The 576,716-nt window shown below is 42.2% G+C and overlaps 1 protein-coding gene and 3 pseudogenes across 1 annotated transcript; 2 read left to right on the top strand and 2 right to left on the bottom strand.

The window, feature by feature from the left end:
- Nucleotides 1-100,471: 100,471 nt before the first annotated feature.
- Nucleotides 100,472-101,069, bottom strand: LOC123944591 (annotated as a pseudogene).
- Nucleotides 101,070-156,469: 55,400 nt separating this feature from the next.
- Nucleotides 156,470-160,201, top strand: LOC123943500 (annotated as a pseudogene).
- A 16,650-nt stretch (nt 160,202-176,851) lies between these two features.
- OTUD7A (OTU deubiquitinase 7A) lies at nt 176,852-564,247 on the top strand. Its single transcript, XM_046010022.1, has 14 exons — nt 176,852-177,002; nt 373,845-373,972; nt 398,798-398,893; nt 400,959-401,113; nt 466,981-467,163; nt 473,338-473,556; nt 500,811-500,912; nt 504,630-504,757; nt 505,564-505,676; nt 525,511-525,638; nt 528,216-528,365; nt 552,072-552,186; nt 552,362-552,446; nt 554,801-564,247. The coding sequence occupies exons 4-14, from the start codon at nt 400,963-400,965 to the stop codon at nt 556,235-556,237; spliced, it is 2,811 nt and encodes a 936-aa protein (XP_045865978.1). The 5' UTR covers nt 176,852-177,002; nt 373,845-373,972; nt 398,798-398,893; nt 400,959-400,962; the 3' UTR covers nt 556,238-564,247.
- Nucleotides 466,799-466,926, bottom strand: LOC123945281 (annotated as a pseudogene).
- Nucleotides 564,248-576,716: the final 12,469 nt, after the last annotated feature.

Here is a 576,716-nt window from a genome sequence, read left to right as displayed (position 1 = left end):
AAGACTCAGGAAGTTGGGTAGCTTTTCATATGTTTATAGATTTTTTGAATATTCTCTTTTGTGAAGTGACTTTTCAAGACTTTTGTAGTTTTTCTATTAGGTTGTATTTTTCTTAGTTATTTGTAGGAATTCATTCTCTGTTCAGATTTTAAGTCCTTAATCAAACATATATATTGCAAACATTTTTTAACTCTGTGTTTTCATTTGTACCTTCTTAACGTTATCTTTTGAGGAACAGATGTTCTTACTCTCAGAATAGTCTAATTTCTCAAGATTTCTAATCACAATTTGCATTTTTTGTATCTTCCTTTAGATTTCTTTGTCCATCTCCAAATCATGAAGATATTGTCTTATTTTTTTCCTAAGAGTATTATGATTTTTACCTTTCACATTGAGACTTTTCACCCATCTGGAATTAAGCTTTGTGTATGCTGTGAAATATGGTAGGAATCGAGATTTATTATTTTATATGGATATCCAATCAACCCAATCTTATTCAATGGAAAGGTAATTATTTTCTCCCTCTATTTCCACATCACCTTTGTTGCTCAGATGGCAATACCTATGTGGGTCTCATGTACTTAAAGCGACATCAGACTCTCTTAACTACTATAGCATTATAATAAGTCTTTATACCTCTGGTAATGTGAATGCTCTACTTTTTATCTCAATATAATTATTATTCCTTTTTATCTTAATGTAATTTCTTATCCCTTTTTATCTTAATATAATTATAATTCATTTTATAATTTGGGGACATTCTACAGAATTTTTAGATCAATTTGGGAAGAATTGGTATCTTTACCATATTAAGTTTTCTAATCTCTGAACATTGTAATTTTTTCTGTTTATTTAGATCTTCTCAATAATATTTTGTCATTTTTAGGGGTGCCTGTTTGGCAGTCAGTTAAGTATCTGACTCTTGGTTTCAGTTCAGGTCGTGATCTCAGTATCATGACATCTAACTATACATCAGGCTCTATGTTCTGTGAGGAGTCAGCTTGAGATTCTCTGCCTCTGCCCTTCCCCCTGTTTTAACTTTCTCACTCTCTCTCAAATAAATAAATAAACAAAATCTTTAAAAAATGGACATTGGGGAGGGTAAGTGCTATCGTGAGTGCTGTGAAGTGTGTAAACCTGGCGATTCACAGACCTGTACCCCTGGGGATAAAAATACATTATATGTTTATTAAAAAAAAAAATTTGGAAGGGGAGGCAAACCATAAGAGACTATGGACTCTGAAAAACAACCTGAGGGTTTTGAAGGGTCAGGGGTGGGAGGTTGGGGGAACAGGTGGTGGGTAATGGGGAGGGCACGTTTTGCATGGAGCACTGGGTGTTGTGCAAAAAGAATGAATACTGTTACGCTGAAAAAATAAATAAAATGGAAGAAAAAAAATACATTCTGTAGTTTTCAGTGTAGATATTTTGAGAAAGAAAAACTTTCATAAGAATTATTCATAGACATTTGATTTTTTAATGATATCAAATGATATTTAAATTTTTTTTTATTTTAGGGAGACTGGGTGGCTCAGAGGCTCAGATAAAGGCTCTGTCTTCGGCTCAGGTCATGATCCCAGGGTCCTGGGATTGAACCCTGAATTGAGCTCTCTGCTCGGCGGGGAGCCTGCTTCCCTTTCTCTCTCTGCCTGCCTCTCTGCTTACTTGTGATCTGTCAAATAAATAAATAAAATCTTTTTAAAAAAATAAATAAAATAAAATGAAATTTCTTCATTTTATAGCTTTTTCATGTATAGAAATATATTTTATATTCACATATTGGTCTTATACCCCATGAAATTCTAAACTTATTATTAATTCTGAATGTTCTTCTATAGATTTTTCTAAATGTTCACAGTCAAAACAACTGCGAACTTTTTTCCCAATTCTTCTTTTTTTTTTTTTTTGAGAGCAAGACCAAGCAGCAGGGGCCAGAGGGAGAGAACTTTCAAGCAGACTCTCCACTCCACTTTAGAGCACAGAGCCTGTTATGGGGCTCAATCTCATGACCCATGAGGCCGTAGCCTAAGCCCAAACCAAGAGCTGGACACTTAACTGACTGGGCCACTCAGGCATCCTAATATTTTTAAGGATTTATTTATCATTTCTTTTTCTTGACTTACTTCACTAGCTAGGACTATCACAGCCAATATTTAATAGAAATGATATCATACTGTTTTGTTTCACTTCTGATCTCGAGCTGAGAAGGTATTCAATAATATACCTGGGTCTTCCATAACAAAACATCAAAACTTGAGTAGTTTTAAGCACAGGGATTTATTGTCTTACAGTTCTGGAAGCTATGAGTCTGAAATGCAGTGTCGTTCGATTATCTCTTAACTTTTATATTCTGGCAACTCCTATAGTCCTGTTTGGCTATGTGACTCACCAATTGTTTAATGCAGATGCAGCCCATAAATTGCAGATTTATTTATAGTAACTATTGTAGACAATCCAAGTATGTTAGGCTGAAAGTGCTCCTAGATGGTAATCAGTATTGAGCAACACCTGCTGAATCCTTATTTGTCTTACAACTGGTACCTTTTATAACAGTAGCTCTTCTTTGCTAGGAGTTTTTAGTTGGGATTAAAACTGCCTCCGAAGTAGGAGATGCACTGTTGGCCTGCTCCTACCTACCTTCTAGTCCTAAAAACTAACCCCCTTGACCTTAGCTATTATTATTTATTAGAATATTACTGAGGGGCGCCTGGGTGGCTCAGTGGGTTAAAGCCTCTGCCTTCGGCTTGGGTCATGATCTCAGGATCCTGGGATCAAGTCCAGAATCAGGCTCTCTGCTCAGCAGGGAGCCTGCTTCCCCCCTCTCTCTCTCTGCCTGCCTCTCTGGCTACTTCTGATCTCTCTCCCTTTGTCAAACAAATAAATAAAATCTTTAAAAAATATATTGTTGAATTTGTTTTGTAACTATTTTCCTTAGAACTATGCATCGGTGGTTATCCATGGAACATCCCTGAGATTTCCTTGTTTTAGAAATAATCTTGTATGGTTTGGGTTATCTAAGCTATGCTGATCTCATAAAATGAGTTAGAAATTATTCCTAATTTCCTATATTGTAAAGCATTTTGTGTAAATGTTGTGTTATTTCCTCCTGAAATCATTAGAAGAATTAGCTGGTGAACCACCCAATTTGGTGTTACCTTCCGCAGAAAGTTGCATTTTGTCATTTGTTCTGGAATCATAACATACAAACAGAAAATGTCATGAGTTTGTGAGACTTGAGATCAAGAAAAAGAGTATTGCCAGCACTCCATTCTTTTCTTCCGTTCTAGTTTTTAGCTCTCAAAGGGTAGTATTGTCTTGATTTTTAAGATCATAGATAGTTTTACCTACTACTGAATTGCACAATGCACTCTCTTGTCTGACCATTTTTGCTCAAATTTATATTTGTAATATTTATCCATATTTCATTGCATACAGCAGCAGTTCATTGATTTTCTTCACTATATAATATTATGTCATATAAATAGCCACAAACCTTTCTACCGTTGACGGGCAGCTGAGTATTTTCCAGTTTGAAGCCATTAAAAATAGCTCTGCGGTCACCATTTCTTAAAACTCCTCTTCTGGGGAATGGGTACACCTCTGTTGAATAGTGGTTACTCCACGTTCTTATAACACTTGATTTCTTTCCCTTGTATTATAAGCATTTTGGATGATATGGTATTAATTTTCTGCTTCCTCATTAATTTATGAAGCTCAGGACCTTTTCATATATTCATTTACAATTTAAATAGCTTCTTTTGTGAAGGTCTTATTCAGAGCTTTTTAACCTATATTTTTATTGAATGGACTTTTCTTTTCCCATTCATTTTTGGAAATTCTATGGTCTAGATATGAATTTTTGTCATAAAAAATGCGCTACAATTATCTTGTTCCACCTTGTGCCTTCCTTTCACTCTTGGAAGACATATTTTGACACATAAAATTTACTAACCTTAGTATAGTACAACTTATACAGTTTTTATTTAAGGTTGACATTCTTTCTGTCTTGTTCAAGAAATATTTTCCTGCTCTAAAATCAGAAAGTTATTTTCCTATGTCTCTTCAAAAAGGTCTGCTATTTTATCTCTCACATTTAGAGCTGCAATTCATCTATCATCAATGTTTGTCTATGCTCTGAGGTAAGGTAGGGTTCGAGGTTATTTTTTTCTGTGTGGATGTGCAGTTGTCTTAACATATTTGTGGAAAGGACCATCTTTCTTCTTTGAATTACAATTTTAGTTTTGTTCTACATCATATGACAGCAAATATGACGGTGTGTTTCTAGGCCCTGTATTCTGTTCTCACGTTCCATCTGTGCCGGCACCTTCACTTTGGTTCTCCTTGCCTTTATATATAAATTTTATTTTTATTTGTTTAAAGATTTTATTTATTTGACAGAGAGATATCACAAGCAGGCAGAGTCAGGCAGAGAGAGTGGGGGAATCAGGCTCCCCTCTGAGCAGAGAACCCGATGCGGGTCTCGATTCCAGGACCCTGAGATCGTGACCTGAGCTGAAGGCAGAGGCTTAACCCACGGAGCTACCCAGGCGTCCCTATATATAAATTTTAAAATCAACTGTATACTTTCCCTCAAAATCTACTTTTCTATTGTTTTTTTTTCTATTTCTTGTATTTTATTTATTTTTTTTAAAGATTTTTATTTATTTATTTATTTGACAGAGAGAGATCACAAGTAGGCAGAGAGGCAGGCAGAGAGAGAGAGAGGAGGAAGCAGGCTCCCTGCTGAGCAGAGAGCCCGATGCGGGACTCGATCCCAGGACCCTGAGATCATGACCTGAGCCAAAGGCAGAGGCTTAAACCACTGAGCCACCCAGGCTCCCCTATTTCTTGTATTTTAAATTAAGATAGAAGTTACACAAGGTAAACCACACACATCTTAAACTGAAACTTGTAAGAGAAGACTCATCTGTAATCTACTGAAATAAAGTTACTGTAGTCTAGGAATCCTGTATGCAATGAAGTAATAACTCATCTTCAGGGTAAAAAGAAGTCATTTTTTTGGTCATACATTTATTGTTGAACTGTATTTTCTTTAGATGAAAAATTCTGGGTTAGCAATTCTTTCCTTCAGTACTTTAAAAACATGGTGCCACTTCTTGGCCTCTGATGAGAAACCTGCTGTCATTCAAATCAATATTTCTTTACAGGGATGTTTCACTTTTGTGAAGGTCCTTTCAAGATTATTATATTTATCTTTAGTTCTCAGAAATATGATTATGACGTGTCTGGGCATGAATGTCTTTCAGCTTATCCTGTTTGGGATTTGTAGAACATGTTGAATCTGTAAGTTTCTAGTTTTGCTTTGCTTTGCTTTGCTTTGTTTTTGCTGAACTGAGGAAATTTTCAGCCATTATTTCTTCAAATATATTTTAAGCATCTCACCCCTTATCCTCTCATTTTTGGACTCTGATGACATAAATTTGGGCCTGTTGTCATTACCCTGTTTGTCTCTTAGGCTGTTAATTTTGTTTTCTGTGTATTGTTCAAATTAGATAATTTCTAATGATAAATTCCTTAATCCTTTCCTTTATCATCCCCTTTCTGCCATGGAATCATTACAGTAGGTTTATTTCAAATATCAGATTTTTTCATTCTAAAACTTTCATTTGACTCTTCTTCGTATCTTCTATTTATTTGTTGAAACTTTCAGTTTTAACTAGTTTCAAGAGGGCTCACGATTGCTCATCTGAGCATTTTTAAAACCCACCTCAGAGATTTCTCAGAGAATGAATGCCAACATCTCATCATAGATGTCTGGCAATTTTCTTTTCTTTTCCTTTCTTTTTTATTGTGTTATGTTAGTCACCATACAGTACATATTCGTTTTTTATGTAGGGTCCCTGATTCATTGTTTGTATGTAACACCCAGTGCTCCATGCAATACATGCCCTCCTCAATACCCATCAATGGGCTAACCCATCCCCTCAAACCTCTCCCCTCTAAAACCTTCAGTTTGTTTCTTGGAGTCCACAGTCTTTCATGGTTCCTCTCTCCCTTCAATTTCCCCCTTTATTTTTCCCTTCCTTCTCCTACTGTCCTCCATACTATTCCTTATGCTCCACAAATAAGTGAAACCATATGATAATTCTTTCTCTGCCTGACTTATCTCACTTGGCATAAACTCCTCCAGTCCTATCCATGTTGATGTAAAAGTTGGGTATTCATCCTTTCGGATGGCTGAGTAATATTCCATTGTGTATATGATAGCACCACATCTTCTTTATCTATTCATCTGTTGAAGAGCATCTTGGCTCTTTCCACAGTTTGACTATTGTGGACATTGCTGCTATGAACATTGGGGTACATATGGCCCTCTTTTCACTACACCTGTATCTTTGGGATAAATACCCAGTAGTGCAATTGCTGGGTCATACAGTAGCTCTATTTTTTTTTTTTTTTTTTTGAGGAACATCCAGACTGTTTTCCAAAGTGGCTGTACCAACTTGCTTTCCCACCAATATTGTAAGAGTGATCCCCTTTCTCCACAGCCTCTCCACATTTGTTGTTTCTTGCCTTGTCAAATTTTGTCTGGTGATTTTCCAGACAAATTGAGGTCGTTTTGCTTGCTTTTTGGGGGGGGAGAGGTTGTTGTTGTTTTCTTCACATGCTGAATAATTTTGGATTTTTATCTTACATAATTTGAATATTATGAGACCCTGGGACTTGTTTAAGTCCTATGAAGAATGATGATATTTACATTTTAGCCTTATGTAGACTGTGGTTCCAATACTGTGGTTCCAATACCATTTCAGTGTTTTATGCCTTTCAGTGTGATTCAGAGCTATCTTGTATCTGTGCAACCCAACTATCAGTCAAATACCTGGGCACAGGTCAATTGGTTATCTCAACTCTTAAAGTATTTAGTATGTTGATTAGAATCAGATCCATGAAGGTATAGGTTGGAGAGTACTTTTGTGTTCCCTGCTGGTCCCATTTTTGGCCTCCTGGCCAGGAAATGCCCAGTTCCATCATTGCACCATACATAAAGGCCCATGATATGGAAGACAGAGAGAAAAGAATCCTGAAATATACTCTGCCTTCTTGGATTTGTAGCCACAACAAATGTTAGAGGAAGCTTCCTCCCTCAGAGCTTTAGCTCCTGCAGTATTCTGTTGCTGGCTACTTCTGCTGCTGCTGCTCCATCATCACAGAACTGCCTTGGATACTAGGGTGCAAGAACTGAGAAAATGGAGAGAAAGTATGAGGGGGTTCCTTCATTCATCATTTTTCTTCCCTAGCCTTTCAGCTCAACTAGAGGGCTTTGGTTGGAGGTCTCTTTGCACCACAGTGCTCAGTTCTGGTTTTCCAGCTGCATTGTTTTCAGACTGGGGAATATACAAGAAAAATATGGCAAATGCACTGCCAGTTCATTAGTATTTTGAATACTGATGGTTTCCTTTGATTTGCCAGCTTATATTTATTTTCAGAGTTTTAGATGGCTGCCTATGCATCCTGTTCAGGTTGTATAATGGATGGTCAGTGAGATAGGAAGATTGGCTTGTGTTTACTCCATCTTCCCTGGACCTGGATCTGGAAAGTTACTTTCTGCACCTACTGTTTAGTTAAGGACAGCAATGTTTAGTTAATTTATCAACATATATTGCTTCTTCCCTCACTTGCCTTCCTTCATATGACTCTACATCTTTAATATTTGTTTTAGAGAATGTTTTTATGTGGTAAGTTCTTTCTGTTATATGTCTATAAATGTCTCAGTTTTCCCATCAAATTTTGAATTTTTCTTTTTTTTTAAAGATTTTATTTATTTATTGACAGACAGCGATGGCAAGCAGGCAGAGAGGCAGGCAGAGAGAGGGAAAGAAGCAGCCTCCCCACCGAGCAGAGAGCCGGACCCGGGGCTGGATCCCAGGATCCTGAGATCATGACCTGAGCCGAAGGCAGAGGCTTAACCCACTGAGCCACTCAGGTATCCCCAAATTTTGAATTTTTCAATGCCAAAAATATACAAATACAGAAAACTTCTTAGAGCAAATGTACCACTGAAAGAGTTATTATACGATGGATATCCTTTTAACGTGATTCATAAATGAGAAATTGGCAGCAACCCTAGAAACCTCATGCCCCTTTCTCGAAACAAGCACCTTCCTCCCATGGCAAGAAAACTACTGTTCTAGACTTCATGGAAATCCCTTATCACTTTTCTTTATACTTTTATAACCTAACTGAGCAGCCCCAATCACCATAATTTAGCTTAACTTGATTTTTAAAAATATGTCCACCACCCATCCGTATATTTTTTTAATTTTTTAATTTAAACTTTATTTTATTTTTTCAGTGTTCCAAGATTCATTGTTTATGCATCACACAGTGCTCCATGCAATATGTGCCCTTCTTAATACCCACCTTTATCTTTTTAACCTTGAGCATTTTTGTTGAAAAAAAACAATTCTGCAATTTTTCATTCAAAGTAGTGATTGAGTCTATAAACTTAATCTGATCCAGATTTTACTCTGGGAGGAAAATTATTTTGATGGTGATGTTGATTTCATTGTCAAGGGACATATAGCAGTCTAATTATACCTTTTTTTGTGGTTGGCAGCCATATATCCTGAGTTGGCAGTGCTTAGATCTTTAATTTATACATGTTGCAAAATAGTGATGCTCCAGCTTTTTCCTTCTTCATTTAAATATATCCCAACATCTGCCATTTATTTCCCAGTGGTAGTTTGCATAAGAAAGGCAGGATAGATGTTTGAGTCTTTCCTTTTATTTATGAGTTTGCAAAACAGAACTGGCACCTTAGAACCCTATAAATGTAATTAATCTAATTGTGTGTGCGCACGCGTGTGTGTGTGTGTGTGTGTGTGTGTGTGTGTGTGACCATGCAGACCTCCAAAATCAGATAACACGAGAGTCTCAGCTATAGAGCAATGGAATCCATCTCCTTGCCTGTGCTGAGGATATGCCCTTGACAGGTTGTTCTTTGTTCCTGGGAGACAGAACTCTGATAACCAACCACCTTTGGCTGGAGGTCTCCTAATGGCCTTGCTAAACCTTACTGAATGGCAGTCTAGGCTTTCCACCCAACATTTCCCCCCTCCTCCCTTTGCTGAGGGTCTGACTTAACACTGCAGTTTGATAGCCACTCGGTTCCACTCCCTGTTTTCTCTCACATGGTCACTTCTTCCAGTAAAATCCTTGCACATTTCCTCCCACCTTGGCATCTGCTTCTTGGAGGACCTGGATGAATGTCTTATATCATTATGAGCTCACATATTTACACTTCTTCAGTGTGTTTAAACCTATTCTGTCCTTATCCTTACTGATCATCAAATTGTCCTATCTTTGATGAGTAGGAGGTTCTTCTGGTTGACCCCAAGTCTTTTAACACGACTCTACTAGTCTTTGATAATGGCCTTGCAATCTGTTGTAAGTATTCTGACCTTTTCTTCTCATCTTGTACTTTTCCTTCCCAAGACCTGAAATCAGTTATTTTAACCATTTATCTAAGAAGTCCTGGTATTTTTTAGTTGTAAATGTTGTTTTTTGGCCTCCACAATAGATAAATTTAGGGTATATATCTATTATCTATCATCTATCTATCTATCTCTATCATCTATGATAAAATGCCTAATGAGTTTCAATTCAGAATTATAGACTGCTTACTTAAGCTTTTCTATCTTACATTTAGAGCTCCTAAAAATTCTGGCTTTCAAAAGCACTAGGAATAATCAGATTAGAATAACACCTACGTATTCATTTGCTTTAACTCTACAATACAATCAAATCCCATTCAGAACAGCAATATACACTGTCACCAAGATGATTACTGAAAAACGTTTTAAAAATTGTGGGGTTTTTGTGGTTATGTTTTTTTCCATCTGCTCTTCCTCTTTTTAAAAAATTCTACTGTGGGGTGCCTGAGTGGCTCAGTTGGTTGTGTCTGTCTCTTGGTTACAGCTCCAGTCATGATCTCAGGATGGTGAGAAGACCCCTACTTCAGCCTTCAAGCTCAGTGGGCAGTCTGCTTGAGATTCTCTCTTTCCCTCTCTCTCTGCCTCTCCCCTCAAGCTCTCTCTCTCTCTCATTCTCTAAAACTAAAAAAGTAAATCTTAAAAAAAAATTCTACTGTATGCATGTTGCCAAAGCCCATAGCTATTACATGCTTTATTCTCTCTTGTACTCATATTTAATCTTGGTTCTACAAATAATAATAGTAATGCTTATAAAGCGGTCTTTATGCCAGTTTCTTCAGTAACACTTATTACCCAAAACTTGTTCTCCAGCACATTTCTAAGAAAGGACTCATGGAAAATATTGCCTAAGTTTTTGCATATTGATGACTATTTGCTTCCTATAATTGAAAGTCAGTTTGTATGAATATAATATCTTTAGTTCAGCTTTTAAAAATATGAGTATCTTGAGAGGAGTCAAGATGGTGGAGAAGTAAAAATATGAGTATCTTTAAATATAATTTTTCTTTCTTCTGACGTAAGGTGCTGCTCTTGAGAAGTCTAAGGGTAGTCTAATTTTCTGTTCCATATGACTTTTATCTGTTCTTTTTTTCCTGACTATTCAAAGGACATCTACCTTTTTATTCAAAGTTCAATACTTTCTGTCTTGGTTTTGATTGTTATGAGTTGACTTTCTTAGATATGCACTGTATCCTTTCATTCTATAGTTTTAAATCCTTATTTTTGAAAGGTTTATTAAAATACAGCTCATAATATTTGTTTTATTCTCATTTTGGTTTTCTTATTTGATCTGTTTTTTGTTTTTTTGGTTTTGTTTTGTTTTGTTTTTGTGATCAGTTTTTATATTATCCTTTTCATTCAAATCTTTTACTTATCTTTTTAAAAAGTTAACTGTTCTCTTCTTTCATTTCTCTTGACATAACAGTGTGATTATTTGTCTGTGTTTATTTATTAAATGCAATTCTTTTAAAAATATTTCCCCTCAGTTCTGTTAATTGATATTCCCTCATCTTTTCTATCATTTTCTTAATAAATTATTTTAAAATATCAGGATATACATTTCATTTGTATACATTTGTATATTTTTTTTAATTTAATTTTTTTATTTATTTATTTACAGCATAAAAGTGTTCATTGTTTTGGCATCACACCCAGTGCTCCATGCAGTACGTGCCCTCCCTACTACCCACCACCTGGTTCCTCAACCTCCCACACCCCCGCCCCTTCAAAACCCTCAGGTTGTTTTTCAGAGTCCATAGTCTCTCATGGTTCCTCTCCCCTTCCAGTTTCCCTCAACTCCCTCTCCTCTCCATCTCCCCATGTCCTCCATGTTATTTGTTATGCTCCACAAATAAGTGAGACCATATGATACTTGACTCTCTATGCTTGACTTATTTTGCTCAGCATAATCTCTTCCAGTCCCGTCCATGTTGCTACAAAAGTTGGGTATTCATCCTTTCTGATGGAGGCATAATACTCCATTGTGTATATGTACCACATCTTCCTTATCCATTCATCCGTTGAAGGGCATTTTGGTTCTTTCCACAGTTTGGCCATGGCCATTGCTGCAATAAACATTGGGGTACAGATGGCCCTTCTTTTCACTACATCTGTATCTTTGGGGTAAATACCCAGCAGTGCAATTGCAGGGTCATAGGGAAGCTCTATTCTTAATTTCTTCAGGAATCTCCACACTGTTCTCCAAAGTGGCTGCACTAACTTGCATTCCCACCAACAGTGTAAGAGGGTTCCCCTTTCTCCACATCCTCTCCAACACACGTTGTTTCCTGTCTTGCTAATTTTGGCCATTCTAACTGGTGTCAGGTGGTATCTCAATGTGGTTTTAATTTGAATCTCCCTGATGGCTAGTGATGATGAACATTTTTTCATGTGTCTGATAGCCATTTGTATGTCTTCGTTGGAGAAGTGTCTGTTCATATCTTCTGCCCATTTTTTTGATATGATTATCTGTTTTGTGTGTGTTAAGTTTGAGAAGTTCTTTATAGATCCTGGATATCAACCTTTTGTCTGTACTGTCATTTGTAAATATCTTCTCCCATTCCGTGGGTTGCCTTTTTGTTTTGTTGACTGTTTCCTTTGCTGTGCAGGAGATTTTGATCTTGATGAAGTCCCAAAAGTTCATTTTTGCCCTTGCTTCCCTTGCCTTTGCCGTTGTTCCTAGGAAGATGTTGCTACGGCTGAGGTCGAAGAGGTTGCTGCCTGCATTCTCCTCAAGGATTTTGATGGATTCCTTTCTCACATTGAGGTCCTTCATCCATTTGGAGTCTATTTTCATGTGTGGTGTAAGGAAGTGGTCCAATTTCATTTTTCTGCATGTGGCTGTCCAATTTTCCCAGCACCATTTATTGAAGAGGCTGTCTTTTTTCCATTGGACATAAGTACCCGAATTTTTATAGCAGCAATGTCTACAATAGCCAAACTATGGAAAGAACCTAGATGTCCATCAACAGATGAATGGATAAAGAAGATGTGGTGTATATACACAATGGAATACTATGCAGCCATCAAAAGAAATGAAATCTTGCCATTTGCGACGACGTGGATGGAACTAGAGTGTATCATGCTTAGTGAAAAATAAAATAATTTTTAAAACAAAACAAAGCAAAAAAAACAAAGAATAGGATTTTTCCTTTTCTCTGTGATTTCACTCCCAACCTGTTATGATTGTTCTTATTTGCCATTTCATGTTGTATTTCCTTGAACACAGGATACTTGGAGGGTGAGTTAGGCCTTCAGAGATACCCAGAGCCCTAGTCTGTGACTTACCTCACAGACTGCCTGCTTCCTGTGCCAGGTCTCGGGAGGGGTTGGGGGTGGCTGTGACCTTTGGCCGTGGGCAGGTGAGTAAACTGTTGAGAATGCATCTCAGAGGGGAAGGGAGGCCATGGGAAGCAGGACCACACATGAGCTAAGCCTCCAAATCCCAGTATGTGTTCCATTGTTCCATTAGTCAAGTTAAAAAATCATTAAGACAACAAATGCCCATCATCAGTCTCCAAGCTGGAGCCTTTCTGAGTGTGAGGTCCTGTGTATCTGCACTGGTCATGTTCTCATGAAGTTGCCCTGCCTGGTGGTGATATTGAAGGTCTCAAACCCATCAAATGCCTATTGTTTCCCTCAGCTGACACTATGCCTCTGTTTTGGAAGGCAGTATTTCTCTTCATGATCCTGTGTTCTGGAATTCTCAGGAATACTGGACTGTCTAGCTGTTATTTCAGAGGTTGTCTACAGAATTTGGATCTTGCTATCCCCACTTATGTGTGTTCACAGGGATTTGAAGAGATTCAAAATGAAAACTACTAGTTACACCATCTTCCCAGAGGCCTTGAAAAAATATCTTAATTGACTATAATTTTTTACTTTAATAGTTGTTTACATTCACCACTTTGTAGATATTATTCCACAGGGTTCTGGTAATTGTTTTCACAAAATCCACCACTATTCTGCATCATTTTAGGTGGTTCCTTTATCTTTTCTCTTCCAAAGATTTGAAAATCTTCAGTTTCACTGGAAGACACCTTGGGGTGTATATTTTCATTTATTCTGCATAATACTCAGAGTAAATTTAAATTTAAGAGCTCCTTAACTTAGAAAACATTCTCTCATATTACCTCTTCTAAAATTGCTTTCTACCATTTTTCTCCAGTGTTTTATTCTGAAACTCCAGCCAGATTTATGTTGGAAGCTTTTATTATCTCCTCTCCTCTAAACCCTGTCCTTTCACTAACTTTTCTTCCCTCTGTGACTCTGAGGTGAGTTATAGGCAGTGGACTGTATTCCCCAATTTACTGACCACTGGGGCAGAGGATTGACTTTCTTAGTTTTAGAGTGGTTCATGCATGTTTTTCCCTTTCATTTTCCAAAGTCCCTCTGTTTGGATGGTAAATCCTATGATCCTCAGTTTTAACTTCTAATTCATTCATTGTCTAGATATATTTTGTTAGTTGAGGCTCTGTAAATGTCATTGCTCATTTTCATTATTTTTCATTGTGTCCACTTGTTCTTATTTCATTTTTGCCTGCTTTGTTTCATAACTTCTTGTTCTTTTGATAATCAGAGTCCTTTCTTTTCTGTGAGCATCCTAAGCAAACACCCTGGTTTGGAGCTGAGGGGCATTCTGGTACTGTGTGATATGGGTGGGGGGGTATCCTCCTTACCACTGGGTGATGGTTGAAGTGTAGAGCCCTAGCATGGCTCCCAGTGACACCATGAAAAGGAGACTTATTAGTTCTGTGTGTGGAGCAGAAGTTTCAACTGCCTACTCCTTCTCTGACAGATGGAGGGGGGCGATGGACTCCGCCATGCACACTTACAGTCAAGGGCAGTGAAGATTAAGGCTCTCCACTGGGCCATTGTTGATGAAGGTGGGTGTGTCCCTTTTTTCTAAATATTTTCTCTCTTGCTGGTTCTTCTTTCCTGGTCCATGGGCTAGAGACAGCAAGCTTTTATTGACTGATTTTTGTCTGAACTCATTAGCTATCCTCCAATGCAGGCTTCTCCAGGATCCAGTCTGGGATATGTAAGTCAAAAATAAAATACAGGAAACTCATTGCTGTGTCCCAGGCTGTGTGTGTCTGTCCCCAGGTTCCTAGGTGTTGTTTGTTTGTTTGTTTGTTTACTTAAATTCCAGTATAGTTAACATACGTATAGTATAATTTTAGTTTCAGGTGTACAATTTAGTGATTCAACACTTTCATGCAACACCTTGTGTTCATGTCAACAAGAATACTCCTTACTTAAACCCCTTCATCTATTTCACCCATCCCTACTCCCCCTTCCCCCTTGGTAACCATCAGTTTGGTTTCTATGCTTTAGAGTCTGCTTTTTGGTTTGTCTTTCTCTCTTTTTTCCTTTGTTCATTTGTTTGTTTCTTAAATTCGATATATGAGTGAAACTGTATGGTATCTGCCTTTCTCTGACTCATTTCCCTAGCTGATTTATCTTTTTTCTCTCCACCTTTCAGAATCTTATTTTGCTTATATAATGTTTAGAGTTTTAGCTATACTTAGCTAGAAGAGGAGGGAGAAGTGCATCTATTCCATTTTGGTCTTGAACTAGTTGTTCCTCCTGCTTATTTTAACAACGCTATTATTTTAATTATTTTCTTCAGTGGATATATGTTCCATTGAATGATATTTTCTAGGAGAAGGGTTGATTGTCTTCATTTTAGAATTCCTTATGTGTTTATGGAATTTAGTTATGTAGGCTCATTTCTCTCTCTGTCTCTGTCTGTCTGTCTGTCTGTCTTTCCTTACCCTGCTGCATCTAACAATTTTAAAATTGACAATACTTCCCCCCCCACCCTTGGAACCCTTCCTCTTTGGAATCCAAAATGACATTTTACTTACTGAGTTCCAGTTAATGTTTCTCAGCAAAACTAAAGACATTGCACAGGGCATTCCAAGGTCAGAAGAAATCTAGGCCTATGTCAGTGTCCTCTAATTTCCAGGAGATCCTCCACCTTCACTGTGCCTTCTTCACACTCCCTTCATGAACCAGGAAGATAGAGGGGGATTCTCATTTTATTTTTTTTTATATTTTTTATTTATTTGACAGAGAGAAATCACAACTAGGCAGAGAGGCAGGCAGAGAGAGAGGAGGAAGCAGGCTCCCCGTGGAGCAGAAAGCCTGATGCGGGGCTCGATCCCAGGACCCTGAGATCATGACCTGAGCTGAAGGCAGAGGCTCTAACCCACTGAGCCACCCAGGCGCCCCAAGGGGGATTCTCCTTTTAAGCACTGGAATAGATCACTTCCTACTTTTCCCACAAGCCAGAGGTTTTCTCAGTAACCCAGCTTCTGCTTTTCAGGGTTTCTTAGTCACAGATACAATTTTTCTGTCTTGAAACATAGCTGAACATTTTTTAGGTTTTCATTCCCTTCTACATTTTATCTGTATGACTGGATAGGGGAAGCCTTCAAACTTGATCTTTCAATGATGACTTAAAGTTGAGATTCCATATTTAGCCTCTCAAATCAATGAAGATCAAGAATTCTGATAAATTCCAAAGTCTGGGGAAGTTTAAGAAAAGATGCACTCCCACAGACTCACTGTTGTTGAGAGTATGCATAAGGACAACTGCTAGGAGAGAAATTTGGGAATGTCTATCCAAATTTCAATTGGCATCCGATTTAACACAATAATTTCATTACTCATCCTAGGATACAGTGCACAATATATACATTTAAATTTTATGCTTAAAATGTTTAGGTGTGCCTGGGTGGCACAGTCAGTTAGGACTCTGACTCTTGATGTCAGCTCAAGTCATGATCTCAGCATTTTGAGATCAAGCCCCATGTGGGACTCCACATCAGTGCAGAGTCTGCTTGTCTCCCCACTCAATAAATAAATAAATAAACAAGCAAACAAATAAAATATTTAACATATTTATTACAGTATAGCTTATATTAACACAAAAAGAAAAAGAAAGAAATACAAACTCCTGAAAGCCCATCATTAATATAAATGTTGAATAAAGGATGACATACCCACGAACTAGAATAAGAGGCATATTTAAGAGTGGAATTGATATGTGCTTACAGATAATAAAACATATACAAGAAGCTACATTCCTACACTCCTATGTAGCTAAGTTACTAACCAATATAATATAATATCATTTGGGTAAGAAGTTCTAGAAGCCATTCTGGTAACTGTTAGCAGGCATTAGTTGTAGTCATTAGAAATGAAGTAAGAGGGACATTCAGATTTGTATCCTTTCATACTATCTGTAGTTTTATTAACATATCATTAATTATGCTTATATATTTTTTAAAAAACTTGCCCTTATTTCTAGTGGGAATATAAAAAGGTACAGCTACCCTGGAAAATAATTTGGCAGTTTCTTAAAGAAGTAAACATATGATTACCATATGATCCACCAATTGCACTATTGGACATTATCCCAGAGAGATGAAAACTCATGTTCACAAAAAAAACGATACATGCATGGTCATAATAACTTTATTTTTAATAGTCCCAAATGGGAAGTGACCTACATGTCCCTGAGTGGGTAAATGGTCCAATAAACTGTGGTAAAGCCATACCATATAAATTCTCTCTGTTATTTCTTACAATTGCATGTGAATATACAATGATCTCAAAATTAAAAGTTTTATTTTTAAAAAACCAATCCATGAAAGAGTGATTCTTTTTCTCCATACAGATCTCATGGCTGGTTTGTTTTTTTATTTGTTTGTTTGTTTTGGCTGGGTTATTCTACATATTATACAGATTTTGTTTCTATTGTAAATTGATTCTTACTATGACATTTTCTTAATGGTTATTGGTGATTAAAGGAATGAAATTCATTTTTATATGCTAATATCCTATCTGGTAATTTTACTATATTCATTTGTTCTTATTTTCTACTGTCTCTTTTTATATGTTCACAATGTAAATTATCAGAAAAAAAGGGCTAATATACAAAATCTATAAAGAACTTTTTAAACTCAACACCAAAAAACAAAAAATCCAGTCAACAAATGGGCAGAAGACATGAACAGATGTTTCTCCAAAAAAGATATACAAACACGTAACATACGCATGAAAAAATGCTCAACATCACTCATCATCATGGAAATATGAATCAAAACTACAATGAGTACCTCCTCAGACCAATCAGAATGGCTAAAATTAACAACTCAGGAAACAACAGATATTGGTGAGGATGCAAAGAAAGGGAAACCCCCTTACACTGTTGGTGGAAATGCAAACTTATACAGCCACTCTGGAAAACACAGTACTTTAAAAAATGATTTTTAGTAATGTATTGAGGAGCACCTGGGTGGCTCAGTCAGTTAAGCATCTGCCTTTGGCTCATGTCATGGTCACAGGGTCCTGGGATCAGACCCCAGGTTGGGCTTCCTGCTCAGCAGGATGTTTGCTTCTCCCTCCCCTTCTGTGATCTCTCACTTTTGCTGTCTCTCAAATAAATAAATAAAAATCTTTTTAAAATTAATATATTGAGAATGCCATGTGATTTCCTTCTTACTGCATTCATGTAGTAAATTGCGCTGGTAGATTTTCTGATAATGAAATAATCTGATGTTGAATCTTTTCTGATGGTGCCCCTGCTTTCTCGGTATAAACTCTACATAACCATTTTGTTTTGTTAATTTAAAAATACACCAATGAGTTTAATTAGCTAACATCCCATTTCTTATTTCTGTATGCATGTTCACCCGTGAAATCAGTCTGTCATTTTCTTTCCTTGTAATTCTCCTGCTGTTTTGATACCAAAGTTATTAACTGACTTCACATAATGAGTTTGGAAGCTTGTCTTCAAATTCTATTTTCTGCAAATAAGGGTTTTGTATTCCTTGAGAGTTTGGTAGAGTTTACTTATGTAAAACTGTCTCAGTCTAAAAGGGGAATGTTTGGTTGCCATTTCAATACATTTATTGGTTATTGATCTTTACAACTTTTTCTTTCTCATGGTACAAAATTTAGTATTTTAAATGTCTCAAAAAATTTTCAACCTTATCTAACTTTTTATATTTAGTACGCTATAGTTATTTGTATTGTTTTTGTCAGTGAATCTTAAGTTAAATTGACATATTTTTTTTTTTGCTTTTTAAATTCATAACAAATAAAAACTTCACTTCCCAGTTTTAAAAAAAAGTATATCTCCCAATACTTCCAAACTGGTAATAATTTTCCATTTTCTGCAGAGACTCTTCCCATTGAAACTTCAGTCTGGTTAAATCATGCTCTTGTCCAATTTTCGTGCTAGAGATTTCTCTTATCATCATTCCTTCTGCTTATTTTCTGAATTAGTTACTTATTTTTAGATCTTATGATTTCCTCTTTCTTTTATTACTGTCACATTTTAATAGAGCAAATTCTTCTTTAAAAAGTGCATGGCAATCACACTTTGAGACCATATTTTCTGAAAGTATCTTCACTATCTCATATAAGACTGATAGACTAGACTATATAGAGTATGGATTAGAACTATTTTTCTTTAAGAATATGAAAGTATTGTTTATAGTCTGAGGTCATTTTAATGACTTATCTTTTGTATTTATAATTTTCTTATCCACATTGTTGCCCCCTTCCCACAGTGTTCTGAAATGTCAGTGGTTGGTTTTTTATAATACTCTTTCCAACATTATGTTGCTCAGTAGAAACTTTCAATCTGGAGACTCTTGCCCTTAAATTCTGAGAAATTTTCTAGTATTATTTCATCATCTTATCAGCTCTCATTTTTTAAAACTGCAGTTATTTCAATGCTGGCCCTCCCAGATTGATTATTTTTTTTCTTAAATCTCATCTGTTGCTTTGTTCTACCTTTTTAAAGAGCAATATCACTTTATCTTCCAGACCTTCTATTGGATATATTGTTTTCCCATTATATCTTTAATTTTTATGAACTTTTTCCCTCTGAGTATATTTTAAAGGCATCCTTTTTTTATTCTGTGGATGCAATAGCCTCTGTTATATTTATTGGCTCCATTCCCCATATACACTTAGCTGTCTCTGAATTGGCAATTCAAACACCATTTGTCAATCTCCTTTGTCACTGTAAAATTTTTTGATAATTTTTTCTTTTTTTTTTCTTTTTTTAAATTTAATTTTATTTTTTCGGTATTCCAAGATTCATTGTTTACACACCACACCCAGTGTTCCATGCAATATGTGCCCTCCTTAATACCCACCACCACGCTCACCCAACCCCACAACCTCCTCCCTTCCAAAACCCTCAGTTTTTAATAATTCTTAATTGATGTCACCTTATTTGTTTTGTCATTTCACACTGATGTTATGTTTTTCCTCTTTCTTCTGATTTCAGTAGGATTTTGAATGGCTCCAACTATCATGTTCAAAAGAAAAAGCCTTTATTTATTTTATTATTTTTTTTTAAATTTTAATTTTAAATCCAATTAGTAGACATATAATATAATATTACTTTCAGGTGTACAATATGGTGATCCAACAATTCCATACATTACTCAGTGCTCATCAAGATTAGTGCACTCTAAATCCCCATCAACTATTTCCCTCATCCTCCACCCCCCTCCCCTCTGGTAACCATCAGTTCGTTCTCTATAGTTAAGAGTTTGCTTTCTTGTTTGCTTCTTTTTTTCTTGTCTTGTGTCTTAAATTCCACATATGAGTGAAATCATATGGTATTTGTCTTTCTCTGACTGACTTATTTCATTTAGCATTATACTCTCTAGCTCCACCCATGCCATTGCAAATGGCAAGATTTCATTCTTTTTTTATGGCTCAATAATACTGAATATATATATATATATATATATATATATATATATATATGCCACAACTTCTTTACCCATTCATTTGCCAATGGATACTTGGGCTGTTTCCAAAATTTGGCTATTGTTAATAATGTTGCAATAAACAAAGAAGTGCATATATCTTTTTGAACTAGTGTTTTTGCTTTCTTTCAAATTAGTTTCTTTTGTTTTAGATTTCAATTTCTACTGGTAAATATCCAGTAATGCAATTACTGTATCATAGGGTAAGTCTATTTTCCATATTTGATGAACCTTCATACTGTCTTCCACAGTTGCTGTACCAGTTTGCATTCTTGCCAACAGAGCACAAAAGTTCCTTTTCTTCCACACCCTCACCAACACATATTGTTAATTGTGTTTTTATTTTAGCCATTCTGACAGATGTGAGAAGATGTCCCATTGTGGTTTTTATTAGCATTTATCTGATGCTGAGAGATGTTGAGCATCTTTTCATGTGACTGTTGGCCATCTAGATGTTGTCTTTGGAGAAATGCCTAATTCCTGTCTTCTGCCCATTTTTAATAGAATTATTTGATTTTTTGGGTGTTGAGTTGTATAAGTTCTGTGTATATTTTAGACATCAATCCCTTTTCAGATATATCATTTGTCAATATATTCTCTCATTTGGTGGGTAGTGGGTTGTTTTTTCATTTCGTTGGTTGGTTTTCTTCACTGTGACAATGCTTTTTATTTTGATGTAATCTACAGATTTAAAGCAATTCCTATCAAAATACTAACAGCATTTTTAACAGAGTTAGAACAAATAATTCTAAAATTTGCATAGAAACACAAAAGACCCCACTAGCCAAAGTAATCTTGAAAAAGAACAAAGCTGGAGGTATCACCAAAAATGGAACAGAATAGCAAGACCAGAAATAAACCCATGATTATATGGTCAATTACTCTTCAACAAAGGAGGAAAATATGCAATAGGAAAAGGTCTCTTCAACAAATGAGGTTGGGAAAACTGGACAGTTACATGCAAAAGAATGAAAATGAACAACTTTTTTACACCGTACACAAAAATAAACTCAAAATGGATTAGAGACCTAAATGTGAGACCTAAAACCATAAAATTTCTAGAAGAAAACATACACAATAATCTCTTTGACATCAACCATAGAAACATTTTTCTAGATGTGTCTCCTTTGGCAAGGGAAACAAAAGAAAAATTAAACTATTGTGACCACACAAAAATAAAAGAAAAATCCTTTAAGAAAAAAAAAACTTCTGGTAATTTTATTTTCATTTCCCTTCATTTGATATCTTATTTATTTACATGTTTACTCTTTGAGAATAACTTTACTAAATATTAATGTACACAATCAGCTTCTTTCTAATAACCAGGCCTTATTTTTTTATCATTATTTTATTAGGAGAAAACTGAAAAAGTAATTCTAGAAGTTCATTATTTACTATGCATACTCTGAAAGTAACCTGCCAATGGGGTAAATATCCTACCATAAAATAATACATAGTACAAAATTTTAATCTGCCACAAGAGCAATAGAATAACCTATATATCTCAGACAGTGGCAAGAATGTGTTTAGGGATATGGTATATGGTAGTGGTTACAATAGCCGTTAGTAAGAATGTGGGGATTTTTAAATTTAATTTTATTTTTTTAGTGTTCCAAGATTCATTGTTTAACCAGTGCTCCGTGCAAAATATGTGCCCTCCTTAATACCCACCACCATGTTCACCCATCCCTCCACCCACCTCCCCTCCGAAACTATCAGTTTGTTTCTCAGAGTTGAAGTTCCTCATGATTCATCTCTCCCTCTGATTTCCCCCAATTCACTTTTCCTTTCTGTATCCTAATGTCCTCCATGTTATTCCTTATACTCCACAAGTAAGTGAAACCATATAATAATTGACTTTCTCTGCTTCACTTTTTCACTCAGCATAATCTCCTCCAGTACCATCCATGCTGATACAAAGTGGATATTTATCCTTTTGATGGCTGTGTAATATTCCATTGTATATATGGACCATATCTTCTTTATCCATTCATATGGTGAAGGATGTCTTGGCTCTTTCTACAGTTTGACAATTGTGGCCATTGTTGCTATGAACATTGAGGTGCATATGGCCCTTCTTTTCACTACATCTGTATCTTTGTGGTAAATACCCAGTAGTGCAATTGCAGGGTCATAAGGTAGCTCTATTTTTAATTTTTTGAGGAATCTCCACACTGTTTTCCAAAGTGGCTGCACCAGGTTGCAATCCCACCAACAGTGCAAGAGGGTTCCCCTTTCTCCACATCCTCTCCAACACTTGTTTTTTCCTATCCTTTTAATTTTGGTCAGTCTAACTGGTGTAAGGTGGTATCTCAATGTGGTTTTGACTGATTTGAATTTCCTTGATGGCAAATGATGATCAACATTTTTTCATGTGTCTGTTATCCATTTGTATATTTTCTTAGGAGAAGTTTCTATTCATACCTTCTGCCATTTTTTACATGATTATCTGTTTTGTGTGAGTTGAGTTGGAGGAGTTCTTTATAGATCTTGGATATCAGCCCTTTGTCTGTAGTGTTATTTGCAAATATCTTCTCCCATTCTGGGGGTTGCCTCTCTGTTTTGTTGACTGTTTCCTTTGCTCTGTAAAAGCTTTTTATCTTGATGAAGTCCCAAAAGTTTATTTTCACTTTTGTTTCCTTTGCCTTTGGAGAGAAGTCTTTAAAGAAGTGCTATGGCTGATGTCGAAGAGGTTACTGTCTATTTTCTCCTCTAGGATTTTGATCTCTTCTTGTCTCAAATTGAAGTCTTTCATCCGTTTTGAGTTTATCTTTGTGTATGGTGTAAGAGAATGGTCAAGTTTCATTCTTCTATACACAGCTGTCCAATTTTCCGAGCACCAATTATTTAAGAGACTGTCTTTTTTCCACTGTATATTTTTTCCTGCTTTGTCGAAGATTATTTGACCATAGAGTTGAGGGTCCATATTTGGGCTCTCTACTCTGTTCATTGGTTGATGTGTCTGTTTTTATGCCAGTACCATGCTGTCTTGGTGATCACAGCTTTGTAGTAAAGCTTGAAATCAGGCAACGTGATCCCCCTGGCTTTGGTTTTCTTTTTAACATTTGCTTAGTGATTCAGGGTGTTTTCTTGTTCCATACAAATTTTAGGACTGTTTATTCCAGTACTTTGAAAAATGTCGGTGGAATTTTTATCTGGATGGCATTGAAAGTATAGAATGCTCTGGGCTGTAGAGACATATTAACAATTATTTTACATTTTAACAATTATTCATCCAATCCATGAGCATGGAATGCTTTTCCATCTTTTTGTGTCTTCTTCAATTTCTATGATGAGTGTCCTGTAGTTCCTAGAGTACAGATCCTTTACCTCTTTGGTTAGGTTTATTCCCAGGTATCTTATGGTTCTTGGTGCTATAGTAAATGGAATCAGTTCTCTAATTTCCCTTTCTGTGTTTTCATTGTTTGTGTATAAGAAAGCAACTGATTTCTGTGCATTGATTTTGTATCCTGCCACATTACTGAATTGCTGTATAAGTCTAGTAATTTTGAGGTAGAGTCTTTTGGGTTTTCCATATAAAGTATCATGTCATCTGTGAGGGAGAGAGTTTGACTTCTTCTTTGCCAATTTGAATACATTTTATCTCTTTTTGTTGTCTGATTGCTGTTGCTAGGACTTCTAGTACTATGTTGAATAACAGTGGCTAGAGTGGGCATCCTTTTCATGTTCCTGATCTCAAAGGGAAGTCTGTCAGCTTTTCCCCATTGAGAATGATACTCACTGTGGGTTTTTCATAGATAGATTTTATGAAGTTGAGGAGTGTTCTTTCTATCCCTATACTTTGAAGAGTTTTTTTTTTCCATTTTATTTATTTTTTCAGCGTAACAGTATTCATTCTTTTTGCACAACACCCAGTGCTCCATGCAAAACGTGCCCTCCCCATTACCCACCACCTGTTCCCCCAACCTCCCACCCCTGACCCTTCAAAACCCTCAGGTTGTTTTTCAGAGTCCATAGTCTCTTATGGTTCGCCTCCCCTCCCCAATGTCCATAGCCCGCTCCCCCTCTCCCAATCCCACCTCCCCCCAGCAACCCCCAGTTTGTTTTGTGAGATTAAGAGTCATTTATGGTTTGTCTCCCTCCCAATCCCATCTTGTTTCATTTATTCTTCTCCTATCCCCCTACCCCCCCATGTTGCTTCTCCATGTCCTCATATCAGGGAGATCATATGATAGTTGTCTTTCTCCGATTGACTTATTTCACTAAGCATGATACGCTCGAGTTTTAATCAGGAATGGACGCTGTATCTTGCCAAATGCTTTTTCTGCATCATTTGAGAGGACCATGTGGTTATTCTCTCTTCTCCTATTGATTTGTTCTATCACATTGGTTGATTTGTGAATATTTAACCACCCTGTCATCCCAGGGATAAATCTACCTGGTCATAGTGGGTAATCTTTTGAATGTACTGTTGGATCCTATTAGCTTGGATCTTGTTGAGAATCTTAGCATCCATATTTATGTAGGATATTGGTCTGAAGTTCTTTTTAATGGGGTCTTTGCCTGATTTGGGGATCAAGGTAATGGTGGATTCATAGAAAGAGTCTGGAAGTTTTCCTTCTGCTTCAATTTTTTGAAACAGCTTCAGGAGAATAGGTATTATTTCTTCTTTGAATGTTTGGTAGAATTCCCCAGGGAATCTGTCAGGTCCTGTGCTCTTGTTTTTTGGGAAGTTCTTGATCACTGCTTCAATCTCATTACTAGATATTGGTCTATTCAGATTGTCAATTTATTCCTGTTTCAGTCTTGGAAGTTTATGGGTTTCCAGGAATGCATACCTTTCTTCTAGGTTGCTTAACTTACTGGCATATAGCTGTTAATAATAATTTCTGATGATTGTTTCTATTTTCTTGGTGTTAGTTGTGATATCTCCCTTTTCATTCATAATTTTATTAATTTGGGTTCTCTTTCTTTTCTTTTGGATTAGTTTGGCCAGTGGTTTATCAGTCTTAGTAATTCTTTCAAGGAACCAGCTTCTAGTTTCATTGATATGTTCTATAATATCTCTAGTTTCTAACTCATCGATCTCTGCTCAAATCTTAATTATTTCCCTTCTTTTCAATGGAGTTGGCTTAATTTATTGTTGATTTTCCAGTTTTAAGGTATAAAGAGAGTTGGTTTATTTGGGATTTTTCCATTTTTTTGAGGGAGGCTTGGATGGCTATTTATTTCCCCCTTAGGACTGCCTTTGCCATATCCCATAGATTTTGAGCTGATGTGTCTTCATTCTCATTCATTTCCATGAATTGTTTAAGTTCTTCTTTGATTTCCTGGTTGGTCCAAACATTCTTGAGCAGATTAGTCTATAGCTTCCAAATGTTTGAATTCCTTTGAAATTTTTTTTCTTGTTGTTGAGTTCCAGTTTCAAAGAATTGTGGCCTGAGAGTATGCAGGCAATAATCTCAGTTTTCTGGTATCAGATGAGCCCTGATTTGTGGCCCAGTTTGTGGTCTATTCTGGAGAAATTTCCATGTGCATTGGAGAAGAATGAGTATTCTGTTGTTTTAGGGTGGAATGGTCTGTATATATCTATGAGGTCCTTCTGGTCCAATGTTTTATTCAAAGCTCTTGTTTCTTTGTTGATATTCTGCTTAGATGATCTGTCTATTGCTGAGAGTAGCATGTTAAGATTCCCTACAGTTAATGTATTCATATCAATATGACTCTTTATTTTGATTAGTAGTTGGCTTATGAAGTTAGTTGCTCCCTTGTTGGGGGCATAAATATTTATAATTGTTAGATCTTCTTAGTGGATAGACCCTTTAAGAATGATGTGGTGTCCTTCTGTACCTCTGACTACAGTCTTTAGTTTTAAATCTAATTTATATGGTATGATAATCACTACTCCAGCTTTCTTTTGAGGCCCGTTGGCATGAAAGATGCTTCCCCATCCTTAACTTTCAGTCTGGATGTATCTTTAGGTTAAAATGCATCTCTGGTAGACAGCATATGGATGGGTCCTGTTGTTTTATATAGTCTGCAATTCCGTGCCATTTTATGGAAGCATTTATGCCATTCACGTTGAGAATGATTATTGAAAGACAAGTTTTTATTGACATCATGTTGCCTGTGAAGTCCTTATTTCTATAGATTGTCTCTGTAAATTTCTTTTTTTTTTTTTTACTTTATTTTTTTTCACTGAGCAAGACTCTTTGTTTATGCATCAGTAAATTTCTGTTCTATGTCACTCTTGGGTTCTTTCTTCTTTTATAGACCCCCCCCCTTAATATTTCTAATAATGCCAACTTGGTGGTCACATACTCTTAAACCTTAAACCTTGCAGTCTTGGAAGCTCTTTATCTCTCCATCCATTCTGAATGTCAGCTTTGCTAGATAAAGTATTCTTGGCTGCATGTTCTTCTCATTTAGTGCCCTGAATATGTCTTGCCAGCCCTTTCTGGCTTGCCAGGTTTCTGTGGACAGGTCTGACATTATTCCAATAGTCCTCCCTCTATACGTAAGGGATCGTTTTCCCCTAGCTTCCTTTAAGACGTCTTTTCTGAATTTATGATTCATGAACTTCACAATTGTGTGCCTGGAGGTCTTTCTACCCTCATTGATCATGGGGCGGGGGGGGGGTGTCCTCTCTGTCTCTAGTACGTGAACACTTGTTCCATTCCCCCAATTAGGGAAATTTTCATCCAGGATTTATTCAACTATATCTTCCAGTATTTTCTCTCTCTCCACCCCCTCAGGGATCCCAAAAATTCTGACATTGGAATATTTCATGGCATCACTTATTTCACTAATTCCGTTTTCATGGCTTCTAAGCTGTTTGTCCCAGATCTCTTCCTGATTCTTCTTTTCTCTCAGTTTGTCTTCTAGATCACTAATTCAATCTTCTGCCTTGGTTACCCTAGCTGTTAGAGTATTTAAATTAGGTTGGATCTCATTGATAGCATTTTTAAGGTCTGCCAGATCAGGTCACACTTCTGTCCTTAGAGAGTCTATGTTGCCACTAATGATCTTCTCCAACCTAGCAATTGCCTGGATAATTGTTACCCTGAATTCCATTTCTGACATATTATGTCCATATCCAATAGTTCTGTGACAGAGGCCACAGTCTCTGATTTTTTTCTCTGTTGGTGTTCCTCTCCTAGTCATTTTGGTGTGAGGTGATTGAGGGGATGTATAGCTGAATATATTAACCACAATCCAGGCAAGGTGCACCGTGGAAAGTATTGGAACAATTGGAAGTCACCACCAAAAAGAAAGAAGAAAAAAAAAAAAAAAAAAAAAAAAACAAGGGGAAAAAAAATAAGAAAAAACCCAGACAAAATGAGCACCAAAAGTAAGATTTATAAGGTACAAAAACAAAAACGAAGAAATAAAAAGTAAAAGAAAAAAAAAGAAAACCTGGCCAAAATGAACCCTAAGAATAAGATTTATATAGTACAAAAATAAGATTTATATAGTACAAAAACAAAAACAAATAACACAGAAACACTAACAAAAAAATAAGATGCGAAGGTGGTTATAAACCCTTGATGTAGGCAAAGAAGATTATTTCAGTTCTTACTGGGTTTATCTTGTTATATTTGTTAAAGGACTCAACTTTCCAGAGATACAGAGAAATTAAAACTCGTTTACATATAGGGGCAGTATTGAATAGGGGAAAAGTGTTACCTTGAAACTTATGTCTATCTATCTAGATAGATATAAAAGAAAAAAAAAAGAAACAGGTATATGTATGGGAAAAGTTCAAGTTAAAAATTTATTAGGGAATATGTTGTATTAAATATCTAGTTGTAACAGTAAGTAGGTTAAAAAAAATAAAAGAACAAGAATTGTGAGCACAAATTTAAAAAAGAAAGAAAGAAAAGTTGTATATATGAAATATACAGGTTTTGGGACAATACTGAGAGCTTAATATATTGTTTTTTCTGATGTTGGAGTTTTACAGTTTTATAGTGACCCTGTTATTATTGCCTTCTTGTTCTTTTGGCTTGTCTTCTGGGGGAGGGCCCTGCTGCATTGTTTTTCAGTCAGTCTCTCTTGGGCTGTGTCTCCATGCCCCCTATTAAGGGGCTTGGCTCTGTGGGAACCAGTTTTTCAGGGTTTTGTTCTCTGGAGGTTTTTGGGTTTTGGCAGCTTTTTATGGCTTTTTGGAGAGTCTGAGCAAAGTAAACTGTCCACACCTACACCTGCACCTCAGAGAGAAACCTCAGTCTGCTCTTCTCTAGATGTTCCAGAGCACACAGACTACCCCTCTGCAAACTCCACTGAACACCACAACCTCCTATAGGCTGTGCACACCCCAAGCCACTGTCTCAGTTGTTGCCAGAGGCCCCTGCTTTTCTTTGCACCCCCATTCCACTATAACCACAAGTGATATTGGTCCAGGTGAGCCCAATCCCAGTGACTGTCATTGCTGGGACTGCTCTTTTGAGCCCACACCCATGCCAGGTGCATACAGACCAGTGGCACAAGTCGCGGAAGGCTATGGGCCCAGGAGCCCCCAGCTGGAGCCTCTGCTGAGCTATCTCAGATGCAGGTGGAGTACATTCAGACCCAGAACCCACACAGGTCATAGAAGGCTGTGGACCCAGGGACCTCCAGCTGGAGTCCCTGCTGGGCTCTCTCAGGCACAGGTAAACACCATTTGTGACCACCCTGGGACCATGGGCTTAGATCCATGCCCGTAGCTGCCTGATTCCACCAATTGCCTCAGAAGACCCTTCATTCTTTTTGAGTGCTTTTAACCAGACCCCAAGTTAATACTGGTCCCCAAGCACAGGGCACCTTTGTATTGGGGTATTACTTTTCAGTGGGTTGCTCTGGTGGCTCTCTCCCCCTTCTGTTTATCCTCTGACATCAGTCCAAGTGCTCCCACTCCACTATACCACTGATGAACTACTGCCCCCATAGAGATCCAGAAGTGTATAATCTTACATCTGAGGCTGATTTCATGGGTGTTCAGAATGTTTTGGTAGATATTTGGCTCAATTCAGGGGGCCAGTTGAAATGGGGTCTCCCAATTCTCCACCATCCTGCCCCTCCCTTAGTAAGAATGTTTTTACTACTTAAGTAGTGTTGGGTAAATCACATGACTACCTAGAGAGAGAAATAAAGTCATATTCCTATCTTACACACACACACACACACACACACACACACACACACACACATATATATATTTGAATAGACTAAATTTCTGTAAGGGAAATAAGTCCATTAAATCAATAGGAGAAGACTCAATGTTTTTCTCAACTCAGGCGAATAAGTCTTTCTTACTTAAGATCCAAAAATCACATACACTGAAGGGAAAGATTTATAGATTTGACCCATTCAGAATTTGTAATTTCTGTTTAGCAAAGTAAAATTTAACGTATGGATGACAAATTGAGTTCTGCTTTTTCCAGTATCTAGAATATACAAAGAACTCCTGAAAATCATCAAGGATAAGAGCAACAATCCAGTGGCGGGGGTGGGGGGGGCAAGACATTTGGGGGCTTTTCAGATAGAAATCCAGGAAGAATACTTACTAACAGAATAAGTATATGCTTAATCTTACTGGTAATTTGAGATTTACAAACTTAACATATTTCCATATTGACATCAGGTGAATGAAAATTAGAAAATTTGTTAATGTTAAATGTTATTGAGCATTTAGGGAGATTCAAGCCCTTGATGATTTTGGACACTGAAAATTGGTGGAGTTATCTGGAGGCTAATCCTGTAAAATTATGTATGTATGTACCTTCTTACCTGGGGATTTTCCACAGGGCATATAGCCTGAAGAAAGTGTCAGTTATGTACAGAGATTTATACAAAGACCTTCAGTCTTGGTTATATGAGGGAGGAGCTGGAGACAACACAAGTAGCGATCCTTATAGAAATGGATAACAATGTATTTGTACGTGGTACAGAACTAGACAGCAGTAATGAAGTAATGAATTAGATTTACATATGTCAACATATGTATGGCTAATAAAACAAGGCAATATTTGCATTCATCACATGCACACCAAATAACTTAATATCACATATATATGTAAGTGAAATATAAAAATGGTTTGAAAGGACTTTCTTTAAATACAATGTGTGGACGTTGTGATGGTCAGGGTAAAGAGTAGAATGGGAATGAAGATGATGGATGAAAGAGGAAATTAATAATCATGTAAATAAAGAGCAAATAAATGAAGGAATAAATGAAGTAACACAAATGGGGATTTGCAGAGAAGAGTGGTGGTGCATGTGCCAAAGACTGAGTAATATGGTTGAGTTTACTTTTTCATTTGTGATCTTACAGAGTAAAACTAGGTAAAAATTAGAGGCCAGTGATTAAAAGGTCATTTCTAGAGAAACTCAGATCCCAGTTGGAGAGTTGGGTAAATTACCTACAGAAATGACTGTTATTCTCAGGAGGACAGTAATCTTGCCATCCAGATGAACATTACTATACAATATGACAGAAAATCTATTAGAGGAAAACAAGACTTTGACCTTTAGTGATCTTCCAGGGAAAAACGTTTTTTCTATATCCCATTACCACTGAGATTGATGATTCAGGCTTAAGGTTCAAGTTCTCTGGTCATGTGCTTGGGTTACATAACAGACTAGAAACTGATGGAGGGCTTCTGGGCACCCAAATCCAACCAGCTTGTACTCCATCTAAAGCAAAACTTTTGCTTGATTGATTGTTGATTGAACAGCTCTTTTTGTGCTGTGTCATGTTAAAGTGTGATGGCTGAGGACAAAGAGGCAGGAGAATGAAGTGCCTGAGTCCATGTTGGAAACTAGTAGTTACAAAGGCCTCTCTGTGTGCTGGGGGCTTAGTTGGGCTCTATAAATTAATCTCCATGACAAATACAGTAGCCAAATATTCTTCTCCTACATATTACAGATGAGATAAAGAGAGGTGATGTAAGTTGCACAAGGTCGTCTGGTCAAAAACAGGCTCTGGTTCAAACACAAAAATTTCTGTTACATATATATAGTTCTTTACCTTCATCTCTAAAAGGCTAAAACTGCATCTCATTTTCCACATGGACTCTTCCAGAGCTAAGATTTTATCATTTTACTAGGCATGCACTCATAGGGTTTCTCATTGCTCCCATAATAAACTGCTACATCCATAGCCTTCACTGAAAGAACAGCTGAGGTAATTCTCAGTCCTAGCTGATAGACTACTGACCTGTGAAGACCTGAGGTAACCACCTCAAAAGTCAATGGCCTAGGGTGAAAATATTTTCCTTGTCAGGTATTATGAATATCAATTGAGTAAGGTAGTCTTCTCTGAAATTTGAAGTAGGGATTTGGCCAAGATAGTAGGAGATTTCTTGGTAAACAAAAGAAAGCTGATCCACAAAGGGAGAAGTGTGCAAATAGCATCTAGCTGAGTGTTCCATGAGTGGAACCCTGAAGTGGAGGCCCCTGGATTCCTACCACTGATGGTTGGAGCAGTGTTGGTGTTGGGATGCCTTTCAATTCAAGTCTTCCTGGTGGGCAACGCAGAGTTCCCAGTCTTCTTATGAGGCATGGTTGTTGGGTGTTATAGCTAAGATTCCTGTTTTCTATTTTCTTAAATTAATTCTTAAGATATACTCTCAATCACATGAAGTATTGTGAACAAGTCTGTTCCATGAAGAAAAATAACCCAACTAAATTATTGTTTTGTTTTCTTAACTTTTAGAGGGTGACCTTGAACTTTGACTAAACAGACCCAAGTGTAAGAAGAGAGAACTAAAAGGTGCATTTCACATTTGAGTTCCAAATGGCTACAAGCCACACATGGGGAGGAGCCATGTGCTTTAACATAACTTGTGGAGGCGAAGTTGGGGGGAGTGAGATTCCGGCTTAGAGGTGTCACTAAATCAGGGTCCAGGAAGAGTGTTAGGTAAGAAACAGAAGTGAAAAGGCAGTTGTATGATGAGAATGGGAGGTACTGAAGGCTGAGATGGCATCTCAGGATATATGTGGGGAAGTACTCAGAGATCTATGTGGTTGAATAAATCATGGTGGTAGTTTATTTATAAGCCCTGGTTAGGAAGCTGAAGAGAAGTCATTCCAGGAAATCCAGAAAGAAAATAACTTAGAATGCTGTGATCACAAGTGAAGTGACCATGCATATTAGTTTGCCTACAGCTGCAAGATTTCTTTGTATGTGGGATTTTCAGTGCTAAAAGCAGAAGAGTCCTGGGCAAATGGGGATGTTTAGTCAACTCTAGAACTTGCAATTGACTGAAAGTCACCATTTGAGCAAAAATCAGTGATTTGTTGACTCACAGGTGAAACCATGGAGAAGAAAATTCTACAACGCAGTATAAAAATTTGCAGGAAAGGTTTATGCAGTTCTGGGAGTTCATGACTTGACCTTCCAGGGATGTTATCTCTATCAGCGTGAGTAGCTCTCGAAAATTATACAGCCTAGGCTTCCCTCAGCTATTCTCATGAGAATCTCCTAGAGATCTCACTGGCCTGGATTTGGGATTTGGTTTCAATAATTTTTTAAAGGGATTATTTGTTTCTTATTTGAAACCACTGCTCTTCATTAATAACAGAATAAATCCGTGGTTCCCAAAATCACTTCCCAATGCAATCATCTGGAGAGTTAAAAAAAAAAAAAAAAAACCATGGGAGATTCCTGGTGGAATGTCACATTTCTGCTATCAAGCGTCTTTGTTAGTGAGATTTGGGTTCAGAAGAGATTTAACTATATTTACATTTCCTTCTACCTCAGCCGCCTTCAGTTTTGTGTATGGAGGGGAAGGCTTGAGGAACTGAGTTATTTGCCTCTGGAAATTATCAATAGCACAAGGATCACAAGATAGGGATGATTCAGAGATTACGAGTGAAGTAAAGAACTTGGCTGCGCAGCTGAATGAGCCTGAGTAGATAGCAGCAATGACTTTTTGTAGGATCTCAAAAGACACCTAGAAGATGGACCATGCTCAGGGATTTGGAAGCCGACATTCCAGTGCCTTCCAACCTGCCTTTAAGATAAATAAATAAGGAGTCAAGATGGCGGGGAAGTAGAAGGAGGCGCCTTTTCAACTTATACCCTAAAGTGAGCTGATTACCTACCAAAGAACTCCGATCACCCATGAAATGAGCCTGAGATCAGAATTACACACGTCTGGATCTCTACAGGAGCAGAAGACACCAGTGGCAGGTAAAGCAGAGTGGGAACATCAGACTGATATCAGAAGATAAACGAAAGGGGGAGGGAGCCACCAGAGGTGACCGATTGGAAAGTAATACCCCAATACAAGAGTGCCCTGCATCTGGGGGCCAGCATTAGTTTGGAGTCTGGTTAAAAGCACTTAAAAAAAGAAAAGAAAAAAGAGCAAGCATCACGGGGGGTAATTGTGGGACGGGGAGGTTAGGGACAGGGGCTTAAGTCCCCGGACCCAGGACAGCCTCCCCTGGCGCTGAGCCAAAGAGAGTGCTGTGGTGAAACCAGGTGTTGGTGCCTGAGCCCCCAGCGTGCCTGAGCTGCCAGCGCATCTGAGAACGCATGGGGTCCAGCTCCTGCGAGGGGCTGGGAGACTGGCTGGACGGCATTCCTGAAATGCATGCATCCCACACACTCCCCTGGGAGAGGTGCACACAGGTGCTAGCCGGGAGCTCTGGCATCATGAAAAACCAGGCATTCCCAGGCCAGCGGGAAAATCTCAGTGTGTGATCGCTGCTTGGAACCTCTCTGTCAGTCTGGAGCTGCCCAGAGAGCCATTGCTGCCATGGTATTGGGTACAAGGAGGAGATCCTGCATCCCCAGGGACCACGATTCAGAACCTACTCTGCCAGCTGCTCTGCAGAGCATTCTGAGGCTTCTCTCTGAGAAAGAGGTCTGGGTGCAGTTTGCTCTCCTCTAAACCTCTAAAAACCATCAACAGCTGTCAAGCTGAGAGAAAACAGATGAACAAATATAAAAACCTCCAGAGAACAAAAGCCTGAAAAAAAAAAAAAAACGGTTTCCTCAGCGCCCACCCCCTTGGCGGGGGCGGGAGAGAGGACCTAACTCAGGGAACATCATTGTCTGAAAACCCACGTGGCAGGCCCCTCCCCCAGAAAACCAACCCGGAAGGAAGAAAAAAAAAAAAAAGACGACAAGAGAACAACCACCACTACTTCATAAATACAACTTTTATTTTTAACTCTTTGCCAATATTCTGTTTCTTTTATTTTTATACATATAGATAATTTTTAACCTATTTACCGTCACAGTGAGATGTCCAGTACATCAAATCCCTTAATAACCTTCTAACCTGAACTTTTTGATACATACACCCATGTTTTTCTTTTGCTTTTCTATTTAAAAAAATTTTTTTAATTTAGTTTAGTCTAGTTTATTCTTTTTTAATTTTTATTTTCTAATATACATATAGTGTTAAACTTCAAGGTAATCCTCTTTCCCCAATCAATGCTACCCCTATAGGTAAACCACTTTTTAATCCCCCTTTATCTTAGGAAAGTTGAGTCCCTTAACAAAAACATCAAGATACATCCAGGAAGAATCAAAATAATCTTCCTTGCCCACACTGAGAATATAACCACTCTCCCATCTTTTCTTTCCACCAGTGTTTCTGTGTATTTGTGTTTGTCCTGATAGTATATAAATATTATACTTGGGGTTCTTTCTGATAAGGTTCTTCCCTCTTTTTTTTTTTTTGCTTTTATATATATTTTTTTCTCTTGTCATATACTTTTATTAGTCTTTTTGTTTGTCTGTTTTTGTTTGTATACTTCATAAATCTTACCTTGGAGCCCATTTGGGCTGAGCCTTCTCTTTTATCTTCCCTTTTTTTTTTTCCTGTCTCTCTCTCTCTCTCTTTCTTTTTTCTTTTCTTTTCTTTTCTTTTTTTTTCTCTTTCTTCTCTATTTCTTTTTCCTTTCTTTTTTCTCTCATTTGGGTGGGGGATCCTGATTTCACAGAAGTGTTCCAGGGCGCACCTTGACTGCACCACAATCGATACATCCAGCTGCATCTGTTCAGTCAGCTCTTACAAAAATGACTAGGAGGAAGAATGCCCAACAGAAGAAAAATACAGAGGATAGGCCTTCTGCAACAGAGCTAATGGCTATCGACATAGACAATATGTTGGAAAAGGAATTCAGGTTAACAATTATCCAGGCAATAGCTAGGTTGGAGAAAGCCATGGATGACCAAACAGAATTAATTAGGGCAGAACTGAAAGCCACCAGGGATGATATTCACAATGTTAGGACAGAACTGAAAGCCACCAGGGATGATGTTCAAAATGCTCTCAAAGAATTACAATCTAATCTAAATTCTCTAAAAGCTAGGGTAACTGAGAGAGAAGATAGAATTAGTGATCTGGAGGACAAACAGATAGAAAGAAAGGATCAGGAGGAAGCCTGGAACAAACAGCTCAGAAGCCACAAAAACAGAATCAGGGAAATAAATGATGCCATGAAATATTCCAACATCAGAATTATTGGAATCCCTGAAGGGGAGGAAAAAGAAAGAAGTCTAGAAGATATAGTGGAACAAGTGGTCTATGAAAATTTTCCCAATCTCACGAATGGAAACAACGTTCATGTACTAGAGGCAGAATGGTTTTCCCCCAAGATTATAGATCCTCAAAAGTCCTCGTGACACCTGATAGTTAGAATGAAGAATTATGCTTCTAGACAGACCCTCTTAAAAGCAGCTAGGACAAAGAGGCTCCTTACATACAGAGGAAAGCCCTTTAGAATAACGTCAGACCTGTCCACAGAGACATGGCAAGCCAGGAAGGGCTGGCAAAATACATTGAGAGTACTAAATGAGAAGAACATGCAGCCAAGAATACTTTACCCAGCAAGACTGACATTCAAAATGGATGGAGAGATAAAGAGTTTCCAAGACTGGCTAGGCTTAAAAGACTATGCAACCACCAAGCCAACACTGCAGGAAATATTAAGAGGGGTCCTATAAATGAGAAAAAATCCTAAGAACATCATTGAACAGAAATATAGAGACAATCTACAGACAGAAAGACTTCAAAGGTAACACGATGTCAATCAAAACCTATCTATCAATAATCACTTTCAATGTGAACGCCCTAAACGTGCCCATAAAACAACACAGGGTTGCAGATTGGATAAAATGACAGACCCATCCATATGTTGTCTACAAGAGACCCATTTTGAACCTAAGGATACACACAGATTGAAAGTGAAGGGATGGAGAAGCATCTTTCATGACAATGGGCCTCAGAAGGCTGGGGTAGCGATTCTCATATCAGATAAATTAGATTTTAAACTAAAGACTGTAGTCAGAGATACAGAAGGACACTACATCATTCTTAAAGGGACTATCCACCAAGATGATCTAACAATTGTAAATATCTATGCCCCCAAAATGGGAACAGCCAATTAAATAAGAAAACTATTAATCAAGATAAAGAGTCATATTGATATGAATACATTAATAGTAGGAGATCTTAACATGCCTCTCTCAGTAATAGACAGATCATCAAAACAGAAAATCAATAAAGAAATAAGAGCATTGAATGAAACATTGGACCAGATGGACCTCAAAAGACATATACAGAACATTCCACCCTAAAACAAAAAAATACTCATTCTTCTCAAGTGCACATGGAATCTTCTACAGAATAGACCACATACTCAGTCACAAAGCAGGTCTCAACCGATACCAAAAGACTTCCATTATTCCCTGCATATTCTCAGACCACAATGTTCTGAAACTGGAGCTCAATCACAAGGACTTTTGAAAGGAACTCAAACACCTGAAAGCTAAAGACCACCTTGCTTAAGAATGCTTGGATCAACCAGGAGATCAAAGAAGAACTTAAACAATTTATGGAAACCAATGAGAATGAAGACACTTTGGTCCAAAACATATGGGATACAGCAAAGGCAGTTCTAAGGGGGAAATACATAGCCATCCAAGCCTCCCTCAAAAAAATTGAAAATTCCAGAATACACTAGCTGTCTCTACACCTTAAAGAACTGGAGAATCAACAACAAATCAAACCAACTCCACATGCAAGAAGGGAAATAATCAAGACTAGAGCAGAGATCAATGAGGTAGACACCAGAGATACAGTAGAATGTATCAATGAAACTAGAAGCTGGTTTTTTGAAAGAATCAATAAGATCGATAAACCATTGGCCACACTAATCCAAAAGAAAATAGAGAAAGCCCAAATTAATAAAATTATGAATGAAAATGGGGAAATCACAACTAACACCAAGGAAAAGAAACAATCATCAGAAATTATTACCAACAGTTATATGCCAATAAGCTAAGCAACCTAGATGAAATGGATGCATTCCTGGAAAACTATAAACTCCCAAAATTGAAGCAGGAAGAAATTGACAACCTGAATAGACTGATATATAGTAACAAGATTGAAGCAGTGATCAAAACCTCCCAAAAAACAAGAGCCCAGGACCTGACGGATTCCCTGGGGAATTCTACCAAACTTTCAAAGAAGAAATAACACCAATTCTCCTGAAGCTGTTTCAAAAAATTGAAGCAGAAGGAAAACTTCCAGACTCTTTTTATGAAGCCAGCATTACCCTGATCCCCAAACCAGGCAAAGACCCTACCAAAAAGGAGAATTTCAGACCAATATCACTGAGGAATATGGATGCTAAGATTCTCAACAAGATCCTAGCAAACAGGATCCAGCAGCACATTAAAAAGATTATCCACCATGACAAGGTGGTATTCATCCCTGGGTTACAAGGATGGTTCAACATTCGCAAATCAATCAATGTGATAGAACAAATCAAGAGAAAAGAGAAGAACCACATGGTCCTCTCAATTGATGCAGAAAAAGCATTTGACAAAATCCAGCATCCCTGATTAAAACGCTTTAAAGTGTAGGGATAGATGGAACATTCCTGAACTTCATAAAATCTATCTATGAAAGGCCCACAGCAAATATCATCCTCAATGGGAAAAAGCTTGCAGCCTTCCCGTTGAGATCAGGAATACAAGGATGCCCACTCTCACCACTCTTGTTCAACATAGTATTAGAAGTCCTAGAAACAGCAATCAGACAACAAAGAGAAATAAAATGTATCCAAACTGGCAATGAAGAAGTCAAACTCTCTCTCTTTGGAGATGATATGATTCTTTATATGGAAAACCCCAAAGACTCCACTCCCAAACTACTAGAACACATACAGCAATTCAGTAACGTGACAGGATACAAAGGTAATGTACAGAAATCAGTGGCTTTCTTATACACTAACAATGAAAATACAGAAAGGCAAATTAAAGAATCGATTCCATTTACTATATAGCACCAAGAACCATAAGATACCTGGGAATAAACCTAACCAAAGAGGTAAAGGATCTGTACTTGAGGAACTACAGAACACTCATAAAAGAAACTGAAGAAGACACAAAAAGATGGAAGACCGTTCCATGCTCTTGGATTGGAAGAATAAACATTGTTAAAATGTCTAGACTGCCTAGAGCAATCTATACTTTTAAAGCCATTCTGATCAAAATTCCACTGGTATTTTTCAAAGAGCTGGAGCAAATAATCCTAAAATTTGTATGGAGTCAGAAGAGACCCCGAATTGCTAAGGAAATGTTGAAAAACAAAAACAAAACTGGTGGCATCACGTTACCTGATTTCAAGCTTTACTACAAAGCTGTGATCACCAAGACAGCATGGTACTGGCATAAAAACAGACACATAGACCAGTGGAATAGAGTGAAGAGCCCAGAAATGGACCCTCAACTCTTTGGTCAAATAATCTTCGACAAAACAGGAAAAAATATACAATGGAAAAAAGACAGTCTCTTCAATAAATGGTGCTGGGAAAACTGAACAGCTATATGTAGAAGAATGAAAATTGACCATTCTCTTACACCGTACACAAAGATAAACTCAAAATGGATAAAAGACCTCAATGTGAGACAGGAATCCATCAGAATCCTAGAGGAGAACATAGGCAGTAACCTCTTCGATATCAGCCACAGCAACTTCTTTCAAGATATGTCTCCAAAGGCAAAGGAAGCAAAAGTGAAAATGAACTTTTGGGACTTCATCAAGATCAAAAGCTTCTGCACAGCAAAGGAAAGAGTCAACAAAACAAAGAGGCAACTTACAGAATGGGAGAAGATATTCACAAATTACAGTGCAGACAAAAGGTTGATATCCAGGATCTATAAAGAACTCTTCAAACTCAACACACACAAAACAGATAATCATATCCAAAAAATGGGCAGAAGAGATGCACAGACACTTCTCCAAAGAAGACATACAAATGGCTATCAGACACATGAAAAAATGCTCATCATCACTAGCCATCAGGGAGATTCAAATTACAACCACATTGAGATATCACCTTACACCAGTTAGAATGGCCAAAATTAGCAAGACAGGAAACAACGTGTGTTGGAGAGGTTGTGGAGAAAGGGGAACCCTCTTACACTGTTGGTGGGAATGCAAGTTGGTGCAGCCACTTTGGAGAACAGTGTGGAGATTCCTCAAGAAATTAAGACTAGAACTTCCCTATGACCCTGCAATTGCACTGCTGGGTATGTACCCTAAAGATACAGATGTAGTGAAAAGAAGAGCCATCTGTACCCCAATGTTTATAGCAGCAATGACCACCATCGCCAAACTGTGGAAAGAACCAAGATGCCCTTCAATGGACGAATGGATAAGGAAGATGTGGTACATATACACGATGGAGTATTATGCCTCCATCAGAAAGGATGAATACCCAACTTTTGTAGCAACATGGATGGGACTGGAAGAGATTATGCTGAGCGAAATAAGTCAAGCAGAGAGACTCAAGTATCATATGGTTTCACTTATTTGTGGAGCTAACAAAGAACATGGAAGACATGGGGAGCTGGAGAGGAGAAGGGTGTTGTGGGAAATTGGAAGGGGAGATGAACCATGAGAGACTATGGACTCTGAAAAGCAACCTGAGGGTTTTGAAGGGGTGAGGGGTGGGAAGTTGGGGAACCAGGTGGAGGGTAATAGAGAGGGCATGTATTGCATGGAGCACTGGGTGTGGTGCAAAAACAATGAGTACTGTTATGCTGAAAATAAATAAATTAAATAAAATTTAAAAAAAAATACCATTCCCAGTATCCTACCCTCAAAGATCATGGTTTAGCTGGTCCGGGGATAGCCAGAGCTTCTGGACCTATTAAAAATCAGCAGGTGATTCTAATCTGCAGGCAAATTTGTGATCCATTCCTGTATCTTTTCCCAGAATAGCCCTTGGATTTGGTCAAGGGAAGAGTAAAAGTTTGTGGGCAATTTAGTCTTAGATAAATCAACACAGAACCCTAATAAATCCTGTCAGTTGATTGACTATCTGCTCTTGTTATCTTGTTAGGACAAAAGGTATTTTGTTGACAACTGGGATGGGACACTGACCAGATTAAGCCAAATAAAAGCTGACTGCTCAAGGAATCTCTAACTTCCCTCCTTCTGACCTGCCCAAGGCTTCTCTCTGATGTGCCATTAATGTCCTGCCTCTCGCATGTAACACTTGACTTTTGATGTGAAATCATTCTCAGCTTTGGTCTCCTCAACCCTAAAATGGAGGATAATACCACGTTATTTAGATAGTAACATGTATAAGCAGCTGATAAGTGGTTAATACACAATAAAGCATTTGTATTTCCCTCCTTCTCACAACATTGAATATTTAAGTTGCCCCAGGGATTTCCTTTCATAATGGGTAGTGGCAGACAAATATTCTCAATCTGCAAACACATTCACAGCTTGTATGAGCACTCCTCCAGCATTTACAGATGCATCTTTGAGACGTTATGACTCTCTGTGACTCAGTTTCTCAGGATTTGTGAATTTGCCATCACAGAATGTTTGAATAAATGCTGACCTTTTCAGAGAGAACAACTGTGGAATTCCACAGTTATGATTCTAATATTGTGCTAATGCAAATCTAGGCCTGCATTCGAATGTAGTTTTCAAATATCATGACTTAGCAGTATTCAGACTCCATGATTCATATATATTCAAAACCCATGACCCACTGATTCTCTGATATTATGACACTGATTTTCTATTTCAGTGATCCATAAACAGAAAGAATAAATCTTAATCTATAACAACTATGCAAAGAATATTCATCCTAAAGATAGTCTTAATTTGACTTATCAAAAAGAAAGTAAATAAATAAAGTCACTAAAGATTGAGGAGATCACAACCAGCACCACATAAATACAAACACTTAGAATATTATGAAAAACTATATAACAACAAATTGGACAATCTGGAAGGAATGGATAAATTCCTAGAAATATAAAAACTACCAAAACTGAAACTGGAAGAAAGAGAAAATTTAAACAGACCAATAACCAGCAATGAAATTGAATCAGTAATCAAAGATCTCCCAACAAACGAAAGTCCAGGACCAGGTGATTTCCTGCAGGGAATTCTACTAAATGTTTAAAAAAGAGTTAATACCTATTCCTCTCAAACTCTTCCAAAAAAAACAAAGGGAAAGGAAAATCCAAACTCATTTTATGAGGCCAGCATTACCTTGATTCTAAAACCAGACAAAGACCCTACTAAAAAGGAGAATTATAGGCCAATATCCCTGATGAACATGGATGCAAAAAATTATCGACAACATACCAGCAAATCAAATCCAGCAGTACATTAAAGGAATTATTTGCCACAATCGAGATTTATTTCTGGGCTGCAGGGGTATTTCAATATTCACAAATCAATCAATGTGATATACCACATTAATAAAGGAAAGCATAAGAACCATATGATCCTCTCAATTGATAAAGAAAAAGCATCTGATGAAATACAACATCAATTCTTAATAAAAAAAACCCTGAACAAGGTAGGGATAGAGGAAACGTACCTCAACATCATAAAGACCCTATACAAGACCTACAGCTAATACCATCCTTGATGGGGAAAAATTGAGCGTTCCTCTAAAGTCAGGAACAAGACAGGATGTCTACTCTCACCACTGTTATTTAACATAATACTGAAGTCCTAGGGTCAGCAATCAGAAAACAAAAAGAAATAAGAGACATCTAAATCAGCAAGGAAGAAGTCAAACTTCTACTATTTGAAGAGGACATGATATTCTCTACATAAAAAACAAGAAAGTGAAAAAAATTAAAAAAGGAAAGAAAACAAGAAAGTCTTCACAAAAAATTCCTAGAACCGATAAATAAATTCAGTAAAGTCACAGGACACAGAATCGATGTACAGAAATCTGTTCCTTTCCCATACATTGAACAACAAAGGAGAAGAAAGAGAAATCAAGGAATCTATCCCATTTACAACTGCATCCAAAAAGCATAAAATACCTAGGAATAAACCTAACAAAAAGTAAAATATCTGTATGCTGAAAACTATTGAATATGGCACAAAGAAAACATTTCATGCTCATGTATTGGAAGAACAAACACTGTTAAAATGTCTCTACTACCAAAAGCAACTTACACATTTAATGAAATCCCTATCAAAATACCACCAGCATTTTTTCACAGAGATAGAACAAATGATCCTAAAATTTGTATGGAATGACAAAAGACCCTGAATAGCCAAAGAAAAAGAAAGAGAAAACCAAAGGTGGAGGCATCACAATTACGGACTTCAAACTATAGTAAAAGCTGTAGTGATCAAGACAGTATGGTACTGGCACAAAAATAGACATATAGATCAATGGAACAGAATCAAAAACCCAGAAATAGATCCATAGCAATATGGTCAACTAATCTTCAACAAAGCAGGAAAGACAGTCAATTCAGCAGATGGTGTTGGATGGTTGGTGGGAATCAAGTTGGTGCAGCCACTTTGGAAAACAGTGTGGAAATTCCTTAAGAAATAATAGAGGGGCACCTGGGTAGCTCAGTGGATTAAAGTTTCTGCTTTCAGCTCGGGTCATGGTCCCGGGATCCTGGGATTGAGTCCTGCATTGGGCTTTCTGCTCAGTGGGGAGTCTGCTTCCCTCTCTCTCTACCTGCCTCTCTGCATATTTTGATCTCTGTCTGTCAAATAAATAAATAAAATCTTTTAAAAAAAAGAAATAATAGAGCTACCCTATGACCCTGCAATTGCACTACTGGGTATTCACCCCAAAGATACAGATCTGGTGAAAAGAAGGGTCATCTGTACCCTAATGTTCATAGCAGCAATGATCACAATCACCAAACTGTGGAAAGAGCCTAGATGCCCTTCAACAGATTAATGGATAAAGAAGATATGGTCCATATATACAATGGAATATTATGTGTCCATCAGAAAGGATGAATACCGAACTTTTGTATCAACATGGACAGGACTGGAGGAGATTATGCTGAGTGAAATAAGTGAAGCAGAGAAAGTCAATTATTATATGGTTTCACTTACTGTGGAGCATAAGGAATAACATGGAGGACACTAGGAGAAGGAAAGTAAAAGTGAATTAGGGTAAATCAGGGGATGGGGAATGAACCACGAGATAGTGTGGACTCTGAGGAACAAACTGAAGGTTTTGGAGGTGAGGGGGGGTGGTTAGGTTAGCCTGGTGGTGGGTATTAAGGAGGATATGTATTGCATGGAGCCCTGGGTGTGGTGCATAAACAATGAATCTTGCAACACTGAAAAAATAAAATAAAATTTTAAAAAAGTAAATGGTGTTGGAAGAAATGGACAACAACATGCAGAAGAATGAAACTGGACTATTTTTTTACACCATATGCCCAAATAAATTCAAACCGAGTGAAAGACCTAAATATGAGACAGGAAACCATCAAAACCCTAGAGGAGAACACAGCAGTAACCTCTTTGACATCTACCATAGCAATAGCCTCCTAGATACCTCTCCTGGAAGCAAGGGAAACAAAAGCAAAAATGAACTACTGGTACTTCATCAAGATAAAAAGTTTCTGCACAATGAAGGAAACAATCATCAAATCCAAAAGGCATCCTTCAGAATGGGAGAAGATATTTTCAAATGACAAATCTGATAAAGGGTTAGTATCCAAAATCTAAAAAGAATTTACCAAACTCAACACCCCCCAAAACCCCAAGTAATCCAGCTAAGAAATGGGCAGAAGTCAACATCACTCATTATCAGGGAAATGCAAATCAAAACCACAATGAGGTATCACCTCACACCACTCAGAATGGATAAAATTGATAACACAGGAAACAACAGATGTTGACAAGGATACAGAGAAAAGGGAACACTCTTGCACTGTTGGTGGGAATGCAAATTGGTTCAGCCACTTTGGAAAACACTGTGGAGTTTTCTCAAAAAGTTAAAAATAGAACTACTCTATGATCCAGCATTTGCACTACTAGATATTTGCTCAAAAGATACAAAAATACTGATTTAAAGGGGCACATTCACTGCAATGTTTATAGCAGTATTATCAATAATACCCAAATTATGGAAAAGCCCACATGTCCATTGACTGATTAATGGACAAAGAAGAGGTGGTATATATGTACATAGTGTGTATATATTCCATTATATATAATACAATATTACTCAGCCATAAAAAAGAATGAAATCTTTAGATTTATCAGGGCATTATCATATGGTTTTGCTTATTTGTGGAACATAAGGAATAGCATGGAGGGCATTAGGAGAAGGAAGGGAAAAATAGAAGGGGGGAATTGGAGTGGAAGATGAACCATGAGAGACTATGGACTCTAGGAAACAAACTGAGAATTTCAGAAGGAAGGGGGATGGGGAGAGAGGTGAGCCTGGTGATGGGTATTAAGGAGGTCACAGATTTCATGGAGCACTGGGTTTTAAAAGCAAACAATGAATCATAGAACACTATATGTAAAAATGAGGAGGTACTCTATGGTAACTAACCATAACATAATTTTTAAAATTAAAATTATTTTAATTAATTATTAAATTTAATTATAATTGTTATATTATTTTTTTTTACTTTTTTTTTTTTTTTTTTTTTTTTTGACAATTTACTTCCCCCTTTTATTAATTTTTTCAGCGTAACAGTATTCATTCTTTTTGCACAACACCCAGTGCTCCATGTTATATTATTTTAATTTGATCATTTAATCAATTGCTTGATTAATTTAAATATGTTGATTTAAATATTTTAAAAGTTATTTTAAGAATGTGTTTTTTATTTTAAGATGAAACAGGAAACCAGACCAAAATCCATGTAGAGGTTAAGGAATTAAGATTATAATGTAAATACCCTTGTAACAACCAGCTGAGGTCAAAACTAGACTTTCAATGTAACTCTAAAAGCCCTTTCTCATGCTTCAAACCACAGCCTCTCCTTTCCTCTAAATATAAACTCTGCTGACTTTATGTAGTAGGAGCCTCCTTGTATTTCTTCATGATGTTACTATCCAAGTGTGTATACTTAGTGAAGTATCACCATATATTTTTTTAAAGATTTTACTTATTTATTTGACAGACAGAGATCACAAGTAGGCAGAGAGGCAGGCAGAGAGAGAGAGAGAGAGGAGGAAGCAGGCTCCCCACAGAGCAGAGAGCCTGATGTGGGGCTTGATCCCAGGACCCTGGGATCATGACCTGAGCGGAGGCAGAGGCTTTAAGCCACTGAGCCACCCAGGCCCCCTCAGCATATATATTTTGCTAATTTACTTTGTTATTTAATTTTCATTAAATCCAGATACCATTTTTCTATCCATTCCTTTCTTTTTCTTCCTTCTTTCCTTTTCTTTCTTTCTTTCCTCCTTCTCTCCCCCTTTCTCCTTTCCTTTCCATTTATCTATTGAAGAATTAGTACTTTTACCTGCAGATTTTCTTATTGCCTGGATTTCAAACTCATTGTGCAGCCCAGCATGTTTCCCTGCCCTATTTTCTGCAAACTAACAGCTGTATCTAGAAATCTAGACAGACCCAGGTTCAATCCTTTTGACAAAACTATAGGTTGTTGGCGTAGAGTTGCTCATAGTATGTTCTTATAATTGTCTGTATTTCTTTGGTGTTAGTTGTGATCTCTCCTCTTTCATTCATGATTTTATTTATTTGGGTCCTTTCTCTTTTCTTTTTGATGAGTCTGGCCAGGGGTTTATCAATCTTATTGATTCTTTCAAAGAACCAACTCTACGCCAACAAATTGGACAATCTGGATGAAATGGATGCATTCCTAGAGACATATAAACTACCACAACTGAACCAGGAAGAAAACCTGAACAGGCCCATAACCAGTAAGGAGATTGAAACAGTCATCAAAAATCTCCAAACAAACAAAAGCCCAGGGCCAGACGGCTTCCCACGGGAATTCTACCAAACATTTAAAGAAGAACTAATTCCTACTCTCCTGAAACTGTTCCAAAAAATAGAAATGGAAGGAAAACTTCCAAACTCATTCTATGAGGCCAGCATCACCTTGATCCCAAAAGCAGACAAGGATCCCACCAAAAAAGAGAACTACAGAACAATATCCTTGATGAACACAGACGCAAAAATTCTCGCCAAAATACTAGCCAATAGGATTCAGCAGTACATTAAAAGGATTATTCACCACAATCAAGTGGGATTTATTCCAGGGCTGCAGGGTTGGTTCAACATCCGCAAATCAATCAATGTGATAGAACACATTAATAAAAGAAAGAACAAGAACCATATGATACTCTCAATAGATGCTGAAAAAGCATTTGACAAAGTACAGCATCCCTTCCTGATCAAAGCTCTTCAAAGTGTAGGGATAGAGGGCACATACCTCAATATTATCAAAGCCATCTATGAAAAACCCACCGCAAATATCATTCTCAATGGAGAAAAACTGAAAGCTTTTCCGTTAAGGTCAGGAACACGGAAGGGATGTCCATTATCACCACTGCTATTCAACATAGTACTAGAAGTCCTAGCCTCAGCAATCAGACAACAAAAAGAAATTAAAGGCATCCAAATTGGTAAAGAAGAAGTCAAACTATCACTCTTCGCAGATGATATGATACTATATGTGGAAAACCCAAAAGACTCCACTCCAAAACTGCTAGAACTTATACAGGAATTCAGCAAAGTGTCAGGATATAAAATCAATGCACAGAAATCAGTTGCATTTCTGTACACCAACAACAAGACTGAAGAAAGAGAAATTAAGGAGTCAATCCCATTTACAATTGTACCCAAAACTATAAGATACCTAGGAATAAACCTAACCAAAGAGACTAAGAATCTATACACAGAAAATTATAAAGTACTCATGAAAGAAATTGAGGAAGACACAAAAAAATGGAATAATGTTCCATGCTCCTGGATTGGAAGAATAAATATTGTGAAAATGTCTATGCTACCTAAAGCAATCTACACATTTAATGCAATCCCTATCAAAATACCATCCATTTTTTTCAAAGAAATGGAACAAATAATCCTAAAATTTATATGGAACCAGAAAAGACCTCGAATAGCCAAAGGAATATTGAAGAACAAAGCCAAAGTTGGTGGCATCACAATTCCTGACTTCAAGCTCTATTACAAAGCTGTCATCATCAAGACAGCATGGTACTGGCACAAAAACAGACACATAGATCAGTGGAACAGAATAGAGAGCCCAGAAATCGACCCTCAACTCTATGGTCAACTCATCTTCGACAAAGCAGGAAAGAATGTCCAATGGAAAAAAGACAGCCTCTTCAATAAATGGTGCTGGGAAAATTGGACAGCCACATGCAGAAAAATGAAATTGGACCACTTCCTTACACCACACACGAAAATAGACTCCAAATGGATGAAGGACCTCAATGTGAGAAAGGAATCCATCAAAATCCTTGAGGAGAATGCAGGCAGCAACCTCTTCGACCTCAGCCGTAGCAACATCTTCCTAGGAACAACGGCAAAGGCAAGGGAAGCAAGGGCAAAAATGAACTCTTGGGATTTCATCAAGATCAAAAGCTTTTGCACAGCAAAGGAAACAGTTAACAAAACCAAAAGACAACTGACAGAATGGGAGAAGATATTTGCAAACGACATATCAGATAAAGGGCTAGTATCCAAAATCTATAAGGAACTTAGCAAACTCAACACCCAAAGAACAAACAATCCAATCAAGAAATGGGCAGAGGACATGAACAGACATTTCTGCAAAGAAGACATCCAGATGGCCCACAGACACATGAAAAAGTGCTCCACGTCACTCGGCATCAGGGAAATACAAATCAAAACCACAATGAGATATCACCTCACACCAGTCAGAATGGCTAAAATTAACAAGTCAGGAAATGACAGATGCTGGAGAGGATGTGGAGAAAGGGGAACCCTCCTCCACTGTTGGTGGGAATGCAAGCTGGTGCAACCACTCTGGAAAACAGCATGGAGGTTCCTCAAAATGTTGAAAATAGAACTACCCTATGACCCAGCAATTGCACTACTGGGTATTTACCCTAAAGATACAAACATAGTGATCCGAAGGGGCACGTGTACCCGAATGTTTATAGCAGCAATGTCTATAATAGCCAGACTATGGAAAGAACCTAGATGTCCATCAACAGATGAATGGATAAAGAAGATGTGGTATATATAGACAATGGAATACTATGCAGCCATCAAAAGAAATGAAATCTTGCCATTTGTGACGACGTGGATGGAACTAGAGCGTATCATGCTTAGTGAAATAAGTCAATCGGAGAAAGACAACTGTCATATGATCTCCCTGATATGAGGACATGGAGAAGCAACATGGGGGGGTAGGGGGATAGGAGAAGAATAAATGAAACAAGATGGGATTGGGAGGGAGACAAACCATAAATGACTCTTAATCTCACAAAACAAACTGGGGGTTGCTGGGGGGAGGTGGGATTGGGAGAGGGGGAGCGGGCTATGGACATTGGGGAGGGGAGGCGAACCATAAGAGACTATGGACTCTGAAAAACAACCTGAGGGTTTTGAAGGGTCAGGGGTGGGAGGTTGGGGCAACCTGAGGGTTTTGAAGGGTCAGGGGTGGGAGGTTGGGGGAACAGGTGGTGGGTAATGGGGAGGGCACGTTTTGCATGGAGCACTGGGTGTTGTGCAAAAAGAATGAATACTGTTACGCTGAAAAAATAAATAAAATGGAAGAGTCACATGCTCTTCTGACTGCACCAAAAAAAAAAAAAAAAAAAAAAAAAAAAAAAAAAAAAAAAAAAAAAACTATAGGTTGTGTTGTGACCTTTCACCAAGAAGCACAATGTGGCTGGCTTTCACTCTTTTGATCTCACCAAGGGAATGATACTAAGTGCCTAGATTCCTGAATTGCTGGAGTATTGTAAAAAGCTAATATACTTATTTTGTCACTTTGTTTCCATTTATTCTTTTAAATTTATTAAGGTCTATTTTATGGCGCAAAATATGGTTTACTATGATGGATGTCCTTTGTAAGCTTGCAGAGATTGTGTATTCTGTTATAGTTAGATGAAGTATTCTATAAATGTCAATTAGATCCAATTGATTGATATGTTGCTGCTTGGTTTAACTGTGTCCTTACTGATTTTCTGCCTGCTGGATCTCCAATTACTGGTAGAAGGGTGTTGAGGTCTCCATTGAGAATAGTGGATTCATCGGTTTCTCTATCGGGTTTTGCCTCATATATTTTGACACTGTAGTTAGACACACACTAGGGATTGTGATGTCTTCTTGGTAAATTAATCAATTTGTCATGATGTAATGCCTCTTTTTATTGCTGGTAATTGTCCTTGCTCTGAAGTCTGATATGTCTGAAATTCATATAGCTCCTCCAGCTTCCTTCTGATCATGGGGTATACTATGGTCTATCTTTCTCTTTTTCTTTATATTTACCCTGTGTCTTTATATTTAAGATGGGTTTCTTGTAAACAATATGTATCATTGGGTGTTGTTTTCTGATCCATTCTGATACTCTGTATTTTAATTGGTGTACTTAGATCACTGATGTTTAAAGTGATAATTGATAAAGCTGGAATTCTACCTACCATATCTGTTACTGTTTTCTATTTATTGCTCTTGTTTTTGTTTTTCTCTGCCATTACTATACTGGGTCTTCCAATTTTAACTGAGAATCTTACACGATTCATCTATTTCTCCTTGGAGCTCTCAGCTTTTGCATCATATATTTCAATTTCTCTTTGTCTGTTAGCGTATTAGTTATACTTTTTAAATGTTTTCTGCATTGCCCTTAAGTTTACAATATACATTTATGACTAATCCAAGTCCACCTTCAAATACACTATACCTCTCCAAGGGTTTTAGAGTATTCGCAATCCCTCCCTCTCATCTCTTATAAAATTTCTGTCATTCATGTCCTTATCTCTATGCTATAGTCACACAATTAATTGTTACTTACTATAAATACTTTGAGAAAAACTGCTAAGAACAAAAAAATAAAATTTTTATTTTACCCTTGTTTATCCCTTCTGTAACTTTACTTCTTTCTTTATGTGGATCCAAGTTTCTGACCTATATCATTTTCCTTCTCTCTAAAGAACCTCTTTTAACATTTCTTGCAAGACTCCGTTAGTTCTCATTTTTCTGTGAAAGCCTTTATTTCTCCTTTTTTAAAATTTTCTGATCTTTTTAAATTTTTTAAATTATTAACATATAATGTATTATTTGTTTCAGGGGTATAGGTCTGTGATTCATCCGTCTTACACAATATACAGCACTCACCAAAAAACATACCCTCCCCAATGTCCATCACCCAGCCACTCCACCCCTCCTGCCCCCTTCCACTCCAGAAACCCTGAGTTTGTTTCCTGAGATTAAGAGTCTCTTATGGTTTGTCTCCCTCTCTGGTTTCTTCTTGTTTCATTTTTTCCTCTCTTCCCTTATAATCCTCTGCCTTGTTTATCAAATTCCACATATCAGTGAGATCATATGGCAATTATCTTTTTCTGATTGACTTATTTTGTTTAGCATAACATCCTCTAGTTTCATCCATGTCATTGCAAATGGTAAGATTTCATATTCTGATTGCTTCATAATATTCACTCATATATATACATATATGTGTGTATGTGTGTATATATACACAAGTACACATGTACATGTAGACACATATATGAACAGAACAAGGACCATATATGGTCCTTGTTCTGATGTCTGATTTGTCTGAAATTTATATAGCTTCTCCAGCTTCCTTCTGATCAGAAGTATATTATGATATGTATATATACATATATATCACATCTTCATATCATATCATATCATATTTATCACATCTTCTTTACCCATTCATCTGTTGATGGACATCAGAGCTTTCTCCATAGTTTGGCTATTGTGGACATTGCTGATATAAACATTGGGGTGCGTGTGCCCCTTGAGATTACTACATTTGTATTTTGGGGGTAAATACCCAGTAGTACAATTGCTGGTTTGTAGGGTAACTCTATTTTCAACTTTTTTGAGGAACCTCCATACTGTTTTTCAGAGTGGTTGCACCAGTTTGACTTCCCACCAACAGTGTAGGAGGGTTCCCCTTTCTCTACATCCTCGCCAACATCTGTCATTTCCTGACTTGTTAATTTTAGCCATTCTGACTAGTGTGAGATGGTTTCTCATTGTAGTTTTTGATTTGTATTTCCCTGATGCTGAGTGATGTTGAGCATTTTTCATGTGTCTGTTGTCCATCTGGAAGTCTTCTTTGCAGAATTGTCTGTTTATTTCTTCTGCCCATTTCTTGATTGGATTATTTGTTCCTTGGGTGTTGAGTTTGATAAGTTCTTTATAGATTTTTGATAACAGCCCATTGCCTGACATGTCATTTGCAAATACCTTCTTCCATTCTGTTGGTTGTCTTTTGGTTTTGTTGACTCTTTCTATCGCTGTGCAAACACTTTTGATCCTGATGAAGTCCCAATAGTTCATTTTTGCCCTTGCTTCCCTTGCCTTTAGTAATCTGTTCAGGAAGAAGTTGTTGTGGCCAAGGTCAAAGAGGTTGCTGCCTATGTTATCCTCAAGGATTTTTATGGATTCCTTTCTCACATTGAGGTCTTTCATTCCCTTTTGAATCTGTTTTTGTATATGATGTGAGGAAATGGTCCAGTTCCATTCTTCAGCATGTGGTATCCAATTTTCCCAACCTCATTTGTTGAAGAGACTGTCTTTTCCATTGGACACTCTTTCCTGCTTTATTAAGAAGATGAATTGAAGATTAGTTGACCGTAGAGTTGAGAGTCCATTTCTGAGTTCTCTATTCTGTTCCATTGATCTATGTGTCCTTAACTTTTGAAAGTTAATTACTCTGGGTACAGAATTCAAGTGTGATATGTGTGGTTTTTTTTTTCAATACCTTTAATATCGTATTCCACTTTCTTCTTGTTTGCATGGTTTCTAAAGAGAAGTTGTTTGTAATTCTTACCCTAGATTTTCCATAGCTAAAGGTGTTTTTGTTTGCTTGTTTGCTTTTATCTTGGGCTTCTTTCAAGATTTCTCTTTGTCATTGAATTTCTGAAGTTTAATTAAATAAATCTAGTAAGTTTTTTAGTATTTATCTGCATAGCATTCTCTGTGATTTCTGGATCTGTGTTTTAGTATCTGTCATTAATTTTTGAGACCTCTCAGCCATTATTACTTCAATCTTGGTTTCTTTGTTCTTTTTTCCTCCTGATATCCCTACATATGTTATATATTTGGAATTATCTAACAGCTCTTAGATATTCTCTTCTGTCTTTTAAAATTCCTTTTTTCCTTTACATTTCAGTTTTGGAAGTTTCTATTGACATATTTTTCAAACTTACTGATTCTTTCCTCAACTATGTGTCTAGTTTATTGATGAGTCCAAAGTATTCTTCATTTCTGTTACAAGTGTTTTTTGTTTCTTGTATTTTCTTTCAATTCTCTCTTACAGTTTCCATCTCTCTGATTATATTACCATCTGTTCTTGCATTTTGTCTGCTTTCATTAGGGGCTTTAGTATATTAATCATAGTTGTTTACATTCTCAGTCTGATTATTCCAATATTTGTGCCACATATGTATCTGGTTCTAATGCTTGCTCTGTCTCTTCAAACAGTGTATCTTGTCTTTTAGCATGTATTGTAATTTTTTTGTTGTTGTTCTCATTGAAAGCTAGACATGATGTACTAGGTAAAATGAACTGAGGTAAGTAGGCCTTTTCTGTGAGGTTTTATGTTTATCAAGTTAGGATTTAGTTGTGCTTGCTGTTTGCTGTAATATCCAGAGGCTATCATTTCCTCCAGTTTCCTTGTTTTTGTCTTTTCTATTGTCTTTTGTTATCCCTAGACACTTCTTTTTTTTCCTTTTTAAAGATTTTATTTATTTATTTATTTATTTATTTATTTATTTATTTATTTATTTAAAAGAGAGAGAGTAAGCAAGAAAGACAGAGAGCATTAGCGATGGTAGGGGGAGTCAAGGGGAGGGACAGAGCAGGGGACCCAATGCAGGGCTTGATTCCAAGACCCTAGACTCATGACCAGAGCTGAAGGTAAACATTTAACTGACTGAGCCACCCAGGTGTCCCTAGAGACTTCTTCTTAGGTAAGGTCTATAATAGGCAGTTCTTACACTTATAATCCTCTGTTATTATACAGGGGCCCTATTGGTGTAGTGGCAAGGTGTGAAGGAAGCATTCTGTAGTCCTACAATTACATCTCAGTCTTTTGGTGAGCTTGTGTCCCTGGAGTGTGATCTTTGTAAGTACTTTTCTATGTTCCCACATTTTTAGGTGAGACGGAAAAGATAGAGTACAATAGATTTGGTTATTTCCCTTCCTTCAAGTTTCTGGAAAAACAGTTTCTCCTAAGGCCAGGGCTTGTTAAGAAGAATATAATGTTCCTGTCATATTTAAAATTTGCCTCCCTCTGCTGAAACCATGAGGGGATTTTTCTCCAATTCTCGCTGTGAGAACCTAGTATATCTCCTGAAAGTAAAACTCATGAAGGTATGTCCCCTCTATCCTAAACTAGGCCTTCTGAAGGTTTTTTTTTTTTTATGAGATATAATTAACATACAGTACTATGTTAGTCTAAGGTATACAACATAGTGATTTTATATTGCAAAATGATCACTACAGTAGGATAATTAACATCTGTCACTGTATAAAATTAATGCAATATTATTGATTATATTCCTCATGTTATATATTACATACTTTTTTTATTTTATGACTGGGAGTTTATACTTCTTGATCCCCTTCACCTGTTTTACACCCCATTATCCCCTTCAATCTAGGAACCACCAATCTCTTCTCTGTATCTATGAGGCCTGGTTTTGTTTTATTTATTTTGTTTTTAAGATTCCACATTAGTGAGACCATGTAGTATTTGTCTTTCTCTGATTTATTTCTCTTAGCATTATACCCTCAAGGTCCATCCATGTTGTTGGACATGGCAATGTTTCATTCTTTTTTATAGCTGAGTAATATTCCACTCTACATGTATACTACATCTTCTTTTTTCATTCATCCATTGTTGAACACATAGGTTGTTTCCATATTTGGGATATTGTAAACAATGCTGCAGTGCACATAGGGGTGCATATATCTTTTCAAATTAGTGGGTTTTTTTCTCTGGAGTTATACCCAGTAGTGGTATTGCTGGATCATATGGTAACTATATTTCTACTTTATTGAGGAACCTCCAGACTATTCTACACAGTGGCTGCACCAGCATACATTTACACTAGCATAGGGTTCCCTTTTCTTCACATACTCAACAACACTTGTTACTTCTTGCCTTTTTTATACTAGCCATCCTGACCGGTATAAGTTAATATGTCATTGTGGTTTTTATTTGCATTTTCCAGATAGTGATATTGAGCATCTTTTCATGTGCCTGTTGGCCTTCTGTATTTATTCTTTGGAAAAATGTCTGTTCCAATCCTTTGCCCATTTTTTAATTGGATTGTTTTTCTGTTTGTCTGTATGTTATTCAGTTGAGTAAGCTCTTTTTATATTTTGGATCTTAACACCTTACTGGATCTATAATTTGCAAATATCTTCTCCAATTCAGTAGGGTACCCTTTTATTTTTGTCAATGGATTCCCTCTCTGTGTAGAAGTGTTTTAGTTCAATGTAGTCTTACTTGTTTACTTTTGCTTCTATTTCCCTTGTCTTTGGAGTCATATCCAAAAAATAATGCTACAATTATGTCAAGAAGTTAATCATGTATATTTTCTTCTAGGAATTCTATGGCTTCAGGTCTTACATTTAAGTCCTTAACTCATTTTGAGTTAATTTTTTTTTAAAGATTTTATTTATTTATTTGACAGACGGAGATCACAAGTAGGCAGAGAGGCAGGCAGAGAGAGAGAGGAGGAAGCAGGCTCCCTGCAGAGCAGAGAGCCGGATGCGGGACTCGATCCCAGGACCCTGAGATCATGACCTGAGCCGAAGGCAGAGGCTTAACCCACTGAGCCACCCAGGCGCCCCTTGAGTTAATTTTTGTACATGATTTAAGATAGTGATCCAGTTTCATTCTTTTGAAAATTGTTATCCAGTTTTCCAAACAACATTTATTAAAGACACTGTCCTTTCCTCATTCTATCTTGGTTCTTTTGCCATAAATTGATTGATCATTGATTCATCTTCCAACTAGTGGATCTGCTCTGCTTCATCCAGTTTGCTGTTCAACCCTAGTGTATTATGCAGTTTAGTTATGACATTCCTCAACTCTGTGACTTCTGCTTGGTACTTTCTCATATTTTCTATCTCTTTGTTGAAGTTCTCACTGTGCTCATCCATTATTCTCCTGAGTTTGATGAACATCTCTATGATGATCATTTTGAATTCTTTATTAGGTAGATTACTTATCTCTCTATTAGTGAGGTACTTTTTCTGAAATGTTTTCCTGTCCTCTCATTTCGAACATATTTCTCTGTTTCTTCATTTGCTTAACTTTCTGTGCTTGTTTCTATATATCAGGCAAAACAGCTACATTTCTTAGTCTTAAAGGTGTCTTGGCCTTGTGTAGGTGATGAAACTTCTTGTTCAAACTTACTCTAGCTCTTTGTTGTCTCTTGGACCTTTATGATTTTGTAAACCCTGAGTTTTTTTTAAGACATAGCTATTTATTTATTTATTTATTTATTTGACAGAGAGAGAGAGAGAGAGAGGTCACAAGTAGGCAGAGAAGCAGGAAGAGGGGGAGGGGGAAGCAGGCCCTCTGCTGAACAGAGAGCCTGATGTGGGGATTGATCCCAGGACCCTGACACCATGACCTGAGCCAAAGGCAGAGTCTTAATACACTGAGCCACCCAGGTGCCCCTAATCCCCAAGATTTATTCTTGATATATCTCTATTATTGAGGTTGTGCCAAGACTTATCAGTGTCCTAAAGGAAAGAATCTTAATAATACCTCATTTTAGAAAGTAACTTTTAAAGTGTGCAAATATATACAGTCCTATAGGAGCATAATCCCTACTGGCCTCCAGACCAGGAATTCTGGAGACACCCCCCTGGGTGATAGCTGCAAAACTGGGGTTCCAGATGAGTGTAAAATTTTCTTTCTAGGAGGTTTCATTGAGTTGTGGCAAGACCAAGGTGGTACACGAGGATGGTGGCTCCCTGCTTACATTCCCTGGAAAGGCCTAGGTGTGTGGGAAACTTGAAGCCTGTCCCCCAGGATGAAGCTCCAAGCTAAGTAAACAGGCCTTTTTCACAGGTGGACTGGAGCTGTTTCAATCTGTTTTTTGTGCAATGTCTTGATGGTAGTGGCATTCCAAAAACTGGCTTTATGATTAGTACATTCATGTGAAACTCAGGAATTCCAGGACCCTTGGCTACCAAGACCAGGCAATCAAATGGTGTCCTCTCTGTGAATTGCACATGCATTAACTAGCCAGCTGGTGAGTGTACAGGGCAGGGCACATTCCCTGGCTTCAAAAAGGCCCAGGAAAATGTCTCGGCTGTGCATGTTCACAGGCTTTGGGAATGCAAATAGGGCAATACCTTGTCTGTGTGCATATGCCAGCCATAGGCCAGGAGTGGGAGAATATCGCACCATTCATGCTTGCCAGCTACATCCAGTGAGTAGGGAAGTATCACAATCACATGTGCTTACTAACTTTAGGGAGCAGGAGAATGCCATGACAGTTTGTGGTCACCTGCCTCAACCAGAGAGTGGGAGGGTACAGCAACCACCATGCTCTATAGCTTCACCAAGGCAGTGAGATTATGCCATGCCCACTTGCCCCCACTGGTTTTAGCTAGACAGCAGAAGGGTGCTGCACCCAAACTCATCTATCTGTGCTAGCAAGGGGAGGGTAGAGTGCGAAAATGGCACCGGCCAGCTCTTCCATCTCTGAGGGAAATTTCAAATTCTCCTGACCCTCCATCTTATGCTTTTGAATTGGCAAATGAATCTCCTTCACCTATAGTCTAGGCACTTTTCAAATGTCTGTTTCTTTGGGTGTTGTGGTGAGTGAGACCATATGTAAGTCTCTTAAAGGGGAAATCTCAATTTTCTATAGCACTTTGGGTTCCTTGGTCATCAGTCCCATTGGTTTTTCTAAGCTAGAAGTTTTGGGAGCTTGTCTCTTGCACAGTTCCCAGGGGCTGGTATCTGATGTGGAGGACCAACCCCTTGCTCCTCTGTAACAGGGCCAAATTGGTGACATCTCCCTTACTGTGTGTCCCATGTCAGGAGTGGAGTTTTGAGGATACTGTGTTTCTGTGTCTCCTAGCCTTCTTGACATGGTCGTTTTAGCTTTTGTTGTGAAGAAGCAATTTCATGTAGTTTTTGATGTTTTTCAGAGGGAAACGATTTCTATGTAGCTGTAGATTTGGTATGTCTGTGGGATGAGATGAGTTCAGGATCTTCCTACACTACCATCTTGTAGAAGTCCTCCCTCCTGGAGTTTTTAACTCTCAAGCCTGTCTACACTGAGCTTTCAACAATTCATCTATTACCGCTTAGATTTTCTATCCTGGTTTTGGCTCCAGTGGCAGTTTCTGCTCCTGGGTTTAAGTTGTCACAATGTGAGCCTACGTATTTGCCTGTTTGTCTCTGCAATTTGGGGGATTAACTTTTCTCTGTGACCTTATATTCTAATGAATTTAATAAGAGTCATTGATTTTCAGTTTGTTACATTTTTTTTCTTTTTTTTTAAATTTTATTTATTTGACAGAGAGAGAGAGATCACAAGTAGGCAGAGAGGCAGGCAGAGAGAGAGGAGGAAGCAGGGTCCCTGCTGAGCAGAGAGCCCGATGTGGGGCTCGATCCCAGGACCCTGAGACCATGACCTGAGCCAAAGGCAGAGTCTTTAACCCACTGAGCCACCCAGGCGCCCCCCATTTTTTTTCTTATTATGAAGATCAAAGGGATGACTTCCAAGCTCCTTTCATGCCAGACTGACCAGAAACTGGGAGTATTGTTTTCATTTATTAGAATACTTTTATAAAGGGGCACCTGGGTGGCTCAGTGGGTTAAGCCTCTGCTTTCAATTCAGGTCATGATCTCGGGCTCCTGGTATCAAGCCCCACATCAGGCTCTCTGCTCAGTAGGGAACCTGCTTCCCCTCTCTCTCTCTCTGTGCCTGCCTCTCTGCTTAATTGTGATCTCTGCCTGTCTGTCAAATAAATAAATAAAATCTTTTAAAAAAAGAATACTTTTACAAGGAGACATTTTCTCCAATTGTTAAGTAATTACTCAGAGGGTGTAGATGATATAAGAATAGCAAAATAAACACTTATTTTATTTTTATTTACTTAGACTTCCAGATAATTAGTTGTTTCCCTATCATTCAAATAAAGTGACCTAATAGTAATTTTAAGATAACTTAAGACTCAGATAAATGTTGCAAAATCACATCAGTACATCCATCATCCAGCTTTCCTTTTGTGTTAATGATTTATATAAGCATAGGCATTAATCAAAACTAAGAAATTAATATAGGTAGGGTGTCTGGGTGGCTCAGTGGGTTAAAGCCTTTGCCTTCAGCTTGGGTCATGATCCCAGGGTCCTGGGATCAAGCCCGGCATCAGGCTTTCTGCTTAGCAGGGAGCCTGCTTCCTCCTCCTCTCTCTCTCTGCCTGCCTCTCTGCCTACTTGTGATCTCTGTCAAATAAATAAATAAAATCTTTTTAAAAAAAGAAATTAATATAGGTAAAAACCTATAACTGAGGTAAATTTGATTGGATTTCACCTATTTTTTCCACTAATGTCTTTTTCTGTTCCAGATGTCCCTAGAATATTACATTGCATTTAGTTGTCATGCCTCTGTAGTCTTCTCTAATTTGGAATAATTTGTCCATTTATCCTTGTCCTTCAGAACCTAGAAACTTCACATTCTTTTGAAAAGTACTGGATAGATATTTTTTAGAGTGTACCTCAATTTTGGCTTTTCTTCTCATGATTATATTGAGTTTATTAATAAATGGGAAGGATATCACCAATGGGGTGCCCGTCTAGTACAGGGGATGAGGGGATGCATGATGTCAATTATCTATTATTGGTTATATTAATCTTTATCACATGGCTAAGATAATATCCACCAGAGATATTCAGTGTAAATCTACCATTTTATTTCTTAAAATTAGTAGATATTTGGAGGGGCGCCTGGGTGGCTCAGTGGATTAAGCCACTGCCTTCGGCTCAGGTCATGATCTCAGGGTCCTGGGATCGAGCCCCGCATCGGGCTCTCTGCTCCGCGGGGAGCCTGCTTCCTCCTCTCTCTCTGCCTGCCTCTCTGCCTACTTGTGATCTCTCTCTCTGTCAAATAAATAAATAAAAATTTAAAAAAAAATTAGTAGATATTTGGAGACAGATATGTGGAAAATTAAATACAGTGCTTAAAATTTGTCTATTACTATTTACCAATAGATTTTGCCTGTGGCGATTATATCTCTAGTATTCTAATACGGATTTTTTTCATTTCTTCTGTATTTACTAATGGGAATTCTTATGTGGGTGAGAGTTATCTCATCTCCCTCATTTACATATCTACTTATTTATTTATTCAGTTATACATTATATCAATATGGACTCATGAGTGCTTAATTTTTCAGGTTATATTTAAATACTACTATTATTTATCTTTTAACTAAAGATGTTCTTTGAGTGCTCTTTGATCCTTCTTTGGACATTAAGAGGTCTTTTAGTTTAGCTTTTGCACTCTATGACATGTCCCCATCTTTTGTTGTTTTTGTTTTTTTGTTTTTCTTGTGTGTTTAATTTTAATACCTCCTTACTAATTGGCATTAAAAGATGTTCTAGTATCTTCATGTATTTTCCCTGTCTGGAATCAACCACATCTCCAAAGAGCCATATTCCCCTATTGTTGGAGAATGAAATTTATCTAGAAGCTAAGACCTGAACACAAAGTATGCTGAATGCTACTGGCAGGATATAACATCAAATTTCTCTCAATGGATAAAGAAATAAATATGTGTGTACTAGCTCATGCATATATACATCTATATTTATTTTTATATTTATTCACCTGTGTGTATTTATTCAGGTAGATATATATGTATATGTATGTTAGATATATATTATATTTATATATAACTATGTATGTATCTACTTATATAAATATACATATATATTTATAAGTCCATGTTGAGCCTTCAACTTCAATGCATCATCATAGAATTCACTCTAGACTTCCCTCTTGCCTTATCTGTAATTTCTTTCTCCCACAGTGATAAATTCAGTTCTCATTCTCTATAATATAGTTATTTATTTGTTCAATACTAGTGCACAAAGCAGTTTCAGAATTTTTAACCAATCCTTCTGGGAAACAAATATGCCAACAAGAGTACGTGGGGTTTTTTGCAGTTCTTTTTCTCTTTAGCCATACAGTACTCAGTCAAACACTGCCTTTTGAACTTCGATATGCTATTGTCTTCTTTTTTCACTTAGTGTGCTTATGTAATTCATTAATAATGTAGTCTAATTCATTTATCATAGTCTGGAGTCAACTTTTCCCCTATATCTTGGTTAATTTTTGAATATTACATGAATAAAATTCACTTTTTATGGAAATAGTTCTATAGATTTTGACAAATGAATAGTCTTATGCTAACACCAGATTTTCATATAAACTTCTTAGTATCCGTTTCCTCATCTCAAAAGCTCTTTCATATATGTTATCTCCCTTCCAATACAAGACAATTTCTGATATGCTTTAATTTTCTATAGTTTTATGTAATTTCTGCAGTTTTCTATAGTTCTGCTTTTTCCAGTGTTACATAAGTTGAATTACACAAGAGGTCATTTATTTAATCTTTCTTACTTCACTTAGCAAAATGTATTTAAGAATTAGCCATAATTTTGTATGCATGAATGGTTTATTTCTTTTCATTGCTAAAAAGTTTTATGCTAGATGGATTTATCATAGTTTAATTATGCGTTCACTATTTCAAGGACAGTCACATACAAGCTTTTGTGTGAACATAAATTTTTGTTTCTCTTGAATAGATACTTGGGAGTAAGACGTGGGGTCATGGAGTATGTGTAAGTTTAATTTTATGCAAAATTGCCCAATTATCCTCTCCAATTCAGGCACAGAGATAGACATGTAGAAAAAATAAACAGGGCCCAATCTCAGCAAGCAATCTGTTCTTGGCAGCTTCTTTGTACCTCTGGCAAAGACTGGTCTCCCTCACCCAGATACATCAAGGAAGAGAAGGTGCCATTTAACATGGAATTTCCTTCCCTTACCGAAAATACCTGACTTCCTTACCTGGAGAAATATCTTCTGCCCCTCAGATATCACCAGCAGACCACAGTGGAACCCTCTGAGCACCAGACAAACTGAAGAGATAAAAATAACACTGTGAAGTCTCTGAATATTAAACTGTCATTGGAACTACAACCCATAAAAGTAGACTGGGATCCACATGCTAAACCTATACAGTGTGATAACATGCCAACTAAGGTAAAAGATTTGAATAGAACTCAGTGTCTCCTAATCTACTAGACACAATAGACAAAATACAGGTGAAAGTCACTTGTCATACCAAGAAAGACCTTGAGTGAAAAAAGACAAACAACTAACACCAACAGCAAAATGAATCATATGTTGGGGTTATTTGACAAGAATTTTTAAAGCAGTTGTCATAAAAACCCTTCAAAAATCAATCACAGTTTCTTTTGAAACAAATGGGAAAAAATGAATTTTTCAACAAAAAAAAACACCAAAGTTATAAAAAAATAACCAAATGGAAATTATAGAACTGAAAAATACACTTAAAGGGGGGGGGGAACCTCACTGGATAAACGCAATAGTAAAATGGAAATTACAGAGAAGAGAATCAGTGAACTTGAAAACATATCAATAACATTCACCAAATTTGAATAAACAGAGGGAAAACATGCTGAAAGAAAATAAGCAGAGTCACAGAGATCTATAAGAAAATAACAAAGAACATAACAATCATACCATTAAGAACCCAGAGTAAAGGAGAAAGATAATGGGGCAGAAAACACATTTGAAGAAAGAAATGGCTGAAAATTTCTGAAGCTTGGCAAAAAGTATAAACATACAGTTCCAAAAAGTTGAGAAAATGCACATGAAATAAAATCAAGATACATTTTAATGAAGTTCTAAAAATTAAAGAGAAAGATAAAAATCTTGAAAACAGCCAAAGAAAATGAATAAATTATCAACAGGAAAGCACCAATCAACAAAATTCTCATCAGAACCCAAATCATGGAGATAGAAGGAAGCAAAAAAGTATTTTTCAAGTGCTGAAAGGAAAGAACTGTCAACCAAGAAGTCTATATCTGATGAAACTATTCTTCAGTAGTGAAGAGAAAATGAAAAACCCTCAGATGAGGGGAAAAATAAGAAACTGGTGCTTGAAGACCTACCCATAAAAACTAACTAAAGGAAGTTCTTCAAACAGGAAGGAAATGATAAATGAAGATATTTTGGAGCATTAGTAGGGAAGAAGGAACAAAGAAAAAATAAAAATGTAGGTGTTATCAGACTGTTCTTTTTCCTTACAGGTTTTGCACATTTTATTTAATGATTGAAGCAAAAATTATAATACCACCTAACTTTCCAGACAATGATGTTTAAAAATAGAGCTGATGAAAGGACCTAAATGCCATTGATGTTTCCAAACTTAACACTAAGTGGCAAAATGTTAAAAAAACAATAGACTGTATACACCTATTGTACTGCCTAGAGAAAGTAGAATGAAAAATACATAAAATAATACACTTAAAAGGATTGTAAACACAGCAAAAAGAATCTTAAAAAGTGTTCAAACAATACACAGTAAAGCAAGAAAAGACACAAAGTGATGAGAACCAGAGAAAACAAACAGAGAACCAACTTTGAAAATGGCAAACATGAGATCTAACATATAAATAATTCCTTTGTATAGAAATGATATAAATATTCCAAAGAAAAGTCAGAGTGAACTTTTTAAAATCATGGTCCACTATAAACTTCATATAAGAAACTCACTTCAAATTCAATGACATAGGGAGATTGAAAATGAAAGGAGAGGGAAAATATAATATGTATTAGTATTCTTTTAAAAGAAAATCAGTATTGGGTTAATAATATCTAATAAAGTGGACTTCAAAGCAAAGAAAATTGCCAGAGACATAGAAGGACACCTTATAATGATCAAAGGATCAATTTGCAAGGAAGACATAATGATTTTAAATATGGCCAAACCACAGAACATTACAATACATGAAGCAAAAACTGATAGAGGTGACAGAAGAAATAGACAAATGCAAAATAATGGATGGAGGTTTCAAACCTCACCTCAGCAACTGTGGTAACTACTAGACATAAAACAGTAAGAATATACAAGATCTGAACAACACCGACCAACAGAATGTAATTAACACACATAGAATTCTCCATCAAATAATAGAAGAATACATATCTTTTCAATCATCCTTTGATGTTTCAACAAGAGAAATCATATCCCACGCCAAAAATTAAACCTCAACAAATACAAAAGAATTGAAATCATACAGAGTGTATCCTACAACCATAAGAGACTCAAACTAGAAGTCAATATAGAAAAACAACAAGAAAATCTCTATACTTGTGAAAAGTAAACAACACACTAAATAATCCATGGTCAAGGAGGAGGTCTCAAAAATATTTGAAAATATATAGAACTGAATGAAATCAAAATATATCATATCAAAATAAATGGAGTGCAGCTAAAACAATGCTGAGATCTAAAATCTCTTTGCTGCACCTACAGATAGTTTCCTTTATTTTCTTCTAGAAGATATATAGTTTTATGATTTATGTTTGGGTCTCTGGCTCATTTGAAGTTAGTTTTTGTTTAAGAGGTTAGATGGTGGTCACAATGCATTTTTCTGCATATGGACAAAATAATTTTCTAAAAACCATGTATGGTTAACTATCTTTTCTACACAAATTTGTCTTTGCATTAAAAAAAAAAAAAACAGGTGACTGGATGTCAGGGAAGATGGCTGACTAGGAAGACCCTACACTTACCTCATCCCATAAATACAACTAGATAGCACTCACATCAGTGTAAATAACCCAGAAAATGACCTGAAGACTGGCAGAATAAACTCCACAACTAAATGTAGCACATTGAAGAGGGTAGAAAGGAAATAAAATGAACTCCCAGAACTGTCGTCCATGGGATAGAAGGACATCATGGAGGTAGAGAAGGAAAAGAAACAGACTCTTAAACTGGGGAACCAGCACAGGAAAAATAAATTCCTATAACATTTAGCTTTGAAAATCAGAGGATCCAAATTTTGGATTTCAATAAGAAATAAAGGACTTAAAACCTGGAACTTTAAACCTTAAAACAATCAGCAGGACTTAAAACCTGGAACTTTAAAAATCAGTGGGCTCAGCTCTGGGAGAACCAGGAAGGCAAGAAGAAACTGAGTTCCTATCCTTAAAAAGGCAGCTCAAAAAACAGCCCACAGACATACAGTCCAGAAGCAGCAGTTTGGAAAATACCTGGGGCATATGAGAGGAGGATTCACTTATTCATCTCAGAGTGTGTGCTGAAGGAACAGAAATCATTGACAGACTCATCCAGGAAAAAGGGAGCTCGCAGGCACCATTTCCCTACACTGCCCACCCCCCAGCATAAACACATAGCCACCTACAGGAAACAGTGAAGCACTGACTGCCTAACTTGTTAATGTGGTGCATCCTTCCTCCCTCTGCCAAAAAAATCCCCATGATTTAGCAGACCCACCCTCTGCAGCCAGGCCTCCCTCAGTCCCAGCAGCTGCAGGTCTACCCCCACAGAGGAGAGGCACACAAAACTTGCTAATACCATGGTCCTGCTCTTCTTCACATGGCATATCTGGTCTCTCCAATACACTCATGTTCAGAGATCATTTGAAGCACTGCCATAAGCCTCATAATGTTCAAGCATCCCCAACAAAGGCCAGCATCACTCCAAAGTGACTCCTTCCCCAGGGAGAGGAATAACCACACATACCTGTCAGACGATGGCCTCAACAGTGGCCTGGGAGCAGACTGGTGGTCTAACTACAGGCTCCACAAACTAACAAAAGCTTCTTAGGGGACAGCAAAAGGAAAGCATCCTGCACTTTGGTGCCGTTCATCTCTAGCAAATAACTTGGTCTGATTAGATTCAAGCCCTGGTGTCCCTAGACAGGCCACTAAACCACAGGGACCAAAAATTGCCCACAGCAGGCAAAGAGAGCCATTGAAGACAATTGGACTGAAGGAAAAAGTGCTCAGCCACAATAGTAGGGCACACACGTAACACACAGGAGAAACCTCTGGTGAACATGGGACACTGCACTGCAGGGGACTACAGGACCTCTTATTCATAAGCAGGAGAGTCAGCTGACTTTCCTAACACAGAGAAACAGACACAGAGAGTTAGACAAAATGAGGGGACAGAAGAATATGTCTTAAATGAAAGAACAGGACAAAAGTCACAATAAGAGATTTAAACAAAATGGATGTAAGTAATATGCCTGATAGAGAATTAAAGTAATGGTCATAAAGATACTGGACTTGAGAAAAGAGTGCAGGGCCTTAACAAAGAGATAGAAATTTTTAAAAAATAACCAATCAGAAATGAAGAGCTCAGTAAATGAAATTTAAAATACACTAGATGGAATAAATAGTAGATTAGAGGAAGCAGAATGGATCAGCAAACTGGAGGACAGAGCAATGAAATCAATCAAACTGAGCATGTGAGAGAAAAAAATAATCGTACAAAATAAATATAGGGATATGGAGAGGTGAAGGAAGTTGAGGGAAATTGGAAGGGAAGATGAACCATGAGAGACTATAGACTCTGAAAAACAATCTGAGGGTTTTTAAGGGGCAGGGGGTGGGAGGTTGGGGGAGCCAGGTGGTGGGTATTATGGAGGGCACATATGGCATGGAGCACTGGGTGTGGTGCGTAAACAATGAATTTTGTTATGCTGAAAAGAAATTAATAAAAAAAAGTGCAAAATAAAAATAAGGGACTTGGTGTCACCATCAGCCATCATAACATTCACATTATAGGGATCTCAGAAGGAAAAGAAAGAGAAAAGGAGCTGGAAAATTCACTTGAAGAAATAATAGCTGAAAACTTCCCAAATCTGGGGAAAAGAAACAGAAATCCAGGTCCAGGAGGCACAGAGGGTCCCCAACAAAATAAACCCAAGGAGGTACACACCAAGACACACCATAATTAAAGTGATAAAAAGTAGTGATAAAGAGAATTTTTAAAGTAGCAAGGACAAAGAAAACAGTTAAATGCAAGGAAAATCCCATAAAGCAATCAGCTAATTTTCAGCAAAAACTTTAGAGTCTAGAAGACAGTGGCATGATATATTTAATGTGCTGAATAGAAAAAATCTACAGTCAAGAATATCCTATCCAGCAAGAAATGAAAACACGGTGGCTAATAATCTCTGGAATGCAGCATTAGTGGTTCTAAGAGGGAAGTTTATAGCAATACAGGCTACCTCAAGAAGCAAGAAAATCTCAAATAAGAAAACTGACCTTACACCTAAAAGAAAAGAACAACAACAAATCCCCAAACCAGTAGAAGGGAGGAAATAATAAAGATTAGAGCATAAATAAATGAAATAAAAACTAAATCACCAATGAAACCAGGAGCTGGTTTTTGGAAAAGATCAACAAACTATTTTATAAGTTATTGGTTTTTTTTTTTTTCCTTAATTCTAGTTAGTTAAGATACAGGGAAATTTTGGTTTCAGGGGTAGAATTTAGTGATTTATCACTAACATGTAACACCCAGTGCTCATCACAGCATGTGCCTTCCTTAATATCCATCACCTATTAAGCCCATCCCCTGCTCACCTCCCCTCCAGCAACCGCAGTTTGCTCTCTATATTTAAGGGTCTCTTGCGGTTTCCCTCCCTCTCTGAAAAAGTCAACAATCTTGATAAACCTTTAGCCACACTCATTGAAAAGAAACAGAGAGAGAGGAATCAAATAAATTAAAAATGGAAGAGGAGAAATAAAAACTGACACCACAGAGGACAAAGGAATGTTAGAGAATTTTATGAAAAATTTTATGCCAACAAATTGGACAACATAGAAAAAATGGCTAAATTCCTAGAAAAATAAAACCTTCCAAAACTGAGTCAGAAAACAATAGAAAATTTGAACAGGCCAATAGAAAGCAATAAAATTGAGTCAGTAATCAAAACTTGCAGCAAACAAAAGCCCAGGAAATGAAGAATTCACTTGTGAACTCTACCAAACATTTAAAGAAGAATTAATACCGATTCTTCTCAAATTATTCCAAAAAAATAAATAAATGAAAGAAGAAGAAAAGCTTCCAAAGTCATTCTATGAGACCAGTATTACCCAGACACCAAAACTAGGTAAAGATACTACAAAAAGAAAAAAGAAAGAACTACAGTCTGATATCTCCAATGAATACATGAAATAATTCTCAACAAAATACTCGGAACCCAAATCTGACAACACAATGAAAAGATCATTCATCAGGATTAAGTCAGATTTATTTAAGAGATGCAAATATGAGTCAATATTCTCAAATCAGTGTGATACATCACATCAATAAGAGAAAAGATAAGAATCATATAATTTCAATAGATGGAGAAAAAACATTTGATAAAGTACAAAATCCATTCATGGTAAAAAAAAAAAAAAACAAAACCCTCAACAGGAGCACCTGGGTGGCTCAGTGGGTTAAGCCTCTGCCTTCAGCCCAGGTCATGATCTCAGGGTCCTAGGACCGAGTCCCACATTGGGCTCTGTGTTCAGTGGGGAGCCTCCTCCCCACTCTCTCTGCCTGTCTCTCTGCCTACTTGTGATCTCTCTGCCTCTATCAAATAAATAAATAAAATCTTTTTTATTTTTTTTATTTTTTTTAAAGATTTTATTTATTTATTTGATAGAGAGAGAGAGAGATCACAAGTAGGCAGAGAGGCAGGCAGAGACAGAGGGGAAGCAGGCTCCCTACTGAGCAGAAAGCCCGATGCGGGGCTCGATCCCAGGACCCTGAGATCATGACCTGGGCTGAAGGCAGAGGCTTAACCCACTGAGCCACCCAGGCACTCCCTAAATAAAATCTTTTTTAAAAAACCCTCAACAAAGTAGGTTTACAGGGAACATCCTTCAAATTAGTAAAGGTCATATGTGAAAAACTCAAAGAGAACATCAGACTCAATGGGAAAAAAACAGAGAAGCTTTCTTCTAAAGTCAGGAACCAGACAAGGATGTCCACTCTCAGCACTTTTACTCAACATAGAACTGGAAGTTCTAGACACAGCAATCAGACACGGAAAAAGAATAAAAGGCATCCAAATTAGTAAGGAAGAAGTAAAACTTTCACTATTTACAGATAACATGATCCTATATATAGAAGATCTGTAGGATTCCACCAGAAAAACTATTAGAACTAAAAAATGCGAGCATCTGGGTGACTCAGTGGGTTAAGCCTCTGCCTCAGGCTCAGGTCATGATCTCAGGGTCCTGGGATCGAGCCCCGCATCGAGCTGTCTGCTTGGCAGGGACCCTGCTTCCCTCTCTCTCACTCTCTCTCTCTCTCTGCCTGCCTCTCTGACTACTGGTGATCTCTCTGTCAAATAAAGAATAAATAAAATCTTTTAAAAAAAAGAACTAACAAATGAATTGAGTAAGGTCAAAAGATACAAAACTAATATACAGAAACATGTTGCATTTCTATACACTAATAATGAAGCAGCATAAAGAGAAATTAAGAAAATAACCACGTTTACAATTGCACCAAAAGTAATAAAATACCTAGGAGTAAACCCAGGAGTCAATTTATCCAAGGAGGTGAAAGACAGAACTCTGAAAACTATAAAACACTGATTAAAAAATTGAAGACAACACAATCTATGGGAATGATACACCATGCCCATAGATTAGAAGACTATTGTTAAAATGCCCATACTACCTAAAGCAATCTATAGATTTAATGCATACTTACCAAATTAACAACATTTTCACAGAACTATAATCCTAAATTACCCAAATAATCCTAAAATTTACAGCTTTGTAATATATCTTGAAATCTGGAACTTCAAGACACCTCCAATTTTTATTTTCTTTTTCAAGATATATTACAAAGCTGTAGTAATCAAAGTAGTATGATATGAGCACAAAAATAGATCAAGAGAAGAGATTAGACAGTTTAGAAATAAACTCACGATTATATAGGTTAATATAGTATACAATAAACCAATGATAATATGGGTTGATATAATATAGGTTAATTAAGTTTGACAAAGGAGGCAAGAATATGCAATGGGAAAAAGATGATCTCTTTAACAAATGGTGTTGGGACAGCTGGACAGAAGTATGCAGAAGGATGAAAACGGACCACTTTATTTCACCATATACAAAAATAAACTCAAAATGGATTAAAGACCCAAATATGAGACCTGAAACTATAAAAATCCTAGGAGAGAACACAGGCAATAATTTCTCTGGCATTGGCTGGAGCAACATTTTTCTAGATATGTCTTCTGAGGCAAGGAAAACAAAAGCAAAAATAAACTATTGGGACTACATCAAAATAAAAAGTGCTGTGAAGTGTGTAAACCTGGCGATTCACAGACCTGTACCCCTCGGGATAAAAATACATTATATGTTTATTAAAAAAAAAAAATTGGAAGGGGAGGCGAACCATAAGAGACTATGGACTCTGAAAAACAACCTGAGGGTTTTGAAGGGTCAGGGGTGGGAGTTTGGGGGAACAGGTGGTGGGCAATAGGGAGGGCACGTTTTGCATGGAGCACTGGGTGTTGTGCAAAAACAATGAATACTGTTACGCTGAAAAAATAAATAAATTAAAAAATATATTAAAAAAAAAAGCTTCTGCATAGCAACAGAAACAGTCAACAAATAAAAAGACAACCTATGGACTGGGAGAAGACATTTGCAAGTGACATAGCTGATAAACAGTCGGTATCCAAATTATATTTAAAAAAACTTATACTGCTCAACACTAAAATACAAATAACGGGCAATTTAAAAAGATGGGCAGAATACATAAACAAACTTTTCTCCAAAGAAGACATACAGATAGCCAACAGCCACATGAGAAGATGTTCAACATCACTCATCATCAGGGAAATGCAGATCTAGACGGCAATGAGATATCACCTGACACCTGTCAGGATGGGCTAAAATCAAAAGAGCAAGAAACAACTAATACTGGCCAGGATGCAGAGAAAAGGTAACTTGTTGTGCATTGTTGGTGGGAATGCAAACTGATGCAGTCACTGTGGAAAACAGTATGGAATTTCCTCAAAAAATTTAAAATAGAATTACCATATGATCCAGCAATTAAATTACTGGGGTTTTACCCTAAAAATACAAAACCATTAATTCAAAAGGATATATGCATGCCTATGTTTACATAGCAGCAATATTTACAATAGCCAAATTATGGAAGCCACTCAGGTGTTCATCAATAGATGAAGGATAAAGTAGATGAGTGGATATATATAATGGGATATTATTTAGCCATAAAAAAAGAACGTATGTAGCTGTATACCCACATACATTTACACCTAAGAAGGTGTAAATATGCAGGTAATGAAATTTCTAAATTTTACTTTGATTGAGAAAGTAGTTTTTCCTTCATTTTTGAAATTATTTTCATTGTGTAGAGAATTCTGAATCGATAGCATTTTTTCCCTAGGACCTTAAAAATGTTATTCTATAGTCTTCTAGCTTGCACTGTTTCTATTAAGAAGTCCACTGCAGGGGCACCTTGGTGGCTCAGTGGGTTAAAGCCTCTGCCTCTGGCTCAGGTCATGATCCCAGGGTCCTGGGATCTAGCCCAGCATCAGGCTCTCTGCTCCACAGGGAGCCTGCTTCTTCCTCTCTCTGCCTGCCTCTCCGTCTACTTGTGATCTCTGTCTGCCAAATAAATAAATAAAATCTTTTAAAAAATTTAAAAAAAGAAGTCTACTGTAATTCTTAATGTTTTTCAATTCTCTACTTTGTTCCTTATATTTAATGGGTTTTTTTTTTGTAGGCTATCTTTTAAAATTTCTCTTTTTGTTTTGTTTTTAGCAGTTTGAGTATGATATGCATAAGGGTATGTGAGTGTGTGTGTGTGTGTGTGTGTGTGCACATTAGGGTTTGTTTTTCTTGAGGTTCTCTGAGCTTTTTGTATCATTGTTTTGGTGTAATTAATTTTAGGAAAAAATTGTTAATGATTAAATATATTTTCTTCTCCATTTTCTCTCTCTTTTTCTGAGATTCCAATAGCACATATTTTATTATGTTTGATTGTCCCATACTGCATGGATGTTTTCTTCCATCTTTTTCCTATTTTATTTTCTCTGTGTCTCTGTCTCTCTGTCTCTCTGTCTGTATGCCTCTCTGTCTTGTTCTGGTAATTTTATTAACCTATCTACAAGCTCATGCTTTTTTTCCACAGCTCTATCTATGGGTCAAAGGCATTCTTTATCCTGTTAATTGGCTTTTTATTTCTAACTTGTACATTAATTCTTTTTAATAGTTTCAATCTTTCTGCTTGAATAACCCATCTAATCTTGCACATTGTTGACCTTTTTATATTAATCGTAATTATACTAAATTATCTGTCAGATAGTTCCAACATCTGTGCCATATCTGAGTTTAGTTTTGAGAATTTCTTTGTGTCTTGAGTGCCATTTTCTTACCTTTTCATTATCCTAAATATTTTTTAAAATTAATTAATTAATTACTTTTTTAGAGGGGGGGATCAGGGAGGAGGGGTAGAGGGAGAGGGAAAGAGAGAGAATCCTAAGCAGGCTTCATGCCCAGCATGTTGCATGGGACTCGATCTGACAACCCTGAGATCATGACCTGACCTGAAATCAAGAGTCAGATGTTCAACTGACTGAGCCACCCAGGTGCCCCTACTTTTGAATTTTAAGAAGAAAGAAACTAAAAATTCATAAGGAGCCAGGTAGAAAATCAAGGTTGCTATACAGGAATGAAACTTGGGCTAACCTCAGTGCTGACTGATGGTACTCCAGGTACCCTGGAGAATCTGCAGTGCTTTGGAAGGAAGGTGTAGGTATTAGATACTGCAAAATTCAGACAAGCTGTGTGTCACAAGGAAAGTTGACATTACAAGGTCTCGGAAAATATGCCACTTGCATATACTTTGTGAGGGGTAAAAAAAAATCTTAGAAGGTATACTCCAGCAGAGTGATAGAAACATGAAAATAAAGAATTAAAAGTAATAAAATGGTTGGTGTTTAAACATTAAAACAGTTTGAACATATGGATTTAGGTATAAATAAATGCTATAAATATTGTAACAAGGCTGCATGCAAAATTTAAGATTCTTTTTTTAAGGAACATTTAAATATTAACTGTCAATTACATAATGTTCAAAAGAGGGCTGGAAAAACAAAAGAAGCAAAGGTGAGAAAAATTCTTCATTGAATATGGGAAAAATAAGTTTTTTTCATGACATTTCTAGAAAATTTTGATGAAATAAATATAGATTTAAGCATGTTCTGTCATTTGTTCAAGAAATATATTGAGTGTCTAAAATTTTGAGTCAGAATAAATGTTGTCTGCTTTCCTGGACTAACTGGTAGGAAGTTGGATGAACAGAAACTAACAATAAATGGAGAATTTACAAAGTGTACAGAGTATTTCATGAATGTAGCTCACAGGGTGGTAAAGACAGAGAAAGTAGGGGATAACCTCCTATGTATGACTTGGTCAGCAAGGTTCTTTTCAAGTGGAATATATATGGCACCCTGAAACTTGAGAAGACCCAGCTGCACAAGGAGAGGGATAATACACATTCTAGACAGGCCTGAATCCTGGAAGGGTCTGAGGTTGACAAGAAACTGAACACAGCTCAACTTGCTGAACAGTTAGTTAATAGAGGCCCATCCAATAGGATGGTGGAGATCAGGTCTCAGTCTGATTACATAGCTCCCCTAGCCTGTGCTAAGGGATGTGGCTCTCCACCAGGTGTAGGAGAAAGTTACTAAAGTATGTGGCAAGTGTGTGTGTGTGTGTGTGTGAATAATATATTCAACAAGTTCAAAAACCAAATCAGAACACTTTAATACATTATAAAATGAGGTCTCACTTCTACCCCTGTTCTTGTCTATCTCGCAACTCTCATTTTCAAGCAAATATAAATTCTCATTTCTCCCTCTTTCTTACATAAAAGATGGCATGCTAGGAAATATCATTTTCAACTTGATTCTTTTATATGACAGTATTTCTGGACATATTTTCATATCAGCATATGGGAAGCTTCAATTTTTTTTCTGCTTCAAAGTATTCTGTTGTACAATATACCACAGCTTATTTATCTGATTTCTTCTTGGTGGGATTTTGAGTTTTTGCAATATTTTTGTTTCAATGCTGCTGAAAACAGACATGTACATATATCACTTTGCAAGTGTAAAAACACATGCAAAGGGCAAATTCCCCAGAGGCATCAATGAGTTAAAGAGTAGTACATTTAGCATTTTCATAGAAATGCCTATTTGTCTTGCATTATGTTCTTTAACATTTTGCATTCCCATTGACAATGCCTGAAGCACCTGTTTTCTTAAACAAGGAAATGACATGATTTGAGTTACAATTTTAAAAGTCCAATCCACCGTCTGAGTGAAGAGTACTTTATGAAGAGGAGGAGACTACTTAGTCCTTTGCAGTTGTTTGGAGAAGAGCTATTGGTGGATGACAGGGAAATCAAGGAGAAGAGAATGGGTGATTATATATATGTGTGTGTGTGTGTGTGTGTGTGTGTGCACGCATGCACGCACGCACACACACATATATATAATTTGAATCTATAGAATTTTCTGATGATTTGGTTATGGGGGTGAAGAAAAGAAGGAAAAAATGGCTACATGGGGTGTGGGTCAGGAGAGTATGGGAATCCTAAGAGCTCTGAATCTGTTAGGTTTGGGTACCCCATGAGACATCTAAGCCTCACTTTCTAGGGTCAGTCATATATAGAAGTTGGAAGTTCGGAGGAGAGCTCTCAACTGGAAATGAGGATTGGGGATGAAAATTAGAATGAGATCACCTAGGAAAAGTGCAGAGCAAGATAAGGAAATATGCAAGGCTCAAAGCTTGAGGCAAACCAGGTAGAACATGGGACAGAGGGGCCAGGGGCCACTAGGAGGCAGGTTGCCTGGCACAAGTGGCTGGAAAATGAAGGGGGATGACATCTGGGCCTCAAGGGGTGCAATGCTTTGAAGAAAGGTGTAGGGTAGAAAGGGAAAGAATATGGTCAGTGTTTAAGAAAGAGACTTCTAGCAGCAGGAGGGGGTTGAGGAATAAAGGCTCAAAGACCATGGTAAAGCAGCTTGTAGAGTGAAGCAGAGCAGGGGAGCCCATGAGGAGAGTGATGGCGTCATGGAAAGTGCCAGAGAAGAGCTTGCTAGGAGGGAGGTGTGTTCCACCATCTCCAAAGCTGCTAAGGAGCTGAATGAGATGAGGTCCACAGGTATCTGCCAGATCGGACAGGATAGACCTGGCCTGTGAAAAGAATTTGTTGGAGAGTTCCATCAACTTAAAGGTCACCACTAACAGCATAAAGAAAATGTCTCCTTCAAAATCACTAGAGGAAGAATAGGAGCACAAGACATCTTTTTACAGAAAATAGAGAAACTGAAAAAAACAGGCAGGAGACCAAAAGTAAAAAGTGTAACAAAATGCTTGTTACATGATTAGGAGTAGGGCTCTAATTCATGTCTGCCTCATTCTGGGTAGGTGTGCTCAGCTCCCTGGGCCTCGCTGGATCTTGCTGAAGTGGGGGCTTTACCTGTGGAGTTGACATGAGATGGAACAGACAGTGCTGTGTGGGTGCATAGAGAGTGCTCAGTGACATCAGTTAGCAAACTCTTCTAAGACAGTTGTTATTATAGAGGTAGCTGGATTTGACTCTTGCAATTAAGGAAAATTCTGAGACAGTGGAAAGGAAGGAAGACACCATTCATTTTATGTATTTTTAAATATATATTTTTTTCAGAAGGATTTTGTACATTTATTAAGATAAATGTATGGCTTTCTCCTTTTTTAAAATTTTTTTATTTTTTTCAGCATAACAGTATTTATTGTTTTTGCACGACACCCAGTGCTCCATGCAATACGTGCCCTCCCTATTACCCACCACCTAGTTCCCCCAACCTCCCACCCCTGCCCCTTCAAAACCCTCAGGTTGTTTTTCAGAGTCCATAGTCTCTCATGGTTCACCTCCCCTTCCAATTTCCCTCAACTTCCTTCCCCTTTCCATCTCCCCATGTCCTCCATGTTATTTGTTATGCTCCATAAATAAGTGAAATCATATGATGCTTGACTCTCTCTGCTTGACTTATTTCACTCAGCATCATCTCTTCCAGTCCCGTCCATGTTGCTACAAAAGTTGGGTATTCATCCTTTCTGATGGAGGCATAATACTACATTGTGTATATGGACGACATCTTCCTTATCCATTCATCCATTGAAGGGCATTTTGGTTCTTTCCACAGTTTTGTGACCGTGGCCATTGCTGCTATAAACATTGGGGTACAGATGGCCCTTCTTTTCCACATTGAGATACCACCTTAACACCAGTTAGAATGGCCAAAATTAGCAAGACAGGAAACAACATGTGTTGGAGAGGATGTGGAGAAAGGGGAACCCTCTTACACTGTTGGTGGGAATGCAAGTTGTTGCAGCCACCTTGGAGAACAGTGTGGAGATTCCTCAAGAAATTAAAAATAGAGCTTTAAATATATTTTTAATATTTTAATACAAATATATTTTTAAATGTGCGTATTTAGTATATATAGTTTAAGTATATAAAAATATATTTAAGCAACTTAAAATACATATAAATATTATTCCATGTAGTATATAACATTATATTATTTATTTATTATATATTAGCTTATCTATTGAATATATTTATTATATTAATAATAAACAAATATGATGCATGACTTAAAAAATGATGAAAAGAGAAAGCAAAAGTTTCATCATATATTTTATTTCCCTGGGACCCAGACTTTCTCTGGTAACTCCTTAGCTCAGAAAACTAAAAACCAGACATATTGGATGGTAAAATTTTAATAAATTCTGTAGTTCAGTTAATGGTGGTGTGTTAAAGTTCTGGTTTTGATAATTGTATAATTATGAGCAATTAGGAGAAGCTTGGTGAAGGATTCATGGGAATTCTCTGTATGATCTTTGTAACTTTTCAGTAAGTCTAATACTTCTAAAACAAAAGGAGGAAAAAGAGAATGTGAATATTCTTCTTCTTCCCAAATTTGTTGCCTCTGCCACATGTCCAGTCTCACTGAGAGATTACATCCTTCTCCCAGCCCCTGAGCTGGGACCTCAAGTGTGTCTCCGATTCCTCCTTTCCTGACTGCCTCCCAGTCCTGTCTATTCTGCCACAGACTTCCATCATGTGCTTCCCCGCTCTCTATACAGCCAGGCTCAGGCTCAGGCTCAGACTCAGATTCAGTCTTGTATCCCTACACAAAATCCTCAACACCCTTGCAATGATAACAATCCTGTTCCCCAACCCCCTACTGCTGCTAGAAGTCTCTTTCTTAAACACTGACCATATTCTTTCCCTTTCTACCCTACACCTGTCTTCAAAGCATTGTACCCCTTGAGGCCCAGATGTCTTTCCTCCTTCATTTTCCAGCAACTTGTGCCAGGCAACCTGGCTTCTAGTGGCCTCTGGCCCCTCTGTCCCATGTTCTACCTGGTTTGCCTCAAGCTTCAGTCTAAAACTGCCTCTTCCCTACTGCTTTCCTCAAATCCATCCACCTCCTGGAAGTACCTACTGCTCTCCACTTTGCGAGGCATCTACATACAGATGTATCTTTTTATTGTAGCAACACTGGGAGATTGTTAGTGCCTTGATGCCCATGCCTCCCTCAGCATTCTGCTCCAAGAACACAGCTCAGTTCTTGGTATATAACAGATTTGCATAGAGCTGCTGTTGCATTGAACATGTGCCAAAGCTTCATTTACACCTTGCTTAATCATATTTCAGAAGCCATGGAACTTCCTATGAGCCGGAAACAAGCCATTTTCTACCCAACGAAGCGACTCTACTATCCACTTCCTCCATCCCTCCATCAGCCAACAGAAAATGGCCAAGAATATCAAATTGTAATCTACTTAAATGTCCTTTACTTCAGAAAAGGGCTGGATTCAATAGAACTTCGGTTTATGTTTGACTTCCTTAACAACACTGGAATCAGTTCAGCTTGCATCTGCAGGCTGGAAGGAATGTACACCTCCGTGCAACCCAGATCACTCTGCTCAGCAGCCTGTGCAGAGCTTTCTAAGAGAGAGTGGCAGAGGGAACGAACTTCGCAAAGCAGCTGATGTAGCCCTGTGGGAACTGGCATCCCCAGGACTCACAGCACGATTCGGGAAGCTGGAAGGCAAGTCCTGTTGCCTTCTCAGTTCAATACAGCTGTTTCTTATTTAGATTTTTAGTTTCCCAGGTCTCTAAGTTTAAGTCACAAGTGTGAGCTTGAGAACACCACTTCTTTTTTTTTTTCTAAGACTTTTATTTATTTATTTGACAGAGAGAGGGAACACAAGCAGGGGGACTGGCAGAGGGAGAATAGGCTTCCCACCGAGCAGGGAGCCCCATGCAGGACTAGATCCCAGGACCCTGGGATCATGACCTGTGACGAAGGCAGACACTTAACGACTGAGCCACCCAGGCCCCCCCCAGGACAGAACTTCTGATCCTCCATAATCCTCTGTTACTAATATTTGTCCTTTACTATCTTTAAAAGGTAATCAGGAAGACAAAACACTTGTCTTCAGTCCTCTGCGCACAACACCGGTACCCACATGTTCACGTGTGCACAGATGGTGACATTTTTTCCAGGCAGTTTTATAGAGCTCCTCAGCTGTTAGATTTGACACCCAATGTCTTTGTTTTACACATTTTCTCCAGAGAAGCATTGCTGTCTAGGATGATTGTCTAGAATGGTTGTTCTTGGGTGACTGTTCTGTTGTCTAGAGCGATTGTCTAGGATGATTATTCTGCCTAGGATGATCCCACACAACTTTCTGGGATCTGCTCTGGACATTCTTGACTCTGTGTCAGCACCTGGGAGAGTGCTCAACAGGAAAAAACTCAGGGCTGCAAGTAGCAGATGTAGCAAACTGAGAGCTTCAGCCCTGTGTCTGAGGCTGCAGTGAAGCTCCCGTCAGAGGGAGGAGAGCAGACAACCCCTACATTCACCTGGAGAGTGTAGTCGGGGTGGCTTTGATACACTGTCACACAGAAGGGCTCCCAGTCAAAATGAAGAGGCTGTGAGAACACAGGAAAGTACATAGAGCATACAGGAGAGCAAGTTGGGGTCAGGAGCAATGGGCAGTTAGAAAGGCAATAAGCCTCCACTGCTGGACACATATATGTACAAGGTCTCTCCCAGAAGGCCTGGGAAACACAACCTCAAAGCCTTGCTTTTCTATAATCCCGGGCTCACCTGAAACCTTCTCATTTCCAGCTGCTGTACAGGCAGAGAACATTCTCTGTTGGTAGATGTGAGTATAGTTCCCTGGACAGGGATGGTCATGTATGTGCCCTCTGGTGAGAGTCATGTGCCCCCAGGTGCATTGACCAAGCTCCCTCTGGGAGTCTAGCATCAGGTAAGGTGACCCCATAATAGGTTCGCCTGTCCTGGGCTCCAGGGGGGAGACACAGGGCAGTATTGATGATTTGCTTGATTTGCACATCTGGGTCTGTAGTCGCCTAAGTGAACTCTTGCATATCTTTCCTGAATGCTGTAAATTGCCTGGATTGGCAAACTTGCATTCCAAGGCAGCCAGAGATATTGCTGCAGAAAGGAGAGGTCTCCAGGAAGAGTGCCTATTTGGAAAGCTGCCTCCTTTTCATGAGCTGTTTGCAGGTGATGCTCACAGGGTCCAATTTCATCTCTGACATGCTGATGTACCACCCTCCAAAGACCTTTCTGAGCAGACAGCCAGAAAATGTCTCACTGTGTCCACTGACTTCATTCAATTTCCTGCTTTTTCTCAGCTAATCCTCAGCCTGTAATTTCTTAATGACTTTTCTAGGGCTGTTCTGCTGATCACTAAAAGCATAACCAGCCAAGATCCCCTGCATGTCTGTAGTTGGGATTTTGTCAGCATTTCTTCCATTATTATGAAGACACATCGTTGTCTCTGGGCATCCAGCATTTCTCTGAGGTGAGCATTCTTTAACCAGGAATAGGGTTTGGTAGGGACCTCAAGGAGCAGGCCGTTGTGAAAATCTTGGACATTCAACCCTGAAGAGACCCAGAGCATTTCTGCTCCTTCTATAATGCTGAGGGAGGCAAGGCCTGAGTTGGGATCATCTTTATTCTCCTCGTAATTATAATCCAACAGCATAGCTTGGAACGAATCCATTACACCAGGACATACCTAGGTTTTCAAATCTATGTCCCCAACTGGTTTATACTTTTGACCGCTGGCACATCTCTTGCCTTAACTCTTCCTATGTAATAGGACCTGTCCATGGTAAATGTTTCCCAAATATATTCATTAATGTCAAACTATGAAACTGTATTAAGTGGCTTATCATTGCACTCTGTTTGTATAGTAATATTTTCAAGTTAATGAGATTATGAGCCTTAGGCTGATTTACTACAATCTAATGGTAACCTTTAGAAAAACTATGAAAAAGTTATTCTTAATATTATTTTTTTTAGCTGGGAAAAAGTCTTCTTGCCTCTCATTCTTAGGCAAAAGGTGTCTCGGGTAAGATGACATGGTACTAGCTTTATGAATTCAACATGAATCAGGCAATAGAAGAGCCAGCTAGATATCTGAGCTCTGTAGGGCTCCTTGTCCCTGCGTGCTAGGATGCCCAGCTACCCTTCCCTCTCTCTCCCTTTCCCTGACCCATAAAGAACCAATAAAGGGTTTTTTAATTAATTATTTTTATTAACATATAATGTATTGTTTTCCCTAGGAGTACATTTGTGAATCATCAGGCTTAAACACATTTCACAGCATTCACCATAGCACATACCCTTCCCAATGTCCATGACCCAACCACCCTCTCCCTACCTCCCCAACCCACCAGCAACCCTCAGTTTGTTTTGTGAGATTAAAAGTCTCTTATAATTTGTCTCCCTCCTGATCCCATCTTGTTTCATTTTTTTGAGGAGACTTAACATCCCCATCTGCCTTCCACTTCTGCTTCACACTGACTGCATCCCTGCAGGTCCTGCAATGGCCCAGCAGTAGGTCTCCATTTCCATGGTGATTACCTATAATCTTGTATACGTATAATGGAGATTACCTGTAATCTCCATTTCCATGGTGATTACCTACCTATAATAGGTTGGTGAGCATATGACCTAAAATCAATCAAGCTACCTAAATACTTAAACCCTTTCATGATACAAACTCCTACCAAATGCTCCAGGATCTGGGTCCTATCCATCTTTTCTAGTCTTGCCTTCACTCATTCCCCAAATCACTGCCTTATAAAACCAGTCCTGCACGACCATATAAAATCTGCACGTTATCTCACCTGCATACTTTGACACATGCTTCTCCTGTTGCCTGGAAAGAAAGACCTTCCTTGTTTATCTGTAAGTCCTTAACCCCAATCAAAATTCAGATCAAGATTATTACCTCTATGAACTACCTGGAAGGAGCAAAATACTTCTTTGCATCCATAATGCACTGAATATTCTGCACCAATTCTGCCACTTGCTCATCATAGACTCTTGGGGGCATGGCAGATTTGCATGTTGGTCTCCCCAAACACCACTCAGATACTAATATTAGACATATTTAAAAGTAACTAGTTAAATTCCAAAGTCACAGTACTGTCTGGCACATAGCAGGAACTAAAAAAAATTTTTAAATGGTGTTATTCATCTCACTCTTACTTATAAGAGTGTGCTGAATTAGAAATTAGATCATTGTTACTCAGTGCAAGTAAAGATTAAGGAATACCCCAGACTAATATAGCAAAGAGTGTGAAAGAATAATCAAACCATTCAGACTAATAGGGAACTCTCCAAAGACCCAACCTGTCCTCTTAGCCTCAGGTACAGATCACAGCCTGAAGATACCTAACCTCACCTATATCACCATCAGGACAAATCACAGGACTGAAAGTTCCTGTCCCTCACATGTGGCACCATGAGTACAGGCATACCTCACTTTACTGGGTTTCAAGTATTGCACTTCTACAACTATTGTGTTTTTTACACATTGAAACTTTAAGACTTCAGTGGAGGAAGTAGCTACAAATGTGACAGAAATAGCAAAATATTCCAGAATCAGAAATTGTAATATAATGACTTATAAGATATATTTGGTTTTCATCCACAGTTTCTAAAAATGCTTCAGAGGTATAAAAGTTAAATGAATGTCCTGTTGTTAATGAAAGTGACTTTTGGACCCCACCCAAGAGCCAGGACTGGTTGTTAGGAGGAACAATCATATGATCATAGGACTGGAAATTTCAGTCCTACAATCCAGTTTCTGGGAAGGAGGAAGGGGCTAGAGGTTGAACCCGTGAATGGCCCATGACTTAGTCATGACTATATAGCACAGCCCCAAGAGGTTCAGAAAGCTTCTGGGTTGGCAAACACTATGGGCATACAGAGAGAGAAGCACAACTGGAGGGGCATGGAAGCTCCACAGCCTTACCCCACACCTCACATCATCCTCTTTATTAATTTGTATCCTTTATAATATCCTTCAACAAACTTAAACGTAAGTGAATGTTTCTCTGAGCCTTGTGAGTTGCTCTAGCAAACTAAAAGAACCCAAGGAGGAGGTCATGGGAACTCCAATATGTAGCCCGTTGGTCAGAAGCACAAGTAGCAGACTGGGGCTTGGGACTGGCATCTGAAGTGGGAGGTTGTAGGCGGAACGGTCTTGTAGGATTGAACCCTTAACCTGTGGAATCTGATGCTATCTCTGGGTAGACAGCATCAGAACTGAGTTCAGTTCTCAGATACCTTGTTGGTGTCCTAGAATTTCTTGGTTTAGTTGGGGGAGTACCCCCCATATTATAATTGGTTCTGGGGACCCAACAAATTTGGTGTCAGTAGAAAAGTGGAACGTGAAGATGTGACTGGATGGCTGCATTCTCATGATAAAACCTTAACAGGTGAGGAGTTGCTTCTTATGGATGAGCAAAGAAGTGGTTTCTTGAGCTGGAATCTACTCCTGGTGTAGATTCCAACTCAAGAAAAACTGTTGAAATGGCAACAAAGGATTTAGAATATTACTTAAAGGTAGATGATAAAGCATTGGCAGGCTTTGAGCAGATTGGGTCCAATTTTGAAAGAAGTTGTACTGTGGGTAAGATGCTATCAAACAGCATCACGTGTTACAGAGAGAATGTTCATGAAAGGAAGAGTCAATCCATGCAAACTTCATTGTGTTTTATTTGAAGAAGTTCCCACAGCCACCCCCACCTTCAGCAACCACCACTCAGATAGGTCTGCAGTCATCAACATCGAGGAAAGACCGTCCACTAGCAAAAAAAAAAAAAAAAAAAAAAAAAAAAAAAAAAAAAATTATAATTCTCTGGAAGCTCAGATGATGGCTAACATTTTTAATAATAAAGTATTTTTAAAATCTAGATACATACATCATTTTTTAGACATTAATACTACTGCTCACATAATAGACTACAACATAGTGTAAACATAACTTTTATATACACTGGGAAATCAAAAAATTCATTTCACTCACTTTATTGTGATATTTGCTTTATTGCATTGGTCTGGATCCAACCCCACAATCTCTGTGAGGTATGCCTGCAGAGATCACAAGACTGAAGTTCCCATTCCTCACATATGTCACCATAAATACATATCACAGCACTGAATGTCCCTCTCCTCACACATGCTGAGTCTCAATACAGATAATTGTAGGCACTGGAAGGCTGGCCGCAGTGGTCTTATCATAGACCAGTTGTCACTCTCTTAGTCTTTCCATCCAACCATCTTTTATTCATCTTGTCTTATAATACACAATTTCAGAGCCTGACCTACAAGTTCAAAAATCAAACAACTTCTATTTTTTAATAGAATAGTTGTTTGTTTATTTATTTGACAGAGATAGAGAGAGACTTGGGGAAGAGGAAGATAGAATCTTCAAGCAGACAACCCCCTAAGCCTGGAGCCCAACCTGGGGCTCAATCCCATGACCCTGAGATCACAACATGAGCTGAAACCAAAGAGTCAGACATTTAACCAACTGAGTCACCCAGGCACCCCAAACATCAAATGACTTTTAAATGCAAATACAAAAAATTTTTTTGTCTTTTTTTATTTGAAATTCAATTAGTCAACGTATAGAGCATCATTAGTCTCAGATGTAGAGTTCGATAATTCATCAGTTGCACATAATACCCAGTGCTCATCACAGCACATGGCCTCCTTAATGCCCATCATGCAGTTATACTGTCCCCCTTCCAGCTGCCTTCCAGCAACCCTCAGTTTCTTTCCCATAGTTAAGAGTCTTTCATGGAAGTCTGAGACATGGAAGTCTCTGATGACTTCCCATTCCATTTTTCCCACCCTTCCCCTATGATCCTTTGGAATGTTTCCTATATTCCTCATATGACTGAAACCATATGATGATTGTCTTTCTCTAATTGGCTTACTTCACTCAGTATAATACATTCCAGTTCCATGCACATCAATGTAAATGGTAAGGATTTCATCCTTTCTGATATATATATATATATATATATATATATATATATACTTAGTCATCAGAAAGGATGAAATCTTACCATTTACATTGATATATATATATATATATATATACACACACACACATATATTTTTATATATGTATAGTATATACATATATGTACAATATATACATATATAATATATACACATATTATACACACACACACACACACACACCCCATACCTTCTTTTATCAGTTCATCTGTTGATGGACATATCAGCTCGTTCCATAGTTGGGCTATTACGGGCATAACTGCTATAAACACAGGGTGGATGGTAAAAACTATTTCCTGAAATTGTCATCCCCTATGTTTATGGCAACAGGGGATGGTAATAAGAGCACAGTGAGTCTACCCAGAGGCTATGGGGAGCTGGCATACTTTGGTCCTTCAGGCTAACCCAGGTAAGACAAAGAATGGGCATAACAGCAAAATGCAATATGAATTTCATGAGACATGCATGCCCAGCCTGTCCTTTCTGCCCCATCAGGAATTGCGTTGGCTGGAATAACAATCCCAGACCTCTCAAAAGCCACTGCTGTCTCCAGCTATGCTTCCTTGACCCTCTGCAATAGCTATTGCTTTCTGAGAAATACTTTCTCCAGCTCAGATTCTTTTTTTTTTCATTTTATTTATTTTTTCAGCATAACAGTATTCATTCTTTTTGCACAACACCCAGTGCTCCATGCAAAACGTGCCCTCCCCATTACCCACCAACTGTTCCCCCAACCTCCCACCCCCGACCCTTCAAAACCCTCAGGTTGTTTTTCAGAGTCCATAGTCTCTTATGGTTCGCCTCCCCTTCCAAATTTTTTTTTTAATAAACATATAATGTATTTTTATCCCCAGGGGTACAGGTCTGTGAATCGCCAGGTTTACACACTTCACAGCACTCATGATAGCACTTACCCTCCCCAATGTCCATAGCCCCCTCCCCCTCTCCCAATCCCACCTCCCCCCAGCAACCCCCAGTTTGTTTTGTGAGATTAAGAGTCATTTATGGTTTGTCTCCCTCCCAATCCCATCTTGTTTCATTTATTCTTCTCCTATCCCCCTACCCCCCCATGTTGCTTCTCCATGTCCTCATATCAGGGAGATCATATGATAGTTGTCTTTCTCCGATTGACTTATTTCACTAAGCATGATACGCTCTAGTTCCATCCACGTCGTCGCAAATGGCAAGATTTCATTTCTTTTGATGGCTGCATAGTATTCCATTGTCTATATATACCACATCTTCTTTATCCATTCATCTGTTGATGGACATCTAGGTTCTTTCCATAGTTTGGCTATTGTAGACATTGTTGCTATAAACATTCGGGTACATGTGCCCCTTTGGATCACTATGTTTGTATCTTTAGGGTAAATACCCAGTAGTGCAATTGCTGGGTCATAGGGTAGTTCTATTTTCAACATTTTGAGGACCCTCCATGCTGTTTTCCAGAGTGGTTGCACCAGCTTGCATTCCCACCAACAGTGGAGGAGGGTTCCCCTTTCTCCACATCCTCTCCAGCATCTGTCATTTCCTGACTTGTTAATTTTAGCCATTCTGACTGGTGTGAGGTGATATCTCATTGTGGTTTTGATTTGTATTTCCCTGATGCCGAGTGACGTGGAGCACTTTTTCATGTGTCTGTGGGCCATCTGGATGTCTTCTTTGCAGAAATGTCTGTTCATGTCCTCTGCCCATTTCTTGATTGGATTGTTTGTTCTTTGGGTGTTGAGTTTGCTAAGTTCCTTATAGATTTTGGATACTAGCCCTTTATCTGATATGTCGTTTGCAAATATCTTCTCCCATTCTGTCAGTTGTCTTTTGGTTTTGTTAACTGTTTCCTTTGCTGTGCAAAAGCTTTTGATCTTGATGAAATCCCAATAGTTTATTTTTGCCCTTGCTTCCCTTGCCTTTGCCGTTGTTCCTAGGAAGATGTTGCTACGGCTGAGGTCGAAGAGGTTGCTGTCTGCATTCTCCTCAAGGATTTTGATGGATTCCTTTCTCACATTGAGGTCCTTCATCCATTTGGAGTCTATTTTCGTGTGTGGTATAAGGAAGTGGTCCAATTTCATTTTTCTGCATGTGGCTGTCCAATTTTCCCAGCACCATTTATTGAAGAGGCTGTCTTTTTTCCATTGGACATTCTTTCCTGCTTTGTCGAAGATGAGTTGACCATAGAGTTGAGGGTCTATTTCTGGGCTCTCTATTCTGTTCCACTGATCTATGTGTCTGTTTTTGTGCCAGTACCATGCTGTCTTGATGATGACAGCTTTGTAATAGAGCTTGAAGTCCGGAATTGTGATGCCACCAACTTTGGCTTTCTTTTTCAATATTCCTTTGGCTATTCGAGGTCTTTTCTGGTTCCATATAAATTTGAGGATTAGTTGTTCCATTTCTTTGAAAAAAATGGATGGTATTTTGATAGGGATTGCATTAAATGTGTAGATTGCTTTAGGTAGCATAGACATTTTCACAATATTTATTCTTCCAATCCAGGAGCATGGAACATTTTTCCATTTTTTTTGTGTCTTCCTCAATTTCTTTCATGAGTACTTTATAATTTTCTGTGTATAGATTCTTAGTCTCTTTGGTTAGGTTTATTCCTAGGTATCTTATAGTTTTGGGTACAATTGTAAATGGGATTGACTCCTTAATTTCTCTTTCTTCAGTCTTGTTGTTGGTGTACAGAAATGCAACTGATTTCTGTGCATTGATTTTATATCCTGACACTTTACTGAATTCCTGTACAAGTTCTAGCAGTTTTGGAGTGGAGTCTTTTGGGTTTTCCACATATAGTATCATATCATCTGCAAAGAGTGATAGTTTGACTTCTTCTTTACCAATTTGGATGCCTTTAATTTCTTTTTGTTGTCTGATTGCTGAGGCTAGGACTTCTAGTACTATGTTGAATAGCAGTGGTGATAATGGACATCCCTGCCGTGTTCCTGACCTTAACGGAAAAGCTTTCAGTTTTTCTCCATTGAGAATGACATTTGCGGTGGGTTTTTCATAGATGGCTTTGATAATATTGAGGTATGTGCCCTCTATCCCCACACTTTGAAGAGTTTTGATCAGGAAGGGATGCTGTACTTTGTCAAATGCTTTTTCAGCATCTATGGAGAGTATCATATGGTTCTTGTTCTTTCTTTTATTAATGTGTTCTATCACATTGATTGATTTGCGGATGTGGAACCAAACCTGCAGCCCTGGAATAAATCCCACTTGATCGTGGTGAATAATCCTTTTAATGTACTGTTGAATCCTATTGGCTAGTATTTTGGCGAGAATTTTTGCGTCTGTGTTCATCAAGGATATTGGTCTGTAGTTCTCTTTTTTGGTGGGATCCTTGTCTGGTTTTGGGATCAAGGTGATGCTGGCCTCATAAAATGAGTTTGGAAGTTTCCCTTCCATTTCTATTTTTTGGAACAGTTTCAGGAGAATAGGAATTAGTTCTTCTTTAAATGTTTGGTAGAATTCCCCTGGGAAGCCGTCTGGCCCTGGGCTTTTGTTTGTTTGGAGATTTTTGATGACTGTTTCAATCTCCTTACTGGTTATGGGCCTGTTCAGGTTTTCTATTTCTTCCTGGTTCAGTTGTGGTAGTTTATATGTCTCTAGGAATGCATCCATTTCTTCCAGATTGTCAAATTTGTTGGCGTAGAGCTGCTCATAGTATGTTCTTATAATTGTCTGTATTTCTTTGGTGTTAGTTGTGATCTCTCCTCTTTCATTCATGATTTTATTGATTTGGGTCCTTTCTCTTTTCTTTTTGATGAGTCTGGCCAGGGGTTTATCAATCCTATTGATTCTTTCAAAGAACCAGCTCCTAGTTTCATTGATTTTTTCTATTGTTTTTTTTGTTTCTATTTCATTGATTTCTGCTCTGATCTTTATGATTTCTCTTCTCCTGCTGGGTTTAGGGTTTCTTTCTTGTTCTTTCTCCAGCTCCTTTACGTGTAGGGTTAGGTTGTGTACTTGAGAACTTTCTTGTTTCTTGAGAAAGGCTTGTACCGCTATATATTTTCCTCTCAGGACTGCCTTTGCTGTGTCCCACAGATTTTGAACTGTTGTGTTTTCATTATCATTTGTTTCCATGAATTTTTTCAATTCTTCTTTAATTTCCTGGTTAACCCATTCATTCTTTAGAAGGATGCTGTTTAGTCTCCATGTATTTGGGTTGTTTCCAGCTTTCCTCTTGTGATTGAGTTCTAGCTTCAGAGCATTGTGGTCTGAAAATATGCAGGGAATAATCCTAATCTTTTGATACCGGTTGAGACCTGATTTGTGACCCAGGATGTGATCTATTCTGGAGAAGGTTCCATGTGCACTAGAGAAGAATGTGTATTCTGTTGCTTTGGGATGAAATGTTCTGAATAGATCTGTGATGTCCATCTGGTCCAGTGTGTCATTTAAGGCCTTTATTTCCTTGTTGATCTTTGGCTTGGATGATCTGTCCATTTCAGTGAGGGGAGTGTTCAAGTCCCCTACTATTATTGTATTATTATTGATGTGTTTCTTTGATTTTGTTATTAATTGGTTGATATAGTTGGCTGCTCCCACATTAGGGGCATAGATATTTAAAATTGTTAGATCTTCTTGTTGGACAGACCCTTTGAGTAGGATATAGTGTCCTTCCTCATCTCTTATTATAGTCTTTGGCTTGAAATCTAATTGATCTGATATAAGGATTGCCACCCCAGCTTTCTTCTGATGCCCATTAGCATGGTAAATTGTTTTCCACCCCCTCACTTTAAATCTGGAGGTGTCTTCGCGTCTAAAATGAGTTTCTTGTAGGCAACATACTGATGGGTTTTGTTTTTTTATCCATTCTGATACCCTGTGTCTTTTGATTGGGGCATTTAGACCATTAACATTCAGGGTAACTATTGAGAGATATGAATTTAGTGCCATTATTAGCCTGTAAGGTGACTGTTACTGTATATTGTCTCTGTACCTTTCTGATCTACTACTTTTAGGCTCTCTCTTTGCTTAGAGGACCCCTTTCAATATTTCCTGGAGAGCTGGTTTGGTGTTTGCAAATTCTTTCAGTTTTTGTTTGTCCTGGAAGCTTTTGATCTCTCCTTCTATTTTCAATGATAGCCTAGCTGGATAGAGTATTCTTGGCTGCATGTTTTTCTTGTGTAGTGCTCTGAATATATCATGCCAGCTCTTTCTGGCCTGCTAGGTCTCTGTGGATAAGTCTGCCACCAATCTAATATTTTTACCATTGTATGTTACAGACTTCTTTTCTCGCGCTGCTTTCAGGATTTTCTCTTTGTCACTAAGACTTGTAAATTTTACTATTAGGTGACGGGGTGTGGACCTATTCTTGTTGACTTTGAGGGGGGTTCTCTGCATCTCCTGGATTTTGATGCTTGTTCCCTTTGCCATATTAGGGAAATTCTCTCCAATGATTCTCTCCAGTAGACCTTCTGCTCCCCTCTCTGTTTCTTCTTCTTCTGGAATCCCAATTATTCTAATGTTGTTTCGTCTTATGGTGTCACTTATCTCTCGAATTCTCCCCTCATGGTCCAGTAGCTGTTTGTCCCTCTTTTGCTCGGCTTCCTTATTCTCTGTCATTTGGTCTTCTATATCACTAATTCTTTCTTCTGCCTCATTGATCCTAGCAGTGAGAGCCTACATTTTTGATTGCACCTCATTAATAGCTTTTTTTATTTCAACTTGGTTAGATTTTAGTTCTTTAATTTCTCCAGAAAGGGCTTTAATATCTCCAGAGAGGGTTTCTCTAATATCTTCCATGCCTTTTTCGAGCCCGGCTAGAATGTTCAGAATCGTCATTCTGAACTCTTGATCTGACATATTACCAATGTCTGTGTTGATTAAGTCCCTAGCCTTCGGTACTGTCTCTTGTTCTTTTGTTTGTGGTGATTTTTTCCGCCTTGTCATTTTGTCCAGATAAGAGGATATGAAGGAGCAAATAAACTACTAAAAGGGTGGCAAAGACCCCAGAAAAATGCGCTGTAACCAAATCAGTAGAGACCCCTAATTGTGGGGGGGAGAAAGGGGATTAAAAACAGGTTCTGAAAAAAAAAAGGAAAAAAAAAGAAAAAATTTTAAAAAATAAAACAAAAAGTATAAAAAAGAAAGAAAAAATATATATATATTTAGATGAACTAGTCAAAAAACGTTAAAAAAGAAAAGGGTAAAAGTTTTAAAAAATTTAGCAGAAGAAGAAAAAAGAAAAAAGAAAAAAAATTGAGAAAAAAAAATTGAAAAAAGAAAAAAAAATTGAAGTAGCCGCAAGACTAAAGAATCATGGGGAGAAAGCCATGAGTTCCGTGCTTTGCTTTCTCCTCCTCTGGAATTGCTCTGCTGGCTTAGGAATTGAACCTGCTGTCTCCTTGATAGATGAACTTCGTCCTGGCTGGATATTTTGTTGATCTTCTGGGGGAGGGGCCTGTTGTAGTGACTCTCAAGTGTCTTTGCCCGAGGCGGGATTGCACTGCCCTTACCGGCGGCCGGACTAAGTAATCGGCTCGGGTTCGCTTTTGGGAGCTTCTGTTCCCTGAACGCTTTCCGTAGAGTTCCGGAGGACGGGAATGAAAATGGCGGCCTCCCAGTCTCCGGCCCGGAGGAGCCGAGAGCCTGGGGCCCCACTCCTCAGTGCGCCCCCAGAGGACAGCACCCAATCACTCCCGTATCCCCAGCCTCTAGCCGCGCTCCGAGCTCACCCAGCCCGCGACCAGTTCAAGGTAATCCCGAGCTGAGAGTTCAGTCCTCGGCTCTGTCTCTGCAGCCGGCTTCTCCATTCTAATACCTGCGAGCTCTCCGACACTCCGACACCCCCGATCCTTCTGTGACCCTGCGGGGCCTGGGGCCACGCTGGCCCCGCGTGGGCTTCACCCCGGTTTAGCCCCTGGAGCAATGTCCCTCAGTGGAACAGACTTTTAAAAGTCCTGATTTTGTGCTCCGTTCCTCTGCCGCTTGCCGGGAGCCGGCCCCTCCCCCCGCGGTCTATCTTCCCGTCGTTTTAGATTCACTTCTCCGCCAGTCCTACCTTTCAGAAAGTGGTTGATTTTCTGTTTCTAGAGTTGCTGTTCTTCTTCTCTTCGCTCTCCCGTTGGATTTGTAGGTGTTTGCAATGTTTAGATAAGCTATCAAGCTGATCTCCTGCTACCTGATGTAGTCTCAGGCTGCTACTTCTCCGCCATCTTGACTCCTCCCCTCCAGCTCAGATTCTTAGGCCCTTTCACTCTCCAAAAAATTCTATAGAACATGGGAATCAACAGCCATTTTGTACTTAGTCATCTTTGTGTCTGTCTTTGCTGTATCACTATCGATTCAGATTTTCAGCTTCAAAGCTCACCGAAGCCACGGGAACCAGCCCCAGTATGAGATGCCCGGTTTATTGCTCCTGACAATTTCCCCAGGAAGTGCCAGTTCTGCCCTGGTTTTGCATCTTCTTCCTGCCCCTATGAGGTTGTGGGACTCACCCTGGAAGTTATCCTGGTTCTTCTCTCTGGAGAGGAGATTCTGGAATCCTTCGTCAGGCATTCAGACTCTATCATTTGGCCAGGAACAATAAAGACTTCTCTGTTCCCCCTTCTCAATACACACTTCCGCTAGCCCAGAAAAACAAAACCAGGCAAGCCTCCATCCTTGCCCTCTGGGAGGCACTTTCACAGCCAAATCAAAGTGCAGTGCCTTGGAGAGAAATGCATGCTTCTTGGCCTCCGAGGTCCAGAGGGTGGCCAGTGGGGATCTCCCTGGGGGCGGGGGTGGGAGTATAGGGTTTCCAAGAAAAGAGGGCACCGAACCAGCCCTTAGAGGGTGAGCGTAGGTTAGCAATGGTGATAACATATGTCCTTCTCCTTCTCAGTTCCGTATCCTTAGAAATGAGAAGAAAATGTGTATATAACACCACTAAAAAGAAAAATAACACAGCATATCAGGAATTTGAAGGAATCTTTGAAAAGCAAAAATGAGACAGGAAAATATCACAGCCTCTAGGAAAGACAGGACGGGCAGCGGAGTCGGGATGGTGGAGGGTCTGGTAGGTCTGAGCTCCCAGACAACAGCGCCGTATCAGGCTTTCATCCTGGAAATTTCAGGAGGGCTGGTCCCCGTTTACTTTCTCAGTTGAAGAGTGGCAGAGAACAGAGCTCACTGAGCCCCTCCACGCCCAGGGATGGGAAGACTGCACATCTCCAACCCAGCAGGGGAAGTCCTAATTTTAACACTTTAATTTAAAATTAAAGCATCCAATAAACCGAGTTAATTGTTTTTGCTCTCTGATCGTCTCAAAGCACAAGAAAACAGTGGTTTTTCTAAATGCTTGTTTTACAATTGGGTTTGTGCTAATCAATACGCTTTAAAATTCTTCCTGCTTTTAATGAAATCTACCCCTTCTCTTTGCATGGAGGTCAGAGTTATGTGTTTTGTATTTACATGTCCATCTCCACGCAGAAGGTGTCTGTGAGAACCATGCCATGCCACAGGCAAAGTGCCCTGTCCAGCTTTCAAAGACGGTGACGCAAGACCATTTCTCTGGACAGAGAGAACTCTGCCACCTAGTGGCTGCATCAGGAGCTGGTCACACTCAGGACTGAGACTTAAGCACTGGGCTTATTTAACGCAGGAGGGGACTCCCCAGCCCCTGTGCCTGATGGCTGTCAGGCATTTCCCTCCTCTTGGCGCTAGGTTTTTCTGCTGTTCCAGGGGCCTGGGCCTGCAGAGCTGAACTTGCTGCGGCCCCCCACAGGGTCTACGAACTTAATCCTTCCCTGGGGGCTTTTACCAGGACCCATGTCGCCCTAGGGAACCAGAGGGTGGTGGCAAGCTGATGTCTGTGTCAGCAGATGTGCCCCTGAGGGGGCTAGGGATGAGACGAGGAGGGGTCTGAGAGGGAACCAGGGGTCCCCCACCAAGGAACCAGGAACCAAGGGAGGGCAGAGAGGAGAGTGATCTGGAAGAAAGTGATGCACAGAGCTGTCACGAGCCCTGTCCTGGGTGCGCCTCCCCCACACTGGTGGCTGCAGCCAGTGGGCAGCTCCCGTCCTTCAGGGGCTTCTGAAGCAAACCGCACGATGGGGTTGCTGGGCGCTGGGCACACACAGCCTAGGATGTAACGCCAGGCTGGGCACACGACACTGGGCACATGTGCCACCACAGTGGCTGAGAACACACGCTGGAAAGGACCGCAGGTGGACATCCCTGGGCCCACAGCACCAGACACAAAAACCTGGGGACGTGTGTCAGGCACACACCCTGGGCACAAAACACAGACCACACACTTGGGGCCTCCCGCCAGGCACGCAGGGTTAGACCTACATACCAACCACGTACTGTCAGACAGTGCTGAAAGCACAACACAGGCACACAACCCTGGGCACACAAAGCCAGGCACACAATGACAGCCAACAAACCAGGAACGCACAGACACTGGGGACACGTGTCGCACTCGTGCCCGGAAGAGAGGCTGACACATACGCCAGAGAAGCGACGCCAGCACACGACACCAGGCACACGGTGCCAGGTACACACAGCAAGAGCACGTGACAGTAACACACCACAGCACAATGCTAAGTGTACTCTGTGGAACACAAAACACGAAATGCAGAGAAATGATGCACCACAGGAGGCATCCACATGGGGCCAGGCCAGCCTGCCACGTGCTCTAAGAGAATACCAGGCACACATGCTGGGAACAAAGACAGGGCATGCAATGCCATGCCCACACACTAGACACAACCCCAGGCACGTGCCAGGCCTATACACCGGGAACACACACTAGGGGCACAGCCCTGAGCACTGGTGCAGGGAAGATAATGCGAGGGACATGTCCTCACGCTCAGATGCCAGTACCCAACAGCAGGCGAAAATGCCAGTTGCACAACACCAGACACATAGTCTGGGAACAGTGCTGGGCACACAACAGGGGCAGACCAAATGGACATATGCTGTCAGGCACATGACCGTGCACAGAACCCCAGGCAGACAATGCCGGGCAAACACACATTGAACACATACAGGGAGACACACCAGACCAGGCCCAGTCTCTGGGAACACAATACCAAACTCACAGGCTGAGTTGTGCACCCATCACACAACGCCGGGAACATCCAGCAAAAACAGAATTATGGGAACACAGGCAAATGACACTAGGCACCCTCTTCCAGAACACAATGCCGGGTCCAAATCCTAGGAGCACCATGCCAGACATGCGATGTGATGCTAGGCACACACTGTGGGATGTAGAACTCCAGGCACACCTGCCAAGCCCGCAAAACTGGGCCTGCAAAACCAGACAGACAATACCAGGCACAGACACAACACAGAACCTATAATGCTGGTACTCATGCCAGGAACAAAACACTGAGCATGTACGCCAGGCACACACACTGGACACATTGTGGCATATGCATGAGGCTAAGCACACAATGCTGGACACCCTAAGACAGACACAGAGTCGGCACACATTCCAGGCATGCAGACTCAAACAAATATTGCTGGGCATACAGACCTGAGCAAACACCACGAGGCACTAAGTGTTGGGTACACAAAGTCAGACAGCATGCCAGGCACATGGTGGGAACATGCCAGACACAGACGCTGGGAACACAAGGTGGAGGGGTGGGGGGAGATACACCAAGTCAGCACACCAAGCTGGCTTTGAGGAATGAACTGTGAGTTGGAAGACTCCTCAACCACAGCTCCAGGCTGGCCGAGCCCAGTGACCAGCCATGCCCCGGACTGGAAGCCAGTGTGGTTTGTTACTGCTGCAAAGCCTAAACCACTCTGGCCGGTATCTGCTGTGTGGATGTATGAGAGTTTAAGTCACCAGTGTCCTGTGATGGACTTTGGAGCCATTCTGCGTCCTTGGCTATAACACACGCCTTATTTTGGGGTTTTGTTGTTGTTGTTTGTTTTTGTTCCGCTTTGTTTTATTTTGCCAGAGTATTTAGGGAATGGGGGGTGGTTTCCTAGAATACTAAGTCAAAGGGCAAAAAGCACCTGTGATTTGGCTAGATATTCCAATGACGTTAGGGTACGCCACTTTGCATCCCCCCTCCCCCCAGTGCCAGTGCCTAATAAAATGGCTGTAGTGAGGGCGGTCAGAGGAAGAATCAGAAATGGGTCCTTGGACTGTTATGACATTTGGTGCATGGGCTCTTCCTTGGTCTCAAAGCCCAGGAAGCAAGAAACCAACTACCTTCTGACCTTGCGCTCTCTGCCTCCACCCTTCCCAATCCCCAACCTTCCCAGCCCCGACTGTGAGGAGCTTTAACAGGAGTAGTTTGAACCTTTAGCCGCTAGGTGGTGCCACAAAGCAACGATTGAAGTGAACTACATGGTTTTGACCTTCCTCTCCAGATGAGATTCTTTTCTAGCTGAAGGTTCAGAGATTTAGCCCAAAGGAAAATCGCTGCTCCAGCATCTGCCAAGTGCGGAAACGTCTTCAAGCGGATCCGAATGATTTTCATGCAGTTCTTTGCTTTTCTGATAGAAAAAAATCGTAACATACGGACTCTAAAGCAGAGACTGATTTGTCTTTCAGGATTTTGCCCCCTGCCAGGCACCCTTCTAAGGGAGAGCTAGTGTTTGGCAAATATTTGCTAGTCCCTGGACAAATGAGTGAAAACTGTTAACAGACATCCCTTCTTCAGCAATGCCCCCAGCAGCTGCCTCTTTGCAAAGCAGCAGTGTGAGCCCAACCTCAGCAGGGTTGAAGGGCAGGAAGCCCAGGCTTGTTGTGCTCTGGGGCAGGCCCTGCACCTCTCCATCCCCAGCATCAAGGCCTACTTAGGGGATCTCTGTGCTCCCCTCAGTTCTAGCAGCTCCAGCCAGGGCCTTCCGCAGGTGACTTCAGGGAGTCCTTGGAGAGCAGGAAAGCCAGACACCTGGCAAGCAAAAGCTAGAAGGCAGGACCCAGGTTTCAGAAGACTCTTCATGGAGCTCTGGCAAGGAGTTGGCCTGCTGGGACTTCTCCTCCTAAAGGTCCAGGTCACACACTGTTTATAGGACGGATTTCAGTCTGCATGTGCTGCTCAAGTCTCCCAAAATGAAGGGCCAGAAGAAGTAGTGCCAGGCTTTGTTCCAGCCCTAAACCCTCCTCCCAGACCAGAGGATCGGGGTCTCTAGAACTAATTGCTCAGGTATTAAGGATATTGGCCCAAAAAGCCTTCCTGGAGGTGTTGCAGACTTCAGACTCCAGGAATTGTTGTGGTGGCTTTGGGTCTAGCTTTGGCATCTGTCCTTCCAAACTGCACACTTCTGGAGCAGAAAGCAGCTGCCAAAAGCAGATGCTTACTGTGTAGGTAGAAGGAGCCCTGAGCCAGAAAGCTAGGCAGCCAGACTTTAGCTTATGGGCCTCAGCTTCTTCATGTGGGAAATGATAAAAACCAATTTCCTGAACACCGAGAAGGTTCCTGGCTTTGCGCAGCTGCTGAGCAAAGGTGCTTTTTACTCCTTCATGCCCTAGCATACAGACCCAAGGCAGGCAGTGCACCAGAACTGAGCATTTCTGGGAGGATTTGGTTTCCTCTTTCATTCTTTTTTTGAGAGCTCAAGCGGCCTGCTCATCCTGTCTTTCAGGTAGACTTAGCAGAAAGGAGAGGCCAGGCCAGGATCCATCTTTTCTCACTGTGTGGGAACAGTTGGAAAGCCAGGCTCTGACCAAGTAACAATACTGTGCTTTCCCTTCAACCAGAAAGTAAATAAATATCCTAAACCAGTGTTTTCAGACTTGCAGCCACAGACATTGCAAGACTGACCCCTAAAAACAAATGAACTGAGGAGGTGAGCAGGGAGTAGATTCCCCCGCAGGGCACAGGGGTGGCCAGGCTAAGGAGACATAGATGGGACATGGGGCAGGAAAGTAGAGAGATACAGATGGGGACCATGCCTGGTTCATGCACTCAGTTGAATTAATACCTGCTTAGCAGACAGGGAGTGCATGGGGCTGTTTCCGTCATGAAGGCAACCTCAACCACCCAGCCTAGGGGATTCTTCAACACAGAAAGTGTCTTTTGACCCACTATAACCCTGACTGCCTTCATGACGGTCACTATAACCCTGATTGCCTTCATGACAATCTCCAGACCAAGCCAGATCTTTGATGATTCAAAGAAAGGCACAGGGCTCTGAGAGCCCATCACACCTCACTTGATCTACTTCCATAAACATTTTAAGTTCACAAAATAATGTTCTTTCTGAGCATCTACTATGCCCCAGACCCTGGTAGATATTATACAATTTAATGTGGGTCCTTTATAACAATTCTCTTGTATAGATAGTGCCTTCTTTACCTTTCTAAAAAATTACACAACACACATATGACATTGTGATTTATAATAAAAAGTATAAATTTTCTCTCCATCCCTGATTTAGGAACAGAGCTCCTAAAAACCTTGGAATTTCCCTAAGTGATAAGAATGATAAATGTGTCTATTCTTAACAAACCCATTGCAACCACACTAGAGTTTATATGAGTGAGGTAACTCTTGGAAAGCACCTCAGGATTGGGCTGGTTCCAGGGGAACCAACTTCATGAATAGAGGATTGGAATTTTCAGCCCCGCTCCAACCCCAACCTCTGGGGAGGAAGGGCTGGTGTTGAACAGATGGCCAATGGCTGATAATTTAATCAATGGTGTCTGTGTAATAAAGCCTCCATAAAAACCCAAAAGGACAGAGTCCAGGAACTTCTAGGTTGAAAATTCTGGGACAATTATTGACACTGAGAAGGCATGGAAGCTCCTCACCCTTTCCCATATACCTTGCCTTGTGCATCTGTTCCAAGTGGCTATTCCTGAATCATATCCTTTTGTAATAAACTCATTATCTAGTAAGTGAAATGTTTCTCAGAGTTCTGTGATCCACCCTAGCAAATTACTCAAACCCAGAGATGGAATCAGTGACCTTCAGTCCATAGCACAGGTGAGAGTTTGGACTTATAACCAGTGTCTGAGGTGGAACTCAATCCTTAACCTGGGGGATCTGTCTCCAGGTAGACAGTGTCGGAATTGGGTTGAATTATAGGGCACACAACTGGTGTTAGAGACTGGCTTGATGGTGTGAGGAGAAAAAACACACATCAAAACTGGCGTCACATAGTTAACATGAATTCATTTCTCATGGAAAAAAAGAAAGAAAACAAAAGTATATAGAACAAAAACTAAAGTGACCTTACCCAGACTCGGAGTCCAATCGTGCATCTGTCCCTGAGTGTGCCTACGATAGAAGAATGATTTTACATATTTAATTTGTCTTCTTAAGAAAGTTCTGCTTGGCTTTGTAGGCTGGAAAATCATTTCCAAAGGAGTATCACTTTGCTGCTTGCACTAGTTTTCCTAAAACATGCAAAGACTGGGGGTAACATGATGGCAATTCAAAGAGTTCTAAAAAGAGAGATTAAATTTTAAAGAATGTCATGACTCATCCTGTTGATTTTGTTAAAAACCAAACAATGTTTTTCTTAATGTGTGGGAAAGAGAGTCAGCATCTGTCACTAGTAAAAAGCATCAGAAAAAAAATAGAATGGAGAGGACTGACAAGAAGCACAGCAAGCCCGAAAGTTTAGAAACACCCCAGATATTACGCCTTTTCGATAAATCATACACCATAAAACACATACCAGAGGACACTTGAAGAAAACCAACAACACAAAATAAAAGGATAGAATACAGGAAACAGATCATGTGGTAGTACTCACTGTCTGATGCTTGTTGCAGGATTATCAGAAGTTGATAATCAGCAGTTGACAGGGGGTGGGGACCCTGAAAATAGGCGAAATGTTTATATATGGGGAAGTGGTTTCATAAAGAGTAAATCAAGATATCTGGATAGCCTATTTTTTTTTTTTTTTTGCATTATGATGATCTATTCACTTGAAACACGCCTCCACAAAAGCTTATTGGTTTATAACAATAAACATCATTCATTTTGCTCATTTGGCAGTTTGGTGGGGGCATGCCAGGAACAATCTATCCTTACTCTGTGCAACATCAGCAGCTCTTCTGGAAGGCTCTGAAGATCACTCACTCCCATGGTTAGGGAGTTGGTAATAACTCGTGGCTGGATGCTAACCCAGGTCATGCCTGGGAACATCAGATCTTCACATGGGTCTCTCCTTAGAGTTGTTTGGCCTTCCTTATAGCCTGGTGCCAGAGTGCCAAGAGATTAAAGTGGGAGCCTTATTTTATTTTATCAAAGTTTTTTTTAATTTATTTATAACAGAGAGAGATAGCGAGAGGGAACACAAACACAAACACGGGAGAGCTAGAGAAGGAGAAGCAGGCTCCCACGGAGCAGGGAGCCTGACATGGGGCTCAATCCCAGGACCCCGGGATCATGACCCAAGCTGAAGGCAGACACTTAAAGACTGAGCCATCCAGGTGCCTCTAAAGTGGGAGCTTTAAACAGCATGATTTTTGCCTCAATCTATTGATTAGACAAATCAGCAACTCTAGCCCGATGTTGTGGAGAGAGACATTAGATTTCATCACTCACTGAAAGGATTAGCAAAGAATTTGTAACATTCTTTAATCTGCCACATTATAGAATGGTATTCTATTGAAATAAATTAATTCTATATGTACTTACCATACCCTAACTGAGCAGAAAAGCAAGTTTAAATTTTGATTTAATCCCATTTGTATAAAAAATTGGGGGAGAGGGCTGTAAATATTTTGGGTTTTTGTTTTTTTTTTTGCTTGTTTGGGAATAGTGAAAGTATGGATAACCACAGAACAGGATTGGGACAGGAAAGGAAGAGAGAATTATTAGCTTCTCCTTTTTAAACATCTGTACTTGATTTGTTGCCATTAGCTTATATCACCTCAGGATATTTATTTTAAATGGTATCATTTTGTTGTTGCTTTGTTTTACTTTATTTTGTTTCATTTCTGGAATGCAGAAGGCTGATAGGTTTGTGCCTATTGACTTTGTATCCTATATTTTGGGTACTTGCTGTAGACACTGGAACTTGTTGAAGTCAGCTGGCTGCCTCAGAGGAAGAGACCAAGGCTACAGCTGGCCTAGCAGTAGATGTGACTGCTTCAAGGTTTTGTTTGTTTGTTGTTGTTGTTGTTGTGTTTTTGTGTTTTTTGTTTGTTTTTGTCTCCCCCCCCCCCCCCCCCCCCCCGCCGCTGTTAAGCTGTTACCCAGCAGTTCTTTATTAGGACACAGGCCCAGCTCTGCCACAGAGGGGGAAGGGGAGGCCAGGGTCCTCCGGCTGCGGCCACGTGGGCGCAAGCCAAGGGCAGTCCATAGCGGGCGTCCTTCTCAGGAGCAGCTGGTCCTCTGAACCTTCTTGATTTCCTCGGCAGCGCCTCCTCCAGGGTCTGGTAGGCCGTGTCCAGGTTGTCGTTGATGATGACCAGATCGAACAAGCCCTGCTCCTTGCTGCTCTCCATGTCCACCCGAGCGGAGGCCAGATGCTTGGCCAGGCTCTCCTCTGTCTCCGTGTTGCGCCGCCGCAGCCGCTGCTCCAGGACGTCCAGCGAGGGCGGCTGCACGAAGATGTAGATGGGCCGCAGGTCCGTCTTCTTGATGTCACGCACGCCCTGCGGGTCCACGTCCTGCATGGCCCGCACAGCTGCTCTGCTAGTCCCATCCAAGTTCCCCGAGGACTCGGCGTGCTCGATGAAGTCGCCTGCGGTCACGTCCCGCTGCATCACCTCCCTGGTCACCAAGTAGTAATTTGTGCCATTCTCTTCTCCAGGCCGCGGTCCCGCATGGTATGGGACACGCTGAACCCGAAGACACTGCCATGCTCCTGCAGGGGTCTCTTGAACAGGGTGCTCTTCCTGGCCCCTGAGGGTCCACTCAGCTGGACAGGCCGTGGTCCTGACATCCCTGGATGAACGAAGGGGGGTCCCTCTCACTGTTCTCTAAACAGCTCTGGTTACAAGAAGGGAGGGAGGGCACATTTGCTATGACCAACTTCTTACTCCCAGTCCACCAGAGAAAGCAGACTGTGAGCAACATGTGAGAATATAGGACATGCTGCGTGTTGACACATTTGTCACGATGGGCATTCTAGAGTTGGGAGGCATTCGAGTGGACAGATACTAAATGGTCGTCTGGGTCAATATTGGCTGAACAAGAACATCTACATGTGCTCACAATTGCAGATTTGTTTCCCCTCTCCATTCTGGTGACCAATAATCCTACTATGAATGTATTTAGGTTTTTGCAGTTCACAGTATATTAATATGTTGGAGTACTACGTAAATTTTCCAAAGTCAAAACAGCATCTATTACCTTGGTTTAAAAATAATTTTCTAACTTTATTAATTCTAGGAGTACTTTTGTATAGTCCTTGGAATTTTCTACATAGGCAATCGTATCATCTGCAAACACAGAAAGCTGTATTTCTTCCTTTTCAATGTATTTGTCTTGTAGTTCTTTTTCTTGCCTTCTTGCACTGGCTAAGACTTCTAATAGAAGTTGTGAGAGTGGACATCCTTGCCTTGTACCCAATCTCAGGGATAAAGCACTCAGTCTCTCAACATTAAGGATGATTTTGGGGGCACCTGGGTGGCTCAGTCAATTAAGTGTCCAGCTCTTGATTTTGGCTGAGGTCATGATCTCAGGGTCATGAGATCACTTCCCACATATATCTTCATGCTCTGTGTGGAGCCCAAGATTCTCTCTCTCTCTCTCTCTCTCCCCCCCTCCCTCCCTCTGCCCCTCCCCCCCACTCTCCTTCCCTCTTAAAAAAATGATTTTCATGATGATCTTTTATTTCATTGTTCAGATGTTCCTTTTTTTGGTTTCTGTTATCCAGCCCTGTCCTACACCAAGAGTTGGACATGTCCTCACTTGTAGTCTTGTGAGCCCCTCTACTAGAGATCTTATGATCTTATATTGTGATTTTTCACAATTTCTGCCTCAGAAGACAGGTAGTTCTTGGGATGCAAAGACCATGTGGTTTCCAGGTCTCTCCAGGTCCTTTTAACATTCAAAAACATATTTGCCAAATAAGTCTTGTAACTAACTGAGAAAAAAGGACAGGAGGAAAGGATGTATGAAGAAGGATTGAGAAAGTGTAGATGGCACCACCATCAAAAGTTTCCCAAACCAGGAAACTGTCTTTATTTTTAGTATCACCCATCCAAACTTGCTGTTGGAAGTTCTATTTTGTCTGCTGGTCCATTTACAGATCTGCCTTCCTACTTATGCTGCAAAATTCTGGCTACCTTCATCTCTAACCAGTTAAACCATGGTAGCCTTCTTACTGGGCATCCAACTTCTAGTCTGTGGTGCTCAACAGTCTTAGAAGGATCTTTATAAACATAAATCTTGTTGTTTTACTCTTTTATTGAAATTCACTTATCTGCTTCCTTTGGGTCTCAGAATAAAGACTAAACATCCTTCTGTGGCTCCCGAGGCCATTTGTGGTCTTTCTATCCTAATATCCATCTCCATCTTCCTGACTCCCTGTGCACTTTATGCTCAAGTCATTCAGAAATACTTTCTGTGTTAGTTTCCCACAGCTTCTGTAATGAATTGCCACAAACAGTGTGGCTTAAAACAACAGAAATTCATTATCTCGTTTCAGGAGGCCAGAAGTCGGAAATCAAAGTGTCAGCAGCATTGGCTCTGAGGGAGCCAATCCTGTTCCAGGATTCTCTCCTAAACATGGTGGTTGCTGGTCATTCTTGATTTTCCTTGGTTTGTAGCTGCACCTCTCCAATCTCTGCTGACATTTTCACATGCCTCCTTTACTCTGTGTCTGTGGGCCCTCTCTCCACAGAAGGACACCAGTCACTGAATTTAGGGTCTACCCTAACATAGTATGACCTTGTCATAACTAATTACATCTGTAGAGGCCCTATTTCCAAATATGGTAACATTCTGAGTTGCTGAGTAGACATGAATTTTGGAAGTACTACTTTAACCACTGTATGTTCTTCTCAATAAATAGATTGGATTCACTTTGCCTTCTGGTTATTTCCATTGGTTCTCCCTTCTCACTCCTCTTGGCCTTCAGCTTTTCTTTTAATTGTCTGTTTTAGAGAGACTTTACCTGCTTTGATGGTTAATTTTATGTGTCATTCTCACTGTGCCATGAAGTATCCAAATATTTGGTCAAACAATATTTTGTGTCCATCTTTGAGGGTCTTTCTGGCTGTGGTTAACATTTGAATTGGTAGGCTGAGTAAAGCAGATTGTCCTCCCTAATGTGGGCCTCCTCTAATTAGTTGAAGGTCTGAATAGAGGAAAAATACTAGCCCTCCTTCTAGTAGGAGGGAGCACCTCTTGCCTAACTGCCTTCACCTGGGACATAAATCTTTTTCCTGTCTTCACACTTGAATTGAAACAGTAGTTCTTGGAACTATCCCATCAACACATCTATGTCTCCAGCTTGTCAACTGTAGCTCTTGTGACTTATCAGCCTTCATAATTGTGTGAGCCAATTCTTTATGATATAGTTGATATAGATGATATAGATAGATGATAGATAGATAGATGATAGATGGATGATATCATAGCCATTGTTAGATATTCAATTCCTAGTATATTCAGTATATGTTGAATAAAGGTTTCCCTTTCAAGGTGACTGTTTGAATACCTTAAACATCTTCCTGAGACCCTGTCTCTGGAAAGATGGTACAGATGTAATCTTCCCGATTTTTCCCACGAAGTACAACTAAACACCCTGGATATTTTATGTTAACAATCATGAGAAGATTCTAAAAGATGGAGAGAAGACAGATGTGTTATGAACATCAGGACTAAGAAAACAATATGATTGTGAATTTGCTGGAATTTCTTTATGTTGTATATCAAAGGCTTGCCATGAAGCTGGCAACCCAGAAACATCAAAGGGTTTTGGTGAAAAAAGACAAAGGGTTATGGACATTGGGGAGGGAAGGCGAACCATAAGAGACTATGGACTCTGAAAAACAACCTGAGGGTTTTGAAGGGTCAGGGGTGGGAGGTTGGGGGAACAGGTGGTGGGTGATGGGGAGGGCACGTTTTGCATGGAGCACTGGGTGTTGTGCAAAAAGAATGAATACTGTTACGCTGAAAAAATTAATAAAAAGGGGAAAAAAAAAAAGACAAAGGGTGAACAAAAGAAAAAAAAATTACAATGAAAGTCATCTCTAGTTCAGGAAAGAAAGAGCCAGCAAGATAGAAAACTTTAAGACAAAATCACTCAGTTCTAGACACATGTAACAGAAGAGACTGTGGCCTCACCACATCTACACCAGTAAAGGCTTAGGGGGAAGTCTAGACTTCTATTCTCACCAGGCTGTAATGAGGTGCTAAATTTTCCTTCCCAACACCAGCCTGGTGTTCGAAGGACAGAGCAGGGAGTTGGAACTTCCATCTTCAGGGAATAATAAGTGTCTTTCCCCTTGTGGGGTCAAAGCGGAGCATGTGGGGAACCTGGATTTCCACTCGCATCTGGTGGTGATGAGGCATTCACCCACCCTGAGGTGCCTAAGAGGAGGCTTGGTGGAGAGTCAGAATATTCACCAACACCCAGGCATAAGGTCACTCTCCACTGGTGTCAGTGGGGGCCACATCAGGAACAGTGAAGAGGTACTCATCCCTACCAACCAGGATGATTTCAGTGGAAGCTACTGAGTCAATTCACCTGTAGTGATGAAGAGCCTCTTCCCTACTTGACTGTCATCAGAGGCCAAGTAAGGGACCTGGACTTAGAGCCACTAACTGCAGCAAGGCAAATCCTTGTCATTCCCCTACCAAAGGCATGTCAATCAAATCCATCTAAAAGAGAGGGGGTTTTTTTTATACATTTTATTTATTTACCTGAAAGAAACAGAGATAGTGACAGCATGAGCAGGGAGGAGAGGGAGAGCAGGTTCCCTGCTGAGCAGGTACATGATACAGGACTCCATCTCAGGACCCTGGAATCATGACCCGAGCTGAAGGCATACACTTAACTGACTGAGCCACCCGGTCACCCAATAGGGTTTAGATAAGACCTAGACTCTCATAATACACTACCCAAAATGACCAATTTTCCTTTAAATAAGATTAACTGTACGAATATTCAAGAAAATAAAAGTCTGAGTGAAAGAAAGGACAATCAACACGTGCTAACACTTAGATAATGCAGAAGTTAAGATTACCTGACAAATATTTTAAAGCAGACATTATAGAAATGTTACCAGCTACAAATGCTCTTGAAACAAAGAAAGAAGCAGGAAATAGAATGGCTCAGTAAAGGAATAGAAGATATAAAGGAGAACCAAATGAAAATATTAGAAAACAAAATACAATAATCAAAATAAGAAAAATAAAACTCAGTGGGCATTCTCAACACCATGTGAAAGTGAACAGGAAAAAAAATCAATGAACTTGAATATAATAATGGATATTACCCATTCTGAATAACAGAGAGAAAATACACTATTAAAAAGGTGACAGAAACCTCACAGAGTTGTGGGACCATAACAAAAATCTAATATTTGTGTCATCACAGTACGGAGCGAAAAGGAGAAAAATAGTGGAACTAAAAAATAATTCAAAGAATTATGGATAAAAATTTTCAAAAGTTGGTAGAAGGGGCATTTGGGAAGTTCAGTTGGTTGAGTCTCTGCCTTTGGCTCAGGTCATGATCTCAAGGGTCCTGGAATCAAGCCCCTGTCAGGGGTCCTTGCTCAGTGGGGAGCCTGCTTCTCACTCTCCCTCTGCAGCTCCCCCTAGCTTGTGCGTGCTCTTTCTCTCTCTCTTTCAAATGAATGAATAAAATTTTTGAAAAAAAAAAGTAGAAGACATAAATTCACAGATTCAAGAAGCTGAAAGAACCTCTAACTAAAAACTCAAAAAAAAAAAAAGCACGTCAAGATACATCATAGTCAGTCTTCTGAAAATTTAAGACAAAGAATAAAATCTTAAAAGCAGCCAGAGAGAAACAACACATTACCTAGAAGGGAAAAAAAATTTGAATGGCTAGAGGTTTTTCATCAGAAACATTAGAAACTAGAAGGAAGTGGTGCAATATTCTTCAAGTGAAAAAAAGTGGTTAATCTATATTTTCTATACCTAGTGAAAATTTTTAAAAGTGAGAGATAAATCAAAACATTCTCAGATAAAGAAAATGTAAGGGAATTTTTTCAAAAGCACACTGTCCCTAAAAGGATGACTAAAATAAATATGTTCTCTAACCACAAAGAAAATGTTAAAGAATCTTGGGACATCAAAAAGAAAAAAACAATGGAAAGAGTAAAAATAATAATAATAATAATAATAATAATAGACAAATAAATAAATAAATAAAACCCAACCCAAAACAACAACAAAAACCAGGGGTAAATACATATACTTTCTTACACTTTCTTTCTCCTATTGAGTTTCTAAATTATGTTTGATAGGAGAAGCAAAAATTGTGCTATTCTCTTATATGGTTTTAAATGTATATAGAGGAAACATTTAAAATAATTATGTATAAATGAAAGAGGGTAAAGGGATGTAAAAAAAAGAAAATGCTAAGTGACTATATTCACTCCAACTGGTACCCTGGTATGGGGATATTGACAGTTGAGAATGCTGGCTGGGAGGGTGTATAGGAGAAATCTCTATACTTTCCCCTCAATTTTGCTGTGACTTTAAAACTGTTCTGAAAATAGTCTGTATTTGATAGAGCTACCCTACAACCCAGTAATTGCACTACTAGGTATTTACCCCAAAGATACAAGTGTAGTGACCTGAAGGGGCACCTGCACCCCAATGTTTATAGCAGCAATGTTTACTCACCATTTACATCAACATGGAAGGAACTGGAGGGTATTAAGCAGAGTGAAACGAGTCAAACAGAGAAAGACAATTATCATATGATTTTACTCGTGTGTGGAATATAAGAAACAGTGCAGAGGATCATAGGGGAAGGGAGGAAAACCTGAATGGAAAAGCATCAGAGAGGAAGAAAAACCACAAGAGACTCTTTTTTTTTTTTTTAAAGATTTTATTTATTTATTTGACAGAGAGAGAGATCACAAGTAGGCAGAGAGGCAGGCAGAGAGAGAGGAGGAAGCAGGCTCCCTGCAGAGCAGAGAGCCCGATGCGGGACTCGATCCCAGAACCCTGAGATCATGACCTGAGCCGAAGGCAGCGGCTTAATCCACTGAGCCACCCAGGCGCCCCCACAAGAGACTCTTAACTATAGGAAACAAACTGAGGGTTGCGGAAGAAGAGGTGGTTGGGGGATGGGGTAAATGGGTGATGGGCAGTAAGGAGGGCATGTGATGTGATGAGTATTGGGTGTTTATGCAACTGATCAATTATTGAACATTAGGACATCTGACACTAATGATGTACTTACTGTATGTCACCTAATTGAATTTAAATTTTAAAATTTTAAAAGTAGTCTATTTTTATTTTATTTATTTTTTTTAAAGATTTTATTTATTTATTTGAGAGAGAGAGATCACAAGTAGGCAGAGAGGCAGGCAGAGAGAGGGGGGAAGCAGGCTCCCCGCCAAGTAGGAAGCCTGACATGGGGCTCAATCCCAGGACCCTGAGATCATGGCCCGAGCCGAAGGCAGATGCTCAACCCACTAAGCCACCCAGGCGCCCCAATAGTCTATTTTTGAAAAGGTTCCATTTTCCAGATCGATAGCTGCATACCACACATCGAAGATATGTTGATCTATCCCAGTGAGAGTACCACATCAGTCCCAGCTGCGACTGGAGCTACCTTAAGTGCCTTAAGTTAGCAGTCAGCTGACTTATGTTTCCCATTTTCTCTTTTTGATACATACAAAGCACCAGCCTCTAACCAGCCAATTTTGTGGTTCCCTGTAGTCACCATTCCCCCACATTTCCCAAACACCAGAGTTATAGCACACACCAACACATCCTTTTCCAACTGTACCTTGTTTCAGTTCATCCCAGGTGAATCACAGCCCTTAACACACCATCCACTCCCAGTGATGGGATCCACCCTCAGAATCCTATTCTTAGAATTCTGCATCCCGGGACCACTGCCACGCCAACTACCTTTGGTTGCATTCTCCAGAAGCAGACTCCGAGGGGACAGTTTCTGTGAAAGAGATTTGTGAAGAAAAAAAAATTGCTGCCAGAAGCCAAGGTGGAGAAGCAGGGCAGGGTAAGCTGAGCACGGGTAAGATTTCAGGCCAAGTCCCACAGAAAGCAGTTTCAGATTTGATCCCACAGGGTGACAAAGAGTTCTTACCTGGCCAAACTTGAATCTAGTTTCTCTGACTCATCTGCCCAACTAGACCCCCACTTTTGTATTTCCACATCCATCTTTGCTCAACCGATTTTAGCAAGAATCCTACTGAGTGGCTTAGTCAGAATCCCCTACCCTTGATACCTGATCTCCCTCAGTTTCTGGTTGTGTCCTTCATTCTCCATCACAGCTCCCAGGTGATGTCTGATCAGCCTGAATCCTGTCTTCAGCAAGAATCCTGTCATTTAGCTAAAATGCTCTTTACCTTTGATTTTTTTTTTCTTAGCAATTCTCCATCCAGTGACTCCCCCAATCCTGCTTCTTGGCTATAAATTCCCACTTTTTCTCATGTTTGGAGTTGAACCCCACCTCTCTCCCCAGTTGCAAAACCCCATTGGTCACTATACTCATCACAACAGTCCCCCTGAATAGTCTGCCTTACCATTTTGAGAAGTGTCATGAATATTTTTTTCTTTAACAAAAGAAATTGGAATATATGTTATGTCTCAAAGGAATCCTGGGTGAAGATGTTTGCTGGGCTTTCATATTCCTACATCTGTTGGCTGAAGGCCACCATGGGGGATGTCCTTTGGAATAGGAACAGAGCAGAAGGTAGGAGTCTGGGGGAGGTCTCCTGAAGGAGCATGATGGGGGTCTGCCATTAAGGAAGAGGCGTGGCGCTCTTCAAAGGGATCTCAGTGGGGTGAAGCAGCAATAGGCTGGCCTCATTTATGCTACCTGGACCACAAGGATCAACCTCTGCACCCCCTCTGATCAATACCCTCACGTCTGATCCAATCTTGGTCCCCTCAAAGGCAGAATTTATCCTCTCCTTGTATTTTCTCCAGTGCCTACTTGGGTAAATGATCCATAGCAGGCTGAGGGGATAAGAAAATATTTGCACTCATCTCTCTGCAAAGAATAGGTCTCTTACCTCATATCTCTTACTGTGAAAAAAAAAATTCTTTGATATTAGCCCTGAGGAAGGGCTCCAAGTGCGTCACATGTTGGTTGATTCAGGGCAGAAGTAGTATATGGTGGGGCAGAGGTTGCTGAGAAATGAAGCTTTATTAGAGAATTTGAGAAATGTCCCGAAGCAGAGAAGTCATCCAAACACCCCCATTCACATACTCTCTTCAGCTTTATCTCTAAATATTACAGCACAGGATTATTTCTTACTGTCAACTTCTACAGTTTTTACTTCTTATTGCTTTTCTTATAACCTGCTAAGTACATCCTGTGTGCCAGGAACTGGGTTAAATTCCTGACTTGAATTATTCAGTAGAACCCTGTAAATGAGATAAAATTGCCCTCGACAAGGGAGAAAAGCTGAAACCTTCAGGCCAGACGCTTACTGGTAATGGGTCAGAGCGAGTGCAGGCAGAAGGGGTCAGCCCATGGCCGAACCTCTGCCCTCCACCATCCTCAACTTGTCAAGCTTTCCTGCTCTTGTGATCTTGAGCTTTGATTTGCCCTCCTCCAGGGGCCCAACTGCAGACTCATTTCTACCTCCACCATAAACAGCTGAAACCCCTCTGCCTCCAGGAAGCCTTCCAGGGTCCAGTCAGAGATACTTCCGTCTTCTTCTGGACAAGGCTGGCCCTGCCTGCAGTGGTTGAAGGTGCCCTACATCCCCCGCTGGTGACTAGGCATTGAAAGGCGGCACTCTCTGTGTATTTCCTACTCCTCAGAGAGTGCAGCACAGAGCCGGGTATGTAGTAAATCTGCAGTACAGACACCCAGCTGGAATAAAGTGCTAGTGCTCAATGTTTGCATGTTAAGAGGCATGTGGTCTGATCCTCCACTTCCAAATGCTTATGCATGATTTGGAGCAGTGTGCTATTGAAAGGATTTGGGGGGGGGGGGCGTGGGGTGGGTGCAGGGGGTCTTAACATATCAAAAAGCTAGAAGACACCTATGATATCCAAAATTGTGTCATTATTAAAAGTCAAAAAAATTAACATCTCCATAGCTAGAACCCTTTTATATCCACATTTTTGTCTCTTCAGCAAGCCATCTGCTTGCATAATTTCATTTCTATTCTACAGACACCCACAGGCAGCCCTCCCCTGGAATCAAACTCCTGGCTTGTCCTGTCCTAATTCTCAGGAAAGAGCAAATGAAAAGCCTGCAGTTCTCCCTCAGTTAATCCTCAGGACCACTTTGAGGCTTGTTTTATTATCTAAAGCCAGATGCTTAAGGAACACTTGTGACCTGCTTGCTATGAAGGAGCTGGTGCAGACGGGCTGTGATCTCTGATTCCTGACCAGTCACCTCTACTGCTTTCTGCGGACACCACCTTGCTCTGCTCTCCGGGCCTCTACCTGTGTGTATGGATCCTTTGCCACCTCCTCATACACCCCACACTTTCTTCTCTCACTGGGTTACTGTGACAGAATCTCTGAGCCCTGGAAATTCCTCTCGGAAAGTTGCTATAGAAACTCCCAATGGGGGTGTTCAGTAGGATGCAGTGTGAATCCTCCCAGCTGATGCAGGGAGCCTTAGAGCTGTGTGCGTGGCAGCTCCAAATCAAGCCCCCAGCATTTCTCACCCGACATGTGTTGTCCCAGAGGGTGGAGGAGGAAGCCACCCCGCTCCTTTTCTGTTTAACTCCAGCATTGAAAAGAGAATCTTACCTCTTCGGAGCTTGGGCATGGTAGAAAGTTCCTTGTGCCCCAACACTTCAGCTCCAAGTTAGGGAAACTGAGGCCGAGTGGTCCCCAGCTGTTCTGGGTGCCAGAGATTGCCAGTAGTCAAAGATGAGTAACAGGCCAACTCTGATGGAGTGCCAACATGTCACGTTCTCTCTATGGGCAAAGTGGTGTATAGGGGAGGAGCCTACCCCTAGCTGGGTCTGGATGATAACCTCCTACTCCTGCATCTCCTCAAAGAGTCCTGGTTCTTGCCCTAAAGCTATTAGGTTCCACCCACTCCAAACTCATTGAAGGCTTGCTGCAGCCAGTGGAAGACCAGCAGCTTCTTCATGGCTATTTCCAGAGAAAGTCAGTGGATCTTGCTGGTCAGAGTAGTTCAGTCTAACAGAAAGAACCTTGACTGTGGAAACAAATGGCCTGAGCTCAAATAGGTGGACCATATTATAGTTGTTCCCTCAATTTTCCCATCTGCCATAGAGTCCTAATGATTTATAAGGTGGCCTTATAACTCAGTGATGTGGTACATATATTCCTCAACCATGTTGTTCAAGAGAAGTTACACCTGACTGTGGTCAGGAGCCCCCAAGAGCAAAGGAAGCAAAGGTGTTCTGGTGGACACATAGCTTCATGGCAGACTCAGAACCAGCAGGTAAACCAAGGAGCACAACACCTCAGAGGTGACCCAGGGTGGGCAGGGCCAGAGGCAGCCAGACAGGCATTCAGGGCCTTTGATCCCACATGTTGACAAATGACTGGATTTTCACAGGGTTGCCTGTGAAATTTTCTCTTTTCACATAGTTCTTAAAATAAATCTCACTGGAGGGAGGGTTTCACAGAAGAGAAGTGACAGATATATCTTGTTCTACATAAGATGACTAATAGCCCACAAATGTTCCCAAGAAACATAAGCTGGAGAATGTCAGAGACACAAAAGTCTTCAGAGACATGGGGCCTTTTGGCCTGTATGAGGAATAGGAGTCTGAGAGCAAGTGTGGCTTTTTCAACAAGCTAAAATTCCATTTATCTTAACAGATATCAAGTACCTACTATGTGTGAGAGTTTATGCTAGAAATAAGGCAATCTCAGACATACAAGTAAAAGATGGTCCTCTTTCCATGGGCATTATCGTATAGTTAGAGAGGGTAAGACACAAGCAAATATAATACTGGGCAGAGTAGTAAAAGATACCAAAAAAGTTGTATAAGCTATGGCTCCTGGAACCAGGATTGAGTTAATAACTAACTTTGAGGGTGAGGAAGGTAGCAGAGTAAAATACATCTGAAGAAGCTTCATCAGAATTATGGCTTCCTGAGACAGACCATAACAAATCAGTAGAACATTTATAAGAATTCTGTCTTTTAAAAAAAAAAAAAAAAGACAAATACAAATCAAATTTTAAGGAAAAAAAAGCCTATCTGAATATTAGTTAAAATAGTGAAAACTGATGTTAAGAGAGAAATTTTAGGGGCGCCTGAGTGGCTCAGTGGGTTAAAGCCTCTGCCTCAGATCTCAGGGTCCTGGGATCACCTCAGGATCTCTGCTCAGCAGGGAGCCTGCTTTCTCCTCTCTCTGCCTGCCTATCTGCCTTCTTGTGATCTCTGTCTGTCAAATAAATAAATAAAATCTTAAAAGAAGAGAGAAATTTTAAAAACAATATGTTATGGAAGATTAGGCAGTCATGTTTTCAAAAAATATTTACTGATATCAAAAATTTATCAGACAAGGGGCACCTGGGTGGCTCAGTGGGTTAAGCCTCTGCCTTCGGCTCAGGTCATGATCTCGGGTCCTGGGATCGAGCCCTGCATTGGACTCTCTGCTCAGCGGGGAGCCTGCTTTCCCCTCTATGCCTGCCTCTCTGCCTACTTGTGATCTCTCTCTGTCAAATAAATAAATAAAATCTTTAAAAAAAAAAGTTTATCAGACAAAATTGTAAAGAACCCTGACTAGCCTCCCATCTCTAACTAGTATGGTACTCAAAGGAGAAAAAGGAATGCCTGGCCGAGATCTGGCAGACTTGTGGAGTTCCTGAATATTCAGTGTAGTCCCCTAACTTAGACTCAGAAACATCAGCCCAACTGGACCAAGATGTTTAAACAAAAACTCTGGCTAATCGGTAGATAATCACTAAATGATGCTGATTCAGAGGCATTAGCTGGGAAGCCTGGCTTAAAAACAAACAAATAAACAGAAACTTTTCTTTTTTTTAAATGAGCAGGACTTCTTCAGCTTCATATCACTGTGGGGGAGACCAACCTAGAGAGTTAGTCCAGACAAGTCAGTGAACAGGTTAAAAAAAAAAAAAATTAGTGAAATAAGTCAATCGGAGAAAGACAACTATCATATGATCTCCCTGATATGAGGACATGGAGAAGCAACATGGGGGGGTAGGGGGATAGGAGAAGAATAAATGAAACAAGATGGGATTGGGAGGGAGACAAACCATAAATGACTCTTAATCTCACAAAACAAACTGGGGGTTGCTGGGGGGAGGTGGGATTGGGAGAGGGGGAGCGGGCTATGGACATTGGGGAGGGGAGGCGAACCATAAGAGACTATGGACTCTGAAAAAACAACCTGAGGGTTTTGAAGGGTCAGGGGTGGGAGGTTGGGGGAACAGGTGGTGGGTAATGGGGAGGGCACGTTTTGCATGGAGCACTGGGTGTTGTGCAAAAAGAATGAATGCTGTTACGCTGAAAAAATAAATAAAATGGAAAAAAAAATGTATAGGACAGGATAAAGAGCAATTCTGGGAAGAGAAGATGGAAACAGGATCCAGTGTTGTTACATCTCAAATGTTCAGTTTCCAGTGACCATAACAACAACAAACCAGGAGACAGGCAAAGAAACAAGGAAGTGTTCAATATATAGGAGGGAAAGTGGTCAGCACAAACTGCTGCTTTCAGGTTCCAGATGTTGGACTCAGCAGACAAAGACACCAAAGCAACCATTACAAATATGTTCATAGAATAAAGGAAGATATGTTTAAGAATACAGGAAAAGGGGGTGGCTCAGTGGGTTAAAGCCTCTGCCTTCGGCTCAGGTCATGATCCAAGGGTCCTGGGATTGAGCCCTGCATCGGGCTCTCTGCTCAAGCGGAGCCTGCTTCCCCTCCTCTCTCTATCTCTCTGTCTACTTGTGATCTCTGCCTGTCAAATAAATTAAAAAAAATTTTTTTAAAGAATGCAGGAAAAGTATGGTGGCTTATCAAATAGAGACTAGAAATAATGATACAGAAATTACATTAAAAAAGAATCTAATAGAAATTTCAGAGTTGAAAGTATAGTCAGTGAAACAAAAAATTTACTAGAGGGATTCAACAGCACATTTGAGCTGACAGAAGCAATAATAAGCAAACCGGAAGATATGGCACTAGAGAACATCCAAACTAAAGAACAGAGAAAATTAAAACAAAAAAATTGAACAAAGCCTCAAAGAAGAGGCTCAAAAAGGGCCTAAAAATTATTTGAAGGAACAACAGCCAAAAAATCCCAAATTTGATTCAAAGAATAAAATCTACACATCTAAGTTCAACAAACTTGAAGTAAGATAAACTGAAAAAATACACACCTATACAAATGATCATCAAATTGTTGAAAGAGCAAATCTTCACAGCAGCAAGGAAAGAAAATGGTTCAAGCACAGGGAAACCACAATTAGTTAATATCGTATTCTAATGAGAATTCTCATAAGGAAAAAATTGGAGTCTAGAAAGCAGTGGGATGACACATTCAAAGGGCTGAAAGAAAAAAAAAAGTCAACCAAATAGTCTATATTCAATAAATCTACCCTTCAGAAATGAATAGAATTAAAGACATTCCCGGATAAACAAAGAATGACAGAAGTCATTGCTAGAAGTTCTTTCTTAGAAATACTAAAACCGTCCTTCAGGTTGAAAAGAAATGATATCAGACAGTGACTTGAATCCGTATGAAGAAATAAAGTGGACTGGTATAGGTAATTATATAAGGAAATATAGATGACAGTGTATTTCATCTTTTTTTCTTCTCAACTCATTTAAAACACATTTGCATAAAAATAATTGTAATTCTATATTGATCATAAGTGTGTGTAATATAAATGGTGATAATAGCACAAAGAAGGGGGAGAAAACAGCCTTATTGGATACCTATATTTTACTTAAATGACATTAGCATTGATCTAAAGTTGGTTGTGATAAATAAAGACACATAATGTAATCACCAGAAAAAACACTGATAAAATAACACTGAAAATATACTGAAGACAACAGTTATATAACAAAGTAATTAAAACAGTGAAATAGAAAGTTTCTACTTGCTGCCAAAAATATACAGTAAAGAAACACAGGAAATAAAAAGATATGAGAAATAAAAATTAAATAGCAAAATGGAAGATATGAATCCAATCATATCAATAACTACATTAAATGTAAGTGGATTGAACAATCAAGTCAGAGATTTTTAGATTGGGTAAAAAGAAATTAAGATCTAAAATACAGTTTTGAGGGCACCTGGGTGGCTCAGTGGGTTAAGCCTCTACCTTTGGCTTGGGTCATGATCTCGGGGTCCTGGGATCGAGTCCCACATTGGACTCTCTGCTCAACGAGGAGCCTGCTTCCTCCTCGCTCTCTGCCTGCCTCTCTGCCTACTTGTGAACTCTCTCTCTGTCAAATAAATGAGTAAAATCTTTAAAATAAAATAAAATACAGTTTGATCCAAAGATGCACATAAGTTAAAGACAAAATAATAGAAAAAGCTGCTATGCATATAGTAACCATAGGTAAGCTGGAGTGGCTATATTAATATCAGAAAAAATAAAACAGTGGCATCAAAATTTATGGACAGAGCTAAGACAGTGCTTACAGGGAAATATATAGCTTTATACTACTGTATTAGAAAAGAAGAAAGATCTAAGTTGATTTTCTAAGCTTCCACATTTAAAAACCAAAAAAGAAGAAAACTGAACCCAAAACAAGAGGAAGAAAAGAAATAATAAAAACTAGACAGGAAATCAATTAAGTAGACAAAAGAAAAACAATAGACAATATCAATGAACTGAAAGTCAGTTCTTCAAAAAGATTAATAATATTGCTAACCCTTTAATTGATCAAGAAACAGGGGAAATTATGAAAACCATAGTAAGAGAGGGGAGACTTCAGTGGTAAATTTACAGAAATGAAAAGGAAATTATTATTACTATTATGATGATGATACATCATTATAAGGGAATATTATCAACAATGTTATGCCAACAAATTAGACAACTTAGATGACCTGAATAAATTTGAAACCAACTCAAAGAGAATTTGAAGATGTAAATAGATCCATAACAAGTAAAAAAAAAAAAAAAAAAAAAAAAAAAAAAAAAAAAAAAAAAAACAAAACTGAATTCTCACAATTTAAAAATCTTCCCAGAAAAAAAAAAAAAGATGAATCTTTCCAGATTCCTGGTTTATTATTCATCCTCTGGGGCTCTTGGCTTGACACCTTCATGGTTTTTGCTTCGTCTTTCTCTGTGCTTTCCTCTTGTGCTTTTCTTTTGTACTTTTCTTTCTTTCCTTGTGATTATTCTCTTCTTATAGCTTTGTTTTGAAAACTTAGCTCAATAATGGTCAATATTTCTTCTTTTCTAATGGATGCACTTGGAGTTACATTTTCCTCTAATTACCATTTTAGCAGCATTACTCATGTTTTGATACATACTCATTCTTTATCATTTACTCATAAATATTTCATCATTTCTATTGTGATTTCCTTATCCCTTGAACTATTCAGCAATGCATTTTTTAATTTCCAAATAAATATGGCTTTTTTTGCTACATCTTATCATTGATTTTCATTTTGAATACTTATTAGATACAATTATCTATATTAAATAGACTACTTAGTATTCACTGAGATTGGCTATGTGGTCTAGTACCTTCCAGTGTTGCTAAAATTTCAGACTTCTCTTGGGTTCAAGGTTCTAAATATGCTCATTAAGTCAAACTTGCTAATTATGTTGTTCAAGTATTCTTTACCCTTACTAATTTTTGGTCTGGTTGTCTTATTGAAATTTCCCTTTATACATGTGGTTATACCATATTTTGTTATAATTCTGTAATACATATTTACTTTATTAATTTTCAGTTTGAATAATGTAAGTACAGCTGAATATTGTTCTTACATTTGTGATCCATTTATTGTTCCTCATCTGTGACCTATTCATATCCTTCGTGAGTTTTAATATTGGTTTGTTGGGTTTTTTTCATTGACTTGTAGAATGATTAAGGAAACTAATTATTTGTCTATATAATCATTTGGTTATTGTTAGTGTATCAGATGCAAATATATTTCCCAGTCTGACATTTCTCTTTGGGTTTGGTCATGCATATTGCAGAGTATAGAAATCAGCTTGCCAAGTTTCACGAAGTAAGGAAAACTTGCTGGAATTTTTATTGGGATTGGATTGCAATATTAAGTCCTCTCATCTTTGCACATGGTATGTCCTTTCATATTTTAAATAAGATGGACAGGAGATTATAAACAAAAGAGCAGAAATCAGTAAAATAAAAATGCAAACATGTAATACAGAAAATTAGCTCGTTCTTTGAAAAGACAACATTGGTAAGTTCTGATAAGACTAATTATAATAAAAAGAATGGACAAAAATAATCAGAACCTAATAAAGGGAGTAAGCAACTTCCTGTCCCCTTCCCCACCAGAGGCAAATTTAAATAAAATGAACAAGTCCCCCCAAAATGCATCCTACCACAATTGACATAGGATAAAAATGTGAATAATATTGCAAAAAAAAAACTTGTGTCTAGATTCATTCGCCTTCCAGTGAAAACTGTACAGGTCTGAAGGGCTTCACCTAAAAGTATTACCAAATCCTTGTGGAAGGAAATAACACCAATCTGACATGATCTCAGAGCATAAAAATTATGCTTCCAAATAATTTTATGAGGCCAGCAAAATCTAGATATCAAAACATTTTCAGTCCAAATTGGGGAAGATAACTAAAGGCCAATTTCATTTCTAAAATATAGCTCAATATTCTATAAAATACTTGAAAATTAGATCTGCCAATGTACAAGAAAGGAGAATAAATCATGACCAAATTGGTTTATCCCAGGATTGGAAGGTTGCTCTTACACTGGAAAGACAATCAATGTATTTTACAACCACTGATTATATCAATAGTTATGAAGAAAACATCACAAAACATACCTCATGAAGAAATTTTGAAAGTTCTCCTTTTAGTGAAAGGAGCAAGAGGTACATTTTAGTTCATACTGGAGATTCCAACCTATGCAATATGTTCAGAAAGAGAAATAAAGAAGGGTTAAAAAGGAACAGTGAAACTGCCATCACCTGTAGATGATAAAGCTATCATACAGAAAATCCTAGAAAATATGATAATTCAAAGGAATAGATTGATAAATTGCACAAAATATTGTAAAATATTGGTTATACTTCTATTTGCCAACTGTAAAAACTTAGACAATGAAACTTATACTAGCCTCTGTACAAAAACAATAATCGGTTAGAAGACGTAATAGAAGAGAATATACTTTTTACAATATAAAGATAAAATATTAGGCATTAACCTAACAAAAAACAGTGTAAAACTTAAAGGAGAAGAGCTATTTAAAAAAAAAAAACTCTAAAAGAACACAAAGGTTGACTTGAACAACTTAAATACATATAACATTGTTAAATAAGAAGAAATAAAACCAGAACATTGTCAAAACAAAATAAATGTTTCCTTTAATTTGATATATAACATAATAAAATGCAAATACATGATAAACTTTTTTTTTCAGCGTAACATTATTCATTCTTTTTGCACAACACCCAGTGCTCCATGCCAAACGTGCCCTCTCCATTACCCACCACCTGTTCCCCCAACCTCCCACCCCTGACCCTTCAAAACCCTTAGGTTGCCCCAACCTCCCACCCCTGACCCTTCAAAACCCTCAGGTTGTTTTTCAGAGTCCATAGTCTCTTATGGTTCGCTTCCCCTCCCCAATGTCCATAGCCCGCTCCCCCTCCCCCAATCCCACCTCCCCGCAGCAACCCCCAGTTTGTTTTGTGAGATTAAGAGTCATTTATGGTTTGTCTCCCTCCCAATCCCATCTTGTTTCATTTATTCTTCTCCTATCTCCTACCCCCCCATGTTGCTTCTCCATGTCCTCATATCAGGGAGATCATATGATAGTTGTCTTTCTCCGATTGACTTATTTCACTAAGCATGATACGCTCTAGTTCCATCCACGTCGTCGCAAATGGCAAGATTTCATTTCTTTTGATGGCTGCATAGTATTCCATTGTGTATATATACCACATCTTCTTTATCCATTCATCTGTTGATGGACATCTAGGTTCTTTCCATAGTCTGGCTATTGTAGACATTGCTGCTATAAACATTCGGGTACACGTGCCCCTTCGGATCACTATGTTTGTATCTTTAGGGTAAATACCCAGTAGTGCAATTGCTGGGTCATAGGGTAGTTCTATTTTCAACATTTTGAGGAACCTCCATGCTGTTTTCCAGAGTGGTTGCACCAGCTTGCATTCCCACCAACAGTGGAGGAGGGTTCCCCTTTCTCCACATCCTCTCCAGCATCTGTCATTTCCTGACTTGTTCATTTTAGCCATTCTGACTGGTGTGAGGTGATATCTCATTGTGGTTTTGATTTGTATTTCCCTGATGGCGAGTGACGTGGAGCACTTTTTCATGTGTCTGTTGGCCATCTGGATGTCTTCTTTGCAGAAATGTCTGTTCATGTCCTCTGCCCATTTCTTGATTGGATTGTTTGTTCTTTGGGTGTTGAGTTTGCTAAGTTCCTTATAGATTTTGGATACTAGCCCTTTATCTGATATGTCGTTTGCAAATATCTTCTCCCATTCTGTCAGTTGTCTTTTGGTTTTGTGAACTGTTTCCTTTGCTGTGCAAAAGCTTTTGATCTTGATGAAATCCCAAGAGTTCATTTTTGCCCTTTCTTCCCTTGCCTTTGCCGTTGTTCCTAGGAAGATGTTGCTACGGCTGAGGTCGAAGAGGTTGCTGCCTGCATTCTCCTCAAGGATTTTGATGGATTCCTTTCTCACATTGAGGTCCTTCATCCATTTGGAGTCTATTTTTGTGTGTGGTGTAAGGAAGTGGTCCAATTTCATTTTTCTGCATGTGGCTGTCCAATTTTCCCAGCACCATTTATTGAAGAGGCTGTCTTTTTTTTCCATTGGACATTCTTTCCTGCTTTGTCGAAGATGAGTTGACCATAGAGTTGAGGGTCTATTTCTGGGCTCTCTATTCTGTTCCACTGATCTGTGTCTGTTTTTGTGCCAGTACCATGCTGTCTTGATGATGACAGCTTTGTAATAGAGCTTGAAGTCCGGAATTGTGATGCCACCAACTTTGGCTTTGTTCTTCAATATTCCTTTGGCTACTCGAGGTCTTTTCTGGTTCCATATAAATTTTAGGATTATTTGTTCCATTTCTTTGAAAAAAATGGATGGTATTTTGATAGGGATTGCATTAAATGTGTAGATTGCTTTAGGTAGCATAGACATTTTCACAATATTTATTCTTCCAATCCAGGAGCATGGAACATTTTTCCATTTTTTTGTGTCTTCCTCAATTTCTTTCATGAGTACTTTATAATTTTCTGTGTATAGATTCTTAGTCTCTTTGGTTAGGTTTATTCCTAGGTATCTTATAGTTTTGGGTACAATTGTAAATGGGATTGACTCCTTAATTTCTCTTTCTTCAGTCTTGTTGTTGGTGTACAGAAATGCAACTGATTTCTGTGCATTGATTTTATATCCTGACACTTTACTGAATTCCTGAACAAGTTCTAGCAGTTTTGGAGTGGAGTCTTTTGGGTTTTCCACATATAGTATCATATCATCTGCAAAGAGTGATAGTTTGACTTCTTCTTTACCAATTTGGATGCCTTTAATTTCTTTTTGTTGTCTGATTGCTGAGGCTAGGACTTCTAGTACTATGTTGAATAGCAGTGGTGATAATGGACATCCCTGCCGTGTTCCTGACCTTAACGGAAAAGCTTTCAGTTTTTCTCCATTGAGAATGATATTTGTGGTGGGTTTTTCATAGATGGCTTTGATAATATTGAGGTATGTGCCCTCTATCCCTACACTTTGAAGAGTTTTGATCAGGAAGGGATGCTGTACTTTGTCAAATGCTTTTTCAGCATCTATTGAGAGTATCATATGGTTCTTGTTCTTTCTTTTATTAATGTGTTCTATCACATTGATTGATTTGCGGATGTTGAACCAACCCTGCAGCCCTGGAATAAATCCCACTTGATCGTGGTGAATAATCCTTTTAATGTACTGTTGAATCCTATTGGCTAGTATTTTGGCGAGAATTTTTGCGTCTGTGTTCATCAAGGATATTGGTCTGTAGTTCTCTTTTTTGGTGGGATCCTTGTCTGGTTTTGGGATCAAGGTGATGCTGGCCTCATAAAATGAGTTTGGAAGTTTTCCTTCCATTTCTATTTTTTGGAACAGTTTCAGGAGAATAGGAATGAGTTCTTCTTTAAATGTTTGGTAGAATTCCCCTGGGAAGCCGTCTGGCCCTGGGCTTTTGTTTGTTTGGAGATTTTTGATGACTGTTTCAATCTCCTTACTGGTTATGGGCCTGTTCAGGTTTTCTATTTCTTCCTGGTTCAGTTGTGGTAGTTTATATGTCTCTAGGAATGCATCCATTTCTTCCAGATTGTCCAATTTGTTGGCGTAAAGTTGCTCATAGTATGTTCTTATAATTGTCTGTATTTCTTTGGTGTTAGTTGTGATCTCTCCTCTTTCATTCATGATTTTATTGATTTGGGTCCTTTCTCTTTTCTTTTTGATGAGTCTGGCCAGGGGTTTATCAATCTTATTGATTCTTTCAAAGAACCAGCTCCTAGTTTCATTGATTTTTTCTATTGTTTTTTTGGTTTCTATTTCATTGATTTCTGCTCTGATCTTTATGATTTCTCTTCTCCTGTTGGGTTTAGGGTTTCTTTCTTGTTCTTTCTCCAGCTCCTTTACGTGTAGGGTTAGGTTGTGTACTTGAGAACTTTCTTGTTTCTTGAGAAAGGCTTGTACCGCTATATATTTTCCTCTCAGGACTGCCTTTGCTGTGTCCCACAGATTTTGAACTGTTGTGTTTTCATTATCATTTGTTTCCATGAATTTTTTCAATTCTTCTTTAATTTCCTGGTTAACCCATTCATTCTTTAGAAGGATGCTGTTTAGTCTCCATGTATTTGGGTTGTTTCCAGCTTTCCTCTTGTGATTGAGTTCTAGCTTCAGAGCATTGTGGTCTGAAAATATGCAGGGAATAATCCTAATCTTTTGATACCGGTTGAGACCTGATTTGTGACCCAGGATGTGATCTATTCTGGAGAAGGTTCCATGTGCACTAGAGAAGAATGTGTATTCTGTTGCTTTGGGATGAAATGTTCTGAATAGATCTGTGATGTCCATCTGGTCCAGTGTGTCATTTAAGGCCTTTATTTCCTTGTTGATCTTTGGCTTGGATGATCTGTCCATTTCAGTGAGGGGAGTGTTCAAGTCCCCTACTATTATTGTATTATTATTGATGTGTTTCTTTGATTTTGTTATTAATTGGTTGATATAGTTGGCTGCTCCCACGTTAGGGGCATAGATATTTAAAATTGTTAGATCTTCTTGTTGGACAGACCCTTTGAGTAGGATATAGTGTCCTTCCTCATCTCTTATTATAGTCTTTGGCTTAAAATCTAATTGATCTGATATAAGGATTGCCACTCCAGCTTTCTTCTGATGCCCATTAGCATGGTAAATTGTTTTCCACCCCCTCACTTTAAATCTAGAGGTGTCTTCGCGTCTAAAATGAGTTTCTTGTAGGCAACATACTGATGGGTTTTGTTTTTTTATCCATTCTGATACCCTGTGTCTTTTGATTGGGGCATTTAGCCCATTAACATTCAGGGTAACTATTGAGAGATATGAATTTAGTGCCATTATTAGCCTGTAAGGTGACTGTTACTGTATATTGTCTCTGTACCTTTCTGATCTACTACTTTTAGGCTCTCTCTTTGCTTAGAGGACCCCTTTCAATATTTCCTGTAGAGTTGGTTTGGTGTTTGCAAATTCTTTCAGTTTTTGTTTGTCCTGGAAGCTTTTGATCTCTCCTTCTATTTTCAATGATAGCCTAGCTGGATAGAGTATTCTTGGCTGCATGTTTTTCTCGTTGAGTGCTCTGAATATATCATGCCAGCTCTTTCTGGCCTGCCAGGTCTCTGTGGATAAGTCTGCCGCCAATCTAATATTTTTACCATTGTATGTTACAGACTTCTTTTCTCGGGCTGCTTTCAGGATTTTCTCTTTGTCACTAAGACTTGTCAATTTTACTATTAGGTGACGGGGTGTGGACCTATTCTTGTTGACTTTGAGGGGGGTTCTCTGCATCTCCTGGATTTTGATGCTTGTTCCCTTTGCCATATTAGGGAAATTCTCTCCAATGATTCTCTCCAATAGACCTTCTGCTCCCCTCTCTGTTTCTTCTTCTTCTGGAATCCCAATTATTCTAATGTTGTTTCATCTTATGGTGTCACTTATCTCTCGAATTCTCCCCTCATGGTCCAGTAGCTGTTTGTCCCTCTTTTGCTCGGCTTCCTTATTCTCTGTCATTTGGTCTTCTATATCACTAATTCTTTCTTCTGCCTCATTTATCCTAGCAGTGAGAGCCTCCATTTTTGATTGCACCTCATTAATAGCTTTTTTGATTTCAACTTGGTTAGATTTTAGTTCTTTAATTTCTCCAGAAAGGGCTTTAATATCTCCAGAGAGGGTTTCTCTAATATCTTCCATGCCTTTTTCGAGCCCGGCTAGAATGTTCAGAATCATCATTCTGAACTCTTGATCTGACATATTACCCACGTCTGTGTTGATTAGGTCCCTAGCCTTCGGTACTGTCTCTTGTTCTTTTGTTTGTGGTGATTTTTTCCGCCTTGTCATTTTGTCCAGATAAGAGGATATGAAGGAGCAAATAAACTACTAAAAGGGTGGCAAAGACCCTGGAAAAATGCGCTGTAACCAAATCAGAAGAGACCCCAAATTGTGGGGGGGAGAAAGGGGATAAAACAGCTTTGTACAATAATTATTCAGTTGATGCCTGTAATTCAAATTTCACTGAATTCTTATAGTTTTCCTGTTAATTTTGCCCACAGGAGCCATGGTTCCTTTCCATCCGGGGTCAGCACCTATGTTCCACCAGGGAACCCCCACAGGTCAATCTCGCCTTCTCCTGCCTCACCCCTGCATCCTGGGGCATGATAAACTTTTAACTTGATATATAATATAATAAAATACAACACACATGATAATTATATATACATTTATATATAATACAGCATAACAATATACATAATTATATATACATATATATTCATACATTATATGCAAGTGAATACACAAGCAAGAGCAGCTTGGTTTTTCGTGAAAAAAATAGTAACAGAGGGATGGGAGTATTCCTACCTGATATAAAAACGTATTATAAAGCATCTATGACTAAAACAGTATGGCATTGGTATATCAACAAACAGTGGAACACCATAGAAAAATCCTGAAATTCACATACCTGTAAATGGAAATTGAATATTTAATAAAGTTCATATCTAAGATCAGTGAGAAGAGGTGGCCTTTTCACTAAGTGACTTTGGGAAAATTATATAGCCAGATTTAAAAAAGGAGACAGATCCGTCACTCAAATTAGGATAAATTGTAAATGGATCAGAAACATGCATGTAAAAATTAAAACCATATAAGTTAAAAAGTTAAAAAAAAAACATGTGAAAGTTTTCATAACCTGAAAGTAATAACGTTTTTTAAAATTAATTTATTTATTTTTTCAGCGTAACAGTATTCGTTGTTTTTGCACAACACCCAGTGCTCCATACAATACGTGCCCTCCCTATTACCCACCACCTGGTTCCCCCAACCTCCCACCCCCATCCCTTCAAAACCCTCAGGTTGATTTTCAGAGTCCATAGTCTCTTATGGTTCACCTCCCCTTCCAATTTCCCTCAACTCCCTTCTCCTCTCCATCTCCCAATGTCCTCCATGTCATTTGTTATGCTCCACAAATAAGTGAAACCAAATGATACTTGACTCTCAAATCACAGAAGCAAAAAAGGAAAGGACTGATAAACTTGACCACATTAAAATTTCAAAATACTTGAAAAGAAAACACCGTAAGCAAAATAATAAAACTCTGGGCAAACTTGGGGGAAACATTTGCAACTTAATCACAGGCAAAGGGTTAGCTTAATATTAAAACATTACCAAAAAATGCTCAGATAATTGGAAGAAAAAGACAAACAACCCCACCGAAATATAGCCAAACGCTATGAAGAAACAATTCACAGTAAAAGAAATGCAAATGTTTCCTAAAACATTAAAAAAAAAAATTGCTCATGATTAAGAAATGCAAATTAAAACTATACTGGGATGCTATTTCTTACCTATCAGATTGGCAAATCCCAAGAGTCTAAGAATATACCCTATTGGTAAGAGTTTGGGAAAAGACACTCACAATCAGATAATGAGGGAATATAAAATGTTCCAGTGCCTAGAAGGAGAATCGGACAAAATCAAGAACAAAATCTGTATCTCTTAGCCAGGAATCCAATGTCTAGGAATCTATTCCTAAAATATATTGGCAAAATATGTACTGACATATGCACAAGGTAATTTGTTGCAGAACTATTTATGACAGCAAAAGATTGCAAGCTACCAGAATGCCCAACAGTAAGGACCAACAGGACTGACCCTAATTGCATAGACTAACCCTGAGGGAAGAATTATTTCCTGTGATTCCAAACCATAATATTTTCATTGTACGTCCTTAGTGATATATAGTGATAGTGATTTTACAAAAGTAAAAGAACTATGAAGGAATATTATCCATTGGCATAATTTTTCATATTAATATTAGTATTACTTGAAAATGATTATATGTGTGTGTATATATAGTATAATGAAGCAGAAACTTATTCTTATCATAGGATACCAAGATTTCCAATGTAAGGAAATGGCTAAGTAAAAATCCAATAGGCTTCAATTTGAATTGTAAATATTCATAAAAACCCATGTCTGTGTCTGTCATTCACCAAAAAAATCTCTTAATTCTGTCCACCAAAGGTTTAAAAGCATGGACTACGCAGGTGAAATGAGCACCTTTGGCACAAGAATCGTGGTCTCTGCCATTTACCATAAAGAGTGAACCAGGAGTCTGCAGAGAAATTGCTGACAACAGGTCTGAAACAGAAAATATATAATAAGCTGGACATTCTTTTTGTGCTGAAAGCAAGTCAGCTATGGAAGACTGATAAATCCATGCCAAAGGAACACAGAAGCCAATCTGCGAGCCTAAGAGAGACAATTTGAACATCAAGGAGTAAAATAACGATAGTTATTTATGTTAGTATAAATATTAAATAATTATTTTGTAACTGACGAGGGGGCAGAAGGTTAGGTGAGGACAAATACAAGCTGAAACCCGCAAATCCCCTCCAACCCCTCCACCCACCCCACACCCTTCCCAGTCTGCACACCATGCTTCCCAGGTGGGTCTGTGTGACATTCTTCCCGCACTCCTGTCTGCCCTGAAACTAAGGGAAGGGGAAAAAATGGTTCACTAGTAAAGATCACAGTCCAGCAAGACAGGAGTTTCCCTCAGTTTACAAATGTCTTAGTGATTTACAAGGAAAAAAACATTCTTATCAATAGTGTAACTTCCAGAGACACGTAGACTCCATTCCCTGAAGCCGTAACATCACCAACCCATCCAGAGTGAAGTGGGAAACAAAGGCAGAAGGGCATATAAACTTAAAAAAAGAAAAAAAAGAAAAAAAAATATCCTAATAACCTGCAGCCAGCTGGCAAGGACTTGTGATGGGCAAAATACAAATAACATTCCTCTAGGAAATTCCCAACTATCTTAATGTTAATGCTTTACTAGAGAGAAAAACAACCTCACCTTGACAATGGCAAGGCCTCCAGTATCTTGTAGATCCTTTTTTGCAAAAGTCCTTTTAAAAAACTCCCTTTTTCCTTACTCCCAGCTCCCAAGTCTATAATCAGTCACCCCTTACAACCCCAGCGTAGTTTCTCTTTCTGCCCACAGACCTAGTCTTCATGCTTTAATAAAATCACCTTTTTGCTCCAAAGATGTCTTGAGAATTTCTCATCAGCTCTGGACTTCACCTACATTCCAAACCTACATCAGTAATGACACTCAAAGTTTTAAAAATAACCAAACACCTCATCAGTCCCTCTTGGAAGTTGCTGGGACACCAACTCATAACCACGAAAATGGATAAAGGAAAAGAATCAAACATATAACCCTCCTTTCCTGCATGAATTGGATTTCAGCATAACCAAAAAGGATGATGAAGGAAAATTACAGGAAAAAGCCAGCTAAGGGGGAAAAAATAAGATACAGTTGCACAATTTTGCAACCTCTAATGAAATGATGGGTCCTGTCTAAAAAAACACAGACTGGGTGGCTTAAACAACATAAATTGTTTCACAGTGCTAGGGCCTTGGAGTTTCAGATCAAGGTGTCAGCAGAGTTGAATTCCTTTCAGGCGTCTCTCTTTGGCTTGTAGAGAGTCATCTTGCTGTGTTCTCACATGGGAGTAGGAAAGAGAAAACGTGTTCTGTTGTCTCTTTTTATAAGGCCACTAATTCCAGTATCAAACCTCACCCGCATGACCTCAGCTAAACCTATTTCTGTCCCAAAGGCCCCATTTGCAGAACTTATCTTTAAAAGACTCTGAAATTATTGAGAGACATTAAAGAGAACAGAAATAGGGGTACATTTGTGGCCCATTTGGTTAGGTGTCTGCCTTCAGCTCAGGCTGTGATCTCAGGGTCCTGGGACAGAGCACTGTGTCAAGCTCCCTGCTTAGTGGGGTGTTTGCTTCTCCCTCCCTCCCTACCCTTTTCCATGTCCGTTCTCTCTCTCTCTCTCAAATAAATAAATAAAACTCTTTTTTTAAAGATTTTATTTATTTATTTGACAGACATATCACAAGTAGGCAGAGAGACAGGCAGAGAAAGAGAGGAAGGAAGCAGGATCCCCGCTGAGCAGAGAAACCGATGCGGGGCTTGATCCCAGGACCCTGGGATCATGACCCAAGCTGAAGGCAGAGGCTTGAACCCACTGAGCCACCCAGGCACCCCAATAAATAAAAATCTTTTAAAAATAGAGAGAGAACAGAAATAAAGAGTCTGGAACATACTTTGTCCAGAGTTTGGAGCAGTGAATACTGTTGAAATGCAAATTCTCCTCAATTTGACCTGTGAATTCTATGCAATCTCAGGCAAATGTCTATAGTTTTCCCCACCATGGCACTTGAAAACCAATTCTTCAATTTTTATGGAAATGCAAAATGCCAAGCATAGCCAAAATACTTTTCAAGAAGAACGAGATGTGAAAAATTGTTTTACTGGATATCAAGACATAATATAAAGCTTTGATAATTAAAACAGGTTGGTGCTGGCATAAAGAATTTTTTTAAAACCCCATGAATGTAAGAGAAAGCCTAGATATGGGACAAAGGTGCGACTGCAGAATGGTGGAGACAGTGTGGTCTTTCAATAATGACATTAACATAATGAAGTATTTATAACAAGAAGCGAAAAGGCATATCTGATTCACAGTACACATAAAATCAATTCCAAGTGGCTTATAAACCTAATGCAAAAGGCAAAGCAATGAAGATTAAAGAGAGAATATGGGAGATTAACTATAGCTGCAAGGTAATAAAAATTTCTTAGTGACATAATGGGGTCAGAAATGATAAGAAAACAGAAATCTGCATGGAGCTAGAGTTGGTCCTGGGGATATATTCTGATCCCTCTTGGCCTACAGCTGTGCTTTCTAAATTTCTTTTAAATCACAACATACATTAAGATATATATGTTATTTCTTGATACATACATCCCAATACACACACACACACACACGTGCACGTACATACACACACGCCACCTGAAGCCAAATTTCACAAAACAATACACACCCTTGAATGTGAGGAGTCGAATATTTTCTTTTTTTACTCTATTATTCTGATTTATTTTTTTAAATCCTGTTTGCTATCCATTAAAACGAATATGAACTACTAGAGGGTTGTAACAGTTTAAAAATTGTTAGTCTAGGGGCGCCTGGGTGGCTCAGTGGGTTAAGCCTCTGCCTTCAGCTCAGGTCATGACCTCAGGGTCCTGGGATTGAGCCCTGCATTGGTCTCTCTGCTCAGCAGGGAGCCTGCTTCTCCTCTCTCTCTCTCTGCCTGCCTCTCCGCCTAGTTGTGATCTCTGTCTATCAAACAAACAAATAAAATCTTAAAAAAAAAAAATTGTTAGTCTAAAACAGAATTTTAGCAGGCAACTTAGGTGCAGAAGGGAATAAAGAACCTGACTGTGCAGCAAGCTAGTGGGAGGCTGGAAAGGGACTCTCACAGCTCCATGTCTGAAAGAGCTGGGGTAGTGTGTGGCAATACATTTAGAGATAAAGAGCGTGGTCTTTGGATCAAGACTTCCTGGCTTTAGTTTCTGGCATGTGACTTTAGGCAAACCCATTAAGGTATCTGTGCTTTTTTTTTCCAACATTTTTTTTAATTTATTTATTTTTTCAGTGTAATAGTATTCATTGTTTTTGCACAACACCCAGTGCTCCATGCAATACGTGCCCTCCCTATTACCCACCACCTGGTTCCCCCAACCTTCCACCCCCGCCCCTTTAAAACCCTCAGGTTGTTTTTCAGAGTCCATAGTCTCTTATGGTTCATCTCCCCGTCCAATTTCCCTCAACTTCCTTCTCCTCTCCATCTCCCAATGTCCTCCATGTCATTCGTTATGCTCCACAAATAAGTGAAACCATATGAAGGTATCTGAGCTTTTAAATGAGAATCATAATGGGGCTTGCATCATAAGGTTGTTGAAATGTAAGGTGTTCTTATCTAAAGGGTCAATATATCTAAAGTATTCAGAATAGTGCTTATCTTGGCGAAAGCACTGTACCATCCAAGTTGTGAAGCAAGACTAGTGAGTTAATCTTGTAATCTTATTTATGGATGGAGAGATGGTTACCTAGTAACACATGAGTTTCCAGATTCCAGGTGTGAGATTTGAGCCTTGAATGAATAGGGTAGAACTACTCAATCTATTGGAATAACTGATTTCACTGGATTTGTGAGGTTGCCTGTGAGATAGAGATAAGTACCTTTTTCTGGGAGTAGCACTTTGGAAAAGATGGATAGGATTAGTGACAAAATCATGGGGGAGACATTGTAACATTTGTTTTCCCCAAACCTCTAGGAAACCAAATAACAAGCTCCCAATCTTGATGGGAGCTGTATGTTACCACAGGTGACATATAGTCTGCTGGGGGTTCTGTTGGTTAAACAGAGTAATGGGGATTTTACTTCTTAGGATGCAAAAGTTTGCAAGAAGCTATTGCTCACAATATAGCAATGATAAAAATCCAACTTATTCCAAAATCATCCTATGTGATACCCATTAGAGACCTAAAAATACAAATAAGTTTAAATGTGTTGTATTTCAGGAGGGGATGGGTCCTTTCAAGGTAAGGGTTTTCTATAACTGCTTTTATCTCTGGAGCATGACAAGAAGAAAAATAAACCTGCTATAAATTAAAAAAAATGTGGCCAAGGTAAGAAGAACCAACAAAATCTTCAAGGATCCTGTAGGTCATCATGATGGATTAGAATCAAGAAAAGCACGAAAACCAGGCTAATCTACACACCCCATCAATGCTTTCCTTCAAACATTTATTCTCAAATACAGAATGGTACGTGGAAGGCTGGGATGGGGTAAGAGGGCAGAGGGGAAGAAAGAGGTGGGGGGATCTTGTGGTGTAAAAAACTAGGGGTAAGATTATAAAATAGTTCTTCCAAGTCATGGGAAGCAGGATAAATGAGTAAGAAAGCAAAGAGAGAGGTGTTCAGAGTCTTGGATCCCCATTCCTAATTGGAAGAAGGACCTGATTCTTACCATCAAAGTATATGAAACCCTTAGTAAACTAAAATTAACTGCAACCACAGCCCATCCATCCCTCGATGAGCTCAACTCCAGATTGAGGAGTAAAAAGAATTACATGTTTGGAAATTTCTTACTTTTTTTAATGAAGCATTGTAATATTAAATATAGAATGTGACAACTGAAAAATGCATGATGTAGAGCAACCCTAGAAAAATCTCTAAACACTTTGAAAATAAGTAACACAATTTTAAATAATCCATGGATCAAAGAGGAAGTCCAAAGGATAGTTTAAAAAATAGACCTGAACAAAAATGAAAAGAAAATATAAAAATGTGTGGCATGCAACTAAAACAGACCTGAGATGGATTTTATGATGTGAAATGCCCATGTTAGAAAAGAGGAAAGAGGAAGCTCTCAAAATAATAATTTAAGTTACTACATCAAGAAATTGGAAATAGAAGAGCAAAATAGACCCAAAGTAAGCAGAAAGAAAGAAAGAAATGAAGATTGGATCTGAAATTAATGAAACTGAAAACAGGAAATAATAGAAAAAGCTAATGAAACAAAAAGCTGCTTCCTTAAACATATTAATATAATAGATAGAACCCTCTAGCAAGACTAACAAAAATAAAATCAGAAAAGACACAGATCAACAGTACCAAGAATCAAAGGATATCATTATGGATCCTGCAGTCATACAAATGATACAAAGGGGGGGAGCACCAGGGGGACTCAGGTGGTTAAGCCTCTCACTCTTGATTTTGACTCAGGTCATGATCTCAGGGTCATGAGACTGACCCCCACATTGGGCTCTGCACTCAGCAGGGGGTCTGCTTGAGATTCTCTCTCTCCTTCTCCCACTGCCCGCTCCCCCCACAACTTGTGTGTGCTTTCTCTCTCTCTCAAATAAATAAATAAATCCTAAAAATAAAAAGATACAAAGGGAATGTTGTAAACAATTTTACACTTATAAAATTGACAACTTAGAAGAAATGAACTGACTACTCAAAAGCCACAAATTGCCAAAACTTAATCACCATGAAACAGATATCTGAATAGTCTGGTAACCATTACAGAGGTAAAATTCATGATTTTAAAACTTCCAAAAAAGAAACCTACAGTCCCCCTTGGTTTCACTGTCAAATTTTACCAGATGTTTATAGAATTGACAATTTTATACAATCTTTGCCAAAAATAGGAAAGAGAGGAATACCTCGCATTTAATTTTAGAGGGTTGTTACTAAAACAAAGGCAATATGAATATACACACACACACACTCTCACACACACGTGCACACATACACACACACACAAATATCTAGGAACTTTGATGCAATAGTCCTCAACAAAAATATCAGCAAATTCAATACAAAAATTTATAAAAAGAATTTTATATATTCACCAAGTGGGATTTATCCCTGAAAAATAAGGATGATTTAATATTTGAAATCAACCATATTAATAGGTTAAAAAATACATTGAGCAAACAAAACAAAACAAAAAAAACCTTGACAAAATCCAACACCCATACATGAAAAAACTCTCAGTAAGATAGGAATATAAGGGAAGTGTCTGAACTTGATATGGAGGATTTGCAGAAACCTACAGCTGATGTGGTACTTAATTATGATAAACAGTATTTTATCCCCCTAATATCAGGAGCAAGGCAAGGGTATCTGCTTTTAATACTTTTGTTCAGCATAGCACTGAAAGTTGTAGCTACTGCAATAAGAAGAGGAAAGAAAAGACTAACAGAATGGAAAAGAAGAAATAAAGATGCCTCTAGTTGAAGATGACATGATTGTCTTCATAGAAAATCTCAAGGAATATACAAAAATAAAGACCTGTAAATAAGAACTGAATTTAGCAAGAGTGCAAGGTATAATATCAATACAAAAATATCCATCACAGTTCTCCACGCTAAAAAGTGGTATGCAGAAACTGCAATTAAAAATGTAAAACCAAGGGTTCTTGGGTGGCTCGGTCAGTTGAGCATCTGATTCTTGGCTTCAGCTCAGCTTATGAGCTCATGGGTCATGGGATCAAGTGCTACATCAGGCTTCCAGATGGGTGGGGAGTCTGCTCCAAGATTCTGTCCTTCTGCCCCTCCCCCCACTTGTGCATGATCTCTCTCTCTAAAATAAATAAATATTTGAAAATACATAAATAAATAAAATGTGAAATCATTTATAATCACACTGAAGAAAAATCAAATGTTTGGGTATTAACTCAACAAAAAATGTTTAAGATATGAATGCTAAAAATTAAAAATATTGATAAAAGAATCAGAGACGACTTAAATAAGTGAAGAGATGTACCATGTTAACATATTAGAAGACTCAGTGTGATATAGAACATTTCTCTCCAAATTAATCTAGAGGTTTAATATAATCCCCCTTAGCATCCCAGGAAGGTTTTTGTAGATGTAAACAGTATCATTCATTTATATGAACAAGCAAAAAACTCAGAACAGCTAAAAACAATCTTGAAAAATAAGAATAAAGTGGGAAAAAAACCTGTATCCAATATTAAAGTTCGCTATATACCTACAGTAGTGTAGACAGTATTGTATTGGTGGAAAGGCAGACATGTAGTGTAGTTGATCAAAATTAAAAACTCAGAAATAAACTCTTATAAAGATGATAAACTAATTTTTGACAAAAATTTTGTGTTTTCTTGGCAAAAGGATCTCAACTGAAGAAATATAGCCTTTCCAAAAAAATGGTGCAGGAACAATTGGACATCCATAGGCAAAAAAGTGAACTTGGAACTTGACCTCACATTTTATGCAAAAATAAACTTGAAATGGATCAAAGGCATAAAATTAAAACTACATAATTTTTAGAAAAAAAACTAGAAGAAAATATTTAGAATCTAGGTCTAGAAAAGACATCTTAGGCATTAAAAGCTTAATGCATGAGATTAAGAGTCATTTATGGTTTGTCTCCCTCCCAATCCCATCTTGTTTCACAAAACAAACTGGGGGTTGCTGGGGGGAGGTGGGATTGGGAGAGGGGGAGGGGGCTATGGACATTGGGGAGGGTATGTGCTATCGTGAGTGCTGTGAAGTGTGTAAACCTGGCGATTCACAGACCTGTACCCCTGGAGTTAAAAATACATTATATGTTTATTAAAAAAAAAAAAAATTGGAAGGGGAGGCGAACCATAAGAGACTATGGACCCTGAAAAACAACCTGAGGGTTTTGAAGGGTCAGGGGTGGGAGGTTGGGGGAACAGGTGGTGGGTAATAGGGAGGGCACGTTTTGCATGGAGCACTGGGTGTTGTGCAAAAACAATGAATACTGTTACGCTGAAAAAATAAATAAAATGGAAAAAAAAAACTTAATGCGTAAAAGATAAAAATTAAAAATGAGTCCCCATCAAAACTAAAATATTTTGCTCTGCGAAAGATCCTGTGAAAAGGTTAGAGAAACAGGCTACAGACTGGTAGAAATTTATTGCAAAACATTCAACAAAGGATTAGTATCTAAAATATGTGGGGCACCTGGGTGGCTCAGTGGGTTAAAGCCTCTGCCTTCGGCTCGGGTCATGATCCCAGGGTCCTGGGATGGAGCCCCACATCAGGCTCTCTGCTCCGCAGGGAGCCTGCTTCCTCCTCTCTCTCTGCCTGCCTCTCTGCCTAGTTGTGATTTCTCTCTGTCAAATAAATAAAATATTTAAGAAAAAAAAAATAAAAATAAAAAAATATGTAAAAAACTCTTAAAAACACAGCAGTAAAATAAAAAACCAATTTGAAAAACAAACATTTCACTGAAGATAACATATAGATAGAAAATAAGCACACCTTCAAAAAATGTTTAACATCACTGTCTATTGGGGAAACGTAAAATGAAACTACAATAAGCTATCACTGTACAATGATCATAACGGCAAAAACAAAAAAGTGACGCCACCAAATGCTGGCAAGAATGCAGAGAAATTAGATCACTCATTCACTGTTGGAAGGAATGAAAACTGGAACAGCTACTCTGGTAAACAGTTTGTAGTTCTTATATAGCAAATACGCAATTACCATACAACTTAGCAGTTGCATTCTTGGGCCTTTGTTTCAGGGAAATGAAAATTTATGTTCACTCAGAACCTTTACATAAATGGGATAGCAAATTTACTCATAACTGTCAAAAAAAATTACGCCTGAAAACAATGCAGATGTCCTTGAACAGGTTAGTGGTTAGACTAAACAAAATGGTGATACAAGCATACCATGCAATACTACTCAGCAGTGAAAAAGGGGATGAACTCCTGATACATACACAACGTAGATGAATCTCCAGAGAATTACACTGAATGAAAAAAATCCATTTCCAAAAGGTTACATACTATAGGACTACATGTATATAACATTATTTAAATGAAAAAAAAATAGGTGGAGAACAGATGAGTGGTTGTCAGGATAATAGGGAATAGAAGGTCAGTTGGGAGAGAAATGAGTGCTGTAACAAAAGGGCAAGATAAAGGACACTTGTGATGGGACTCTTCTGTATCTTAACTGAAGTGGTAAACACATGAACTACACACATGAGACAATTGCACAGAACTTAATAGACACACTGAAAGGCACACAGATAAATACATGTAGAACTGGGAGAATCCGGATAAGATCAGTGGACGATGTCCATGTGAATTTCCCGGGTTGTGATGTTGTATCATAGTTTTACGAGATGCTATATGTGGGAGGAGGAGGGTAGAGGGTACAAATGATCACTGTATAATTTTCCACAAATGAATGTGGATCTCAGTACTAAACTGTATGTGAACTGTCTCAAGATGAAAAGCTTCATAAAAATGTAAGTTGTAATAGGCAGAACACTGAGGACTTTTAGGGCACTGAAACTATTCAGTATGATACTACAGTAGTAGACACATGTCAAAATGCATTTGCCAAAACCCATAGAATGTACAACACCAAGACTGAGCCCTAATGTAAACTATGGACTTTGGGTCATCATTATTTGTCAGTGTGGGTTCATCAATCATAACAAATGTATTGCAACAGTGTGGGAGATTGGAAGCAGGGGAGATTGTGCATATGTGGGGATAGGGGTTATAATGGGAACTCTCTGTAATTTCTGCTCAATTTTGCTATGAACCTACAACTGCTCTAAAAATTGGAAGTATACTGTTATAGGGTTCCTTATTAAATGTGAAGTAGTGTAATATTATTTGAAGGTGGACTCAGAATATTTGTGGAAAGAACCAAGATGCCCTTCAATGGACGAATGGATAAGGAAGATGTGGTCTGTATACATGATGGAGTATTATGCCTCCATCAGAAAGGATGAATACCCAACTTTTGTAGCAACATGGACGGGACTGGAAGAGATTATGCTTAGTGAAATAAGTCAAGCAGAGAGAGTCAGTTATCATATGGTTTCACTTATTTGTGGAGCATAACAAATAACATGGAAGACAGGGGGAGATGGAGAGGAGAAGGGAGTTGAGGGAAATTGGAAGGGGAGGTGAACCATGAGAGAATATGAACTCTGAAAAACACCTGAGGGTCTTGAAGGGGCAGGGGATGGGAGGTTGGGGGAACAAGATAGTGGGTATTAGGGAGGGCACGTGTTGCATGGAGCACTGGGTGTGGTGCAAAAACAATGAATACTGTTATGCTGAAAAGAAATAAAATATATATATATGTATATATATATATATAAAGAACGATAACAAAAAAAGTATATGGTAAATCTAACTAATGTTTAAGGAAAAGTTTAGGTAACAAGTTGATAGAGAAATGAAATAAAATCATAAAAATGCTCATTTAAGCCAATAGAGGGCAGAAAAATGGAAGCAAACAAAAATGAAACAGCAAGATGTTAGGTTTTAATCCAATTGTATTAATAATCATTTTCAATGTGAATGGTCTTAAAGGAGTTAATATAATGACAAATTTCTAGATTGATAAAAAAGTAAGACCCAAGTATTGGTGTAATCTGATAGTATCTGCATTAATACCCAGCAAAGTAAATTTCAGAACAAGTAATCTTATCAGGGATAAAAAGGTCTATTGTATGATGGTAAAGGGATCAATTTTATATGGAAGTATAGAAATTCTAAATGTTCCTGGACTATCAGCAGAGCTTGAAAATGATGGATCTAAAAGGAGATTATAGGAACACCTGGGTGGCTCAGTTGGTTATTTGGTGATTTCAACACAAATCATGATCTCATGGGCCGTGGGATCGAGTCCCACATCAGGTTTCATGCTCAGTGGGGAGCCTGCTCAAAATTCTCTCTCTCCTTCTCCCTTTGCCCCTCCCCCATCTCTCAGATACATAAATAAATCTTTAAAAAACAAAAGGAGAATACAGACAACTCTACAGTTACATTTGGAGGTTTCCTCACTCCTCTGTCAATAATTTATACAACAGGCAGGCAAAACAAAACAATCAGTGAGAATATAGATGATCTGAACAACACTGTCAATATTGACCTAACTGACATTTCTAGAACATCCCATCCAACAACAGCATACTGGATGCTACTCTTACAGTACATGGAAACAGCCACCAAGAAAAACCACAATCTGGATCGTATACAATAACCTTGAATTTAAAAGAACAAAGATCATACATAGTTATTACAAAAACAATGGGATTAAAGTAAAAATCAATAGAAATAGAGCTGGAAAATCTCAACATATTTGGAAATTAAACAACACACTTCTTAAAAAAAAGAAATGGGTCAAAGTAGAAGTCTCAAGAGAAATTTAAAACATTTTAAGCTAAATGAAAATGAAAATCATTAGGATTTGTGGGAGATAGCAAAGCAGTGCTTAGAGGGAAATTTACATAAATAAGTACTTATATCCTAGAAGAAGAAAAATCTGAAATCAATAACATGAGCTTTCATCTTAAGAGACTGGAGAAAGAAGAGCAAATTAAACTCAAATCAAGGAGAGTAATGGAAATAATAGAGATTAGAGCAGATATAAATGATAATGAAAAAAATAGCTAAAAATTAATGAAACCAAAGTTGGCTCTTTGAAAGAACAATGAGGTTGATAATATTCTGGACAAATTGACCAATGTGAAAAAGGAAGACATAAGCTACCAATATCAGAAATGAGGGAAAGGTTTTAATGTTGATCTCACAGACATAAAAATAAAAAAGAACTAATGTAAGAAGGATGCAAATAACTTTATACCCATAAATTTGACAACTTAGATGAAATGGACAAATTATTGAAAAGCACTAAGTACCAAAACTCAGGCAAGATGTAAATAACCCAAATACTTTGATATCCATTAAAGGAAGTGAATTTTTTAAATATTTGTGACAGAAAGGTTTTTTTCCTCCAAAGGGGGAAAAATCCAAGCCTTAAATGAACATTTAAGGCAGAAATAATATTAATTCTATTAAACAGCTTCCAGAAAATAAAAGTGGGAAACACCTTCCACCCCTTAACAAGAGGCCAGATATTACCTTAATATCTCTTTGGGAATAGATACAAAAATCCTCACAAAATATTTGCAAATCAAAACCACCACAGTATAGGAAAGTATAATACAGTACAACCAAGTAAGATTCATCCCAGGAATGTAAATTTGGTTCAATATTCAAAAATCAATCAATATAATTTGCCACATTAACAGAATAAAAAGAAGAAACCATACAATCCTCTCAGGAGGTGCAGAAACAGATTACAAACCCCAACTACCTGGACAGCATCAATCCCAAGATGATTCACATGGGGCACCAGTAAAAGGAGCCTTTGTCTCTTGCAAGCCCCAGTCCTTCCTGGCAGGACCCACTGCTGAAAAGTAGAAGCAGCAAAAAGATGTGGATGTCCATAACCCCTTCCCCCTTATTTGTGGAGCATAACAAATGACATGGAGGACATTGGGAGATGGAGAGGAGAAGGAAGTTGAGGGAAATTGGAAAGGGAGGCGAACCATAAGAGACTATGGACTCTGAAAAACAACCTGAGGGTTTTGAAGGGGCAGGGGTGGGAGGTTGGGGGAACCAGGTGGTGGGTAATAGGGAGGGCACGTATTGCATGGAGCACTGGGTGTTTTGCAAAAACAATGAATACTGTTTTGCTGAAAAAATAAATTAATTAATTAAATTTTAAAAAAAAGATGTGGATGTGTATTTCTTACATTCATCAGGCTCAAATCCTAAGAAAGGCAAGAAATCACCAGGACCCATGGGTTCCCTGAGTCTGCAGGCAAATGTTATCCTTTGACACATATATCAAATCACCTTTTTTTTTCTTTTCTTTCTTTTTTTTGCATTAAGCTCCCTCAAATTCCTTCCCTTATGATGGGGTTTTTTAGCTCTGGTTGGCTCTGCTTTGATTTCAGTGTCTCTTATTTGCACATAGTCTTTCATGTTACAACGTTATGAACTCAAAGAAAGAACCAAAGTACCAAAACCAGGACAACTGAGAAAAAGAGACAAGTCTTGGTCTTGAATGAACCCTCAGTTCTGCTTGGTAAAAATTTTACTGTGGGCTTCACTCATTTCACTGTCATGGACACAATAATGTTAATTTTTTGCACTTTCTTCTCCTGAATTTATTGAAATTACTGACTTCGCACATTCTCAATCTCTTCCAAAAGTCTATTGTGTCACGGAATGAATAATCATCTTTTCATAAAGTCAAGCCTTTTGATCCTTCCGAAGCACTAGCAAAAAGTTGAACAGTCACACTATGCTTGTCTCCAGAGGATACATTCCTGACAGTGAGTTTCTCCTTTGTAGTGTCTTTTGCTATCTGGATAGACTGCCAATTTTCCAAACCATCCGGTCCTTTTTACTTCTTGCTTGGCAGGTCTTCCCTCAATTTATCTCTCCCTTCTCACATTTTCCTATAAACAGCACGATGAAAACAGGCTGCACCTTTTACGCTGAGATTGAGACTCTCCTCAGTGAAATGACCAAGTTTGTCATTTACAATTTCTACTTTCTGCATAACCGCTGAACACAGTTTCACTAAGCTCTCTGCCAATACATAATAAGGATTTTTGACCTCCAGTTTCCAATCACACTTCCTCACTCTCTTCTGAGCCTTCAGGTGCAGCAGTCCCCGAGCCTACTCTGTGCATTCCCACCAGCAGCCGGCTTCAAGTGCATGTTTCTAACGTCTGTCTGTGATGCTTAGACATCCTCTGAGGGAACTTGGGGTTTTTGTACAAAGCTTTTCACCTCACTACCAGAACCCTTAACATTCATATCTCTGCTAACTGTCTGTTCAAGGCAGTCAAGACTTTCATTAATATCAGGCTCTTCAAAGATCCTTCCCGCCTCTGGCCACTGCCTGATTTCAAAGCTGCATTCATATTTTTAAGTATTTCTTACAGAAGCACCTTGCTTCCAAGAACCGAAATCTATATGTGGGTTTTTGTTGTTGTTTTTGTTATTGTTGCTGTGGTAACATATTCACAGGTATAGCATCAGATGGTGAGTATTGGGGGTCATGGAAACCAACATCCTGCCTCCTGAACGATCACTCCTACTAAGATCCAAGTGAGAGCCCTAAATATACAATTATAATTAATCAAAGCCTAATCTGAGATGCGTAAAGGAGGAAGATAGTGGGGCAGCACTTCTTGGGTGGCTCACAAGGGGAGCCCACTGATGCCTGCAGGCCATCGTGGAACTCACCGAACCAGAGACTACTCAGTAGGACCTCAAACTCAACCAGTAGAGGAAGGAGTGGAGAAACCGACTCAATGATTATACCAATGGAGGTGAATTACAATGGATATGCATCTTCCTTCCAAAGAAGAACTTAACGTGGTGGAAGAATGAATTATTAGTTTTCTTCCTTCCCATTGCTCCCTTGAAAACACATATGCATGCTTGTTCACACATATGCACCCTACACACACACACACACACACACACACACACACACACACACATCTCTGCAAATCATTGCATTTACAGGAATTTTTCACTCTTCAGGTGGGTCTATTAGTTTCCAATAAACATACTTGGCATCTATTTTTGGATCCCATCACCCTAATGAAAGGGTTGCTGGATGCTTTGCAGCCAATTACAGTGTGCAAGATAAATGCATGTATTTATTCATTCTCGATAGTGATGATTAAGAGGGAGTCATTTCACCATAGTCTAGCAGATGTTTAAAATATAAATGAACTGACTGCAACAGAGAAGACTTTCTCCACAACCCAACTTAAGCAAAGTGCCACACTGGGTAGGGCTCTTTTGTCCAGTCCTATTAGCATGGACTTGCTCTTTTTTCCCCTTAAATATCAGCGGGAGGATGAGATTAAACAGTTGCATACAGATACCTCTCAAAAAAGGGGGTCCTGGCTCTCTCTCTTTTTTCATCTGAGGATCCCAACCTCCCGAGTCTATTCTCCATTCTGGATTTTCCTTTTCCCTAATAGTTTTTTCTCTAATGCAGTGCCAATAGGCTGCATTTGATGTTATTTCTCTACAGCATAAGAAATACATTGATACAGAAAAATTATCTCTAAATAAATCTACTTTTGAAGTTCTCTACTGAGAGATCAATTTTAAGCAGTGATGTGCAGTTATGGAAATATACTATCTGTAACCTTATCTTTTTGAGGCCCACTGACAATTCCCAGTCCACTTAGGACCAAAAAGTCCCCTGTCTGTGACATGATCATTGCTTATTTGATCTAGATGGATATATTGACAATGGGTAGCCTTGCCTACAATGTGCTAAGTGTTGTTTCCATGTGACTGGTCTACTGGAGCAGCTCGACGGCCATAGGTGAGCAGCATGTTCTCCAGACCCGAATATTCCACATGATAGAGTTAATGTATTTGGGTGTCAAAATGTACATCTTATATGGCAATATAAACCATGTTCACACTCAGCCTTGGTTGTTAGTGTTTTGTGGATACTGGATTTAAACCTTTCTCAATAGCTGAATGACAGTTGCTATCGTTAGGTCTTTGGAGGTCCTCATGGCTCCAACAGAGCTGCCATCACATTTCACTCTTAGTTTCTCCCACTCTGGAAGCCTGCACGGCATCCACCCTATACACTTACTCTGACTCTGGCTTCCCTGAACTGATGTTCTACAATGCTCAAGAAAACTCTGATAGAAAGGTGATAGAAAACTTATGAAGTTAGTGTTTAATGTATGATACTACATAGCAAAATATTTCTCACATGGTAGTGACCATGGTTTTTGGGCACAGGAGGCAGTGCTAGAGGGTCTTGTCTCTCTTCTCTCCTCTCTGTAAAGCAGAGTGAATAACAGACATTAACAATCAACTTTGCCAATAAAAAAAGAACACAACAGGGTCATGGGGTCAAAGTGCATATGTAACTGGTGAATACTGTTTTTTGTCTCTTTTGCGTTATGAATATATTATAAAATATATTATGACCAAATACAAAGTGTTTTAAATGCTTACAAATACGTATACATTTATATATTAAATTAAAATATGCATATAATAAATAGTATTTATTTAAATTAAGTAAGTTACTGGTTTTTTTTAATTCAACACAAAATAGTTAACAAACCAAATAATTCCAACACCAATGAGAAGTTCCAGTTTCTCCCCATTTAGACCCAGGGTATTATCTGGTACCTTCTTCAAACTAGCACTTAACTCGGCTGCTGGGGAGGCAGAGGCATTCAGGAAGTTGTGTCATCTATGTGAGCTCAAATGCCTTGTTCCAACATGGGAGCTACAATCTCAGGACTAGAAGCAACACATGAAATGGGCCCATCAGTGCCTGAGCCCAGACCACAACCAGAGGCTAGTTGCTATTGTTTATATTAGTATTATGTTCAGGAATATGATAGTGGGACTCTCTTACACAATTCTTCTTCAGAGATTTTCATCTTAACAGACTTCGAGTTTAAAGCCCGTCTTCCTCATTTCTTTTTTTCCCCCATCTTCCTCATTTCTATTCTGTGTTAGAAATTCATATAATTGATCTCAGTGATGGCAAATGAATATGTTTTATCTTCCGCTGAACTTGCTCAGGGAAGAAGAAGGTGTAGAGGCATGTAAGCACTTGCCTTGGGAGCAGGCAAGTAAATTACCAATTCTCTCCGACATTTTCTGCTAACACATTTCTTCCCACTCTTATCTTTTTTTTAAATTACAAACCTCAAGCTTCTAATTTCCCAAACAAAACTACCTGATGTCACTCACCTCATTGTGGTGTAAGTTTCAAGGGCAGCCTTCCCCATAAGCAGCCAGCAAAATGTAAGATAAATGAGCTTTTTTAGGAGTCACACAGCAAGATGTAGTTGTATGTCCAATGTAATCAAACTATAATTTTTCATCACTGAGTTTCTACACTATCTGCAAGTGGCGCCTATCATGATCCCTTTGCAATAAATGGATGGAGCCATGATTCTGCAGGGACATAGCCCTGGCATTCCCACAGTGCCCCACCTCAGCAACCTCTGGATAGGCAATCATCCTTATTGTGTGACTGGTATTTTATAGACTTCATCTTTGTGTCACATCCACCATTGCCATAACTGTTCTTCCTAACAGGCATGCAAACATTGTCTTCATTTTGAAAATAGGGAAGTCGAGGCTCAGAAAATCTCAGTACCTACCCAAGGTCAAATGTATGTTCATAGTTAATATAGTAACATTCAAGGATACAGAGATAAGAGTTTAAAGACCTGGCTACATAATTGATATATAGTATAATATATAACTTATAGTATATATTAATATACAATAATTATGCATTACACATTAATACATGCTAAAATCCCAGTATAGTAAATAAGGTATATTAGTATATACCTATAAATATATGGTAATGTAATTATATATTAAATGTATATTAAGTATCTTAAATATTCAATCTCTTTATATTAAGCATAACATAATAATTCTAATAATGTATAATATATTGGTATTTGTTACACATATTAAATATAATATATTAATATATAATTAGATATATAAAATAATTATATGTTACTATATATAATACAATATAAAATGTAACTATATATGGTATAATAAAAATAATATAAAAGTATCATACATTATATATTAACATATAACTTTACTTATATAAAAATATATATTGCATATTAATGTGTACTATATGTAATACACAATTACTATATATTAAATAAAAATATTAATCATATTTTAACATAACATGATACATTATATTAATATAGTATGAAAACAATCATACTTATATTAATAATTATGTTAATTGTTGAAAATTTATAAGTAGTATTATAGTTACTAATTATATTAAAAATTATTAATTACATCAGCACATGATCAATTAATATACAGTCTATTGATTTAATGTGTACATTAATTAATGTGTACATCACTATTCCCTGAAAACAACAAAACCATACAAGAGGAAGTAAGGGGTCTCATATGCTCTGTGGCCTATCATGGTTTCAGCTATGTGATGCCTTGTGACTTTCTTGTGCTTCTGAGCCTCTGTGAATGGGTGATGCAGAGTTCTTATTGACTGGAGGCTGACAGAGGGAAGTTTCAGGCTATAGCTTGAAGAGTTTAAGTCAGATGGGGGAGGGCGATTTGTCTTTGCAGAGGTAAAAGCCTCAGCATATGAAATACTGTAATACATGGGCCCAAGATGAAGTCTCCTTTCCTTTTCCCCTTACGTTTAGAATCCTTTGTTCTATGATGCTTAATATTCTTTTATTTCTTTTTATATTGTCTTGAAAAATGTAAGTGACTGTTGTAGGCTAAATTATGCACCCCCCCAAATTCATATGTTGAAGTCCTAAGTCCCAATACCTCAGAAAATGACTGATTTGGAGATAGAAGCTTCCTTTTTTTTTAAATTTTATTTATTTATTTGACAGAGAGAGACATAGTGAGAGAGGGAACACAAGCAGGAGGAGTGGGAGGAGAAGAAGTATGCTTCCTGCCAAGTAGGAAGCCAGATGAGGGGCTCGATCCCAGGACCCAGGGATCATGACCCAAGCCAAAGGCAGACACTCAAGGACTGAACCACCAAGGTCCCCCTTAGGATAGAATCTTTCAATGAGATAGTTAAGTTAAAATGAGGTCATTCAGATGAGCCCTAACCTACTATGTCTGAGATAATTATAGGAAGATAACAGAACACAGATGCATACAGAGGAAAGACCACATGGGATACACAGGGTAACCATCTTCAAGCCAAGAAGAGAGGCTTTCGAAGAAACCAACAAACTAATCCCCTGATCTCGGATTTTCAGCATCCAGAATTGTGAGCATATATATTTCTGCTGTTTAAGTCACCTCGCCTGTGGTACTTTGTTATGGCAACCTTAGCAAATTAATACAATGATCATAATTGATTTAATATTCTTGCAAATTTGTAATGTGAGATTGGGCTCAATTTGCATAATTCAGTCCTTAGTAATTATTTGATGATGATGATGATGAGAAGTGCAAATACAAATGTTGAGCAATGCTTTTGTCATTCATACAGCTGGATACCTACATCAGCATACTTGGATTATATCTGAACAGCTAAAATCCAAGCAGATCCAAAAATCCAAAATAAAGTAAAGCAGAGTGGTGCCACACTTTAATGTAATAAGAAAGCCAGGGTTGGGTCCCAGATCTACTAACAATTTACAGTGGATCTTGCCTGGATCTTTTCTACTCAGGACATCATTTCTTCAGCAGAAAAATGAGAATGTTTAAGTCTCTTCTATGTCTGGGTAAATATTTTAAGTGAAAAATGATCTTCAAGTCTCACTCTTTGGAACTAGCCATTGTTATCCTAAAACCCAAAGAGAAAAGACCATTGTTTAAAGATTCATATTCTGGCACTGATCTCCTCTTCTAAATTGATCTGTTACTTGAATCTTGTATTAAAAAATCTGAGATATGTCTTGCCTCACCAACAAGAATATAACTTCTTTGAGAGGAATGGATGGATCTTATATCAATTCGCATCTCTTCCTGCATCTGGTCCCGTTCTATAATCATACTAGAAGTTTGACTAATGTCTATGCAATAAATTACCAGGATAGTGTGTGTGTGTGTGTGTGTGTGTGTGTGTGTGTGTGTGTATGTGTAGTAATAGTCTGGATTATTTTGTTGAATAAACTGAAATTAAACTAACTTGAGTCAAGAAGGGAATTATTGGCTAATAGAGCGGAGAGGTCAAGGAGCCAGAACAACAATGTCATCAGGATTCCAACCTGCTTCATCATCACACCTACTATTTGTTGGCTGTAGTCATTGGAAGGTCTGCCACAAGTCTATAAACCATATAACTATCTTGGGAAAATATCCAAAAGATAATTTTGAAAGAAGATAAACACAGAAGAAAATAGACACCATAAGATGGAGAAAATAACAAGAAAAACAATTGGAAATAGGGACAGTAGGTGAGCTCCATCCCACCAATCCCTACCCACTTCAGGAGTTTAAGCACTGGGGAGCTGCTCAGGCTTCTTACTCTCCTCCACTGGTTCCACAGCCTAGTCTAGCCAAGTCTCATGAAAACATGGGTGAGGGTGTAGCACAGAACTCACAGAGTTGGGTATTACCTGTAACTGGGGAGAAGTTCCTTTTTAACACATCCAGAGATAAAATCAACAAGTCCCCATTTTTCAGAGAACACTGGGTTAAGAAGAAAAATCATCTTTGACTTGACAGAAAGTAGCTTATACCTAATTGGTGGGGTTTAGCATTCACAACAAGAAAATCCACTTTAGCCTCCTGAATTGAAAGCCTGGGGACAGGGTGCAAATCTCTCTCTCCGGCCCTCTCTTTGCCCACAGAATGATTTGAATTGAGAAGAATGGGAGTGGTGGAACCATTGGAACACATCTACAAACCTCTACACCATCAAAAATTAAAACCAACTCCAGTGTTTTATCAGCTTCAGCCAAAAAATATGGGTTTGCAGAGCCATGGCCTTCTGACAACACAAAGCTAGGAGGTAATGGGCTGAGGGTGGAAGCCAACATACATTTAGAGGGCCCATGGGGACAGCCAGAGTGCTGCCCACAGTTCCCCATCTTCCCAAGCCAAGAGCCACATTGGGGGCTGAGCCAGCATCTTCCCAGAAGAAGAAGTGAGTGGGAAAGAGGAAAGACAGAGCATAGCACTGGTTACCAAGCACTGGGATGAGCATCAGCCACTGGGAACAGACTGGAGTAGGGACTTCATGCTGACAAGAAGAACGTTTGACTCAAAAAGAGTGTCCTGTGCACTGTTCCTCAGGATGCTGCTCCAGATGTTCCCCTTCCATCAGGCTCCTGGCCACAGTCTTATTCTAGTTCCAACTGTCTTCCCTGCATGGAGGCATTGTAGCAACACCACTAAAGTCCCCTCTGAGCCCACCAACACCATCCGAATTCCTAAAACTCCCAACGGCACTGTGGTCTCAAGCCCCACTCCCTCACCTCTTCCAGTCTGTCTCTCAGGCCATACCCACCACTCTAATCTGTCCTTACTGGTTCTTCTTTGCCTGCCACCTCACATACTAGAGAGGCAGGATGAGGAGGCTGATCCTCAGAGTAAACCAAAGTGACCCCCTGGCTTCTGCTCTGGGAGAGCTGGGTTCCTGCTCTCCTTTTTGTTGGTTGTCCACCCCACTCCCAGTCTTTTAGATAACTGACTTCTTCAGCAATGTCATCTGCTCACCTCAGTTCAGCCTTGATTTTCATTTGCTTCCAGACCTGGCTCGGGGCAGGCTGGACATCTAATCCAAGAACCCCCTTTTTTAATTTTCCATATCTGCATAGCTTCAGGGAAGATACCGTGAGTGCCAAAACCCTGATGAGCATTGGAGGAACCTCTTCAGGGGTGGTTATCACAGCTTCTCTTCATGAGAAGGGGGGATCCAGACATCCCTGGCTAACACCCTTCCCTCTATACCTCTGTCCATGCTGTTCCTATGCCCAACACAATCGGCAGATCTCTGTGTCCCTTCACCCCTGCTGAAACACTAAGTAAGGGCCCCATCCAGGAACCCAGCTTCTGATCCTAAGGAATGCTATTCTTCCTCATTTGACCACTTCTTTTTTTTTTTTTAAAGATTTATTTATTTGACAGATAGAGACCACAAGTAGGCAGAGAGGAAGGCAGAGAGAGAGAGAGGAGGAAGCAGGCTCCCAGCCAAGCAGAGAGCCTGATGTAGGGCTCGATCCCAGGACCCTGGGATCATGACCTGAGCTGAAGGCAGAGGCTTTAACCTGCTAAGCCACCCAGGCGCCTCTCATTTGACCACTTCTATTGCACATGACAGTCTGCCACACTGCTGCAGGGTTGTGTGTGTGTATGTATGTGTGTGTGTGTGATGATTTTATAAACAAAGTAATTGATATGGGCTTTACAGATGTGCTTTCAGGTAGAGGAAGTGGGTCGTGTGTCTACCTGAGAGCACAATTATTATGAAGCCCCTAACATCAATTACTTTGTTTATATTTTATCAATTCAGTAATTTGATTCTTATTTTTTTTAAGTGATGTCTGGCTGAATGACCTAGCATAGCAGTGGCAGAATTCTGCATGAAAGCAAAAGGTCCAGCAGGAAAGTAGTAAAGGTGGCCTGTGTCTAGTGTTTTCTGCATGTCAGGCACTCGGTGCTCTATGGGTGTTAACCCATTTCATCACTAGTCAACTTCATGGGGTATCTACTATGATCACCCTTGTTTGCACATAAGGAAAATGAGGCAAGGAGAGGACACATAACTTCCTCAAAGTCAAGCTGGCACCCTCATTTTCAGCCATTTTGTACTGTTTAGCAGCAGACGATCAGCCATGTTCTGGGCTCAAAGCTGGCACACCAAGGATGGAGCACCAGGAGGGCTCCTCCCTGGCTCTCCAAAGAATACTAACGTCCCCAGAAAATGAGGAGCTAGAGGGTTCTGTGCTTCCAACCCTCTCTTCTACATGTGTAGGAATTTTTAACCTCCTAGTTAGTGATCACCCAGGGAAAGACAGAAAATGCTGCTCCTTGTGCTTGCTGAGCTCAAGGTACCAAAGGGTGACTCAGCAAAGTTGAAAGCCGAGAGGACTTTTTTTTTTTTTCTTTCCAGTTACTTAGAATCCTATGTGCACACTGTAGAGTCCCATAGAGGAACTAAGCCTCCCTTTAACAGTCAACCCCAGCTTGCCAGCCATGTGAGCAGCTGCCTTTGAAGTGGATGCCCCATCCAAACCTTTGGATGATGCAGCCTGAGCTGTCAGCCTGATTGCAACCCCATGGGAGTTCCTGAATGAGATGTACCCAGTCAGGCTTCCCTGGGATCCTGACCTAGAGAAACTGTGCATGTTAATAAATGTTTGTTGTTTTAAGATGCTAAATTTGGGGGTAAATATACTAAAATTGATAATTAGTAATACATGCAAATCATGAATTCATGTATTATTTCCTGCATTAGATTTTAGATTCCTTAAAATGATCATTTAGGCACACCATGTTGCATCTAGCACAGTTTCTAAAACCTGATATGTTCTCCAGAAATGTTCATTGCATGCATGAATAAAGGAATGAATTTCTGATTCACTTCAGGGCTGAATTTGTTCATCACAAATTTATTAAGAACCTAACTAAAGTCAGGCATTGAACCAAAATCTGGGACCTGTTGGAGTTGGGATCCTCAGAAGTCAACTATGAGATGAGGATATGAACGCGTTCGGAGTCATCCCAACCAACGCTAGTTGCTGGGTTCTCACTCACAACTCCCCACAAACTTCTCTGGTTGAAGGCTGTTTCAGGGTATTCACATCCTGATATTCTTGGCTTGCTTGTGAGTGAGTCCAAGCATACTCCCAACATGAGAACACAGGTGCTCAGAAAGAGAACCTCAGCACAGGCAGCCTTTGGCACCAGCAGGACAACACTAGCAACTGTCATGAAATGGAATAAAGCAAATGTTGATTTCTTTAGGAGCTCAGACCATAGTTAAAAGAATGTATAATTATAGTTAAATATTAGCAGTAAAAAATAAAAGTAAGTTGCTGGAATTATGAATGTTTTCACTGCCCAGTGGGTTGTAGAAGCTTTCACAAGGAGGTGACTTCAAAGTGAGTGAGAATTTGCCAGGAAGACCATGCAGGGAGGGTGTGCTTGGAGGAGAAAACAGCACATACAAAGGCATTGAAGTGAGAGCACACAGTCAGGGAATGGGACATGTACCTCAGCTCCCTGTTGCGAGAGAGCCATGAAGAAAGGATAAGTTTGCAACTAAGGACTCCTTAGCTGTGAAGGCATTTCCTGATGGCAGAAGTGCCACAACTAGCAGGAAACCTGAACACTTTGAGGATTGGAGTCTATATTGCTGACACTCCCAACTTTCCCTACACTCCCAATATCCCACAAATTCCCAACATTCTCAGTACACCCAGAACTTCCAAACTCACAACATTCCTAACACTCCTAACATTCCCAATACCTCCCAATACCTCCTAATGTTCTCAATACTCCAAACACACCCCAACATTCCCAAAACTCCCAGTATTCCCAATACTCCTAATATTCCCCAAATTCCCAACATATCCCCAACATTCCCAATATTTCCAACACTCCCAACACCCCCAATATTCCCAATACTCCTAATATCCCCCCAATTCCCAATATATCCCAACACTCCCAATATTTCCAACACTCCCAATATTCCCAATACTCCTAATATCCCCCAATTCCCAATATATCCCCAACACCCCTCTACATTCCCAACACTCCCAATATCCCCCAAATTCCCAACATATCCCCAACACTCCCAATATTTCCAACACTCCCAAAACCCCCCAACATTCCCAACACTCCTAATATCCCCCGAATTCCCAACATATCCCCAACACTCTCAATACTCCCCAAATTTTCAACATTTCCAACAATCCCAACACTCCCCTTATCCTGAATTTCTAACAGTTCAATGCTCACTGGAGGCAGCATCACATGCCAGATGAGATTCTGGCCTCTGGCATTAAATAACTCAGGGAGCAGCCCTTGCTATGATGAATAAGGATTGGAGTCTCTCCCTTCTGTTTTGTGACTGCTGGGCAATTGAAGCCCTTGCCTTTATTTGGATACTGTTAAAGACAAAATGTTTTCATCCCACAAAACCTCATATGTTGAAGCTCTGACCCCCAGTGTGATGTTATGAGGAGGTGAGACCATTGGAAGGTTTAGATGACTTCATGAGGGTGGAGATTTCATGATGGGTTAGAGACACCTAAGACAAGACACCATAGAGCTTCTTTCTTTCTTTCTTTCTTTCTTTCTTTCTTTCTTTCTTTCTTTCTTTCTTTCTTTCTTTTTTAATTCTCCTGCCATTTGAGGACACAGTGAGAAGGTGACCATCTGCAAACCAGGAAGCAGGTCCTCACCAGAACATGGCCATGTTAGCACCCTCCTTTTGGAGTTTTAGCCTCCAGAACTATGAGAAATAAATGTCTATCGTATAAGCTACCTGGTGCATAGTATTTTGTTGTGACAGCCTAAGCTCTCTTACAGAGACTGTGCTGGAATATTAGTCTTAGAAGTAGGGCCTTGCTTTCAATGGCAGAAGCCCAGAGGGTTATTATATTCCTGTTCTCTACCCGCAGAAGCTGGACTACCAACTGGGACCTGGGCCAGGCCCATGGCATGCAAGTCTACAGAGAACATAAAAGTACTGGGGCAGTTTTCAGGTGACAGTGACACCTGGGGACCAGAAACATCATCATGGCCCTTTACTAGAGTGGGGACACCTGAGGGTCTGGTAATAATAAATGGAGCCTGGTTCAAGCCTCTTACAGGGAAGGGCATTGCTGGAACTGTGACTAAGTCATGTAAGGTACTCCTAGGACAGTCACAATTCAATTCGTGGCTATTGTTGCTTTTTCATTTTTTGCTAGTGATTTGTGGACTTCTCGATAGGGATCTCTTTCCACATAGGATAGATGGTTTTGATTTAACCCTGTTCTTCTTAACTAAAGCTTTGCTTTCATGGCTGATTCTTCCTGAGCTACCACACTCATGCCAAGAGGCACACCAAAGGAACTGAATTGCTACTCAACAGCATTGTGGTTGGAAAATCTAATGGATTTATGATTTTTGTGTATGTTTTTGTCATAGGAGTAAAAAAAAAAAAAAACTATGGCAATTTTTTATGTCTTTGTTTTTTGGCAGTTCCCATAGCAGTAAAATATCCACTCAATAATGACATTTATAACTTTTCAACTACAGGTAGGATTACATCTATTTGAGGTTTAAATCCTTGGCAATAAAACTTTCTCCCATCTATATTTCTGTTTTATTATTTGCTTAAAATTTGCTCTAAAAGATAAATAAAACAGAGTAGCAGGGTATGAATCTAGACGTTTTCAAGAATGCTGATTTATGTTTGTATGACATAATTTATTTTTTAAGCCCCTTTCCACTGGTGGCCAAAATGAAATTTTAGAAGGTCAGGACACACACACACACACACACACACACACACACACACACCCCACATGAGCATTCTTCTTCCAATCTTCCTCAGGTTATGGCTGTGTTTTATATGTTTCCTTGGTGCCATGGCCAAAGAGCTGGGTGGAGATGGGTGTCTATCCTTTGTGTGTCACCTTCAATCTGTCATCCCCTGAGAGGTGCATCTCCATAGCTAGTCTCTGGTGTGGGCTGGCTGCTGGTTGCCCCTCACTTCTGAATGCAGGGACCCTTCAGTCCAACCTTCTCCCAGCGACTTTAGGCTCTCTTAGGGACCTAGAAGTAGCCCCCCAAAGCCTATGCCATTCTGGAGCCTCAAGAACTGGGGTAAGATTTGGGTACCCTTCTGTGGTACTCCTGACACGGACTTCTTAGGCAACTCTGGAGTAAAAGGGAGTTCTGTGATGCTGTATGTTTCCAATAGCCTATGTGACTACAGATCCAGGACCAGGTCTATGCTGGGGTGGGGGTGAGGCACACTCAGATTTTCCAAGTAGGTGGGCTCTTCTATACTCCTAGATTCCCTGAGTCATCTGGATTCTGCCCTACCCTCTTGTCGTCTCCACCTATTCTCTCTGCTAGGGCTCTGACTTCTGGGAGAGTGCCCTGGGATCTTGCTCAGAGTTTCATGACTCCACTTTTCCCCTTTTCTTCTCTAAATTCTTCCATCCCTCTCCAGCCCATGAAAATTTGATCTACTCTTCAGGATGAAAAAAAAAAAAAACTGAATCAAAATGAACATACATTGTTTGTCAGAGCTTAAACTTGGAAACTAAAAACGTTTTTTTCATCTCAGACTATAGTTTCAGACATGATTTGCAGTCTAGTTTTGAGATGTTAAAAAATTGTGTAATGCAAATTCTCCCTCTTTTTCTCTCTCTCTCCCTCTCTCTCTCTTTCCCTCTCTCCCCTGGCCCCACCCTCTCTCTCTGCCCCTCCCCACTCTGCTGTGCTGGCTGATGCCTCACTGGGGGTAAGGCCAAAGGATGCTTGGGAGTACTGTGGGAAAAGAATTTGTTGTTTCTCTATAAAATGTTAATCCCACTGCACATGTAAATATTTGAATGCCATTGGGAAAGGGCCTTTTGCATCTATCAGATTCCTTGGTAGTGCTACTAATGGCTGGATTATGAGGTGTTGAAGCTCACAGGCTGGAGAACCTCAGGAGACCAGGTTTTCCCAGGAGCTGTGGGAGAAGCCTGTGATGTGGTCTCTGGAGTACCTGGTCCTGACACTCAGTATGATGGCAACTGCCTTGAGGACTCCTCTAGCAGCATGGTTCCGGGGGGTCTGTGTGGAGGAAAATGGGGGACTTGGAAACATTTGGCTTGGGAATTTAATCACACAGCATGAGTGCATTCCTCATTTGTCTCCTTCCTTATCCTGCCATAACGCATAGGAGAAAATAGGCACAGTGGAGGCTGAAGGGTGTTCTCGGCCTCTCTGGACACTCCCCATATAGGGCTTCCAGAGACTGGTGTGGACAGAGCTGGGGACAAAGGCTGATCTGCCTGCATTCAGGTCTTCTTAAACTCTTCACTCTGCCTACACACATGCAGCCCTCAGCCCTCTCCTCCCTTTAAATAAAGATATCAATATTGATCTCTTCTTCCTCTTGCTCCTTCAGAGCTAAACAGATATAATAATTTAAGCTGGATTATTTCTAGTTTAACTACCACTGCTCCAGGCTGGGATTGCATCTTCACCTTGGGCCATGTGGAGTTTACTCACCTCCCCTGAGGAAGGGTTTTCTCCTGCAGTTGGTAGAGGCGTTCTAAACTCACACACATCTCTTTTGTGCTTTTTCAGGCTGGCACTGAATGGCCAAAATCACCATGCTTTCCCCATAAGAGGAAGAGAGAAATACAGAAGGTGGGTGCTAATGAGCTAGGCTTGAAGGTATTTGTGTTAACAAAGTCTGATATTTGGAAAGAATATATAGGAGCAAGAAAAGTGTGGATGAAGTTATGGAATTTGGGAAATATCACAAGAACTTAGAATATTGAAAACAAACAAACAAAAACCTGTGTCCATCATGTGAGTTTTTAGAGGTTCCACACCCCACCTCTCTGGGGCATTATGTGTGACTATGTGTGCCTCCCATACTAATCTGGTTGTTACAAAGCACCATGGCACCATATCAGTCCTTCAGAGTTCCCTCTTGCTGCTTGGATCTGGGGCTTTTGACTGGGACTCAAGGATGCTCTTAGGGACGTTGTCCATACTGGTTCCTGTGGCAGAAAATGACACTTTCAGAAGCCTTATTCTGTATTCACCTATCCTGAGAAACCTGGGCCACCACCATTCAGTAGGGGCCTTCAGCAAATTGAGAAAAATGGTTTCCAAACACAGCTCCCAGGAGGTGCGACAGACATTTTCCCTGGAGTTTGGAGGGATGGTTGAATTATTAAACAAGATGTTGGCATACAGGCTTCGCGTAGTCAAGATATCTGAACTGATGAGAGAGTTAAACATCCTCAATCCACAAAAAATTAGATTTTGCAAAGGAATACAAAAATCTTGATTTTGACTCTTTTTTTGATCTTGAGGATTCTGGCTGGGCTGCCATAACAAAGTACTGTAGACTGGGGGCTTAAACAACAAACATTTATTTGCTTCACAGTTCTGGAGATTGGAAGTCCAAGATTGCTGTGTGAACAGGACTGTTTCTCCTAAGGTCTTTCTCTTCGGCTTGTCTCACCTTGGTCACCTTTTCACTGTGTCCTCATGTGGCCTTTTCCCTTTGTGTCCATCACTGGTATTTCTCCCTCTTCTTATAAGGACACCAGTCACATTGGATTAAGGTTCTACTCTATGATCTCATTTAACTGTAATTACTCCTTTTAAGGGTGCTATACCCTAATATAACCAGATTGGGGTTAGGGCTTCAACATAGGAATTTGATGGGGAGGGCTTGGTGCAGTTTATAACAATGATCCATTCTGCTACTTCATGACTTAAAACAAGAAAGTATTGCGTTATCTGCTGTCTCCAAAATAATGGTATGAATAGAATGGGTTAGATGGGGCACTGAAAAATATTCAGGAATAAAACCGGACACATCTTCATTGAAGCAGGCCTCTGTAAGCCACTGGTTGAGACAAAGCAAGTCACTTTGCCTCCTTGAGTCGGTATTTCTTCACTGGGGAAACAAGGGAAGTTCTATAAAGCCTGCATGGATGGGAATATTAGAAATCATGTTTGTAAAACGGGTACTCACAGAAGATATTATTGTGAACCACTGGCATCATTCTGGACACTCCATGGGATCCGAAGGTGCAGTTAAGTCCTTGCCCCTTTGAGAGGCATTTATGTGAAGGATTCCTGAACATTGTGCTATAGGACCATGCAACCTTGGATACACAGACTTGATAGTGAACCAAAGGCCAGATACACTCAGAAGCTTGACACACTACTTCTCCTGTGAGAACATTATGGAAATTTTCTGTGGGATCTTGAATGAACATCTGACTTCCCATGAGGACTGGATCTGAGGCTGAGCATGCACCCCACACTTCACCACATTTGCCAATATTCTAACACAGACTTCCTCATATGTGATCTCCTTTTGCACCTTATAATCAGAAAAAATATTAATTAAAAATAAATAGATACTTTCATAATAATGAACAGGGGTACATGAGGGACTTAAAGTTGCAAACTAGAACATGGATTTTACAGAGTTACATTGAAATTCCTATCACTGCAGAAATGTTTAACCAGGATCTGGAGTCAAGGAAAGGGCTGAGGAAGGAGGTCAAACAGAAAAGGGAAAGCTGGAGTGACTGATCACAATGACAAAGGAGTCCACACAATGGGTCAGGGATGACTTAAAAACAGTTAACTTAAATTTCCAGATAAAATAGAGCAAAATGCTTTCATGCTTGAAACAACAGCTTTAAAAAAATAGATAAAATAAATGAAACATGGCTTTATAGCAAAGGATAGTAATCCCTGAGAGATGGGAAATGATAGGAGTGACCCCTACAATTGCCTCAAGTTTCCAGATTACAACACAGAGAGGTACAACCCAGGCAGAGTTCAGGAGATTGCCTGAATGGAGGAGACAGAACTGAGATTCCAGAGCAAGGCACATAGAGTACATGCAGCAGAGTACCAGAGAGGAGAGAGCTACAAAAAGTCCTTGAGTGGTCAGCAGAATATGATCAAGGTATGCATGTGAAGAAACCACCAGAGGTTGTAGAAAAGGTCTCCTGAAAGGATCAGAGGGAACAGTGCCTGCATTTCCATGGGCCAAAAATCATATATTTCCCCCAAACCATATTGGTATGTAATTTATAGGGTATTGGGTAGAATTCTAAGAACAGACTTGCCTCACTTATGGGTGATAATTAACCCTTTATTGAACACTAGATCCTGTCTAGCAAATCTTAAAGCAGAACCTTAAAGGATCAAACTGTTTCCATGTAACCTAACAGCAAATGGAGCTCAAGAATATTTTTAGGGGTACCTAGCTGGCTCAGTCAGTAGAGTGCAACTCTTGATCTCAGCGCAATGAGTTCAAGTCCTATATTGGACATGAAGCCTACTTAGAGAAAAAAAGAAGAATATTTGTAGGAATACAAAAAGTCCATTATGTAACAGGAAAATATTCACAATGTCAGACAAACAATTAAAAATAATTATACATGCAAAGAAGCAGGAAAATGATCTGTGAAAGATACATAGAAAAGAACATTCCATTGTTACTCTATTCCAGGTGTTCAAGAAATTTAAATAGAGACATAACCCAAATAAAACTTCTAAAAATGTAAATGATAACCCTGAGACAAAAAATGAAGTATACTACATAAATCAAAGGGCATGTTAAACATTGCAGAAAAACAGATTTGTGAATCTGAAGACACAGCAATGGAAGCTATCCAAGAATAAACACACAGAGGAAAAAAATAATTAATGAATGAAAAGCGCATCAGTGAGCTGTGGAATAAAACCTTAAGTGGTCTAACATGTGTGTAACTGGTATTCATAGAGGGGGAAGGGCAGAAAAAAGTATCTGAAGAAATAACAGCTAAAAACATTTCAATTTTGATAAAAATTATAAAGCCAAAGATCAAAGATGTAAAATTCCAAACACAAGCAATATGAAAAAAGAATACACCAAGACACTCAAAATCAAATTGCTCAAAACCCATCATAAAGAGAAAATATAAAAAATAGGCATGAAAATAGACTTGTTGTACACACAGGAGCAAAAATCAGGATGATGGTAAATTTCTCATTAAAAACAAAAACAGGTGTAGTGAAAAGAAGGGCCATCTGTACCCCAATGTTCATAGCAGCAATGGCCACGGTCACCAAACTGTGGAAAGAACCAAGATGCCCTTCAATGAACGAATGGATAAGGAAGATGTGGTCCATATACACTATGGAATATTATGCCTCCATCAGAAAGGATGAATACCCAACTTTTGTAGCAACATGGACGGGACTGGAAGAGATTATGCTGAGTGAAATAAGTCAAACAGAGAGAGTCAATTATCATATGGTTTCACTTACTTGTGGAGCATAAGGAATGACACAGAGGACATGGGGAGATGGAGAGGAGAAGGGAGCGGGGAGAAATTGGAGGGGGAGATGAGCCACGAGAGACTGTGGACTCTGAAAAACAATCTGTGGGTTTTGAAGGGTTAGGGGGTGGGAGTTGGGTAAGATTGGTGGTGGGTATTATGGAGGGCACGTATTGCATGGAGCACTGGGTGTGGTGCATAAACAATGAATTCTGGTACACTGAAAAGAAATTAAAAAAATTAAAAAAATTTTAAAACACACAAAAAAATGAAAAAAGGAAAGCAATAAGATAGGGGAAATCTTTAAAGCACTGAAAGTGAAAACTGTCAACCTAGATTACTACATCCAGAGAAAATATATTTCAAAAATGAAGATAAAGATATTTTCAGACATACAAAGCCAAAATAATTCATTATCACAAAACAAGGAAATCCAACAGGCAGAAGAAAGATAGAAATATGGATCTACACATTGAATGAAGAGACCAGAAATGATAACTACATTGGGTAAATATACAGGATTGTTTCTTTTTATTTAAACCCATTTAAAAGAAAATTGTTTAAACAACAGTAATAGTAATGTACTGTGGGGTTTATAAAATGTATAAAATCATATGGATAACAGTAATAGCACAAAGAACAGGATAACTAAAAAATATACTTTGCACGGTTCTTATGTTCTACTTAAAGTTTTATAAGATCACATGAAGATATACTGTGATAGGTTAAAGATGCATTCTATAAATCCTAAAGCAACCACCAAACAATAACACAAAGAGCTATAACTAATAAGCCAACAGATGTTAAATTGTAATCATAAGTTAACATTCATTTTACCTAAGAAGAAATAGGAAAAAAGGGGAACAAAGTACAAAAGAGATAAAAAGAAAAAAATAGCAAGATTTAAAGCCAATTTTGCCAATTATCACAGTAATTTTAAAGGGTCTGACCACTCTGATTAAAAGTTGGGGATTGGATAAGAGACTATGGACTCTGAAAAACAACCTGAGGGTTTTGAAGGGGCGGGGGTGGGAGGTTGGGGGAACCAGGTGGTGGGTAATAGGGAGGGCACGTATTGCATGGAGCACTGGGTGTTGTGCAAAAACAATGAATACTGTTACGCTGAAAAAATAAATAAATTAAAAAAATAATAATAATAATAAAAAAATATATAAAAATAAAAAATATATAAAAAGGCCAGGATGCTTTTGGAAATACGTGTTGTGGTGGCTGCGTGTTTGCACCAACCAAAACCTGGCGCCATCAGCAACGCACAGTGAACACAACACAGAAGCAATATGCTATCTGCTCTGCCCTGGCTGCCTCAGCCTTACCAACACTAGTCATGTCTAAAGGTCATTGTATTGAGCTTGTTCCTGAACTTCCTTTCATGGCTGAAGATAAAGCTGAAGTTTGCAAGAAGACCAAAGAGTCTGTTTTCCTTCTTAAGAAACTTAAATTATATCAAAAAGGTCTATGATATCAATGGGATGATATAAAAAAGTTCTATGATATCAAAAAGGAATGATATCAAAGAGGTCTATGCCTCCCAGTGAGTGAGAGCTGTCAAGGGCAAAACAAGAAACCATCATTGTATGCAGCACAGGGGACCCTACATCACCTACAATGAAGACAAAGGTATCATTGAGGCCTTCAGAAACATCCCTGGAATTACTTTACTTAATGTAAGCAAACTGAACATTTTGAAACTTGCTCCTGGTGGACCTGTGGGACATTTCTGCTTTTGGACTGAAAGAGCTTTCTGCATGTTACACAATCTCTTGGCACTTGGTGTAAGCCTGCCTCCCTCAAGAGTAACCACAACATTCCCATGCATAAGATGCTTAATACAGACGTTAGCAGAATCTTGAAAAGCCCAGAGATTCAAAGAGCCCTCTGAGCATCATGCAAGAAGATTCATGGCAGAGACCTGAAGAAGAATTCACGGAAGAACCCGAGAATCATATTGAAGCTAAATCCACATGCATGGTCATGCACGAGAACAACATTCTTTGCCAGGCCAAGAATTACAAACTCTGGATGGATGAGGCAGCAGCAAACTTAGAAGCCAAATCAGATGAGAAGGGGGTTCTAGGTGAGAAGCCCATGGTAGGGAAGAAAGGAAAGAAGGCTACTGGTGTGCAGAAGAAGAAGAAACATTTGGAGGGAAAAAAGTTGCAACTACTAAGAAACCAGCAGCTGACAAGAAGGCTGCAGAAAAGAAACACACCATGGAAGATAAGAATCCTGCTGCCTAAAACTTACATTCATTTATTCCATAAAAGTCAAATCATTTAAACAGCTAATTTTGAATAAAGACCTGATCAAAGACAGTGGGAAAAAGAAAGATATCAAATATCCCCAAATTGATCTATAGATTCAACATAATTCCAAACAAAATTGGAAGGGGAGGCGAACCATAAGAGACTATGGACTCTAGAAAGATTTTTTAAAAGAAATTGACAATTTAATATTAAAATTTACATGAAAATACAATAGACTTTTATAAAACTAAACAAGAAAATAATGTGGGAGACTTATTCTACCTGACTTCGAGACTTCATATAATACACTAACCAAGGCAATGTGGCTTTGGCATCAAGATAGACAAGTAGATAAATGGAACACAGTCTATACCTATGTGTATAGTACAGATCTGAGTTCTGACACTGTTTCCAAGACAATTAAATGTAGAAAAAATATTTCGAATAAAGGATGTTAGAACAATTGGAAAACAATTAGCAATAAAATAAACATCAACCATTATCTCACACCATTAAAAAAAATGAACTTCAAATGGATTACACACCTAAAATGAAAACCGAAAGCTATAAAACTGAAAGTAAACAAAAAGTCTATGGGGTGTTGGAGTAGGGAAAGTTTTCTTAGATGCAACACAAATGTCAAATTGTAAAACATAAATACATATATACATGCACAAGTAAATAGAATTTAACCAAAACAAAAAAAAAAAATTTGCTCTGTAAAGAGCAAAGAAAATTATTAGGAAAACTAAAAGGCAAGCCAATATTTGCAAAAATGTATCAGGCAAAGGACTGATATTCAGAAGACAGAATTCTTACAAAACAATAACAAAAACAAACAAATAATAATGTAAGGAAAATATTTGAACAGGTACTTCACAAATAAAAAAAAGTAAATAGCCAATAATTACATAAAAATATGTCAATGATATTATTTTTTCAGGGAAACATAAGTTAACGCCACTAAATAAGATGACATTCCATTAGCATTAGAATCACTAAATGTTATAAGAAAAAAATTAAAATTAAAAAAATCCTGACTTTATCAGTGTTACGAGAATATGAATAAATTGAGATATTCATGTGCTGGTGGGAATATAAAATGTTACAACTCCTTTGGAAAACAAGTTGATGATTTCCTAAAAATTTAAACATACAGCTACCATATGAGCCAACATTCTACTTATGGTTATTTATCCAAGAGGGATAAAATCATATGCTTACACAAAGATCTAGAGATAAATGTATACCACATTTTTATCTGTAATAACCAAATACTGGAAATAAATCAAATGCCCTTTAACAAGTGAATGGATAATAATTTGTAGAATATCTATACAGTGGAATATTATTCAGTAACTCACGAAACACAAGTGACAGTCAAAATAATTATGCTGAGTGAAAAAAGGAAGGTAAAACAAAAATTGTAAATGCATATATAAATTCAAGAAAATGTAAACTGATATGCATGACTGAGTGAAATTAGTGGTTGCATGGGAATAGTAATGGAGAGAAATTTTTGAGGGTAATGAAAATTTTTTTTATTTTATTTGTGATAGTAGTTTCATAGGTATATGTATTTTTTTTAATATTTTATTTATTTGACAGAGAGAAATCACAACTAGGCAGAGAGGCAGGCAGAGAGAGAGAAGGAAACAGGCTCCCCGCGGAGCAGAGAGCCCGATGTGGGGCTCGATCCCAGGACCCTGGGATCATGACCTGAGCGGAAGGCAGAGAGGCTTTAACCCACTGAGCCACCCAGGTGCCCCCATAGGTATATGTATTTATGTCAAAACTGATTGTAAGTGGTGCCTGGGTGGCTCAGTCAGTTGAGTGTCTGCCTTCAGCTCAGGTCATGATCCCAGAGTCCTGGGATGGAGCCCCACACTGGGATCCCTGCTCAGTGGGGAGCCTGCTTCTCCCTTTCCTTCCTGATGTTCCTCCCTGCTTGTGCTCTCTCTCCCTGTCAAATAAATAAATAAAATCTTTAAAAAAAGAAAAACAAAAAACTGACTATAAGTACATGTATGTTAGCATACTTCAGTTTCATTTCAAGTACATGTACTTTAATATACTTCAATTATTCCTCAATAAGAAAACAAAATTCTATTCATAAAAGTAACACAAAGAGCTCCCAGTGACCAAAGTGGAACAATTAGAGAAACAAAACAATTTTGGGTCATAGCCAAACATATAAAATGCATCCATGTGTCCGCACAGACTTTAATTAATTAATTATTGGAAGAGAAGAGAAAAATACTCTATGTAGAAGAATGCCAAATAATTTATGTAGATACTCTACCATCACAGAGGTGAAGTATGGCTATCTACTCCTTATGTGTAGAAGGTACAAAGTAAATTTCTTCTAAAAAGTACAGTATGAAGAGAGAAAAAAAAAAAACCACAGTAACTTTTAGTGGAGAAACCTGACAGATGCTACTTCAGCCCAGTGATCAAGGTCAACATTAACAGTGATAAACCATGTTGACATTATGTACCCTTGATAAGATATAATGAGAATGGTACTTAGTCTCTGTGCTTTTTCTTTCAAAAACCCATAACCCCATTCTATTTGGGAGGAAAAATAAAAACAGACAAGTTCCAATAGCAAATCATGCTATAAAATACTTGGTACTCAAAACAGTGAAAGTCATGAAAAACAAGGAAAGTCTTAGAAACTATCACAAGCAAGAGAAAACTAAGGAGACCTGAAAATTGAATATAATGTGGTATCCTGTGATCCCATGGGATCCTGGAACTAAGAATAAATAAACAAACTATGGACTTCAACTAAAAATAATACACCAATATCTGCTTATTTATAGGAAATTCTTCATTAATATAAGACATTTATAGCAGAGAAGGCTGAGTTTGTAGTGTATGGGAACTATAGTAATTCATGTGTTTAAAATGAACTCATAAGTAAAAATGAATGATAACGAAAGCACAACATATCCAAATGCGGGGATTGCTCTCAAGTATGTACCTAGAATGATATGAATCGGTTTAAATATTATATAAAGTGCTTTTTAAGTTACAAAAAAGAATAAATAAAATCTAAATGAGGTGGAAGGAAAGGAACAATACTGATAAGGGCAGAAATCAATGAAACATAAAATGGACAATGGAAAAACTAGGTCTATAAAAAGATTTTAAAAATGATAACCCCTGTGAGATAGATCAAGACAAAAAAAGTGAAAAACAAAAACTACTAATATCAGTAAGGAAAGAGACATCCCTATAGATCCTACAGACATAAATGAGACAATAAGGTAATATTATCAACTTTTTTTTTTTGGCAAACAAATTCAACTAAGATGAAACTCTTTGTAAGGTAAAAAAAATTGCATAACAAGAAATATAATGTCTGAAATTATAGGATTAGATGGTATTTCTAATTTTTTTAGGAACCTCCATATAAATATAGAGAACAAACCAGTGGTGGTCAGAAGGAAGGGAAGGATGAATAAACTGGATATGGCATCACAGGAGCTAGAACAAAGCAAAATATATGTTTAACACTTTAATTCGGTATAATACTGAATTTCCAAGCCAATGTAATCAGACAAAAAAAAAAAAAGAAATAACATAAATAGTGGAAACTGAAAAATAAAATTGCCTTTACTCACAGATGACAGAATCACCTTTGTATAAAATCCTAAGGAATCCATGACAAGAAGGGGGAAAAAAAAAACCACTAATAAGTGAAGTTAGCAAGGTTTCGGTACACAAAGTCAATATACAGAATCAAATGTACTCTTAATACCAACAACATTCAAGGACGCCTGGGTGGCTCAGTGGGTTAAAGCCGCTGCCTTTGGTTCAGGTCATGATCTCAGGGTCCTGGGATAGACTAGCCACCACCCCCCCCACACCGTGTCAGGCTCTCTGCTCAGCAGGCAGCCTGCTTCCTCCTCTCTCTCTGCCTGCCTCTCTGCCTACTTGTGATCTGTCTGTCAAATAAATAAATAAAATCTTAAAAAAAGTGCTAACAACCTTCAATTGAAAAATTAATGTTTATACACCACTTACAGTACTTAGGGATAGTTATAAATACTAATAGATAATTTTTAAAGAATATGTTTAAGATATATATGCTGAAAGCTATATTACATTTTTAAAAGAAATTAAAGAAAACCTTAATAAATACAAATACATTATATATCATATTAATGGGTTGGAAGATTCAATATATTTAAAGTGGCATTTTTTCCTTCAAAGTAATCTGTAGAATTAAAGGCAACTCCGATAAAAATCCTAGCAGTACTTTTGTAGAAATTAACAAATAGATTCTCAAATTATAAAGAAATCCAAAAGACCTTGGATGGGCAAAAGAAAATCTTTAATTAGAAAAAAGAATTTTCCAGGACAATAAAAATGTTTTATTTCTTGATAGGGATGTGGGTTAAATGGGTTTATATATTTGGCAAAATGCACCGAACCATATATGTATGAACCAGCACAGTATTTACACTGTATGTAAAGTGTACCTCAACAAAAAGCTATAAAAATTAAATAAATTACAGCAACAAAAAAATGAATCCTCAGATGGCTTAATAGTACATTATGCTAAATAAGTGGTGAGTAATAATTTTATTTTGTTCAGATTGTTTCAAATATATAGAGTCCACGCTTATTGGAGTAGACATGAATGTTATACAAACAGCCTCACTGCAGGTACTTGGTGGAGTGCAAGTTTTACCATCTTGGAAATCAGGCTAGATTATGCTAGTTTGTCAACTTGTGGCAATCCCACAGATAGGGAACAACCTCACTTGATCTTTTCCCTCTCCTCTCTCACCAGTTCTCCTTGTTAGCCAAACCCAATAAGAAGCTAGAGAGTAAGCAAGCCCTTTGACACAGATGGGCTTCTTTGGGCACAGGGCAGCATACAGAAAGACAGAGAGGATGAGCACAGATGCCTTGAGATATAGCAAGAGCTAGAAATTGACTGTTGCATTTAACCCCTTGAGATTTTTAGCCTCCTTGGTTATGCCATACAACCCAGCCTATCCTGAAATCTTCCAACTAATTTTATGGATTTAGTATAGCTTTGCTACTGAAAACAAGGAGATCATAAGAAAGAAATATTATAAGCCAATCTTAATCATGCATGTAGATGTTATTACCCTAAACAAAACAAAAAAAGATCTAACAATGCATGGGTTAACATTAGGAAAATTATTACATATTAAAGGAGAAAAACAAATTCAATGAAGATAGAAAAGATATATTTTTTTTAATGTCAACACCAGAAAGCAGACCAGTGGTTACCTGGGAGAGAAGAGGGAAGAACAGGGAAGACACGAGAAAGGAACTATAAAGAACCACAAGGAAATTGGGGGTGATGGAAATATTAATCATCTTGGTCATGGTGATGATTTCTTGACTATATGCATATGTCAAAACTAGTCAAATTGTACTCTTTGAGTGTGTTCAGTTTATCTTAGGTCAATCATATCTCAATAAGACTGTTTTAAAAAGACATACATGATAAACATTTTTAGTACAAAAAGAAATAGAAGGAATTACCTTAAACTTTAGGCTACCTTTATCTTTCTTTCAATTCCTCATAATTCTTAAAACTGCACTGGGATATTATCTCTTGATGGTTTGTCCCCACCCTTTCCAGCACTGGAATTTGTGAGATTATTTTATCTCCTAAGTTGGTTGAACATGTTGTTCAAGTGTTTTCAGCTTCTTATCTTAGTTGCTCTGTTTTTATCAGGGGATTCAGGGAAATTTGAAATCTATGCTGCTGACTTCTTCCTAGTCTCCTCTGCTCAGCTGGTAGTTTTTATTGGGGACCCAGGGTGAAAGGGTCAAAGACACACCTGTCAGTGGCATGTATATATGACCTCTCCTGTTCTGAGGATGACTACAGTGCAGGGTCACATCTCTGTCCCTTCCAACACATTGAGGATGGGAGAGGATATGTCTTATTTCCTCACCCTCTAGGATTTTCACTCACATGAAATGTTTTATTTCTATTTCTTTGAATTGAGGATTATTTTACAATTGTTTTGGACCCTCTTTCTTACCCCAACCCTCAAGCAATACTTCACCATGGTGAAGTATTGCTTGAGGGTCAGGCAGGCCCTTAAAATTCTGATATAGATATATCCTAGGAATGCAAGGCTGGTTCAATATTCAAAAACAGAAACATAATCCACCATTTTAACAGACTAGTGAAGAAAACTACATGACCCTCTAAATCGACGCAAAAGAAACATCTGCCAAGATTTGATATGCACTCATAACACAAACATTCAGCAAACTAAGACTAAAAGTGACCCCCCCCGACCACCAACACTTGCCAATGGCATCAACAAAAGCCTTCAGCTAACATCACACTTAATGTTGAAAGATTTATTTATTTTATTTTATTTTTTTGGTCCGAAGATCAAAAATAAGGTGAGGATTTCCACATTTATCTCTTTTATCCATTTTCCTACTGGAAGTTCTTGCTCGTACAATTTATGAGGAAAAAAAAATAAATGGCATATGGGTGGGAAAAGAAGAAGAAATTTGTTCCTATTAACAGAATATAATACTGTCCACACATAAAATCCAATTGAATCTATTTAAAAAACCAAGAAATAATAAGGTTGTAGGATGTGAAGTCAACACACAAGTCAATCATATTTCTGTATAATAGCAATAAACAATGGAAATGGGAACTTTTGAAAATTCACAATACCTTTAAAAAATTATTTTGAAATACTTACAAATAAGTTTACCAAACCATGTGAAGGACCTTGATATTACCAAACGTTGATGAAAGAAATCAAAGAAAAAATAAATAGACTTATTATGTACATACATGTAGCATATCAATTCTCCCCAGACTGATCTACAGATTTAACTCCATTCCACTCAAAACCTCATCGAGTGTTTTTGTAGATACAGATAAGCTTGATTCTGAAAGTTATATAGAAAGGCAAAGGAACAGGGCACCTGGGTGGCTTAGTCAGTTAAGCATCTTCCTTTGGCAGGGAGCCGGACCAAGGGTCCAGGGATTGAACACTTCATCCAGCTCCCTGCCCAATGTCTGGCTCCTCCTTCAGTGGGGAGCCTGCTTCTCCCTCTCCCCCCTTCTTGTGCTGTCTCTTATGCTTTCTCTCTCTCTCTCATAAATACGTGAAGTCTTTAAAAAATAAAAAAGCAAAGGAAGTAGTAAAGCCAATTATTTTTGAAAAGAAGAACAAAGTCATAGGACTCACAGCATTTGATTTTTAAAATTAATATAGAACTACAGTACTCAAAGAAGGTGAAGGGATATATAAATCAAAGCAACATAAAATACATAAATTAATCCACACGATTGATTTTTGGCAAAAGTGCATAGGTAATTCAATGCAGATAGGAAAGTCTTCAACAAATGTTGTTGAAAAAACTAGGTATCTACACAGAAAAAAAATGTACCTGGACCAAATCTTCACACCTATTATAAAAAAATAATGAAAAATAGATGATATATAAATGTAAAATGCAAATCTGTAAAAAAATTTTTTTTTAAGATTTTATTTATTTATTTGACAGACAGAGATCTCAAGTAGGCAGAGAGGCAGGCAGAGAGAGAGGAGGAAGCAGGCTCCCTGCTGAGCAGAAAGCCAGATGCTGGGCTCAGATCCCAGGACCCTGGAATCATGACCTGAGCCGAAGGCAGAGGATTTAACCCACTGAGCCACCCAGGTGCCCCTGTAAAACTTTTTTAAGAAAACATAGAGGATATTTGTTACATGGAGTTAGACAAAGAGTACTTAGATATGTCACCAAAAATACGAGCCATAAAGTAAAATAAAAAATTCTAAATCAGACTTCACCAAAATTGAAAATGTTTGTTTTATGAAAAAGAAAACCTCTTAATGGAATGAATAGATAAGCTAAAGAATGGAAGAAAATATTTACAAATCATATATTTAATAAAGGACTTGTATCCAGAATTTATAAAGAACCCTCAAAACTTAACAGAAATAAAATAATACCATAAAAATGAATTTAAGAATTGAACAGAAAATTCACCAAAAAGAATAGAAAGATGGCAAATAAGCCCATAAAAAAAGGCTCACCATCGTTAACCATTAAGAAAATACCTGTTACAACCATAATGATAGGGAGACATCTCGTTTGGGGTCTAGTGTGTAAAAAGCTTGCAAATCATTGTTGTCTCTACAGTAAGAACTGGACAAATGGAAAAGCAATGACTTTTCCTGGACCCCTCATAAAATTGGTGGTTGCAGGAAAAACTACCACCTGGAAATCGAGAAGACAGGTGAATCTAGAAAGTCACACTGAGATCTGCTCATCTGGAGAAGCTACTGAAGCCACACACTGGTAGAACACCTAAACGGTAATTTTGACAAATTACAAGAGGCTGAGTGTGGACCAGATTGAAAGTGAGAAACTCCTGGGGGCCCAATCTTAAGAGGACTCCCACACTTTAATGTACATTACTTCTAGAAACCTTGCCAGGTTCTCACAATGCAGGTCCAAAGAAGATTCCCTTTTGGCATTCACAGGAAGAGGAAGACTAATCCTTGTGAAATATACCAGAGATTTTTCCATAAAAGAGGCATACTTTCCAGGGGGAAAGCTTTTATTGGAGCCCTATCCCATTACCATAAAAAAGGATAGTCCTCTTAATCCACCCCCCTGTAGCCTGCCTGTCTTACCCAAGGCATGAGGGAAGAGGAATCCATAGAAGAAGAAACACCTGTCAAGGTCACAGGGCAAGGAAACATGTATGCTAAAAGACTCAATATAATTGGAAGATTATGAAACACTCCCCCTCACCCACACCTTACCACTATACTGACAGGGTTCAAGGATACTAACAATGGGTAACAGATAAAAGAGCTGTACGAGGGGTGTCTGGGTGGCTCAGTGGGTTAAAGCCTCTGCCTTCGGCTCAGGTCATGATCTCAGGGTCCTGGGATCGAGCCCCACATCGGGCTCTCTGCTCTGCAGGGAGCCTGCTTCCTCCTCTCTCTCTCCCTGCCTCTCTGCCTGCTTGTGATTTCTCTCTGTCAGATAAATAAAATATTAAAAAAAAAAGAGCTGTACGACACAGATTCTTTGAGGAGGAGTCCTTAGGGAAACTCAAAGTTAAGAGAGAAGACAACAAAAAAGGACAACAGAAGAATTTGAAGCCTCTGGTAACTTACAACCACAGTTGTAAGAACAGAGCATCATTCCTCATTGTAGAGGACAATTTACCTCAGTTCTCATTACCCAATAAAAATTTACAAGTCATCATAAAAGAGGAGGAGAACACTATCTTCCATTGTGTATGTATACCACATTTTCTTTATCCATTTATCAGTCAATGGATATGTGGGCCCTTTCCACAATTTGGCTATTGTTGATAATGGTGCTATAAACATCAGAGTGTATGTACTCCTTTGAATTAGTATTTTTGTATCCTTCGGGTAATACCTAGGATGGCAATTATTGGATCTAGAGTAGTTCTATTTATAACTTTCTAAGGAATGCCCATACTATTTCTCACAGTGGCTACACCAGTTTGCATTCCTACCAAAGTGCAAGAAGATTCCCCTTTCTCCTCATCATTGGCAAACCTGTGTTGTTAATTTTAGCCATTCTGACAGGTGTGAGGTGATATCTCTTTGGAGTTTTGATTTGTGTTTACCTGAAGATGAGTGATGTTGAGCATGTTTTCACATATCTGTTGGCTATCTATATGTCTTCTTTGGGAAAATGCCTACTTATGTTTTCTGCCCATTTTTTAACTGGAATATTTGTCTTTTGGGTGTTGTTCTATAAGTTCTTTATAGATTTTGGATGCTAATCCTTTATCAGATATGCCATTTGCAAATATCTTCTCCCATTCTGAAAGCTGCTTTTTAGTTTTGTTAATTGTTTTCTTCACCATACAGAAGCTTTTTATTTTAAGTCCCAATAGTTTATTTTTGCTTTTGTTTCCCTTGCCTCGGGACAAATATCTAATAAGAAGGTGTTTATGAACTATAAGAACTATATGAACTTCTATAAGAAGGTGGATAATGTCAAAGAGGTTACTGCCTGTGTCCTCCTCTAAGATTTAATGGTTTCCTGCCTCACATTTTGGTTTTTTTTTTTCCCATTTTATTTATTTTTTCAGCGTAACAGTATTCATTCTTTTTGCACAACACCCAGTGCTCCATGCAAAACGTGCCCTCCCCATTACCCACCACCTGTTCCCCCAACCTCCCACCCCTAACCCTTCAAAACCCTCAGGTTGCCCCAACCTCCCACCCCTGACCCTTCAAAACCCTCAGGTTGTTTTTCAGAGTCCATAGTCTCTTATGCTTCGCCTCCCCTCCCCAATGTCCATAGCCCGCTCCCCCTCTCCCAATCCCACCTCCCCCCAGCAACCCCCAGTTTGTTTTGTGAGATTAAGAGTCATTTATGGTTTGTCTCCCTCCCAATCCCATCTTGTTTCATTTATTCTTCTCCTATCCCCCTACCCCCCCATGTTGCTTCTCCATGTCCTCATATCAGGGAGATCATATGATAGTTGCTTTCTCTGATTGACTTATTTCACTAAGCATGATACGCTCTAGTTCCATCCACGTCGTCGCAAATGGCAAGATTTCATTTCTTTTGATGGCTGCATAGTATTCCATTGTGTATATATACCACATTTTCTTTATCCATTCATCTGTTGATGGACATCTAGGTTCTTTCCATAGTTTGGCTATTGTAGACATTGCTGCTATAAACATTCGGGTACACGTGCCCCTTTGGATCACTATGTTTGTATCTTTAGGGTAAATACCCAGTAGTGCAATTGCTGGGTCATAGGGTAGTTCTATTTTCAACCTTTTGAGGAACCTCCATGCTGTTTTCCAGAGTGGTTGCACCAGCTTGCATTCCCACCAACAGTGGAGGAGGGTTCCCCTTTCTCCACATCCTCGCCAGCATCTGTCATTTCCTGACTTGTTAATTTTAGCCATTCTGACTGGTGTGAGGAAAAAAGACAGCCTCTTCAATAAATGGTGCTGGGAAAATTGGACAGCCACATGCAGAAAAATGAAATTGGACCACTTCCTTACACCACACACGAAAATAGACTCCACATGGATGAAGGACCTCAATGTGAGAAAGGAATCCATCAAAATCCTTGAGGAGAATGCAGGCAGCAACCTCTTCGACCTCAGCCGTAGCAACATCTTCCTAGGAACAACGGCAAAGGCAAGGGAAGCAAGGGCAAAAATGAACTATTGGGATTTCATCAAGATCAAAAGCTTTTGCACAGCAAAGGAAACAGTTAACAAAACCAAAAGACAACTGACAGAATGGGAGAAGATATTTGCAAATGACATATCAGATAAAGGGCTAGTATCCAAAATCTATAAGGAACTTAGCAAACTCAACACCCAAAGAACAAACAATCCAATCAAGAAATGGGCAGAGGACATGAACAGACATTTCTGCAAAGAAGACATCCAGATGGCCAACAGACACATGAAAAAGTGCTCCACGTCACTCGGCATCAGGGAAATACAAATCAAAACCACAATGAGATATCACCTCACATTTTGGTTTTTAATCCACTTTGAATTCATTTTCGTGTATGATGTGAAGAATATAACTAAGCCATCAAAAAGAATGAAATCTCACCATTTGCAACAACGTGGATGGAGCTAGAGAGTATTATGCTATGCGAAGTTAAGTCAGTCAGAGAAAGACCAATACCATATGATTTCACTCATTTGTGGACTTTAAGAAACAAAACAAATGAACATACAGGGAGAAAAAAGAGAGGAAAACCAAGAAACAAACTCTTAACTATAAAGAACAAATTGATGGTTACTGGAGGGGAAGTGGGTGGGGGATGGGTTAAATAGGTGATGGGTATTAAGAAGTCACTTGTTGGGATGAGCACCAGGTGTTACATGTACAAGAATCACTAAATTCTGCACCTGAAACTATTATTACACTATATGTAAACTAGCAGGAATTTAAATAAAAACATGGGGAAAAAAGAGAGGCAAACCTAGAAGCAGACATTCAACTATAGAGAAGAAATGATGGTTAAGGGGTAGGGGTGGGAGGGTCATTAAAAAAATGAAAAACAGGGGCGCCTGGGTGGCTCAGTCGTTGGGCTTCTGCCTTCGGCTCAGGTCGTGATCCCAGGGTCTTGGGATCGAGCCCCGCATTGGGATCGAGCCCCGCATTGGGATCGAGCCCCGCATTGGGCTCTCTGATCAGCAGGGAGCCTGCTTCCCCGTTTCTCTCAGCCTGCCTCTCTGCCTACTTGCGATCTCTTTCTCTCTCTGTCAAGTAAATAAAATCTAAAATAAAAAAATTTAAATTTAAAATTTAAAAAAATGAAAAATAGAGAAAATTAAAAGAAAAAGAAGCCAACGCTGGTTCTTTGCACAGATCACTCAAATTTGTAAAACTGTGCCAGGCTTACCAAGAAAAAAAGATATAGGGCACAGTGTAACAATATCAGAAATGAAAGAGATTTCATCCCTCCTGACTTCATGAACATTAAAAAAAAATAATGACAATCAACAACTTTATACCCACAAATGTGAATGTTTTAAAGAAATGAACAAATTCCTTTAAAGACAACTACCAAAATATATGCAAAGACAAGTAGATAAACTAAATGAGTCTGTATTTATAAAGAAATTGAATCAATAATTAATAGCTTTCCAAAATAATCACCGACCTAGATGGTTTCCATAGTGAATTTTACCAAAGGTTTAAGAAAGAAATTATACTAATTTTTTACAATCTCTTCCAGAAGGTAGAAACAAAAGGAGCACTTTCTAACTCATCCTATGAGTCCAGCATTAGCCTAATGTCAAAACAAGATATAGATTTTACAAGAAAGGAAAACTACGAACCAATATCTATCATGAACATAGACATAAAAATCTTCAATAACAAAACAGCAAACTGAATCTAGCATTGCAGGGCGCCTGGGTGGCTATTTCTGTTAAGCGTCAGCCTTCAGCTCTCGTCATGATCCCAGGGTCCTGGGATCAAGTCCTGCATGGGGAATCCCTGCTCAGAGGGGAGGATGCTTTTCCCTCTCCCTTTGCCTTCCCCCTGCCCATGTTGTCTCTCACTCTCGCTCTCAAATAAGTAAATGAATCCAGCACTGTATAAAAACAATTATATACCCAACCAAGTAGGATTTAACACACTTATGCAAGACTGACTCAACATTCAGACATCAAATCCATCACGTCAATAAGCTAAATAAGAAATATCATGTGATCATATCAATAGAAGCAGAAAAAGCATTTGACAAAATTCAACACCCATTCATTAAAAAAAAAAAACTTTCAGCAAACTAGAAATAGAAACTTCCTCGATTTGATAAAGAATATGCACCAAAGGGGCGCCTGGGTGGCTCAGTGGATTAAGCTGCTGCCTTCGGCTCAGGTCATGATCTCAGGGTCCTGGGATCGAGCCCCGCATCAGGCTCTCTGCTCCGCAGGGACCCTGCTTCCTCCTCTCTCTCTCTGCCTGCCTCTCTGCCTACTTGTGATCTCTCTGTGTCAAATAAATAAATAAAATCTTAAAAAAAAAAAAGAATATGCACCAAAAACCCTATAGTTAGCATCATACTTAATGGTGAGAAACTGGAGTTCCACCCTAAAATCAGGCACAAGGCAAGGATATTCTCTTTTATCACTCTTATTCCACATTATACTGGAACTCCTGACTAGATCAAGAGGACAAAAAAAGACAATAAAATCTATACAGATTGAAAAGGAAGAAATAAAACTGTCTCTATTAGTAGGTGACAATATTCTATGTAGAAAATCCCAAAGAATCTTCAAAAATACTCCTGGGGCAAGTATAGCATGGTTGCAAGATATTCAAGGTCAATATACAAGAGTCAGCTGCTTTCCTATATTCCAGCAATAAACAATTGAAATTAGAAATTAAGAAACAATTTCATTTACGATAACTACAAAAATACTTACATGTAACTCAAAATATGCATAGAACTTTTATACAGAAAACCATAAAACATTGCTTAAAAATTCAAAGAAGATCTAAATGATTGGATAGATATTTTATATCCATGGATTGGAAGACAAAATCTTGTTAAGACATAAATTCTTCCAAACTTGATCCATAGATCAATAGAATCTCAATTATAATCTGAACAAGCTATTTTGTAGAGATCTACAAATTAATTCTAAGGTTTATATAAAAGGTGGATCGGGTAACTGGGTGACGGACATTAAAGAGGGTACTTGAAGTAATAGGTATTGTATGCAACTGATGAATCACTGAAATCTACCTCCGAAACTAATAATACAGTATATATTAAATTGAATTTCAATAAAAAATTAAAGTTTATATGAAAAAGCAAAAAGAGCTACAATAACCAACATAATACAGAAGAATGACACTACCCAACTTCAAGACTTACTATAAAACTACAGTGATCAAGACAGTCTGATATTATTGGTCAAAAAATAAACATATAGATCAATGCAGCAGAATATACCAACATAAATATAGTCAGCTGATTTCTGACAAAGACGCAAAGGTAATTCAGTGGGGAAAGAATAATTTTCCCAATAAATGATGCCGAAGCAACTGAACATCCAAATGCAAAACAAACAAACAAACAAACAAAAAAAACAAAACCAACAAAAAAACCCAACAACAACAAAAGCAACCCCCCAAAACAAAGAATCTTGACATAGACCTTATACCATCACGAAAATTAAGTAAAAATGGATCATACACCTAAATGTAAAATGTAAAACTATAAAATGTGAAGAAGAAAACATACTTAAATCTATGTGACTTTGGATTTGCTGATTTTTTTATATAATACCAAAAGTATGATTCTTGGAAGAAAAAAATGCTAAGTTAGACTTTTATTAAGATTAAAAACTTCTACTCTGCAAAAGACACTATTTAGAGAATGAAAAACGAGACTCACACTGGCAGAAAATATTTGCAAAACACATACCCTATAAAGTACTTTTATCCAAAATACACAAAGAACTCTTAAAAGTCAAAAATGAGAAAATTTTAAAACCCAAATTAAAAATCAGCAAAGGATGTGAACAGATTCCTCATCAAAGAAGATACACAGCTAGCAGATAAGCATATGAGAAGATGCTCAACATCATTTTTACAAGGGGATTGAAAATTAAAATGACAATGACATATGACTCCACTGAAAATGTCATATTCATATATATACATATATATGTATAAACTATATACATATATATCAAATATATTTTATCATATCAAGGATGCAGGAAGGTGAGACTCTGCATTGCTAGTGGTTATGAAAATGGTGTACACACTCTGGAAAACCGTAGGATTCCTATAATGTTAAATGAGTTTTTCCATTGATACTCGAACGTATTTACCCAACTAATTTGAAAACTTTTGTGCATACAACACTCTGCACGCAACTGTTTGAAGAGTATCTATTCACAATCGCCAAAAACTGAAAATCTCCCCAATATCCTTCAGTGGTTGAATAAACAAAATGTGGTACAAAGAATGGCATAGCATCCAACAATAAAAAGAACCATTGATACACACAACAACATGGGTGAATCTCAAAAGGCATAATGGTGAATGAATAAAGTCAGACTCAAAATGCTGCATATGGCATAATTCCATGTACCTAACAGTCTCAAAAAGGCAAAACTATGGCCAATGTCTGTGTATTCGAGTTTGGGGAGGGTTTGGCTATAAAAGGACAAGACAGAATTCTTTGGGTAATGTATCCTAACTGTGTTAGTGGCTACAAGAATCCAAACAAGTGTTTAAACCCCTTCCTCCTTAAAAGGTCAATTTTACTGTGTATCAATTTAAAAAGTCAAACAAATTACGAAACAATTACTAAACATATATGTAATGCTCAAAACTAAGCAAAAAGTCATAAACTAAGTAAAATGGCAGTTATCAAGAAAAGCACGAGGATGGTACTAACTAACCTGTAACTTAACGCATTATTTGGGAGGAAGGGCGTGGTTACACCCACAGAGTGATGTGAGAGTGAACAGAAAGCAGTGGACAGGCCTTGGCATCAGCGACAGGAACCAGTGGAAGTGGTGGCATGAAGAAGTATTAAGAGGAAGGCAAGAATGGGGAAAGGTCAGAACAGTAATTTAGGAAGCAAAAGGAGCAACTTCGCATTAAAGTGATGCGTTGGCCAAGCAGGGCTTGGAAACGGAGCCGAGACAGGGTGGGTGAGATAAAGTTTGGGAAGAGTGAACAGGGCGAAGAAGTGAGAAGGGTGGAAGCACATAGTGTGAGGGTGCAGAAAGCAAAGCAGCTTCTCCTGCAGTCCCCCAGGTGCCAAGGGGCACCAAGAAGAGCGAGCACTCCTGCGCAGGGATAACTTGCACTCTTCCTGGAGGTCCCGCGCGCGGTGCAGGGAGTAGCCGCGGGCGCGCACGCTCTGAGGCTGGCCCGGGAGGCTGGGGTGGGTGGGGGGGCGGGGCGCGGCGCGCGCTCGTCCACGAGAGGCGGGGGCGGGGCGCGGCTGCGGCCGGTGACGTCAGGGCAGGGCGCGCGCCGGACGGCTGCGGGCGGAGCCGGGAGGCGGGCGCTGCGCGCGACCGCGGGCGGAGCGGAGGGGCGCAAGGGGCGGAGCGGAGCGCGGGAGGAGGCGGGGGAGGAGAGGCCCCCGAGACCGCGAGCGGCTGCTGAGGAGGGGGCCGCGGAGCCGGAGCGCGAGCAAAACAGCTGATCAGATTTCCTTTAAAGCGAGAGAAAATGGAAGTCGGGTAGCGGCAACTGCGGCGCTGCAGGCTGGCAGAGCGGAGCGGCGCGGCAGGTGAGACGGCGCTGGCCGCGGTGCTGCTGGCGGCGGCGGGGCCGGGGCCGCGGACCGGGCAGGTGCGCTGTCGGAGCGCGGGCGCCGGGTCCCTCCGCGCTTCGCGGAGAGGCAGTGGGCTCAGAGGCTGGCTGGCCCTAGGGCCAAAGCGCGAAGGTACAGGGGGCGCGGGGGTCGCGGGCTCCACGCAGGGCTCCCGACGCCCTGCATTGCGGGCTCCGCTCTGGACCCCGCGGGCGCCGGCTCCGGATCCGCGCGCGTCTCCCAGGCAGGGCGCGGCGCTCTGGCTGGGTCCGGGCCGGCGTCTCCTCCGGGCCCCTTAGCTGTCTGCACTGGAACGTGATGACAGGCGTGGGAGGACCGCCCCTCCCCACCCCGAGACCGTGTGGGCGCTCCGGGGGTCCCGCGGCGCCGGCCGACTCCCGGGCACGGCGGGGCCCAGGAGCAGCGCGTGAGGCCGCTAGCGGGTGCTCGGGCTGTGGCTGCGTGGGCCACTGTGGCCCGGCGCACAGCTCGCTCGCTTGCTCCTCTGGCTCTGGCTGGACAGCAGGGGAACCGTTAATGCAATTTGGCTGTGAACCCGGAGGCCTTCCCCAGTATCTTCTCGCTGGAGGGGAAAAAATTGCATCTGCTGTGCTTTAAGTGCTCCTTTAAATTTGAGAGATGTCAGTGATGTCATCATTAACAAAAACTTTCCTTCATTGGACACAACCGCTCAAGTGTACCCTCCTCCCGGTGCAGCTATTGCAGCCCTTAGAGAATCTTTGTAAGAAAATGGATTTGCCTTTGCTTTCTAAACTCAACAGCATTGCACAAGTGAAAACGATATTTATTTTTATTTATTGGCTTGAGAATCAATAGATTTGAGAGTAGCTGAAAGAAAACTTGTTAGATCCCAGCAGGTCTGGGAATCGCTTCATCCACACCAAAAGGATCCAGAGGAGAGTGTCATGCATGACACTTACATGCTTATTGGCTTGCCTTGTCTTTATAAATGAAAGTGAGCTGTGATATTAAAAAAAAAATTGAAAGGATATTATATTTGATGTAACACATGATGTGTCCAGGAAAAGGTGGACAGTGTGGCCTAAATTTTTACAGGCCTTGATTGCTTCAGGAAAATCTGTAGCTCTTCTTCTTTCAGCACCCCTACCCCCTCTAGGATGGGTCTGGGAGCAGCCTGCCCTAGGGAAAGGAGTGGCTCCTTCTGTGGGGCCCTCCCTGCCTTTCATTCTCTTAGTGTAGCAGCTGGTGTGTCCCACCATCCTTTAGGCCAATTCAGCACCCAGGGAGAGTGGAGAGAGTGCAGAGCCTGGAGACCTACATGCACGCCACATCAAGTTCTGCGGGAATTTTGCCCCTAAATGCAAGCAGCAGGCCATCATTATTGTGTGTGTGTGAGTGTTCCATTAGTACTGATTGTTATGGGAACAAAAGTGAGCAAGTTCCCAAGACAGTCTGAATATCTACTTAAGCCTATCATATTGAAAGGATATTCAATAAGGGACAAAAGTATTGACATTTTTGTATTTAATAATTCATGACCACCCCTAATTGCTTAAAATAAGCATGCCTTAAATTATTAGTGTGATCATATTGGGTCTGTAAAGAAGTTAATACCATATGCCATGTAAAAGTTTGAGTCTGGTCAAGAATGTGAAGCTTTGAAATGCTGGAGTGGAGCAAAGAAAATGGGAAAGCAGTGGTTTACTTTAGGGTGATGTTCAGGGTGGCAATGGATGGAACCCATTGCCTCACGAAATCTTGCCAAGTCTGTGTCCCAGCCTGGATCTGGTATTGCGGGTGTCTCCATAGGAAGTAACTGCTGGGGCCCCCAGCCTTGGTGGAGGCCAGCAGTGGAATTGTCAAGAAGCTAAACTGTGTGTTCTCACCTTGTGGAGAAGGGGAGCTGTACCTCCCACTGAAGCAAGCAGTGTGTACACAGCCTCGCACTTCTTGCAGTTGCCAAATATATTCACAATGGCAAGACTGGATAAGACAGGAAGCCTGGTAGCAGAATCTTTTCTGACGTTTCTGTGACTTTGGTCCCACCGCGTGTCGTTGCTCTGGAACTCGAGCTCCTAAGTCATGGCTGAGATTTTTCTATAATTGAAGTGTTCCCAGTATGTGTGAAATAGTATGAAAATTGTTTTCTTCAGGCTCCAGGCTATGAACTCTTCAGAAATTGAGACTGTGAAATCACTCTGGCTACATATCCATTTTTTTTTAACCTGTAGACCTGTGAAAATATTCACCATTATTTTATTTAACTCACTGCAGTACTTGTAAAAGATAGAAATGTGTTTCCACTAAATCTTTAGGTAGTCATTTATTTCTTAAAACATATCAAAAACAAACACTTTAAAGCCTCTTCATCCCATTTGTATGCTTAGAGTATCATGTCTTCTGTTTCTGAGAAGCCAGTTGCCTTGCTTTTCTTTTTGTTCCCTTCGGATCTTAAGGTCATGTACTTGTGTCTTAGGCCCAGAGACTAAAGGCTGAGTCAGCTCCCGCAGGGCCAGCAGGGGGCGTGCTAAACGCGGGTTGGCGGCCCATTCTCTACCTGAGCCACCTTGGGAGAGGATGGGGATAACCAAGTTGAGGGGTGTGTGTGTGTGTATCTGTGTGTGTGCACACGCACATCAGTGTGTGCTTGTGTGCACTTCACCTCTGTGTGCCTGTCGCCCAAAGGGTGGAAACTGAAGGAAGGATTACTTGAATAGCCAGAAATTGTGGCTCCAGAACTCCGGCCTCCCATAAAGAGGCACTGTGATTACTCTCACTTGAAGGGCTCCTGGTCTTTGGAGAGTGGCTGTTGGTTCTAGTCTGAAGGCTCCATGCCTTCTCAAACTGCAGAAGGGAGGGTGTTGGCTTGGGGAGGAGCTGCTGGCCTCCATCCTGATCCTGGTGAGGACATGACTGCCACCCAGGACAGCCAGAGGAAATGCCGCCAACGTCCTGCCAGATTTCCTCTTGGGTTCGGCTCCTGTTCACTTAAATCCTGGGACTGTGTGTGGCACCTCGCGGAGGGTTTCTTTGCCTCTCTTACTAGGGTTATTGGCCTGGGGTTTCTCTGATGGAATGAAGCAAATGTTTATTCACAGTATATTTCTTTTCCCATAGAAAATGAAAACAGGAGAAAAGAGGCAACTGTGCTTTTTGCTTACATGTGCTTAATCTGACTGTAGGTATATGCAGGTAGTTCATCAGCAAGTTCCCTGTGAGACTTCTCCTTGCAGGAGCTGAGCTCCTGAGTGGAGGGTCATCTTGTTGGTTGGGATGGGTGGATGGCTTTGATGATCACTGCAGCATCTGGAGTGGTACTGAGCACCAAATAATCCTCCCTCTTTCCCAGGTCCCTCATGGCACTCACATGCAAAAGGGAAACATAATACCTTAGAAGGGAATAGATTTTCTGCTAGAGAATTCTCTAAATGCTATGTCTAGATATTTCTTGATACTTCTTGTTCCATCAAAAATGCACGTAAAACCAAATTATTGATTTCAAAGGGAGCAAATGGGAAAAATTTTTCAGCTTTGTGCTGAAGCACACTCTTTACTTGGAGTGCTGTAAATGGCTACGGCAGGAGGGATGTGCCACTAGTAAGATAACAGGTGGCACCTTATCCTTTTAGAAGAGGTCCATCCATGAGGAAGACCAAAGAACATCTCATTCAAAGGGAGCCCTGAGATCCACAGGCGTTTAAGTGGAAATAAAACATGCTAGCTCCTACTAGTAATCTAATTTGAAAATAGTTTACCCTTGAAAGTTGGAGGTAGAGTTTTATTGGCCCTTGGTTATACTGCTGTATCCCAAATAGTGTATATGTCAACCCAAGCACAAGACGGCCTTCATGCAGATGAGACAGAGCAGACAATGTAGGAGCTATTTCGTCCACACCTTGGGGATAAGTTCTTTATCATTCATAGTAACAGGCTGGAGAAATGGTTGAAATAATTCTTTAAATTCTGAAATTGAGAAATGCACTGGACACTGCCTCGCTACATGTCTGTGTCGTGGCAGTGTGTTTAGCTGTCTGACTTGGGCATTATATCTCTTGACCAGGAATTGGGTAAAGACTGCATTTCCACTTGTATCAGCCACAGCTCACCACCCTGGACAGCACAGGGTGTGACCATGCTCTAGGCTCCTTGTGGGAAAAGGAAAGAGCTAACTTCCTTTGTCTCCAAGGCCTTATCTAATAAAATCACTCTCTTCCATGAAACCCCAGCCCTTGCTATTACAGATTTGTGTTATCCACCAACCCACATTGTGAGAAGTCAAATGCACATTACTGCTGATGGAAATTCTAAAGGCCTCTCTCATGGTTTAAGCAGATAAGTCTAAAGTAAACTCATTTTCTAGGTTTGAAGGATTTTGAGTCTCCTTCCAGGGAATTATTTTCTATTTGAACTTAATTTAATCTTACCTCGTTTTCCTTATAAATGTAATGGAAATTTGATGTCTGAATGAATATGCATGAGTAAGATGTTGTATTGACTTTTATGAAATGTAAAATGAGAACTTTGAAATTAATTTCCTTTTCTGTTTGGTGTTTCACTCAATTGTTTCATTAGATGACTGTAGATTTTCATATGGCACTCAGGATTGGTGTGACTAAACCACTCACCCACCCCTTGGTGAGATTAGATTAAGTTTCTCAGTTACTGAGACGAGAGTTGAGGAGTTCGTCCCAGAGAAGGCAAATGGGTGGAGCTGAAGCAGATACCCCACATGCCATCCCTGCCAAGCTGAGCCTTGCTGCCTCTGGCAAGACCTTGCTCTGCTACCCTTGGGGCTGACACGCCCATGGTTTATCCCCATCATCTCTGTGCTTCCATTCTAGGAATTGTCCATGACATGGGCCTCTCCTGGTTCTTTTTTTTTTTTTTAATTTTTTTTATTATTTGACAGAAAAAGAGATCATAGGTAGGCAGAGAGGCAGACAGAGAGAGAGGGGTAGGCAGGCTCCCTGCTAGCAGAGAGCCCCATGCGGGGCTCGATCCCAGGACCCTGAGATCATGACCCGGGCTGAAGGCAGAGGCTTAACCCACTGAGCCACCCAGGTGCCCCCCTCTCCTGGTTCTTTTTTTTTTTTTTAATTTTATTTATTTATTTGACAGAGAGAGATCACGAATAAGCAGAGAGGCAGGCAGAGAGAGAGGAGGAAACAGGCTCCCCACCGAGCAGAGAGCGGGGCTCGATCCCAGGACCCTGAAATCATGACCCGAGCTGAAGGCAGAGGCTTAACCCACTGAGCCACCCAGGTGCCCCCCTCTCCTGGTTCTTAAAGTAAACCCAGGGTTGGTCTGGCACGTCCTTGTCATGCAAGAGACTACACAATGCACCATGTCCTGGGACATGAAGTGCCCCTTGTTTTGCAGACCACCCCCACCCCCAAGCTGAATTGTACCCCTTTATCTTGGGAGTCCAAAAGCCATGGTGGCAGTCTTTTTCCCCACAGTTCCTCTAGTAATGATTTGAAGTTTAGAAAAAAAAAGTGCATTATTGAGATATGGGCAACACATTTGCTTGTGTAATATTTCATGCCTTTAAAAAACATCTTTCCAGGGACACCTGGGTGGCTCATTTGATTAAGCATCCAACTCTTGATTTTGGCTCAAGGTCCTGAGATTGAGGCTCACGTCAGGCCATGAGCTCAGTACAGATTCTGCTGGAGATTCTCTCTCTCCCTTTGCCCCTCCCTCTGCTTGTGCATGCATGTGCGTGCATATGCGTGCGCTCGCTCCCCAAAATAAATAAATAAATCTTTTAAAAAAAAGATCTTTCCACATCTAAGATATACATAGTTAACCTTTTCTTTTTAAAATTTAAGAATTGGGGGGGGAGCCTGGGTGGCTCAGTGGGATAAGCCTCTGCCTTCGGCTCAGGTCATGATCTCAGGGTCCTGGGATGGAGCCCCGCTTCAGGCTCTCTGCTTGGTGGGGAGCCTGCTTCCTCCTCTCTCTGCCTGCCTCTCTGCCTACTTGTGATCTCTCCGTCTGTCAAATAAATACATACAATCTTTAAAAAAAAAATTAAGAATTGGATTTTTTGGCCAATCTTTTAAATAATACCATGCTATCCCTTAGAAGAATCACCACTAAACAATAAAAATAAATGGGACAAGTTCACATCTCTGACTTGGATGGCGCGATGATCTCTGTGACCTTGGGCACAGCCCCAGCCAACCCCCTGGGGGAGAATATCTGCCCTAGTCCTCCTGCAGGCTCTGGGGGCGGATCAGGTGGGAGTGTGTGCAGTGAGTTCTTAAATTCTAAGGAGCCATCAGTTGTTCCAATAAAAGGAATTGGAGATTGATTATGTCTGTTTCACTCATCACTAGCCTGTTTCTCTCTCTTGTCAGTTGATGGATTTACAGTTTGTACTTGTAACTCAAGGCATTGCTTGAATGAACTTGCTTTGTCTTGTTTTGTAGAGAAAGAAGGAAGCCTGGGTAAGAAGGATAGATGACTTCCTATGGTTTAGTGATTCTTACAGTTTATCTAAAATTGTGAACCTGCTCTGTTAAAAATACTAAAGGAAGGGGCACTGGGGTGGCTCCGTGGGTGAAGCATCTGACTCTTGGTTTTGACTTAGGTAATGGGTAGTATTTAGGTAATGGGTAGTAATTAGGTAGGGTTGTCAGGTCTAGCCCTGTGTTGGGCGCCATACTCAGTGCGGAGTCAGCTTAAAGATTTTCTCCCTTTGCCTCTCCCCCAAGCTGGCATGCATGTATGTGTGCACACTCTCTCTCTAAAATAAATAAATCTTAAAAAAAAATACTAAAGAGAATTCTTCTAAATTCAAATAAATCACAAACCTCCCCCAAACTGGGCTGCGTCCCCTGTGCCTTGGATGCTGCTGAGCCCCCGAGGGCTCATTGGATGGTTACAGAGCACATTTTCTTACTCTTGGAATTGATGAAAGATTGGTTGTTTGCATGAACAACTTGGGGCTGGGGAGAGGAAAGAGAAGAGCATTCCAGAGGTGGAGTTGTGCCCATCAGTGTCAGTGATGGGCAGTGACTATGACCTACAACCTTGCCAGCATGGCTGGTCCTGGCATTTACCCCTGGCGGGAGGGTGTACCCAGATCAGTGTCTACACCACTCTCCCCACCCTGAACACTCTCCCTTGTAGGACCTGCTGGCATTCCCAGAACAAGTTTTTGGGCTCGGAGACCATGGAGTACCCCTTGTCATTGGCACTGGCTCTGGTGAAGGGTCCAGAGGTCTCTGTGCCACCTCAGGATAATGCAGGCGCATGGGGGAGGACGTGGCTTTTTTAGCAAGCCCTGTCACTTATTAGGTTGACTGAAAGCTCTGTGGCTATTTAACTTGGCACCATGGATGTGCAATTATTGGTAGGCAAATGGAAAGGCCGAACTGAATCTCTTGGGTATCTGTGGCCTGGAAATGCAGGCATGATTGCAGGTCACATACACATTCCTTGATTATTCTTTTTGCAAAGTCTGTCTTGTCTGAGGTGCTGACTGGGAACTAGGTCCTTAGGTCCACTTGGCCGGAAGTGGGCAGTCAACCCTGGGTTATTGGGCATGTGCTGTCAGCTTGGGCTTCTCTTCAGGGTCTTCTGTCTGCACTGGATGAGGTAGGCAGGGTTTCCTTAGGTTTCTTCTGCCACAGTTGACTTATCCCTAGGGGGCTGAGGGAATGGGCCAAATAAGGAAGGGGATTAAGGAACAGACTTCCACTTATAAAATAAGTAAGTCATGGAGACGAAGAGCACAGAGTAGAGAATACAGTCAGTAATATTGTAATAACATTATACGGTGGCAGATGGTGAGTACACTTCACCATGGTGAGCACTGAGTAATGTATACAATTGTCAAATCACTACAGTGTTCACCTGAAGCTAGTATAGCGTTGTATGTCAACTGTCCTTCAGTAATAAAAATAAAGATAAGTTGATCTATCCTGTGGGCAGCCTTATAGGGAGGGTATTCAGAAATACATTATCACAAAGGGCAGTTAAGGCTTCAGGACCCGCCTGAGGAGGGGTCAACATGGAGGAGAAATTTTGCAGTTTAACATTTGGGGCTTATTACCAGAAGCTTAGTGTACAGTTGCATTTAAATTAGACTCCTTCCATCCCCATGGAGTGACTGGAGGGCCAGGCTACAAACATGGACATGAATGAGCATCTGTTTGTGGCCTACCAGCTGCCCTGGTGAAGGACGGGTCCTGCCTGCTGGGGAGAGAACTCCCAGCCCAGAGGTGGCCTCCTTCTTGCTTTAGCCTCCACTTTGGGCACATTTCTGAGGTCTAATCTCACATGGCAAAAGAAAAAATCTAGCTGCCTGTTCTCTGATATCCCATTAACTCCATGATTCCTTGCAGAATAATTTCCAGTTCTAAGTGCTGACTAATCAGGGCAAAGAAAACCCAGCTCATTGTTGAGAGAGAACAGGTAGGAAAATTCGGAGGTCTCTTCAAAATATGTGCATCTGTTTCTTAGGTGGAGGACAATACAGAGCATTTTCATAAGTATGTATCCTTAGAAATGAGTTGTGTGGATAGCACTCCTCCTCCTGACCGCTAAGCTCCTGGAAGAGATCTCTGATGTACCTTGTTCAGAAGAGGCTCTCAACTTGTGTTTGTTAAATGCACTTAACGAGTCCTGTGGGAATTAAAATTAGACATTTAACTATTCTTTCCAGAATTGTTTAGCTCCCATGAGTTCAAAAGCATTGTAGTTGAGAATATGGCTCACATAAAATTTGAAACATTTCCCAGCTGTAGCCCCCAGTTTGCTAGCATGCAAAATTTTTACATACTAGATTATTATCAGTAAATAATCTAACATGTAAAAATTTTACTGATTATTATCAGTAAATAATCTAGCATTATTTACTGATTATTTACTGATTCACCTTCTTAGGACTTGCTTGTCACTCAACAGAGGGTAAATTCTGAGAGGAGTTATAGTTTCATATTTTCCATTATATTTTTTAAGATTTTATTAAGTTATTAGAAAGAGCAAGGGAGCAAGAGAGCAGGGGCTGTGGCAGTGGGATAAACACACTCCCTACTGAGCTCAGAGCCTGATGTGGGGCTTGATCATAGGACCGTGAGATCATAACAGGAGCTGAAGTCAGATGCTTAATCAACTGAGCCAACCAGGCACCCCTTTCTACTATATATATCACATATATTCTATGCAGTTTCAGGGAATATTAGCTGTATCTGTTTGATAAGACAAATTATTATACTCTAGAGTTTTTTTTTATTATTTATTTATTGAAGAGAGAGCGCGCACGTACAGAAGCAGGGGGAGCAGCAGGCAGAGGGAGAAGCGGACTCCCCACAAGCAGGGAGCCTAACATGGGGCTCAATCCCAGGACCCTGGGATCATGACCTGAGCCAAAGGCAGACGTTAAACCAACTGAGCCACCCAGGTGTCCCACTCTATAGAGTTTAAAAACGAACAAACAAACAAACAAACGTCCTCCCAACCTCGCTTTTTCCCGTCTGGGGTTTCAGAGAAGCGGAGAGAAATGAAGTGTTCTATGCTATCCATGCCGCAGAGCAAGGGACTAACTCTTCCTTTGGGTCTCTCTCCACTTCCTGCAGACCGGGGCCAGCAACCGTGCTGTCCACACTCGGTCCTTTGCCCTCTTGCTGCCTGCCTCTGCCTCTCTGATGAGCTCATCTTCCTTCTCTAAAGGGTCCCCTTGGGGCTACGGGGGCCCTTGAGCCTCAATTGTCTGCCACTGAGAGAGATTCTTTATCACCTGCTTTAATGTTATTTCAGTTTGGCAGGAGAATAAAGATCGACTGGACCGGTAGTAACAGAACACGGCCGTGCCACTGTGATGTACAGGTCTGTCCCCAAGGTACTGAGTGGGAAACGATGCTTCTGGTTAAAGCACTGCTGGGAAGTTTTTCTTTCAAGTAATTAGCCTTTTCTGTCATTGCTCCCTTTCAATGTTCTTAATCCTGCCAAAGTGGCCCAAGAAAGAAGGAACTGAACCACTGTATCCATGATGATAAAGGGAGGGCTCACAGAAATGCTGCTTGAAAAGCCCTTTATCAGAATGGGAAATCTGTGGTCCTTCCTCCTTGCCCCACAGGACACACCTACAGTGGGCTCAGGAGGCCAGGTGTGGCACCCTGGAGGGAGCAAAGAATGGGCATTACTAAGACAAGGAATGCAACCTCGTATTAACCCTCTGTGGTGCAGGAGGGTACCAGACAGGGTAAAGTCAAGTGTTTCAGGTGCAGTGAAGTCCAGAATCCGAGCCACACCCCCAGCCCCCAAAGTGTGTGCTCTTCATGTCCCACTCTTCCTAACAGGCAGGAAGAGAGGCGGGCACGGTTTCTGATTAGGAAGGCATGTTGGCTGCCTACTCCCCGGTGTGATGGAACGACCTGTGTCCGTTCACAGAGCTGCCCAGCCTGCAGCAGGGCAGACCCCCGGGTTCCTGATGGTCCTACCCATCAGTTCTCCATGTGTCCCAAGGAGCAGGTAGTGGCCTTTTACCCTGGATTCCCAGTGGCATTCCATGAGCAGTGGAGAAGGACATGAGAAAGCGCCTCTGGAATGGACATCTGGCTGCCACAAGGGAGCTCCCCCAAGGGCTTGGGTGTGGGTCTCGATTGAGCATCAGTGACAGAAGTCAGACCATGCCACTGCACCACCTTTGGGCAGCTACTGGGGTGGTGGGGAGGCCACACACGAAGGTACCACATGGGGAGAGCACGGGCAAGGGGCACGTTCTGAGGGGAGCCAGAGCCCTTCAAACCCCAGCTTTTGTCTCTTCATCTGCACATGAAGCTGTACTTTATAAATTGTATAAGACTGTATGAATGTAAGAAGCATTTTTTTTTGTTTTTGTTTTTGTTTTTTAATGTCGGCATTGTCATCCCATGACTCCCAGTGGCTCAGAGAGAATGTCCCAGGGATGTTTGTTGCTGGCGCAGCTAGGCTTGTGTGCTGAAAGTAGGCTGCAGGTCATTTCTGCAAGGACTGTGTGGGCATAAGGCTGCCACCCCAGTCTTTGGGGCCATCCTGTATTCTCCCCATGTATTACTGCTTTCCCCAAATCCCTGAGCACATGAGACTTGAGGAGCCTCTTTTTGACCCTTCTGCTTACCGTGAGTATTTCCATGAACTTGGCTCAGGCCAGCCCCATGTACATCCATTAAATGGACCCCCCATTTAGGGCACTGAGCACAGAGGGTCCATGTCAGTCCCTGCCGTGACTGCCCAGTGGTCTTGCACTTGCTCTCTCCAGCTACTTCTGTGGGATCCTGCCTTCCCAGCATGCTCTGCTTCCCAGAGTGTCTACAGGGGAGGATGTGGGCATCTGAGTGTCTGCACAGGGCCATCTGAGCTCCCAGGCTGGCTTGGCTGAGATAACTCCAGCCTGGGGAAACCTGGGGGCTGGAGTCCAAGAGAGACTTTGCTTTGGGCCTGGACACCCTGGGTTCCATTTCTGTTGGTGCTGCCTCTCTTGCAATGGGTCCCTGACTGCATCACATCCTCCCCAGCCTCAGTGTCCCCAACAGTTGACCTTTCTCTCACAGATGACAGCAGGTCCAGGAGACCTTTGGCTTCCTATGGCTTCTCTCCCAGCCCTTCTTCAGTCAAGACTGAGCTGAAACCATCTGGGCATTAATTCCTTCTCAGTGGGGTTGGGGAAAATCCTGTGCCATCGATGCAGAACTCGGGGACCTTGCTGATAGTCCTTACGACTCTGAGCCTCTGTTTCCTAATCCTGGAATGACAGTGAGAGAAGGGACCTCGTGGGGTTGTTGCAAGGTCTACAGAGGCCGGTTGTCAGCTGCCTCTTGGAAAGGGAGGGGGCTCGTCCAGGAGCTCCAGAGAGGTCTGGTAGGCATGTTCATGAGCTCACAGGTGGCTTTAGGCAGAAAATAGCCTGGAGCTGGAGAGGGCAACCTGGACCCTTCCTTCTGGCATCCACCAGAATTCACTTCTTTGCTTTCCTATGAGGGAGTGTACCAAAGAATCATTCAAACTTGTGTTCAGTGTACATCACTGACATTAATTTTTCAAGCAGACTATTGATGAATTTAATTAATGTGTCAGGAGAGGGAAAGTTGAAAAGGCAGCCCTGAGTGAACGCCACTTTGCTTTTGGTGTTTTGAGGAAAACCATCTGTTTTATTTATTTATTTATTTATTTTTAAAGATTATTTATTTGAGAGAGCGCAAGTGAGCAAGAGAGAGCACGAGCAGGGGCAGGGACTGAGGGACAGGGAGAAGCAGGCTCCCTGATGAGTACAGAGACTACCCCACTATGGGCTAGATCCAGAAACACCAGGATCATGACCTGAGCCCAAGGTCAGTGCTTAACCCACTGAGCCACCCAGCCACCCCAATATAACAATCTATTTTGGAGAAATTTTTTGTAAAACATGTTCCTTCAGAAGTACTGGAATATAGAAAGATTAAACCCATACAGAATTTCCCCAGGCCTGCCGTCAGCATCACCATGCTTCTTGCACATGCAGAAAGGTGGAAGCCTAGATATTATGCATAAAAATAGACCATACTATTGTTTTGCTCTTTTCTTTTCCCTTTGCTTAGTCAATCTTTTATTTTATGAAAATCCAGTATTTGAACAAGTTAAAAGAATTCAAACGACTATATAGTAAAATGTTTTATTTTCAGATCCCAGACCCAAATCTCTCTTTCAAGAGGCACTAACTACTGTTAATTACTCCTGTGTATCCTTCTAGAAATATATTCTGTGAATGTCCAAGGATGTGAACATCTTTTTTTTAAAAAAAAAAAAAAAAAACACATAGGAGCATACAGTACCCATTGTTCTCTGTTCTCCTTTTCCTCACTTGGTCATATAGGAGATTATTACATTTTTAGTCTGTACTATATGCTATTTATTCATTTATTTATTTATTTGTTTATTTGTCTATTTTTGCATTTTATTTTTTGCCTTTTTTTAACATCTTTATTTTATTTTTTTCAGTGTCCCAAGATTCATTATTTATGCACCACACCCAGTGCCCCATGCAGTCTGTGCCCTCCTTAATACCCACCACCAGGCTCACCCATCCCCCCACCTCCCTCCTTTCCAAAACCCTCAGTTTGTTTCTAAGAGTTCACAGTAATATAGGGTATTTCAAAAAGCATTCATTTAATTTTTTTTTTAATTTTATTTAAATTCAGATTTAGTGAACATACAGTGTATTATTAGTTTCAGAGGTAGAGTTTAGTGACTCCTCAGTTGCATGTAACACCCAGTGCTCATTACAACATGGGCCCACCCTAGTGCCCATCACCCCATTACCTCATCTTCCCACCCCCCTTCCCTCCAGCAACCCTCAGTTTGTTCCTTAGAGTTAAGAGTCTCTTATGGTTTGTTTCCTCTCTGTTTTTACCTTATTTTATTTTTCCTTCCCTTCCCCTATGTTCATTAGCTTTGTTTCTTAAATTCCACATATAAGTAAAATCATAAGCACTCGTTTAGATTTTGTTTTTATTTAATAATGAAGGATTTACTGAATTTAAGCCAAATATCTTATTTCTTGGAGTGTGAAGTTTCCTAAAACATCTCTTTCCCGGTTGGGTAAGTTAGACTTTGGTTAAGGACACAGCCCCAGATTTCCCAGTGGCCCTCCCAGGTGGCACTTCCTGCAGCAGGGCCCAGCCTCTGTCCCCTGGCCATACACCATGTGGGTGAGCAGAGGATGCCCAGGAGGAGGAGGATGTGGATTTGGGAGCAGCTGTAGTCTCATTCAGTTCCTATAAAATTTAGGGAAAACTGGGATGCAGATTTGCTTCTACCTGGTGTTTAGAGTTGGTATCAGCTAGCTCCCTTCTGCTTTGAAAGAGGAGGAAGTCACGTGGCCACATTGCCTTCAGACTCCTCCCCTCCCCCACTAGTCTTCCCTTGTTGTTGTTTAGAATCCCTTACATGGTCAAGACACACACACCTTGGGCCCTCTCTTAGTTAACCTCAGTTTGCACAGTTACTTGGTCTCATGAAATATTTACATGGATTCTAGGATCACACAGTTACCAGTGCTTTTATTAGGAATTCTCAAGGGCTTTCTTGCAATTCCTCTTTCAATGATCTGAAGTTCATTACAGAGTTCGTTTAGGTCCCCTATTCCCATCCCACATGGCGCTTGACACCCACCTGCAGAATAATTGCAAGTTTCAAAGTTTCTCCTGAAAACTAAAAAAAAAAACTAATTATCTTGAAAATGTATGTGAATATAAAGTTCTCAAGTCACACTAATCCTTTAAAACTATATAGAAATATTTCTGCTGTCTTTCAGCACTGAGCATGACTGTGGAGAAATTTGAACTCCTCCTGTTTTCAGCCTAGTTGTTTGCATGATTGTGTCGGTTCAGTCATTTCATGGGGCTGTTTCTGGATGCTGATCTTTCAGTGTCACTTTCCTTAAAAGAAGCAAAATATACCCTTTCAATTTATGCACACAAGACACTTTATTTCAGGAGTTTCATTTTATTCTATCATTGACCTTTTTCTGTTAATAATTCACAAATGTTAATTATGTAAGTACTGTTTCTTCTGTGTCCTATCTGTCATCTCTTTCCTTTCACGTCTCATTTGCTTGTCTCTTTGGTTGATTGTTTTCATTCTGTTATTTAATTGTTTCTAGTGTGATTTTCCTCCATAGCCCATTTATTTTATTTTTTATTTCTCCATTTCTTTCCTAAGCTCTTCTTCTCTTTCTGTTGGTTTATATTATCGTCTTCGATTTCCTAAATCTTTTTTTTTAATATTTTTTATTTATTTGACAGAGAGAAATCACAACTAGGCAGAGAGGCAGGCAGAGAGAGAGGAGGAAGCAGGCTCCCTGAGGAGCAGAGAGCGTGATGTGGGGCTCGATCCCAGGACCCTGGGATCATGACCTGAGCCGAAGGCAGAGGCTTTAACCCACTGAGCCACCCAGGCGCCCCTGATTTCCTCAATCTTTTTAGGAGAGTAGGATAGGCAGGATAATAGTCCCTCAAAAATGTCACTGTCCTCTGGATCCCCAGAACTCTTGAATATGCTACTTTACGTAGAAGAGGAGAATTGGAATTGAAGAAAAATAAATTTCGATATGGAATTCATGTTGCTAATCAGCAGACCTTAAAATACGGAGCTTATCCTGGATTACTGGGAGGGCCCAATGTAATCAGAATGGTCCTTAAACGTGGAAGAGGGAGAGCCAGAGATGTGTCAGTGTGAGAAAGACTTGTCCTGATGTTGTTTTAGACCTGGGACCATGAGCCAAAGCATGTGGGTGGCCTCTAGATGCTGGAAAAGGCAAGGGGAAAGGTTCTTATGTGGTAGGCAGAATAGTGACCCCCAAAGTTGTCCATTTACTAGTCCCCAGGACCTGTGAGTATGTGGTTTTATATGGCAGAGGGGACTTTGCCAATGTGATTTAGAGTCTTGAGATGGGGGGTATTGTGCTGAATTATCTTGGTGGACCTGTTGTAATTCCAAGGGAGGGAAGAGGGTCAGAGTCAGAGAGGGAGAGGTAAGGACAGAAACAGTTTGGGCAATGTGGTTCCTGGAAGGGGACCACAGGCTAAGGAACAGGGGTGGCCTATAAAAAGCGTAAAAATGGGGAACAGATTCTCTCCTGGAACCTTCCAAAGGAATACAGCCTTGCAATACCTTGCTTTTAGCCCAGTGAGACCCATTGCAGACTTCTGACCTCCAGAGTGTCCATAGGACTTTTCTGTTGTTTTAAGTCACCAAACTTCCCATAATTTTATTATAGCAGTAATAGGAAACTAACAGAGACTGGGGGAGATTTTTACTAAAAAGGCTCTTCAGCTATTTCCTTACGAGTATTTCTTCACAATCTCCATCTGCCCTCCTCCTCCATCCCCATTTCTGTGTCTCAGTCCTTTGCTGGTTACTTTGTGGTGTTAGTCATGCTTTAGTACGGGCAGATCTTTGTTGAAGAATGGAGCTAGGGCTGACGCTGGGGCAGGTGCACACTCGATTCATGTTTGTGGTCTGGAATATACTTTCGCCAGATGGGTTTTCTTTTCCTGGCTAAGTTGGATGTGGCTCTGAGCAGACCTTTTGTCTTAAATTTTGCTGCTTTCTTTTTTCTCTCTGTGAGGCCAAGTCCACAGGTGGAGGTTTATGCAGTGGTTCTGTCCCCACGTCCACAAGCTCTTTCATGACTAGTCATATCAGTGCCAGGCCATTTCTCCCAGCAGGGTCTGACCCCCCAACCAATGGATCAGCAGGTGTGCCCTGGCTTGCTGTATGCAGTCCTGACTACGTGGGTTCTGGATACACTCAGTGGTTTGTGCTTTATGCTTGTGTCTGTCTCTCTGATTCATTGAAGACAGAATATAACTTTATAGTGCTTTCTCTCCCTTTTCATTGTTTTGGGGACTTTCAAAGAAAGTATGGGGAAGTAAACCCTCAGGAGAAGCTGCTGTCTCACCACACCATGGTTCTGTGGATGATGAGGGATTTTGCTTATAATTTTGGGGGACTCCTTGTCCTTTGAGTTAGAGAAACAGGTCACAGTTTCTCACCAGAGCTGAACATTGTCTGGAATTTTGGAGCTCTTTTTCTAAGAAGAGGTTTTATTTGACTCTAGAACACTTCTGCACAAAAGCCTTACTGTTAGAGAAGAGAAGGTATCATAATAGAGAGTTAGCATCCTAGGCCCTCCCCTGCATAGCAATCTGGAAGAAGGATGCAGACAGGTTCTGTGCTGGACATCTGACCCATGCCTCCTCTGCCTCTGTGGCTTCATCCCACACCTGCTGTCTCTCAGGGTCCTTGGACTGACCAACTGCCTACATCTCGGAAATCTGCATGGCCTTTTGGACATGAATCGATAAAGACTTGAATGAATACTTCCTGCCCTAATCACTAATGAATATTAAAGTAATGCCGTACTCCCTAAGCAGCAAGAGTGGTTGTCACTGACTGTCATTGGCTTTATTGACTTTATTTGGTTTAAATTTCACAGCCACTCTGGGAGGCAAGTGTTCCTGTTCAGGTGAGCCAAGTAGGAGAGCACACAATTTGCTAGCCACACATCTCAGGAAGCACAAACTGTCTTTACAAACTCCCCGGTTAGTTTTTCACACCCAGGAGGTGGGCCCTTGCTTTGCTGGATTGACTGAAGCTTGTGAACATTTTGTATTCTCTTACAAACTCTTTGTGCATGCAAATCTATTGACCTAAGTATATTTTGGAACAGCTTACCTGCAGTAATCTAAGATAGAGTTGTTTGTTATAAACATTCCATTTTAATTGTTATGCTAAATTTTGCAGAGTTTTGCAGAGTTTCTCCATCTTGCTTAGGTCATGTACACTTAAAATTGGGCAGTCCTAAATCCTAAGGAATGTGAGTTGGTGAGGATTTTGCCCCAGCCAGGCCCACTGCAGGCTGTCCTGTGTGCAGTTCCTGCGGCCTGTTGTTCCTGTGGCACCTGCCAGGCATGTGGTGTAGAACGAGGAGAGCACACACACTCCCTGTCTTCACTTGCTTAGCGGGGACATCCACCATGCACAAAATGACAATAGGGTGAATCTCTAGATATTTTTCTTCTTTCTCTGCCTGCCACTGGCTTATAGAGTACACAGAGGTTATCAGTCATGGGGATGAGTAACCCGTAGACCATGGCTTCAGAGAAGCCAGCAGGGCTGAGCCCCACATCCCTGTAGAGACAAGAAGTCAGCAGCGCCCAAGATCCATTGAAATGATCAACACCATCACTGTGCTGTTGCAACTGTGGAGAAAGAGAAAAATACATTCAGCGTTTGGGAAGGACGACATCCTGGACTCAGCTATGCAACCAGAATGTATGAGATCTTGAAGAATTTAGCCCTCCGGAAGTGTCCTTGGATACCTGGGAGGATAAGAGAATGAGCCTTCCCATCTAGTGACTAGTGTGAGCCTTCCCCCCACCCCCCACCCCCGTGGATGATTCATGGCTGGCATCAATTCTAGGACATTATTAGCCACTAGCTCTTCAAAGATGGCCTGTTACTACTTCCCTTCTTTCTTTTCTTTTCCAGTTACTCATTTATTGGTCTTTTTTGTTCCATTCTTGTTTTTTAAGCCTTCTCTCACATTATCTTTCTTCAGGCTTCCTGTACTTCATTCTGGATAGTCTTCATGAATCTGCCCTTCACGTGATGCATGGCAATTCACTAGAAAACCTCGCCAGTTGGTTTTTTGTTTCTGTATTACTCATTTCCGTGAGTTCCCTTAATTTCCCATATCCTTGGTCTTCTTAAAAGTGTCATACTGTTTACTGATGGTTTTGATCATTTTGAAAAATGCCTGACTCCATCACTTAAAATAGTATGTTACAGTTTGTGAGTTATAATAGCCTATTACCTGAACATCGTGGCGGCCGAGGGGGTGTCTGGTCCTACTGTTTGCTGGGTCTGCTGGTCCCTGTTTTGGGGAGCTGCTGCTTATTGTGTTTTCTCACTTGTTCACAGCCTCATCTTTGGCTTGGCTTCCAGGGGGGTACTCCTGGCCAGGGAGGTTATATTTGTTTATTTCCAGTCCCCAGGGCTGCGGTGAGCCTAGGGCCATCTTGTATGTTAACTCCTTGGGTGGATGGGTTTGGCAGCTCTGGGGGCTTTCTGAGCTGAGGCTCCTCTGAGCCCCTCCCCCTTTGTTTGTAGTCATGCAGCCTGTGGTGAGAGCTGTGCAAATGCTTTCTATGAGACAGGATGTAGTCAGTGTGGAGATCAGGACAGAGCTAGCCACACACCACAGACACTGTGTGTGTATTGAATGGATGGTTGTCCTGAAGTTGGGAACAGCTTGGAAAGTAAAGCCACCAAAGGACAGGCCTAGGAATGTCCAGGGAGCATTTTTCTTGACTGAGTGCTCAGTCATGCCTGGAACAGTATTGGTTGCATTGGGGAACACTGTCAGCTGCTCAAAGGCCAAGTACTGGCTGACCCTTTGCAACTGAGTGCATTGTATTTTCTGGAAGTTTACTTGTTTGCTTCTTTTTGTCATAACAACAAGATTGAAAATGCAAATCTTGGGTATAGAAGAGCACATGGTGCTTCAGGAGATGAGTGCTGGGTCAGTGCAGAGAAAGGAGGAAAGCAATCCATACCCTAATGGCTGGAATATTCTTGAAACTGTTGTGCAGACGATATGCAACTGAAGTTTCTTTTGCAAGCTTGATTGTAGAAAACTTAAAAAAAAAAGTGCACAGAACATTTGAGAGTATTCCCTACCATGAGGAAACTATCTTATGAAGTTCAAGGTTGGACACCAGGCAGATTGTCTACCCCAGCTGCCCTCATTCCAGCTATGCCACAGTACATAGCTGCCTTGCTCTGATCTTGGCTGCCGGTTTCCCTGCCCATTCCTAGGTACCTGTAGAGCCTGACTTTCAGGCACCCCCCACTTCCCCCATGACACTTTTTATGGTTTTTCTTCTGAAGGCATTTCCCAGCCTGCCCCCATCCCAGAATCTTTAAACTATGCCCTCACATCACAGAGTGCATGTCTTCTTGGGAACTCTACACTTAGGGTCTTAGCTCCCAAAGAGCAGGTTGCCCATCTTTGTGTGTTCATAAATCTCACTCCTGGGGTGCCTCCCTTGTTGTGGATGGTGCTTTTCATGGTCATGGCCTAGGAAAAACTCTTTAGATTTCCAGAAGCAAGTAATTACTTGTTTTGCACTCCCTTGCACCATTAGTACCCCCCAAAGTCTTGCAGTATCTTATCCCTCCCCCCCAAAACAAAAACAAAAACATGCACATAGTAGATTTGGGGTCTGAAGTCATTCTGTTACTTCATTGGAGTGTAGAACTCTTACCAAGTCACTATGACCTGGAGTCTTTACAACTAGCCTCCTTCTCCTGGTAGTTGAGGGGGGACACTAATAGTTGTACATAGCACTAGAAAGCACTCGTCTTGCCCTTTGTTCTTACTGTACCCCTTTGTTCATTTCTGTCTGCACTCCCATCAGGCAGGTATTCACCTGGTCCTGCTCTGGCTGCTGTTCTTCTGCATGTTGGGAATGAGGTGGGATAGTAGGAGCACAGACCACCCATTACCTCTTTTGACTTGTGGAAGGTTTGACATGGTCATGAGTTTATGTGACATGTCTCCAAGTGTCCCCTGTTATGTCTTAAGCTTTCTCTGTAGTCTGAGCATGTCCTGACATTTAGCACTCATTCCATGCTCCCTGATCCACCCAAAAGATGACAGAGACGGCAGACCAACTGGGCGTCCATCTTCCTCGACGGAGTTTGGGGGAGGGTGAGAGGGAGTCTCCACTGTCCCCTCTGCATGAGGAACCAGCAGGGCAACTCTTTGGCGTCTTACTGACTCTCTTCCTGCATTTCATCTTGGTGAAAATGAGCTGCCCTTGGCTTCCTGTCACCTCATTCATTCAACAGACACTTTGTCTCGACATATTCTCCCTCATCAAAGTAGAAAATACTCTTTGGAAAAATACCCATTGGAAAAGAGGTAACCATGTGTGCCAAGGAGGTTTTATCCAGTTTTGTTTCTCTTTTCACCTGGAGTGATTTCTTGAGGCTTTTCCACAGTATTAAATATTCCTCTTAAGCTGAGGTTTCTGTGGCCACATGGCCCTGCCTCAGCTGAATGTGCTGTGGGTGAGGGAGGGACTATTGATTGAGGGTTCCCTGTGGACGTGTTCCAGGTCAAGAGGGTGCATTGCTCCAGCGTGGCATATCATGTGTGGGGCACTGTGGCCACACCGTGGACATGTTCCAGGTCAAAAGGGCGCATCGCTCCAGCGCGGCATGTCGAGGGCGGGGCTCTGTGGCTACGTCGTGGACATGCTCCATGTCAAGTGGTTGCATTCCTCCATCACAGCATGTTGAGGGCAGGGCTCTGTGGCTGCACCGTGGACGTGTTCCAGGTCAAGTGGGTGCATCGTTCCAGTGCCACAGGTCAGATCACCACCACTGGGAGAGCCGCACTTCCTCCCATTTCTGCTCCTGAGTGCCATTGTCAGAGCTCTCCCTTTATTCCTGTTCTCTTGGTTTTCATTCGGCCTCCTCGGCAGTTGTACTCGGGTCTCTTTGTGATGCCCCATTTTCTCTCTAGACCTCCAGCAAAGAAAGCTAAACAATGGTCTGTGTTTAAGGAGGTCTAAGGGCCTCCTTAGCCAGAGGGAGCCATTTTGTTGTTTATGCAGTAAACTTAGATTGACCCTATGCAGTTAAACTTAGATTGACCTTACCCCTCCCAGAGGAACTTACTTGCAAAGCCCAGATACAAGGGCAGGTCAGGCCACGTGGAGACATCCAATCAGTGGGGCGTGCATACTGTCTCCCTAGCTACCAGGGAGAGTGGGCCCCACCTTTTGGGTACCAATTCTGACCAAGGTGATAGGCTAGTTCAAATATCTACTAGGGTAAATTATAATCTCATTGACTACCTATGTGTAGCCAGGCTCAACCACATGGCTTTGCTCTATAAAAGTTAGTCTGTGAGGCCCGCAAGGGTCGCCTCTTTGTAAGAGATGGCCCTGACCAGTCAGTTTGATTCTCGATGCTTGGCATGAAATAAAGCTTTGCTTGACCTTCGCTTTGTATCAGTCTCGTTCCTTTGATTACAGACCCAACAGTCTGGGCCCCAGAGAGAGCAGTGGCTGCTTTTGGCCTCATAGGAATTGCTCAGCTGACCAGGAAGGAGTTGTGTGGATCAGATCCCTGAGATCAGGACTTCTAGGGGGTCTGAGCCAGTCTGAGGCAGAGAGAGGAGCTGCTGGAAGCAGGAGGAAACAGCCCTCAGAACAGCTGAATACCTGAGATCCTGCGCTCTGGGGACCATGGTGCTGAGAACTGCCGCGGATGTAGCCCTAGGGCCGTGGACCCACTTGTGCTCTGGAGCGCCCAGGACAATATCTTCTCTTCCTCCTACTCCTCCCCATCCTGCTCCCTCTCCTCCTCCTCTTCCTCCACGGGGCCGGCTGACCCTCTGTTGCTGCACTTAAGAGTTCTTTGCTCTCCAGTCTTGCATGGGCCTTGCCTTATCTGTGTGTAGGGCCAGCTTAGAACGTGGGGTCCTGGAAGATCTTGGGGGAGGTGTAGGAGGTGCAGGAAGGACAGGGGTATCTCCAGAGGCACAAGGTGGGGCCTGGTAGGGAGAGCACTGGGTGGTCAAAGATGTCCCAGGCTGGCCTCATCATGGGCCTTGCACAAGGACCTCACTGAGGTCTCAGGACCTGTGAAGAGAGGCCCATGCTGAGAGGGGGTTTCCTGTCCTGTCCCTAGTGGGCATGTTATGCAGAGCTACAATGTAACCAGCTTCGTGGGGGCAGAGGAGCAAGAAGGCCTCCCCTGCCAACACTGCTGCGTGGTTACCAAGGGCAGGTGTGTCTGTTCAGCTATTGGAAAGGCTGGTATGGAGCAAAGACAGGAAAACCAGCGGCTCATCAGCCTCTTTCATTTCACCTCTCCTTGAGATAGACAGGCTTAGGACATGGGACAAGGTGTGTATAGACATCAGCAAAATGGGTGTATACAGTATTCAGTTTAGGCTCACGGAAGGAATAGCCAGTGCCTTGTGAGATGGGGAAGGCTGACATGTCCAAGAATTCTGCTTTTTAAAATTCCCATTATTTTATTTTATTTATTTAAAAAAACTTTTTTTTTTTTTAGCGGGGGAGAGGGGAAGAGGAGCTGAAGGAGAGGGAGAGAGAGGGAAATTTAAGCAGGCTCCATGCCCAGTGAAGAGCCTGATGTGGGGGCTCGATCTCACAACCCTGAGATCATGACCTCAGCCAAAATTAATAGTCAGATCCTTAATCAACTGAGCCACCCAGGTGCCCCCAAATTACTATTATTTTAAAATAAGTGGTAAGTTGTGAATAGGAAGGCATTTGGATGGCAAGAAACCAATTTATTTATAGGAAAGTTGTAGAAGGCATTTCAAGTGATGAGTGTTTAAGGGTCATCATCATCCTTCCTTGATTTTCACATTCCTCATCAAAGTGAACATGTCCTTGGAAATTTGGGTAGACTTTGGAATGAATAAACTTTAATTTGAATGCTCTAGTGTGTGTCTCCAATCCCCCTAGTTCATAGCCTTTCTGTCCTGGGTCAGGGGGCAGGGGTGGGAAGGCAGTCCTCCCAGAGGCCGTGTGCATTAGCTGGGAGGTACCCTGCCATCGAAGACCATGTGCAGAGCTTAGAGCCCATCCACAGAGGATGGAGGGGCATTCCTAGGCCTCATACCCCACGTGACAGGCAAGCTCTGCCAGTCCTTAAACTATTTGGTTTGAGTTATAGAACAGGGGGGGAAGAAAAAAATAATATATATACATATATATATGTACCAAAAAGAATAACTGACATAGTTGGGCTTTGAGCATGTCACCCAGCTCAGCAAAAGCTCGTTTGAGATGCTGTCACCATAGATATTTGCAGGAAACATGGGCATGGCCTGCCATAACCCTGTTAGGTGAAAATGGTACAGACTTTAATTTTCAAGTTGTAAGTTTTTAAAGGAAGAAATGGAGACATAGCACAGGTAGAAAAAAAAAGTCACTGTCAGAACATGTTTTAAGGAGACCATATCAGTGAAGGTTTGATTGGAATTTTTATTGTTGAGAAAAACGTTTAAAACATTTTTGTCACATGTAAGATGAAAGCTCCCAAGAGCAGACCCCCAAGAGTTGTGTCAAAGGCTTGTTTCCAAGTACTTTTAGAGGGTGCTGTCCCTCTCAGCCATCAGGATGGTGGTCTTGGTTGGGGGTGGGCAGTCTTCGGCCACAAGGCCTGGTTGGCTTTCCTCTTGTTCCTCTGTAGAGTGGTGACTAAGGGCTGCAGAGCAGTGGCATGAGGGTGCACATGTGGACCCAGGGCTCAGCGGTGTCTCACCCACACCTTCTGCCCTCGCCTTTGGGGAACCTGAGGCATTAATTACCATGCATGTCACATGAGCATTTGGGATCTTTGGGGACGAGTAGTAAATGTAAAACCATCTTCTGGAATGCAGTGAATTTGGGATTTTCTTCTGGTCTGCTCTTGCTTAAGTCATGGGAGACATGCTTTAAATAGGGAAGCAGCGATGTCATTTACAGGCACTTTCCTAGCACTAAGTAGGTCAGGGTTTTGTCACGGTTTTGACGAGATCACAGGTGAGTCACCATAAATTTGGAGAGAGTCACGAATCTTGTCAGAAGTCAGAGTGCATTTGCAATCTAGTTAAAAAGCATGCCTTAATTTCTGACCTGCAGGATGTCCTCTTACCTTCCCCCCCTCAAAACACCCCCCATACAGTCTCTGCTGAAACCGGTCTTCAGAGGGCTGGGTACCTGCTGAGCCCACAAGGGACTCCCCTTCAGCAGTGGCTGAGGAAATTATTTCCTCTTGCCTACTTGACTAGGAAGTAGGAAAAAACAAGTCCTGGGATCGGTATGAGAACCATTTTCTCTCCCTGGCTTACATCTTTTTATAGAAGCATGACCTCACCCAGAAAGGTGCACATCATAAATGTACAGCTTGGTTAATGTTCACAAACTAAATGTACCCTGTTTGCACCCAGATCAAGAGGCAGAACACGCCAGCACCCTAGGAACCCACCTGGGGTAAGCGCGGTCATCACTTCTCACACCGTAAATTGGGGTGGCTTGTTTGTGCTTTCTCCAAGTGAGATCCACAGTGTGCATGCTTCTCTGGCTCCTCCCACCCCCGCATGTGTTGGCAGAGTTTGTCTGAGTCCTGGTGTGTCGCCGGAGTTCATTCAGTCTCAGTGTGTAAATACACACTATTCATCATGGATGGGTGTGGGGGGTTAGTTTCCAGTTTGGGCTGTTCTAAGCACATGTCTTTTGCTGAACATTTGGATGCCTTCCTGTGGGGCACATACCTAGGAAGGCAATCGCTGGGTCACAGGGATTCCTAGCTTCAGCATACAAGAGAACTTTAGCTTTCCAGAAATACCACACTCTTTCCAGCCAGGTAGAAGCACAAGTGAGGTTTCTCAGGTAGAGTAAATAAAGTTAACAGCAAATGGGCATTGATACTGAGTCAAGCAAGAATCTAAAGGCACTTTAGTAAGCAGTGATTCTTAGAAATCTGGGAGAAGACAATCAATTTTTGTGGAGGCCAGTTCTGCATTTAAATGAGGAGTTTTTATTCCCATGTGGGCTTGTGCCACTCAGTCAACTTTCTCACTGTGCTCAGATAATGTCACCTGCCCACAGAGCACGTCCCAGGTCTGATAAACCTACTCTAGGTGAGGGGTTAGGTCTTGTAGATGGGCAGAGGCAGAGCAGACTGCCGAGCTGTCACTGTGGGTTTGTCACATAGGCTCCGGAGGCTAAATCTTGTATTAAGAGACATTTCAGAACTGCCCTCCAAACTGAGGAAACCTTCCACTCCTGTGAGTCACATTTCCATGGCACTTCATGATTGAAGCCCGGCTTCCGACAGCATCACCTCTCATATCCTTGGAAGCAGGGAGGAGCAGGGACAGTGTTCCCCTCCTGTCAGAGATGAAGAAATTGAAGTTCAAGTTCAGTACTTTGCCCCAGGGGCAGGGGGTGTCTCAGGGTGACTCAGAAAGGGGGTCCGGGCTCATGTCTTCTGGCCACAGACCTCATGATGAGCTGCCATACCACAGCCCCCTCCTCTCTTTACCAAGCAGGCGAATAAAGGTGGTGTTCTATTTTACAGTGACTATTAATACATTTACCTGAGCGACCGTCCCCTTTGGGCTTGGTGGAGCTTTGCCTTTCCAGCCCCTGTCTTAGACAGATGATGGCGAATGTTCTTTGGCAACAGGATGTGACTCTCCAGCAGTCTGTCCTGTCAGCATGAAACCACACAGACCTGTTAACCTTGGGTATCCCTTCGCTCACTTGTACTGTACAGATTCTAAAACGTCATTTGGGGAAATTTGGATAATGGGATGTAGTTGATCAGGTCATGTGGAATCTAGAGATGATACAGATCTTAATGGTTCCTGTTCATGTGTGGTATTTTCTGAAACCTGAGAATTAACTTTAAAAATGGGTTTTCCAAAATTGTTGATTTTTTTTAAAGAAAAAAAAATAGACCAAAAAAAAAAAAATAAATAAATAACCAAAACCATTTGGCTAACTTCAAGGTATGTCTATCATTAAAGGAAGCTCGATAATGTCCAAAGGTTCAATGTTACCTTTGATCGTTCTAATTGAAAACAGACTGCTATTGTCTGGAGAGTAAGCTTTGAGCTCTCTTTGAATAACATCCTGGAAGATTATTTCAGAATCTACTGCTTGTGTCTTGAAAGTGTTAATAGGGAGACTCTTAATCTCACAAAACAAACTGCGGGTTGCTGGGGGAGGGGTATGGAGAGGATGGTTGGGTTAAGGACATTGGGGAGGGTGTGTGCTATGGCGAGTGCTGTGAAGTATATAAGCCTGACAATTCACAGACCTGTACCCCTGTGGCAAATAATACATTACATGTTAATATAAACAATAAAAAAAGAAAGTGTTAATGGGGAATACCAGCCAAAAAAGGTGATATTTCTGTTATCAGAAAAATTTTAGTTTGTGCAAATAATTTAGTTCACATCTGACCAAATTAAAGAGCTAGAAACAAAACAACAGCAAAAACAACAAAAATGCCCAGAGTTTATTTTTTAAGTAAATAAGGCAACTTCTTAACCATGTCATTTATGATTTGCGTTCCTACATGTGACCCCCTCACAGCATCTCCCCAGAAAGTGATTATGATGTTTAAGGTTGTTTAAGAATCCCAGCCTTGATGTGAGGGTTTATATCCCAAACCTGCCCCACATGGCTCTTGTCACGAGATGGATGCTGTTGTTTGTGCCAAAGAGTCCTACAGTGGAGACACCCCCGTGGAGCTTGTCTGTGTCCCCTCACACGTGTCAGTTCCTCAGTCCGGTGACAAGACCCTGCATGTTAGTGATCTGGCTACAGAAGCCCAGGGTAGAGCTTCTTTCTTGCACTATTGGTCCAACCAAACGCCCTGAATTTCACATTGATGTGCTCTTAACGTTATGAAATGCGGGCATGGCAATGGAAGTTCCCCTCGGGCATTGCATCTGTGAGGAGGTGTCTGCCATGCACTGTGCCCCCCGGCGTGCCCTTACCCGTGTTCCTGCACCCCTGCTGAGTGGATACCAGTGCAGATTTCAGGCAGGAGGTGTCTTTGGAAGGTTCTTGTGGCTCCAGTGTATTAGAGCCCCTAATGAGGATCTATTCCCTTTAGAGTTCAGATTAAAGGTACATTTCATCCAGCTGGTCCCCTAAGTTCTCTTTTCATTTGGTCCAAGAACCTCCAATGTGCTTATAGTCCTGCCAGCAAGCAAATGGAAAGAGGAGGAGGAACATGAACAAGAGGGTCCTGCTCCCCAAAGCGGCCACCTTCTGGTGGCTTTGTCACTGTGTGGTGGTGACATCAGGTTGCTGAGGCCAGCCCTCACCTGCTGTGGGAAGCAACATTGTCACTGAGGCCTACGGCTGCTGCTGGCCCAGAAAGAAGAGGTGGAGGAAGGATGCCCCCTGCCTCAGTGTTGCTCTTAAAAGTGTCCTCTGAGCCACAGCTGCTCTTGTGGGAGTGCCATGGACCCAGAGGCTAGGAGAGCAGCACACCAGCATCATAGAATCCCCACCCTAGTCCGGCTCTCTGGTTGGTTCACCCCAATCCATCACATCTGTTATGATATTTGGGGATTTCAAACAATAAGTGCTGGATCATGGTCGAGGTGCATTTGGCAAAGGTTCCTCTGGCTGTTACATGAATTGTAAAAGGGGCCCTAGAGGTGAGTTAAGAGTAGTGGGGGCTCCAGATCACTGAGAAGGACGAGGGTCCTCCAGATCACTGAGGAGTGGGGGTCCTCTGATCACTGTGGAGGGGGAGGTCCTCCAAATCACTGGGAAGGTGGGGGTTCCTCCAGATCACTAAGGAGGAGCTAGGGTCCTCTAGATCACTGAGCAGGAGTGGTGGTCCTCCGGATCTCTGTGAAGGGGGACTTCCACATCAGTGTGAAGGAGGGGAGTCCTCCAGATCACTGAGGAGGAATAGGGGGCCAATGAATTTAGGTGGGTTGAATGAGAGGGAATGATTCTGGACATCATGGTCTCTGGCCTCACCCCCTGGGGGTTATTCCTGAGCTGAAGATGATGACCAAGCTTTTACTTTCTGCTAAAGGGTTTTCTGCTGAGCAAATGTTTTGGTTTTGTTTTAATTTTCATGAAGGACAATTTATTATTTTTAACTTTCGTGTCATGTCTAAGAACTTTTCACCTAGGCCTAGGTACTGAAGATTTCCTATGATTTCTTCTAAAATTTTATAATTTTCCATTTAACATTAAAACTTATGATCCACTTGAGTTCATTTTTTTTGTATCAGGTCTGACGTTTAGGTCACATTTCAATTTCTTTTTTCCTGTGGATGTTCAGTTGCTCCAGCACTACTCATTAAAAAGGTTATTTTTTCCTTCATTGAATTGTTTTTCACCTTTGTCAGTTTCTTTGCCTTTCTGTAAATATCTTAGAATATGCTTGTCTCTGTCCACAAAAACGCCTTGCTGAGATTCCAGAAGGAATTTGGAGAAAATCAACATCTTTATTCTGTTGAGTCTTTTAACTCATGAACATTGTACATTTCTCCATTTGCTTAGATTTCTTTGATTTTTTTTGGCAATTTCCAGTCTATAAATTCCATATATGTTTTGCTTATTTTATACCTAAGTATTTTATTTTGAGTGTTTTGAATTATAGTGTGTTTTAATTTCTGTTTCCATGCGTGCATTGATAGTATGTGGAAACGGGGTTGATTTTTCTATATTGATCTTATATCCTGTGACTTTGCTGAACTCATTTAGTTCTAGGAGATTTCCTGTGTATTCCTTAAGATTTTCTAGGTAGACTATTACATCATCCATAAATAGCTTTATTTCTTCTTTTTTGGTCTCTGTCCCTTTTATTTATTTTCCTGGCTTTACTGGACTTGCTAGATCTTCTAATACTCTGTCAAATAGCAATGTGAGAGTTATACATCCTTTCTTGTTTCTATTCTTAGGAAGAAAGCGTTTAGTATTTGGCCATTAGTTGTGATAGTAGCTATAGTTTTTTCAAGGATGCCCAATCCATTTGAGAAAGTTACCTCATATCCCTAGTTTGCTGAGTGATTTTTTTTATCATGAATATATGTTGGATTTTGTTAGGTGTTTTCCTGAGACAATTGATATGATCATGTGGCTCTAATATTTAGACTATGGATTATATTGCTTGATTTTTTAAAGATCAAACTAGCCTTGTATCCCTGGCATGAAACCCTCATGATCATCACGTATAATTCTTTCTATGTATCACTACATTCAGTGTATTAATACTTTGTTGAGGTTTGTTCTGCCTCTCTTTGTTCATGAAAGATGTTGGCACTTCTTTGCAGTGTCTTTGACTGGTTTTGGTATCATAGTAGTATGCCACATAAAATGAAGTGGGATAATATTATTCTTAGTAAGCATTTCTATGAAAGGAATCATGAATTAAATGTTGCCTGTAAAAATATTTTTTAGATATTCTCAATCTAAAATAATATGTTTATGAGAAGTGTTAAAAGGAGGGGGGGAAAGTACTTCAGAAGAACCAAGAAATAATTAAGCTAGGCAAACATCCCTTTCCAGGTTCTAAAATTGCCCATCCCAGAGAGATTGTGACCACCTATAGTTCTGCATTAGAGAGAGGATCTAAATATTTTATATATTTTATCACCTTTGGAGTTTGATTGAAACGTGTCTTGAGTAAGAGGGAAATTATGTAACAGTGGTGAATTTCAGGGAGAGGTTGGGGAACCAAAGGATTTTTTTTTTTTTTTTTTTTTTTGGCTTTGCAGTGTTGTGGTCATGGTAAACTCACATATGTAATATTTAAATCTGGGTCCAAAAAAATAGCACAGTTTGGAAGACAAAGAGGTAAATATAATCTTAAAAACTGATGAAAACAGGGGTCCCTGGGTGGCTCCGTCAGCTAAGCATTTGCCTTTGGCTCAGGTCATGATCTCAAGATCCTGGGATCAAGCCCCACATGGGGCTCCCAGCTCAGCGAGGAGTCTGCCTTTCCCTCTCCCTCCTGCTCCTGCTCTCTTTATCTATCTCTAGCTCTCTCTCTGTCAAATAAATAAATAAAATCTTTTTAAAAAATTGATGAAAACAGAGTAGCTGTACTTGTGGTTGATGGCTAGTCCTGGGCTGGCTCTTGCTCACCATTTGCAGTGACAACTCAGTGACAGGTCTGCCTTTTAGCTGTTTTAACATTCTATACAGTGACCAGTAGAGTGGGTTTTAGGACGGTCAAACAAATTTGTGTTTCCTCTATGGTTGCCAGATGTAGCAAACAGAAATATAGGATGCCCAGTTGAATCCGAATTTCAGATAAATAATGGATAACGTTCTAGTTTTAGTTTGTCCCAAATAGTGCATGGGGCATACTTATATAAAACATTCATTGTTGATCTGAAATTCAAATTTAAGCATACGTTCTCTATTTTATCTAGCAATCCTCACATTTTTTCCATATTTTTCCCATACTTTGAACCATGCTCATTTTCATTCAAGATAAAAGCAAAAGAAGTCGAGAAAATGTCAAAATTCCGTAGCAGTTGTTTTATTTAATATAGGACAGCTGTCTTTTCCTGGCAGGTGCACATGATGACAGGTCTTGTATCATGTTTGTTTGTTTTTTCTCTTGGGGGCCTGTGGCAGGGTGTTCAGCCCCTGGGCAGGGATTATGCCCCTCCCAGTGCCGATTTGAGCCCCACACCCTCAGTGCCCACTCACACTTTCTATTTGCAGTGATCTCACTTCATTGGTCTTGCCAGCATCTAATTATTCAAAAAGCTTCTTACTCATCCACACAGTCGCACCTCGGTCCTATTTGCAATTATCCCTTTAGAATGCTGCCTAAATTAGTGCCCATACACTACAGATACATAATATCTTTTACATACTTCTGGGTCAGGTATATAAGTAGAAACAGAGTTTATCCATTGCATGCTTTACTTAAATGATCCATCCTTGGTTCTGACGTTATTTGTAGATTGGATGATTTGCCTAAAGTAGACCTAATAGAATTTCTCTGTCAACACAGATTTCAGATGTCAGTAAGAGGAGGGCTGCCTGGGAGAGAGCTTATGGAACTCATCCTGCTGTCTCTCTTGATAGCAATGCTGGTCTCTAGAGTTCCCTGTACTGTTCCCTTTCACATTCATTCTGTTCCAGGAAGCTGACAAAACCACACTATGAACTTGAACTATGCTGCTAGGAACAGTGTTTTTATATCTGTTAGAATTTGTTTCCTGCCAGAGGAAGGAAATGCCCCCTGACTTTAGTTTGTATTTCTGGCTAGTTTTAGGGCCCTGGAGGCCATTAAACTACAACTGTGGTAAAAAACAAACAAACACCCAAAACTATAAGATACCTAGGAATAAACCTAACCAAAGAGACTAAGAATCTATACACAGAAAATTATAAAGTACTCATGAAAGAAATTGAGGAAGACACAAAAAAATGGAAAAATGTTCCATGCTCCTGGATTGGAAGAATAAATATTGTGAAAATGTCTATGCTACCTAAAGCAATCTACACATTTAATGCAATCCCTATCAAAATACCATCCATTTTTTTCAAAGAAATGGAACAAATAATCCTAAAATTTATATGGAACCAGAAAAGACCTCGAATAGCCAAAGGAATATTGAAGAACAAAGCCAAAGTTGGTGGCATCACAATTCCGGACTTCAAGCTCTATTACAAAGCTGTCATCATCAAGACAGCATGGTACTGGCACAAAAACAGACACATAGATCAGTGGAACAGAATAGAGAGCCCAGAAATCGACCCTCAACTCTATGGCCAACTCATCTTCGACAAAGCAGGAAAGAATGTCCAATGGAAAAAAGACAGCCTCTTCAATAAATGGTGCTGGGAAAATTGGACAGCCACATGCAGAAAAATGAAATTGGACCACTTCCTTACACCACACACGAAAATAGACTCCAAATGGATGAAGGACCTCAATGTGAGAAAGGAATCCATCAAAATCCTTGAGGAGAACGCAGGCAGCAACCTCTTCGACCTCAGCCGTAGCAACATCTTCCTAGGAACAACGGCAAAGGCAAGGGAAGCAAGGGCAAAAATGAACTCTTGGGATTTCATCAAGATCAAAAGCTTTTGCACAGCAAAGGAAACAGTTCACAAAACCAAAAGACAGCTGACAGAATGGGAGAAGATATTTGCAAACGACATATCAGATAAAGGGCTAGTATCCAAAATCTATAAGGAACTTAGCAAACTCAACACCCAAAGAACAAACAATCCAATCAAGAAATGGGCAGAGGACATGAACAGACATTTCTGCAAAGAAGACATCCAGATGGCCCACAGACACATGAAAAAGTGCTACACGTCACTCGGCATCAGGGAAATACAAATCAAAACCACAATGAGATATCACCTCACACCAGTCAGAATGGCTAAAATTAACAAGTCAGGAAATGACAGATGCTGGAGAGGATGTGGAGAAAGGGGAACCCTCCTCCACTGTTGGTGGGAATGCAAGCTGGTCCAACCACTCTGGAAAACAGCATGGAGGTTCCTCAAAATGTTGAAAATAGAACTACCCTATGACCCAGCAATTGCACTACTGGGTATTTACCCTAAAGATACAAACATAGTGATCTGAAGGGGCACGTGTACCCGAATGTTTATAGCAGCAATGTCTACAATAGCCAGACTATGGAAAGAACCTAGATGTCCATCAACAGATGAATGGATCAAGAAGATGTGGTATATATACACAATGGAATACTATGCAGCCATCAAAAGAAATGAAATCTTGCCATTTGCGATGACGTGGATGGAACTAGAGCGTATCATGCTTAGTGAAATAAGTCAATCGGAGAAAGACAACTATCATATGATCTCCCTGATATGAGGACATGGAGAAGCAACATGGGGGGGTAGGGGGATAGGAGAAGAATAAATGAAACAAGATGGGATTGGGAGGGAGACAAACCATAAATGACTCTTAATCTCACAAAACAAACTGGGGGTTGCTGGGGGGAGGTGGGATTGGGAGAGGGGGAGCGGGCTATGGACATTGGGGAGGGAGGCGAACCATAAGAGACTATGGACTCTGAAAAACAACCTGAGGGTTTTGAAGGGTCAGGGGTGGGAGGTTGGGGGAACAGGTGTTGGGTAATGGGGAGGGCACGTTTTACATGGAGCACTGGGTGTTGTGCAAAAAGAATGAATACTGTTACGCTGAAAAAATAAATAAAATGAAAAAAACAAACAAACAAACAAACAAGCAAACAAAACAATGCTGAAGAGTATTACTCCCATAAAGGCCAGATACCCTTTAATTTCAAGTCAGAAAAAATCAGTAAGATAAAATCAGAGAGGGAGGCAAACCAGGAGAGACTCGACTCTGAGAAACAAACTGAAGGTTGCTGGAGGGGAGGCGGGTAGGGGGATGGGGTAACTGGGTGATGGGTATTAAGGAGGGCACAAGATATAATGAGCACTGGGTGTGATATGTAACTGGTGAGGCACTAAATTCTACCCCCGAAACATATAATACACTGTATGTTAACTAAATTGAATTTAAGTAAATTTTTTTTTTTTTAAATTAGAGGCAGTTGACAAGCAACTAAAATGAAGGCCCTCCATGGCCTTCCTTTTTCATTTGTAAATCCAAAGAATGTGGGGCTCTGGCTGGGGATAAGTCTGGGTGCACTCCCCAAAAGCAAAGTGGCCGTGTCTAGGGTCATTTTCTTCATGCCTTATGAAAACTGAACTAGCTATCATCAAGTTTGTGATTGATTCTCAGATTTCTACAATTTCCAACTAAATTCACTTAAGATACAAGTTAAAATTGTTCTTTGTGATGGGCTATTTTATTCACTCAAAATACAGGAATAAGAAATTTGATAATTGCTAATATCTCTGGAATTTTGAGGATGTTTAAGTGTGTCCCAGTTCTAAAAGTTTCAAAGAATTCTAACATTTTTGTATTGAATTATATATGTTTTATTGGTTAATTTGCATAAATATATATTTGTTAAGAATGTCTTTTATTGGGCAGAATGGATATTTTCCTACAGTTTTGATGTGATATAAAGGGGAAAATGTTTGCTGTAATTCTATTCAATTTTTGAGAATGTTTCTATAACCATTAAACCTGAATAAAGATATTTCCAAGTGGAAATTGTTTCTTTCTTTTTTCAATTTAAATTCAATTAGCCAACATATGGTACTTCATTAGTCTCAGATGTAAAGTTCAGTTCATCAGTTCCATATAACACCCAGTGCTCATTACATCATGGATTCTCCTTAATGCCCATCACCAAGTACCCCATCCCCTTATCTATTTCCTCTCCAGCAACCCTCAGTTTGTTTCCTATCGTTAATCTCTATGGTTTTTCTCCCTCTTTGCTGACTTCCCATTCATCCCCACCCCCTTATGATCAACTGTGCTGTTGCCCATATTCCGCATGTGAGTGAAACCACAAGATATTTGTCTTTCTCTAACTTACTTCGCTCAACATAATACCTCCAGTTCCATCCAGGTTGATGCAAATGGTAAATATTCATATTTTCTGATGACTGAGTAATATCCATTGTATACATGAACCACTTCTTCTTTATCCATTCATCTGTTGATGGACATCTAGGCTCTTTCAACAGTTTGGCTATTATGGATATTGCTGCTATGAACATTGGGGTGCAGGTGGCCCTTTGGATCACTACATTTGTATCTTTGAGGTAAATACCTAGTAGTGCAATTACTGGGTCATAAGGTAGCTTTATTTTTAATTCTTGAAGAACATCCATACTGTTTTCCATAGTGCCTGTACAAGTTAGCATTCCTACCAGTAGTTTAAGAGTGTTCCCGCTTCTCCATAACCTCATCAACATTTTACAGAGCTAGAACAAATAATCCTAAAATTTGCATGGAACCAAAAAAGACCCCAGATCACCAGGGAATGTTGAAAAAGAAAATCAAAGCTGGGACATCACAATGCCTGAACTCAAGCTCTATTACAAAGCTGTCATCATCAAGACAGCATGGTACTGGCACAAAAACAGACACATTGATCAATGGAACAGAATAGAGAACTCAGAAACAGACCCTCAACTCAATGTCAACTAATCTTCAACAAAGAAGGAAAGAGTACCCAATGAATAAAGGACAGTGTCTTCAATACAGGTGCTGGGAAAATTGGACAGTCACTTGCAGAAGAATGAAACTGGACAATTTCTTTACACTATACACAAAGGTAAACTCAAAATGTATGAAAGTCCTCGATGTGAGAAAGGAATCCATCAGAATCCTAGTGGAGAACAGAGACCGCAAACTCTCAACCTCAGTTCCAGCAAATTCTTGCTAGACCCATCTCTAAAGCTGAGGGAAACAAAAGCAAAATGAACTTTTGGGACTTCATCAAGATAAAAAGCTTCAGAAGAACACAGGAAAGTCAGCAAAGTTAAAAGGCAACCTACGGAATGGGAGAAGATATTTGCAAATGACATTACAGATAAAGGGCTGATAACCAAGATCTATAAAGATCTTCTCAAACTCAACACCCCAAAAAAACAAAGAATCCAGTCAACAAATAGGCAGAAGCCATGAACAGATATTTCTTCAAAGAAGACCTACAAATGCCCGACACATGAGAAAATGTTCAACATCACTAGCCATCAGAGAAATACAAATCAAAACCACAATGAAATACCACCCACCTCACACCAGTCAGAAGGGAAATTGCTTCTTTTGTCAATAGTTTGTTTCTTAACTTTATTGCTTAAACCTAATGAAATCTCTTTGGTTTCTGACAACTAGGAATTATCCACATACTTGCATCATATATATACAGCATTGGCCAAACTTTTTGTGCAGATATACAAGGGAACTTACCAAATGCGAGCATTTTAAGGAGATAGGGACCTGTTTTAATTACCTGCAACTTCCTTGCCTCAGTTCCTAATTGTGAAGCTCAGTGCTCTGCTGGGAAATCATGCCCTCTATTTTTCTTCTGGGAAAGCATAGAATTGCTTCTTTCTTTAAAAAGTATTAGGAATATCGGGGGGCCTGGGTGGCTCAGTGGGTTAAAGCCTCTGCCTTCGGCTCAGGTCATGATCCCAGGGTCCTGGGATCGAGCCCCGCATCAGGCTCTCTGCTCAGCGGGGAGCCTGCTTCCTCCTCTCTCTCTCTGCCTGCCTCTCTGCCTACTTGAGATCTCTGTCTGTCAAATAAATAAATAAATCTTTTAAAAAAAGTATTAGGAATATCATCTCACATATATTAGGATAACTACTATCAAGAAGGAAGACAAGAAAGCAAGAGAAAGGAAGGGGGCCCCTGGGTGACTTAGTCAGTTAAGGGTCCAACTCTTGATTTTGGCTCAGGCTGTGATCTCGGGTTGTGAGAGTAAGCCATGGAGTGTGCTTAAGATATTCTCTCTCTCTCTCTCCCTCCCTCCCTCCGCCCTTCCCCCACTCACTCTTACTCTCAAAAAAACATTAGTGGGGGAGGAGGGAAGAGGAGACGGGGATGATAAAGGAAGGAAGTGTTAGCCAGGATAGGACCTTGTGCACTGCTGGTAGGAATATAAAATGGTGCAACTCCCATGGAATATAATTTGGTAGTTCCTTAAAAAATTAGACAAAGGATTTACCTTTTTCTACCTTTTTACCTCCTTCTGGGTATATACTCCAAAGAAGTAAGGACAGGGACTCCAAAAGATATTTGTACACCCATATTCATAACATTATTCACTGTAGCCAAAAAGGGGAAAGAGCCCAAGTGTCCATTGACCGATGAACAAATAAATACAGTGCGGTATAGACATTAAATGGAATATTAGCCTTAAAGAGGAAAGAAGTTATGACCTATGTTGCAGCGTGGATCTTAGGACATCATGCTGAGTGAAATAAGCCGGTCACCACAGGACAAATACGATCTGATCCCACTCAGTAGGTACCTCCAGTAGTCAAATAGACATAGAAAGTAGAATGTTGGTTGTCAGGGGCTAGGGAAGGGGTAGTGGGGAGCTAGTGTTTAATAAGTGCAGTTTCAATTTGGGAAGATGGGAGAGTTCTGGAGATGGGCAGTGGTGATGGTTGTAAGAAAATGTGACTGTACTTAATGCCCTAGTCCATTAAAAATGGCTTAAGTGGTAAAGTTTATGTTACATGTGTATTCCAGCAGACTTTTTAAAAAGTATTAAGGATGCATGCCTGTCAGGGTCCCTGAGTGGCTCAGTGTCTGCCTTTGGCTTAGGTCAAGATCCCAGGGTCCAGGGATGGAGCCCAGATTCAGGCTCCCTCCTCAGCAGGAGTCTGTTTCTCTCTCTCCCTCTGCTGCTCCCCCTGCTTGCTTGTGCCTGCTCTCACTCTTTCTCCGAAAAAAAAGAAAGAAAAAAGGATGCTTGCCTGTCTTGAGATCAAGGGACCACTCATTCCTTCCTGGGGATTACATACACTTAAGCCCTTTAGCTTCTATTTCAGGTCATTGTTCCCTGAGCCGCCATAGATTTGTCCTGCCTCCCCATCCCTTAAAGCTGGGGTGGTCAAGGATGCACCAGTGGCCGGAGCAGGATGAGTGAACACCTCTAGTTCAGGCGGGGTGGTGGTGGGGGGTCTCAGCATACCAGCCCAGTGTTTCTTTTTTTTTTTTAATTAAAAATGAAATACACAAAATTTAAGTATACTTTTAGATGAGTCTTGACAGATGCATGCATCTTTGTAATCCGTATCCTTATCAGTATATGCAACATTAACATTACACCAGGTTCTCTCCTGCCCTGCCCCCAGTGCCCTCCAGGCAAAGCTCCTTTTTTGATTTCTCCATTAGAGATTGATTTTGCCCATTCTGGAACTTCCTGTGAAAGGGATCAGGCAGTAGGTATTCATCTCCGCGTTGTTTCATGTTTCTGGGATTCATCCATGTTGTTGCTTTATCTGTGACTTGTTCCTTTTCATCGCTGTGTACGTTCCATTGTTTCACCGTGCCAGGGGCCGTTTGGCTACTTTCTTGTTGCTGAACTGCTGGGCTGTTTCCAGTTTGGGGCTGGTATGAATAAGGCTGCTGTGAACATTGGGATACAAGGCTTTTTGTGGACAGATGCCCCCGTTTCTCTTAGGTTAATACCTACGAGTAGAATTACGGGATCCTAGGGCAGGTTTCTAGAACACCACCAGACCATTTTATACTCCTGCCAGGATGTAAGGTGCTAGGTACCTGGTTGCTCTCCATCGTTGCCAACATTTGGCACCATCAGCCTTATTTCCTTCACACCATGCCAGGAGGAGTGTAGTGGTAGATCACTGTGGTTTTCATATGCATTTCCTAGGTAACTGGTGATAATTGAAGTGTCCGGCTCTTCTATTCATTTTTTACTAGTGCGTCTTTACACTACTAAGTTGTAATTGTGAGTTTTGATAGGCAGAATTTCAACACTTCTATGAAACTAACTTAGCATTGTTTATGGTTATTGCTTTCTGTGTCCTGAAAAGCGTTTTGCCTACTCTAGGCTGTGAAGATATTCTCCTATATTTCGTCTTAAGGTCTTTAGTTTAGCTTTTACAGGGAGGTTTGTGGTTCATGTTAATAAATTGTAACATACGGGCTGAGGTAGGGGTTGAGGTTTCTTCTTTTCTGTCTGGAGCTCCAATTTTTTCTAGCACCATTTGTTGAAAAGACCATCCTATCCATTCTGAATTATAATGGTACCTCTGTCAAAAATCAGGGGCGCTTGAGTGGCTCAGTGGGTTAAGCGTCTGCCCTCAGCTCAGGTCATGAACCCAGGGTTCTGGGATCTAGCCAGGCATCCGACTCCCTGCTCAGTGGGGAGCCTGCTTCTTCCTCTCCTTCTGCCCCTCCCTGCTCATGCTTGCTCTCTCTTTCTCTGTGAAATAAATAAATAAAATCTTTAAAAAATCAAGTGGTCAGATAAATGAGGGTCTATTTCTGGCTTCTTTATTCTCGTCCATTGATTGATTTGTGTATCATTATGCCAATATCATATGACTTCGGTTACTATAACTTTATAGTTAACAGCCTATACTTGTACCCATCATATTTTTGTGGCTCTGCTCCAGAGTGATACAGTAGATAATGTTAACATTGTTCACTTTTGCTTTCCTTATGTGTAAACAGCAAAGATATCCCTGAGGGAAGGTGAGGACTGCATGAATGACCTCTCATGACATCTGGCACGGTGCCACACACAGGACACCTTTAGTAAGCGTTTATCTCCCTCTTTGATTCTGTGAGTGGCTCACACCTTTGTGTACCCTCATTGCACCTCTGACATAGGGTCGAGAGGCCAGTAGAGGAGCAATGGGATGAAATTATTTTAATTACAATCTTTGATTCTGTGATAGAGGGAAAAACTAAGCTATGATCTACTTAGCTTCAGTGTTGACATTGGTGGTTTTGCTTTGCAGCCTTCTCCAATCTTTCAAAGGTTATTCTCAGAGTCTCAGTTTTCTCTTATGTAAAATGAAGATAAGACCCCTCCCCAAGCTCATTGTCAGACACATTTGCATTAAGACAAGTGAAAGCGCTTTGTAGGATACAAAACATTCTAATAGCATAAACAGACATCTTCCCCATTCTTCCTCCACTGGGACTGAAACATTGAGAGATCAGGGGATTTTTTTTCCCCCCACCTTTTGGGTGTGACTCATATATGAAGACTCACATCATTAATTTGTCACCTATTTCGTTTTTTTCATTGTCATTAAAGTAATTGTTTCTATCAAGATTTTCTCAAGGACCAGAGATAACAGAGCATATTTGAGTCTCTGCTAGTATTTGTTGTTACACTTTATGAACATCACATTTAAAATCATTTACCAGAAGTGTTTATAGACTCTAAGAGCAAGCTATTGCCTTTTTGGAGATTTTGTTTAAGACCCAAAGCAAGGCAGGTCTGAATAAGAAATAGCAACTGTGGAATGCAGACACTCAGCCTTGAGTAAGAAGCAGATGGTAGTGATGTGACTGGCCGTTCCCTCTTGAGCCATCCAGGACTCTTAGGTCATGTCTGGAAAAATCCCTTAATCCCTTGACTGGAAGTAGAGTGAGAGCCCCAGGCAGGGGTGGGGTGGGGGAAGATGAAGAGAGGGTCAAGAAGTGTTTCCCCAGAGGTAGAGATTGCTGGGGTCACTTGGCCCCCAGGAGTGGCTTTAGGGACTGTTGAGGAGAGCTTTAGGATAAGTGTGTCCAGAGCTCAGTCAGCCAGCTCAGGTGTTAAGGAATAGCCCTTCTCATTTACTGTCTTAGATTCTGATTTTGTGCTTCCATGTTGCCAGGCTGACAAGCCCCGTGCCATCGTGATTTGGGGTGTCTTCTGCCTCCCTGGCTTGTGCCAGAAGATCTCTGGAACTAAAAGAGGGTGATTTGCAAGGGGGCATGGCCACCATCAGGCAGTGGACACTGGTCCGCACAGATGAACTTTGAGGTGTCCATTCTCCTGCTTGCCCAATGCTTATAGATATGTGTACCTGGCAAAGGAGAGGAACGTGTGCCATGTTTATGGTGACACATGACATCTAGTGTCCTCCTTCATTCCATGGTGGTCTCCATCCCTGCAGTACGCGGAACCAAGAGCAAAGCCTTCCTCCATCTACTCCGGGTGTAATTTCCAGAACAAAGCTAGCGTGGATGAAGGATAGAGTGTTTGAAGCCTCCCTGTGTGAAACCCTTCCCTTACTGTATTGATAGTTCCAGGCTAAGCCTGAGCCAGAATTTTCTGGAGCTTCAGGAAGTACAAACATATCAGCCAGGCCTGCCCTGTCCCGGAGGAGAGAGTGGGTGATTTCATGCCTCTAGACTGACGTATAGGCTCTCCTGCTGCCATCTCCCAGTTTGCTGTCTTGCTGGTCATGTCCTGCTCTCCACTGTTAGTGTCCTTGGTTTTCTTCAAGAGTTACTTGTTGGCATAGTGATTCTTCATTTAACTGAAGATAACTCAGATACTTGCGGAGCCTGTACTATAAACAGGGACAAAAGTGCAGGAGTGAGTGAGCCCTTTCTCCTGTCCCAGTGGAGACAGTTTAATGCCACTAGACATCCAGAGGCTTGGCAGTGAAGAAGGGACCGTGCCCTATACAATCTGGCTCCTGGCCTAGGGACCCACCCAAGGTGAGTAAGAGAGAGAGTTATGGGAGGCAGCAATGGCAGATCTCCACCCAGAGGGCACCTGGCAATAAATGCTTTGTTTTTATCCAGCCCTACCCTGGCAGTCTGAAAACTCAAGGAGACAGGTTCCCAGGACAGGAGAAGGTACAGATAGGTGAGAAAATACGCCAGACAAATTTGAATCAAGGCCTTCTAGTTTCTCATCGTCACCCCCCCCCCTGTTTACTCTGCACTATACCTCTCAATGAATAGCGGATTTCATTCTGAGATGACGAAGGACTATGAAAGAACTAGCTATAAGGGGATCAAGAGCACATTTATCTTGATGAGCACTGAGAAATATGTAGAACTGTTGGATCATTATAATGTACCCCTGAAGCTGATATAACACTGTGTGCTAATCATACTTGAAGAAAAATATAATAAGTAAATAAATAAATAAGAGCTAGCATACTGAAAAACCTGAAAGATAAAGAAATAAAAGAAAAATATGACAAAAGTCTGAAGAAAAATGAAGATGGCTCAGAGACCAGCTCCGGAGTTTAGAAAAGTAAGTTCTCAGATGCTCGAAGAAAATGCTGATGTGATCTCTGAGGCATAATTTGAGCATAGACAATTCAGAGGAGTGAGTGAGACAGAGGAAATCAAGGCCAAAGCTGGCAGAATGCACAGCCAAAGTAAGCAGGCAAGAAAAAAGTAGAAATGATATGGACACAAAGACTAATTCAGAAACCACAAAACAGGAAGCCTCATTGAAAAAAACAATCAGCGAAGACAGCCTCAGGAAACTACACAAAAGGAACCCAGTATCACCATAATTTGATTTCCTAACATAGAGTTTTAGAAAAGAGGAGGAAAAGCTAAGTATATGGTAAGAGAAAACTGTGTAAATATTCAGGCCAGACTTGACTCTGTTTTTCACAAGGACTTAAGGCATTTAGGTATGCCTTAAAAACAATGACCAAAACTGGACTCCTATCTTATACAGCATATACAAAATCCAACTCAAAGTAGATTTTAAATTTGAATGTTAAGACCGAAAAACCGTAAAACTCCTGGAAGAAAACGTAAGGTATAAACTCCTTGACACTGGTCTTCGCAGTGGCTTTTTGGATTTGACACCAAAAGTGAAAACAATAAAAGAAAAATAAACAAGTAGGACTCTATCCAACTAAAAACTTCTGCACAGCAAAGGATACCATTAAGAAAATGTACAGGCAGGGCGTCTGGGTGGCTCCATCGTCTAAGTGTTCGATTTCAATTCAGGTCATGCATGATCTCAGGGCCCTGGTGGGGCTCCCAGGTCAGGGGGTAGCCTGCTTCTCCCTCTGCCCCTCTCCTGCTCTGCACTCGCACGAGCTCGCACTCGCTCTCTCAAAAAAACTAAATAAAATCTTTTAAAAAAGGAAATGCAAAGGCAATCTATGGAATGGGAAAAAAACATTTGCAAATCATATATCTGATGAGGGGTTAATATCCAAAATATATAATGCACACAAATCAATAGCACAAAACAAAGAACCAATTAAAAAATGGACAGAAGAACCAAAAAGACATTTTTCTGAAGAAGACAGACAAATAGCAGCTACATGAAAAGGAGTTCAACGTCACTAATCCTCAGAGAAATGCGAATCAAAAACCACAATGAGATACCACATCACACCCATTAGAATGACTACTATTAAAGACACCAGAGATAAGTGTTGGCAAAGATGTGGAGAAACCCTTGTGTACTCTAGGTAGAAATGTAAATTGGTGTAGCCACTATGGAAAACAGTATGGAGGTTCCTCAAAAAATTAAAAATAGAACTAGGATTCAGCAATCCCACTTCTGGGTTTATATGCAAAGGAAATGAAAACAGGATCTTGAGGAGCTATCTGTACTCCCATGTTCATCACAGCATTATTCACAGTAGCCTAGATGTGGAAACAACCTAAGTATTTGTCAACAGATGAATAGTTAAAGAAGATGTGATACATAGGTCTGCCTTCCGCTCAGGTCATGATCTTAGGGTCCTGGGATCAAGCCCTGCATGAGGCTTCCTGCTCAGTGGGGAGCCTGCTTCTTCCTCTCCCACTGCTGCTCCCCCTGTTTGGGTTCTCTCACTCTCTCTTTGTCAAATAAATAAATAAAATCTTTAAAAAAAAGAGAGAGAGAGAGAGTAGAGAAGTGGTGGCCAGGGGCTGGGAGAGTGGGGAAAATAAGGAATACTGAAAAAATGAGGAAAGAAAAACAAAGGAATGACTGAGAGTGAGTCATAGTGACTTTCTTGATTTCCTTGGTGCTCCTCACTTGTCACTGAGGCAGAAAAGGTAGGGGACATAGCGGGATGGAACTCAGGTTCTTCCTCTACCAAGCTACACTTTCTGAAAGGATACTGAGGGATCCTGCGTGGAACAAAGGATGTCCCAATAATTTCTTATTTAGCCAAATTGCTGTAAGTATAAAGACAGAGACAATGGACAGATATTCTCAAGCACGCCAGAAATCAGAGCGCTTAGCTGCTGTGAGCCCTTTTGATTAGGGGTTCTGAATAAAACTATTGAACGTCGAAATCCAGCCAAAATAGAAGTGAATAAAAGTACAGAGCTTGGTATAAGATGAGTGGTGAACCTGAACTCTGTTTAAATATTAAAAAAAAGGAAGATTGGGGGCACCTGGGTGGCTCAGTGGTTTAAGCCTCTGCCTTCAGCTCAGGTCATGATCTCAGGGTCCTGGGATTGAGCCCCGCATTGGGCTCTCTGCTCAGTGGGGAGCCTGCTTCCCCCTCTCTCTCTGACTGTGTCTCTGCCTACTTGTGATCTCTCTCTTTGTCAAATAAATAAATAAATTCTTTGTTAAAAAAAAAAAAAAAGGAAGATTGGCCATCCATGTGAATTTTTGGCAGCACATAATATAAATGATGTAAACCTTACAAATGGAAAGATGCCCTAGGAAAATCATTGGGTGGGAGAAGGGAGGAGCCATGCAAGTGTATCATGTCCTCTTTCTTTTTTTTTAAATTTTATTTATTTTTTTATCAATGTGTAATGTATTATTTGCTTCAGGGGTACAGGTCTGTGAATCATCAATCTCACACAATTCACAGCACTCACCATAGCACATACCCTCCACAAAGAGCATCACCCAGACACCCTATCCTTCCCACCCTCTCCCCTCCAGCAGCCTTCAGTTTGTTTCCGGAGATTAAGAGTCTCTTACGGTTTGTCTCGTGTCCTCCTTCTCAGCCGAAGAATCAATAATCACTGAGTTGAAAATGTTTTAAAAAATGAGGGCTCTTCACTTAGAGTTTCATTGTATTTTTTTCCCCTTAGAACAACCTTTTAGAAAGCCATCTCTCACAGTGAAGAAACATTTCTCTGAACTTCATGAATTCTTTGTTATGCTGTCACATTTCCCCCCTTTTCTGAATTTTATTTATCTATTTATTTTCTTGGTCGTTACTATTTACCAGATGCTGTGTGTGCCGTCGGGGATTGGATATAACTGGCAAACTAGCATTCATGAACAGGTGAGGAATGTTGCTATGGAAATGAAGCCGGTGAAGTGATGGAGAATCAGAGGTGAGATGTGGCTAAGGCAGGCCCCTCTGCGAGATGTTTCGGTAAGATCCAGATGCTGAGCCGGAGGCAGCCCAGCCAGGGAGCACAGGGCACTGTCCAGAGCAGGAAGAGGCCTGTTCCAGAAAGAGAACAAAGGCCTTGTTTTGGTGCCTTGTTTTGCTGGTACTCCAAAAGATGGTCAAACTACTGCATAATCTTGTCCCTGCCATACTCTTCATGCCTTGGACTGTGTCTTCGGTTTTGCCTATCCAGCTTTTAATCTTTTAAGACTGTCTGGAAGATGCTCAATGAATATGTAAAGCTAGATGAATGAATGAATGAATGAATGAATGAATGAATTCTTTGAGAATGTCAGATTAATGACATATCACAGTTTGTGGCATTAGCTTTTTTATGTACGGTTTAATCTGTTTTTAAAAGGTTTTATTTATGGGACGCCTGGGTGGCTCAGTAGGTTAAGCAGCTGCCTTCGGCTCAGGTCATGATCCCAGCGTCCTGGGATCGAGTCCCACATCGGGCTCCTTGCTCTGCGAGGAGCCTGCTTCTCCCTGTGCCACTCTGTCTGCCTGTGCTCGTTCTTTCTCTCTCTCTCTCTCTGACAAATAAATAAAATCTTAAAAAAAAAATTATTTATTTGACAGAGAGTAAGCAAGTGTCAGTGGGGGAGAGGCAGAGGGAGAAGCAGACTCCCCACTGAGCAGGGAGCTCAACTTGGGGCTTGGTCCCAGGACCCCAGGATCATGACCCGAGCCGAAGGCAGACACCCAACCAACGAGCCACCCAAGTGCCCCTAAAGTTTAATATTTTTAGAGTAGGTTGCCTTTTGGAAACATTTTACAGCATGTAATATAGGCTTCTAATAACGGCCCATGAAACCAGACAGTTCGATATTCTGTCATCCTCTGATGAACCACGTGCATTTGTCTTCTAAGACATTTAGGTTCCAAGACACATGTGCAGTCAGAGAAATTAAATTCATGGCCAAGATCCTCATCTGTATTTATTTGAGAAAACAGTAAGTTGAGATATTTTCTGTCAGGCTCAGGAGGACCTTCTGGAAGCAACACCTTTGCTAACTTCATGCTCACCTCTTCTTTGGCCTATGGATATTGAAACCTCAGTCATCAATAGGATGACTCTTGAAAACAGGGTAATGAGTCATCTTAGTTCCGTTTTTTAAAATTCTTTTTCTTTTTAGAGTTAAGTACTTTTTTTAAAGATTTTATTTATTTGATAGAGAATGAGAGAGAGAGCACGAGAGGGGAGAGTGTCAGAGGGAGAAGTAGACTCCCCGCTGAGCAGGGAGCCCAATGCAGGACTTGATCCTGGGACTCCAGGATCATGACCTGAGCTGAAGTCAGTCACTTAACCAATGTTAAGTGCCACCCAGGCACCCATTTTAGTTCCTTTAAAATAAATGTATCTTCTCTGCTTGGTGGAAATTTGCATTTTGACAAATATACAGATTCATTATTTTGTTTAAGTTGGCCATGATTTACTGGTTATATGTGGAATGCTCTGAGTCTAAACCCCGTAACAGAGGGGGGCAAAAATGGTCTCCACCCTAGACGCCCAGTTTAGTAAGATTAGCGGGAGGTCACTGACAGAGGTGGTGGGGAGAAGCCCCAGGAATAGTATTCTGTGTACAAGTTATTTTTGTCTTTGAAACACAGGCTGGAACGTCCTTTGAACCAGTGTTTTTCAATATGAAATCTATATCCCACTGATGGAGAATTTTGCCCCATTTCCCTCTCTTTAGTTTATATACGAAACAATAGGTATTTCAGAGTTTCCATACAGAAAATCTATAAAATTGCATTTTGTCATGACTAGCTATGGTTTGTGGAGATTTTGGTGGCTTCCATTGGGGCCTGAGTCTTGCCAACTACCTTGATCTCTATCTGCAACTGTGCATTTCCTGGACACGTGTGTGACTGCATTGTCCCCAGGATTTGTCCCCTCGGTCCTGATGGCCTGTTTTCCTTTCTGAGCGATTGGATTGACCTGGCCAGCAGGGCATGGGAGCTGCTCTTTTTTTTTTTTTTTAAGATTTTATTTATTTATTTGACAGACAGAGATCACAAGTAGGCAGAGAAGCAGACAGAGAGAAAGGGGGAAGCAGGCTCCCTGCTGAGCAGAAAGCCCGATGTGGGGCTCGATCCCAGGACCCTGAGATCACGACCTGAGCCGAAGGCAGAGGCTTAACCCACTGAGCCACCCAGGCGCCCCACGAACGCTGCTCTTATAAAGGCCACTGGCCTCCTGGATTTAGGATGAAGTCTCCCCTGACCCTTTGGTTCTCGATCCTTATTGTGTAATAACGTTCAGACAACTGACACAGTGTGCTGTTTAAACGAAGTTTTCTGTGAATCTTTTGCAAGTGAAGAGAAGCTTGTCTGCTTGTTTGTGATGCTCATTCACTGCCCACAGAGAGGCTGGGAAGCCAGGCTGGGGCCTGAGCCAGCGTTTGAATCCCAACCTCTAGATAGCACCTGCTTTGTGACCTGACCCTCTCAGAGCCTCTTTTTTCTCTCCTCTAAACAGGGTACACTAGTCCGATTTCTTGTTTTCCTTGTTGTTGTTGTTGCTTCTTTGTCCTTTGGCCAGAAAATACCTGAAACTGGATAGCACTGGAAAGCAGGTCCTTGGAATCCTGAGGAATCCTATTCAGATTCGGCTGGGACTCAGGACGTGCTGGCTCAAGAAGTCAGCGCCGTGAGGAGCCCAAGCCTGTGTCTCCCTGACAGTTCCTTTTCCTGTTGTGTGTCTGTCATTCTCTCTCCACGCTAGGCTGGCTTCCTCCCAAGTTGCTGGCTGGCTTCCTCCCAAGTCTCCACATTCACACAGGGAGCACAGGGCCCCCTGCGGCTCCCTCAATTCAGAGAGCTATGACCTGTGACTCCCACACCAGTAGCAACTAAAGTAAAATAAATAAATAAATAAATAAATAAACTGGACCACATGAGAATTAAAACCTTTATACCACAAACAATACTTTCAAAGAGGCAAGATGGGAGAAAATATTTGCAAAATCATATCTGGTGAAGGACTTCTATCCAGAATATATAAAGAATGTTTCCAACTCAGTTATAAAAAGACAAATAGGGGCACCTGAGTGGCTCAGTCGGTTAAGCAACCGACTCTTGATTTCAGATCAGCTCATGATTTTAGGGTTGTGAGGTGAGTCCCCCCATCAGGTTCCACACTGAGCATGGACACTTTCTCTCTGTCCCTCCTGCTCATGTGCTCTCTTTCTCTCTCTTAAAAAAAAAAAAAAAATACAAATAAGAGCCCAATAAAAAAATAGACAAAAAATTAAGATAAGCATTTCTCCAGAGAAGATGTTCAAATGAGCAACAAGGACATGAAAAGATGCTGAACATATCCATCATCAGGGAAGTGCGAAACAAAACCACAGTGAGATACCAATTCATACCCCCCAGGATGTCTAGAACCAAAAATGCAAGCAAGCAAGCAAACAAACAAACAAAACAAAACAAAACAAGAGAAACAGGTGTTGGTGAGGAGGTGGAGAAATTGGAACCATTGCACATTGCTGGTAGGAGTATATAATGGCACAGCCTCTTTGGAAACCAGTTTGGCAGTTCCTCAAAAGTTAAATGTAGCACTTCCATATGACCCAGCAGTTCCACTCCTAGGTATATGCTGAAGAGAATTAAAAACTTATGTCCCCCCAGAAACTTCTACATGATTATTCATTAGTGCTTTTTATAATAACCAAAAAGTAGAACCAACCCAAATATCCATTGATGGGTGGATAAATAAGATAGAGCCTATCGTGGGATACTGTATATTGTGATGTATGGCCAAATCGTATGTAGCAATGAAAAAAATGGAAGAACTGGTATGTGCTACAGCAGGAATGACCCTTGAAGACATTATGCTAAGTAAGAGAAGCCAGTCACAAAAGACCACATATTTTGATTCTATTTTTATGAAATGTCCAGAACATGTAAATTTATAGAGGCAGAAAGTAGATTAGTGGTTGTCTAGAGCTGGGGAACTCAGAGAGGATGGCAAGTGGTTGCCAGTAGGTACAGAGTTTCTTTTGAGGGAATGAAAATGTTCCAGAATAAGATTGCAGTGATGGTTGCACGTCTCTGAATATACTAAAACTCACTGCATTGTGACATTAAATAGGTAAACCGTACAGTCAGTGAATTGTATCTGAATGCTCAGTTAAACGTTTTTAAGAATTTACAACATAAAAAGAATCTGCATCAAATCTTGATTCCAAATTCCTGGGAAAGGACCCTGATCCAGTTTTGGGGGGTCCACCCCTCCCTGGTCCCAGAGTTGGATCCTGGTGTAAGAACATGGTTACCATGAGGTTCGCATACCATTACCTGGCAAAGCAGGGCGGCAGAGCGCGGAGTAGAGAGAAGAGTGGTGCCCGCACATGAAGATCACACTAGTGTCTGCCTCAGGAAGTGGTATTAGGAGGAAAATGAATAACTACATGTGAGTCATCTAACACAGAGCCTGGCGCACCGTACATGCTGGTGGTAATGGCCGCGTCGGGGTCACGGTGCTCCTGGGAGAATGGCAAGATTTAGTGCATATGTCAAAGCTCAAAAAATAATTGAGTAATGAACTTAACCTCAAGGAACCTGCAGATAAAACCAAGAATGAGAAGGATCTTTAATTGACAGGCAATCAGGTCGATTGCCTGCTTGCCTGAGAATTGTTCTGTCTGTATTGTATTATCATTAACATTCCATTGTCACTGCCTCCAATATTATATATTCAGGGGTGGCCACCAGAAGCAAATAACCAGAATGAGGGTGCAGCGAGATGGGAGTGAGCTTTCCATAATGAACCTTTGTGTCTGACACTCAGAGCAGGTTCCATCGTCTGCCATGTGAATGGTACCTACTTCATGGCATTGAGGTAAAGAGGAAGGAACAGATATTTAAAACGTGGGTATCTGACAATCACAAAACCATAAATACTGTGATTGTCATCTTAATAATCGCAGTGTGTATAATACACATATTATATACATACTTATATATACTGTATAAGTAATATAGCTTTAAATGAAAATGAAATTTTTGAATTATGGGGGCACCTGGGTGGCTCCGTCAGTTGAGCATCTGACTCGACTTTGGCTCAAGTCATGGTCTTGGGGTCATGAGATGGAGCCCTGCATCGTGGCTTTCCGCTCAGTGGGAAGTCTGCTTCTCTCTCTCTCCCTCTCCTTCTCACCCCTCCCCCCTCTAGAGTGCTGGCATGCACGCTATCTTTCTAAAATAAATAAATGAAATCTTTAAAAATTCTTTTTGAATCATGCCCATGAAAGACTTCACAAATAAACAAAAGAAAATAAATTGAAATCACCAGATTCCAGTCTCCCAAACAACTACTATTGGTGTCTATTTGGAATGATTTTATTTATTTATTGCTGTACAAAGGTATGGATCAGGCTAGTCATATTTTCCTTTTCCCTGAACATTTGCTAAATATCCTTGTGAGCTAATAGATACGGATTTGTATCATCATTTTGAGGTTTATGGTTTTGGGTTTTTTTTTCTTCACTTTTTGTTTTCAGATAATGTTAGACTTATAGAAGTTTGTAAAAATAGTACTTACATCTTTCTAAGACTCAGCTTATTGGCAGCTTCCTTTGGCCTATCAGGCTTCCACAGGATTCTTACCCTTAGTTTTTAGGTTTTTTTTTTTTTTTAATATTTTATTTATTTGACAGAGAGAAATCACAACTAGGCAGAGAGGCAGGCAGAGAGAGAGGAGGAAGCAGGCTCCCCACAGAACAGAGAGCCCGATGCGGGGCTCAATCCCAGGACGCTGGGATCATGACCTGAGCCGAAGGCAGAGGTTTTAACCCACTGAACCACCCAGGCGCCCCTAGTTTTTAGGTTTTATTTTTTCCTCTAAGCCGTTATTCTAGCTAAAAAATATTGCTAGATTTTGAATCTGCCCATGATTTATAACAATAGAGTGAGAACCCTCATTTAATTAGATTCTTGTTTCTAAAATTTAGTTCTGTAGCTGAAATCCTTGGTTTTATCTCTTATTTTGAAAATTAGAAGTTGTTTCATCTTCCCACTTGGTGGATCCCTGAATTTATGGCTTCTGTTTCCTCTCATTACTGTTTGCAAATCAGCCAGTTCCTTTCTGAGCTCACCTCTTTCTTGTATCACCCAACCTAGCCAACAGTGACTGCCCCCGCAACACACGAATGACATTCTGCCTTGTACCCCTTATTAAGTGCAGGATCTGCCCTCCAGGTGTTCATTGGAAATTGTTTTAATGACTCATTCACCATTTTCCCAACTCAGAAAAAAGTGTCCTTACTACTCTCTGCCCAATCCCTGAGGCTATATCTACATAAATTAATATGTGTTACAAAAGCAGCCCATGAGTAGATACCGTTTCTGTATCAATCATCATAAATTCTTTTTATGCTTTAATAGTCCACAACTTCAAAATCTCAGTGGCTTACAAAAGTTTGTTTCTTATTCCTATTCCCATTCTGTCTCAGTCAGCTGGGGCCCCTGGGCTGCAGACTGATGGAACCGTCCCTCCACAAAACATAGCAGGTGGCGGAGGGAAAGAGTACAACCAGAAAGCAGCACAGCACCTCTGCCTGCCCTCTTCATCAGCCTGAGCAAAGCCATTGGCCTTATGCCCAGGGGTGGGGAAGCTGTGGTCACCAGTCACTCAGAAGGAAGGAAGCCAGACATGCTTGGTTAGCCTCACCAGGGACAACCACAACATCCTCTTGTTTCAAATGTTAGCTTTCCGTCTGCCTTCCGCTCAGGTCATGATCCCAAGGTCCTGGGATCGAGCCCTACATCGGGGCTTCTCCCTCTCCCACTCCCCCTGCTTGTGTTCCCTTTCTCGCGCTGTGTTTCTTTCTGTCAAATAAATAAATAAAAATTTTTTAAATAATTAAAATTTAATAAATTAAATTTTTAATTAAAATTTAATAAATTAAAATTTAATTTTAAAAAATTAAATTTTTTTAAATAATTAAAAAAATAAAATAAAATATTAGCTTTTGGGATGCCTGGGTGGCTCAGTCGGTTAAGTGTCTGCCTTTAGGCTCAGGTCATGATCCTGGGGTCCTGGGATGGAGCCCCAAGATGGGCTTCCTGCCCAGCGGGGGAGTCTACTTCACCATCTGCCCCTCCCCCAACTCATGCTAGCTCTTGTTCTCTCTCTCAAATAAATAAAATCTTTAAAAATAAATAAATAAATAGATAAATAAAATGTTAGCTTTCATTTTTCTCCTTATAAACAGAAATGCAGCAAACATAGTCTTTTCTTCATACTTGTTTTCTTTTTATTTTCTAAGGATAAATTTATAGCCTAGACTTACAGATTCGCTGGCAGGCGCTGGCTTGCCAGGTGGGTGAGAGCTTAATGTGAATAAGGCAGTACCCTTGGTAGCCCAGGCCGGGGGTGTGGCTTGGCAAGTGGGTGGTGGTTCCACTCACCCCTCAACGAGAAGGTAGGGCAGTGCACTGTCTTGTTAGCTGTGGGCAGGACTTACCAAAAATCCCAGAAAATGCAGGTTGCCATCAGAGCCAAGTGCAGGCTTTCAGAAACTACTCATGTGTCCTGACTCGTGGGGCCCACAGAAGAACAAAAACCCTGGGTTTTTCATAGATCAGCAAAGGAAAGACATTCATTGTATAGAATTCAGTCTACTGAGTAAATTATATTGAGTTTCTGGATAGAGCACGACACAACAGAAAAAATGTGACTAAAATTCACCTTATCTCCCGGTGTTTGATTTCTCATTTGTGAAATGGGAACTGCCTTCCTTAGAATTCAATTCTTTTATTAATCCTGACAACAGAAAAGTTCTCCAGACTTCTAACAAAATCTCGCTGGTGAGCTGTGGGTGATGGGGAAATGAGTTAGAACGGTCTGAATACAAAGAGGAGGAAAGGTAATGACTTAAATTGGATAGTAAAGTGCTGGACAACAACCTGAGTGACCTTGAGATAGACTGGGCTTGGAAAAACCACCCTCCTGGGGACCCGGGGAGACCCTACTCCCGGACAGAAGCAAGGATGTTCCCAGCCGCAGTCCAGAAACATTCCCAGAAGCTGCATCACTTCCTTACTTTATTCTGAGTTGAGTTCTGAGAAGATGATTCTGCGGTTCTCTTGTCAGGCTGAGCTGAGCTAGTTGAGGGCAGTGTTTGGGGGGTTTTTGTTTGTTTATTAGTCTGTCTTTTTAAATGTGTTCTCACACGACAGATGCCTTCCTGCTGTTCAGGTTCAGGTCCCCTCTGAAGCGTCCCTCCTGAGAGCAGCTGGGTGGGCGGACCCTGTTGGCCATCGCCCACCGTGACTCCCCGAAGGCCCGGGCCTCATTTCCACCCGCGTGGACCCTCCCCTCTCTCAGCACCTGCCTCAGTAGATGTGTACCGTTTTGATTTTTCCTATCTCATTTATAGGCTTCATTGTTTAAAAAAAGCACTTGTCAGTTATAAATCTAATATATAAATCAAGTTCTGCTGGATATTTGCTTGCCAAAGGATTTACTCTAGGATTCCTTCAAGTAATAAGCATCTCAGTGTACATTTAGCACATGATTCCAAGCTTTAAAATAATTTTCTTTAATATAATCGGATCGGCTAAGTAAAACAGACAAAAACACACAAAACAAATGGCATCGTGATTGAGATGGCTTTTTTTTTTTTTCTTCTCTTTTCTGGCCTTACAAGGAAAGATAAAAGATCTTCTTTGTGTAGAACAAAAAAGGCATATGTCTGCATCTGGACCCACCACCCAAGCCTGAACGTTACCTTACAGTAATTCAACGAGTACACTTGGATGCATGTCACTCATAATCTTCTGATCTGAGGGAGGACAGTAGCTGAGTGCACAAAGCAGTGTCTTTGCCTCAGCAAGGAGGCCTGTGGGGGCCCACTCGGGATATGTGCCACCCCTGGTCAGTCACCATTGCCAGGAGGAGGAGCAGGGCTAGCGGCATCAGGTGCCGCCTGCCTGTGGGCTAGAAATGGGGGAGCTCCACTTCTCCGCCAAGAAGCCCTGGTCCTTTGGGCAGGGAGAAGGAGCCTGCTCAGTCCCTCAGGAAGCTGCCGGTTCATTATTCTTATGGATTGCACATCACGATACCGCTGATGAACAGCTGCCTATAGGAGTCGGGGGACGGTGTGCTGTCCCTTTTCCCAGTGGGAGAGGACCTCAGCCTCTCTCCCTATTTCTTCATGTCCTGGTGTTCTGTTTCCTGAATGAATCCAACTAGGTTCCTTCCAGTACAGACTGGTTTCTGAGGATCTTCTCAAAATGAGCTCCCATAGAATGCACCATCTTCTTAGGGGCCATGGGGGAAGACCAGTGGCAGAGGGGCCAGAAGCCTTAGATCCTCAGTGTCCTTGGGTGCACATTAGCCAAGTGACCTTCAGCTAGTTCCTTGCTGAATAGATGGTTTTGTTCATCTGTAAGAGAGGGTGATTGTGCGTCACCCTGATGCCGTTGAGGGATGGCCGTGATGATTAGATGGAGGACAGATGTGAGGGGTCACCCAGATTTGGGGCCGAGGAGCTGAAGGGAGTCCTGGCTCCTGTAGCAAGGTGCTCCCTACTCAGGCATGTTGTTTCTACCTGCTAGAATCTGATGCCTGTGAAGAACTGCTCCCCACTGCCACAGTGTCACAGATGTCCTGGCACAGGGCATTTGGAGAGACATGTCCACATTGCATGGATTTAGACAATGGCACACATAGGTATGTCCTACGGGGGGCCCTGGGCAGGGCCAACAGGAGGGCTCCGAGTTCTTGGGCATGGCTCAGTAAGGGACTAGGAACAAATGCTGAGAAAAGCCAGCTGCCTCCTTTGCAGCTCCCATCGAGAGTCAGGGCAGGTGGCTTAGAGGATGTGGAGGTTCATTCCAGCCTTGACAAGGCACCCCGTGCTGTTGTATAACAGAGAGACACTTGGCCAGTATGTGCATGGATTCATACCTGGGCAGACATGAACCACTCAGTAAGCTTGGTTAGAACTTCAGCATACCTTTAAAATACCATTTTCTTAAAAGTTAGGGTCCTTCTTTACATCTTCCTATTGCTGGAGTTTGGTTGTGTCAGACAATGGTTGCAGCAGGCTTGTCTCCCAGGGTTGTTGTTGGCTGCCTTTCCAGCTCTTTGTCTTTGTCAATTAATAAGCATCTCAGTGTATCGGCAGGGCTGCCCAGGGGCCTATGCTGCCCCATGAGTTGTCAGCTGGAGTGACAGGTGTCACTTCTGGGTTGGGATACTTAATTGCTGGAGTGTAATCCTTTAGAGCTCTCCTTCTGTCTGCATGGTCATGGGTAATGTTTGGGTTGTCTGCCCCACCAGCCTGCAGCTCAGAGTAGGGGATTCTGGGGCACAGCCCCAGCTGGCCTGCAGTGACTGTGTACCAGGAGCAAGAAATGTGCCACCAGGGTATTAGCTGGGATTGATAGTCTCACTGCTTTTTTTTTTTTTTTTCCTTTACAAGCTGTTATCAGATTGATCCTATGTCTTAAAATCAAGGCAATATGATCATTCCTCTGGTGGATTTCTGGATTTGCCAGTAAGGAATCTTTTCAGTCATTCTCAAAAAAACAGGAATGCAGCCTCTCGACTGCAGAGGCAAGAACTGGACATGGAAATACCAGGATGTCTATGTTCACAGAAGAATTTTGGAAGCTAGAAAGCTCTGTGAAATGGTGAAACTAGAGATTTCCCCCATTTTTGTTTCATGATGCTAAAATATGTTCCATTGAAAAATAAGTAAGATTCCTTGATCTAATAAATTTGGGAAATGTTAGATGCTCTCATTTGGTTTTAAAGATATACACTGATCATTAGCATACCAAAGGCTCTGAGAAGGCCTGCAGTAAAGAAATTGTTTACTCAAATGGAGACCTGCACCATCCCTGGCCTGCACCATCACCTGCACAATGGGACCCTCTCGGCATGGGACCTGGGAATCTGCATGGAGAACACACCACACGTAATGCCGTTGCTCCCCAGTATTTGAGAAGCATTGCACCAGATGTGTTCTTCCACTTTCTCTTGGTTCAGGGTCAAGTTCTAAAAGTGGTCCCTTAGGTTCCAGCCTTGAGGCCCAGGGTGTAGGGTCTTAAGTTTGCCCTAGGGATGTGTCAAGGCCTTATACCCGTGTGTGTATTGCGTTTTGTGGCCTATGGAAGTGTCAGCTAAATGCCTACATTTTAGAGGAGGCTACTACTTGCAGGTTAAAGCCCAGAGTGCTGAGGACCAGTGGTGAGGTCACTAAGGTGGTTGCTGTGGGGCTCAGGGCCCCATGCCTTGCGGAGGGAGCTGAGCCTCATCATCCATGACAATGCTGTGGCTCACACTGGCGAAGCCTGCCCCACAGTTGACAAATCCAGCCTTCACACGTGTGGCTGATCGCCCACACAGTGCCACAGTAAAGGGTGATATGGTTGGAGACAGCCGGGCGTGGGAGCAGGGGAGGGGGCTCCGTGGCCGCTGGTCCGGCTGTTCTTCCTCTTGGATGCCTTTCATCTCAGCCATCCCCGTGGTGCGGGAGTTCTTGATGCCTTTGATGAGGCAGTTCTTCTGGAATTTGTTCAGGCATGAAGGAGAGAAATCTGGCTCTTTTCATCAGCCCATAAAATGGCTTCGGGTCTTGCATTTCCTTGGGGGCTGTTATTCATGTCACTCAAGTCTCCCCCAAGGCTGTTTTCATCTCTCTTTTAGGAAGGGCACCTGCCAAGGAGGGAGAGCGCAGATCTTCCTCGACTTATGATCGGGTTATTGTTAGTAAACATATCGTGGGTTGGAAAGAGCCTCAGCTGAGATGAGATGCATCGGCTACCGCAAGCAGTGGACCATCATAGCTCAGTGTAGCTCACCTGGGTGGGCTCCAAACACGTACGTTAGCCCACAGTTGGGCAAAATCATCTAACACAAAGCCTATTTTATAATAAGGTGTTGAATATCTCACGGAATTTATCGATCACTGTACTGGGAGTGAAGAACAGAATGGTTGTAGGGGATGGAATGGTTGTAAGGCTGACGGTTGTTTATCCCAGTGATGGCACAGCTCTCCAGGAGCTTCGGCCGCTGCCATTGCCCATCACAACGGAGGATTGTACTGCATTTTCACTCGCTCAGGCAAAGATCAGAATACAGCACTTGCACCATAAAAAAGTCAAAAAAATCATAAGTTGAACCATCATAAGTTGAAATTGTCTGTAATTTAAATTCTGCCCCTCTTGTATTCGGATTACTTCACAATAACTGACGCCTGGGATGGCCTTTTGGAAGGGATTGCCTTCCGCCAGCAGACACTGTAACCACCCGATTTCTGCAGATCAGAGTCCTGGGTAAGGGGCCTCCAGGGGGAGTCCTGAAGGCATAGACAGATGGGCTTCCTCAGGGATAAGGTCAGTGGGAACATTCTGGTTTGATGGAGCACTGAGTCTGGTAACTCGGGGAAGCTTAAGGCTGTACTGAGTCTGGGGTCCCACCCTCAGGGTACCTTTGTTACTGGTCCCCAGGTCAGTGGGTTGTACAGCCCTGGGGTTGAGAGCATGGATAAAGGACCATCTCAGAAGGACCCAGGCCAGTGCCCCCTTTGTCCCTCAAAGACTGGGAGCACAAGTTAGTGGGACCAGCTGCCTCATCCTTGCTCTGCTCCTCCTCTCAGGTCTCTTCTGGGCCGTGTTGTCTAGATACTGGTGACAGTGAAGCTGACCCTTTAGCACCCCACTTGTTCTGCTGCCCTGCCCCAGCCTACTCCCCTTTCCTGGCCTTTCTGCACCCCACATGGTAGCTGCCGGACCCACAGGTCTGGGCCCTCTTCTTTCTAAGACCATGAGCTTTGGGAACATCTGTGGCTGATTGATCCCCTGTGCCCACCTTCCTTTATATGTCAACACTGTATTCTGGTTTCCTGACTCCCTCAAAGGAGCAGAAAACACACTCCCTCACATGCACATAAACCACAGCATACCCTCTTACGTGTTCACACACACACACGTGAACACATCACACAGGGGAAGGTACACAGGTCTGCACACACACTCACCCAGTGTGCATGTACAAGCATGTTCACACATGCACACACATGCTACAGAGCTGCACGTTTGTGCAGGCACATGGATGCAAACACCAACACACATGTCGGTGCACAACCTGTTCCCCAAGGTCTCACTTTCCCATTGCATTTCCTGGTCTCCCTTGGGGCCCCAGACCCCAGAGAGTCAGCCTATCCTTTTCCTTTGCACTCCACCTAGTCCCTCACCAAAGCTCAGCCTCAAAGCATATCCTGAGCCCACCCAACCTCCTGACTGCTCTCTGCATCCACTCCACACAGCTACCAGAGTGGTTTTTAATACCGTGAGCCAAATCCTTTTACCCTTCTGCTTATAACCTCCCCTGACCAAGGCTTCTCACCCCAGAAGTGTGAGAATCTCCTGGGATCTACATCCTGCCTACAAACCTACACTCATTCCTACCTCAGGTGTCTCCAGGTCCCTGGGCAGCAACCCTCCTTCTCACACCTCCCAGAGTGGCTGGAGCATCCACAGGGTCTGGGCCCATGTGGACATCCCAGAAGGCCCTTCTTAACTCCCTGTCATAGTGGCCCCAGCACCCTTCTGGTACCTTCTTTCCTACGAGCACATTCTGCAAAGGGTCTGGTTGAGGGGGTCTCTTTCCTGTTCACATCTGTCTCCAGCCCATGGAGGGGAAGCTTTTCACCGGGGACCTCCTCGTGCAGCCCTGAGAGTGACTGGCTTCCCCCTCCCCCAGCTGTGCCTCCTGGGCAGACCACCTTATGGCTCTGAGCCCAGTTTCCTCATCTCGAGGAAAGAGCTTGACCTCCAGCGTGTGCATGTGTCCCCTTTAATGAAATGTGTCGTGATTGTGTAGTGGTAGTCTGCCAGGACTTGCAAAGCAGCACAGTGAAGGAGAAGATTTACCCACGATCCTGCCCGTGTGCCAGACTGCCTTGCTGTGCTCTCCACCCACATGGGAGGTTGTAGAAGGCGCAAGTCGCTGATAAGTATTGACTCTTTGGAGCTGCATCTGGAGAGGGTGTGAGACCTGGTGCGAACCCACTAGCCCTTCTTGTCACTCCCAGATTGAGGGCTGGTTGCATGCAGGTGGGTACAGGATTGTACATGCTCCAAGCTTCCTGGGACGTATCACAGGACATTCAGCGATACCTGCGCTGCCAGAGTCTGGGCAAGGGTTTGCGTTTGCCTTTGCAGATTCAGACCCGCCTTCCCTCTGCTCCACTGTCCCCATGGGCTTCCTCAGTGGGCTCTGTGGTCTCTGGCTTTCCACTGGGTTGGAGAGGAGTGAAGTCCAGCAGGAGCTTGGTGGGGTGTTCCTGCCCGCTTCCCTTCTTTCCTGAGGTCACCACTCTGCTCCAACCTATTTTGGCCCATATAGTCCATGTAGCTCTTTCCTGCCTCTCTCTGTCTGTGGGGTTTTATACTCTCCCATGTGGGTCTCAGTGGTCCTTTGCCCCCACCTTTAGGAAGAGACCTTTATTAACCCCTTCTTGAATTGTCCTTACCCCTATGCTCTGCTATCCCTTTCTTGTCTGGAATCTTTGCTATCTTGGCCTGAACTTTCCTCTGAGCATCACAATATACAGCCCAAAGTGCAGCCCTTGATCGAGTCCTTCCCACCTGCTTTTCTGAACAGACCATGTGCATGTTTGCCTCAAACCTACATGTGGGTTTCTCCAGGGCTTAGCATGAGAAAGCCTGAGGACAGCTTATTGGAGAAGTGAAGCGTGGATGGCAGGCTGGGTCCAGGATTGTGTGGGTAAAGTAAATGGAGGATGGTTTTATTATCCTGAGCTGAGATACACACACTCATAAAAGGAATTCCCACAGAAGTCCTCTAAATCATGAACTTCTCTAGCTCTACCTTTGCTGAGATTGGGGGGGAAAATCCACTTCTGGTTCCTCTTTAGAATACTTTCTCCAGCAAGTGAAGTCCATGTGCATTTTCCCCTTGAACATGTGAAAGGGGAGCTGGTAGGGTCCCATGATAAATTTCCTTGGTCTGTGTTGATGGGTGAGAAGGAAGGGGGTGATGAGCCCAATCAGTCGCTGTTAGACTTCCCAGGTGCCCTCTAGGCCCCCTGAAACGCAGTATGCTGTGGCCTGAGACACAAGTGACAAGTCCAGACTAGATATCCTCCAGACCTTGGAGGAGAGGTGGGGGCTCTGCACAGCCATCAGCCATCAGTGGTTAGTCCCTAGCCTTGTCCATATGATTCCTCTCCTTCTGAAAGCCATGGAGCTGGACCTTTCCCACCCCACTTCCTTACGGACACCCGCCAGCATTGTTCACAACCCATCACAAGATGTTGCCTCCTGTGGATCACCTCTGTCCTGGTCGTCAGGCTGTCAAGGACCTTTTGTTCCCAGAGTGGCTGTCACCCCCCTCTGAGGATATTAGTCACCTGCCATGTCTCCCTCCAGCTCATGGAAGATAGGACCACTCTTCTCACCCCATAGCCCTCATGCTGGGACACAATGAGCCAGCCCCCTGTTGTTGATGAGGACTGATTGTCTCTGTTGCCCAGAAGGCTGGTCCTTGTAGACATCCTGCCTCTCAGGTGGGACATGCTCCTCATTTGGGCTATGGCTCCGTCCTTCTCACCACTGAAGTCCCAGCCACCTCTCTGAAGTGGCCGTCATGTCCCTGCCCTGTGTTCTGCTCGGCATCTCCCAGAGTCGTCTGCTCATCTGTCGGTCTGCGCCCGAAGCGTGTTTATTGCTCCTGTTGTCACTGGAGTTTCTTTCCTTTTGTTTGGTTTTTGGCCTATCTTCCTCCTACTGGAAAGCTGGCCCCAGGCAGGTGCCATGTACCCAAATACCCATTGCCCCAGTATATGATTAGATCTCAGCTGTTTTTGTGGGTGGAGCGACTGAGTGAGTGAATGAATGCATGGTCGCATGTCTGTGTGCAGCCCTGGAAGGCTGGTAGGGAAGAAGCACATTGCTTTCGTCCAGGGGACATCATGTTCTGGCTGGGTCACACTGCCTGCAGGTGGGCCCCTGGCCCATTGTAGCACCACGCACGTGGCTGGCTCTTGCTGTGTCCCAGTGTCCTCACTGTGGAGTGAGGACAGTGAGGCCATTGTTGTGAGGGTAGATGGCTACCATGTGCAGTCCTTTAGATCAGAGCCTGGAGCCTAGTGCTAGTGGAGAGAATCTTGTTATTTCCACTGCTTCTGCCTGTCTCCTCCTGCCACACACACAGACTAGATGCATGCCCCACATATCATAGACCCCACACACCATGCACACAGATACCGCACACATGCACACACCACACATACACACATGTATACACCACACACACCACAGACACGTATATGTACCACCCACACCGTGTATACACCACACACATGCATAAACCACATACACGACACATACATATATGGGTCGTGTGTGTACCACACACCACACGTGTCGTGTGCACATGCACATGTGTGTCGTGCATATGTGCCACACGTAAATGAACCATATGCATGTCATACACATGCACACCACAGTGCGCACATCACATATACCACACACATACCACAGACATGCACAGACACATACCACCCGCATACACCATAACCACAAACACCCGCATACATGCCACAACACTCCATACCACATACCATACACAACACATATCCCACATCTACACACACACACACACAATATACACACACCATATATCACACACCACACACATACCCCACATTCTTCACCCCACATACCACACACACTACATACCCCATATGCCACAGACACACCATTATACCATATATCACACCACACAGACACACCCCACATACACACCAAAGCCCCAAACACAACACATACCACACAGAGTACACACACGTATACCATACGGACACACACACACACACACACACATCATAGACCCACACATACACCACATACCACACTCACTCCATGCTACATACCACACATACACAATACCCCACATACCACAAACACACCCCTCATTACACACCATATATCACACACCACACCCACATATCATGAACACATCGTTCCCCAAAACAACACACTACACACACACCATACCACACATACATATGCACACCATATATCACACCACACACACACACCATACACACACTTACCACATATGCCACACACCACATACACACCACATACCACACACACCACACACACCATATACCACATACAAACCACACACCCCTATACCACATACCTCACACAATATACACCATATATCACACATCACACATGCACTGCATACACACATTCCCACATATGCCACATATTACACACAACACACACATACACACCATACCACACAGACACACATACACACCTATCCCACATAACACACATCACAGATACATATACACCACACACACACACACACACCACATGTACACATATACACATATAGCTCTCTATATGTATATATATATATATGTATATGATGCATATACACATACCACACATGCAAACCATATACACATGCCCTGTAGACACAAATACACCACACAAACACAACACACCCCATCCTATTCCACATGTACACAACAAATCAACCGAAAGGCCCCATAATTCATTTCTCCAAATATCTCTTACTCTGTCTGCCTCTTTCCAATTCTTCTGTCCTGGTTACAGCCATCACCGTCTCTCCGGGACTGAAAATATTATTATCTTTTCCTCCAAATGTAATTTAAATTGCTCTTAATGGTAGGGACTGAGACAGGATGTTGAATCCATGAGGTGCCCCCGCCCCTGCAGTGCCTGATCTGGGTATAATGTGTTTTCGACTTGCTCTGCCCTCCCTTGTCAATAGGAAACCCTCAGACCCTGCTCTGGAGACAAGAGCAAGGCACTCTCTGTCCAAGGGCACACAGTATGGGACCACAGCAGCAAGGTTCAGCCTGATAGATTTAGGGCTTTCTCATCAGAGGGCCCATGGCCTTATCCTGTTGGGCATCCTTTAGGATTCAGACCTTCCTGGGCACGAATATCTGGGCTGGCAGACATTGCAGAGCTAAGAGACTGGCATTTGTGAGCAGTTCCAGAAGGGACCAAGTTAGTCCTTGGAGCACCCAGGCTCCAAGGGTGGGTTCAGAACCATCACAAAAATGACTCACTTACAGTGAAGATACCATCCACTGCCACCAACTCCGAGGTTGTGTTAGTCTTCTTGGGCTGTCATAATGCAAGACTGGGTGGCTTAAACAGCGAACATTTATTTTTTCATGGTTCTGGAGCTAGAAGTCCAAGATCAAGTGCTGGGCTTTCCACTTGGCTTGCAAGTTGCCATCTTTCTGGGTTTTCCCATTGAATCTCCTGTGTGTTGGGGGGAGGGAAAGAGAGCAAGTAATCTCTGTATCTCTTTCTCTGCATAAGGACACTAATCCTGTCAGATTACCTCCCAAGGGCCGCGTCTCTAAATACATCGCAGTGGGAGTTAGGGCTTCAACATATGAATTAGTGGCACATGCTGTTCAGTTCATAGCAGTGGTGGAGTTTCAGCTAGGCTTCGCTGTGCCCCTACTGTCCTGCGTGTACTGTCTGTCTAAGTGGACCCAGATCCTTGGAGCTCTGAATGTGGGCTCATGGCCAAGCCAGCATGTCATGTATAGAGGGGGACTCTCCTTGTCTGCTGCAATGACCTCCCTTCTCCTGCTGCCTGTTGAACTGTGCTCTTCTTTTTAACCTGGTACATCACAGTGATTCCATGGAAAGCCTTGGAGAGGGTTTGGCTGGGATTCCATTGGACTTACCACTTTACCTTTCTAAGTCTCAGAAATGGGGAAAACACACTCACCTAGTATCAAGATGTCAGTGGTCCAGTTAAAGAAATACTGTGGAAGTCTTTAGTAGATTAAAAAATGCTTATACAGGGGCGCCTGGGTGGCTCAGTGGGTTAAAGCCTCTGCCTTCCGCTTGGGTCATGATCCCAGAGTCCTGGGATCGAGCCCCGCATAGGGCTCTGCTCTGCAGGGAGCCTGCTTCCTCCTCTCTCTTTCTCTGCCTGCCTCTCTGCCTACTTGTGATCTCTGTCTGTCAAGTAAATAAATATGATCTTTAAAAAAAAAATGCTTATACACAAGAAAGGAGTTATTATAGATGCTGTCACTGAATTACTGACATTCATAAATAAAATGTTTCAGCAAATGTATCAGGAATCCGCTCAACTATGAGTAACAGAAAACCAACCAGCTAATGACTTGTTTTCCACAGCTAAGGAGGAGTCCCAGGCTTACTCTCTGGTTTAGAAGTTTGACCCATCTGCTTGACATATCTGTAATTCTCTGGACTGCATGGCCACAAGATGGCTGCTGAAGCCCTAAGCATTATGTCCTAGTTCAAGAGAGAAAAAGGGGACAGTGCTGGCTGCTATCTGATTCCCTTTTATCAGGATTGCAAAGATCTTCTGGAAGTCTGCCAGGTAGTTTACTGCTTAGGTTTTCTTGGCCAGAACTGCCTCATGTTTCTACCACTATCTCAAAGGGAGGCAGGGAATGGCTTATGCTAACCACGATCCATCACCTGAGGCCAGGCATACTCACCACCACTGTTAGGGCCAATTTAATGTTCAAACCTGTTTAACTATAGGGCCTGCTTAGCCAGAGCAACTCCATATTGCCTAGGTAGCCATATTGTTGTTGACATCCACGGACTTCATTCCAGGAATAAACACCCCAGTAGTTCCTGGTATGGTTCTGGGTATCGATTCCGGGAGTAAACGCCTTAACAATAGAAGCCACGTACCTTGGGTCTGCGGTTATGCCCTATAAAACCAGCCTGTGAGATCGGGAGGGGGTTGCTCTCTTCGGAGGTAGCCCTGGCCGGTCAGTCTGACTTCTAATGCTTGGCATAGAATAAGGCTTCACATAACTTTCACTTTGTCTCAGTCTCACTCCTTTTATAACAGACCCCAACAACCACCACCACCACCAAAATCAGGTTTCGATGGTAAGGCAGAAGGAGGAGATTGGGTGTTGGGTAGACAGCAAGGAAAAGGTGTGGCTCTCATAGCCGATACTTTACTTCCTAAGAGCTGGGATTCAGAATTACCCACGGTAGCACCTGAGATGGGAATAGAAAACAGGGTTTAGGCTAGTTTGAGGTTAGAGATGAGTCTCATTTGGCAGTGTGCAGGTGTTGGAAAGGGTCCTGGGCATGCCCTCCATCAACTGCACCTGGTGTTCTGCCCTCCACTGTATGCCTGCTTTCTTTCCTGTTGGTATCTGTCTTGCTCTCCTCCATGTACCTCTTGGTCCTTTGACTTCCTTTGGCTTTGCTTTTCATTCAGTCTCCACTTTGGTCAATTGTGCAGAAAGTTTAAAAATGTGATATTGGGGGTGCCTGGGTGGCTCAGTGGTTTAAGCCTCTGCCTTCGGCTCAGGTCATGATCTCAGGGTCCTGGGATCGAGCCCTGCATCGGGCTCTCTGCTCGGTGGGGAGCCTGTTTCTCCCTCTCTCTCTGCCTGCCTCTCTGCCTACTTGTGACCTCTTTCTCTGTCAAATAAATAAAAATTAAAAAAAAAAAAAGTTTAAAAAAATGGGATATTGGTTCTACTTCAAAGTCTTTCATCAAAAAACAAAGGACAGTGTTAAATGTAAATGGAAGAAGCCCAGGCTTCAACCAACCCATGTGGAAGCTAGGGAGACCAGAACCAGGCTCCCTTGGGCACCTGCTCTGCTGAAGGAGGTCAGTACAGCTGCCCAGCAGTTGTGAGGCCCAGGAAGGGAATGTGTGTCTTTTGTTTGTTCTCATACTGATGTGAGTACCCTTGTGGGCAGAGCCTGGCAAGGCCTTGGGTCATGCTGTCCCAACAGCAAAAAACATGAAAGAGAACCCGATGCCACAATTTGGTATCTCTTAAAAGGAAAGTGTTATACTTTGACTTCTGAAAACATAAAGGAAGGTCCTAGATAAATGTAGATGGTGATCTTGAGGCTGATTCTAAGCAAAAAGATGGTAGGGTTAAGAAGGATAACATAGCCAAGCTCAATTTGGACCTCTGGGTCAGATACCTTCTTCCGTTTCCAAATAGTCTATTCTCTGAGTTTGTCCCAGCTCATGTTCCTGGAAGTGCTCATCTGAATAGGGTGGATGCTGGAAAGATCCGACAGGTGTTACTGTTAATACTTGGCTGTATTTCAAGAAATGTGTGCGTTCCCTTGGGGCTCTTCTAACAGAGAGGCAAAGTTTTGTTCAATAAGAAGATGCTTTCTTTGCTTTGAAAGTTTATCCTGGTATCTTGCTGATGGTTTGGCCATTCTTGAATTATGTTTTAACTGAAAATTTGTGAAGAGTATTTGAGTTGTTTTTTTTTATTGGCATGAAATTTTTACCCCAACATATACAGGCATTTCTTTTGGGGTTCCTAAAACCAATTCCAGTGTGGGGAGTTTCCTTCACACATGACATCATACAATTCTTAGACACCAGTAGGGTATCTGATAATTCAACTTCAACTTCGTTCTGACACTGTCTACCCAGAGATAACATCAGATTCTGTTGTTTAAGGGTTCAGTCCTATAGGGTTGTTCCCATCCCTAACTTAAGATGCTTGTGGCAAGCCTCAGGCTGCTGTTGCCTGTCGTTCTGACCAGCTGGTTGCAGATTAGAGGTGCTGCCTGCTTGAGCTCCTTTAATTTGCTAGAGTGGCTCACAAGACTCAGGGAAACACTTACATTCATCATCTTATTTTTTTTTAAAGATTTTATTTATTTATTTGACAGGCAGAGATCACAAGTAGGCAGAGAGGCAGGCAGAGAGAGAGAGGAGGAAGCAAACTCCCTACCGAGCAGAGAGCCCGATGCGGGGCTCGATCCCAGGACCCTGGGACCATGACCTGAGCCTAAGGCAGAGGCTGAGCCACCCAGGCGCCCCCATTCATCAGCTTATTAAAGGATATAATCAGTTTGCCATGACATGGATGAAACTAGAGGGTATTATATGAAGTAAGTGAAAGAAGTCAGTCAGAGAAAGACAATCATGTGATCTCACTTATATGTGGAATTTAAGAAACAAAACCAGAACATAGAGGAAGGGAGGGGAAAATAAGACCAAATAGCGAGGGAGACAAACCTGAAGACTCTTAATCATAGGAAACAAATTTGAGAGTTGATGGAGGGGAGAAAGGTAGAGGGATGGGGTAACTAGGTGATGGACATTAAGGAGGGATGTGGTTTAATGAGCACTGGGTGTTATGTAAGATTGTTGAATCACTGAACTCTACCTCTGAAACTAATAATACACTATATGTTGATTAATTTAATTTAAATAAGAAAGAAAGGGATAGAAAGAAAGAAAGAAAATAAATGATCAAAGATAGGAATCAACATCCAGACAAAGAAGTAGAGGGGATGAGGTATGGGGAAAGGGCAGGGAGCTTCCTCTCTGGGTGGGCCACTCTCCCTACATCTCCATGTGTTCATCAACAGGGAATCTCTCTGCACCCAATCCTTCTGGGTTTTTTTTTAAAGATTTTATTTATTTATTTGATAGACAGAGATCACAAGTAGGCAGAGAGGCAGGCAGAGAGAGAGGAGGAAGCAGGCTCCCCGCTGAGCAGAAAGCCTGATGCGGGGCCCCATCCCAGGACCCTGGGATCATGACCTGAGCCGAAGGCAGAGGCTTTAACCCACTGAGCCACCCAGGCGCCCCCAATCCTTCTGGGTTTTTATGAGGACTTCATTGCATAGTCATGGTTGACTAAGTCTTTTAGTCAGTCAATTATGGAACAAAATATTATGTTTAGATTTTCTTTCTTTTGACCCTGTCTTAGTTGTGCTGGTTGCTATGACAAAATACCACACTGGGCTGCTTCTAGGGGGCTGAGAAATTGTATTCTCTCAGTTCTGGAGGCTGGGAATCTGAGAGCACAGCACCAGCATGGCTGTCTTCTGGTGAGAGCATTCTCCTGGGTTGCAGACCTTGTGTCCTCCCACAGTGGAACACAGAGGGAGCTCTGTGGGGTCTCAGTTGTAAAAACACCAATCCCATTCAGGAGAGCTCTACCTTTATGATTGAAACACCTCCCAAAGACCCCAAGTCCTAATACTAATCATCTTTGGAGGGTAGGATTTCAAACATGAATTTGGGCAGGATGCCAACATTCAGAGCATAGCAGAATCCTTCCTTATGTAAAAGTACTACATTGTGAGGGGTCAACCAACAAATGAAATGGCACCTATTATTCATTTTTAAAAACTTAAATTATAAAAATGGCAACTATAGGTAGGGAAATTATCTCAGTACTGTTAAATGCCAAAACAGCACCTTAGTAGAAGCAGCACCCTGAACTGGATTGTTTCCTCCTAAATTTTAGGGAAGCATTCTGGCGAAATGACATAGATGGTGAGATAGACCACCTCCTATGAGGTCCCAGGCAATTTCCCAGTGTTTTTTGGTTGGGTTTTTGCTCTGTGATCTCAGCTCCATTTTACTTTTTCTTTTGAGAATGCAAGCATCTCATCAAATATGGGAGGTTCGTTACTGGGAGGCTGACTCCGATGGGCTCTGCTCACATTTAAACCTTCTTGGGGGAACAGGTGTTCTGAGCACAGGTGTAGTGCCAGGGGAAGCCTCCCAACTTCGCCAAGTCTACAGTGGGGATTTCCAAACTCTTCCTCCAGGATCCGGTCAACACTGGATCAGTGGCTTTTCCATAGCAGCACCCTAATCATTTTAAACCCAGGTAGGAGGTTGGGAATATTTCTTCATTTTTCATTGCATCTCTTGGACCAAATCAAAATGAAATCTGGAGATACTCAGAAAAAGCATTATGTAAGAGCTTAATAATAGGAACTTGGAATTAAAAACAGAAATGAAACATATCCATAAGCCATAATGAGTTGTAGCAACTCATAGTAACTCACACAGACTTCGTCACACATCTTTTCACAGTCACATGTTGTGCGCATGTGAGTGTATGTATATGTGTGTGTATGTAAGTGTGTGTGCGCACACTTGTTTCCTTACTGGGCTGTGTGACTCTGAACAACAGCTACTGTGGGCAAATTACTTAGCCTCTCTGAGACTCAGCTGCAAATGGGAATGATGGCATTGACCCTTCCGAGCCTGGAGGGGATTAAATGAGGTGATGCTATAGAAAGTCTAGTACATTGCCTGGCACATAGGAACTGGCAAGTAAAGGACAAGTGAATTGAAGAGAAGTGAAATGACCCGCAGTATTACTGAGTCTACAAGTGAGAGAGGGAAATGTGGGGTTGGATGTCATAAGTGGCCAAAGGCCACCCCCCTTCACTCTTGGAAAGTAAGTGAGCCCACATCCCCATGATGCTGGGTGACAATATCTATGTGCTCTCTGGACCCTTGCCATCTTGATCTCTCAGGATTGTAGACCATGTGCACAGCCGGCTCCCTAGTGGTGGGACGAGAACGGCAGCAGTATCTTTCAGAAGAAACTCACATCTCCTTGTTTAACCTTTATACTGGACTATAAGATGCTCTGTGGTCACTTTTAATTATTACTTCTTTTGGGGTGCCTGGATGGCTCAGTGGGTTAAAGCCTCTGCCTTCAGCTCGGGTCGTGATCCCGGGGTCCTGGGATCGAGCCCCACATCGGGCTCTCTGCTCCACGGGGAGCCTGCTTCCTCCTCTCTCTCTGCCTGCCTCTCCACCTAGTTGTGATTTCTCTGTCAAATAAATAAAATAAAATAAATAAAATAAAAATAATAATGTTTACTTCTTTTGATAAGTTCTCTCATTTTGATAAAAGGAACTGCTTTCTCTCCATGATCTTAAGACAGGAGGCATAGGAGCTGGTGTTGGTGGAGTGGTAGGTGGGTCACTAGCCTTCAGCTGCAGGCGGGCAGTGATCACTGGGGGGCTCTGGGAGGGCTCATCCCCTTACTAGACCCTCCAGGAGGGTCTGAAAGGAAGGCTTGAGTGTCAGGAAAAATCTGAATAGGTCTTTTTAGTCACAGGGGCCTTTAATGCCTAGTGTGGCATATTTAACAGACTAAATGGATCTTTGAGTCATTCTCCAGTGCGTTTAAGAGATTGGCTTGGATAGTCCCTTCTTAAATGTGTTGCTGAGAGAATTGAGAGACTTCCTGACTCACAGGAAAAATCTCTTGTTGGTGCACACGTGGTTTTTTGAACTCCTGAAAGGCACATCACTGAGCACTGGTGAGAAAGTTCCTGCCCAGAAATGCACTGATTCTTACAAGATAAGCCACGTGCTGTTGGGATTGAATGAGACTCAGGAAAGGGTTCAACACAAGCAAAAATCTTACCCAGACTCTTAGTAGCAGAAAATAATCCTAGTTCTCTGGACAGAATGAATCTCAAAGTGTTGGAAGCCAACAGTAGTTTTGCATAAAGCAGTTTACAGGTTTACGGTCATGATCACAATAGATTAGTCGGAATGCCACTCTGAGCTTGTAGAAAATTTCCAAGTTCGTAAACTGCTTTGGTATATTGTCACATAGAAACTTTCTTAGAATGTGTTTTACGTCTAGGATGTTTTGGCAGTTTGGGAAGGTCAGAGAGTCTGGGAGACATTCACCTCCCTCTGGTCCCCTGCCAAGCTTGGTAACTGATGGTGTATTTTAATTGGTTTGTATTCATTAATTAAATGTAGACATTTGTTGTTCATTTTGTTGGGTTTTGGAGGAAGGAGATCTCAAGAGACCCCAAGCTGTCTCTTAGCTGTCAGCCTCCTGGAGGAGGCCCACAGGGGCCGTTCTTCCCGGGGACTGTGGGTTGAGACCACACCCCCCCTTCCTGTTCCAGAGCCTGTTGCTCTCTGCACACATGTGTGTTCTTAAGTAATCACATGGTGAGTGTGATGAATTAGTTCTTGGATTTTGCCCGATATAACTGTTAGTTCCTGCCTGTGCCTCTGACTTCAGGTGACACAGCCCTGTCTTCGGAAGCGATGCTTCCACGTTCTCTGGCCGTGCCTGTGTCATCACTGCCATCACTGCCCATTGCAAACAGAAAAGGGAGAAATGGGGGAACACGTATCCTGTGCTGAGCACCAGCCTCCCAGACACCAGGCTAGTCCCTGTTGTCTTGCCCTTCCTCCTCACAGAGGCCTTTGAAGGTCATTCTCAGCATTCGGGGAGGGCGGCAGGCCCCAGGGGAGAGGCAGAAGGAGTCCAGGCCTGTCCTGTGCCATGCCTGTATTGGCAAGCGCCTGCCAGTGCAGGTTCATTGCTAAGCTGCCAGTGCTCTCTAGGTTACGAGAAAGCCTACACTTGAGTGATCCTTTTCAGTTCATTAAAAACCAGGCTTAATAATCCAGCTAATAATCTGGCACACACAGTCTCAGGGCTGGTAGAGACTGCTGGGCAGACTTCCCACTTTCAAACTGATCCGGGACCCCACTCCTCCTCAGGAGCTATGAGGGGTGCAGTCGTCATGGACCTTCTAACAGGTGGTCTTGGGAAGCATTTCCTTCTTCAGTTCAGTTTAGGGGTAGGAGAAGGTCAAGAGCCATTCATGGGAGGTTTCCGATTTTTTGGTCCGAATGCCTTTGGGCCAAGGAGGAGCCACGCATAAAGCTGCCTTCTCATCCCTGTCTTCTTCCCAGGCTCCTCAATATGGGGCACTGGGCAGTGATGTATTCCTAGTGTCTAGTAATCCCTTCACAGCTTCTTTTGTGCATTTTGTGAGCACTTCCAGATTTCAACAAAATTATCTAGTCTGTGTTTGAACCAAAGTGGTCTCTACAACCGTGAGCTTGACCTTTTCTCAGGTAGGCTGGGTTGAAATGTCTCACACACATCTCTTGTGGTGTGTGTGTCTGCAGGTGACATTCAGCCCTGGGGGGGGGTGTGTGTTCATGGAGCCCCACTGTGACTGCTCCACTCTAGGGGGAGTCTGTCCAGCTCCCTCCACCCCTGCCCCACCCGAGGACACACAGCTCTCCTTGATGACTGACCTGTTTCTGAAATCAAGCCCAGCTCACCGCACATACACAGAATTGTCTCAAAGTAGAGGGAGGACGGGCGGGAGCAGGGGGACAGTGGTGACACAGAAATGACTGCTGGCCTTGCAGCCTCCTGATGTCCTGTCTTGGGCAGCTGGAAAGGAGAGGGTGGACAGTCCCCAGGACAGAGGTGGGCAAGGCGGGAGAAGGAGCCAGCCCTGAGCTTCAGGAAGGGAGAGGTTTCTGGGGAGACTCTCACTCAGAGGGTCAGGTGGGGCCTGAGTATTTCCCATATACCACAAAAGTGAGAGCCCCATGAGAGCTGTGCTTAAGGTCCCATCCCAGGGCTATCTCCGGCACACTATGGGAGGAATGCAGGGAGAAGGACACCTCACCACCCATGCTGCATTTTCAACATCCTGAAATGTTGTTTGTGCATCTTCATCTGAAGAAAGGGTCTGCTTCTAAAAGGGTTTGGATTAAATGTAGGCCAAGACTGCCTACTGTACCGTGATTTAATTAGATCAAATGAATTCATTTCACTTCCATCAAGACTGAATAACATTTGTCTCTTACCCCTGCTACACTCTACTCCACTGTAGTTTAGAAAAGCTTCTGTCATCCCCCAGCCAGGGGCTTAACCTCATCACCCATTGTCGCTGCCTCAGCTGCAACGGTGAGGAAGCCTCAGGTTCCTTAGGCAGATGTGTTGAGTTGGGTTATGCCCCTGTGGGTAGGGAGTTCATCTTAAAGGGTCTATTCATGGGGGTCGTTCCCACAGGTTTATGCCTGGTCCTGGCCTCACCAGGGCAGGCATGCTCTGGACATCAGCTGCACGAGAACCTTCCTCTCAATATCCTCACTGAGGAGGACACTTCTATGACTCACTGCAGTTACAGAAACTGCCTGAGAAACAGGCCACGGACCTCAGACAGCCAGTCCTTCAATTTCAGTTAAAACTCTGTGACTTCAGCAGAGGGGCTTAGTAACACCTATGGAAAAGAAAGCCAGTCTTTGTTCCTTGTGAAACTCCAGCCAGCGGAGGGATAAGATGGCTTTGAAAGGGATGATAGGTAGATAGATAGATATTTTTAAAAATTAGAAGGGTGCAGACGTCCACCGGTGTCCTCCAGAAGACAAGCACAGTGGTGCCCTCTCACCTCCCTGGAAGCCTGCTTACCGAGCACAGAAAGGAGTATGTCAGTGGCATACTTTGCCAGGGAATCTGAGCCAACAGTGTTGTCAGGACAATAAGAAAGAAACTTAAGATACACAATTTTATTTTATTTTAATTTAATTTAGATTTTCTATTTGTTTGAGAGAGAGCACAAGCCGGCAGAGAAGAGGGGAGAGGGAGAGAGAGAAGCAGACTCTCCGCTGCACAGGCAGCCCAATGTGGGGCTCGATCCCAGACCCTGAGATCGTGACCTGAGCCAAAAACAGACGCTTAACTGACTGAGCCACCCAGAAGAAACAAAAGAAAAATTACATTTTTACCCAGTTCTCTTAAGGATTTTGAAGGGATATTGCAGAAAGATGTGGAAAGATGTTTTTATTCCTCTGCTCTGAGCAACAGACAGGGCGGAATGAGGGCAGGATATTTTGGGCCTGCAAATTTGAAATTGCCAGCCTCCAGTCTAGAGTGGGTTGCTAAGTGACCCGGCGACTTGGTCCACTCTGAGCTTCTGTCTCTTTCTCTAGAACATGATTATTGATTGTGTGAATTAGTGGTTTTCAGCTGTGTTATTTTCACTCGCCCTGAAATGCCCTGCTCAAGTGAACTTTTACCCACAAAAGTAAACAGACAGGCCTATCCACTGATCCTTCCTCCTTCCCTCAGCGGAAAGGGCATCAGGAGGCCTGGGAAAGAGCCTCATGATGGTGATTTCTGGGGATGCCTCTCACTCTGGAAAGTTGTGGGATCTACCCTCTTCCAGCAGTGTTTACCCTGATTCCTATTTGGGATTCAATTCAGGCCTGAAGGGTTTTGACCTGAAATGGTCCCTATGGTAAGTATTTCTATATCAAAGAGGTGGCAACTGCCTTTCAAAGAACCAATAAAAAAGGAAAGAATGTTGACTTCCTATCTTATTTCCTATATAATAAGTCAGTCCATTAAAAAACGTATAAGATGTGAAGTACCTGAGCCTACTTAGCTCCCGCATTTCAGATGTGCAGCAGCAGGACTGAATTTTAGTGACATCAAGGTTGTCCCATAAATAGTTACTTCTAATATGAATATCAAGATAACTACATTTAATATGCGGTTGGCTATTATTCTGTTTTATGTCGTGACTTCAGGTAAAAGCCAGAGAGAGTAGACGAGAAGCACACTGTTGGTACATGAAGTTCTGTGACCTGAATGTAGTGTTGCTTTAGCATAATATATGGACACACGCTTGCTGTGCAACTGATTTTTTAGGTATTTATATGTACTTGGTTTTATGTTTATTATCATATAACATAGAGGTGTATATTTGTATTATCTTATTCTATTTCATGTTTGTATAAAGAACCATTAGCCGTATAGCATAGGTTCAGTATTTAAAGCCATTCTGATTTCTTTGGGCTTTTAATCATGGATTGAATAGTGAACCTCATGTCCTTGTATGCACATGCACACGCACGCACACACACACACACATACACACACGGGACCCATTTTATCCTCAGGCAATTTTAGCACCCACAAAGTAGGTGATATTTCCTCTAATTTGCTTGATTGGAAAAAAAAGAAAAAGAAAAAGACTTCAGGGGCCCCTGGTTGGCTTAGTCAGTGGAGTGTGTAACTCTTGATCTCAGGGTTGTGGGTTCAGGCCCCACATTGGATGTAGAGATTACTTAAAAACAAAATCTTAAAAAACAAAATAAAACTTGAAAAATGTTGCTGTTTCTCTAAAAATGCAATTTTATGTACCTTGAGAAAATGTCTCATGTATCCATGGAGACATGCCCCTGCTGGCCTGGAGGGCAGCAGCCCAGAGGGCCAGCCACGGGACCTTCAAGTGCCGAGCACCCAAAGGGCAGGGATGGGAGGAGTTCTGGTTCCTGAGGCAGCCCAGAGCTCGGGGCAGGGACAGCCGCATCCTGTCATCCTGCGTGTTCCTGCTCATCCTGCAGGCCTGGGAGAGGAGAGCCCTCCCGGGGCTGAGAGCCTGGGGGTCTGTCCTTGCACCTGGCCTCCTGTCACCTGGAGCACGAGGCTGCCTCAGCCCTACCTGCAGGCCCTGCCAAAGCTCTGTCCCACTTGTGTTCGGTGCTGAATGCTCCAGCGATCATTCACTAGGAGAACTAATTGCAGGGTGGAATTTCTGGCCATATCTGCTTTCCAGAACAATTTGTGGAAACCTGATTCTGTTCTTTTTAAATAATGGGGCTGCCGGGTAATGCTGTACATTAAGCTCTGTGTGTGTGTGTGTGTGTGTGTGTGTGTGTGTGTGTGTGTCCGTGTGTCCTTTCAGAGGTTGTTGCCTGGTTTTTTCATTCCTCCAGCTCAGCATCGAGAAACTCCGAGAGTGTTCCTCAGGGCTCATGGAGGGGTCCACAGCCAGGGTGCCCGTGAGGGCCTGTGTACATGGGCAGGGACTCCAGGCAACCCACAGCAGGAGTGGATTTGTTACGGACGCTGGGACTCCCGTCAGCAGAGAGCTGGGCCACCTACTGGTCAAGGAGTCTTAGGATGAATCAAAAAACCTCCGGAGCCTCATTTTTCTTGGCTTGTGAAGCAGGTGTAGGATTACATTCCCAGTTTCTCTCTCTCTGAAAGAAAGAACTTGAGGTTAGGATGTCATGAGGCACCCAAGAATGGCGAAGGACTCAGCCCTGGACTGGGTTCCAATGCAGTGGGAGTGTGGGCCCTCCGGGAGGGCCATGTAGAGCTCATGCTGTCCCCAGGGGCCAGCCATTGGGTGAGCCAGCTAGCAGTGTCCCTAGTGACTCCACCATTGTGACCTTGAACACACTTCCTGATGGCCCTGAAGAGCCCCCACGACTCCCAACCTTGGAGAAGGTAATAGGTTTAAAGCCCAGCATCCCTGGTCTACCCCCGTCAGTGGTTTGTTATAAAGCATTAAATGCTACATGAGTGCAAACCATGTTGTTATACCATGTTTGACCGACCCTGAAGGTCCTATGGAACAGCAAATCCCTCCCTGAGACATTCAGCATTCACAAGAGGAAGGGCCCCTTGGGTCTCATACCTGAAGCCCCCATTTGATAACCCAGCCCTCCTGGCGAGACTGTTGCGTTCACATTCAGGGTGAGATCTCAGTGCCCACTGGGTGCCTGTGTCGTTAGCAATCATCCAGCTACAGATGGGACATGTGCTCCTACTATCAAGGACAGATTTCTGAGTAACCACCTCCTGCCAGCCTACTCCCTGTCTGCAGTTTCTGTTATAATAAACACCCTCCTTGCTTTCGTGTCTAAGGTGTGGTTCCTGCGATTAGAATATAACAGGAGTGCCCTGGTTCACCTGAAGGAAACTTTGGATTGTGTATGAAGAGATCCTTGCCTCAGTGGCTCTCCACCCTTCACCTTGGGCTTCCAGTCTCCCAGGCTTGTGAGGCCTTGGCTGAAGGGAAGCCCCACCTCCCACGGTCAGCAGCAGCAGAGCACTGGGAGAAACTGGCGTGAGCCAGATGGGTTTGGATTGCAGCCCAAGCCCGCCACTCAGGGGCCAAGGGAAGGAGCATCTTGCTTCTCTCTCTGACTGTACTTTCTCTTCTGCAAATTGGGAATGAAAGCATAGCTCCAGGGCTACTATCAGGTCAAAAGGGACAGTTTGTGCAAATCGCGGATGTTGGCTGTGGATGATCACTCAGTGGGTAGTTGCTGATATGGGCTCTGGTTGTTATCATCACACATCCCTGCCCATGAGCTCTGACCCCCCGACAGCCCTAAACCTAGCACGTCCGTCCATTGCCAGGGATGCCATGCTGGCCCAGTCACACTGCCTTTCCTACCTCACAGGACTTGACCCATAATTTTATTCCTACTCTGGGTCCTACCACAGCCAGAGAGATCTTCATTCACACATCAGATTGTGCTTCTCCTCTGTTCAACCCTTTTGGCAGATCCCCATCATGCTGAATGAAGGCCATGCCCTGAGGCCTCCTGGCCTTCTGTCTCTGTCCAGGTGCCTCTCCATCCCCTCCTCTTTACTGGTCCACACCAGCGATTCTGGATATCCCTCTATTCAAGGAACCACCCCAAACTCACTCCTGGCTTACAACTTTTGCATTTGATTTTCACTCTGCTCAGGAAGCTCTTTCTCCAGGTCCTCACCATGAGGCCCTTAGCACCATGTCTCCTCCTTGACCTCCATGGCCACCTCAGCACCCAGGCCTTCTGCTGGGTCTTCTGATCCAGCGTCCCTAACTCCATCTACCTTTGCGGGACTGCTTTTTGTTCAGGCCTTTCTCAGAATGATTTACAGAAGTGGCGATCTCTAGAGCTGAGACGGTAGCTCCTCCCAGACAAGGAGTAGGCTTCCATTCTTCTTGCTTTTAAAATGCAGGGCTCTTCATCTGTGACAGGGTCCCGATGGGTATGGCATCCCTCTGGGCTGCCCATAGGCCTCACGGGCCGTGAGGACCAGGGGACAGAACACAGAGGCCAGTGCTGTTGTTTTCTGTGCTGGGGATAGCCAGTTGTCTGCTGGGGTGAATTAAGTCTCATTGTCTGCTTTTAGCTTGTAGCAACTTTCCTTCTGGCCATCCACTATGACGTTTTGTTTCTTGCCTGACAGATGGCTGCAATGAGCAGCAGAAAAATCAAATCTCAGGCCTAATCCTCTCTATTTCTCTTCTTAACCCTGTCTGGCAGTCTCCATCATACCCACCAGCACCAGAAGCTTCTCTAATACTGTATGAGCGTTTTCCTCCACTGCCCATAACCCCCAGCCCAGGAACATGGAGTCTACTCTGACATGCCCTCGGCCACACCCTGGACACCTGAACAGCAGCCCCAAACAGGGTGTCAGCACCCAGTAAGTACTTGCTGAATGATATAATGAACAGTGTGCAGGACAGCAGGTGGCTCAAGGGACCATCTTTATCTCAGGTGACAACCTCCACCTCACAGTTTCTGGGAAGGTCATGTTTGTCGTGGACTGGATTGTGCTCCTCCTGTGTTCCCCCACCCAAACTCATACACTGAAACCCTAGCCCCCAGTGTGAGAGAGGACCTTTACAGAGATAATTAAGGCTAAATGAGGTCATAAGGGTGGGACCTGAATCTAATGTGACTGGCATCTTTATAAGAAGAGGGAGAGATACCAAGTCTGTGTGTACATACCGAGAAACCGCCAGGGGAGGACACAGGGAGAGGGATCTGCAAGCCAAGGAGAGAGGCCTTGGAAAATCCAGGCCTGCCAACGTTATGATCTCAGACGTCCATCCTTCAGAGTCGTGAGAACATCCGTTTCTGTTGTTTAAGCCACCAGGTGTGTGCTGATTTGTAACGGCAGCCCTAGCAGACGTGCTGGAAAGAAATACAGGCCTTGCCTTGCTTTCTTGCACCCCACAGATAACTGTGTTTTGTTTTGTTTACAAATTTAAGGTTTGTGGCAACCCTGTGTCCAGCAAGTCTATCAGCACTATTTTTCTATTGGCATTAGCTCACTTCGTGTCCCCTTTTGGGGAATACCCACAATTTTTCTAGCAATTTTTCAATGAAAATTTTTCTAGCAATTTTTCATTACTATTATATTGTGATGATCTGTAATCAATGATTAAAGCTCACTGAAGCCTCAGATGATCAGTCTTTTTTTTTTTTTTTTAAGATTTTACTTATTCACCTGACAGACAGAGATCACAAGTCGGCAGAGAGGCAGGCAGAGAGAGAGGGAGCGGGGGAGAAGCAGGCTCCCCGCTGAGCAGAGAGCCTGATGTGGGGCTCGATCCCAGGACCCTGGGATCACGACCTGAGCCGAAGGCAGCAGCTTAACCCACTAAGCCACCCAGGCGCCCCTGATCAGCCTTTTTTAGCCATGAAGTGGCTATGAAGTATTTTTAATTAAGACATGTCCCCAAAAAAATAATTAATTAATTAAAAAATTTTAAAAAGACATGTCCGTTACCTTTGTAGATGTAATGCTGTTGCACACTTGATAGACTCCAGTATAGTGCAAACATAACTTTTATACATACTGGGAAACCAGAAATTTCATTTGGCTCATTTCATTGTGTTTCGTCTTACTGTGGTGGCCCGTTACCGCACCTGTCATGTCTCCACGACCATTTCACACACATGTGCTATTCCTTAGAACACTGGAAGTAGGAGCAGATCTCTGATTTTGCTAACTTGCTTTAACTTTTGTAAACCTGAATCCAAGTTTGGGAGAGAACGTGGGCCCTAAGGCAGGTAGCTCTCTTCCAAGTATAATTGTGATTTATGGATACAACCTAAGGGATAGGGCATTTCATGCATCATGGGAGTGCTGGCAGCTTGGCAGTGGTGGAGAACAAGACAAGGCCCTGGTTTCATGAAGTCTGTCCTCTGAACTTGGAGACAGAGAGGCCATAGGGAGACACACTGAGAGCAAAGCCAGGGGAGGCGAGAAGGGAGCGCAGTGGGGTTTCAGACAGCTGGACAAGGAAGACCACACTGGGGGTAATGTGGAGTGGGAAACCAGGGTGATCAGACTAAAGTTCTTGTGGGTGGCTCCCAAGACTGACTTGAACTGAAATACCCCAGAAATGCCTTGAGCCTAGGGAGCATGGTCTGCTGTGACATAGGAAAGAGGAAGAGTGCTCAGCTGGGAGTCAGAGGACCAAGGCTTTCTTTCCACCTGTGCCAGTGGATGGCCCAAGCTCACATCCCCATTGTAAGGAAAGAGAGTGTGATCAGAGCATCCAGACTCAGGTTGTCACTGGTAGAGCTCTTTCCTTCAGCCCTAACACCAGACGACCACAAATGCAAACTTTGGAACTGGTTGAAGAATGGGGAGGAGAGCCTTTTGCTTTCAGAATCTGGCTTAAATTTAATTAAAAACATTACTTATGAGTCCTTTGAGAGCACAGTGAGATGATTCCAAGGTACATCCATGAATTGTTCCTGGCTTCAGGAGTTTCTAGCTTTATAGATTGGGATTGTCCAAAATGGGACACTTTGGAGAGTGAAAGACGTACTGCTCATAATTTGCTCTCCTGGGAAAACTGAGCTGTGTGGTCAGCCTGTTGACAAGGGAGACAACATATATATTTTTTTTTTTTTTTTTTTTTTTAAGATTTTTTTTTTATTTATTTATTTGACAGAGAGAGAGCACAAGTAGACAGAGAGGCAGGCAGAGAGAGAGAGAGGAAAGCAGGCTTGCTGCTGAGCAGAGAGCCTGATGCGGGACTCGATCCCAGGACCCTGAGATCATGACCTGAGCTGAAGGCAGCGGCTTAACCCACTGAGCCACCCAGGCGCCCGACAACATATATTTAAATAATGATATGTCGGCGAGAAATTAAGAGTTGTTCATAAAAAGGTAATATATTGGGGTGCCTGGGTGGCTCAGTCGGTTAAGCGGCTGCCTTTGGCTCAGATCATGATCCCAGGGTCCTGGGATTGAGCCCTGCCTCGGGCTCCCTGCTCATCGGGGAGTCTGCTTTTCCCTCTCCCTTTGCCTGCTGCTCTGCCTACTTTTGATCTCTGTCAAATAAATAAATAAAATCTTTAAAAATTTTTTAAAAGTAATATATTATGCAAATATGGGTGATGTTGTACCCCCACACCATCCCCAGGAGGTTGTTTCACATTCATTGGGTGAGTCTGCGTAAGGAACTCTCAGAAACATTCATGGTCCCCAAAGTTGTTCTTGACCATTCTCCACCTCCCCTGAGTCCCCACGGAGAACACCTGAGTGACAGTGCCTAGCGTGAAGGGCTCTGTGTTCAGGAATCGGAGGCAGGCCCAGACAGACTGTAACGAAGCATGGCTGAGGGCAAGAGTGGGGGGGGGGGGCCTGTCTGTAGACTCCAACCCTGGGGAAAGGAGTGTGGTCTTGGATGGGGTAGCGGCCATGTTTAAAGATTCTGTGTCTCTAGTGCAGGAATAGCAGTAATAGGAATCAGAGCAATGCCTCACGTCTCCCCCCCCCCATGCTATCACCCCTCAATTTTGGCAAGTTGTGCCACCCCCCAGGTCTGGGCAGCGACTGTGACTGGTCACTGCAGCCCATGTTTTTGCATACTTGGTCACAGCCATATTTCGTGTCGCCACTTTGCGCACGTTGAGTTTGAAGTGCCCCTTAAGATGTCTTTGGAAGGGTTACACTTGATTGTGCCGAAGAGAGATGGTGCAGGAAGACAGGGGAACAGCAGCAGCATGTAAATTTTATATTAATGGACCGATTACTTGTCCCCAAGAAATGACCACAGGCCACATTCCCTTGCCCCCATCAGAACTGTGTTTGCACCAGAGTGAGAGCTGAAAGAAACCGCTGACTGAATACAAGTATGGAAGAAATCCAGAAGTGATACAGAAGTATGAGGTCATAGTTTACTTGGCGGCTTATTTTTGTTCTTACTGCCGTTTAACATAAATGGTGTGTCCCGCAATCACAGAGACTGCAGTGGAGAGGTTTATGTTCACCTGGCTAGGCCATAGGATCCAGGTTTGGGTCAAAGACATCTGAAGGTTGCTGTAGAGCTATTTTTAAAAATGTAATTAACATTTTAGGATTTATTTTGTTTATTTGAGAGAGTGTGGGCACATGAGTGAGGGGAGGGGCAGAAGGAGAGGATCACAGATCTCAGACTCTGTGCTGAGCGTGGAGTCTGATGTCGGGCTCCATCTCATGACCGTGAGATCATGACCTGAGCTGAAATAAGGAGTTGGACACTTAACCAAATGAACCGCCCAGGTGCCCCAAATGGGATTATCATTTTATTTTATTTTTTATTTATCTATTTTTAAAGATTTTATTTTATTTTTTTATTTGGCAGAGAGAGACACAGCAAGAGAGGGAACACAAACAGGGCAAGTGGGAGAGGGAGAAGGAGGCTTCCGGCCAAGCAGGGAGTACAAGGCAGGGCTTGATGTGGGGCTCAATCCCAGGGCCCTAGGATCATGACCTAAGCTAATGGAAGACCCTTAATGACTGAGCCACCCAGGTGCCCCTGTGATTAACATTTTAAATCAGTAGACCCCTGAGTAAAGCAGATCATCTTTCTTAAGTGTGGGCCTCAACTGATCAGTTGAAGGTCTTCCAAGACAGACTTAGGTGACCCTAGGAAAAAGAAATTCTGCCTTCAGGGTGCCCTTGGTGTGAGCCATAGGATCGACTTTTCCCTAGGTCTCCAACATGCCAGCTTACCCTGCACATCAGACTTGTCAACCCCTACAATTGTCCAAGCCAGTTCCTTCAGATCAGTCTCCATCTCCCTAGATAGGCAGGTGTATAAGTGGTTAGAGACATACAGATACAGATATGTAGATGGAGGTAGACGCAGATGTAAAGACACACACATACCCTCTTCAGGTTCTGTGTCTCTGGAGAGGCCTGACTCGTGCAGACACTCGGATTCAGGAAACATGGTGGTGGTCTGGCTCTGGAGCTTCTTGCATCTCGGGCAAGCCCTCCACACCTCAGCACAGCCTGCGATGACAAGAGAGCAGTGCTCCATCCTCACAGGGTTATCAGGAGGGGTTCCAGGAGACGAAGCAGTCAGAGTATTCTGACCTTGGAGCCAGGCTCCAAGAAAGCTCAGACGCCAGGTTCCAGGGAAAGCAGCGCGCACGAACACATTCATTGTCCTCTGCGCCCGGGGAGGGTTACCCGTGAGCGTGCTCCTTGCTTCACAGAGAGGAAACCGAAGCCGGGGGAAAGGTCAGGGTGTGCTCCAAGCCACCCAGCTGTGCTCCCAGCCTCAGCAATCTGTAAAGCGAGAGCCTCACACTTGCACAGCCCACTCTGCTCCACACTCGGTGGGCCTTCCTGGCAGGACATAGGAAATTCACAGGAATTCCAGCCCACTGTTTTCACTTCCCAGAAACAGGAAAGAGCGCAATCAGCTCATAACCACTAGCTGCACATTTCGTGTTTTCTCATCCTCCCACCTCAGTTCTCTCTCATTCCACACCTCTTTGGAGCAGTATAAACGCAGCTCCCCCAAGGTGAGCCTCCTGATATTAGGAAACTAAAACTGATGAGTTTGTCTGCACCGGTTGATGAGACTGTTTCTGAGCAGAAGGAAAGTGCAAGTACCATGGTGGTTGAAATGCCAGCCAACCTTCCTTAAGATGAGCGTCTGGTAGAATGAAGACCTCAGTCATCCTGTGAGGAAGCTTTGACTTGGGAGAGAAATTTTCCTACAGAAAAGTCTGTCTCTGTCACTTAATCTCAAATGAACTGCGTTAACTCTTCATCTCAGAATCAGAATGGGAGCGCAGATTTGAATTTGTCTAGATTTCTTTCAGCCCAAATTTCTTTCTGTAGAATATAATCTCATTTCCCATCTTAAAGAATTCATTAAAAATAACTAAATTTTATTACTGTTTAAAAGATTTATGGCAGCAGGTATTTTTAATCTTCAATTTTACGGATCTTTAATCAATATTAGAACAATAAACTGTAGAAGATAAAAGAAACTACCTGTTATTTCATTTCACCTAATTGCATTGACTTCGTTTTTAAATGAAATCTTGAGTAAATTAATTTATATATCTGGGTTGTGTATAAAGCTGAGGAGAAGCAATAATGTTTTTGCAGGTTAAGATGGGCCCTGTTCTCATGAGATATTCACTCAGGAAGCTCCGACTTCCTGCATGCCCTCAAGGGACAAGGCACTCCCTACACAGTGGGCTAGGGTGGTGGGAGGGGGAAGATCACAGAAGTGATTTCCTGATTTCTAACACTAAAACGTAAGTTCTATGAAGGCAGGACTTCTTCTCTTCTCTTCTCTTCTTTCTTTCTCTTTCTTTCCCTCTTTCTTTCTGTCGTCACTTTGCAAACTGGAGGGGTTTTTGGTTTCTTTAATTGAAGTATAGTTCACATACAATATTATAGTACTCTCAGGTGTACAACATACCAGCTCAGCAACTCCACACATTACCCACTGCCCACCATAGTAAATGCACTCCCCACCCATCACCAGACAAGGCCACCACAGTATCACTGACTACATTCCTCGTGCTGTATCCTGGCACCCTGTCCCCATGGCTCATTTACTCCACATGTGGAAGTTTGTATCTCTTAATCCTCTCTGTCTGTTTCACCCTCCCCACCTTCCCTCTGGCAATCATCCCTTTGTTCTCTGTATTTAAGTGTCTGTTTTATTTTCTGTTGGTTCTTTTGTTTTGATTTTTAGATTCAACGTAAAAGTGACATCATATGGTGTTTGTCTTTCTGTGTCTGGCTTATTTCACTTAACATGATACTCTCTTCCTCCATTTGCATCACTGCAAATGGGAAGATCTCATTCTTTTTGGTGGTTGAGTAATATTACATTGTATATTACATACCACATCTTTATTTTTATGGACACTTGGGCTGCTTCCATATCTTGGCTATTGTATATAATGCTACAGTAAACATAAGAGTGCGTGTATCTTTTCAAATTAGTGCTTTCATCTTCTTTGGGTAAATATCTGTTGATGGAATTACTGGGTCATATGGTATTTCTATTTTCAGTATTTTGAGGAGCCCCCATACTGTTTTCTACAGTGGCTGCCCCAATTTACATTCCCACGAACAGTGTAAGGGTGTTCCTTTTTCTCGTTGACACTTGTTATTTTTGTCCTTTTGATTCTAGTCATTTTGACAAGTGTAGGGTGATATCTTACTATGGTTTTGATTTGTGTTTTCCTGATAATTAGTGATCTTGAGCCTCCTTTTATGCTTTTGTTGGCCATCTGTATATCTTTGTAAAAATGTCTATTCCAGTCTTCTGACCATTTTTATTTGGATATTTGTGTTTTGGGTGTTGAGTTGTATAAGTTCTTTAAATATTTTGGATATTAACCCCTTTTTGGATATACCTTTGCAAATAGCTTCTCCATTCAATAAGTTCCCTTTTTGTTTTGTTGATAGTTTCCTTCACTGCACAGAGCTTTTTTATTTTGGTGTAGTCTCAATAGTTTATTTTTGCTTTTGTTTTCCATGCTCAAGCAGACATATCTAGGAAAATGTTGCTATGGTCGATTTCACAGAAATGACTGCCTATGTTTTTTTTCTAACAGTTTTATGGTTTTGGTTCTCACATTTAGGTCTTTAATCCATTTGGAGTTTATTTTTGTGTGTGGTGTAAGAAAGTGGCCTAGTTTTATTCTTTTACACATAGCTGTCCAGTTTTCCCAGAACTATTTATTGAAAAGACTGTCTTTTCTCCATTGTATATTCTTGCCTCTTTTGTTGAAGGTTAATTGACCATATAAGTGTGGGTTTATTTGAGGGGCTCTCTCTCCTCTTCCATTGATCTGTGTGTCTGTTTTTATGCCAGTACCATACTGTTTTGATTAACACAACTCTGTAGTATATCCTGAAATCTGGGATTGTGACATACCCAGCTTTGTCTCTTTCTCCAGATCGTTGCTGTTATTCAGGTCTTTTGTGGTTCCATATAAATTTTAGGACTGTTTGTTTCAGTTCTGTGGAAAATGCTGTTGGTGTTTTAATTGGGATTGCACGTGGGTTCTTTTTTTTTTTTAATTTAAATTCAGTTGGCTAACATATAGTACATTGTTAATTCTTGATGTAGAGTTCAGTGATTCATTAGCTGCATATCACACCCAGTGCTCATCACATCACGTGCCCTCCTTCATGCCTGTCACTGAGTTCCTCCATCCCCCCCACCCACTTCTCTTTCTGCAGCCCTCAGTGTGTTTTCTGGAGTCAAGAGTCTCTCATGGTTTGTCTCCCTCTCTGATCTCTTCCCACTCAGTTTTCCCTCCCTCCCCCTATGATCCTCTGTGCTATTTCTTATATTCCGCATATGCATGAAACCATATGGTAATTGTCTTTCTCACTGCTCCATCATCAGCCTTTAGAATAATACCAGCTAGCACTTAGTAGGAGCTTAATAAAGATATGTTGAATGAATGAATCGTTTGTTTATCAATTTATAGTTTCTACAATCCCCCAGTATGATACCATTGATGATTGGCATTCAACAAAAATAAGAAGTGACAATTTTATATCAGAATATGTGTCTATATTACTGAGATTGTCACATTGCCTTCTGCATGGTGAGATAGAGTTATTAAATAATCTCTTTAAAGATAAAGCTGTCAGAGTAAATTTACTTTTCCAGATATTAAGGCATACCACAAATCTATAGTGATTAAAGATTGTGGTCTTGGTACAAGTACAGGCAAATAACTCTGTATCACAGAATAGGGTGCCCAGAGTCAGACTTCCATGTAACAGGAGCTTAGTGTATGTTTAGGTAGACCCACAAATCAATATGGAAAATTCCTATATAGAAGCTTCCCATATAGGGTAGAGAAAAATAAAACTGGATCCATACCAAACACTACGTACAAGACTTACAGCCTTCACTGTGAAACACTATAAAGTTCGTTGAAGAATTCTGATTTAGGTATAGGAAGGACTTCTTAAATAAAACTTCAAGAGTACAAATTATAAAGTGAAAATTAATTTGATCACACCAAAATTAAGAATTTCTGATCAATGGAAGCTACCTTGGATAGCATTAACAGGCAGATGACAGATTGGAAGAAAACACCAGCAATACCAAGTAACAATATACAAGGAGCTCTTCCAAATCAACAACGAAGAGGAGCCCAGATGGGAAAACAGGCAAAGTATATAATCAGACATTTTACATAACAGGAAAATCACAAGGCTAAAAAGCAAATGCAAAGATGCTCCAAGTCATTTTTAATCAGAGAAGCATGTATTGGAAAACAATCGAATGGCCTTTTATAAATAACAGAGAAAATGTGCTATCTTTTGCCCTAAGCCTTCCACTGATAACTCTGGCCACAAAAACAGGAAGACTTAAGAAAATGTATCTCCTTACCCCTTCCAGAACTGTGGTTTAATAATAACAAGGAATGAGAGGAGCAATGTTTAGTGTTGGTTAATAAGATGCAGCGAAATGCATGAGTGGGGGTGCTTTCTAGGAAGAAGGTGACAGTGGGCCATAGAGGGGTGTTGGAAGACTCTGTGAGTAGAGGAGCTGCTGCGAGACCAGATTGGGCAGGAAGTGACCCTCTGGCCCAGTGGAAAGCCATAGAGGCTGGAGGGAAAGAAGAGGATGTCCCTGGTCTCCCCTCTTGCCCCTATATTCCAGCTGTTCCCACGTCTTCTTCACTTCTGCTCAGACAATCCAGGCAGATGACAGCTACCAGTAGCTGTCCAGAAGTTAGGGATTGAAGAACCAAAGACCCCCACCCACCCACCCACCCAGTGGATCCCAACAAGGGAGAATAGGACAGGGTCTGCCCTATCCCACAGAAAGGTCATTCCTGGCCATTTCCTGGGGAGGTTCTGGGAAGAGTTAGGAAGCAAAGCAGTACAGGTCCCCTGAGCATCCTCACAGATAGTGGGGGTGGTAAAGTGAGCTGGTTTTTTGGCCATTTTCAGTGTCCACGTGCCTTCTGCCACTTTGTGTTTGGGACGAGGTGTGTGTGTTTTCTGTGGATGGTGATGAGGAAGACATCAGTCTTACAGGACTACATGGTAGAATTGCTTAAAATTCCTAGGCACGACAAACAAGCCAACCTGGCAGGATCCTGTATCCCCATGGCCCCTGGGGCTAACACCTGGGGGTTGCACGGAAGAGCTCCCTGATGGTGCCCTGTCACCATTGAGTCACTGAGGTCCCATTGAGTGTTTACCAAGCACTCTTGGGGGTCAGTCATGATGACCCTGGCTCTGAGGATGCAGAGGTGAGCAAGCAGAGGAAGCCAGCTCTAAGAGCTTATGTTCTTATAGGGAGACACACATATGTTCTTAAACAGAAAATGATCTGGCAGCGAAAACCACTATGCAGAGAACTAAAACAGCATGATGGGGTACAGAGGGACTGAGTCATGGGCAGAGGGTCTCAGAGAAGAAGCCTTTCAAGATGGGACGCAAGTGAGGTGGAGAAGCTGGGCAGCTGGAGGCTGTGGAGAAGGGGGCAGGGCCAGAGCCAAGGTAGCTTCTAGGAGGCCAGGCCATGAGGTCTGGATTTTAGCCCAAACATGATGGGAAGTTGTTGGGAGGGTTTAAACTGGGGGTGGTGACATTTGATTTCTGCTTTTTAAGAAACCACCTCCTGCTGGGTGAGGCTTGGATTGTAGGTAGGTAGAGTAAATCTTGGGATATCAGTCAGGGGACAGTCAGCCAGGCAAGAGATGCTACAAAGTATGTAAATTGGCCGCAGAGAGATAACAAGAGGAGGAGAGATTTGATGCACATGCTAGGTTTTCCCACTGATTGGATGTGGGGCCAAGAAAAAGAAGAAGTAAGGCAGGCTTAGGGTGGGGTGCTGATATGGTTAATCAAGCAGAGAAGAAGGGAATAGGGACAAGTTTGGGAGGGGGCAGGAGTAGCAAATCAAGAGTTCTATCAGGGCGTTGTTGGGTTCGAGGTGAGTGGGAATGTCAGGCAGGCAGTTGGATATGGAAAGCCAGAGTTCCAGTGACTGGCCCACACAGACAAATGCATTTCGGGAGAGGGTAAGTGGAGACAGAGACTAGAAGCAGTCCAGGCAGAGTCCTGCATCCTGGCACATTTGTCATCAGAGCTGCAAAGAACCTGGTGAGGAAGGAAAAGGACCCGGAGAAGGTGGGGGGCAGGAAAGCCTTGGGAAGGCAGTACTTCAGAAGGAGTCAGCAGACAGCTGTGTAGAATATTCTTGAAGGCCAACGAACATACAGCATACCTCCTGGCAGATTATAGAAACATGTATCAGACCGGTGAGCCCAAAGCAGATGAGAGAGCCTTTTAGGTGCTGGGGCTGGTCTGGGATCTTTTATACCTCACTCCTTCTTCACATGCCTATGGCATGAACACCCATTTAGTTAACTAAGCTTTTCCTATCCTCCAAAATAGAATGTAGGCATCGCTTCGACCCTCTTCCTCACAAAAGGGGTCATAGCAAGGAAGCCAAAAAACAAAGTAGAATGATGCGATAGAAAAGTTGAAAGATCCCTGAGAAGCTTCTTTGAAAATCACCTTCCATATGTAACAAAATCCTATTTCCTAGAGAACAAGCAGCTCACATGAGGTTATAGTTGTAAGGTCAGGCCTAGAACACAGTGCTTCTGCCTCTTCACTGTTGCTATGATGAATATTCTGGAAAAAAAATATGTCACTTCCGTAGTTGTTCTAGTTGTCAAATTCTTACCCCAACTTAGAAAGTGGGCCTCCACCTCTGACCCTGTCTCCTTGAGACCTTCCTTTCGGTACTTGTATGCAGGGGCTGTTCCCTCCTGCAGGCTTGCGGAATCATGAGGCAGCATCTGCAGCCCTCGAGGCTACCATCAGTGTGCTCAAGGGGGACGGTCCCGGGGGTCTGCAGACCCCAGCAGGCAGTTCTGAGTCTGAGTTGCTGTGAGGTCAGCACCTAGAAGGCAGCTCACTGCACGTGCCAGAACTGGGGTCAGAGGCCAAGTGTACACCCGGAAATCCTAGCATCCCAGGATTCCAGTGTGGACCTGTGCCCCTCCTTCCGCACACTCAGATTTCAGGGAGCTGTTTGTGTTTCTCCTCTTTTTCTTAAGGTCATCTATTTAATGTTTTCCTTCCCTCTCCATTTTTTTTAAACCTCTCATTCTTGTGAACAGATTTCTAACCTTTGAATCAAGAGGCTTGGGTTTCAGGCATTAACCTCTCCTTCGAGGCCTCAAGGTTCTCATGCATAAAACAAGGGCTCGGGGATACAACAGAGCCGTTCTTCCATGCAGCGCGTCAGAATCATGCGGCAACTTGCTGGAAGTGCCCGTTTCCTTGCCCTTAACCCCACCTATACTGACTCAGAGTCTCTGGGGGTGAGTCCAACCACCTTGTTTTCCAAGGCCCTGCTGGGATTCCAACACCTGCCCGGGGTGGGGGGTGTGGCGTTTGGAGCGTAGCTCTTGGCTCTCGTCCCTGGTATGTCTGGGACGAATGACATGCTCCCATCGCTGCTGACGTCCTAGGGCAGTGATGGCTGTCCCACTGCGTGGCAGAATCTTGGACTCTAGAGATGGATTCAGCTGCGTGGAGTTTAGTTTCACACTTTCTGTAGCTATCGAGAATCCTGAGACCCCGTGGGCACTGGTCGTGCCAGCGTTGGCACAGCTTAGCTTGGGCTGCAGGAGAGTGGTGATGGAGGAAGGGGGTAGTAGAACAAGAACAAGGGGGGGGATGGGCTAAACTGCAGCACTGGCTTTTTAGATTTTTCCCTCTTTCTTCTCCCCCCTCCCCAGTGTCTCTTTGGTGATATAATTGTGACAGGGATGAGAGAATAAGAAGGATTGGCATTTTCTGCTCCCTTTTCCCCATTGGCTTCTCTGAGCCACCTTCCTCTGTGTGGCTCTGCTCTGGGGCCCGTTGTGATGATCAGGATCATAGATGGATCTGATAAGTAGAGGAAAATTAGAGGCTGGAATAATTTATGTTAGAAAGAGACGAAAGCTGTTGGCGAAGGAAAGATTGGAACAGTCAGAGAAGTGGACATGAGGAAAGCCTGCAGCTGGGTGGGTGAGGGAGCCATAGGGCAGCTGATTTAATGTTGGGATTTAGAGAATCACATAAGCACAAAGAAGTGACCCAAGCTGGACGTCTAGGTGGCTCAGTCAGTTAAGCGTCTGCCTTTGTCTCAGGTCGTGATCCTGGGGTCCTGGGATCGAGCCCAGATTCCGTTCTCTGCTCATCGAGGAGCCTGCTTCTCTCTCTGCCTGAGGCTCCCCCTGCTTGTGCTCGCTCGCTCTCTCTCTCTCTGTCGAATAAATAAATTAATAACTCTTAAAAAGAAAAAAAAAAGTGACCCAGTCTCCTTGTGTCTCATGGTACAATTCCCTGTTCTTAGGACATCGTCAGTGAAGGCATATGCTACATATTTTCTTGCAGAGAGAGTTATGTTTCTTTTGGATGTTCCATCTGCTGCAATTGGAATTAGGGCATGAGCAAAAAGGTCCAGGATTTTTGAGGTATGTGATGTTAAGCCTCAGTAACACCAAACTAAGTGGGAAGAATTTGAGGTTTGGGAAATAAAATCATGGACTAAGATAGATGTGTTGTCCTTATTGCTACATCTTTTCAGCCCAGCGAGTTCATATAAAAGAATTGACTGACTTCATTTTTTTATTCCTAAAATTAACAGTGCTAAAGACATTTAGAGGGTTGAAGTTTTGGTAGGGATTACTTTCAGACATGTTGAGATCAATTGTATTTCTTGGGGGATACCACAGTAAGGAAGGAAACAGTTTTACCATTTGACTGAAAGTGAGGCAGGACATACTCTAATTACCAATTAATTCCTCAGCCGATTCTCTCAGTTTCTCCCCCATGTGAAGAAGGATGTGGCTTGGAGATGTTTAGTGTTGCTTATAGTAAATGCTGGTAGATCGGTAGATCTTCTAAGCATCCATTACACAGTGTTTAATGGGCTATATCCTCCCTTGAAAGTATAATAAAATTGAATTCATTACCAGCCTCTTTAAGACCTTAATGATGCTAGAGACCTAACTAGGTATAAAATTATGGTAATAGCTATATGACAACAGCCAGAGAGACTGAAGGGAGGATAGAATTTGGAGTTTGGGTCCCTGGACTTAGTAATTATATGGAATTGGAAAAGTCACTGAACCTCCTTGAGCCTCATTCTGCTCATGCATATGGTGGGCCATTGAGCTAATATGAGGTGTTCTTTTAAACTACAGTGAACTGTACAAGTATTTGCTCTACATCATGGAGAGCTTTGAGTCACTTTCTCAAAACCTCTGTGAGGCCCTTTCCCTCACCACTCACACAGTTGCATTGTGTAGAAACAGCCTTGGCCCCTGGTACCCCTTTCCCACTATCACAGTTGATTGGCAGGTGGCTTACCCAAGGGGGGGGCCAACACAGTTCCAACTGTGGAATATGGATGACAAGGGGTACCTAAATGATAATGTGTTTTGTTTTTTTCTGAGACTTTCAAAATGGTTCCTCAGGAGAGTCATCTCTGGAACCATCATCTGTAACCTAGGGATTAGGTTGTTGTCTTTGGCCATCAATAGCCATTTGGCTACCTGAGAGCACTGCTGTCCAGTCTGAAGCCTAGATCTCTTCTGGCCTTGGAGCATCTGCCCTCCCCTTATTTGCTTAAGCTCACCCATGTGGGTTTCTGTATTTGCTGCCCAAAGCATCCTTTGGCATGATAGTCTTATATTTACATCAGTATAATATTCTCCTGTTTCTCAGCATCTGAAATTGTGGTTTAATGCATTAACACAAGGAAGGGAAAAATAGGTATAAATTTTGAAAAGACAGAGATAAAACTAGTAGCCTTTGCAACCAATATGCTAATTTACTTAGAAAATTAAAGAGGATCCATTCATTCAGCCCGTTATACAAAAAATTAATTCTTGAGTGGTACTCAGGGTCTGGCTTTGTGGAATGACTTAGAATTAGGAGAGCATTCAACAAAGTGGCCAATTACAAGGTAATTATATAACAGTAGGCTTTCATGTTAATAAAGCATATTACAGGTTCTTTGATGTTGGTTAAGTCTTAGACCATTACTGGACACTACCCGGCATGAGATTTATTCCTGGGGTCTTGGGCCAGTAGGAACCCCATGATTTCTTCTAAGGAACAAACCATTATCTAAAGACCTTCCCATATTCTATTCATTGGAGGGATTTTGCACTGCTGTGAAGTTGATGATACGTGTGACATTGCATGCAATTTCTGTGTACCTCTGCATTGTTTTTATTCAAAGAGTTTCTCACTGTTATGAATTCTATGATGTACTGTGAGGCTTGAGTTAAGTCTAAAGAAATTTCCACATTTACCACATTCAGGGGGTTTCTCAGCAGTGTGAGGGTCCTGACTTGCAGCATGTTGTTGATGTACACAGAATACCTTGCCGTGTTAATCACAGTTATGGTGTATCTCCCCAATCAGAACTACCCCCTGTGGTCTAAGTCTGCCCCCTCGACTAAAGGCCTGCCACATTCCTTACAGTCATTGGGTTTCCCTCCATTATGAATTTTCCAGTGCAGATTAGAAATATGTTTTCTCTAAGTGGTCATTTTGTTCATAGCTGATTAGTGCACATCTTCACCGAAAATTTGGAAAATCTGTAACTCCTATTAGAGAATCAAGTACTCCCCTATTGTTTCCTTTAAGAACTAATTTTCCAGGTAACCATTACCTCCACTCACTGAGCCAACAAATATGTACTGTCTTCTCGTTCTTTCCCTCACAACCATCCGGGGCCTTTTCATGGCTCCAGTAAGGGGATCTCATGTGGCTTAGAAATATGACATCTTGCCTTGAGACCAAGTTACTAGTTTTCCATGATCACATGCTGGTACAACTTCTTTGGAGCAGGATCCTAAGCCCCATTGTCCCTGTGAGACATGTCATTGATCTCTGTGTTACAGATTTTTCCCTGCAAGATCTAATCAGTCCTACTTAGGTTTCCCCACTGGAGAAGCATCTCTAGAGCTAAACAATGATATTTCGATGTAAAACATTTCCCCGTCTCCTTGAGATCTTCTTTTGGAGAGAGGGCCTCACACTCATAGTGAGCTGGATTGAGGTGGCTGGACTCTGTCTCTGATATCATCAGAGGGCTCCAGTCAGAGCTCTGGGGGGGTGCCATGATTCTGGGTAGCTGCCCCATCAGAGCTCCTGAGGGAGGCCTCCCAGGCCATCCCCTCTCAGAGCCAATGCCTTTATATTGGAAATCTCTGTTCTACGGCTCAAAATCTGCCTTCCTTCGTGGGCACATTTCTTCGCAGCCACCCTGTGCAGCTATGAGGTGAGATGATAGAGGTTGGAACAGAGCCCTGAGGACCTTGAGGCCCAGTGGTACACCCCACAGTACTGAGCTCACAGAGAGGCATGCACCTGTCACCTGTCTTCCAGGCACTGTGCAGGGCTCACCACCACACCCACCGCCCCTGAAACACACTCCAGTGTGGTCACACAATTGCTCCCATGCACTCCCTCCCACCCCTCCCCTCACCTGTCTCAGGCACTAAGGAGGAAGTTCTAGGAACAATGTATCCTGTCCACACTCTGGGCCTTTTTGCCTTAACTGTCTAGGGAGGTTTAGAAAGAAGTACTGCTGGTGGATGGAGCCCTTCCTGTACTAGATAAGAACATTTGAAAAATAATAATAATAGTAGCCAATATTAAATTGTGCTTATTATATGCCCACCTCTCTGTTGTGTGCTTTGCGGGAACCATTCAATCCTCTGATCAGCCTTCTTAGGAAGATGCTACTCTCCCCATTTTATATGTGGGACAACTGAGGCCCAGTATTGTTATGTCATTTGTGCGAAGTTACACAGCTAATTGGTGGCTTACATGGCTCGAGTGCAGGGACATCATTAAGTTATTTTGTTTTCGTTTGTTTTTTATTTTTTTATTTCTTTTCTGTTTTTGTTTTTGCAACTGACTGGTGCGAGGAACCCAAACACTACTGACACTTGGTTTTTTTAAGATTTTATTTATTTATTTGACAGACAGAGATCACAAGTAGGCAGAGAGGCAGGCAGAGAGAGACGGGGAAGCAGGCTTCCCACCGAGCAGAGAGCCCGATGCGGGGCTCGATCCCAGGACCCTGGGATCATGACCTGAGCTGAAGGCAGAGGCTTTAACCCACTGAGCCACCCAGGCACCCTGGTCCTTGGTATTTTTACCCACCATTGTGTTTGTACCATCAGTGTCAACATAGTGAAAAGACACATACAGCTTTGACCTTGTGAAGCCCCTGAAAGGGCATTGAGGAACCTCTGCTCTGGGATTCCTGCCTGGCCGTGAAGATCCCGTCCCAAGATGTGGGGACACTGCCCCCTCCACACTTGCCCACAGCAAGTGTCTGGGCTAAACTCTGATTAATCATTTCCTCTGGCTTCTCACAACAGGGGAAAGCTGCACCCCTTTTCTTCCTAGTCCTCTCTAAGCTTTCTTCTCCCGTGGTTTCCAGAATGCCTTGGCTTTTTGGTTTCCCCTCAGCTTAGTGGCTACTCCATTTCCATCTCACTCACTGGTCCTTTTGCCTTCTCTACCTGACCTACTGTTGGAAGCTTGAAGCCTCAGCCCTCAGTCCTGTTGATTTTCAGGTTAGCTTTTGCTTGGGGGTCTCGAGCCCCACGGATTTAATTGTCAGTTGTGTGCAGATCCCCAAAGTTACATCCAGGCAGAAGGTGCTCCCAAGCTCCAGGCCAGTCTGCCAGTTGCCTTTGGGACATCTCCGTGTCAGTGCCTCATACCACCTACCGTCAGGCATGCCTGAGGGAGTGCTCCACCCTGCCTCTCTGCCATCCTTCTCCTCTCGGCTCCCCCGTTTGCACAAATGGCGTCTCCCTACTGAGCTGTGCTGGATGTTAGAATCACATGAAACTCTAAACTCTCAGCACAGCCGATTCATCATGAAGTCTTGAGAAATTATTTCCAGAATTACCTTCTTCCTCTGTCACTGCCATTCTGCCAGTCATCCTAACGCCCTTGGGACCTCTGACTCTTTGGGTTAGCACCATCTGCCCCTTGGCACAGCATCCCCAGCACCTAGCACAGGGCACAGGCACAGAGTGGGCTCACTGACTGTACATCACAAATGCAGGCATGCTAGAAGAGCCCCTACGAGTCAGTGAGAAGACACAGGCCCACAAACAGCTGGAGGACTGGGGCAAACAGTTCACGAAAGAGAAATGAAAGTGACCAATGAGGTTTAAAACTCTATTCACCATCACTAGGAACTAGACCCTGGAAAACCAACTGGCAGTATGTATCAGGGTCGTTAAAACGAATGTGTGATGTTCCACAATTCTGCTTTTAAGAATCTTTCCTGGGGCCCCTGGGTGGCTCAGTCGTTAAACGTCTGCATTTGGTTAAACATCTGCCTTTGGCTCAAGTCATGATGCCAGGGTCCAGGGATCGAGCCCCACATCGGGCTGTCTGCTTCTCCCTCTACTTCTCTGCCTGCTCGTGTTCTGTCTCTTACCATGTCTGTCTGTCTGTCAAATAAATAAAATCTTAAAAAAAAAAAAAACTGTCCTAAGGAAATGATCAAAACTACAATATATAGATTTACGTGGGAAGATGCTCATCCTTATTTGAAATCTGTCTTAAATAGTTGAGAGCAGTAAAATTCCCCTCAATAGGATAACGATAATGAATTGCCCTCAAGCTCGGTGAGGTGAGTGGCCCACTGCTTCTGGAGAACAGACAGTGCCCTGGAGGATGGAAACACTGTGTGGGGTCCAGGCATTGCCAGGCACTGGGTTCCCGGTGAGCAGTCACAGCAAGTGCTCATTGGCAGAGCTTAAGGGGAGAGCAGATTGCTGCTAGCTGACCCAGAAAAGACCTGGGGTGTGTTTTCCCTTTAAATGATGTACACATTGGCATAGTCAGGCTTTAAAATATATTTGCGTGAGATTACAAGACCATGCCTTTCAGGGGACAGAGCTGGCCAAGCATGGTCCCACAAAGCTGGGGGTGCCTGGGAAGGCAAGAGGTCAGAGCACAGCTGTCACCACTGCATAGCTTCAACATACCCCAGCTGATGCGGTCCAGTGTTCTGATCACTACTCTTCATGGCCAATGACCCCAAACTTAGCAGTTCAGAGAACCTTTTTATTAAGCTTAAATTAAGACTGAGCATGATGGGGAGGGCTTGTCTTTGCTCCATGAAGTCTGAGGCCCAAGCTGGGAAGGCTTGAAGACAGAAACAGTCTGAAGGTTTATTCTGAGGCCTGGCTTTGGACAGCTCAGATACTAAGGTTGCCAGTTGAGCTCCAACCCAGGGCCTCTCCATGTGGCCTGGCTTTCTGACAGCATGATGGCCTCAGGGTCTTTGTTACTTGGAGTCACAGGGCTCTACTCCTGCGTGCAGCCAAGGATATATCACCTAAAGACCTGCCCTTGGAAGCCACATCAATGTGTCTGCTGTGTTCTATTGATCCTGCAGTCCTAAGCTGACTCAGAATCAAGGAGACAAGTCATCGACCTCTCCTCTCTGTGGAACAGTTGGTGGGGCCATACTGGAGAGGACCAGACAGGACTGGGGCATAGCAGTGACAATAGAAATGCCCCATCCTGTTAGAAAATATAGTTTGCCACAAGGGGTATTATCAACAGTAAGCAACCAAACAAGAGACCGATGACCCTTCCTTTTAAATTGGCCATGAAGAATGTAAGTGCTAGTTGATCCAGAATATTTGTGCCTGTGGTCACTGCATTCTTTCCCTGTGGAAAGCTCGCAGAAGCTGCCAACTTTTTAGAACACGGGAATGGAAGGACTTGAGTGACCGTGGGTAGCATTTTCAGCCATCAAACCAATCGCTGGCCCATCTTTTCTGCAGAGATAGAGGTAGCAGACACACTTGGTGGAATAATCATGTAGGTTCCTTTGTCTTTCTCCTGCATGGAGGGCAGCTGGAGGACCTCTTTCTTTTTTTTTTTTTTTTTTAAATACTTTATTTTATTTATTTGTCAGAGAGAAGGAGAGAGAGAGAGCACACAGGCAGGCAGAGGTGGAGAGAGAAGCAGGCTCCCTGCCAAGCAAGGAGACCATGCGGGACTCGATCCCAGGACCCTGGGATCATGACCCGAGCCGAAGGCAGCGGCCTAACCCACTGAGCCACCCAGGCGGAAGGACCTCTTTCTTGTTGTAGACCTTCTCACTACAGAAGACTCCTTTCAGTGGCTCCTCTTCTTGTTTAGCTCCTGTGTTCTCCCCACAGCAGATGCTTATGTGACTTTCTTTAGTCACTAGGAGGGCTGTGAGATACCCCTTGCTTAATCCCTTTCCAGGTCACCTGCGCCTGTACCTTCTAGAGCCACCGAGAGCTTGGGTGGCAGAGTCGTCCGGCCTGTGTTCAGAGAGTCATGCTTACAGAGCTCAAGGGGCTAGCTCCGTCCTTGCAAGAGTATCTGCCTGTAAATGAGCCTTGTTTTAGGTTTTCTTTACTTGTTAGTTTAATTCAGGAATTTAATCCGGGTGGGGTTGATTACACCCCTATTTTTCAAAAGACAAGTAACTGTTTCTTAACATTGCCGAAGCCCCTTTAAGAATTTTATATGTTTGAGGCACCTGGGTGGCTCAGTCGGTTAAGCGGCTGGCTTTGATTTTGGCTCAGGTCATGATCTGAGGGTTCTGGGTTCCAGCACCATGTCTGGCTCCTTGCTCAGCTGGGAATCTGCTTCTCCCAATCTCTCTGCCCCTCCCGCCACTCATGCACTCTCACTCTCTCTGAAAATAAATAAATAAAATCTTAAAAAAAAGAACTTTATATACACACATATGTGTATATGTGTATACACATTTTATAAATGTGTATACACATATATAAAAGCTAGGAGCTAGTTGGAATGTTAAATGCTTATGTGTATGTTATTAGAAATGAAGAAAACAGCAGGAAATCTCATGGGGTGAGCTAAATTGATGCATGGCAGCTTTATTTTTAAGTGATCCAAAAGCAGAGGGGCTGATACGGAGAGTCTTAATTACAGCTCCTGCAGCCTGCCTGCTTCCGCCACGGTCATTATGTAATCATGCCAGGCACTCTCTTGCATGAGGACTGCACTGCCCCACCCCCCATCCCGGGGTGGGTAAATTACAGCACATGGTGCTGCTCCTTCCTGCCCCTGGCTGTGGAGGCCTCTGGGCTGCACTAAGTATACTTCAAAGGCCCTTACTGGCAGTCTGTGGGATGGGTGATTCCCAATTCTGGCAGGTCCGGTCAGCAGGAACCTTTGAAAGCCTAAACTCCAAACCTCTTCTTCCCTGTGATAGATCTGAAAAGGTTAAGCCCTTTCCCATTACACAATGCATTGTAGCCCTACCCCCTCACATCGACCTCCACGTCCCCCTCACCTACTCCCCCGGCCTCCACAGTGGGCCAGGAAAAGGCTCTGGTAGCTAGAGGTTGACAGTGACAGCCTGGGTTTAATGTCCTGGGAGTTTCCCCAAGAACCCAGATTTGTGCTTAAAAAGGTGTGACAATACATGGAGATCTTTTCCTGGGTTTTCAGACCCAATCAGACATCTGTTTTCAATATTCAGAGGCCCTGGCTGAGAGCAGAATAGTTCTTCTTCCGGCTTCTTTCCCAGGACCTATCTCGTTTGCAGGAATGGTGCATTTTCTTTTCTTGTATAACAAATGCTATTTATATGAGGTGATTGGCTTTATTATACCTGTGAGATCATTCTAACATAATGGGTTTGCTTTATGAAAAGTAAGGGTTTTTCATGCAGCCTCTAAGAACGTGGATACATGCCTATGTTACCTAGCTGACCTGGAGTGGAAGCTTAAATCAGTGAAGCTTACTTTTCAGCTTGCATTAGCTCTGTCATGACTACTCCTAATGCCTATTGCCTTTAGGTCAGGGCCACGTGGTGGTTTGGGGTCACAGAAGAGACTACAGGGGGTGCACTTGACCTTGGGCTCATCAGTGCACTTGGCTTAAGAAGGTACTATGTTAGATCTTGACAGTGAATCTAAAGGGAATTAGAAAGGGAACAGTCTTTTTTTTTTTTTTTTTTTTCAAAATGACTCTGCCTCTTCTGTGGAAATGAAGCATTTAAATGTATTAAAAATTCCTAAAATAAATTTTTATTTTCTCCAAGTATATTTTATCCATTTAAGACATAGCTGTCTGTGTAGCTCTCCTTCCCCGGTACCGAAACACTTCATTTTTACTTCGAATTCACCTCCACCATGATCTCTGTGTTTCATTGACCATGTTTAAATTGCAAAACGGGATAGTGAAAGCATGACTCTTGGTGTGGGGGGAGGGGGAGGGCAGAGAAAGAAAGGAATGCTCCCGGCAGCTGTGTGTGTGTAGAATGTATGTGTATCTATCTTGTGTATTTTTTTCAAAGAACTTGTTTCATCTTTCCCTGATGTCCCCGGCTGAAAAGAGGTTTCCTCTGCTTCCAGGACACCCCTCATCCACACAAGCAGCCCACCCGCGTGGGGTGGGCAGGCCCGGGGACAGGGCCAGCTCCTGGTTGCTGGAACACGGCTTCTTGCTGTGGCTGTGCTGTCTGCAGGGTTTGGCATCTTCAACTTGGGCTTCATTTGTTAGATAAGTGAAACATCTTTTTCTTTCCTGTTTTTCTTTTTGAAATGTAATTTGCAGTGAGTGAGTTTGGTAGTCCCAGTCCTTCCCATCACTTTGGGGGAGGCAAATGAACCCCCCCATCCACCATTCCCCTCCGGACAGAGTCCTTCTTATCAGGTGTCATTCCCTGTGCTTTTATCTGCAAACGTAGCAGCGGGAGCTCCTACAGAGGAGCCTTGAAGACAGGGCTAGGACTGCCCTGAAGCTCCTTTGGTGTGGTTTTGTATTTCCCTGTCTCTCTGTCTCTGTCTCTCTCTGTCTCTCTGTCTCTGCATATTCTTGGGCTCTTGTCCATAGATTTAATGTCTGCTCCTTCTGCCATTTCCAGGTTGCTAATAAGTCCGTCTCTCCAGCCCAGGCCTCTTCCTAAGATGCGGCACCCTTCAATCCTATTGTTCCACAGTGTCTAAGAATCGTCCCCTTTCTTTCCAGTCCCCGCCTCCTAGGGCGGCCTCTTGCGTAGCCGCAAGAGCTTTCCTGTCCATACCCCCCTAACACAAACCGGAGACTGGTGAGGAGTCCTGGGTTCTTTTTCCTTTCCTCTGCCACCTTTGCGTGCATGACCAAGGCTGCTCCCATTGCTACGTGCTCCACCTCCCCGTGCTTGCCCCCTTTCTCCCTTCAATCTTACCACCTTGGGTTGGGGTTCTTTGCTCTTAGAACTGCAACTGTTCTCTAACCTGACTTCTGCCTCTGGCCATTGAGCGTACAGTTGCCAGAGTGGTCTGCCCCTGGAACGCCTCTGCTTAGCCCCCTTTAGGCAGAACCCACTCCTCCCCTCTCCCCTTCCTAGCCCACTTATTCCAGGGCTTGCTGGGAGGTGTTGCTTAGTGTACATTTGGGGTGGGGACCCCTGTCTGGCTACCCACAGGCCCCAACCTAATGGTGTTATGCCGGAGTTTTCGGGTCTGAGAGACCCCCAAGGAGCCAAGCACCGATGCAATCACACAAGGGTTTACTTGACAAGCTTAAGCTTGGGCCCGAGTATACCCGACGCAGCGGAGTAGGGACTTGGACCCCGAACTTAGTTAAGGCAGGGGTATTTATGGGTTACTAAAGCAGGGTGGGGGTTTCTGGAACCAAAGCAGGGTGGGGGTTTCCGGAACCAAAGCAGGGTGGGGGTCTCTGGAACCAAAGCAGGGTGGGCCTTACTAAAGCAGGGTGAGGGAAAGTTCAGCTCTTGGGCACAGGGGTCTGAGATGGCTGTACTTATGCTAAGGCTAAACCTGAGGTGGGATGGCCTTGATTTTTCTCGGCCTCCACAATGGCAGAAAAACTTGAACCAGCACCAAACCCCTGCTGCTGAGTGCTGTAGTCTGCACACGCTGGCCTGCCTCATATAGCCCAGCTTCCCATACCAGCCTTTTTCATCGGCAGGGATTAAGGAGGGGTCTTTCTTCATGGCCTGGCCAACCTAGGCTCTAACCGAGACCTCAACAACCCTGCAGCCCCTCCAAGGACCATCCAGTGCCCTGGCACACCTACCCCCCCCCCAGGCAAGGATCACATTTAATTATGGTTAAACATTTACCTTGAACCTATGAAATACCAGCCATTAGGAGAGTGCTATCAACTAAATGTTTGCATCACCCCAGAACTCATGTGTTAAATCCTAATGCCCAGTATGATGGTATTTGGAAATGGGGCCTTTGGGAGGGGATTTGGTCAGGATGACGGAGCTATCATGAACGGGATTCATGCTCTTCCAGAAAAGACCCCCGAGAGCTCTCTGGCCCCTTCCGCACTGTGAGGCACAAAGACAAGGCACCACTTAGGAACGGTGACATGGGTTCTCAGCAGACATTGAATCTTCTGTCACCTCAGTCTTAGTCTTTCCAGCCTCCAAAATGATGAGAAATAAATTTCGTTTGCGTATAAGCCTCTCGGTCTATGGTGTGTTTTTATAGCACCGGGGGAACTAAGACAAGAGGTCAGATGGCTTTAAAAGAAGACGCTCCATTTCATGAAAGGCTTGACAATAGGAACGTATGAAATAGCAGGCTCTCCTAGTATACACTTAAAGTCCAATTCCATTTACCAGAAAATTAAATGACCACTTTTACGGACAAACTAATGTCAAGGTTTCAGCTTACAAATCACACATCCCCTGAAGGGTGCTTTAAGGACCCTTCAGATCCTACAGGCCTTGGCAGTCATTCTGTCGCAAAGCTGTTGGATGCACAAGAGATGAAAGATTTTTCCTTGGTGCTTCTAAGTTTTATGGTCATTTGACTTTAATTTGGTCGAAGTTTTAGTAGAGCAAAGCAGGTCCCCTCTGCTGGAGAGCCTGCCACTGTCCCAAGCCCATCTGGTGGAAGGATGTCCCTGCAGGAGGCTGACCATGGTAAAGCTGTAACACTGTGCTTTGACTGGAGGCATTTCTTTTCTTGCAATCCAGCAGTGTTAGGACACATCTCTGAAAGGGTTCTTTTTTTGGGCAGTTTCCCCATTCATGCTCAACAGATTTTATCTGAGGTTTTCTTCACTGGAGTACTCCCTTTCTGGATCAGACGGCTGGACGTGACTGTTGAAGCCTGCAGTGCCATGCTGATGCGGACCATCCAGAGTAGCACAGACCCCACAGGTTAGGGGGCACAGTCCCCAGTAAGATGTCCCTTACTTCAGACACCAAGCACAAGTTGGGTACCCGCCCCAGACCCCCTGTACTTCTGACCAGCTAGCTACACATTATAGTTTTATTGTGAAGGATGCAAATAGAACTAGCTAAATGGGGAGACACAGAAAGTGAGGTCTGGGAGCTTCTGTGCCTTCTCCTTGTGGAGTCAGTGCATGTCACCCACCCAACAAAGGGATGTACTCACCAACTAGAAGTTTACCTAAGCAATGGTGTCCACAGTTTCTATTGAGCTTTCCTTATGAAGATATCATTGACTGGATCATCAGCCACATAAAACTCAATTTTCAGCCCTATTTTCCAGCCAGAAGGTTGGTACGTTTGGCTAACACCCGGCTCAAAGACCCAACTGTCTAATAACATGGCTGGTCTTTGTGGTCTGGTCTTTTGGCCAACCCCTAACCTGAGTCACCTTGTTAGTATAAACGCAGTTACGATGCAGGGAGCCCACCATGCATGACAAAGATACCCCCATCACTCAGGAAAACCCAAGGGTTTAGACGTTACCTCCCAGGAATCAAGGGTAAGAACTAGACAGCTCTTTATCATCCAACAAACTGTCTGTCATTCAAAGATGATAGATTGTGTTGTTATCACTAGCGTAGATCTGAGAACCAGACTGGGAGGTTTCACACCAACTGTGTGACTGTGAGCAAGTGACTCCCCCTCTCTGAACCTCACTTTCCTTATCTGTGAATTGGGGATGATGATAGTATCTCATAAGGTAAGTAGAGGCAATGATATAAGATAATACATGGTAACTGCTTATAACATGCCCTCACAAATAATAAGTCTTTAGTGTTACCTGTCACTATGTTTAAAAAGAAGTACAATCAGGGTCTTAAAAAGGCATATATACACAAAGCCTAACTTTAAAATGCTGTCTTTCCTTAGCTATTGCTTTATATATCAAAAAATCGATTGATTACCCCTGATCAGCCAAGTACAAGTGACCAAAATGCTATTAAGTGGAGGATACACTACATCTCCAACTTGAAGACCTTCATTTGTCCATCTGTTCAAGCCTTCCCGGGCCTGCTGTTTGCCAGCAGCTGTGCTGGGAGCTGGGCTTGCACCTGTGGGCAGGCTCCAGCCCTGTCTCGGCACGTTACAAACTCATGTAGTGGGAGTGTCTACACTGGGGCTGCTGTGACACCGTAGTCTACACCAGGTGGCTTCTACTTCTCACAGTTCTGGAGGCTGGAATTCTGAGATCAGGGCACAATCTTCTGAGGAAGATTGTCCTCCAGACGGCTGACTTCTTGTCCTAGCCTCACATGGTGGAAAGGGTGAGGGAGCTCTGTGAGGTCCCTTACAGGGTCACTGATCCCATCCATGAAGGGATCTTCAGGACCCTCAGGATCTTGACCTCAGGATCTAATTTAGCTCCGAATGGCCCCCACCTCCTAATACCTTCCATTGGGGGGTTAGGATTTTAACGTGTGGATTTGGGGGACAAAACATTCAGTCTGTAACAAAGAGTGAGGGACTGGCATCCAGGGGTCCTTCTTTCATTTCTGTCCCCCTTTTCCGGTACAGTTTGGTCCTTCCTTCCTGTCACACCCATCAGCTGGGTCAGTAGATTCCCTCCATCAGCTCAAGTCAGGCTTGAGACTACCCCCCACCCCCGCAGAGATACCCAGGGACTGAAATCCATTTGATATATCTTAACCAGCACTTTTTTCTTAAATGAGATATAATAGAATGAAAAACCTATGTGCCCTACAGGATAGTGAGAGTAGCTTTATTTCATACAAAAGGGCCCTGACCCTCCTATAAAATGCATTTCCTATAGTTGATGGTGAATTTTAAAACAGCTCGAGGAGGGGCACCCGGATGGCTCAGTCTGTGGAGCGGCATCCGATGCTTGCTTTGGGCTCAGGTCATGATCTTAGGGTCCTGGGATGAAGCTCCACACCAGGCTCTGTGCTCAGCACGGAATCTGCTTGGGATTTTCTCTCCCCCTTTCTTCTGTCCCTACGCCCACTCATGCCCTCATCTCTCTCTAAAATAAATAAAATCTTTAAAACTGAACTCAAGGAAAGGTGAAATGGCTGCCTTTTCTCACCGGGTGGTTCTGGAACCCCCTGAGGAAGGACCTCCATGAAAAGAGCCCATACCTCCTGTGCTTAGGGAGAGCAAGAACTGTAATCCAGCAAGGAGCTCAGGAAACCAGTCCCAGGGCAACCCAAGCCAGACTCAACCGAGTGGCTAGGGCAGCCCCGCCCCATGGAAGCGGTTGGGGCTGATAGGCTCTCCAGCTGGCTGCCAGTCCCCCAGATTCTGAGAGCCACCAGCTAGAAGCCCCAGTTGGGGTTTCAAGTGCCAAGGGTTCCTTCAAAGCCAGCCTGGGCACCAGTGCAAGGGAACTGCTAGCTGTCTGCAGAGGAAGGTGAGCAAAGGAAGAGATATGCTCAGGCACATAGTTCCAGCATGTTCCAGAACTCTGCCATAAAGTGAGCAGATGCATGCCTGTGTGTGTGAGAGAGAGTGTGCCTGCATGTGTGTGTGTGTGAATGTGTATGTGTACCTCTGTGAATGTGTGCGCATGCATGTTTGTGTGAGTGTTATGTGCAGGCATGTGTGTGTGTGTCTTAGCTTTTAAGTTTCTAGACCAGACCTGCCTGATTTGCCAAGAGACTTTTATGTGAAGTCTATGTTCTCCAGGCAACCTCATCACGAAATCCCACTGTGGGCTTGGCTCTTTTCCAGCACTCCTGCAAAGCCCAAGTGCTTAAAAGTAGGTTTGTCATTATCTCAAGGCACACTTTGGAAGTGTTATGCGGAATAAGCTTCTTCAGCCCAGGGAGGCTTCAGGCACTGTTGGGAGTTCTGCTTGTGGCTGTGGCAAGGAGATATGGCCTGGGGCAGCTGTCAGAGGCCATGCCAGAGCTCCTAGCCCTTGAACCTGGCCCCTGCTCTTCTGAGGTGCAGGACAGCAGGCATCTATGTCTGAGTGGCCGTGGGATGTGTCTGTTTCCACCCACATGCATATTTTCCTCGGGAAGCATTCTTCAGGTTGTTTTTTTTTTTTAATTTGTTTTATCTCAAATAGTAATTGTGTGACTTCTGGACTGAAACTAAGCTTTTCATGCACTGCTGTTGGAAATCAAGCAACTAAACTGAGAAATCAAGGGGCGCCCAAACTTACATTCTTCTCTTTCTCTAGAATTATTCCTGTAGGCCTCCGGGAATAAATCTTTGCCCTGCTGAATGAATGGCCTCTTCATCAGGATTGAGTTAGAAGGGTGGTGTGCTCTATTTAAAAAAAAAAAAATCACATATGGTTGCTTTAAAAATCAGTTTTCAAATAATGTCTTCCTCCCAGATATTTGCACAGCGAACCACATCATCTTTACACTTCTGTGAACACGTCACCTTCTTGGTGAGGCTGTTTGGTGTTGCCCTGGCTCTCCCCCACGCCCCCCTTCTTCTTGTGCAGCACGCCAGGTCCCTTGTTTTATTGATAGCACTTACAGACTTCTTGTTGTTGAATTCACTCGGAGTTCTCACTCCAGTTGGTTGTCATCTGTCTTGCCTTCTAGACTATAAACTCCACCAGGGCAGGGATTTGTGTCTGCTCACCTGTAAGTGCAGAACACCTAAAATAGGTTCCATCACAGGGTTATTTGTTCAGCGAACAAGTACATGGTTATTTTAAATGAATCCACGCAGGTGATCTTCAAAATGTACCTGGGCCCTTATATTTGGGCATTTTATCTTTTTAAGCAGCTGTGTCTTCAAGAAAGCAAATAAGGGGGATAACTATTGTGTTCAGACCCTCCAGAACTTCAGAGTTGCTCAGGCTGAATGGGAGGAAAGGTGTATGTGTATGTGTGCACCAACACACATGGGAGCATACATGCACGTGACTATGTAACACAGAGGAGAGGACAATTGTGTTTTTGGATGGAGTTGTGTCTCTCTTTCCAGTAGCATCACCATTTATGATACTCTTGTTAACAAAACCAACTACTGAGAAGGTTACCTGGGCCATCCTTCATGGGTGGAATGGCCTGGCCCCACAAGGAGGCTGCTGACAGCTTCAGATGCTGCTCTGGGTGGTCCACTGGTCGTCCTTGTTGGCTGACACTTCATAAGGAAATGTCAAGGAAGTTGGTTGACTTCCTTAATAAAGAAGAAAAACACCACCAGCTTTTTGTTGTTTCAGTACTAATATCTCTTCCTCTCCCCAATTCATTTATGGGCCTGATAGTTTCTCCTGAAGGCCCAGGATCACTTTTTGAAGCTTTCCTAAAACATGTGCTGGGTAGTACCTGGACGACCCATGGAGATGGACAAGGTAATCAGCAACTAGCAGTGAGTATCTGAGAGCCGCCCCTCTGGAAATATATCTGACTCCTTTCTGGGCCTGATATGACCACATCCTCATTGGCAGGCTTGATTTTCATTTCCAGGTGGCAGATTCCAGCCAACGTGGCTCGCTGCATGCAGATGGCCATTTGCTTGTCTTCCGGGATGGTCTTTCTTAGTTCTATTTTTCTCCTTCTCAGAGGATAGTATTTTTCCAAGTGTTGGAACATCCTGATGATAAAGGACATCTAACGAGATGGTGAAGAGCTGGAACAGCGGCTCCTGAGCACAGACTTGCAGGTGGAGGTGCAGAAGGGGCCAGGGGCTGGTTTAAGGTGCTCTAGGGTCTGGCTGCAACCCAGCAGGCAGCGGGCAGCTTGTTTCCATCTATTCCCAGGCTGCAGAGAGCACCTGTGCTAACCTGAACTTCCTGCTGACTCATGGTTTTCAGTAAGACCCAGGAAGCCATTGGACAGCCCTCCACCAAGGCTGACATCCTCTGCCAACTCCAAGACCTGTGTGGCACCACTGAGAAGGCTCTGTCTGGGGTAAGAAAAGAAGCCTCTCATGAGCTTTCTCATGGCATATGGCTATGTACAGTTCATCTCCTGATGGCCTCATTTCCAGCCTTTTACCCATCATGCTAATACTTCCGTTTCAGTAGGACTAATGCAAAGTTTTCTTTTTGACAATTAAACAGTGCTGTTGCCAGTCATCCGTTCTTTGTATTGTTGGTTTAAAGATGCCGGTGATCAGATTTTGTTAGATTAGACATTGCCTCTCCCAACCTCCCACCACCATATACTGTATTTGTAGGATAGGTAAATGCGCTGCAGAGAGGCAGAGAGCCTGCACAGGGTCCTCTGTTGATTGATTGGAAACATCTATATATTAGATAGTATAACTTTGCATATGTCATATGATTTAAACCCATCAGAAGCTGTAGCATCCTGCTCGCTCTTCTCAATTTTGGGGTGAAAAACTGAAACACAAAGATTAGCAGAGTCACCTAAATGTATATAGATCATAAATAGAGCAGCCTGGAATTGAACTGGACTGGGTGGGAGAAATGTGGGTACACCAACCAGGCAATGAATTCAGTCAAATCATCACTTACTCAGCATATTCTAGAACCGTCAACATATAAATGTGTGATATCAATAAAACTCCATCCTCAATCTCCTCAATTCTGGAACATTGAGCAGAGTACCTGCCAAATAAAAGTTAATTAAATGTTTGTGAAATACACACACACACACATACACACACACATACACACACAATTATAACAGCCATGTAGTATCAAATTTTAAGCAATAAAATCAATTACAGGTTGAAAATACTACAGGAAAAACACCATTTTCAACATTATATTGGAACAAGTGCTTACATCACTTGACATTATATACAGACTTCTTGAATTCAGTGCAAATGAACGAACAAAAGTGGTCATCAATATTTACCATAGTTAGAATTTAGCATAACACATCTTTATGCTGTTTGGGCTTAGAAAGTACATTGCAGGAGCCATTTTAACTTCATACATACATGATGTAAATACAAGGATTATGGTTTTTTTTTTTTGAAGACTTTACTATTTCATGCTTTTATTTTAAAGGGTTTGAGTCAATGACTTTTAACTTGGACTTGGAACATCATGAAGTTGTTGGTCACTTTTAAGCAAGGGAGTACGGAGGGGCAAGACACAAGATTTCAATGAACCATTTTATTTATTTTCTGAAAAGAAAAATGTTTAATTAGCCACTTAGTCAAAATGACTTTTTAAACAAAGTTTTCTAGAAGACCAGATGATGGATGGAATGGCTATGTTGTACCTCTGTAACTAATATAACACTGTATGTTAACTACACCAGAACTAAAATTTTAAAAATCCCAGTGAATCATTTTAAAAGTTGTTGGTGGAGGCTCTGCATTTATTAAAGTGAGAAATGATAGTAGGTGGAGAAATGTTGTCGTGGAGTTGGAGGGAAGCCGGTAGTGGATTCACCATGGACTTTGAGGTAGAACCCACTGCAGTTGCAGTTGTACCATATATGGTACAAGGGATGGAAGGGATCGAGGATAGCTCAGGTGTTCTACTTGAGCAACTAGGTGACTCGTGGTGTCATGTAGTGGGAAGGGAGCTCGTTGATGGACATTTGGGAAGGGATGCAGATTTGGGAGTAACATCAATTATCTATGTCATATATAAACTTTAAGACACTGTTAGACATCTGAAGGAAATGACAAAGTCTGTTGAATAAACTAGGACTCAAATCAAGGAAGAACATTACCAGCTCCCCAGAAATTTCCTTGTTCAGCCTTTAGTAACCACCCTCCTCTGAATTTGCTACATATGGACTAGTTCTGCTAGTTTTTTCTGTGGATTTTGTTAGAATTTTCTGCATGTAAACTCATGTCATCTCCTTGTGTCTTAGTTTGCTGGGAATTTTTATCATGAAGGGATGTTGGATTTTTTTTTCAAATGCTTTCATTGCATTTTCTGAGATTTCTATATTTTTTGTCCTTTATTCGATTATATGCTCTATTACATCATTCATTTTTTAGATGTTAAATCCACTTTGAATTGTTGGAATAAAGCCAAATTGGTCATGCCATATAAATATTTATATGTTGATGAATTTGGCTTATTCATACTTTGCTAATAATATTTTATGTCTTTGTTCATGGAAGATATTGGTCTGTGGTTTCTTGAAACTGTGATGTCTACATCTGGCTTTGATGTCAGAATAATACTAACTTCATAGAATAAGTTGAGAAGCGTTCCCTCTTCCTGTGCTTTATAAAAGTTTGTGAAAGTTGGCATTGTTTTTTCTTTTAAATATTTGATAGAGTGCACAGGTAAAGCTGTTTTGGATTAGGCTTAACTTTGTGGGAAGATTTTTTATGACTAATTCAATTTCTTTGCCTTTTATTGGTCTGTTCATGTTCTCTGTTTTCTTTTTGTATAATATTTGGTAATTTGTACATATCTAAAAATTTCTCCATTGCATGTGAGCTTTCTAAAAATTTTTACGTAAAGTTCTTCATAGTATTCCTATATAATACTTTTGATATCTGTGGGTTTGGTACTGGTAGCCTCTCCTTCTTTCATGATTTTGATAATTTGTGTCTTCTCTTCTGAATTCTTGGTCAGCGTGGCTCATGGCTTATCAGTTTTGTTAATATTCTCAAAGAAACAATTTTTTTATTTTTTTCTTTTGTGTTTCTGTTTTCTATTTCATTGCTTTGTATTCTTATCATCATTATGTCATTTGTTCTCCTAGTTTTTATTATTTTGATACTTCTCTGTTACTGGCTTTTAATTTTTTTAATCCTATTTCCAAACTTAGCGTATTGTACAATTGGCTTATATTTGTATACAGTTAGGAGTTAACACACATGCAGGTTTCATCACCACTGCCATAAAGCGTTTGCAGAACAGTTTGATATCTCCACAAAACTCCCCAAAGCTGCCCCTTTGCAGTCAACCCTCTCTTGTGCCTAACCAAAACCACTGCTCAGTACTCTGTCCCTACAGTTTTGCTTTCATACATTTGAAGTCATACACTGTGTCAGCTGGCTTCTTTCACTCAGCACGGCACGACTGAGATTGATTCATGGTGTGTGAATCAATAGTCCATTCCCTTTTTAAAAATTTTATTTGAAGGAGAGAGAGAGTGGGAGAGTGGAAGAGAATCTCAAGCAGACTCCCCTCTGATTGTGGAGTCAGAAGCAGCGCTCCATCTCACAACCCCGCGATCATACTGAGCCTAAATCAAGAGTCAGACCCTTAACTGACTGAGCCACCCAGGTGCCGCAATAGTTCATTCCTTTTTATTGCTGAATAATGTACCATTGTACAAGGGTACCATGGTTTGTTTATTCATTCACCCTTTGAAGGACATTTAGGAGTTTCCCGCTTTTAGCTGTCACGGGTTAGGTGGCTGTAAACATTCCTGTACAGGGTATGGGGAGAACTACGTTTCCTTCTGTCTTGAATAAATTCCCAGGAGTAGGATCACTAGGTGACATGTGAGTGTATGTTTAATTTTATAAGAAACTGCTGCACTATATTCAAAGTGATGTTTGCCTCATATATTTTGAAGCTCTGTTTTTTGGTGCCTATGCATTAAGATTGTTATATCTTCTTGGTAAATTGAATATCATTATATAACGTGTCTTTTAATCACTGCTAACTCCCCTTGCTTTGATGTCAATTTGTATCTGATGTTAGTATAACCACTTAGACTTCTCTCAGTTAATATTTTCATGGTATGTTTTTGCCATCATTTGCTTTTGACTTGTCTGTCATTATCCTTAAAGTTTCATGGAGAGAGCATATTGTTGGATCTTTTCTAAAAAAAACCATTCCAGTAATCCATGTATTTTAATTGGTGTTATTTCAACCATTTGCATTTAATGTAATTATTGATAATAGTTGAATTTAGGTTGACAGTTTTATTATTTGCTTTCTCTTTGTTTTCTCCTTTTGTCTCTCTGTTTCTCTTTTCTTGTCTTTTGGTGAAATACTTTCATATTTTTTACTATTTTAGTATTTTTTTTCAAATTCTGACACTTCCCATTTTAATTTATGTTTTATTTTATCCCTTTGTATAATTTTTGTTTAGTTCTCTAGAACATACAGTATTCATACTTACTTTTCAAATTCTTTATAGAATTAATATTTTACCACTTTATGTGGAATGTGGAAACTTTACAACCATGTAGATCCTCAACTTCCCCACCTTTATTTGTGGGTGTCTTATTTTTACATCTGTATAAAAACCCCATCAGGCAGTGCTATCACTTTTGCTGTTAATCATTACAGATATGTTATAGAAATGACAAAGGAATAACAATCTATTATATTTACCCAGATATTTGTCATTTCCATTGCTTCTGTTTTTTGAAGTTTTAAGTCTCCCTTTCATGTCGTTTCCTCCTATCTGAGCAACCGCCTTTGGCATTTCTTTTAGAGCTGTTCTAGTGACTAATTCCTTTAATTTCTTCATCTGGGAGGATCTGCATTTCATCTTCATTCTTGAAGGTTATTTATGCCGGATGTAGAATTCCGGGTTAACATTTCTTTTCTTGTATCCTTTAAAAATGTGCCTCTGAGATGTCTGATGAGAAATCTGTAGTCATTCAAATCATTGTTCTCTTCATAAATGCAGTGATTTTTCCTGGCTGCTTTCAAGATTTTTACCTTGTTTTTGGTTTTCAGCTGTTTCATTATAATGTGCCTCAGATTGGATTCCTTTGATTTCATTTTGTTTGGAATTCCTTGAGTTTCTGGAATCTATAAGTTTGGTTTACACTAAATTTGGGAAGATGTCAGCCATTATTTCTTCAAATATTTTTTCCTGCACCAGATTTTCTTCTCTTGGAACTCTGATAACACAAATGATCAATTTTCTTTCCCGCAGGTGCCTGAGTCTCTTGACTTATACTGTTCAAATGAGACAATTTCTATAAATCTCTCTTGAAAGTCAGTGAATCTTTCCTTTGTAACCTCCATTCTGCTGTTGGGTCCATCTGATCAATATTTTTAAGCTTATTATATTTTTCATTTCTAAAATTTCCATCTGATTCTTCTTTGCGTATTTTACTTCTTTGCTGAGACTTTCCATGTTTTGAATTGTTTGTCCTCACTTCTAGGATCATGGTTTAAATAGCTGCATCTGTCTGGTAATTCTGCCATTTCTGTCATTTTAAGGTTGACATGTTTTGATGTCTTTCTCTTACAAGTTGAGATTTTCCTAGTTGTTCATATACCAAGTAATTTGGATTGCATGCTGGAATATTATAATATGAATATCTAGGTCTTGTTCAATTCTAAGGCAAATGTCAATTTTTTGTTTGATTTAGCAGGCAATCAACCCAGGTAAGTTCATGCTGCAAGTTCTGGCAATTCTTCAATGGGATGTGGTTCTAATGTCAAGTCTATTTTCAGAAACTTTACATGCTATTTGGATCTTTCTAGCATATGCTTTACTCATTGTTAAGTGTGGGACATAGACAGTGGTTAATCCTACAGTTCTATTATCAGAGTCTTTGTTGTTCTGTTCAGGGTTATCTATGCATGCATAGCTTGGAGGTGAGCCAGAAGGTCATATATCATTTATGGAGTCACTTTCTTGAACTCCTCCTCTTTGCAATTTTCCTGATGTGTTCTGACTCTCTTGACTTCTTTCAAGGTCCTCTGATCAGAAGACCAGAGCTTTAGTATGTCTTCACTGTTTTACACTTCCCATGACTTTACCCTGCATCAGAGATCAAGTAGTGGAAGGTCAGAGAGAAAACAAGAAACAATCATTCACTCCAAACCCTTGTGAACACAGCTCCTGTGGGCAGACAGAAGGTTCCCCTCCTTGAGAGTTTGAGGTACATACCTGAAAGCCACTGCCATTGCCACTGTACCACTGCCAGCCACTGCCAAATTAGACCTCTCCATTGGCTTGTTACTTTTTCAAAAACTATTTCACTGTTTTTTCAAAAACATTATTTCACTGTTACTTTTTCAAAAACTATTTTTGTTGAGATATAATTCATATATCATAAGATTCGCCCATTTAAATTATACAGTTCATTTGTTTTTAGTTCATTCACAGATTTGTGCAACCATCAATACAGTTTAATTTTAGAATATTTATCACCCCCAAAAGAAATCCTATACCTATTAGCAATAATTCCCTAATCACCTCCCCCCAGTTCTAGATAACCATTAACCTATTTTTTGTTTTTATAAATTTACCTATTCTGTACATTTCATGCAAATGGATTCATATAATATAGTATCTTTTGTCACTAGCTTATTTCACTTAGAATAATATAGTCAGGGTTTGTTCATGTTATAGCAGGTATCAACACTTCATTCCTTACTATTGAAAATAATATTCCATTGTATGGATACCACATACTTATCTATTAATGAGTTGATAAGCATTTGGATGTTTCTACTTTTTGGCTACAGTGAATAGAGAAATTCATATACAAATATGTTTTCATTTTCTTGAGTATATAACTAAGGGTAGAATTGCTGGTTCTTTTGTCAACTTGACCTTCAACCTTTTGAGAAACTCCTATTTTCCAAAGTGGCTATACCATGTTACATACCCACCAGCAGTATATGAGGGTTCCAGTTTCTTCATCTGCTTGTCAACACTTATTATCATGTCTTTTTGGCTATAGATATCCTAGGAGGTGTTAAGTGTTATCTTACTGGGGTTTTGATATGCATTTCCCTAATGACTAATGACATTGAGCATCTTTTCATGTGATTATTGACTATGTGTATACATTTTTGGGGGAAGTGACTGTTCCAGTCCTTTGCTATATTTTTATTGGCTCTTTGTCTTTTTATAAATGAGTTGCAAGGGTGTTTATATATTCCAGATATGTCTCTTATCAGATATAGAATTTTCAAATATATTTCATTTGCAAAAATTCTTCCATTCTGTGGGTTATCTCTTCATGCTCTTTATGGTGTCTTTTGAATCAAAAACATTTTTTATTTTGAAGAAATCCAATTTATTTTTAATTTGTTTCTTTTAATTTTGGTATTGTACCTAAAACACTATTGCCTAACCCAAGATCACAAATATTTTCCCCTGTGTTTACTTCAAAGAATTTTGTAGTATTAACTTTTACTTTTAGGAAATCTATGATATATTTTGAGTAAATTTTTGTGTAAGGTGTGAGATAAACATCCAACTGTATTCTTTTATTATTAATACCCAGTTAACCAAGCGTCATTTGTTGTCAAAAGACTTTTTCCCCTCACAGAATTGTCTTAACATCCTTTTCAAAAGTAATTGACCATAAATGTAGGGCTTTATGCAAATACCACACTGTCTTGATTATTTTAGATTTGTAGTAAAATTTGAAATCAGGAAATGTGAGTCCTCTCTTTTCAAAGAGTGTTTTAGCTATTTTTGGTTTCTTGAATTTTCTTATTAACCTTAGGATCACATTATCATTTTCTTCAAAAAGCAACTGGGATATTGACGGGGGATTTCACTGAATCTCGTCATCAAACTGAGAACTATTGCCATCTTAACAATATAACACTGTTCTGATCCATGAACATGGTTGTCTCTGAACAAATCCCTGGGAGCTAAGAAGACCATGGATTAATAACTTCAGTGTGTTCAAGCAAATACCTGCACATCTAAAATTCTGTTCCCAGTGCAAACATATTACAAAATGAAGATAATTCCATTATTCATCCAGAAGCCTTGTGGGGAGGGCTTTGCCATTTTTTCCTATATAGAAAGCACTGGACAGGGTACATGTTTGGGAGGGGATTTGATTATTTCTTTCAGGGTCATGCCAAAATTGAGGTAGCTGTGCTTCACCTAGGTGAAGACATCAAAGAGGCAGTCAGTGCCAGGTTTGGAGTTCAAAGGGAAGGCTTGGGCTGATTCAAGAAAAGTCCCCCAACTCTTTTTTTTTTTTTATACTAAGCTCTTTATTTTTTCATCCTCCCTTTTTCTAATATGTTCATTAAGGCTATATATTTCCCTTGAAGTAGGGTTTTTTTTTTTTCCATTTTCTTTATTTATTTTTTTTTTCTTTTTAAATTTTTTTTTAATTTTCATTTTATTTATTTTTTTCAGTGTAACAGTATTCATTCTTTTTGCACAACACCCAGTGCTCCATGCAAAACGTGCCCTCCCCATTACCCACCACCTGTTCCCCCAACCTCCCACCCCTGACCCTTCAAAACCCTCAGGTTGCCCCAACCTCCCACCCCTGACCCTTCAAAACCCTCAGGTTGTTTTTCAGAGTCCATAGTCTCTTATGCTTTGCCTCCCCTCCCCAATGTCCATAGCCCGCTCCCCCTCTCCCAATCCCACCTCCCCCCAGCAACCCCCAGTTTGTTTTGTGAGATTAAGAGTCATTTATGGTTTGTCTCCCTCCCAATCCCATCTTGTTTCATTGATTCATCTCCTATCACCCTACCCCCCATGTTGCTTCTCCATGTCCTCATATCAGGGAGATCATATGATAGTTGTCTTTCTCCGATTGACTTATTTCACTAAGCATGATACGCTCTAGTTCCATCCACGTCGTCGCAAATGGCAAGATTTCATTTCTTTTGATGGCTGCATAGTATTCCATTGTCTATATATACCACATCTTCTTGATCCATTCATCTGTTGATGGACATCTAGGTTCTTTCCATAGTCTGGCTATTGTAGACATTGCTGCTATAAACATTCGGGTACACGTGCCCCTTCGGATCACTATGTTTGTATCTTTAGGGTAAATACCCAGTAGTGCAATTGCTGGGTCATAGGGTAGTTCTATTTTCAACATTTTGAGGAACCTCCATGTTGTTTTCCAGAGTGGTTGCACCAGCTTGCATTCCCACCAACAGTGGAGGAGGGTTCCCCTTTCTCCGCATCCTCGCCAGCATCTGTCATTTCCTGACTTGTTCATTTTAGCCATTCTGACTGGTGTGAGGTGATATCTCATTGTGGTTTTGATTTGTATTTCCCTGATGCCGAGTGACATGGAGCACTTTTTCATGTGTCTGTTGGCCATCTGGATGTCTTCTTTGCAGAAATGTCTGTTCATGTCCTCTGCCCATTTCTTGATTGGATTGTTTGTTCTTTGGGTGTTGAGTTTGCTAAGTTCCTTATAGATTTTGGATACTAGCCCTTTATCTGATATGTCATTTGCAAATATCTTCTCCCATTCTGTCAGTTGTCTTTTGGTTTTGTTAACTGTTTCCTTTGCTGTGCAAAAGGTTTTGATCTTGATGAAATCCCAATAGTTCATTTTTGCCCTTGCTTCCCTTGCCTTTGCCGTTGTTCCTAGGAAGATGTTGCTACGGCTGAGGTCGAAGAGGTTGCTGCCTGCATTCTCCTCAAGGATTTTGATGGATTCCTTTCTCACATTGAGGTCCTTCATCCATTTGGAGTCTATTTTCGTGTGTGGTGTAAGGAAGTGGTCCAATTTCATTTTTCTACATGTGGCTGTCCAATTTTCCCAGCACCATTTATTGAAGAGGCTGTCTTTTTTCCATTGGACATTCTTTCCTGCTTTGTCGAAGATGAGTTGACCATAGAGTTGAGGGTCGATTTCTGCGCTCTCTATTCTGTTCCACTGATCTATGTGTCTGTTTTTGTGCCAGTACCATGCTGTCTTGATGATGACAGCTTTGTAATAGAGCTTGAAGTCCAGAATTGTGATGCCACCAACTTTGGCTTTGTTCTTCAATATTCCTTTGGCTATTCGAGGTCTTTTCTGGTTCCATATAAATTTTAGGATTATTTGTTCCATTTCTTTGAAAAAAATGGATGGTATTTTGATAGGGATTGCATTAAATGTGTAGATTGCTTTAGGTAGCATAGACATTTTCACAATATTTATTCTTCCAATCCAGGAGCATGGAACATTTTTCCATTTTTTGGTGTCTTCCTCAATTTCTTTCATGAGTACTTTATAATTATCTGTGTATAGATTCTTAGTCTCTTTGGTTAGGTTTATTCCTAGGTATCTTATAGTTTTGGGTACAATTGTAAATGGGATTGACTCCTTAATTTCTCTTTCTTCAGTCTTGTTGTTGGTGTACAGAAATGCAACTGATTTCTGTGCATTGATTTTATATCCTGACACTTTACTGAATTCCTGTACAAGTTCTAGCAGTTTTGGAGTGGAGTCTTTTGGGTTTTCCACATATAGTATCATTTCATCTGCGAAGAGTGATCGTTTGACTTCTTCTTTACCAATTTGGATGCCTTTAATTTCTTTTTGTTGTCTGATTGCTGAGGCTAGGACTTCTAGTACTATGTTGAATAGCAGTGGTGATAATGGACATCCCTGCCGTGTTCCTGACCTTAACGGAAAAGCTTTCAGTTTTTCTCCATTGAGAATGATATTTGCGGTGGGTTTTTCATAGATGGCTTTGATAATATTGAGGTATGTGCCCTCTATCTCTACACTTTGAAGAGTTTTGATCAGGAAGGGATGCTGTACTTTGTCAAATGCTTTTTCAGCATCTATTGAGAGTATCATATGGTTCTTGTTCTTTCTTTTATTAATGTGTTCTATCACATTGATTGATTTGCGGATGTTGAACCAACCCTGCAGCCCTGGAATAAATCCCACTTGATCGTGGTGAATAATCCTTTTAATGTACTGTTGAATCCTATTGGCTAGTATTTTGGCGAGAATTTTTGCATCTGTGTTCATCAAGGATATTGTTCTGTAGTTCTCTTTTTTTGGTGGGATCTTTGTCTGGTTTTGGGATCAAGGTGATGCTGGCCTCATAAAATGAGTTTGGAAGTTTTCCTTCCGTTTCTATTTTTTGGAACAGTTTCAGGAGAATAGGAATGAGTTCTTCTTTAAATGTTTGGTAGAATTCCCCTGGGAAGCCGTCTGGCCCTGGGCTTTTGTTTGTTTGGAGATTTTTGATGACTGTTTCAATCTCCTTACTGGTTATGGGCCTGTTCCGGTTTTCTATTTCTTCCTGGTTCAGTTGTGGTAGTTTATATGTCTCTAGGAATGCATCCATTTCTTCCAGATTGTCAAATTTGTTGGCGTAGAGTTGCTCATAGTATGTTCTTATAATTGTCTGTATTTCTTTGGTGTTAGTTGTGATCTCTCCTCTTTCATTCATGATTTTATTGATTTGGGTCCTTTCTCTTTTCTTTTTGATGAGTCTGGCCAGGGGTTTATCAATCTTATTGATTCTTTCAAAGAACCAGCTCCTAGTTTCATTGATTTTTTCTATTGTTTTTTTGGTTTCTATTTCATTGATTTCTGCTCTGATCTTTATGATTTCTCTTCTCCTGCTGGGTTTAGGGTTTCTTTCTTGTTCTTTCTCTAGCTCCTTTACGCGTAGGATTAGGTTGTGTACTTGGGACCTTTCTTGTTTCTTGAGAAAGGCTTGTACTGCTATATATTTTCCTCTCAGGACTGCCTTTGCTGTGTCCCACAGATTTTGAACTGTTGTGTTTTCATTATCATTTGTTTCCATGAATTTTTTCAATTCTTCTTTAATTTCCTGGTTAACCCATTCATTCTTTAGAAGGATGCTGTTTAGTCTCCATGTATTTGGGTTCTTTCCAGCTTTCCTCTTGTGATTGAGTTCTAGCTTCAGAGCATTGTGGTCTGAAAATATGCAGGGAATAATCCTAATCTTTTGATACAGGTTGAGACCTGATTTGTGACCCAGGATGTGATCTATTCTGGAGAAGGTTCCATGTGCACTAGAGAAGAATGTGTATTCTGTTGCTTTGGGATGAAATGTTCTGAATATATCTGTGATGTCCATCTGGTCCAGTGTGTCATTTAAGGCCTTTATTTCCTTGTTGATCTTTTGCTTGGATGATCTGTCCATTTCAGTGAGGGGAGTGTTCAAGTCCCCTACTATTATTGTATTATTATTGATGTGTTTCTTTGATTTTGTTATTAATTGGTTGATATAGTTGGCTGCTCCCACGTTAGGGGCATAGATATTTAAAATTGTTAGATCTTCTTGTTGGACAGACCCTTTGAGTAGGATATAGTGTCCTTCCTCATCTCTTATTATAGTCTTTGGCTTTAAATCTAATCGATCTGATATAAGGATTGCCACCCCAGCTTTCTTCTGATGCCCATTAGCATGGTAAATTGTTTTCCACCCCCTCACTTTAAATCTGGAGGTGTCTTCGCGTCTAAAATGAGTTTCTTGTAGGCAACATACTGATGGGTTTTGTTTTTTTATCCATTCTGATACCCTGTGTCTTTTGATTGGGGCATTTAGCCCATTAACATTCAGGGTAACTATTGAGAGATATGAATTTAGTGCCATTATTAGCCTGTAAGGTGACTGTTACTGTATATTGTCTCTGTACCTTCCTGAAGTACTACTTTTAGGCTCTCTCTTTGCTTAGAGGACCCCTTTCAATATTTCCTGTAGAGTTGGTTTGGTGTTTGCAAATTCTTTCAGTTTTTGTTTGTCCTGGAAGCTTTTGATCTCTCCTTCTATTTTCAATGATAGCCTAGCTGGATAGAGTATTCTTGGCTGAATGTTTTTCTCGTTGAGTGCTCTGAATATATCATGCCAGCTCTTTCTGGCCTGCCAGGTCTCTGTGGATAAGTCTGCCGCCAATCTAATATTTTTACCATTGTATGTTACAGACTTCTTTTCTCGGGCTGCTTTCAGGATTTTCTCTTTGTCACTAAGACTTGTAAATTTTACTATTAGGTGACGGGGTGTGGACCTATTCTTGTTGACTTTGAGGGGGGTTCTCTGCATCTCCTGGATTTTAATGCTTGTTCCCTTTGCCATATTAGGGAAATTCTCTCCAATGATTCTCTCCAATAGACCTTCTGCTCCCCTCTCTGTTTCTTCTTCTTCTGGAATCCCAATTATTCTAATGTTGTTTCGTCTTATGGTGTCACTTATCTCTCGAATTCTCCCCTCATGGTCCAGTAGCTGTTTGTCCCTCTTTTGCTCGGCTTCTTTATTCTCTGTCATTTGGTCTTCTATATCACTAATTCTTTCTTCTGCCTCATTTATCCTAGCAGTGAGAGCCTCCATTTTTGATTGCACCTCATTAATAGCTTTTTTGATTTCAACTTGGTTAGATTTTAGTTCTTTAATTTCTCCAGAAAGGGCTTTAATATCTCCAGAGAGGGTTTCTCTAATATCTTCCATGCCTTTTTCGAGCCCGGCTAGAATGTTCAGAATCGTCATTCTGAACTCTTGATCTGACATATTACCAATGTCTGTGTTGATTAGGTCCCTAGCCTTCAGTACTGTGTCTTGTTCTTTTGTTTGTGGTGATTTTTTCCGCCTTGTCATTTTGTCCAGATAAGAGGGTATGAAGGAGCAAATAAACTACTAAAAGGGTGGCAAAGGCCCCGGAAAAATGTGCTGTAACCAAATCAGAAGAGACCCCAAATTGTGGGGGGGAGAAAGGGGATAAAAACAGGTTCTGAAAAAAAAAGAAAAAAATTTAAAAAATAAAACAAATAAAAAAATAAAAAAGAAAGAAAAAATATATATATTTAGATGAACTAGTCAAAAAACATTAAAAAAGAAAAGGGTAAAAGTTTTAAAAAATTTAGCAGAAGAAGAAAAAAGAAAAAAGAAAAAAAATTGAAAAAAGAAAAAAAAATTGAAAAAAGAAAAAAAAATTGAAGTAGCCACAAGACTAAAGAATCATGGGGAGAAAGCCATGAGTTCCGTGCTTTGCTTTCTCCTCCTCTGGAATTGCTCTGCTGTCTTAGGAATTGAATCTGCTTTCTCCTTGATAGATGAACTTCGTCCTGGCTGGATATTTTGTTGATCTTCTGGGGGAGGGGCCTGTTGTAGTGACTCTCAAGTTGTCTTTGCCCGAGGCGGGATTGCACCGCCCTTACCAGCGGCCGGACTAAGTAATCGGCTCGGGTTCGCTTTTGGGAGCTTCTGTTCCCTGAACGCTTTCCGTAGAGTTCCGGAGGACGGGAATGAAAATGGCGGCCTCCCAGTCTCCGGCCCGGAGGAGCCGAGAGCCTGGGGCCCCACTCCTCAGTGCGCCCCCAGAGGACAGCACCCAATCACTCCCGTATCCCTAGCCTCTAGCCGCGCTCCGAGCTCACCCAGCCCGCGACCAGTTCAAGGTAACCCCGAGCTGAGAGTTCAGTCCTCGGCTCTGTCTCTGCAGCCGGCTTCTCCGTTCTAATACCTGTGAGCTCTCCGACACTCTGACACCCCCGATCCTTCTGTGACCCTGCGGGGCCTGGGGCCACGCTGGCCCCACGTGGGCTTCACCCCGGTTTAGCCTCTGGAGCAATGTCCCTCAGTGGAACAGACTTTTAAAAGTCCTGATTTTGTGCTCCGTTCCTCTGCCGCTTGCCGGGAGCCGGCCCCTCCCCCCGCAGTCTATCTTCCCGTCGTTTTAGATTCACTTCTCCGCCAGTCCTACCTTTCAGAAAGTGGTTGATTTTCTGTTTCTAGAGTTGCTGTTCTTCTTCTCTTCGCTCTCCCATTGGATTTGTAGGTGTTTGCAATGTTTAGATAAGCTATCGAGCTGATCTCCTGTTACCTGATGTAGTCTCAGGCTACTACTTCTCCGCCATCTTAACTCCTCCCCCCAAGTCCCCCAACTCTTGAGTGAATTGTTGATTGCTGTATATTTTTAGAGCCTATTAGTTGTGTGATGTTCCCGTGAAATCTCTAGTCCTTATAAATAACCACATGTGTGCGCTCTGTGTTGAGCAGCATTTGCATACCATAGAGGAGGACATGGTTTTGGTGCAGAAGCAAGAGGCTTATTAAATACAGTTATAAAAGCATATGTCAAGGAGGGTGGGGTTCTGTAAAGTTTGTCTGGTTTATACTACTAATTCAAGGAGTTAGAGGCCCAAATTGGTAAAGGACCCAGGTCTCGTGAAGTCAGTAAAGGGATGATCCAAATCTTCTGACCTGCATAGCAGCTTCAACCCTGGCCATGACTTTAGAAGGAGATGATAGCACTTGAGCAGGAAAGGAGCTGTTATTTCCCTTTATTTTTGTGAAGTCTTCTTTTTTGTTTTTTATGACCAACATGATGGTATTTTTCTTTACCCAAATTTTACTCTTCCATCCCCACATTTCTAGATAGATTGAAAAGGAAGTTGCTATCTTGAAGAATTGTTGAACTTCACAACATGATTTGGACTCTTGACCCATTTTGATAATTCGCCAACATTAAAATTATACAAAACCCGCCTTTTTGGATTCGTATAAAGTAAAAATCAGAGACATTAATTTTTGTGGATTCCATTAAAAAACTTCAAACCACTTGGTAGTGTGTGTATGTTTTTAATTGCTTCCAGTTAGAATCTGGCCATTACTTCAGGGTCAGGCACAGTGCTTGCCTTGTCCGTCCTAAGGATCATCAGTGGGTCTGCAGTATTTGTGGAGGCTGATTTACATTCTCACACTTATTTCATAGGATATGTCTTTATTTTGTAAAGGCTCAAAGCATTCGACAGAATTAGTTTAAACATCTTTCTCATTAAATTCTAACTTTTTATGTGAATAGTATTTTGCCCAGATTACAGTGATCCGTAAGTACATTTAGAAACTGAATTGACATTTTATAGTACTTTAGGTGAATGCCTTGGGGCAGACACTATCTTTTCAGGGGGGAGGAATGTGGTAGAATTCCAAGGAAAATGTTACAATAGGCCAGTAATATCCTGGAGGCTAGTTCCCCAAACTCCTTCTTATATTGTTGGTTAGTCTATTTCTGTCTCAAGTTTGTGTGTATCCCTGAGGTTCTTTGAAATAATATTGGATGTGTTCCCTGGACCATTGTGTTCCACTGGCAGTGGGGACAGTGGCACTAGGGATAATGCAGTAAAGTCTAGTTCTCTATCACATCCTTCCTCTGTGGCCGGCGCCTTGACATGTTCACATATGTTGTCTCATTTCCTCTCTTTAGTAACCCTGTAAGGAAGGTGACCTTTCTACCCTTCATTTGCAGAAATAGAAGTTAAGTGACTGGCCCAGGCTTTGACATGGAGGAATTATAACCCTGGCCGCATTTGCTCTGATTGAAGAGTCCCAGGGGTTCAGCACCTAGGACAGTACCTGGAGCTGGGCCATTAATGAGATTTGCTTCTGCCCTACACAAGAGCAGGAGATGGGATACAGGAATGAATATAATACTGCAGTGAGGTTGGGTTCATATGAACAGGCATGGAGGGTAAAGAGCTTTCACACAATGCATGCCCCTACCTTCTGTCTCTGCTCAGTCTGCCCCCTGTTCGGGCATTACAGTTGCTCCTTGAGGGAAGCTGGAAAATTTTGCTTGGAGGACAGGAACGGTCTCCTACCATCATTTCTATAACATGGAAAAACAACAATGGCTTCCATATAGCCAGCACACTATCACTAGTACTTTCCTGTGCAGACCCTTCTTAGAAGCAAAAAGGGTGCTGGGTAATAGGCCTGAAGTAGCTGTGGTACAGAGCCACAAAAGTTGGTAAACGTTAACTAGTCTTGTTGAATTCATTGATCTTGCATAATCCCAGGCTATTGTAGAACTCTGGCTGGTTCGGGATTAATAAAAATGGAGTATGCATGTGTGTTGGGCTTCGTGGGGTCTGATGCATTTGTGTCCCCAGAAGGGACTGAGTGGGAACACGAGAGAGCAGCCTGCCTTTGTGGCTCTGACCTGCGATGACTTTGGCAGACAGAGGACTGAGGCCCACGGGTTGTCATGCAAGCAAGGACAGTGGCCTTTGGTATCAGCACTGACTTTACAGCCATCTCTGAGATCACAGTGACAAGACTTTTTAGGCACTTTCAGGGCCCAGAAATCACCTGTGAAGAGACAAGGGGGGCTTACTTAAGGCATTGATTATCCTCACAGTTCTGTCTGCACTGGAACTTCTTGGTACCGATTTAACAGTTAAAGAAGGAGATAAAATAATGATGGGAAGTGATGGTAAAAAATAAATAAATAGAAAATAAAAACATAAAAATAATAAAACAATAAAAACAAAATAAAATAAAAAATAAAAAACAGAGGCACCATGAGGCCCTTGGTCAGAAGTTTGCTGGGTGGAAGAAGGTGCCCTTGGGCCCTCCAGTGGGCACAAACACAGCTAGCTTCCTGGCCAGGAAGGAAGTCAGGAAAAGGGGAAGCAGAAGGGTCTGCTCATCTCCAGCATGGTCCCCACTGGAGATGAGGCCTGAAGGCCTCCAATTTGCCTTCCTGCTGTTGACCTGACTCTACAGATGGTGCATGTCCCCATGACCCCCTTCAGTCGGGCAGCAGATCCTCATGCTCAGCAGAGAGTAGACGGTGCCAGCCATGTCGCACCCCCAGCCCACTTGCTCCCTGGCTGACAGGCTGTTACGGATTGATCTGGGGACAGACCTCAGTCCACACGAGCCAGAAAACAAGACAACAGGTGAGACTGGGAAGAATTTTAGTGAAAACTTCATACTCACTTGAAGATTCCCTTGACATTCGAGACAAGTGCTGTTGTTTAAAGACTCCAAATTTAAGTTTTCCTTTTAGTGATGTCTCACATCTGATACTAATTGACAGGAAAAGCCCATGTAAGTTTTTGCCCTGTAGCATTCTTACTCACCTGTATTTGCTGATGTTCCTGGAACCACATAATCCTGGCTCCTCCTTCCTCCCCCATCTCACGCCCCTCTTTTTCCTTTCCTCTCACCATCTTCCCTTACCCTCCTTTTTCTCTCCCTGCCACCTTCCTTTCATCTCCCATCCCTCTCCTCCTTAAATAGATTTCTCCTATACCTGCGTATCTTCTTTGGTGCCATCCGGGTATGCCTCCTGTGAGACTGGTAAGGAAATCAGCCAGTTATTCTGGGATCACTGCCTTCATACCCTTATGCCGGCACTCGCACTCCTCAAAGTGTGGTTTGTGGAACCCTGGGTTCCCCATGGAGCTTTCAGGGGATCCACAAGATCAGAGTCCTTTTCATAATAATATTAAAATGTCATTTGCCTTTTTCACTGTGTCGACATTTGCACTGACTATACAAAAACAATGGTGATAAAACTGCTAGAAACAACACAAATCAAACCAGCGGTATCAAAATAGGGTAGTAATTATTGTATTCTTTATCATTTTCCATAAAAATAAGTGCTAATTTCCTTTAGAAATGTCCCTGATGGAACAGTACAAATTACTAATTTTATTAAGCACAGATCCTTATATACAATTTTTTTTAAAAATTTGAATTAAAGCTAGTTAACATATAGTGTAGTATTGGTTTCTGGAGTAGAATTTAGTGATTCATCATTTACATACAACACCCAGTGCTCATCACAAGTGCCCTCATTAACACCCGTCACCCATCCAGCCCATCTCCCACCCTCCTCCCCTCCAGCAACCCTGTTTGTTCTGTATAGTTAACTCTCTTAGGATTTGTCTCTCTCTCTGTTTTTATCTTATTTTATTTTTCCTTCCCTTCCCCTATGTTCATCTTTTTTGTTTTTTAGATACAAATCATTTTATATTCTGAGTGCTGCAGATGATGGTGGTCTTGAGACAAAGCACAGTGCAACTGTTTTGGGTTGTAAGTTGAGTTATGCCACTATTTCCATGGGGCACAATTTTTACCTTTAAGAATGACTGACAGGGGCGCCTGGGTGGCTCAGTGGGTTAAGCCGCTGCCTTTGGCTCGGGTCATGATCTCAGGGTCCTGGGATCGAGCCCCGTATGGGGCTCTCTGCTCAGCAGGGAAGAGCCTGCTTCCCTCTCTCTCTCTCTGCCTGCCTCTCTGTCTACTTGTGATCTCTCTCTGTCAAATAAATAAATAAAAAAAAAAAGAATGACTGACAAACTATGTTTCCTTAAACTTCATTATTTTGCAGACATTTTCTCGAAAATGATGAAGTGGGACTGTCACTTCAAGGAAAATAATTAATAGTCATTGTCAGTGATAACATTGAGCTTCAAAGTAAATGTCAGAATTTTTGAAAATGTGATCTAAGGGACATCTGGGTGGCTCAGTTGGTTAAGAGTCTGCCTTTTGCCTAGGTCATGATCCCAGAGACCTGGGATTGAGTCCTGCATCGAGTTCCTTGCTCAGCGGGGAACCTCCTTCTCCCTCTGCCTTCTCTCTTTCTCTCTCTCTCTCTTGCTCTCTCTGACAAATAAATAAATAAGATCTTAAAAAAGAAAGAAAGAAAAGAAAATGTGACCTAAACAGCTTAACAGTTTTTAAAATTTTGTTTAGCCTTGGTGGTGATATCAGTTGAATGTGAATTTTTTTCATATTGCATAGTAAACTATGTCAGTATTCAGAAAGGCTTTATAACTTAGCAGAACAGTATCCTCCTTGTGAGTAATGCATGATATAGTAAAATCATGCATTGAAAAGAGATTCATTCTAAATGTAAGCTAGACCAATGGATGGTAGAGTAACAAAGTACGGAATGTTCACTGGTGTGGTTTCAGATTCCACACTGAAAATAGCCTTTAAGCAACTTCCCTTGTCAAGTTTTGTAAAGTATCAAAAAAGACTATCCCATAATTATTTGAAGAAAACTGAATTACACCTCCCTTTTCCAACTACATATATGTATAAGGCTGGATTTTCCCCATGTACTTTAACCAAAACAACAGAAGCAGAGATAGAGAGAGAGAGAGAGAGATGTATAAACTATCCATCTATCAAAAAATAAGAGTTTCCATTGATATTTTCAACTCCAGCTTGCATTATGGGTTCCATATTCGTAACTCCTTTTATTAGTAGTGAGACACCTTGCTTTCAATACCCTTAATATATTTATTCATTTACTCAATCTAGAATATACAGAAAGTGGTATCAGAATTGTTATTAAGTACCAAAGAAAAAGAATAAATTTGTGTGGGGTTATTTTTGAGTTAAATTTACATTAGTAAAATGTACATTTTAATTGCATAATGCAAAAGATTCTGATGAATGTGTATACCCATGTAAATGAAACCTCTATCAAGATATAGAAATTTTCTATCACCCCAAAAAGTTTCGTTGTGCTCTGCCCCAGTCAGTACCCCAAGAGACAATCATTGTTCTAAATTTTTTTGGATATAGATTCATTTTGCCAAATCTAAAATTTCTGTAAAAGAAAACACACACTTTGATTTCTCTTATTACCAGCTTCTGTGAGATGCATCTGTGTGGTTTCATGTATCTATAGTTCATTCCTTTTTATTTTCGAGTAGTAAGTATTCCACTGTAAAAATATACCAAAAATCGGTTATCTGTTCTCTTGTTGATGAACATTGGACATGTTGTTTTCGGCTTTGAGATATTGTAAAAAGCATTACTTTGATTATTCTTACACAAGTCTCTGTGTAGACACATGATTTCATTTTTCTTGGATAAATACCTAGGAGTGATATTACTGGATCATAGGGTTGGTGTATGCTTTAATTTTGTAGAAAACGGCCATATATTTTACCAAATTAATTGTGTTATTTTTGTGTTACCTCCAGCATTTTAAGAAAGTTCTGGATGCTCCACATCCTTGCCAACATTTGATGTTGTCACATTTTTAAATTTTAGCCATTCTAGTAGGTATCAACCAATGCCTATTTGTGGTTTCAGTTTTCATTTTCCCAATAGCTAAGTATATGGCGCACTTGTTGGCCATTTCTGGATCTTCCTTTGAGATTCCTGTTTTAATCTTTTGCCTATTAAAAAAAATTGGGTTGTTAAGAGGTGAAGGGGAGTGGGAGGTATAGGCTTCTGGTTATGGAATGACCTCTCTGTGTGTCAAATAAACAAACAAACAAAAAAAAAGGTGAAGCCCACCTACCAATTCCCAGTCCTTTTGAAAAAAAAAAATAAAATAAAAAAAAAATAAAAAAAATTGGGTTGTTAAGAGGTGAAGGGGAGTGGGAGGTATAGGCTTCTGGTTATGGAATGAATAAGTCAGGAGGATGAAAAGTACAGCATCGGGAATATAGTCAATATTATTGAAATAGCATTGTGTGGTGACAGATGTTAGCTACAGTTGTGGTGGGCATAGGATAATAAACGTGGAACTGTCAAATTACTGAGTTGACCCCTGAAATAATGTAACCTTGCATGTTAGTTATACTTCAATTGAAAAAAAGGGGAAAAAGTAAAATTGAAAATCACAAAAACCAAGACATTTTATTTTTTAATAAAAATATACTCTATTCCAAAAGGTCCCACTGACATTTTTTTAATGATTCCCATCAATGTACCTGAGAGATTAACTCTTTAAGAAAAGAAGGTGAGGGGCACCTGGGTGGCTCAGTGGGTTAAAGCCTCTGCCTTCGGCTTGGGTCATGATCCCAGGACCCTGGGATCGGGTCCCCACACTGGGCTCTCTACTCTGCGGGGAGCCCGCACCGGGCTCTCTACTCCGCGGGGAGCCTACTTCCTCCTCTCTCTCTGCCTGCCTCTCTGCCTAGTTGTGATTTTTCTCTGTCAAATTAATAAAATATTAAAAAAAAAAAAGAAAAGGTGATAAAATACAGCCTCTGCAATTTTACCCTCCATTGCACACGGCCATGTCCTTAGTTAAGTGATCAGAAGGCTTATTGGATTCACTTGAATTGGCAGGACAATTAACAAAAAAATGGGTTTGTTGAATACTACATCTGAAACTAATAATGTACTATATGTTGGCTAATTGAATTTAAAGAAAAAGAATGGGTTGTTTGTCCTTTCATTATCATCATAGAAGTTTCTAAAAGATTCTAAATAAGTCATTTGTCAGGTATATGTCTTATGAGTATTTTTCCTCATTATGATTTGTCTATTTTCTAAATAGTGCTTTTTGATGAGTTGAAGTTTTTGAATTTTGATAAAGTCTAATATACTTTTTTCTTTTAGGATTATTGCTTTCTAAGTCCTAAGGTGTCTTTACCTCCCCTTAGGTTGTTTCATTCTAAAAGCTTTATAGCTTTAATGTCTAGTTGTGTGGTCCATTTGAATTAATTTTCATGTGTGGTATTAGGTTGGATTGAGGTTCACTCTTTCTCTGTATGAGAATGCAGCTCTTCCCATCTTCATGTGTGAAGTCTCCTTCACCTCTGAGGTGCCTTGGCATGTTTGTGGGTCTGTTTCTGGACTGGTCTGTTTCTGTGGTCCCATTGCTCTTCATATTTATCTTCAAACTCTCATCCAACTGTCTTTACTACTGTAGCTTCATAGTAACTCTCAAAGTTTTGTAAGACTTCTTAATTCTTTATCAAGATAATTTTAGATATTGTGGGTCAAATGCATTGTCATTTAATTTTTAGAATCATTTTGTCAGTGTCTACAAAAAGTCCTGTTAGAATTTTTTAATAAAATCACATTTAATCTATAGATCAATTTTGGGGGATTTGACCCACAGTATTGACTTGTTGAATTCACGTGTATATCCCTTCATCTACTTACATCTCCTCTAGTTCACTCAGCAGAGTTTTGCATTTCAGTGTAGGAAGTCTTGGCATCTTTTGCTAAATTTGTTGCTTATTATTTCATGTTTTTCAAAGCCATTGTAAATTGATTTCTTTTAATTTCACTTTCAAACTCTTTGCTGCTAATATGTATAGATACAGAGGATTTTTTTTTGTATCAACCTGGTAACTTGCAGTCTTGCTAAGTACATTAATTAGTTGTAGAGATGTTAGAATTTTCTACAGTGACATTAATGTCATCTGCAAATAAAGAAACTCCTACTTTTTTCTTTCTAAACCTTCTCCCTTATCGCACCGGCTAGGATCTCCTCTACCAGTATTAAGACTGGGGTCTCAGTGGTTTGAGCAACTGACTCTTGATTTCAGGTCAGGTCTTCATCTCAGGGTCATAAATTCAAACACTGAATTGAGCCTATCTTGGGAAAAAAAAAAGGATTGGTGTACCAACCTTGTTCCTAATCTCAATGGGAAAAGTATTTCACTATGAAGTATGTTAGGTATAGGGTTTTTTAATATAAATGTACTGTATCCAATGAGGAAGTTTTTTTTTTTTTTTTAATCAGGATTGCAGGATTTTTTCTTTAAAAAATCATGAATACCTGTTAAATTTAGTCATCTGTTTCTTACTTTTTTCTCCTAGTATGGTGAATAATATTGAATGGTTCTTGAATGTTAACCCCATCATGCATTTATGGAATACACTATATTTGGTCATCATTTTTTTTATTTAAATTCAATTAGCTAACATATAGTACATCATTAGTTTCAGATGTAGAGTTCAGTTCACCAGTTGCATAGAACACCCAGTGCTCATCACATCATGTGCCCTCCTTAAAACCTGTCACCCAGTTACCTCATCCCCCACCCACCTCCCTTCTAGCAACCCTGCTTGTTTCCTGTTATTAAGAGTCTCTCATGGTTTGTCTCCAGCTCTCATTTCTTCCCATTCAGTTTTCCCTCCCTTCCTCTGTGATCCTCTGTGTTATTTCTTGTATTTCATATATGAGTGAAACCATATGATAATTGTCTTTCTCTGATTGACTTGTTGCGCTCAGCATAATGCTCTCCAGTTCCATCTATGTCGATGTAAGTGGTAAGATTTCATCATTTTTGGTGGCTGAGTAATATTCCATTATAGATATGTACACACACATACCACATATTCTTTCTCCATTCCTCTGTCAATGGACATCTGGGTTCTTTCTATAGTTTCTGTAGTTTTATAGTTTATAGTTTCTATAGTTTTTATAGTTTTTCTCTAGTTTTTCTATAGTTTGCCTATTGTGGACATGGCTATAAACACTGGGGTGCAGGTGCCCCTTCAGATCACTGCATTTGTATTTTGGGGATAAATATCAAGTAGTTCCATTGCTGGGTCATAAGGCATCTCTATTGTTAACTTTTTCTAAATAAAAATTTTTATTTATTTATTCAGTAGAGATCACAAGTAGGCAGAGAGGCAGGCAGAGAGAGAGGGGGAAGCAGGTCCCCCCCTGTGCAGAGAGCCCGACTTGGGGCTCGATCCCAGGACCCTGAGATCATGACCTGGGCCGAAGGCAGAGGCTTAACCCACTGAGCCACCTAGGCGCCCCCCCCCCCTTTTTTTTGTAATTTTATTTATTTATTTGACAGAGAGAGAGAGATCACAGGTAGGCAGAGAGTCAGGCAGAGAGAGAGGGGGAAGCAGGCTCTCTGCTGAGTAGAGAGCCTGATACGGGGCTCAATCCCAGGACCCTGAGATCATGACCTGAGCTGAAGGCAGAGGCTTAACCCACTGAGCCACCAAGATGCCCCTCTATTGTTAACTTCTTGAGGAACATCTGTCCATGATTCATTTTATGTGTTGCTGGATTTAACTGGTAGTTTGTTATGAATGATTATGCCTGTGTTCATGATGGTTATTGATTGGTAATTTCTCTAATTTTGGCTGGTCTTGTACAATAAGTTTGACAGTATTTCCCTTTCTCCCCTATTTATAGAGTTTGTGTAAGGTTGGTATTATTCCTTCCTTAAATATTTGGTAAAAATTTGTAAGCGAAATCATTTGTGCCTTTTTTTAAGTAATATTTTCATAATGAATACAATTCCCTAAACAGATACAGATTCGAAATAAAATATACTGTTCAGATTTTGCATTTCATCTTATAGCTCATTTAGTTAAGTTGTGTTCTTAAAGAAATGTGTCCATTTCATCTAAATTTTCTAATTTATTATACTGTACATAGTGTTTCATTGTTATCCTTTTGTATGTCTCTGGAAACGAGGTCCTATCCCCTCTTATTTCCTCTCTCTCTTCCCCAACAATCTTGTTAGATGTTTATCAATCTTACTAACCTTTCAAAGGTACCAAATTTTGGTTTCTGTAATTCTCTCTCTTATTTCTTTTCTTTTTCACTAATTTTAGTTCTTTGTTGTTTTTTCTACTTATTTTGGTGTTGATTTGCTTATCTCACATGAAGGATTCTCAAGGTGAGAACCTAGATCATTGATTTTAAGCATTTGTTCCTTTTTTTTTTTAAAGATTTTTATTTATTTATTTGATAGAGAGAGAGAGATCACAAGTAGGCAGAGAGGCAGGCAGAGAGAGAGAGAGGAGGAAGCAGGCTCCCTGCCAAGCAGAGAGCCTGATGCAGGACTCGATCTCAGGACCCTGAGATCATGACCTGAGCCGAAGGCAGAGGCTTAACCCACTGAGCCACCCAGGCACCCAGCATTTGCTCCTTTCTTACAGGCATTTAATACCATAAATTTCATTCAAAGCATTTTTCCTGTATCAGCAACATTCTGCTATGTTTTCAGTATTTTCAGGTTTAGAGTGTTTTCTCATTTTCCTGTGATTTCTCATTCATCCCATCTTGACATGTTTTATCTTGCAATTTGGAAAGTTGTCTAACTTAATTCTGATTTCCTCTTTGACACATTAGTTACCTATGTGTTACCTAGTTTCCAAATATTTAAGAATTATTTGATTCCTTATTGGTAATGATTGCCAATTTAATCCTATTGTCATAGAACATACTCCGTACTATCTCAGCGTTTTGAGTTTTATGAAGACATGTCTTGTGACTCAGCATATGGCCTATTCACCAGAGACAAATGTTCTTTCTGCACTTGAAAAGAATTGATACTCTGCAGTTTCTGACGTAGAGTGTTCCGTAAATGACAGCTGGGTAATTTTTGTTGATGCTGTTTTTCGGATAAAGATATCCTTACTACTATTTTTTTAACCCGGTTGTTCTAACAATTCCTTGAGAAAGAGATTGTAAATCATCCACTATGGTTGTAGATTTGCCTATATCTCTATATCTTCTTTTAATATTTTATATATGTTGAAGTTATATATTTACACATATTTATCATTGTCATGTCTTCTTGGTGAATTGATGTTTTTCATCATAATAAAATGCTTATCACCAGTAATACATATTTTCCTCAAAATCTATTTTGTCTGATGGTAATATAGTCATTCCAGCTTCCTTGTGCTCAAAATTTGCATAGTATATATTTTTCTATCTCTTTACATTCAAGCTACCTGTGTCTTCATATTTAAAATGAAGGTCTTGTGGATCGCATAGGGGTGGGTCTTGCTTTTTTTAATGAGTATGACAATCTCTGACTTCTAATTGAAATAAATGTTCTAAGTGCAACCTGAATGTAGGCTATTAATATGTAATTTAATTATTTATATGTTTGGGTCTAATTGTTTTACTGTGCTAGGAAAAGCTTTTGACATTTTACAAATATGAATAATATTTGTGTTATTTTTTTTCTTTGTAAGGAACCTTTTATCAGGTTAAATAAATTTCCTTCTTTTTCTAAGTTTTACAAAATCTTAAGTGAATTTGTTTTTTTCTATATTCATATATAAGTGTTTTTTTCTATATGTTTTTTCTATATTCATGTTATTTTTTTGTTTTTTTCTATATTCATTTTTTTCTATATTCATGTGTTGAAATACACTTATTTTATTTGTTTCTCTCCTTTAATCCCTTGATGTATTCAGTTTTATAATGCTATATCATATGTCCATTCCTGGGATAGGCCCAAGGTTGCCATGATATGTAATAAATGTATGTCATCATCTCTGTGACTGAAGTTGCCCTGTATTTCTTTTTCTTTCCCTCTTTCCACCCTGGCCACACCCTGGCACAAGATTATGTGCCAGCTTCATAGCATGAGTTGAGGATTATACCCTCTTTTTCTGTACCCTGGATTAGAGTTTAGAAGACTGAGTTATTTCTTCATATTTTGAGGAAATGGATGTGGGCCTGGAAGTCCTTTTTTAGAAGGAGAAAAACCCTGTGTATTGATTTGTTTAACAGTTATGGAACTATTCAGGTTTTCTACCTGACTTTAAAGTCAATTTTGTGGAGTTTTATCTTTCTTTTTGGAATTTGTCCATTTTGTCTGTATTTGCCAGTCTGTGTAAGCATTCCTATTAGAGGCTTATCAATAGTTTTATTCTTTTCATAAAACTAATGATATATCCTATCTACCATCTGTTTGCTTTTGTTTTATGCATTTCTGATCTTCACTATTGTCCTCCCTCCAATTTCTTTGTGTTTATTTTGCTGATTTTTCCCAACTTATTGAAATGGCTGCTTGACTCATGAGTTTTTGGTCCTTCTTATTTTCTTGCATATACATTTAAAGCAATAAAACCCCTTTTTAAATTTATTCATTTGAAAGAGAGAGAGAGGGAGGGAGAGAGAAAATGAGATGGGGGGAGGGGCAGAGGGAGAAACAGGCTCCCCACTGAGCAGGGACCCCCCAATGCTGGACTGGATCCCAGGACCCCAGGATCATGACCTGAGACTAAGGCAGCTGCTTAACCAACTGAGCCACCGAAGCATTCCAAAGCAACAAAACTTCCTTTAACTACCGCTTTCACTATATCTGACAAATTTTGATACGATATTTTTTATTATCATTCAGTTCATAATATTTTATTATTTCAGTCATGGTTTCTTCTTTCAGCCTTGGGTTATTGTATTTTTCTAGTGAAATCTGCTGACTTTATTTTGCTTACATTTTTGAACATTTGATTACAGAAAATATTAAATATCTATAAATATACACAGAACGGTATAACGAACCCCCATGTACCCATCACCCAGCCTCTATAATCACCAAGTTGTATCCAGTCTTGTGTTTTCTATGCCTTGCTTATTGCCACCGCAACGTCCTGTATTATTTCAAAGCAAATCCTATGGGTTACTTAGAAATGTGTGTTAAATTCCTAACTGTATTGCGACTTCCTAGTTATCTGTCTAATTTAACTGTAGTATGTTCAAAGAACATTGGCTGTGTGATTGCATCCTTTGAAATTCTGTGTGATTTGCTCTATGTCCTTAAATATGATAAATATTCTGTAAAGATTTCACACATTGTATCCTGCAGCTCTTGGGAGTATAGTATAACTCTATATGTCCCTTAGACACAGTTTGTCAGTAGCATATTCAAATCTTTTATGTCCCAACTCTTACAATGTCTGATTATGTCATTATGAAGTAGTTCTCTTCATCACCAGTAAATGCTTTTTTACCCCCAAGTCTATTCTGTCTGATATTAACATAGCTATACCAGTTTTCTGGTGATTATGATTTGCATAGTATATTTCTTACCTTTTCAATTTTTATCTTTTCTGTATCTTTGCCTTTTCAATATCTTTTATAAAGAGCCTATTGTTGAATTTTTTTGTATTCGGTCTGCCAATTCATTGCTTTTAACTGGAGCATCTGGTGTCTTTACGTTTAATTTAATTAGTGATGCATTTAGGTTTAAATCTACCCATCTCATTTTGTGCTTTCTCCTTGTTTCACATCTGCTCCCCACTTCTTGTTTATTGCCTCTTTTCAGATTCTTTTTAAAATTGATTTTCAAAATACATCAAGAATTCAGCCACTTCTCACCACCCCCACTGCTGCCACCTCACCCAGACCATTCTCCTCCTTCCTCTGGATAAGGCAGTGGCCTCCTGACGCATCTTTCTGCTTCTCTCCTTCCTCCCACTTCCCACCTTCCCCCGACCATCTGCTCACTAAGCAGCAGCCAGCGTGAGCCTCTTAACATGGAAGCCCCATCATATCACGCCTCAGCTCGAAAGCCTGTGTCTCGGCTCCTGGTTTCACACAGTGAAAACCGTGAATGTCATGACGCTCAGGGGGACGCTGGCAGCCTGCTGGGCCTGCTCCCCTCACATTACATGGGCCTCTGCTCAGACCACCACCCTTGCTCTGTGTACTCCAGACACACCTGTCCATGTGCAGTTCTTCTGACTGGTCAGGGCCCCTCCAGCCTCTCCCAGGGTGAGCCCCGCACCCTGGCCGTGTACCCAGCTCACCCACTTACCCCTTCCACATCCACGTTCCAGACTTTCTCAGTGAGGTGAGCCATGACCATGCCTGTAACATGTCCTCAGGTGCACCGTCAGCCCTCCTCCTGCCCTGGACCCTGGTCTCGTTTCTGTAAAGTCAGTCAGTCACCTTCTGCCCTCCCATGCAGTGCCCTGGTGATGGTGTTAACATGCTTGTTTTTCTGCCTCTTTTGGAAAAGAAACTTTGTGGGGGGTTTCTGCCTGCTTTGTTCACGGACACATCTCAAACTCCTCCAATAGGGACTGGCTCATGGTAGGAGCTCAAAAGATACTGGTGAACAAATGTGGGAATTGCATTTTTCCCCTTACAGGTGTTTGAAAATTATATGCCCTTGTGTTTCTTATTTTTGTGTTTCCATAGAAATGACAGCATTTAGATTTGACAGATCAAAGTCTAACGTGAGCTGATACTGTTACTATCTTCCTCCTGGATTTTATAATGACATGAACGCTTTTAATGTGTTCCATTTAATTTGTTTGGAGGGGGGTTGTGGGGTTTTTTTGTGGGGGGGGTTGTTTTATTTGTTTGTTTGAGGAAGGGGACAGGCGTGGGAGAAAATTCAGTTTTGTGGGGAACTGAATCCAGTATTTTAAGTCTTAGACTGACAGCAGTGAAGGACTAAAGAAGACACTGCACCTCTGATTGTCTTCTGTATAGAAATCAGCCAGGTAAGAGCAGGTGCTTATCAGGTGCCTGCATTGGTTTCAAGAACTTGTCTGTATGCTAACGGCTTTCAGTGGTTTCCAAAGGCATTTGATCCAATGTGCGTGGGATAAAAATATCTCAGGTGCTTGTAAAAACATACATTCCCAGACTGCCCCACTCAGAAGTTCCCCTTTGGGGGCACCTGGGTGGCTCAGTGGGTTGGAACCTTTGCCTTCGGCTCAGGTCATGATCCCAAGGTCCTGGGATCAAACCCTGCATCAGGCTCTCTGCTCGATGCAGCCTGCTTCCCCCTCTCTCTCTGCCCGTCTCTCTGCCTACTTGTGATCTCTGTCTGTCAAATAAATAAATAAAATCTTTAAAAAAAAAGTTCCCCTTTGATAAGTGTGGGCTGCTCCTCAGGAATGTGTGTTTTTGCAAGTCCCTAGCCTTTCTGAAGCCCCCACCCCATGGAGAGTGGTCTGCCGCCTCCCTAGAGACCATGACACACAGCCTCTGGTCAGAGTCAGCATGTCATCTGTGAGAGCTTGGTAACAGAACAGCAGTGATTTAGGGAGCCACGGAGATGGCAATAGAAGTTTAAAACCCTCATCAGAGGAATACTTTGAATAGGCATCGGCTCAACCCACTGAGTCACCCAGGTGCCCCTGAATAGTCTTAAACCTAGGGAAGCTTCTTGCATTTTCCATTCCCAGATGATCAGAGCGTCAAGGTATAAATGTTGCAGGTGTGGGCCTGCCTGATGCCCACCACATCACACCCGTGACCTCTCGGGGGCTCTCAGAACCAGGGTCAGGCTGCAGGGTCCATATGCCACAGGAGGGCAGCAGTGGTCCTCTGTGTATGGCCCCAGAAAACAAAATTATTTGGGGGTTATGCTCCTGTTTCTTCCTGGATTTCAGGTTTCACGTGCTTTACATCACAAAGAAAGATGGACAGCAGGAGGCGCAGGCATGTGCCTTGGGAATAGCCCCAACCAGTAGGTGGTCCCTGGTCCTTTCCTCCCAGGAAAGCTTGACACTTGCCAGTTAGCCTGTCATCCTCCCGGATTGTCGGATTGTCGAAGTTACTGAGCTCACTGTGTTGCTCTATAGGAACGCTCCTGGGACTGTCTGAAAGGGTGACCGACTGCCAGGGCTGTGCTCATGGCGGGGGCAAGGGCAGGGCTTGGTATCTCCCCCTTCCCTCCATTCTGGCTGAATACATACTCAGGTCTTCATCTTCAACCAAACTCTTTTCCCCTCCTCCTTACAGTTGGATGCTAGTTACCGAGATAGAAAATAATAGTCCAGCAGGGGCCTCTGACCTGTGCAATCCATCATTTGCCCCACATCTCCAGCCACACTCCCACCGCCTTCTGCGCCTGGTCCTGGCATAACCAGGCTCACCCACTTCGCCTGAAGCTTGATCTGTATTGGCTCTTACTGAACTACTTATCCCTTCTTCAAATTCTTCCCTCCACCCACTTGGGTTCCCTGGCAAAATGTCTACCTTTTACAAAAATACTCTTAATTTTTTTTATCACAAAAGTAATAGAAGTTTTTATAGCCAGTGAGAGAATGAAAAGGCAGTTTGAAAATGTTAATAATACGCCCCTCTCAATTTATACTTACTTTAGCTAATAGATATTATGTAGAAATTACTAGCTATACTTGTGCTCATGTTCGTAAGGACAGAAGTGTCTTTTGTACTTGTTTTTACAACCACATGTCTGTGATTCTGTACAGTACATGTACCTGTGAAGCTTCTTCTCCTCAGGAAACTGTGTATCGTAGATGCCCTTCCAGAGCAACAAACCAGATCTGATTCATTTTTTTAGACCAAGAGCACATCTAATGTATCAAGTTATTCTTCATTGTGAAGCATTCTGATTTTCTCAGTTTCTGCCACTTCACAAATTCTAGTTTGATATCACTGAACATTTTCTAATATACTACTGACTTCCTTCTGTAAGAAATAGTTCCCAAAATGGGACTGCTAAGATCTTCTCTTTTGAATTTGAATCAATGTTTTCAGATCACTTCTGAAAAAGAGCTCAGAAATTCACATTCCCACCAAAAACGCAAAGGTGGGGGCACCTGGGTGGCTCAGTGGGTTAAAGCCTCTGCCTTCGGCTCAGGTCATGATCCCAGGGTCCTGGAATCAAGCCCCGCATCAGGCTCTCTGCTCAGCAGGGAGCCTGCTTCCCCCTCTCTCTCTCTCTGCCTGCCTTTCTGCCTACTTGTGATCTCTCTCTGTCAAATAAATAAATAAAATCTTTAAAAAAAAAACAAACCGCAAAGGTGTGCAGAGTTCCCTATAGTCCCTCTGTCTCCAGATGTCACCACTAGGTTTTTTTGCCTGTCTGCCTGAAAATTATATTACATTGGCAGTTTGCATTGTTTCCTCATTACTAGCACTCACTCGAACATCATTTTCATGCATTGTTGGCCTTCTGAATTTTATTTTCTATAAACCGCCTGTTCATGTCTTTTGTCTGAGTTTCTATTGGGTCACTGTGCGATCTATCTCAACAGTGTATAATAGGTCTTTTTTAGAAGGATTTTACTGGTTTTCAGGCATATGTTACACCTATTTTACCAAGTCTACTAATGTCTTTATATTTTTTTTCTGCCTGATTTAAGAACTTTATGTGGTTAAATATTTTTATTATTCGTAATTTCTGGACATCTTGCATTGCTGAGAAAAGTCTTCCTCACCCCAAAGATACAAACATTTTGTTGCATTTTTCTTGTAATATGCTTATAGTTAACTGTTTAATATTTATATCTTTATCTGGAATTCTCTGGAGGCATGAGGGTGGGGTGCAAGTCCATTTTGTGCCGGCTGGATTTATTAAATGGACCACTCTTTTCCCTGGGAACTGAAATGCCACTGGGGGCACACATTTGTGTCATAATATATTGATTAGCTCAGCACTTTGGTGAAGTAAACCCTCCCTTACTATTATTCCATTCTTTGGTTTTCTTGTTTGCTCTTAGAAAGGTGTTAATAAGGGTGCCTGGGTGGCTCAGTTGGTTGAGGGTCTGTGTTCAGCTCAGGTCATGATCCCAAAATCTTGGGATTGAGTCCCACATCGGGTTTCCTGCTCAGCAAGGAGTCTACTTCTCTCTCTGCCTGCCACTCCCCCTGCTTGTGCTCTCTTTCTCTCTCTCGGGCAAATGAATAAATCCTTTAAAAAAAAAGAAGTGGTAATAAATGTAAAGACTTTAGGATGGTGCCTCTTTTTTTTGTTTCCTACTGACCTGATTTTACTAATATTTTAACAGTTATGGAAAAATACTGAACATCTATAACTGTATCAGAAAAATATATTGAATCCCCACGTGCCCATTCAGCATTTGTCATTAGCAAGTTGCGGCCAGTCTTGACTTTAGTTCTCTACCCTCACCCACTGCCAGCATGAGTATAAAAATGTTCACTGCTGGGGTGCCTGGGTGGCTCAGTGGGTTAAAGCCTCTGCCTTCAGCTCAGGTCATGATCCCAGGATCCTGGGATCGAGTCCCACGTCGGGCTCTCTGCTCAGCAAGGAGCCTGCTTCCACCTCTCTCTCTGCCTGCCTCTGTGCCTACTTGTGATCTCTGTCTGTCAAATAAATAAATAAAACCTTTAAAAAAAAGTTCACTGCTTTTATTAGTGTTCTTACTATTCTCATCAATTCTTTCCTTCACACTTCAAAATCATTATATCCAATTCCCCAAAAGACATTAGAACTCTGACAGACACTGCCTTCCAGTTTTGCCTTAGTTTTGAAAGAATTGGCATTTTTGTGATGTCCTCTCATCTTTCTTGCTGAAATGCAGTCAGCTTTTCTATTTTGTCCTGTCTCTGAACCCTGTGGCTTTCGGTCTTCCTCTAGCTGCTCTGGGTCTGGATGGCCTGCTGGTGTCCCCCACTCTTGGCTTTTTTTTTTTTTTTTAAGATTTTATTTATTTATTTGATGGAGAGAGAGAGAGACAGCGAGAGAAGGAATCCAAGCAGGGGGAGTGGGAGGAGGCTTCCTGCTGAGCAGGAAGTCAAATGCGGGGGCTTGATCCCAGGACCCAAGGATCATGACCTGAGCCCAAGGCAGATGCTTAAAGACTGAGCCACCCAGGCGCCCCCACAACTCCCCTCTTCTCTCTCTCTCTCTTTCTCTTGATTTATGATTTTATTTCCTCTACACATGGCTGAGACTTGAGCCCTGAGTTCTTTTTCCCAAAGCACTCAAACATTATCTTGTCTACAGCTGATTCCCAGGGTGACCGTTCCAGCCATGACTTTTCATTTATTCAGCAGATGTGTGTTGAGCATTTGCTATGCCTGTGCTCTGCTTCATGCTGAAGAAACGGTGGTGAACACAGCAGATGCAGTGTCTGCTCCCTGATGAGTGGAAGACACACTCAGGGTAGAGAGCAAGGCCCTAACCTGGCTTTTGCAGCCCAGGAAGGCTTCCTGGAGGAAGTAGTATTTAAGTTGAATTCTAAAGAGCTGATCAGAATGTGCTGGGCAGAGGAGCAGGATGTGAAAGTTGGGTGGGGGATGGATAGAAGAATGAGGGTGAGAAGAGTATCCTGATCCCAGAGAACAAGGGGCCCATGATAAGTCTGGGAGGGCGGGTCACATCAGCACCATCTCATTCCACCCTTTGTGTGTGGTCTCTGCCCTGAACCCTTGCCATTGACCTCATTTCACCCTTGCAACCATCCAAAAAGGTAAAGCATGCTCTCAGACAGGTCACCCAGTTGACCAGGTTTATGTAGTCAGAAGGATCCTGAGTCAGGTTTGAAACTTGGACTCTCCAGCCTCCCATGGCAAGCCACATGCATCTGAGGATGCATTTCGTGGCAGACTGAGCAGATTCCACTTGCTGTGTTTGGGCTGCTTGTGAAGGAGCAGTTAGATTGTGCCCGTAGCTGCAAGGAGAATGTGTGGGCTGCGGTTGGATAGGATTATTGTGGCCTGCGGTTGTATAGGATTATTGTGGGCACAGCAGAACACACAGACTGAGCCCCAAAGGAAAATGCAGCCCAGATAATGCAGGGTAACCCTGAGAGCAAGTTTCTGGGAGAAAAAGCGCCAGGAGAAGGAAGGGACATGGAAAGAAAGACAAAATGCAGCCTTTGTACTAAATCTACGTTTATTAACAAAACATTGTCCCACAAATATTTTACAAAGGACTGTGCTGTAACGGGAGGAGCCACCTTTATAAAGTCAAACAAATATGCTGGTTTGGTCTGCCTTCGGAATCTCTGTGGCAGCTTCTCCAGGTAATTGGAGTGCACTTCTCCAAGAATCAGCTTTTCGGTTATTTTAGCCATATGTTATGAATAGCTTCCTAACACGATTGTATGTCTCAGTGGCTTATTAAACTGAAGTTATGCAACTAAATTTATCCCCTCCTTGACATAAGTATGAAGCATGGCATAATTAAAAGCACATTTAACTAGGAGGCGGGACGTGCTGTTTCAGCTCTGGCTTCCCCTGGGGCCATTCTGGGCATCTCTCAGCCTCCTCTTTCTCACAGTTCTCTCCAGCCCAGGGGCGAGGAGTCAGTTTCAACTCCTCGCCTGCGTACCAGTCAGTGGCGACTTTTCTGTAAGAGTACAGTGTTTACATCTAAAGAAAACGGCCATAGAAAACTAGCCGTGGGGTGGGAGAGAGTCCAAGGGGATGATTATTGTGTTTTGCGATGCCTTTTAATTTCAAAGAAGAAATTTCGGGGAAGACAGGAGGAAGGAGTCTGGGCTGCCCTATATGCTCCCTGTCCTGTCTCACCTCCTCCTGTCTGAGATTCTGCTCCTCAAAGGACTAGAGCGTGTTCAAGAAAGAGTACGGGAGGGAAGTGTCTGTGTTTATGTGTTTACGTGCTTACTTGTTTTTCCATTGGGAATAATTTTTTATCTTACTCTTTTGAAAAATCGATTTGATGGTTTAAGGCAGGTGTACAGCAAAATTAAGAGCAAATTACAGAGCGTTCTTATACCCTCTGCCCCCTTTCACACACATAACATCGCCCATTATCAACATCCCCCACCAGATTGGTGCACTTGTTACAATTATGAACCTACGTTTTCACATCATAATTACTCAGAGTCTGTAATTTACATTAGACTTCACTCTCGTTGTTTTTTATTGTATGCATTTGGACAAATGTTCAGTGATATGTATCCACCATTGTAGCATCTATCCTAAAAATCCTCTGTGTTCAGCCTGTTCATCCCTTCTCCCCCAACTACCCCTGGCAGCCACTGATCTTTTTACTGGCTCCATAGTTTTGGCTTTTCCAGAATGCTACATAGTTGGAATCATGCAGTGTGTAGTCTTTTCAGATTGGCTTCTTTTACTTAGCAGTATGCATTTAAAGTTTCCTCCATGTCTTTTAGTAGCTTTATAGCTCATTTCTTTTTAGCACTGAATAATATTCCATTGTCTAAATGTACCACAGTTTATTTATCCATTCACCTACTAAAGGGTGTCTTGGTTGCTTCCAAGTTTTGGCAGTTATGAATAAACTGCTATAAACATCTCTGCTTATCTTACTCCTTTAAAATGCAAAATCAGAATATATCCCCCAACTTCTGAATATGGAAAAACTCTTTGGAGTGTAAAAAGGGATCTCCCTTAGAGAAGGATTTAAAGAAGGATGTAATCTAACTGCATTTAGCTAAAACATCAAATAGTAATGATATTTTTTTTTCAAAAAATTAAATTTTTTTTATTATCAAATGGTAAATAAGGGAAAGATTGCCAGTAATGATATTTTTTTAAAGACGTATTTATTTATTTTAGAGAGAGAGTGCTAGAGAGAACGTGAGTGGGGGTGGGGGGAGGCGCAGAGGGAGAGAAAGAGAGAGAATCCTCCATCAAACTCCCCAGTAAACACAGAGCCCGACACAGGGCTTGATCCCAAGACCCTGAGATCATGACCTGAACTAAAATCAAGAGGGATGCTTAACTGGCTGAGCCACCCAGGTGCCCCTCAAATAGAAATGATATTTAAACTGGTAAATCAGTTTCTGGTGCTTACATCACAAGCCTGATTAAATTAGGCCACAAATGCCCTATCCCAGTAGCTTTCAATCATGCACCTGCTGAAACCCTTAGGTTGAAGAGAAAATTTCAACCATTTGGGAAAATGGGGACATAGATCCATTCCTGGGTACATTTTATATTTATATATATTTTTTTTTATTTTTCCCTTGGACATTTCAGTAACTTGATCAGGGAGCCTCTTAATTCTTCTCCAGAAGATTCTTCTGCAGATAATTCTTCTGCAGAAAACATCACCTATCTGAGCTTGAACTATGTGTGGGCATCTCTACCCCTTCATTCATCCCCACAGTCACCATGCTGCCCAGATCCTGGGAGGCCCCTCTCTGCCTGCCCTTGTCTGAGTGCTCTGTGATGACAGCCGTCCTGTGACACACTCCCATGTACGAGATGACACCAAGTATTAGAAAGCCTGAGAATCCTGCCCAAGGTCACACAGTTAGGAAATGGCAGGGCTGGGGCTGAGTCCGGGTCACCTCTGCCAGGCCTCATCTGTACTGTCCCTTGGCAGGAGTCGTGCTTGACCCTCGTTATTTACTGTGGTAACTGCAGTTTATGCTCTAGGTCATGACAGTCCCCAATGCACAACTAAAACATGAGCTGAATCTGAATTGCTCTGCTTGCTCAAAGTAGACATTTCAGAGCCAAACACATAGAGGGTATTTTAAGCCTTGGAAATGGACGGATAAACTCTTGCAAGGAAGGTGTGATAGAGGTCCACAGTAAGGGCATGAGACAAGAAGAAGAACCAGTGTCAAAGGCAGTAGATGACAGGTACTCCAGAGAAGAAAAGAAGAGTAGAGCACCATACTGGAAGGCAAGAACTGGAAGTATGAAGGATTCTGTCTCACAGTCCAAGCTTCTATCACAAAACACCACACCTTGGGTGCTTAAAAGTTAGAAATTTGTTTCTTACCATTTTGGAGATTGGGAGTCTGAGATCAGGGTGCGTGGGTTGGGTTCTGGTGAGAGTTCTTTTCCTGATTTGCAGACACCAACTTCTTGCTGTGTCCTCATACGGTGGACAGAGATCACGAGCCCCTCTCCCCCCCAAGATCACAAGGCCATCAGGAGGTCAACATAACAATTTGGGGAGAACGCAAACATTTAGTCCATACCAGGGATTACTGGTATTATGGGAAGAGAGTAAAGGAAAAATAAAGCATCCCTGAGACATGGTAAAAGAAATAAGCGAGGAAGACAACCAGCAGGGGGCTCAGGAATGTACAAAGAAAGAGGGAAATGATACTTGGATAGAAGGCTGGGACTGGAAGCAAGGTTTACAGGAGGGGGTGAGCTGTGCTTACAGGAGGGTGCGCGTGATCGCAGTCCCGGGGGAGGCAGGGGAGAAGACTTCCACCAGGAAGGTGAGCAAGATAGGATTAAGGGTACAGAAAATGAGGCGTTAACGTCTGAAAGAGGAGAATGAAAATAAGGCCCAATTTTAGCTGTACTTAACTTTTGTTTGTTTGCTTCTCCAGGTGCCACATGGAATGCCCTGGAAGGTACACTAGGTGTCCGATCTGTTCTATTATTTTAGCTCCAAAAGGAAAATCATTAAATGGCCAACCCTTGTTCTGAGCCCTCAATGAGCTGCCTTCCCAGGTCGTCGGAAAGCAAGCTTCTATGTCACGTGACTCGCCGTGACAAGAATGGGTTGCTGCTGACGTCAGCAGGTTATCTTCCTTCTCTCGTGACAGTCAGTGTCAGAGCTATGTATGACATGACTGGCTACAAACTTCCGTTATCTCTTTATGTGATAAATAGGCATGTTGGTGCTTATTTGGCACTTCCTAGGTGTCTATGTGCTAGGTTTTGTGCCAACTGCTGGGTTCTCAATGGAGATTAGCAGACATGATCCAGCCCTTCCTGGAGCTCCCAGTGTAATGAAGGATAGAGATATTAACATGCACACACACACACATGCACATAGTTGCAATCCGTGTGAAGCCTAGTAGAGGAGAAGAATATTTTCTATGAGAAAAAAGTCAGATGGGACATAATTTAGCTAAGTTAATTGGGAAAATCTTTTAGCAAATGACATAGGACCTGAAGGATGTGTGCGAGTCATTACAGGAAGAATGGCAAGCAAGGAGGAAGACTACTTAAAGAGGCTGAGGGAAGAAAGGTGGGGGTGGGGAGGAATGGTTGGCATTTGGACGGTATTTCAAGACATGGGTGCTGACAACATCTATGAAGAAAATGTAAGTTAGAGCTCAGGATGGGGCTCCAAGGAATGTGTCATTTACAGGTCAGACATCTGTGGAAGAGCCAGAAAAAAATACTGAGAAGCGGAGGCTGAGAAGTAGTAGGGAATCAGGAGAGCAAGTATTATGGAGCCAATAAGGGAGAATGTTCAAGGAAGGGCTCCTCAAGGGCATTGAACACTACACACAGATCTGATAAAATGAGGAGTGAAAAGCCCATGGGATTAGAAATGTGGCCATCCTGTGGGTCTTAGCAAGAACAGTCTTAGAGGAATGGCCAAAACTGAAACCACTTGGCACCAGGTTAGAAAGTGAATGAGAGATATACCCTATTCTTAGATAGGAAGACCTGGTGCATTGGGGTGAGAGTTTTGTTTTTTTTTTTAAGATTTTATTTATTTATTTGACAGACAGAGATCACAAGTGGGCAGAGAAGCAGGCAGAGAGAGAGAAGGAAGCAAGTTCCCTGCTGAGCAGAGAGCCCGATGAGGGGCTCGATCCCAGGACCCTGGGATCATGACCTGAGCCGAAGGCAGAGGCTTTAACTCACTGAGCCACCCAGGCGCCCCTGGGGTGAGAGTTCTTATGAGTCAACCGCCAGATGCTATTGAAATCCCAAAATTTCAACATGACTTCTTATGGAACTTGATGAATTCTGTTAAATAGAAGGTCTATAACCAAGGCTAGTAGAAGAGAGAAGAAGGGGGGGTAGATTATCTAGTAGAAATCAAAGTTTTGAATTAATAGTGATATAAGTATATGGTATTCACATGTGGGATAGGCACCATGGAACTGGAGAGCCTAAAAATGGACCAAGAAGTATGCAGGAACTTGTACAAAACACAGGCAGCCCTAAAAAGCAGCTAGAGTTCTCTTGTGGGAAGATGGGAAAGGTGAGGATATGAGGGTGAGGAGGAGGGATGAACCCACCAAAAGTATGGAATATCGGGATGGGAGATTTTGGATGGTCAAGATATTGTGCTAAAGGTGAGGAAATGATGGATTTGAGACCTCATAAGGAAGTAGGCAAGCACCTGGACCTAGCATGGTGTTCCTGGAGGCTGCCCAAGACGGCATAGCCCCAACCCATAATCTACCAACTACCATCTCCATCACAATTGGCCTCACCATTCTGATTACCGGTCAAATAAGCTTGATGGGAGATAGTAAGTGGAGACTTCAGACCTTTTCCATGTCTCTTGATAGGACGTACTGAGGTAGGTCGAGGGTGTTTTTCTGTTACTGTTGCCATTTTCCATCTTAGATTCAGACAACTGTCTAGAAAATGATTGCCATTGCAATCATTTTGACAGAGAGAGCCTTGACCTGGCACCATCGGCTCACATTCAGATCTCCTTCAGAATTTTCTCTTGGCTAGTGGGTACCATGACTCATTGCAGCTAATAGGACTCTCGACGCAGTATGCTGGTGACTTATGGGCTTTCCATGAGCAGTGTCCTCAAGGGCATGTTCCTTGAGGAATGTATGTCTTGGGAACATGGCTGGTTTCAGTTTTCGCTTGCTTCTCAGCTGTGATTGTTGAAGAAGTTTACTGATGATAATGTTCTGTTTCCAAATTTTGCATTTGCTGTTTGACATGATAAAGCATTTCCCTTTCTTTCTTTTTTTTTCTTCTTTCCTTTCTTTCCTAGTTATACTATACAGATTATTCTTTTTAATTATTACATTTGTTCCACGTATTGCTACTTACGTGAGGAAAGAAAATTTAAACACTTTTTTCCAATGGGTGGGTATGTGTGTTTTGACATTATCAAAGGTCCTTTTTATATTAGGCAGTATTAGTTGATTTAAGAGTAAAATTCAGGAGACAGTAACAGTGTTCTTATTCAGTTTCAAGAGTCCAGGCTAATGCAAGCACCATGCAGGGATGAAGTACAATGTCCTGGAGAGGTGTTAAATCGGATCATTTGAAATTTGGAATACACCGGTACATATGATATTTCAGGAGACAAGATTACTGAGAAGAGTGTGGAAGAGAAGAGAAAGGAGCTCAAGATGAAAAAAAAAAGAGAAGAGAAAGGAGCTCAAGATGAAAAAAAAAAAGAGTTCCTAGCCCAAGGGGTGTGGACTGAGCTAAAATGACCAATCTGAGAATCATCAGTATAGAGAGACTTGAAACCTGGAGATGAATGGACATATTTGGTATATCAATTAGCTTAAGTTCGATACAGTAACAAATACCCCCCACATCTCAGAGGCTGCACCCACAGAGGTTTCTCTTCATAGGTCTGCTGGGAGCTTGCTTCGTATCACTCTCACACAGGCTGACAGAGCAGCTGCCCTCTGGAGTGTCACCAGGCTCGGTGGCAGGGGGAAGTGAAGGACTGCAGAGTCGAGGCCCAGCAATTCTATGTACTGACTCAGAATTACGCACGTCACCTCACCTCATGTTTCATTGGCCAAGAAGGTTTATTTATTTAAGTATATTTATATGTATGTATATATAAATTAAAAGTATATTTATATATATTATGTATATATACATATATGTATATATTATGTATTATGTATATATAAATAAAAATTTTGTATATGTAATATATACAAATTAAATATATATATGAACATATATATATCTCTTCCATGTATAGCCTCAGGGAAGCCAAGAAGTACAATTTTTCTGAGTGCCCAGAAGCAGAAGAAACTCAGATATTAGTGAACAGTTTTATTTTTTTATTTTTTTTTTAAGATTTTATTTATTTATATGGCAGACAGAGATCACAAGCACGCAGAGAGGCAGCAGAGAGAGGAGGAAGCAGGCTCCCCACTGAGCAGAAAGCCTGATGCAGGCTGGATCCCAGGACACTGGGATTGTGACCTGGGCTGAAGGCAGAGGCTTTAACCCACTGAGCCACCCAGGCGCCCTAGTGAACAGTTTAATGTCCACCACAGCCCACCCTTCTGGTCACCAAGTATTTGATTTGGCCTTTTCACACAAAGAGCAAATGTAATTGCTCCCCACAAGAGACAACTCTAAAGTCTCATCAGCCTCAAACTCAAGGATTTCTGGTTTTGATTTTTGCATTTGCGTAATTAATGTCATTAATTAATGTAAGATAAATGTAATTTTTCAACATTTGCCTACAGTAATCTGTATGATGTTCATCCAGTAGTTGCTCTGTAAGATCCAAATACGGCTTCTCTTACTCTGAAGACCTATGGACTAGCAGACAAATCAGCTGGCACCCTGCAATCCCTGCACACACACACAACCATGCAACTGCACGTACTACACCCACACAACCATACGTACCACACTAAACACACACACACACACACACACACACACACCCCTCCCCACACCCCTCACACATAGCAGTGGAATAGAACAGTATAACCACAGTGGGCACTCCTAAAATAGGGGAAAGGTGGCAGTCACTGGCCATAGAAATTCTAGAATTCCACTGGGCAGAGGCTGTAAGGGCTCCTTCCCCTTGACCTGGTCCCAGTGCTTCCCAGCAGGGACTACACCATCTATTTTTCTCCTGGTCTCAGCTTCTCCCATTTTGGAGAAGAGAGCATTGAATACTGTGGCCTCCTTGGGGCTGACAGCTATGTGTGGGTCAGTCTTAGAAGAACCATAATCCAGAGAACGTTCCTTCAGGGAAAGTCAGTCACTCTGTTCCCTTTGGTCTCAGGACCAAGGATGGCCGATGCCTTCGTCCGGGCCTTTGTCTTATGACTTATGTCTTATGTACATCTCAGGTGTTCACAGGTTAATGAGTTCCCATTCTGTGAGCAACAGAAACTGAATCTCAGTTCCTTGAAGCCCTCACCTGCCCCACCAAAGCACCTACCACCCACTCCTTATGTAGGATTGCATTAAAGGCAGATTTAGTGTATGATAAATGTGGTGTTTATCAGTGATCAAAAGGTAGACCATGTAACTAGACCATGAAGTAACACTTGTTATCCATATGGAAGCAATTCACTACCTAAACCTCTTATACATACAAATGTTCATTCCAGATGTATTCAGGTATGAACATTTGCAGGGGAAACACTCCAAGAACTATTAAAAAGAAGGATCAGAGACTAGCCTTTATTTGGGGGGTAGGGCTTTCTAAGCAAGCCACAAAACTTAAAAAATAGAGAAGAGAAATAATGCAGGTTTTATTTAATTCTCTACTTTCATGGGTGAACGTGATCATACAAAGAGGAAATGTAAGCAACCAATGATGAGAAATTAATTAAAAATATTATATCCATGGGGCGCCTGGGTGGCTCAGTGGGTTAAGCTGCTGCCTTCGGCTCAGGTCATGATCTCAGGGTCCTGGGATCGAGTCCCGCGTCGGGCTCTCTGCTCAGCGGAGAGCCTGCTTCCCTTCCTCTCTCTCTGCCTGCCTCTCTTGTGATTTCTCTCTGTCAAATAAATAAAATCTTTAAAAAATATATATATATATATTATATCCAGGGGTGCCTGGGTGGCTCAGTCGTTCAGTGTCTGCCTTTGGCTCTGGTCATGATCCCGGGATCCTGGGATCAAGCCCCGCATCAGGCTCCCTGCTCAGCAGGAAGCCTACTTCTCCCTCTCCCACTCCCCCTGCTTGTGTTCCCTCTCTCGAAGTTTCTCTCTGTCAAATAAATAAATAAAATCTTTTTAAAAAATTATATCCATAATACACAAAGAGTACCTCAAATCAATAAGAAAAATAAACAAGTAAAATTAATCAGAAGGTATACACAGGCAGTTCACAGAAGAAATAAAAATGGCCTGAGGGCAAGTGAAAAGTTTATCAATCCATGAATAATCAGAAAAATGCAAATTAAAAAAATAAGCTCGGAGATACCACATTTTGTTCACCTAGTTGGCAAATATCTAAAAGACTGAAGATGCCCGGTCTTGGCGAGGGTGTGGGAGGCAGACACTCACATGGTTCGTGGGTGGTGGTATATAAGTTGGCATATGATTTTCTTTTTAATTTTAGTGAAATTTATCTTCTCTGGTTTTTTTGAGATACAATTGACATATAACATTGGAGAAGGCGTACAACATAAGCATTTGCTCTATGTATGTGTTGTGAAATGATGACCACAGTACATTTAATGAACACCCATCTCCTCACAGTTGAACATTCTTTTTCCATGTGATTCACGAAGGACCTTGTGCTAGAGTCTAATTTAACATCTAATTCCATTTTGTTTAAAGACTTTATTTATTTGTCAGAGAGAGAGCACACAAGCAGGGGGAGCAGCAGGCAGAGGGAGAAGCAGGCTCCCTGCTCCGCTGAGCCTGGAGCCCATAGCGGAACTCGATCCCAGGAACCTGAAATCATGACTTGAGCTGAAGGCAGATGCTTCACCAACTGAGCCACCCAGGCATCGCCAACACCTAATTCCATTTTAGCAACCACTTCCACTTTCAGGAATCTTTCCTACAGCCATTTCTGCCTATGCAGGCCAAGGTACCTGGACAAAGGTCCCCATTTCACTCTTGTTTTATAATAAGACAAAGCCTAAGGCAAGGGAGCAGCTCAATGAACCCCGGTACATCTACCCAGTGGAAAGTTCTGTGGCCCGTGGGGGGAAATGAATGAGCTCTGTCTGCTGGGATGGGAAACCAGCCATAGTTATGAGAAACAAGCCACCCAAGACTATACAAGAGGATCTTAATTCTATCCTTGATATGTTAATTATATACTTGTAAAGGAAAGGTCCAGAAGGATGTAGGACCAGCATTTCTTTCAGTAAGGCTCGTTCCTTAGCTGAAATTCCCTGTCCCCCCAACCCCGCTAACCCCTGCCACAATGTCAAGCAAGTGAGGGGTGGAATGTAGATTCCAGCGGTGGTCCGTTGTGTCCTGAGTAACACTAGTACTACCATCAAAGATAAATTGTAATGTGTGTGTGTGATTTAGGTGATTTAAAAAAAAAAAAACAAAACACAACCACAGGCGCCTGGGTGCTCAGTCGTTAAGTGTCTGCTTAAGGCTCAGGTCATGATCCCAGGGTCCTGGGATTGAGGCCCACATCGGACTTCCTGCTCAGCAGGAAGTCGGCTTCTCCTTCTCCCTCTCCTACTCCCTCTGCTTATGTTCCCTCTCTCGCTGTGTCTCTCTGTCAAAAGAATAAATAAAATCTTAAAAAAAAAAACCAAACAAGGAATAACTAGGAAAAAATTCTGAGAAGATTGCAATACTCTGTAGCAAAGTTGAACTCTGGTCTCCTGCTGCCTGGGTGGCGGCAACTTGCAGGCCTCGTTCTGTCATGGCGCTCTAGGGCCTTGGCTCCAGCGACCACGCCTCACCACATGGCTGTGCATTCAAGCTGCATGTGCGTTCAGAAGCATGTTTGCACACCTGCGTTTCCAGCCAGGGGAGCTACGGAGCCAGCTAGTGGGCGTCCCTGAGGAGCTGCCCGCTTTCTGAGCACTCTGTGAGCTTCTACCAAGCAGCTCTGTGCCATGTGTAATGTACACACCCCTGGCAGCCCGGGTGTCTCCAGCAGGGAGTTGTGTCAGCCTCAGAGACCTCACAGCAGTTCCAGGGTGGCTGAGGCGAGAAGGGACAGTGTGCTCTGCGGACCATCCTCCTCCTACCAACCAGACCCCTATGCCCATAGCCGCCCCCAGTTCCTGCCATGGGTTCTGGATGAACTGCTTTCTTCCCTTCCTTTGCCGACTTCAGAGAGATCCCAGAGCCTTGTGTTCCCCATAGTATGTGTGGGCTGAATGCCCAGAATCCATGCAAGCAACGGAGGATGAGCTTTTACCACAGGCTGAGGCCAGCCATTGAGCTCCGACAACTGTTAGCACACCCAGGTCCTGTCTCCTCTTCAACTATGTATTCACTCACTCCGTCAACAGACTTTTATTGAGCACAGACTTCAAGTCGCACAGGGAAAGGTGGTGACAAATACACCGGCCATGACCTCAGGGAACCCCGGGTTCGAGGTGGAGGTCAATGTGCAGAACATCTGCCTTGACTTCTGTATCACGGGCACGCCAGGCACAGCAGCTGTGGCTCGGTCTCTGTGTGGGGAGCCACGTGATCTTTTCTGTGTCCTTCACTAACGTCATATGAAGTGTTAACTTCATGGGCAGAAAGAGGAAACCAAGCAATATTGCCATTGATTTAGAAATCATTAGCCTTATTTTGTGTTCGATGAAATTCTTAAGGAATTTCACAGAGAATGCCAGAGAAAATGAGTAGTAAGGATTTTTGACTTGATTTTCAATTTTTGTTCTTGAAAAATGCTTTCAGAGGCTCACTGTGGTCCAACGATTGTGCCCTAAGGGAAGAGAGCACAAAAGGTGTATTGATGTAGAAAAGAATGGGAACATGAAAATAGAAGAAATTACCTGAGGCCACTTATTTTGACTCTGCAGGACACAAGTGGTTGCCCAGAGGCCCAGAGCTCTTACACAATGTGCATTTGAAGCAACATCGACTTTGACTTCATTTAAACCTAATGATACTGTTCTCGTACCTTCTCCCCCGTCCCACCTTGTACAGCCAGTTGCTGTCTAATGCTGTACTCTCACACCCTGATTATCCCAAGATAATACACGCTGATTACATAGAAATAGCCACTTTATTGGCTAGGACACAGAAGGACATTACTGAAACAGTCTGTAACGTGTGGGCGAATCCTGCAACACCTGTCTCATGGTGTCTTGTGAATGGCTGTAAACTCCCCCACGATTCTTTCTCTGTTCTTAAGAATATCTTAATTATTCATTATTAATATTAACACATATATTGTCCTTAAGCCTTTACAAGGATCAGCAACACTTCTTACTCTCTGTATGCAAGTATTTAAGCTTAAAAGCAAAAACAAACAAACAAAAAACAGGACATATGGGTCTGATTGTCTCTAACTTGATGTTGGTGGATTCCCTTTGCTTAGAGATGGGCGGTACTGTGACAGTTTTTCAACCTGGTTTAATAGGTCAAGAGCAGCCCAAGTCCACCTGTTTTTCCTTTTAAATGGAAACATGCCATAAATTTCCAAAGAACTCTGCACTAGACACCCTGAAAACTGTTCCTTTAACTAGAAAAGGGAAGTAAGAAGTTAAAACATCCTTTCAGATGGAGAACTCATTGCATTTCCATTTAATTTTCTAAGTATGTATTGTGTTCCTATTTGGGGCCAGGTACAATGTATTAGTGAGCAAATAGAACTCCATATCCTCATGGAGATTATGTTTTAATGGGGGAAATGGATGAAAAAATAGATGTGTGTGGCTTATAGATTGTGAGTGATCAGTGCTGAAGGGAACAAGTAAAACAGAGAACAGAGATTTGAAGCCATGAAGACCCACAGGGGCAATTGAGCGTTTAGACAAGGGGGTCTGGGGAGGCCTCACCCAGAGGTGATTGTGAGGAGGATCTGAAGGAGGAGAGGACAGAGCCAGGGTCAGGAGAAGGATGTCTGTCCCAAGAAGAAGAAACATCCAGGAAGAGTATGGCTAGTAGGGAGAGAAGTGGGTGAAGCAGATAGGATCAGAGTAGAACCAAGCATCACATCATCAGAAGGGGGTTATGGAGACTTATAGGACTTTGGCTTTTCCCTCTAAGTAAGATGGGACACCATTGGAGGGTCCTGGGCAGGGGGCCTTGCTAACCCTAACCCAGCATAGGGTTAGCAAGATCCCTGTGGCTGCTGTTTTGAAACTAGATGTCAGCCTTTCTGGGCAGGGAGACTAGTGAGGAGACAGTTGCAATAAATAATCCAGGTGAGAAAAGGATAGCTTGGATGAGAATGGGGACAGGGGAATCAGTGAGCAGCAGGTAGGTCAGCGTTCAAATTGTATTTAGAACCCAGCAGGACTTGCCCATGGGCCAGATGTGGAGTGGGAAAGATACCATTCACATTGACTCCTACAGTGTTTGGCCACGAGAAAGGGAAGCCTGGGGTTTCACTGAACAGAGACAGCAGGGTTGCCCTGGAATCTGGAATGTTCCAGAAAGGTTGATTTGGAAAGAAATCTCGAACTCTCTGAAGCTGAGTATGGGATGTGTTTCTTTGAGATGTATGTTACACATCCAAGTTATTGAGAAGGGAATATCTTGAGACCAAAACTGAAGAAGGAATTTAAAACATGATGCTCCAAGTCTCAGCATATGAAGTAAGAATGCAAATCGTAGTGAGAGACTAATCTGGCTCTCTCTGTAACTTCCAACAACAGGGAAAAAATTAGGAAGGATACGGAAGATCTCAACAACATAACTTACAAGACTTGATCAAATATATAGAACCCTGTAGAATTATAAATTATGTAGAATAAGAGGGTTCCCACTGTTGTTTTGTGTTTTCCCTGTTCACTTGTTCAGCACACATTTACTGAGCACCTCCTATGAACCAGATAGGTTCTTTACAGGGGTAGAAAAGAAATTTAAGTCACAAACCCCACTGCTTAAGCCTAAATAAGTGGGCAGGGATGGGATGGAAGAGAAGCATGAGGGTATTGAGGTCATGGCAAGATTTGAGAAGGGAAGGTAAGAGAAGTTGGGGAAACTTACTAAACTGGCTCTTTAATGAAGAGCAATACAGATTATCCAGCAAAGAAGTAGGGGGTGCCATGAGAAGAGAGTCAGAGAAGCATGGTGTGTTTACAGAACTAGAACTTCAGGAAAAAACACACCGCCAAAAAACGATGGGGGAAATTCAGGTGGACCCGGGGACAGTTAGAGCCTCAAACTAATCATAATAGCAACAGGTTATTAGTTATTAAGTAGATAATGACTCCTGGTGAAGAAAAATGCATATGTCTGCACTAATGCAAATAAAGGAGTAAATAAATAAATTGGAAGGGGGTAAAGAAAAGCTTCCTCTTATCGTGGAATACCAGCTAGTAAGTGTAGAAGAAAGGAAGGAACTAGAAAACCATTTGACAACCACCAAAGTTTTAACTGTTATAGACAAGAATATATTGGGTGCTAAGCCAGTGGAGGCAAATTCAATGAGATGTAGAATATTTACACAAAAGGTCTCCATGCAAGGTAATATTAATTACAAATGAAGACATAGTAACATTATAGTGGAGGAACCAGACAGATACCTGTTAGGGAGAGATCAAAACCAGCATCATCAGGGATGAGCCAACTAGAGCCCAGGAGGCATCCTGTGTCTCCTGGTGCTTGGGACTGGGGACAGACCCATCAGTTCTGTCATCTTCCTGCTAGAAATGTACAATGACTAAGCATGAGACATCACAAGACAGACCCAAATGGAGGGACATTCCATACCTAAGTAGGATGTCAAGGTCATGAAATGAAAGACTGAGAAGCTGTTTCAGATTTTAAAAAACTAGATTAGACACATAAGCATGAAATACAATGTGGGATCCTGGACCAGAAAACAAATGTTTTGCAACAAATGACATTTTTGGGACAACAGGTAAAACTTGAATAGGATATTTAGGTTAGACTCATACATAGAATAATAAAGTCAATGTAAAATTTTAACATTTGGGGTGTCTACTTGTGTATAGGTAAACGGGAATTCCTTGTCCTGTTTCTGCAACTTTTCTGTATGTCTGGAATTATTTCAAAATTTTAAAAATTCAAAGTAGAGTAGACAATATTAAAGCAAAGAAGGCCATTTACACTGCATTATAGTGGTGTATATGTAAATTATTCTGCCATCTTCATGGTTCATGTGAAATGGTGTGGGCCCCTGAGTGGCTTTCAGAGGGAAGTAACCTGTTCAGATTTCTCTGTGTCCATATGCACTGATTTTACGAAGTTCCTCACGGAGTTGGTGCCTGGGTGGGTCAGTCAGTTGAGGGTCTGTTTTCAGCAAAGGTCATGATCCCAGGATCCTGGGATTGAGCCCTGCATCAGGCTCTCTGCTCAGTGGAGAGTCTGCTTCTCCATCTCCCACTAACTTTCTCTATAGCTCGTGCTTTCTCTCTCTCACTCACTCTCAAATATATAAATAAAATAATAATCTTTAAAAACAAAACAAAGTACATCACAGGGAACATGCCATTTGGTTGTCTTCATTTTTTAGATAACTTTTAATATCTGAAAAATGTTCCACCGAAGTCAATAGATCAGATGTCCTAACAGTATTCCTCGGTGCTGGGTCCTCACCTTGTATCCAGCGTGTCCTCACGATGCAGTGCCAAGGTCTTTGAGCACCGTCTGAGAGCACATCCTTTCTCTCCCGCGGGATGTTCTCATGGCGCTCTTGCTGTCCAAGATGAACACTTCACTGGTCTCTGTTCCTTTCTGCCCTGTTTCTTCCTGTGAGCGCGGTGCCCATTCGCACTTGGTGCACAATTCTTTAGTCTGTTTTTTTGTCAGGACATCTCAGCAGTGTAATATTTTAGACCACAGGATAAAGGTGTTAAACTGCATTATTGAAGTAATTAAGCAATATTTTTTTTAAGATTTATTTATTTGAGAGGGAGAGGCAGAGAGAGCGCAGGGAGAGGGGCAGAAGGAGAGGGAGACAAGCAAACTCCCCACTGAGCAGGGAGCCCTGTTGCAGGGCTCAATCCCAGAACCCTGAGATCATGATCTGAGCTAAAATTAAGAGTCGACATTTAACCGACAGCGCCACCCAGGTACCCATAATTACACAATATTTTTTAAAAAATCAGTAGGTCAGTATAGTTACCAGTAAAACTTTTTAAATGCTTTTCCTCTGGTCATTTCTTGGGTTTCTGACCCCCCCCCCAATGATTGATTTCATTTTCATAATATTTTTTACATTTATATAACTTCATCGCAAACCAGTAGGAACTGCAGTGATCTGTGTCTCACTCCACCACTGAAATGTGGGCAGTGTGCATATCTTAGTGTACCCTCAGCAACCTGCTGAGCCAGGAAGAACTCAGGGCAATTTTGTTGCAATGGCATTGTACTCTTCAAGAAAGTCTCACTTTGGAGTTTAGGAGGCAATGCTCTGGTGTGAAGCAGAGGAATATATTTAGTTAGTTGCCTTTATAATTTTCCTTAACTTCTTCAGCATACTTTTACTGAGTAGCTATGACCTTGAACTGTGCTATGTGCTAGTGCTAGGTCCCAGGGAGACAAAACAGGCAAATTCCGAGAATTTAAATTCTCCAGAGGGCACACACACAGGCTAAATGGACAGATGAATGGATGGCTGGGTAATGTTATTACAGATGATGGTAGTTCTCCAGAAGTTGTAATTGGTGTGGTAATAAAATAAAGGGGAGGGCAGTTTAGATGGGAGTAAAGAAGGCTTCTCAGCAGTGGTGAAATTGATGAGGATGCTTGGAATGAAAGGAAGAGGTTGGGGAACACTGTGGAGGCTCTTCCTGAAAAGTCAGCCATAAGTGCAGGAAAGGAAGTACCTAGCATGTGTAGGGTACAGACCCAAAGTGTTGACCCAGGATAGCCCTGGTGCCCGGTCAGCCCAGAGAGGTGGACGCAAGAGGCAAGGTGGTGCAGGACAGAGAGACAAAAAGACATTAAAGGCTGAGCAACTGTCTGGATTTTATTCCAGTGCAGTGGGAAACTATTGGTGGGTTTCAAGCAGGGAATGATGTGATACAACATGTATCTTTTAAAGATCTGTCTGGCTGTGGGGAGAAGGGCTTGGAGGAAGGTGCAGACTCGTTTGCTGATGTGGATAAAAGTGTTCAGACTGAATGAAATGATCAATAGCGTGCTAGCAAATGTCCAGCTACGTGCCAGGAAGGCTGTTTATCAAAAACGTGTGTAGAAGTTGGATTGGAGAAGTCCTTCATGAGCATATTTATTAGGTTTCCATAAGGGCTCTTTTATGGTCCACAGATTTTTATTGCCCATCTTTTTTGTTGAAGTATAATGTACCTACAGAAGAACGCACGTCAAAATGTACAGCCTCGTGAGTTATAGAAGTGCAAATATCCCTTTGTAATCACCACTCAGACCACAAAATAGCTCATTAGCTTCGTCCATTTTGCCCCCTTGTGCTTTTCCCCATCACCCTTTTTTAACGCGGTCCACTCCAGCCACTGTTGTGACTTCTAGTTTGTAAGTTATTTGTAAACTTCATGTGATGAGTGAGGTAGTGTGTTGTATGTAACATGAGGTCATTCATTCATATTATGCTACTTACATATACTCTGTCTATGTGGGCATATATAGCAATCCATCCATTTTACCACTGGTATTCATTTGGGTTGCTTCTAGTTCTTTACCCTGTGAGTAATGCTGCTACAAAAATGATTTTCAAATGCTTTATAGCAATCCATCCATTTTACCACTGGTATTCATTTGGGTTGCTTCTAGTTCTTTACCCTGTGAGTAATGCTGCTACAAAAATGATTTTCAAATGCTTTGGTGTCCCTGTGTACACGTTGTGGTTGAGTATATATTGAGTACTGAAATTGCTGGTCATAAGGGTGTATGTGTGATCAGTTTGGGTAGATCCTGCCAAGTAATCTTCCAAAAGTATTGAACCAGTTACACTCTCACTAGCCCTGGAGGAAGGGTCCAATTGCTTCACATCTTCACCAACACTTGTTTTTTGTTTGTTTGTTTCCTTGTTTGTTCCAGTAGTTTTAAATCTGGCAGGTATCTAGTTTTGATTTTAATTTAATTTGGGTGGTAACTGTTGAGGCTGAGCAAAGTTTCATTGATTCTTAGCTGTCCAGATGTCCTCTTATGAAATGTTCAGGTATCTCCATTTTTCTTTTTTTTTTAAGATTTTATTTACTTATTTGACAGAGATCACAAGTAGGCAGAGAGGCAGGCAGAGAGAGAAAGGAGGATGCAGGCTCCCTGCTGAGCGGAGAGCCCGATGCAGGGCTCGATCCCAGGACCCCGGGATCATGACCTGAGCCAAAGGGAGAGGCTTTAATCCACTGAGCCACCCAGGCACCCCTCTTTCCATTTTTCTATTGGATTAACTATTTCTTTTTGTTGTTGTTGTTGTTGTTTTGGGGGGGGTTGTTTGTTTTTTTGTTTTTGTTTTGTTTTGGTTTTTTTTCTTTAATTTATTTGTTTTTTCAGCGTAACAGTATTCACTGTTTTTGCACAACACCCAGTGCTCCATGCAATACGATCCCTCCCTATTACCCACCACCTGTTCCCCCAAACTCCCACCCCCGACCCTTCAAAACCCTCAGGTTGTTTTTCAGAGTCCATAGTCTCTTATGGTTCGCCTCCCCTCCAATTTTTTTTTTTTATAAACATATAATGTATTTTTATCCCCAGGGGTACAGGTCTGTGAATCGCCAGGTTTACACACTTCACAGCACTCACCATAGCACATATCCTCCCCAATGTCCATAACCCCCTCCCCCTCTCCCAACCCCACCTCCCCCCAGCAACCCCCAGTTTGTTTTGTGAGATTAAGAGTCATTTATTGTTTGTCTCCCTCCCAATCCCATCTTGTTTCATTTATTCTTCTCCTGTCCCCCTAACCCCCCATGTTGCATCTCCATGTCCTCATATCAGGGAGATCATATGATAGTTGTCTTTCTCCAATTGACTTATTTCACTAAGCATGATACGCTCTAGTTCCATCCATGTCGACGCAAATGGCAAGATTTCATTTCTTTTGATGGCTGCATAGTATTCCATTGTGTATATATACCACCTCTTCTTTATCCATTCATCTGTTGATGGACATCTAGGTTCTTTCCATAGTTTGGCTATTGTAGACATTGCTGCTATAAACATTCGTGTACACGTGCCCCTTCGGATCACTGCGTTTGTATCTTTAGGGTAAATACCCAGTAGTGCAATTGCTGGGTCATAGGGTAGTTCTATTTTCAACATTTTGAGGAACGTCCATGCTGTTTTCCAGAGTGGTTGCACCAGCTTGCATTCCCACCAACAGTGTAGGAGGGTTCCCCTTTCTCCACATCCTCGCCAACACCTGTCGTTTCCTGACTTGTTAATTTTAGCCATTCTGACTGGTGTGAGGTGATATCTCATTGTGGTTTTGATTTGTATTTCCTTGATGCCGAGTGACATGGAGCACTTTTTCATGTGTCTGTTGGCCATCTGGATGTCTTCTTTGCAGAAATGTCTGTTCATGTCCTCTGCCCATTTCTTGATTGGATTGTTTGTTCTTTGGGTGTTGAGTTTGCTAAGTTCCTTATAGATTTTGGATACTAGCCCTTTATCTGATGTGTCATTTGCAAATATCTTCTCCCATTCTGTCAGTTGTCTTTTGGTTTTGTTAACTGTTTCCTTTGCTGTGCAAAAGCTTTTGATCTTGATGAAATCCCAATAGTTCATTTTTGCCCTTGCTTCCCTTGCCTTTGGCGATGTTCCTAGGAAGATGTTGCTGCGGCTGAGGTCGAAGAGGTTGCTGCCTGCGTTCTCCTCAAGGATTTTGATGGATTCCTTTCTCACATTGAGGTCCTTCATCCATTTGGAGTCTATTTTCGTGTGTGGTGTAAGGAAGTAGTCCAATTTCATTTTTCTGCATGTGGCTGTCCAATTTTCCCAGCACCATTTATTGAAGAGGCTGTCTTTTTTCCATTGGACATTCTTTCCTGCGTTGTCGAAGATTAGTTGACCATAGAGTTGAGGGTCTATTTCTGGGCTCTCTATTCTGTTCCATTGATCTATGTGTCTCTTTTTTTGCCAGTACCATGCTGTCTTGATGATGACAGCTTTGTAATAGAGCTTGAAGTTTGGAATTGTGATGCCACCCACTTTGGCTTTGTTCTTCAATATTCCTTTGGCTATTCGAGGTCTTTTCTTGTTCCATATAAATTTTAGGATTATTTGTTCCATTTCTTTAAAAAAATGGATGGTATTTTGATAGGGATTGCATTAAATGTGTAGATTGCTTTAGGTAGTATAGACATTTTCACAATATTTATTCTTCCAATCCAGGAGCATGGAACATTTTTCCATTTCTTTGTGTCTTCCTCAAGTTCTTTCAAGAGTACTTTATAGTTTTCTGCGTATAGATTCTTAGTCTCTTTGGTTAGGTTTATTCCTAGGTATCTTATAGTTTTGGGTGCAATTGTAAATGGGATTGAATCCTTAATTTCTCTTTCTTCTGTCTTGTTGTTGGTGTACAGAAATGCAACTGATTTCTGTGCATTGATTTTATATCCTGACACTTTACTGAATTCCTGTACAAGTTCTAGCAGTTTTGGAGTGGAGTCTTTTGGGTTTTCCACATATAGTATCATATCATCTGCGAAGAGTGATAGTTTGACTTCTTCTTTGCCGATTTGGATGCCTTAACTTCTTTTTGTTGTCTGACTGCTGAGGCTAGGACTTCTAGTACTATGTTGAATAGCAGTGGTGATAATGGACATCCCTGCCGTGTTCCTGACCTTAGTGGAAAAGCTTTCAGTTTTTCTCCATTGAGAATGATATCTGTGGTGGGTTTTTCATAGATGGCTTTGATATGTGGTATGTGCCCTCTATCCCTACACTTTGAAGAGTTTTGATCAGGAAGGGATGCTGTACTTTGTCAAATGCTTTTTCAGCATCTATGGAGAGTATCATATGGTTCTTGTTCTTTCTTTTATTAAAGTGTTCTATCACATTGATTGATTTGCGGATGTTGAACCAACCCTGCAGCCCTGGAATAAATCCCACTTGATCGTGGTGAATAATCCTTTTAATGTACTGTTGAATCCTATTGGCTAGTATTTTGGCGAGAATTTTTGCATCTGTGTTCATCAAGGATATTGGTCTGTAGTTCTCTTTTTTGGTGGAATCCTTGTCTGATTTTGGGATCAAGGTGATCCTGGCCTCATAAAATGAGTTTGGAAGTTTTCCTTCCATTTCTATTTTTTGGAACAGTTTCAGGAGAATAGGAATTAGTTCTTCTTTAAATGTTTGGTAGAATTCCCCTGGGAAGCCATCTGGCCCTGGGATTTTGTTTGTTTGGAGATTTTTGATGACTGTTTCAATCTCCTTACTGGTTATGGGCCTGTTCAGGTTTCCTATTTCAGGTTTTTTATTTCTTCCTGGTTCAGTTGTGGTAGTTTATATGTCTCTAGGAATGCATCCATTTCTTCCAGATTGTCAAATTTGTTGGCATAGAGTTGCTCATAGTATGTTCTTATAATTGTCTGTATTTCTTTGGTGTTAGTTGTGATCTCTCCTCTTTCATTCATGATTTTATTGATTTGGGTCCTTTCTCTTTTCTTTTTGATGAGTCTGGCCAGGGGTTTATCAATCTTATTGATTCTTTCAAAGAACCAGCTCTTAGTTTCATTGATTTTTTCTATTGTTTTTTTGGTTTCTATTTCATTGATTTCTGCTCTGATCTTTATGATTTCTCTTCTCCTGCTGGGTTTAGGGTTTCTTTCTTGTTCTTTCTCCAGCTCCTTTACGTGTGGGGTTAGGTTGTGTACTTGAGAAAGGCTTGTACCGCTCTATATTTTCCTCTCAGGACTGCCTTTGCTGTGTCCCACAGATTTTGAACCATTGTGTTTTCATTATCATTTGTTTCCATGAATTTTTTCAATTCTTCTTTAATTTCCTGGTTGACCCACTCATTCTTTAGAAGGATGCTGTTTAGTCTCCATGTATTTGGGTTCTTTCCAGCTTTCCTCTTGTGATTGAGTTCTAGCTTCAGAGCATTGTGGTCTGAAATATGCAGGGAATGATCCTAATCTTTTGATACCGGTTGAGACCTGATTTATGACCCAGGATGTGATCTATTCTGGAGAAGGTTCCATGTGCACTAGAGAAGAATGTGTATTCTGTTGCTTTGGGATGAAATGTTCTGAATATATCTGTGATGTCCATCTGGTCCAGTGTGTCATTTAAGGCCTTTATTTCCTTGTTGATCTTTGGCTTGGATGATCTGTCCATTTCAGTGAGGGGAGTGTTAAAGTCCCCTACTATTATTGTATTATTATTGATGTGTTTCTTTGATTTTGTTATTAATTGGTTGATATAGTTGGCTGCTCCCACGTTAGGGGCATAGATATTTAAAATTGTTAGATCTTCTTGTTGGACAGACCCTTTGAGTAGGATATAGTGTCCTTCCTCATCTCTTATTATAGTCTTTGGCTTTAAATCTAATTGATCTGATATAAGGATTGCCACCCCAGCTTTCTTCTGATGCCCATTAGCATGGTAAATTGTTTTCCACCCCCTCACTTTAAATCTGGAGGTGTCTTCGCATCTAAAATGAGTTTCTTGTAGGCAACATACTGATGGGTTTTGTTTTTTTATCCATTCTGATACCCTGTGTCTTTTGATTGGGGCGTTTAGCCCATTAACATTCAGGGTAACTATTGAGAGATATGAATTTAGTGCCATTATTAGCCTGTAAGGTGACTGTTACTGTATATTGTCTCTGTACCTTTCTGATCTACTACTTTTAGGCTCTCTCTTTGCTTAGAGGACCCCTTTCAATATTTCCTGTAGAGCTGGTTTGGTGTTTGCAAATTCTTTCAGTTTTTGTTTGTCCTGGAAGCTTTTTATCTCTCCTTCTATTTTCAATGATAGCCTAGCTGGATAGAGTATTCTTGGCTGAATGTTTTTCTCGTGTAATGCTATGAATATATCATGCCAGCTCTTCCTGGCCTGCCAGGTCTCTGTGGATAAGTCTGCTGCCAATCTAATATTTTTACCATTGTATGTTATAGACTTCTTTTCCCGGACTGCTTTCAGGATTTTCTCTTTGTCACTAAGACTTGTAAATTTTACTATTAGGTGATGGGGTGTGGACCTATTCTTGTTGACTTTGAGGGGGGTTCTCTGCATCTCCTGGATTTTGATGCTTGTTCCCTTTGCCATATTAGGGAAATTCTCTCCAATAATTCTCTCCAATAGACCTTCTGCTCCCCTCTCTGTTTCTTCTTCTTCTGGAATCCCGATTATTCTAATGTTGTTTTGTCTTATGGTGTCACTTATCTCTTGAATTCTCCCCTCGTGGTCCAGTAGCTGTTTGTCCCTCTTTTGCTCGGCTTTTTTATTCTCTGTCATTTGGTCTTCTATATCATTAATTCTTTCTTCTGCCTCATTTATCCTAGCAGTGAGAGCCTCCATTTTTGATTGCACCTCATTAATAGCTTTTTTGATTTCAACTTGGTTAGATTTTAGTTCTTTAATTTCTCCAGAAAGGGCTTTTATATCTCCAGAGAGGGTTTCTCTAATATCTTCCATGCCTTTTTCGAGCCCAGCTAGAATGTTCAGAATCGTCATTCTGAACTCTTGATCTGACATATTACCAATGTCTGTGTTGATTAGGTCCCTAGCCTTCGGGACTGCCTCTTGTTCTTTTGTTTGTGGTGATTTTTTCCACCTTGTCATTTTGTCCAGAGAAGAGGATATGAAGGATCAAATAAAATACTAAAAGGGTGGCAAAGACCCCAGAAAAATGCACTGTAACCAAATCAGAAGACACCCCAAATTGTGGCGGGGGGGTAGAAAGGGGATACAAAGAGGTTCAGAAAAAAAAAGAAAAAAATTTAAGAAATAAAACAAATAAAGAAAAAATATTAAAAAGAAAGAAAAAAATATATATTTAGATAAACTAGTCAAAAACGTCAAAAAAGAAAAGGGTAAAAGTTTTAAAAAATTTAGCAGAAGAAGAAAAAAGAAAGAAAAAAAAATTGAAAAAAGAAAAAAAAATGAATTAACTGCAAGACTAAAGAATCATGGGGAGAAAGCCATGAGTTCCGTGCTTTGCTTTCTCCTCCTCTGGAATTGCGCTGCTGTCTTAGGTATTGAACCTGCTTTCCTTGATAGATGAACTTTGTCCTGGCTGGATATTTTGTTGATCTTCTGGGGGAGGGGCCTGTTGTAGTGACTCTCAAGTGTCTTTGCCCGAGGCAGGATTGCACCGCCCTTACCGGGGGTTGGACTAAGTAATCCGCTCGGGTTCGCTTTTGGGAGCTTCTGTTCCCTGAACGCTTTCCGTAGAGTTCCGGAGGACGGGAATGAAAATGGCGGCCTCCTAGTCTCCAGCCCGGAGGAGCCGAGAGCCCGTCGCCCCACTCCTCAGTGTGCCCCCAGAGGACAGCACCCAATCACTCCCGTATCCCCAGCCTCTAGCCGCGCTCCGAGCTCACCCAGCCCGCGACCAGTTCAAGGTAACCCCGAGCTGAGAGTTCAGTCCGCGGCTCTGTCTCTGCGGCCGGCTTCTCCGTTCTAACTCCTGCGAGCTCTGTGACACTCCGACACCCCTGATCCTTCTGTGACCCTGCGGGACCTGGGGCCACGCTGACCCCGCGTGGGCTTCACCCTGGTTTAGCCTCTGGAGCAATGTCCCTCAGTGGAACAGACTTTTAAAAGTCCTGATTTTGTGCTCCGTTGCTCCGCCGCTTGCCGGGAGCCGGCCCCTCCCCCCACGGTCTATCTTCCCGTCGTTTTAGATTCACTTCTCCGCCAGTCCTACCTTTCAGAAAGTGGTTGATTTTCTGTTTCTAGAATTGTTGTTGTTCTTCTCTTCGATCTCCCGTTGGATTTGTAGGTGTTTGCAATGTTTAGATAAGCTATCGAGCTGATCTCCTGCTACCTGATGTAGTCTCAGCCTGCTACTTCTCCGCCATCTTGACTCCTCCTATATCGGATTAACTATTTCTTATTAACTTCTTTCTGCATTCTGTGGTTATCGGGGAACTTTTCTATCTTTCTTTGGTTTATCTTTCACCCTATTAATAATGTTCCCTGGTGAAAAGCTCTGCCAAGTCTAGGGGCATAAGGTAAGGTCTGGGGTACACCTCCAATTCAATCTTTTCTTCCCCTGCCTCAAATTTAGCAAAATATTCCAGAGTTCACCCCTTTATAGCAGGCAGGAGCCCCCAGGCCTAGAAGGGCAGCAAAAGGCTTACCTTAAATGGAGATTGAGAGATGAAGGTGTAATGAACACAGTGGACAGAATTCATTCCACTTAGGATGCAGACCATGTTTGTAAGTCGGGGGTATGCCAGATTCCCATCCAGTGGAAAGAACAACTCTTTTGAATTTCCTCAGCTGAATTCCCTCCTTAAAATAGAAGGTCAGAAGGAGAAGAAAATAAGGTTGCTCTTTGATTACATTACCCATGTCATGCTTGTTCAGTTTCCGAGTCGTTACGTGGTGGGCTAACTCCCTACTTAGCACTCAGTATCTGTCAGACCTGTGGCAGTATCCCAGACGGGCCTCCAGGGCAGGACCCCATGTGTGCCTTGCGGCATAGCTGTCCTTCCCTGACACGCCTTTGTGAGTCCTCAAAAGGTCTTTGCCCAGGAAATGGAGAGAGAAACATATACCCATCTGCTGAAGGAGGCGGGAACAACCCCTTTGGGGCCACTGTCCTGGTCTGTGGCCTCCCAGCGACTCAGAATTTGCCCACAGGGAGAGCCTCAAAGAATGCCAGTGACACACCCCAACGGGAGATGACACTAAGTACATTATTCCCAATTATCTCAAATGTGTATTGTTCTCCTATGTCCTTTGAACCTCCGTGCCAACAGTGGAATCGATTCTCAGACTTAAAATTAGTGGTTTTGCAACTTTGCTAAGAAGAAAAAAAAAAATACCTCGTTCTAAGAAGTGTTAGGGAGGTAAAAGCTTTCCCATTCTTGAGTTTGTATTTTCCTATTTTCAAGGCTTTGTAGGTATTATAGATATCATCGTGCAATTTGGATTTTATTCCCCCTGGAGAACCAGGTGACTTCAAAGTGATTTATAGCAAGTGAAGTTGGCAGAATTATGGAGATTAGTGATAAGAAGTAAGGCAAGGGGGAGGGAGGAAAAAAGAAGGAAAAACAATTTTGAGCAGGGGATTTAGGACGAGGCAGTGTGCTTTAAAGCGCGGGGAAGAAAGTGAGACGCTCACACCCAGCAGGCATCACCGTAGTCAGAGGTGCTGTGCTGCTTTTTGAGCAAAGCCAGCCCTGGGAGGTGGGCTGCGGTGTAGACAAAGCGATGACATCACCCAGGTCTATACCCTGAAGGAGTAACTGAGAGCTTACAGCGTGTTTCACATCGCTGTGAAGTCAAAGGCCTGCTGTAAAATCAGCCTTTTTCATCTGTCACACCTTTGCATGATGGGCTTGTCCCATTACTGGTTTGGAAAATCAGGCTCTCATCAGCTCATGAACCAGCTGGTTAACATTGAGCCTGAGGCTCATTTCCTCACTGCTCATTCTCATTCTGTCTTAGTCACCTCAGCCCTTCCGCTCTGTGTGTGACCTCGTCTGAACTGCAGATGGAATGGATGGAATACTCAGCATCCTCAACCTCTGCTCTGGACCTCACATCACCCCCCACTGCTCCCACGCTGGGTGGTCTCGCCCTCTGTACCAGGCAAGACTTGGCCCCCACAGTGCTTTACTCTCTAAGGCGGGCACTGACTTTCTTTGCACACTCTGGAGACCAGTCTGGGGAGCTGGCTTAATTTCATTATCCATATTCTAAAGGATCCCCTTTAATTTGATGAAGCAGCCAAAAAGTCTTATGAAGAATGGAATCATGTTATAGAAAAAGAGGCTGAGGGACCCCTGGGTGGCTCAGTGGGTTAAGCCTCTGCCTTCAGCTTAGGTCCTGAGATCTAGCCCCACATCGGGCTCTCTGCTCAGCAGGGAGCCTGCTTCCCCCTCTCTCTGCCTGCCTCTCTGCCTGCTTGTGATCTCTCTCTGTCTTTGTCAAATAAATTAATAAAATATTTTTTAAAAAAGAGGCTGAGTATGTACAGTTTAACTGGTCATAATCCCAAATACAAGTTTCTTTAAAATATAGTATTAATAGAAAGTTTGAGGCATAGGAAGGCCAACAGACCAGGGAATGACTGCTATTCAAAAAGCAGTTTATTAATCACAGTTCCCAAGAAAAGAGGGAACACCATGTCACTGAGGGTCATACAGGGAAGTGCCAAGGTCAGTCAGGAGGCAGGGAGAATGAGGGGAAAACGTGGGCACGAGGATTTACTGTGGCTTCCATGGGAAGGAATGGGTGGGGCAGGGTGACAGGGTAGGACTGGCTAATATGAATAATTCCAGTGGGCCCTGGGGCATAGTGGCTGTCCCTGGTTGTCCAGTATCTGGTCCTGGGGGATCACAGCAGCTGGATGGTGGCTTGGAGTATCCTCCATAGAGGAAGTGGTTGGGGTGTGGACTCTGGATTGGTTGGTTTGTATAGGAAAGGCATACTTGAGGGTGAGTTCTTTACTATCTCTAGGAATTGGCTAACTCTGGGAAGGACTGTCCTGAACTTCAGGGTTATCAAGGCCCCAAGGTATCAATGCATCAAGTACTGGAAATTGAAGACACAGTTAAGACACAAGTACAACACTTGGTCTGTGCCAGCTCATTTTGGAGTGGGTGGAAGGAAGTGCAGAGCCAACCAGGCATGTGATCTCCTGTTTACTACAACCCCTCCTTCCTAATTCAAGGTTGATTTCCAGACATGCCATGCCTGAGGCGCATCTCTGCCTTGCTCACCACACCCTTTCAAATTGAGGTGTTGGGCATTCTCTGACCCACTTTTGTATTTCACCCGTCTGGAGCGGTGCTCCTTAAAGTTTTAACTCTTTCTCCCCTATTTACTGTGTTTCGATTTTAATTTTGTTAAATTAACATTTGTTAAGTAGGGCCAAAGGATGGTGGATGGTAAGTCACATTCAACAAAAGACCACAAGAGAAATTAAAATAGAGTTCATTACTCTACATGTCCCAGAGGAAGTACATGTATGCCTCTAGGGACCAAAAGGGGAGGTCAAAGAAGGGTGCAGACAAAGAGAAAAAAGTAGCAGGACCTGGGGCTCACAGTTTCGTATTAAGGTTGGTGATGGGATTGCTTTAGGGAATGCTGAAATAAGGTCAGATTGTTCCAATCAAACAAAAAAGACGGGGGTTTTGTTCAGTTCCACAGGTGGTCTTATCTAAGGAGCCCAGGAGGGGAAGCCCTGGATGATGGCATAGACTGTCTATCACGAGGGCTGTTGGAGAAGTCTTATTAGGAACTTGCGTTTGCTTGTGACGCTGCAGACTGCTGTCTAGGACATGTGTTTGCAAGAGGGGGCCGGTGTCAGTTAGGGGCCCTGCAGGATATCTGACCAAACAAAATGGATGCCAGGGCACCAAGGCCATGAAGTAGTCGAGCCAAACTCTTGAAAACCTGCCAACACTAGCCAGCAAGAACGCCTTGTCTTTCTCCCCAGTGCCTGGCACAACACGACTATAAAACACTTATTAATACACGTCATGGAATCCATGACTTGGGTACTTGGGACCACCGGGGACCTTGTGCATTCCATGCAGCACTCTTGGAAAGCAGATGCCATAAATGCAAAACAAAACAAAAAGTCTCTGTGCCAGATTTAAGTGCTTTGAGCAGATGGGGCTGGCTTGTCTGCCCCCACTGGTTATGCCCTGGTGCCCGCAGTGCTGAGGGGTTCGGGTGAGTCCCCTTCCCTATCTCTGTGAAGTTTCATGGTCTCTCTGGTTCAGAAGTTGCTGAGAAAGGCCCAGTTGTAGTATGGGCCGCCATGACCTTGGTCCCTTGTAGGTGTCCTTCTCTACAGCCTTTTCTAAGTTGCATCTGCAAACCTCCCTGGCTGCAGGGCCTGGGGTGCTGCTGTTGAATCATTTTGTGCTCTATTTACATACTGGCTACAGGAGCAGAGATAAAAGCATTTCTTTACATACAGCCTCTTTGGGGCTTTTGCCCACATTCTAATTGGATTGTTTGTCTTTTAGAGTTGAATGATGAGATTCTTTATATATTCTAGGTAGAAGTTGTTTGTCAGGGATGTGGCTTGCAAACCTTTTCTCCCAGCCTGTCATTTTGCCTTCTTAACAGGGTCCTTCCCAGAGCGGAGGGCTTTAATTTCAATAAAGTCCAATTTATTGATTTTTGGCTTTTGATTTGTCACCAAGCCCACCATCCTGAAAATTTTCTCCAATTTTTTTCTTCTAACAATTATGTAGGTGTGTGTTTTACATATGAAACTGTAACCCATTTTTACTTTATTTTCTGTATAAAATATGAGGTTGAGGCTTTTTGGTTTTGGGGGGGTTTTGTTTGTTTGCTTGTTTGTTTGATCTTTTGTTTTTGGCTAATGGATATGCAATCAGCAAACAATATCTGTTTGCCCAAGAGACTGTCCTTCTTCCATTGGATTACTTTTCCACGTTTATCAAAAGTTGATTGGCCAGTAGTCTCTTTGGCACTAGGTGCATGTTGGGGTCCATTATCAAAGGAATGAGACTGAGACAAAGTGAAAGTTATGCAAAGCCTTATTCTATACCAAGCATTAGAAGTCAAACTGACTGGCCAGGGGAATGAGACTGAGACAAAGTGAAAGTTATGTAGAGCTTTATTCTATGCCAAGCATTAGAAGTCAGACTGACCAGCCAGGGCCTCCTCCGAAGAGAGCGACCCCCTCTCTATCTCACAGGCTGGTTTTATAGGGCATAACCGCAGACCCACGGTACGCGGTTTTTATTGTTAAGGCGTTTACTCCCAGAATCGATACCCAGAACCATACCAGGAACTACTGGGGCGTTTATTCCTGGAATGAAGTCCGTGGATGTCAACAACAATATGGCTACCTAGGCAATATGGAGTTGCTCTGGCTAAGCAGGCCCTAATAGTTAAACAGGTTTTAACATTAAATTGGCCCTAAGAGTGCACAAGAATAGGACTGATACAGAGAAAATGACTATAGGCCACGTACAAGAATAACATGTAATTTCATGAAGTTCTTCATTTTTTTAAAAGATTTTATTTATTTATTTGAAACAGAGAGAGAGAGAAATCACAAGCAGGCAGAGAGGCAGGCAGAGTGGGAGGGGAAAGCAGGCTCCCCGCTGAGCAGACATCCCAATGCAGGGCTCAATCCCAGAACCCTGAGATCATGACCTGAGCCAAAGGCAGAGGCTTAACCCACTGAGCCACCCAGGTACCCCAAGCCCTTCATATTTTTTAAATGTCACTGAATTGCTTACTTAAAAACAGTTACAGTGGCAAAATTTATGTTACATATATATTTCCACAATTTTTAAAAATAATGTAATATTACAACAATCATTGAATTATATACTTTTAGTGCGATAATTGTATGGTACATGAATTATATTTCAATAAAGCTCTTTAAAAATGCAGCTAAAGCAAAAAAAAATCAGTTGGTTGTTACAAATAAACCTGTGTAGGTTTATTTCTGGGTTTCCTATTCTGTATTGTTGATTTATGTAGCTATATAATAAACTACACCTGTGTAATTAGTCTTCGATTCAAGCAGAGTGATTAGTCCCATTTTCAAAATTGTTTAGTTTTTCTGGTTTCTTTGTCTTTCCATATCTATTATATAATACAGTGTCTATCTCTGCAAAAATCTTGCTGGGGTTTTGATAGAAATTAAATTAAACCTATACATCATTTTAGAGCGACATCTTTTTTTTTTTTTTTTAAGATTTTATTTTATTTATTTGACAGAGAGAGATCCAAAGTAGATAGAGAGGCAGGCAGAGAGAGAGAGAGGGAAGCAGGCTCCCCGCTGAGCAGAGACCCCGATGCGGGACTCGATCCCAGGACCCCGAGATCATGACCTGAGCCGAAGGCAGCGGCCCAACCCACTGAGCCACCCAGGTGCCCCTAGAGCGACATCTTTACAATGTTGAGTCTTCTAGTCCTCGAACACGATATGTTTCCCCATTGATTTAGATCTTCTTTTATTTCTTTCATCAGTGTTTTACAGTTGAAGCATGTAAGTCCTGTACACATTTTGTTAGGTTTATACCTAAATATTTCATCTGTTTCCTGAGTGAATATTATACAATAACATTGTGAGTGTTATTGTATTTTTTTAAGTTTTTTTTTTTTTAAAGATTATTTATTTGAGAGATCACAAGTAGGCAGAGAGGCAGCCGGCGGGGGCGGGGGGGGCAGGGGGTGGGGAAGTAGGCTCCCTGCTGAGCAGAGAGCCCGATGCGGGACTTGATCCCAGGACCCTGGGATCATGATCTGTGCCGAAGGCAGAGGCTTTAACCCACTGAGCCACCCAGGTGCCCTGTTACTGTATTTTTAATTTCAGTGTCCAAGGGTTCGTTGCTAATGTGTAGGAAGAATAGTTTATTTTTGTGCATTGATCTTATATCCTGTGACCTTTCTGAACTGACCTATGCTAGGAATCTTCTGTAGTTTCTTTGGGGGATTTTCTATATAGACTGTGATGTCATCTGCAAATAGGAACAGTGTATTTCTTCCTTTCTCTTTTAGTTCCTTTTCTTGTCTGTATCACATTGAAGAAATTCTCCTTAATTCCTAATGTTCTGAAAGTTTTTGTCATGAATAATGTAATTGTGTGATTTGTCTTCTTTAGCCTGTAATATGGTTGATTACATTGATCAGTTCTTTAATACTGAACCATCCTTGCATCCCTGGAGTAAACCTGACTTGGTTTTATATGTGTATAATTTCACACATACACATATATATTTTTTTTTACTATGACCAAGTAGGGTTTATATTATTTATTATATGTATTTATATGATACATTATTTATGGTATATAAATAATATTTGTGTTCATATTTATTAAGAATGTTGTTTATTTTTTGTATACTGTATTTCTTAGATTTTGGTATTAAGATAATACTGGATTCATTAATTTAATTGAGAATTGTTACTTTTCTGTTTTCTGGAAGAACTTATATAGAATTGTTATTCTTTTTAAACATGTGATTGTGTTTTTTTTTCTTTTTTTTAAACATGTGGTTGTATTTTTTAAAATTCTTCAGAAACAGTGTGAGCCTGGATATATCTCTTTAGGAAGATTTGAAATTGTAAATTAAATTTCTTTAAAAGGGAGATATTCAAATTATCTGTTTTCATATTGTGAGTTGTAGAGCTTGTGCATTTCAAGAGATTGGTCCATTTCATCTAAGTGACTAAGTCTATCTGTATACAGTTGTTTGTAATATTCCCTTACTATGCTTTTGGTGTCTGAGAATCTGTAGCAATATCTTGTTATAGGTAATTTGTGTCTTTTCTTCTTTATCAGTTCTGCTACAGGTTTGTCAATTTTATTGATGTTTTCAAAGAACCTTTTTTGTTTTAATTGATTTTTCTGTGTTGTTTTGCTGTTTTTGATTTTACTGATTTCTATTTTTTATTATTTTCTTCCTTTTGTTGGCTATGTATTTATGTTGCTAGTTTTATTAAATGGGAGCTTAGATTATTGATTGGAGACTTTACTCTTTCCTAATATAAACATTTAGGGCTATAAATTTACCTTTTTTTTTTTTTTTTTTTTTTTTAAACATTTATTTGACAGAGACAGATCACAAGTAGATAGAGAGGCAGGCAGAGAGAGAGAGAGAGGGAAGCAGGCTCCCTTCTGAGCAGAGAGCCCCATGTGGGACTTGATCCCAGGACCCCGAGATCATGACCTGAGCCGAAGGCAGCGGCTTAACCCACTGAGCCACCCAGGCGCCCCTATAAATTTACCTTTTAGTAGTACTTTAGCTGTGACTTATAAACTTTGTTAAGTTGTATTTTTATTTTCTTTCAATTCAGTATATTTCTTTTATTTCTCTTGAGACTTCCTCTTTAACCCATGGATTATTTAGAAGTCTGTTGTTCAGTTCAGTTCAGTTCATCTTTCAGCTTTCAGTTCAGTTCAGTTCAGCTTTCTAGTACTTGAAGGCTTTTTAATATTTTTTTTCTATTACTGACTTCTAATTTTGATTCTACTGTGGTTATAGAATACACAGTATGAGTCAATTCTTTGGTTTTTTAATAATTCCTCCAGGTATTGCATTGTATATATGTAACTTATCAACAATATCAACTGCTGTTGATATTTTACCAATTTGAATAAAATATAGATACCTTACCTCTTTTTAAGTCCCTTTACTTTCTCCTATTTATAATTATTTTAAATACTTCCTCTATGTAGTATTTTGAGAATCACATCAGAGTTATAATTTTTGCTTCAAACATTGAATATAATTTAGTAAATAAGGAAAATGTCTTGTATCACTCAAATTTTTACTCTTTCCATTGTTTTTCCTTCCTTCCTGGAAGGAAGATTGGGGGACCTGTTGTTGTTGTTTATTTCTTTTCCATTTTAAGAAATTCCTTTGTCATTCTTTTAGAGTAGGTCTATTAGTGCCATATTTTCTTAGATTTTATTCCTCTGAGTATGTCCTAATTTCCCCTTTATTTCTGATGGGTATGTTTGCTGGATCTAGAACTCTGGGTTGACAGTTTTCTTTCAGCACTTGACAAATGTTATTCCACTTCCTTCCAGTCTTTATGATTTCTGAGAAATCCATTGTCACTTGAATTGTTTTTTCACTATATGTAAGATGTCATTTGTCTCATTCTCCAGGAGTTTGATTATTTTATGTTTGGCATGGATTTTTTTTTTAATCTTTCAGGTTTGCTCAGCTTCTTGAATCTTTGGGTTTATGTTGTTTGCCTAATTTGAGAAATTCTAAGACCTTATTTCTCCAAACACTTTTTCAGCCCCAGATTCTTTCTCCTCTCCTTTTGAGACTTTGATGACACAAATTTTATGTCTTTTGCTATATATGCACAAGTCCCTGAGGCATGCTTATTTTTCTTTCTATTTTCTCTGTGGTTCAGATTAGATAATTTCTATTGTTCTATCCTTAAGTTCAGTGATTCTTTGCCCTGTCCTATTAATTTTGCTTTTGAGCCTATCCAGTAATTTTTCATTTAGGTTAGTGTATTTTTTTTTTTCCGGTTCTAATTTTCCATTCACTCTTCTTTCTATCTTCTGTTTCTTTACTGAGACTTTCTATTACCTCATTTTGTTTCAAGCATACTTATAATTGCTTGTTGAAGCATTTCTATGATATTTGCTTTAAAACCTCTGCTAGAAAATCCCATCATCTCTGTCACATAGATGTGACATCCATTGATTGTCTTCTCTCATTCAAGTTGAGATTTTCCTGGTTCTTTGTATGATAAGTGATTTTCAATTATACCCTGTATATTATATTATGAGATTCTGAATCCTATTTAAAATTTCTGTTTTAGCAGTCCTCCTTGGACAACAGGCTGACAGGGGAAGGCGTGTTCCACCTCATTATTTCCAGGTGGGGATGGAAGAACGATTTCCCCATTCCACCTCCATGGACACCCTAGGGAAACGAGGAGGGATACCTTGTAACTGCTGGGCTGAGGTGGGAGTCCAGGCTTCCCACTGGGCTTTAGCTGTTACTCCCCTGGCTTCAAGGAGGAGGAAATCCCTCCTGTTACCCATTTGGTCTCTACAGACACTACTTAGGTGGAGAAGAGTGCTTTGTTACTTTCGGATGGAGATGGGATTTCAGCCTCCCCATATAGCTAGCTACTGCTGACAGTGTAGGTAGAGAAGGTCTTCTTACCACCAAACATGGATGAAAGTCCTGCCCCCCTCTTGGCTTTCTCTGACATCACCCTTGTTGGGGAGATAGAGGTGTCTCGTTTCAGCCCAAAAAGAGTAGAAGTCTAGGCTCCTCACTCAGGAGTTAGGCGGAGTCACAGTTTTTTTCCATGGTGTTTGGCTAGTATAGTGAGGTCATTGCTTAAATTTTTTCCATCCTGCTAGGCTGCCTCTTTCTTGTCCTTTGGCCAGAGAGAGCAGGCTGCTTTTGAGAGTGTCCATTGGCATAGCCAAGTTGCTTTCTTGTCCAGCATCCAGTCCAGTATATATTAGATATAAAGGAAACCCAGGGACCTCACTATTGTGTTGTTTTCCAGGTCCCAGAGTCCCTTGCCAATCTTCCTTTTACTCTCTACTTTTCAGTATTCCTAGACTTGTTTGTTTATTGTTTTTGTCTGTTTGAGTCTTTGTTTTAGTATAGAAAGCCCAGAGTTTTAAGCTGTTCTTAATGGTAAGAACAGGTGAAAAATTATCTATTCCATCTTTTCCTGGAACTGGAATGTCACTTTGTTAAATGATTTGATTTCATCCTTTCAGGCTGGCTGTGTTCAAGGGCGGCCGTATCATTGTAATCCATGCTCTGTTGTTCTGACACTGAAGACTTCCCTTCTAACCAGTACTCTGCAGCAAGTATGATGGTCAAGTGTCCTCCTCCTCTGAGGACTTTTTTTCATCTTCAATTTTCTCATTTTAAGCCCTATTTTTTCATGCTGATTAAATCATGGAAGTAAACAGAGGATTTTACAGGAATAACTACATATTCTTCATGTTTGTGTTTCTCTTATTTGGTGTTTACAAGGCCACAGCCAGAACAGCCCACTGTTACCAAGACAGGCATGGCTGGCTGTGCAGCCCAAGACGTAAACCCAGTGATTTTCTCTAGTGTTAGCTCCCAGAGCAGGTGAGTATCTTGAGGCCCTAAACCACAAACTGGGGAGGGTCCTCCTTTCTTTGTTACTTCCCAGATGTTAGTCTTGTCCTCTGATTTCTCCCTCTAGTGCCCCCCTTGCCTGAGGACTTGCTCTTACCTCTCTGCACCACCATTCATTGTGGGTGGCCAGTCCACAGACATCAAACACGATAGCGGCGGGGGACAGGCCTGCCTCCTGATGTAGTGGGAATCTGCTTCTCTAAGAACCAGATCCCGCTTTTCAGGCATATATATTCCCATGACAGAGCAACTTAATCAAATTCAAGTCTTGGTACCTCATTTGCAGATACTGGTTTTTCAAGATGTGTACTCATTCAGTTATGGATTTAGGTTTGTGATCATTCAGCTAATTTGGTTGTAACCTTACTAGGAAAGAAAAGAAAAACTTTTCTGTGATGAATAGCAAAAGGATTTAAATGGTGTAATGCCTTTTTGTTTGTTTGTTTTAATGTCTCTGTTTTTCTGATCACAAAAGTGGTATGTGACTATATTAGGGAAAATTCAGAAAACACATCAAAGACCAAAAGTGATATCATTTACCTATAATCCTGTCACTCAAAAGCTTATGGCAGATAACATTGTCATTCCTGGTTTTTATTATAAGTGAATATGTATTCATGTATCAGTCCATACTCTCTCCTTTCTCCTGTCTCCCTTCTTTCCCTTCTCTCTCTCCCCACCTCTCTCTCCTTCTCTCTATCTCCATCTCTATGTCTCTCTCTTTCCCTCTCTCCCCTCCCTCTTTCTTCCTGTTTCCCCCTTCCCTTCACTCTCTCTCTTATGAATGTCTTTCTGCAAAACCCCATTATACTGCTGCATTCTACTTAGAATCAGACAGATCTTCTCCCATAATCACAAAAAAGGATCAAAGTATAGTTTGCACTCCACTGGTGCTTTTACTTACTCCCTTATCTTCTTGACATTCCTCTCTACCTGGTTCTTTGGCCCAGAAAGAGTACAGGATGCCTGTATCTCCCAGCGCCCCTCCCCCAACTTTCTCTCTGCCGGAGTCACTGCAAGTAATGGGCTTTCCACTCCTTCATCTTGAAGTCTTGGGGCCTCTCTGTCCCTGGCAGGTAGTAAAGTTCTCTCTAGTTGCTGATGTACGTTTCCCTCAAAAGGCCTTGGAAAGCTCCACTATTGGAATTCAGACAATTATTTGATGATTGCATTCTCTGTCTCCAATAAGCCTGGATTTCAAGACAGAATTCTTACTAAGGAGTTAAGAAAATCCAGCATTGGGACTCAGAACTGGGGAGGGCGGGGGGGTGATTTCTTTGATTCTGAGTGTATGTCAGCCTTAAAGGGGAAAGCCGCAAAGAAAACGTGATTTAAGGAAGAAAGGTGTAAACCTTCTCATTACAATATCACGGGGCTATATGGATATAGGGGATATATGGCTATATCCCCTATGGATCACGTTCAGACTTTGCTGTCACAAATAATGCTGGGTGTGGCAGGGCCTATTCGATAGAGCTTATTTATTTTTTCCTGTTCTGGAACTCTTAACTTCTGGTGGATAAGATCTTTGAAGTATGATTCAAAGGGCATGTGCATTTTGATGCTTAGTACGCGCTGGCACACTCTTTTTCAATTTACACGTCCATCAGTAATGTGTGAAGTGCACATCTTCACCGCCAGTGGGTGTTAGAGATTCTTTTTAAGTTTTACAAATCTCATCAGAAAAAAAGAAGTACTTTGTTTTGCTTTGCATTTCCTTCCTTGTTTATGATGTGTGGTAGGAGGTGCATTCCCTCTTAGCCTTATCAGGCGTCCTCTATGACTCCGTTGTAAGAGTAGCTTTTGCAGAGGCACCTGCTGCCTTCAGCTCAGGTCGTGATCCCGAGGTCCTGGGATCGAGCCCCTCAGTGGGGAGCCTGCCTCTCCCTCTCCATCTGCCTTCCACGCTCCCTGCTTGTGCTCTCTCTCTCTGTCAAATAAATAAATAAAACCTAAAAAAAAAAAAAAGAGTGACTTTTGCCTACTGTCCTTTGTTGTAATCTATCATCTGTGTAAGGTTTTTGTACATTAGGAAGTCTAATTATTTTCCAACTAGTAATTCTTCCCAATCTCTTTTCTACTTTGTACATATTTTATTTGTATTTTGCTGTAGGAATGCATACCAAAAGCAAGAATCATGCAAAGTATGAATTTTTAATTAAAGGACTTTAAAATCTACTAATAATAGATATACTCTGCTGATGGGTAGGGAAGCTAAATTTGAAGACATCAATCTTTTTGAAATTAATATATAAATGTAATGTACAGCTTAGATCAGTACCCTAGATTTTTGGTTTTAGTGAGGCCCAAATTTACAAATATTAGCAAGAAATGCTTGAAAAAGAATAGCAAGATGGACTTATGTCATATACTGAAAGTATCAGGGCATCTGGGTGGCTCAGTTGGTTAAGTAGCTGCTTTCGGCCCAGGTCATGATCCCAGGGTCCTAGGATCCAGCCCCACATCGGGCTCCTTGCCGAGCAGGGAGCCTGCTTCTCCCCTGCCTGCCTGTCATTCCCTCTGCTTGTGCTTGCTTTCTCTCTCTCTCCCTCTCTCTCTCTGTGTCAAATGCGTAAATAAAATCTTAAAAAAAAAAAAGTTAAAAGTATCACATAGCATACCAGACAAAAGGGTGAAGCATTGGTACCACAATGAAAAAATAAAAATAAGGGCACCTGGGTGGCTCAGTGGTTTAAGCTGCTGCCTTCGGCTCAGGTCATGATCTCAGGGTCCTGGGATCGAGTCCCGCATCAGGCTCTCTGTCAGCAGGGAGCCTGCTTACCTCTCACTCTCTCTGCCTGCCTCTCTGCCTACTTGTGATCTCTCTCTGTCAAATAAATAAATAAAATCTTTTAAAAAATAATAAAAAAATAAAAATAAAAAAATAAAAATAAAAATCACTGAAGGTGAGTAGAAATTGTACAAGCAGATTGAAGTATAAATGTATTATAACTCAACAGGAAAAGATGTCATATTTAATAAATATTGTCTTAATCAATGATGTTAGAAGAAAATAGAATTGGATGCCAACAATATGCCATGTAGATGAGTAAATTCCAGATGAATTTTAAATCATAATATAGGGTAAAAAGTCAGATTATAAAAATATTAGCGAAAGTTTAAAAGACTGCCCCAGGAGGCCTACTTAAGTCAGGCAGGAGTCCCAGAATGATAAATCAATTGGCAGATTTGGTGTATGATAATATGTTGCCATAATTTCTTTTGGGTTTTTTTGTATATGCATTTTTTTTACATTTTTAAGGTGATGTCATATATGTGGTTTTCTCTTGATTTTTTGAGACACTAAGTATTTCCCCATGGCATTTAAAATTTCAGAAATGTAATTCAGTGTCTTTATAGTTCTACTTTATGCATATGCTGTCATTTATTTAGAACTTACAGTTTTTAAACAGAAATCACAATTCTTTGGGATAATATTTCAGAAGGCACATTCCGTAGTGTCTTGAATAAAAATTTGACATGCGAGGTGCACGGCTGTCCCACAGCACGGTGCTTTGGTCCTAACTCAGGATGAGGCAGCTGGGTGCCATATGGCAAACCAGACCTGATGCTCTCACATGTAATCTAGTGGGAAAACAGTGTTCAATAAATTGTTAGCATCATTTAGTGTACATCAGGAAGAAAATTAATAGATCATTTCCCCACACCATATATATAGATAATTAGAAGATGAAGGAGAGTATTCCAAGAACCAGGTGCTGATTACAGATGTGTTGCAAAATTAATGTGTGAAATTAACAATATATCCAGGAGATTTTTCTCTGATAGTACCCTGAAGAATTTTCATAAACACTTTCTGTCACTTTTTTTGGAGATACAACTGACATATAACGTTATATTAGTTTTAGGTGCACAACATGATGATTTGAAATATACAGAGAGAAAGAAATCATTAGTTAACATCTTTTGCCTTACTTTGTTACACATTTTTTCCTGTGGTGAGAACTTTTAAGATCTACCTTCTTATAGGAATTTTCAAATATATAATACAGTGTTGTTATCTGTAGTCATCAGGCTGTATGTTAGATCCCCAGAACTTATCTTATAACTGGAAGTTTGTACCCTTTAACCCCCTTCACCCTTCTTGTCCACCACCCTCTCCCACCTCTGGCAGTGATTCGTCTGCTCTGTTTTTAATTAGTTCAATTATTTTTTTTTAGATTGCACATAAAAACTTTTTAGGAGTTTTAAGAGGAAGGATAGAAATTTGATTCTCCAAATGATGACAGTAATGTCCATATTACTTACTATGCCGGGACAGGTGACTAGAAGAAAGGAGGGCATCTGTAGGGAGAGGGTGGTTGGGTTAGGGACACTGGGGAAGGTATGTGCTATGGTGAGTGCTGTGAAGTGTGCAAACGTAGTGATTCACAGACCTGTACCCCTGGGGCTAATAATACATTATATGTTAATAAAATATTTAATAAGTAAATAAATAAAAAGAAATGAGGGCATCTGGTGAATTGCCTGGGTAAAGAGGAAGCATAATGTGATGGTTAAAAACATACACATCTGGGGCACCTGGGTGGCTCAGTTGGTTAAGTGTCTGCCTTCAACTCAGGTCATGATCCCAGGGTGCTGGGATCAAGTCCCTCATCGGGAATCCCTGCTCAGCAGGGAGTCTGCATCTGCCTCTGCTCCTCCCCCTGCTTATGCTCTGCTCATTCCTTCTCTCTCTCAAATAAATAAAATCTTAAAACACACACACAACCATATTTTAATCAGAATATTTAGGTTCAAATCACTAAACTTTCAGTTACCTATTGTTAATCTTGGAGAAGTCAGTTTACTTCTGAGTCCGGGGTTTTTTTTTTCCATTTATAAAATGAAGATATTGGATTTTAGATTATTTCTGAGACCCCTTCAAGCTGTAACACTGAACTTGTAAATTCATCATGGCAGTCCTGTAACAATGGGAAAATGTAGCCTGGATGTCCGTTTAATGAGATAGGATTCACCATTGTCAGTTACTATAAACAAAGAACACATTATCTGTTAGTCATATAGTTAAGCCTAGAAATGGGTCTTCAGCAGTTTGCTACAAGGCTATGCTTTCCTTCCTGTCTAGCCGTTTAAAAAATGCTATAGGACAGGGATTGGCAAACCTATACAAGGAAGCAGGTAACTGGGAGCCAAAAAGAGTTAAGATGACTTCTGAAAGGTGGGAACTGTGGTGTGTTAAATCTAACAGGATGAAAATTAGTACTGATGAAATAGAATGGTGAGTTTAGATTAGAAGGTAAAAATCAAGAAAGGAAACAAACAAACAAAAAAACCCAGCTATTTAAGCAGAAGAAAAAGCTGTTGCTTACCTAGTAACTTTATATGAGTTTCTGAAGGTGCAGAAACTAGAATGGGACAAAATGGGTCTCAGTTAATCAAGGCACTGAAATTTTCTGTCCTCTGAGCCAAATCATGTCTGAAAAGCTGTTCTCATTTCTTGGTCAGAGCAAAGAAGTCTAAGAAGGAAGTAATTTCCTTCTAGAAATCAGACATCAGAGCTCTGATGGAAAGGGAAAGAATAACCACTGTGTGTTGAATTATCCATCATAAAAATCAGTTGGGCATATTTGTGTGGCTCTACTTCTGGTTTCTGTGTTCTTTTCCACTGATCTGCATGTTTCGCCCTCCACTAATGCCACAGTCTGATGACTGTAGCTACGTGGTAAACCTGAATATTGGGTAGATGGATCTATCCCTCTTGATTCTTTTTTTTTTTTTTTTTTCAAAATAATTTTGTTAAGAATTTTTTAAAAAGATTTTTATTTATTTGATAGAGAGAGACACAGCAAGAGAGGGAACACAAGCGGGGGGGGGGGGGGGGGTGTGGGAGAGGGAGAAGCAGGCTTCCCCCCGAGCAGGGAGCCCTACGGAGGGCTCGATCCCAGGACCCTGGGATCATGACCTGAGCCAAAGGCAGATGCTTAATGCCTGAGCCACTCAGGTGCCCCTCAAAATCATTTTAACTGTTCTTATTCCACTGCCACTGCCTTTCCATGTAAATGTATTACATTAATCTTGTCTGTATCTACAAAAAATTTTGCTGGGTTTTGACAGGAATTTTATTAAATCTGTATATCAACCTGAGGAACTTTAGCACCATTAATATTTTGACTCTTCCAAAACATGGACACATCATGTTTCTTTATTTATTTAAATTTTTTATTTCTTTCATCAGTGTTTTGTAATGGTCAGAATATGAGTCCCTCCGTGTTTACTAAGATTTACAACTAAGTATTCATTTCCTTAATGAGTGATTATAAATGACAGTGTATTTTTAAATTCAATGTCTGCGTGTTTATTGCTAACATCGTGTTAAACCTATACATGGGTTTTTGTGTGTTTGTCTTGTGACATATGGCCTTGCTGTGCTCATTTATTAGTACTAGAAGTTTTTGTAGATTCCTTGGGATTTTCTACATAGAATATCACGTCCTCTGGAAATAGCAACATTTGTGCTTCCTTCCTTCCTTCCAAATTGTATGTCATTTATTTCCTTCCTTTACCTTATTGCATCAGCTGGAACATCACATCAACATTAATGAGAGTGATGAAAGCAGACATCATGTCTTGTTCCCTGTTGTACGAGGAAATCAATGAGTCTTTCACCTTAAGTATAATATTAGCTGTAGATCTTTATAGATGCTCTTTAAGCTGAGGAAGTTCCCTTCAATTCTTATTTTTCTAAGAATTTTTGTCTGGAAGGGGGGTTGGATTTTGTCAATTTTTTTATATATGTCAATTGATATTATCATGTGATTTTTCTTCTTAGTCTATTAAGAAGTCATCATGGTGGATGATACTGATTGATTTTCAAATATCGAACCAGCCTTGCATCCTTAAAATAAACTCTGCTTGGTCATGGTATATAATTATTTTTATATATGCTGAATTCTATTGGCTAATATTTATTAAGGATTTTGCATCTGTATTCCTGAAGAATATTTTAGATTCCCCACTTCTCCTAAGATGCTCACATAATATAAAAAGAACAAGAGAGCTCTCTGGGGTCTCTTTTATAATTTTCTAACTAACCCCCTCCTTCATGGGAGCTCCACCCTCGTGACCTAAGCACTACCCGATGTCCCCTCATCCTAACACTATTACAATTAGAGGGTTAGAGCTTCAACATGATTTTTGGAGGGAGGACAAAAACATCCAGCTTATTGCATTAACCTTGATCGCTTGATTAAGGTTGTTTCTGTGACATTTCTCTAATGCAAAGTTACCATTTGTAATTAATAAATGTCTTGTGGGAGATACTTTGACACTGTGATGCAGATGCTCTTTTTCTCATCATATTTCTGAGTCAGAGGAGAGTCTTCAAGCCGTTCTGTTAAACCACTGCATGAAGTCAGGCAGGCCACCCAGTGATGGTGGCACCAAGAAAACGGACAGAAGAAACAGAAGTCCATTCTCTATCAGTGTCAGAATTGTGTGATTTCTGGGGCTGGGGATAAGAGAGGAAGGGTGAGAGACATGGAGAAAAAGGTAGGAATAAAAGAGAAAGATTGACTCACAGAGAAAGACATGTAAAGGACCCACTGAAATAAAGAGCGAGAAGTTGAGGGAGAATTTAATTTTTAAGTCTTGACTGACATGGTGAAGAGGCAGTTTTTCAAGGAAGATAGATCTTAAAGACTTTGAGGTACCAGTGAGATGTCCAAGTGAACGCACCGTCAGGGAGTTGTGGATCAAAGGGTAGAAAAGAAAACAGGACTAGAGAGAGAGACTTGGGGGCCATCTGAACATAGGTGGTTATGAACATTTAATAAGTATGATGAGATACCTGAAGGGAAGAGCTGAGCCAAGGACAGCTCTAGGAGAAAACCCATAGTTTATTGGGAAAAGGAATTAGTGAGACAAACGAAAGTGGTTGGGAGAGGAGTAATAATCAAATCATAAAGGAGGATGGTATCAAATATAAAGAATATTCCAAGACAGTAGTTGTGGCCTGCTGTGTTAACTAAGAGGTGAAAGGGCCATGTCTTGGTGGTGACGTTTGTGACTGATTTCAACTGAGTAGTCAGGATGGGATCGAGATTTGGGTAGAGGAAAGGGGAATGCATAGAATGGAATAAGTGATAAGGAAATCAATGGCCAACAATTCTTGTGAGCAAGGAACTGTGTTTGAAAACAGTGCAGAAGGAAAGATAGCTATAATGTCACCTACCCTAATAGTGGCAGTCAGATAGGGTTTTGTTGCTAAAGGAGATCCACAGGGCTTCAAATGACAATGCTTATGAATCTACAGTTTATTTCTGAGAAAGGATATGATATTGCCAAAAACAAAACAAAACAAAACAAACCAGAAATAAGGACCTACAGCATAGCCAAAGACTGCCTATCAGCAAGAAGTTTGGAGAGGACAAGGTCTACATGGACTCCCCACAGTTGTCTTCCTTCTGCATGGGTATACCAGATGTACTTTCTCTGAACCACCAACCTATCCAGACTAGGGAGTCCAAAAGAAATTTCAGCTGGAACTTCTTATATACCCTCATTGTCATGGAAGCATATTATCACTAAAAGACCAGCCCCAATGTTGGAGCTTTCTCCCCTTCCCTACCCTACACACTCCACCCCTACAGTGAAACTAGGTATAAACCATCAGTCTCATGATTATCAATAAATGTTACTAACAAACTAGCACAGCCTGCCCTGAAACTCATTTTGAGCCCATGAGTCAAAGACAGCAATATTGGTCACATTTTATACTTTGACCAAGTACATCTCTTACTTCAGCAAAGCAGCTCAGGTTAATTCCAGGCCTCTTAAAATTAACCCTCATAGCCCATCCTTATCCTATGTTATTTCATTAAACTCTTAGTTTAGCCTGTTTATTAGGTACTATCACTCCTAGAGACTGTGATACTCAAAAGGGTAAGTTGCCAAGATGACAGAGGTAGGAAGGAAGAGAAGGGAGTTGAATATATGTAACAGGAGATCAAGCAAAAGATGCTTTTTCAAGAAGAGGACTCCTGAGTATGTTTGAAACAAGCTGGGAGAAAAAAGCAGAGAGGAAGAGCTTGCAGGAAGTTGGAGGGGGGTGGTGAAGGGATAATTGCAGAAGGTTGGTCTTTTGGGAAACAAGAAAGAATGAGCTCCTGAGGCTGCATGCAAAGAAAGAGAGGTGGGGGTTGTTGGGAGAGGACATTCCCAGGCTCTCTGTAGCCTCCAGCTCAGTGGTTCTGCACTTGGAAGGCTTATGAAAAACCCAGATTGCTGGGCAGCATGCCCTGGGTTTTTGATTCAGCAAGTCTGGGAGAAGCTAGAGAACTTGCATTTCTCTTCTTTTCATTTTTAAGGTTTTATTTATTTGTTTGTCAGAGAGATAGAGAGCACAAGCGATGGGAGCAGCAGCCAGAGAGAGAAACAGGCTCCCTGTTGAGCAGGGAGCCCCACACAAGGCTCAATCCCAGGACCATGGGATCATGACCTGAGCCGAAGACAGAGGCTTAACCAACTGAGCCACATAGGCATCCCAGAGAATTTGTACTTCTAACAGGTCTCTGGGTGGTGCTGATGCTACAGTCCAGACACTCCACTACAGAACTGCTGCTCAGTGCAGGGGGGGTCGGGTCATCTGGAAGCAGAGGAACCCGGTGTGGTAGGATTGGGGCCTGGAGAAGGGGCCTCTCTGGCATGGTCACCATGGGGAGCCTGGTCACCTGGTCTGCCTGTCTTTTAACAGAAGCATCAACAGGTCACAATACTAGGGAAACAACCGCAATTAAAGGCACCAAAGGTTGATAAATGCCAGAGTATTAGAGTGAAACATGTTTCAGCTGCTTAGCTCTGATGGGAAAATTTCCCGGCTTAACAAGAGCAAAAAAACAAAAAACAAAACCAAACAAACAAAAAATGGAGACTAGCAGACTATTTTCTTGCTGATATGAAAGAAAAAATTTCATCTTGAATAACAGTTGAAATTGTCATGGCATAACTTCAACCATTTCAAAATAGAAAATATCCCCAGTGGAGGAGGGAGGGCTTAGGAAGGAACGTTGGGCTGCTGTTGTGGGAAAAGCAAGTAAAGCTTGTTTCTTGAGGAGTGGTAACAGGACTCTGGGCTTGGTTATCCGGGAGGACCTTTTGGGTGGGCAGAGTACCTTTGGAGCTCCAGGAAACAAGGGGAGTAAGGTGCCGTGGCCTTCAGGAAGGGAGGGTAAAGAGCTTCATTAGCATCTCTGCACCTCAGGAAGTGGCGTAATGATAAAGCTGGAGCTTTGATTTTGCTCTTCAGCTTCTAGGTGACTTACTGCAGTGTGACCCCGGGCAGGTTTCTCATGTCCTCTGGGCACAGGAGAGGTGGCATTTAAAGAGAGCATGCTTCTCACCAATGAAGAATACAGGCTCCTACACAAGAAAGTAACCAAGTGCACAGACATGGGTACAAGCCCACTCTTATTTCTAGGCAAGTTTTTCTGAATAAAAACTAAGGCAATTTGGATAAAAATATTTGCTTTAGTGGTGGGTATTAAGGAGGGCACGTATTGCATGGAGCACTGGGTGTGGTACATAAACAATGAATCTTGGAACACTGAAAAAATAAAATAAAAAGAAAAAAAAAAAAAAAAAGAGAGCATGCTTGCCCCTCGAGTGTGGGTTTGTGGTAAAATGTAAGGGTGAGGCATATGGAGTGTAGCTAGCACATTGGAGACACTCAAAAAAGTTCTTTTCTGCTTCAAGGTCACACAGAAAACGCTTCGCTTTCCAGCACTGTAGCTCTGATTCCTCTCAAAACCTTGTCGACAATTGCTTCCAGAGCCTGAAAACTAGCGACCGTGGGCCTTTGTGGCCACATGGAGGCCCAGCCCGGTCCTGCAGGACCCTCCCTGCAGTGGCTGACTTCGCTGGGGCAGTGCTGGGCCCCAAAACAGCCTTGAGATGGCATTGTGTTGGGTCACGTCTGCTTCCAGACTGCTGTGCTGCTGGCCATTCTGTCCCCAGATCACCGTCACAGCCTTCTTCACACCTCAGCCGCCTGAGCTACCCATCCACCTGCCTCAGTGCTAGACTCTGACTTGGGTGGAGGACACTGCTGTGATGCTGCTCCTGCCCCCTGTGGGCCGGCTTCCTGCTTATGCATGGACAGCCCTGTCCGTGCATGCCCGGACTGTCCGCCGGCACCTCCCAGGCTCGCCTGCCCCTGACCTGGTCTACCCACTGCTCACTGAGTGCCACTTAGAGCCTCATTGACCTTTATTTTTTTATTTGTATTTATTTATTTGACAGCAAGAGAGCAGAAGCAGAGGGAACAGCAGGCAGAAGGAGAGGGAGAAGGAGAGTCTCCACTGAGCAGGGAGCCCAAAGCAGGGCCTCGATCCCAGGTCATGACCCGAACAAGCAGACACTCAAATGACCAAGCCACACAGACGCTCCCTAATTTACCTTTAAACCTACAGGTAGAGAATACTAATAATAGCCAGAGCTCAGCCCACCTAGTGAGGTTGTGATGTGTTAGGAACATTGCACTTTCCTAAGTGCGCTGGGTGACGACCCCACAGTCTATTGCGGGATGTCATTAGACACCATCAGGCACAGCGCCTTCCACTGAGGAGGGGAGGGGATTTTGAATTCCCTGGAGAGAAGTGCTTGCAGGCTGGGACTCTCTTACAGTGAGGGGTCTCAGCTTTAATTTGCATGGGGCCTGAGTAATGCATTGCTCACTTGACCTCTATCCAGAGAGAAGGCTGGAGGGGGAGAGGGAGATGGGAAGGCTGGCTGACCCAAACATCCAGTCTTGCTCCCAGACCCAGGCACAGGGCAGGCAAGCAGGGCCGGAAGGGCCGGGATGACAGGCGCTGGTGTAGCTCTCCCGGCAGGTGGAGAAGCACCGCCCAGGAAGTAAGCTGGGCATCCCAGGGGAAGTGGCAGGAGGGACCCAAATGTCAGGTGCTCGTGTCCCATGCAGCTGAGAAGGGAGCTGTGCATGAAAACAAAGATATGTATTCAGTTTCGAGCTATTTCATACTGAGCGCTTCCCTATGAGGGAGGTCCTATTATTATCCCCATTTCAGGTGAGGCACTCAGGAGCTCTCCTGAGACCACAGAACGCACAAGCAGCTGTGCGAGGACTGGACCCGAGAGTGTCCGGCTCAGCGTCCACCCCAGTCTCCTCCATATCCCACCTTAAGACCTGTGCCCTCTGTTCCCTGTTCAGGCATCCCCTTGGTCTCTACCCCCCCACACCCAGCGGAAAGCCAGGGACACTGTGCGTCCCCACCACACCCCCATGCTTGGCTCCTGTGAGCTCTCAAGTGCTGTGGAACAAAAGGAATCTTATATTGGGGGGAGGGGGCATTCAGACATTTTGCCTTGGTAGGTCCTGTCCCGCTCCTGGACCCAGGCCAGAGGAAGCCATTAGGGGCTGAAGGACTCACTTGTAGGTGACAAGGGGCAACAGCTAGACCCCAGAGACCAGCAGAAGTGCATTTGCCTCTGTCTAGGATTGGTCTTTGAGGGCCACAGTGTCCAGTTCCCCATGGCAGAGAAGTCCTGCCTGTCCTGGAGCCTCACACCTGTCCAATTCCAGTCAGCTCTAAATGAGTCGTGGAGTTAAAGGTCCGGCTGGTTGGTTCTGCCCAGACCCAGATCACGTTGGTTGGATTCCAACCTGCTGCCCTGGGGACTTCTCTCATCCAGTTTTAACCTGCCTGCCTTTAAAGGTCTCATGATGTCCTTGAGGGGAAAGAGGGATCCGCCTCCTCTCTCCCATGCTGCAAGCTTGTTTCCTTCTGCTAAGAAAGCATTTGTAGATTGCTGCCTTCAAAAATAAAAAAACTGTCACCAGGATGGTCAACCTGGGAGGGCCGGAACAGAGTGAGCGAAGGGGCCAGGAGTCACAGCTGGGCACTTTGCTGCGTTGTCCTGGGCAGGCGGACTCCTCTGTTCCAGGAGTTGTACCAGGGAGCATTGCAGTGACCCAGGGAGGCGGGGCTGGGGAATGGCCCCCAGGTCTGTTTTCCTGGCAGCAGCACCAGTCACTAGCTTTGACGGTTAATTTGGGGGGAGAAGAGTGGCCTCCACTGGGGTGAGACCCTTATAAAGGAGGCTGACGACTCTTGTTAGAAGTTGGGGACTTTGTTCATTACCATGTACAGAACATCGTCTCTGCACCCTGGAGGTTTTCGTGTCAGGATAACACTCCGGCCCAGCTGGCCAATGGAGTTAGAAAAGCAAGACTTCTGCCTGTGATGAAAGTAGAGGACATTTCAAGGTAATAAATAAATGTGAAGTTGGAAGGTTTCCCCGGGAGGTGCCTTAGAGTGTTAGAGGAAAGGGACGTTGTTGAGGGCAGCTGGAACCCTGCCGGCTTCGTGAGCCTGCTGGGATGGGAGCAAGGGGTAGCAGCAGTTTTTTTTTTTTTTTTGTTTTGTTTTTTTTTTATTTATTTGACAGAGAGAGACAAAGCAAGAGAGGGAACACAAGCAGGGGGAGCTGCAGAGAGAAAGGGAGAAGCAGGCTTCCCACTGAGCAGGGAGCCGGATATGGGGCTCGATCCCAGCACTCTGGGATCATGACCCGAGCTGAAGGCAAACGCTTAACGACTGAGCCACCCAGGCGCCCCTAGCAGCAGTTTTAAAGAGCGGAGGGAATTTATTTCAGATTCTACAGAGAAGAGTGCCTGTGGGTTATCATGACATCTTCTGCCCTGACGGAACCCACTGGAAAAGCAGTCAGGGGTACTAGAGGGAGTTCTGGATGCTGAGCAGGCCCTCCCGCTTCCGGGTGCTGTCCCATGGTTGGCCCTTCTGTGCGCCAGGCTGTAGGAAGACTCTGGTCCCAGCCTGCATGGGACATCCAGTCTAGGGACTTCACTGAATCACATATGAGTACGTAGATAAACAGGGCAATTGCAGACCGTCCACAGAAAATAAAGATGAGTGGTTGACAATAAAGGTTGGGGAATTTCCCCAAATGATGGTCAGAAGCAAGAAGGAGCTTCCACGGGAAGCAGTCAGGGCAAAGGGGAGAGAGTCCAGTCTGAAATCCTGGTGTCACCTTGACCCACCACTGGGCCTCTGGGTCCACGTGAAGGTCAAATTCAAAGCAAGAAGAAGCCAAAAGGAAAGGGACCATCCATTTTCAAACTGAGGAATGGGGCCAGCTATTGGGTCAGGGAGCCTAGGAGGGCAGTGACACCTTCTTTCTCTTGGGAAACATAAACATCATCTTAGAAGTGACAATTCCTCAGACAAGGAGTAAGTGGGTGTTTGCCCCCAAGACCCATGACAGAGACCCTCTCACAGAGCAGCAAGACTTCCTTCCTTTTTACCTCTCCTTGCTGTGGTCACTGTCAAGAGTTACCACCTGGCTCCAGGCCCTCCAAGGTGGCCAGGACGCCAGACACCTACCCCTTCCAGGCAGCAGAGGCTGCTGCCCCTGGAATCACCCATCACCTCCTTGGGTCTTGTGATCCACCTGGCCGGCAGGCACGCCTCAGGCCAACAGCAGGAGGCTTGGTCCCACCCCTCTGAGCCACCCTGGCTAGCTCTTCTTTGAGCTTTCCTCTTCTGGAGCTGTCCAATGGACTCTCCTGGTGGGCACGCGGCTCCCACACGTGGACGGCACAGCGGACACAGCGCGTGCAGGTAAAGGATGGGTTGCGGTCCCGTGAAAGAGCAGAGCCAGGCAAGGCCACAGGTGAGAGAGAGAGGCCTGTGGAGGCCCTCAGTGGGGGGACAAGACTGTGTGTCCCCCAGAGCCCCTTTCCTCAGCTGTATTTGTGAAATTACCTGAGAGGACTCACAACCACTGGCCCAGGGAGTGACACAGAATAAGCCGTTGACCAGCGCTGGTTCTGTCGCCCACTTCTCTTGGGAATTCTGTAGGACTTAGTTCTAGGCCGAGTGTCTCTTTCTCTCTGGCCCCTGAGGCAGATGGCACAAAGCACAGTGGCTTCCCCTGGACTTGGAGACATGATGATTTCCTGCTTGTCTCCTGTTTGGGGCCGCAGGATACACAAGGGCAAAAACCAGTCTGCTTTATTTCTGCCCCATCGCCTGCAACTCCTGGTAAAGTAGGTGCCCGTTAAAGGTTTGCTGGTTGAATGAGCAGTGAAGATTTCTTCTTTCTTTTTTAAATATTTTATTTATTTGACAGACAGAGATCACAAGTAGGCAGAGAGGCAGGCAGAGAGAGAGGAGGAAGCAGGCTCCCCGCTGAGCAGACAGCCTGATGCGGGGCTCGATCCCAGGACCCTGAGATCATGACCTGAGCCTAAGGCAGAGGCTTTGACGCACTGAGCCACCCAGGCGCCCCCAGCAAAGGTTTCTTAAGAGAAATGGGGCTCGAAGGGACCCTGGCTGGTGAAGGGGCAGGAGCATTCAGATAAGTAGGGGGAGGGAACCAGATGAAAAAGTACTACAAAATCTAGGTGGGTGTTGGAGGCAAGAGAAGGAGCAGGAAGCCCAGGGCCTGGGTAGTCCAGAGAGAGCCCCTGTGCATGATGAACCATTCACACACCTCCCTGGGTCCACCCTGGAGTCTCTCCAGCAGCCCTGGGTGCCGCCAGCCTCGGCTTCCCCACTGAATGATTGCTACCCTCTTTGTTCCTGCTGTTTCTTAGCAGCCAAACCTGGAGCATAACAGGCTTTCTTTTCTCTTTAGCCCCCTATGTGCCTGCATTTTTTACCTTAGAATAACATCCCTTTACAGTTGTGAGTCCCTTCAGCTCTCTAGAGCATTTTCAGAGTCCTGCCTCCAACAGTCTTCACCAGGAGCCTTGGAGCCCTCTGAGCCCCATGGTTGAAATGGCTTCCCAGGACAGCATGCCAGCAGGGAGCTTGGAGGGTATCAATCCCAGGTCATCCCAGAGGCTTTTCCAGTGGCCTCTGCAACAGAATAGAGGTGGGACAAAGGGAAGAGAATCCAGCAGAACTGCGTCTTTCTGCTTTCATGTGGGAGTTATTCTAGGCTCTCACCTAGAAGCTTCCAAACATGTGGTGTGTCCTTGGTTTCCAAGGACACTCCCAGTCTCTCTGTCTGCAGTCAGGGGGCGTCATGGGAGGCACTGCCAGCCTTATGATGATGACGTCTGTTGTCTAGCCACATTCCAACTTTTAGAAACCAAGGCCCAGAACTAAAATACCTATTTTATTTAAAAAATTATTTTTCTCCCAGGGCAGTAGTTCCCACAAAGCATTGGTCCTTCCCTTTGTTTTGGCTGATAGCCTTTCTCCTCTCTTCATTGTGTTTCTGATCTGTATTGTTCTTCCATCGCTAGACATTTTCTTGCATTTCCCTCTAGAGGAACTTGGATTTTGAAGAGCACTTTGGCCTACCCGAACTTTACACCCTTTATTATGGACAGATTTTGCGCTTACAATATCTTACGGAGCAAAAAGAAAATTAACCCTTTATTTACAGAAGTTGTCACACTGTTCCTGAATGTAAACTTCCTGAAAATTCAGCCAGGACCTGCTACAAGTTTTGATTCTGTTAGAGAACCAGAAACAAAAATGCATACCCCAGGCCTGAGGCCGCCGTGGGTTTTTTTGTGCCTTCTTGAGTGACAGACTAATTGGTGACCAGTATGTGAATTAAAACTCACTTCCTAGAAAAAAAAAAATTTCTCTTAAAGCTCTCAGGAAGACCAAGAAATAAATCTACCCCTTATATGCCTATCCAACACGTTTGGCTATTGCAAATAATTCTGCAAATATCTGCTCCCGTCCCTGTTTTCAGTTCTCATAGGCATATATCTAGTAGTGGAATTGTGTGGTAATTTTATGTTTAATTTTTTGAGGAACCACTATATTGTTTTCCTTTGAAGCCTTTTTACATTCCCACCAGCAATGGGCAGGGTTCCAATTCTTGTATATTCCAACCGATACTTGTGATTTTAAATTTTTTTTATAATACCCATTTTTGTGTGTGTGAAAGGATATCTCATTGTGGTTTTGGTTTGCATTTCTCCAATGATTAGTGATGTGGAACGTCATTCCAGGTACGTGTTAGCCATTTGTGTATCTTCTTTGGGGAAATGGCTATTCAGGTCCTTTGCCCAATTTTGAATTGGGCTATTTGGGTTTTATGTTGAATTGTAGGAACTCTTTATATATTCTGGATATTAATCCCTTATCAGATACATATATATATATATATATATATATATATATATATATATATATGTATATATATGTGTGTGTGTGTATATATATATATATATATATATATATATGATTTGTAAATATTTCCTCCCCTTCTGTGGGTTGCCCTTTTCTGTTAATGGTGTTTTTTGATGCACAGGACATTTTAACTTTGATGAAGCTCAATTATTTTATCACTTGAGCTTTGATCCCCAAGAAATCATTGCTAAATCCAACATCATGAAGTTTTTCTCCTAATTTTCTTCTAAGAGTTTTATAGTTTTAGCCCTTACTTGTAGGTCTTTGGTCCATTTCAAGTTAATTTCTATATATGGTGTTAGGTAAGAACCCAACTTCATTCTTTTTCATGTGGATATCTAGTTTCCCAACACCATTTGTTGAAAATATTGTTCTTTTCTCATTGAATAGTCTTGACACTCATGTTGAAAATTATTTGCCCATAGTTGTGAGGGTTTATTTCTGGATTCTCCATTCTATCCCAGATAGAATCCTCATATGTCTCATATGCATGTCTTTACATGCATACCACACTGTTTTGATACCTATGGCTTTGCAGTAAGTTTTGAAATCAGGAACTATTTCACCTTCAGCTTTGCTCCTCTTTATCAAGATGGTTTGCCTATGGAGTCTCATTCTTTTGTATTTAGTCTCTTCCCATTTCTATTTAGGAATTCAGAAAATGTATTATCCATGAAACCATTTTGAAAGAGCTACTCCAAAACTCCCTGCAGTAATATAAAAAAATTAATTAAATAAAGGAGAAACGAGATTATGTAAATTATCTATGACTAATTAACAAACAGTGAAACACAATCATGTATTGTAATTATTAACAGTGTAGCCATGAAGCTTAAGGCGATTGTTAAGAAATGATCCCTAAGAAACTAGAAGCATGAAAATTAAAAGCAGTTCAGAGTATTTTAAATGATTTTAACAAAATATACCAGTTAGCAAAGGAAGGAAAGGAAATTACATTGAACTAATGGTCTTATTCTGTGTGGAAATTTGAGGTTGTATCAGTTAATCAATTCTCAGGTTAAAAAAAAAAAAGGTTAATACACCTGTATGTGTAACAAATTTAAGACAAACACTAGAAGGAAAGAAAAGATATATAACTTCTAGAAAATTAAAAATAAGATCAATCCAGTCAACTGAAGACAGTAAAGAAAATAACACCATAAAATTTGTGAGATAGGAAGTACTAAAACAGATGTTGGGGAAAGGGACAAATATACCAGTCATCTCCCTCTCCTTCTCTTAATGCTACTCAAAAAATAAAAATGGAACAGGTTAAATTCCCCAATTAAAGGACAGATATTGGGATGAAGGACTGAAATTGAGTTTTAAAAAAAAAGAGGTTAAAAAATATAATGGCATAGGCAAAACTATTATAAGCAATATTACAAAAAGAACGAGGAGCAACAAGACAAGTAGCAGCGTGGAATTCAAGGTGGGAAGGTAAACACGGGACCAAGATATATTTAGAAAGAGTAAAAACCACCAAAAAGAGGGAGTGCATTGCATTAGCTTTGAAATGCTGAAAGTAAAGCAGTTATGCTTATGAAGACGTGGTGTTTCTCCAACTGGGTGGGAGATCTCAAAGGGGAAGCCAGCCAGGGATCTGGAGCCCCAGGGTACTTGGAACTACAGGGACAGGACATACCATCCCAGGCCTTGAGGCACACCATAGACATTCCATAGACACAGGCAGGATCCCCAGACTTCACCCACAGCCTAGGTGTGATCATAGAGGAAGGAGGGGCTCCTGTACCCTATGGTGTAGTCTGTGTAGGGTGCACAGATGTGACTGAATTCCCTCCCTTCACCTGTGAAGTCGCAGGCCTCCTAGCTTAAGAGCATCTTAGGGCTCTGATAACTCCACATGGCATATAAGTGAGTGGATCTCAGGAGTCAAGATGCTGCAGAGCAAGGTGAACCCACCTGGACAGAGGTGTGGTCCACAGGGACCCTCTCCATTCACAATGCTCTTCATGACCCCCTGCCCTCCATATGGAGCACAGTGCATCCTGCCAGGACCCAGGTGTAGTCATCACCGTGACCACCTAGATGCCCCACGGTCCAGGCAGGGGTTACTAACAGCTTCCTAACTTCGAGATTCCTCATAGACCACACCATCTGAGAGTCCCATGGAATGTCAGAAATGAGGCTTTGGTTTGTGAGTCCCTCTGGGAAGCGCTGTGTTCCTCTCCTGGAACATCAGCATAGCGCATGAGCTTCTCATGTGTTCTCACCCACAGTCACTTCTCACAGTCACCCACTGGGGAGACCTTTCCCATTTATCCTGACCTCCCTCCAGATGCCCGTGCTTATTTCAAAACTTAAAGAGTGGGAAAGTGTGTTAAGAAGGTGGGCTCAGGGATGTGGAGTTCACTATCAAGACCGTTTCAAGTTCATACTGAAATTTAAAATCACATTTAAATTTGAAATTACATTTAATTTTGAAGATATAAAAAATATATATTCTTAAAACTTATATTTTAAATTCTCACTTTTAGTGAAATGTGAACATTCTTTTTTTATTCTTGTGTTTTTTTCCAGAGTTCTCAGGGGCTGCAGTCTCACACCATCGACTGGGGCAACAATGGGCCATTTCCAGCAGGGACGGTGCGCCGTTGCCCTGGATGCCTGACGGCCACCTGCCTCCAGAAAATCACAGTGTCTAAAAAGTAAGTCTCATGTTTGTGGGTCCCAAGCGACTGTGCTAGAGGGGCACGTACAGTCAAAGCCTCTAGCAACAGACCTTGTACTGGTCCTTGGAGCAAATTGCCTGGAAATCAGATCTAAAGCCAAGGATAGGGTTATTTATTCCCTGGAATCCATTGAGAACGAGTTATGAAATGAGATTCGTATTGCACTAGAATTTGCATTTAGAATGATAAACACTATTCTCAAAAAAAAATGACTGTAGTGAACAGAAAACTAATTTGATTTACACTAGCACTAGTACAAAATTTATGAAGTAATTCTGTTGCTATCTGTTGCTATCATGATTGATTTGTAAAGTATTATAAGACTAATCTAAACAACAGTCATCTTATCACTTTCACATATTTTCCTTTTTAATGTTTCCTCTTAGTTCTTATCCCAAAATGCCGTTTTTAATCTAGTTGATTAATCACATAGTAGTTCTTTTGCTTATGACTCTTTGAACAAATATTTTATTTTTGGTCTGCTTTTCATTTTTTTTAAAGATTTTATTTATTTATTTGACAGATCACAAGTAGGCAGAGAGGGGTGTGGGGGGGAAGCAGGCTCCCTCCTGAGGAGAAAGCCCGAAGCAGGACTCAATCCCAGGACCTCGGGATCATGACCTGAGCCAAAGGCAGAGGCTTAACCCACTGAGCCACTCAGGTGCCCCTGCTTTTCACTTTGATAAATTTCACATCTATTAAAAAATGGAAGGTGGACACTCATATATTCTTCACTCAGATTTACCAGTTGTTTACCCACAAAGACAAACATACACACACACACACACACACACAGACACAGACACATGGAATATGTACTCATGTGTGGTATGTATGTGTGTGTTCAGTGTTTCTCTCTGAATCATTTAAAGTAAGTTGCCGACACACGACATACTTTGGGAAATATCCCCTCCATCCATAGGCTTCCTTCTTCAAAACTGTCGCACCGTTATCGCTGGGGAATTTAACATTGATAAAGTCGTCTTCTCCAACATACAGTTCCTATTCAAACGCCTCTGGTTGTCCCCAAACTATTCTTCATAGCTGTTTTCGCCTACGCAGCATTTGGCTAAGCATCATGTCCTGAATTTGGTTCTGTCTCTTTACATCTAAAGCAGAACACTGCTTTTACTTTTCTCTCTTGCGATTTTGACATTTTGGAAGAACCTAAGCCGTTTGTTTCAGGAGAGTCTGGATTTGTCTGGCGATTTCTTCGTGCTTAGGTTCAGCACACATTTCGTGTGTTTACACGACATCCACGGGTCCAGCTTGTCACTGGGACCTGGTGTTGGTGAGGACTAGTTCGTTCACGTGGCTCATGTGGTTTCTGCCAGAGCTCTCCTTTATAAATTAATTAGTAATTGGTGGGGTGAACTTTGAGGTCATGTGAAGATTCTCTTGTTTAGCTCATTTTCTACCCGTTTTAGCATCCTCTGAAGGTTGTATCATGATTTTTAATTAATCAGTTCACCAGCACCCTGGTCTTCCTTCCCTGTCCAACGGTTTTGTTATTTTTTTTCATTTTTCCATGGTTGTGAGCTGCCACACAAGGGAGTGTCTCGAAGCAGTCAAGAGAAGGGCTCTGAAATTAGACTGTCTGGATGGTGTCTAGTAGACGCCCCGTCTCCAACACACACTCGCTGGATGACCTTGAGCAAATGTTGCATCTCATAAACCCTCAGTGACCTTAGGATTAAAATTAGGAGGCAACAAGTGATCACAGCGTGCATGTCTGGTAGGGATGGAGCCCATGGTGGGCCTCACTAACTATTGGCTACCAATTATCATCAGTGGCAGAGGACAGGCTGTGTGCCTCCCCATGCTGCTTCACTCCCAGCATCTTCTGTAATCTCCAGCTGAATAAGACTTTTGGCAAAAAAAAAAAAAAAAAAAAAAAAATGCTGATACGACTGAGTGACGGGGAAGAGGTCCCCCAGGATGTGACTGGTCATATTTTTAAGTTCCTAAAGTTAGAAGGTGGCCTTGAGAAGCAACACCATCACCACAGGACGCATGCGTCAGTGAACGGTGTCCTAATGGTGTCCGCTCTGCCATGCTGGTTATTTCTAGCAGGCCTCCTTGGTTGGCTTCTGCCCCTGGGTAGGCCGAGATACCCCTAGTCTGCTGGCTGTTCTGCCTTTTAGTCACTAGAAACTGATTGCTTGAAGGTGATTAGGATTCTTTCTGTTTAGATCCGGTCACCATGGCTTTATTTGAGCTCCATTGCTTTGGAATCTTCTTTGAGAACCTTTTGAAAATTCTACCAAGAAAATAGCTTGTGAATATGCATGTTAGTTTTTGAGCTGCACATGGACATGGATTAGGCTGAGTCTTAAAAAAAAAAAATCGCCCTTGGAGAACATTTTTAGCTAGCATATCTGAAAAATGCTTCCTCGGAAAATGTTACTTGCCTAGATCTTTTTCCCCACGACTTTGGGAACAGATGAGGGCTGGTTTTCATAAAGAGGGGCTGCTGGCAGCATGCATCCTGCATCCAGCATGTCTCCTGGCTCATGGCTTGCTAGTCTGGGCTTGAGGGAGGGCCCTGCCCTGAGGGGTCACGTGTTCTCCTGCTTTCTGGGTGATGCCAGCCCAGCCAGCCTGAGGTTACCTGGGGCAGAGAATGGGCCCTGCAGACCCAGAGGTAACGGCCCTGCATAGGCACCAACCCAAAGTCCCCCCAAAGGTTCCCCACCTCCTCCTTTTGTTTTCCACCCTTTCAGCTGTTTGCAGGCCGGGGATCCTCTACTTATCTCCATGTCCCCTTGACAGGCACCTCGGGGAAGGGACGGTGGTGTGGGCACAACATAATAGTTTAAAGGTTGACGGAAGTACAGTTGAAAATCAAATCTGCAGTTCTGCATGAACACAGAAGCACTCACTTATGTGTCCTTTGACTATGTGGGTGGAAGTATCAGGGCTGCCTTTTTTCTGTTCTTCAGGTGCTTTCTGTGAAGTTCTGTCCACTTGGAAACCTGAGTTATTTGGTCTTAAATGAGTAGCATACTCCTAACCTGTGTGCTTGAGCCCGACATGGAAATAGCTTGAAGCCAACGAAAAAAGCCCCCTGTAGAAAGGCCCCTCCCCAGGGCTTCAGGTTCTGAGGTTCTGGGCCTTACCGGGGGGACCTCCTTGGTGGCCCTGGGTTGGTCCATGAGTCTCTGTCTTCATGCTCGCTTTATTTCCCTGTTCCTGGGACCTCCTGCCGCTGTTGCCCCGAGGAGCACACCAAGTCCTACCTAGGTCCCAGGAGCTCGTGTTTTCCTGGGGCAGGTGTGAACATGGTGCTATGTCTTTCCACCTCATGCCCACACATGGTGAGCTGTGACCTCCCCAGGATGGATGGAGCATGGGTTCTAGAGCAGCCCCAAGGCTAGGTGGCATACCCAGGCCATGAGAAGGACAGCAGAACCCAGGGCCTGATGTCTTCCTGGGGAGCCAGGCTCTGCTCATTAGTATCAAATATGGAACCAAAGATGTGTGCTGGGAGAAACAGGTTTGTCCTTCCATCTGTGTGAAGCCCTAGCCCATGGTCTCTCTGGTTCTGGGGTCTGGGATCTGGTGCTCACTCCCTGCTTCCTAGCTGGGTGGCCATACTCTCCCATCTGCCCAATGGGGACAGCAGCCCCTGTTGGGTAGGTCTTCCAGGGCAGATTGGGGATGGTGTCTCCCTTGGTTCCAGGGACTGAGTGTTGAAGGCACCTCCTTCTTCTACCCTCATTCTCCTATTGGTGCATCTAGCAGCACTCAGCACTGGGGATTCCACAGTTTTCATGGCAGAAGGGAGCTGCATAGAGCAAACGCTAAAACCCATGGGGCCCATATGGGGATGTCCCCCAAAACGTCCTAAGGTTTTCTTTGAACTGTTATAAATGGAAACACATTGACATCCCCACTTCCTCCCTGAGCAGAGGGAGCTGCAGATGGAGGCGGGTGAACAGCCGTCTCAGCGTGGCCCATGTCTGCCACTCCTCCCCCAGGGGTGGAGCTAAGGTCTCCTGTCCCCTGGGGCTGCCAGGGATGCACCGATATGGCTTCCATCCATAGAGCTCGAGCCCAACTCCTGGCTACACCAAGGCCAGGCTGGGGGCTTAAGTGTGGATGAGCTCTGTAGATCTCAGCTTCCTCTTCTCTGAAATGGGGATGGTGATGGTGGTGCCCTCCTCCCAGGACTCAGGTGAGAACTAAGTGAGATCATTCAGGAGAAGTACCCAGAGCTGTGACACCTGGTAAGAATGCTAGAAATCATAGTTGTAAGTATGAGGGCCTAGGCCGGTGCATAGCTCATAGTGAGAAGTGACTTCCAAGTCCCTGTCCCCTGTCCTCCCACACACTTTGACATCGTTATTAAGAACAACGGTGTTGTGAAATAGCATAGTACTGTTCTGGAGGTCACTTTGTGGTGAGCAGGGTTGTATCCCCTGGGTCAAGCGCTGAAAGGTATACTTTATTATTTTTGGTCTGTTTTTCATGGTTTTCTTGTGTGCCCAGAATTAAAGCTCACTGTGCCCACCAATAGCACTTGAGGCTTACTGAGAAATGGGACTGGACTTGGAGCCCCTGGCCCTATGCCACCGGCTGTGTCTTACGTCCCAACTGGGTGACAGGGCTGGTTAACACCAGTCCCACCTGAACTTCCTCCTGTGCCGTTGTTCCTTGGCCCTCAGATCCTCCCCTGGCCTTTCCATCAAGCTGGAGACTGTTCCCCAGGCCCAGGATTGCTCCAGAGACTGTGGGAGGTAGTTGCCTCTGCTTACGAGCCTTTCTTCTGACACTCCCAGATAGGTCTGCCTGTGACCCAGCAAGTCCCTCAGCTAGTCCTGACATCCTGTGCTTGTGGGTGCACACCTGAGTGCCCATCTAACATAGTGCATCATAAATTTAAATAGGGACAAAGATGTCATTTCTAGCATATTGTAAGTAGTGACATTTAAAACAACACAGGTATGTCACTTTTTAAATAAAATTTTATTTATTATTATTTTTTTAAATATACATAGTCAGGGTGCCTGGGTGGTTCAGTCATTTAAGCATCTGCCCTCAGCTCAGGTCATGATCTCAGAGTCTGGGGATGGAGTCCCATGTTGGGTTTGCTTCTCTCTCTCCCTCTGTTCCTCCTTCCTACTCATGCTGTCACTCTCTCTCTCTCTCTCTCTCTCTTCTCTCTCTCACATAAATAAATAAAGTCTTTAAAAATAAATAAATATGTAAAAAGATACCCAGTCAAATATAAAGACCACCCATTCAAAATACAGAATACATGATTCTTCCTTAGCTTTGAAAGTTTAATACCATTTTGTTTCCTCCTTGAATTCATGTAGAAATAGGAATAGAAATTCCACCTGCTCCACAAAACTTTATCATAATTTTCTTCCAGAAAGACATTCACTAAAAAAAAAAAAAGAAAGGCATTCACTGATTATTCTGTCACCTGTTTTTTGCATATTTGTTCGTGTATGTTTGTTACACAGACCTATATATAGATAGACACAGATATAGATATAGATATACATACATATGTTAAAATATTTCATGGGACTTGTTATCGATACTATTTATAGTATTGATTAGTACACAGATGATCAGAACAGTATAATTAAATATAAAATAAAATATATCAGAGAAGAGACTCTTGATGAGATGGATGACAGAGAAGTTCCTGGGGAGACCTGGTGTAAGGACTCACTGGCTGTCCCTTTGTGTGGTATCTGAAGGTTTCCACTCCATAGAGATGTAGGGTGTGGGAAAGAAGAACGTGCAGGGCAGTCATCTTACCACAGATGAGTTTTAGGATAGATTATATAGGGGCTTGAGAATTCGGAATTTAATTGTTTGAAAGTGTTCCACGCTTGTCACCCCTTGAAGAAACTTAATGTGCGCAGGGGTGCCCAGCTTCAGGCTGAGAGCCACAGGCTTTCCCTGCTCACTCAGATCTAGATCCAGTCTCCCTGCCAAGGTCAGATCCCCTGTCATTACTGTCCTTACCTCTGTGTCTCTCCCATGTGACCCGAACCTCCCCCACCCTTACAGCTTCCTTTCAAGCCATAGAATCTTCTAGAATGCAATTGTGTCCTTTGTCTCTTTATGGTCTTCCCAGGATCTGTGTGGACTGAGTCTCCCCGGGGAGTTCAGAGAGAGCATTTTGGTTTTGATACTTTAGAGTATATAGTATGTCATATTCTAGATCTTTCTTTCCTGGAGTCAACATATTTCTCCATGTTAGCTGCACCTCCACGGGTAGCATTTCCGAATGTGGCTTTTCTGTGGACCCATGGCAGTGTGTGTACCTCAGCGTGGGATTGTTGGCTTCACCAGTCAGGAAACACTGGTAACCAGGACTCTGCTTCAGGGCTTCCTCCTCAAAGCCCAGGTGCTGAGCCATGTAAAAGAGACACAGTCTCCCCAGTGAGACAGAATGAATATCAATTCTTAAGGGGCTTACATGCCCAGGGGAAGTTCTTGAATCTTCTGTAACCAGACAGGCCTGCTATCCACATGGACATTGTGCCACCATGAACGTATGCTTGTGGTTTGGCCAGTTACGATAATGCCAGGGGAGCAGTTTCTATAGGGATCATTTTCCAGTGCTTTGCTAAATTCCTTCTGTGATTTCTGGGCATTCTTAGAGCATGTAAAGCCCAATTCTCTCACAAAATCATTTGTTAGCATATACCAAAACTTAATTTTACTCATTTATAAGGGAACTAGGGAAAAGATAAATGGTCTAGCTCCAAGTGTATTTGAGTAGCTAGAATTTATAAAGTCATTTGGAAAAGAAATATAGAAATCAGATTCTAAGTTAGCTGGGTCTCCAGAGGGCAAAAAAATGATACCTTATCTGGGGTTAACATTTAACTGAGGGCAATAAAAATCATAATAAGTTATCAATTTCTGCAAGCTAGCCTCTAATTTTATAGAACTACAGACCCTTTTCATCTTTATCAGTTGTTAATTATTGGATAATAATAAAAGAATTTTTTTATTGGAAATCAATTGCTTCGGACTTGCTGTGACTGTTTCCTCCAGAGCGGCAATGCTTCTCACACAGTCTTAAGCCAACGTTTTGTTGAGTGCAGTTGGTTTCAGCGTTGTTTCCTCAGGGGAGTGGAGACATATATATTTTCTGCTTTAAAAGGCATTTTCTTTCTTGACTCGAACAGCTGATCCTGTAAATTTGAACTTCGTATTCATCTGTTTCAGTATAGAAACAACTTTTTTTTTAAATGGTAAGTTCTTTTAATATGATACATAAATTGCTAAAATCAAATTTTTGAAAGAGTGGTACTCCAGAGGGTTTTATTAGGTTTCCAAAATTATTAGTTTGAGAACACACTGGCAAAGAAGTAAATAGATAATAGCAATCATAATCATACCTAAGCTTTTTTGGTGCTCCCTATGAGCCCAGCACAGTGTTACATAACCACCACCACAACTGCGTAAAATAGGATGTTATCCTTGTTCCAAAGATGAAGCAATGAGAACCAGGGATTAAAAGTACATTGTCCTAGTTTTATTTGCATACTGGTGCGGATTTGTATCTTAAGGCAGGTGTTTCTAGTGACTAAAATTTAAAACCCGGGTAACTCAAGAAGCACAATTAGTAGATTAACACTTTGGGTCACCAGGTTGCCTGATAATTAATTATAGAGAAAGCTGGACACATTCTTAAAAATCCATTTATCTCAGTGCTATTTACCTTAAGTTTTCAGAGTTATCTAGGATAATGTCATCTGTAGGGATATATGTTTTCTTTTTTCTTTGCTTTGTCTAGATAAACTGGATATGCTATTTGGAAAGACAGACGTTTAGATAAAACATACTGAATTGTACCAGTCACTAACATGTATAGGTATTCAACTAATATGGGTCTATAAAAAATAAGTAACATGCAATAAAATGAAACCCCAAAAGCTGAAATTGTCCTGTACTTGTTAAATTTAAATAATTTTGAGAAAAAAAAAAACTATGGCATCTGCTGCCTTTGTTTCACTTACCATACGTACACTGAAAACTTCCAAGTGTAAATGTACGGCCAACTGGTCCTTCTCTCCAAAGGTCTCTTAGACAGCTTTCCCCACCTCACCCCTTGCACACACAGACACACAGACACACCCCTGAACACATGGACACATATACATGCACACATACAAGCACGTACTATACACATAAGCAAGTGGACACTTAAAAACACATGCGTATGTGGCCTATGATCCATTTATAATTAATTTTTTGTATTATGTGATATGCAGATTAAGTTTCTTTGTTCTTCCTTTCCTTCTTTTTCCTTTCTTTTTTTTTTTTTTTGGCATATTGATTTCCATTTTTCAACACCACTTGTTGAAAAGTTGGTATTTTTTGCACTGGATTATTTGTATACCCTTGTGGAAAAGGTGTTCTCTATTTTCCATTCCACCGATCTGTGTGTCTAACCTTTGTCCAGTACGTACTATGTTCACCAGGGTAGGTTTATAATGCATTTTTAAACTAGGTAGTGTGGATCCTCAAACTTTGTCTTCTTTTTCAAAATTGTTTTGGCCATTATAGGTCGTTTATCTTTCCATTTAAATTTTAGAAAGAGCTTGCCTGTGTCTGCAAAAAGTCCTGCTGGAAAGTTGATTGGGATTATAGATATAGATCAATTTATAGATCAATATGAGAATGATTGACATCTTTTTTTAAAAGATTTTATTTATTTGACAGAGAGATTACAAGTAGGCAGAGAGGCAGGCAGAGAGAGAGGAGGAAGCAGGCTCCCCGTGGAGCAGAGAGCCCGATGTGGGGTTCGATCCCAGGACCCTGGGATCATGACCCAAGCCGAAGGCAGAGGCTTTAACCCACTGAGCCCAAATATGATTGACATATTAACCGTACCATATCTTACAACCCATGCAAAGAGTACATCTTGCCATTTATTTAGGTTATCTTTGGTCTCTTTTGTATGAATTTTTGTAAACTTTTTTTCTGAAATAAGTCCTTGCTCTGTTGTCCTCCAAGGTTGTACACATCCTGTTCTATCTTTTTGAGTCTGTCCACATTGCCCCCACCCAACACCCACACAAAGATCAGCCCTCTGCCTCTTAACCTACACAATTCCTTGGCCTACAGTGGTTTTCTGATGAGAGATCACTTCCTCAAAGTCACTCTCTTTCTCTCCTCCTCTCCAGTGTAGAGCAGCTTCCTTGCCCATGAGCTTCTGCCATCTTGTCTCTCTAATAGCAGATGTGTGATGTAACTGCTTCTTTAATATTTTTAGGCCACTAAACTCAATATTCTTCAAAGGCAGAGACCATATCTGATTTGGGGTTGTATCTTTGGCACCTAATATAGAGCAAGGGCTCAGTTAACAGCAGTTGTTTAGACAAATGGGAAAATAAATGTGCCTGGGTAGCTCAGTCAGTTGAGTATCCAGCTCTTGGTTTCAGCTCAGGTCATGATTTCAGGGTCGTAAGATCAAGCCCCAAGTCAGGTTCTGCACTTAGGGTGGGGGGTGGGGTTGCAGCTTGAGATTCTCTCTCTAGCTCTGCCTCTCCCCCCCCATAAATAAATGTTTTTTAAAAAAGAAATGGGGGAAATAAAGGAATAATGGGAAAAGAAAAGGGGGTAAAGATAAACTAGTACTCATTGTGGCTTGGCTCTGTGTCTATCACTATGACAGGGCAAAGACAGATGATAGAGGGATGGATGGATGGATGGATGGTTAGATGGCTGGATGGATGGTTGGATACACAGATAAATAGATTTTTCTTTAAGTTTTGTTAAGCCTTCTTTTTTTTAAGATTTTATTTATTTATTTGACAGACAGAGATCACAAGTAGGCAGAGAGTCAAGCAGAGAGAGAGGGGAAAGCAGGCTCCCCGCTGAGCAGGGAGCCCAATGTGGGGCTCGATCCCAGGACCCTGAGATCATGACCTGAGCTGAAGGCAGCGGCTTAATCCACTGAGCCACCCAGGCGCCCCTTGTTAAGCCTTCTTAAAAAAGATTTTATTTATTTATTTGGTACAGAGAGAAACAGCGAGAGAGGGAACACAAGAAGGGGGAGTCCAAGAGGCAGAAGCAGGCTTCCCACTTCCTAGGACCCTAGGATCATGACCTCAGTTGAAGGTAGATGCTTAATAACTGAGACACCCAGGTGTCCCAAGTTTCGTTAAGCCTTATAAAATTCTGGGAGAGATGTGGCATCTTCCCCATGTACAGATGAGGAAGTAGATTCAAAGAGGTTTAGTGACTTCCCAAATACCATACTTGCAGAGAATGACAGAGGCAAAATTCAAAACTGGCTCTACCTTTCTCCAGGGTTTATGCCCTACACACCATCTCCTTTCCTTCTCAAACCTTACACATATATACTTTAGCACAGCCCCTTGTTGTATCTTGCTTATCTTATTCAATAGCTTCAGTGGAACCTGTTTAAAATATAGTATATTACATGAGCACAAGGGCAAAGAGCTTAGAAGTCTGTAAAGTCAAAATGAAAGCCCCACTCCACTGCCTCCCACAGCCCCACACTGCTGGAAGGCCGTTCCAGTCAGCAGGTGTGCCTCCTCCAGACCCTTGTCCACATGAGAATTTTTCTCCCTTTAGCAGTTGTAAATTGCACTATAATACATGAATATTCTCATGTGCCTTAGAGAAATTTCCATTTTAAAGCCCATATGATAGGTCACGTTCTAGATGCGTCGTATTTGATTCAGCCAACCTACAGACAAACGATTGATTTTTTTATACTTCTAGCCATGCTGCAAGGAACATCCTTATACATGTTTCTTGATGTACCTGAGCAAGGTTGACTTTAAGAAATATAATGGGAGACAGAATTGTAGAGTTAGAGGGTATGCACATTAAAAAAAATTTAGACACTGAGAAAAAAAATTGTCCTCAATTGACCTCATTGCTAACCCCATATATCCCCCCCATAGTAATATAAAAAAGTGCCCAACTTATCTCATTAGGAGTCATGTTTTCAAACTTAATTTTTAAGGCAGCCTTAGGGGTAAAGGAGTCTTTTTTTTTTTTTTTTAGTTATAAGCACATTTTTATTTACTTATTTTTAATTTTTTTATTTATTTCTGAAAACACATTTTTTTAAGATTTTGGGGTTTTTTTTTAATTTAATTTTATTTTTTCAGTGTTCCAAGATTCATTGTTTATGTACCACACCCAGTGCTCCATGCAATACCTGCCCTCCTTAATACCTACCACTAGGCTCACCTAACCCACAGCCCTTCTCCCCTCGAAAGGAGTCTTATGGGAAAGGGACTTTTATGGGTAAAAGGTGGGTAGGCATGGCTCATGGTTATCTTATACTTTTATTTGTATTTCCCTTATAACTAAGGCTGATTATCTTTTCACATGCTGATTGGTCCTTTGGGTTTCCTTTAAGTTGCACATTCATGTAATTTGCTGCTTTTTTATTGTTCCACGTGTCTTTAATCACTTGGGAATGTTCATCATCTATTCTAAATGCAAACCTCCTATTCATTATACATTTTTTCAAAATCTCCTGTTCTATATAACATTGACATTTTTATGGTATTTTTTGGTCAATTCAGAAGTTTGTTTATTGATTCTGTTTTAGCTATTATTAGTTTCAACAGTATTTTCTTTATGGGCTTTTTTGCCTTAGGAAGCCTTGTATTAGTCAGGGCAGGCTAAATGCTACATCAAACATTGCCCCAGATCCCAGTGCATTGAAGTAATACAGCCTTATTTCTCGCCACATGAGCTAAATGTGTGTAGCATGGAGAGCCCAGATTCACACTCCCATTCAGGAACTTCATCACCTGCCGGGGTCTCAGACTCTCCAAGGAATCCTCTCTAGGGAGGTAGCAAATGAGAGATAAGAGAGAAGTGGAGGATCCAGTTGGGGGGAGGGGTTGGGCTCAGTCCTAGAAATGGCCCACATCACTTCCATGTCAAATTGCATTGACCAGAACTTAGTCACATGGCCACACACACCTGCGTGAGGACCAGGAAGTGTAATCTGAAAGTATGTGCCCTGAGGAAGAGGAATGGGACGTGGTCAGCCTCAAGCAGGTCCTCCAATGCCCTTCTCTACCTCAAGGTCATAAGCAGATTCACCTCCATTTTTCTCTCATGCGTTTATCATTTTATTTCTTATCTGTATATATTTAACTCACGTGGAATTCGTTGGTGAAGGGAGGATGTAGTTTCCAAATGTACTGCCTACTTACTTTATAGTATTGTCCTCTCCACCCCGATTTCCAGAAATTTGAGGAATTCCGCCCGTTTATCATTCTGTTAGATAGCCACGCTGTCAGCCTCCTATGACGAAGTTAACTAGCAAGGGCTTCACTGAAAGTTATCTCTTCTCTCACTCAACAGAAGAGTCTGGAGTCAGTGCTAGCCTTGGGGTGGCTGCTTGGTGATGTCAGGGCAGCACCTTTATTTTTCCTTTTTTTTAAAGATTCTATTTTTTAAGTAATCTGTACACTCAACATGAGACTCGAATGCGCAACCCCGAGGTCTACAGTCGCATGCTCCACTGACTGAACCAACCAGGCACCCCTCAAGTTCTCTTTACATTTCCCTCATGATCACAGACTGGCACCGCTTCCCTTTTGCATCCCTTTCAAGGTGAGAATAGGGACTTCTCTGCATGCCCCTTTTTGTTAGAAAAGCAAAATATTCACTTTAGTGGCCTAGCAGATTTATTTTTTTGAAATTTTGGAGCTTATAGAGAGGGAAGAAATTGGGAAGAGAGGGAAGAAATTATCGGGACACTTTAAACTGCAAGAAAAGTTGGTGAAGCAGAAATCAGAATTGCCTTGATTGGCTTAGACCAATCGTGACTTATTCGATGGGGCTGAGGACATTGAAGCCAGGAACAAAAGCAAGTAGCTGTGAACTAATAAGGAGAATGGGTATTAGATCAAAAATTAACAGCGCCTGCCACATTCATATATTAAATTCTCTTCCTGTCTCCCTCTTTTCCTTCCCCTCCCTTTCTCTCTCTCTCTGTCTCCTTCCTCCTCCTCCTCGTTCTTTCTCTCTCTCTCATGCTCATGCACACATGCACACATAGGGAAGGGTCTCTGATTGCTTGCCCTCTTCTATTGGTCTATGTGAGTCTGTCTGCCCCCAGCCCACTCTACTCTAATCCCAGTACTTTTATGTTTGACATGAGGTAGGGCAAACTTCTGCATCCACTTTGGTCTTTCTCAAAATTGTCTTCAAACTTGTTACTTATTTAGTCTTCTAAATTTTAGAAATTGTTAACTTTCGGGGCGCCTGGGTGGCTCAGTGGTTTAAAGCCTCTGCCTTCGGCTCAGGTTGTGATCCCAGGGTCCTGGGATTGAGCCCCACATAAGTCTCTCTGCTCAGCGGGGAGCCTTCTTCCTCCTCTCTCTCTGCCTACCTGTCTGCCTGCCTCTCTGCCTGCCTCTCTGCCTACTTGTGATCTCTCTCTCTATCAAATAAATAAATAAAATATTTGAAAATATATATAATATTTATTTATAAATATATAAATATAAAATAATATATATAATATAATATATAAATATAAAATAAAAAATAAAATATTTAAAAATATTTATTTAAATATTTAAATATAAAAATATTTAAAATAAAATAAAATATTTTTAAAAAGCTGTTAACTTTCATAAAACTTCTGTTGGGATTGCATGGAATTTATTATAAATATGAGATTTGGCATCTTAAAAGTATAGCCTTCCTACCAATTTAATTTTCTTCAATAAAAATTGTATGCTACAAACAAAAATAAAAACAAAAGAAGTTTCTCTCATTTTGTTGTGTTATCCCGAGTTAATTATAGGAATTTCTTTTTGGTGTTGGCTAATATAAAGTGACCTTCTAATTTTTTTCCTGTGCTTAGTTGGCTAATGTTGGTATGTAGAAAAGGTATTGATTTTTGTATGTTCATCTTGTTCCAACCATTTAAAATGCTTGTATCTATTCTAATATTTAGTCATGCTTCTAAACTTATTAGGTAGAATAATTCTTATAAGTTGGGGATCAATTCTTTTCTTCCAGTTTTACTGAGAAGTAATTGACACACATCACGGTATCAGTTTAAGGCACACAGTATGATGGTGTGATTTATATATATTGTGAAATGATTGCCACGGTAGGTTCAGCTAACTTCCGTCTTCTCTTATAGAGGCAATAAAGGGAAAAAGTTTTCTTGTGATGAGAACTCTTAGGATTTACTCTCTGAACACCTTTCCTGTATATCATGCAGCAGGGTTTGCTATAGTCCTCATATTGTACATTACATCCCCAGGACTTATTTACCTTATAACTGGAAGTTTGTACCTTCATGACCACTTTCCAGGAGTCATCTCCAGCCCCTGTGGTCAGATGAGGCTGGAAGATGGTCTCCACAATTCCCCAGAGCTGGGGTGATGATTTGGCTGCTTGCCTGGGTGTGGGCAGACCAAACCCTCAGCTGGCACAATTCCTCCTTTGAGGAACCAAATCAGGCAGATCTACACCCAGCTGAGTTCCCTGGTCAGTGTGTTTCCTACACACACACACACACACACACACACACACACTTAGTTATGTAGATGAACAAAAACACTGGTTGGGATTACTGCTTGGGGGCACTGCAGGTATGAACTCAGTCTGCCAGGATGGTCTTGTCTTTTTATGTCTTTTTCTGCTGTTTGGATTTGTTTGCTAATTATTACATGGACCTGAATCATTTATTATGGCTGCATCGAGACTGATGAATCCCAGGTCAGGGGGGAAAGATTAGCAGTGACTGACTTTGGCCCATTTTGATTCATCCCCTGCTGGTTGGAATTCAGTCTTCTCAGAAAATCTACTGCTACCTGATAAAGCAGTAGAGGAATGGGTATAGGGTATAGGGTGGGCAACATCTAGGAAAATGAGTGAGCAACTTTCCATTTCTTTATGTGCCTTTGATCCATTTTTCACTCTCTTACCAAATTTTTGTGTCTTTGTTTTCCCAAAGCTCATGTGATTTTCTCCCTAGAAATTCCCAGAGGCTTCCCACTGGCCTCATGTTACAGTCTAGTTATTTATGCTGTTAGCCCACAGGAAGGGTCTGAATCTAACCTTCACCTCTAGTCTCTGTGCTCACTGTCTCTCCTGCTCTTTGTACCACTAGCCCCTGGACATGCCAATGTGTTCATGCTTCTTGGTCTCTGTCCATGGTGCTCATCCCGCTTGCAGTGTCTTTTCAATCTTCCTAAATCCTTCTAAAAAACTCATCTTCCCTTTGGTCTTCTTCATTTTGTTGGTCAGAAAGAGCTGTTCCTCTCTAGTATTCTAATGGTTTTCCACATAAACAATAATAGAGTATTTATCCCAATCTGAGTTGAATTACAATTATTTTCATGTCCATCAAGATGCAACAGGAACTTGGATTTTTTTTTTAAGATTTATTTATTTGACAGAGAGAGATCATGAGTAAGCAGAGAGGCAGGCAGAGAGAGAGGAGGAAGCAGGCTCCCCGCTGAGCAGAGATCCCGATGTGGGGCTTGATCCCAGGACCCTGAGATCATGACCTGAGCTGAAGGCAGAGGCTTAACCCACTGAGCCACCCAGGTGCCCCGGAACTTGGATTTTAATAATTGTAAGTTTCATTTTATTCATTCACTCAGTAGATTTATTTATCATCTGGTATAAGACATCTAAATATGAAGACAAATAAAAGATGAACTCTGCCCTCCAGGAGAGAGAAAAGGAGGCAAACAGATGGAGGTAGCACCCAGGGCCTCGATGCAATGTTCAAAGTGTCCCCCTCCTGTCATGACAAAGGGGGAAGTGCAGGGGAGGGTCTGAACCTTTAGACTAGGCTCTTTCAACTTGATATGGAACATATTTTTTTCCCAGAAGAAGAGCAAAATAAAATGATGAAATAAATAGAAATATAAACCTGATTATGACTAGTGAATTGCTCAGATCTTTTTAAACCCTGTTGATGGCACATTGGTCTGGTTCAGACTCATATTTTCTTCCAGTGTGACAGCTATATTTGTGGGCCTGGAGAATAAAAACATAAATATTTCAAAGCAAAGCAGTCTTGTAAGAATTCCAGTGCTGGAGGCTTGGACTTGTGCAGGGAAGCTTTGCTGCAGATTTGCAAGGATGAGATAATGCCTCTGACATCCAACTTCCCTTGGAACATGATCATTCTGGGGTGGAGGCACATTACACAGTGGCAAGGATGTAGCTATTCTCTGCAAGTCACAACGAGTGTCTGTCTCATGGCCTTAAAAGTGAACTTCCGTGGTCAAATACTATAGTCAATGTTAGGGGTTATGATTCCTTGTGCATTCTTTAAGAATTTCTTAGTCTTTAATATGAGTTCAAGGTAGAAGGGTCATGGAAAGAATAGTCTGTAATGGGGATCATGAGCCTGGAGCATGATGACAGTTGTACACCTGCTTTCATATTAAGAACCCTGAAGAATTAGATAGTTCACTGATTATTAATTCAAAGATTTTTTGTTTATTTTAGAGAGAGAGGTGGGGGCAAGGCAGGGAGAGGAGAATCTTAAGCAGACTCCACACTAAGCACATAGCCTGATGCGGGGCTCGATCCCAGGACACTGAGATCATGACCCGGGCTGAAACCAAGAGTCCATCATTTGGCTGACTACACGACCCAGGCACCCCGTATTATTTCAATGCATACAAGAGAAAAACCTCAGTAGATCCTATACTCGCTACTATTCCCCAAAACAAAAATTTTAAGAGAGACTTTTCTTCCATCTTTCCATACTGTGAGAAAATCATTAGCAGGTGTAATTGAGTGTCACCTAAGGAAATGCGTCCCTTCTGATCATGCATCTGTGCACATAGTGTATTTCAAAAGTACCAGATATTTTGACTTGACAACATTTGAGGACCCTGTACGGTTGTAACGGAAGGTGAACGGTGACGTGTGGATCAAAGTGGACCTGTGTGGGAATCATAAGTGTGCCACTGGACTCTCTGGTTTTCAGTAAAAGGAAAAAAAGCTTTATGGCTCATGGAGTTATTGTATTGTAGTTAACTCACCCATATAACATTTAGTATAGTTGTCATCAAGGGCACCCAGCAAGTTGTAGTTACTTTTCTCATTTAGACATAGAGAGGATTTAAACCCATGGGGAGAATGGCTTTCCTTGTCCAACTCTGTTCAAATAAGTTTGAAATCCAAAATAAAATGGATAGAACTGTAGAAAAATAGAATCTAGCAAAACTGAATCCTACTGAGGTAAAAAGTCTAAACAGAGTTATTTTCAGAGGAAAACAATAGAGAAAGTTGTAAAGGAGTTTACCCCAAAAGAAGCCTCAGGAACAGATTGGTTCACAGGGAATATTGGCTAAAACTTCAAAAATCAAATGACCCCAATGCTACTTAGCTTTTTGCAAGAGAGTTGAGAAGGAAAATAAACTTTTAATTTTGTTTTATATATATAATGTTGACTGTAAAATTTGACAAAGGTTGCATGTTAAAATAAAAACCATGTGTCAAGCTAATACATTGATATCTATGTAGGAATTTTATTTTATTTTATTTTTTGAGAAAGAGAGAGCACAATTGAGGGGGAGGGGCAGAGAGGAGAGAAAATTTAAGTAGGCTTCTTGCCCAGTATGGAGCCCAACATGGGGGTCGATGTCATGACCCTGAGATCATGACCTGAGCTAAAATCAAGAGTCAGACATTTAACTGACTGAGCCAACCAGGTGCCCCATCTGTGTAAGAATTTTAAATAAAAATTAGCAAACTAAATCAAAAGCCACATAAAAAAGAAATACCAATGAATGATTAAAGAAGTTTTATTCCAGAAATATAAGTAAGGTTCAATATTTAAGTCCATTAATAGAATTTATCATATGAATAGATCTTAACAAAAAAATCATATGAAAGTCAATATCCATTCATCATAAGACCACTCATTAAGGTACATGGATACTTTCTAAACATATGTATGGGTATGTGAGCATATGTATGTAGTTCAAAAACCAGCACGTATCATCTTAGTCCATGTGGAAATACCAAAATTATTCCCCCCCAAAATTTAGGAGCAAAACAAAGATTCCACTGCTTCTACTAATATTTATTATTATACTGAATTAGTCAACTCAACCAGGCAGAGAACACAAGGCTTCAGAGTTGAAAATTAAGACGGTAACACAATCTCTACTTGCATTTGATATGCTTGTGTATCTGGAAAAACTATGGAAAAATTTCTATAAAATTTTGGAATTTAGAAAAATAGCAGAATACTAATTTAATACCCATAAATCGATAACTTTATTAATATGATAACCAGTTAACACACATAATGGGAAAAAATATACCTTTTATGAATACCTAGGCATATATCTAAAAGAAAAATCAGAAATAGACCTAATAGTATATGCAGACGTGGTGTATAATAAGGGAGGCATCTGAAATCAGTGGGGCTTACTCACTGATGGATGGGCTTTTCCATAAGTGGTGTTGGAATGGTCGGATAGACATAGAGAAAATGATAAAATTGGATCCCTTCCTCACTTGATGCACCAGGACCAATTCCAACTGCATCAGAATTTTAAATATAAAAAATAAAACCCTTCAATTGGTGGAAGAAAATGAGTGAATTCTCTGTAATCTGGCAATAAGGAAAAAATTTAAATTAAGACTCAAAATCCAGAAGCAGTAAGGAAAAGAGACAAAGCTATATATAAACTGTTTTTAGACTTGATCAAGCTTTTTCAACAAACTTGAGGGAAAAGAAGATGGAGGCCAAAACCCATAAATTAAAAAAAAGCCTTATCAACCAGTTACGATGCATGGACCTTATTTGAATGCTGTTTCAAACAAACTGAACAATTAAAAATAAGTATATGTGTAGCATTTGAGATCATTGGAAATTTGAACACTGTCTAGATAATAATGACATTCAGGAAGGATTGTTAATTTGGGGTGTGATAGTGGTACTGTGGTTATGTTTTAAGGAGACTTTTCAGGGATACGAGCCATCGGGTAGCAAACTCTGGATGTGTGCCCATGATTGCCCACCATTTGGAGCCTGAGGCAAAGAAAGAGTTAGTCATACTGATCCTACCTTCATTTAAAATACTGATATTTTGTTCATCAAGAATATTTTGGGGGGGGCTCCTGGGTGGCTCAGTCATTAAGTGTCTGCCTTCAACTTGGGTCCTGATCCCAGGGTCCTGGGATCGAGCCCCACCTTGGGCTCCCTGCTCGGCAGGAACCCTGCCGCCCCCTCTCCCGCTCCTCCTGCTTGTGTTCCCTCTCTTACTGTGTCTCTCTGTGTCAAATAAATAAATAAAATCTTTTTAAAAAAAGAATATTTTTGCACTAACTTTGATTTTTTTTTCATGTGGTACCAAACCGTTATTCATCTTGATTTCTAAGATTTTTGCTTCCCCTTAAGTTTTGCTCTGACAGGGGCCTCACCTTCGTCACCTAGTCCTGATCCTGCTGGGTGCCAGGTTACTGTGAAGCCTAGAGAACAGAAAGGAGAAGGAAATTGGATTCAAGCGCTCAGACAGCAGGTCCTCTGTTGGGATAAGCGGACGTAACATACAATGATATACAAGGCATCGACTAGCTTGTTTGCAACTCTGGAGGTGGAGAATAACCCTCAGGCACTCATTCTGCCCACGATCTTCCTCTGTCTGTCGCCTGTGGTCAGACTGCCAGTTCCTGCCTCCATCTCCCAGTCTAGACCCATCCATCCCGTCTTGCCACCTTCCAGTTTCTGGTTATAACATCTGCAGACAAATAAAATAGAGATACGTTTTATTTAGTCTCCACTGAAATAAAGTTAACGAGAAATTGATCCCAATGCAATTTTAGTCTTATCCCACTGCATCTCTTCCTTAAAATTATGTTCTCTCTGGTTAGACCAATTCCTCCACCCGACAATGACCCAAATCGGCAGTCTCTAAGGCCTGCACCTGTTTCTGCATCTCTCTCTCTCTCTGCCTGCTGGAAAGCTCCTGGGAAGCCCAAGGAGCTCATGGAGCCCAGTATTTGAGTCTTACACACTCATGAGAATAGCAACTAAACAGAGGGACAACTCAGTGATGCTCATTGCTTAAGTGATAGATGAATGCAGCCACCTTGGGTACTGGAAAGAAGGGGGTATTGAAGTCATGAGCACCCATACAGCATGAACACTCCGTACTTCCAAGCAGGGGACTAGAGACAGGCCTCGAGCTGAGGTCTGAGAGCAGTAGCCCTAAGTGTGAGGAGGCAGGGACCCTGCAGAAACCTGTGCAACAGGATTAGTGTGGCCAGAAAGGACAATTCCGAGTGGGGAATGGAGACTGTGATCAAGACTGGGAAGGAAGGCAGAGCCTCAGCAGAAGCTGAGCATCCAGTCCTGGACCAGCAGCCAGAACTGCCCTGGAGGGGTGTCAGCGAAGTGTGGGGGGGAGGTGGAACAGGAAGTTTGTTGAAACATGGCCTGAGTTCTGAAAATCTGGCCAGTTCTGTGTTTCAGCTGAAGAAGGAAGGGAATGAATTTTTTTTAGGGAAATGGGGAGGCAGAAGTCAACAGAAGCAGAGAAGACAATTATAAATGGTGAGGGGAAAGGCCACCATGTTCGTTCTGATGCTGTATTATTTTTACCTCTTTCCGAAATGCTCATTAGCAAGCTAAATTCACATCTCTGAGAGCAGTAGCTCTGGGACCTCAGCACACAGCAGAACCCCCTGAAGGACATGTAAAACCGGTTGGCAGGGCCTCCCCCATAGAGATTCTGATTTAGCAGGTCTGGGATGGGGCCTGGAAATAGGCATTACTAGCAAGTTCCTGGAGGAAGCTGTTGCTCTCCTAAGAAACACACTTTGAAAATCACTGTTTCAGAGGCCCTGGCTCTGACCCCCCAGTAACAAGAGGATGAACTTAAATATCTGTACAGTCCATAAATGTTTACAGAACACTTTCACAGACATGTAATTCACTTAATCACCCATAAACCCTGCCTTGCCTAAGAGAGATCGGCCATCAGCTCAGTCAAGGTCGGCACCTAGGATGTGGCCAAGCTAAGGAGGGCTCTTCCCTGCTTAGCCTCTTGAGGGGAAGGGAACAAAGTCATATACTCCTGCCCATACTTAATTAAACTAACTTAACAAAACTAAGTATTTTATATAAATGCGTGCGGTGCTTTCTAGGAAGGTGGATGGTTCTTTGCTTCATTTGGTTATTTTAGCCTATAGGAACTTGTAAACTTGACATTAACCTTCCTATTTCATAGAGAACAAAAGTCTAATGTGTAACAAAATGTATGGATAGTGCATTCTGGCAATATTTCAGTTTTGGCAGTATTGCCCAAAGTATGGCATAGAACAGCCCCCGTCAGAATTGCCTCATGTGATTCCCCAAGGGGATGAGCCCTCCACCAGCCCTCCACATATGACATGCATTCTGGTGTGTGTACATGTGCACACGTGCATGCACGCACGCCAGAGCCCAGTACAGAGACGCAGCAGCAGAGAGCCATGGAGATCTGCAGTTTAGGAAGACCGACGGCCATGGCTTTTGTCTCCTCTAGTCTGTGGGTAGGTAGCATGACAGCTTAAACTGTCACAGAATTAAGGGAACACCTCTGGGACAGAGCATGGCTGGGGGTTGGACAAGGGTCAGGACACAGCCTTGTCCCAGGAAGGCAGAACTCTAATGGGAGCCACAGGAGGAACATTCTCAGTGAGAGCTAGCCAAGAGAACACACTTGGGAGTGTGTAGGAAGCTCTCCACGGAGGGTGATCTCAGGGAGTCTAGCGTCTGGGAGGGAGGGAGCCAGGGGCTGGAAGAGGGGCAGGCCAGCCCAGACTGCTGTGGGACACGAAGATGGGCATGGGGAGGGCTTCTGTGTTCTCAAGCTCATGGTCAGCCCCGCCTTGCTGCCTGAAGGGAAGGTGAAGAAGGGTCATGGGCCACTCTTGAAGCTAGAGGCAGAGGACGACATGGGGAGACCCAGCGCATCCCAGCAGTGTCCCCCAGAGCTCTCCCCTTCTCCAGACCTCTGTAACCTCACAAGTAAAGAGGAGTAGTAAGAATACCTATTCACTACAGAGGATGTTCGGCGAAATGGTTTTCACGAAAATGCCTTGCCAGGGATTTGGTATTTGGGATTGTGTAGTGACTCTTCTCATTCTCAGACAGTCACCACTGTCCTGGTGGTCTGTGACCAGCACCAAGGCTGCCGCCCTCCCTGGAGGCACAAAGGTGGCCCCAGGAAGATAGCAGGCCACTGGCCATACCCCACGTACCCTGTTCAGAGCCATCTCTCAAGCGCTCAGGGGAACATTGCTCTCCTCCAATGTGCCCCTTACCGGCCGCATGAACCAGGGAAACTCGCCACCCCCAGTGAGTCTGGGTCACAGGGCTGCTGAAAGTGGCAGACACATACGCAGGTAGAAGTAACAGAGAAGAAGGGATTTCTCGGTGTCATTTGTCATCACTTGTCACATAGCAAATGGAAACCTCTGCTCCTCTCTCTTTTTTGAGACATACAAACCCTGGGATGTTATAACGTAAAGGGTCCTTACTCACCTAGTCAAAGCACTGTATTATGCAGGGAGGGGACTGAGCATGGGCCTGAGGTGAGGCCATCCAGCCGGTAGTGATAGGGATGCTTTGGCACCAAGAGATTGATTCCAGGACCCAGATGTACTGCTTCTCTGAAGGCAGAGTCACAGCAAAAACATCTTGACTCACCACTATTCCCAGAGTGAGACCCTCAGAGGAGTTCTGCCCAAGGGCCCAGACATGAGCCAGATGGTGGAGCCAGGGCATGGCCCCCCCGGAACCTCACACCAATAGTACCATGCCATGTGGGTGCATTGTTCATGAAGGTTGAGCAGCCCAGTGGTAGGCTTGAAGAGGCGGCAGGGGAAGTGGGTCAGTGTGGCCAAGGTGGCTAGGAGCCCGTAGTCCCATGACCCATCCTCCCTGTTACCACCCTGCATGACTATGAGACCTTGGAGACGGTGGGGGTATTAGGTTTGAAAAAGAAGTCTTTGAGGGGATAGGCAGAGTAACTTCTTGCCATGCGAATGTTTATATTTGAATGTGACCCCCCAAAACTGTATTTTAAACCCATTCTTTGATCTCTGCATGGAGGACAAGGTACAGGGGAGGAGGTGTGGACACAATCCCGGACTTTAATGCTAGTGAAAGCTTGTCATGGTCACAGCATGGTGACCTCTCTAAGTGGAAAAGTGATTTAGACTGAGTTACTCCCAATACCAAAACGTGGAAACAACACAAGCATCCAGCTACAGATGAATGGATAAGCAGAATGTGGTACATCCATGCAATGGATATTGCTCAGCCTTGTTGTGGACTGAATCCGGGGGTCCCCACAGAATTCGTATGTTGAGGCCCTACCCCTCAATGTGGTATAGTAGGAGCTGGAGTCTTCAGGAGGTAATTGTGTCTAGATGAGATCATGTGGCTAGAGCCCCCATGATGGGATCAGTGTCCTTATGAGAAGGAGAAAGAGACTAGAGCTCATTCTCTCAGTCATGTGAGGACAAGCAACAAGGCGGCAAGCTAAAGCCAGGAGTGGGCCCTCACCAGACACCAGCTCTGCCCACACCCTGATCTCGGACTTCTCAGCATCCAGATGGTGAGAAATCATTTTCTGTGGTTTAAGCTGCCTGATCTGTGGTATTGTGTTACAACAGCACACAAGAACCAAGTCAAGCCTTAAAAAGGAAGGAAATCCTGAAACCTGTTACAACACAGATGAACCTTGAAGTCATTATGCGTGAGCAGAACAAACCAGTCACGAAAGGACAAGGCCATATGATTTGCTCATACAACACACCTAGAATGGCCAGATTCAGAAAGAGAGTTGCTGGTGGTGGCCAGGTCTGGGGTTGGGGACAGAAATGAACGTGAGTGTTTAATGGGGACAGGGCTTTGGATGGGGAAGATGAAACCGTTCTGGAAATAATGGTGGGGACATTTGCACAGCACTGTGGATGTCAATGCCACTGACGGGTACACTTCAAAAAGGTTAAAATGGTAAATTTCATGTTATGTGTATGTTTTCACAATAAAAAAATAACTAAGATTCAATGTATTCATATGGTGTTTGTAGTAAGGTTTTAAACAGCTCTGTAGGGGCTCCTGGGTGGCTCAATGGGTTGAAGCCTCTGCCTTCGGTTTAGGTCATGATCCCAGGGTCCTGGGATTGAGCCCCGCATCGGGCTCTCTGAGCTTCCCCTCTCTCACTGCCTGCCTCTCTGCCTTAATTGTGATCTCTGTCTGTCAAATAGATAAACAAAATCTTTTTAAAAACAAAACAAAACATCTCTGTAGGGGCAGCTGGGTGACTCAGACTGTTAAGTGACTCTTGATCTCGGTCATGATCTCAGGGTGGTGAGATCGAGCCTCACTTTGGGCTCCGTGCTCAGCTAGGAGTCCACTAGAGGTTCCCTCTCCTCTCTCTGTCTCTCACCCCTGTGCCCTTGCTCTCTGTCTCTTTCTCTCTCTAAAATAAATATTTTTTAAAAATAAAAATAAATAAAAAATAAATTAAATCACTCTGTATTGTGAACAGGATACTCATTGAAATATAGATACTTGCTAAAACAAGGAAGGCTGGGGAACAACCTCCCTTGCAGAAACCACCCCCACAGATATGGGGGTGGACCCATGCTGATGGTGGGCCAGTCATCAGGTGCCTGGAGGGCTCAGGAGAGCAGTGGCAAGCCACAAACAGTTGGCCTCAAATGGAGCCTCATGTGACAAGAAGCAGAGCCTTCAAGCCTTCAGCTTCTTCCTTTAAATAAGGAGAATAACATGCTCTTATTCTCTGATTTGTCCCCCAGGTGGAAGAGTGAGAAGAGAAGAACCCTCCCAGTCCAGGCTCTAGTCCACGGGGAGAAGGAAGAAGGCAATCTCCTAATTGGTACCATATACATCAGGTCCAATAATTTTCTTACTTTCTAGCAACACCAACCAAAAATTCCACCCAAGTAAGAGCCACGTGCAAGATGGCGTAAAAACAGTGAACAGCTCTGAGGTTGCACACCTCCCTTCCTGATCCCCCATCCCCATGGTCTGGAACCTTTGACAGACTTATTTCTGCCAGGCTTACAAATGCAAAGAGGGGCTCTGAGAGGTTAAACAGCATGTCCCAGCTTGTCAGAGTGGCGGGTCAGAGTAGGCCAGGGAGCCTGACTCTGAAGTAGGAGCATCTGTCAGACAATCTGTCCCCCAAGCAGAGCATCCGAGTGGTTATCTGGGAAGAAGGAACAGGGGCATTCATCAGTAGCGTGGGGCTTAAGCCCACATCAGGTAAAATTAATTAATGCTTAATTAGATGCTTACTTTATACAGGTATAACATTTTCCGTGGGCTTTCAGATCTGGATAAAATCTACAGTGGGCTCAGCAAACTTCCCGTAATGGTCCAGCGCATTTATGTTTTTACTTCAGTGGGTCTTGTGGTCTCTGTTGTAACTGCTCACCTTAGCCATGTGCCAAAGCAACCACAGACAACATGTGAGTGAGTCGATGTGACTATGTTCCACTACCACTTTATGTACAAACACAGATGATAGCTCCCACTTGGCCCACGGGCCATCGTTTGCCCAGCCCTTATGTATGCAGATCTAGGGAGGCATTTTCATTTTGTCAGCCCTGACCAAGTATCCACTGGTGACCCAACACCGGTTCCCACGTATGAGCCTCCCAGGCCAGGTGCGGGCTGCTTTCCTCCAGCAAAACTGGCAGGTGCGTTCTGTGGTCAAGCTGCAGGATGCCTCTTGTATCTTTCTAACCGGGACTTGTTCTACCTGGGAAATCTCACATCTTTTTGAATTTTATTGGATTGTGCCTGTGACTATGACGATCCTTGGAGAGATGACAGATAGCATAGGTTTGATACTTCAGTCGACTCTGGATTGTGTGGACTCTTTCCTAAGAGCCAAGTGGGGGGTGAGAGCCGAGGGAGTGGGTTGGCTCACTGATAAAGCCTAATTGGGATGTAGTCGGCAACGCAATTACATTGTGGAAATGTTGTATGCTTCGTTAACTTGGAAGAATATTGGAAATCTAGTAACCCCAAATTAATCAATGTGTACGAAGATGTTTGATTTTTTAAAAACAATCTAGTCTGTCTTCTTTTTTAAAAATTTTAATTTAAATTCAATTTAATTAACATATGCTATATTATTAGTTTCAGAGGTAGGAGCCAGGGATTCATCAGTTGTATGTAACGCCCATTGTTCATTGCATCAAAGGCCCTTCTTCATGCCCATCACCCAGTTACCCCAGCCCCCCACCCACAACCTCTCCAGCAACCCTCAGTTTGTTTTCTGTAGTTAAGAGTCTCTCATGGTTTACCTCCCTCTCTGATTTCATCTTATTTTATTTTTCCCTCCCTTCCCCTATATTCATCTATCTTGTTTCTTAAATTCCACATATGAGTGAAATCACATGGTGTTTGTCTTTGTGTGATTGATTTATTTCACTTAGCATAATAGTTCCATCCACATCATTGCAAATGGTAAGATTTCATCCTTTTTGATGGCTGAGTAATATTCCATTGTATATCTACACCACATCTTTCTCCATTCATCTGTCAAGGGACATCTGGGCTCTTTCCACAGTTTGGCTGTTGTGGACATCTCTGCTATACACACTAGGGTGCAGATGCCCCTTTGAATCACTATGTTTATATCCTTTCCGTAAATGTCTAGTACTGCAATCGCTATTCTTTCTTCAGTCCGCTGTCATTGGAATGGACAAAACATAAGATCGGAAGCGCTGGAACTGGTAATTCCCCCTGAGCTCCCATGGAGCTCCCAGAGGGGTGATACTTGGGTTGGATTTTTATTCAGTGTCTTACCTGCAGAATGGGGCGGTTGTCCCACACGGGCAGAAATGGTTTCGGTTCTCCATTCTCTGCATGTGTGGTCACTTGCGGACACTTTTGCCTCCTACATCCCCGCTTACGGCCCTGTGGCTTCTCTGTCCTTTCTTGCAGATGGATGGTTTCTAGCCTGCTTGCAAACCCCACCTCGGCTGAGTGTTGGGCAGCCCGTCTACATGATCCTATGACTCTTGATATGGACGCAGTCCTGTCAGACTTTGTTCGGTCCACGGGGGCAGAACCTGGTCTGGCCAGAGACCTGCTGGAAGGTAAGCTGACCTGGTCATCCTCCCACCATTCTCCTGGGCATAACAACCTTCTAACCGGTGGGGGGAAAAAATAAGGTAAGAAGCCTTTTGTTACCTGACAGTGGTGGTACTGGGCTCATAAAGAGAAAAAAAAAAGTTTATGAAATTTTTGTTAATCTTGGCTTTATTTTGAGTATGGAATCGATTATTCAGCTTTCTACAGTCAAAGTGCAGAAGGCATTATTGGCTTGGCTTTGCATTAAAGTTTAAAGATAGTCAAAATTTATCAGAAATTACTTTTTTAAAGGAAATATATAACAGCAGAAATAATAGAACATTGAAGAGAACACTTTTGCTGGAGACCTGAACGTTTCTTATCTCTATCATGACTGAGACAAAAATACTTCAAGCCCAAGTTTTTGGTGAAGAAAAACCACATTGTAGCTAGTAAATAGAGGGTAATAATTCATACACAAGAAGGCCAAATTCCTCCTTAAACCTTAAGCGTAGATACCATTTGTTCCATGGGAAAGGTGCAGTTTCTGTCTCAGGCTCCAAAATGTATTTACTTTGCGTATTTTTAAAATCTCTTTGTGTGCCTGTGTGTGGTGTAGTAGAGATAAGAGGTGGGAAGAGCCTGTCATAACTTCTCAGAACAAACAAACACGTGAGAGAGATTTTGAATGATTTCTCTTGGCTTCCGATGTATAAACTGCTGTTTATGGAATTAGCTAATTCTTGGTTAAGTATCCTAAGTCACAGTTATCCCTTAATTCACTTAGGGGGCAATGTGGGTTAGTACAGGATTGTATGAAAGATGGAAGTAATTGTTGAAATCCCACTGAAAATTAAGAACCACCTCTTCGAGGGGACGGAGAAAATGCCAGTAGGGCGGTAGCCCTACTTTATTAGAAACTGCCAAGTCGTTTTTAACTTTCCCTGAAGCTCCCAGAATTTCAAAGAAACTGAGGGTGCAGAATAAAAATGGGTAGCAAATGTTTGTGGTGTACATAAATCAAAGTGTGATTCTCGCCCCCCTCCCCCCGATTGTCGATCCCCTCCCAGACAGTCCCGCTGCTCTTCCTCCCTGAAGTGAGCAGCTGTGCAGAGAGACAGGTGCACAGTGAGGTTAACAGGAGCCTGGGGCTAAACCCAGACCCAGCCACTTACAGGCTCTGCCACATAGGGAAAATTATTTTCTTCCCTTAATCTCATTTTTTTTTTTCCAGTATATTGAGCCTAACCCTAACCCACCTTCTAGGATGATTGTGCACATTGGAAGCTGTGATGTCACATGCTTGCTGGGGTGACTCGTGGGTAGCAAAGGCTACAAAAGCTGTCAGTGACGACCCCGATGGTCACTGCAGTCTTTGTAACCGACACTGGCGTTGCTCTGAATGTCTGGATAGCCTAAAGCAGGAAACAAGAGTTGTCAGCTCTTCTCTTCCTTAATTTTATTTTTTAAATGAAAATACCAAAAAACTGACCTTTGGGGGTACAATTCTGAGAATGATGCATAGGTTTATGCTATTACTATCACTCTCAGACACAGAACCACCTCGAGCCCCACTCCCCTGCCATCTGCCCTCCTGCTGTGTTGGGTCGTCCCACCGTCTCCCACCCCGTCTGCTGGCAGCCGCTTTCTGTCTTCCGTCACATTTGCTCTGTCTCTTTCAAAACTGCCATCTAAATGGAGTCATACAGAACCTAATCTTTTGAAACTGGCTTCTGTTCACTCAGCATCATTATTTGAGATTGGCCCAAGTCGTGCCTGTCAACAGTTTGTTCCTTTCTATTGCTAAGTGCACCCCATCCTCGAGATGGACGACAGCTGGGTTCTCCAGTTACCTGTGCAAGGGCGTTTCAGTTGCTGCCAGTTGGGGGCAGGTACGACTAGAGCTACTCTCAAATGTGTATTGGACAACAGGGGTTTCTGTGAACTTCATTTAAATTTTTCCACGGTGCACGTGCAAGAGTGGGATTCGCTGGTTTATACGGTAACTGTACATTCCACTTTATTAGAAACTGCCAAACTGTTTTCCAGAGCACTGAACTATTTTGCATTTCCACCAGCAACATGAGAGTCCCAGCTGCTCCATATCCCCATCAGCACTTAGTGTTTCTTTTCTTTTTCATTATTTTCTCCATTCTTCTAGGTGTGGAATATTTCTCCATCACTTTGTTTTCATCTCCCCACTGACTGATGATGTTGAATGTTTTGTTATTATTCTCCATCCGTATCTTCTCTTTGGTGAAATGTTCACTCAATTCTTTTGCCTATTTCTAATGGAGTTATTTAATTTCTTGTAGTAGAATTTTGAGAGTTCTTTTATTTATTCTGAGAATAAATCACTTGTCAGAGATGGGATCTGCAAATATTCTCCTCTGGTCTCTGTCTTGACTCCTTATCCTCCTGCAGGTGCCCTTTGCAGAGCAGAAAGTTTTTAATCTTGATAAAGGCTAATTCATCATTTTTTCTTATATGGATCATGTTTCAGGTGATATGTTTAAGAGCCTTTGCATGACCCTAGGTCGTGAAGATTTTCTCCGAGGTGGTCTCTTGAAAGTTTTATACCTTAGATCTCTGACTCATTTTGAGTGGATTTTTGTAGAACATCTGGGGCAGAATTCATTTGTATCCATATGGGAACCAAATTGTTTCAACACCATTTGTTGAAAAGATTATCCTTCCTCCACTGAATTGCTTTGCACATTTGTCAAAACCAACTAAGCGTATCTGTGGGAAGCTACTTCTTGATTCTGATTCTGTTCCATTGATCAATACATCTGTTCCTCTGCCAGTATTTCTCCGTCTTGATTAGTACAGCTTCGTGGTGAGTCAAAGTCAGCATGATTTTTCTAACCTTATTTTTCTTTTTCAAAAGTGTTTCAACTACTCTCTTTCCTTTGCCTTTCCATATACATTTGAGGATCAACATATGTCTCTCTATAAAATTTCCTGCCGGGATTGTGATTGGAATTGTGTTAAATCTGTAAATGAATCCTCTGTTTTGCCTTACAATCCACGAACTCAGTGTAGGCATACTTTCCATTTATGTAGGGCATCTCTGAATTATTTCATCAGCATTTTGTAGTTTTTAGCATATAAATCCTATACATGTTTGTTAGATTTCTGTATAGGGTTTTCTTGTGTTATTGTAAATGCTATCATTTTTTTTAAATTTCAGTTTCTAATTGTTCATTGTTAGTATTGAGAAATACAATTGATTTTTGTGTGTTCCCCTGTATCCTACAATCTTGCTAAACTCAATTATTGTCCTAAAGTATACATGTATGTGTACACCCTCATGCATGTGTGTATGTGTGTGTGTGTGTGTGTGTGTGTAGAAAATCCAAAGGATTTTCTGCATAGATAGTCATGTTGTCTCTGAATAAAGATAGTTTTATTTCTTCCTTTCCAATGGGTGTGCTTTGTATTTATTTTTCTTGACTTACTGCACTGGCTAGAACATCCAGGAAGAAGTTGAATGGTACTGGGGAAAGAGAACATCCTTCCCTTGTTCTTGATCTTAGGGGGGAGCCGTCCCCCGTATCAGTCTTTCACCATTATGTAGAATAGCTATAGGTTTTTGTAGATGTTCTTTATAAGGTGGAGGAGAGTCCTTTCCTATTTTGTTGAGAGATTTATCATGAATATGTGTTAAGTTTTTCAAATGCATTTTCCATGTCAATTGATGTGATTAAGTGTTTTTTTTCCTTCTTTAAACTGCCAGTAAAACAGGTTATATTGATTGCCTTCTAGTAATAAACAGGCTGTCAGTCATATTTAAAGATTTTTCTACTCTGTGTTTTTCTCTTCTCCTTCTGGGACTCAGATGATATGAGTCTTAGAATTCATTATTGTCCTCAGATCACAATAGTTCTTAAAAAAATTTATTTACTTTAGAGAAATAGAAAGGGAGGGGCAGATAGAAAAATCAGACTGCACAGAATGCAGAGCCCAAATCAGGGCTCGATCTCACAACCCTGAGATTACGACCTGAGCCAAAGCCAAGAGTCCTGTGCTTAGCCAGCTGTACCACCCACCTGCCCCATGATCATTACAGTTCTGTTTACTTTCTGTCTTTTATCATCGATTGTTCCAATCAGGTCATTTCTACTAATCACTTATAAATTTACTATTTTCTCTGTCAGCTCTGTTTTGTTACTGAATCCATCCAGGGAGTTTTTATTTTTGTTGTTGATTTTTTTTTTAATTTCTAACATTTTCACTTGATTCTTCTTTATTCTTTTTTCTGTTTCTTTGCTGAGACTCTCTGTTTTTCAAGAGTGACCTCTTCTGTTGTAAAATATTTATACTACTTGCTTTGAAGCCTTTGTCAGGTAATTTCAATTTCATTTTCATTTCAGTATTGCTATTGAAATGTCTGGTTTGGGGTGGGGGGGAGTGTTTTGGTTTTTTTGTATGCTGAGTAAATTTAGATTGTATTCCTAAACATTTTGGAGATTATGTTTTGAGACTGTAGTTGTTGTTTAAACGTATGGCACATGTTGCTTTTGTTTTAGAAGGCACTTGTCCCAGTTGGGTTCAGACCAGAAGTTCCAGGTTCCCCGAGACTCCTGTGCATTGTGGGTCCAAGGTCAACTCTATGTGGTTCTGTCTCGTATGGGTACTAGTGGCCAGTCTGGGACCTGGGCAGTAGTCTGTCCCATATTTCACTACTCAAAGCCTCTGGAATCTGTTTAGGATCAGATTCATACATGTACAGCTCAGAGGTAAACCCAAGAGTTCATAAACAACTTTAAGGGGTTGCTTTCCCAAATTTCTGCTTCATTGTCATCTCGATAGTGCTGGGTCCCCAGGCTTTGTCTATTCCCACATTCCTATACACTTGATTTGACTGTGCTTATGTCTGAACTAAGCAATCAAAATCCAAAAAGAGAAGAAAGTCATGGGATTTACCTCTGGGGATCATAAATCCCGTGATTGAAGAGGAACATTTCCCTGTCTCCCAGTTTTTGTTTCCCGCCACCCCTCATTGATGCTGCAAAATTGCTTCAGGTCTGGGGCACTAGAGAGCTGAGAAAATTTTTTGAAGAAAAAAAGACAAATGAGGGGTTTCTACACACTCTCTGAATGTTAGAAACTGCTTTTCTGCTTCTGGGGTCAGAGCTAGAGGGCTTTTCCGGGAGCTAATGCCCACTTCTGGTTTTGGGGCTGCACCGAGTTCACATGGGGGAGACTGGAAGAAAAAGTGATCAACTCACCGGCAGTTCTGGGTACTTTGAGTTATGGTCTTCTTCCCCACCTGCCTGCTCTCACGTACTCCTCTCAGTCCCCCAGTGGCTGCTCCATGCATTCTGTCCTGGTGTCCTGCTGCTTTCAGCAGGAGAGATGGGCTCCAGGTCACCTAGGGTGGAACCTGTCCCCTGTCTTTACCAGTGGGCAGACCATGGTTACATGTGTATGTTGTGCTCTTTCAGCTATGAGTTATTTGGGTCAAGATTTTTTCCAAAGCCGGTGTTTCAAAGAATGAAATCTTTTCCTGGTGATCTTTCTAAGGGCAAAACCACACAATGATGGCAGAAGCTGGGTGAAAATGTCCAGGGACCCTCTCTGCCTGCTTTTTAAACTTCTTAATGAGTGTTTTTAATTACTCATTTCAAAACAAAAAGTTTAAAACACATATACAGTGATGGGAATCACAACAGAGCAGACGACAGAGAATGAGAAGAAAAAATAACATGGGTTGATAAAGAACCTGACCAAAAAAAACAAAAAACAAAAACAAAACAAAACAACAACAACAACAACAACAACAACAAAAACCTGGCAAAAAAAGACAGGATAGGGACAACAGACGGACAGGAAAAAACGCACAGTGATTTGCCTCTGGTGAGGGGGTACATCTTTACCCGGCTGTCTCATCCCATCACATCTGCCTATTACACGTGGGCAAAGTGGTCTTTCTGAAATAACGTTGGGTTGAATGATTCTGTTTCCCCAAATCCTTTGATTGCACCTGTTACATGTAGAATAAACTCCTCAACATGGCACTACTTTCCTTTCAGCCTGTGCTCTGTTCTGTCCCTTCCCCCTCATCTCTGGTGCATTTCTGCACCATCCTTTCCCCCAGACACACCATCCATCCTGTGCTTCAGGGCAAGCTCAGTTCATGCGCTGCCCACTCCCTCTACGCACACTCTGTCTCACTCGGAGATTCTACTCTTCTTCCAGGCTGGTGTATGAGCACCACGACAGCAGAGACCACAGTAGGTTTTGCTCAGTGTCCCTCTATTATTTAAAAAGATTTTATTTACTTATTTGACAGAGAGAGAGAAAAAAAGAGAGAGAGAGAGAGAGGGAACTCAAGCAGCAGGAGTGGAAGAGGGAGAAGCAGGCTTCCTGCTGAGCAGGGAGCCAGATGCAGGGCTTGATCCCAGGACCCTGGGATCATGACCTGAGCTGAACACAGACGCTGAATGACTGAGCCACCTGGCTGCCCCTTCGGTGTCCCTCTAATAACCAGTACTTGCCAGTCCCTCAGTGGGATGATCTGGCTGCTGGCCATATAGCCATAAGCAACCAGATGAAAATCCTCATCCTCATGGACACAGACAATAAATAGCGTTAATCAATTACATAGTATTTTCGTGGTTAGTGCTATGGAGAAAACTATATCAAAAGGAGGGGCATGGGGGTGTACATGTGGATACAGTTTTTAATTAGGGTTGTCAGAGGAGGACTCATTAATAAAAACGGGGTCTGAGCAAAGATTTGAGGCATGAGAGAGTAACGACGTAGCTCTCTGGAGAAAGAAGTTTCCAGCAAGAATTGGAATTAATTGGTCATGCTTTGCCATTCCTCAAAGCTTTGCAGACTTCTGTTGTCACATATATTTGATTTTGTCTTATTTTATAATTAATCACGTATTTGTTTTCTCATTTAAATTCGAAGTTCTTAGATTCAAAGACAATAACAATGACAATAGTAGTTAGTATTTATTTTGGACTGTTATATGCCAGAAGCTAGGTTCTTTAAATGTGATGTCTCATTTAATCCACACAGTGAATTACAGAACTGTTGGATTTCCCATTTTATAGGCAAGAAAGCTGAAGCTATGAAATTACCCTGAAGTTATACATCCAAAACGTAGCAGAACCAGTACTTGAACCCAAATGTGTCACTCAGCACTAGGTTCTTTCTGCAAAATCTTCTGCCATTTATCTTCAGGCCCACTGCCCTTCTCCAGTGTAAGAGCACTTTGTGTTGCTGTATGTGTGCAAAAAAGTTTTGGGGCACCTGGGTGGCTCAGTGGGTTAAGCCTCTGCCTTCGGCTCAGGTCACGGTCTCAGGGTCCTGGGATCGAGCTCCGCATCAGGCTCTCTGCTCAGCAGGGAGCCTGCTTCCTCCTCTCTCTCTGCCTGCCTCTCTGCCTACTTGTGATCTCTCTCTCTCTGTCAAATAAATAAAAGAAAATCTTTAAAAAAAAAAAAAAGTTTTAACTAATCACCAAGTGGATATTTTAGCTACCCATTTTATGATATGGCTAATTAACTTTTCAAATAAAATATTACTTTAATAGACCACAAAAACTATTAAAAAATAGAACTCATAACTAACAATCAGACACCAAACCCTACAGACACTGTCTGGCCACTTTAAACATAGTAAAAGTTAGTTAAAAAGATTTTTGAGTGGTAGGCCAAATGCATGGGTTGTTTACAAAGTATCTGTTCCCTTCTTAAAGACAAAACAACTCTCATGCTTTAACAGTAACCATGAGTCTTAGGCAGCTCTACCAAGATACTCTCTTCAGTGCCCCCAGGCCTTAATTTTGTTGTCACCCCAAGAAAAAAAAAATCGTCAAATAAACAGCCAAGTTGCATTTAGGAAGAATATTAACTGGAAATTAACATCTCACACGTCCCTAGTATAATCCTTCAGAATCCTTATGGAATTTGCAAAGTTAAGGAAAGTTAACGGCAGCTAAGTTAAATTGTATTCTCCAATATATATATATATATATATGGAAGTTGTCCACACATTTTAAGTTGCATGTCTATTTACCAGTCGATTTGAAATTTGAGGACTAAAGTACTTAGAGTTGTCTACAGGGAAATATAACCTCTTTTGTAATCCTGGGGCCCTTAGATTTGAAATATATATATGGTTTGGAATTTTGCATATGGCTTCCTTTCTTGGTCCAGCTCACACAGAGAGGTAACTCCCAATAACTTACCAGTCATAGTGGCAGGCTGTTCCATTAGCACTTACATCTGGCCTGTGAAAACTTTTCCACAACTGGGGACAGCAGCTGCTGACTTTGATAACTGTAATAATGCCCCAAAGAGTACACTCAAGAAATGGGGGAGGGGATGAAGACAACTGAGAGAAGAATGTGTTTAGTAAAATGCTCTCATTAGCCCACCAGCTGTGAATGGGATCTGCCCACGACAAACCCACATAGTTGTTGTGGGGCATTCAACAGAGTGGACAAGATGAAATTGGAAGTGGTAGTGCAGAGGTCAGAGGAGCCAAATGGGACTCTGCTTGAAGACTGGCCAGTTGCCGTCACTGACCCATGACTTAAACACGCAAGAAACTGAGGTAGGCTCCAGAAATAGTGTTTTAATTAAAATGAGAAAAGCGTTCCAAGGATGGATATCCCAGCTATGTGTAAACAGAGCATTGTTTCTCTTCAGTCAAGCTAGTTCTGAAGCCTAATCTTGAACACATGCCATCCGTTTACCAAAAGAATTCATTGCTGTAACTTTTTCAGGTTTGCATGATTAAAAGCTTAAGTGGGATCATTCTTGGATGAGAACAAAAAAGTGGCCTGGTGACATTTATATCCTAAACAAGAGTTAGAGGAGGAGAAGGTCTGATGGGTTCTGGCCAGTGAGTCTAGAAATACCATAATGAAAACACTTGCTGCTCTCCCTGCTGTCCTGCTCCCACTGGGGACAGTTCTGCCATTACACTAGACATATTTAAAATAATACAACCAAAATTTAAAAATCCTGTTCAGAATCAGACTTCCAAGATGCGTCCTCTGGCATGGCCCCCATTTAGGAAGACACATACTCTCTTTAGATAGGGGAGAGTATTTAAGTACTTCTGGAAACACACTGAGATCCAGTACAACCACGTGTGAGGAGTTTGCTTTTGGGATGCTAATCAATGAAGTAGATCTTATTTCCCTCATTTCCTTTCCATTAGGGTAGATTGTAGCCCCAGGCACTATTATTGGCCTATTTTATCGGCTTTACTCAAGAGGCTGTCCCATCTTAGCTACTTGAAATGTTTCCTCTCTGGAAAGCCAACCATGTCCATGACAGTCTTTCTCAATCGATGTCTCCACCTGGGCTATCCCATAGCGCCCCCCCCCCCCCTTTTGGGTTCTTCCACCTTGCTTTGCTGAAGTGCCCATTCCTAAGGGGCTCCCAGCCCAGTGCACTCAGTCATGTGGATGGAAATTAATTGTGTTGAAGAGGGAGGGTCAAGAGAACGGCATCCCCTGGTGGAAGAGCTCTGATATTGTGGCTCAGAATCGGAGTCGTCTGAAGTCAAACATTTTTTAAGATAAAAAGTAGCCATGAAAACCAAAATCAATTTTTAAAAAATTTGACCGAGCAGGAAAGGGGAAGTTGCTACACATTAAGAACTCCCATTTAAGCAAAAACAATGATGAGGTCAGTCTACGAGCATGTACTGGGACCTCTGACCTGGATGCTGGACATCCAGTGTGGAAGAAGGAAGGGCTGTGCCCTCTGCTCTCAAGTACTTAACAACCCCCTGCTGTCACAGGTAGGTAAATGGCCAAAACGAGGGTCCAAGAGGAGAACCCAGGTTGGCTTAGGGTGGTCTAAGATGATACCATAGGTTGCTGAGGCTCAGAGGTGGAATAGGAATTTAATAGGCAGAAAGGGGTGTGTGTGCATGTGTGTGTGTGTGTGCACGCATGTGTGTGTAAGATTGGGGACTTGCATATTCCAGTCAGAGGGAAGAGCATTTGCAAAGGTATGGAAGCATAAAAATCAGAAAGAGAAGGAGCTCAGTATTGCTGTGTCACAGACTGACTTGAGGGGAAATGGCAGGAGATAGATGAGACTGTGTGAATGGAGACATCTCAAAAGACCTGGGGTTCCATAAAGCATGAGCCTGAGTGTCAGAGGGAAAGGGGATCATTAATTAGCCATAATCCTCATGGTAACAACTGCTGCCACTAGTGTTCATATCTCTAAACCAGTAAGGAGATTCCTGCTACATTCCAGGCAAGGGATAATGGGCAAATGGCATGAAATGCTTCTGTGCCTGCACATTGGGTCAGTAAGTTACGGGATCAGCCTTCCAGGGAGCTGGTTCCTTCAAACTCCTACTGTGAGTTCAAGCATGCTTTGGGGAATTCGTCTCACAGGCCGCCTCTGTCTGTTTCCAAGACACAGTTCAAGGACAGGATTGGAATGGCCATTTCTCAATATTAAGATCCCACCTGATCAACTGTGCTGTACTCATATTAGAGCTCAGGAGTGACATATAGGCTGAATGAATGGGATGTTTGTCATGGCACCAAGAATTGAGGAGGGTCCTCTGGCTTCTGGTCCTCAGTTGCCCTCATGCCTCTGAGTTGACTTTATCCCATCAGTAGACAGTCCTCAAGTCTGTGGGAATGTGAGACCAGGCTTCTAGTGCAGAACTGTATAGCCACAATTTTTTGGTGGTACCTAGCATTTTCTATATGTACAATCATATCTTCTGCAAATAATGCCACTTTCCCCTTTATGATTCAGATACCTTTTATTCCTTTTTCTTGCATGATTGCACTCAGATTTCCAGCACCATGCTGAATAGAAGTGGTGAGAATGGACACCCTTGCTTTGTTTCTTTTTTTTTTTTTCCTTGTCTTGTTTCTGATCTTAGAAGGAGAGTTTTTAGCTTTTTAGTGTTGAATATAATGTTAGCTATGGAACTTATATATGATCTTTATTAGGTTGAGATATAGTCTTTCTATACCGAATTTCTTGGAAGTTTTTACCATGAGAACATGTTATATTTTGTCGAATGTTTTTGTGCCTCTATTGAAATTATCATATGGTTATACCTTCCATTCTGTTAATGCAGTGCTGCATCACATTTATTAATTTACAGATGTTGAACAATCCTTGCATCTCAGAGACAAATCCCACGTGGTCATGTTGTGATGATCTTTTTAATGAACTACTGAATTTAGTTTGCTAGTATTTTGTTGAAAATTGTTACATCTATATTTATCAGGAATGTTGACCTCTGGTTTTCTTGCAGTGTCCTTATCTGAGTTTTGTATCAGGGTAATCCTGTCCTCATAAAATGAGTATGGAAGTATATCCTCTTCTTCAGACTTTTGAAGATTTTCCACAGATTGGTGTTAATTCTTCCTTAAATGTCTGGTAGAATTCATAGATGAAACCATCTGGTCCTGGACTGTTCTCTGTGGTAAAGTTTTTGATTACTGACCTATCCCCTTACTCATTATTGAACTGTTGAGATTTTTCTATTTCTTCATGATTTAGTCTTGGTAGGTTTTATGTCTCTAGCAGTTTATTCACCTTTTTTTGTATGTTCTCCAATTTCTTGGCATATAACTGTTTATATGGTCTTGTACAATTCTTTGTATTTCTGTGGTATCAGTTGCAATGTCTTCTCTTTCATATCTGATTCAATTTATTTGCGTTCTTTTTTTTCTTGGTAAGTCAATTTTGTTTATCTCTTCCAAAAACTAGCTCTTAGTTTCATTGGTTTTTCTATTGTTTTTCTGATGTCTGTTTTATTTTATTTCCACTCTGACTTTTATTTCCTTCCTTCTATTAACTTTGGACTTTGTATTTCTTCTTTTTCTAGTTCCTTTGTGTATAAAGCTAGGTTGTTTATTTCAGATCTATTCTTTTTCTTGATGTAGGCATTTATCACTATAAAATGCCCTCTTTAGACTGTTTTTGTTTCATCCCATAGGTTCTGATATGTTGTGTTTCCATTTTCATTTGTCTCAAGATTCTTTTTCATTTCCTTTATGTTTCTACTTGAACCCATTGGTTGCTCGGGACTGTGCTGTTTCATTTCTAAATATTTGTGAATTTTCCAGCTTTTCTTCTATTGTTGATTTCTAGTTTCATACCATTGTTGTGAGAAAAGACAATTGATACTATTTTAACCTTTTTAAATTTGTTGATATTTGTTTTGTGACCTATCATATGATCTATCCTAGAGAATGTTTATGTGTGCTTGAGAAGAGTGTGTATTCTGCTGCTGTTGGGTGGAATGTTCTGTGTATGACTGCTAGGTCAACTAAATCTTAAGTATGATTCAAGTCCAGCATTCCTTGTTGGTTTTCTGTCTGGATGATCTATGTACTGTTGAAAGTGGGGAATTAAACTCCCCTGCTATTATTTCATTGTTGTTGTTTCTCCCCTCTAATTTGTTAGTATATGTTTCCTGTATTTAGGTGCTCCTGTGTTGGGTGCATATGTATTAAGTACTTTTATATATTCTTGATTAATTGGCTCCCTTACCATTATAAAATGTTCTCCCTTGTCTCCTGTTACTTTGCTGTAAAGTCTGTTTTATTTTATATAAGTATAGCTACCTTGTTCTCTTTTGATTTCCACTTCCATTTCCACTTTCTTTCACTTGTAACCTATGTGCATCCTGCAACTGAAGTGAACCTCTTACAGGCAGCATATAGTTGGGTATTGATTTTTTTTATTAACATATAATGTATTATTTGCCCCAGAGATACAAGTCTGTGAATCATCAGGCTTACATATTTCACAGTACTCACCATAGCACATACCCTCCACGGTATCCATAGCCTAGCCCCCCTATGCCTACCTCCTCACCCCTCAGCAACAATCAGTTTATTTTATGAGATTAAGAGTCTCTTATAGTTTGTCTTCCTCCCAATCCCATCTTGTTTCATTTTTTCCTTCCCTACCCCCGACACCTGCCCTGCCTCTCAAATTCCTCATATCAGAGGGATCGTATGATAGTTGTCTTTCTCTGATTGACTTATTTTGCTCAGCATAATATCCTCTAGTTCCATCCATGCCATTGCAAATGGAAAGATTTTGTTTCTTTTGATGGCTTCTTAGTATTCCATTGTGTGTGTGTGCATATATATATATATATATATATATATATATATATACACATATATATATATCACATTTTCTTTATCCATTCATCTGTTGATGGACATCTAGGTTCTTTCCATAGTTTGGCTATTGTGGACATTGCTGCTACAAACATTCAGGTGCACGTGCCCCTTCGGATCACTACATTTGTATCTTTAGGGTAAATACCCAGTAGTGTGATTGCTGGGTCATAGGGGTAGCTCTATTTTTAACTTTTTGAGGAACCTCCATACGGTTTTCCAGAGTGGTTGCACCAGCTTGCATTCCCACCAACAGTGTAGGAGGTTTCCCCTTTGTCCATATCCTCACCAACATCTGTCATTTCCCGACTTGTTAATTTTAGCCATTCTGACTGGTGTGAGGTGGTATCTCATTGTGGTTTTGATTTGTATTCCCCTGATGCTGAATGACATGGAACACTTTTTCACGTGTCTTTTGTCCATCTGGATGTCTTCTTTGAAGAAATGTCTGTTCATGTCTTCTGCCCATTTCTTCATTGGATTATTTGTTCTTTGGGTGTTGAGTTTGATAAGTTCTTTATAGATTTTGGATATTAGCCCTTTATCTGATACGTCATTTGCAAATATCTTCTCCCATTCTGTCAGGTGTCTTTTGGTTTTGTTGACTGTTTCCTTTGTTGTGAAAAGCTTTTGATCTTGATGAAGTCCCAATAGTTCATTTTTGCCCTTGCTTCCCTTGCCTTTGGCGATGTTTCTAGGAAGAAGTTGCTGCTGCTGAGGTTGATGGTTATTGATTTTTATCCATCCAGACACTCTGTGCCTTTGATTGAAGAATGTCATCCATTTACAGTTAGAATCATTATTGTTAAATAAGGAATTACTAATGTCATCTTATTGTTTTCTGGCTGTTTTGTAGCTCCCTTTCTCCTTTTTTCCTCTTTATTGGCCTTCCTTTATAGATTGATATTATGTAGTGAAATGCTTGGATTCCCTTCTCTTTATGTTTTATGAATTTACTGTAGTTTTTTGGTTTCTGGCTGCCATGAGGCTTACATAAAACACCTTTTTTTCACAATAAGTATTAATTTTATATTAAATAAAAGCTGTAAGCATCATAGACATATGTAGAATTACAGTAACTAGCTATATCTCCTCATGAGAGATTATCCTTCTGTGTCTAATATTGGAAGATCAGAGTTTAATTTTAATAAGATAAAAGGTATCTTTTTTTAAATTATGTTACGTTAGTCACTGTACAGTACTTTATTAGTTTTTCATGTTTCCATGATTCATTGTTTGCATATAACAACCAGTTACAATACGTGTCCTCCTTAATACCCATCACCAGGCTCACCCATCTCCCCACCCTGCTCCCCTCTAAAACCCTCAGTTTGTTTCTCGGAGTCCACAGTCTCTCATGGTTTGTCTCCCTTCTGATTCCCCCTGCTTCATTTTCTCCTTCTTCTAATGTCCTCCATGTTATTCCTTGTGTTCCACAAGTAAGTAAAACCATATGATAATTGTCTTTCTCTGCTTGACTTATTTCACTTAGCATAATCTCCTCCAGTTCCACCATGTCAACGCAAATGATGTCTGAGTAATATTCCATGGCATATATGGACCACATCATCTTTATCCATCCGTCTATTGAAGGGCATCTCAGCTCCTTCCACAGTTTGGCTATTGTGGACATTGCTGCTATAAAGAACTTCTCAAACTCAACACCCAAAAAACAAATAAGTCAAAAAATGGCCAGAAGGCATGAACAAACACTTCTCCAAAGAAGACATACGAATGGCCAACAGAGACATGAAAAAATGTTCATCATCATTAGCCATCAGGGAAACTCAAATCAAAACCACATTGAGATACCACCTGACACCAGTTAGAATGGCAAAATTTAACAAGGCAGGAAACAACAAATGTTGGACAGGATGTGGAGAAAGGGGAACCCTCTTAACACTGTTGGTGGGAATGCAAGTTGGTGCAGCCACTTTGGAAAACAGTATGGAGGTTCCTCAAAAGGTTAAAAATAGAGCTACTCTATGACCAATTGCACTACTGGGTATTTACCCCAAAGATACAGATGTAATAAAGCATCTTATATTTGTTAATAGTTTATTTTATACTGATAACAACCTCAATCATATACAAAAGTCTACCCTTTTGCTCCCCTCTTTGTGTTTTTGATGTCATAATATCTGTTTTTATATTGTGTTTTTATTAAAAATTATTGTAGCTATTGTTATTTTAATACTCCAGTCATTTAATCTTTATACTGGAGTTAAAATAGTTAACAATCTACCATATTACAGCATTAGGGTATTCTGAATTTGACCATAAGGCTACCTTTCCTGGTACATTTTATATTTTCATATTTTTTTTCATTTTACTCATTAGTATCCTTTCATTTCAGCTTAAAGAACTTCTTTCAGCATTTTTCATAAGGCGGGTCTCACAGTGATGAACCTCCTCAGTTCGTTTATCTAGAAAAGTCTTTACCTTCCCTTCATTTGTGAAAGATAACTTTACCACGTATAAAGTATTCTTGGTTGGAAGTTTTTTCTTTCAGTACTTTGAATATATGATCCCACTCACTTCTGGCCTGTGAGATTTCTGCTGCTTCCACTGGTGCCTCTTCAGGTGTTTCCTTGTGAGTTATAGACTTTTTATTCTCTTGTTTCTTTTAAGATTATCTCTTCATCTTTGATTTTTGATAGTTTTATTATAATGTCTTGGAGAGGATCTCTTTAAGTTGATTTTGTTTAGTGACCTATGAACTTCACAAATTGGCTATCCACATCTCTTTCCAGATTTGGGAAATTTCCAGCCATTATTTCTTTAAATATGCTTTCTTCCCCCTTCTTCCTCCCTTATACTTCTGAGACTTAAATAATTCATAAATTTTTAAAAATTTTATCCCATAGATCACGTAGGCTTTCTTCACTCTTTTTCATTCTTTTTTTCCTTTGTACTCCTTTGACTGAATGATTTCAAAGATTCTGTCTTCTATCTTACAGATTCTTTCTTCCACTTGATTCATCTACTGTTGACACTTCCTATTGCATTTTTCATTTTATTCACTGTATTCTTCAGCGCCAGGATTTCTGTTTGGTTCTTTTTTGTGATTTCCTTCTTTTTATTAAACTTTTCATTTTTGTTTGTATATTGTTCCCTGATTTTATTGAATTGTCTTTCCGTGTGTCTTGTAGCTTGTTGGGTTTCCTTAAAACAACTGTTTTGCATTCTTTACTAGCTAAATTGCAAGATCTCCATGTCTTTGAAGTCAATTGCTGGAAGATAATTGTGAGCCTTTAGTGGTATGTTTAGTTGATTTTTCATATTCCTTGAAGTTTTGCATTACTGTCATCACATTTAAAGTAGCAGTCACCCCCTCCAGTCTTTACTAACTGCCTTCAGGAGAGAAATACCTTCTCTCAGTCAGGCTAAGGAGTTTGAGGCTTTCTCAGACCTTCTGTGGATACACCTGCTCCATGTTTCCTGCTCCCTCTTGTGGCTGAATTCTTAAGCTTGTATGACTTCTGATCTGCCATGCTGACAAGCCTCCCTTCAAAGGCTGTGTTAAAGCTCAGATTTTGGTTTACAAACAGATCTCTTCCTGGAGTGCTGATCTGAGCCAAATTTCTGTGTGTGCTCACTAGCCATCTGCTAACTTTCACCAGTGGTGGGGGTGCCCATTGACCAGCTGGGGTATCCATGGGTGAACTGTTTGCAGTGGCTCATGGGTAGATTTTTTGATGGAGTCCATGATCCGGTTAGTAGGATCCACATCCCTTTAATGCCTCTCAAGAGTCTTATATGCCACTCTCCCAGCCTTTCCCCACCGCTCAGTCATGCAGCGCATAACTCAGTAATCTGGATCAGGTTAACTTCTTTGGCAGCATCCCATATAGCAGGGAAAGCTGGTGCTTACCCCCATAATCTGGCTCTCCCCGTGGGAGAAATCATGGACCAAGATGGTTTCTTCTGGCATTAAACTCTGCTACCTTGGGGAAAAGATAATGCAGGTACAGACAAACTGTTCCTCTAATCTTCTCCAATGTGACAAATCTGTATGTTTTTTCTCGCTCCAGTGTTGTGCTGGAACTTCTTCCCTGGGAACCTGGAGTTCTAGGTTCTTTCATCCATGGGTGATTATCTAAAACAGTGTTTTACATGGGCTCTCAAACTGTAACCAAGAGGGGCTGAAAAGGTTCATGACAGGGCCATGAACTAGGACTGAGGTCTGCATGCCTATTACCCAACACATGGGTGGTGAGAACTGTCCTGGATCCCACAGCTGCCACAAAGGCACTTTTGTCCGTGAATGAATGACAAATTATTCTTGGAGCAGAGAGTGGACAAAAATGCAAGATGTCTTATTCCACCATGATACCGACATCACTTCTTTATAGTTCTTAATTTGAATTGAAATTACTAATATAGACTTATGATATATTTTATTTTAAAAATAGATATTCCCTAGATCTGCTTACTACAGTCTTAGAAACAAACATCAGGTAAGCAGTGAGCAACTCTCATGTCCAAATCGTGCATGCCATTTATTATTTCTCATAAAAGGAGCCAGGGCTTCTTGGAGAAATGTCTGATTCCGGTTCTGGGCAAGATGTCAACTGAGTCAAGAACACTGTAACCAGAAAGTAGGAAAGTTGTCTATGTGACCTGGTCTTTTCTAAAAGACAAGAGCCCATCTGGAGAAGCTCCCAAAGATAGAGGTGTGATAACTGAAACATCAATAAACACAAGTATAGTAATAGTGAGGTTCTAAACATATCAAATATGTTTACATGCATGAATTTGTAATGACACTGAAAGACAAATCATTGATAATTTTTGGAAGATGCTAAGGAACCAACTCATTATTTTTTTTTTATTTGTTTATTTTCAGCGTAACAGTGTTCATTGTTTTTGCACCACACCCAGTGCTCCATGCAGTACATGCCCTCCCTATTACCCACCACCTGGTTCCTCAACCTCCCACCTTCTCTACCCGCCCCTCCAAACCCTCTGGTTGTTTTTCAGAGTCCATAGCCAACTCATTATTTTGAATAACTGGACAATAATAAAAGAAAATAAGCATTGTCCTGCCCTTCTAATACCACTTAGTATCACTGTGTAACTAAATAGTTAATGAGAGAAAGGTTCTCTTTATAAAAGTTTTTGAGTTTAGGAAGAAGGGTTGATAGAATTATAATATCATTTTGTAACCTCTATTGAATCTAGACAGGATCTTCAGTAGCTGACATCACAAAGAGAGATTTTTAGCCATTGCATGCCTCTCGGCAGCAGTACCAAGAGCATTTATGGAAGTCTTGCTAAAGGTGAAATAAACCTGAGTCTGATCAAAACTCTGACAGCAAATGACAGCAAATACAAAGGAAGAAGGAACTTGTTCTATGACAACGCAAGCATGCAACAGCTAAATCTAGGCTATAGGTTTCTTCAACAAATAAATTCCAAGGTAAATTCCACAGCTCAGGAGTTTGTTTCCTTTTTCCTTAAATTGTCAGATTATACATGTTTTAGGTTTTATGGGCCAAGCAGTTTTTTCAGCTTTGCTGTTGGAGCATGAAAGCAGCCACAGACAATGGGTGCAACTGTATTTTAAATAAACTATTTCCAAGAGCAGGCACACAGCCCACGAGCCATAGTTTGTCAGCCCCTACTACAAATTTAAAAAGACTTAAAGGACATGTCAACCATTTAAAATGTATCCACATTACTTAAGTCTTGATTCAAGAAAACTATAAAAAATAAAAGAAAAAGAAAAATAGGGACACCTGTGTGGCTCAGTCAGTTAAGCATCTAACTCTTGGTTTTGGCTCAGGTTGTGATCTCAGAATCCTGAAACCAAGCCCTGTGTTGGGCTCGGTGCTCAGCACAGAGTCTGTCTGAAGATTCTCTTCCTTTGCCCCTCCCCCCCTCTTTATCTCAAATAAATAAGTGAATCTTAAAACAAAAAAAAAGAAAGATGATAAGACAATATGGAAAACTTGAACACAACACTTACTGGGTATTTGATGATATTGAGGAATTACTGTTAATTAGCTCTGGAGAGGTTATACTAAGAAAAATGTACACACTGAAATATTGATGGATGAACTATTAAGCTGAGATTGGGGGGGTGGCGGGGGAATGGGTGAAACTAGAAATGAAACAAGATTAGCCATGAGTTGATTATTCATTAAAACTGGGTGATGCATGCAAATGGATCCATTGTAATCTTCTGCATACTTCCGAATATGTACAAAGCTCTCCAGAATAGAATGTTTTATTTTTTTATTTCAATTAAAATTAGTTAACATAGAGTGTATTATTAGGTTCAGGATAGAGTTTAGTGATCCATCGGTTGCCATTGCTCATTACATCAAATGCCCATTCTTAATGCCCATCACCCAATTACCCCATCCACCTACCCACCCATCCCCAACTCTCAATTTGTTCCGTAGAGTTAAGAGTCTTTAATGGTCTCCCTCTGTTTTCTGTTATTTTATTTTTCCTCCCTTCCCCAGTGTTTATCTGTTTTGTTTCTTAAATTCCACTAATGAAATCACATGGTATTTTTCTTTTCTGACTTGTTTTGTTTCTTAAATTTTTGTTTCTTAAATTGTTAAATTTTGAGTGGCTCAGTGGGTTAAAGCCTCTGCCTTCGGCTCAGGTCATGATCCCAGGGTACTGGGATCGAGCCCCGCATTGGACTTTCTGCTCAGTGGGGAGCCTGCTTCCTCCTCTCTCTCCCTCTGCCTGCCTCTCTGCCTACTTGTGAGCTCTCTCGCCATGTCAAATAAATAAATAAAATCTTTAAATTGTTAAATTCCACTAATGAAATCACATGGTATTCTTCTTTTCTTAAATTGTTTGTTGTTTCTTAAATTCCACTAATGAAATCACATGATCACATGGTATTTTTCTTTTCTGACTTGTTTTGCTTAGCAAAACGCCTTCTGGTTCTATCCATGTCACTGCAAATGACAAGATTTCATTATATATATATAATATATATAATATATTATATATATTATATATAATATATAATATTTATATATAATAAATATATAATATATAAATATAAATAAATATATATATATAATATTTATATATATAAATATATAATATTTATATATATTATATATATATATATAAAAACTTCTTCTTTATCCATTCATCTGTCTATGGACAACTGAGCTCTTTCCATATTTTGGCAGTTGTGGACATTTCTGCTATACACATTGCAGTACATATGCCCCTTTGAATCACTATTTTTGTTATCTCTTGATAAATATCTAGTAGTGCAATTGATGGGTCATAGGGTAGTTCTATTTTTAACTTTTGGGGGAATCTCCATACTGTTTTCCAGAGTGGCTGCACCATTTTACATTCTTACCAACAGTATAAGAGGGTTCCCCTTGCTCTGCATCCTTGCCAATACCTGTTGTTTCTTGAATTATTAATTTTAGCCATTCTGACAGATGTGAGGTACTACCTCATTGTGGTTTTGATTTTTATTTCCCTGGTGGTAAGTGATGTTGAGCATTTTTGCATGTGTCTGTTAGCCATTTGTATGTCTTCTTTGGAAAAATGTCTATTTATGTCTTTTGCCCACTTCTTGACTGGAATTTTTTGGGGAGTGTTGACTTGGTAAGTTCTTTATAGACTTTGAATACATCACATCATTTGTATCTGACACATCATTTGCAAATATCTTCTCCCATTCTCTAGGTTGCCTTTTAGTTTTGTTGATTGTTTCCTTTTAGAATTGTTTGTTCCAGCTCTGTGAAAATGAATTGATAAGAATGACATTAAATGGCAGATTGCTTTGGATAGTGTAGACATTTTAACAATATTTGTTCTTTCAATCCATGAGCATGGAATTTTTTTCCATTTCTTTGTGTCTTCTTCAGTTTCTTTCATAAGTGTACTATAGTTTTCAGAGTACAGATCCTTAGGTTTATTCCTAGGTATCCTGTGGTTTTTGGTGCAATTGTAAATGGGATCGATTCCTTGATTCCTCTTTCTTCTGCCTCATTTGTATAGAAATCTAACAGACTTCTGTGCATTGATTTTATATCCTGTGACTACTGAATTCCTGCATGAGTTCTAGCAATTTTTTGGTGTAGTCTTTCAGGTTTTCTACACAGAGTATCATTTCATCTGCGAAGAGTGAAAGTTTGATTTCTTTGTTGATTTGGCTGCATTTTATTTATTTATTTTTGTCTGATTGTTGAAGTTAGGACTTCTAGTGCTATGTTGAACACAATGGTGAAAATGGAGAGCCCTGTCATGTTTCCTGAGCTTAGGGAAAAACCTCTCAGTTTTCCCCATTAAGGATAATATTAGCTGTGGGTCTTTCATATATGGCCTTTATGGTGTTGAGATATGTTATCTCTATCCCTACTTTGTTGAAGGCTGTTATCAAGAAAGGATGCTGTATTTTGCCAAATGCTTTTTCTGCATCTATTCAGAGTATCATATAGTTATTATCCTTTCTTTTATTAATGTGGTGTACTATGTTGATTGATTTGTGAGTGCTGAACCTATATAGTCCTATAACCCAGAATAAATCCCACTTGGACATAATGAATAATCCTTTTAATGTACTGTTGGATACAATTGTCTAATGTCTTGTTGAGAATTTTCAGTCCATGTTCATCAGGGATATTGGTCTTTAATTCTCCTTTTCAGTGGAGTCTTTGTCTTGTTTTGGGGTCAAGGTAATGCTGGCCTCATAGAATGAATTTGGAAGTTTTTATTCCATTTCTTTTTTTTTGGAACAGATTCAGAAGAATTGGTATTGATTATTCTATAAATGTTTGGTAAAATTCCCCTGGGAAACCATTCAGTCCTGGACTCTTATTTGTTGGAAGATTTCTGATTACTGATTCAATTTCTTTGCTGGTTATGGGTCTGTTCAGATTTTCTATTTCTTCCTGGTTCAGTTTTTGTAGCTTTTATATAGAAGGTTTCTAGCAATTTATCTGTTTCTTCCAAATTGCCTAATTTGTTGGTACATAGTTGCTCATAATATTCTCTTACAATTGTTCATATTTCTGAGGTGTTGGTTATGATCTCTCCTCTTCCATTCATGATTTAATTTATTTATGTCCTTTCTGTTTTCTTTTTGGTAAGTCTAGCTAAGGGTTTGTCACTCTTGTTAATTCTTTCAAAGCACCAGGTTCTAGTTTTGTTGATCTCTTCTACTATTTTTTTTTATTTCTATCACATTGATTTCTACTCTAATCTTCATTATTTCCCTTCTCCTTCTGGATTTAGGCTTAATTTGCTGTTCTTTTTCCATCTCCTTCAAGTGTAACTTTAGGTTGTGTGTTTGAGACTTTTCTTGCTTCTTGAGGAAGGTATAACTGTATACTTCCCTCTTAGGGCAGCCTTTGCTGCATCCGAAAGGTTTTAAACTGTCATGTTTTCATTTTTATTTGCTTCCATGTCTTTTTTAAATTCTTCCTTACTTTATTGATTGACCCATTCACTCCTTATTAGCACGTTGTTTAACCTCCATGTAATTGTGGTCTGAAAATACGCATAATATGATCTCAATCTTTTTGTACCAGTTAAGTCCTGATCTCTGACCCAGTATGTGATCTGTTGTGGAGAACATTCATGTGCACTTGAAAAGAATGTGTATTCTTCATTAGAATGAAATGCTCTGAATATATCTGTTAAGTCCATCTGATCCAGTGTGTCATTCAAAGCGTTTGTTTCCTCGTTGATCTGCTTAGATAATCTATCTGTTGTTGTGAATGGGGAGGTTAAAGTCCCCTACTATTATTGTATTATTATCAATGAGTTTCTTTAAGTTTGTTTTTAATTAATTTATATATTTGGCTGCTTCCATGTTAGGCGCATAAATACTTACAGCTGTTAGATCTTCTTGTCGGAAAGACCCTTTCATTATGATGTAATGTTCTTCTTCATCCTTTATTACACTCTTTGATTTAAAATCTAGTTTGTCTAATATAAGTATGGCTACTCCAGCTTTCTTTTGATGTCCATTGGCATGATAAATATTTCTTCAACCCCTCACTTTCAATCTGGAGGTGTCTTGGGTCTAAAATGGATCTCTTGTAAGCAGCATATCTATGGGTCTTGTTTTTTTCTTTGTTCTTTAATCCATTCTAATACACTTTGTATTTTGATAGAGGCATTTAGTCAATTTACATTCAGAGTAATTATTGAAATATATAAATTTAGTTAAAATTACTGTCCTGTAGATTATCTCTGTTCTGTCTGGTCTGTGCTACTTTGGAGCTCTCTTCACTCAAAGGGTCCCTTTTAATATTTCTTGAAGTGCTGGTTTAGTGTTCACAAATTCTTTCAGTTTCTGTTTGTCCTGGAAGCTCTTTATCTCTCCTTCTATTCTGAATGACCTCCTTGCTGGATAAAGTAGTCTTGGCTACATATTTTTCCCATTTAGCACGTTGTATATTTAAGCCAGTCCTTTCTGGCCTGCCAGGTCTCTGTGGACAGGTCTACTGACAGCCTTATGTGTCTACTCTTGTAGGTTAATGATGTCTTCCCCTAGCTGCTTTCGGAATTCTCTCTTTATTTTTATATTTTGCAAGTTTTACTATGATATGTCATGGAATTGACCTGCTTTTGTTCATTTTGAGGGGAGTTCTCTTTGCCTCTTGGACATAAATGCCTGTTTCCTTCCCCAGATTAGAGAAGTTCCCAGCTTTCATTTGTCAAATAAACATTCTGCCCCTTTTTCCTGCTCTTCCTCTTGGACTCCTACAATGTGGACATTATTTCATTTTATGGTATCACTGAGTTCCCTAAGTCTACCTTCATCATCTAATAGTTTTCATGCCCTCTTCTTTTCAGCTTCACTATTTTCCATAATTTTATATTTTATATCACTGACTCACTCTTCTGTTCCATCTATCCTCATTTTTATGGTCTCCAAGTGGGATTGTATCTCAGTTATAGCATTTTTAATTTCAGCATGACTAGATTTTAGTTCTTTTATCTCTACAGTAAGGGATTCTCTAGTGTCTTCTATGCTTTTTTCAAGCCCAGCTATTATCCTTATAATCACTCTTTTAAATTATAGTTTAGACATCTTATTTATATCTGTATTGATTAAATCCCTGGCTGTGAGTAGTACCTCCTCTTCTTTCTTTTGGGGTGAATTTCTCTGTCTTGTCATTTTGCCCAGAAAAGAAAAGAAAGAAAGAGAAAAAACAAAAAACACACTCAAAAAAACTAGGTCCTGGATGTGTTTTGATCTGTTTGTTAGAAGGATTTAGATCTCAAGATAAGAGATAAAGGAAAAAAGAAAAATAGAGAGAGAGAGAGAAATAAAATACAATGAAAGGAAACAAAAAGTAAAAAAATATACAAAGCATAGGTAAAAATAAAAATTTAAAAGGATAAAAGAATTGAAAAAGTAAAATAAATGAAAAAATTATAATACAGAAATAAAGAAATAAAAGGAGTTATGTACTATTTTCACCTAGAGCTGAAGCTTCGCAGTGCTCTACGATCTGTAAACTTGGTGCCGTTGTGTTGTTTGTGTTGCTCTTCTGGGGAATGGGCCTGTTGTGATTTTCAGGTGGATTTGCCCTAGTGGAGATGCACCTCCAGATCACAGGGAGACAGAGCTTGGTGTGTGCGGCTCTGGCCTCCACTAGGTGGCACTGTTTTTGCTCCCTGAAGGCTTTTGTTACTGATGGGTGGATGACTGGCTGCACTTTGCTCTCTATAGAGCCCTCAGCTGAAATGCACACTCCCCACTTTTCGAGACTTCCCAGGAAAACAGTCAACCACTCTTGTCTCCCCATTTTCCATACGAACTCTGTGTTCACCCTGCCTGTCTCTGACCGTTTTTATCTCAAGCACACCACTGAATTTCAAAACTCCAACTTTTAGGGACTCCCATGGCAGGGAGCCATGGTGCTCCTCCCAAGGAAGGTATCATCCGGTTTCTGCCTTTTTGCCAGACCTGTTCCAAGAAAGCAGTTGCATAACCATGCAGTGGTTCAGTTTAAGCCAACACAAAGCAGAAAGCCAGCACCTAGACTCAGTGTTCTCAGCTGTCTTCCCACACTCCTATGCCTGGCACCACCCATTCTACTTGCAGTCTTGGGGATCTTCATACCATACTGTCGCATCTGGAATTCTGCCTTACTTTACCACCTGAACACCTTTAAACCAGGCATGTTCCCCACTGTAGACTTCTAAAAGTTCCTATTTTGTGCTCTGCTGCTTATAATGTTTTGTGGTAGACTCTTTAAGCAGGCTCCCTCCCCTTTGCCATAACCTCAGCTATATCACACTAGATTCAAGTCTCCACAACTTCTGCCTTCCCAATAATGGTCACTTTTCTACTTGTAGACTTATATTATTTGTTCTTCCAGACCTACAATTGATTTCTCCAGTGTTCAGCATGGTTTGATAGTTCTCTAGTTGTATTTGAGGGATGAGACAAACTTATGGCACCCCTACTCCTTCTCCATCTTAACTCCTCCACCTAAGTCAAAATGCCAGAACAGAGTGTTTTAAACAGAAAGAGTAGGAACCATGCTCTAGACCAGGTGGAGTATCAAGAAGTAGCTTTATGCTCATGCTTGGAAAAAGAATAAAGGGCAGTATATATGAAACAAAACACTGAACATTAGACAGTAGAGGACAGTGAGCCCCAAAAGATGTGAATCAAACAAGGTTAGTCCTATGGTTGCTTGCCTGATTGCCCTGACAGTGTTTCCAGGATGTGGTGTTGAAAAGAGGAACCCACATGGAGGGTGGCAGACTCCCCAATGCAAGGGGACAGAACTGAGAGTCTAGGGAGTGAGGGAGACTAGAGTTTGATATCAGAGCACAAGATAGGAGAGAGCTGCACAATAAGATCTCTAGCAGTTGCGGAGGATTTACTTCTGCTGCTCAGTGTGTGTGTGTGTGTGTGTGTGTGTGTGTGTGTGTGTGTGTAAACTATGTGCAGCTGAGGAGAGAGCAAACTAGAAGGATTAGAGGAGACAGCACCCACTGCAGACACAGGACCAAGAAAAGAACCTGTATGCCTCAGCCAAACTGGAAAAGCTCTGAATATAACATCTAAAAGGGGCTTGCCTCAGTAAGAGGCAATATGAGGAATAATTAGCCTAGGAATAAAAATAGGTCTAGTCTCACTAACGAACTTTTAAAAAAGACCCAAAAGGACCAAATTGTTTCCAAGAAATATAACTACATTCCAGAATAGAGCTCAGCAATATGATGGGAATATAAACTTGTCCAGCACCAAACAATATAAAATTCACAGTGTCTGGCAACCAATCAAAAGTTACCAGGAATGCAAAGAAGCAAGGAAGTGTGACCCATAATGAGAAGACATTATTTTAATCAAAACCAACCTGGACCTAACAAAGATGTAAGAACTATCAGACCGACATCAAATGTTATTATAACTGCATTCTATATGATTGAAACTTTAAATAAGGACATAGAAGATATTTTTAAAGGCCCAAATCAAACCTCTAGAAATGAAAACTACCAAGTATAAGAACAAAAATAACTCAAAAAGATTAATAGTGAAGGGGCACCTGGGTAGTTTAGTGGGTTAAAGCCTCTGCCTTCAGCTCAGGTCATGATCCCAGGGTCCTGGGATCGAGCCCCACATCAGGCTCCCTGCTTAGCAGGAAGCCTGCTTCCTCCTCTCATTCTGCCTGCCTCTCTGTCTACTTGTGATCTCTATCAAATAAATAAATAAAATTTTTTAAAAAAAAGATTAACAGTGAATTGGATATCACAGAAGACAGATTAATGAACGTAAAGACAGAGCAGTAGAAACTCTCCAAAATGAAACAGAAAATAAGATTAAAGAGATTTGGAAAGCATCACTGAGCTGTAGAGAAAGTGTAGTCAGTCTAAAGTATGTGTAATTGGAGCCCCTGAAAGAGGGATGTGAGAATACAGGAAAAAATATTTGAAGAAACAAGCAGTACTTTGGTAGAAATTTATATCACTAACCACCTCTATTAGAAAAGAATCAAGGCCTCAAATCGTGACCTCAATTTCCACCTTAAAGGCTAAAAAATGAAGAGTTAATTAAATGCAAAGTAAAAAGTTAAAGAAAAAGTTAAATAATAAATACCAGAACAGAAGTTAATAAAAGAGAGCACAAAAAATGGAGAAGGTCAATAAATCTAAAGGCAGATTTTCTAGATCAATAGAATCGATAAACCTTTACCCAAATAATCAGGAGAAAAAGAAGATGCAAATTAATATAAAGAATGAGAGAGATGACCTCAGTATAGGTTGTACAAGTACTGAAAGAATTATAAGGGAATATTATGGGCAAGTCTATGCCAGTAATCACAACTTACCTGAAATCAACAAATCCCTTGAAAGTTGCCAACTAACAAAGTTAATGCAAGAAAAAGTAAATAACATGGATATATCTGTATATATTCAAAAAAATTTATGTTGAAAAAACCCTTCCTATAAAGACAAGGCAGGCATAGATTACTTCATTGGTAAATTGTATACATATAAAGAAGAGATTATAGCAATTCTACACAAACTCTTCCAGAAAATTGAAGAGGAGATACTTCCCAATTCATTCTTTAAGACCAACATTATGCTAATACAAAAAGTAACAAAGACTGAACTCAGATACTCCTCATGAAGATCAATGTGGAAACTCAACAAAGTTTTAGCAATTTAAATTCTGCAATATATAAAAAGGATAACACATTATGCCCAAGTGGGTTATCTCTTAAGAATGCAAAAGTAGTTTAACATTCAAAAATCAATCAATGTAATCACCATATTACCAAGCCCCAAACTAGATTATATGACTGTCTTGATAGGTGTAGAAAGAGTCTTTGACAAAATCCAACATGCATTCTTAATAAAAACTCCCAGAAAACTAGGAATAGAAGGGTACTTTCTCAATGCAATATATAGCATTTATAAAACAAAGCAAACAAACTAAAAAAAAAAAAAAAACCAAGCAAACAAAAACACAACATACAACTACCATGATGTTTACTGGTAAAAGAAAGAATGCTCTTCCCTAATGTCAAAACAAGGATGCCCACTTTCACAGTTACTGTTCAGCATTTCCCTGAATATTCTAGCTGGTGCAGTCAAGCAAGAAAACATATCAAAGACCTTCTATATTGAAAAGGAAAATTAAGCTGTCTTTATTCACAGAAGACAGGTAGGCCTGTATTGCTATAAACTTCACTCTTAGAACGATTTTTGCTGCATCTGAGAGGTTTTGGAGCATTGTGTTTTCACTTTCATTTGTTTCCCCAGGTTATTTTGTCTTTGATTTTCTGGTTGACCCATTTATATTTAGTTAGCATGTTATTTAACCTCCATGTATTTGTGGCCTTTCCAGACTTTTTCTTGTGGTTGACTTCTAGTTTAATAGTGTTGTGTGATCTGACTTTGATCTTCTTGAATTTGTTGGGGCTTGTTTTGTGGACCAATATGTGACCTATTCTGGAGAATTTTCCATGGGTGTCCAAAAAGAATGTGTATTCTGCTGTTTTAGGATAGAATGGTCTGGATATATTTGTTAAATCCATCTGTTCCAGTGTGTCCTTCAAAGCCATTGTTTCCTTGTTGATTTTCCATTTAGATGACCTGTCTATTGATGTAAGTGGGGTGGTAAATTTACCTTCTATTATTATATTGTTATCAATTAGTTTCATTATGTTTGTTATTAACTGTTTTTATCTTTTGAGTGCTCTTGTGTTGGGTGCATTTACAATTGTTCTATCTTCCTGTTGGACTGTCCCTTTTAATATTGTATATTGTCCTTCTTTGTCTCTTATTACAGTCTTTGTTTTTTTTTTAAGATTTTATTTATTTGACTAGATCAGAAGTAGGCAGAGAGGCAGGCAGAGAGAGAGAGAGAGGAAGGGAAGCAGGCTCCCTGCTGAGCAGAGAGCCCGATGTGGGGCTCGATCCCAGGACCCTGAGATCATGACCTGAGCTGAAGACAGAGGCTTTAACCCACTGAGCCACCTAGGCGCCCCCAGTCTTTGTTTTAAAGTCTGTTTTTTCCAATATAAGTATTACTACTCGGGCTTTCTTTTGATATCCATTTGCATGATAAATGTTTCTCCATCCCCTCACTTTCAGTCTGCAGGTGTCTTTAGGTCTAAAATGAGTCTTGTAGGCAGCATATAGGTAGGTCTTGCTTTTTTATCCATTCTGTAACCCTATGTCTTTTGATTAGAGCATTTAATCTATTTACATTCCAAGTAATTATTGATAGATATGTATTTATTCTCATTTTATTATCTGCTTTGTGGTAGTTTCTGAAGGTTTTTCTTCTTGCTTATCTTTCTCTAGTTCATGGTTTGCTAATTTTCTTTAGTGATGTATTTGGATTTCTTTCTCTTTATTCTTTGCATATTTGTTAGTGGTTTTTCTTCTTTTTTTTTTTTTAAAGATTTTATTTATTTATTTGACAGAGAGAGATCACAAGCAGACAGAGAGGCAGGCAGAGAGAGAGAGAGGGAAGCAGGCCCCCTGTTGAGCAGAGAGCCCGATGTGGGACTCGATCCCAGGACCCTGAGATCATGACCTGATCCGAAGGCAGCGGCTTAACCCACTGAGCCACCCAGGCGCCCCTGTTAGTGGTTTTTTATATACGGTTACCATTAAGTTTGTATACAACCTCTTCTGCATGTATGAGACTATATTAAGTTGATGGTCATTTAAATTTGAGCCCATTCTTTACTCCTCTCCTCCCCACACTTGAGGTACATGTTGTTATATTTTTACACTCTTTTATTTTGTGAGACATTTGATGTTTTATGGAAATATTCATTTTTACTGGTTCTGTGTTTTCTACCTTCGTACTGTCACCTTTGGTGTCTCCCTTCCATTCAGAGTCCCCTTTAATATTTCTTGCAGGGATGCGTTAGTGGTCATGAACTCCTTTAGTTATTATTTTCTGGGAAACTCTTTATCTCTCCTTCTATTCTGAATGATAACTTTGCTGGATAGGGTATTCTTGACTACAGATTTTTCCCATTCAGCACTTTGAATATATCATGCCACTCTCTCTGGCTTGTAAAGTTTCTGTGGAAAAAGCTGCTGCTAGCTATGTTGGGTTTCCATTGCAAGGTACTGCCTTCCTTTGTCTTGTTACTTTTTAATTTTTTTTCCTTTATCACTATATTTTGCAAATTTAATTACAATATGTCTTGGTGTGGATCTGTTTTTGTTGATTTTGTTGGGGTTTCTCTGTGCCTCCTGGATCCAGGTATCTGTTTCCTTCCTCAGATTAGGGAAGTTTTCAGCTATTATTTCTACAAATAAATTTTCTCCCCCCTTCTCTCTCTCTTATTCTGAGACATAGTTATACTATGAATGTTATTACTTTTGATGGAGTCACTGAGTTCCCTAAGTCTATTCTCATTTTGCATAATTCTCTTTTCTCTCATTTGCTCAGCTTGATTACTTTCCATTACTCTGTCATCCAGGTCACTAATTCATTCCTCTGCTTCTCCCATCTTGCTCTTCATTCCATCAAGTGTGTTTCTCATTTTGTTTATTGAGTACTTTATCTCTGCTGTTATTCCTCATTTCTGTATTGAGTCTCATTCACGTCTTCACCTCTTTTCTCAAGTCCAGTGAGTACCCTTATGATCATTACTTTAAATTCAACATCAGGCATATTACTTACATCTGTTTTGCTTAGATCCCTCCCCATGGCCTTGTTCTGTTCTTTCATTTGGAATAAACTTCTCTGTCCTCTCATTTTGTCTAATTCTTTGTACCTCTTTCTGCATGTTAGGAAAGTCAACTACATCTCCTCTTCTTGAGGCTAATGGCCTTATGAAAAAGAGGTCCCTTAGTGCCCTGACATGTAGTATCCTCTGTTCCCAAGGGCCTGTCACTTATGGGAGTATCTCTGATGTGTGCCATGTGTGCTCTCCTGTTTTGTCCTGGCCACTTTATCCTTCAAGCCCATCATCTTCAGAGGCTCTCCCTACCTGCTACGGGCAGTGTTTGGCCCCTGGCCTGACTCTGGCACATTTTCACTAGGTTTGCTCTGGTCTGTTTGTGAAAGGAGACCTTTGCCACCTCTGCCAGAACTGAGGCTCTCTAAAACTCCTGAGTCGGGAGATGTGAGTTGAACCAGTCTTCTGGAGGAGGGGGCCCACCATGCTGGGACTGATACAAGTTTGACTCAGAAGGGTAGATCTGCCAGAGCATTAGAGGCTGGGGTTTGGGGTAAACAAGTTGGATAACAAGTGCGGATGCTTCACTGGTCCCCGCAGGTGCTCAGGGGCTGGAGAGGCAAATGATACCTGCCAGTTTCTTTGTTCCTCAAGGGATCTCTCTGTAAATGTTGTCCCTCTGGGATGTGCTCTGAGATGAGTGAATAACCTCCTCGTTATGTGCCCCAGGTGCTCTTCAGATCAGTTTCCACACTGTATGTCCACAAGTTGTTTGCCTGCCTTCTTTCAAAGAGCAATGCAGTGCCCTCTGAGCTCTATCTCAGCCAAGCCTGCTGACCTTTAAAACTCCAGGCTTTATGCTCTATTCATTGCCAGAACTCACGAACTTTGGCCCCTCTCACTTTCTAAGCCGATTGCATGGGGATCTGTTTTCCCATGAATTCCACTGTGTGCTAGTCTATCTCTTGCTGTCCTCTGCAACTATGGTTCCCTCCCCACAACAGTGGCCATGACCCATTTTTCTCTAAAACCATGTCTCCACACTTCCTACCTTCTTCAATGTGGCCTCTTCTCCACATTTACTTGTGGAGTTTGTTCTACTAGTCTTCAAATTGATTTCTGGGGCATTTAAGATAATTGAAGTTATATAGTAGTATTTGTGGGATGAGGCAAGCCTCGGGTCCTCCTACTCTGCTGTCATCTTCCAACCTACCCTCCAAATTGATCTTTGAATTCAATACAATCTCAATCAAAATCCCAGCAGGCGTTTTCTTATAGAAATTGGCAAGCAACTTTAATATTGATAGAGAAATGCAAGGACCTAGAACAAACAAAAATTTGAAAACTTAGAACAATGTTGGAGGCTCACATTACCTGATATTATGATTCATTATGAAGATACTGTAACCAAAAGAGTAACCAATAGTGTAGCATTATCACAAAGATAACCAGATTAATAAAACAGATAAGTCAAGAAATAGCTCACATGTGTAGACTAATGAAAATGAAGATACAAAGGCAGCTGAGTGCAGAAAGGATAATCATTTCAAAAGATGATGGTAGAATGATTAGGTATTCATTTGCAGAAAAAAAAGTTTGATTCATATCTCATACCTATATCAAAGATTGTTTGAAAACGGATGATAGGCCTTCACATTTATGTAACACCTAAATCTCAAAATCTTTAAGAAAAATCATAGGGGAAAATCTTTATGGCCTTGAATTTTTTTTCTAGCTTTATTGTGGTCTAACTGATAAATGAAATTGCAAGGTTTTCTTATAATTTTGATGGTGTGATATCATGATGTGATACATGTATATATATTGTGAAAGCATTGCATTATCAATTTAATTAACACATCCACCATACCACATATTTACCCTTTTTTCCTTTTGGGGGAGGGGAGTGAGAAAATTTTAGTTCTACTTTCTTAGCAAATTTTAATTATACATTACACTGTTATCAACTATAATAACCATGTAATGCATTCAATTTTCAGACCTTCTTTATCTTATACCTGAGATTTTGAATTCTTTACCAACCTTTCACTACTTCTCCCACTCACCAGCCCCTGGCAACCACTTTTCTACTCTCCATTTCTGTGAGTTCTGTTTTTTCAAGATTCTACACACAAGCCATGCTATCCAGTAGCTGACCCTTGAACAACATGGGAATTAGGGGTGCCTACAGGCCATATTGAAAATCTATGTGTAACTTTTGTCTGCCCAAAAGCTTAACTACTGATAGCCTACTGGTGACCAGAAGTCTCACCAATAAAATGAGCAGTTGATTAACATATATTTTGTACGTTATGTTTATTATATGTTGTATCTTTACAAATAAAGTAAGCTCAAGAAAAGAAACTATTAAGTAAATCATAGGGAAAATACAATACATTTATAGTACTATACTGTGTTTATCAAAAAATCGACACATCAGTGGACCTGCACAATTCCAATCCATGTTATTCAAGGATAAGCTGTATTTTTCTTTCTGTTTAACTTGTATCACTTTGTATAATGCCCACCAGGTTCATCCATGTTGTCATAAATAACAGACTTTTCCTCATTTTTAAAGGATGTTGAATTTTATCAGATGCTTCTTTGGCATCTATTAAGATGATTATATGATATGTATATTTCATTTCATTAATATAGTGTATCATATTTACTACTTTATGGATGTTTAAAATCACCAGAGTCAAGACTCCAGGAGTGGCTTAGCTGGATGGTTTTCTGACTCTGAGCCATTCCCAAGATTTCAGTCAAGTTTTGGCTGCCATCATCTGAAGCTCAGCTGGGGGTGGAGGCTCTGCTTCCAGTCTTACGTGGTAGCCAGCAGGCCTCCATCCTGCATTCATGGTTGGCAGGAGACCTCCATTTCTCACTACATGCCTGAATGTTCTCATAAGATGTCAGTTAACTTTCCACAGAGTCAGTGATAAGAGAAAGATAAACAGACATTCCCACAGCAGAAGCCGCACTATTTTATAATGTAATCTTGGACCTGACGTCCCATCATTTCTGCCATATTCTATTGGTAGAATGTGGCAGGGTTACACAGAGATGTAAATAACAGAAAGGAGAGGCTGTCTTAGAGTCTGTCCATCACACACGGGGAGAAGATCGAAGCAGCTGCTGACAGGGCAGCGAAATTGTAATCAGGGCCAATAGGAGTGTCAGGTAGCTGAAGTTTTTCTGTGAAGTTGACTGAAGCCAACTAGACCATTCTGTGTCTACGTTCTAGTCCCTGCAAGTCCTAGACCCTTTGCTAGATCTCTGGGCCAAGGAGTTTGACTCTCTAAGACTCAGCTTTTATAGCTATTCAATAATGGTGTTATTAAATGAAATAATACAGCACGTAATGGTACATAATAGGGTCTCAATGGAGGGCAGGTATCAATAGTTCATACAATTTGCAATTTATGCCTTTCATCCACCATAATTTTATCTCATTTTACTGTTGAGGACTACATGTACTAAAGTCCATCTGGGAAGAACCCAGTAGGCTACTGAGAAACACTTAGAGAATGCTAGTCTCAAATTTATTTTTTTCCTGATATTTAGAAAGTATTTTATCATCTATAACTATGTGTCTTCTGCCTAATTAGTCATGGATATTCCTCTAACAGCATTCTCCACATTCATTGTGAAATGTTAATGCTTATGTCATGATCTTTCAGCAGACTTCCTTTTTCTTCATGCATGATTTATTTTAGTAATAATAATCAGGCTTATAAGAATAAATACCACTGCTTTTAATTTGGTGCTAAATTTAGACCAAGAGTGAATCATAATAGACTAATTAAAAGATACAAATGTATAAAACTACATTTTTGTTTATATTTTTATACTTATACTTAAACATGCTTATTTTATTTTGTTATGAATTAACAGCTTTCTTAATCAATTGAGAAAAAAAGTTTAATGTATTTGCTCTGTTTAGGAACATCTTAGACCCGGTAGGAATAAAGATAAGGTGTTTGGGGTTACCAAAGGATAGTAAGCCAACAGAAAAAAACAAAACAAAACATTATTTTACATTCCTACACAAGACAAAGTATTTCAGTGACACGCCCCAGAGAAAGTAATGCACAGAGCTGGTTGGTTCAACAGGAAGGTAGGGCATAGGGGTGCAGCATGGTGTAACCATTCCAGAATGTTCTCTGAACAGAGTCCTAAGACTAACTGCCAAATAACCAAGCTAATGGCCGAGTAACTTCTGAGTGTGGGAAATTCTAGAGAATTTGTGTATTTTATATTAATAGCTTCCATGTGACATGGTGCAATACCTGGTTCCAAATAAACCTAATAAGACATACAGAGTCTTTGAAATTTGACACAAAAATTGATATTAATTTTCCTTTTGAAGTATTACACGCATACAGAAATTATAAAAATCTTAAGTATACAGCCTAATGAATTCTCATAAAGTGTACCATCCATGCAACCATAATTGCTATCAAATAAAAATCTATGACATTGTCAGCAGCTCAGAAGTTCCTTTCCTTCCATCTTTCTGTCACTAAACCTTCCTTCTCCCCAGAAATAACCACAGTCATGACTTCTAACATCTTAGGTTAGTTCTTCCTGTTCTTGGACTTTGTATACATGGGATTGTACACTGTGTATTCTCGTGTTTCTGCCTTCCTTGGCATATGGTAGAGGTGGAGCTGGACATGAAGAGGTCAGGCTTGCTGGGCTTATTGATAATTTTAAGTCTCTTCAAAGAATCATCTTATGGCTTAATTCCTTCCATTGTTAATTTGTCTCTTTCATTGAATTGTGATCTTTATAGATTCTTGATAATATTTTGTTATAGAGCTATCATTCTCTATTTTTTCTTTGTCTTATCTATTCATTATTCCATTCTTTCCTTCCATTATATTTTTATTAAATATCATATTTTAAAAACTATTTAATGTGGACACTTAGATTAGGAATTGGCAAACATTTTTCAGCAAAAGGACAGATAGTAAGTACATTTATTTGCAAGCTACATATGGTCTCTGTCACATACCAGATAATAAGTACATTTATTTGGAAGCCACATATGGTCTCTGTCACATACTCTTTTTTTAGCCGTTTAAAAATTTAAAGGTCATTATACAAAGCTCATGTATTGTACAGAAATAGGCAGGTTGGAATCAACCATGGGCCATAATTTGCCAACCCCCAACTTAGATTATTGATGTTCAGTTCAGCCTCTTCTTTTCAGGTATTTATATTGAAGGCTGGACATTTCTGCTAAATTCCCAAGAAGTTGAGCATTTTCCAGTTATCTTCTTGGTATTAAATTTTGTCTAACACACACGCACACACAGGTTCAGCTGGTAAACATACAATGAGCCATTTTGGGATTCAGTTTATGACTTAGATAGACAGGGAGTGATGGGTGGCTGGAGGTGCCAGATTCCAGGTCCTTGTCCCACACACCCAAAACGACAACTGAAACACAAGGGCCACATGCCTGTGGTGTGAACTGTAAGATACCCCATTGCTGAGGTGAGGCTGCATTTAAATCTGCACTGATTTATTTTTTGTTAGCCTGTTCTAAGTTACTGAAAGCACTTGATTAAAATCTCCAACTGTGACTTTGGACATGTGTATTCCTCTTTTATTTTCTGTCAGCTTTTGCTTCATATATTTTGAGGTTAAATACATTCAGTCTTGTGTTGGATTGACCCCATTATCATTATGAATATTTTTCCTATCTTTATTAAAGTTTCATTAAAAGACTCCTTTCCTTTTTTTTTTAAGATTTTATTTATTTGTTTGACAGAGAGAGATCACAAGTAGGCAGAGAGGCAGGCAGAGAGAGAGAGAAGGAAGCAGGCTCCCTGCCGAGCAGAGAGCCCAATGTGGGACTCAATCCCAGGACCCTGAGATCATGACTTGAGCCAAATGCAGTGGCTTAACCCACTGAGCCACCCAGGCACCCTAAAAGCCCCCTTTTCTGATATTAGTATTTCTACATTAGCTTTCTTTTGGTTGGTGTTTGCACTATCTATTTTTCTATTTTTTGCTTCCAACCTTTCTGACACCTTGTGTTTAAGATGTAACTTTTCTAAACAATATGTAATTAGGGTTTTTTTTTAACTGCTGATTATCTGTCTTTAACATGGAGTATTTAGTTTACCTACATTGGATGTGATAACTGGTATGTTTGGTTATAGACCTAACATCTCACTGTTTGATTTTTGTTTGTCCTATCTGTTGTTTTTCTTTTTTTTTTAATCTTTTCTGCCTTATTTTGTAGAAGTCAAAATTTTTATTATTTAATTTTCCCTCTGTAGTTTCTTAGCTATACATACATTCCTTTACTATTCTTTTAGCAGTAACTACAAAGATTGCAACGTGCATCCTTGACAATGGTTTCCCTTAAATTAGTATTTTTATCACACTTCAGAAGGTTCAAGAAGTTAGAATTTAATTCTGCTTACCCCCTCCTGCCTTTTATGCTAATCGTGTCCTATAATTGGATTCTATTTTAAACCCTTAAGGCAATATGATTTCCTATGGATTCAGTACTCAGTTTAAACACAGAAAAACTGTCCATTGCTCTTCCCACATCTCTGAGCTTCAGATGGGTGTCATTTCCTTCTGCTTAAAGAACACCCATTAGCATTTACCTTAGTGTGGTCCACTGGCAGTAAATGCACTCAGAATTTGTTTATCTGGACTTTTTTCATTTTACCTTTACTTTTGAAAGGTAACTTTTACAAGATATAGGAATCCAGATTGGCATTTATTTTCTTTCAGCCCTTTGAAGATATCATTCCATTTCCTTCTGGCCTTCATTATTTCCATTGGGAAGTCAACTGTCTACCTTCTTATTGCTCATTTGAAGGTAATATGTCTTTTGTTTGTTTGTCCCTGTTTCTGAAATTTTGTTCTTCATCCTAGGTTTTTATCACTTTTATTATAAATTGCCTCCTTGTGTTTTCTTTATGTCTTCCTCCTTGAGTTTCATACCACTTCTGAACCTGTGACTTGGTATCTTTCATTAATTTTAAAAAATTCTATCATTATCTTTTTAAAATGTGGCTTCCATCCCATCCTCTATACTCTGTCTTTCTGGGACTCAGTTACACATATTTTGGGTCCTGTGATCTTTGTCTGTGCTTGTCCTGCCACCCTTGTGCCCTGCTGTATGTGTGTGTGTCTGTCTGTCTGTCTGTCTGTCTGCTTTAGACTGGAGTTTTACTTCTGATCTATCTTCCAGTTTATCAATTCTCTTTTCATGGGTATCAAGTCAGTTCCTAAACATACCCACAAAGTTCTTCTTTTTAGTTATTCTATTTTTCAGTTCCAGCTTTTCTGCTTGGCTTATTTTTATATTTCCCAGTTCCCTGCCAAAAGTCTTTAACTCCAACATATTAGTCATAATTTAATTTTAAAGTATATGTTTAATAACTCCATTGTCTAGATCTCTTGTTTTTCTTCTTCTACTGTCTGCTTTTCTCTTCTTTTTCTGTCCTGCCTTGGTTTCTCATAATCCTAATCATTTTAATTGAGTGCTGGATATTATATATTAAAATTTTGAGATATAATTTTAGGCTGTGGGTGATTTTATCTTTTTCCAGAGAGGATTAAATTTGCTTATTCAAGGAAGCTGGGCTGGGGGTATTATCTGTTCAAGATCACCTTAAGCCAAGCAGGGATTTAAGGGATTTGAAGCTAGACTTATTTCCATGCTATGGATGCTCTATTCTTAGTTCACTCTGACTCTTGGGTCTAACTCTTTAGGTTCTCGGATGAAAGCCTGGGTTGACCTAGATCTGTTCTTCTTTGTGGACCCTGAGTTTTGGGTTTTGTCCTTCCAGATCCAGAAAATTTATTGAAAGCTCTCCTCAACTTCTCAACCTCTCAGCCACAGCTTTTATCATTGGTGGTATCCACAATGGGGACGTGACTTCCAGTTCTAGGCTCACCTCTCATCCTGCATCCCCTCCAAGATCTCAGCCTTAAAATTCCTTCCTGCCTTTGTACTCCCCAATGCCATCAAACAGCCTTCCTACTTATATTCTGCCATAATTCCTAGTTATTCCATTGTCAGTGTTTGTCTGAAACAACATAGTCCTCCATTTCCAGAAGCAAAACTTCAGGGTATGGTTTGAATTTGTTTACTGTGGTGTCCCTGATAAATGTTTCAGTATTGGAATAAGCGTATTATAGCTTTTTGTATGACTTTTTCTATCAAAGAATCCCAAGCTGGTTGATGTCAGCATTATATGGTTAATGTTGAAATAAAATATTATTTCTTAACTTGCATGTGGAAAAGAGTGGTTATAAATATCACCTACTCAATCAGATGGTAGCTCTTTTTGCCAAATTGAACAGACAACTACTGACTTCTGAAACAGAAGTTGTCTTTTAGAGAGTTATTGTGACAGCTGTTGGCATCAGGTTTTGCATCTTTGTAGTGTTGTAATTTACATGGATGACTTTTGCACAGGATGTATAATTTCACGGTGTGACCCCATACATTTTTGCAAGAAAGGGAATTTTTCTCAAAATGATGAGCACTGATTATCCACCATTGTTTACATTTTGCTAGTTATGTTAGAAAATTCAGTTATTTTGTTAGCCATCTACATCCTGCCCAGTTTATTTTAAACAACCTCGTGTACCACTTGTATTAAGAAGTAACTTCTCAGGTTGAAAGGAATTTAATATTTTTCCAGCTCTCTGCCTTTATGCATGCTCATGTGTGTGTTTATAATGGACACCTCTATAAACCTGCCCTAGCTCTGCACTACTTTGAATCTGTCTCCCTGACCCTGAGGTAGGCTCACCAGGGCTTTGCAAGTGAAGAGTGTAAAATACTAAGACAAAGTTCCACAACAGCCCTGTAGCTCTAGCAGGAGGGTTCTTTAGAGGAACTATAAGCTATTCTGCATTTGCGCTGGGCTAGACATCACAAACAAAGGGCAGCTATGACTAGAATGTTAGGATGTGTGTAGCTCATGGGAGCCAAACCAGTGATTTGTGGTTGCAGGTCAACTAGATGCTCAACTTTGGTTAAGGTAAATGAGCTTTGCTCCTCATAATATTCTGCTACAGTGCAGACTGGACTCCAAGGGTATCCAGAAAGGCCTGTTGGTGTTGATACTGCTGGCTTTGTGATGGTGGCACTTGTGGATTCCCCAGGGTCCCACTAGTCAGAACCCTTCATCCACCTCTGTCCTTGCAGTCACCAAGGCTTCCTTGTGGCTGGAGAAAGGAAGTGCGGTGGCAGGGCCCTGCTCCCAAGGACTCTCCCTGACAGCGCTGTGGCCGCGCTGTGGCAGTGTCTCAGGAGCAACTGGAGTTCCTCACATAATTGACAGGATGCTTGGCCTCAGGCATTGGTAAGCCATTTAAAAAAAAAATGAGTCTGAGAAAAAGAATTGATTGTTCTCTGCTTTAATCTGTTTGTTCCATGATTGTAGAAGTCATCATTCAGAGAGTGAGCTCAAGATTTTATATGTTCTCATTTCCAGGGGGGGCTGCATTCCCTCTGCATGTGTGAGCTTAGCAAGCAGCTTGATCTGTTTAAACGATTTGGTTTCCTTCAGTGCTAAAACAGACATCCTCATCATCATACTACTACGGCAAGATTGCCATTAGGATTGAAGAAGATATCATGTGTGAAATGGCCGAATACCTGACACAGAGTAGATATTCAAATAGTGAATGTACAAATGAAGAATGAATGAGCAAGGGAATGAGGGGAAGTGAGTTGTACCTCTCACTCAATATGCAAATCATTCCCACAAAAAAAAAAAACAAAAACAAAAACAAAAACCTAAAATCAAAGCGAAAGCAAAGAAGCAGACAAATATAGAAGATTCGTCTCTCCTGACCAGACCTTACATCCTCCTCAAACCTTCCAGGCTGCCCTGTTCTTCATGCATCTGCTCACAGAAGCTTCCAGCTGCTGTGATAGCTCATGCGAGCCTGATAATGTCAGGCTGGACCGACTTTCCTGCCCACCAGCCTATCTAAAGCCTAAAGCACAGAGGTGAGGGATGCAGCATTGTCAAGGCCCTCAGCATGATTGCCCGGCATGTCAGGGCATCTGACTTCGTCGTGGGGTTCCTCTCGTAGATTCCTGAGTCGTAGCCACGCGTTTCCTTTGAGCCACATTGCTGGCACCTGCCCGAGCTGGTTCCTGGTGTAATTAGGGTGAAGCTCTCCCTTACATACCGCTCTGGCAGTTATTTGCAGACTCTTTTCTGAATATAGGTCTTGACTGAGATGTTCAGGAGCTCCCACAGGTCGGATCAGTGGAGCTGCTCTCACCAGGGCCAGAGCCCTAGCGTCCGCTAAGGACAGTGTCACGGCTACAGAACCATGGGGGTCCCCAGGCCCATAACAACTGTGTCCCAGGTGAACCCAGACCAGGCTTCCCTGGAAGTTATGTGAACCTCCAGGGCCACCAGCCCATCTGAGCACAGACCATGGGAAGCAGGAAACATCCTGCTTTTTCGAAAGCCTGAGAGCTTGCTGCTCTCGCTGACCCTTCACAGCCAATCTGTCGGGAATTCCTGGTTGGCTCTCCTTTAGGACCCACACTCCAAGCACCACCATTTACTGCCTGCTTTCCCTCTGCCCCATTCCTCAGATAGCCAAGTGGAATTTAACATGAACATAGGGGAAGGGAAGGAGAAATAAAATAAGATGAAAACAGAGAGGGAAGCAAACCATAAGAGACTCTTAACTCTAGGGAACAAACAGGGTTGCTGGAGGGGAGAGGGCGGGGAGGATGGGGTAACTGGGTGATGGACATGAAGGAGAGCACGAGATGTGATGAACACTGGGTATTGTATGTCACTGATGAATCACTAAATTCTACCTCTGAAACTAATAATAAACTCTATGTTAACTAAATTGAATTTAAATAAAAAGTTAAAAAATGAAATGTAAAATATAAATCACCTCCATAGAAATTTTAGAATCATTTTATCAGTTTTTCGAAAAACAAAGTACTGAAACTTGATTGGGATCCATTGACTCTGTGAGGACCCAAGGTAGGACAGCCCTACAGTGGCGGTGCAGAGCTGGAGGCCCTACAGGGCCTGACTTCCAGCTGCAGTGATCAGGACCATGTGGTGTTCAAGTCAGGGAGACAGGCAGTGCATGGCAGAACAGGAGAGAGTTCGGACGGAGCCCCGTGCTGGCCATTAGTTGAGGTTGTTTAAAGAAAAAAACAAAAACAAAAAACTTACTAAGGGAAAGGAAAACGTCTTTTCCACCAAAGGTTCTGGAATAACTATAAAATAACACAGGAAAGGAGGGAGGGCAGGTGGAACAGGAAAAAGTTGACCATCTGCCTCGTGCCATACATACAGGTTACTTGAAGGTGGGTTATAGACCTCAATGTAAAAAACTATAAAGCTTCTAGAAGAAAGCATGGAATAAAAATGTCTTGACCGTGGAGTTGGCACACATGTTTTTAGAGAGGGCAAAAAAAGGACGATGAAAGGGAAAACAAGTGATAAATCAAATTTCATCAAAAATAAAAGTGTCTGTTCATTCCAAAGACACTGTCAAGAGAAGAGCCACAAACCGGGATATAAAACATATATCTGATAAAGTACTTGTATAAGTAACAACCACATAATCATAATTTATAAATATGTGAAATAACATAATTTATAAATATAATTTACAAAAATATAAATGATATGTAACAACTGCAAATTAACTATAAAAATATAAATAATAAAAAAGAGAGTGGAAGACTTTTTAAAAGAAGATATGTGAATGACCAGTATGCACAGGAGATTTTTAAATCAGTCATCAGGGGGGCGCCTGGGTGGCTCAGTGGGTTAAGCCGCTGCCTTCGGCTCAGGTCATGATCTCAGGGTCCTGAGATCGAGCCCCACATCAGGCTCTCTGCTCAGCAGCAAGCCTGCTTCCCTCTCTCTCTCTCTGCCTGCCTCTCTGTCTACTTGTGATATCTCTCTGTCAAACAAATAAAATCTTTAAATAAATAAATAAATAAATAAATCAGTCATCAGGGAAATAGAAATTAAAACCACAATGTGATATGACTACACACTCACCAAAATGATTAAAATTAAGAAGATTGACAATACCGAGTGGTAGAAGGATGTGGAATAAATGCTGGTTAAAAGGCAAAGTAATACAGCCACTTTGAAAAACATTTTGGTGGTTTCTTCTAAAATTAAGAATATACTCTCCCCTTGAGCCAGCAATTCTCCTCTTGGGTATTTACTGAAGAAACACGTGTCCGCAAAAATAGCTTGTACATGAATGTTCATAGCAGCTTCAGTCGTAACCACTGAAGTCTAAAAACCACCCACAAACCTCTCAACAAATAAATGGATGAAGTGAGTGCGGGGTAGCCTTGTGTTGGAATATTACTCAGCAATAAAAAGGAATGAACTCTTCCTGCATGCTACAACAGGGGTGAATCTCGGAGATCTTAATCTGAGCCAACAGGCCGGACACAGCAAACTAAGTATTGCATGACTCTGTTTTGATGGAGCTCGAAAACGGAGGCTCTGTGTGTGGCAGGCAGGATTACAAAGACACCCCCGGGATTCTCGTTCCCTGATGTGCCATCAGATACAGATCTAGGTACTGCTTTAGAGCGACTTCTCAGATGAAATTCAGGTTGCTAATCAGCTGACCTTACAATAAAGAGATTTTTCTGGATTTTCTGAGGGAGGGAGAGGTCACAGGAATCTTTTGCCCTTAAAAGCAGAAGAGGAAGGTGGAGGACTCCAGGAGATGCGGAAGGAAAGATCAGAGAGATTTGAAGTGTGAAGAGGACACACCGCCATTGCTGCCATCTTCAAAGATGGAGGAAGGGGCCACAGGTCAAGGAGCAAGGTGGTCTCGGAGGGAGCCGATGACCCTCGGCCGACAGCCCCCAAGGAACTGAGGATGCCATGCTATTGCCACGTGGACCTGAATCCTGCCACAACGGGAAGGAGTCTGGAAGTGGGTGCTCTTCTTGAGCTTCCAGAAAGAAACGCAACCTTGGAGACTCAGCGCAGAGAAGCCACCCAAGCCCACGGAACTTCCCGCCGCTATCTGTGGGACCATTCACTTACACAGCAGCAGGAAACTACTGCAGAGGGATTGGCTGGGAGGGGACACAGTACCCTCCTGGGTGGGACCGCCGTGGTCCAGCTCCGGATGGCAGCGGGGGTTATACGCATGCGTGCCCGCGACCAGAGTCCTCAATCTGAGCACGGATCTGGGTATTCACTCCACTGCGTGCAAGTGATACACAGATTTTTTTTTTAATTAAATAAAAGAACATCAGAACCTTGTTTCTGCAGCTTGTGAGTCTGCCAATGGTCTAGTCTCCCCCCAAATCAAACCGGCATCTTTGGCACACCCCATCCCCAAATCAAACCGGCATCTTTGGCACACCCCACCTTGCACCATCTGTGCACAGGCCACCTTGCTCAGGTGAGGACACTGAAGCCACGCAGGCCCACCGCAGGGTTTGACCCTGCTGTTCTAATGACCGAGAATGCTAACCTCCAATCAGCACAGGACTCCTTCCTTACCTGTTTGAGTCTCTCACCTTATTAGCGAAGTACTCGGTGTCAAGTCCTAAAGCAGCACACAGCAGCACCCCCTGAATCCTTGCTAGATGCACACACGGGCCTCGTGGGCAAGGCCGGGCCCCTGGCCCTCAGGCCTTACACAGCACGGCGGGCTCTGCACCTGTCCCCAGCCATGTCCTGCTTGTCGGGGGCACGCTGCCTTCCCCACCAGGGAGCAGGCCCTGCTGTCCAGAATCCCAATATTTACATCGTTATGATTGAACCGTTTTGTAGACATAGGGTCCCTGCAGGATTTCACTGAATCTGAACAAGCAGAAGGTATCCTGGGAGGCCAGACAGCCTTTCTGCCTCTGTTGTGTGGACTGATGAGTGGCCCATGGTGGGTGTCTGAGCATGCCGGGGGCTCAGCGGGGCTGGTCTGGCTCCAGAGCCCCCTAGTTCTCCAGAGAAGAGCCTCGCTGCTTTGTGAAGCCTGACCCCGTAGCTGAGGTAGTCTGCACTGTTAGCATGTATATACACGCTGTGGGAGGGGAGCTAGCAGGCGTCCTGGTAGAATTAGATGGAAAGAGCTAGAAGGATTTCTTTAGAAACCACAAATAATCAAGACTTCCTGGTGTCTCCCAGACTCTACCAAGTTGGCCAACATCCACGAGACAGTGATTTATTTCTCAGATCTTCAGGATTCGGTCTTATTTCAGTTTTAAAAAGCTGCCCCAGGAATTTTTAACTGAAACAGTTTAACGGAATGAAGTGTCTTTCTTTCTTAAATATTATACAGATCTAAGGCACAGGATGCAGAGTGGGGGTGCACACTCAGGGTGGACAGTCCCCGCATTAGAGAGTGGCTGCCAGTCTCAGCAGGGCTCCCCTTAATCATCAGAACTGAACAAGTTAAGTTGACTTAACTATCTTTGACTTTCTGAAAATCAGTATGCAGATCCTTCGTAAAGTCCTATTTTAAGATTAAAGGCTGGGAGACCTGACTTTAGTAGAGGAAGTTGTTGCTGCTGATGACTGCAGTGAGTAGCTTGGGGCTTGGCTGCAGAGAAGACCGAGCCACAAGTTAGCTCTACTCTCTGCAACACGAGGTTTCATGGGGACAGGTCTCCACCCCCACGGAAGGAATAGTAGAAATGGTGTGCTTAGACACCAGGGACCATGGCAGGGTGGGTGACTGGGCACAGCCAGCCACTGAATTCCTCCTATATTTGTCCTCTAAAACAAGTGATATTTTTTACGAAATCCATCTGACTTTGAAATCAAAATGTGTATTTTTGGAACTCTGCCTGAGAGACTAGACTATCATTTTGGTCCTCTCGGGTCAACCTCTGTGGGGCAGCCCTGCTGACCTGTTGTTTTATAAATGAGCCACATATCTGAGTATTGGCTCCAAAGCTGGTTATTTCTTCCCTGCAGGCTGAGTCCCCTTTGCTCCAAAGTTGCCAGCCCAAACTCAAAATTTTCACACATCCATTTGTTTTAAACATAACCCGCTTAAGCAGATTTTTATGCATTGAGAGCCTTCCTGCTTTGCATTCACCATTATTCTTCCCCCAGCATGTTGGCCATTGATAAGACAGAGCCTGGGGCTATGAGACCACAGGCTGCTGCTGCTCTTGGACAGTCTCTGACCCAGACTCCCCGCGGTGCTGCTGAGGACATCACCTGGACACAGAAGCCTCCCCTCTGTCCCCCTCTCTCCTGGGAGTTCCCCTGCCCTCCTCCCATTCTGAGTAGAGACAGCTCCTCCTGTGAGAAACTCCCTGAATGCAAGCATCACCCCATAAAGCTCCCATGGGCCACTTCATGGTCATTTATTTTTTTCTTGATCAGTTCCCACCTTCCCAGCATATCTGAACAATTTGTGGGACAAAGAGTGGTTTGAAAGTCTCTGAGCCTTTGTATATATTCGTGCCCTGCATCGCCTTTCCTGTTCCTCTTCTGGGAATCTCCACACCTCAATCAAAAATAAGGGGGCACACAGGCCCCTCTGCAGACCCCCAGCTCTCCATACACACTTCTCTTCTACCTCTGTCCACAACAGGTGTTCGCATGTCTGTCTTACCTCTTGCTCTGGCAGCCTCTTAAGAAGCACACACGGGTCCTCATTCATATCTGTATCATCAGCACCCATGGGCACCTGAACTCGGAGCTCATGGAGTGGATCTGTGGCTTTCCTTAGAGTGCAGCATGGGAGCCATCCCTGTCCTGTAGCTTCGGACTGGCCAGTTTAGATATTCCTTCAGCTACTGTGAGAATGGTTTATCACATATCGTGGTATCCTGTTTAGATGAATTGCATCCTGAGTGTAGAGAGCCCAAGCATTTAGAAATATTTAAAACTGATGCTCTGTTTATAGGCTCTGGAGTGTGTGAGATCCAAAAATAGAACTTCTCAGACTGTAAGTACATATTCACACATGTATTCATACAGCAATAAAATCCTTCATTTGTGTACTAAATCAGTAAATGAGTTAGTGTCTGATATATGCAGAAATTGCTTTCCTCTTGTTCAGCTGATATATATATATATGACCCAAATTGAAAGTTTTCTTTTTAGAATTGTTTTATCCCTTTATTATAAAAATAATTAACCAGAGTACCTGTACATCACCGTGACATTGGTAGTTTCAATACTGATCTTTGCAGAGTAACACAAAATACTCACAACTCGATGCTGAGATTGACTATCTTAATTTACTTTTCTGTATTATTTAACCAGTTGTTTGAAACTGTTGCATCTGTGATTTTTTTTCATGTTTGACTATGTACATATTCATTAAAAGCAAACCAAAAAGGAGATAATTAGTTACCTAGGCAAATAATCGTGTCCACCAGGCATTCAGGTCAGTGGAGGCCTGTGGATAATTTAACATTAATGTGAACTCACTGAAAAGAAAAATTAAGAAAACGCAACATGAAGTACTAAGAGTCATTTGCAATCCTGCCCCTTCGAGAGAATCCTGGGGATGTTGTGATATCTCTTCTCTCAGTTTTTCTGAAACTGAATGTACATTTCCTGATGAAATGAGGTTTGAGGAGTGACCACGGTGAAGCAAGGGACAAGTGTGTGGTCCTCTGTCCTTTGCCCCCTGTGGCTGAGTGGGCCAGGACCCCCATACCAACCTTGGGAGTCACATGTTGTAGATGGCACCAGAGTCCCCAGATGACTGTGTGGAGGGGAGCCACCAGAGGTCTGGACTCCCATCCTGGACTGCTACGTGAGAAAGGAATATACCTTTCTTCTTTAAGTTACTGAATGGGGGATGAGGGTGGGTTGGTCTCCTAATTACCATGCCTACCCTAACTAGTACATTATTTTTGTCAAAAACTGAGATGATACAAAGTCCTATCTGTCAAAACTGATTGTAAAAGTAATGCAGTTTTGAAATTCTGTGCTTCCTATCTACATAACATTGCCTCCGCCTTCAGTGGCAACCCCCACCCTGGATGTTGTATTTCTTTGTATTCTCCTGTTGGCCTTGACCTTTACCATGGATGTCTGCATTGCCAGTCGATACATTGGTTAGTAATGCAAGTTTTGAACTTCATATAGATTGAGACTGTGTGAATCTTTAGGAACGTCCTTCTTTCCAGCAACAGTATGCTCCTAAGGGCCACCATATTGCTGTATGAAGTTCCATTGATTTTCCATTGGTGCATAACATTCCATCACTGGGATAGACCAACATGTATTTGTTAATTCTACTTACCATAAGCACTTGGATTGTTTCTTATTTCTGCTGTTATGAAGCAGGCTGCTGTGAATATTTTTCATGGGGCTATTTAATGTATATGATAGAGGCACATTCTGTGATATTTTATATCTATATCCATATTCTAGGATATTTTCCTAGAAATGGGATTGCTTGAGCCCAGGGTGCACATGGTATTTTACATAGAATGATCGGGAAGAACCTCTCTGATGATGTGTAGTCCCAGGAGAGAAACCATAATGAAGTAAAGGAGAAAGTAATACAGATATTTTGGGAACTAGTATTGGCCAGGTGACCAAAGTGATTAGATTCCCAAGAGGAAGAGGAGGTGACATCGTGGAGTCCTCATTGGGTGCCCAGGAGCCAGAGAGGGAAAGGTTAGGAGTTGATGGAGAGAACTCTGGACTCAGTTGAAAAGTGCCTGAAAGTCTCTAGGGTTGAAAAGGAGAGGGATATGACAAAATTTCCATTTCCCCAGGGTCATCCTGGCTGACCTATGAACAGACTTCAGGACAACAGAAGTAGAAGGAGCCAGAAGACTCTTGCAACAATCCAGCAAGAGATGTGGCTTATCTGGTGTGGGAAAGGTAGAGATTCTGAGACAGGACTAGATCAAGGGTGTATATTTTAAAGTCACACTGAAAGGCTTGGCTGGTGTGGAGTATGAGAGAAAAAACAGAATCAAAGATGACAGCAAGGATTTTCATCTAAAAGTGGATCTCCATGAAGCCAGAGTCTGGAGGAAATCCAAGTCTTTGGCTCAAGTCTTGTTAGGCCTGGGAAGCCCTGTATGAGTTTGCTCCAGCAGCCATAACAAAGTGTCAGGAGCTGGGGACAGGGGAAGAGGTATTTCTTGGGTCTCTTCCTCTTTTCATAAGGACACCAGCCATATCAGATTGGGGTCCCAACATTTAGGAACTCATTTAACCTTTAATTTTCTTTAAGCCTCTCTCCAAACACAGTCTCCTTGGCAGTTAGGGCCTCAACATACTGATTTTTGTAAGACATCTAGGTTGAGGTGTTCAGTCAGAAGTCGGATATGCAAATCAAGAGCTGCCCAATGACAAAATTCCAGGGGAGGTCAGTGCATACTTAGCAGGTGGCACTCACCAGGAGGGGCTAGATGGGTCACCCAGGTGGCGAGCACAGGTGGGCAATAGAAGTGATTCCAGGGCCAGACATCTCTCAGCAAGTGGAGGCCAGGAGCATGAGAAGAATCCAGCAAAGGAGACCCAGAAGGGGCTACGAGTGTAAAGAGGGCAGATCAAAAGGGTGTGGTGTCCTTGATAATAAATGAAGAATGTGTGGAAGAAAGGGGTGATCACCTCTGAGTTTCTGCAGGAGGCCATTGGTGCAGTTACAGGGGTCTGTCACTGGGGTGAATGAAGGGACATGAAGGGAAGAGGGGGCTCAGGCAATGATGGGTGGGGGAGCGGGTTGCAGCAGTGAGTGTAGCGAGCCATCTGTGTCATCCCCAAATTCTATACCCCTTTGTCTCAGTGGCCACGTTTTCCGTATAATAAAGAGTGTCATTTTGATTTCTTACGTCCCGTGGCCTACTTTGATTTCCACAGTGTATGTGTTACTGGCACTTTTATCTTTTTTTTTCTTTTACAGTATACAGTTTTATTTAGTTAGCCCAATGCCTTTAAGATCCATTCACATTTCTGCATGAGTCAGTGGTTTGTTCGTTCCTACTGCTGAGTGATACTCCATTGTAAGGAGGTACCACAGGGTGTTTTGGGTTTTTTAAATCTGTTTTCCAACTGAAAAACATTTGAGCTGTTTCCTATTTTTAGTGTTTATGAATAAAACCACTATAAACGTCTGCATACAGGTTCTCATGTGAACGTAAGTCCTCATTTCTCTTCAGTAAATACCTAGGAATGAGATTGCTGAATCACTGGGTAGTGTATGTTCAACTTCATGAAGAACTGATGAACAGGTTTCAAAAGTGGCCGTGCCATATTGCATTCTCAGGGTATGAGATTTCCAGTTGATCTGCGTTCTCACCAGCACTTGGTAGAGTCGGGTTTTCTTTAAGCAATTCTAACAGATAATAAAGAGTATCAGTTTCAGATTTTGGGGTCCAGCTGCCTTCTCCAAAATCCATAATGTGTTTGTGACTGGCATTTTTTCCTTATTTCCAGCAAACCTCTAAATAACAGTGGAAGCCGCTATCTTCCCTTGTTTTTCTTAACTTTCGGAATCTTAAGATTTAGGGAGATCCCTACAGGTGAATTTCAACCATCTCTCCTTAAGGTTGCTCAAAGTAGGGCTCAAAGAAGCAGCAGAAATTGTCCAAGGTCATGGAGCGAGCCCACAGAGGGCCTGTGGCCAGAACGTCATGCCTGACACTTGCTATCCTTCCACCCTCACCCACCCACATCTGATCACATGGGCGAATTCGCAGGACATCAGGACTGAATGCCTGCTTTACGGACAGCCCTGGGAAGAATTTGTGTAGAAAACCCCATCCTCAGTCATAGGAGGACTTGACATTCGATACACCATAGCCATGTTTTAAATTTATGAATATTTGAGCATGTACACCGCATGTGTAGAAATTAGACTTTCATTCCAAGTTAAATTCATTTCATTCCATTGATCAGTATGTCTGTTTATGTGGGAGTACCACACTGTTTCAATTTGCCTTGTATCTTGAAATCTGGGATTATGATACTTCGCTTTGTTCTTCTTTTTCAAGATGGTTTGACTATTCAGGGTCTTTTGTGATTTTATACAAATTTTAGTATTATTTCTCCTAGTTCTGTGAAAAATGTTGGTATTTTGATAGGGATTGCATTAAATCTGTAGATTGGGTAGCGCGGACGTGTCAACAATATTCGTTCTCCCATTCCATGATCATGGAATATCTATTTGTCTTTTTCATCTTCAATTACTTTCATCAGTGTTTTAGAGTTTTCAGAGTATGGGTCTCTCACCTTCCTGGTTCAGTTAATTCCTAGGTATTTTATTATTTTTGGCGAAATTGTAAATAGGATTGTTGTCTTAATTTCTCTTGTTGCTACTTTATTATCAGTACCTAGAAATACAACAGATTTCTGTATGTTAATTTTGTATCCTGTGACTTTACTGAATTTTATCAGTTCTAGTTGTTTTTCGTGGAATCTTTAGAGTTTCCTAGATATAGTATCATGTCATCAGCAAATGGCAACAGTTCTAATTCTTCCTTACCAATATGGATGCCTTTTGTTTTCATTGTCTGATTTCTCTGGCTAGAACTTCCAGTATTATGTTGAATAAAAGTAGTGAGAGTGGACATTCTTATCTTGTTCCTGATCTTACAGGGAAAGCACCCAGTTTTTCTTGCTGAGTATGAAAAGAGTAATTTGAAAAGATATATGCATCTCTATGTTTACTGAAGCATTATTTACAACAACCAAGCTATGGGAGTCACACAAGTACTCGTATCCATAGATGAATGGATAAAGAAGATGTGACGTGTGTGTGTGTGTGTATGCTATACATATACATACACACACATATACACATATATATACATACACATACGTAAACACACATATACATACACACACATAAATATACGTACAAACATATACATACACACACACACACACACACACGGCATAAAATGAATGAGATCCTGCCATTTGTAAACATGGATGGACCTAGAGGGCATAATGCTAAGTGAAGCAAGTCAGACAGAGAAAGACAAATACCACATGATTTCACTCCTATGTGGAATTTAAGAAACAAAACAAATGGACAAAGAAAAAGGCAAACAAAAAAAAGACTCTTAAATACAGAGAACAAACTGGCGGCTGCCAGAGGGAAGGAGGGCTTGGTGAAATAGACAAGGGGGATCAAGGGTACATTTACTGTGATGAGCACTGAGAAATGCATAGAATGGTTGAATCATCATATTGTACACCTGGAACAATATCACACCGCATGCTAATTATACTTACATTTTTTTAAAGATTTTATTTATTTATTTGACAGGCAGAGATCACACGTAGGCAGAGAGGCAGGCGGGGGTGGGGGGGAAGCAGGCTCCCTGCTGAGCAGAGAGCCCAATGCGGGGCTCCATCCCAGAACCCTGGGATCATAACCTGAGCCAAAGGCAGAGACTCTAACCCACTGAGCCACCCAGGCACCCCTATACTTACATTTTTTTAAAAGTTAGTTCATTTTGAAGGAAGCTGAGGCTGATGGCTTCTGCCGAGCAGTGTCCACCTGCTGCATATTCTCTCTGGTCTCTCTCCATACCCCTGCTCTTCCGTGGTCCTTCTACGTTGGAGGAAAGAAGCTGGCCAATTAGATATGCTCCTAGCGTAATAGAAAGTGTTAGATGACAATCATGAAATATTAACTGGTTGCAAGACTTCCTCCCCAGAGAAGGTATAGGATGGACCAGTGTAGCCTCGTTCTTCAGAATTCCTGCAGAATGTCTACTCTAGCCCCATCTACCTTTCTCTATTTTAGTATGATCATCCACATACACACAGATACATAATTTTGCATAACGGGATCATAACATACGTATCATTTGTTTCTAGAAAATCCTCTTTTTTGCTTGTGTTGCTCTACCCCCTCCTTCTCCATTCTAAGCATATCACCACCAACTACTAGAAACCCATATTAACAGCCTACTATGTCTTTCCATATTTTTCTCCAAACTCAAATAATCAACTGTAGATACATATGTAATATATATTAAACACAGAGAGGGACACACAGATGTATACACATGCATGAATGCAACCAGAAATCTCTTGGGAACACCTAAGACACTTGAGGTTTGCAAGTGAGATGGATTTAAATACGGGCACTTAGAGGTTCACACCACCATTGAAAGGGTTGATGGAGCAAAGGTCAGGGATGTCACAGAGAAGCAGGTTTGTAGGGAGTCACCGTCAACCTCAGGAATGTCAGAGGGGCCAGGCTGCTGCTGTTGTTACCTGCTATGCCAAGCACAAGGCAGCTGGGACTCACAGCTACTATGAGGTTCCCCAGAGCTACCCTAGGAGCTGTGTGTGCTCACAGCTGGCCTTGGAGTGTGATGGCTTCTCCTTCTTGCAGCCTTGCAAACTTTGCATCAGTGCTTCTCCTTTAGAAGCTGGAACTTATCAGGAAAGCAGTTCTGGGAAGTGTCACTTCTGGCTTTTTTTTTTTTTTTTTTGGTCACTTCTGGCTTCTGCCCCACTTTGTAGAGGAAAATGAAAAAGGGGAGTGTAGGGAAGGCAGTGATTGAGCTGGCAATGGACTTTCTGGCACTCTCCATCATTTTGCTTGTGTCCTCATCCATACATGTCCTTGATCCATACTTAAACAAGCAACCACAATAACATCACATCCCACCAATCCCCCACACAACTGAAGATGTGCTCACTTCTCACCACCTGCAGGAGGTACAAAGCCCCATGAGTCCCAAACCCATCTTGAGTTGTGTTCATTCCTCACCTGGTTGAGACCATGACTTATCTTCGATAAACTATAACTTGAAGACTAGATTAGGAGCTTAATCACACCTAGCCTACTTTGTGTATAACAAGGGAGAATGGCATGAGTTGATTCATATATACCTATTGATAAATAACAAAGCAAGGGAGAAAATATGCAAGCCATATCTTGAATCCTGTCCCTTGCAGACTCCACTTGGGGAGTTTGTAACACCTTCTTCCATGACACCTGCCCTGCTCCCCTAGCCATCACCCAGCACCCATATCTTCATATCCACACTCTGCACCTTTTTAAAATTAGGTTCAATTAGCCAACATATAGTACATAATGTACTATAGTAGCACATATGTAGTGTTGATGTAGTGTTCAGTGATTCGTTAGTTGTGTATAACAGCCAGAGCTCATCAGATCACGTGCCCTCCTTGATGTCCATCACCCAGTTACCCGATCTCCCCACGCTCCCCCCTTCTGTTTCCCGGAGTCCAGAGTCTTTTGCTTCTGCCATTGGGACATTTGGTCAATTCTCAGTTTAACATTTGTAAAAATATAATCCTATGCACTCTAGATTTTTACTAACAAAAACCTTAGAATTCTTTTGATGTATATGGAACTTTCTCCTAGGCCATCTTCCTTGTTATGAATCTGAAAACTTTTATGAGACCTGGGTTTTAAAACTGAGCATCTCCGTGAAACACATATGCTCAGAAGAGGTCATTCCCAGGTCTTCAGACGATGGGGGAGAGCGGGCACTGGTCTTGGTCAAGGGAGAGGGGCTGCCTCTTCTGGTCCGATAAGCTCGGGACAACTGGAGATTCAAGGACCCCAGGTTCATCAGAACCCACTAAGTATTCTCAGGATCCCATCCAGCTTTCAAAGCCCAGTCTTTTCTGCTCATTGTCCTATGGATCAGGATTTTTCTTGCATGCTCCCCAGCACAGTCAAGGGGGTTCACCCACCGCACTCCTTAGATCCCATCTTTGCATCACAGTGTCTGTTGATAACAGCTGTTAGCTTTTCTACACCATCAGAGAACTAGTCTCATCTTTGTCGTTCTGCTTTCCTGGAACAATTTCCAGTACCAAATTCTGATCCATCAGCATTTGATAAAGAAGAAAGAGGTCATTCTAGGTATTTCAAGTAGGAAAGGGAAATAATTAATTTCTCTTGTTACTACGTTATTATCAGTACCTAGAAATACAACAGATTTGTATTTCTGGGAAGGGAAAGGGAAATAGAGGTTTATAGACCTGAGGAAATAAGTGAAATCAGAGAAGCTGTACTCATAGTTGGAGGCTCACTGGTGCTCACTGGAAGTTCTTACAGCCTCGAGTCACGAGGCACCCTCCCCATCTACCCTGGCAGCTGGGTTGCCAAGCAGGTGCTTCTCAGGGGTTTGCCTCAAAGCTACAGCCAGTCTCCATCTGCTCTCTGCCCAGGCATCTGCTTGCAACTCCCCATAGAAAACCAGCCTGTGCTCAGCCTTCCAATCAGTCTTGCATGAATGCTTCTCATTGGAGTCTGTTGCCAGAACTCTACTGAGAAGGGACTTGCAGGAGAATTCACTCACACTTCTCCCCTGGGATGAGCGAGGGTGTGCAAAGGCAGAGCGGGGGGTGGGCAGGGAGGGTGCAAAATTGACCTTGGATGCCAAGGCATGATGATGGTGGATGATGTGGACCAGGCAGAGTCGTGTTTGCTTTGTGTTGCCCAAGGTGATTATGCTGCACACGCTGTCATCATACTGCTTTTCTCACTCAACACTACTTCACTGAAATCCCCTCAAATCAGTTGTATATGCAAAGTCATTCTTTTAATTCTTTTAATGGCTGCGTAATCTTCCAGATGTGGATTACCATAACCCAGCCAATCATTTCCTAGACACCTGCCTTCACCTCTCCCTCTCCCTCCTGTCCAGCACTGAAGAGAACCACCGCCCCCCTCGCCCCCGCTTCTCCATCCTCTCTGTCACTGGGCCAGGCCATCTCGATTCTCATCTGTATTGCTACAGGTCTCTCCTAATACTTTCTGCCTCCAGCTTCCCCAATTCTAATGCAGTTTCTGAAGTTTAGCCCGAGTAATTTTTTAATGCAAATACTTTCTTTTTCAAAAATAAAAATTTGATCAGGCCCTGCTTCTTTGTCAATGCTTCAGTGACTCATGTTTGCCCTTGGGATGAAGTCCAAACCCCAGCGCATACTTCACAAGATGCTTCAAGGAGCACTCTGTCCCAACACCTCCCTCTCCCCAAGCAGCCTCTCCTGGCTCCTCTCGGCACCATATTCATCTTAACTACCTTCATTGCTTTAATGAACAAGGTCATTTCACTTCCAGGTTTATCCATGTGCTGTCCTCTTCCCAGCCTACTTCCGCTGCTCCTCCTGCTCCTGGTTCGTTGCCAGAATAGCTTTCATACTTCCTTCATGTCTCAGCCTGAATGAGAGCACCTCTGATCATCCCTAAGTCTCAAGTTATATCCAGTCCTGAGTACCTTGTCATACTCGTGCCTAACTCCCTGTCTCTTTTTTTCTGTATTAGTTGGGGGGTAGCTGGCAGTAATCTGTCCAGATTTTTATTCAGGTTTTCCCCCTCCCTCACTCAGCATTCTTAGCAATTGAGCTTTTTATGCTTTTTACCTCATGTTTGCAAAATGATTGCCTCAGCTCCAGGTAATATGTCTGTATTCCAGTCAGTAAGAACAGGGAATAACAGCACAGGTCAGCTCTCCTCTTAAGTCTACATTCCTTTAAGTCAGAAGTAAAAATGTCTTTCAAATACCTCCTAACAGAGTTTGACCCAGATCTGAACACTGAGGAATGACAACATCTAGGGATTTAATGGAGGAAGAGCTGCTGTTAAAAGGACAGGAGTAGAGCAGCCATTGGGGGAAAAAAAAAAAAAAAAAAAAAAAAAAAAAAAAAAAAAAAAAAAGGATGACTAAGGGAGTGCGATATCTTAGAAGTAAGAGAATGGCAGTCACTGTGTTGTACATTAGATCCTTCCCCTTTACTCCCCCCAAAAAGGAGAGTAAATTAAGGAGGAGAGAGAGCTTTATTGGTGGGGGACAGAGAAATGACCTTGGATTTATCTACACCAAGCTTGTTGGTAATCTTGAAAAGAGCTGCTTCAGTAGAAAGTGGATCACAAAAGCCATTTTGCCATGGGTCAAAGAGTGATTGTGCATAAATGTATTTTCTCTTTCAACATTTGTTTAAATTTGCCACATGTACCAGCCCCTATTGCTGTCAATAGAATGCAATAATACCAGTGTCTTTTTTAAGTTTTCAACATCAAAAATATCAAAATATTAGTCAAATCATTTTGTTATATTATCATCATGTCTGTTATATTTGCACAAGCATCTGGTGAACTACAACCTATTGGAAGATTAGTCGAGCAAGCCTTCGGGCTGATTTCCTTCTCCACATTTCTATAAAAATAAACTAATTAAAACAGCCTTACAAATATCGGCTAGCTAAGAGGTCCAGTTCTTTCAACTGGTTCTTTCTATTTCCATCTGTATTTAATAGCCAGGAAATTCAGAATTGTTGCTGCCAATGGAAATGAGATGAGGACTTCCAATTCTGTAGTTACGGCTCCCCACATATTAAGGGAAATTTCTCACTGGGATACACTTCAGATATTGTTTAAACAATGAAGGTATTGTTTAGTCCTTTAAAAAATTTAGACATTTTGTTTTATTCACTGTTTTCTATAACTGATTTATTCAAATAGTTCAAAAACTCAAAAGAGGAAGACATTGACAATACCGTGCCCCTCCCCCGTCCCGTCCCACACTCTTGATCACCACTTGTGCTACTTTTTTATTTACCCTTCTGGTCTTCGTATACGCAGATGCAAGCATGCACTTATTTGTGTATATTAATATAGAGAGGGAATGTATGTATATGTTATTCTGTCCTTACTCAAAAGTAGGATTATGAATACTTAACACCTTCCTTATTTCACTCCCAGATGTGTGCTAGAGTGCGTCGTTCCATGGCAGCTCCGTCATTGTTTCATGCACTAGCATATTATGTTAAGTGGAGTGTACCGTAGTTTATTTAAATATTCTTCCATACATGGACAATTAGCTCGTTTCCATTATTTTGCTGTTGTAAATGATGCTGCAATGACTATATTGTACATACCTCCTTTTATGTGTATAGGTATTTCTCTAGGGCAAAAGCCCAGAAGTGGGGTGGCTGGGTCACAGGATAAATGCATTGTGATTTTGATGAATACTGGGAAATAGCCTTGTGTGAGGGTTATATCATTCTGTACTTTTAGCAGCCGGGGGATGAGCGAGCCTGTTTACCAACAAACTTGGTAACCAGGTGGGTTGCCAGATTTTGCATTCACCACTTTGATATGTGTAAAATGGTTTCTTAGTGTATTTATCTTTTGGTTTTAGGGTTTAAAAAAAGTTTTTATTTATTTTTGTGTGGGAGAGAGAAAGAGAATAAGCACAAGTGTGGAGTGGGGGGCAGAGGGAGAAGCAGACTCCCCACTGAGCAGGGAGCCTGATGTGGGGACTCCAGCCAAGGACCCTGGAATCATGACCTGAGCTGAAGGCAGACACCTAACCAGCTGAGCCACCGGGAGTCCTCTTGGTGTGTTTGTGATTTGCATTTCTTTTGTGAGTAAAATTAATCATCTTTCCATATATTTAAGAGCCATTTATAATTATTTTTCAATGAAATCTTTGTTCATGTCCTTTGCTTGTACTTCTGGGTTGTTAATCTCTTTTCCCCCTTACAGTTTCTGGGCAAACCACATATGTGTGCGCTCCCGACTCAGGAGAAAACAGAGGGTGTGGCATTTGCTCCCGTGCTCGGCTCCTTTTGTCAGGGGGTCCAGGCACTCCTGCCAGTGTGGGGAGCAGAGAGTGACACAGCTGATGACTCACAGCTGACTATTTCTTCTGGTGTGACCAGGGGAAGGAAGTCACTTCATCTAAGACTCTCCCTAACTGGGGGCAGCACCCCATGGGATGCATTCTTTATGTCTGGGCCCTTTACCATAATGCAAATTCGTCTGAAGGGCCGTCCCTTTTCCTGGGTTGCCAGTCAGTTCAGGGAGGACCTCAGTGGCACCTTCATGGTGGATCTGCTGCTTCTTCCCCCCTACCCCTGCCCCGCCCCCTGCCCCATCCACACTAGCCTTCCTGCATGCATGCTCCTTCCTTAGACTTGGATTTTCTCAGCATCTGACCTGCCTCAGAGATGCCTCTAGGTGTGTGATACGAAATGCAGGCCTTTCCCCAGATCAGTATGTCTGTTTTGACATTACATATGTATTTCAGCCTCTCTGGGACTTCCGTTATGTTCCATGGCTTTCTACGGTTGTTCATATAAACAGGAGAGCCAGTTGCCTGTGTGTGTGAGTGCCCCTCCCTCCTGGCTGCTCCTTTGTTTCAGAGGGTCCCTGGTTATTCTCGCTTAGTTTTTCAAATGAATGTTACAATCAGCTTGCCTGATTCCAAACCCTGCTTATATATTTTTATAGGGATCATATTAAATTTTTAAGTTAGATGAGGAAGTGATTTGATTGTTAATGGGAGATAGTCCAGGGATTTTTGTCCTTCTGTCAAACTGATAGGAAGTTTTTAAGACTGACTCTTCTGTCCTCCTGAATCCCAAAGCGAGATGTGACAGAGCTCAGCCAAACTTCAGCCAACTCATGGCTTGAGCAAAAATCAAGCCTTCATTGTAATGACCTCAAGAGTCTGGAGGCTGTTTGTTACATTATAATCTATCCTGCTACTAATGGCATTCTCTTGTTATTAGTAAATTCCAGTGTTTCATGGCAATTTCTGCTTTGTAAAGTTTTCTAGTTTTCTATTTAGTATGCATATATTCATACTTCTTATGTCTTCTGTTTTAATATGTATCTGAGATTTGTTCTAATCAGGTCTGGTAAGACACAGGCATGGAAATCAGTGTCATAGAGGAAAATGGTTGCTAGGAACAGGAGGCAGGCCACGAGGGCCACACAGAGGAGTAGCAGGGTCAGTCAGGAGACAGAAGATACGGGGAAAAATTCGAGCAAGAACCTTTAGTGTGGGTTCTGCAGGAAGGAAGAGGTAAGGCAGGGTAAGCAGTGTAAGTAGTTTTAGGATTGGCTAGATTGGCTGGAGAGGCTGTCCCAAGTTGTACCTGGTTCTGGGAGATCAGCATGGGGGAGCATTTGCCTTGACTATGAAAGCCTGATCATATGTGGTTGGGGTGAGGGGTTCGGATTGGCTGCTTTGCACATAAAAGACATGCTTCCAGGGAGGTAGTTTGCTATCACGAAGAAATCAGATAGCCCTGAGTAGGGCAGTCCCTCCTGGGTCAGCAAGACCTCAAAACTACGGAAAAGAAAGAGCATGATTAATACATCTCCATTATTTGAACCCTTTAGGGTTATAAAGTGGCCTTCCTCATCTTAAATAACTCTTTTTGGCCTGAATTTTACTTTGTTTGATATAAGATCATGTCTCCTATATTGCTTTTTGTTTTTGTTGTTTTATCTTTGCCTGGTAAACCTGATCAGCATTGTCCTTCCCTGTTAGTTGCAACTTTTCTGAATCACTTTGCTCTAGATAGATCTCATATATACAGCAAATCGTTAGACTTTGCTTTGTGAGATAATGTGAAAAACCTCATATTTAAATAGTTGCATTAAGTCTATTTAAAGGTATTGCTCTGACAGATATAGCGGTTCTTAATTCTATCATATTGTGTTTTTTATTTTTATATATAAATATTTCAAATGTCTTTCAATATATTTTGTTAGGTTCTTATTTAAAATATATTTCTGATATTTATAAAAGTTACATTTTTTATCTAATGATTTACTTTTTAAAATTCTACCTTTGTGTAACATCATGTTTTCTTTTTTCTTTAGACAATATTAGTTCTTACAATCTGCCCCAACAAAATTAGCTTGTATCTTCTTCTTCCTCCCTCCTCTCTTTTTCTTTCTCCTCCCATCCAGTTAAATCAGTAGTATATCTTTTATCTGGTTTTGGCATTCACCTCTGCTATTAAAAATGTTTATGTATTTGTATTTAATCTTTCAACTTTAAATATTATTATTTTGTGCTCCCATGTAGCATAGCTAAAGGAACTGTTAGTTGATTCTACTTTCTGCCTTCTACCATTTTGTTGACTGTACCATTTTTGCTTAACAATCTATTGACCTTCTCCTCTTGCAATTGTATCTGCACCTTTGCTTTTTCATAGTTGTACAGTTAAATAAATTTATTACTGCCTGGCAGTCCCTTTGCCAAACTCCCATTCATCTCTTGACTAGCTGGAGCCCATCCTCTAGTAGTTTTCTCAAGAAAGATCTATTTGAGTAGTAGTTCCTGGACTCATACACATTTAAAATGGTTTGTCTGCAGCCTCTGTATATGAAAGGATAGCCTCTATAAGTATAAAAATTTCTTAGCCCACATTTCTTTCTTTCAGTATCTTGTACATGTGACCCCACTGACTTCAAGCTTTAAATGTGGTTGCCAGGAAGTATGTTACCAGCCTGATTTTCTTCATTTTTTGCTTAAATATTCAGTATAAAAAATATACTCAGTATAAAAAATATATATATTATTCAATACAAAATAATTTTATAAGGATATATCTTGGTATTGATTATACTGAGAACTTCCTTTTATGCAGTTTGTCTTTCAATATATGGAATCAAATCTTTGCATCAAAAGCTTGCTTTTTAAAGATAGTTTTTAAATTTTTTTTCTTTTCCATTATTTTGGATTTCTTTTTTTTTTTTAAGATTTTATTTATTTGAGAGCAAGAGAGAAAATGAGAGAGGGAGAGCATCAGAAGGAGAAGCAGACTCCCTGCTGAGTAGGGAGCCCAATGCCGGACTTGATCCCAAGACTCCAGGATCATGACCCAAGCCAAAGGCAGTCACTTAACCAACTGAGCCACCCAGGTGCCCCTATTTTAGATTTCTTATTTTAGGCTCCAGTTATGCGTATGTTGTATGCCTTTCACCTGTATTCTATACCTACCATTTCTCTGTAAGTTTTTATTTTTGTTTCACTTTTTCCAATTTATTTATTTTTCATTTTTTTGTAAAGATTTATTTATTTATTTTAGAGAAAGAGAGCACAGGTAAGGGGAGGGGCAGAGGGAGAGGAAGAGAATCCTCAAGCACATGCCCTACTGAGTGTGAAGTCCCATAACAGGCTTGATCCCACGACCCTGAGATCATGACCTGAGCCAAAATCAAGAGTCGGACACTTAAACAACTGAGACAGCCAGCTGCCCCTATTTTTCATTTTTACGGTCCTTACTGTGCTATCTGTGGTCTGTTTTTTCTCTGCTCTCTTACAATTTAACTTCATTTCAGAAAGGATTCTCTTTTTTGCTTTTTCCCTGAGTTTAGTCAGTTTCCATTTCACATCTTCCTGTGATCTCCTGCATCTCCACTTTATAGACCAGGTTCGAGGGAACTATAGCCCCAAAAGCTTGGGTTTTAACCATGACAGACCCAGATTTGAATCTCAGTTCCCACTTACTAGCTGGATTTCAATCACAAGCGATAGAAGTTAGACATAGCAGAAACTTAACAATAAATGATCATAACACCAACCACCATGTGCTAAGAACTTTACCAACATGATCTCCTCGTCTCAGTTAATCCTCCTAAGAATTCCCATTAGATGGATTTTACTCTCCCCAGTTGTACAGAGAAGTAATCTGAGGTTTTGCATGGTGAAATGTTATATTCTCTCTCACAGAAGTAGCTACAAGGCAGAGCCAGGGCTGGACCCAGGCCCCAAAGCCTGTGTTCGTGACTGTTCCACTGGACCAATTCCTTCCTTGAAATGAGTGTCCCGGCTTCAGAGGCACATACAGCCCATGGCCACCATGATCACTCAGCCTATCGATTCCATCTGGGCCTCGGCCCATCCATTACGGTGGTGAGGCCATTGTGGTCCTCTGGGCCCTTCCTGCTCCTCCTGAATCTGGGTGACATCCATTAGAACTCTTCGAGACTTGGAATGGAAAAGAAAGGAGAGCTTGAGTTATATGATCTCAGACCCCCCAAAGCCCACTTCTGGGCCACAGGAACCCACCCCATCCCTGTCTCCTAGATTTCCTGTTTTTAGGTACAATCTGTACAACCCATCAATACCAAGCTAACCACGGAGACCTTCCCAGTCCATGTGTCTATAAATCACCATTTACACAATTCTGGTCTTCCCGAGCTGCCATCTTGGGAATTGTAGAGTGGGAAGCCATCTTCAGGGGCTCTGACTCCCTCAACAATTGATGAATGTGTCTGTCGTCTGTCTTGATTTTCTTCCCATGTCAGTGGCCTTTCCACATGCATGGATACTGAAGTACTGACTCCTTGAATTCTTTAAAACTTCTGAAGGGAGGGGCACCTGGGTGGCTCAGTGGGTTAAAACCTCTGCCTTCAGCTTGGGTCATGATCCCGGGGTCCTGGGATCAAGCCTCACATCGGGCTCTCTGCTCAGCGGGGAGCCTGCTTCCCCCTCTCTCTCTGCCTCTCTGCCTACTTGTGATCTCCGTCTGTCAAATAAATAAACAAAATCTTAAAAAAAAAAAAAAAACTTCTGAAGGGAGTGTTTGGGAGCTAGGCTTTTGTGGACAGTGCCGCCGCCCCTCCTCTCTTCCCTCTTCTTTCTCATTTAACAGTTGTTGAATTTCTGTGATGAGATGCAGCACAAGGAGGACCAGATGCTGACTAGTTAAGAATACAGGGCAGGTGCGTAGCAAAGTGAGCGTGAGTATGGGGCAGCAACAGGAGAATGCAGGGGAGCTACAAGCAAGCTGGAGAATCAGCAGTGAGGAGTCCCAGAATGCACGGTCCTTCCCCCACGGTGGGACACCTGCCTCGTCAGTGTGTCCAAGTTGATCCACTAACAGATGCGTGAATGGGAACACACCCTTGTCCTGCAGGACAACACTGCAGCCCTGGCCCTCGGGGGCCTGCTCTCACACTTGGGCCCGAATCCCTTAGAGTGGGAACAGTGGGTGGGGGTTCTGAGAAGGGTGGGGAATAGACAGAAGCAGCAGGAGAGGCTCTTTCCACTGGGCATAAGAAGCCCAGTGGGGCGGGAGGGGGCTGGCTCCCCATGTCAGTGCCCTGCCAGCAGGATTAGGGTCTACAGCTCTGCCAGGACCAGGTTTTGTGTGCTGGGCAGCCCTGCATGGGAGATGCAGCTCAGTGGTGGGGGAGGGGGGGCGGGGAGGACAGATTAGAGGGTCCACATGCAAACACCGTGATGTAGCAAATGAGGAACTGCAGGTAAATGCCGTAATCAGTCTATGTGTCACTTTCTGTCTGTGATACACCATAATAGTGCCTGTTCCCTGTTGAGGCCTGGGGATGATGATACCCCTGGCTGCACCTGGAGCTCCTCAGGTGCCTCACATGGGAGGCTTCCCTGCTCTCCCATCCCTTTTCACAACCAGAATTCGTTGTGCTGATGTTGCTGCTAATACACACATCCACGCCGGGATGTCTGCATTTTGTGATGGGAACTGGCATCAGGAATGCTCCTCCTCCACCTCCCCTCTCCTTGACCTTCCTCCTCGCCGCAGCTTTAACCCTCCCTTGGGTATTGCCCCTTCCCCACCCTGGCCATGCCTTAGAGCAGGGTGCCTCTCACATTATCACTTCTGCTAAGACATCATTTCCCTAAAGGCAGGGTCTTCTCTTTGTCTCTTGGAACATTAATGCCCATTTGATAGTCACTACCCCTTAGACTTGAAAATGCCGGGTTTGGGGCACCTGGATGGCTCAGTGGGTTAAGCCTCTGCCTTCGGCTCAGGTCATGATCTCAGGGTCCTGGAATCGAGTCCCGCATCGGGTTCTCTGTTCCACAGGGAGCCTGCTTCGTCCTCTCTCTCTACCTGCCTCTCTGCCTACTTGTGATCTCTGCCTGTCAAATAAATAAATAAAATACTTTAAAAAAAAAAGAAAAAGCTGGGTTTTGATCATGTAGGTAGTATGTGTGTACTGTGATTATTAGTCCCATGTAAGAGCACAAGTCTGTTCTGACATTTCTGCTTCAGTTTCCTTTTCCCAAACCAGCCCTGTTATTGCCACCACCCCAGGCCCATGGCCACAACCACCACCCTCCACTTCCGTTACTCACCATCATCAGGCTGCATTACACCAGGACCCCCTATTTATTATCACTTACAAAAACACCAGCTCCTGCTGTCTTTTTCTGTTGTGTGACCCAGATAGATTAGTTTGCTTTTCTTACCCACTGAGATGCTGCGAAGATGCAACTATTGCATCTTTGTTAGCTGATTATGGGGGGGGGGGAGGAATGTGATTAAGTTACGAATGGCCGTATGATGACTGAGAGTATCAAGTCTGCACTAGATGTGGAAGGAACCAAAAAAAAAAAAAAAAAAAGGATGTCCCGATATTATTTTACACATTCAAAGCCTCATGATATTGCATATATACATAATTCAGCATATAATCAGGTCAGTACTGTTAATACCTGCACTTCGAAGTTAACTGGGAGAGGGTAAGATTTTATTTGCTCTTTAAAATGAAAGCGAGGCTTTTAATTCTTTGTCTTCAAAAAGCTCATGATACCTAATAAATGGGACGCAGTGTGCGGTGTCTCTGTCCCTCCATTAGAAGGCCGTTGACTCAGACTCAGAATTAGAGCCCCACGGAGTACCAGCCCCCACAACAGCTCTCCCTGGTGTTGCAAAGAGTCCCCTTCAACACCCTGCACCCATCTCCGTGCCCAGGGGCCCTGTTTAGAGCGGCCCCAGGCCAGGACCCCAGTCCCCAGGAGCAGCTCACCCAGTTCAGGGTCAGAGGTCTGGAGACTGCTTCCTACTAAGTCTTTTACACAGGGAATGACTCCCAAGCTTCTGCTTTTCCCATATGAACCTTAAAAATAGAACTAAAACTATAAGCAAAAGCCTAAAGAAAATTTGGGTATTTTTTTAATTAGTTGTTTTTGGGTTTGTTGTTGTTGTTGTTTGTTTTTGTTTTTGGGGGGTTAGTTTATGTTTTGCTTCCCTCATAGAATAAGCTAGCTCTACAAGTTGATTTTTCAAAGGGGTGAGGAAAGCAGGATAATTAGGAACATAACGTTTTGACACGTGTGTGCATGAAGCTGAAGGCGATGAGAGTAAATAGTCACATATTTCGGATGGACGTCAGTCGCAGGTGTGAACCTCTACTTACACATCAGGCCGTTTACCCCTCTGAAAATACGAGCATTGCCGGTGGAAAGTTCATTACTCAACGTACTGAGGGGGAGCCCTTCTTACACAGTTTTTTTTTCAATTAGCAATTATCGCGCCTCGGAGAAACCTCATTGGCTACGATACTGCCGCTGCGCAAAGCTCGCACAGTTTTTTTCTATAATGAGATCCTTAATATTGTCATTTCTTGGCCATAGGCAAAAACTGGGACCTGACCGCCGCTCTGAGTGACTATGAGCAGCTCCGACAAGTGCACACAGCCAACCTGCCACATGTGTTCAACGAGGGCAGGTGCCCCAAACAGCCAGAGCGAGAGCCGCCCCAACCCAGCCACAAGGTGGAGCGGCCCTGCCTGCAGAGACAGGACGACATTGCCCAAGGTACCTGGTGAGGGGCTGAGCCCTGTACAGCTTCCCCAGTGTTCCCTGGCTTGCATGGGGTAGCAGGGATGAGGGGTGGAGTGCGCAAAGAACCTGGCGAGGGCATTACCTCCGGGCTGCAGGCAAATCGGTCTGTGCGTGCTCCTCAAGCTGAGATGCACACTGCAGCTTCCGTTTCAGGCTCCTCCCACTGCTTCAGAGAAGCCAGAGGAGGAGTCCAGTTCCCCAGGCCCCCACTTGATTAAAGGGGGGCACTCCTCCTGGAGCCTTGGTCTCTCCAAGCCAACCCCCTCTAGTCCATTCGCTTACTTCCTACGTAGGGTGGTCTCCAGATCTGCTCATCATCAGTTCGTTGCTCCACGGGCTCCCTTTCCTCTCTTCTTTTCCTTAATTACAGAAGTCAGATGTGTTTATCCTGGTGAAAGAAATAGTGCAAAGATAGAGAGAACTTAAGAGTTTTCTTCACCCAACTCAGATCTCACTGATGTAATAGCCAAAGATTACGTCCTCGTCTGTCCCCTCCTTGCTTTCCCTGTGCTCTTTCAAAATGCATCAAGGTCAAATGCATATGATGCTTCTCAAATCACTTGCTTCTCAGAATATTGAATCATGAGTAGAGTCTCAATATTTTATTCCACAGCCTACAGTGATGTTTAAACCACTCCTGTATGAATGTTTATTCTGGGGTTTCTTGGGTTTTGTGTTTTGCTTGTTTTCAATACTACTAACAATGCTAAAATAAACAACCATATGCCTGTGATCGTAGATACTAGTGTTTTTATTTCTCTAAGTCAGTGTTCCCAGAGTGGATTTGCTGTGCCAGTACCTGTGTGTCCTTAATTCAGTAACTTCAGGACTTTTTCAGACGCATTTCTGCTGGCGATGTGTGAAACGAGGTATCTCCCTCCACTCTTGCTAGCACTGAACGTTTTTCTGGTGGCTTTACGTTGCTTTTCTACTGTGAGTTTGAAAAGGGTGTCTTGTTTTAACTTTCATCCTGTCATTTGTTAGTTAGCCAGCTGGATTTCCCCTTCTGCAACATGCCTGTTCCCATACTTTGCCCATTTTTTCTGTTGATTTTTGTTTCCAGTTTTCTGATCAATGTGTAGCATTCTTTGTGATTAAGATTAGGGACATGTATTTTTACATATGTGTATGTCTTTCCCGGTATATCATTTGCTTTATGACCTTGTTTATAGAATATTCTGCCGCACAAAATGTTTATGTTATTATGCATTCATAGCTGATAGGAGTCCTCTTTCACTTTAGAAGGTCTCCTGGAGTACATAGTTACTGGAATATATCCTATATTCATTTTAAAATTTTGTTCATAGTTCTTTTGATTGATTTGAAATTTTTATACATAATAGGGAAGAATCTAGTCTTGCTTTTTTCTGAATCAAGAATGAGTTACTCTAGCACATTTATTGAATAAAATATTCTTTACCCACTGAACTAAAATGCCAAAGTTTCCATATATTAAATTCCCAAATATATTTGGATCTGTTTCCAGACTCTGTCAATCCATGTGGTCACTCATCCTGTTACCTTAACTCTGGTAGTCCACTGAACTAAAATGCCAAAGTTTCCATATATTAAATTCCCAAATATATTTGGATCTGTTTCCAGACTCTGTCAATCCATGTGGTCACTCATCCTGTTACCTTAACTCTGGTAGTCCATATACTATAATTTCTGTTAAGGAACTTCTTTCATGATATTCTTTTCCAAAATTTTTTCACTATTTTGGGGCATTTTATTCTTTTTTTTAATATTTATTTATTTGACGAGAGATAGAGAGTACAAGTTGGCAGAGCGGCAGGCAGAGGGAGAGGGAGAAGCAGGCTCTCCACTGTGGAGGGAGCCCAATGTGGGGCTCAGTCCTAGGACCCTGGAATCATGACCTGAGCTGAAGGCAACCGCTTAACGAAGTGAACCACCCAGGCACCCGTGGGGCAGTTTATTCTGTCATGTAAACCTTAAGCTTGGAATTCCGGTTGGAATTGGATTGAATTTTTATTTTAAGAATAATTGGCATATTATAATATTGTTTTCAATTCCAAGATTCTAGAACTAGAGAAAAGCGACTTACTTTTTCCATATTTATGTTTTATGCAGTGATTTACATAAATTCTCTTCTAATACTAATCATTTTTTTCTAAGAGAACATCTGGGGTTTTCTAAATATATATATATGGCTGCTCCTGCTCTTTTTAACTGGCAGCAAACCAACCAACCCATTATTTTATCCTCACATTGAGGATGATAGAAGGACCCTTCTCTCTGCTTCCAGAGAGGTTGATGGATTCAGAACCTAATAAATGTAAATGAAAAACTAAGTCTGTCACATAATCCCATTAATTGAGTTTTTTGAACAATCCTATGTACTTTTTATAAATTAGAAATTATAGTTTCTGAATTAGGTACTCGTATCCTTTGAGTTCTTGAAATCATAGTGCATACATTAACATGAAAATTAATGATCCATATTATAAATAAGGGTCAGCAAGCAATGGCCCATGAGCCCACTCTGACTACTGTCTGTTTTTTAAATAAAGTTTTTATTGAAACACCCTCTTGCCCATTCATTTATGCACTGGCTAAGGCTCCAGCTTACAAAGCCTTAAGTATTTATATCTGCCCCTTTCAGGAAGACTTGTGCACTGTTCTTAAAATACCTAGGATTTGTTTTAATCAGATATGATGAGACATGCACACATGGAAAAGAATATCATGAAGAAAGCTGTTAAACTCACAGTTCCCAAAAAGCAGGAGACATGGCATGGCACACCATGCAGGACCACATGGGGAAGGACCAAGGGTGGTCAGGAGGCAGAAGGGACTGAGAGGAAAAACATGGACATGAACTTTTATTGTGATTTCCTTGGAAAAGGCAAGGGAGGGTAAACAGATTTAGGATTGGCAAGATTGAATAATTTCACCAAGCTCTCTGGGGTTTAGAAGCTATCCCTGGTTGTCTTGTACCTTGCCCCAGGTCGCAGAGAAATATTGCTTGCTGGAGTGTAAGAACCAGAGAGAAGAGGTGGTTCAGAGTGTGGGCTCTGGATTCATTGTTTTGCATAGGAAAGGCATGCTCCCTTCCTAGGAGTCATTGGCTCTCAGAATTAGCTACTCCTAGTAAGGAGAGCCCCTCCCCACTCAGGGATGCCCCAGATGCCAGAGTATCAAGAATACAGAAAACAAGAAAATACAGTTAAAACAGCTCCCCTGGCCTGAATAACATCAGTATGAGTTGGTTTTGTCAATAGTTGCAGAATTCTGTGTGTTCTCTCACTGCGTTTTTGTTTAATATCTGCATTTCTCTAGGGTATAACTCTGAACATGGTCATTCCTATAAAACAATTCATTTGTACCTCTAAAAGAAGGATGGCTGAGTTCATGCTTAAAGAATCTGTGTGTGTGTGTGTGTGTGTGTGTGTGTGTGTGTGTGTGTGCATTTGGGTGTCTGTGTGTGATTAAATATGCGTTCATGGAGATGGTGGTGGGCAAGCGTTAGAATTAGGAGCATATGTTTCTCATTATATGAGCTTTAACATAATTTACTTTTTGTTCAAAAGTTTTTTTTTTCTTTTTTAAAGATTTATTTATTTATTTGAGAGAGCAGAGAGAGGGGCAGAGGAAGAGGGAGAGAGAATTCTTAAGCAAGCTTCCCACTGAGTGGGGAGTCCAATGAGGGTCTCAATCCCAGAACCCTGAGATCATGACCCAACCCCAAACCAAGAGTTGGACACTCAATCGAATGAGACACCCATGTTCCCCCAAAATACTTCTTCATTCAGACCTTAAATAGTTACTATGTGGAACTACTTAATAGCCTCCTATTATACTATGAGTCACAATGCTCCTAAGGTCCGAATAGCATCTCAATAATTGGCAAAGTGGTACTAAGTGATAAGCCACGAAGGAGAATGGATGACTGTGCCCCGCAGATTCCCACTGTTGAGAGCTGCATCGTGAATCTGCCTGGTAGACTGTGGGGTCACATAGCACCTCGGATGCTATGAGGAACATCTGATGCCCATCTCCATCAGGTCCCAAGGGGTGAAGCAGTTCTTACTTTCCCAGATACAGAAACAATAGTCTGTAGCGAGAGGTGAGACATCAGCGTGGCTTGTGAGACCTGGAGAAGACAGCAGAAGGACTCAGAGTCTCCTTCGCTCCTGCTCTCAAGAATGTGGACCGAGTGCAGGAAGCAATGGGGCCATCCCCAATGGTAGACAAGACAGGCCCTACATGCTCCAAGTCTCTTCTTTCTCATGGCCAGTGTGGTTTAATTTCTCTTTGCCTTTTCTCAAAATATAAAATAATGAATCTTCATGGTCTCAGAATCCAACCGAAGGTGAATCAAAACTACTCATTTTAAAATCCTCTCTCTGTGGGACTCACCACTCATTTTAATGCCCAGATGCTTGAGGCTTCTGAGAATTGACTTTAAATTTAAAACCAACTTACCCCGGGATCAAAAGCCTTCTGTTTTTAGTCTTCTGTAGCAAAATGACTTTGATGACATTTCTGTCCACTGCCCTTGCACTTGGGGAAGTAAGGAGCTCCCGTTCCAGAAGAAGGCACGAGCATGGGTTTTCGGTGAGCACAGGTGGGCAGAGACATGCTTCCGAGTGGCATCAGCATGGACACAGAGCCTGATTGGTGAGCAGGCTAATCTGAAATGAAGTGGCAGTCCTCATGACCTGAGTAGATACACTTGCGAATTTGCCACAGGGCATAGACAACACCCATTCAGACACCAGTCTGAATTTTGTTTTCCTGAGCAAATTAAAAGAGCAGTTCTGCCTTGCTAGAAGAATTCTCCATTATTATGACTATTGGTTTTAAAAAGAAAACGTCCCGGGGCACCTGGGTGGCTCAGTGGGTTAAAGCCTCTGCCTTTCACTCAGGTCATGATCCCAGGGTCCTGGGATCGAGCCCCGCATCGGGCTCTCTGCTTGGCGGGGAGCCTGCTTCCTCCTCTCTCTCTCTCTGCCTGCCTCTCTCGCTACTTGTGATCTCTATCTGTCAAATAAATAAATAAAATCTTTAAAAAAAAAAAAAAAAGAAAGAAAACGTCCCCCCTAACGCCGTGATTTTAAGAATTCTTCTATTATGAAGGATGCCTGGGTGGCTCAGTTGGTTAAGAATTCTTCTATTATGGTTAATGTTAGGTATTAAGAGCAGAGCGCAAAAAACCAAGTGTCAAGGGAACAAAGACATCTGCTTTTTTGCTGCACGTTGAGATCTCGTGATTAACTCCCTCCCAGGGCAACATCAGGTACCTCAGAGGAAGTCTGCCCTACCCGTCTCACCCTTTGGCTGGAAACTCCAGGCAGACCAGAGTAGATGGGCTCTTTCTGAGTGCAGGGACAATGGCAGACCGAGACAGAAGAAAAGCAGGGATGCGTGAGTGGCTTGGGTGGTTAAGTGTCTGCCTTCAACTTAGGTTACCATCCCAGAGTGCTGGGATCTAGCCCTGTATTAGGCTCCCTGCTCAGCGGGGAGTCTGCTTCTTGTGTGGCTCCCTTCTACTCATGTACTCTCTCTCATGTGTGCTCTCTCTCAAATAAATGAAGTCTTTATAAAAAGAAGAAGAGAAGCGGATGTGATGGCTTTGTATTTTTGTATTTGGGGCATAATCGTCGCGTGGGATATGTTTATCAGAGTACCTTTAGTACAGTAACCTCTCTTACAATCCAAGCCACATGGGGAAAGCCTGAACCAACTGCTTCTTGCTTTAAATAGAAGAATGTCTAAAACAAAGAGCAGTCTGGCTTGTGGCCTTCAGCTGAGCCCAGGGCAGCTCTGCTGAACTGAGTTAGATGTAACTTGAGACCCAAAAACGCAAGACCGGCGATCTTCCATGAGGCTGCTGTGTACGTGTGCGGTAGCCTTGCAGCTCGCCTCTTTCTGAATGGTTTCCTGACTCAGAGTGAGTAAGTGCCGTATGCCAGGTGCTGGTCATGTTAGCTCTGCGTCAGGGAGGTCTGCAGGAAGAGTGGCGGGCGTGCGGGTGAATGTGTGCCTGCCTGGGTGTATGTGTGTGCGTGTGGACTCGGGTGGGAGCATATGTGTGTAACATGTGTGCACGTGCATGCTCGCACAGCCACATACCCACCCCACTCAGTTCCTGTGGTCATCCTTCCTCCTCCCCCACCCTTGCAGAAAAGCGACTTTCCCGGGGGATTTCCCACGCCAGCTCGGCCATCGTCTCCTTGGCCCGGTCCCACGTGGCGAGTGAGTGCAACAATGAGCAGTTCCCCCTGGAGATGCCCATCTACACGTTCCAGTTGCCAGATCTGAGCGTGTACAGTGAAGACTTCCGGAGCTTCATCGAACGGGACTTGATCGAGCAGGCGACCATGGTGGCTTTGGAGCAGGCAGGTGAGTGGCGGGTCCAGCAGGCCCGTGTGGCCTAGGCTCAGGGAGGGAGACTGGCCTAACGTAGATCAGTGAACAAGGGAGAGGCCTGTTGTCTCACTCCAGGGTTTTCAGTTCAGACTGGAGGGACTTGCCACAGGCCTCCTGCTCTGCAGCCAAGCCCTGCTCCAGCCCAGGGCCAGACGGACCAGTAGGGATCCATGACAGTGTGGTTCTGAGACTCTTGGGTTTTCCCTTTGCTCCCAGATCTGGCCTAGCTAGGCCGGCCCCCTCTAAGGAGAATTCTCTGTGGTTTTGCCTTATTTTTCTCCTGTTTCATCTACCCCCCCCCCCCCAATGGGTGTCAAATGAAAGGCAAGAAATACCATGTACTTTAAGAAGGACAGGAGACTGTCACTTCCTGGGGACATGAGCAAGTTATGTAACCCCCCTGAGCCTGTTTTCCTGCAAAGATGGGAAGATAGGTGGTGGCCCGACAAAGCTCTGTGAGTATGAAATGGCACATGTCTTGTGTGGCTGTTGTCTCCTGCCCTCCCGGGCTTCCCGGCCTCCAGGTTGAAGAGACACAAACCCTGACTTCACTTTCTCCCTTCTTCTGAGCGTTTCTTCTGACATCCCAATGAGGAAGAGATTTGGGGAGCAAGCCAGGCTTGTCTTCTTTGGCACTCCTAAGGACAAAACAATCAGTTCAAAAACAAATGTCTAAAACAGATGTAGGTTCTTCCTGAGACAGAGCAAATATCCTATCTTACTCATCACCGTTTTCATTATATATCTTTGCAAAATCACATGTTCAGGGTCTTCTCGGACATGCACCCAGAAGACTCAATGCCCTTCTCAGGCCCAGCATGCCTCTCCCATGGGGCCCCACCTGCCACTGTGGGTTGTCCGTGCACTTGGAGTGTGTCCTCGCCCAGCTGGGCTGGGGAGCAAGGCTTTCTGATTCTGACTCCATGGTCAGCAGCTCTGTCCAACTGCTGTGGGTTGGAGCCTCCATCTCAAAGGCCTGGTATATGGAGGGGCTTCTGTGTGGCCCCTTCCCAGGAGAACAGGATGGGGAGCCTCTGACTGAGCATGGCAAGCACTGCTCCATCAGGGAATCAGGCTGGTCTCAGCTCTTCACCAAGACACAGTTGAAAATGCCCAAGGCTTTGGAGTGCTGCAGAAGACTCAAGAGAAGGATCTGTCATTGGTATGATCTTGACCTTGGCAGATGGACCAGTCATTTTCTACCAGTCCTGGTAGCAAAGAGGCAAGTGATGAGAGTAGCTGATGGAGAACGCTACTTACTGAAGGTGTGGCTCCTCCAAGAAAAGATTCTGGAAAAATAAATACTCCAGACAACTTGTTCCTCCACCATCCGGGCTCTGACCAGTGCCTCTCACCAACAGAAGGGCAGAGAGCAGAGAGCCCATTATTGGGGTCTGTGCAGGTCGCCCTGTGGGTGCAGAGTAGGGGGAGCAGTGATCTGTAGGACAAATAGGAAGCATCCAGAAAGTGGACTCTTGGGTGTTTTCCTCAGATCCAAGCTTCTGTGTATACTCAGCCTCCTCCCATTTCTTGTAGAACAATCCAGGAAACATCCTCACCTGCTCCAAGAAAGAAAGCACAGAATTCACGTAGACATAGGAAGGGGTGGTAGTGTGGGGCCTTATTTGTGCTGCACAGCCTGGTGATCTGTCCCAACCACAGGACACGGGGGAGCCTCGCCCATGACACACTTGGCTTGAGAACAGGGTCTACACTCCCAGTAATTCATTGGATCTGATGTTGTGACTATACGTGACTTGTTACCTCCGCTGTTACAGAGCTGTCAAAAGCAACCCAAAGACTAACACCCACAGCCATGCTCTGTCTCAGCTCACAGCCACCAACTGATCAACAATCACAAAACAATTCACCTGGATTAGCAATAATCCTAAACCACCTACGGAGGCTGGCTCTTTTAAAGATGTTTCTACGTGAATAATTCAGATAAGAGATTTTTTTAAAGATTTTATTTATTTATTTATTTATTTAAGAGACAGCGAGCATGAGAGGGGAGAGGGTCAGAGGGGAGAAGCAGGTTCCCCACTGAGCAGGGAGCCGGAAGCCGAACTCCATCCCAGAAGTCCAAGATCATAACCTGACCCGAAGGTAGTTGCTTAACCAACTAAGCGACCCAGGCACCCAAGATAAGAGATTTTTAACAAAGGATTCACTCTTCATCAAGAAGGGGGAACTTGGTATAAGTTAAAAAAGAAAAGCGTCTCATGAGCTAATTTCTCTCTAATGCTACCAAGCTCGGACTTTATAACCTTAGGTCCTGACGATGGCTGGTAGCACCCATAACTGTGGCCATTTCCTTTGAAGGTTGAGTCCTGGCAGAGGGCACAGGGCCAACCCCCCTGGCACAATGATAACCCCCTCCTTGGACCCTGCCATGCTTAGCAAAACCCTATACTTCTTTGTAATGTCTTTTCTGTTATTTCTTCCATACATTACATATTCATTTTTATCACATACATCTTACCTTCTGGATTAGTATCTAAAAAGAGGGTACTATTCCACTCCAACAATCCAGGCTTGGAAAGCTTTTAAGAACCCAAACTTAGGGGCGCCTGGATGGCTCAGTGGGTTAAAGTCTCTGCCTTCGGCTCAGGTCATGATCTCAGGGTCCTGGGATCGAGCCCCACATCAGGCTCTCTGCTCAGTGGGGATCCTGCTTCCTTCTCCCTCTCTGCCTGTCTCTTTGCCTGCTTGTGATCTCTGCCTGTCAAATAAATAAATAAAATATTAAAAAAAAAAAAGAGCCCAAACTTACTGAGTGAAGACGCTAACTTCATCAACACTGTTTCTGTCACGTGCCAAGAGGACGGAGAGAATGGGCAGCAGCGATCCCCACCCAGCGCTGGGAAGGCACCCAATCCACACTTCAGAAAGCCACTCAGCCTTGGGGGGGGGGCTGGCCGGCTGCTCCCCACTTTGGGAGCATGCTCCTGGAGCAGCGAGAGCCTGCGCGCCAGAGCTCTGCCTAGCACAGGGAACAAGGAACTGAAAAACAACATAAGCAGAAAGAATAAATGTGTTCATTTCCTCAGCATAGAGCTGACCCTGGCCTGCCATGCATATGACTTCTCTTGACTTCTTTCCTTAGCAGCCAAGCAGGGGTGTAGACTAGATGATCCATCAGGCCCTTTCTGTGCCCGGGTTCTGGTGAGGACCCTGGTTCGTGTCAGGTGAGCCCCAGATGGACCCCGACCCCACCTGGAGGAGGAGTATGGCCCACTGTGAGGCAGACTTATTCTCTCCCACCCAGGCTGTGCTCCTGTTGCTACCATCAGGGGCCACTGTTAATGTCCATGGGGAAGAGGGAGCTTGACCATGAAACAGCGATTTGAGAAAGCCGCTCAGTGTTGCCAGGTGTAACGTGTAAATTCCTCCTTGTAGTAACTTACTGCTCAGGACAGTTGTGGATAAGCTGCTGAAATACATGTGTGCGCATATACTATATATGTGGGAGAGTGACATCGATGCCCAAAAAAATCCACTTATTCAAGGCACAATTCTAGCTGTCTTGGGAAGGAAATATCATCTCTGTCAAAGAGTGGCAGGTCGGGTTGGGGGGGCTCTCCCAGCCCCTGGGACTCTACAGGAACTGGGGTTTGTGGGGAATAAATTGTTGGGAATAAATAAATTTGTTTGGAATAAATTGACCTTCTTTCAGTTAGTTTCGCCCCTGGTCCACCACAGGGGCTTGGCTCTACTCTCTCAGTGCCTGGTAAGGCATGGGACAGCCCAGCTATCTGAGGGGCCCCTGTGTTGAGTGGGGTGCCAGTCTTCCCCTTCCACAGAACCCACAGTGCCATCCTCCAGGCCTTAAATCCCTGCAGGGTATAACTCCCTCCCACCCCATGACAGTCTCACAGGCAACAAAATGACAGGGCTTCAGTGCATACAAGCGCTGACCTCTTGAGAGATGAAGGAAAAATGTCTTTCATTTTTTAATGATTACCTGCCATGGAAAATACAAGAAACCATAAATTTCCCCATCAGGTTATCTTGCTTCATTTACGTATAAGAAGACTCTGAGATCACAGGTCTCTAGACCTGAGGAGTAACGACCGGTGCCTCGTCCAGAAGCCTGCCACTGTGGGCAAGATGGCGTGTGGTGCTTCAGCGAAGCTGTGAACCCAAAGGGCAGAGGCATGTCTGTGTAATATAGTAGTGACTGCATACCTGAGGAATTGAAGTACAGCCAGAAAATATTTAGGGATCCCTTTGGCTTGTGGTGTTGAGTCTTGGCTCCATGGAAGGGTGGTAGCTTGAAGCAGATTGGCCAAGGGAATGGTTAAGATGTGCACATGTTTCACAGGCTTCTGACTCAGCCCAACCTGGTCAAGTCCCGTGTCAGCTGGGAGAACTTGGCCAAGTTACTTGACCTTCTTGAGCCTCACTTTCTTACATTTCGAGTGGAAGTTGTGTGAGATCTGCCAAGCCAAGACCAGTTCACCCAACACAACCCGTGCTCCCATGAAACAGCCCATTGCAGGTGCTAAGGCCATGACTCTAAACCACGCAGGCAAAATTCCTGCGTTCGCAGAGATTAAATTCTAGAGCGGAAGAACGACAAAAGGTAGACCATAAACGTGAACTGAGGCAGTGAGGACCGTTGTGGAAGGGGTAGGAAGCAAGGTACGGGGCTATGAGGATATGAGGAGACAGGAGGGAGAGTAAGGCAGGTCTCCGGAGGGCAGGGAGGAGGGAGAGATGGACACATCCAGCTCTGGTGCTCCTGGCAGAAGGGGCTTGTCCTCAAAATCTTGTGCACTACATAAGGAAGGCCAGGCATGAGAGCAGATGGTGGGGGTGCTGGAGGAGTAGGAAAGGAAGGCAGAAGAATGGTGGCCAGGGGCCCAGGGAGCCACTGTGATCCCTGGGGCTTAACTGTAGGTCGGATGTACAGTCCTGGGAGGGTTTCGAGCAGGGAGTGACATGTTTGGATTCCCATCTGATGCATTCTGGTGCTCTGTTGAGAATGGAGTCTAAGGGGGCAAGAGAAGAAGCAGGAAGAGCAAGGAGGAGGTAGCTGCTTTAGCTCAGGGGAGGGGGTAGCCAGCGCCCTGGGGGTAGCCGTGGAAGTCACGAGAAGAAGCTAGATATTGAAGCAGGATCTGTGTTGAAGGTGGACCCACGGGACTCGCTGATGGACTGGATGGGGGCCATGGCAGAAAGGCTGAGGCAAGCATGAGCCCAAGAATGTTGCCCACCCTTAGTGGGTAGATGACAGTACCAGGGGGAGATGCAGACCCCTGCGGGGAGGAGCAAGCTTGCGGGGCGATGGATGGGCCAGGAGGGGCAGGCTAGGTCAGAGATCCCGGTGAGACTTGTGACACTGCTGTCCAGTTGTACATGAGAGTCTGGAGGTCAGGAGAGGCCCAGGTTAATGATATGGATGCGAGAGTTAACGGTGTGATAAGAAATCCCTGGGGAGGAGGTGAGCTACCATAGCAGCAAGCTCTCATCGCGCCCCCAGCACAGCTCTGCTCTGTGTTGAATACCAGGTGGATGTCGGGGGCCGGGGGGTGTCTGGAACCGGACAGAAACGCTAGGGAGACAGACCTAGAGCAACACACTGCAGTCCCATGGGAGGGACTTGCAGAAGCACAGGCAAGACCTAGAGAAGAGGGATCAATGACCTTGGGTGTGTGGAGTCACTCCATAAGGGAAGTGATGTTAAAAGGAATCACAGGGTCACGTTCAGGGCACGATGTGCCCGTCTTGCTCTAGAGACTTGTCACGTTTTGTTTTCTTCGTGGGTGATGAGCAAAATGACATCTTATTTTAAACTGTGTGGTAACCATCTGTTACAAAGCTCAAGTTAATTGGTCCCATTATCGTGTATGAATCAGGAACGTTGCTTGGAAAAGGCAGAATGAGTGACTAATCGCTCCTCATCCGTAATACCACCAGCCTCCCTCGATGGAGTTCACCCACCATTTTCTTCTCTGCAGGTGCTCACGTCCTGTGGGGTTTTTTTCTATTCACAGTGCAAGTTCCCACGTTTGCATGTCTGTCTCCTGTTCTTAAGTGAAGTTATTGTGTGAGGAAACTGAATGACCATTTTGTCAAAGTTAGAAATAGGAACTTTGTACCATGTTCCCAGTCACACTGCTTGTGCAAAAAACACCTTAATCGTGGACATCCCAACCTGGGTCTGGCTGGAGATATTAGAATAGCGCGGAGCCATTTTTCATTCTCCAGAGGCTGGGAAGCACTGCCATTTATCATAGCTGGGTCATCTTCCTGGGGTGGTCACATCTGGCTGATGGTCCTAGGAATGCTCTCAACTGCGTGACAATCTTAACTTTCCGGAAACCAACTGAAATCAAGCCACTAAGCCTTGGCTTCCATCCCCCTAGCCACATACTAAATTTTATCATGATTCAGTTACCTTCCAAGTGTGACTAACTATGTGGGCTACAGTGAGATTAAGAAAATGACACATTGCCCAGAAGAAATTTGAATGAAGAGAAGACGCCCCATTTAAGATGGCGTTGATTCTCAGACCCAGAAAGGTTACTTCTAGATATATGTGATTCCTTTTACATTTTCTAGATGTGTAAGATTCCTTCTAGAGGAAAGATGACTTCTGGCTGTAGCTGGTGAATTTACACCCCTAAGGCTCCCTTTCTGGGGTCAGAGTCCAGGAATGCCCCACGAAGAGGTGGAAAGCAGCTTCCCCTCCCCCCAGGAGGGCAAAGCTGCTTGGGATCTGACAGGAGCCAGGTTCTGCTTATCAAGCATGCTTTCAGGGTGTGCCCCATTTGAGGTAGATGAGCAATTCATGGAACGAATCACTATTTAAGTTATTGGGCATAATGAGATATCTAACACACGTGCTGGTGTCCAAAGCATCCTCTGCCTGGCCTAGCAGCAACATTAGTGACACATCCTCTTGACGTATTTTCCAGCAAATGAACATGGTGGCATATAGGAAGACAGGAAGGTAAGAACAAGAATCTGGGCAAGAACATTATCTAAATTACATTAAGAAAAAAGAAACACCTTATCAGGGGGCACTTGGGTGGCTCAGTGGGTTAAAGCCTCTGCCTTCAGCTCAGGTCATGATCTCAGGGTCCTGGGATTGAGCCCTGCATCGGGCTCTCTGCTCAGCAGGGAGCCTGCTTCCCCCTCTCTCTCTGCCTGCCTCTCTGCCTACTTGTGATCTCTGTCTGTCAAATAAATAAAATCATAAAATCTTTAAAAAAAAAAAACAAACACCTTATCAGATACATTCTCACCCCCTGAAACATCAGGTGCTTTCCCTGTTTTATGTAAGGCCTCAGGTTGCTGAGAATGAAAGCTTTTAATAACTGGGGTAGATGACACTATTTACGTTGGATTCATGATGTGAACAGGACAAAAAAGGGAAGAAATCTATCTTTTGGAGGCTCTGGAGATGAGATTGTAATCTTACCAAAGGGGCTTCTAAAAGCTATGGAGCTTGTCCCCCCCACCTCTGGGCAGGGCGCCCTCACCTGGCCTGCAGTGACATGCCACTGGTTCACTCAGGATCTGAAGGTCATGCTTTCTCTGGGTCAGTCTGCTCCTTCTCCTCCCAGCACAGGGGAGCCTGGGGCTGCCAGGACCGCACCTCCAGGGTCAATCCAGTGCGTGTTCAACCTCTCTGTGTCCCAGGGCTCCACAAAGAGGAGACGTGGGCCTGCCCTCCAGGGCTCACAGGCCAGAGAGAAGACAGCTGCGAGGCTGTGAGAGAGAACCCGAATGACATGGGTGGTTTGCGATGCAATGCATAAGGTGACCTGAAGGTGACCTAAAGACAAGGCTTAGGCATGCTTGGGGTGGGGGTGGGAGGTGGGGGGATGGGGTGGAGGTGGTCCCTATGCTGCGGATCAATGTCTCCAGGACCAAGTGGCAGTGACCAGAAGTTGGGACAACAGCAGCAGGGAACATATGAACAGCAAGCCTGCTCATGCAGGTTCCCAAGAAGTTGCGTATCTTGAAGAAGGAGAGAAGGTGAAGTGTCCCTGAGAGCAAGGACATGCCAGGCCCCAGGAAGTGAGGGTTATAAGAGGAAAGGGTTCCTAGAGAAAGCAGCTCATCTCCACCCATCTACCAGTCTACCAGTTTCCCTCTGTTTTCTAGACATCTTAAAGAAGTGCCAAAGTGGAGTTGAGCTAAAGGGACTTTTTTGGCCACGCGTGTTAATATTCGTTCATGCTTCAAGCTTCTTGAGACTAAGAAACTGTTGGACAGTGTGAAGTGGGTGGACAGAGTGAAGATCAGGCCCTGCCATGTCCTGTCCAGGATGGGTCTCTGGCAAGCTGCACCCCATCCCCTGTCCTGGGTGTGCACATGCTCCCAGCCCTGGGCCAAGGCGGTCTCTGCTTTCCTTGTGACTGAAGGTGTTTGTTCATGCATGCTCCCCTTAGCACGGTGTGCTCAAGGACAAGCAAGTGTGTCCTAGACACCCTCCCAGGATGGGAACAAGAAACAAATAGACACAATTCCTTTTTGAATGTCCTCTGGCTGAAGGATGCTATATCCATTTTCTGTTGCTGCATAACAACGTACCACAGATTTAACAGCTGTAAATTTGTTATCTGGAAGTTTCCGTGGATCAGAAGTATGGACCCATTACCTGGGTCCTCGGCCCAGAGCCCCTCAAGCCTGAAATCCAGGTGTCAGGGGCTGTCTTCAACTGGAGGCCCAACTAGGGAGAGATCTACTTCTGAACACCTCCTGGAACTATTGTCAGAATTCAGTACTTTGTGAGGGCACCTGGGTGACTGTTGATTTAGGCTCAGGGTCATGATCTCATTGTGGGATAGAGAACTTCATCCAACTCTGCTCAGTGGGGAGTCTATTTACTTGAGATTCTCTCTCTGCCCCTCCCCCACCTCTCTAAAATAAATATAAAAAATCTCAAAAAAAAAAAAAAAAAGAATTCAGTTCTTTGCAGCTAAGTTCCAGCTTCTTGATAGCTCTTGGTAGGGGAAGTCCGTGGCAAATAGAAAAGGCTCTAAAGACCTAGGTGTTTGTCACATGGGCCTCTTTACAACATGTCAGGTACTTCTTCAAGACAAGTAAGAGGATCTGTCTTTTCTCTCTTCTCCCTCTACCGTTTTCTGCCTTCCTCCCTCCTCCCCTCTCCTCCTTTCTCTCTCCTGTCTATGACTTCCTGCCTCTCTGACCACCAAACTCTTTTTTAAAGTGGTCACCTGATTAGTTTGGGCCCACCAGAATACTTTCCCTTTCAGGTCAATTGATAAGTCAACTAATTACCTCTACAAAACCCCTTACATTGCCAGGAAATGTAACCTAACCATGAGGGTGGCATCCCACCCACATCAAGGGAAGGGGATTCTTCCCCCTCCTGGAGGTGGGTATCTTGGGGTCACCTTAGAAGTCTGCTTTTCACAGATGCAATGTTGTTATTTGCATTTTAACAATTCCTCTGTGCTTTAAGTTCCAGAGCTTAAATCATGTCGAATATATTATGGTCAAATTTGGTTGGAATTTTCCCAACTTCTCCATGTGTCATTATTAGCCACTTCACTTGGATCAGGGGTATATCTGGGTTGAATCCCACTCTTGATGGTTTCAGATCAAAAACAGCATGTTTTTGAGTCCTCTGAGGAAACTGGGCCTTCTTATTGGGCTCTCTTGAAAGATATGGTCGTTGAGTAGGGTGGGGGTAAGTGCTAAGATACTGTGCTTTTAGTCGCACTACTGGGTATTTACCTCAAAGATACAAATGTAGTGACCCGAAGGGGCATGTGCACCCCTTTTTTAGTTTATAGCAGCAATGTTCACAATAGCCAAACAATGGAAAGAGCCTAGATGTCCATCAACAGATGAATGAATAAAGAAGATGTGGTATACATATACAATGGAATACTATGCACCCATCAAAAGAAACAAAATCTTGCCATTTACAACGACATGGATGGAACTAGAGGGTATTATCCTGAGCAAAATAAGTCAATCAGAGAAAGACAATTATCATATGATCTCTCTGATATGAGGAATTTGAGAGTCAGGGCGGGGGGTCGGGGGGTAGGGGTAGGGAGGGAAAATATGAAACAAGATGGGACCAGGAAGGGAGACAAACCATAAGAGACCCTAATCTCAGGAAACAAACTGAGGGTTGCTGGGGAGTAAGGGAGTAGGGATTGGGTGGTTGGATTATGGACATTGGGAAGGGTATGTGCTATGGTGAGTCCTATGAAATGTATAAGCCTAATGATTCACAGACCTGTGAATTTGCCCCTGGGGCAAATAATATAATAATTTTTTTTAATTAAGGCCAGCATGGGGGCGTTCTGTTATTGTCCCAAGGAAATGCGGTGTACTGTGTACTGGGATCAGAGAAAATTGTCACAAGAAGATAAGTGCATTTAGAAAACAGACTATTTCTCAGACTTGTCTGAGCTGAATTGTGAATTGAAATAATTGTTGTGGCCAAATCCTAATTCTGTGGATGAAGAAGAGCATTTGATGATGGGGGAGAGAATTGAGATCTTTCTCATTGGACCCTTAAATAAACCCTGTTTATCATTTAAAAAAAGAGAGAGAGAGAGACTATGCTTTTGATAATAATAGCCATCTTGTATTTGCATAGCATCTACTGTGTGCTAGGTACAGTATTAGTATTAATGACCTCCACATTTCCCATCAGCTGCTCACACGATTTCCAATTTACAGGTAAGGGAGGGGAGACTCAGAGAAGCACCTCCACTCACCTGTGGGCACCCAGCCTGTAAAATGGCAGAGTCATCAGAACCCGGGTCTTGGTGCCACCCACCCTGGCCTTTACAGGACACCTCCTAGTTCTGCTTAGAACCTTGCAAACTGTAACCTTTTCCCTCAGGCTGTTTTCTGCTGAGTTTTCCATTCCACATAATAATTGCATGATTTCTTTCTTGCCATTTTCAATGACGTGAATGGAGCTTGAGTCTATTATGCTAAGTGAAATAAGTCAGTCAGAGAAAGAGAAATACCATGTGATTTCACTCGTATGTGGAATTTAAGAAACAAAACAGATGGACAGAGAGGAAGGGGGAAAAAAGTAGAAGGGAAGCAAACCATAAAAGACTCTTAATGATAGAGAACAAACTGAGGGTTAAGAGAGGGAAGTGGGCTGGGATGGACTTAAATGGATGGATTGTCACTTAAATGGATTGTCACTTAACTTGTGTTAAGCTCTGGGTGTTATATGTAAGTAATGAATCACTAAATTCTACTCCTGAAATTAACAATACACTACATGTTAACTAACTAGAATTGAAAATTTTTTGAAAAGAAAAAAAGTAATTGCGTGATTTCTTGATTTTCTTTTTTTTTAAAAGATTTTATTTATTTATTTGGAAGGCAGAGATCACAAGTAGGCAAAGGGGCAGGCAGAGAGAGAGGGGGAAGCAGGCTCCCTGCAGAGCAGAGAGCCCGATGCGGGACTCGATCCCAGGACTCTGGGATCATGACCTGAGCCGAAGGCAGAGCCTTCGGAGCCACCCAGGTGCCCCGATTTCTTGATTTTCTTAAAAGTGCAAATCACCAATACCAGAGAAAATCTCCAAGGGATTGCTCTCTGAGAGGCCAAAGATGAAGTAAGCAGCAAAGTCACTTAGTCATAGAAGGACATATTGTTGATGGCATTGAGTAGAAACATCGGACAAGGAGGCCAAATGAAGGCGTCTCCCAAGATTACCACAGTCCCCAATCCTTGCATCAAACACTCCCATTCTGACATGTGGTAACTCATCCTAGAGTCTCATAGTATGTAGTGATCAATGAAGCTCATGTGGTATCTAGTGAGCAGATCTCATACAATCAAAAAATATCTATTGTCAACTATGGTATAGTCACTGTTCTCATTTTTATTTGCGTGTGAGGAAAAAGAAAGCACCAAAAGGGATTCCATTTGGTCATCCAGATATTAGAAGTAAAAAGAAAGTAAGGGAGGTGTCAAAGGAATGGTTAGAAAATAGAACTTTAATGATTTAAAAAGTGGTAAAATAAAATTGATAGTGGCTAGATCTATAAGATGCCCATCTATCAATAACTCTGTGTACAAATAGGAAAAAATGTGATATTGAAGTACATTTTAGTGACAGTGTGTATTAGTGGTTTCATGACTTAGTCTTATTTTTATAAACATTATAGTCTTATGTTTATTGAAGTTGCCTCTTCAATATTTCATTTCATGGGGAAAATAATGTGGAATGGAAATGTTTGCAAATTGGGGTTCTCCAAGGGTCTTTCATCCGGCAAGCACCAGCTTTCAAGAATCTCACCCCTTGGACCTTTTCTTTTGCCTTCAAAATATCTTCTCCAGTGCCAGTGGCTTCCAGCTGTCTCTCTCTTGTGATAGTCTCCAGAGCTAGGCTCAACACCCATTCATTTTTTTTTTAAGATTTATTTATTTACTTACTTGACAGACAGAGATCACAAGTAGGCAGAGAGGCAGGCAGAGAGAGAGGGGAAGCAGGCTCCTGGCTGATCAGAGAGCCCGATGCAAGGCTCAATCCCAAGACCAGGAGATCATGACCTGAGCTGAAGACAGAGGTTTAACCCACTGACCCACCCAGGCGTCCCATCCCTTCATTTTGTTTTTTAACTCCTTATTGAAACAGAACACACATACAGAAAAGTGTGAAAACAGTTAATTTGCCGAACCAAACACATTCTAACAAGGATTCCTGTCAAGAAATTCAGATCAAGAAAATAGACTTCTAACAGCATAGATTTATTTGGTCTCTATGTGAACTGTATGTAAGTGGAATCATGAAGAGGTTGAGTTCTTGATTCTTTCACATACTACTAAGCCTGTGAGATTCATTCATATTATTAAGTATAATTATAGTTGATTCTATCACTATTTGGTTTTGCAGTGGGTGCATATACTACAAATTATTTATCCATTATATTAATGGATTTTTGGTTTCTTAGACCAGGCTGCCATAACAAAATACCAGAAACTAGGTGGCTTTAAAAAACAGAAATTTGGAGTGCCTGGGTGGCTCAGTGGGTTAAGCCTCTGCCTTCAGCTCAGATCATGATCTTAGGGTCCTGGGATTGAGCCCTGCATTGGGCTTTTTGCTCAGCAGGGGGCAGGCCCCCTCCCCCTCTGCCTGCCTCTCTGCCTAGTTGTGATTTCTCTCTCCATCAAATAAATAATTTAAAAAATAAAAAATAAAAAATTTATTTTCTCAAAATTCTAGAGGTCTCAGATCAAGCTGCCAGCCAATTCAGCTTTCAGGGGGGACTCTCTGGCTTGTACACAGCTGCCTTCTGGCTGTGTCCTGATGTGACTTTTCCTCAATACATACATGCAGAGACAGAGAGAACAAGATCTCTGGTGTCTCTTATAAATATGTTAATCCTTCCAGAACAGGGCCAGAAACATACGACTTCATTTAACCTTCATTACTTTCTCAGAGGCCCCATCTCCAAATACTACTAAGGATTAGGGCTTCAACATATGAATTTGGGGGGAGATGCAAACAGTGGCTGTCTTCAGTATCTTATTATAAACAGTACTACTATGAACATTCTTATACATTTTTTTGATGAACACATGTATATATTTCTGCAGATATGTACCTAGGAGTGGTATTGTTGGGTCATGGGATTTTACACATGTTTGGCTTTAAAACAGTTTTCAGTGGATATACCAATTTACTCTTCTATCTAGAGTTCTGGTTGCTCCACATTATTTGTCTTCTCCTTTAGTCATTGATGTTAATGCTCACTAGTTTTGAATGTCTACAGGATCTGTGATGATGCCTCCTTTTTCATTTCAAATGTTGATACTTAACTTCCTTTTATCTTCATTAATAATGTTGTTAGAAATCTCCAAATTGTGCTAATCTATTCAAAGACTCTTTTTGGCCTCTGTTGGCTTTTTTACTGTACATTTCCTGTTTCATCTCTGCTATTTATTTTTTTCTTTCATCTTCTTCCTTTGGGTTAGATATGCTACCCTTTCTTCTGGCTTCATGAGGTGGACGCTTATGCCATTACATTTTCTTCAGCAGTGTACTATATAATTTTACACATCTCTGAAGCCATAGTGTTTCTCTATGCAGTGTTTTAGCTGGATATTACAATTTTTGATAGGTTATTCTTTATCATTCAAATTAAAACATTTTCTAATTTCTCTTGCAATTTTTTTCTTTGATTCATAGATTATTTAGAAGCATATTGCTTAACTATGGGATTGTTTTAGTGGGTTTTTTTTTTCCAACCTTACTTCTTCTACAGTCAAAGTGAATTATTTCAGACATAGTGAATTATTTCAGACATTTAGATTTTTTTGAGACTTGCTTTTTGAACCAGCATATGATGAAGTTTAGAAAATAATCTCTATGTACTTGAGATTACATATAGTGTTTTATATGTGTTAATTTTTTAAAGATTTTTATTTACTTGAGACAGAGACAGAGACAGAGTAAGAGAGTAGGAGCAGGGGGGAAGACCAAAGGGAGAGGAATAAGTAGACTCCATGCTAAGCACAGAGCTTGAGGACCCTGAGATCATGACCTGAGCTGAAACCAAGAATTAGATGCTTAACCAACTGAGCAGCCCAGGTACCCCTTATATGTGTTAATTATATCAATTTTGTTGATTTTTGTTGTTCAGATCTTCTCTATCTTTAACTGAGCTTTTGTCTACTTGTTCTACCAGCTACTAAAAGAGGTGTATTAAAGATTCCCCTGTGATCATGGGTTTCTCTATGTCTCCTTCAATTTTATCAACTTTTGTTTTATATACATTGAAGCTATGTTATTAGGTACACACAGATTTAGACTTGTTATTCCATGTTAGTGTGACAGGGTTTTAGTTTTGTTTTAATGTGCAGGTCAGATAGCAAAGAATTGTCTACTTTTGTTGGTCTGAAAATGCCATTATTTCCCATTCATATCTGAGGGATATTTCTAGGCTTTGCCAGTCATGTAAGGTCTCTATCACATATTTATTCTCTCTCGCCTCATCTACCCACACATACTCTTCCCTCCTTCCCTCCCTCCCTCTGTTTCACACACACACACACACACACACACACACACACACACACACACACACCCCTTCAAAATACATAAAAGTCATTCTTCATTTTTAGGCCATACAAAAATAAACCGCTGGCCAGACTTGACCTACAGGCCAAAGTTTGCTGACTCCTGATCTGTGTTACTGTCTTCTACTTTGGGTTTATTTACTGTTTCTGAGATGAATGCTTAAGTCATTAATTCTTAATCTTTCTTCTTTTCTCTTATAAGCATTTGCAGTTATTAATTTTCCTCAGATTACTATTTTAGCCACATTCCATGAGTTTTAAAATGTAGCAATTATTGTTACAGTACAGTTCAAAAACATTCTTATTTTGATTTTGATTTATTCTTTGACCCATAATTTACTGGAGGTGTTTTTTGATTTCTAAATATATGGGGAGTACATTAAATACTTCTAGTTACTTTTGTATTACTGATTTCTACCTTAATTGCTTTGTAGTCAGAAACCATGATCAATATGGCTTGAAATTTGTTGAAACTTTGTTGAGACTTTTTGCTTTATGGACCAGAATATGATCTTTTTGTCTTTTTAATGTTCCATGTCTGCTTGAAAATAACATAGTCTTCTATTGTGGGCTGAACTGTTTTATATACATACATTTGGTCATTTATTATGTTTTTCAAGTCTATATATTTATTTTTACTGGATCTCTTAATTACTGAGAGATGCATGAGAATTTCCCATTGTGATTGTGCGTTTATTCATATCTTTTCTTATTTTTATGGATTTTTAAATCAAGTAAAGTCTGTGTTATTATTAGATACAGAACTAAAGTATGCCTTCTTCATGAATGGAGATGCTAAACATTATTTAGAGAGCTTATTTAAATCTAGTAATGTTTCCTTGCCTTTTAGTTTGTTTTTTCTGTTACCCCAACTTTCTTTAGGTTAAAATTGACCTGATGCACTATTTGCTGTACTTTTACTTTTAGTACTTTTGTATTTCCATGTTTTAGATATATCTTTTGTAAATAGCATGTAGTCAATTCTTTAAAATCACTTTAACAACTTTTGTCTTTAACCTGTGCATTTATTTTTAATGTAACCACTCTTTGTCCCTGTTCTATGTGAGGTTTTTTACTCTCCTTATAAGCCCTCTTTTTGTTGCATGGAATATTTTTCAATCATTTCATTATTTTCCTTTTTTTAATTATTGAGAGGTTACCCTAATTCATGTAACATACATATGAATCACATCTCAGATTCATCAGTATCTTTTTTGTTTAATTTTAAAAACCATTTACAATAATATCCAAAAAAACAAATGCCAGGTATAAATCTAACCACATGTGAATAGGATCTAAATCTAGAAAACTAGATAGTACCAAAGATTCATCAGCATCTTAACCTATACCCAGACAAAACAGGGATCTTAGACTAGTTTAACTTTATTCATAGCCCCTTTTCCCTGATTTATAAGTTATTATCATTTATTTTAATTCTATACTTTTAATCTCATCAGACATTATTTTATACAATGTTCCTTTAGACTTACCCACATATTTACGATTTTTGTTTCTGTTCATTTCTTCTTGTGTATTAGCTCTTCTTTCTGTTTGAAGTTCATCTTTTAGAATTTCCTTGGGTGACTGTCTGTTTTTACTTTTTGGTTTTACTTTCTCCACTTTTATGAGTCTTAAAATGTTTTGTTTTGCCCCCATTTTTTTTTAATATTTTATTTATTTATTTGACACAGAGAGAGAGAGAGTGAGAGAGGGAATACAAGCAGAGGAAGTGGGAGAGGGAGAAGCAGGCTTTGCGCAGAGCAGGGAAACCGATGTGGGGCTCGACCCCAGGATGCTGGAATCATGACCTGAACTGAAGGCAGATTCTTTTTTTTGTTTGTTTGTTTTTTTTGTTTTTTTTGTTGTTGTTTTGCCCCCATTTTTGAACAACATTTTTGCTGCACAGAAGTTGCCAGTTATTTACATGCAGCACATTGAAGGTGTTATTGCATTGGCTTGTTTTCCATTGTTTCTTTTGTAACATCAGCTGTCTGTCTGCTACTCTTTTGAAGATAACTTATATTCTACTTTAAGATACTTCTTTGTCAAAAAAAAAAAAAGATACTTCTTTGTCTTATATTCTGCAGTTTCACTAGGATATGTCAAGGAATGAACTGATTTCATTTTTCTTGCTTGGGATGTCTTAAACTTATTAAATCTGTGAATTTATTTCTATATATTTCTTCTGAAAAATTCCTGTCAGGATCTCTTCAGTATTGCCTCTGGATTTCAGTTAGTGTCAGAGATTTTCAGTCTATTCATATCTCCTAGCCTATCTTTCACATTCTTTCTTTTCTCCCCTCTTAATTGCATTCTAGATAATTTATTCTGATTTATCTTCCCATATATATTTTTTCCTCAACATTATCTAATTCTATATAAAACCGATTGTGGGTTTTTTTTTTTTATTTCTCTTATCCCCTTTCATTTTTAAGTCCTATTTTTGTTTTCCAAATCTGTCTCTTATTCTTTGGAAATGTTTGTTTCATTCTTTTATGTCTTTTCAACATTTTAAGCATATTTGTAGTCTCTAGCTGACCCTTTTTAGCTGCAAGGCCATAGGTATCTATGATTTTGTGTCGATAAGCCTTGCTCATGATGGGTGATTTCCTGTTGGACTTGTAATTTGGGGATGTGAGCAGGATATTATCTGTGGGAATCTGGTGGTCTGAGTTGAGGGTGTTCTCAACTATTTGAGTGATATATTTGTTTGTTTCTTTGTTTATGCCAGACTCCCCAAGGAAATTACTGTCCTATAACCAACCTTTCTGTTAATCTCTTTGCTTAGGCATTACAAGTCACAAATCAGTTTTAGCTCAAATCTGAGCTAAGTCAATAGTTACAACATGGCTGGAAGAAGTTGGTTTGGTTTTTTATTTCTCTAAGCCCAGTCTAGAAGAGACACATTTTCTTCCCAGCTTCATTTGCCAGGGATAACATTATTTCTAATCCTTGTACTTAGGAGGCAGTTTCTGAGAGTCCTAACTTCATGTGGGGTGAGGGTACCCTGTTCCCAATTCCTCACATCACAGACTCTCAAAGCCTTTTTTCAGTCTTGTGAAGTGATAAAACAGGCAAATTGTCTCCACCTACAGGAGACGCTGGGTTAGTGCATATTTCTAATTTCCTTACGAATTTATTTTTTGTCACTGGGAATTTACCACACTTTATTTCAGAGTTATATATACATTTCAAAGGAGTGTTGACAAGGAGGATTACTTTCTCTGATTCCTTTTTCTCTTTAAATCTGTCTCTCCCACTGTCTCAGAGAGAGGGTCTTCTTTTCCAGTGACTGAGGACAAAGCCTTCAGCTCCCACTGTCCTTGCCATTCTACACACATGCACATAAGATCTTATTTCTAATTGGATTTTCTAAGTATGGCAAAGAAATTTGGAATAATTAAATAGAGAATAACGAACAGAAATAAAAATCATCAGGAAGTTGTAGGGATATAAGAAATAGTTCAGTGTTCCTGAAGAGTCATTTTATTCCGTCTTTTGGACCTGATACCTGTAAGGCCAGCTTGGTTCCTCCTCTTTTCTTATATTCCTAATGTGATTCCTTTTCCTTTACACTTACTCAATTTTTTTTTCATTAAAAAGCCTCTTTCTTCTAATACTACCAGGTAAAGAGTGAATGTAGATAGCGACTTGATTCAAGGGTATAATTTGCATTTCTGAGGACTTCTAACTGGGGCTTCTCAAACCATCTGTACTGAAGGACCACTTCTTTAAAACATTCAGTTCACTCCGAACCAAGACTCCTGATGTGGTTTGAGGTGGTGTTCAGGAGCCAATGGCCAAGAGAATTCTTGAGATGTTTTTGGTGCAAAAAAAGGTGTTTTTATTATAGGAGGGAGACAGGATCTGTGGGCAGAATGAGCTACCCTGGGGTTGTGAGATGTAACTGATTCTGTGAGATTTTGGATCCTCTAGAGGGGAGAGTGATGTTAGGACTCCAGGAAATTTGAGTCTATAGGAGATTCTGGAGATTGTTTTTTTTTTTTCTTGTAAATCATAAACACAGTTACAAACTGATGACACTCAGGTCCTGGAGGACTGTGATCTCTGTCAGTTAACCATTTGTTTTTCCCTTTCCTTTGTTCTTGGGCAGTCAGGAGTGCCTGAGGAATGTCACAGATCTCCCACCTTGGCTGGGGGAGGCGGGTGTGCTTTGCCTTCAGCTTGCCTTTTGCTGCTCCCTTCTATAAATTCAATAAAAGTATTGCAGAAAAGCCCATTGCTATATAAGTTCTTTTCTTTTCCTGTGCTCACCTCATTGTGTCCCAGTTGACCTCACTGAGCAGCACTGGGCAGTCTGAGTGGAAAGAGCTTCCCTTAGCCCTCTCTTCCAGGAATGCAAAAGCAGCTATGCTTACCCCCAAAAGGGCCTCAGTATGCAAAGGTACTTTTCCATCCAAAGGGTGTGGTTCATTTATTCACTCATTAGTTTATGCATAAATACCTTCCTTGCTTTAACCCAGGGTTTTGGACCTGTTTTGACAAAAACACATATGCGGTACTTTCTATATGCCAAGCCCTGTTTTAAGTACTTCCCAAATAGGGACTAATATTGTTCATAAAAATTCTACTAGATCAATACTATTATTATCCCCCATTTTCAAGACGGGACTGAGCCATTAGAGTGGCAAAGTAACTTGTCCAATGTCCTACTGCTAAGAAGTAGTGGAACTGAGATTTGAGCTCAGAAAATCTAGTTCCAAGGTCCCTCTGCTTAAACACTCTGCTGGCTCTTGACTGTCTCATGCTCTGGCCTCAGATCTGCAAAAGTAGGTTTTCCAAAGCCTGCTTTATGGGTGAATAATTCATTATGTCCCCATTGTCAATGTGAAACAATTGGTCATTATTGCACATAGCTCTGAACTGAAAAGGATGAGTAGGTCTTCTGTTTCTAATGATTGATTAGCATGTCTTCCCTGAAAAGGATGGTGATTTATTAATGCTGTCTGCATGGATGCAAAAGGGAATCGACCTGAGGCACATCAGAGAAATCGCCTGTAAGCTTCTGGGCTCAGTGCCTCTGAAAATTTTGGAAATTATAACCAAACTGTAAAAATTCCTCATCTATTAAGGAATAATCTGGTGGAACTAGTAACTGTACCACTTAGATTCCCCCAAAGTGTGTTTAACCGAATTCAACTCAATTGTTTTTAAACTAAATCAAGACAAACGAGTTAATTTACATAGACACTGTCTTTGGCACCAGAATAGAGCATCCCCATTTAAAAGCGTAAACCTGAAACAAATCCACAGGGCATTCTTCTTATTTTGAAGATTGTTAAACCTACAGGAAAATGTTCCTTGCAACAAGAGTCACCAGTTTTCAGAGTTAGGTCACGTTTACTTTATCTCTTATTTTATATAAACATAACTTTTTTCTGAACCATTTGAGTGTGTATTGCAAGTGTGTATCTGAAAATTATCCTATGAAACCAAAACATTGCCACTCCTAAGAAAAATACCATTTTACTTAATATGCTAACTAATATAGGGCCCATATTCATGTTTTCCCAATTAGCCCCCAATTTTTTTCATTTCAAAACACAAAGTTTCTGCATTTCATTTGGTTATATCGCTTTTTTTTTTTTTTGTCTCTTTTAAAGAACATTCCCCTATCTTTTCTTTCACTTTTCATGATGATTTTTTTCAAGGGTCCCAGCCTATTATCTCATCCAATTCTTAAATGACCCAATGGGATTCATTCACTACCACCTCTCCCTGGGGGTCATATGACTCTGACTTATTCCCCCAGTTCCTGGAAGAGTGGCTGGAACAAGGGGAGGTCCGAGCAGTGAACTGTCTGGTCTAGGTGCTCTATGCGGAAAGAAAGGGGACGAGCCTCTTCTGCCTGAACACCCACAATGCCTAAGAGTGATGCTGGGTGGGGGAAGATGGAAGCATGGGGGGGCGAAACAAAGGGAGAGGGAGGAAGGAATATGAAAGAGAAGGAAATAAAATGGTTTTGATGTGGAAACCAGAAGCAGAGAAAGAAGCCTCATGCATGACACACACATTTTTTTTTTAACGACACACAATTTTCAACCTTGAATTTACCTGTTTCTATGCTCTAGAATGCAGAGGTCACCAAATTCATGTTGTGGTACTGCTAGCAAGGGAGGAATGAGAATGAAAACTGGGGAAACGACCTTAACTCGATCTTTAGATTTTTCTTCTTTTACAGCAAAAGGAAGAAGTTGAAGCCAATATGACAGGGTTTGCAGGGGTCTGGTTCTGCGTGGTGGGTGTACTGCCCTCAGCACTTTTCAAAATTTTCCCAGTAAAAACAGAATGAGAGAAACAAGTGAAAACAGAAAAGGGAGAACGAACAACCCTAGTTTCTCTAAGGCAGCACAGTAGAAATACTGAGTCTATGACTTCAGGTCCACTGCTTTGGGAAGACTATATTTTTTGAAATCATACCAGCTCATGGAAGTTAAAACCGGCTTGCCAACAAACTCAACCATATCCAACTTAATTAGAACAGCTTTGCTCAGGATGGGCTCTTGCCCTCCATTGCCCTCCCTGAGCAATGGCGCCTTTACGATTCAGTGCACCATGGCTTGTTCCTTGACTCTCTGAGCCTGTTTCCTTGTCTGTAAATCGGGACTGTGCACCCCCTGCACAGGACTAGGGGATTCATGGTCAGTCCTGCAGCGAGCAGGAGACACTAACCTAGCCAGCAGGACCATCGACTGTGAAGTCAATGTGAAGAACAGGAAGTCTGGGGACAGGGACGCTCATGGCAGGACTGAAAGCTCCCTGTGTCTTCAAGAACCCAGGTACCCAGCGCTGTCAGTGCTGCCTCTCTTCGGGGTGCCATATGGCTAGAGATGCATCTGGGGACACATCCCCACATATCATCTAGGGAAACAAGGGAGAGACCCTGTGTATGTCCCTTCCGAAGGATGAACAACACTTTCCCAGTACCTGCCCCATGGGCCAAGGGGCTGTATGTGGCCACACCACCACTGGCCCCTGGCTAGGAGTATGGAATGCAGGGAAGGAATCTTATCACAACAGGGTTCTGGGAGCAAGGATGGGCGGGGAAAGCTATTAGATGGGCAAACCACAGGGTCTGTGCATTAATGCAGATCACCTCCTCATTAGCATATTCCCTCCTCCATCCTTCCCCTGTTTCTCCACTAATATGGCTCCCACTGGCTCTTGGGAGGGGCCACTGCCAGCTGGAACAGCTTCAGAGAATGAATGGGGCCATCCCACTTTAACGTTAAATGAGCTGGACTTTCAGGTGTTAAAGCCCGAGGGGCGCCTGGGTGGCTCAGTGGGTTAAGCCGCTGCCTTCGGCTCAGGTCATGATCTCGGGGTCCTGGGATCGAGTCCCGCATCGGGCTCTCTGCTCGGCAGGGAGCCTGCTTCCCTCTCTCTCTCTCTGCCTGCCTCTCTGTCTACTTGTGATCTCTCTCTATCAAATAAATAAATAAATAATCTTTAAAAAAAAAAAAAAAAAAAGCCCGTTACGCTGTGTAAGCAAGAATTGTAATTTTCTTCTATTTTGTGGCAACCCAGTTTTAATATCTCCCAGCCTGGAGGTTTTTTAAAAGGTCTTGGAAAAAGTCAGGTGAGACAGGTTGCTATTTCACAACCTAGGAAAAAAAAAAAGAAGTTACCCAGTGATGGCATGTTATTTCCAGTTATGTCTCTGACCAGTGATCCAGTGGCACAGTCAATTAAGGCCCTTAATTGCCTTTCTCATTTAGCTTTAATAAGGTGACTTGCAAGTGGTCAGAATACCCCAATTTGTTAGCATAAGCATTAGCATCATCAATAATAGAGGCTTGTCCATTTAATTTTGCAGTGTTAATTTCAATACATGTTTTCATTTAGAATTAAGGGTACAATAATTTTATATTAATAAGATCATTTATCATTAAAATGCAGTTACTGAATCTTCACCAAAAAGCACTGTAGAGCATATCGGTATCCAGTTCAAACACTTTACTGACACAGTTTATTATTTTAAGTTTTGTTATTGAGGTAATCTGTTAGGCAGTAATTCTCTAAATCTGAACTAAATGTACCTTTGAGGGCCTTAACTTCCAGCACTATTGTAGTTCTTGCCCTTCATATTTCGTTACTGATTACTGAAAGCAGTAAACCCTTTGTTAAAATTAATTCTTAATAATGACAGGTGGTTCGTTGGAATGTAAATAATGCAACACCCCTCTGACTATTCGTATCCTATTAGTATAATTCTCTCTCTTAAAAAAATTTTTTTCAATTAAATGTTTTCACAACTTCTTGGAAATATTATAAACATTCTCATTTGACTGAAATTCCACAAAGAGTTAAAGGCCCCAAGAGGTGGCTATTCTACTCTATTCCCCCAAAGTAAAAATCTATGCCACAGAGACCATGCAGTGGCATGATATATTCAAAGCGCTGAAAGGAAAAAACCTGCAACCAAGAATACTCTACCCGGCAAGATTATCATTCACATAAACTTTGTATTTTATTAGGCTTTGGAAAAACTCTCTTTTTGTGTCAAGTACTGTGAGATGTCCAAAATTTTACTCTGCTTCAAAGCTAATAAACTTATCTTCTGTGGCTTCATGGATGCTGGCAGAAAACTTGGGATTTCTGGGTCACAAGAGAAGGATGCTGCTACATTTGACACACGTCCAGCATTTGGGAGATCCCACAGGAGCATTTTCCTTCTTATGGAAGCCTACAGGGTGGTCCTAAGAAATAAAACATGATCAATGTACCACCTCCCTGATACGTTCTGGGGTCTGGATGTTCCTTGCCCACATGCTGGAGTTGTTGCTTCTCCTTATCCCTCACAAAATTGTCAAATGCCATCACAGTGCCTATAACTTCCCTTTGTTCACAATCACTTCCTAATCACAACTTAAGCTCTCATCCACAAAGGTCAGCCATAAGAGGGACAAAAGCATTTTTATAAAACTGAATCATAATTAAGTCTGAATCCCCTAGATTCCCTTTTGGTTAAACTGTCACCCACAAGGTGTGCCAAACAGGCCAGCCTGGAGATGCCATTACAGACAAGAAAGAAGCAACATGGCCAGAAATGGCCAGGGAGGAATTGAATTTTCAAAACAGTTCTATATAACCCCAGTCCTGTTCATCTTGTTCATTCCCTAGGAAGCAATTGAGAGGGCATGGTCCCTTTTGGGGACAGCCATATTCAATGAGCAAGTTTTCTTAAGGTACTATTATGGACTGAATATTAACATCTCCCAAAATCCATATATGGGAACTCTGATCCCTAGTGTGATGGTAATTGGTGGTAGGGCCTTTGAAAAGTAGTTAAATTTAAATAAAGTTATGAGGATGGGGCCCCCATGATGGAATTAGTGTCCTTATAAGAGGAGGAAGAGAGCAGAGCTCACTGTCCACCACTTGAGGACACAGCAAGAAGGAAGCCACCTGCAAACCTAGAAGAGGGTTCCCACCAGGAACCAAATCAGCCAGTATGTCTATCTGGGACTTCCAGGCTCCACAATTATGAGGAATAAATGTCTGTTGTTGTTTAAGTTACCCAGTTTGTGATATTTTGTTGTAGCAGTCCAAGCTGACTACTTTTCTTGATTATCTCATTGATTTCTAGCTGATTTTTAGTATAGCCAGAACACATAGTGTGAATGATTTCAAATCCTTTGAAATTTGTTGACACATTTTAATGGCCCATTATGTGGTCAATTTTGGAAAATATTTCATGTGACTTGGAAAGAATGTGTACTTATTTTGCAGTGGGCAAGGTTTACCTATAGGTCAAGTTCACATAATTAAAGTTCCTGAATTATGTTCACCTAATCTCTACCGAAGTTCTTGTTGTTGATTCTATTATTTATCAAGAGAGTTTGGTTAAAAATCTCTGGTTTTGATTTGGTGTTTGTCTATTTCTCTTTGGAGTCTATCAATATTTGCTTTGTATGTTTTTTAGGCTAAGGCTTAAGTATAAACACTGTAAGTATTGTTACATTTTCCATTTGACTTTACTGTGTTATCATTATGAAATATTCCTTTTTATCCTGTTCTCTTTCATCTGACATCAATAGAACTTTACCAGCTTTATTTTTGCCAGGTTTTTGAGTGGCATATCTTTCTCTACCTAGTTACTGTTAAATTTCTGTGTCATTATATTTATGATGTCTCCTGTCAGCAGCATATACTGGTATTTTAAAGCAAGGCTAACAATCTGTCTTTTAATGAGAGTATTTAGTTCACTTACATTTAATATAAATACTGGTATATTTTTGGTTTAAATCTGTTCTCTTGCTGTTTGTTTTTTGTGTGTTATTGTGTCTCTTTTTTTCCTCTTTTATTTGTTTGAATTATTTAAGAATGTTTATTACTCTGGTTTCTCCTTTACTAGCTTGTCAGTTGTGCATTCTTTAGTTATTCCTTTAGTGGTTGCGCTACAGTTTCTAAAATGTACCTTCCAGCTATTAGAATTTGCTCTAAGTTAGCACTCGTACCACTGCCTGGTCAATGTAAGGATGCTGGGATTTATGTCATTTAGTATATATTCCCGTGTCTGGTGTTTTTGCTATCCTGTGTTTTAATTCTACGTATACTTTAATCCTCAAAAAGTCCTTTTTAATATTGCTTTTAACAGCCAATAGTGGGGCGCCTGGGTGGCTCAGTGGGTTAAGCCGCTGCCTTCAGCTCAGGTCATGATCTCAGGGTCCTGGGATCGAGTCCCGCATCGGGCTCTCTGCTTAGCAGGGAGCCTGCTTCCCTCTCTCTCTCTCTCTGCCTGCCTCTCTGTCTACTTGTGATCTCTCTCTGTCAAATAAATAAATTTAAAAAAAAAAACTAAAAAAAAAAAACAAAAACAGCCAATAGTTATTTACATTTGCCAACATACTTGCCCTTGCCAGCCCCTTTATTCCTTCTGTGTCCCCTGAAGTATTCTTTACTGAATCCTTTTAAGATTCTTTACTGCAGGTCTGATGGATTCACCACCCTTTCTGTTCATGGGAGGTCTGGAATTCTACATTGGTAATAACTACCAGATAAGGGTGAAAGCACAGGTTCTCCACCCTGCCTCTGTTGACACCTGTGGAGGAATGGGCTTCTTGGTACTGCTAGGAAGGAGCATGGGACCTTATTACCACCAGATGGGCGAGAAAGGCCAGGCTCCCCATCTGTTCTCAGTTAGTAGGGGCTGAAGTGCATGTTACCACCCAGCAAAAAGTGCTGGCTATGTGCTCAGCCTTTTCTGACACCATCTGGCATTGGGGGAGCAGGTGGTGAGTGACTCATTACTGCCTGGTAATGGTTGGAAGTTTTGGCTCCCTGCTTGGCCTCTGCTAGCTGGGATGCTAACAGGCTACAATTTCTTCTGTGTCATTTTGCTAAAATAGAGCACTTTTTGTCTATCTTCCTAAGCTGCCACTTTCCTGATATCTTGTCTAGAGAGAGCATGATTCCTTTGTCTACCCCCATTGGCATCTTCAGGTTGCCAACTTCTGCAGTACCTGGTCTAGGAATTGGGGACAAAAAATAAATTTCAGGGAACCTACCACCATGTTGTTTCTCAGATCCCAAGTTTCCTGGTCCGTCTGCCTATTCTAACCACTTTTCAGTCTTCCTGTGTTATTTTATACATGATGTCCAGTGTATTTAGTCATACTTAGTATATTTAGTTGTACCTAGTAGAAAGAATAGGGGTAAGTATGTCTACTCCATCTTCCTGGAAGTAGAAGTCTCAAGATGTGTTAATGAGATTTAATAGGAATATACCTAAGTAGCTATAATCATTTTGGTGTGTTAAATTAAACATAAACTATACTTTTGGAGGTATGTATGCATCAAAAAAGGATGATGCACAAGAAAAAAACTACTTTCAGAAGAGGGAACTGTGTTCAAGGAGACTGCACAAAGAGAAACTTTACTTTTTGTATAAGTTGTTCCCAGATTCAAGGAGAAAAGCCTTCATCCTAGGGTTTCTCAATCCTCTTGCTAATTAATGGGAGGGTTTGGTCATTTCTTATCTTAGAAGGGAAAAAAATCTATATTTTATTTTAAAAGTAGCCATAATGCTCTACCTTCCCAGTGAAGTTCTCTAGAACCTCTCAAAAAGCATCTGCTGATATTTGTGCTTACTTAGCAAACACTTACAACAGTCTCTTCTGGGAATCTCTTCTAAAGTGAGTTTCTGTTCCAGGTCGCCTGAACTGGTGGTCCACTGTGTGCACGAGCTGTAAACGGCTTCTTCCTTTGGCCACTACAGGGGACGGGAACTGCCTTTTACATGCAGCCTCTCTGGGTAAGCTCCACTACAGAATCAGAGGGCAGCAGTGCCCCAGGCCTGTTCTGCTCATTGTTAAAGGACAGACATCTGCTAAGTAGAGCCATGAACATCGTTCATCTGGAAGAGTCCCCAGGGGCGGTAGCCAACAATCTAGCCCTTCTTATCAAGCAGCTGGCAGGCTTGGTGGGGACACAGAGCACACAGGAGAAAAGACCTGATATAATAGAAGGGGCCTAATCATGAGCTGCAGGAATGGGAATTAGAGATCGTGATGTAGAGGACTTCCTGGAGGAGGTGGGATTTTATTGAGATCTGAAGGACTTGAAAGATTTTTAGATAGGACATTCCAGGTAGGGAGACTTCATGGAAAAGTGTGAAGGTAGGTATTAACAGGATGTTTGGAAGCAGGTCTGAGCTTAGTTGGCCTTGAGCAGGAAGTTTGGGGAGGAGCACTTTAGGTTGGATGGTTTGGGGCCACTGCATCGATAGCAGTCCATGCACTTGGACTGACAGAAAGGCATGGTTTGGGTAAATCATAGGGGAATCACTTGGGTACTGACAAAAAAGACATAGGTTGGATAGAATTTTAGGAGGAAAAATGCTGGATTCCACACTGTGAGTGTAGTGAGATCATAATTTCACTGGAAGAACAGGCAAAAGATAGTAAGCCAAAACATTAAAAGTGGCCATTGCTGGGTGGTGGGATTGTTGATTTTTATTGTTGGTACAGGGAAATCACCTGGGAACTGACAAAAAGACATAGTTTGGGTAAATCTCTTGGGTAAATCACAGGCGAATCAGCATAGTCAGAATATACAGCCGAGAAGTCAGCAACCTTCTGAGATGTGAGCTTTTGCAGAAAGCCATACCAGCAGATGCACAAGCATTGGTAGCACTATTTGAATAACTGAGCGGTCATGGTAGACTTCCCAGAAGCTTAATTACTCCTTCTAGGTCCATCCTCATATACACAGAGGCAAATCGGTTTTGACAGGTAGGATTGGACCCCCAGTTGTCCTCATGAGTCCTATAGTAAAGGGTCTCTCTCCACCAATGTGACCCTAAAATGAGAATATTCTTAGTTGAGTTTGACCAAGAATATCCTTGTTGGTCAAACTCACCTCCCCAGGTAAACATGGGCGATGCTGTTACCCAGGGCAAGGGCCCAACCCCAAACCGCTCTTCCGCCCCGTAGTGAGGCCTCTTCAACAAGAGGTGGACAGAGGTGAGACTAAACCCCACAGAGGGAAATGCATGGGGTTTGGGAAGGGATCTGAGAGCCTCAATGGAGCATGGAGCCCCAGAGCAAGGGGAGCACCACATTCCACGGGTTCGGCAGCAGGTGGTGGGGAACGCAAGGGCTCCCACCTACCTGCTTCCTTTCCATTTCACAATGAACACATTTCTGTTTGTTGGCATTGTGAAAGTATTTCACATTCATCATGGTAAGAAAATAAAAATCAACAATCCCACCACCCTGCAATGATTACTTTTAATGTGTTGGCATATTATCTTTTGTCAATTCTTCCAGTGAAGTTATGATCTCATTATGTTCACTGTGTGGAATCCAGCATTTTCCCCCTTAAAGTTCTATTGTGAATTTCCCATGCTATTATTCTTCAAAAATATGTTTTTGGTATTTGTGTCACATTTTATCATAACGTATCAACTATTCCCCTGTTGTGGAATATTTTCACCTTGTGTGTAAAATCTGGAAAGAACATAAGAACATAGGAGAAGTCTCTCTCCTGTGTCACACAACAACTTCCTTACAAAGGGAAATGCCTCTCTCCCTCAGAAACTACATTGTTCACCGCTACAGGTGGGCAAAGCCACAGATAGGGTCTCGTGCCACCGTGGTCTGGTCTGAGGGCAGGCATTTTCCCAGTGAGCACAGTGGGTCTCCAGTCTGCCTAAGAAGAGAAAGTCTCCTATGGACCAGCCTTGCTTGCTCCAGCAAGGCCGTGGCGGAGTCTGGAGTTCATCGCCAATTGGTTCCTTTCTCCTGGTACTTTGTTTTCCTTTCATGGGGTTTAGATCTTTGACCTGACTGATCAAAGGAGCCGTGCAACACTGACCAGCAATGCTTATTGAACCTGCTGACCAGGCCTGACATTGACCTAGGGTTGTGGGACACACACAGAAATGACAGAAATCATTTCTGAGCCAGGCTTGTAAGCAAACATTTATGGGGCAGGGAGACCCTCCCTACAAGAGAGATCCAAACAAGGAGCCATGGAAATGGAGGCTGGACTTGCCATGCCTGGGAGAGTCCTGAGAGGCCCCTGCAGGTGGGGCTGAGGGATGAGTAGGATCAGCTCGGCCTGTTTATAAAAGAATCAGGAATGGCCACTTCCCTTCTCTATGTTGTAAAAAAAGACAAAAGCCTCAGTTGATGGAAAACCCATAGCAGCCCCTGGTTGTTGCATGTCTTTGCACAAAAGCCTGCATGGCCAGATTGAGTCTTTAAAGATTAGGTCAGTGCAGATCACTCCTCTTTTAAAAGCTCTCCTGGGTCATTTAAAAGTCCACCTTTCCGCTCTCCACCTTGTCCCCTTGATCCCACCTCCAGACACCTTTCCCATTTGCTGTGTCCTAAGTACGACTCATAGATGCCCCTTGGGGCTGGCCCAAGGGCTGGCCCATCCGCTCTGCCTGGGATGGCAACTCAGCTCCCTCCTTCATGCACTAGACCCTGATGTCTCCTTTCTTGCCTGACCATTACCAACCAGCACCCTGTCCCGCTTCATCTCTCCATATGGTGCTCTACCCCTGACAGCATGTGCCAGATGCTAATTCGATGGCTGCTTCCCATTTGCTCAGAGTGGGCTCTGTGAGATTTTAGGAACTTCGTCTGTCCTGATGGCTGCTGTGGGTATTCCTAAAACCAAGAATGGTGCCTCACCCCTATTATGAAATAAGTTTGGAATTAATTAGGTGGAATTAATGCCATTTAATTAAATGGATGGATGGATGGATGGATGGATGGATTTCCCCACTCTTTAGCCATAGCTAGAGCTGCACTTCTCATTACTGTTTCCTCCATTTGTTGGGTCTCTTGACCACATCTGAGCTACCCCAAGAAGGTACTCAGAAATGGCTGGCTTTTCTTCTAACCCCTCAACCCCCGACACAGGCTAGGTAGGGAGTAAGGGGAAAAAGACCTTCCCCCCTGAAAGCAGGTACTTTCTCTTGGGTCCAGATGTTTGCAGTGGTGCTCACTGATGCTCTGCTTCTCAGGAGGTTGAGATGGCTTAGGGCTGAGACATCTAATGTGGCAGACCTTAGATGAAGCCAGGGTCTGATTGCCATCCTGGCTTGAGGCCCTATGTGAGGACATGTCCCCAGCTTATCCACAAAGACCATCTTTCACCCAAAAGCAAAAACCTGGACAGTGAAATTAGGACCCTCAAAGCAAACCTAATAGATTGCCAGTAGCTTACCAAGGATCCCAGAGAGAGGCATCAGGGGATCTCATCCACTGTTGGTTCTCTGAGAAAGGGACAAACTCCTTCATCCACCGACTTGCTTCCGTGGGAAATGGGGAATGACAGCAGAGGGCAACTGCCAGCTCACCGTGAGACATCAAGAGCTGACTGATGACTCAGGTTTGTGTGTTCAGAAGCAGGAGGCCAGGCCTGGTCAGTCGGGGCAGTCTGAGTGGCCTCCTGGCTTGTCCCCCTCCTCACGACCTGTCTCTCTCCTCGGCTCCTCACGGGCCTCCTGCTGCAGGAATGTGGGGGTTTCACGACCGGGACCTGGTTCTGCGGAAGGCTCTCTACACCATGATGAGGACAGGGGCGGAAAGAGAGGCCCTGAAGCGCAGGTGGAGATGGCAGCAGACGCAGCAGAACAAGGAGGTTGGTACCCGCTGGCGGGCCCAGAGCCCGAGACCCGCACCAAGCGCAGCCGTGGGCCACGGGTGGAGTCCACAGCTGGGCCCCAAGGCCAAGTCCGTCTTGTGAGGTCAGACAGCAATGGCTTCTGGGACTAGGAAAGCCTCCCTCGTTTAAAACAGCTGGAGAGGCGCCCATTACAGAAACTCAGCCCCTCACACAGTGACGGCAGGTCTACGCTCACCGCCTGTCCCTGCGTAAAAATGAAAACCAACCACCCTCACTGTCAGAAGGTATCCTGACTTGATGACAAATTACAAGTCACTTATGTCTGATCACTCCTGGCAGCTTGAAGGCCGGGGTAGCCACAAGGTGGTGGTTCCCCACAGCCCACAGCCCCTGCTCCTGTACATGTTCCCAATCCAAAGAGAATCCCAACCATCCTGACAATGGGGGACATTAGCACTTTGTGGTCCTAGAAGGATCTGCCTGCATTCTGATTAAAGTTGGCCTGTCATCCCTTTAAACTTTTCAGTGCTCAGCCCCAAATTTGGTGTGTGCACATTAATGTTTGGTCACTCTCACCCCTTGGGCAGGACCCTTGTTGCTGGGTGGACATTCCCCCCACCCACAGCATTGACATTAGAGATTGGGGGTTCTGAAGAAATACCACTGAGAGCAAACGGGGACACTCAGCGGCCACTAGCAGGTGTCCCCGGCCTGGGTGCTGGTGGGGCTTGGACTGAGCCCAAGGGTCGGGGGTCCGGCAGGGCGGCCAGGCTCACCTCCTGCCCACCCACCTCCTCCTGAGCCGGCTTCCATTGTGCCAGTCAGGGCTGGTGTACACCGAGGAGGAATGGGAGCGGGAGTGGACGGAGCTGCTGAAATTGGCGTCCAGCGAGCCACGCACGCACTTCAGCAAGAACGGTGGCACAGGCGGGGGGTAAGTGCGGCCCCTCACTCTCCCCGGTGGTCACCTTAAGCTCCTGGCCGCCCAGCGTGGGAAGCGGTTCGAGGGAACGAGGCCACCCCAAGCTGGAGGAGATATAGCGATTTCTGCCTTTGGATGTTAGGTTCTCCTCAAGGACACAAGGCAGAATTGTGGGGCATGGCTGGACCCCGGCAGATAATTGGGGGAAGTATACATAGCTTTCACGTGCACTTTGCAGGTAGAGGTACAGAGGTCACATGTGTTGTCCCTTCCCCATTGCAGGCAGCAGTGGGAAGGGGACTCACTGGACAGCAGCCTCTGCAGGGGGCATGCGACCTGGTGGTTCCCACACACTGCTGTTGAATTCACCAGGCTCAGAAACCTCAAGCTGCCGGGTTTGGACTCTTTCCAACTAAGTATCTATTTAATTTCTGGCTTCAAGAAGTCACGCTCAGAGCAGAAGGTCATTAAGTGAGTCCAGTGTCTCCCAGGTGAGCGGACGGATGCCATCCACATTTCTGGCAAAAAAGGCTTTGCCTTTGTACACATGCAGGGTGTAGCTTGTTCCTGCAGACACAACTGAAATGTCCCAGCCTGAGAATAGAGTGTGACCAAACAAAGCAGCCACCAAACCTGCAGCCCCAGCATTTCAAAGGCACATGTGTGCTTTGGTTCATACTTACGGAAGCTGAGAATCAAGTTGTAACACCTAGAAAAAGTCTTGGGCAGACCCAAGAAAGCCTGGGCATTGACAGTGAGAAGATCCAAGAAAGGATCAGACTCCGGTAGACAGCCCGGGCTGGCAGTGTGTCCTGGCCCCACATCTCCACACCCAGGCCCTCAGCTGCCAGCAGCAGAGTGTGGGGCTTCCCAGGCCTGGCACGATATCAAGGACCCTCAAAGATGAGCTCTCTGGTATGGAAACCCATCAACACAATTCCCACAGGGTCATTTTGTCACTTTGTTTTCATAATGTCACGTGTCAGCGCTAAAGTCTGTCTTATTTAGGACTCTTGAGGACACATAGTCTAAAGGCTCAGTCCCTTCCTGAAAACTCCTCTCTCATGCTGAGTCATGCCTGAGCTGTGTCTGAGGAATTCTCTAGCATCCCTTTCATCACTGCCTCGCTGGCGCCTGCCAGAGGGCAGACACCATGTAAATGCGGGTGGATTGACTCTAGCCCAGTGTGTCTTCAGGGCTGAGCGGTGGGGAGTACAACAATAATAATAAGTGGCCATAACCATACTATGTCGCCTGAGTCCCCCCATCCACGAAGACCTTGGCGCGTGGTCACACAGCTGATCGGGCCTCAGCTTCTGCAGAAATGCTCTTCAGGATGGTGTCCAAGCCCTGATGGCTAGTTTTTCCTGGGTTTTTAATGGTTCCAAGAGCTCAAATCCTGCCCCCGTGGCCCCTCCCATGCTCTGGCTCAGAGTTTTCTGTCTGCATGTCTGTAGCCTACAGGGCCATGTTTGGGCTCTTGTTGGTCACCTGGATCCCACAGCAGCCAGTAAATCCCACAAGGAGGCAAGGAGCTGCTAGAAACAAGGCTATGTTGGTTCTGACATGTTACTTTTATAAATATGTGTGTGCTATGCACGAGACACTGGGTCTCTCTCACCTGGTATTCAGAGACATTTTTCTAATGAGTCACTTGTGCCTCTGCATTTTGCCTCTGTCTTCCCTATCAAAGGGAAGAGGTTTTCCTACTCACATTTTGCTGAGAGATGTGAGGCATCCCTGGGACTTGAGGGCCTTAGATACTGGTACCTCATGCCTGCCTGAGGCTGGCCAGCTTCCAGGTCCTCAGAGCCATGGGGGGTTATGGGGACCTAGGGGCTATGCATGCTTCCCAACCACCAGCAGTGAACCCTGGGATGAGGCCTGAGATGGGCTGTCTTCACTAGGACTCTTCCAAAAAAAAAAGGGTAAACCTGAGAAGCCAGGCCAGAAGGGTGGTCACAACCCACCAGCTTGGGTTGTCACCACCTCTGTGGAGGGAACTGAGGGCAGAGACAGTCAGCTGTGGAGAGACCTGAAGACCCAAAAAAACACTTCCATAGAAATGGGGCTCAGCATTTGGATCTCCACCAAGCCCAGTGGGCACCCAAAAGAAGAGTCAAGAAGGACTTTGCCATCCTCCAGTATCTCCCCTCTGGCTTGTGCCAACCAACCCTGCAAGGAGCCATAGATGGCAGCCAGACACTGACAAGGCAGTGACATGAGAAACAGAGAAGTGGCTGGGGCCTGGGAGCCCATGGAACAGAAGAGAAGTGACACACATTTTCCAGATTTTATTCTAGGGGTAGGAAAGTCCACCTGCAAACTCACTCTCTCTTGACTAGCTCTTTTCATGGACACTGGCCTGGGGTCATTTTTCTAAACCCATTCCTTTCCCAGAACACTACAAGTTTAAGTATCTGAAGAGGCCGGAAGGGACGGAAGGGCAGATTCAAGGATGAGCTTGGTCCTCTTTCTTTCTTCTTCCTGCACAACTCACAGTGGCTGGTCCCCAGGCTCACTTTCAGAACCCCGGCAAGAAACATTGGAGGCAGAGATGCATGTCCTCTGCTCGCCCAAAGAGAAGGTTGTAGATCAGGTTGGCATCCAGGCAGGGCAAGCTACCAGCCGGATAGCCACCATGGACAGGCTGCTTATGGCTGATGCCCCAGAATACCTGACCACAGAGTTGGCCACCCTGGAAGAGTCCAGGGTGGGTGAGGTGGGTATGAGCTTCGTGTTGAACTTCAGATGCACAAGGAAGACAGAGGATGGCACCACAGACATGGACTTGGCAAGCGCAGTGAAGAGCTGAGGCCCAGGCAGGGGCAGGTGCTTCTGAGCAGGGCACAGCTGCGGGACGATTTCCCTCTGATGCTTGGAAATCAAAATGTAGCCATGTCTCCAAGGCCAAAATAAGAGAAGTCAGATATTCTGTGCCTCTGCTGCTTCTGTTACTGCTCCAGAGACCTGCTGAGTTACCACATATGAAATGTATCCCTCTGGAAGGGCTGCTACTGGAGTTTTTATAGCCCAGTCTAACCATCACCATTGTTGCATCCTGTGGGCGCTTGGGCCCACATGGGGAGCAGAATGCTCCCCAGAAGGAAGACAAGGAGGAAACAAGGAAATAACTCTACCCTAAGTCTGGTTGTTCATCATCTGCTTGTCCTGCAGCCTCACACTCTGCCCACTCTGGCAAAAGAGGGTATGCAATCAGAAGAACCTAATTCCTTGTTCCAAAAGTGATAAAAATCTCTGAAAGCAAGTAGTTAGCAAGGGTCTCTGGGCACTTCATCTGGTTTCATGGCAACAGCGAAAGGGGAGCAAAGTAAAAGGGCCTTGCCTGCTGGACCCTGACGAGAGACCCGGACTTAAATGCACTGCATTGTAGTCCCAAGCTGGTCATGTGATGTTGGGCATATCCCACAAGCTCTCTGAGCCTCAGTTTTGCTCATCTATAAAATGCACTTGGTAACAACCTCCTTGCCAGGCAGTATCAGTTTTTGTTGTATAGCAGATTTTGTTGTATAGCAGACCACCCCAAAACCGAGTGGCTTAGAGCAGCATCCATCAGATTTGCTCGTATTCTGGAGGTCCCTGGAATTGCCTGCTGCCACTTGTGGAGCTGCAGTCATCTGGCAGTTGGTCTCAGTGGGGCTAGATAGTCCAAGATAGTCTCATATCATAGCTCTGAAGCTGAGAACTAGCTCTCCTTGGGCCTCTCCACATGGATTTTTATCCTTGAAGAGGTCCAGACACCTTACAATACAGTCTCAGGGCAGGAAGAGATGGCAGCCCCTGATTTGCTGGGCCTTCTCAAGCCTCTGATTGCATCACTTTACTAATGTCCCATTGGGTGCTCGCTTCGGCAGCACATATACTAATGTCCCATTGGCCAAAGCAAGTCACACGGTCAAGCTGACCTCAGGGCACAGAGGTAGACTCCACCCTTGATGGACAGAGGGGCAAAGTCACATTGCAAAGGGACAAGTACAAAGGAGTGGAAGGATCTATAGCCACCAAAGCAGTCTGCTACATACTCAGATATTATTGGCATAGAGTGATAAAATCACAGGTTTGAAGGTGTTTGGAAAGAGGTAGTTTTACAACAGTAAAAATAACATTTATTAAGACATTGTCACACTTATGCTGTAAGTTGTCATGCCTGCTGCCTCTGTGGTATTGTAAAGGCCCACCCTTCTCCCATCCTTCTCCCTGACTTCCCACTGGCTCATCTAGTGTCTGATAGTCCATTCTTAGCAATTCATTTCTTTTAGTCTTGAGGGCTTTGGGGCTCTTAGGAGTCTTTCTGATTGTGAAGCAAATCCCTTCTGTCAGTTTATACACCAAGGATATTACATTTTATACTCTGTGGCCTGACCCCCAGAGCCTAATCCGGTGGGAATGGTACACAAAAATGGCTTGTTGGTTTGTGCTGGGCACAGCAGAGGAGGAGAGAAAAGAAGGGATGTCTGCTGAGCACCTACCTGCCTTACACAAATTATCCCCACTTTATAAATTAGGCCTTATGCTCCTTTATAGATTAGTAAATGAATGCTCAGAGAGAATTTTTTTTAAGATTTTATTTATTTATTTGACAGACAGAGATCACAAGTAGGCAGAGAGACAGGCAGAGAGAGAGGAGGAAGCAGGCTCTCTGCTGCGTAGAGAGCCCTATGTGGGGCTCGATACCAGGACCCTGGGATCATGACTTGAGCCGAAGGCAGAGGCTTAACCCACTGAGCCACCCAGGTGCCCTCAGAGAGATTATTTGACTTGCCTCCAGATTGTAATGGGTAGGGCTAGAATACAGTCCCAAACATGTCAGAATCACAGCCCTGAGGTTTCCCAGAGATATTGTGACAAGTCTCAGTATCTTCTTAAAAAAGAATGCACTGCAGTTAGAACTTTTGAATCCTGGATTATCTGAATCTGTCTTTATTTTACCTCATCCTTGGTAGGTAGTTTAGCTAGGTATAAAATTCTAAATTCATGAGTTGAATGATGTCATCAGAGAAAAAGTCAGACAGAAAAACATCTGCTTCCTGGCATTCAGTTCAGGTTGGCTAATTTGAAGTGAGAAACAATTATATGAAACCCAAAGACAGAGCATATCCAACTTCATCTTTACAAACTCTGAATTAGCTTAACATCTACTAATTGCCTTCCATGTGCTGTGCATTTTTACATACATAATCTCATTTTTCCATCACAATAACCTGTGAGATAAAGATTATAATCTTCATCTAACATATGAGGAAACTTGGATTCTGGGTGGAAAAGGACTTGTCCAGGGTACTGAATGACAGAGTCATAATTCAAACTCAGATCTTTTTTTTTTTAAATTAAAAAAAATATTTTTTTGTAAACATATAATGTATTTTTATCCCCAGGGGTACAGGTCTGTGAATCGCCAGGTTTACACACTTCACAGGACTCACTATAGCACATACCCTCCCCAATGTCCATAACCCCACCACCCTCTTCCAACCCCCTCCCCCCAGCAACCCTCAGTTTTCAAACTCAGATCTTCTGTCTCTCAGATTCCCTGCCTTTTTCCTCTGTCCCTTAGCTCAGGAGTCTATCTCCATTGTTACAGAGAATTGGATTCTTGCTGCCTTTTCACCTTTAGTTCTGTGGGTAATGGAATAATGACTCTGTTTTCTAGTCCAATCCCAGTTGTGTTTCAAGGGAATACCATTAGAATCCCAGTCCTTACTAACAATAGACTAAACCTCCACATCAGTTGTCTTGTACAGAAAGGCATTTTCCAACTCAGCCTCCCTGAATCTCCCTTTGTTAACCTCTCAAATTTTGAAAATCTTTGTAAACATTAGGTCAATAATGAATTATTGAGAGGAATCCTCTTAAATGCATTTACAATGAATTATTACCAAGCAATTTTCAACACGACCACTACACTTTTGGGAGGAAAGGAGTAAACCAGGATTCTTTGAGTTTTAAGAATATAATGCAAATGAAAAATCCACTACACATGTATTTGAAGATTGAAAAGAAAATGTATTAACAAGACCAAGTCCTGGTGAAAATGCAGAGCAAATGGAACTCTCATACACTGTTGGTGGCAATAGAAAATGGTACAACAACTTTCAAATACAGTTTTACAGATTCTTACAAATTTTTTAAAATTTCTATTTATTTGAGAGAAAGGGAGCATGAGTGGAAGAGGGAGGAAAGGAGGGAAAGGGGGGAAAGGAGGTTCTCCGCTGAGCAGGGAGCCCAATGTGGAGCTTGATCCCAGAACCCTGGAATTGTGACGTGAGCCAGAGGCAGACCCTTAACCAACTGAGCCACCCAGGTGTCCCTGACAGATTCTTGTAAATTTAAACATACACTTGCTGTGTGATCCAGCCATTCCACTCCTGAGTATTTACCCTAGAGCAGTTGTTCTCAGCCAGGGACATTTGACAAGGTCTAGAGATAATTTTGGTTGTCACAACTGTAAGGTAGATAATTTTGGTTGTCACAACTGTAAGGTAGGCTAGGTACTAGTAGATTCTAATGGGTAGAAGCCAAGAATACTGCTAAGGGTTCCAAAATGCACAGGACAGCCACTCAAAAGAAATAGTTATCTGGTCCAGACTTTCAGTATTGCCAAGGTTGAGAAAATCTGCCCCAGAAAAATGAAAACATGCTCACACAAAGATCTGTAAAAAATAGTCTATAGCAGTTGTATCCATACTTGTCAAAAGTGGAAACAATTCAAATGTCCTTTAATAAACAAATTGGGGTACATTAATATTATGGGATACTACTCACCAATAAAACTACTGATACATGCAACAACTTTTATGAAATTCACAGGCATTCTGCTGAATGAAAAGAATCAAATCTCCAAGTTATGTACTGTATGTATGATTCCATTTATCTTTTAAAGATTTTTATTTATTTGAGAGAGAGATAGCTAGAGAGAGCACAAGTCAGGGAGGGGACAGCGGGAGAGAAAGAATCAGGCTCCCTGCTTAGGGAGCCTGCTCCAGCACTTGATCCCAGGACCCTGGGATTAGGATATGAGCCAAAAGCAGATGCTTAAATTACTGAGCCACCCAGGAACCCTGTATGATTCCATTTATATGACATTATCCAAAAAACAAAATTGTCATGATAGTGAACAGATGAGTGGTTCATTTACTTGTGTATAGATGTCCAATTTTCCAATATCATTTCTTGAAAAAACTATTCTTTCAACATTGAAATCCTTTAACCTTTACCAAAAATTAATCAGTATTATTTTTATAGGTATTTTTTTCTGCAGCCTCTATTATTTTCCATTGAAAAATGTGTCCATCTTTTGACAACATCACCCTCTTGATCAGTGTCACTTTATAATAAGTCTTAAAATTGATCATTCCTCCAACTTTCTTCTTTTTTAGTATTTCTAGTTTGGGGTTGTTTTTGTTTGTTTGTTTTCACTCTCCCATATAAATTTATAGAATAAGCTTATCTATATCTGAAAAATAATCTGCTGGGATTGTGACTACCGTTACATTAAATCTATACATGAATTTGGGGAAGATTAAAATCTTTACAATGTTGAGTCTTCTAACACATCTTTTTCCATGTGTTGGAGTGACACAGTATGTCTTTCCACTTATTTAGATCTTTTTTTGATTTGTTTCATCAGCATTTTATAGTTTTCAGCATACAGGTCCTATATGTATTTTATTAAATTTATACCTGAGGGTCATGTGGGTGGCATCCAAATCTTGATTTCATTGAGATTCTCTTTCTCCCCTGCTCTCTCTACCCTTCACCCTGCTCATCTGTGCACTCACTCTCTCTGTCTAAAATAAATTCTTTATTTTACAAAATCTTTATTTTATATTTATTTTATATTTATTTTCATATTTATTTATATTTATATTTTATAAAATATTTTATAAAATCTTTTTTAAAAAATTATACTTGAGTAATCCATTTGTAGCTACTGTAAATGATAGTGTGTTGTGCACGTGCATGCGTGTGTGTGTGTGTGTTTTAATTTGGGCTTGCAATTGTACATTGCTACTTACAGAAATGTGATAGATTTTTGTGTTTGCTTGGTATCCTGTGATATTACTACACTCATTTATTACATCTATGAGAGTTTTGGGGTAGATTCCTTCAGATTTTCTACATAGATATTCGTATCATCTATGAGTAGGGATAGTTTTCTTTCTTCCTTTCCAACCTGCATGCCTTTGTTTTTCTTGACTTATTGCACTAGTTAGGACTTCTAGTACAATATTGAGTTGGCATGGTAAGAGAGGACATCCTTTCCTGGTTACCAGTATTAGTCAGAAATCTTTCATTAATATGATGTTAATGCAGGTTTTTAGTAGAATCTTTTATCACATTGAGGAAGTTTTCTTCTATTCATTTTGTTAAGAGTTTCTATCATTAACTAATGTATTTTATAAAATAAATGTTCTACACCAATTAATGTGATCATGTAGGGTTTTTCTTCTTTAATGTTAATTAATTAATATTGTGGGTTAACCTTGAATGATATTTGAGTATTGAGTCAGTCTTGCATTCCAGAGATGAACTCTTAGTGTATTGAACTTTTTTATTTTGCTCATTCAATTTGGCAATATAATATTGAGGATTTTTGCATCTGTGACCATAGAGATAATTGGAATATAGTTTTCTTTTTATGTACTACTGTCTTTGTCTAGCTTTGGAGGAATGCTAGTCTTATAAAACACACTGGGAAGCATTAACCTCTTCTTTTTTCTAAAAGAGATTTTGCAGAACTAGAGATATTTCTTCTTTAAATGTTTGTAGAATTCACCAGTAAATCAATCTGCAACCCAAAATTTCCTTTTCAGAAGGCTATTAATGATAAATTCAATTTATTTAATAGTTCCAGAAAGTAGAAATAAGTGAATTTGAGTAGCTTCTTTTTGGGAAATTGTTCATTTCATCTAAGTTGTTGAATTTATGTGTATAGCATTGTTAATAATATTCCTTTTATAACTTATTAATATTTATGGAGGTCATTACTGATAGTCCCTCATTCTTTCCAAATTCAGCAGTTACTGTCTTTCTCTTTTTACTTGGTCATCCTTGCTAAAATTTTATCCATTTTGTTGATCTTTTACAAGAACCAATTTTGGTTTAATTGGTTATTGTTTTTTAGTTCTCAGTTTCTTTGATTTCTGGTCTTACCTTTCATGTTTCCTTCCTTCTGCTTGCTTTAGGTTTATTTTGCTCTAATTTCTCTACTTTCTTCAGGTGGGCACTTATATTATTGATTTGAGAACTTTCTTCTTGTAATATATGCATTTAAAGGCTAGGTGTTTCCCTTTTAGCACTGATTAGGTACATACAAAAAATTTCAATATGTTGGATTTCTGTTTTTATTCTGTTTAAAATATTTTCTAATTTCCCTTAAGAACTTCTCTTTGACCACTGAATTCTTTAAAAGTAACTGTGCAACAGATTTTTATTGTCTTTCTTTACTTATTCTAGTTTAATTGCATTGTAACCTATTAACATAATTGGTGTGATTTAAATTATTTTAAATTTGTCAAAGTTTGTTAAGAGGTGAGCTTATAGTCTAACTTTGTGAATATTCCATGTGCTTTGTACAAGGATGTGCTGTGGTTCTAATGTCAGTTCAGTTTTCAAAAGCCTTTGCTATCCTATTCTGTACATTACTCAGTCTGTGACCTGGGTACAATCTATTCAGTCAGTCCTCAGAGACTTTGGCATACCAATTAGGACCAAACCTATACATGTACAGCCTGGGATTGGGGGAACAGGAGCCCGGGAATTCTTTTTTTTTTTTTTTTTTTAAAGATTTTATTTATTTATTTGACAGAGAGAGAGATCACAAGTAGGCAGAGAGGCAGGCAGAGAGAGAGGAGGAAGCAGGCTCCCTGAAGAGCAGAGAGCCCGATGCGGGGCTCGATCCCAGGACCCTGAGATCATGACCTGAGCCGAAGGCAGCGGCTTAATCCACTGAGCCACCCAGGCACCCCCCGGGAATTCTTAAACAACCTCATGGCATTGTTTTCTCAAGTTCCCCCTTTCCATGATCTCTCAGGTACTTTTCAGTTCCCTACAACCCCATTTTTTAATCCACCAGCCAGAATTCTAGACTTGGCTACAGCACTCTGCTGTATGATTCCATGACTGCACCTGTATCCTGGGCCAGATAGCCAAGATGACAGAGAGGGGAAAATACTATACATTTCACCCCTGCCCACCCTCTTGGCATCAAAGCTCCACTGATCAGTGAGGAAGGTTCCTCTCTTTTAGATTTATAGCTCCCAGTGGCTTCTGTTGTGGCCTCTGCCACGGCCTGCGGAAGAGTTTTGAGAGAACATAGGAGAGGGGAGAAGAAAAAATGGGGATTTCTATGCTTTACTTGAGCTTGAGGAGTTCCCACTCCTCAATCCCAAACTAGAGGCCACCTTCTGTCCCTTCACTGGTGCCTGCTTGTGGGTTTCAGGATATGTTGCATTCACGCCTGGGAATACCAGAGGCTTAAAAAAAAAAAAAAAAATGGAAGTTCAGTTTTCTTCCCCAATCCACCTGCTACTATTTACTTTCCAGAACCTTCCAATAACTCCTCCAGGCATTCTATCCAGGTGGGTGGGTTGTATTCAGGAGGAGAGAAAGTATGGAGTGTTCTTTCTTGATCTGCACAGCAGCAGGAATCAGACACAAGGTGGTAGACTAGAGATTTAGAGGTAGATGAAACAGACGTTCTCAATCAAGAGAGCAGGTGGGGTAGACAAGGTAGGCTGAAAATGGCCTTGGAAACCTGTGTCCTCACTGCTTCTCACCTGCATCCCCCTCTGTACACACACATCAGAAGACATTCCTACCGAGGTTAGCAGTTGAACATTTTCTCTCTCTTTTTTAAAAGAATTTATTTATTTATTTGACACACAGAGAGAGATCACAAGTAGGCAGAGCAGCAGGTGGGGGGGGGGGGGGTCAGACTCCCCGCTGAGCAGAGAGCCTTATGCGGAGCTCGATCCCAGGACCCTGAGATCACAACCTGAGCCCAAGGAAGAGACTTAACCCACTGAGCCACCCAGGCGCCCCTGAACATTTTCTTAATCCTAATCCTGCCAGATCCATTGTGACAAGTTATATGATGTGGCAAAAATTCAGGCGTGCTCCGGCATTTATTTTGGGAGGTATGTAGCCTGTGCCAAGAGTTTTATTGTTATTATATCAAAAGTAATCTGAATGAATGATGGGGCTGTTCATGCAGGAATTCCCTTTGATATGCTTGGTCTTCCTCACTTGGAAACCATTAGGAAGAGCTGCTCCCTTGAACTGATGTTTCCATCCAGAAGGTGATGCTCTTGTTCTGGAACACTTTTGACTCCCCAAGGTGACTTATGCACCAACTTACCCCTAAAGTTTGATGTGTTTTGTTGGAATCTTTTCAACAACTCAGAGGCTCCAAAATGCCTTTTTTTTTTTTTAATTTTTGGTCATTTCTTTTTCTTTTTTTTTTTTTCAGATTTTATTTATTTGTTTGACAGAGAGATCTCAAGTAGGCAGAGAGGCAGGCAGAGAAAGAGGGGGATGAAGGCTCCCTGCTGAGCAGGGAGCCCAATGTGGGGCTCAATCCCAGGACCCTGAGATTATGACCTGAGCTGAAGGCAGAGGCTTTACCCACTGAGCCACCCAGGCACCCCTCCAGAATGCCTTTCTGATTCAAAATTTGGTAATTCATAACCCTGAAGACATAGATTTCTAGGTGCTGCTATTTTCATTCTATTTACTTGGCGTGTCAATAATGGAAAGGTCATGAAAGGGATTCAGCTATTTTTGTGTGAGAAGTATTTTGTGGGACATGCAAAGGAGGAGTGTGTTTAGAACCCTCTCGAAGTTTACTTTTTCAATGGATATGTCTATTTTATTGTATTTTAAACTCTTCGGTAACATGGATTGTGTCTGTGACCCCACATCTCAGAGGATTGGGGGAGAAGTCACTTCTGCATTATCTCTTTAAAGTACCATTTATTTGTACTCTGCCCAGAGAAACGTTGCACTACCGTGCACATCGCCCTGTCCTGGGCCCCTGCCTTATCCGGGGCCCATTGTATGTTTTATATTGTCTCTTCCTTCAGACTGTAATTTTCTGATGACCAGCCAAACCCAATAGCTCTTTTTGGTTCTCTTCCAACTCAGCTCAAGGCTGGATACCAGTTGCTATGCTATATGTACATACAGAGCCGGACGCAGGACCAGCAGACCTAGAGCTAACCATTTGTGCTGCCACACAGACCCAGAGGAGATGTTCTTGCTCAGGTCCTATGACATCAGCACCCAGACCTGACCCTTTGGAAGGCAGGGCTCAAAGGCTGTCCCCATCATGGGCCCAGTGCTCACCCCTTTGACTGGCAGCCTGGGACCCAGAGTAGGGAGCTGTGGCCTTCCCAAAGAATCTGGATTTCCTAGGAATCAAGGAAGTGCAGCACTGTCGGGCAGGAATTAGAGCTGTGCCATCCACTGAGCACACTTATGTGTTACATTATGTGATGTGTCAAAGCAGAGCTGTGAAACTGTCATTAGCATAGCCAATGACAGAATCAGAAACTGAGATTCAGAAAATCAGGTCAGTTCCCAAAGTCCCACAACCCACAAAAGAGAGCCAGAAGCCAAACTTAGAACTGACCAAAAACATAAACCCACAGTCTTAACAAATGCAAAGCAGGTATGGAGAGCAGAAATTAGCAACTCATCTTGAGATTTGTGATAAAAATAACTTTTTCTCTTTAACCTTTTATAAAAGAAGAGCTTGCTTGTTTTCCATTTGGTGAGATAGGTTAAGTGGAGGCTGAGAAGCTCTTAAAGCAGGGAGGAAAAGAGACACAGAAAAGGGGTCAGTTTGAGGACCCCTAGGCAGCCACAAGGCATCTCTTGTCCTGGTTCCCCACTTCTCTTGTGTGTTTCTCATTCTGCTTTTCCTCTGAAGTTATTTCTGCAATTTCATTGCTATGTTTACATAATTTTGTAGTGTGTTTCCCACATTTCTTCTTTATTGGCCTTTTTCAGAAATACCTAGAATTCTAAATGATTTCATGATGCACAGTCTCAGAGATAGAAACTTGAGTCTTCTAAGGAAAAATAAGCAGTGTTCTTTGCTGCAAGGTGCCCACACCCCTGTCTGGCACTCCAGGGCCAGGGGATGGCTTCTCCTTAGACAAGAAGCTTTCTTGTGAGTGTTCCTTAGAGTTCTCTGACCTCCACCAGCAAACCAAACTCCGTTCAGCTACGGAGTTCTCATGTTTGAAGATGTAGAATCCAGGTCTAATTTTTTAAAGACTTTTCTAGCTAGAAATAAGACCAAAGTCCACTCTTCATCTATCGGGAGCCTCCCTGACCTTCCTGTCTAAAGAAACCAACTTTCTATCATTGAGTTTATTAATACCTGGTAATTTCTTATTTGACCCTCTGTTAACTGAGTGTTTCCATCCCTAGACCTGCATACGTGTCCACACATGTGCGTGCACACACACACACACACAGAGGACAGTTCTACACCTATCACAGATAACTCAGTAAATATTTGTCACACAATTGACCCCAGCTTATTGATTCCAGCCAATAAGATGAGTTTTCACCCCCAAGGCACCTGGCTGCAGTATCGAAGCTCCTGTCAGAACCTGAGACCCACTCGGCGCTTTCAGAGTGCCAGGAGTGCCCACCGTTCTTCATTCTTAGCTTCCCAAGCCATAGCTCTTAGCAGAGCCCCTGCTGCCTACCCTGTGCCTAAAGGCTGCCATCTAGCCAGACACAGTCTCTGGCCAGGTGCAAAGGCCCACAACAGGCAAGGTCTGGCCTCCCCCCTGCTCAGGGCCCTGGCTTCTAATCACCAGGCCCCCGAAGTCTACATGCCAATTCCTCAAAGGTGTTGTCATGGCTCTGAGCCCTGCCTGGGGGAGGGGCTTGGGTCCCACCAGTCAGAAATGCAGCTGGTGACACATGCATGAGGAGGGCAGTGGTGCTGTGAAAGGGGGGAAGGACCCCCCATACCGCGCTGGAAGCATCTCTGAGATGCACCATTAAAAGGGAAAAGCAGGAGTCAGAATAGCATCATGCCCTTACACCTAGAGGTGGATGAGGGTATGTGTTTGTGTACGAAATCTAAATATCTTGATCGTATGTCTTTACATGGAAGAGTACACCAAAAACCAGTAACTCACCACAGATGGGGTGATCATACAACTTACATCCAAACCGGTGCACTCTTTGGGGGGCTGGGGGAGAAGTGAATACCAACCACTCCAGATGCATAAATTAGGATTTTCCTGAGCAAAGTGGGAGGTGTGGTCACCACCCCTGGGGGAGGGAGACACGGAAGATCCTAGGAGACTTGCCCCTCTCTGTGGGCCGGTGACTGCCCTTAGGTGAAACCCCACCAACCATCCAGATTGGCTTCCTTGTCCATAACTGGGCTCTTGGTGGGTGGTCTCCAAGGGTTGTGGCTGCCATTTAAGCCAGAGCTCTCCCAAATCTGTCTTGTACTTTTGACTCCTGCCACCATTCTCTGTGACCTGTGATACCATTTGGACCTCACTCCACCATCGTGGCTTCGTGCTTACCTGGAGGAAGCTCCCAGCCTGGCCTCTGCCCTGGTCACATTTCATCCATCCTCCCCAGGCGTATTCACTAGGTTGATGGTCTGGCCTTATTCTCGGGACTCCTTTCTCCCTGAGTAGTATTGCAGAGGAGGTGATGAGTGCACGTGCTTTATGCCACAGAACACATTAGGAAGTTGTTGGGGGTATGCACAATGTCTTTGAGGATGAAGGATGAGGATGAAGTACTTGCATGTTAGTCTTATTAGCAGTGAACACCAATTTTAGACATTTTTACATGTCTTTTCCCAAAGACCGGATTCTGTTTACAATCCTAGGTCTAACATTTGCTCAGTGAGCTCACAGGAAGATGATGTTAAGCCTCTGGGTAAGAAGCAGAAGAGAATTTTCAGGATTGGTTTCACTAGAGCTGATTTCTGCCTGTGGGCTCAATGACAGTAATTCACAAGGGCAGGCCACAGTTCCAAAGTCTCATCCCAGAAATGATCCCATTTGCCCATGAGAACAGCCTGAGGAGATGCGGAGCCAATGTTCTCATACTGAATTCAACAGAGCAGGATCAGACGCCAGGATTACACAAGCACTGGAGCATGGCTGTGATGTTGAGGAGGAAGTGCAGAACCAGCCCCCACCCCCAGTTCAAGCACATTCCCTAAAACGTGTAAGCAAGCAGCTAGAAGCAAGGAGGGAAGGACATTATGATTTCAGGCTGCCCCTAGGGTGCAGCTTGGACCTTCTCTGCCACCTTCTGGGTCATTGAGGGTTCATAGTTGACCTTTGGCTCTCATGTTCAACCCTACAACTGGTGTGGAGAAAGGTCACTATGTTGCAGACTCCGTCACCCTCTCCCAACTCTGTGCTCTATCCCTGACACGGAACCAGGGATAGACAGACAGATGGGTGGGTGGGTGGATGGATGGAAGAATGGATCGATGTATAAGTATCTGTACAAGTAGGTGGATGGACAGATGGATGGATGTGTTTGTAGATGGATGGATGGATGGATGGATGGATTGATGGACAGATGGAAGGACATAACTTACTTGAGGGCCTCTGCAGTGCCTTTTACCATTCCAGCATATAGTAAGTGCTCAGTAAATATTGGCTGGTTTTTCAGTTTGAAATATAATGGTTCTGCTTCAAATTTTACATGAGCAGAATGCTGTGACAGTACAATAGTGCCGCATACTTGGTCAATCCTTGCAGTGTTGCTGCAGTGAGGCCCCTTCTGTGTAGCTATTTAGACACCAGAGTGTTCCATCATGGAGTGAAGGTGCAACTGAGAACCCAGGGCTGAGAGAGCTCCCCTTCCCCTTGTTACTATTTCTTCTCAGCATTCATATGTGACTCTCTGATGCCTCATCTCTTTCCAGTGCTGACCTCTCCATCCACTGGATTGGGAAAGGAATAACTCTCCACATTTCTAACTGAGATGTTTTTCTCTCTGAGTATGCAGGTTATAATTCTGTGTTCCCTCCTGTCCATGCTACTTATTACCTTGTTCAACCATCCACTTGCTTGTGAGCACTTGCTGTGTGGCAGGGACAAGCAAGGAGCTTCTGGAAGCACTTGAACCTCACATACACAGCAGCATCCCTCTTAGCTGTGGCTGGACAGGATAATCACCGAGGATATTTTTTTAATTTAATTTTTTTTCAGTGTTCCAAGATTCATTGTTTATGCACCACACCCAGTGCTCCATGAAATACATGCCCTCTACAATACCCACCACCAGCCTCACCCAACTCCCCACCTCTCCCCTCCAAAACCCTCACTTTGTTTCTCAGAGTCCAGTCTCTCATGGTTTGTCTCCCGCTCCAGTTTCCCCCAACTCACTTCTCCTCTCCATCTCCCCATGTCCTCCATGTTATTCCTTATGCTCCACAAGTAAGTGAAACCATATGGTAATTGACTCTCTCTGCTTGACTTATTTCACTCAGCATAATCTCTTCCAGTCCCGTCCCTGTTGCTACAAAAGTTGGGTATTCATCCTTTCTGATGGAGGCATAATACTCCTCTGTATATACAGACCATATCTTCTTTATCCATTCGTCTTTTGAAGGGCATCTTGGCTCTTTCCACAGTTTGGTGACTGTGGCCATTGCTGCTATGAACGCTGGGGTACAGATGACCCTTCCTTTCACTACATCCGAAGCTTGGTAAATACCTAGTAGTGCAATTGCAGGGCCATACGGAATCTCTATTTTTAATTTCTTTTTTTTTTCCATTTTATTTTTTTTTTCAGCGTAACAGTATTCATTCTTTTTGCACAACACCCAGTGCTCCATGCAAAACGTGCCCTGTTCCCCCAACCTCCCACCCCTGACCCTTCAAAACCCTCAGGTTGCCCCAACCTCCCTCTATTTTTAATTTCTTAAGGAATCTCCACACTGTTTCCCAAAGTGGCTACACCAACTTGCATTCCCACCAACAGTCTTGTTAATTTTGGCCATTCTAACTCATATAAGGCAATATCTCAATGTGGTTTTGATTTGAATCTCCCTGATGGCTAATGATGATGAACATTTTTTCATGTGTCTGTTAGCCATTTGTATGTCTTCTTTGGAGAAGTGTCTGTTCATGGCTTCTGCCCATTTTTTGACATGATTATCTGTTTTGTGTGTTGAGTTTGAGACATTCTTTATAAATCTTGGATATAAGCCCTTTGTCTGTAGAGTCATTTGTGAATATCTTCTCCCATTTCGTGGGTTGCCTCTTTGCTTTGTTGACTGTTTGCTTTGTGGAGCAGAAGCTTTTGATCTTGATGACATCCCAAATGTTCATTTTCACTTTTGTTTCCTTTGCCTTTGGAGACCTGTCTTGAAAGAAGTTGCTGTGGCCGATGTCAAAGAGGTTACTGCCTATGTTCTCCTCTAGGATTTTGATAGATTCCTACCTCGTGTTGAGGTCTTTTATCCATTTTGAGTTTATCTTTGTGTATGGTGTAAGAGAATAATCACCTAGGATAATTTTAAAAGCACACCCGCAAGCATTGTGTTTAGACTTGGCATGTATATGTGTATTTAAAATACTCCTCTTCCACTTCTCTTCCCTTCCTGAAAAATTCAGTCCTAAAGCCATATAGTGTGGCAAAGCAAGGGGGCATCTGCAATGGGCATGTGGGGACATTGGTAGGACCCAGAAGACCAAAGCCAGAGTGTCAGAGCCAGGAGGTGAAGAGGACAACTTGGGGGCAGGGTGACAACAGAAATGGAGAATTGCTTATATAGGTGGGGCGGGGGGATTTATCAAGTAAGGAAATAGTTTAAGACTAATAGAAAACAAGTTGCTCACTGTTGGAGATGGGAGTTAGAGTAGAATTAACATCGTGGTATTAGATTGGAATGGGAGTTGTCAGTGGACTCTAAGTTAATGTAAAGATGACAGATGAAAGTATCTGTGTACATGTGTGGGTGTACACACAAAACATACATGCCTTCACTCTATTCACTGCATCTAGAAGCAATGACAGTCCAATAGTGATGATTATATTTTGGCTTCTAAACATCATTATCCACCATTTAAAAACAAACAAACAAACAAAAACAAAAACAAAAAGCCAAAACAACAACAAAAAAAAAACAACCCTTAGAGAAATGGCTGAATCCAAGGCTGAGGCAGAGAAGGTACAAAATGAACCTGGATAAAGAAATGTGTTACCTATATACAATGGAATATTACTCAGCCATCAAAAAGAATGAAATCTTGCCATTGACAATAACATGGAAGAAATTAGAGGGTATTATGCCGAGTGAAAGAAGTCAGTCAGAGAGAGACGCCTGAGTGGCTCAGTGGGTTAAGCCTCTGCCTTCAGCTCAGGTCATGATCTCAGGGTCCTAGGATTGAGTCCTGCATCTGGCTCTCTGCTCAGCAGGAAGACTGCTTCCCCCTCTCTCTCTCTGCCTGCCTCTCTGTCTACTTGTGATCTCTCTGTCAAATAAATTAAAAAATATATATATTTTTTTAAAAAAGGCATTTATGGGGCAGTTGGCAGACTGTGACTTCCCATCTGTCATGGTGATTAGATCGATCAGTGTAGTAGTGATTGGATATACCCTTGATTTTGATGACTGTGTTGTATTTTTGTAGAATGTTCTATTCATAAGATATGCACCTAAACTTTTCCAAGGTGCTGGATTTCAGATAGGCAAGTTACTTTCAAATGATTCCAAACAAACAGAAAAGTAATTTAATATTATATGCACCAACTTTTTGTTATCGCTGTCAAGTATTTTTAAGTGTAAAAATAAGGCATTCTGGGGCGCCTGGGTGCCTCAGTGGGTTAAGCCTCTGCTTTCGGCTCAGGTCATGATCCCAGGGTCCTGGGATCGAGCCCCGCATCAGGCTTTCTGCTCAGCAGAGAACCTGCTTCCCCCTTTCTCTCTACCTGCCTCTCTGCCTACTTATGGTCTCTCTCTCTCTCTCTCTCTGTCAAATAAATAAATAAAATCTTTAAAAAAAAAAAAAACTTTCAAAAAAAGAAAAAGTAAGGCATTCTGTGGGTCCTGCCAGAGGCCACATCAAGCTGTGAGCTCTGACTCTCTTGTCTCAATGGGCTCTTCCCTCAGGGTGGCTGGGTTGTGAAGGACATCAAGGCTACAGTCTTCTGTCTGAATATCTGAGTTTGAGTGAATGCATTTCTTAGAGCCAGTTCTTTCCCTGAGCCTCAAACATGAGTCAGGGGTGTGAGGTGTGGAGGGCCCAAGTAACCTGGGTCAGAGTCAATCCCCTCCTTCTCTGAGGATTGAAATCCAGGTAACCTTCTCACTGCTCTCTTCTGTTCATGGGGAATGTTTCCTAGAAAGGCTCCAGATCTTTGTAAAGATGGACCCCACCAGCCCACATGACTTGCACAGATACACCTGTGCCCCTATGGGTAAGGCTTCAGCTCAAGCTGCTGGATATAGGAATGACCCAAAAAAGGAAGCCTCAACCCTCCCCCCCATTGCATCCTTGTTAGGTGCCGTCAGATAACCAGCCCCATTTTTGCCTTGTGCTCTGGGTGGGCTGCCTGTGTCACCAAGGGGAGCTTGTCTTAAAGGTGGCCAGCAACCGTCACAAGTTGCTTCTCTCCCATTGTCCCCTGAGACCATGGCAGGTAGGGGTGAGGAGCTGGGGCTTGTGTTTTTGCTATCAGTGGGTGGCGTGGCAGGGAGGGGGCCTCCAAGGGCCTCAACAGGCAGGGTCCATGGAGGTCAAATCTGGATGGAGGGTGTTGTCTTCAACATCTCCCCCCCAACTCAGGCTTGCTTTGCTTTGTCTCCTAGTGTGGACAACTCTGAGGACCCCGTGTACGAGAGTCTAGAGGAGTTCCATGTGTTTGTCCTCGCCCATATATTAAGAAGACCAATAGTTGTCGTAGCAGATACGATGTTGAGGGACTCAGGCGGAGAAGGTAAGTTAATACATTAATAAAACAGCCATATATGATGCATGACCCAGAAAACATAACAGCCCAGCAAAGGAAGAGACAGCCTAACATATCAGTTGAGGTTCCCAGAAGGCCACAGAGCCTTATTCTGCAGGGAGGAAGATTCTAGTATTTCTCATTTCTCCTCAACTTGATGTGTTTCTTTTTCTTCCCCAGTGGCAGGAGTGGTTATCTTGGTCACCCACCCATCCACCTAGACTTTGTGTCAATGGCAGGTGGCCATGAGGAATCTGGCTGAGTGACCACTGGAACTAAATCCAGCCCCCACCCATGTGCTCAGGATGAGGCAGACAGCCCACACCCGACCAGGGATGCCAGACCTCCTCCCAGCCACTCAGTGACTCTAATCCTCTCCTGCCCCTCGGCAGGCTACATATGTCAAAAAGAAAAAACAAAACAAAACAAAACAAAAAACAGAAAGCATGAAGTCACAGGGCAGAATTTGGACTGGGGAAGAAGGAAAGAAGAGGAAGGCTGCTTATCTCCTTCCCCCCAAGAGCCAAACACTGGTTCTCACAGCCCCTTTGCCTGTGTTCTCTCTGTTGGCCCTCTCCGCACACTCCCAGGGTAGACACTAAAGCCCAGAGACACTACACAATGTGCTCCAACCCTCGACTAAGGCCTTGGAGGAACCAGGTCACCTCAGTGCAGGGAAATGTCTGGGGTGGATCCTCCCTCCAGCCTTTCTGCCAGACTGAATGGCAAGGCCACTTGAGAAGTCCATGGGGCAGCCATGCTATCTGAAGAGGAGGGAAAGAAGAGGGGCCCGGCAGGGTGGGCCAGGAAGTTTACCCCCAGTGCAACTGCCCCAGCCTCTCAACAAAACCCCCCATTTCCAACCCCTCCCAGACTGTTTTCACCTTCCCTTCACTTCCATTACCAGCACAAGCCAGTCCCTTTCAGCACCTCGTTTCCCTCTCAGCATTTCTCAGAAGGGTCTCCTTGATAGGCACATGCCAGACAGTGACTTTTCCCTCCAGCTTAAATTTAAACCTGAACCTTAACAAAAGTTGTGGGACTTCCAGACACTCCTGCAAATCAGGATGAGGCTCTTCATGCTAAATCACAACTGCCAAAAGAAGTCCAATGGGGCCATGGCTCTCATGGTGGGAGAGAACTGGGACTACACTGTTCTTGCCCAACACCACATCCTTCTCTGTGCAACCCAGTGACAGGGGCAGCTGAGGTCTTCAGCCTCTCTGGGTACAGAGCCAGGACCCTCACTGGGGCCCCTGGGCACATGAACCTGTACCCTTCAGGTCCCACAAGACTTGCCCAATGCTTCTTTCCATCCTACCTGTGCTCAAGAGTACAGCTCTCTTGAAAGCAGACCTACCCCACCTCTCAGCCCGTGGACAGAACCACAACCAAAAACCAATGTTTTGGGGTTTTTTAAAATTTTTTAAAATTTCTTATTATGTTCAATTAGGCAAGATACAGTACATCAAAAAAATTTTTAAATAAAACAAAATAAGAAAATTACACAGTTAGGAAAAAATAGAAAATTGCATGGTTAGTATTAATAACCAAATGATCTAATACTGAAGCCCACATTCCTCAACATATGCTTATTGGTTTCCATAAAAGATTTTAAAGTAAAAGAACAAAAAATAAAACTTATTCAAATTGTTGAAAAAAAAAAAAAGATGGTGTAGATAAAGCAGGACTTTATCCTGAGGAACACTGAAGGGTTCCTCAAAAGCATCACGGAACTTACTGTTGTTGCATTCAGCTCACAGAAATACAGTGAGTGAGTCATTGATTCCAAGGCCAAGAGGCAAAGTTCTTTATGATTAAAAAGCATGTGCTATATTGGGGCAGATATTTCTGGGAGTTATTCTATTTTAGTGAGTGTTTAAGTCTCTCTTCCTTCTCTTTGATGAGTAAGGAAATAAACATGATTATGTTCTCGTTGCTAAAGGAGCCAATCCCTATCTCTCATTTCCCATCTGACTCACACTTTGGTTCTGGAGTTTTCTGGTTGGTTCATTTGGACTCAGCAGAAGAACTTCTCAAAATATACAACAAGCAAGCATAGATTTTGTCCTGGATACAAATGTTTTCATGAATACATGGAGAGGGAAATACTCATCCAGAAAAACATGGATTCCCAGGCAGTCATCAGTGTATGTCATTGCTGACCGTTGTGAGTTCTTGGGCACCTGTGCAATTCTCAGGACAGCACGCTGTCCCTGGGAAGATCACAGCTAAAAGTCCTCAGCCCTGTCCCACTTGTCCCCAGGGTGCAGTCTGACAGAACCAGGAGGACTCTGCCATGGAGGCAGAAGGGAGTGAGGGGTTCCCTGGGCATGCATGGGACTGCAGGTCTCATCCCCAGGTTCCTGTGATCCTGAGCTTTCTCACCCATTGCCACGTGGGCAACACCGAGCCTGCCACTGTGTGGTTGAGGTGGCTGACACCTAAGGCCATGGTCTGAGACCACTGTCCCTTCCCTGTGCCCCACCACATCATGCAGGGTGGTGGGGGATACCACCCGCGTTCCCTTCAGGCTCCACATGCCCTCACCATTTCTGTCCACAGCATTTGCTCCAATCCCGTTTGGAGGGATTTATCTGCCCTTGGAGGTGCCTCCCAACAGATGTCATTGCTCACCTCTGGTTCTTGCCTACGATCAAGCGCATTTCTCTGCCCTTGTGTCCATGGAGCAGAGAGATCAGCAAAGAGAACAAGGTATGTCCACTGCCACCTGAGAGACAATGTGCAGAGCAAGGGTGGGCATAGGAGGGCATGGGGAGGCAGAATGTGGGGTCCTCCGTGGGGAGCACCCCCATGCACACTCAGTAGGGTTTCGTGTGTATATGGCATATAAATGGGTATATATGTATTGGAATGGGTATGTTATTGGAAATAACTGTTAAAGACAACTTTTAATTTAAAATACAAAGTAAGTTATTAATTCCCACCACACTTAAATAGCCCTTACTATTTTCCCCTTTCACATGTATGTATATTTATATGGATATAATTCATCTCAGATGTAATTTTTTTTTAAGTCCCTAGAGCAGGGGTCAGCAAACTATGGCCCACTGCCTGTTTTCGTAAATATAGTTTTATTGGAACACAGCCACACTCATTCCTTGATGTATTGTCTGTGGCTATTGTTTTTGCACTACAAGGGCAAAGTTGAGTAGTAGCCATAGAGACTGTGTGGCCTGAGGAGCCTAAAATATTTACCAACTAGCACTTTTTGGAAAAGTTTGCCAACTTCTGCTCTAGAGTAAGCTTTTAAATCAAAACATTGATATTCTCTTTCAAATTATTACAACTGTTTCCCTGAGGTAGTCATTTCAGTGCAGCAGACAGGCTCACCAGGCCAGTCGCACAGACTGTGCACTGCACAGTTCCAGGCCACCAGTCATTCATGCGGAATCTCCCTTCAGTGCAATATGTGTTTTTGCTGTGGAAATGGTGGGATTCTGATTGGAATGGTGGTTGTTTTCTCATGTTAACTATTGACTAACTGAGTGAAGAGGGGGAAACTCATCCTCTTGTCACTCCTGTTTCTGGTTTGGACAGAGAATCCCCCAAGAGACTAAAAGACAGGCAGGACTGACAGTTTCAGGACCCCGCCTTTGGATGTGGTCTCAGGAAATGCATGGTGGCTAGTCACGCAGTGATGTGAGTCCCAGAAGGAAAAGGAGAGCAGGGTTGCAGCAGCTGTAGTGGGAATATCACATCATTTTTCCACATCATTTACAGACATCTCACTTGGGTCACAGCAAACAATACTTAGCCATGAAAGCCTGAGAGGCATTTCTGCCTTTTCTGTGGTCTCTCAGCCTTTTGGTCTTTGTGGGTTTTTAGCTCTTCTCAATGCTTACCACAGACCTTAGGCAATGGGGGGAGGGGGGCGGCTTTCTCAGGCCCTGGGGTCCCAGCCAGGATCTAGGCCCTCTGTGCAGCCTCCCCAGAGATTCTCTACAGTCAGGGAAAATGAAAGTCCCGGGGCTGGCATCTTTGGTTGTTGAGCAGAGGACTCAGATGTCCAGCCCCCTCCTCACAGAAGGCATTGAGCTTTCTTCTAGGCCTTCCAGATACTACTTTTTGGTGTTTCAAGGTGATATGCTGGTGCCCCCCAGTGAAAGGATGAAGGTGGAAGGGCTATCACTTGACTTCTCTCAGGGAAGTATTGCAGAAGTGAGAGTGGTCTCGCCTCTGACAACTAATTTTTCCCAAAGTTGAGTTTTGGTCCCAGTCCTTGGTTCCATGTGTCCATGCCATGGGTTCCTGTAGCTCTGCCCACTGGGTTACTCCTTAGAGCAGTGGAGGTTCCTGCCCCCACCTCTGTGGCCAGGGCTGCCCATCAACCCATCCAGGCCCCATGAGCCACTGCAGGCAAGTACTCCAGTACCACTCTGCACAAGCAGAAGCAAAGCACGTATAAGTGGCTCCCACAGGCTGGGTAACTTCTGTGCAGTGTGTCAGACCCTCATGCATTTGGAGAGAACATACGTGCTCTGCAAACTTTTAGGCTTTGGGTATTGCTAGCAACTGTTCCCTGTGCCACCCTTGCCAAGCTAGGGGGTGCTGGCAGGCATGACCCTGCTCCCTGCACCACATATAAGCCTGAAGTTCTATGATCCTGCATTATTTGTTTGGGGGGCCAAGGGTTCAGTAAATGTATGTCAAGCAACTGTCACATTCAGGTTTGGGGCCCCAAAGATGAGGGCATCCCTGCATTAGGGTTCTCACTACCTTGTAGGGGAGACAGGCAACCCCACCAAGCCACAGTATAAGGTGGAATATAACCAAGCAGGCAGCAGCTGTATTCAGGAAGGAAGCAATTATTCCAGTTTGGAAGAACAGACAGAGAGACCCAGAGACAGGTGGGTTAGAAGTAGTCTTGGAGGCTTTGTGTGATGTCCAGAGGCTGGCAGGGGACAGAATAGGCCTGAGCAGAAGTGCTGGTTTGCTGAATGAGTGTTGCTGTAGAGAGAAAGCATATGCGGTTAGAGTGTGGGCATAGAAAGGCCTGGGCGCTGCTGTTTCCTTGCTTGTGGTGCGAGGGGTGCTGTGTGACCTCCCAACCTGCTTCCTGTCTGTGGGCCAGGACGGTGACACCCACCTCCCCGGATGCTGAGCCCTTTCACCTTCCCCGCCCTGCCCTGGATCCCCTCACCCCCTCTGAAGCACATCACCACGTAACTATGAAGTGACCGTTGCAGGACAGTCCCTCCATGCACCGAAGTCCTCAGTGGCCTTGCAGATGATCACAGGAAACAGCATTGCCTATCCTAAGGCAGTCCTATCTCCTGATCTTTCAATGTTGCTTCAAAGATAAACCTAAAGGTATTGACCGTACCCCTTCCTGTCCACCATTAGTGGCCAGTGTCCCTCTCAAAAGGACCTGTTGAAGGTGGGAGGAATAGAGAGGACCTGTCAAGGGAACCGTCACCAGAGAAAGCCAACCCCTGGGGCTCCTCAGGAGTACTCTCCTTCTTTCCTGACCTATAGCAGAGACTGCAGGGGCCTTTCTGCAAATATCTGATCCTAGCATTTCAGTTATTACTGTTATCTGGTGGTTGGAATACTGGAGAGAAGCTGAGAGGTCAGAAGCCCATATAAGAGACAGACTCAGCCTCTCTTCCCAGCCTTTATAATGCCAAGGAAAATGGAATAAAACACAGAAAGTTATGCTATAAGACCCCCCCCCCAAAAGGAGATGAGTCCCGAATAACACTGGGCTGCAAGGGACTCATAGGAAAAATGGGCCACTGCTGCCTCTCTAACAGGGAGTTCTTCCTGAAGTGGGTGGTCCAGGGATAACACAGCAGCTCGAAGTATTCTCAGGGATTCAAGTTCCTGGCCTCTCCCTGATCCACCATTATTTTCCTGTGGTTTTATCCTCATAGTCATAAAATGGGTGCTGCCACTCCAGGCATCACATCCAAATACTTTCCCTTCCTGAAAGTTTATCTTTTTGTTTAGGGTGAAAACCTTCCCAAAGGACTTGTGTTGGCCTCTTGATAACCAAAGCTGAGTTCCACACCTACAGTTTCCGGGCTGTAGAGCCATCTGACAAGGGAGTACAGCAAAGGAAGGAGGGGGCGAGGTGGTTGGTGGGGGTTCAGTGAGCCAGCTCTGAATCAGGGGGCAGCGTGATGTTTTAGCAGTTTCATCTGGATTGTGCTCTTTCTTTCGGCAGAGATGAGTACCTTCTATCTGGGGAAAGACAAAAGTATAGAAAGAATTCTTTTCAACTGGCCTCTTGTCTAGAAATAAATCACTGTTGACTCTTGGGCTCTCAACCACTTAAAAAGCCATGGTGCATGAGGCTGTCAGCCCCACTCCTTAAAAGAAAACCCATTCTCTTTAAACACAGGGAGATAAGCAGGCTGTCCTGCAGAAACACTCAACACCCTCCGGAGTCCTGTGGTTCAGGGACATCCACAGGCTCCATGCAGTCCTGGCTGTGGCCAGTGCCCCCACAGAAGGGGGAGGCATTGGGGGTCCTGCTGGGAGAGACCCTGGGGCCAGGCAGCTAACTAGTCTTGTGCCCCCCACATCTGAATACCAGCTGGCAGTTTCATGTTCAGAGGCTTTCTCTCCTCAAGCCCTGGGCCTGTGCCAAGATCCTCTCGGACAGGAGCACAGCTCTGGACCCATGGCCTTCCAAACCCTTCTGAACTGAGAACATGGCCAGGCATGAGGGCTTCTCTCTCCATCCTTAAAGGAAGCCTCTGTGGCTCTGTGCCTTCAGGCTGTGTTGGACTCTGCCCCCAGACAGCACCTTTTTGGAAACAGGAAGGTTTTGCATATGCTGAAGTCACCACCCCAGCTAGCATCCTATGCCAGGATGGGCAACTGAGGGAGAGGAGATTTAGTGGGAAAGCTGTCTTTCTCCTCCTTAGCCCTGTCCTGCCATGCTTCTTTCTCCTTTCACAGGGCTCCCTGGAGCCTGTTAGAGCCCCTTCAGCAGCCGGTAACCAGCTCAGTGTGGCTTAGACAGGAAGGGTGTTTGTTCTCTTCCAACCATCTGGAATCTGGCAGGCCCCACGGGACAAGGGAGTCACTTCAGGGAGGTCCAAAATGACTAAGCCCCTCTGTCCCACCCTGTAGCCTGCTCACCTTCCATGCAGGACAAGCCACTGCCACCATCCCCAGCATCAAGCCGGTCCTGTTTGCCCCCAGACGCCTGGTCTGAGAGCATGGCCAGATCCGGGGTAGGAAGTATACACCAAGATCCCAGAGTATCTTGTCCTGGAAGAAAACAAGACACCCTCAGAAACCACCAGGGTGGTGTTAGAAGGATTCCTGGGCTGGCTGGACATGCCCCCCACAGGACAAGATGGACAGTGGGGATCATAGCTGGAAAGAGAAGAAATATGACAAAGATTCTTCAGTCCACAAATTCATAATGATATTCAGGGAAAGGCTCACATAACTTCAGAAACTGGTAAATAGCAGGAAAGGATCAGCCAGAATCCCGCATTCCCTCATGAACTGGTGAGGGGATTTTGCTCTGAGTTGAGGTATCCCCACATATCATGAAGGGAGAGGCAACAGCCTCTCCTTGTTGAGGGCTGACTTCATCTGTTGAAATCCTAACCCCTATTCCTCAGGATGTTACTGAATTTGGAGACTGGGCCTTTTGAGAGGTAAAGTGAGGTCATGGGGGTGAACCCTAATCCACCTGACTGGTGTCTTTATAAGAGATTAGGACACAGACACATGCAGAGGGAAGGCCACAGGAGGCCACAGGGAGGAGACAGCTATTCATAAACCAAGGCGAGAAGCCTCAGAAGGAACCATCCCTGCTGACACCTTGATCTTGGACTTACAGCCTCCAGAACCACAAGAAGATACATTTCTGTTCTTCAAGCTATGCAGTCTGTATTACTTTGTTATAGCAGCACAAGCAAACTAATACAGAATGAGAATACCGAAGTCTTCAAACCCAAGTGAATGGATGAGTCTAAACACAAATCAGCAAGTGCCACAAAACATGGTTAAAATTTTTTAAACATATTTTCAGAGTTTTGGGGGAGCAACTGACAGTTGTGTTGACTCTCAGATCTCTTGGGGTCTCTTTCCCACGTGAGACCTTGTCCGAGATGTTTATGGGAGATCTTTTCCCCCCAGGCCACCTACCTGGAAAGGGAGACCCAGCTCTCACCCCCCCAATCCCACCCTGGTCCCAATATACACACACTGCAGCAGGCCAGCTGGGTGCCTGGGTGGGGGTGACTGTCTTCTGCTTCCAGTGAGGACCAGTCAGATCCGATCACATCTTACTTTAGCTTCCAACCAGAACCAGAGCTACTGGGAAATGAACAGTGGAGTGGGGGGTGCCTTGCATACCTCTGACCTGCCCCTTCCCCACAGAACCATCACATCCAGGATAAAGGCGTGTCAGAGCTGGGAACAAGGTCAGCCAGCCCAATGCCCAAGCAGCACCCCACACAGGAGAGACTTGCACAGGTCCCCTGGCCAACCAGTGGCACAGATGGGGCTTGAATTAGGTGTCCTGACTCCTAACTGGGACTTCTTCAAACTCTGTTTGAAATGTTTTTTAAAAGGTGAAGAAAAGGAAAAAGAAAATGCCTACTAGAACTTTTATAGAAGGTAAGAAGGAAAAGGCCTGCTCACTGTTGAGAGACCAGAGCATGCTTCTGTCAATCTCCGGCGGTCTTGGTGCCTAGGAGAAGGTGAAAAGGAGAGATAAGGCCTGAGAATTCCCACCAGTTTCCTCTACTGTCCCCTCAGCATCATGCCTGTCCCTTCCCACAGCCTGAACCTAATCCCGGGGAGCTGAGAGGTTCTTTCTTACATCACATGTGGCTGCCAAGCAGATTCCAGCCAGAGTGAGGTACACAGAGCATGGACAGTGTCAGCAGAAAGGCCTGGCGGTGGCCTGCTCCCCACATGCAAGCTGGAACTTCTTTTGCTTTGTCCTGGTAGCTTCCCGACTAGTGTTATGACCAGTAGCTGAAGGATTTGATTGCCCCAGGGCAATTCAGAGTCAGCTGTTGCTCAGCACATCTGGGTTAGCACTGACTGTGCAAACGCTAGGTGGGAGGTGGAAAGATGGGGCAGCTCCTACCCGCAGCGTGTGCAGTCACATGGAGAAGAGCCCATGGGGATTCAGCGATTCAGAGGGGAGAAATGAAGGTGTCGCCCAGCAGAGGTGGCCTTTTGCAGAGCGAACCACGTGGCAAGCCCAGCAGAGCCCACTCTAAGCAGGGACGTGCACTAACTAGCCCTGGCCCTGGCGAGAATCCCCCTTAGCCCCACAGAGGAGGCCCAGGTGTCCAGAGCTGAGAAGGAACTGATGTGTGCTCTGGGAGTCTGAGGATGAGAGGACATCACTAAGTGCAGAAGAGAAGGGGAGGGTGTCTGGTGTATAACAGAGCCCAAGAGTCCATTCAAACAGCGCAACTTCTGGGTTTGGTGTATCGAGTCTGCTCATCTGCGGCTCAGTTAATCAGCATCACCTTTTTGACCAACAGATGCTGCATCCGTCCGTAGTTGACTAAGGGTTCTTGAGCCCCCTAGCCCCTCAATAGCCAAACGGCTGGGGAGGGGGGGATCCGAGGGCCCATTATCACTAATGGTGGGCTTTTCAAAAAGCAATTTTCTGCAAGCTCTGGTTGAACCAGGGCCCCGCAGATATTTGGAATGTGGCTAATCCTCACAACTCCACTGCAGGAAAAGGGGGTCATTCCACTGGTCATCCAGCAGCGCAAAGGGCAGGACGGCCACCTCCATCCATGGCTGAGGGCCTGAAGGCCCTGCCAGGCATTCCGAGAGCCAGGTCTGGCCCTTGGTCAGGGGGCAGGCTGTGGGTGGGCTCCAGCTGCCTCCTGCACAACCCTGTGGACCTGAGCTGCAGGGATGTTCTTGCACAAATATTCCCTGAGAATGTTGATGTGATGGCAAACCATTCCAGGCACCTGTGACTGGCCACCCAGTTAAACCGGCTAACCTGGTATAACCTGGTTTAATGAGTACCTAGGGTTGGATTTCTTCCTTCCCAGGGGCAGGACCCAGGGGCTACTGGGCCTCAGGCATGAGTGCAAGCAAAGCAGAGCCTCACTAGATGACCTGGGCTCATACAGAGAGAGGTGAGAGGCAGCAACTATGAGCTCCAGGGCCAGGTGCCCCAAATTCAGCGACCATTGTCCGCAGCTGGAGGAGACCCCAAGGTATTGATGGGGCTTTTTGTCATGCTCCCAGTATCTCCTCATGCCACGCAGGATACTGGAGCAAGGGAATAAAGTCCCAGATTGTGCCCTCGAGTCACGTGGCATCTCAGCGAGGGGAGGGACATGGAAACCGCATTGACACTGCAGTTACCAGCATGGGTTCAATGTAGGAGGCTCTCAGACCTCAGTGGGGCCAGAAGCTCGGGAGCAAGTGGCCCGACTGCTATTTGAGTCCACTGACAGGTGGGAGATGAGACTGGGAAGGTTAAGCTCCAGGACACCTGCTGGTCCCCCACTGTCAAGTGTGTTCATCACGCAGCCACTGTGGTGCCCTGCCTCACACAAAGGACACCCTGTGGAGGGTGCCCCCCCAAGGCCTCCCAGCACCCCAGGACCGAAAGCCAATAGATACAGTCATCACAGGCCCCAGCGGGGCAGTCATCTTGTTCTTGTGTCTCGGGAACAATGTTCTAGGAGCCTCAAAATAAGAAAAAAAAAAAAAGTGTATTCTAGGTTGTGACCTAGACCTTTCTTCCCACACCCACTTCCTCCTCCTGCTTGGGCCAGCTTGTCCATCTGTGTGTGCAAGCTCCTAAAGGCTTTGAAATGCAAGAGGCATTCTTTAAATCTCTCACCTAAGTGTCTTCCCTGTCAAAACGATCTTCTGAAAGAACTCAATACTTTTTTTTTTAAAGATTTTACTTATTTGAGATAGAGAGCATGAGTGGAGGGCAGAGGCAGAGAGAGAAGCAAGCTCCGCACTCAGCAGGGAGCCCCCACCCCGACACAGGACTCGATCCCAAGACCCCGGGATCATGACCTGATTCAAAGGTAAATGGTTAACCAACTGAGCCACCCAGGCGCCTCAAACTCACTACTCTCTCAGAGCTCTTTCTGCCTCAGCCGGGCTGCTCCCCACCCACCGGTGGGTGAGGTCAGCTGCGTCCAAGTGGAAGAGTCTTCCTGTGACTTGCAGACCAGGGTTGCTCATAGGGAGAGGCAGGGGCTTGCAGAGGGAAGGCTGGGGGCTGAAGAGATTGGTCAGGTGTGGGCACGATGAGAGTGCAAGGCTTTTCCGATCCGTTTTAAGACTTCTAAGATAAAAATGATGTATACTTTCTTGGAAGCTTCCATATCCATGCTGCAGATGACGTTAGTCCTTTGACCCGTGACACCCTGGGCTGTGATCTTTCAGCTTGCAGGGAGGGCCCCCCGGTGCCCACAGGCATGACACCTGTGGGCTTCCCTGACACCACGTGTTCAAATCACTCTGTAAACTCCTGCTCTGGGCTGGGTCTGCACCCCACAGCCACACCACAACATGCGCCCACTCCCTGTGTGCAGGAAGTGTTCTTTCCAAGGACAACTATTAGCTCCCCCCATCACCATTTTCTATCCACACCTGACAGTGGGGGAAACTGAGGAAGGGCAGACAATCCCTGCTCCCCAGGGAGCAGCTGTAGTTGTGAAGCATTGCTGGGACAGGTCAGACCGTGTGACTTCCAGAAAGGAGAGCTGGCCAAAGAGGGTGGTCTTCAGGGAACACGCATCTCCCAGAGAGGGGGTACAACAAGTGGTACCCAAACCAAAGCTTGCTTGGGATAAACCAGCACCTGGCACCTGGTAACTCGGGGCTATTTTTTCCTAAAAAATCAATATATGAGGTAATTATTTAAATAGCTTTTTCCTCCTAAGTGCAAACGACCTGAGAGCCTTTGGAGCATATCCAGGGGCCACAGAGAATTCAAGGAGCTCTGCCCTTGTTCCTTCAGGCCTCCCACTCACACTACCCAGAAAGCAGTGTACCACAGACCCTAGAAATCTCACTGGTCACAGATGGGGGGGGGGGGTGCCAGTGTGAATAAGAACGTGGGCAGTGATGCTTACATAACCGTCAGTCAGCTCCAGACAGCTATGACCAGTGTTTACAGATGATCACACCAGAGTCTGCTGTTCACTTATTGGAAACAGAGACTCAAAATGGGGTATTTGCAGGAAAAAAAGTGTTTGCGAAGAGCAGCCTGAAACTTTTTCTCTTGCCACTTAGAAATCAGTATGCCATATTTATAAAAATGAGTCATTTGGGGATTTTGTGGATCCAAACAGAGTAACCCCATATAACAGGTCATGAAAGCAGTTTTTAATCTTATATTCGATGCACAGCTCATGGTTAAATTCATTGTCAATCTATAGTTCATTATTACCCAAACCAAATAGAGTCTAAAATTTCCTTTCCCATATATCTGACAAAAAACCATGCTTTTTCTCACAGGATTGATCTATAATATACAGCATCATCTCTTGTTAAGTAAAAATTTCTCTTTACTTGTTATCAATATGAAGTAACCCATTTAAATGAATTTTATAATATAATTTTGTAAATACAGTAATCTAAAATAAAGTGATTTTGACTCAAAGTCACTTTATCATATTCCAAACAAATTGGCCCATCTGTGTACCTGTCTCAGTACAATAACGGAGAAAATATGGAACAACCCACCTGTTATAGGACATTATAAGAATCAAATAAATTTATAGTAGCAGGAAGGTTTTGGAAACCAGAAGGTGCCTAAGGAATGCAAATTACCTTCACTGTCTTTGAAATTAGCCTCCCATGTCTTTTACCACTTTTTTTTTTAATTTCTTTTCAGAGTAACAGTATTCATTGTTTTTGCACCACACACAGTGCTCCATGCAATACGTGCCCTCCCTATTACCCACCACCTGGTTCCCCAACCTCCCACCCCCCCCGCCCCTTCAAAACCCTCAGGTTGTTTTTCAGAGTCCATAGTCTCTCATGGTTCACCTCCCCTTCCAATTTCCCTCAACTCACTTCTCCTCTCCATCTCCCCATGTCCTCCATGTTATTTGTTATGCTCCACAAATAAGTGAAACCATATGATACTTGACTCTCTCTGCTTGACTTATTTCACTCAGCATCATCTCTTCCAGTCCCGTCCATGTTGCTACAAAAGTTGGGTATTCATCCTTTCTGATGGAGGCATAATACTCCATCATGTATATGGACCACATCTTCCTTATCCATTCATCCATTGAAGGGCATCTTCAGTGGATCTTCAGTTTGGCGACCGTGGCCGTTGCTGCTATAAACATTGGGGTACAGATGGCTCTTCTTTTCACTACATCTGTATCTTTGGGGTAAATACCCAGCAGTGCAATTGCAGGGTCATAGGGAAGCCCTATTTTTAATTTCTTGAGGAATCTCCACACTGTTCTCCAAAGTGGCTGCACCAACTTGCATTCCCACCAACAGTGTAAAAGGGTTCCCCTTTCTCCACATCCTCTCTAACACACGTTGTTTCCTGTCTTGCTAATTTTGGCCATTCTAACTGGTATAAGGTGGTATCTCAATGTGGTTTTAATTTGAATCTCCCTGATAGCTAGTGATGATGAGCATTTATTCATGTGTCTGATAGCCATTTGTATGTCTTCATTGGAGAAGTGTCTGTTCATATCTTCTGCCCATTTTTTGATATGATTATCTGTTTTGTGTGTGTTGAGTTTGAGGAGTTCTTTATAGATCCTGGATATTAACCTTTTGTCTGTACTGTCATTTGCAAATATCTTCTCCCATTCTGTGGGTTGCCTTTTTGCTTTGTTGACTGTTTCCTTTGCTGTGCAGAAGCTTTTGATCTTGATGAAGTCCCAAAAGTTCATTTTCTCTTTTGTTTCCTTTGCCTTTGGAGACATATCTTGAAAGAACTTGCTGTGGCTGATATCGAAGAGGTTACTGCCTATGTTCTCCTCTAGGATTCTGATGGATTCCTGTCTCACATTGAGGTCTTTTATCCATTTCGAGTTTATCTTTGTGTATGGTGTAAGAGAATGGTTGAGTTTCATTCTTCTACATATCGCTGTCCAGTTTTCCCAGCACCATTTATTGAAGAGACTGTCTTTTTTCTGATCAAAATTCCACCGGTATTTTTCAAAGAGCTGGAGCAAATAATCCTAAAATTTGTATGGAATCAGAAGAGACCCCGAATTGCTAAGGAAATGTTGAAAAACAAAAACAAAACTTGTGGCATCACGTTACCTGATTTCAAGCTTTACTACAAAGCTGTGATCACCAAGACAGCATGGTACTGGCATAAAAACAGACATATAGACCAGTGGAACAGAGTAGAGAGCCCAGATATGGACCCTCAACTCTATGGTCAAATAATCTTTGATAAAACAGGAAAAAATATACAGTGGAAAAAAGACAGTCTCTTTAACCACTTTCTAAGTTTGCAGATTACCACTGAAAGATAAAGCTCAGGGTAGGGAGGCAAGAGCACAGCTTTGCCTTCCCCCTGTGGTCTTCAGCCAGCCTCGTTGGACTGTGTGCCATGTCCCTCTGCTGCTCCTCCTAGAGCCCAGAGCCCACCCCCTGAGGAGGAAGCCTCTGTCTGCAAAGGCTCCTCGTTATAGAAAAAAAGGAAGAACTGGTGTGGGGAGCATCCAGGAATTTAGCTCAGACCCCTGCACCTCAGGGACTGGGGACTAGACAAGGCTGTTGCTTTAAAATTGGTTCTTGACCCACAAACGCAACAAAGAGTCACCAGGTAGCCAGGATCAGCAGGAAGGATTTCAAGGTCATGGAGCTCTGTCCTTCTGGTTTCCAGAGGGTTACCAGCTACGGTCAGCTTGTGTGGGAAGAACTGGCTGAGGGTCCTTGACCAGTAATCCCAAGGGCCTAGAGAGGTGTGAAAGCAGGAATGTGCCTTGATGACAGGGCTCCCCTCTGATGAGCCCTACTATGTCCTTCCTGAGCTCTACATCAGGCCAGACACCTGGCTCCCCCACCATGCCTTCCATGGCACATGAGGAGCACTCCCCAAGGAGAACATCAGCCACCATTTCCCTCGAGTCCTGAATCAGCTCCAGACCCAACCAGCATCATGTGCAGCCCTCTCCATCAGGCTGCTCTGGGATTTTTGTGGACCTACAGGTACTATGTGTGGTCCTTGGTGTGTGTACTGGTGGAACACTGCTCCCCACCAAACCCCCCTCAGAAGAGGGAAGAGAAGCAAAGCATGGCAGTCCTGTCAGTCCTGTCCTCTTGGACGTAGGAGCAAGCTCTTTGGTCGACTAGCATGAAAGCATGAGAAGACCCTGGCAGCCATGTCTGGTGCATGCACCAAGGACACTCATTGGGGGCTGAGACTGTCACCACCCATTCTGGGTGTTCAGGAGCCCAGGGGTTGAGCTTCCTTAGCCTGAGCATTTCTTTGACAGTACAATTCCCTGAATTCTAGTCTGCATGTTTTCCAGTTTTGTCTGAATCCATTCAGGCTGCTGTAAGAGAGTACCATAGATCGACCCATTTAAACAAAAGAAATGTTACCGCTCACAGTTCTGAGATTGGAAGTGCAAGATCAAGGTGCTAGCAGATCCCCCGTCAGGTGAGGAACCTCCTCCTGGCTTGCAGATGGCTGTCTTCTCTTGTACTCACATGGCAGAGACAGACAGAAAGCACACTCTCTTGTGTCTGTTCTCACAAGGGTACTAATCCCAGTTATGGGGTCTCCATCTTCATGACCTAATCACCTCCCGAGGACCCCAACTGCAAAAGCCATCACATTTGGAAATAGGTCCCAATATACGAATTTGGGAGGACACCTTCAGTCTATACAACAAGTTCAGTCCATAGACCACTGACCAAGCCAAAGACCGTATCTACATATAAACATTAAAGCTGGAGAAATTGTGTTTGCCACCTGTGATCCTGGCTTGGTAACTACCTGGATGATGGGTTAGGACGCTTAGTACCTCTGGGGTTCCATTTTCTCTTCTGCAAGGTGGATCCACGGATCATTGGGATCACATGAGTCAACTCCACATAGAATGTGCACAGGAAGCACTAAACACCTTTCTGTTGTTACCGTCTTTCTAGTATTGTTTGTTTTTGTAGGTGTCATACCTCTAATGTGCCTGCTACCAGTTCCCCTTAAACTTCTTTCAAAAGGAGCGAAGCCCATGCAAAGTATAAATTCTCCCAGCCTTTTATAGTGATAATTTCCCGTCTTCCTTGGCTGTCTCTTTCACACAGTGGTGTACTGGGGTGGGTCAGTGGGAGCACCCGGTCCCAGGGTATACATGAAAGAGGGGCACTGTCTAGAGAGAATTTTTAGGGGCGCCTGGGTGGCTCAGTGGATTAAGCCACTGCCTTCGGCTCAGGTCATGATCTCAGGGTCCTGGGATCGAGCCCCGCATCGGGCTCTCTGCTCCGCGGGGAGCCTGCTTCCTCCTCTCTCTCTGCCTGCCTCTCTGCCTACTTGTGATCTCTCTCTGTCAAATAAATAAAAATTAAAAAAAAAATTAATAGAGAGAATTTTTAAAACAATAATAAAACCAACTCAAAGTCAGTCTGCTTTGCATTGTCACCATGTCCTATAATTCTAAACAATATTTGTGCTAGAGACCCTCCCCACTGGGAAAGGCTGTTCCCACTGCCCCACCTGTGGTTAGCCAGTACCCAATACCTGTATCTACTTCAACTTGCCTTCCAATAATCCATTTGATTTTCGTAGAAATTGCAACTTGCCTTCATGGGTACTTAATATGCCAAGTATCTGAACTGTGTAATGATAGAGGCAGTGTGGCCAGGATAGACTGGAAGGGACAGGCACAGCATGGTGTGCTCACAGTAACCCAGCACCATCTACCATGGGCCTGAACAGGCAACCCTAGGGGCAGCCTTCTCCCCAAGATTAGAGAGTCCTTGGTGGTACCACATATGACTGGAGGAAATGGACAGTTTCCTGGTAACCTGAGGCCCACTAATAGAATTTCTTCAGTGGACATTTGTCTGGGGGAAAAGTTCTGTAGGAAAGAAACTTTTACCCCATCAGAAACCAGTGGGCAGTTTGGAGTGTGAGGCTATCCGTGGTTCATCTGCCAGGAACTAGCCCCTTTCCTTGCAGTAGTCAGAGGTAAAGGACTGCCATTGCTTTGCACATCAAGGTTTCATGAAGCAAATCCTAATAAAGTGGGTCTGATTTTTCCCAGAGGTGCAAGAATGCAAACTCCTTGCCCACCCAGGGACTCTACATCAGGCCACCAGAGACCGTTCTCAGACAGAGAACCGAGCTGTGGCTGTGCTGGGAGGTGGGAACAAGGAGAGAAAAGAGACAACAAAGATTGCTTTTTGAAGGGTCCCTGTTCTTCATCAGCCAGATCCTGAATATCTTGAAGCCAGACATGATATGTTATTCATCTTTGTGTCTCTAGCATCAAGACACCTGAGAGGTATTTAATAAATGTTGATGAATAAAGAATGAATAAGATTAGATGGTCCCAATGTACTAACTTTAGGTAATTCAGAGAAAGGCAGTGTGACATAATAGAAAAAAAAAAACTGTACATTGTAGAGTAAGGCAGACCTACATTTAAATCACAACTTTAACTTTGGCTTGGGCAAGTTATTTATGTACCAGAGCCTTCATTTCCTCTTCTGGAAAATTGGAACAAGAATCTTTTAACTGGTGAAAGAATTGTAAGTAATGAATATAGAGCTCTTGATAACAGTGCCTGGTATTGATTGAGGATTAGACACAGAGATGAATGGCGTAGAATATAGAACCCAGAAATGACTAGGCAAAGAACCCTAAGCCATGACACAAAAGCATGATCCAAAAAAAGGAAAAACTGATGAATTTGACCTCTGTTCCACACAAAAAAACAAAAACAAATACAAATACAAATGAACAAAACAGCAACAATTAAGAAGTGAAAAGACAACAGAGTTGGAGAAACTATTTTAAAACCCCATATCAACAAAGGATTTGTATTGAAAGTATACAATGAACTATCAAGATTCAACAATAAAAAAAAAATCCAAGTGGGAAAAAGCCATGAACAGACATGTCACTGAAAAGGAGGTACAGGTGGCAAATAAAGCACATTGAAAGATGTTCAACATTAAAACCACAATACCACAATGAAGGGTGCCTGGGTGGCTCAGTGGGTTAAGCCTCTGCCTTCAGCTCAGGTCATGATCTCGGGGTCCTGGGATCAAGCCCCGAATCGGGCTCTCTGCTCAGCAGGGAGCCTGCTTCCCCCTCTCTCTCTGCCTGCCTCTGCCTATTTGTGATTTCTCTCTCTGTCAAATAAATAAATAAAATCTTAAAACACACACACACACACACACACACACCCAATGAGCTATCACCCCACACCTATTAGAATGGCAGGTTTTAAAATTTTAAATATTAAATTTAAAAAGTTTTTAAATGTTTAAAAAGTGATGATTTCAAATGGTGGAGAGGATGTGGAAAAACCAGATCTCTCACACATTGCTGGTAAGAATGTAAGACTCTAAAAAAAAAGTTTGGCAGTTTCTTATGAGACTACACATCACTTACCACATGACCCAGACATAGAAGAAAAAAAACATTTGTATACCAAAGAAATGAAAATTTATGTTCACACAAAGCATACACACAAATGTTTGTAGTAGCTTTATTTGTAATAGCCCGAAACTGGAAACAACCCCAAAATCTTTCCTGGGTGAATGGTTAAAGAAATTATGGTACATCCATACCATGGAATCCTGCTCAGCAGTACAGAGAAATGAATATGATAAGGCAATGACTTGGGTAGCTCTCAAAGGAATTACAGTGAATTTAAAAAGTCAGTCCCAAAAGATGACATACTATATGATTCCGGTTATGTAGCATCCTTGAAATGGCCGAACTATAAAGATGGACAACAGATGAGTGGTTCTGTTAGTCATAGATCTCCAGAAAAACAGAACCAGTAGGATATAAACAGACATATATAAGAAGAGATTTATTTTAGGAATTGGCTCACACACTTCTGGAGGCCAAGAACTCTCACCATCTGCCTGCCATCTGCAAGCTGGAGACCCAGGAATGCCAGTGGTATAATTCAGTTCTGAGATCAAAGACCCAAGAAGTGGGAGCCAGTGGTACAATTTCCCATTCGAGTCTGAAGGCGTGAGAACCAGTAGTACCAATGTCCAATGGCGGGGGAAGCTGGACATCTGAGCTCAAGAAAAAAGAGCAAATACCTCCTTCCTCCACGTTTTATCCTATCCAAGTCCTGAATGGATTGGATGATGCCTGTTCACACTGGTGAGGATGATCTTTTCTCAGTCTACCAATTCAAATCCTAATCTCCTCTAGAAATACCCTAAATATGTTTTACTAGCATCTGGGCATCCCTTAGCCCAGTCAAGTTGACATATAAAATCATCCATCACAGCGGTGGACAAGGATAAGGGACAGGCATGAAGTGTTGAAAGGAAGTGGGCGTGTTCATAAAAGGGCGGCACAAGGGACCCTTGTAGGGATGCAACCATTCTGTATCTTGATTGAGGGCATTACACAAATCTACACATGTGATAAAATTTCATAGAACCAAATACACATACACCCACACAAGTGAATGCATGGAGAATTTATACAATCTGAACTGTAGAGAAAGACAATTGTAGAGAAATGGAGTATACCAGTCTATATCCTGGCTGTGATAATACACTCCAGTTATGCAAGACGTTAGCTTGGAGGCACCTAGGGGTTGGATACACAGCATCTCTCTGCATTATTTCTTACAACCGCATTTAAATCTACAATCATCTAACAATGAAAAGTTCAACATTCTAAAATATGGTCTTAAGGTATGATAAATGTGCATTGACTACATAGGAATATTAACATCTTAATATCATTTAAAAGCCTAGTCTACCAGTTATCCTAACCTCTTAAAATATGAATTTGGATAATCCATTGTTTTTATGTGTCTTTTCCAAGAAATAGCTTTTGATTTCTTGGATTTGTCCATCTTTCTAGTTTCATTGATTTCTGCTCTTTATTATTTCCCTCCTCCCCACCTTTGAATTCAATTTGATTTTTTTTTTAGATTCTTGAAGCAGAAATTTGGATTACAAATTGGGAAATTTTCTTCTTATCTAATATAAGCATTTTAGTGCCATGAATTTTCCCCTGAGTACTGATTAGTTACATCATGCAAATTTTGATATATTGTGTTTCCATTTCATTGTGTTCAAACTACTTTTGTAATTTCCCTTGAGACTTCCTCTTTGACCCATGGATTATTTAGAAGCATGTTGTTTAAGTTCCAAATAGTTGGGGAGTCCCCAAATATCTTCTATTATATGTTTATAGTTTTATTTAGTAATGGTCTGAGAACAAACTTTCTATTATTTCTATTCTTTCAGGTTTGCTAAGGTGGGCTAAGAATGTGTTCTATCTTGGTGAATATTTCATGTTCCCTTGAAAATAAATGTGTTCTGATCTAGTTGCATTCTATAAATGTCAATTCTTTCAAACTCTCTGACGATGTTCAGGTCTTCTGCCTCCTTTCTGATTGTTTATCTACTTATTCTGTCAATTACTAAGAGAAAAATGATGAAGCCTCTAATCACAATGGATTTGTCTGTTTCTCCTTTCATTTTTCTTAGTATTTGCTTTTAGTGCTCTGAAGCTCTGTCATTAAGGGCATGCACACATGTAGGACTGTGATGTTTTCTTGGAGAATTGAGCCTATATCATTGCATAATGTTTTTCTATATCTTTGGTAACAGTCCTGGTTCTGGAGTCTACTTCATCTGACATTAATATAGTCACTCTAGTTTTTTTATACTTAGTGAACCTATCTGTGTCTGTATATTTATTTTTTTTCCTTTTTTTGTTTTTTTTTAATTTAAATTCAAGCAGCCAACATATAGTACATCATTACTTTTTGTGTCTTTATATGTTAAATGAAATTCCTGTAGTCAGTAGAATTGAGTATTGCTTTTCCTATCCATTCTGATAATTTTGCTTTTTATTTATTTTTTTTAAAGATTTTTATTCATTTATTTGACAGAGAGACACAGTGAGAGAGGGAACACAAGCAGGGGGAGAGGGAGAGGGAAAAGCAGGCTTCCTGCTGAGCAGGGAGCCCAAAGTGGGGCTCGATCCCAGGGCCCTGGGATCATGACCCAAGCCAAAGGCAGACACTTAACGACTGAGCCACCCAGCCCCCAATTTTGCTTTTTAATTGGTATTTTTTGACCATTTACATTTAATGGTGTTAATCATATGGTTGGATAAGTGAGTTTTGGGTTAAACAAATTTATTAATGGCTCCATTTTACCTCCACTATTGACTTACTATGCCTCTATTTTTCATTATTAGTGATTTCCCTAGAGTTTACAATAAACATTTTTAATTAATTAGATTCAAATTTCAAGGAATATTCTACTTCATGTGTTATATAAGCATCTTATGACAGTTTATTCCCAATCCCTCCTTCCCATTTTTTTTTGCCATTACTGTCAAGCATTTTACTTTTACATATGCTATAAATACATAATACACTGCTGCTCTCTTTACCTTAGTCTCTTAGAACAATTAAAAGGAAGAAAAACGAGTTTTATTTTCATATTCATTTATTCCACTTCTATTACTTTTCATTTTTTATGTAAAATCCAAGTTTCTACTGGTGGCATATTCCTTCCCCTTAAACAATTTCCAATTTCCTTTCATATTTCCTAGTGCAATATATATACACATTTTTCTCTAGGTAGTTCTATAAGCAATTAATTTTTTTATATTTTTGTTTGAGAAAGCATGTCTCCATGTTTAGAGATATTTTTTCTGGGTATAGAATTATGGATTAGCAGTTTTTTATTTCAGCATGTTAAAGATGTCACTCTATTGTCTTCTGGCTTACCCTATTTTATCATGAAAAGTCTGCAGTATTTCTTATCTTTGTTTCTCTGTATGTAATGTGTCTTTTTTCTCTTGCTGCCTTTACAATTTTGTCTTTGGTTTTCAGCAATTTAAATATGCTAAGTATAGGGATATTTTTGGTGGTGTTTGTGGTGGTATTGTTCTCCTACTTGTTTTTTTCTTAGCTTCTTGGACTATGGCGGTATTTGTCATTCACAGTGGAAACGTTTGTCATCCATTATTTCTTTAAATATCGTTTGTCTTGCACTCTCTTTCCTTCTGGGATCATACTTGCACAGATCCGAGGCAGTCTGGTATTGTACCACAGCTCTTGGATGTTCTGTTGTGCATCCCACCCCATCCTCCACCAATCCTTTTTTTCTCTCTGTGCTTCAATTTGAGTAATTTCTATTGATCCATCTTGATGTTCATGGATTCTCTTCTCAGTTGTGTATAGTGTACTGATCAGCCCCTTGAAGTCATTTGTCATCCCTCTTACTGTGTTTTTTCATTTCTAGCATTTCCATTTGATTCTTTTTTCTAAGTTTCTCCTCTCTGCTGGAGAGAAATTAATCATCAAGTCTTGCATGGTATCCCCCTTTTCTATTAGACTATTCAACTTACTAAGCAGTTATTCTAAATTCCATGTCTGAGAGTTTCAATACCTGTGTCATAGCTGAGTCTTGTTCTGTCAAATGTTTGTCTCTTATCAACATGTTGAGCGGGGGTTTTCTGGTCTTTTCTTATGCTAGCAGTTTTCTGTTGAAAGCTAGACATCTTGAATAGGACAATAAAGACTGAGGTACATCATTTTGATTCTTGGAATTAAGTGTGCCTTACCTTTTGTTATGTCTTTAGCATGGGGCTTACATTAGTCTAGTCAGGACTTGAGGTGGGTTTTGGTTTTGTTGCTGCTTTGGTTGCCCTTAGGGCACTCAGCCTTAAAATTTCACTAGTGATATATTGTGTTTTGCTGGAAGGTTTTTCTCGCAGTCTCCTTCCTGCACCCTTTCTTCAAACTCTGTCCCTCTTCTGCTATTACTTGCAGCTTGTTAGCCTGGGTATGGAAGTGGGAAGGGTGATGTTCTTGTTATTCTAATTAAGTTTCTATCTTAGGCTGGTATTGTGTTTCTAGATCTTAGAAAGGGAGTCACCTTGCCCAGCTGTAGTTCTGGGCTCAACATGTAGTCCCTGCCCCTTCCCCAGGGAAAAAGAGGGTGTTTTGTTTTGTTTTGTTTTGTTTTGTTTTGTTTCCTCCTTCCACCTCAAGCTTTACGGGGAAAGACTCTAGGGCCCTAAGGCCAACCGTGTTTACTGCCCTGCCCTCACAACTTAAGCTTTTGTTCTTTAGTATAGATAGGGGAGTAAGATCTATGAAGGACACTTTCTCAGAACTCTTGCCAATCTTTTTGTGAGCACCAGGTTGGGTCGCATGGAAAGGGGTCTACAAGTACATTTGAATTTCCCTTTTAGCCCCCAGGGTTCCAAATATTCTTTAACTAGGCTGCATTCTTCCTTTACCAATTTATAAATAATTTTAGCTGAATTCTTTTTACCAGAGTCAAGCTGAGTCTGCCCCAGTGAAAGTCATGTCTGTTTCTCCTTGTGTGCACCCATCTGTCCTTAGACTTGGAGATAGCTGGTTGCCCTGTGACTTCCACTCTCTACTGGGTTAAAGGAAGGTTATGTATCTGCAGTTTGTCTAGCTTGTTGTTGTTGTTGTTGTTGTTGTTGTTGTTGTAATGATAGCACCACACTCTTCTGGAAACAGAAGCCAGAAGTGTCCATTCATTTTTGGAAAATAAGTACTAAAAATATGTCCAGGCGGGTTTGAGATGGTGTCTGTATGTAGATCCATTTCAAGGGGGAAAAAAAAAAAAATTGCTGGCTTATTTTGAAAAGCATTTGCTGTTCCTGACATTGCCACCAGAGGGCAAGTCACCCATCACTACATATCTCACAGGGTGAGGCAAGGCTTCCAATTGGGAAAAGTGAATGTGTAAAGTGGGGAGGCAGAGGCATGCAAAGCAGCTAATGCTTGCAGGGAGGGCCTGTTCTCAAGGCCTTCCCGGCCTGTGCAGCTATGTGTTGGTCTCTCAGTCCCTCTAGCCCTCGCCCTCACCCACATGCCACAGTCGTACCCTCTGCAGAGAAGAAAGATGCCTTTCGTTGCAAGCATTCATGTCCCTAGAGCCTCTCTGAGTACGTGGCCCTCACCCTACTAACATTCATGCTAGAGGAGCCCAAGACCCTGCTAAGTGATCAGGTTCTAGCAGCTTCGGGTGAGTCCAACCTTCTGCTCAGCAGGGCGCACCCCAGGGAGTCAGTTCCAATCCAAAGACAGGGTAAAAATTCCCAGGATCCCCGTGGAAGGGAGTTGAGGCTGAGCGGCCTGTTGAGGCTGATGTGGATCTGTACTACATTAGTTGGTTTATCTGAAACAAAAGCAAAATCATAGTGAGAGAAGTTTGGTTCTCCTACAAATAAAGTCTAAAACGGGTGTTCCTGATTGGCAAGTAGATCTTCTCCAAGTGGGGGAGTCAGAAGCTCACCCCTACCATCTTCTAGCACCACCGTTTTCAGCATACAGGAGGATGGGGAGGGGTGTGGGGATAAGCCGCCCACACCTAACCACACTGCCCAGCACCTCCCACAGTGCTTCTGCTCTCATGCCATCCGTACAGCCAAGCACCTGTTAAGGGCTGGGGGCTGGGAAGTGTACCCATGGCTGGGCGGACACCTCCCAGCAGCACCCCCCCCCCCCCCCCCCCCCCCGTGAAGGGAGTGGACAGCCAGACACAAATTGCCCAAGTTGTACCCGCAGTAACTACTTCCAACAGGTTATTGCTCTAGGACAATATTTTCCAGATTTGTATGATTTTGAAAGTCACAGAGGATGCTTAATCAAAATATAATCCTTTGTTCCTTTTCCTGGACATTCTGGTTTGGCCATCTGCCTGGGGGCCTGGAATCAGTGCCTTTATCAAGTACTCCAGAGAGCTATGCTGCCCTAGCAAGTGTCTACAGAAGGATCCATTTTCATCCCCACCCCTTCCCAGTGGATGGGAAGCCAGGCCAACTCTCTCTGCCTTTGTGTTGAGTCGTGGAACTGTGGGAAAGGCTTCTGGTCATGGCCCGAGGGAGGCAGGTCCTGAAGCAGCCCTGCATGCAGCCCTCCCTGAGTGTGACTACCCAGCCGCTCAGTCCTAGGAGAGGCAGCCTGTGTGTCATGGCCATGTCAAGGCAGAACCCAGCCGCCTGTGGCTGGGGCAGACCAAGCCTCCCTGGACCGACTAAACCAGAGCACAGTACTGCCTGTCCTCAGCCACTTAAAACAGAAACACCCCCACCCCCCACCCCCAACAAAACAGTGTTTCCTTTATCTGGGAGTGGAGGGTTATTTGTGCTCCCGTTTTCTCCCAGCAACACTGGAGGGCAGCAGTGAGTCAGTGTTTGCAGTTTTTTATTAGAAAGTCAACTCTTAATAGTATTCAGTCATAGATTTTATTTACTTATTTGCTTTTTTGTTCTTTCCGTGACACCCTTGCCATGAATCATGGGAAATGACACCAGGCTGCTGGCGAGGGAGTGGCGAGGGGGAGGAAGAGGGAGGAGCAGAGTGAGGAGGCGGAGGGAGGGTAAACCCAGGGGAGGAGCGAGCTGTTTAAGCTGTTCTCTTGTTCTCACTGGGCGCTGGGTCCCACAGCAGCTCAGAAGCTTCTAGCAGATCCAGGCAAACCCTGTGAACACCCCCACTCCGCCCCAGCCTTTCTGAGATGGGCCAAGACTTTCCCCAGGTGGGCGTTTCACTCCGGAGTGTTTGTGATGAATGGATCCCTGGGTGCGGGCCAGTCTGTCCTCGCTGCAGTTTCCGCCTACACGTTACTTCCTCAGAAGCCTCCCTAACCCGCCCTAAAAGGCTTGCCATAGCTCCCCCCACCCCGGAGTCTGCGGTTCACTCTGCAGGGTACTTGTCACCACCCGAGATTATGAGATTTTTTGGTTACCTGGGAGCTCCTCGCGGGAGCTCCCCGCCCCCCTCCCCCCGCCCCCCGAGCTAATACAGAATTATTGAATGAGTTCACCAATGAGCAGATTGGCGGGCAGCCCTTACTTGCCTAATTTGTACACTGGAGGTGACCAAGAGCCCGGCTTGGGTCCTTCCTCCGAAATAACAGAAACAGCAATAGGTTTTTGGTTTTTTATTTTTTTGTCTGCTGTCCAACCGCGGTACCTCCCTTTTGACAGACCCAAATCGTTAGCAGAGCCCAGGTGATGTCTCCAACTGCTCTTCAACGTCCACAATAAATATGAAGTATTTTAAACTCTCCGTAGCGGTTTTGACACCTGTGCTCTTAACGCTCCTGCTGGCACAGATGGTCTGTGTTCGTCTCCACTCGGTTTCCTTAATTAAGGAGACACCTGGTCTTGGAACTCCCTTTCCTGGCCTCCCTGGGGGTTGCTGGGGCCTGGAGCCTCTCAGCCTGCCCGTGGGCCACCTGGCACCGCGTCTCTCTCTTCTGTTCCAGCCGTGATCCCCCTGACGGATTCGGAGCACAAGCTGCTGCCTCTGCACTTTGCCGTGGACCCCGGGAAGGACTGGGAGTGGGGGAAGGACGACAACGACAACGCCCGGCTGGCCCAGTGAGCCCCTCCCCCCTGCCCCTCCCCCAACGCCCTGAAGGGCGGCCGTGGCCGGGTTTCCTGGCGTGGGGGCCCGTGCTCCTCCCGAGACAGCTGGCGTGCCCGCGGGCGGGGTGCGTGCGGGCGAGCGCGGGCCCGCTGGGGCGCGTTTCACTCGGTCTTCTTCTTTCACCAGCCTGATCCTGTCGCTAGAAGCCAAGCTGAACCTTCTGCACAGCTACATGAATGTGACGTGGATCCGGATCCCCTCGGAGACCCGGGTGAGCCTGGCATGTGCCTGGCCCCGACCAGCTGGTTGGATCCTGGCCGCTCACTCGCCGCCTGCGCGGGCGGGGGGCGCAGCCTGCAAACGCTGGCCCGGGACTGGTCTCCCCAGCGCCCGCTCGGCCACCCCCACCCGCCCGGCCTGGCTCTGGCGAGAGGGGGCTCGGGTTTAGCTGGAGCGTGTGCCCGCGTGCTTGCGTGTCGTATGTAGGCGCGCGCTCCGGCTAGGGAGGTGGTTGGCGGGGATTTTTTTTTTTTTTTTTTTGTCTTTGGTCCCTTTATTTTCTCCAGAAGGAGGAATAAACACACCCACTCAGAAAACAAACCGTAGGCAAGTCACAACACAAAACTATCTCTGCCGAGATCGGAACACGATGTGCTGCAGCGGAGCAGAATTAATTATAAACTGTGTGTGGGTCCCTGGAAAAGTCAGGGAACCGGGACTGCAATTCCTCAGCGCCCCCTCCTTCTCTCCGCCTTCTCCATCCTCTGGGAGGGCAGTGAGAAGAGGTGCTGCCCGCCCCCACAGGGCTCCTCCCCCAGGGAGAGTCTGTTCTGTCCCTGCTTGGGGATGCTAAAGATTCACTTTAAATGTCTGATTGATGTTTTTGTTATCTCAACAGTGAACCCTCAGTGAAAGGGATTGTATTACATTAAAAAAAAAAAAAAGACCCCCTTAGACATCAGTATACTTGGCCAATGGCCATGAGGTGGGGCTCATAAGCAATATTAAAAGGGCGACTGGAGGAAGACAGTAGGGTGGTGCCTGGCACAGAGTCGGTAGCCAGGCTATGCCAGGCCCTGCTCAGGATGTTTTCATACATCAGCCTTTACCTTTATTTAATCTTCATAAGACTCCTGGAGGCAGGTACTGATACCCATTATACTGAGAACACAAGGGGACAGCTGGTGACAGCCTGGCTCCAGAGTCCTGCCTCTTAAGCTCCACAGTGACCTGTCAACTGCCTGGATGATGCCCGTGTTGCTGGAGGTGTTCTCTCCTAGCACACACATATGGTGTGAAGACAGCAACTCTAGATCTAGAACCGGGAGGCTCTTGGTCTGGGACACAGGGCAGCACTGCAATGAGCAGAAGCCCCTGCCAAGCCATGGCGGCCCCCATGTCAGATTTAGAGGCCCGCAACAACCCTTCCACCCCGAGAACATTTCAGCCAGGGCTCCTTCTTCATGAGCTCGTACCAATGGCCACTGCCAGCACCAAGCACAGCCCCTTTCCTGGGCTAAACCCCTGAGCTTCTGCCCTTCTGTGTCACTGAGAAACCATTTTGAGACCTCTACCTCCTTCCAGACCCAGGACAGGGTGGGAAGAGGAAGAAAGGAATTTCAGACTGGGAGGTGGTGAGGGCTGGCTCCTGCTTGCTTCTGGGGACTTGGTTGCAGGAGGTCTCTTGGACCCCTCTCTTGGACTTGCTTGGCGGAGGGAGAGGACAACAATAAAATGACAGAACAATGGGGCCTTCTCCCAGGATCTTCCCCCTAGAGGTCAGGAAAAGCCCATTTCGGGGTGAGCACCAGCTCTAGCCACTCAGCCTCTAGTAGGAGGTTCCTGCTGTTCACCCAATGATGCTGTGGGAATTCTCTCTCCTCCCTCAAGAAGGAACCTCCACAAGGCAGCAGTAGGTTGCACTCACTGCCTTTCTCAGGCTCTCCACCTCCCCCATGGTCCTCCAGGTGCCCACACTGGCCTTGCCCTCCTTACTTGCTGATCATGAGCCTTGTCCAAGGTGTTCACAGTGATGCTCCCTCCTCACACCCTAGGAGACCTTTTTTCTGGGAATGGTAACATCTTTCCTGCTAAGCACAGGTCCTGCTTCAGAATCATCAGTTTAACACTCTGCATTGCCTATCTGTGGAAAGGAAATCCTAGAGTAAAATGGTCATCCTTGGAACTAAGGGCATATGTGTTCCAATGTGAGGGCAAGAGGTCTATCCCCTGCCTGGAATGAATAGGTGAGACAGACACCTACAGATGTAGGTGAAGTGTGAGCCTTTCCAGAAGGCCTCTCGCTCTAGAGGCCAGCCGGGACCTGTGTCTGGTCATAGACCAGCCTTGCCAGGGCCAGAAGGGCAGAATCTGGACATGGTAATTCTAAAATGTTAGGCTCTGGAGCTCAGAGCCAGGTGGGTATTTTGCCCAAACTCCCCGCCTTGGCGCTCCAGGCTACCAGCAACCTGAGCTCACCAAAAGGCATCCTGGATTGGGGCAGTGAGATCCCAAGGCCCCACCTTAGCAGACTGGGAGCCAGGGTGGTCTGCCTTTGTTGGTCCCACGTGAGGATGGCTCTTATCTAAACACGTTCCTTCTTTCCCTGGCCCTGTCCCGCTACAGGCCCCTCTGGCACAACCGGAATCCCCAACAGCCTCCGTGGGGGAGGACGTGCAGTCCCTGGCCGACTCCCTGGACTCGGATCGGGACTCAGTGTGCAGCAATTCCAACAGCAATAATGGCAAGAACGGCAAGGAAAAGGAGAAGGAGAAGCAGCGCAAGGAGAAGGACAAGACCCGCGCGGACTCCGTGGCCAACAAGCTGGGCAGCTTCAGCAAGACGCTGGGCATCAAGCTAAAGAAAAACATGGGCGGCCTGGGCGGCCTGGTGCACGGCAAGATGGGCCGCGCTAACTCCGCCAACGGCAAGAACGGCGACGCACCGGAACGCGGCAAGGAGAAGAAGGCCAAGTCGCGCAAGGGCAGCAAGGAGGAGTCGGGCGCGTCGGCGAGCACGTCGCCGTCGGAGAAGACCACGCCGTCGCCCACGGACAAGGCGGCCGGGGCTTCCCCGGCCGAAAAGGGCGGCGGGCCGCGGGGCGACGCCTGGAAGTACAGCACGGACGTGAAGCTGAGCCTCAACATCCTACGCGCCGCCATGCAGGGCGAGCGCAAGTTCATCTTCGCGGGCCTGCTGCTCACCAGCCACCGGCACCAGTTCCACGAAGAGATGATAGGCTACTACCTGACCAGCGCGCAGGAGCGCTTCAGCGCCGAGCAGGAGCAGCGACGCCGCGAAGCCGCCGCCGCGGCCGCCGCCGCCTCTACGGCCAAGCGGCCGACGCGCAGGCCAGAGACCGAGGGCGCGCCGGGCCCCGAGCGCGCCTCGCCGGGCCCGCCGGCCGGGCCGCCCACGCAGCTGGTGCTCAAACTCAAGGAGCGCCCGAGCCCCGGGCCGGCAGCGGGCACGCGAGCGGCGCGGGCGGCCGCGGGCGGCGCGGCCTCCCCGGGCCTCGGCGGGGGCGCGCGACGGGCGGGCGCCAGCGGACCGCTCCCCGGCCGCAGCCCGCCGGCGCCGGCGCGCCAGAGCGTCATCCACGTGCAGGCGGCGGGCGCGCGGGACGACGCGTGCGCGCCGGCCGTGGGCGCGCTGCGGCCGTGCGCCACGTACCCGCAGCAGAACCGCTCGTTGTCGTCGCAGAGCTACAGCCCGGCGCGCGCCGCCGCCCTGCGCACTGTCAACACGGTCGAGTCGCTGGCGCGCGCCGTCCCCGGCGCCCTGCCCGGCGCGGCAGGGGCGGCCGGCACCGCCGAGCACAAGTCGCAGACCTACACCAACGGCTTCGGTGCCGCGCGCGACGGCCTGGAGTTCGCCGACGCCGACGCGCCGGCCGCCCGCTCGAACGGTGAGTGCGGCCGCGGCGGCCCGGGGCTGGCGCAGCGGCGCTGCCAGCGCGAGAACTGCGCGTTCTACGGGCGCGCCGAGACCGAGCACTACTGCTCGTACTGCTACCGCGAGGAGCTGCGGCGGCGGCGCGAGGCGCGCGGGGCCCGGCCCTGAGAGCGGCGCGCGCGCCAGCTTTTACCATAAAGGATTCCTTTTCCATTCTGTCGGTGTCTTTTTTACATGCCCTGGTCCACTGGAAGGCCGGCGACTCCTCGGTCAGTGCTGTGTACGTGTTTGGTCCAACGTTCCTAATGGTGCCTGAACCTACACTGACGCCACTCAGGTAGTAGACGGATAGGAAACAAGTCATACTGTTGGAAGTGGGTGTGCTAGCTAGCATCTGCCTCGTACCTGTGGAAACTCAATAGCCATTGCAAGAGTATTTTTGTTCCTCAATAAGAGAAATAAAGAAATTTGCAGCCCTTTGTTTTTAGAAGGGAGTGTTTCACATTTTTTTTTTTTTTTGCTTTATTTTCCCCGCCCCCCACCCCCACGCCAGCCCAGCGACTGACCTCTTCCGCGTAGCGATCACACGTGTGCGGTCGGTACCACCCAGGGTTTAGAAGCAAACCCCAAACCCGCAGCCCGGGACTGCAGCGGGGGCTGTGCTGCGGGCTCGCCCCTGCTTACCCTCCGGAGTCCTGAGTCCCGGGAGGGCAGGGGGCAGGGTGCCGCCCGCTCACGCGGTCTGGTGGTCACGGGGGCCCTTTAGGAATACACCGCTTCATCGCATAAGCAAAACCTCCTTCCACGTTCCCCCTCCCCCAAAAAACAACCCCTGGCTCGAGCAACATTCACACTGCCATCAAAGCCACAGGCGTCCTAGGATCTGCACTGGACAACCTACCTCGCAGGGCGCAGTGAGGTGTAGTGATGGCTCCCGGTGCCGGGCAGCTCAGGTGACAGGAGCTTTCCAAAGACACCTTGGGTCCAAAAAGCAAGGTTCCGAACTCACTATTTGGAATTGCCCGTGTATGAGCAAAGACGACAGCCTGCTCACATTGTTCCTATGAAGACACTTCCACAGTGAACTATCGCCGGAGGGCCCCTAGGAAGTGATTACGGTGCCCCAGGAGAGAGGCGAGGTCACTGTGTAAGCCCCCACATTAAGCTACTTTGAAACCCGGCCTGTGCCCCTTTCCAAGGGGAAGGGGCTGAGGGCAGCCCGGAAGGAAGCCCATCCCCACCTCCACCTGCATCTGTCTGGGTCCAGCCAGGTAAAAGGGCGTCACTCCCGTTGGGGTCCCCTCTGCAGGGTAGGGTAACCCTGCCTGTGGCTCCCTAACATATTGAGGGGGCAGCCCCATCCCTGAGCAGTCCCTTTTTTGGTGCCTCCTACATTTCTTGAGGAAAAAAAAAATGTGTCCTTAACTACCCTATTTTGAGCAGCAATATGCAGCCTCTTCCTTCCAAGATTACCTCTGGAGAATCCCGTTCTTGGCCAAGGACACTGAGGAGTTAAATCTGCCTCACTAGGGAGAGATCTTGTTTCCAAGAAATACGGATAAGATGGGTAAAATCCTCACTAGCAAAAGAATGCTTTAAAACCTGCAGGAGCCTTAGAATAGCTTCTAATAATCCTAAGAAAGAGAGGAGATAGCGCCCAGCTTTGCTGTGGGTGTATCCTCAGAAAATGCAGGAGGTAGACCATCTCTTCATGGGAGCCAGCTTCTCCTTCTCCAGAAAGGATGCTTTTCCCTCTGACATAAAGAGCAGCAAAAAAATAAATAAAAAACAAAAAAAGGGGGGGATTTTTTTTTACTTGTTTGAAGAATTATAGTAATTTGAGTATCTCCTGTGAGTAATTCCTTTTTGTTTTTAATCCACAGCACGTGGAGTTTTCAGTGAGTTATTCAAGTTTTGCATAAGTGGTTCCTTACCTAAATCAAAATTATTTATTAAATAGAATCTTTAAGAAATTTTTTGGAAGTTTTACTTTTCACGCCGAACAATACTTTCAATGTGTGGTGATTACTAACATCCGTGTCCCTCATATTACTGGGATTTCTTTTGTTACTCAGAAAAAAAAAAAGTTTTTTAAAAATCTCTCATCGAGGGGGTTTGTGGCAGCTTTTTGGACTGATTCTTTGTGTCCTGCTGAACAACTGCTTTGACATCCAAAGCTGTGAGGTCACAGGAAGTATTGCATCATGTGTAGACACCGAGTATGGCTCTCGCCCCGCCCCTCACTCTTAGAAGGTTGAGACAGCCAACATTGAAAATGCTTAATTGTGCGTTCTGAAACCAAACTCATGTGCACAAGAAGTCAAAAAGGCATAAAGTAAATTTGCTTGTTTTTTTAATTTTCTAATGTTGAAACAGCCAACCAGAAATTTCCCACACTGGCTATGCAAATATTTTATCTTTCTCATGCCAGGTTAAAAGAAGAAAAAAAAAAAAGGTGGGGGGCTGAGAATAAACATGGTCCATTGTAATACCAGAGAAAAACCTTTGAAACCAGGCAGTATAATCCGTAGGTATTATTTTTTTTTAATGGTGACATGTTCTATCTCCAGTTTCAAAGTCCCCTCCACCCCACCACACCCATAGATGTGCCATGAATAAAAGCCTAAGATCCAGCTACCAGCCACCATGGTGGCTTCTTCAGCCATGTGGAAGGCCCCTGACTTCATGTGGTCATGAGGTGGCTCAGCTTGCCAGGGTGCCTGTGGGTGCTTGTCCACATTGTTTACAAAAAGCTGTTTCCTTTTGTGAAAGATCTGAATCCCTTCCTCTAAACAGTATTGAAACAGTGAGAGAATCTACCGTTACATTAAACTTTCTAGTCCAGTGTACCAGGAATGTCCCATGTCATTCAAAAGAGCTCTTTAGACCCGGTCCCTGGCCAGAGTTCCCTCAAACCAAATTAGTTTGTCAGGCTGAACAGTAACTATTAGAAACGGCTATGTTGTTTACATGTGGGCCAAGAAGTCCTCTAATATCCTTCTGTGACTTGGGGACCCCTTGTGGATCAGGGAAAGGTTAAGTGGATTATAGACACTGGAGAAAAGGAAGAAAGCCAGTCTTGATTCTAGAAAGGCTGAGAGCCCCACCTGAGCACACGTCCTGGACTTGGAGTGCATGGCAGACCCTGCCTGTGAATGGCCTTCTTTTCTGATGTGGCCACACTTCCCTTTCTGGGAAGGTCAGATGTCTCTAAGTGAGAGCATGTTTCCAGAAGGATCCTAGATACTTCTAAACCCCAATGGATGTTGTTTGAGTAATTTGCTTCCCATTTCCCGCACATGCAATACCTGGGTATATGATATTTTTTTAAATAATGTATTGTTAAAGGAAGGTGTTTTTAAGTGTATTCTGTTTGTAGACTTTATGCTATGTTATGTTGAAATTTTACAAACCAAGTTTAAACTGTACTATAGAAATTATTTTTATATTATTTTCAGAATATGCCACAGAGCAATATTTTGCACCCTTACCTTGTCACAGGGTTGTCCCCCTTGGAAGGGTAACTGTAGGTGGGAAGGGGCTCCACACTGTGGGCTGTTGGGTTTAAGTGCTTTTTGCTATTTGCTCACATCCCCTCTGAAAGTGGGAGTATGTAAATGTTTTCTTTTATATTGGAAGCTTGATTTTTTGTTGTTGTTGTTCTGTCCATGGATTTGAGTACTGTAGCTTTCCTCTTAAATGAATACTTTATACTCACTAAGTTACTGCAGACTTTCTCTTACCTATTACCACCCAGTGACTCAAGTGGAGTTCTGAAAAGTTTGGATCTGTTACTTTAAAATTTTAATACTCTCCAAAATGATTCATTAGTTCTAGCAGCTTACCATCAGGAGTTTGGCGACAGGAGATAAAAAGTTGCTCCACACCCCAAGTGCACATGGTTCTCACCCCCTCCCTTAGCAGCCACAAGCTTATTTTGCAAACCACTCTACTTTGCACAAATAAACTTAACCTATCAAAAGTTATTTCACATCAGTTGGTGGGGGGGAAGGGCTGTACTTATTGGTGGTGGGAAATTTGTGCGAGAGGAAAAAAAAAAGCTTTGCCAAACCCATGTGTGTGTTAAGTTCCATCTCTGCCAGTCTTTCATGTTTACTTCCAAGACCTGGAGTAAAAGCTGAAGCATGTTTGGGGTTTCTTTCTTTATGACACGATTCCTTTCTCCTCATTGTGGTGTGGACTTTACAAAATAAGTTCCTACAGTGTTTTTTTCTTTTTTCCTTTTTCTTTCTTTCAGTGCTTCTAATAAATAAGACAAAAATGTGTTTCCGTGGCTGAGTGAGCCCCGCCTTGCCAGACTTTGGCCCCTGTGGCATCACCCTGTGGGCTGCTGAGGTGGCCTCTGCTCTGGCTAGAGTCTGGTTCTGCTTTCACCTGAGGGCAGACACACCGTGCAAAGCCCCAGAGGTGGCTGGCAGTCCCGACACCAGAGAGAAGGCACCCCCTTCCCGAAAGCCTTAAAATGGTGGCTCTCTGGAGACCCTGGGCACCACCTCCCCATTCAGTCCTGACTGTCAGCCGTTTCCTACTCACACTGCCCCACTTGGGTGTGGCTCTCCAGGGCAGAAGCGGGGGTGCTCAGTTTCATCCTTTCATCCCCGACCACCTGCATCCATCCCCACATCTACTCTGCAGCACTGGTTCTGCCAGCACAGAGCGTGTTTCTGACAGTGCTGCCTGTGGACGCGGAGATGGGTCCAGGATAGCTGCTCCTAGAAAGACCTGCAGGGCATGCATGGTGGGAACCCCCCACTCCCCTCAAGAAACCCCCCACCCCGGGCTGCATGGAGCACCTTCCAGGGTACAGCGTTTTGGAGGATTGGTACTTCGGCTCCAAGCAGGGTTCAGAATGGCCTGTTGGCAGTTACATAGCCCCAAAAGCAGTCCTTCTGGGACCACACCACCTCCATCAGAGAAGAGGGAGGCCGAGGCCCTGCATGCACCCTCCAAAATGACTGGCATGTGCGGGCTCTGCAATAGGGATATGCTTTACTCCAAGGGGCCGACTTAACACATAACCCCAAGGACAGAAGCCCTTCTCACCAAACAGTCCTTGCCATGTCACTGTTTCTATTCCATTCTGCAAAGTAGTTGTTGAAATTTGCATTTTCACTGCTGGATTCTTGCAAAAAAAAAGGAGTCCCGCCAGCCTCAGTTGTGTACATACAGAAGGATACCCATGGCTTACGCTTTTTTATTCACCAAGAGAGCACCTTAGTACATACACGTGTGTACAAACATATGTGTATGTGTGTATACATATATACACACATATATATAATCAGTTCTTTACAAGGTGAAGAGTTACAGTTGATTTTCAGGGTATAGGCTGAATCTACTCAAGACCAAAGCAACCCGTTAATTTAACGAGGATAAGTTAGTAAAACCAGCTGTTTGACAGTATTGACAGACAATGGAGAGTGACTCTCGGTGAAGAAACAGCCAAGTCCTTACAAAGACCATTCCCACTCCAGCACTTCTCTGACCTTCTGCTCCTCCTTGTTAGCTGCTCCACCACAGCAACAATGGGCCTGCCTCAGGGCCTTTGCACATGCTGTTCCTCCTTGCACGTGGAATGTTCTCTGCCGCCCCCCCCTTGCTCCAAGCCACCTGCCTCACCCTTAACTACCTGCCAGTCTTTGCTCCAATGTCACTTTCAAGGAGGCCTTCCCTGATTTATTGAAAAGACAACACACCTCACCCTCCCTGCCACCTCCCTGTGCATTGTCTGTGTGTTTCTTACCATCTGAGTGCTGCACATATGAATTATTCATTCACTTTATGTCCTCCCTCCAACCTCCCATAGAATGTAAGCTCCACGTGGGCAGGAATTTCTGTTTGTTTGCTCACTGCTGTATTCCTGGTGCCTATAACAGTGCCTGACACGTATTAGGCACTGGATAAATATTTGTAGAAGAAGAGAAATGAAATCAGTTATTTGATAACTATGAAGCCTAGTGATACCTGTTTCAATCGTTATCAAATCCATAGTCCACTACTGTCCCCCAAGTGGGGAAAATTTTAGCTGATAAAGCAGCATGGCTGCTCCTCCAGCTTGTGGTCTGTGATGCCAGATAGGACAGTGAGCACATCAACCCAACCGTGGCAGGTTTCTTCATGTCTCTGTGAAGGCCTGCCCGGTGGCCCTCCCCCACAGCTATGAGACCCCACTGTTTACAGAAAGCTCTCTGGAACAAGCTACAGCAGGGGTAGTTTCCCTACCGGGTGCCTCTCACTGTCAGGCACACTGTGACGGACCTCCATGATGTCGTTATGGGCCCGGACCATTTTAGGGAGTCCCTTATAATCAGCCCTGTGGACACTGTTCCTCCACAGTGCCTCCAAGGAGACTGGCATTCCTTCCTATAACAAACTCAGGGGGCAGCGGATGACCCAGTCCAGGGAAGGAGGTCAATCTGACCACTAGAAAGACCCATCCTCCTGTCACCAAAAGCAGGCCTGCAAAGGAAGAGGAGCTTCTCGTGCAGAATAACGGGGGCAGGCATGGGTAACTGGACTGACAAAGTTGGGAGCAGCAGGGGCAGAGAACCAAGGCCCCTCTGAATCTCCCCCTCCATCACTGGCGGGCATGTGCTGGAGGGACAGAGCCTTGACAACACAGAGCCAAACAACACACGCCTCCTTGGCCCTGGCCGCCCCCAGAGCAGGAGGCCGTCAAATGCAGTCAGGCGACCTCACTCACCAGCAGGGGAGGGACGCTTCCTCCTCTGAACTGCCCACCTCTGCAGGATGATTTTCACAACTACCTAACGTTGGTGTTTACTTCCAGGTCCTTTGGCCAAATGTGTTTTCCTCTAAGAGTTGTTGGCAAAATACTGTTACAAGCTTCTTATAGGACCTTTGTCCTACTGTAGCCTAGTTAAAAGGCTTTGTCCTTCTCTTGAACCCCCTTCCATGTTTTTTGCTGTCGTTTCTCTGGGTGCCATATCTTAGGGTCCCTCATGGTGGGGATGTGAGGTCCCCTTCATAACAGTCCCTCTGCACCTGCCCGGCAGACAGTAAGTGGGCCCACACATGTGTGACCTTTGCTTAAATTGCCAAATAAACAGCGTCCCTTTCCCTGCTGCCCTAACAAGCTGGGGGCACACTCCTGCCAGTACTCAGAACACAGGCTTTCCCAGGGCTGCCCCCTCGATCCACTCCAACCTTTCTCCAGGGGCAGGTGCCCTGTGGTCTGCCTAAGTTCTTTCTACACATTCTTCCCGCTTGCATGGAATGGGATCCAAACACCTGATTTAGAATTACAGTCTGGCAGGCAGGAGTGGGGCAACTTGTCTCCACTAACTTATGACCAAAACTAATAACACAACCATGATCATGGTCGGAGATCCGCCATGGCCCGGAGCCTCAGTAGAAAGGCAGACTCCACCTCTGACAGAGCCGGTCTCCATTCGACACAGGAGGGAAGCCTGGGTCCTCGGCCACGCCATCAGAGGGGCTACTAGAGGTGCAGGGAGGCTGGCCCGAATATGCTCACAGCCTTGCCGCAGAGCCTGAACCCTGTTCACCATCATCTTTGATTAAGTTGGTCTTGTTTTAACCGAGGGCTGTCGAAGTGTAATTGCTTTGTTCCATCAAACATGCATTTGGCTACAAGAGTCAGTGAATGTTATCTCTCTGTTTCTGTTCTTTTTTTTCTTTTTTCACTTATTTGACCCATTTCGGGATGAAATACATTGCTTTGTTTCCCCGATTTGCTCGATTCCTGTGGACGAGAGAGAACACGGAGGCAAAAACGGATCATAAATCCCATTACTTTGACCAAGTTACCCAGAGCCCTTGTCTACCTGGGAGCATTCATTCTCATTCAGTGCAAATACTCTTTTCCATCTGGTCCATTCTTGGAGAAGGAACCCATTCTAAGAGCTGTCATTGGTGGTCGGGTTGTTACTTTATTAAGTATTAAAGCACTAAACCAATTTTTGCAATATGTAGTAAATCTTGCTTTCATTTTGGAAAACTTCCAGTAATGACTACTGCACTTTTTATAGAAGAACTGTATTTCATTTCTTTCTTTTATGAAAGATTATTTCAAGTAAAAATAGCTCTGTAATCCGTGTGACACGGCTTCTCCATTCCTTGACACAGAGAGAAGCTTTCATGCCTACTCAATAAAATTAACATGTTTGTAAAGCACTGGTTGGTCCAATTATTTGTTCGCTCCTGTGTTCCTGGTAAAACAGTATCTAAGAAAAGCTTTACGGCCCAGAGGGAGAAGATTCTATCCGGCATCCATTCACACCAGCAGTTTTTAAATCAGATGAGCTATAAACCAGTTATCACAGTTTCATCGTATAAGAGACAGAAAACGATCCTTTTAAAAATGATCATGACACATTCTATCTGAATGAAATTGACAGGATTTTTTTTTAACACCCACTGAGCAGAGAGCCAGATGCAGGGCTCGAACCAGGACCCTGGGATCATGACTAGAGTCGAAGGCAGACGCTTAACACGTGAGCCACCCAGGAGCGCAGACAGGATATTTCTTAACCCATGTATGCCGGAGGGAGCAACGTGAGCAAGTGGATACCACCAGGTAGCATAGAGGATGAAAGTGGATTCACAGCCGGCCTCATGGAATCTCTCTTGCGGAAGGTTGGGGTTGGAGTGGGAGCAGGGCAATGTGAATTAGCATGGACAGAAGGAAAGAAACGATGCTCAGCTGGCCTATGGGACCCTCTGAGCCAATGGCCTCTACACACACCTGGGATCAGCGTTGAGGCCAGTAAGACTCGTCCATGTCTGGTCCTGATGTTCTTAGTTCTCTGAGGACAGCCAGAGAATCCCAGAGGAAAGGCAGATTCTACCACCGGCGTGGTATGGGAGGGGACGGGAACCCTGCACTGGGAGACAGAAAGCCAGGCCAGGATTCTTAAAATGAGGGATTCGAGAGCAGGAGCTCTAAGTCCCCAACCAAATCAAGGAGCCTGTGTGTCATTTAGGGGAAAAGAAATTGGGAAACTGGACAAACAAGTAGATCAAATGCACAAAAAGGGAACAGAGAGGCCCTGTGGTGAGAGCGCCTGTGGGAAGCAGCTCAGCACAGGGCTGGCTGGGGAGCGAGGCTGGAGAGGCCCGGTCATTCAAAGCTGCAAGGGAAGAGGGGAAGAGGGTGGACTGCACAGACCTGGCTTCAGACCTCTGCAAAGGGAGGCTGCCCTACCAGTGCCTCTGCTTCTGGGGTCCAGAGGAGGAACCCCGCGGGGCTGGGTTCCCATCTCGGAGGAGGGGCTGCTGTCTCTGGGGGTGCATGGTTCTGCAGGGCCCTCCACGTGGGGGAGAAACAAAATTAGAACCAACGGCAGCTGCCAAGTGAGGGAGTATTGCCAGGACAAGGCTGGCGGGAACTGGAAGCAAAAGGAAAGAGCAAGTCGTCGGCCTCCGTGTGTCTGTCTAGGCACACGCATATGTATGGATACATGCATATGTGTACGTGGCCACGATACACACAGATGTATGTGGGCATGCCCACACGTGTGTTTGCATGCACGAATATACACACACCGAGCATGGAGGAAAGTAAGGAGATACAGCTCTCTACCTCAGTCGCCTGGTCTGTCCCTGGCCGTGGGACCGTGGCTGATATTCATAACTTTCTTTCCATGACCCTTGCGCTCCGTCAGAAGGTCAGCTTGCTGGGATTCTTTACCTGATGGATAACACCCACTTCCATTTCTGAAGGGTCCAAATCCTCAGCAGTCCTGCTGAGTTTACCATTAACTTTTATTTTGGGATGTGGGTATAATTAAGGGCACCCCGAGGAGCCCTTGGATTTCAGACATCAACGCCCTGGCACCCACGGGCTAGCAGCAGCTCACGTTTTCCCTGATAATGAAGTCCCCAACCCCCACCCATGCAGTGACTCCCTTCTTCTCATCGATGCTGTAGTTTGACAAACCCAGAACGGCCCGGTGTCAGCTTCCCGTCCAGTCACGCCACTGCGTAGACTGGGTTGAGGTCCTCCTTCCTTGATAACTAAGACCTACAAGCCAGAAGAGCTTGGGGTATGGGGCAGGGAAGCTTTGGTTCTTGGTTATGATGCTTAGCGGTGACAAGAGTCACTCTCCCACCTACCCCTTGTTTCCCAGACCGTGTGTTCTGGCCACGGGACAGACACCACCACACGGCAGTTGCTGAATCAAACCATAAACTCCTTCTGGAAGACAGAACTCCCACCTTTCCGGGAGCTGTCTCCCCACTGGCATCATAAGGAAATCTTCAATGGGCCATTCCATGGCTCTAGAAGGCCAGCTGCTTCTGGGTCAGTGGGATATGTAGTGAGTGAATTCCATGTGCACGATCCCGTTGCTGTAAAAATTTGTCATCAGAAACCACATCGTGGTGGCTGGGTGGCTCGGCCGGTTAAGGGTCCGAATCTCAGTTTCCACTCAGGTCATGATCTCGGGGTCGTGAGATGGAGCCCCACGTCCAGCTCTGTGCTCAGTGCAGAGTCGGGTTGAGATTCTTTCCTCCTTTGTCTTTAACCCCCCTCCTCTTCCCCTCCCCCACTCATGCTCATTCTATTTTCTCTCTTTCTTTTGAAAATAAATAAATAAAATCTTTAGCAGGAACCTGTGGAATACCATAATGGTGAACAAGGCATTTACAACGTCCATGATTAGTCATTTTTGGTGTAAGCGTTGCCAAAAGGGCAAATCTGAATCCAGAATACATCTCTTCCAGGGAAGGGAAATTGCTTTCCCTCCATAATGGAAGGGATCTGGTGTGATCAGCCAGCCACCAGGGGTCTGGCTGGCTATCGCAATCAATGAGCTCTGTGCTGGTCGCAGAAGTTGCAATGGCACAGCAGGGCAGTCTCCAGGACCACCTTGGTGAGAGGAAATCTGGGTGTTGTGCTCATCCATAGCCCCCATCCCCACAGAGGCCCATTGAGCAAACATCGGGATGGCTGGGGAAAGGGTTGGCCGACATCACAGAACATGCCGTCTTGTTCACCTGATTCTTGGCAGTCTTCTCTGCATTTGGTACCTTTAAGGAGCATAAAAATGGGGCACAAGTATCCTCATGCTCTATGCACATGTTGAGAGAGCCATCAACAGACATCTTCCCTTTGTCCCCATACCGCCTTATCACCAGTCTCTGAATCTTGTTCCTTCAATGTTCCTGATCGAAGTATTTGCCCCAGTGTGGGTCAGGGTTTCTTAATACTGCCATGAGTGACATTTGGGGTTCAGTAGTTCTTTTCTGTAGGGAACTGTCCTGTGTATGTTGTAAGATGTTTAGCAACATCCCTGGCTGACCTTGACTACCAGATGCCAGTTGTGCCCTCTACCCGGATGTGACCATCAAAAATGTCCTCCCAACATTGCCAGCGTCCTCAAGTTGGGGACAGGGGGACCATCCCTGTGAAGAATTACTAGTATAGGTTTAATTCTTCTGTCTGTCTTTCAGCCCAAAAAAGAGAGAAACATTTGTTCTGCTCACGTCTCGTCCACTAGGATGATTTCCCTTCTCCACGGTCTTTCAAGGACACTCCAGACTGGGATTGTACCTCTCATAGCCTGCTCTCAGCTGGAACCAGCACATCCCAGAGAACCATCTGGAAGCAGGCCTGCTCAGCCATCTGGTCCTAAGGAACTGCCCATGAGGCATCGATTGAAGGAGAGGAGGTAAGAAGCAAGAGAACATGTCACAGGGTCTGAGCCACCTGCTCAAGCAAATGACATGTGCCTTCTGGGCTTTCTCGATCACAGCCTCTTAGGCGCCATCTCTGCTCGATGACAGACTGCAGAGGGTGGCGGACCAGATCACACCCAGCCCATGCTGCACAGCTCTGGATTATGAAGTCAGTCCATGTCCTCTGGTCAGCTGTTCTGTCCCTACCCGGACCAGCAGTATTCCAGCAGCTGTTTCTTAGAAAGGAGAACAGTTAAATGCAGCAGAGGTCATGGCTTTGTTCCAGAGCCCTAGAGTCTGTACTATGATGCGCCCTCTGGGGTTCCCTATAGCATTGCTGTTGGCCATGAACGCTCGAGCACCACTGGGTCTGTTAGAGGATAAGGCCCAGGGGGTTCCCACTCAAAACTGGTGGCCTTACTAATGCCTTGGTAAAAAAATGCATTGGCAAAGCACACCCAAAGAGCACATAGGTTGCCTTCAAAATCCAAAAGTCAGCAAGTGTCATGCCTCTTTTGGGGGGTAGAATGATGTATTTTTCACTTTGATGGGGTATCCTGAAAAGTTCTATACGTCCCCCGATACTCCACCAAAGTAGTAAGTAGGGCCCTGAACATTTGTGGAGTTCTCCTCCCACTTCTGTGTCTTACTGAGGCAGACGTAGTCAGCATAAGGAGGTCAGTGATGAGGTCCATTACGGCGTTCTGTGGCATCCCGGTCAGCTCTAGTATGGCAGAAAGCAGGGAAAGGGGCAGGAGGAGAGAGCACACTGTTGGCACTCCTGGACATGCGCAAACTGTTTCTGGTGGTCTTACTAATCGACGCAGAGAACCAAAGTCACCCACCAGTTCCCAGAAGAGGTGTTTCGTCTAGAGCAGCAGGAGCAAGCAAAGGCTGACTGCGATCTACTGCCTTCCTCCCGCAGGTGTCGGTCTTCCATGTAAGTCAAACAAGCAAGGAACAGGACTATCCTAGGAACCTCTCCCCCCTTATACCGCCCCAGTCCCCGATAGCACCGCTAATCTCTGAGATGCCCCCAAGTGGAGAATTCATTACCCTTGATTTATCACTGTGGTAGGCAGGGGATAATTCCAGGCCTGAATTTCACCTTCATCCCACTTTCTACCAAAAAAGCATCACTTCAAGGCAGGAAAGCTCACTGCCGAATGGAACTTTGCCAACTATGCATGGGAAACGGGAAACACACACAGGTCAGGCCCACAGACTCACCCATCCCACGGACATCCATGCTTGGGACAAAACTCTTTTTATCCTCTGACCTCTACAAGCCTCCACCCTGACGGGAGGGTCACCGTGGAATGTGCAGTTCCGTGACAACTCAGAGCAGGTGCCGAGTGCCCTGGGTGATTGAGGTATTCCTGTCCCCCATGACTACATGGGAATAGACATTTGCCAGAACGAGTCTTTTTGTCCCAGGGCACAGTCCCCCTTGGGAAAGGTCACAGACCCCTGGAGGAGGTTTGGAGGAGAACCACAAGACACAGCTAGGGTGACACGCAGGGTCTTTTCTCAAGGGGGCCTGGCTCGAATTTAGCCAAGGGGCTCCAGACCTGGAAAGTGGCTCAGATCGGCAAATTCGACGAACAGCTGTGTCTCCACTCTACGGTTACGTAAGTAGGGAATTATGCCTTCAAATCAGAAGAGGAGTTTAATAGAGTTGATTTTGTTGAGGTCTCGTTTATGCACAGTAAAATGCACAGGGATCCAAGGTACAGTGGAATGACTCTTCACAAATGTATCCTTTCCGGTTCCCACCCCCACCGTGATCAAGACCCGGATCATCTCATCACCTCCGGGAGACCCCTCCTGCCCTCCCTGGCACTCCCCACCCCCAGCCCCAAAGCGGCTACTGTGCAGCTCCCTTCAGGTTCACGCTGTCTGTTCCAAAACGTCATACAAAAGGAGTCATAATGTATCCCATCTTGTGTCAGTTTACAGCGGTATTCCGTTCTGTGACGACACCACACTTTGTGTATCCATTTTCCTATTAACGAATGGCCAGATTGTTTCTTGTTTGGGGCTGTTATGAATAGCCACCATGAGCCCTGGTGAGCATTTTGTGGATTTAAGCTGTCCTTTCTCCTGGACACCTACAAAGGAGCAAAACCACTGGGTCCTAGAATGAGTGTATACGTCACATGGTTAGAAATTTTCAACCAGGGTCCCACAGAGGTTGTGCGGTTTTACAATTCTACCGGCAAATGGTTTCGGTTCCCTGAGCCGTGAATTGTAGCCTGTCCGGTTTTTCTGATGCCCGTGCAAGAGCTCCCACCAACCCGAAGCAGCCCGAGGGCGCGTCTGCATCCGGCACACACTCAGTTTCACACCCTCGAGTGAGGCACGTGCATGAAGCCCGGAGTCTGGTATTAGCACACACCTGTGCCTCCTGTCCCTGTCGCCTCATGCCTCCCACCTGTTCCCTTCCTCTTGGCGGCCAAGCTTACCTACCCGCTGCCCTGGCCACCTCACGTGTGCATCATTTCCTAGCATAGGTGTTTGACTCCTGAATGTCAGGCCCTTTGCCTGACATGCCCCGATCCCCATGGATGCCTAGCGCATGGTTGTGACTTTTCCCGCTGGAGCAGAAAAGGAGCCCTCTCCTCTGGGAGCCCAGATGAGCCTGGCAGGTAGCCCTCACCCAAGAAATGGAAGTAACCTGCTAGGCGCTTCCCACAGAGTGGCTGGGAGTGCCGTGGAAGAACCCCAGAAAGCGTTGGGGCTCAGCTCTGCACAAAGCAAAGATTGTCCATAAAGTCAGACTTCTCAGGGGAGGTGAGAGTTGCATCAGACAGAGAAAGGGGGTCAAGGGGGAATTCCAGCCCATGGAGCATGGGCTCCTCACGCAAACCCTGACTGGGAGCCAGCTTTGTACCGGGCTCCCTAAATGTTGGAGATTCACCCAGGAATAAGACAGACCGGCTTCCTCTGCTCCCTCCCACCCCCAGCCTCACCCCCAACACACACACAGTGGGAGAGAAAGCTGGAGAGGGACATCTACTGACTAGTGCAGAAACTGCAGACTAGGGCAGCTATAGCGGGGGCCACTTCCTCCCTGCAGCTGAGGGCTAGGGATGGCTTTCAGGAGCCCCGGCAGTGGGCTTGGGGCTGTCCAGGCACAGCCTGGCCATTGTCACACCCAACAGGTAAGACCGCCACTGCCATTTGTAGACCCAGAAACCACAGCTCAGAGAGGGTAAGAACGCCTACCCCAGGCCACTAAGCAAGTCAGGGGCCAAGGCAGACAGTAGGCAGCTGCATAGGGCCCCTCAGTCTGTGCTTGTCCTGGACATCCTTGCAGAGGAAGGGGAAACCAGGCATTTTAGGAGAGACCATGTGTCCAGCAGGTCGTGGTGCAGGCCAGCCATAGGGGTCGTCAGAGCTAGGCAGGCAAAGACCATCCCCTCTAGACCCTGCATCTGCTCCCTGTCAGTAACACACAGCACTGGGCAGCCACAGAGGAAAGTTAAGTGTGACCACGTCCAACCTCATCTCCTAGCAGTCTGTCCCTATGGGAAGATGGCATGGCTGTCCCTTCCTTGCTTTGGGGCATCCGTCCCCCCTGGGTGTCTGAGCAGGACACATGTGTGCTGTCTGCACTTCTGTCCATGGTCCAGCACCCGCACCCATTCCAGCCGGACAGGTGCCTGAGGAGCCCTAGGGTGGTGGTCACCGCACCATGGCAGAGCAGTGAACACAGTCTTGCCTTCCCGGACCGCCTCACCCTGGCAGAGCCCCGGCAGTCATCAAGTTCCTATTTGCGTTCTGAACTTTTGAGCTTCCAGATCCCAATGAAAGCATCATGGTCACTGGGATGAGAGCTCCCTGGGGACCTAGATCAGGAGTGAATGAGCCATATGCCCTCTGCTTCTGGAATGCTCAACAGCCCTTTCCTGAGCAGTTATGCAGATAGACAGAAGGAGGGCGCCTGGGAAGAGAAAATGGTGAAAGACCACAGGACAAGTCCTGGGAGGATGGTTGCAGGTGTGAACAATAAGGGGTTGCAATTGTTCCCGCCCCTCTGAAGTTCAGCTTCTATCAGGGCTCTCGTTCTTTTGAAAAAGATTTGACCATGATCAGAGATGCTAGAGCCGAAAACCATTTTATGACCACCATGGAAGGAAAGATCCCCATGGGGAAGGATGTTGGGCAGCATCCACTGCAAGAAAGAGGAGCTTAGAAGCTGACAGCTTCATTAGCAATGGAGCAGACAGATCTTTCTGGCAGAGTACTGGGTGACAATGAAGAAGTCTCAGTGCTGGACCCAGACCCAAGAGGACTTCGTGCGGACCAGGGGTTCATGGGTGAAGACCCTTGTGCCCAGGCAGAAGCACCAAGAGCAGCACATCACCCCGGCTGGCGGCTGCCCCTTGATTCCCACTATTCCTCCCTTCTCTTCTCGGGGACCTTCTTTAATCTGTGAAGAACTTGATCCCCATCCAGACTCTGTGTCTGCTCTGTGCCATGGGCAAAACAGGTCAACAGCCATGTTGCTAATGGGATGTCTGGTCTAGAGGTGGCCACACATCCTGCGCCAATGAACGCTAACCTCAACAAAACAGGGTCTGGAGATATGTTGGGGTGTGTGGTTGTTGACTCGTCTGCTGTCCAAAAGGCTTTGTCTCTTTTGCAGGACTGTCAGCTTCTTTCTTAGTTGGGGTCCACAAAGCTGCGTTTAAGTGGTAAACAAAAGACCCACGTGGTGGTAGGAAGAGAAAATACAGATAGCAGGTTTTTCTTACACTCTCCGTCTTGGAGGGCTTTTAACTCCTTTTTTATTTTCTACATACTTTAAACCAGTAAGGAAATTATGCTAAGGGTCCCAGGAAGTGCGAATTACACCCATGTCAGAATGAATGAAATGGGGTATTAATACTTCCTTTGTATTTGGTACTAATTCTAAAGCTGTTGATTCGTAGTTTTAAATTTCTACAGTAGTAAATACATTAATTCTGCCCTTCACACTTGAATACGATTTGAGGCCATGTATGTGTGTGATTTTGGTAGGAAGATACACCACTTGCCTGCCTATGGACAGATCCGCAAAGCCACGTTGCAGCCAAGGTCAGCCAAGTGCTGCCCCCTGGTGGTGGGGCCGCCACGCTGGGTCTGCAGCTTTGAGGGGCAGCTGTGAAGACACCTGCACTTGACTCCTCTCCTCCGCTGTCCGGAGCTCCAGAAGATCCACAGCAGGGTCTTCAATGTTTTCTTCTTTTTTACACAGGTTTTTTACACAGGTAAGCCGTCTTTAACAAAGCGACAATTTACTTCTCCTTTCAAATCCAGTGCCTAGACCCATTGGTTCTGCAGTTCTAGATTTTCTTCACTTTGTGATCCTTGATCTAAAACCTGCAACCTACTATGATGTCCCCTTAAAGTAATGAGCTCAGGAGTTTATGGGGCACCTGGGTGCCTCAGTGAAGTGGTGTCCGACTCTTGATTTCGGCTCAGGTCATGATCTCAGAATCATTAGGTAGAACCCCCCTCCCCATGCTCAGTGGGGAGTCTGCCTGAGATGCTCTCCCCCTATGCCCCTCCCCCACTCATTCCTGCACACTCTGTATGTGTGTGTGTGTGTGTCTTTAAAATAAGTAAATAAATCTTTTTAAAAAGTTTAGACTTAACACTTCACCCTTTATTATAAAATAAAGTCCAGCCTCTTTGCCACCAAGGGGTTTTGTCAAACACCCAATCGCCACTGAAAAATAGGAAATGAATAGTAACACAAAAGGCACCAACCTAAAAAACAACTTTTTCCTTAAAAATAATCAACTCCGTTAGTTCGATGTTTTTTGTACCATGTGTGCAAAAGCCTTTTCTAGGTGCCTCAGCACTATCACCAAGAGGAGTATTTCTACCAAAGAGAAATACAATAGATTTAATCACAGACCGCTGACACCTGAGGAAAAATGCTTTCAAGGTGGTTTTCATAGCCTTAAGGTGAGGGCTTATTTGAATATTTTTTGGAAGCATCTCTCCACATCCTCTCCACCCCGAGAAAAACGCAAGGCTCTTGGTTAATGCCTATGATTATTTCCTGCCACAGCTAACTGCGATTCTGGGAGCCATTGTGACAGGTGCTCTGTGACTTCGAATGAAAAGTCAAAGGGCACCCAGTGCTGGAGGTGTACTGAGGCCCATCGGCTCCGGACACTGAGGGATGGACAATGAAGAACTGTGAGTAAGGAGAGGGCTAAGGGCCCTTGGGCAGAACCTGAGTGTGATCTGGAATGTTGGTTGGTGGTCCCCATCTGAAAGCTTTAGGGTAATAGTTAATAATGATCCTTAGTCTTTCCCTTCTGTTATAGACTGAATGTCTGTGCCTCCCACCCCACCCCAGAATTCGTATGTTGAAATCCTATTCCCCAGTGTGACTGCGTTTGGAAGTGGCACTTTAAGGAGGTGATTAGATCATGCAAGTGGAGTCGATGATGGGATTAGTTACCTTATAAGAAGTCAGAGATTGTCTTCTCCCAGTCTCTCTGTCTTTCTTTCCCTCTCTGTACCCACCCCACCACCACCACCATATGAGGACACAGCAAGAAGAGAGCCATCTGAACACCAAGAAGAGGGCTTTCATCAGACACCGAATCTGCTTGAACTTGGGCTTAGATTTCCCAGCCTCTGGAATTGTAAGAACTAAATGCTCACCATTAAGCCCCCCCCCACTATGGGGGACTTGTTACCAGCCTAAAGGGACAAAGACACCTTCCAAGGATTCAAGAAGTGACTCTGCCATTTTCACTCTTTCAACTCGTGAGACAAGCTTCAAGAGTGTCACTCAAAGGTGTGCATGGTAAAACAGTGGAAATACTTATTCTTTTCCATCTGAATATTGGTGATAAATTTTCTGGGAAAAAAGAAACCATCCCTTGGCAGGGTCCCTGTGAATGTAAGGAGGGAGGCAAGTTGAAAAGTACACCAGGATTCACTTCAGAGCACCCCTGGGATGTTGCCCACACATACGAGGGGTATAGACACTGAGTGCCAGTGTGTCTGTGCACCCTGCATGACCATTGCCCAGAAAGAGTCTCAATGACCCAGAGTGAAGAAGGAGTCCAGATGTCAAGCCTACAGTGCCAGGTCAGCTGAGAAGTCAGATGATCTGATTGGAGAGCTTGCCTGAGAAAAGCATGGGAACCTCCCCTTCTACAGCGAACGGAGCCATAGGAGCCAATCCATCCGATCTAGCCAACTAGAAAAGCTGCATAAAATATAAGAAACATCTGCTAAAAGACATCAGATTAGCAACAGGATTATAAAGAATGACAACATTTGAGGCCATTTTTAGTCTAGGGATGACTACCAATTCTACAAGAGTGGAAACATCAAAGTTCAGGACACACCAAGAGTAAAAGCTCTAGGGGCGCCTGGGTGGCTCAGTCGGTTAAGTGTCTGCCTTTGACTCAGGTCATGATCTCAGGGTCCTGGGAGTAAGTCCTGCAAGGGGCACTTTGCTCAGCAGCGAGTCTGCTTCTCCCTCTGCCTGCTCTGCCTGCTGTTCCCCCTGCTTGTGCTCACTCTCCCTAAGTCTAACTAAATAAAATCTTTAAAAAAAAAAAAGAATAAAAGTACTAGTGGGGGGTGAGACACTCTTTGGTCTGAGAGATTAAAGGATTGCTCTCTAGGAGAGGCAAGAAAATTAGTCTTTATAGGACTACAGCCTGGCTTCAGTCATCAGAGTGGCCCAGGAGACCTCAATTCCTGATTCGGATTAAAGGGGTCTTGGATGCCATGAACTTGCTGGAAACAATCGGAAATTATCCGTAAAAAGACAATAGCATTATCCTATCCTTCAAAGTATTTTTACAAACAGCTTTGCACGCAGCATATCTGACTCAAACTAAAAGATAACCAAGCAGTCAAAAAGACAAACCAACACAAATAAAAACCAGCAGAAACACTAGCAATAGAAACAGCCTCACACAAGTTCCAGATAGTGAAGATACCACTCACAGATTCTTAACTAGCTACATTTACTACTTTCAGAGAGATAAAAGACAGGACTAAGATTTTGGTGAATTTGAAACTGTTGTGTGTTTTTTTTAATAGTATAAATGAAAGAAGCCAGATCCGAAAGTCTATATATCATAGGACTCCATTCATATGACATCTGCCAAAGGCAAAACTGTAAGGACAGAAAACACCAGGGGTTGTCAGAGTTGGGGAATCAGGAAGTGGCTAACCTCAAAGGGGAATTTTTAGGGCAATGGAACTGTTCTGTCTGGTACTGGGACGGTGGATACAAGACTCTTCATTGGTCAAAACCCACAGCAGTGCACATCGAAGTGTGTCCTTCAACGTACACAAATTCTGAACACGTAAAGGAGGCTGGGGGATCCCAGGATGGAATGCAGACTGTGACCACAGCTTCTGACCATATTACAAATACATGGTGTGGCCTCTGGGAAGGGGGCGGGGGTGGAAAGCAGCTGACTTAAGTATCTTGGGAAAATGGTGTTTTGACCAGAAACTGAAAGATTGCAAACATAAACAGTACTTAAACAGTGCTGTAGCTTCTCACGAGATAAACAATTACGAAACTGCTTCACATGTGTTCTGGGATTGAACAAACAGGCGACCGCACGGTGGATGGTGGGAGCTGGTGTTTCACTGTTGGGAGAGAGAGTTTACAGATGAGCAGAGGGAGGCGGGATGAGTCCTTCCTGAAGGGCTGCCCCAGCCAGCGTCTGAGACATCAGTGTGATGTTGAACACGTGTTTAGTTCGGTGTGCAAGGACGGGTAGAGAAATGATTAAAAGTATGTGTGTGTGTGTAAATGGGCGGGGACACAAACATGTTTCCTGGCTCTATCTGCTGGGAGGGGCTAGAAGCAGTGACACTCTGGGAGCAGGGAGCACACCCAGCGCCCAGATCTTGGTTTCTAAATCCCATTTTCCAACAGAAGAGATCAGGGCTCCCTAGAGAAATGGCCGAGTCTGGGGTC

Source organism: Meles meles, chromosome 6 (assembly GCF_922984935.1).
Source record: "Meles meles chromosome 6, mMelMel3.1 paternal haplotype, whole genome shotgun sequence".
Taxonomy (NCBI): Eukaryota; Metazoa; Chordata; class Mammalia; order Carnivora; family Mustelidae; genus Meles; species Meles meles.
This window is presented reverse-complemented; position numbering and strand designations above follow the sequence as displayed.

Coding starts and splice junctions, on each gene's coding strand:
- OTUD7A (XM_046010022.1), top strand. CDS start 400,963: ATGGTTTCTAGCCTGCTTGCAAACCCCACCTCGGCTGAGTGTTGGGCA. Junction 473,557..500,810: donor GGTGGCTTTGGAGCAGGCAG/GTGAGTGGCGGG, acceptor TTTCTGTTCCAG/GTCGCCTGAACTGGTGGTCC. Junction 525,639..528,215: donor GAGGGACTCAGGCGGAGAAG/GTAAGTTAATAC, acceptor TTCTGTCCACAG/CATTTGCTCCAATCCCGTTT.